At 42.4% G+C, this 576,716-nt stretch overlaps 3 protein-coding genes across 5 annotated transcripts; 1 reads left to right on the top strand and 2 right to left on the bottom strand.

Moving 5' to 3' along the window:
* Positions 1-95,288: 95,288 nt before the first annotated feature.
* Positions 95,289-225,900, top strand: STK32A (serine/threonine kinase 32A). Its single transcript, XM_062189729.1, has 12 exons — positions 95,289-95,365; positions 128,276-128,331; positions 129,407-129,558; positions 161,515-161,688; positions 185,719-185,756; positions 194,669-194,758; positions 202,053-202,150; positions 209,755-209,871; positions 212,343-212,468; positions 213,861-213,989; positions 225,054-225,118; positions 225,807-225,900. Exons 1-12 carry the CDS (start codon positions 95,314-95,316, stop codon positions 225,898-225,900), a joined length of 1,191 nt encoding a protein of 396 aa, XP_062045713.1. The 5' UTR covers positions 95,289-95,313.
* Positions 225,901-234,678: 8,778 nt separating this feature from the next.
* On the bottom strand, positions 234,679-353,466 carry DPYSL3 (dihydropyrimidinase like 3). Of its 2 annotated transcripts, none has more exons than XM_062188885.1 (14): positions 353,002-353,466; positions 263,480-263,568; positions 260,192-260,376; positions 256,506-256,670; positions 254,975-255,036; positions 254,051-254,131; positions 250,035-250,103; positions 246,365-246,485; positions 242,446-242,602; positions 241,668-241,809; positions 240,065-240,235; positions 238,802-238,981; positions 236,771-236,933; positions 234,679-235,208 (listed from the first exon to the last, which is right to left on the bottom strand). In XM_062188885.1, the coding sequence occupies exons 1-14, from the start codon at positions 353,380-353,382 to the stop codon at positions 235,120-235,122; spliced, it is 2,055 nt and encodes a 684-aa protein (XP_062044869.1). In that variant the 5' UTR covers positions 353,383-353,466; the 3' UTR covers positions 234,679-235,119. The 2 variants fall into 2 exon arrangements, with proteins under 2 accessions (XP_062044869.1, XP_062044870.1); XM_062188886.1 differs by lacking the exon at positions 353,002-353,466 and adding an exon at positions 293,669-293,768 and having other exon boundaries at positions 234,681-235,208.
* A 97,233-nt stretch (positions 353,467-450,699) lies between these two features.
* On the bottom strand, positions 450,700-509,722 carry JAKMIP2 (janus kinase and microtubule interacting protein 2). 2 transcript variants are annotated; one of them, XM_062189727.1, is made up of 20 exons: positions 509,594-509,722; positions 497,567-498,064; positions 493,670-493,879; positions 491,929-492,027; positions 489,484-489,630; positions 488,731-488,871; positions 486,510-486,566; positions 485,506-485,625; positions 484,241-484,369; positions 480,441-480,524; positions 479,687-479,749; positions 476,992-477,090; positions 475,729-475,827; positions 473,138-473,191; positions 472,215-472,280; positions 467,933-468,001; positions 463,098-463,175; positions 460,207-460,410; positions 454,684-454,749; positions 450,700-450,750 (listed from the first exon to the last, which is right to left on the bottom strand). In XM_062189727.1, exons 1-20 carry the CDS (start codon positions 509,720-509,722, stop codon positions 450,700-450,702), a joined length of 2,463 nt encoding a protein of 820 aa, XP_062045711.1. The 2 variants fall into 2 exon arrangements, with proteins under 2 accessions (XP_062045711.1, XP_062045712.1); XM_062189728.1 differs by lacking the exon at positions 479,687-479,749.
* Between the last annotated feature and the right edge of the window lie 66,994 nt (positions 509,723-576,716).

Here is a 576,716-nt window from a genome sequence, read left to right as displayed (position 1 = left end):
GACTTATCATTTATATTATATCTTATAACATTATATGTTCATGAGAAAAATGGTGTGATTTTTGCTCTAAGTTGTTAGGTGATCTTTGTTTAATTATGATGAAAAATAGTCATTTATATTTACCCACATATGAACCATTTTGGATGCTCTTCATTCCTTCCTGAAGATTCAGATTCCATCTGATATCGTCTCATCTTGAACTTAAGAACTCCCTTTATGGTTTGTATTTTCCTTGCTTCTGTTCTTGTTTTTATAGTTCAGACACCTTAGTTTTAATTTAACCTTTGAAAGTTCCTTCTTGGATGATATTTTAGCTGGGTAGTTTTATGTATTGACTTCTCCCCCATAATTTTAAAGAGATTGTCCCACTGTCTTCTGGTCTTCATAATTAGTCATAAGAAGTCAGTGGTTTTTGAATCATTGCTCCATTTTATGCAGTGTGTGCACTTGTTATGTAGCTCTTTTCAATATTTTTAACTTTTCTTTTCAAAAGTTTAACTGCGATGAGCTTAAGCATGGTTTCCTTTCTTTGCACTTAATCTTCACAAACTTTGTTGTACATTTATGTCATTGACAAAATTCAGCCATTATTTCTTTAAATATGTTTCTGTTGCATTCTGTCTCTCCTTTCCTCATACTCCATTTTTTGTACATAAAATGTGTGTTTTGATATCTTCCCACTGATTTAGAGGTTCTCTTCAGTTTTTAAAAAGATTTATGTTTGAAAGGCAGAGAAAGGGAGAGAGAGAGAGAGAGAGAGAGAGAGAGAAAGAGAGAAAGAGAGAGAGAGAGGTAACTTCCATCTGCTTGTTCACTCCCCAAATTCCCACAACATTAGGGCGGAGCTAGGTCAAAGTCAGCAAACATGAACTCCATGTGGGTCACATACATGGGTGGCAAGGGCCTAAGTACTTAGAACTTCCCAGGTGCTTTAGTGGGAAGCTAGATTGGAGGCAGGGCAGGTGGGACTTGAACTGGCACTCATATGGGATGCAAGTGATGGGTTAATCTGTTGTGCCAAATGCCAGATTCTCTCTTCAGTCTTTAAAAAACCTTTGTGTTCTACTTTTAAGTTGAATACTTCTTGTTGATCTGGTTTCTCGTTCAGTGGTTCTTCTCTCACTTCCATTCTACTATTAGGCCCTTCCAGTAATCCTTTTGTTTCGGATATTGCATTTTTCAGACTTGGGTTTTACATATTTTGTTTTTAGTTTCTGTTTATCTCCATAAATTTCCTACTTTTAAGTAATTATAACCATACTTTCCCTCACAACCCTGAGCATAGTTACAGTGGTTTCTTCCTAATAATGTCCAAAACTTGGGTCATCTCAATATTGGTCTCTTTTGAATATCTTTTCTCTTGAGAATATGTTACATTTTCCTGATCCATTGTATGCTGAATAATTTGGGGCATATCCTGTACATGTAGAAAACTGCACTTCTGTCTTTTGAGATGCAACTTAAATTTTGGTTCAGTATTTTCAGCAGTAGCTGGGCTGCTTGAGGTCTTCCTTATCCCTACGTGTGCTTCACACATCTGGGAAGAAGTCTCCCTCTCTGGTTCTCTCTTTTCTTGGAAAGTCACCTCACTTCTGTTGGCAAGGGTTGCGTCAAACTCTGTCTTTTTTTCAGGTTAGAAAGACTAAACGTCTTTTGGCAGAGTTTTAGGCTCTCTTTGCAGAACCTCCTGCAGACTACCTTGAAGTCTGGAGTCCTAAGAATATGAAACTCAGACTCATGTCATCTGTAACTTGAAGGTAAGTGTTCTTTGGAATCTGACTGCTTTGGTTCCTTCTTCCAGGGCCTCTCCGTGATTAGCTTTATGTTTTGCTCAATATTTTTAGCTACCTGAGGATCAGAACAGTTGGGGTGTCCTCAGTCAAACTGAAAGTGGAACTCCAGCACCAGGCTGCTGAGAATCAGAAATTGACCATGTTAACAGCAGACGCTGATTTCATAGGAACATGATCATCTTGAAATTTTTATGTGAACTCTGATAGTCATATGCTTTCAACAAAGATCGACCTAATTTTCAAAGGCTTCTTCAAAGTAAAAAATGAATGTAGGGAGGACATTTTCTTTTATTTCACCCCTAATCAGTGTCAAGTGAAAATTCTGAAACATGACCACTCCTAGTTTTACAGATGGGAAAATCAAATTTCAAAGAGTTTGAATGGCTTACCTAAGGTCACATAGCTAGTATCTGTTATCTGTACCTGTGCAACCAGCCACCCCAAAATTTAATAGCTTAACACATTACTCATTTTATTTGCTCACAGTTCTGAATCAGGAACTTGGACAGGGCACAGAATGAACTGCTTTGTCTCCACTTCATGATGCCTGAGCTTGAGCTGAGACGGCTGATAGTGGACTGGTGGCTCAACTAGAGCCAAATATCAAGGGCCTTACATCTTGTAGTTGGCAGTGTCCCTTGCTTCTTCTCTTCAAGAATTATCTGTGGCTAGCTCAAGCTTCCACTGACCTCAGTGGAGTCCTGGCATCTGGCTTCTCCCCCTGCAAACGCACATTACAGGCTCCTTAGAGACTAGCCTAGCTCTGCCAGAGCATCAGTCCCCCACGTTCTGTCAGCCAAGGCAAGTCACAAAGAAGGACAGCTCACATTACGAGAAAGGAAAACAGAGCAACTCTTAAAGAATGGATTAGCATGAATATCCAGAGAAGAGAAGATTGACTCACAGTTAGAACTACATGGGTAGGACCAGTGTCCTAAACTGAAAATGCTAGATTCCTAGGCTGAAAATTTCTAAGAAATACTATTTGGGGAGCCTGGCAACTCTACACAAGAGTTTTCACCATTACTCTCTTTAGCTTCCTGTTTCTAGGAGTCATTGATCTTAGCAATCACCAGAACCAAGCCTTGGCCTTCCCCGAACCACTGTAAGTATCAGAAAACAAGAAAGAATTCTGCAAAAAATGTGGGCTCTTGACTCAATTAATTTGAAATCCATTACCTGGTGTCTTCATTTCAATATTGTCTCCCCTTGAAATACTAAAACTAAAACACAGTGACCCCTTCTACACTACACGCAGCACACCCTTTTCCATAACATTGACTTTATCTTGTGCCCCTCTTCCACTATTAGTTCCTGGAAGTAAAAACTACTATTTATCTCCACCTCCTAGAGACTATCCAGAACTTGTTTAGTATTATAGACACCAGCCACATGTATCAATTTATCACTTGAAATGTGACTAGTCAAAATTGAAGGTACTATAAGATATACAATGGGTTTTGAAGTATTTCAAAGTTATTTGAGAGAGAGAGAGAGGGAGAGACCATAACTATCAGTTGATTCAATCTAAAAATGCCTGCAACAGCTAGATTTGAGTTAAGGCAAAACTGGGAGCCAGTAAGTCAATCTGGGTCCCCATGTGGGTGGCAAAGACTCATCCACTTCCTGCTGCCTCTCAGGCTGCATGTTAGCCGCATGGTGGAATTGAAAGTGGAGCTGACACTTGAGCCTACGCACTCCATAGGTGATGCAGGTGTTCCCAGTGGCATCCTAAACACTACACAAAACCCCTACCCTGAGCTTTGAAATGTTAGTATAAAACAGGGATGTAAAATATTGCAATAGTAATTTTTATAGTGAATCATGTAAAATGATATTTTGGATCTCTTGGTTTAAATAAAATACATTACTAAAATTAATTACTCTTTAAGTGAGACTGCTAGACAATTTTAAATCTTGGATAACATTGCTGGAATGGCCTGTCTCACAGAAGGAGCTAAGTAAGTCTTTGCTAAATAATTAAATTATTGAAGGTTTACTGGAACAATGTCCTTCCTGGTTAGCTTGTTTTGTTTTGTTTTATGTTGGCTATTAATTTTGGATAGGCCTCACGTGAAGAGGGGGAGGTGTCCTGGTTTGGGTTGCTGATTGTGTTTGAACTGTAGCTTGGAATACTGATAGGCACAATGTCGCCCACTGGCAAGGACTAGCTTCTCTGGCCCTCATTCTCTCAAGCACAGAATAGAGATGATCGCCAAGTACTGAAAGGATGACATGAGCTAATTTTATGAGTTCTGTCATAAATCAAATACTTCTTGGCATGAAATAAATGTTCAGTCCACATTCACTCTACTATTTGTGCCATGGCTGTGCGGCTCCCCAGAGGTGAAATGCAGAGAGGAGGCCTCATTCAAGGCCCTGGCATGTGCTGTGGGAGGCCAGAGTGCAGAATCACCTGTGTCTGCCCACTCAGAGGCTCCTCCACAGACAGCTTTAAAGACAGTGGCAAGTTCTTAGAAGGCTCTGCGTCTTGGTGCATACTGCGATGACCCTGCCTGCCACTGCTGGGGCCTTCACACACAGGCAACGTCCCTCCTCAGGGCACTGGAAACTGAGCATCTGGAGACAGACAAACTCAACGGACTTTAAGTGAGGGGAGCACAGCAGAAGACATAATGATCCCAAGCTCCAAAATTGCCAGCTAAGATGAAGGCTGCGTGGGGCACACACATAGCCCTCTCAGGAACCATGCCTTCCAAATGAGCTTCCAGAACATGTGTCTGCACAACTGATCCTCCATGCAAAAAGCAGGATGAAGGGAGTGGAGCTACACTTGGCCCCAGGTGTGTCTAATGCATCTTCCAATTCACCAGGGAGCTTCCTCTTTCTTTCATCTCCTGTAACTTGCCCTGGGCTTGCAAATTAAATGTCTTTCCATTCACATCTGTTCAAAGATCAAATAGGCCTGCATACTTGATTGTTGCAGGGAACTGATGGGGTTGTAGTATTTTCTGGCACTCATTCCTAGCTGGGACTCCTAAAGGCAGTCTTCAAGAAGGCCAAACAGCAGAAAGAGGTGGGTGTTTTTAGTCTTTCTGCATCCCTAGAGATGTTTCAGGTGTGGATACAATGCTGATGCAGGCTAAGTCCACTCAGCACAGGCAGGAGGGTTGTGGTTTTCCTGAAAGGAGCATGGTTTCAAGGTCAACTGGACTTGGTTTAGAATGCCAGATCTAGCACCTGCCAACTGTGTAAGCTCTTTCTTTGTGTCTCAGTTTTCTCACCTGTAAAATGGCTAGAATAGTAACAATTTCATTGAAGGAAGAGATTCAATGAAATAATATATGTACCATTTTGAGCATAACACCTGACATGCAGTAGGGGAACAAATATGATAGCTATTGGCTTTTTTTGTTGTTGTTGTTTGTGGCTTACAAGAATAAGAAGCCAGTATGCTCCTATACTATTCAATCTCTACAAAGAATTGTATTAAGCATTCAGTTCTTTAGTTTTGCCTAACTAGGTACCAAGACATCATTATTGGATGTTAAGGTAAGTTTCTTTATTTCTTTATTTAGTTAACTAAAAAAAAATCTGTGTTTATATACTTACAAAGTCTCTTTCAAATGCAAAAAAAATATTCTAGCCTTTCTAGACAGAGAAGAGAAAGAGTGTGCCAAGCCTTTCCTTATGGAACTTAAAATCCAATTGAGGAGCACATGATATTCTCATAATATTTCTGACATATTGTGAGCTATTAAAGCTTTTACAGTTGAGGCATAAATTCTCATTGTTTATTTAATTTTTGAGATGCACAAAACGGCTGTAAAAATCTCAGCACTCTTTAAAAATGTCACATTATATAACTAATAAGGAAAAATAGAGATGAGAGAATGTTCATATGTCATTTCATCCTATTCACAGTGGAAACAAATTTAGTCTGAGTGAGGCCAAACATGAATACAGAAGCACTTCAGCCAAGAAAGATTTCACTGCTGAAAAGGAGGAGTAACATGATGGATTTGAGGCATTTAAAGCTACTCAAACAATGCCATCTTCCTCATCTCCATGGTGTTCATCTGCCTTCTTCCTTAGGTGATAGCCATAAAGACAAAGAAAGAGTGAGGATATGTATAATGAAATAATTTGACCTGCTGCTTCACAGAAAAATTGTAATTATAGCAATAGCCATGATGATAACAACAGCATTTAAAACACTGTGGTCTCTGGAAGCTTTCATTTTGAATACCCACAACCACCTGAGGGGCTAGATAACTGAAAACCCAATGAGGACGAACTGCTGGAGACAGGACAGGGTGCAGTTTCATCCTGTCGCCTTGAAGGCACATGTTCTGCTTCTTGAATGCACCTATAGGGGTCTCAGCAGAGATAAATCAAAGACAGAAGGCATATTTTTAAAGCTCGTCAAGCATGTAGATGACTTAGACTTGGGGTCTTCAGTGAGCCAGTCGGCTCTGAGCCTGTCAATAGTGCTGTTTCTGTGCCCCTCCGTGTTTCAAGGTTGGGTCACACATTGCTGATGCTCCAGTAGCCCATGGGCTCTTCTCTTCATCTTCAGACATCGTGTGCCTGCTCTTGGGAAAGTGACAGACCTAACACCCACACGCTGAGAACCAGGGCTGGGACGGGTCCTCAAACACCACCTCTGCCCTCAGGTAAGCCTGAGACAAGAAGTAACACTGGGGCACACTTGTCAACATTCCACTGAAGACCAGATATGTGTGATACTTTGGAGATGAGACTAATATTCCATGATTGAGATCTGATTTAAACAGAAATCAAAGCAAAGCTGTACCACAGAATTTCCTTAATCTACCATAGAATAGGGATTAATGGAATGAAACTAGAGATAAATGAGTTGTGTGTACAGGAACAGCCTGAAAATGCTTTTTCTTTTTTCTTAAAAGATCTATTTATTTCTTTGGAAGGCAAAGTTACACAGAGGCAGAGAGAGAGAGAGAGAGAGAGAGAGAGAGAGAGAGAGAGGTCTTCCACTCTCTAGTTCACTCCCCAAACGGCTGCAATAAAAGATTTACTTATTTATTTGAAAGGCAGAATTACAGAGGCAGAGCCAAGTTCACTCCCCCCAAGTGGTGCAATGGCCAGAGCTGCGCCAATCCAAAGTGAAGAGCTTCTTCCTGGTCTCCCATGCAGATGCAGGGAACCACGGACTTGGGTCATCTTCTAGTGCTTTTCCAGGCAAAAGTAGAGAGGTAGATTGGAAGTGGAACAGCTGGGACTCGAACTGGCGCCCATATGGGATGCTGGCCCTGCAGGCAGCAGCTTAACCCACTATGCCACAGCACCGGCCCTTGAAGATGTTTTTCAAAATTAGGAGAGTATCAACAAAATGAAAACAACTGGGAGAATATATCTGATAAAGGATTAATATCCAAAATATATAAAGAACACACAAGAGTCAACAGCAGAAAAGTAAATAACTCAATTAAAAAACACAGGACCTGAGAAGACACTTTTTTCTCAAAGTCAGATAAATGGCCAGCATGTATATGAAAAGGTGCTCAGTATCAGCAGTCACCAGGGAAATGCTGATACCCATTAGGCTGGATACTATAAAAAGAATGGGGTGGGCCGGCGCTGCGGCTCAACAGGCTAATCCTCCACCTGTGGCACCGGCACCCCAGATTCTAGTCCCGGTTGGGGCGCCGGATTCTGTCCCGGTTGCCCCTCTTCCAGGCCAGCTCTCTGCTGTGGCCCGGGAAGGCAGTGGAGGATGGCCCAGGTGCTTGGGCCCTGCACCCGCTGGGAGACCAGGAGAAGCACCTGGCTCCTGGCTTCGGATCAGCGCAGTGCGCTGGCCGTAGCGGCCACTGGGGGGTGAACCAACGGAAAAAAGGAGGACCTTTCTCTCTGTCTGTCTCTCTCACTGTCTACTCTGCCTGTCAAAAAATAAAAAAAGGACGGGGTGGACACTGTGGTGCAACAGATTAAGCTACCACTTGAGGCAACCACATCCCACGTCTGAGTACCTAGGATCGAGCTCCACTTCCATTTCTATCTAGCTTCCTGCCAGGGTGCACCCTGGGAGGCAATAAATGATGGCTCAAAGACATGGGTCCCTGCCACCCACGTGGAAGACCTAGGTGGAGTTCCTGGCTCCTGTCTTTGGCCTGGCCCAAGCTCTCGAATGCATTTGGAGAGTAAAACTGTGGATGGAAGATCTTTGTGCTTCTCTATCCTGCTCTTTCTATTGCTCCACATTTAACATAAACCAAAATTAAAAGATAAGACATACCGTGTATTGTTGAAGATGTGAAGAAAAGTAAACCCTTTCACAGCACTGGTGGGGGTGTAAAGTGGTGCAGTCACCGAGGAAAACAGTATGGAATTTCCTTTAAAAAACTAGAAATGGAACTGCCCTTTGAAGCAGCAATCCTTCTGCTAGGTATATACCCAAAGGAAAAGAGATCAGAACTTCACAGAGCTATGTGACTGCTTTACGATGGCCAAGATCCAGAATCAACCCAAGTGCCCACGGAAAGACATCTGGCTAAAGAAGCTGTGGTATAGACGTGAATGTAATAGACCATTGCTGAGTCTTCAGAAAGGGGAGATTCTACCATTTGCCAAATGTGGATGAACCTGGAGAACATTATGGTACGTGGCACAAACCAGAAACAAGAAGAAAAATACTTGGCGGCTCACTAGGCTAATCCTCTGCCTGTGGTGCCGGTACCCTGGGTTCTAGTCCCGGTTGCAGCACTGGTTCTGTCCTGGTTGCTCCTCTTCCAGTCCAGCTCTGTGCTGTGGCCCGGGAGGGCAGTGGAGGATGGCCCAAGTGCTTGGGCCCTGCACCCGCATGGGAGACCAGGAGGAAGCACCTGGCTCCTGGCTTCGGATCAGCGCAGTGCACCGGCTGTGGCGGCCATTTGGGGGGTGAACCAATGAAAGGAAGACCTTTCTCTCCATCTCTCTCTCTCACTGTCTAACTCTGCCTGTCAAAAAAAAAAAAAAAAGAAAAGAAAAAGAAAAAAAGAAAAATACTGCATAATCTCACTTTTATGTGGAATCTTCAAAAAAAATTTTGAACACATAGAAAAAAAGAATAAAGGATAGTTAGCAGAAGTAGGAAGTGGAGAGTGAAGAAAGGCGTGACCAAAGGACGTGAAGTTACAGATATGCACAATGAACAAGTCTGATCTAGTATGCAACATGAAGACTACTGCTATTCAGAATACTGCATTATACTATATTCAGAATTTTTTCAGAATAGGTTCTGGGTGCTCTTGGTACACACACACACACACATACACACAGAATTAACTATATGAAATGAATATGCTCATTTGCTTAACTATAGTAACCATTCCATTATTATAGCTGTATCAAAACATCATATTGTACACATTAAATATATACCAGAAAATTAAAAATAATATAAACAGGAGAGAAGGTGGTAGTTAGCAATCTTTTTTTTTTTTTAAAGCATCAGCCTATGCTAACTGGTAACTTACATGACTAGACACAATCCACCCCTTCTGTAGCTTAGTGTTTAAGGCCCTCTGCCTTTGGCAATAGAGAATAAAGAAGTGGTTTCTGCCTCCCACCCCTAAGGGATTCCAGAAGCCACGTTAGGGTTACTGGGAGCACAGGAGTTTTGACCTCCAAGGTGTGGTTTTGTTTGGTTGCTTTGGCTGTGCAGCTTTAGACCAGTTCTATAACCTTTCTGAGCCTTCCTTTTCTCACCAGTGGAGAATAATGACTGCATTGTGAGGGCTGATGAGCTATTATGTTTACAACTGCTACCAAAGTGCTTCAACGGAGCAGACGCTCAGCAAGTATTAGTTGTAATGATGATTATTCACAGTACCTTATAATTTGCAGTCTGCAGTTCATCTCCTAAAATTATTCAGAAGTACTTAAATTAGCAATTTCTGAATACATAATCTATTATTGTTATAACTGTTCTTTTAAAATATAAACCTAGTGATTGTATATTAAAATTAGCACACAGGGATATACCAAATATGGGGATTACAGAGAGCCCATAGAATTTGATATTTGGTATTAGTGAACCTCTGGGCACCAAGCCTAGACCTTAGGAAGTACCCAGTGGTGGTAGCTATTCACATGAGCAAAGGTTTGACACAGGAATGGTTTCCATTGAGATATCTAAACACAAACAAGTACCCAATAACACTTACGGGGTACGTATTAAAATTGAAGGGATAAAAAGTCCAATGTGGAATTTTTTTTTCCTGTTCTATGCCTTGATGAAGGCCTTTGAGTCTTATAAGAAGGGGTCCAATGGGGCAGCTGGTATCTGTACTGGGGAATCTCATTTCCTTCAGTGACGGGTACCTGCCCATATTCCTTGCCATGGAAACCAGCACAGGCAGCTCACAACACTTCAGAATGTTTAGTAATTTTCCAACACAGCAGCAAGCCAGAGAAAGGTATGTGGCTGAAAATAGCGAAGGAGAAGACCCAAGGGGCCGTGAGGTCACTCCTGGTGCTGAGCAAGTTTCCAGTAATCTCATCCACTTTGCTCCAGCATCTTTTCTCTTGTTAATAAGCTGCAGGGCAAAAAGCGTGCTATCAGCAAAATGTAGAAGGAAGCAAACCTGGTGCCAACTAACGCTTCCATTCTCCTCCCAAAGGCTCCTGGTTCATTATAGTCACTGTACACACCACATCCTTTTGAGCCTCGATGTTGACAGGTCACTTCAGAGGGATGAAAATGAGAATTAATTTTCTCACTCTGGACTGGGAGTGAGAACCTGGGCTGTGAATCCAACTCGCCTACAACATCAAGTCGTGACGTGTGTGATTCTATTTGCCTTTGAGGCCCTTGGATATTAAAGTGTTCTCAAGAGAAGCTGAGCTTCATGTAGGCAGGGACTGCTGCATCCTTAGTACCCACAGCAGTGCCTGGCACACAGTCAGTGCTGCATAAATTAGATCTGGTTAAATGAGAAGAGTGAAGAAGATCCTGCTCCTTGCTAAAGAGACTCCATTCTATGAGGATGTAAGAAGCCATGACTCTAGGACTGAGGAAGTGACCCTTAAAGAAACGATGCTGCCTCTCTAAAGCCAACCTAACACAGCAGCCAGAAGGGGCCTAAGGCTGATGGCTAAGTGCAGATGCCTGGCTAGGAGCTGAATGAATTCTTCCCAGACTCAGAAGGCTGTGGGGACCCTTGAGGTCATCCTCAGCATTGCCAGCCAGCATCTCCAGTGGAGGGGAGGGCAGGGGGTCTGGAGGAAGCCCAGCTTTCAGGGGATAGCAATAGCACTAGCCCAGCCCCCAGAGTTCTCAAAGCACCTCTTCACTCACTGTCTTATTTGCTGCCCTCAAAATTCCTGTGAGAAGTGGCTTCTCTGATAAATGATGTTGAAACTAAATCTTAGGCAAGGAATCTACTTGAGCCAAGTTAATTCCCGATAGGTAAGACTGCTAGGAATTGAACCTGGAACTTTCAACTCCAAGGTCTAATCATTTAGTATTTGGTAAGGGACTGGAATTCTCATCAGTTCCCAAACTATGTGCAAAGACCCTAGATCCTGAGTAGAACAGGGATTTGCAATGAGTAATCTTCATTGCAACTAGTCTGACAAGCCAACTCTACCTGGGTACTCTCCTGAGCACATCCCACGTGCTAGGACACCGAGTAACCACAACGCCATGACACAAGCACAGTTTCTATTTGCAGTTTAGAGATGAATGAAACACATATATATCAAGACAACCTGCTCAAGTTCACAGTCACCAAGGGAGGCTGTTGGTCATCAGGGCATCATTAAGCCCTTCCCAGTCCCAGGAAATAGAGAACTGTGGAAAGCCCGAGCTTTGGAAAGAGGCCCTGTCTTGAGTCTCCAGAAGATGTCTGGGAGGAAGCCGGCCAGTGTTTGTCATTCCAGGTCCACAGCTGCCAACTCCAGAGGAGTATCTCCCTTTCCCTTCGGGGATCACAAAGCACGCACCCTTTCTCTATTTCCAGCAGCTGTGCCCTTTCATTCTGCCAAAAGTTTTCTCACTGGGTAAAGCACGGCTGGGAGAAGAGCTTCCCCGGTATTTTTAGAAGCCTCTTCTGTCCCTGGTTCCTCCCAGGGAGGATTAGACGCAAAGCATCTGCAAGGAAGAGGCAGGGCTGGTAAAGCCTCCAGCCAATTCTGACCCAGCTAAAGGATTTTAAAGATGCTTTTTATGTATTTCGTTTTTTTATTTATTTGAAAGGAAGACAGATTCACACACACACACACACAGAAAGAGATCTATCCACTGGTTCATACCTCGAATGCACGCAGCCACCAGGGATGGGCCATGTTAAAACCAGGAGCCTGGCACTCCATTTGGGTCCCTCACATGCGTGGCAGGAAGCCAACTAGTTGACCCATCACCTGTTGTTTCCCAGGGTGTACACTACCAGGAAGCTGGAATGTGAAACAGAAGTGAGACTCAAACCCAGGCACTGCAGCTGGGATGAGGGCGACCCAAGCAATGTCTTAAACACTGTGCCAAATGCCTACCTTCCTAAGATTTTCAAAGACCTACTATCTGCCAAACACTGCCTTAGTTCATTCTGTCAATCAAAATGAGTTTACTGAACACACCTATCGTGTGGCAGGTGCCACCTAAATTTTCCAATCCTAATAATTTAAAAGTACAATTGATCATCTATAAACACCAGACCTTATGATAGGTCAAATGCATGAATGATAATGATCACGACAAAAATATTTATTGGAAATTCTAGGCACATCCTTTCTACTAACACATTTAATCTTCACAATCCTAAAAAATTGCCACTGTTAGCTTACTATTTTATAAATCATAAAAGATGACTCCGGGAGTTTAATAAACAAGCTAACATCACACAAATGGTGCCTAGCTGGGCCTGGGTGAAAAGATAACTAAAGCCAGCCTTCGAGTAAGTGCAGTTGTTACAACTTACTCACCTTTTCCAGTAATCCAGTGAGGTCAGTCCTATCATTCCTTGTACATTGGGTCGTGTCTGTTTGATTTCTATGATTTCAATTCTAATTGTTTGTTTAACAAAATCACATACAAAACACATTTTTGAGAGAAAGAGAGATTAATGGTTGTATCTGGGGCCAACAAAGAGACCCAATTCTTCAGAACTTCCTTTACATACTTTATGTTGTCAATATGCAGTCCTTTTAGTGAGAAGAACTGGTCTACCAGGCTCAGCCAGCGTGTAGGATTCCTAACGCAGTAACTTCCAGGAGCACGGTGCTCCTTCTTGCCAATTGACTGTTGCTGGGAGAACATAATTAACTGTTGCCTCCCAACATTCCTGAAACCTTTAATTTTGATTATCAGTATTACAGAAGCAGTTATCTGTTCTTTTGTTTTGTTTTGTTTTGCATTCAGTCAACTAATATTTCTTGAGTAATTACCATATGCAAGTATTTTGGAAATAAAAAGATGAATCACCACGTTTTCTTTAAACATATTAAAAGAGTTATTTTAAAATTTTTCTTACCAATAATTCCAAAATCAGATAGTTCTTTGCACGAATTCTCCCACTGCCTATTGTTTCTTCTGGTGCTTTTCTGTGTGTACTTCATGTATGCTTGTGTGTACACATGTGTGCATTCGTGTGTTGGACTGTGAGTTCATGTTTCTCTAGGAATTCAGGGAAGGCTTGACTGGAGGTTGAATTCCTTCAGAGAGAACCCGCCTTTCTTCCTCTGGGCACACTACGTGCTTGGTGTACTGGGAATACTACCAACTTGGGTTCTGCTGAATGAAATCCTTCTGTGGTGTTTTAGACTCTACAAGCAATGTGAATTTGGCCAGTGTAGAGTTATGACAACTCAGGGAAATGTTTATAATTCTATTTTCCCCTGACATTCAGTGCTATTTCATTGAAAGCAATGGGTTGATCTCTCCCTCCATTTTGGTTTGAAGTTATATCCATTTGTGGGTTCCAGAAGAGAGACCAAACCCTGGGAGGAGAGGGCTTTTAGGTCTTCTTGCCCATCCCTTCCGCAACTTTGAAAATGGCAGCTCATTTTTCCTAGAAAGGCCTCCTGGAAGTATTCCTGCTTGCCGTCATTTTTCCTCTCGGCAGTTCCCTCATGTCCACATGGTCTGTAATTCACTTTCAATTCCTCTAGCACAGAACATGATATATTGCACATTTGTACGTGTGCATCTGTTTTCATCCACACCTCCAGAATGGTTACATTTCATTTTTAAGTTCCTCACCTAAAATCACAACCCAGAATTGACTTCCACCAGCACTGCAACCTTTCTTGCCCTCCTGTGTGCGAGAATAAGACTCACTTTCTGATCTTGGACCTGCAGCACCAGCATCGCCAATGCAAATTCTAGACACACCCTGCACCTACTGAATCAGCACTTCTGGGGTGGGAGCCCAGGAATCTGTGTTTTAATAAGCTCTTCAAGGACAAGGGGGAAGACATGTCTGACACACAGTGGAAAAGTCTGAGCCAACTCCAAGGCTGGAAAGAAGTCACATGAAGAGTAAGTTATAGTTTGACAGGCACTTCTGTTGGACACGCCCAGATCACTGGGTCCACATCACCACTGAGTTTAAAATTCAATTACCTTTTTTTTTTAATCTCTTAATAATCTGTTGGGAAGCAAAGTGATGGAGACAGGATGGTGTGGGGGTGAGCAAGACCCATGGAAACAACAGAGAAGATCACCACTGTGGCCAGAAGAAGCAGTAGAGGCAAAGAGGCTGATGCTACGATTAGCCCAGGGCTTGGAATCCCACGGAGGCATTTTACAGCTCCGTGTTGGCAAGGAGCACATGGGTATGTATTTTCACAACTCAAATCAGAAGGCTCTGGGAGAGGATTGCCAAGTGCACAGATGCAGGGGCTGTTAATTATTCTCATGGACACAGCACCTGAGGACGTCGTGTGAATTATTAAAATGCTGTGCTAACTTATTGCATTTGAATGTCAATTGACTGAATTTCTGTGCTAATAGGTCTTTATTTCTGGACTAAATAATAAAATTTCTAGTTATCCCTCCACAGAGCTGCTATCATTGTTGCCTTTATTGAATTATGTGGTGTGGAGATTGGAATAATAATATGTCTGCACAAACACACTCACTGAGGGTTTTTAGAACTAGGTGAGAGGACAAAGGAGCAATAGAGGCGGTGTTAATGGCTTTATTCCTTCCAGGAAACAACGCTACTAATTTTCCCAAGAAATGCTAGCCTGATGTTCTAATTGTACAACTCCAAAGAGAAGCTCTTAAAAACAGTTAAAAGATGACATTGGAAGGCAGATGGGGACATGGGAAGCAGAAGAGTGTTCAGAACTGCCAATAAATGACTTGTTGATTGATTCCACATAGACATCTGCATGAAAATTAACCTCATAGCTCCTCTGAAAGTGCTGACGGCAAACAATTTTTTCAGACTAAAATAAAGTGGATTTTGTGTATCCCATAAAATGGAGTGACCCAAGAAACAGGAGCTTTTGTTCTTAGCAACGAATGAAACTTGACCGCCCAGAAGCCAGAGGATCACCTAGCCGATCATCAGTTGCTTTCATCCACCCAACTGTGATCCCTTCCCTCCTCCTGCTGCTAATTGAATTTAAGGGGGTGGAGGTGGGGGTAGGGGGGCTTGTGTGTCTTTCAGTCCAGTCCCCTGTCCTTCCCCTCCTGAGTGGCCTCAAAGACAAACGTTGAGTTCAATCTGGTACTTGCTAGACGACAGTCACCAAAGGCCTGGAAACAGACCTGCCCCCAGACCTTGAGAGCATTGTGACTTTTGTCCCTTCCAAGGCCTTGGTCTTTAGCTTCCTCTTCAATTCATTTAACTTTCTACTATTTTCTATTGCCTGAATGTAAAAAAAAAAAAAAAAATCTCAACTGCCACCAAATATAAGTGTTGGAATCATCTTTACTGTAATCTACCCAAACTCCATTATTTTATAGAGGAGGAAATTGGGTCTAGAGAAAAAGACCTTCATGTTGTTTGTTATTTTCAGGTCATAGTGCCAGGACTAGCACGTTCCTGCTTCATCCTGTCCCACTGTTTTTCTCCTTATTTATCATTGTTCCTATCTGGTTAGGGTCCTACCTTTCAGACAAGCTATGGCTATTGAAAGAAATTCTATCACCACAGCCCTCAGCTGAGCAGCAACTGTCAGCAACTTGGTGCTTCCTAGCCCCAGATGTAACTGAGCTGGAGGTGAGATGTGTTGCTCTCTTAATGATGGCTCATGCTAACCTCTGGGCAGAAACAGAGCATGAAGCACAAGGCATATTCCCACCACTCTGTGTAAAGAGGAGAAACTGGAGTTCTTGGCTTGCAAATTAACCTGGACAAGCAGAGATTTTATTCCACTAGAAACTGCCCTTAGGACAGGCCTGCCTGCCTTTCCCGCCCCCTCTCTCTCTTCTCTCCCTCCAGACATGCTTTCTCTCACTACCTACCCACCTCTCTAATTCTCATTATCTTTAAGCTCATTAATCAATGGACAGGAAAAGGAAAAACCCAATCAGCCAATCAGTAAGCAATTGTGTTTCTTAATGATCTACTTTTAAGATGGAAATGACTACACCATCACCTTGTTTTAAGGTTTCATGATTTTTGAAGCTTGAATGGATGGTGATTATGGGTAAAATTATATAACATAGCAAACTGATTAATAGCTCAGACTCCAGAAGCAAAGGCACCCATTTCCAATGCCAGCCTTGCCATCCCTGCCATCCCTGTACTGCGTGAGATGCAGACAAGGAAGGCTTCCTAAGGCCCCCTTTCCTCATAGGCAAAGTAAAGAGTATGAAAATACTATTGGCGATGATGGCTAAACTGGTTTTGCAATATAACATTAATTTCCAATCTCTTTGTCCCTTGTTCATATCTACTTGAGACAGAAAAGTTGAACAGTAACTTAGCCATTTCTAGTTTCTCTGTCATCTAAGGTTAGCCATGGGAAATGAAGTGGTATTTCTGGTTACTGGGGTAAAAGTAGAAATTTGCTGCAGGATTCTGGATAAACTTCTTTCAAAAAACTAAAAACAAAAAAACCTCTGCCGCTTTCCTTTCTCCTCGCTTGTTGAGCATGTGATGTGTTAGGAGCTACAGCTGCCTTACTGTAACCACGAGGAAACAGGCGTGAGAGTAAAACCAGGGTAATCACTGAGGTGCTGGCCTTGACAGTAAACTTTCTAACTAATATTAGTGGTCATTTCTCTCTTGACTTTTTTTGATTAGAGGGAACTATATTTTAAGTGGGTCTTTAAGTGGGATCATATGAAGTTGTCACTATTAAAGTATTTTAACTTGGGAGAGCGGCAAGATGGCAGAATAGGAAGGGAGCACACTGATAGTTCGGGAAGACACAGGTTAATAAAAGTGGAGATACTGCAGGGTCAAGGAAGAGTAGGGGAAGAAACAGCAGAGGAAACTCTTCCGGAACTAGTGATTCACAGTGGACCTGCATGGAGAGCGTGGGAGCCCAAGTTCGGGACACCAGCGGCAGACTCAACATACCAGCGCTGGAACGCGAGGTGAGACGAACCTCAATAGCCCGAGACACCAGCGGGCAAGCGGAAAGAGGAGACTAGAGGGAACGAGGCTTGAAACTCCGTGGGGAAAAGTTCACCAGGCTAACTAGAAGAGAGAGAGGAAAAAAAAAAGTGACCGATACGGACACGAGTTTCTCTCTCTCCGCTCACCCCTCAAAGGCGAGCAAGACAAAGGGCAGGTGCCATTTTGGACATATGTCATAAGCAGGGCGACCTCAGGTCTGCACCAGCCCTGAGCCTAGCAGAAACACCTGACTCTGGGGGGAGGGGTGAAATAACAGGAGATTAGCATCTAACTTGGCAACCCAGTGGGAGACTGCAGGAGAACTGGAGCCCACACTGAGGGCAGCACAGATTCCCTGTGTGGTCCTTGGGAAAGAGCTTCTGATCTCTGGCTCCTGTGGGTATATCATTTGCCTGCTAACTACCTCCAATTACGTTCAGCTGTGCGGAATTCCTTCCCTTTTGAATCAAAAAAAAAAGAGAGAGAGAGAGAGAGAGAAAGAGAGAGAAAGAGAGAAAGAAAGAGAGAGAGAGAGAAAGAAAGAGAGGAAGAAAGAAAGAAAGAAAGAGATTTACCACGCCTAACCTGGGAGTGTCATCTTTGACACACCCTCAACCCTGAGGAACCAAACACAGCTCTCAGGCCACACTCATCTCAAGCCTCTAAGGCTCCACCGAAAGCAGACAGTCCACTTAATATAGAGCCATAGTGTAACAAGAAAACACCACAGTGAAGAAACCAAATATCTCCAACATGCCAAACAACAAATGCAAAAACCAAGCTAACAAGAACAAGGAAGACACTATGATGCCCCCAAATGAAAAAGACACCCCAATTCAAGACTATGAAGATGATGAGATCGAAGAAATGTAAGAAGCAGATCTCAAAAAATTGATAAGAACATTAAGAAGTTCTCAAAAACAAATTCTTTAACTACAGAAATCCTTAATGGACAAGATACAAAATCTCTCTCATGAAAGCATTTTAACTTACAAAAATAGCAGTTTTATATGACTCAAAATAATATTTCCAGCTAAAGCATTCTTGTTTGTCTCATAAAGATATTTATGCACATGAGACATCTTCAAAAAGTTTATGGGAAAAGAGTGTTGTGCAAAAACTATGCATGGATTTCAAAATTGCTTTGTCCCAAAATAAACTGAATCTTAATTATGTTTTTCCACAATCTTTTTTAAAGATGTTTTTTATTTATTTGAAAGGCAGAGTTAGAGAGAGAGAGGAGGAGAGACACAGAGAGACCTTCTATCTGATGGTCCATTTTGCAAATGGCCACAACAGCCTGTGCTGGACCAGGCCAAAGCCAAGAGCCAGGAGCTTCTTCCAGATCTCACACATGGATGGCTGGCCATAAGGATTCAGGCCATCTTCTGTGGCTTTCCCAGGTGCATTAGCAGGAAGATGGGTAGGAAGTGGAACAGCCAGTACTCAAATTGTTGCCCATATGGGATGCCAGCACTGCAAATGGTAGCTTAACCCTCTGAACCACAGTGCCAGCCACTTTCACAATCTTCTTTAAGAACCCTCAAAAACATAGCATATTGCCTGACACCTGTTTAATAAATGTTAACTACCATATTTTCTCTATGAGATACTTTTCATATTTGAATTTCCATGAACACAGAACAGGTTTTAAAAACAAGGCGAACAGTTAAAATAGTGTTAATTTTCCATGAGAGGATGCTACTAATTTTTAATAATAGGGTATTAAGAACAGATTTTATGTGCTATCATGATTTCGTTACGGAATTAACATTTACTCTATATTAGTCATTATACAAATTAAGCTTTTAATGATACAGTTTTTCAAAAGATACCTTCTACCATTATTTTGTAACTAGGATAAAGATATAAAAAGAAATAAATTCATTATGATCCTCCAAAGTTTGTGAATTTAAGTCACTTACACAAAAACCAGACATTGCCAATGTGGGAATTAATAACAGATCCTTAAACACGTCTGATTTTTGATTAGTGGCCTAAGACACTTCTCTAACATATCTGTGGCTCCCCCTAAAAGGGTGGGCATTGTGGTTCAGTGGGTGAATCCACCAGGGAGGCTGCCCCATCCCATTCTAGAACTCCTGGTGCTGGTCCCAGCTTCTCCACTTCCAATCCAGCTTCCAGCTCATGTGCCTGGGAAGGTAGCATGTGATAGTCCAAGTACTTGTGTCCCTGCCACTCATGTCGGAGACCGGGACGGAGTTCCCAGTTCCTGGCATGGGGCTGGCCCAGCCCTATCTGTTCTGAGCATTTAGGGAAACAAGCAGCGGATGGGAGATCTCCTGTCTTTCCCTCTCTCTCAGTCACTCTTCCTTTCAAGTACATTAATTAATATATACATAAGCAAATCTTAAAACTAAAAGACTTCTCAGTGCCTATCACACATGGGGCGCTTGCTATCCCCAAACTTTGCTATACACCAGCCACACCTCTGTTCACAGAAGAACGACTTCCCGGCTTGGCATTAGTAGTGTGTGATCACTTTTGCACAATTGCAGTATCTAATGGTCGAGAGCCTAAAATCTAGGAATTTCTTCTAGGTCTACTGCTTGTAACCCCTTAGTGGGTCATGGCTACCACTTTTTAAAAAGAAATAGAACAAAATAAAATAGGAAATATCCCAAGTAGGAAAAATATTGTTTCGTGCAACTTTTTTCAGTTTTCTATAAAAGTTCAGGACGTTGCTGTAGAAGGTGAGCAAACGTTTACGTGGCACCATCGTGGGAGCTGAGGGCTCAGCAGTAACAAAGGACACCCTCTTCACATAGCAGATTCAGCCTAGGCAGGCAGACAGATCGCAAACAAGCAAAGGAGCAAGCAGGCACATGACATCAAGGAGGCATTTTGACCAAATTATTCTTCTAATCCGTGCACATGGGATGTCTCCATTTTTTCTGTATCTGCTACAGTTTCTTTCTTTTATTTATTTGAAGGGCAGAGTTACAGAGAGGCAGATAGAGGGAGGGAGGGAGGGAGGGAGGGAAGGAGAGAGAGAGAGAGAGAGAAAGTCTTCCATCTGCTGGTTCACTCCCCAGATGGCTGCAACAGCCAGAGCTGTGCCGATCCGAAGCCAGGAGCTGGGAGCTTCTTCCAGGTCTCCCACACAGATACAGGGGCCCAAGCACTTGGGCCATCTTTTACTACTTTTTCAGGCCATACCAGAGAGCTGGATGGGAAATGGAGCAGCCGGGACTAGAACCGGTGCCTATATGGGATGCTGGGCACTGCAGGTGGTGGCTTTACCTGCTACGCCACAGCGCTGGCCCCTACAGTTTATTTAATTAACATTTTATAAATTTTGTTGGAAAGATCACTCACTTTCTTGATGAAATTTATGCCTATTTATTTGTGTATGCATGCATTTTGTGAGTAGGATTACTTTCTTATTTCTTTTTTGGCCAGCTTATTACTGATACATGAAAATGCTACTTTTGGGGCCAGTGCTGTGGTGTGGAATGTTAAGATGCCACCTGCAAAGCTGCCCTTCCACGTAGGCACTGGTTTAAACCCCAGCTGCTCCATTTCTGGTCCAGCTCTCTGCTGGTGGGCCTGGGAAAGCAATGGGGCATGGCCCAAGTGCTTGGGTCCCTGCACCCACAAGGGAGACCCAATAAAGCTCATGGCTCCTAGCTTGGGTCTGACCTAGCCATTGTGGCCTCTTGGAGAATGAACCAGTGTATGGAGGATCTCTCTATATTTATCTGTCTGTCTCAGTCTTCCTCTAACTCTGCTTTTCAATTAAGTAACCAAAAATTAGTCCTTTAAGAAATCTGTGAAGAAAAATTACAGGAGACGATGTGGACTGCTGGGGTCAGGACTGTTGTGTTAGATGGTAGTAAAGACAGGGCTGTATGGCAATGTGGCATTGAGATTTCTGGCAGAAGTGCACGGCGTGCTTGTGTTATACAGGTCTGGAGGGAAAGATGTTCCAGGCACAGGGAGAGCAAGTGCAAAAGCAGAGGTAACATGGAATCACACCTGCTTTGTTCTGGAAACACAACAGGAAGAGGCCAGGGTGTCTGAATTGCAGGGACTCTGGGCCACGGGTAAAACATGAAACCAAGGCCACGTCATGCAGGCATTCGTGTTCCAGGGGCAAGATTTCGGCTTCACTCTCAGACACGAGGAGACTTCGGAAGGCTATGCTACACGGCTGAAGATCGTAGCAGATACGGATTCCTCTTTGAAATACTACAGAGCTCAACACCCCTCATTTGATCCTCTTTGCTGTATGGGTTTCTGCATTCAGGCTTTTGATGCTTGGAAGGCAATTTAGATACATGTGTAGCGGATAGCTACAGAGCAACAGATGAATCAGCAGATGTGGATTTATCTCTACTGTTGTATCTAACACAGGACCAGACAAGGGATGTGCTTGATAAATATTTGATTGATTGTTGTATCAACCATTGCATCAATCTGTTAAAAAGATAACTGCACAATTTCTGTGGTTACTGAATAGTTCTTGGCTCAGGAACATATGTTGATCTTCCTTTTGTGTAGTAACAAGAATTGGAAGGGTCATATGCTAGTAATATTGACTAATGTTTATTGAGTGTTTGCTACTAGAGGACTTCAGAAAGTCAATAGAAAAATGCCAATAAAAGATAAGATGTGGGCCAGCACTGTGCTGTAGTGGGAAAAGCTACCGCCCGTGATGCCAGCATCCCATATGGGCACAAATTCATGTCCTGGCTGCTCCACTCATGATCTGGTTCCCTGCTAATACACTTGAGAAAACAGCACAAGATGCCCCAAGTACCTGGGCCCCTGCACCCACATAGGAGACCCCAGATGAACCTCCTGGCTCCTGGCTTCAGATTGGCCCAGCTCTAGCCATTGCAGCTATTTGGGGAGCAAACCAGTGGATGGAAGATTCTCTCTCTCTCTGTCTCTCCCTCTCAATCTCTTGTAACTTTGCCTTTCAAACAAATAAATCTTTTTAAAAAGGTGAGTTCATTGTGGTACAAATTTGGAAATGCATGCATTTTTTCATAATATGATTTTAAGATGAACTATAATGGAGTGTTTATTGAACGCTTCATCTAGAACAAGGAGGATATGCTACAACCCATTCTGTTCAGCAGAATTGAAACGAAGTCTGCCTTTAGGCATTTCTGTCCTCTCTCGATCTCATCTACGTGGCTGCCCTGTCGCTTGGCTGCCCCTCTAATGAGTTCCTCCTCTAGCCTCCAAAACGTTCATTTTGTTTGCCCAAGCAATCCAGGTCCTCCCCTTAGATCTCATACTCCGTTCGCCAAAGCAAACATCCGTGCATTCCTCTACGTGATTTTGTCAATCACAATTGATCATGGTCCACGTAGAGTGTGCCTGCAAGCTTAGCCTTCCCCATCAGAACTCCAGAGTACGTCAGCAATGGGTCAGGGGCGCTGTTAGGAGGTGGCTCAGCTAGGATCTGAACACACAGCTTTTTCACTCTTACACCTGTGCTCCTCGCCTGGGGCACACCTCTCCAGGAGCATCCCTGTCTCAGAATGGGTGAGGAGTCAGTTGCATTTCCTGGGGTCACGTGTTTACTGTAGCTTCACAGGAAAGGCGGCTCCCCCAGCAGCTTTTACCACTCATTTAGAACTCGTGTGTTATTTCCTCCCTGAAGTTCCCATGTACAAGCAGTGGACTATGCCTAAATACATGAGCTTAATAGTTGCATGGCTTAGGCTGGGCAAACAGCAAATTTACAACATGCGGTTTAAAACTCTCAGAGGGTTGTGATCCAAAACTTGATCCCTGTATCACTAAGCATTTTCCTTCCTCTTCTTCTAACTCCACATCCCTGTTCTCCCGCTCTGCACACTGAGGCTGCTGGGATGTGCGTGCAGTGGCCATCAAGGCGTGTGAAGCATGTGCGCTGTCCCAGGCTGAAGTCAGCCTCATGTAGCATGGCTACCACCACGCAGGAGCGACCTGCCGTAGCGTACCCACACCCAGGCGATGCATGCGCTGGCCCAAACAGAAGCACCAGCGGGGGCTATCTAATTCAGGAGCCTCTGTGCAACTGCAGAGTTTGGAGATAAAAGAGGCCTCTGGAGAAAACAAAATCACACAAAATACATTTCATCTGACTTCAATGGAGCTCTCTGAAACAGACGCAAAAACCAGGGGGCTGGGAACGCGGCTTCAGTGGAGTAGTTACTGCAGCCTGAACCACTCTTTCAAGTACTTCGCTTATCATTAAACATTCATTTCCCTAGAAACTGGAGCTTTCACTTCTCGAAGCTGTAGCAATTAAGGGCAGTGTTGGCTGGGTAGTTCTGCCTTCCCAGCAGGACTCTGAGAGCTCTGTGGCCTTGCCTCAGCCATCTCACAGAGAGCTTGGCTCATTTACAAGCTTTGTTATTTTTCTGGGAAAGGCAAGACAAGTCCCTCTCCAAGGCAGTGACCCAGGTCAAACCTGTGAACGTAATTCTAGTAATAAACAAATTATAATTGTCAAGAGGAAGCTATAGCTATTGATTAAGCCCCACTTTCCCCCCCCTAATCAAAAGATCTTTTTACCTCTGGACATGTGCTCCTGATTTTTTTTCCCCTCATTTCTATTATAATTGAAAGTGTGGAGCATAGCAACGTTTGCCACTCCCATCTCAGTAGTGTTAATTCTCCAAAGAGCCACATAATACCTTAGAAACATGGTTTCATTCACAGTGGCCAACTGTCTTTCAGGAAGGGAGGAGGTGGCCAGCCTGACAGGTGCAGGGACAGAGACATGACTTCACTAAAGTCAGCCTGAGCCGGTGGCCGCACCAAGAATAGAAGTCTAACTATTAAAGGAAAAGCCCTGGCTATCTTCGTTATTCATTTCATACCTGGCAATCTCTCTTATCATCACCAATTCATATTTTACAACAAAAACACGCTAGGATTTCTTTAGTTGTGAGTCACTGGAGGCTCACAAAGTATGAACCTGCCGTCTGAAGCTGGGACAAGCAGAAGCGCTGGTCTTCAGTGAGAGATCATCAAGGCCTCGGTTGAGATTGTTGTGGATTCTCAATTATCCACGCAAATTGAGGGAAACAGAACTAAAAGCACAAGATAATCAGAGTCGTTAATAGTGCACAAAGATTTGTCTCCAAGGAATATTCACTGCAGCATTATCATAGGAAAAGCTTGTCTTCTTTTCTCTCAAGGGATCTCAGAACTAAATAGAATAAAACATTTTTGATGAAAGCCAGCTAGTTTTTTTTTTTTTTTTTAAGTAAAGCTCTCAAATATTCCTTGCTGCTAAAGAACACTAGGGACAGAAGAAGGGTGAAAGCTGACAAAAGATGACACTGCTACACAGGGTGTGTTTGTGCAATGCTGGGTCACTCTGAGCACCACGGCTGCGAGGCAAGGTTGTGCTGAGTTCTGAGCCATCCCCACAGGCCCAGGGGGCAGCAGAAGCCAAGGCCACCCTGGCATATCTGAGAAGTCCTGTCACAAGGACTATGCCTGGACACTCACCCCGAGTGCGTGCAGAACCTATACTGGATTTTGAGAATATAGGAGACCTTTACTTATCAGGTAGAAAACATCAACACCAGATGTGCAGATCACAGCAAAGCATTTAGAACCCTACTTAGGCAAGGCAGGTGGGCAGTCAAAGAGATCCACAGTTACTGACCAAGTGACTCTCAGCCTTACATATTACATACCCTTGGCCTGCAATAAGCCTACAATAATATTAACATATTTTTACTGTTAACACTGATTCCATCTTACTGTAGACATATTTTCCTATCTCGTAAGTATGGGCTACACTTAGCAACTTCTTTCAAAGAGTACAGTGTGGACTGGGGGTGGAAGCAGAAAGAGTAAATTTCCAAAGAAGCAATCTGGGGGCCAGCATCATGGCACAGTGGGTAAAGCTGCCACCTGCGACACCACCATCCCATATGGGTGCCAGTTTGAGTCCCTGCTGCTCCACTTGCAATCCAACCCCCTGATAATGACCTGGGAAAAGCAGCAGAAGATGGCCCAAGTGCCAGCCACCTGGGAGGGCCGGTTCCTGGCTTCAGCCTGGCCCAGATCTGGCCATTACAGCTATTAGGGGAGTGAATCAGTGAATGGAAGGTCTCTCTCTCTCTCTCTGTCTGTCTCCCTATGTCTCTAACTCTGATTTTCAAAATAAATAATCTTTTTTTTTTTTTTAAAAAAAAAAAGCAATCTGCCATACAACACTTGATCCAAGTGATGAAGGTCATGGTAAGTTGTGTTCAAAATGCATACTCTGAGTCACGTGCTGAGAAAGGCACTTCCCCTGCGGTCTTCCTCCTCCCAATCCATAATTCCAGTCTACCCATGAATAAAACACTGGACAAAGCCCAGTAAGAAGGGCTGACCAGTATTCCCCAAACCTGTTAAGGTCACTGAAAATAAGTCAAGTCTGAGCAAACAGTCACAGTGCAGGAGAACCAACTAAGTGTCACGGGTCCTACACCGAATCTGGAAACCAAAAGAGGACACAAATTAATGAAATTCCAAGTGTGACTATTTAATCATAACACCACCAATATCAACTCACTCATTATGATAAGAGAACCAGACTAGTGTAAAACGTTAACAAGAAGTGAACCGAGTGCAGGTATATAGGATTTCTTTTTTATGTAGTGTTATTATAACTTTTCTGTAAATCAAACACTACTGTAAAATAAAACATCTGGGGACAGGCGTTTGTCCTAGCAGTTAGGACACCACTGGGATTTCTGCATCCAGTACTGGTGTACTGGTGTACAGAGTCCTGGCTCCATTTGCGATCCCAGCTTCCAGCTCACGTGGACCCATCCTGGGAGGCAGCACACGGTGGCTCAAGGACTTGAGTCCCTGGCACCCATACAGAAGATCCAGATGGAACTCCTAACCCCTCCCGTTAGTCTGACCCAGCTCCAGCTGTTGAGGGCATTCAGGGAGTGAACCAACGGATGTAGATCTGTCTCCCTCTGTCTGCCTGTGTCTCTTGGCATTTCAAGGAATAAAAATGAAAGAAAATAAAAAGGATTATTTAAACAAGTAAGCAAAAGAGCCTAGAATGTCTCTGGACTGGGATGTTTCAAGTGGCTCCTCCTATAGCGGAAGGGGAAGATGGCAGATTTTGCGCCTCTCAGCACTCCCTCCCCCGTAGCCCGGGTCTGGTTGCCATCCCGTCCCCCGAGCCCCCTGCTGTGGATCTGACCCACCACACACTGCACAGACTCAGCTTCAGCTTCCCCCCCTTCCTTGCCGCCTTATGAACAAGATGCTCCATCACTCACATCTTTCATTTTAACTGTCTGGCAGAGAAGCAAAAAGCAGATTAACAAAAGAATCAACAGGGAATTTTACAAGCTCAATCCTGTCTCTGAGACAATAACTTTTCAATGCGAAGCGCCAGTCTGAGAACCTCACAGAGAAATTTCATTTCATGTTCACAACTGGCTACTGCCACGTGTCTGTCAGCATCGCCATTTCACAGACGAGCAAACTGAGTCACGGATTATTGAAACGATTAGGGCAAGGTCACACGCTCACAATGGCTACCCTGATCCAAGCTGTTCCTTCCCCAGCACACAAAAAGCCTGCAATGTGGCAAATATGTGCCCCCCCACACCCACACACACACACGCGGCAAGTTGTGTAGTAGCCTTCTTTCCTCCAATCTGTGATTCCTCACCGAAATCCTTCTACACTCAGTGGGAGACAGCGGCTTCAAAATGTGAAAATCTGCACAAACTGATAACTGCTTTTTACCAATTAACTGAGGGCAGTTACTTCTGACTTCTGCCCTCCTCCAAGCCTCCGGCATCAGCTGCCCGGTTTCTGGCTCTCATGTCGAACCTGGGCCTCAGTTCTGGACAGAGACAGAAAAGGAGCTGCAAGTCTGTTAGAGAGATTCCCTTCTCACTCACAACAGCTGAAAAGCAGGTGGATTGAACTAGTATCAAACCGGCTTTTGAGGATATTATGAATCCCTCCAGTCGGGTCATGTCCTGAAAACAGTCTTACTTCACAGTTGCAATGTTTACCAAAGGCTTCCTTAAAAAATGAAGCAACTGCAATAACAAACATTAAGCATATTGAGAATTTCCTAAGGAACTAGACTGGGTGGATGCTTTACAAAACATCTATTTTATACTAATATTCATAGTCAAATCAGGTGTTCTTTTTAAATTATTTATTTATTATTTGAAAGGTAGAGTTAGGGACAGAGAGATGAAGAGACCTCCCCCAGGGCTGGTATTGTGGTCCGATGGTTAGATTACTGCCTGCAACATCGGTACCCCATTTGGGATCACCAGTTCAAGTCTCACTGCTCTAATTCTATTCCAGCTCCCTGTTAATGCACCTGGGAAGGCAGCAGAGGATGGCCCAAGTACTCCGACAACCACCACCAATGGAGACCCAGTTGGAATTGTTAGCTCCTGGCTTCAGCCTGGCCCAGTTTTAACTGTCGCCGCCATTTGGGGAGTAAATCAACAGATGGAAGATCTCTTTGTCTCTCTCCTTCTCTCTGTAAATTTGCATTTCAGATAAGTAATTTTTTTAAAAAAGACAGATTTCCCAGCCTCTAGTTGACTCCCTAGATGCCCACAACAACTGGGTATAGACCAGGCTGATGTCAGGAACTCGCCCAGAATCACCAAGGTGGGCAGCAGGGACTCAATCACTTCAGTCATCACCTTCTGCCTCGCAGGGTGCATATTAGCAAGAAGCTGGTACCAGGAGTGGAGCTGGGATTTGGACACACACTTCAGTATGGGATATAGATATCCTAAGTAGTATATTAACTGCTACTCCAAACACCAGCCTCCAAATAAGGCAGTATTATCTTCACTTTAGAGTTCAAGGTATAAGCATACAGAGGTTGGTCAACTTGTACAAAGTGGCACAGGCAGAAGGGAAGCATTGATTTACCTGATCAAAATCTTGAGAATTTTCCACACATGCCCATCCCATTTCTGACCTTTCCCCCAGGAGCCATGGCCTCCTGGTTGGACCCTTCTCTAGCTCTGCTAGGACTTCTTTCTTCCCACTGGCAATGGACTTGCATGGGAGAGCACTTCCTCACATCCAGGGTTTGTGTATGGTGTAGAAGAGCAAGCACCACTACCAGAGCTGGGAAACATCACTGCATCCTACCTGGGCCCTCTGGAGAAAATTCTCCACCTTCCATCCTTCCATAGCTGGGCAACCTGCAGGCCCCTAAGCACCTCAGTCATTTTTTTCTCCAAATAAACATAATGCTGCTTTCCTGTCTAACACCAATTAAACACAAATGGATAAGTCTGGTAGAAGCTTCTCATTTTTTAAACAGAAACTTCCAGAGGAAGAAGGAAAGCTTCACAGTCAAGATGCATCAATGGCAGATTCCTCGTGACAAACACAAGCCAAGGCACATTGGTGTCATTATTCTACTTAACACTAACAACATTTTTAACTACTGCTCTCATTACACAGATGAGGTAATTGTGACTCAAAGACTATAAGATATATATAAGATATAAAATCTATACAGAACAAAGTAGATATTCCTTAACTGTTCATAAAATGTTTCAGAATTTTAGAAATTGTGAAGAATCAAACTCAGAAATTTAAACCAAATGCAGTTTTAAGCATGGAAAGCCAAGGCACCATGGCAAAAAATGTCCTACATGAAGGATCTCTGTGAGTGAGACCCCACTGGAAAGAAGTGGCCATCAAAGAAAGATGTACTTTTCTCTGAAGGGAAGAGAGTACTTCCATTTTGCTTATGGCCTTGTCAAAATACTGATGGAGTTTGTGGTCACAAAAGGCTTCCATAGCCTAGGCAGCTCATGTCAAGAATCTCAGGTGGTCAATGATGTCATACATAGGAGTGTTAATTGTTAAATCAACAACAGGAGTCACTGTGCACTAACTTCCCATGCGTCCTGCGGACCTCTGTTCTCAATGACTTGTATTATGAGAGTTAATTGTAAAACTGGTTCACAAACTGTGTGTGTGTGTGTGGTATGCAAATTGTTGAAATCTTTACTTAGTATAGAGTTGGTCTTCTGTGTACAAAGTTAACTGAAAATGAATCTTAATGGAGACTGGGACTGGCAAGGGGAGAGGGAGGAGGAGACGTGGGAGTGGGAATGGGAGGACGGGTATGGTGGGAAGAATAACTATATTCCTACAGTTGTACTTATTAGATTTGTATTCCTTAAATAAAAGGCTTCTTTGGGAAAATAAATAAATAAACCAAATGCAAGAGAACCTGCATCCACCATCCAGCTTGCTATCTCATTTTCTCTGGTTTGTTTTTGATAAGTTCAAAACCTCTTTGGGGGGGGGGGTTGATCTAGCAATTACAATACCCATATCCCGAATGGGTATACCTGGGTTCAATACCCACCTCCAGCTACCTACTCCAGCTGCTGGCTAACAGGTCTTACTGGAAGACAGCAGTGATGGATCAAATAATCAATTTCCTGCCACCCAGAGACCTGGATTGAATTCCTATCTGCCAGGTTTGGCCCAGGTTCTATTCCAACCACTGTGGGCATCTGAGAAATAAATCAACAAATGGGAGTTTTCTGGACTCCTCTCCCCACCTCTGCTTCTCAAATAACCAAAAATTTTTAAATGTAAAAAAACAAAACCTGACAAAATCTTCCCATAGCTGTTTTTGAATCAAATTCTCCTGTCTACTTTACTAGCTAACAAGGTCTTGATTCCCCGCGCTACTTGCCATTCTCCTTCTACACTGTGCAAAAAGCTCCCCAACCTTGTTTTTCGTATTGAAAAGCTGCCCCCTTTTGATCTTTGGTGCAAATCAATAGCCCATCTTGAGAAAGAGATTTCTTCTCCCTTTAGGCTTCTGTGTCTATACCAGCATCTGAGGCTGGGATGCAGATAGATGGGGGGCAGAGTTATCTGTACCCAATACAAACACTGGTAGGCCAGCCATGAAGCCTCAACACCATCAGCGGCCGGCTGCAGAGAGCTTGTTTGGTAGCCAGACAGACAGTGCAAGGGACTGAAATAAACCTTTATCATTACTGCATTCCTCACCATGTGCTGAAAAACAAGCAGCTCACATGTATTATTGATTTCTAGGGAATGCAAAGCACATGGCATCCTGAACACAGCAAGACACCTGTTAGGATGAACAAAGCAGACGTCTGAGAGCCTACAGATCTGGTTGGCTCTGCTTTTACCAGATGCACACTCTTGCACACATCAGCTAACTTCTCAAAGTCTCAGCATCACCAGACATAAAATGGAGCTTATATTCTTTCTTTAGAGGTCTATAATCCAGCTGGGATATTTAAGCCAGAAATCTGAAAGTCATCCTTGTTTCTTCTCTCTTGCTTACCCCAACACCTACTATCTCTCTGGATTCTGGTGATCTCAAGTCTTCAGGATTTCCCAATTCTCCTTTATATCCATTCCCTCCAGCTGCATTGGAGTTCAGGCACTGCGGTGTCCTCATTGACTCAATGCTACACCCTCTGAGCTCACCTCTCCGGTACTGGCCTAACGCTAAAACCCATCCTTTTCTGTTCTCACTACAGACACTTAGCTTGCTAAGACACACATCCTATTATGCCATTGTGATGAAAAGTATTACAGTACTCTCTACCATTTATAGAATGAAGTGCAAATCTACAAGCCTAGGGTACAAATCTGTCCATGACCTTGGTATTACTTACCTAAAATAGTTCTAGGAATCTTTCAGATGTAAGTGACAGGAACACTTCCCCAATAGGCTTAATCCAAAAGGAATGCATACTGGCTTATGAAGCTAAAGTAACCTGCGGCACACCAGGCACAGTGGGTTCCGAGGTTCCAATGGTCTCAGAAGGAGCCTGCCTCTCCCCGTGCTTTGCTTCCTTTCCGTCCACAGTGGCTTTATGCTTCCTTAGGCTCTTCCTACTCAGTAACAAATTGGCCCCAAGCAGCCGCAGGCTCTGCTAGCACCTAGTTAGCAATGGCCCTGGAGAAGACACCATCTTTTTCTCATCTGTTTCACCAAAAGTCACGAGGCAAAACCTCAGTGATCTTCCCTAGGTCTTTTGTTGAACTCCTTGCCAACACTGTGCACCAGGAGGAACATGGTGCACAGCTAGGGACTTCCTTCAGACAGGGGGCAGGGACTGTCCTACCCACACTATGTGGCTTAAGGATAGGGCCATCTAACCATATACACATAAAACAGTGAGATCAGGATCACCAAGACAAGAGGAGACAAAGACCAGGTGGCAAAAGAACTTCTCTCCTACTCCAGGTTCCAAAAGTTTCGATTGGTTAAAATAAGTTTTGTTTTGTTCAGGATATCTGGGAGGCCAGAAATTCACAAAGTGCTGAGCTGGCCAGTTCCTGGCTGGGGTCTCTCACGTCTCTGCAGGGAGAGAGTCAGCTGGGGCTGTGGACATCTGAAGGTCTCACAGCGCTGGGTGTCTACAGTTAATATGAGAATGATCGTTGGTATGACCTGATAGGAGCTCAGCTGGGCTGTGAACTGGATGCATACATGTGGGCTCACATGTGGCTTTCTAAGCACAAGTATCTGCGAGGAGAGGGACATCTGGCATGGTCGCCCAGGGCTCCATGCACTGGCATTCCAACAAAAGGAGGAAGTGCTACAATGTCTTTTCTCACCTAGCCTCCACTGTCATGCAGTGCTACTTTGGTTTTCTACTGAGAACACATATTCTGCTTATATAACATCCTTGAATACACAAACTCATAGAGACAGAAAATCAGGGAAGTAGTTGCTGTGGTTAAGTACAGGAGTTTAAAAAGGTGCAGGAATGGACACTTTGGGTAATAGAAATACTCTATATGCATATTTTGGTGGTGATGGGTGTACAGTGGTGGTATTCATTTGCCAAACTTTACAGAATGGCATACTGTAAATGATGAGCTTTACTGTATGTACATTGTATGTCAACTTACCCAACTTAAAATAAGTAGTTCAAGCCCCTAAAAAAGACTCTCAAATATACACTTGATCATGAAGCCAAATTTTGCTCTTCAATAATCATGTGGCATTGGAAAATTTATTTTACTCATGCGTACCATTTTTGCTTTTGTTACATACACTATAATGAGAAAGATTTTTTAATAAATAATTAGACAAGTAAACAGAGTTTTTAATACAATGTGCAACAGGTAATACCAACTACTCAGTATTGGGAGTTGTGTTTGCCTAGATCGGTACAATATCATAGCCGTTCCCAAGTTTCTCAGTTATACTTGTGCTGTCACTTTTCTGCACTGTACTGGTTACAAGGACTCAGATTCAAGGGGCGAGGGCCTAGAATGCACTTTAAGACAAGCAGGGTGTAAATCATTAGCAGTTACAGTCATTTTTCCATTGTTCTACGAATGAGTTCCCATCATTTCAACAGCTTTCCCTTTTATGGATGCACTTCTCTGTGTTCAGAACATCCCTTTTCTCTTCTGCCAGGCTCTTCCCCACCACATGACACATTTCCATAGTGAAGTGCGAGCAGCATTTGTCACCTCCTTTGAAACACACTCCAAGTAAGTATCTTTAACAGCACCTGTTGATGGTGCATGGTCAAACGTTCTGCCTCTGTCTCGATCACTAAGTTGTAAGCTCCTTGAAGACAAGGATCAAGTCCTGTTTGCCTCAGTACTCCATATATTAACAGTCTCACATAGGTCCTCCATGCACGTTTGCTGAATGACAGAATTAGATTACATAGCCCAAGAGTTTTGCAAATGCTCAAGTGCTATTCAAGCAAGGGCTGTCATTATTTACAAGATAAGTGAGGCTTTTACTGGAGAAAATGTAATAGCTTCTGGTGATAGCTTTCCGCCTGACAAATTCTAAATGAATAATCCATTTAACTGTTAGTGAAGAAAACATTATTTTTTTTCTTTCTTTTTGCGGCTTAAATACTAGTGACACCTAGTTGTTCGTTTATACTTTGTGTTTCATTTAGATCACTGTTCACCAAACTGTACAACAAATCGCCTCTCCATGAGCCTATTTTATCATGCCAACCTTTCACTGCTCCCTTTGTGTTTTGCACCTAATATTTTGTGTTTTCTTTTTCCTGGATCATTGCTTATTATCTTTCATTAATCTTTTATTTACTCAATATTTACTTGCTGAGGATTTGAGGGGCCACCATGTACTAGGTATTGTTATGAACCCGAGAATTTCATGAACAAATAGATCACATCCCCTTAACAGTAAACTCAGGGTCTGCTGGAGAAAGCAGATGTCAACAGTACGTGATGGATGCCGAGCGAGAGGCCTGAAGAGAGGAGTGGGCCTGACCCTGCCTGGTTCCTCCACTGCAGAGAGCAGCAAACCATTCACCAAGATGAATCATGGTTAGACTGGCAAAGAAGGTGACATTCCAGTGAGAGAGAGCATCCTGGAAAGAACAGGTGTGTAGAATACAACAAGCAATAGTCATGGCCTTGGTGAGTCAAGTGTGAGACAGAAAACAGCATCTGCAGCTGCCAGCTAGCAAATCTGTGGAAACCCCGTTGGTTTTCAAGTATTAGACTCTGGAAATCCGTAATCGGGAAGCCAATTATTCACCAAAGGGAATCTTCATCTCTCAAATAAGAATGCCTATCACAGAAAGTTGCTGAGAGGATCAAAATGATGGTACAGGCAGAATTTCTTCTAATGAGCAGCGGTTAATTTTGTGGAACTAGCTTCACTGTCGCTCCTAATAAGAAAACGCTTGTCATTCCCCTTGTTCTTGGGACCATAGCTCATGAGAATGTGCCCTTGCAGGCGGAGCATTAGTTAGCCCTGTGAACATTCAGCAATGCAGGACTAACCATGTATACGTTTGGCTGATGGATGATCAAGCAGTTCCAGGTAGTCCAATCGAAGCGCAGCCTATGAATCAAGGGAAATTTGGAAAGCGAGAAGACTTCCCTCCCCCACACCCCTCCGTGGAACTAGTAAATCAGTACAGTTCAAACAAAACCACTAGAGGGCTACCATGAGCAAAGAATGCGTCCGAGAAGGATGGCCACAGTGGCAAGCAGAAGTGGGTTAAGCGCTAAGATGTGAAAACCTGAATCACGCCTTTCCTCAAATAAAAACCCTTCCTGCGGCTGTTAACTAATTTCTGTGGTTTTTTTTTTTGTTTGTTTGTGTTTTATTATGGTTTCTGTATCTTGATACTAAAAAGAGCTCTCATATACCAAACCATGCATATAATTTAACGTGAGATACAGCTGCAACTCCTCGTTTTTTTTGGTCTGAATATATCCTTTCCTTTTTATTTTGCCTCCTCAGATTTCCATTTTCACAACATCTTCTGAAAGCCATAAACCAAGACAAGTTTTTAAGAAACAATGTGGAACAACATATCAATTGGACATACGTACATATCTTGGAAATTTGACCTAGAATAATTATCACCAAGACATATTCTTTCTTTTTGTAACAGCTTGAGATATATAATTCATGCATCTTACAATTCACTCATCGAAAATGTGTGACTCAATGTGATTTTGGTAGCCAATAAATCATTGCCAAATCCAATGTCATGGAGATTTTCCCTATATTTTCTTCTAAGAGTTTTATAATTTTAGTGTTTACATTTATTTCTATGATTCATTTAGAGTTACTATTTATGTGCGGTATGTGGTAGAGGTTAAGCTTCACCCTTTTTTTTTTATTATTTGACAGGTAGAGTTATAGACAGTGAGTGAGAGAGACAGAGAGAAAGGTCTTCCTTCTGTTGGTTCACTACCCAAATGGCTGCTATGGCCGGCACTGCGTCGATCCGAAGCCAGGAGCCAGGTGCTTCTTCCTGGTCTCCAATGTGGGTGCAGGTGCACAAGCACTCGGGCCATCCTCCTCTGCCCTCCTGGGCCACAGCAGAGAGCTGGACTGGAAGAGGAGCAACCGGGACTAGAACCTGGCGCCCATATGGGATGCCGGCTCTGCAGGTGGAGGATTAACCACATGAGCTAAGGTGCTGGCCCAAGCTTCACCATTTTGCACATGGGTATCCATTTGTCCCAGCACCATTTGTTGAAAATACTATTATTTTCTCCACTGATTCATCTTGGATGCTATGTTGAAAACTTACTATCATGCAAGGGGTTACTTTTGAACACTCAGTTCAATCACATGGATCTCAATGGATTAAAAGAGAATATAAATTTTCCATGGACTTTCTGAAGACCCTCAAGACTATCCTTAACACAGTATCACATAGCTTTCGTAACTCTAGCTGCATAGCAAGTTTGAAATTGAAAAATATGAGCCCTCCAACTTTGTGCTTGTTTTAGCTATTGTGTCTTCTTTGTATTTCCATATGAACCTTAGAATCAACTTGTCGAATTTTACTTTTAAAAGGCAGCTGAAATTCTGTTAGGAATCTCATTGAGTCTGTTGATCAGTTTTGGTAGTATTAACATCTTAGTAATATCATATATGCAACCATGAACATAGGGTATCATTCAATTTAGACACAATTTCCCTCAACAATATTTTATAGCTTTCCATGAAAACCCTTGCACTTTTGTTAAATTTACACATAGCTATTTTACACTTTCTAGGGCTATTGTAAATGATTTTTAATTTTCGTAATATTCTTTGGTAATAGAAAGACATAGAATTGATTTTTGTAGCTCGCAACCTTGTTGAACTTGTTCATTCTAATAACTTCATAGTAGATATCTTAGAATTTTCTATACACAAGATCATGTTATCCATAATAGAGTTTGTTTTACTTCTTCCTCTAAAATCTGGGGGTGTTTATTTCTTTTTCTTGTCTAATTACTGTGGCTAGGACTTTCAGAACAATGTTGAAAAGAAATTGTGAGATCCGTCATTCTTTCCTTGCTTCTGCTCTTAGGAGGAGAGAATTCAGTTTTTCCACATTAGCTATGATTGTAGCTGTGTTTTAGCAGCTGTCTTTTGCCACAGTGAGAAAGTTCTTTTATGTGTTTTGGTTTTTTGAGCTTTTTTTGTTTTTAAATCCTGAAAGGATGTTTGATTTTCTGGATTTATTAAACATGATACATTTTTGCAAGAATTATTGAAAAACAATTACTTCAGCATCTAGACAAAAAGACAGTCAATACAAATAAAATCAAACCATCAGGGTACCTGACATCAATGCTTTTATGCCAAAAAAAAAAATGGAGTCACATATCTGAAATACCAAAGGAAAAAACTATACTCCCAATGTTCATAGCTAGTCAAGCTTACTTTCAAAATAGAGGCTGAAAACTGTCATCAAACTATAAGAATGCAAAGAAAACTATTCCCAACAGTCCATATGGGCTAAGACTACAATTAAAGCAGGTACTTTAAGGGGCCGGTGTTATGGCATAGCAGGTAAACATGCCACCTATGAAGCCAGCATCACCAGTTCGAGTCCTGGTTGCTCCACTTCTGATGCAGCTCCTTGCTAATGGCCTGGGAAAAGCAGCGGGAGATGGCAGAAGTTCCTGGATCCTGGTTTCAGCCTGGACCAGCCCTGGCAGTTGAGGTCATCTAGCTAGTGAACCAGCAGATGGAAGATCTCTCTCTCTCTCTCTGTGTAAGTCTGCCTTTCAAATAAATAAATAGTTTTTTTGTAAAAAGATATTTTAAAATAATATTTAATTAAAAGCATATGTTTTTAGGCCAAAAATGGTACCAGACAGGGATGCCCACTCTCATCACTGCTATTCAATATAGTTCTGGAAGTTTTAGCCAGAGCTATTAGGCAAGAAAAAGAAATTAAAGGGATACAAATTCGGAAGGAAGAACTCAAACTATCCCACTTTGCAGATGATATGATTCTTTATTTAGGGGACCCAAAGAACTCTACAAAGAGACTACTGGAACTCATCGAAGAGTTTGGCAAAGTAGCAGGATATAAAATCAATGCACAAAAATCAACAGCCTTTGTATACACAGGCAATGCCACGGCTGAGGAAGAACTTCTAAGATCAATCCCATTCACAATAGCTACAAAAACAATCAAATACCTTGGCATAAACTTAACCAAGGACGTTAAAGATCTCTACAATGAGCCGGCACCGCGGCTCACTAGGCTAATCCTCCGCCTTGCGGCGCCGGCACACCGGGTTCTAGTCCCGGTCGGAGCACCAATCCTGTCCCGGTTGCCCCTCTTCCAGGCCAGCTCTCTGCTGTGGCCAGGGAGTGCAGTGGAGGATGGCCCAAGTGCTTGGGCCCTGCACCCCATGGGAGACCAGGAGAAGCACCTGGCTCCTGCCATCGGATCAGCGTGGTGTGCCGGCCGCAGTGCGCCTACCACGGCAGCCATTGGAGGGTGAACCAACGGCAAAGGAAGACCTTTCTCTCTGTCTCTCTCACTGTCCACTCTGCCTGTAAAAAAAAAAAAAAAAAAAAAAAAAAAGATCTCTACGATGAAAACTACAAAACCTTAGAGAAAGAAATAGAAGAGGATACCAAAAAATGGAGAAATCTTCCATGCTCATGGATTGGAAGAATCAATATCATCAAAATGTCTATTCTCCCAAAAGCAATTTATACATTCAATGCAATACCAATCAAGATACCGAAGACATTCTTCTCAGATCTGGAAAAAATGATGCTAAAATTCATATGGAGACACAGAAGACCTCGAATAGCCAAAGCAATCTTGTACAACAAAAACAAAGCCAGAGGCATCACAATACCAGATTTCAGGACATACTACAGGGCAGTTGTTATCAAAACAGCATGGTACTGGTACAGAAACAGATGGATAGACCAATGGAACAGAATAGAAACACCAGAAATCAATCCAAACATCTACAGCCAACTTATATTTGATCAAAGATCCAAAACTAATCTCTGGAATAAGGACAGTCTATTCAATAAATGGTGCTGGGAAAATTGGATTTCCACATGCAGAAGCTTGAAGCAAGACCCATACCTTTTACCTTACACAAAAATTCACTCAACATGGATTAAAGACTTAAATCTACGAACCGAAACCATCAAATTATTAGAAAGCATTGGAGAAACCCTGCAAGATATAGGTACAGGCAAAGACTTCTTGGAAAAGACCCCAGAAGCACAGGCAGTCAAAACCAAAATTAACATTTGGGATTGCATCAAACTGAGAAGTTTCTGTACTTCAAAAGAAACAGTCAGGAAAGTGAAGAGGCAACCGACAGAATGGAAAAAATATTTGCAAACTATACTATAGATAAAGGGTTGATAACCAGAATCTACAAAGAAATCAAGAAACTCCACAACAACAAAACAAACAACCCACTTAAGAGATGGGCCAAGGACCTCAATAGACATTTTTCGAAAGAGGAAATCCAAATGACCAACAGACACATGAAAAAATGTTCAGGATCACTAGCAATCAGAGAAATGCAAATCAAAACCACAATGAGGTTTCACCTCATGAAACTCTTAAACATAACATATGAAAGAACCTTTACACATTGAAAAAACAAAACCAATAGTGAAAATTTTACTCTTCACATACACAAAACATCAGCTTTCTATTGAAAAGAAAAAGAAAAAAGCATTCTTCAACTAATTTTTTGAAACTAGGATAACCTTGAGATGTGGACACTGAGAACAAGGGACATCAACAACTTTGTTAAACTTATGAATATAAGTGTAAATATCCTAAGAAAATATTATCATATGACATAAAAATACTCACATGTCTTATTGTGATCAAGTTAAGTTTTATTTCCAGGAATACCAATATTATTAGAAAATTAATCTTCATGTTTCATAATATAAAGATTAAACTAGAGGGACTGGCATTGTGGCATGGTAGGTAAGCTCACTGTCCATGATGTAAATATTCCTTATGGGCACAGGTTTGAGACCCATTTGCCCAACTTCTGATCTAGTTCCCTGCTAGTGTGTCTGGGAAAGTGGCAGAGGATGGCCCCAGTACTTGGGCCCCTGCACCCATGTGGGAGGCCCTGACTCCTGACTCTTGGCTTCAGCCTGGCCCTGCCTCAGCTGTTGTGGCCATTTGGGGAGTGAATCAGTGGTTTCAGTGGTTGGAAGAACTCTCTTTCTCTGTCTCTTTCTCTGTGTAACTTTGACTTTCAAATAAATAAATAAATCTTAAAAAAAAAAAACATTAAACTAGAACAACATAGTTCATCTCAATGGATGTAGCAAATCCAGGTATTAAAATTTTATTCAATACCCATTCAGGACGCAGTGTTTAGTAAGAAAGAATAGAAAAGAACTTCTTTAATTTGCATAAGGATATTCTTGAAATACACTTTCATATTACTTAATGTTAAAGGAAAGAAACAAAACTCTTGAGATACAATTATCCACACTGAATAACAAAGATGCTATAAACACATGCCTTTTTGGGACCAACACTGTGGCACTGCAGGTTAAAGCCCTGGTCTATAGTGCCAGCATCCCAATATAGGATATATATATAGGCACAGGTTCGAGTTCCAGGTGCTCCACTTCTGATCCCGCTCCCTGCTCATGAGCCTGGGAAAGCAACAGACGATGGCCCAACTGCTTGGGCCCCTGCACCCACACGGAAAACCCAAAAGAAGCTCCTGACTCCTGGCTTCAGACAGACTCATCTCTAGCCACTGCAGCCATTTGGGGAGTGAACCAACAGACGGAAGCTCTCTCTCTCTCTCTGTGTGTGTGTGTGTGTGTATGTGTCTAGCTCTCTCTCTAACTCTGTATTACAAATAAGTAAAATAAATCTTTAAAAATTACCTATTGACTAACAAGACTGTGCCACGATGTTTCAGTATATGTTAAGTAGATGATAATCAATTGCATATTTGTTAATTAGAAATAAAAATTTGCTAAATGTAATTTTTAAAAATATTTATTTTATTTTAAAGGCAGAGTTACAGAGACAGACAGACAGACACACACACACACACACAGAAAGAGAGAGAGAGAGATCTTCCATTGGTTTGTTCACTCCCCAAATGGCCACAACGGCTGGAGCTGGGCCAGACCAAGGCTAGGAGCCAGGAGTTTCTTTCAGGTTTTCCATGTGGAGTCAAGAGGCCAAGTACTTGAGCCATCTTCTGCTGCTTTGCCAGGCACATTAGCAAGGAGCTGGATTGGAAGTGGAGCTGCGAGGAATCGAACCAGCACCTATATGGGGTGCCAACACTGCAGGTGGTGACTAAACCTACTATGCCACAGTGCCAGCCCTGGTAAATGTAATTTTAATAGTAAAACATACAATTTCAAAAATTGGTTTCAGAAGATACGTAGTATCTTTCTTTCTTTTTTTTTTTTTTTTCTTTTTCTTTGACAAGCAGAGTGAGTGAGAGAGAGAGAAACAGAGAGGAAGGTCTTCCTTTTTCTCTTGGTTCACCCTCCAAATGGCCACCACGGCCAGCATGCTGCCCTGATCTGAAGCCAGGAGCCAGGTGCTTCTCCTGGTCTCTCATGGGGGTGCAGGGCCCAAGGACTTGGGCCATCCTCCACTGCATTCCCGGGCCACAGCAGAGAGCTGGCCTGGAAGAGGAGCAACTGGGACAGAATCTGGCGCCCCGACCAGGACTAGAACCCAGGGTGCTGGCGCTGCAGGCGGAGTTGATGGGTATGAATGGATGCAATTTTTTGGGAACAATGAGAAAAAGCTTGGGGAGGGGCTGGCGTTGTGGTGTACTAGGTAAAGCCACTGCCTGCAACACCAGCATCCTATACAGGTGCTGGTTTGAGTCCCAGCTGCTCCACTTCCAAGCCAGCTCCTTGATAACGTGCCTGGGAGAGCAGTGGAAGACGACCCAAGTCCTTGGGCTCCTGCACATCCATGTGGGACACCTGTGACAAACACCTGTGACAAACAAGTAAGCTGCAGCGCTAGCCTGTAGTACCTTTCTTAAAGCTATATTTCTCAAGAAGAATCACAAAATATTACTGAAAGATTAAGTGTCAAATAAAGGAACAGTAATTGAACAGTAATTGAAGACATGATATAGTAAAGATGTTGGTACTTCTAAAATTATTTCATAAATTCAATTCTACTCAAAATACCAATACCTTTTTCATGTAATTTGACAAATCAATTCTAAATTTATTAAGTAGTGAGAAGTCCAAATGTAAGATGAAGAATTATAAGTAAAATCCTGGTTGGAGATTTTTATTGCCAAAGATCAAAATTTTCTTGTACTATAAAGCTATAAAAGTTAAAGATGACACTGGTAGATTCAGATAAATTGAATACATGACAAAAGAGAAAGCCCAGAACAGACTCCTCCATCCAAGTGTGCAGAAACAAGTGGAGGGGGTGTAGATGAGTAGAGCAATGACAAGCTACCTACAGGTAGCACTGAGCCATACATGTGTGAACGAAGACTAGATTCTTGCCACATGATGAACCGGCACTCAATTCCTGGCATGATAAAGATCTGAATGTGAAACACCAAAAACCTCAAAATGCTAAGAATACACACACCTATGTCAAGACTTTGGAATAAGTATTTTAAGTACAATACAAAAAGCATAAATATAAAGAAACATTGATAAAATCAACTCATTAAAATGAAAAGCTTCCATTCATGAAGATATAAAAGATACACCATGCATCAGAGACCAACTATTTTTAATAACAAAACATTAGGCGAGATCAAGTGCATTCAGGGTGGTATGGCCATAGACAATAAAAAAATCAAGGTTAGTTTATATTTATATTTGTATATCCCACATACAAATATATATTTTCTAAATCCCTATAAAATAAGTAATAATCAGTTTGAAACAATGATGAAGTACATAAGGCCAAATGTGCATAGAGGAAACAAACTGGTAAAGAACAAATCCCTTCAATCTCATTAGAAATTAGAAATCATAATACTAATTAGTAAAATCACAATGAAAAACCATTTCACACTTGTATCATAGACAAAACTATTCAGAGAACTAGCGAAGATTTGAAGAAATAGGGTAGTTTACATGTTGATGGGTATGAATGGATGCAATTTTTTGGGAACAATGAGAAGAAGCTTGGGGAGGGGCTGGCATTGTGGTGTAGTAGGTAAAGCCACTGCCTGCAATACCAGCATCCCATACAGGTGCTGGTTTGAGTCCCAGCTGCTCCACTTCCAAGCCAGCTCCTTGATAATGTGCCTAGGAGGGCAGTGGAAGATGACCCAAGTCCTTGGGCTCCTGCACATCCATGTGGGACACCTGTGACAAACTCCTGGTGCCTGGCTTTAGTCTGGACCAGCTCTCACCATTGCCACCATTTGAGGAGTGAATGAATGGGTGGAAGATCTTTCTCTCTATCTCCCTCTTTCTCTGTCTTGTCTAACCTTGCCTTTCATATACATAAAATAAATCTTTAAAAAAAGATTATTCATCAAAAAAAAAAGATTATTCATTTGAGAGGCAGCATTACAGAAAGCCAGAGAGAGAGAGAGAGAGAGAGAGAGGTCTTCCATCCCTAGATGGCTGCAACGGCCACAGCTGTGCTGATCCGAAGCCAGGAGCCAGGAGCCCTGGGTGCAAGGGCCCAAAGACTTGGGCCATCTTCTACTGCTTTCCCAAGCCATGGCAGAGAGCTGGATCAGAAGTGGAGCAGCTGGCACTTGAACCAGCGCCCATATGGGATGCCAGTGCTACACACCATTACTTTAACCCACTGCGCTACAGCGTTGGCCCCAATAAATAAACCTTAAAAAACAAAACAAAAAAAAAAGAAATTCAGAGGATTCAAGATGGTCAAATAGAGGTAACCACCATTTCTCTTCTCACAAAGAACAAGCAAAATAACAAGTGAATAACTGAATTTCACTATGAGTGTCCAGGAGAGAAAACTGGAACTCAGCAGGGAATACACAGGAAGCCCATAGGATGCTGAGATGAAGCACCTAAAGCAGTTGAGAAAAGCATCCCAGCAGTAGAGACAGTAGGCTTACAGCTGGGAGGAGTCTCCACTGCAGGGGAAAAGGTAAGTGGGGACCCCGGCAGACCCTATCTCCAAGGATACTTAAGCAAGCTTAGCTACAAGAGGGATCCACAATCCTGGGATTGTCGGATCCCAGCATGGGGAAAATTCCTAGAGTTTATTTGGTAGCTTTGTGTCACAGAGGGCACTCAGGATGTCTGTCTCTCCCAAAACCCTGGCAGCACTGACTGCGGCAGTTTGATGCCCTGTTGAGAAAGGAGTCTCTGATTGTATCCACATCTCTATCAGAGTCCACATCGCCCTAGGGGACAGAAGCCCCTGCACATCCCCATCCTTGGGACCTCACAGACATTCTATTACAACAGCAGAAAGGATTGCACCCTCACAAACCCAACTAGACCCAGAAGCAGCAGTGGCCCCATGACCACAGTCCAAATGACATTTGGTACTACACAGGACAGGTGCTTTGTTAAAGCAGATCCTGCCCCTAGGATTTTAAAAGCCAAGGCACTTGCTTCTGGAGACTTAAGGCTGTCCCCTACAATACCCACCTCTTCCCAAGGCAGCACATGCTAGCCACTGGGGCCGACCCTGGCAATGCCATAGTTCTCGTCTCCAGCTTGAGCTTGCCCCAGTTCTGGGTATTGTGATCACACACACATATGAGCTATATAGCTCCTTTGCCCAGTGTGCTTCAGCTTTGGTGAGTGCCCTGTATTCTAGTCCTGATACAGCCAGAGCCTACCTTTGATCCAGTAGTACATTCAATTATTCACAACAACATGGGCTGTGCAACTCCATTCTCCAGTGGGCTTACACTTTGGTGAGCACTCCAAGCTCCAGCCCCACTGTGCTCCATGCATGCTATAGCTTTGGCAGATCTGATTGGCCACCCACATGTGTCTGGGCTCTTTACCCCATTTCTCCAGCCTGTGTTGGCTTGGATGAGTGACCTAGATTCTACCATCTGGCATGCCTGCCCTGCAATGCTGGTGGGTGTGGATGGTAGCTCAGGCTGCAAGGGCCCCCTTCTCCAGCTCACCTTGACCTTGGTGAATACCCCACCATGGCACCACACCCATCCCAACTCTGGTAGACACAGGTGGCAGAGCACAACATCCTGGATTTGGGCCTGGTGCTGCATGACTCCAGCTTCCATCACAGATATATTTGCACCTGCTGGGACTGGGATGAGTCCCCCATAGTGCCCCTGCTGCCACTGCTATTTCTGACAGTGCAAGAAGACACAGGGAGAATATACATCCATGGACAGCTGGACCCACAGCCCAAGCAGCCTGCCAAACCAAGACCTGAAGAAAAAAACCTTCAAACCACAAAAGCCACCCTTTAAAAATAAGAGATGATGGATCCACCGGATGCCCAAAAAATCAGTGTAGAGATCCCAGAAATATGATAAAACAAGGCAGTATTATGCCCCCAAATAATTCAAATAATATAATAATACCAGACTCCATAGGAAGGGAGATGGATGGAATGCCCAACAAAGAATTCAAAAGAATGATATAAGGACACTCAAAGAGATACAAAAGAATACAAATACAGGCATTAAATGAAATTAGGAAATCAATGTGTGCTTTCAATGAGAAATTTAGCAATGAAATAGAGATACTGGAAAAGGACCAAATGGAAAACTGAGAGATGAAGAGCTGGGGCAAGAATCTGGCCGAGTGGTTATGATGCTGCTTGGGACAGCAATATCCCACATCAGAATGCCCAGGTTTGAGTCCCAGCTCTACCATCCAGCTCCTGCTAACGTGCTTGGGGAAGCAGCAGAAGACAGCCCGAGTCCTTGGGCCCCTGCACCCATGTGGGAGACCCAGATGAAGCTCCTGGCTCCTGGCTTCAGCCTTGCCCAATCCTAGCTATTGCAGCCATCTGGGTAGTGAACCAATGGATGCAATATTTCTATCTCTCCCTCCCTCTCTCTACAGCTATCTCTCTGTAACCCTGCCTTTCAAATAAATGAAATAAATCTTTAAAAAAAATTAAACCTCAACAGACTAGCTCAGGTGGAACAAAGAAAACTGAAGGGACTCTTAAGAAACTGAGGACAGGTCTTTTGAAATATCTGAGTCAGACAAGAGAAAAGAAAAAAACAATAAAAAGGAACTAAGACATATTATGGGACATTTGGAACACCTTTAAATGAACTATTATTCACACAATCTGAATTCTTGAGATACAGGAGAAGAATAAAAGGCACAGAAAGCCTATTAAATGAAATAAGATGAAAACTTACCTTATCTCAAGAAAGATACATGGATGCCCAAATATAGGAGGTCCAGAGGACCCCAAACAGACATGACTGGAAAAGGTCATCACCGTGACACATGACAGTCAAACTCTCAAAATCATAACACTAGAAGAGGATTCTAAAATTTGCAAAATAAAATGCCAGCTTATTTTAAAGGGAACGCTCTTATATTAGCAGACTTTTTTCATCAGAAACAATATAGGAACGGAGAGATATAGTCCAAGTTCTGTAAGAAAAGAACTGCCAGCCAAGAGTACTCCACCCGCCAAGCTATCTTCCAAATACGAAGGAGAAATAAAGACTTTCCAAGACAAGCAAAAGCTGAAGGAATTCCTCTCTAGCAGATCGGCCTTATGAAAGGTGTTCAGGGATGTCCTAAGTACAGAAATAAGAAAAGATAACTATCATATGTGAGAGCACAAAACCCAATAGAAAAAGAACAAAGGATAATTTTAGAAAGAAAAATATTGGGTGAAAATGACACTACTTATCATTTATAACTCTGAATGTAAACGGACTAAATTCTCCAATTAAGATAGACTGGCTTGCTGAATAAAAACCAGAATCCAACTATAGGCTGTCTACAAGGAAGTCACTTTGTTGGTCAAGATGCAGGCTGACAGTGAAAGGATGGAGAAAGATATTCCATGCAAATAGAAACCAAAAATGATCAGGAACAGTTATACTTTTATCAGACACATAAATTTTAATATAACAGTGGCAATCCAGGATCAACTCAGAAATGTTAGGACAATTCTAAACATACATGTCTCCAATGCTAGAGCGCCCGGTTATGTAAAACAAGCATTATTAAACCTAGAGGGAGGAATAAACTCCTTGACAATAATAGTAAGTCCAGTGCAATAGTAATAGGGGACTTCAACACCCCACTTGCCCCAAGGGACAGATGACCCACACAAGACAATCAACAAAGAAGCATCAGAGTCACGCTACACTATGGGCCACATGGAAGTAACAGACATTTACAGAGCATCCCAGAGCATCCCATCCAGCAGCTGCATTGTAAAAATTCATCTCAGCACACAGAACGCTCTCCAGGATAGGTCACACATTAGGCCAGAAAACAGGTCTCAACTGATGAAAAACACTGAATAATTACATTTGTCATTTCATTTCACAATGGAATTAGAAATCCACAACAAAAAAATAAGAAATGACACAAGTAAATAGAGACAGAACAATATACTCAATGTGGACGGTGGTTATTCAATAAATCAAAAGGGAAAGTTAAAAGTTCCTTAAAATGACGACAACGGAAACACAATCTACCAAACCTTATGGGACAACATAAAAAGCAGTGCTAAGAGGCAACTTCATAGCAATAAGTATACACATCAGAGAAAAAAAGATATCAGCTAATTTAACAATGCATCTCAAAGACCTAGAAAAACAGGGAGAAGCCCACAAAGAAAAAATTATGGCAGAACTAAATAAAACGAAGAAACTAATACCAACATTATTGAAACAAAGGGTTGGCTTTTTGAAAAGGTAAACCAAATTGCAAAACCCTTGGCTAGAATAAAAAAATAGAGAAGATCTGAATCAGTGGACTAGATGAAGAAGGAGATGTCATCCCTGATACTGGAGAAACAGAACGGATCATTAAGGGACAAGCCTGGACAACTATACGCCGGACACATCGGAAAACCTAGAAGAACTGGATATATACAGCTTCCCAAAATTGTACCATGAAGGTCTAGAAAACCTGAAGCTGACTAATTAGCAATGAGACCAGTTCCAGATAAAGAAAAGCCCAGGAACTTGGAGCTTCATGTAGAACATATAGCGAACTATTCATCTACCGAAGGGTTAGCAGGCAGAACATGGATGGAATGAAGAGACTCAACACAAAGTGACAACCACTCCAGTTCAGAAATGGACAACGGAGCTGAGCAGACATTCCTGAGAAACAGAAGTGGCAGCTCACACAGGAAAAAATGCTCACTATCACTAGCCATCAGGGAAATGCAAATCAAAACCATGATGAGGTACTGTCGCACTTTAGTTACAATGGTTATTATCAAAAAGACAAAAATTACAAGGAGCTGGTGTTGTGCAGCACCGAGTTCCGCTGTTCCTTGTAAAGCCAGCACCTGCAGCTGCTGCAGTTTTAATGTAGCGCCCTGCTCATGTGCCTGGGAAAGAAATAGAAGGTAGCCCAAGTTCTTTGGCCCCTGGCCCTCTTGTGGGAGACCTGGAAGGAGTTCTGGGCTCATGGCCAAAATCTATGCTGTTATTATTATTTTTTTTTTTGCCGGGCAGAGTTAGACAGTGAGAGAGACAGACAGAAAGGTCCTCCCTCCGCTGGTTTACCCCCCAAGTGGCCGCTAAGGCCAGTGCATTACGGCCGGCGCACTGTGCAGATCCGAAGCTAGGAGCCAGGTGCTTCCTCCTGGTCTCCCATGCAGGTGCAGGGCCCAAGCACTTGGGCCATCCTCCACTGCCTTCCCGGGCCACAGCAGAGAGCTGGACTGCAAGAGGAGTAACCGGGACAGAACTGGAGCCCCAACCAGGACTAGAACCTGGGGTGCCGGCGCCACAGGCAGAGGATTAGCCTAGTGAGCCACAGCACCGGCCTATTAATACTTTTTAATAACATGGTTGTAAATAAACAGTGATTATCAATCCCCTTGTGCTAACACTAGAGGCAAATATGAGAGGCAAATGTAATCAGAAAAACACATTCAGAGCAGCACTTCTCCAGACAATATTTTATGTGACCTAGTTTACACTATTTCATTATTTTAAAACTCACTATTAGTCCAACTCTCTGTGAGCGCACCAATTAAAAAGAAATGACAAAAAGCTGAAGCAGCTCTATAAACTGAGCATAAAAATCGCTCTTTGACATTTAGACATAAGGCTGGGCTCCACTCTGCCTTTTTGGTTCTGGAGAGGAGTGGGCGCCTTTACCAGCAGTGTGAAATAGCTGTCCAAACATGTCTTTCCCGCCACTGCTTTTTTCACACCAAATGCTCCATTTGTCTTATCAAACAAGGGGAAGACAACGCTGCAGGCTCCCCCCCCTCCCCCACTGTGAGACATGGCTGAACTGAAGCAGGATTAGCGCTGCGCTTGCGCCTCACTCACCTCCTTCGTGAAGATTCCCCCTCGCCTCAGAGCAGCCAGCGTGCAGTGGGTGTGGGACGCTTCCACAACGTGACATCCAGCCAGCTTGTGACAAAACAGAAATAACCAAAATGGTGCGTGCCTGCCTGCCTGCCTGCCTTCAGGACCTTAGTCCCACCAAAAAGCAGGAGGAAGTGAGACAGGGCACAGCCCAAGTTGAGTAAGAGACATCAAAGTCAAAAGGAATCAGCTGGCTGCGCGTACTAAATAGCTTCGGGGAAACTGACCGCTCTATAGCCCACAGCCCCTGTACGCTGGGGCCTTGTTAACACGTTCTCCAAATGCAACGCCTCAGCCTTACCTGCTGCTCACCTGTGCTGTGGATGCGTTGGCCACGCCACACTTCCCCTCCCACCTGTGCTGTAGGTGCACTGGACACCCCCCACTTCCCCTCCCACCTGTGCTGTAGGTGCACTGGACACCCCCCACTTCCCCTCCCACCTGTGCTGTAGGTGCACTGGACACCCCCACTTCCCCTCTCACCTGTGCTGTGGGTGCACTGGACACCCCCCACTTCCCCTCTCACCTGTGCTGTGGGTGCACTGGACACCCCCCACTTCCCCTCTCACCTGTGCTGTGGGTGCACTGGACACCCCCCACTTCCCCTCACCTGTGCTGTAGGTGCACTGGACACCCCCTACCTCCCCTCTCACCTGTGCTGTAGGTGCACTGGACACCCCCCACCTCCCCTCTCACCTGTGCTGTGGATGCACTGCACACCCCCCACTTCCCCTCTCACCTGTGCTGTAGGTGCACTGGACACCCCCCACCTCCCCTCCCACCTGTGCTCTAGGTGCACTGGACACCCCCCACTTCCCCTCTCACCTGTGCTGTAGGTGCACTGGACACCCCCCACTTCCCCTCTCACCTGTGCTGTAGGTGCACTGGACACCCCCCACTTCCCCTCCCACCTGTGCTCTAGGTGCACTGGTCACCCCCCACTTCCCCTCTCACCTGTGCTGTAGGTGCACCGGACACCCCCCACTTCCCCTCTCACCTGTGCTGTAGGTGCACTGGACACCCCCCACTTCCCCTCTCACCTGCGCTCTAGGTGCACTGGACACCCCCCACTTCCCCTCTCACCTGTGCTGTGGGTGCACTGGACACCCCCCACTTCCCCTCCCACCTGTGCTGTAGGTGCACTGGACACCCCCTACCTCCCCTCTCACCTGTGCTGTAGGTGCACTGGACACCCCCACCTCCCCTCTCACCTGTGCTCTAGGTGCACTGGACACCCCCCACTTCCCCTCTCACCTGTGCTGTAGGTGCACTGGACACCCCCCACTTCCCCTCACCTGTGCTGTAAGTGCACTGGACACCCCCACCTCCCCTCTCACCTGTGCTGTAGGTGCACTGGACACCCCCCACTTCCCCTCTCACCTGTGCTGTGGGTGCACTGCACACCCCCCACTTCCCCTCTCACCTGTGCTGTAGGTGCACTGGACACCCCCCACTTCCCCTCTCACCTGTGCTGTAGGTGCACTGGACACCCCCCACTTCCCCTCCCACCTGTGCTCTAGGTGCACTGGACACCCCCCACTTCCCCTCTCACCTGTGCTGTGGGTGCACTGGACACCCCCCACTTCCCCTCTCACCTGTGCTGTAGGTGCACTGGACACCCCCCACTTCCCCTCTCACCTGTGCTGTGGGTGCACTGGACACCCCCCACCTCCCCTCCCACCTGTGCTGTGGGTGCACTGGACACCCCCCACCTCCCCTCTCACCTGTGCTGTAGGTGCACTGGACACCCCCCACTCCCCCTCTCAAAGAATCCTCCTGGCAACTCATCGGTTAGATTCTGCCTTAGCCCCATGTTACAGGTGAAGGGACTATTTCGCAGGCAGCCAGAGACAGGCCTGCTCTTCTAGCCCTTCTGTTCTGTTGGTCGCAGCTGCCCGACCCCGACACACACCTGAGGCCCATCCTAGGCAAGCGGCCGCCACGCCGGAACCCCGACGCAGTGGGTCTCGGAGCAGCAGACAGGCTTGCACAGGGGCGTCTCTGCGGCCACCAGCGTGGACAGAGGCCCCGAGGCCGGGCTCCCCCTTGACCTCTGCGCACCTGCAAGAGCTCTGGGACTGTGAGGTAGCAGAGGGTGGGGAGGGTCGTGCGGCAGACGACAGGTCTCACCGGGCCGCTAGAATGGGGACTCAGGTTATTTGATTTGTGAACCACGACGGTGACATTTCCTGCACAGCCTCGAGTACGCAGTGGTGAGCTCCGTTGCCACTTTTCACATCAGAAAATCACAGACTGTGAGTGTGGGAGCGATCCTTAAAACGGGCCCCGCCTCGGCATCTCTCTCGCAAGGGCAGAGAGCGGAGGGGCTTGGAGGGTCAGTGGCTCCGTCAAGCGGGATCACAATAAGCCCTGCATGAACCCCATCGCTGTTCCCGCAGCGTCGTGCTGAAGGCGAGGAAGAACAGCGTACTGAGAAGCTGCGGCATCGCAAAGCAAACAAAAACACCTCTACCACCACGAGGGGAACCTGAGCCCAGCACCCCAGCTAAGGCCGCCAAGCGCAGACGCCCTGGATTTCAGCAGCAAACCCGAGCCGAGACTGCCCTCTGGTGGCGAGGAATAGCATGTCCCTGCTCACGGCGACAGGCCAGGCTCAAAGCGCCCCGGGTGCTCGAGGGATGGCAAGGCCGAGCCCCTGTTCAGATTCACAGTAGCTTCAAATGGAGCTTCAAGAGTTAAACCCGTTGGTGCTATTATTAGGAAAATCAATGGTACAGTGTAGGGTTACAAAACATGAATTTTGGCCGGCGCCGTGGCTTAACAGGCTAATCCTCCGCCTAGCGGCGCCGGCCCACCGGGTTCTAGTCCCAGTCGGGGCGCTGGATTCTGTCCCGGTTGCCCCTCTTCCAAGCCAGCTCTCTGCTGTGGCCAGGGAGTGCAGTCGAGGATGGCCCAAGTGCTTGGGCCCTGCACCCGCATGGGAGACCAGGAGAAGCACCTGGCTCCTGCCATCGGATCAGCGCGGTGTGCTAGCCGCAGCGGCCATTGGAGGGTGAACCAATGGCAAAGGAAGACCTCTCTCTCTCTCTCTCTCTCTCTCTCTACTCTGCCTGTGAAAAAAAAAAGAAAAAGAAAAAACAAAACAAAACAAAAAAACATGAATTTTAACAAATCCGCAGGTTAGGTCGCAGCTCCGGGACTCTGGAGAAGTTACCCCCTCTGTCTGGGACTCACTTTCCTCATTACACGGCTATTGTGAGGATCACAGAAGGAACTGTAAGAGTCCTTGGAGGATGGTGGGTGTGTCAGGGCCCAAGAGAGGAATTCTTGGTGCTTACTGCCATCCTGATTGCTTTGTACAAGCAAAACCCTCATGCACACACGGGTGAAGTCTCAGTAAGTGAGGAGATGATCAACAAATGACATTAGAATGGTAGGGCTTTGCGTATCGTGCACACGTTCTGTAACTTCTGAATGAAGCTTCCTATTGCCCTGCGTCTTTTCTGCACACCAGCATTTACAGCAAGCGTATCCTTTCTGATTATTTACCTTGGTTTCTGCACTTACCCGTAGTCACTCCTCACTTACAATTTACATCTACTGGACCATCCAATCCTCACCACTCCAGAACAGTGTCCTTTGTATTCCCATATTATAGATAGAGAAACGGTATGCATTTTCATAGTTGGTAAAGTTGTTATTTGAGCTCAGTTTGACTCCCAAATCAGGCCCAGACCTCCAGGTCCTTTGGGTGTCAGGAAGCATACTTTCGAGGTCTGCAAGTTCACTACAATTTTGTTCTTCTCAGTTTTGCACTCATGTGTGTATCCTGAAATATTGCCTCTCAACACTTCCCAAAGACTGGATGGTTGCTTTCTAGGCTAGCGCTGCGGCATGATTTCAGGGCCTGTGTCCACATCTGTACTTGTAACACTGGCACTTGGTGGCATTACTTCGACCATCTCAGGCTACTGAGACAAGAAGAAAAGATAAGAGCCAATATGTCACCATCATGCACAAGCCACATGATGGCCAAACACATCACCACTAACAGAAGCATGTTAGTATTTTTCCTAAGGGGAGTGATGGCAGAATTGCGTCATTGTGGCCCACAGTCCTAGAAGCATGCCGAATGAGAGGCATTTCCACCACACACTTACTGCCATAGGTTTGCTCTGAGCGACAGTTTACCTTCGGGAAAACCAGAATCGCTTCTTTCATTAAATTTTGTTAATTTGAACATGGTTGCTACTGTTCTTTTTTAAACATATATTTTCAAAGATTTATTTTATTTATTTGAAAGTTGAGTTACAGAGGGAGGGAGGGAGAAAGAGAGAGAGAGAGAATCTTTCAACTGCTAATCTACCAAAATGGCCACAATGGCCAGGGCTGGGCCAGGCTGAAGCCAGGAGCCAGGAACCAGGAGCTTCTTCCAGGTCTCTTGGGCCAATCCTCCACTGCTTTCCCAGCTGTACTACCAGGGAGCTGTATCGGAAGGGGAGCAGCTGGAATGTGAAGCAGTGCCCATATAGGACGGTGGCTTTACCATCTATGCCAAAATGCCAGTCCCTTTTGTTTATATTTAACTTAATGAATACATTTTGATGTTATGGCTTCATCTGAGGTGTAGACTTAAAAAACAGTACAGTCCATACATTTATGTTTTTGCTTATAATATGTAACATTATACTAAAAAATAAATCAGCTGATGGTACTATTTTTTTCCACTGAGAGTGAGCACATTCTGCAACAGCGAGGGCATGACCCTGTGCTCCAGTGCATCTTTATTATTATTATTATTATTATTATTATTATTATTATTGACAGGCAGAGTGGACAGCGAGAGAGAGACAGAGAGAAAGGTCTTCCTTTGCCGTTGGTTCACCCTCCAATGGCCGCTGCGGCCGGCGTGCTGCGGCCAGCACACCGCGCTGATCCAAAGCCAGGAGCCAGGTGCTTCTCCTGGTCTCCCATGGGGTGCAGGGCCCAAGCACTTGGGCCATCCTCCACTGCACTTCTGGGCCACAGCAGAGAGCTGGCCTGGAAGAGGGGCAACCGGGACAGAATCTGGCGCCCTGACCGGGACTAGAGCCCGGTGTGCCAGCGCCGCTAGGTGGAGGATTAGCCTGTTGAGCCACGGCGCCGGCCGTCCAGTGCATCTTAAAGACAGGAAGTACAACAGGGCTGTTGACAGCTTGGGTTCCAGTGTTATACCATAAGGGACTGAGTTTGCCCTCCAATGCCTGTTATCTGGATGACCTTGGGCGAGTCACTTCTTTCTTTAAGATTCAGCATTGTGACTGGTTTGTGACATGGAAGAAATAGCGTTTCTGTGAGAACAAATTGAGATAATATCAGAAGTGCTTGGTGATGTTCTTGGCACAATAGAAGCTACCGGAGCTGATACCATGAACAACAGAACACTCGAAGACAATTCTTGTCCACTGAAGAAGTGGATTCTTTTGCAGACTTGCCACAGGGCCTGCCAGGCTGTGATTCTGAATTGAGAACGCACTAGATCTTCTACAACAGTGACCGTCATTCCTGACATGTGAGATGAGATCATTGTGCTTTATGTGTAGCCATTTAATTTCTTAGAACATCTTCCTTTTATTTAATGAGTAACTTTCAGAAATCTGGGATAGCTTCCAGTCACGCAATTAGATTGGTTTCCCAGAATTAGTTTCTGACTTCCAACTAAATGTATTTTTTTTTAAACCCATCTCCTCTTCGCCTGCCTTTGTGGTCCAGAATATGGGAAATTTACTGCTGATATTGCCTCATTGCACTAAGGGAGTAAGCAGCCTACTGACCCCTGGCTGGGCAAATCACTTGCAATAATTTCAGAGGAAGAAGGGTGTAGTATTTATGAGAAAGAATGTAGTTCTCGCACAACATGAATGTGCAATTGAGACTTGATGACATTTTAAACAATTTCAGGATAATACTAGCCACTATGTTATTAGATAATGTTGTAAGTGAAAGAAAACTGCTCACTATGGCCACTGCTATCCAGTAAAAGATTGCGCATTTTAGCGCCGGGAAGTCTCAGATGTGAACCTAACAACTACTAGTGCAGTGAACCTGAACACGTTTCTTTGCTTCTTTGTCTCATGACAGCTTGGCAAAGAGTCATCATTTGATAACATAAATTTTTAGCAACCTATATTCCTTTACTTCCTTTAAAATTATTTATTTTTATCTTATTTCAAAGGCAGAGAGAGAGAAAGATAGCCCATGTGCTGGTTCACTCCTGCAATGCCCACAATGGCCAGGTAGAATCTGGAGCTCAGAACTCAAGAGATTCAAGTCCCTGAGCCCTCATCTGCTGCCTCCTGTGCCCACTCGCAGGAAGCTGGCTCAGAAGTGGAGGAGCTGGACCTCAAACAAGGCACTCTGATACGGGATACAAGCCTCCCAAGCAAGCAGTCTCTTAACTGCTATGCCAAACACCTATCCTTACTCCTTTTCTTTTGATCTTTGCAGCAAGGAAATGTCTGAACCAATCCTGAGCATTTCAGAGTGGCTGGCATTGTATGCTATCCTCATGCATTTATTAGTATTATTCATTTAGTGACTGCTGTTTGCCCCATTTAAAAAGGCAGGGGAGCCCACAGTTCCTGTTCTTGATTTTACAAGGAAATTAATCCCACTCAGGAGGGTGGACTTCTTGTGACCTCACCACCTGTCAAAGGCCCCACCTCGCAACATCACCACAGTGGGATTTAGGTTCAACCTGAATATTGGGAGGGATGCACACATTCAACCATGCAAGAGGGAGAGCAGTGAGGAGACAATTATTGTATGCTGGTTAGCGTGTGAAAAGGGAACGCTTGTGTAGTTATAATGAGAATGTATTGTAGTACACCCATCAGCCAGAACAGGATGGAGTTTGCTCAATAAAAAAATAAAATAAAATCGACAGCTCTACCACATGAGCAAGCTATTCTAAGACATATCTGTATTCCCATATTTATTGCTGCACTACTCACAATATCTAAGGTATCTAACCAACCTAGATCCTCACCAACAGATGAATGAATAAATAAAAAGTGATATATATACACAATGGAATATTACTTCCCCATGAAAAAGAATGTTATAGGGGGTGGCACTGTGGCACAGCGGGTTAAAGCCCCGGCCTGCAGCACTGGTATCTCCTATGGTGCCAGTTTGAGTCTTGGTTGCTCCATTTCCGATCCAGCTCCCTGCTAATGTGCCTGGGAAAGCAGCAGAAGATGGCCCAAGTCCCTGAACCCCTGCATCCATGTGGGAGACCCGGAAGAAGCTCTTGGCTCCTGGCTTCAAATCAGCTCAGCTCTGGCCATTGTGGCCATTTGGGGAGTGAACCAGCAGATGGAAGACCTCTCTCTCTCTCTGTCTCTACCTCTCTCTGTAACTCTGTCTTTCAAATAAATAAAATAAATCTTTATTAAAAGAAAATATTGCTATTGTCAGCAAGCGATCTAGGACTTGCTCCCTCATTTCTCTATTCTAAGCCCAACTTGTTCTTTCATTTCTCTATTCTCTTCAAGGTAGGAAACTAATTCTATTATGAAGGAATCTGTAGGACGCACAATTTAATCTTTAGACCTTATAAAAGAGATGGCTAACATTTTTCTGTAATAGCATAGCCAAAATAAGAACTTAAATAGTAATCTCATAGCTAGATTCACTTCGCCATCAGCGAAGTATACAGTAAGTAGAAAAAACCTCCCTTTCAGACCAAAGGGAAAGAAAGTTTTAAAGTGAGAATATAATTGTCCTCATGGGCATTGTCTACCTTAGAAAAACTACTACAGAACATGCCTGTGACTATAGAATTGTAGTTCAGGCCACCGAAGATTAGAGATGGGACACGGGCACTCCCTTGACTTGCATCCTCTGGTCTGCTTTAACACAAACCAGGAGGAAAAGAAAGCTAGGCATCAGAAGCAATGGGTGGCAGGCCTATTAATGGCTGCTCTGTACAGTGATCTGCCCTCAAGGAGACCCAACAGGCCAGTCCACTGCAGTGGCTTTCAATGTGGTAAGACTGGGCTTCAGCAGAAGTCAGCTTGTGAAGAGCCCTGGCAGCTCTGCCAAGAGTTGGATCACTGGAAATGGACCTGCCCTGGAGTCGAAGGATGCCCAGGTCAGAGCCACAGATCTTATTGGCTCTAAGCTGCAAAGCCCTTCACTCAGCCCAACTTCCAAAGTGACCACTGCAGCTGAGGGGATGGTCAAGTAGGGTCAGCAACATTGCAGGCAGAACTGTAAATTTCTTGTTAGAGATGCCCCCTGCCTTTACCTGGCCAGCTCTCCTCCCAGGCCAGCCAAGTAATGAAAGTCAACAGAGTGCCTTCCCCTAGGAGGTTCACACCTCCCTTAGGATATACCCCATGTGAAGAGATAGATAGGTCTGGGCCTCTTAACTTACAAGGCCTAAAGCCCACCAGATTATTATCAAGCCCCTTCTATCAGGTTCTATTTGCCTCTCAATCAGAAAAATTACTTGTAGCTTAGACAGCACCTTTCTTAGCTCCTCTAATAATGACTCTGTCCTTTGTTCTAGACCCTGTCTAGCTCACTTGGGCCTCATTCCTTTGTAATCATAACCTCTACTCTACCACCAATGGCTCTACTCCCAACCTGTGTGTACTGATGGTCCTCTTCCCCACTTAATGCTGTATAATTGTTCAGACCTGGTTAAGTCCACTCTTGGGATCATTGGTTACTATCCTCAACCTGTCTTTTATGACCTTGTCTAAATATGATCGGAGTCGGGGAACTTGGAGGGCTTCCATGGCCTTGGCAACTCATGACGACAGCCTAGGGTGGTTACTGGCGCCATAAACTAGAGTGTCAATTTGTTGGGTCAACAACAGGAGCCACAGTGCACTTGCTCCTCATGTGGGATCTCTGTCCTTAATGTGCTGTACCTTGTGATTTAATGCTATAACTAGTACTCAAACAGTATGTTTCACTTTGTGTTTCTATGTGGGTGCAAACTGTTGAAATCTTTATACTACATTGATCTTCTGTATATAAAGAGAATTGAAAATGAATCTTGATGCAAATGGAAGGGGAGAGGGAGCGGGAGAGGGGAGGGTTGCGGGTGGGAGGGAAGTTATGGGAGGGGGAAGCCATTGTAATCCATAAGCTGTACACTGGAAATTTATATTCATTAAATAAAAGTTAAAAAAAAATTTAAAAAAAAGAAAAATAAATAAATAAATAAGTATTAAAAAAAAAAGAATGAATGACATGGTGTATTTTGCAGCAAAATGGGTGGGCCTGGAGTACATGATTTTAAGTGAAATAAATTAGACTCAGAAAGACAAATATCACATGTTCTCTCTCTTCTGTGGAAGCTGAAAGACAAAGTATATCTGAATGTAGACAATGATTACTAGAGATAGGGGAGAATGGTGGAGCAGGGGAGAGAGTGCAGCAGCATAGCATGCATCAGAATCCAGAGAGAAGAGTAAGTGCTAGGGTTCTCTAGCGCAGTGGGGGTGACTACAGTTCGCATCAAACTAGAGTACATTTTATTAGCAAATAGAAGACGGGAGCCTGAAACCGCTGGTTATAAAATGAGGACATGTTAATCACCGTGATTGGACCAGTTTAACTATATCCATTTATCATAGCAGCACAATATACCCCATTTATAAATATAATTATTGTGTTAATAAAACTTTTTAAGGAGATGAACATTCAAACTCATCTGAGTCAATCATCTCACACTGAACATGTCTCTCAAATGATCACCCTGTACCCTATGAATATGCACACAAATAATAAGCTTAAAACAACAAAACAACAGCACCAATGAAGATGAGCACACTACAAACTAAAGATGCAGTTGGACTGGCTTAGCCTTTGGTGTGTGGAATTTTGGGGACCAATATTGGTAGATGCTGTTTTCTGTTTACTAACTCTGAAGGGTTCCAACTTCTTGATATTTTAATAAATAAGGATGTGTACCTGTGTGTGTACAAGTGTGTGTGTATTATATCAATAGGACAAAGATTGATGAACTATCTAGATCCTTAACTGGCCCATTGAGAAGAGAAATGACTGGACTGAGGAGAGCTAGTGACAGTTACACACACACACACACACAAATGCTACTTACGTATGACATTTTTAGTAATTTTCTCAAAACTGCCTCAAAAGCACCCTGTAAGGCACTGCTATCTCCTCCCCAAATGAGACATGTAGAAAATCAAGACATTTATAGAGAATGCTAAAATAGACTTGAGAGTATCTATACAAGCTTGGAGAAATTTTATTACATTTGTATTGTTAGAAAAACAGAACACAAAGTATTACAGATGATTCTAAATATTTACCTAGTGCATATTCCAGATAACAACTTGACCCAGCTCTTAATCAAGAATTCTTAACTGTTGATCTCTTTACATCTGGTTAGATGTAATATGCAATATCTATGTATATGAAGGAAAACAGAAAAACAAAATATTCATCATTCAAACATTTGCAAATATTGGTTCAGTATAAAGGCTCTAAAAGGTCTTCTTTTATTGACTAATATGGTGGTGATGAGGACACCCATTTGGTCACAGACACTTGACTACTGGTCATGTCCTCACATAGCAAAGGAAGAGCAGAGAAGGCGGGGTGATGCACTTCTTCTTACATGAGGACGCTAGCCCCATTGTAGAGGCTCCACCCTTACTAGCTAACCACCTTCTCAAAGCCACACCTCCCAACACCACCACGTGGAGGTTAGAACTTCAACATACGAATTTGATGGAAAGAGGTAAATACCCAGTCGCAACATGAATGAAAAGAGGATATTCCTCTTTGGCTGACAACCACACAGTCAGGTCTTCCTGGTGTAAGCTTCATGGCTTCCTCCATTTCTGACTCCTACGAACACACAGGTGTAAGTTCCTGTGTCTGTGGGTGTCCCGTAGGTAACTGAGAAGCAGAACCAGCACGTGAACTTTAGGTGGCTTTCATAATGACATGGAGAGATCCAGGCCCTTGAAACAGCAGAGCACAGCTGCTACCCTGAACTGCAAGTGTTTGAGAGTGGCAGCCAAAGGCTCCTCCTCACCAGAATCAAAACCTTCCTCCCATCTGACAGCACGCTGTCTCCCATCTGAATCTGCCTTCCTGGAGTTGTGCACAATCTTGCAACAACTCAAGATGTTGGAGAGTGGGATTAGGAGGGGATCAGAAGAGTCTGTGCTTTGGGGAAGTTCTAAAAGTGTTACATGCTTACATTCATGCATGTACTACACATATCAGTATGGTGATAATGACTGCTAGTGACCAATGACCACTCTTTGTGGTCAATGCTCAGGCAGACAGTTGTTAAATATTTCCCATGCTGCCTCTCACTATATGTACTTGGGATGAGCTGTGAGACACATACAAGCTTATCTCCTGCCCAAATAGTGCTTTTGCTACTATCAGTAGCATCCCTCATTTTGTGGCCATGTATCTATTTGCCAAGTAGGTTATGTGATTTATCACCCATTATTCACATAAAGGTCCTGTGAGGCAGGTATCAGAACTGTCATCATTTCATAAGTGCTCAGACACAGGAACAGAGAGGTTAAGCAACTTCCCCCAAATCACATATCAATATGGAAAATGCCCACTCCATCAGTACAGCCCTTGCCAAGAGGTAAAGAATACATTGGGAGTGGTGGGCTCCAAGATGGCAGAATAGGGAGGGAGCTCACTGATAGTCCAGGAAAAGATAGTTTAATAAAAGTGGAAATAGTGAAGTCTCAGGGAAGAGTTAGGGAAAAAACTGCAGAGGGAACTCTTCTGGAATTAGAGGGACACGTGGATCTATGATGAGATAGAAGAAATGCTAGATACAGAACTCAAAAAATTTATGATAAGAACGTTTAGAAGTTATTCAAAACAAATGCATGAACTACAGAAATCCATACAGAACAGGACAGAAAATCTCTCTCGTGAAAATGAAATCTTAAGGAGGAATCAAAATGAAATGAGGAATTTAGTAGAACATGAAACTGAGATATTGAAAGGAAATCAAAATGAAATGAAGATGATAGAGGATCTCCAATTAGACTCACAGCAGATTTCTCATCAGAAACCCTACAGGTAGGAGGGAATGGTGAGATATAGCTCAACTACTAAGAGAAAAAAATTTCCATCCCAGAATATTACATCCTGCAAAGCTCTCATTTGTGAATGAAGGTGAAATAAAGACCTTTCATAGCAAACAGAAATTGAAAGAATTTGTCATCACTCATCCAGCCCTGCAAAAGATGCTTAAATATGTATTACACACAGAAACACAGAAACACAACCATCAATACGAAAGAAGGTAAAGGAAGAAAATCTCCCAGTAAAAGATCACAGGAAGCTCAAAGAATATATCAGAAATATCTTTGGAAAAATGGAAGGGCAAAGTCACTGCTTATCAATAGTCAAATTGAATGTAAGTGGCCTCAACTCTCCAGTTAAAAGGCACAGACTGGCTGAATGTATTAAAAAGCAAAACCCATCTATTTGCTGCTTACAAGAAACACATCTTTCCAACAAAGATGCGTGCAGACTGAAAGTGAAAGGCTGGAAAAAAGATATTCCATGCCAACAGAAATGAAAAAAGAGTGGGCATAACCATCTTAATATCAGACAAAATAAACTTTAACAAAAAACTGTTAAGAGAGACAAAGAGGGGCACTATATAATGATTAAGGGATCAATTCAACAGGAAGATGTAACTATTATAAATGTATATGCGCCCAATACAGGGTACCAGTTTATTTAAAATATATGTTAAGGAACTTAAAGGGAGACTTAGACTCCAATACAATAGTATTGGGGGACTTCAATACTCCACTTTCAAATAGACAGATCAACTGGATAGAAGATCAACAAGAAAACAGCAGATTTAATTGACACTATAGCCCAAATGGATCTAAAAGATATCTACAGAACTTTTCATCCTACATTTAAAGAATACAAATTCATCTCAGCAGTACATGGAACCTATTCTAGGATTGACCACATACTAGGCCATAAAGCAAGTCTCAGCAAATTCAAAAAAACTGAAATCATACCATACATCTTCTCAGGTCACAGTGGCATGAAGCTGGAAATTAGCAATTCAGGAATCCCTAGAGAGTATGCAAACACATGGAGACTGAACAACACGCTCCTGAATGAACACTGGGTCATAGAAAAAATCAAAAGAGAAATCAACAACTTTCTGAAAGTAAATGAGGATAACAACACAACATATCAAAACTTATGGGTTACAGCAAAAGCAGTGTTAAGAGGAAAGTTTATAGCAATAGGTGCTTACATCAAGAAATCGGAAAGGCACCAAATAAATGAGCTTTCAATGCATCTCAAGGATCTAGAAAAACGCAGCAAACCAGACCCAAATCTAGTAGGAGAAGAGAAATAACTAAAATCAGAGAAGAAATCAACAGAATTGAATCCAAAAAAACCTCACAAAAGATCAGCAAAGGCTAGCACTGCAGCTCAATAGACTAATCCTCTGCCTACAGTACCGGCACACCGGGTTCTAGTCCCGGTCGGGGCACCCTCTTCCAGTCCAGCTCTCTGCTGTGGCCCGGGAGTGCAGTGGAGGATGGCCCAAGTCCTTGGGCCCTGCACCCACATGAGAGACCAGGAGACACACCTGGCTCCTGGCTTCGGATCAGCGTGATGTGCCGGCCGCAGCGGCCACTTGGGGGGTGAACCAACGGAAAAGGGAGAACTTTCTCTCTGTCTCTCTCTCTCTCTCACTGTCTATTCTGCCTGTCAAAAAAAAAAAAAAAGAAAAGAGAAGAGAAGAGAAGGAAAGATCAGCAAAACGAAGAGCTGGAGAGCTGGGTTTTTGAAAAAATAAACAAAATTGACACACCATTGGCCCAACTAACTAAAAAAAGAAAAAACCCAAATCAATGAAATCAGAGATGAAAAAGGGAATGTAACAACAGACACCACAGAAATAAAAAGAATCATCAGAAATTACTACAAAGAGTTGTATGCCAGCAAACAGGGAAACAGATTCCTGGACACATGCAACCTACCTAAATTGAACCAGGAAGACATACAAAACCTAAAAAGACCCATAACTGACACAGAAATTGAATCAGTAATAAAGGCCCTCTCAACAAAGAAAAGCCCAGGACCAGATGGATTCACTGCTAAATTCTACCAGATATTTAAAGAAGAGCTAACTCCAATTCTTCTCAAACTATTCAGAACAATTGAAAAAGAGGGAATCCTCCCAAACTCTTTCTATGAAGCCAGCATCACCTTAATTCCTAAACCTGAAAAAGATGCAGCATTGAAAGAGAATTACAGATCAATTTCCCTGATGAACATAGACTCAAAAATCCTCAATAAAATTCTGACCAATAGAATGCAACAACACATCAGAAAGATCATCCACCCAGACCAAGTGGGATTTATCCCTGGTATGCAGGGATGGTTCAACGTTCAGAAATCAATCAATGTGAAACACCACATTAACAAACTGCAGAAGAAAAACCATATGATTATCTCAATAGATACAGAGAAAGCATTTGATAAAATACAACACATTTTCATGATGAAAACTAAGCAAATTGGGTATAGGAGGAACATTCCTCAATACAATCAAAGCAATTTATGAAAAACCCACGGCCTGCATCCTATTGAATGGGGAACAGTTGGAAGCATTTCCACTGAGATCTGGTAAAAGACAGAGATGCCCACTCTCACCACTGCTATTCAATATAGTTCTGGAAGTTTTAGCTAGAGCCATTAGGCAAGAAAAAGAAATTAAAGGGATACAAATTCGGAAGGAAAAAGTCAAACTATCCCTCTTTGCAGACAATATGATTTTTTATTCAGGGAATCCAAAGAACTCTACTAAAAGACTATTGGAACTCATTGAAGAGTTTGGCAAAGTAGCAGGATATAAAATCAATGCACAAAAATCAACAGCCTTTGTATACCCAGGCAATGCCATGGCTGAGGAAGAACTTCTAAGATCAATCCCATTCACAATAGCCACAAAAACAATCAAATACCTTGGCATAAACTTAACCAAGGATGTCAAAGATCTCTACGATGAAAATTACAAAACCTTAGAGAAAGAAATAGAAGATGATACCAAAAAATGGAGAAATCTTCCATGCTCATGGATTGGAAGAATCAATATCATCAAAATGTCCATTCTCCCAATAGCAATTTATAGATTCAATGTGATACCAATCAAGATACCAAAGACATTCTTTTCAGATCTGGAAAAAATGATGCTGAAATTCATATGGAGGCACAGGAGACCTCGAATAGCTAAAGCAATCTTGTACAACAAAAACAAAGCCAGAGGCATCACAATACCAGATTTCAGGACATACTACAGGGCAGTTGTAATCAAAACAGCATGGTACTGGTACAGAAACAGATGGATAGACCAATGGAACAGAATAGAAACACCAGAAATCAACCCAAACATCTACAGCCAACTTATATTTGATCAAGGATCCAAAACCAATTCCTGGAGCAAGGACAGTCTATTCAACAAATGGTGCTGGGAAAACTGGATTTCCACATTCAGAAGCATGAAGCAAGACCCCTACCTTACACCTTACACAAAAATCCACTCAACATGGATTAAAGATCTAATTGTACGACCAGACACCATCAAATTATTAGAGAACATTGGAGAAACTCTGCAAGATATAGGCACAGGCAAAGACTTCTTGGAAAAGACCCCAGAAGCACAGGCAGTCAAAGCCAAAATTAACAAATGGGATTGCATCAAATTGATAAGTTTCTGTACTGCAAAAAAAAAAATAGTCAGGAAAGTGAAGAGGCAACCAACAGAATGGGAAAAAATATTTGCAAACTATGCAACTAATAAAGGATTAATAACCAGAATCTACAAAGAGATCAAGAAACTCCACAACAACAAAACAAACAACCCACTCAAGAGATGGGCCAAGGACCTCAATAGACATTTTTCAAAAGAGGAAATCCAAATGGCCAACAGGCACATGAAAAAATGTTCAGGATCACTTTCAATCAGGGAAATGCAAATCAAAACCACAATGAGGTTTCACCTCACCCTGGTTAGAATGGCTCACATACAGAAATCTACCAACAACAGATGCTGGCGAGGATGTGGGGAGAAAGGGACACTAACCCACTGTTGGTGGGAATGCAAACTGGTAAAGCCACTATGGAAGTCAGTTTGGAGATTTCTCAGAAACCTGAATATAACCCTACAACCCAGCCATCCCACTCCTTGGAATTTACCCAAAGGAAATTAAATTGGCAAATCAAGAGTTGTCTGCACCTCAGTGTTTATTGCAGCTCAATTCACAAGAGCTAAGACATGGAATCAACCTAAATGCTCATCAACAGAAGACTGGATAAAAAAGTTATGGATATGTACTCTATAGAATACTATACAGCAGTAAAAAACAATGAAATCCGGTCATTTGAAACAAAATGGAGAAATCTGGAAAACATCACGCTGAGTGAATTAAGCCAGTCCCTAAGGGACAAATATCATATGTTCTCCCTGATTGGTGAAAACTAACTGAGCACCTAAAAGGAAACCTGTTGAAGTGAAATAGACGCTATGAGAATCAATGACTTGATCAGCCCTTGTCCTGACTGTCGAGGAACAACTTACTATTTTATTCCTTTTAGTATTTTTTTGTTCTACTTAATACCATTGGTTGAGCTCTTCAATTAACACACAATTATTCTTAGGTGTTTAAATTTAACTGAAAATAGATCCCTCTTAAATATAAGAGTGGGAATAAGAGAGGGAGGGGATCTACAGTTCGGCACATGCTCAATCGGACTTACCCCTAATGGTAGAGTTAGACACGTGCCAGGGGATTCCAATTCAGTCCCATCAAAGTGGCATGTACTAATGCCACATCACTAGTCAAAGTGATCAGTTTCAGTTCATAATTGATCATAATCATAGGATTAAGTGTCAAAGGGAACACATAAATAAGAGTAGTGTCTGCTAATACTAACTGATAGAATTAAAAAGGAGAGAACAATCCAACATTGGAAGCAGGATACACAGCAGACTCATAGAATGGCAAATATCCTAACCAGCACTCTGGCCTCAGAATCAGCCCTTAAGGCATTCAGATCTGGCTAAAAAGCCCATGAGAGTATTTCAGGCATGGAAAGCCAAGACACTGTGGCAAAAAAAAAAAAAAAAACCTAAATGAAAGATCTCTGTGAGTGAGATCCCTGTGGAAAGAACAGGCCATCAAAGGAGGTACCTTTCTCTGAAGGGAAGAGAGAACTTCCACTTTGACTATGGCCTTGTCTAAATAAGATCAGAGTTGGTGAACTCAAAAGGCTTCCATAGCCTTGGCAACTCATGACAAGAGCCTCAGGTGATTACTGACATCATAAATAAGACTGTCAATTGTTAAATCAACAACAGGAGTCACTGTGCACTTACTCCTCATGTAGGATCTCTGTCCTTAATGTGTTGTACTATGTGAATTAACAGTAAAACTACTACTCAAATAGTACCTTATACTTTGCGTTTCTGTGTGGGTGCAAACTGTTGAAATCTTTGCTTAGCATATACTAAATTGATCTGCTGTATATAAAGAGAATTGAAAATGAATCTTGATGAAGAATGGGATGGGAGAGGGAGTGGGAGATGGGATGGTTGCGGGTGAGAGGGAGGTTATGGGGGAAAAAGCCACTGTAATCCAAAAGCTGTACTTTGGAAATTTATATTTATTAAATAAAAGTTAAAAAATAATACAATGAATATTTTCTAATTAAAAGAGGAAAAGATGTAGTTTTAGATTTACAGATATTTTTGTCTAAGGAAAAAGTTTGCTGCACACTATGGATTTCAGTAACTCCATTCTTTACTTGGAATAACTACAAATAGGACCTATTATTCATTCATTATTCATTCAAAGAGGAGACCTATTATTAAATACCTCTTATCCTCAAAATATTGTTCTAGGCATAGTGCCTAGATATGTATCACATAGTGATAAGATTTTATATCTTAGACATGAGCTCAATGATGCTGTTCTCAAATGGTCTAGAGGCACCATGCTGTGATAAATGTCTTCCTCTTCTATCCTCAGGCAGACCACTCTGGGGAATATTACCCAGCCTCCTCAGCATTTGTGCAAGGTCTCACCTCATTACACAATAGTGACCAGTTCAATAATCCACTCTCCGGCCACCCCTCCCCTGCTTCAGCCTTCTTCGTCTTCCTCTCCACTGTCTCTCCTGGGACCACTTCCCCAAATAAGCTGGCTGCAAGCAAGCCCCTCTGTTTCTGGCTGTCTCATGCTCTACTTTTGCGGGGAATGCAGGTGAGGCAGTTGGTACGAGAAATGACCCTCGTTGAAATCCTAAAACTGGGTCACCTTCCTGTGAGACAGCAATGAGGACCCTTTGTTCATTGAGGGGAGTGTCTGTGTTGGAACCAACCTCAGCAGTCATTGTGTCCCAATCATTAAGACTTTCAGTGGTAGTGGAATGGGATACATGGAGGTAGAAGCTGAAGCCTCAGCCCAAGAGTTAAGAGGGTAGATGACTGTTAGAGGGACAATGGCAGTCACAAGAACTAAGAAGTTAATGATGCTCCACTGGGTCCTTTAGAAGCTTTCAGAGAAAATAAGTTAGCCTTAGACTAACTGACCATCAGCTTCAACAGTACCATGTAAGTCATCTGGGCCCAGTGGTCTGCATCTCCTGCAGTCACACAGGAACCAGTGCTGAAAGCCAGCCCTGAGGTTTGGTAACAAGCAGAGCAGGGCTCCAAAGGAGTCTGCACGACGTTTCCTGGGGCTTTGGGCACAGAGGTCAAATTAAAGGCCATGAATAGCTGCTTTGTCTGCTAGCAGCTAGAATGCGTAGGCAGGCAGAGAACCGAGAATGCAAAGAGGATGAACTGTTGTTAGCAAAACTGCTGGAGATCTACTCCAAGAATCTTGTATTTTCTGTTCCTACAAAGTTTGGGTGTTTGGGGGTTGGGAGTTTAGGTTCCTGTGATGGCGACTCCAGCCACACTATTCAGTAAAGATGACACTGAACTTGCAGTAACGATGACCGTCTGTTTGTTAAGGACATCTCACACCAGTAAACGAGAAAGCAGTGGAGTTTCCGTATTTGCAGGGGTGACTGATCCGATTGCCATGAGGAGCTGTAGCCATGATGCTACCCACTGGGAATATGAAATAGTATTTTGGTAACCCAGGCATCTCTTGGTACTAATGTGCACTAACTGTAAATGAAGAATCCCAGTGAGCACAGACCAACACACTCAGACCCATCTAGTCTGCAGGTGGGGGTAGCCCAGTAACCTGAGCAGGCAAGTAACACTGACTAAGAATGACGGAAATCTAGCATGAGTGTATAGATGATGAATATCAACCACAACCTAAGGATCAAAGGCAGTGTGTTCTCCATGCCAGTTACATGTAGAGTGTATTTACATAAATACACCATGTGTACATATACATGCACCTGTACATGTGCATATCGGCCAAATGTTAATAGTTACTAACACTGACAATTATGATGATTGGTGATTTAAATTTTCTCTTATAGTTTGTTTTTGCTTTTGTTTTGAAATGATTTTGGAGAGAGAGACACACACAGACAGACAGACACGGAGAAGATGGGAGAGAATCAGGCAGAGACCAACACTATCCCATATTAATTGCACAGAGGTATTGGGGCTCACTGAGGAGAAGCATCTTTCCTGGCCTTGGATAAAGAATGGAGCTCAGGAAAAGTTTTCTGGAGGAAGCAATGTCTAAGCCAGATGTGGCCAGATGCTAGGACCCTAACCCTTCAGCAATCCATACCCACATTTCCAGGATTAAACCTGGCATTTTCCATTTGTTAGTTCATTCACTTCTTCATTCAGTCGATTAGTAGCATCTAACATGATCCTAGGTTTCATCCAAACCTTGCAAACATAGCTACAAGTAAACTACATCCCTTCACCACTATCATGGAACCTGCAATTTAGCTCTTTCGTCTTGTGTTGAGCTGTATCTCTTTATACTCTGTCCGTTCTGTTGTGAACATTGCGGTGACTGTTCCTGGCCACCGCCGGAGAATTAGGCAGGCTGCCCGCAGCTTGCCTTGACCAAGGAGGGGAAGTGCGCCATCCACCACTCAGCCTTCCCCAAACCCAGGGGACAATCAGGCGTGGTGTGGAGCCCGGTAGAAGCAGGGTCACACTTTATTGTAAAAGGGAGGTGTATATATAGCTGAGGTACAGAGCGGATGCAGGCAAGGGGTGGGGTGATGTGATGCAAAAGGGTCTTAGCCGCTCCTATTACACCACCTTAATGATCTTTAGGCAAAAGCGCCCTGGGGCTGGGTTGTTTGCCACCAGGGATTTGAAACTTAAAGACAGGTTTTCAAATTTGAGGCAGGCTCAGGAAGTTTCCTCTAGGCCTCTCCAGATTCAGCCTCCCCCACAGAACATAAGTATAGATTTGTCGGTGTTAAAGCAGTGCAGAGAAACGGAATATCTGTGTGGAGCCAATCAGGAAATGCTGAATGCATGAATCAGGCTTGAAAGTCTCCCTCCTCCTCCTCATACCCAAGGCATACCTCATCAATAAGCCCTTGTAGGGAAGGAAGGAGGCAGGGGTGACAATCCTAGGATAAACAGGAAGTTATGAAGAAGGCACAGACTATGAAACAGAAAATGCGAGTTCTAATCCTGGCTCTGATTCTTCCTGGTCACGTGTCAAGTCACATAACTTCTTTTATAGGTAAAGTGGATTTAATATGTGCTCTGCTTATCCTGCAAGACTCCTGTGACAAAAAGATAGATAGATAGATTGGCCGGCGCCGTGGCTTAACAGGCTAATCCTCCACCTTGTGGCGCCGGCACACCGGGTTCTAGTCCCGTTTAGGGCGCCGGATTCTATCCCGGTTGCCCCTCTTCCAGGCCAGCTCTCTGCTATGGCCCGGGAGGGCAGTGGAGGATGACCCAAGTGCTTGGGCCCTGCACCCCATGGGAGACAGGGAGAAGCACCTGGCTCCTGGCTGCGGATCAGCGCGATGAGCTGGCCGCAGCGGCCATTGGAGGGTGAACCAACAGCAAAGGAAGACCTTTCTCTCTGTCTCTCTCTCACTATCCACTCTGCCTGTCCAAAAAAAAAAAAAAAAAAAAGATAAAAAAAAGATAGATAGATAGACAGATAGAGAGATAGCGACATAGATATTTGGTACATGGTAAGAGTTTTTAGTTCCATTATTAGTTAATCTAATTCTAGGCTATATTTGTACTCTTCTCCTGAAGTTCCCAGAGCTTATGAGAACTATTAAGCATTCTATGTGGTGCTAGAAGAATTGATTTCTTAGTTGGAAGCTGAGCAGCAATTCCTCTATCACTTATGACTCAGGACCTCTTCAAGATCAGGCTTATCGGTAATACCATGAACTCCAGCCCTCGACAAGAATTGGGTGGGAGGCATTTACTTGCTGACGGATCACTGCAGTACTGGGAAGCATGTTCCTGCAGATTTAATTTAAGTGGTAATGAGAATTGATGTGAGAGTGACACTTGGGTCAGCCCAAGTTCCTAATATTAAAAGGAGATGATTTCATTTGCCTGAAGGATCTTGAAGGAAACAGATGACTCTCGCTTTAGAGGCTGGCACATTTCCATCATCTAGAAAGAGTAGGTGATTGAGTCATCTTTATTTGTTTCTGGTTTATTCTGTTTTGCCGCTGGAGGACGATGCTTGCAAAACTTTATTTTTCTGTTGTTGTCTTAAGATTCCAGTTTTTACACATGAATAGGACAATCAAATAATTTATTGTCTAAACTGGAATCCTTTTAGAATTGGAGGTGATGCCATTAGTAATTACACTGAGGTAACAGGTGTAAACAGAACTTTTCAAAACAAAGTTTGACATACAGTCATTCATCTATGGTGTTGTTCACAGAGCTCAAGCGAAAGAACTTAGTAAAAGGCATGGTAGGTAAAGTAAGTTGGCTAAGTTATTCCTAAAACATCTTAAAACTGATAATATGATTATTTTTCTGAATCAATTTTCTACTTAGTCATTATGTCTATTTTTCCACACTATATTGGAAATATCTTTCAAAGCTTTCATGAAATATGTGTATTATGAAAAAATCATGTTTTTCATTTCAAAATTTCTTTTGCACCACAGTAAACCTGTACTAGCTTGACGTAACATGTCTGAGCAAGATCCAGCCAGAGGCACGAGAAAGGACAAAACATCGGTTTGAAAAGATCCCCTCCCAGAGCAATATGAATTTTGCTAAAATTGAAACAAAAACAAGTATCAAATTTACATGGTGGTTCTCCGGTGAAAGAATGGTGAGATCATTAACACTTTATGAAAAGTAGTGGGACTGATACCCTAAAGAAATCAGTAGCTTTCAGATGGATAATTTTTCAAGACGGGGAAAGGAAGATACTGAAAATGAAGCTCACAGCAGCAGACCATCCACATCCATTTGCAAGAAAAAATTTAATCTTGCTCTTACCCTAATTGAATAGGACTGATGATTAACAACAAAATCGATAGCCAAACCCATAGCTATCTCAATTGTTCAGCTTAGACAGTTCTGACTGAAAAAAAACTAACATGAAGCAAACGTTCTGCTCAATGGATACCATAGCTATTGCCCTCAGAAGCTGCAGACAAGAGCAAAGTTTTCAGTGGAAAATTTCAATAAGTGAGACTCAGATTCTACATCAATCCTTTAAAGAACTGACCCTGGAGAGCAACAATGGCTTGACCATTATCATCTTGAGGACAAAGCACACTCACAGCCTTGGCTGCCACGAGGCAGAAGTAGCCAGTCAAGAGTAAAAGTCAGGACAACTATTTGAGGGATGCTCGAGACATTTTGCTTGTTGACTTTCTGGAAGACCAAATAGTAATAAAATCTGTTAATCATGAGATATTTTGAGAAAGTTATACAAAATTTTAGCAGAAAAACACCCCGGAAATTTCTACCAGATGGTCTTTCTCCACCAGAACAATCATTACCTCTAAGGAGGGAGGGAATGAGACTGGGGAAAGGCTATCAATTGCATGCATGATGTTTTATGTCTTGAATAGGGTGATGGCTCCATGGATGGGCTTCATACTAACTTTTGTACTTCTCTGGATGCCTGAAATATCTAATAATAACAACAACAACAATAACAATAATCAATGATACACATGTTCTTAAAAGAAATATTGGGATAGCCTGGAGGGATGAAGGCAGCAATGAAGGTGTTCCTAACAAATAGGAATATATTCTATTCTTTTACTTGCACTTTGTAGAAACTGGATAAAATATGAAAATTCTACTGACAGTGATACCAATCCCTATAAGAGAAGCAGAAGAGAATGAGAGAGGGGATATAAGAAATTCCAAACTGTCTAGATCATATGTTAGGCATATATTTAATACTTTATATAACTGCTAAAATGTCTTACAATTTGGTTGCTTCATATTACATTTCCTTCTATAGTGTCTGAGCATTCTAATTGCTCTACACCTTGCCAACACTTGTCATTGCCAATCATTTTAAGGTTAGACATCTCAATGAGTTTGCTGAGATTTTAAGATATTTTTAAATGATATCTAACTTATCTATAGACAAAAACTTCTGCTATCTTCTGAACGTAAATATGTAACTTTCTTTATAGTTGTAGTGGACCATCTTGTTTACTAAATATATTTAGAAACCGCACTGTAGTTTTTGAGAGAAAACTAGTAGGTGCAGAGACTTGCCATGTGTCAGTTACTTCATATCTCTCACTGTGTTTAAATATCCTTTTTTAAAATTCTCCATTTATATAAGAGGGGAGAGAGGGAGGGAGGGAGGGAGAGAGAGAGAGACAGAACTCTCATCTACCTGTTCACCCCCAAAATGCCCACGATAATCAGGGCTTGGACATGGCCAAATCTGGGTGTTGAGAATACAGTCCAGGTCTCCCATGTAGGTGGCAGACATCACTGCTGCTCCCAGAGTCCTCATTAGCAATAAGATGGAGCAAGGAACCGGAGCCAGAAACTGAACCCAGGCACTGTGAAATGGGATGTAGGCATTTTTAACCGACTTAACCACTAGGTTAAATGCTTACCCCTTAATAGTTATTCTTAACCCAACTTTACAGCTCAGAACACTGAGGCCCACACATTAAAGGAATGGACCGGGAAATGACAAAAGTTGAGATTTGTGTTTGATATACCTGCTGGGTTGGATCTGTTGCACATGTGTCTTCCCTCCCTACTGGATTCTATTTTTAGCTGCCCTGAACAGCTGGGGAATCATACAGAGCTTGAAAGAAGCCTGTTACTACAACGTCAGAGATGCCTGTATTGGTCAGCTTTTCATCACTTTAATGAATTACTTGAGATAAGCTACTTATGACGTTTCTTACAGAGTTGGAGGTTCACAGTTCAAACAGCATGGGGAAGGATTTGGCTTGGGCAGATGGTAGATGTTGCATAGTGTAGCATGTACAGAGAAAGAATCACATGGTGAGGCTGGAAAGGGGGATGAGGGGAGAGGGAGAGGGAGAGGGAGAGACTGGGCCACAAATCAGCCTTCTAAACAGCTCTCTTGTTGAACTATTTTTCAAGAACATAATAACAAAGACCTAAGGACTTACTACTAAGCCCCACTTCCTGAAGGTTCTACCACCTCCACTAGCACCACCTTAGGGATTCAGCCTTTAACACACAGGTCTTTGAGGGACATTAAACATCCAAACTATAGCAGTTCCCAAAATATGAAATATTATAGTTGTCATAAACAAGGTGACTTCAGGTTCACAATTTTCAAATATTTAATTAAGGCTCATTTATTTTATTGTGTATCAAAAAAATGCGTAACGGACACATTAGATGGATGCTTCTCTATCCTATTTAGTCTCACACTGCAAGAATATCCATGAAATTGAGAATTCGACATGCCGGTTATGTTACTTCATATTATACATCCAAACTGTTCTATATTTGGGGGAACTAATTTTCAGATCTCACCAGTGAGACAGCAAGTGTTGGAAGATAACATGTAGGCAATTTTGTGTGCTTGAAGTGGTGATGGGCTTTTAAGAAGCAAGGCAAACTTGAAATGGCTAAAACGATAATTCAGCTACATGGTCTTATTTCAGAAGACCCATACAGTCATGAGTAGTTCTTAGATGAGGCTCATCTAAATTGTCACAAATAGAAATTAATTTCTTTAATTCAAAGTATTTCTCCTTTTGTCAAAATGAAGAATTTCCAGGCACTGATGACAGTTGAAAACAGGCTGGGAGTGGTCTACCTAACTTAATGTTGGGGTCAGGATACCTGTGCTGGTACTCCATCCAAACTACGGCCAGAAATTAATATTTTTGTGGTTACAAACACAGCCAATTTTCTCATTTAACTCCTCTTTCATAGAGATGATAATCTAAATTGTAAGTACATGCTTTTCCTCCTACTGAACTCTGTAAACGTGATCATCAAATGGCTTAGCCCACTCTGTGCTGCTGTAACAGTCACTGAGCCGGAGGAATTTAAAGCACAACAGATTTCTCAGCTCTGGAGGCTGGAGGCCTTCTTGCCGCTTCCTCTCATGGGGGAAGTGAACCCACTCGTGCACAGTTTTTTGAAACAGCATCATCCATTCATGAGGGCAGAGCTCTCAGGACCAAACATCTTCCAGTGGGCCCACTTCCCAACACTTGACATTGGGGATTAGGTTTTTAACACATGGGGCCAGTGGAGTGGGGTAGTGGGTTAAATTGCTACTTGTGACGCTGGGATTCCATATAGCAGTGCCCGTTCGAGTCCTGGCTGCTCCACCTCCAATCCAGCCCCCTTCCTACTGCACCTGGGAATGCAGTGGAAGAAGGCCCCAGTACTTGGGACCCTGCCACCCACCTAGAACACTTGGATGAAACTCCTGACTCCTGGCTTTGGGCTGGCCCAGTCCTGACTGTTGCAGCCATTTGGGGAGAGAACCAGAAAAAGGAGGACTCTCTCTCTCTCTCCTTTTCTCTCTGCCTTTCAGATAAATAAATCTTAAAAAAAAAAAAAGAGTGGACTAGCAATATGGTATGAAAGACAATCACAACATTATGGAAAAACACCGCCCCAGTTTGTCCTCATGTAAACTGAGATACTTCTATAAAGCTAAGTCAAATAAAGAATATTCACGTGTTCTGAGACCTGGGTTATGTTCTCAGGAGAACTCAGCTTGATTTAGTAATTATGGAACTATGAAGAGGGAATTTCAACAGGCCAAGAAAAAGTGGTGTGATTTGGAAAAATTCAATTGTACCCAAAGATTAGCACAATCATAATGTGGGGGGGGGGTGTGAAATTCACTAGAATTTTTATTTTCCTTATTATAAAAGTATATATGTTAATTGATGATCGTTTGGAAATAATAGGAAAGTTTTGGTTTTTTTTTTTTTTTTTTTTTTTTTTTACAAAAAACAGAACAGCTTAGTTTCACAAAAAGGTAATGACTATTATAAACATGTTGCCTAAACTCTTGCCAAATGATGTACATATATTTAAAATTAAAATTCAAGGAGTAGACATTTAGCATGTCAGTTAACACACACATAGCCTGTTTAAGCTTCGCGGTTTAACTCCCTTCTGCCCCTCTAGACTCTAGCTTCCTGCTAATGCACACCCTGGATGTTTAGTGATGATGGCTCAAGTACTTGAGTTCCTGCCACCCATATGGAGACTGGGATTGTGTTCCTGGCTCCTGGCTTCAGCCAGGGCCCAGCGCTGGCCATTGTAGGCATTTGGAGAGAAGGCCAGAGAATGTGAGCACTGTCTCACTCTCTTTCTCGCTCTCCCTTCCTCCTCTCTCTCTTTCTGCATCTCAAATAAATAAAATAAATTTCAGGATGTAGTTTTGCTTTTTCACCTTCATTTTCAAGGTGTCAAGTTGCAAAACAAGTTTTAGACATTTTATTTATATATATTCATTTTGTAGAAAAATCAGAAAAGAGTATAACATATTATATGCATGAAAAGATTAAAAAATAAAACTCAATCCCGGTAGACATATGTAAAATTTTGTAAGTATATTCTAATAATATGCTTTTTAAAAAAAAATTACTTATAGAAACAACATCTTAAAAAAACAAATTTAGGGCCGGCGCCGTGGCTCAACAGGCTAATCCTCTGCCTTGTGGTGCCGGCACACCAGGTTCTAGTCCTGGTTGGGGTGCCGGATTCTGTCCCAGTTGCCCCTCTTCCAGGCCAGCTCTCTGCTATGGCCCGGGAGTGCAGTGGAGGATGGCCCAAGTGCTTGGGCCCTGCACCCCATGGGAGACCAGGAGAAGCACCTGGCTCCTGCCTTCGGATCAGCGCGGTGCGCCGGCTGCAGCGTGCCAGCCGTGGCGGCCACTAGAGGGTGAACCAATGGCAAAAGGAAGACCTTTCTCTCTGTCTCTCTCTCTCACTGTCCACTCTGCCTGTCAAAAAAAGAAAGAAAAAAAAAAAACCCAAATTTAAAGCTAAGATTTTTACAAGAACATTTACTTTGCCTTTAATGCCTTATAGCATTAACTTTCCAAAAAACAAAATTAGGATGTATTGAATTTTCACATGTAAAAAACGGTTATTCTTTCTCTTGACCACCAGAAAAACACGATCCCGCCATTGTTGGCCAGGGTCTCATGGGAAATGGTCGGGGCTGCACCATCAGGCAGCGCCAGTGGAAGTCGTGAAAGGGAAATGAGAATGCGGAACACTGGCAGCACTGTGAGCCTGCCAGACTTGGGAAGAAGCCTCCTATTCATCCACAACATTATATTCTTTGGCTTTCTGGCTGCATCTGCGATGAAAGGGAACTGTTTGTAACACAGAGATTGCTTGGGTGTATTATCAAGTTAATATACAGCTAGGGCAAAGGATTTTCACTCTTCCCCAACCAGTAGTTTGCAAGGGCATACTTAGCAGATAGTTGCAAGCTTTAAGGAGAAAAGGGTGTCTGCTGTTAAATTAGAGCTAATTGGGAAAAATAAGCTCATCTGTGGTAAACCACTGATAATAACTATGTTAGAGCCCTAATGTTTACCATCAGAGCATTACAATCAACTAAGGAGTTCGACTGATGCACAGCATATCTTTTGTCCTTGGAGCTTCCTTGTGCCAAAAAAGGCAAATACAATCCTCTCTTTATACATAGATAAAGATGTTGAATACAGCTACACACAAGGCAGAGCCCAAAGTAGAAACTAGGTATCTTTAATCTCTGCTTAATAGTCCAGTTTTTTTTTTTTTTTTACTTCGAATGTGCCACTTCTGTATTTTTCTAAGACTTTGGAGAAATATCTGAAATTGGGAAGAAGGGAATGATGTTTAGTATTCCTATCTGCCTGAGTGTATATCCCCTCTCTGTTTGGTAACATAATCCCCCAAAACAGGCCAGTGCTGAACATGGAAGAATGGTAACTGTAGCCCAGGATCACATGCATTGTGATCAGAGTGGTTAAGGACTGACAAGAAGGCATAATTCGAGGTTAATCCTGGGTAAAGGCCTGGCTGTATATTGCGACAGTTAAGGATCCTTGGTTAAACTCATTTTGATCTGGTGCCATTGCTCTTCTGTAGAGTGGCTAGAATCATGGGTACTTAGTAGAGACACTTGAATGGCTAAGGTACACCAGTGGTTGAATCATCCAATAAAGGTACCAGACAGGTAGACAATACTCTGGGCGTGTTGATTGTTTCTTTACTTCAAATATCAAAGCTCAACAAGAATAAGGAACGAATAAAAGCACTTGTCTAGAAAGTCATTCTGAGGACTCAAAACAGTGGGGTAAATGGATTCAGTTTCTCCCAGACTTGATAATGCAGCATCTTCCTTAAGCCTTCAATGTAACCATTAATCACTTGCACCACTGTGAGTGGGGATAATACTTAAAGTTGACATTGACTTTTTAATTCCCGGTACTGCCCTGAGTTTGTCAGAGATATCAAATGTATGCTGTATAGTAGAGATGGTTTGTAAGTACATAATAAAGAGGCGTGGGTGGTTTGTAAGTGTGTAACATAGGCGAAAAGGAATCAAGTCAAAACAGCTCCTTAGGAAAGCTCCAAATGAGAATCAAGCATAACATGTCGTTTAATACAATCAACATAGCCAAATTTCTCTCCCCTATTCAAACACCCTTCTTAAAAAACAAACAAATGAATGAAAGAAACCTGATTGAAGACTACATGAAGCAGACAAATTGCGTGTGAGACAAACTGCATTTTTCAAAGACTCCTTAAAGTCTAGAATTGTAGACTGCACAGACAAATGCTCCAAACTGAGGAGCACGAAGTTCCATCCAGGTTCTCACACTTGCTAAGGGGCAGGTTGAGCAGATGGCAATCACTCTGTACTCCCTCTCAAGCTGGCCTGTACACAACCTTGTCTATTTGTTTACCCTCCCTTTCCTGAAACCCCTCCTATGGTGATGCTAATATATTAAATGTTCCCTTCACGTGCTTCCACTGTTGTACTCCAGGCAGACATCACCAATCTATCACCACACAAGTTTCTTCCCTTCAGGCTCAGACTGGACTGCACAGTTCTTCCCAACACAGCACTCCAGGTGGCCACTGCCAGCTGAGCAGCACAGACTGTCTGACATGCCATAACTGCTTTGTAGACTTTGAAATTCTGATTTCATGATTCGTCAGCTTATAGCAGAGGTCAGCAAGTTAAGAACTGCTGATCAGATCCACCCTGCTGCCCATTTTTCTGCAGCCAGGAGCTGAGAATGGGTTTTGTGTTTTTAAACCATTGGAAAAATTCAAGGAATATTATTCTGTGACATATAACAATTACATAAAATTAAAGTTTCAGTATTCCTAAATGAAGCTTACTGGAATATACTCCTTTGTGTACTTGTCATACTCCTTTGTTTACTTGGGATCTTCAAAATATTTATGAAAAATGTGTATTATGACAAAACTGCATAGGTTTCAAAATTTCTTTTGCATCAACATAATTGATATTTTCATCCATTTTTAAGAGCTATGTGAAGTAGTCTTGTATGTATTTTTATGGCTACTTTCTGCCTATAATGGCCAAAATGAGTAGCTGTCCACAAAGATGTCCCACAAAGTCTAAAATATTACAAACTGATTTTATCAAAAAAGTCTGGACTAGAGAATGATGAGACAATTGTGGATTGGATACCAGGTCAAATGAACTGGGGTTGAATGCAGAGGTGTAAAGGATTGTGGGGTAAAAGCAAGAGTGATACCATGGATATTTGTCAAAACTCATCCAGTGTTGTTCTGTGAATAGGTGAATTTTATTATTAAAATTAATATTTTTTACTGTTTTTATTAAGAAAGTAGTGAAAAAGTAAAATAAAAAGGAACCAGGCCTTTATGGGTGACTATAAAGAGGAATTTGACATAAATATAGGGGTTCTGTAAAAGAAGCTACTCTGAAAATGGAAGTTCGCTGTGAAATTTGTCAGTATTTCATAATTCAGCTAAGATGCAGGTTAAATGAATATTCTGCTTTGGGAAGATGCCTGATATTCTATTTTTCCAGACTGCTCACAGTTTACGAACTAAAATATTTTACAGTTAGCAAAACCAAGTAACCTAACTTCTAGTCTATTCTATTTTAGAAATTGAAATAAGTCCTTCTTTCCTTCATAGGGATGGTGGAAGGAATCCTTAGGAAAAATGCTCTAAATCAAAGTATTATATTTAATGTTAGCATAATTCTTTTTAAAATTTCCCAATCTTATACTTACACTTGTTTTTATAAGTCTTTGAGTCTGCAACAAATGATGCAAATTTAACTATGATCCTTCTGATTAACTTTTGATATATGTTAAATGAAAATTTTTAGCATTAATATCATTATAAGCCAACACTAGATTAATTTTGCATCTGTATTCCATAATCTTTTCAAACTAATCTTTTCTGGTTTTAATGTATTTTGGTGCTATTAATGACTCCATATATATGGAATGAAATAAAGATCAATAACTGACACATAATTATATTCAGTTCCTATGACTGGAAAAGAACAACTAACAGAGCAGGAAGAAATAATTGGGCATAAGACGAAACAAATTAAGTGTCTAGTGAAAAGTGAATGTTAAAATCACATAGCTTATTAACAGGAACAACATTCTGTACATGTACCTTCATCTAACTTTTCATGGTTGAAACAAAGATGACGTTCAATTAAGGTACAAAGAGTTGGAAATAAACCATATGTATAGTTTGTCTAACTCTTAAACAAAAATAGAAAAATACAGTTAATAATCTAGACATTTTTCAAACTCCTAATTATGCTTTTGAGTAGCCTGGCTGTTTGGAATCACATAGAAACAGACATTATAGAATCTTGATTAACAAGTGATGCATACTAAAAGGTGTTGAATAATTTAAATTAGGCCATAAGTGGCAACCTTGTCTGAGTTTTTAGGTCTACTGTAATATACAATATAGCATCCCAAACAACAATTCAAAAATAAGAAATTTGGGACTGGTGTTGCGGTGTAACAAGCATCCCATATGGGTACCAGTTCACATCCTGGCTGCTCCATTTCCAATCCAGCTCCCTGCTACTGACCTAGGTAAGCAGTGGAAAATGGTCCAAATCCTTGGACCCCTGCCACTCACATGAGAGACCCAGATGAAGTTCCTGGCTCCTGACTTCAGCCTGGCCCAGCACTGGCCATTGTGGCTATCTGGGGAGTGATCTAGCAGATCAAAGAAATATATATATATATATGAAGATACATATATATACATATATGTATATGAAGATATATATGTCTCTTCACTTCCTCCTCTGTCCTTCTAACTCTTTCAAAATAAATAAATCTTCAAAGCAAAAGAAAATTTCTGCAGTTATAAATCTGATGTTGCATATTGAAATTCTATCATGTTAGCCAAGGTTTCAGTGTGGTCTCTAATACCATATGTTTCTTAGTCACACAATTTAATATGGCTGAAAAATAGAACTACCACTTGCTCCAGCAGTCCCATTGCTGGATATATATCCAAAGGAAATGAAATTTATCTGTCGAAGAAACACCTGCACTCTCTTGTTTATTGCAGCACTATTCACAATGGCCAAGATATGGAAACAACCTGAGTTTTTATACACTGAAAAATGGATAAAGAAAATATGGTACACATACACAGTGGAATATTATTCAACCACGAAAGGATAAAATCTTGTCATTTGCCACATGTATGGAACTGGAGGTCATTATTTTAAGTGAAGAAAGCCAAGCACAGAAGACAACTGTCACATGATCTCATTCACATGTGGATTCTAAAAAATAGGTGACCTCACAAAAATTTAAAATATAATGGTGATTCCCAGAGGCTGAGGGAGGGCTGGGGAGAGATTGATTGATCTGTACTAGTTTATAGATAGACAAGACTAAGAAGTTCTGGGGTACTATTGCACAGTAGGATGACTTTAGGGAATGTTAATATATGGTCTAGGATTTTGGATGTTTTTACTATAAAGAAATATTAGATGCTTTAAAGGATAAATATATTTATCCTGACTGGATATTGCACAATACATTTGTATAATGAAACATCACATAGTACCCCATACACATGCACAATTTCTATATACCTGCTAAACTTCTTAAATAAAAAAATGAAAAAAAAATTAAAAACATAGCTTTCTTTAAAAAGAATTGGATATAAAACTGTCTCCTAATAAGTAGGAACTTATAAAGTTGGGGGAAAAGACAGCAGTGTATAACGTACTTGTTTCATATCTCTTGAGGAAATGATTCATTATTCTGCATGGGAAGGAAATCAGGAATTGAAAGCAATAAGCCAGATGTCTAAGCATTTTTTTTTTTACTTGGAATCTTATAAGCAGCACTCACATTCAAATAAACTAGACATTTTTACTGTGTTCAATGACAGAAGTCATTATTTGCATAGAGAAAACAGGGCCTCTGATTTAGGGAGTTCAAACCCCACCTTCAGTTGAATTGTGACATTCAATAAATGACTTCCCTTCTCTGAGACTCCATTCCCTAAAAGAATGGGTGGGAACAGTTATGTGGATTCATTGCTGTTCGGAATCAGTCCGTGAATGGAACATGTCTTTTAACGAGTAGTTGCTCAGTAATGAAGTTATGATTGTCATATAACCGATCCCTTTCATCAGTGCAGATGACTTCAAATGGATTACAACTGCTATGATCTTGTCAACACGCATTCCTAAGTACAATGGCAAACAGAGCAGCCAACTGTTCTCCAGTAAGAGAAGCATGGGGAAGTCATTCCAACAACCGGAGTGTGACCGACATAGGAAGAAAAAGCATGCCCTGGGTCCCTTTTGATAATCTACCAGTTATTCAGAAATTTATCCAAGAAACAAAAAGTTCAAGTCAGAGCAGGTCTAGGAACTCCCCTACAGATGGTTGTGTCTGGAAAAATAAGGTAAATATCTCAGGTATCCTAGTGAGCTGATCCATAGTCTACATTTGTCCAGAGTGAAAGTGCCACGTCTTGGTAATTCTCTCCACACTGGGCAAAGCAGGATGGTTGGTCACCCCATTCATGGGTCATGGGACACGTGCTGTGGACAGAGCATGCAGCACTAGACAGGATCGTGCAAACTACCAAGTACAACTTCTTCATTTCACAGATGCAAAGTCAGATGCTAGGTGTGAGCTAGTGGCTAGCCCATGGGTGCACAGCAAACCTAGAGGAGCAGTCAGGTGACAGGTGAACTCTGCAGTACTAATTCCAGAAATGAAAACATATACAGGCAGAATTCTGCAGTGGCAAAAACCCTGGATCCTGAGGCAAGACTACCTACACTTCTATCCTGTGACTCTATGCAAGCTGTGTCGCTTTTTTTTTTTTTTTTTTTGACAGGCAGAGTTAGACAGTGAGACAGAAAGACAGAGAGATAGCTCTTCCTTTTTCCACTGGTTCACCCCCCAAGTGGCCGATAAGGCCGGCACATTGCGGCTGGCACACTGCGCCTATCCGAAGCCAGGAGCCAGGTGCTTCCTTCTGGTCTCCCATGCAGGTGCAGGGCCCAAGGACCTGGGCCATCCTCCACTGCACTCCCCGGGCTGTGTCGCCTCTTTAAGGCCTACTATTCTTGACTGGCCATTGCTATTGTGAGTATTGAATGAGAAGGTGCAAATAAAGTCCTGAACACAGAGCCTGGCATATGAAAAGTACTACAAAACATTATTATTATGATAACCGGTGCTTAATCTCTTTATCCTCTTTAATCACTCCTTATCAATGTAATTCTGTTCCTTATTATTATTATTATTTGCTAGTTAGATCAAGGAGTCAAAATCTAGGATGTTAAGAATGTTTCTTGAATTTTTCACTAAAATCATGTGGATTGTAAGACCATCAAAGGGAATGTTCTTCAAAGAAGTCAATGTGAACTTGTGTCATGCTGACCTGAACAATTTATAGACCCTTGTTTGAAAAGGTACCTCTCTCAACTATGACAAATTCACACAACACGCTTCACTCACTCAAGTTCAGGATAGTCTATCGGGTTTTCTAAAAGGCTCTTTGTGAATGCCAGATCTCTTCCAGCATCTCCTGGATCCGGAGCCATTTTCTACAGAAGTCAACAAGTAAGACCATTTGCCAAAGGGATGACCCCCTAAAGTACAGATGAAGTAAGTTTGAAAAGATTACATATACTCATAATACAACTACAGGGTTTGAAGAACAAAACTTTGGGAAGCAATGCTTCTTAAATACACCTAGTAGTCAACAGACTAGGTTTCCTTGTGGGACATGAAAAAATAAAACACACCATTTTTTTCTTCCATTTTTCTTTTCACTACTGTGACTTGTCCAAGATTGTGATTTGTTAAAATGCAAGTCACTTCTGTTCCCAGAAATGTGGAAACTGGTAGATTGAACACAATTTTGGGAAGCCAAGAGAGATGCCTCTGGGAACCATAGCACCTCTCCTTGGCTGAGCATTAGGTAGAGACGTATTTGAGAAGCAAAGGATAACATTTTACATTTAATTCTACAGACACTTTAAGATATTTCACAATTTCCTGGTTTGCTATCCTGGACTGCTCCATATTTGCTTTTTCTATGCTACTTAATGAAATAGCCTCCAAAAAAAAAAAATAGAAAACTCACAATAACTCAAGAAGAAAATACATCTAATTACAGCAGAGATGGGCCAGACCAAAAAAGTGATTTGTGTTTAAACAGGATATTTTCTTGTAGGGAAAAAGCACAACCCAGAGAACTCTGTAACTTTAGCAATAAGATTCCAAAACAAAATTCAAACAGTAATCCAATGAAGCTAATTATCCAACCTAAACATAAAATGATATATTTATATATTTAGGCAATTTAAAATATCTCTCTATTTTAAAAAAATATTATGTAGGATCTCTGTCTTTAATGTGCTGTACACTGTTATTTAATGCTATAACTAGTACTCCAACAGTATTTTTTTCACTTTGTGTTGCTATATGGGGGCAAACTGTTGAAATCTTTACCTAATATATACTAAACTTATCTTCTGTATATAAAGAGAATTGAAAATGAATCTTGATGTGAATGGAAGGGGAGAGGGAGCTCGGGAAAGGGGAGGGTTGCGGGTGGGAGGGAAGTTATGGGAGGGGGGAAGCCATTGTAACCCATAAGCTGTACTTTGGAAATTTATATTCATTAAATAAAAGTTTAATAAATAAAAAAAAAGAAAAGGAAAGATAATGTCACGGGATGTATTTTTTTTATTTTCTTCATTTCCATAACATGTGTGAGCTTGGCTCATTGCAAAGAATTTTCTCTTTACAGAAAGGCTAGGGAAGGGGAAAATGGAAGACGGAAAGCTCATCAGTCTGTTAGATTGCCAGGTCAATGTCAAGCCCACTGCCTGTTCCTACAAGATCCTGGGTCTTAGTTTGTACCTATGTCTGTTTGCTGGGATCTGACTATATAGCACACGTGTGTGTGTGTGTTTGTGTGTGTGCAGTGTCTAGTGAAGCTCAGTGCTAGTGAAGGCATAGGGAGGGATTTGTGAGCCAAGAAGTCAAATTAATTTGTTTGTAGGTGAGTGACATCACTTCTCCCTCCACTCTCTAAATCACAATATTATTTGATCTCTCTTAAGAGAGAGGATATACACTAATGGCGCAGAAAACAGAACTGACACGAGAGTGTGTGTTCTATCTTTATAATATAGAATTTGTCTAAGAAATCAAATCATTTGCAGATTTTCAGCCATCATTCATAGAAATATTTGGTGGGGGGATTGTACTTGACACAGTGGTTGGTTAAGATCCCATTTGAGATGACCCCATCTCATATCCAAGTGACAGCTTCTCTGATTCTGATCCAGCTTCCGGCTAATGCAGACTCTGGAAGGCAGCAGGTGCAGGGTCAGGTACCTGGGTTCCTGCCTCCCAGAGGAGACCTGGATTGAGTTCCAGGCTTAGGCCTGTCCCACCTCTGTTTGTGAAGGGCATTTGGGAACTTAATCAGCAGATGGAAGATCTCTCTCCACCTGTCTGCCTTTCAAATAAAGTGAAAATAAATAAAAAGTGTATTAAAAAAAAAAAAGAACATTTTGCGGAGTATTATGAGGTACTGGCGTCAGATAGGCCAGGCTTAAATTTCCAGGCTTTAAAACTGATTCACCAGAATGTTCTTTCTTTAAGGGGGTATTTTTTTACTGCCACATTTATGATACAAAATTCTATCACACACATGTCCACACGTGTGCACACACGCCAGGCAGAGGGAAGCCCAGCATTCAGTGACAGTGGTGTTGGCTTTGCACCAGATGCGGGAGTTGGGGAAACTTAGCTAGCCCACTTGTTTCTATTTTCTGCTATGAAAACAGAAGAGAACAACACATGATTTACAAGCTTTTGTAGAGCAGATAAAGGGACGTGACTGACACTGCCTCTGTCACATCTAGGCTCCTGCCACTTGCTGTTTTCTCCACGTAGAGTGCCCTCCTCCTGCACCAGCTGCACGCACTAAAGCTCCTGGGTTGCATCGAACATACGCGACTGGCTTATGCCTCCACGACTTTGTCCGAGCTGTTCCAAGCCAGCTGGAACACTCCCTTCCCCTCCCTTTGTCGAGCTGTCAGGACCAAGCTCAGGTGCTGTTGCTCTGGGAATGCTTTGCTGACGCCCCTAGGAGAGATTACAAACGTCATTCATTTAATAGATTGCCCTAACTTCTACTGTCATGGCTGCATTGCGCTATAGCAGAATTGTCTGTTTTCTAGTAGACAGGAGCTCCTTAAAATGAAAACCTGCATTGTTTAATGTTGTGGCTATCGCTCCTAGAAATAATCTTTCAAAACAGTGCTGATGAGGGTGCAGTGATAGAAACACTTGTTCACACTTTTGTACAATGGAGGCATGTAGTACAATGCCCAAGAACCCACACTGCACAAGGCATTATGCTAAGTACTTCTATGCATCATCTCATTTAATCATCCCAACAATTCTCAGGATAGGCACTGCTGGTATCCATATTACACAGATCAAGTAACAAGCACTCACAGAATCTAAATGACTTGCATAGCTTTAGTTGGTAGAATCAGGAAACAAACCCAAGTCTATCTCATGTTAACTACACACACACATATTTACACATACACACAATTTTTTTTTTCATTTCATTTGAGAGAAGAGATCTTCCATCTGCTGTTTCACTCACTAACATGCCTGCAACAGCCAGAATTGGGCCAGGCTCAAGCCAGGAATCTAGAGTTCAAGCTTGATCTCCATTCTGGGTGGCAAGAACCAAGTATTTAAGAAGCAAGCACATGAATGTGAAGCTGAACCGGAAGCAGTGGAACCGGGACTTGAACAGGCACCAGTGATAGGGGATGTGGGTGTACTAAGTAGAGACTCAGCCACTACACCAAATGTGGTGCTGCTAACCATGTTTTTGTTCAACAACAATGCTGTCCTGGGCAGGTTTTCTAGAGAGCAATTCAATCATTTATTGCAATGAAACAAAAAAAAAAGTGTGTGTGTGTGTATGTGGAGAGAGAGAGGTAGATAACTAACTTGACACACATATATACATACATGTATATACACATATATGGAAACAAAAATGTCCATTTCTTCAGTGCCTTTTCTCATTTTCCTTTTCTTTCTCTCCTTTTCAGTTAAATATTTTCTAACAAGAATGTGTCAGGGAACATTTTGACACCATTGTATATCATGTATTTTGAGCAACGCCAACTGAGCATCGCTGTTACTTTCTGGGATTATTTCCCTCTCTCTCAATCAGACTTTGCCAAACTCACAGGGTAAGTAGTGGAGGCAGTGTGACGGGTGTTGTGCATTTGCTAGACTGCTTGCTCCCCAAGAGCAGGGACCGGTTTCTCTTTGTTCCTCCATCTGGTGGCATGGCACCATCCCCACTGTAGACAAATGATTGACATTGCAGGAATGGGTTATTAAACAGATAATGAATTTGAGTTATAGAATTTGTAAAGGGCCGGCGCCGTGGCTCAACAGGCTAATCCTCCGCCTTGCGGCGCCGGCACACCGGGTTCTAGTCCCGGTCGGGGCACCGATCCTGTCCCGGTTGCCCCTCTTCCAGGCCAGCTCTCTGCTGTGGCTAGGGAGTGCAGTGGAGGATGGCCCAAGTGTTTGGGTCCTGCACCCCATGGGAGACCAGGAGAAGCACCTGGCTCCTGCCATCGGAACAGCGCGATGAGCTGGCCGCAGCGGCCATTGGAGGGTGAACCAATGGCAAAAGGAAGACCTTTCTCTCTGTCTCTCTCTCTCACTGTCCACTCTGCCTGTCAAAAAAAAAAAAAAAAAAGAATTTGTAAAGGCTGTTTAGAAATTGCAAATTTCCATCATTCAATAGAATTGGAAAACAAGACAGAGGATCTTTTTCAAGAGGATATCTGAAAGAGAGATGTTTTTCAGGAGGTTGTACTTATAGTTTCTCAAAGCAAATATATTTGTAGACTCAACAAATATTACAGAACTTACTAAGCAGGAGGCATTGTGCCAGGACTTGATTTTTTATATCATGTTTTAAACCTCAAGTGGTTTTTCATATGTATTTGGTTCTTCAAGATCATCCCCTCATACTATATTTCATACTACATTTTCTATATGCCAATCACACTAAGCTTTCAAAAATGTTCCTGGGGTTGGCGCTGTGTCATAGCAGGTAAAGCTGGAGCTGGTATCCCAGATGGGTAAATGGGTGTCCATTTGAGCACTGACTGCTCCACTTTCAATCCAGCTTCCTGCTAATGCTCCTGGGAAGGCAGCGGAACATGAACCAAGAACTTGGCCCCTGCACCTACGTGGGAGATCCAGAGGAAGCACCTGGTTCCTGGCTTCTGGCTGGCCCAGCCCCCGTTGGTGTGGCCATTTGCGGGGTGAACTAGCGGGTGGAAGATCTCTCCTTCTCCCTCTCTCTGTAATTCTGTCTTTCAAATAAATAAAACTTTAAAAAAAGAAGAAAAAATGTTCCCCAAACACTGTGCTTCTTTAGGCTGACATTCTCCAGATTCGGAAATTCGTCTCTGTTGAGAGAACCCCTGGTCACCTGTGAAGGCACAGCACCTGTTCCTGAGGTTCTGGCTCCCCCAGGCAGAGCACCTGAGCTGCTCAGTGCCCGGGGCGGGGGACACAGGCTCCCCCCCGCCCCCCCCCCCAGCAGCTCTCAGTCTCAGGCTGCAGTGATGTGTCACGGGTTCTAAATGCAGCCGACCTGCTGCGGGGTTTCAAGCTGAGAATGCTGTGACTGAATTTTTTTTTTTTTTTTTGACAGGCAGAGTGGACAGTGAGAGAGAGAGACAGAGAGAAAGGTCTTCCTTTGCCGTTGGTTCACCCTCCAATGGCCGCCGCGGTAGGCGCGCTGCGGCCGGCACACCACGCTGATCCGAAGCCAGGAGCCAGGTGCCTCTCCTGGTCTCCCATGGGGTGCAGGGCCCAAGCACTTGGGCCATCCTCCACTGCACTCCCTGGCCACAGCAGAGAGCTGGCCTGGAAGAGGGGCAACCGGGACAGAATCGGTGCCCCGACCGGGACTAGAACCCGGTGTGCCGGCGCCACAAGGCGGAGGATTAGCCTAGTGAGCCGCGGTGCCGGCCCTGTGACTGAATTTGTATGGTATTAAAGTTCGTGTTGTAAGCCATGATTTACTTTTTAAATCTTAAAAAATGTCTTGTACTTCTGCCTAGGCCATTTCTTTCCTGGTTGACTCTTTCTTTCATTTTCCTCTCCACTTGGGGGCTCCAGAGATTGCCATAAAGACATAGCCTAGTCTCCCAAACGCCTGCCTTCTACACAGTCTGTGTTATCTCCAAAAGCTCTCTGGGATAGAATATCAACAAGAGAGCATGAGCAACTGAATAAATAAAACTGTCAAACATGATCAGCTCTTTCAAACTGGTCTGCATTTGACAGGTTACATATGATAGAGGAATAAGCTTCATTGTATCAGAGATACACACACACACACACACAGAAAATTGAGGCTCAGGGTCTTAAAGTGACTTGGCCAGCATCTCAGAGCTGTGAATTGGTGGTGCTGGCATCTGAATGAAAGACTGCCAAACTCCAAGGCTCTCTGCACCACCCAGAACTGAAGAGGCTTCTCGAGCTGGAAACGAAAGTTGTAGAAAGAGCAAGGGGAGGGAGACAAGTTTCTGCCAGATGTGCTACTAATTCGCTGTGCAGCTTTGGGCAAATCTCTTCTTCCAGGCCCCAAATACAAAACGAACAAATGACTTAGCTGGAGTTAAAAGTCGCTCCAACTTATACAATGCTGGGGAACAATGGAGCCCATGGCTGAGAGAAAGAAGAGGAAAGGGGGCAGAGGACAACTGAGTTATCCTGAAGTCCTCCTCTAAGGAGTCCGTTACAGAGCTCCTGACTGTAAGGTGACCACCGATACTCTAAGGATTTCACCAGATTTTAGGACACAGCAGTCATCATTGTAGGAACTGGTACTCAAAACAGCACACCAAGATACTGCGGTCCCTGCAGACTGTGTCAACATTCTGGTAGACCACAGCCATTGCTGGAGACAGTTCAGACACATGCCTGTTTGTTTGACCACACAGTTGCTAACATTTTTTTTAAACTTGCCAAGGTTTGAACAGTAATGGGAGATGGAAGACACCCCCCCCCCTTTTGACTTCTCTTTGGGAATAAGAAGATTTGGCGATACAGAGCTGGCATTTCCTCGAGACAGGGACACATGGAGCTGTTCTGAAGCCGCCTGCAGCGCACCCCCAGGGACCCCCATGGCATCCACTTCTGCCTGCCCCAGGGCTGCCTATGTCCCCACCCTCCCCATTTCCTAAGCAACCTGTGTGCCAAGTCTGTTGGCTGAAGTTGGTGACTCTCGGGTTAGAGGCAACACAGGAAGAGCTTATTTCAGTTGTGTTGATTAAAACACGGAGCTGTCACATAGGAACTTCCTAGGGCATCGCCTTCATCCCTGGGCCCCCACCTCCCCATGCAGAATTCGAGCCTAAGGAAGATACATGGAAACCTGGGGGCTAGGAGCCGAGAGACCTGGCTTACAAAAATGTTCTCTCCACCACTAACTGTTAGGCTACACGGCTCAAGTATTTGCTGTCTCTGGGCCTCGCCTCCCCCAGCAATACAAGGAGGAAATAGGACTTTCCCGTGGGGATCCCTGAAATGGCCAGCACAGCCCTCCGGACTTTGCCGCTGGTCCCTGGAGGGAAGTCTTGCAGGGGAGCCGTCTCCAGCCAAGGTCTGCAGATGCGCACCTGCCACCCGCCTCCCCCAAGCAGCCCCTCGGCAAGCGCCATTGCCTGGATTCCTTTCAGGGGTCACTTCAGGGGAATCCCGCCCCGGTCCGGGAAGTTGGGGCGCGCTGTGCACCAGGAGGCTCCAGATCCAGCCAAGGCACCGCGGGATCCCCACCCGGGGCTCGGAACCGCGCCCATAGCCTTCGGCTTCGCCGCCGGCGACATAAGGACCCCAGGCAACTGCCCTGTGCTTTCAGGGGAGGACGCGAACCGTGGCCGCCCCTAGGCAAACTGCACCCCGCCTCCCTCCCCGGGGGAGCCGCGCTCTAAGCAGCGCACCCCCCCCCCCCATCCCTCCCACCCCGGCAGCCGCAGGTGCCCTCCCAGCCCAGCCCAGCCCAGCCCAGCCCGTGCTCCTGCGCAGCGCCGGGGCAGGCAAGTGCCTTTCGTTGCGGCGTTCCTGCTCCGGGAGTTCGGTTAGCTTCTGCTCTCCCGATGGAAGCGCCTTTCTGAGCTTCGCGGGAGGAAGGAAGGAACAACTCGACTAGGTGAGTCGTGTCTAGATATTTTTAAAAAAATCAAACCAGCCTGCGTACCTAGGGCACTGTCGGGAGCCAGAAGACAAAGGCAGCCGGGCAAGAGAACTCACACCAGCGGCTGCGGGCTGGGACCGATCCTAGCTGTCCCGCAGCCCCGCCCTGGCTGGGCAGGACACCGCAGACTTCAGGAAGTATTTACTGGGTGAAGAGAAGTGAGTGCAGCTGTTTCTGTTTGTTTCTCTCAACCGGCTGGGAAACAAGCAAAGACTGCCTTTGGCAGTTAGTTTCATCTGCACAAGGATTTCCCCCCAAGGCAAAGGGTTTGAACATTTTGGCACAGAAAAACAAAAGGTGGGATGGTGTATGCGCCCAATGAACTGCTAGGCAGCACTTAAAAAAGCAGAAATCAGAGCTGTAGGGGTCAAGATGTGCAGCTCTCACAACCAGAAGTGAACGCAGCAAGACGCAAAACAGACCGGCTCTGCGATGCCAATTAGGTGAGTAGTTTCAAAGCGCTTGTCATGCATGTAGAGTGAAAAAGTGGAAACGGATACTGGATTCATGACTGCGACTGTCCTTGGGAAGTGCCCACAGAGGAGTCCATTTGGCATGAGGTTAACAGGGAAATGAAGCGACACTGACAATATATAAAGAATTTTAACTGTTACTAATGTGGTATCTTTTCCGTGTTCTTCTTATCTTTCCCTTGTTCTAAAACATTTTGCAATTTAAGAAGGTCTGTTTCCCAGTGCAAAATAATGTGTTCTGTCTGTGCACCTGCTCTGATAATGAAATCTGCGTAGCTCTATCAGAAGTTGCAACTTCTCCTAGTTGCATTCCTCCCTATGTTCTGCACTTCTAGAAGTTAACATCTCTTCCCTTTGGGAGCCTAAATTTCTCTGAGAAGCCCGCCTGTGGACAACCCCCAAAATACAGGCCAAAGGTGACACGTTGCTATTACGGAACTAGTTCTGTGGCTAGCAATTCAGTACCTGGCCAGGTCGAGATAGAATCGGACAGTCCCTCTGTTCTTGCAGTGCACATTCTCTTCCTTGATATTTCCTGTGCTCAGGCTTTTCATTTCCATTGGTGATTGCTGTCCTCGCAGCATCTCGAAATGACATGCTTATTATGCTACAGACTCCCTACAGGTCAGGTAGAGAGAAGGCTTTGGCACAGGAGAGCCGCCCAGTTCTACTGGGCTCTCTTCAGCAGAATGGAAAGGGTGCATCGTCCGTCTCCCTAGATGATTTCTTTCTGGGTACGAGGAGCGACTTTTTAATTTGGTTGTTCACGTGGAGAGAGGACAAGAGAAAGAATTCTACACTGGGTTGTGTGTTAGGTGCAGTAGAGATGTTAAGCCCCCAGGTAGCAGGTCCCTGTGCCTGCCCCTCCCCCAAACATGCACAATAGAGCTTCCCTGTTGACATATTTTGTTCTAAAAACGACTGGCTCCGTGGTGAACGAAATTGTCTGTGCATCAGGCTGCAACTCTGAAACGTGGGAAATTGTGATATCGTCCTGCTTCTTTGTCTATCTGATATGACAACTTGCAAGGTCATGCTTATTACACTTTATGGTGCAGGAGTATGGACTACTTGAGAAAAACCTGAAGTGTGAAGAAAAATACAAGAATGGCAGGACTCTAGTGCCATGTGAAAGCCACAAGGATTCAGGTTTTAAACGTAAAACAGTGGCATGCAGCCCTGATCTGCCGTCTTAGCAAGTGCAAATCCTGGAAATTAATGCTCCCTTTAGGACCAGTCCTCTCTCCACAGTGCCATCGATGGTTATTTCCTTACACGATTTCCAATTCCCCCCCTTGTTCTCGAGTCTAAATGCAATAATGAAACGCAAAGGACACTCCATTTACTTCCCTCCGACACACAATAAAACACAATGGGCATCCCATTTTCTTCCTATTTCTCTTGTCAACTGGACTTGAAAGTGTTTTGGTTTCTTAGCTTGCAGAGAGCGTGGAGTTCTTTCCGTCTTGGAGTCCTATAATCCCCCTGAGTGACCTTCAGTCACCTGTTACCACCTGCTCCTGTCCCTCCCCTCTCCCATGTAATTGGTCCCTTTCTAATTGCTGACTCCTTCCTCTCCATTTAATGATTTCTGTTTAAAGTTCAAAAGGCACTTTGCCAAGAGTTAGCTTTTAGTATGAAAAGTAGCATTTTCTTAATGAGTTTGCCTTCCAACTGAAGGCTTTACTTTTTCCTAATAGGAAAATAAACTTCTCTTCTACACTTGCTGAGGGGCTTCCCAAGTTGTTTTTCTATAACTCATGCTTCAGTGATGTTAGCTTGGACATTTTGTCCAATTCCACCTCTAATCTGATTTCCTTCATGTGTAAAAAGTCTAAGAGGCAATTAATCAACAGGTGTCAGCTATTAAAAAATACATGCTAAGGAGGTATCACTAGTGTCAAAATTGCAGGTTCTCACATTCATTCTTTGCATATTAGGTGTCAAGGCATGGTGCTAATTGTATTAACATTGACTCATTATATCTAGGGACTCCATTAGTCCCAAGGATGAACTTCCCTCAAGCGGTACAGCTAAGCTGAACTTTAAAATACTGTGTGGTATAAAATCTAGACCTTTACTTTTTTGGGGGGTAGGGAAGGAGGTAGATCTGAAGATCTGATCCCCTGGTTCCCTGTTCCCACTTGGTGCCAATCTCTTGATCTGAGAGCAATTTCCTCTTTGAGCCGGAGCCAGTATCATCATTCTTTTCCCCATGCAATAATATTATGTACCTGATCTGTTGTACCCATGTGAATTACCTGCTTGGTCTTATTAGGACATGTTATTTTCCCTATTCCAAAGGCCAGAGGTTAGGTAACTGGTCTAAGGTCATTATCAGTGTCAGTTTTAGGACGGAGATCCAGAATGCTACTTCTCCTTATCCATTTTAAGGAAAGCCAGATTGTTTACCGCTGTAGTTTAAAAAGAAATAAAGCTGTAAATGTGTCACATTTACTGTTACCTTCAGTCTCAGGGGAAGGGAAAAAAAAAGCAGCACCTTTTGAGAAATTGAGCAACTTGCTGGTGGGGTAAAGCCCAACCTAGAACTTTCTTCATTTGACAGTGGCAGCTAGATAGCACATGCCTCTTTATAACCAAAAAATATTAAAATTCTCCTTAGTCACACAAAAAGGAATTTCTAAATTAGCGTATTTTCTCAAAAATATAGAGATTCAAAATTAAATGTTATTTTTATTTTACAGTTGTTAAACAAAGCAGTGCTGACCTCATTTCAAACTTTTCATTCTTGGAGAAATATTTTGTTTTACTATTACTTTGTAAGTACAGGTTCTAATACTGATGAGTCGTGTAATGTGTTCTGTTCCTCTTTTATAATTTTTATTTATTTTTATGAATTTGAAAGGCAGAGTGATGGGGGAGGGAAGGAAGGAAAGACCGAAAGAGAGATACAAGAGCAATCTTTCATCTGCTGGTTTACTCTCCAAATGCCAACAGCAGCCAGAGCCTGGCCAGGCGGAAACTGGGAGCCTGAAACTCCATCCCGGTCAACCCAGCTGACAGCACTATAAACCCAGCACTCCAGTGTGGCATTTCTTATCTCAAGTGGAAGCTTAATCACTGTGCTACACTGGCCACCCCTCTTGATTTTTTTTAATTAATTTATTGATTTGAGAGGCAGGATTATAGACTGAGAGAGGAAGCTACAGAGAGAGAAGTGTTCCGCTGGTTCACTCCCCAGATGGCCACAACAGCCAGGGCTGGGCCGATCCGAAGCCAGGAGCCAGGAGCTTCTTCCAGGTCTCCCATGTGCGTGCAGGGGCCCAAGGACTTGGGCCATCTTCTACAGCTTTCCCAGGCCATAGCAGAGAGCTGGATTGGAAGTGGAACAGCTGGGACTTGAACTGGCGCCCATATAGGATGCTGGCGCCTCAGGTGGTGGTTTACCCACTACAACACAATGCTGGCCTCTTGATTTTTTTTTTTTTTATAATTTTCTTCTTCTTTTTTTATTTAACAGGTAGAGTTATAGACAGTGAGAGAGAGACAAAGATCTTCCTTCTGTTGGTTCACTCTCTCAATGGCTGCTATGGCCGGCGCACCGCGCTGATCCGAACCCAGGAGCCAGTGCTTCCTCCCGGTCTCCCATGCGGGTGCAGGGCCCAAGCACTTGGGCCATCCTCCACTGCCTTCCTGGGCCACAGCAGAGAGCTGGACTGGAAGAGGAGCGACCGGGACAGAATCCGGTGCCCCAACTGGGACCAGAAGCCAGAGTGCTGGCACGGCAGGCGGAGGATTAGCCTAGTGAGCCGCGGCGCTGGCCTTGATGTTTTATTTTCCCTGAAATCATTCTTTTCAGGATCAAAAATTTCCATTACATCATAAAGATTAGGCTAGTATTGAGATCGCAGTCTGTACACAGGACTCCTGGAATGTACCAGGATATAAGGACACCATTTCTTCTTTCCTAGATATCCAGGCCAAGCTTCAGGACCTGTTCTGAGTGAAGATGAGTTTTGCTGCCAAGATAATGTAACTGGAAGAACCAGGTCCAAACAGACTTGACCATGGGAGCCAACACTTCAAGCAAACCACCAGTGTTTGATGAAAATGAAGACGGTAAGAAGTGTAGGATAGTGGTATGTGGAAAACAGAACGTGGTGAAATTGGAGTATGAAATCCTAGTTCAGAAGGAAGGGAAATGGAAGCGTGGTCCTTAGGGCCTTGAAAGAGAAAGGTAGACGTGCAAGGATAAGCCAGGGGCTTTGTGCACTAACAGTTGGATTTTATCTTCTACTTTCTGTAGGACTTTTGCTTTCTTTTTTTTTTGACAGGCAGAGTTAGACAGTGAGAGAGAGAGACAGAGAGAGAGAAAGGTCTTCCTTTTCCGTTGGTTTACCCCTTAAATGGTGGTTACGAAGCCAGGAGCCAGGTGCTTCCTCCTGGTCTCCCATGAGGGTGCAGGGCCCAAGCACTTGGGCCATTCTCCACTGCCTTCCCGGGCCATAGCAGAGAGCTGGATTGTCAGAGGAGCGACCGGGATAGAATCCGGCGCCCCGACTGGGACTAGAACCTGGGGTGCCGGCGCCGCAGGTGGAGGATTAGCCCAGTGAGCCGGGCCACTGGCCTTTGCTTGCTTTCTTAATCATGACTATGCCAGTGTCCTTCTTTGTCCAAAGGGAGTTGTGCTCGGGAACATGGTGGATGGTTAGGTGATTTGTTATTCCCTGTGGTGTCCCCTTGTCTGCTGAAGTTAGCCCCACTGCTAACTGTTGTATAAAATGCCTTGCAGTAGCGTGTGCATGATCATCGATACTCATAATATTTGAGAATGGAGTTATACAAGATAGCTACATTCTGAACTTCTAGATGCTGTGTCTCAGTAGCCTAGACAAATTCTACAATGATAGGTCATAGGAAAAGGAATCTCTTATTTTAGAAAAAAGAAAGTGTTTCAACGGCAGGTTCAGCAAATCAAGAAGTAAAGATTTGAGTCCTCGTCCTCTAGTGAGCACGCTGGAACCAGGCTGGGCCTCCCAGGTCGTGCTTTCTTCCTTTGGGCAGCCTTGTTGGGGTCTGCGGGAAGGCTGCTTCTTATAGTCGTCTGGGAAAAAGAAGCATTTCAGTCCCAGAGAGTGAGTTGTCCAGGCCTCTGGGAGGGAACGCCTGGAGTAATTTCCAGAGATTTCTGCTAACTGGACCACAAAAGAAAAACATGGACTGAACTACAGGAGATCTAACCCCAGGCCTGCTACCAACCACCTGTGAGACTCGAGAAATTATTTGCTCATTTTATATCCAATTCCAACAATAAGGTGAGAGGATTGGGTGGCTTTTAAGGACCCTTCCTGCTCAAAAATTTTTATGACCTTGAACTCCACAGCCATTTTGAAAAATTATAAGGGAATTTCTAAATCATCAAGGAAAATTTGTTGTTTTAGAATGTGAGTTTTATTGCTGAAGCACAAACTATAAGTAACAGTGGATGGATTTTTCTTTTTCACGGAACAATCCAGATGTAGGTAATCCAGGTGACAGGTGACTATATGGGGTTAGGGATCCTGGCTCTCCCTACCTTGTTTTTCCTAGGGTAGAATCCTTGCTCTCCTTCCTCAGCATGGCTCCCTGGCACATCCAAATACCAGCCAATGAGAAAGGAGCAAAAATAGGGCAGAATGTGCCCATTTCTTTTAAGGATTTGATCTGACTTGTCACTCTGACTCACATGTATTTACCTAGTGACAAGGGAGACTGGGAAGTTCTGTTTGTTGTCTTGGGTGGCAATGAAATGTCTAAACATTGTCTAAGCCGGATAAAATTAGCAATGTGTTGTGGATAACTGTTTTCTGTGGTTGGGGAACACAATCTTAGTTTTGAATCTTTGGAGAGAGACTGTTTTAGGAGCAAACCATGTGATTAATCAGGATGCTTTGCTTCAAGCTGTTCACTCAAGTTTGAGGCCTACCGTTACTACCTACTCAACACAGTACCAAGGAAACTTGAAACTAGACTGCTGGGAAAAGACCTTAAGAAAATTTTCTCTTCTGTTGCTATTTATGTTGGCTTTGTTTTATCGAGCAGTAAAAGCAAGGATCTGGAGATCAGTGGGTGTGACTTGATCTTTCCATCCCTAAAATGGAAAGACATTTAGGCATGATTTTTACTGCTTGGGTTTTATGGGCTGTCTATGGATTCAGAGATAATGTTCACACATCAGGTTGGCCTTCAGAGAGCAGAGTAGAAAGGAGAGGTCAGCTTCATGGATGTAATTTCCTAGGGATGTGTGTCATTTGAAGGTTTTAGGGTGGCCTTTTACCTGCTTAAATCCTTTTTGACTCAGCCAGGCCTTTTTCTCGTGGGTGCCCAAGAAAGCTACACATCCAAGGGACTGTGACAAATGGGAAATCAAGTACCATGTCAAAACTGCCTGTAAGGGAGTCTGTAAAAGCTAGCTTTAAGAGTTAGGCTTCAGTACTAGGCAAGTCTTTCCCAACACCTCTAAGTCACCACCGTTCTGTTGTCCACACCCCAAGCACAGTGAGGCAAGCTTACTGCACCACCCTTAACAGCAATAGCTGAGCACAGCAACCTGTCTGTACTCCCCAGAGGGCCTAGGCTCTCAGTCCATTTACTAACACCATTGCAATGCAGCAAGAAGTAGGAGCGCGAGTCCACCTACTCTAAGGTGATTTTTGGACTGAGGCCTGAAAGATGAGAAGCGAGTGATGCAGAGACGTAAGAATAGTGCAGTAACAGGAAATGCAAGTCTAAATAATGAACAAATGAAGAATAAATATTTCCCTATGTTGTAATGTTCTCCAGTGATGACAGTGTTTCAAATGGACTATTTTCATGGCAATATTACCTTATTTCTTATGAGATCACTGAGATTTTGGGAGGAAAATCATGCCTTTCTGGGGAATCTACTTTTTACAAAATAGTTCCGTTAATCTTGTAGAGTTTATTTGGCTCCTCGCGTAGCTCTGGATCAAGCACAAAGTAAAATTTTATTTAATTGCTGTAAAGCTTCTGGCCAAGAAAAGCACAACAAAAAGTACTGAGTAATCAAAAAATAGTAGGGCCTCTATAATTTCTGATACTCATAATTTTGTATAAATAATCAAACTGGGACAGAATCTAGGGCACAAAAAAATGAGTCAATTTAATTACTTTAAAAATATTGCTGAAAAGAAGTCCAATATGTGATGAAAAAGCAGCTACTATTTCCTTCACATTGTTTAATATTCGCAATATATATCTTTGAGAAGAAAATTGAATCAATTTCACAAGTAATATGTTAAGGTTTTTTTTCCTCCTGAAAGATTTTTTTTTACTTTAATGGTAATTAAGGAATAAGATAAGGTGTTCTTGACTATCCCTAGCGATAAGCTGTTCTTGCTAGAATTCATCCTGACACTTGTATTCCATGGTGTTCCATCTGACAACTGATCTGGAAGGAGTCCTTCTATGAGCTATTAATTTTGATTTAGGCAAATGAAGTATAACCTGAACTGTGCTGATGGCTGAATAAATTACCTAATTTGATCACTACGTCACCTTTTACACACTGGATTTCAAATGATATGACTTTGTTTTGTGGCTTTAGCTTTTTTAGTGCAAATCTAAATTCTAAGTATTTTCTTTATTGTAGTAAAACATAGATAACAAAGTGGACTATTTAACTATTTTTGACTGTACAGGTCTGTGGTGTTAAGTACAATCACACCTTCTGCAGAAGCATTATCACTGATCATCTCCACAACGTTTGTTATCTTCCCAACTGAAACCTCATACTCAATAAATAAACCACACATTTCCCATTCTCTACTGCCCCCATCCCTGGTAATCACGATATGGCCTTATTTCTCTTTGAATTTGCCTATTCTAAGTAATTTATGCAATTGAAATTTGTCCTTTTGTATCTGGCTTCTTTCACTTAGCATAATGTCTTCAAGTTTCACCCATATTGTAGCTAGTGCCAGAATTCCCTTCCTTTTTAAGGTTGAATAAAATTCCATTGTATGTATGGCCCGTATCTTCTTTATCCTTTCATTATCTGATGAACATTTAATTGTTTCTACTTTTTGGCTATGGTGAAAAATGCTGACATAAACATTGGTTTACAAATGTCTTTTCAAGTCCTTTTCAATTCTTTGGGTGTAGAATCACTCAATCATATATTAATTCTTTTTGTCTAATTTTCTGACATTTTATATACTACATTCTATCTAATTATATTATGTGTTTTGGTCATTGGAGAATTATGGGCTAGGAGTATGAACTCTGATATTGAAAAGGCAGTCACAGATTCAAATCTCAATTTTACCACACACTAATGATCTGTGTTTCTATGAGAGTAGAGAAAGGGGACGCAGGCTGGGCAACCATTATCAGACACCAGAGTCAATTCGACCAATTAGGTGATTTCATCACTGGGTGAATATCTTAACGTATACTCACATGAACTTGGACGCACCATCACTAGGCACCGTCATCTTATGGGGCCACCCTCTATGTGCATTCTGTTAGGTGAGCAGTCTGTCGTTGACTGAAACTTCATTACATGATACGCATGTGTACTTCAATTTCTGAAAGAAACAGAGTTGATTGTGTGTGACTCTATAGATGTTATAACCAATATAATCTACTCTTATTTCTATTCATTGAAGTGGATTGAGAGAATGGCTGATATTAGGAATTTTGTGAAACTCTAAATGAAAACCCATGAAAAGAAGCCAAGTTATTTTTAAAGATTTATGTATGTATGTATGTATATATTTGGAAGTCAGAGTGACAGAGTGACAAACAGAGAGATGGGGAAAGGGAGAGAGAGAGAGAGAGAGAAGAGAGAGATTCCCTCATCTGCTGGTTCACTCCCAAGATGGCTGTAACATCCTAGTGTCTCACATGTGTGGCAGGAGTCCAAGCATTTGGGCCGTCTTTCACTGTTTTCCTAGGTACATTAGCAGGGAGCTGGATAGGATGCAGAGCAGGTGGGACTCAAACCAGCATTCTTCCATGGGATGCCAGCTTCGCAGGCAGCAGCCTCACCAGTGTACCACAGTGAGGTTCCAAAGCCAACATACTGATCACACAAAAGCACACTGTCATGTAGTTCCTCCTTTATCTACTCTGAGGTGATTGCAGTTTAATCTGGGGTGAAAAATCAATGAACTTGACTTTTTCTAATTGGAACTCCAAACTATTAAAGTAATACCACTTGATCAACAGACACAGTGAAAATCGCCCTCATTAATAACTATTGTGCATATTCTCAGAGGTAATTAATGATTTAGATGCACACTGGGAGTTTCCTGAAAGAAAAGGAGTGCAAGTGATACTTATTTCTTCAATAAATAGTTTATTTATTTGAAAGGTAGAACGACAAGAGGAGAAGACAGAAAGAGATCTATCCACTGGTTCACTTCCCAAACGTTCACTCCCCCAAATGGCCACGCAGCCTGAGTTGGGCAAGACTGAAGCCTTGAGCCTGGAACTCCATCTGGGTCTGCCACATAGGTGGCATGGAGTTGGCTCATTCAGTGCTGCTTTCCCAGGTGCATTAGCACGGAGTTGGATTAGATGCAGAACACAAGGGACTAAAACTGAAGCTCTAGTGCAGTATGTGGCATCCCAAGCAGTGGCTTAACCTGATGGACCACAACATCTGCCCCAAGACTTGTTTTTAATGTTTGTAACTTTTTTTCTTTATATCTCTTTCCTCTATCTGTAGCCAGTGGTTGGTTTTGTTTTACTTTTTGCTTCTCTGTTTCATTTTTATTTAAAAAAAATCAACATTTTCATATTTTATGTTTTTAATTAATTTCTAACAGATTCAATATGATTTATACACACAAGTCTAAGAACATAATGATATTCCCTTCCTCCCTCCCACCCTCCTTCTTTTTTAGTTTTTGAGATAACATATTTTAAATTTACATTAATGTAAAAAGGTATAATACTTCACCAAATAAAAAGCTTAAGAAGTAAAAAGCAAAAAGACTGCAGTTTTGTGGGAATATACACAATGGCTATCAACAATAATTGAATGGAGAAATGACCATTTCACCCATCAACATTTTAAAAGTACAATCACTGAAATCTTAGGCTTAATGGGGAAAAAAAATCTGTAATAACAAGAGAAACTGGACTTGTTTACAATTCAGGATCCAGGCCATTGGCGAAGGCATTACAGTCATTGTGAGTAAATAGGTGTTTCCAAACAATGTAGAAGTGAGAAATTCGATTTAAGTAAGCCAAGGTACAATATTTTTTAAATATTGCAGCTAAAACAAGTTGGCTTTAGGTTAAAAAGCTGCTCCAAAGAGTTCGTCAATGCCCCGAGTTTGCAGAAAGAGCTCAATTATTGCTTTATTCTTTGAACTTGTTGAAAACTCAGTGTTCTAATTCATTTGGCAACACTGGTCTCCTAGGATATGTGGCAGTTTCCAGTTTTCAACATCTTCAGTGACAGAAGAAATGGGATCTTTCAAAATGTCGAGCCCAGAAAATTGGCCACAGATTTGTAATCCAAAAGAAACGAGAGGGTATTGAATCGAGTCCAGCTATGAATGACTTTGAGAAAATCCTTTATTCTAATGTCCATGCATTGAATATTTGTACCCAATCCATAGGCAAGCGAATCTCAGACTTTTCCCATCAGACTTTTGACTTTTGTGATCTTATATAACATTTATTGTTTTGCATTAAGATGATTGAAAAAGTTGAAGGAGTAATTCTGTAGTGAGAAATGGCTTCTTAAAATTTTAAGTCATCTTGGACAGCCCAGCTTTTAGTTAGAGCATAAATAACGTGAAGTTCAATCACTTTTGGTAATATTTTAAGTTGTAAGGGCTTCATTTCTCTAGGTAAAATAATTGGAAAAGTCAGAGGCAAGCAAACTTAAAGCTAAAATAACAGACCTCAAAGACCCAGCTAGTAGTTTAGGAGAATCTACTCAAACAAATTCAGGAAAGTGACAACTTGCTTTGAGAGACTCACAGTGCTCATGTGCATATCTGAGCTGAAAGGACTTTTAACATGACGATCTCAGTCTTAGATTGTGCGTGCTTATTTAAAAGGAAAGAAATTTTGTGAGCAATATTTTAATACCTCACGGTACGTAATATTTTGTGGATCTCAATTTGGAAAACAAAAGGTTATGATCATATCCACTCTTTTTCTATTGCAAATGTCTTTTCTTACCATTGATGTTCCCTGCTGGTTTGATGGCAACAGATTTTCATATTTGAGATACTTGTAATAGAACTTATGTGATATACAATAATATAATTTCCATATTACATGATAAAGAGTGATTTATGCTCTTCTACAAAGTGTCCTAAAAAGGTATTGATGGAAGACAATACATATTACTCAGATAATTGAGTAAAACACTAGATAGCTCAGCTTAATTTGGGGAGATGGGCTGGATGTTTCTAATTAAGTTGGAGTTAAATTTGGTGAAAACTCACTACATCCTTATTATTTTTAAATCAAGATCATTCTAATTATTATGAATAAACTAGGAACTACTGAACTAGTTGTTAACTATTACGTTAGGTTACAGTAACTTTTTATTTTATCCAAACCTTGGAACTACCAATGTTGAAAAAATAAATCTGTAAGCCAAGCCAATGTCAATATTGACACACTTTGGTTATCACTCCAAGCCTGCTATCGTCAATGAGAATGGATGTGATGGCCTTCCAGGGAGCCAACAATTATGTCTTTGTAGATGTAAACTTATTATAGTAACCAATGTTAGCCCTCAGTTCATGAATTCGGGTCCCATGAATTAAATACGGATTTCAGCTTTTATGATGATCCATGAAAGTTTTATTTGCAAACACAGACATTAAAAGGCCAATGATGGAGTAATATTCTTGCTAAAATAGGACATTATGTTCAGTTTCCATGGCAAAAGGACTGGAAAATTTATGGTTTTACATTTGGAATTCATTAGCCTTGCACAGGGTTTCTTTTTCATTTTTGAATTATTTCTTCTTTCCTTTCTGGAAGTATATTTATGATAAAATTAAAATTTGGGTAGCCCATGTCTTTGGGTATTTGTGAGAATTTTTTTTTTAAAGATTTGTTTATTTGGTAGGTGGGGTACAGAGAAGGAGAGGTAGAGGCAGAGAGAAATCTTCCATCTATTGCTTCACTCCCCAGATGACCATAATGGCCACGGCTGGACTAAGTTGAAATCGGGAACCAGGAGCTTCATCCAGGTCTCCCACAAGGGTGGAGGGACCCAAACACTTGGGTCCTCCTGTGCTTTCCCAGGCACATTAGATCAGAAGTGGAGCAGCCAGGTCTCAAACTGGCACCCATATCGGATGCTGGCACTTCAGCTGGCAGCTTAACCCCGTGCCACAGTGCTGGCCCCAATTTTGTGAAAATTTTTAAAAAAGGAGTTGACAAACTTTTTCTGTGGTGAGCCTGACGATAAATATTTTATACTTTTTGGGCAATATGGACAGTGCGTCTCATGACTTCTCTGCCATTGTAGCATGAAAGCAGACACAGACAATAAAACTTTATGGATATTGAAAATTGAATTTCAAATATTTTTGACTTGTTATCCAATATTAATTCTTTTGATTTTTTGCAATCACTTAAAAATGAAAAAAAAAAAACATTCTTAGTTTGTGAACTATACAAAAATAGATGATGGGTTAGATTTGGTCCACGCTGAATCTTGTGTGAAAGCATCTTGCAGATGCTTGTTTACATGTTCTGGGAGTCTTTCAAATATCCATTCATATCCATTCATAATCCTCTGGCCTTAAACCAAATAGACTGGGCAAGGGGACTGGGATCTGTTCTCTGTAAATGTTTAATATGCTCACCCTTCACTGACATTCTTTTGGTTGATTCATATTAGCTAATGGAATTACTTGGACCAGTAAATCTCGTGTTTTGAAGGTTAAAATATGTCATTTCTGTAACATGTATTACTTGATAGGATGGGACCTGGATTCAGTTAAATGGTTACCATAAGCAATGCATTTGAAATGTGATTAGTCAGAATGCGCTTCCTATCAAAGCGCATTTACTCAACTGAAGGGAGTCCAACAACTGGTGAATGTTTCTGTTGATCCCCTCATCTTGCCTCACTGTTCTACTTTACAGTCTGTTGTAAAGCAATTGTCACTATATTTCTGACTTTCTGAATGGGGGCCCAGGCAGCCGAAAGGAACAGCTGTTGATGTCCACCGCTGAGACTTGGCACCAATGGTGGATGCCAGTCAGTGCTGGGCCTCCTGGGGCCCTGTTTCATGAAAAAGGAAGTGCTAACGGTGCAAATAGCTGCCATCAGTTGGCCTCGGAGGCCACTTCTCTGGGGCAGTTCCAGTTACGCTCTTAAAGAGCTTGCCAAGCTCCCCATCTATCAGCAACCATCTAGCAACCATTTACTGCTAGCCATCTGCTCTGGTGAGCCAGTTCAATACTTCTTCCTCAGTGGATAAGAAGTGATATACCCTGGAACTGACCTTCAGTCTTCACCAGCACCATTGTGTCAGGGAGTTACAAGTTAACGCACAGGTTCCCAGACACTCTGTAGATGAGTGCCAACCTGTAATGTTTTCTTAGTCTCTGGTAGCACAGAAAAATGAGGACAATTAGTAAGTTTTTCACAAACTTCAACCTATTAAAATTTTTCATTCCAAGACAATACTCTTTCTTACTTTGTGTGTGTGTTATGCCTAAGAATTTCAGAAATACATATATATATATATATATATATGTACATTTTAGTGAGAACTTAGGTAAGTGACTGTCCTCTCTAATCCTGTTTTCTCATCTTGAAAGTGAGGCTAGTCACTCTGACCTCAGAATCAGCCCTTAAGGCATTCAGATCTGGCTGAAGAGCCCATGAGAGTATTTTAGGCATGGAAAGCCAAGACACTCTGGAAAAAAAAAAAAAGAAGAAGAACTAAATGAAAGATCTCTGTGAGTGAGATCCCAGTGGAAAGAACGGGGCCATCAAAGAAGGAGAACCTTTCTGTGAAGGGAAGAGAGAACTTCCACTTTGACTATGACCCTGTCGGAATAAGATCAAAGTCGGCGAACCCTAAAGGCTTCCATAGCCTTGGCAACTCATGACTAGAGCCTAGGGAGATTACTGACGCCATAAACAAGAGTGTCAAATTGTTAAGTCAACAACAGGAGTCACTGTGTACTTACTTCTCATGTGGGATCTGTCCTTAATGTGTTGTCCAATGTGAAGTAATGCTATAACTAGTACTGAAACAGTATTTTACACTTTGTGTTTCTGTGTGGGTGCAAACTGATGCAATCTTTACTTAATATATACTAAATCAATCTTCTGTATATAAAGATAATTGAAAATGAATCTTGATGTGAATGAAATGGGAGAGGGAGCGGGAGATGGGGGGGTGTGAGTGGGAGGGAAATTATGGGGTTGGAGCCATTGTAATCCATTAACTGTACTCTGGAAATTTATATTTACTAAATAAAAGTTAAAAGAAAAAAAAGTGAGGCTAGTGATAGTGTCTACCTCATATAGCTGATGTGGGAATGAAGAGAGGTATTATTAGTGTTATTATCTGAATTATCTGTGTGAAGTACTCAGTGGCTGGCACAGAGTAATTGCTCTATAAATATTAGCTGCTATTATTATTATTATTATCAAAATCATCATAGTTTTAAATTCCTTTACTTGGTTAATAAAAATCAAAGCCACCAAATTTAGGTTTCACTTTTTTCTTCCCTCCCTCCCCCCCCCCTTTCTTTTTAGGTGATATGGAGAGAAACAGAATTTTCTGATCTGTGAAATGGCAATATATTATTATAATGTTTAATAAGCACTTTTGTGGAGAACTGATTTATGTAGGTACACTAGAAAAAATCAATCATAACTCATTTTCATTAGAACTCTCATTTTCATGTAACAGAAAGATGATAGTGCCTGGGCTAATAGAGTCACAGTGTAGATGGAAACCTGAGAGTTTATTTAGCATCTACTTTCAGTATAAAATCACTTATTGATGGTTTGAAAATGAGGTAAGAGGGAATGGACAAAAGGAGTGGCTGAATCTCAGCTTTTTGCTTGAGTTTTCTGGTTGATGGTTATGGCATTTTCCTGAGATGGCTAAGTGTGTGTGCCTAGGGGCTGGTGACCTGTTTAGGCATAGTCACTATGTGAGTGCCCTATGACATTCCCCCCGAGAGCTCATCACCTCTGGCTGCCATTTGTCTGGTGGGTGGACAGCTAGAAACGGTCTCTCAGGCTCTTCCCACTCCTACCTCCACACTCAGATACCGGGAACCTCAGGGGGTTCAGTCGGCAAGGAGATGATGGGAAGAATGCATTCAACACCCAATAACATTCTTGTTAGAGGTGGAATAGAAACATTAAATAACCATAATGCATTTTAGTATCAGATTAATGTCAACTTGAACATGAAAGGACTGGGCCTAAGGCATAGAAAGATTAAGCTGCTGACCTGAAATCAGGCAGCCACACGGGTCGATCCTGAATTTTGATATAAAATAATCCCATTTATTTGAGGGATAGGTATCCTCAGAGGGTGGCCAGCTAAAATGGATATACAAAACTAAATAAGTATAGAGAATTGCTCTTCACCAGGAACTTATGTAACACCTGTGATGTACCAAGGTCTGACCCCAGCTGCCAGGCAGTGAGTAATTTCATTTCAAAATGCCGTTCATCTTCACTTCCACGGCAACTCCTATGAGGAGCTCCTAGGCTGCGTTAGTACCAGTTGGCAGTTCTGTAAGAAACGCCTTTTCTTCCCTGGAGTCCATCAACGCATTCTGCACCACTCCTGAACTTTCCTTGTCTCTTTCTACTCATTTTGATTCAAGAACAATTTCAATATCGTCCTTCCAAGTCTTTCACAATAAATTTCAACAACATGGTCATCATCCTCATCCTCATTTTCACCCTCTTCGTCATCGTTCACTCTTCAACTTATGATAGGTCAACTTCATGGGTATTATACGTTTGTGGGATGATTTTTTATTTACTGCTATGAAATATTAAAGGCATTGCCACTTTAACACCTACTTTGTTTTCTGTCCAGGGTATAACCAGAAAAGATGCTCTTCCCTGGGGCTTGACTGAAGTATCAGAGGGTTTCTGCTGGAGTCTTAGTTCCTAATCAGTAAATAGAAATGGCCCAGCTGCCTTCCTCAGCGGGCTCCCACTGAAGACATAGTCCCAACCTTCCCTGTACATAACATCTGTGGGTGTGGCTAATGTACAGGAAACTTCATTACAGCTGTTCTTGGGGAATGTGTATCTAAATGTGTATTGAAAAGCAAGTGTCATAATTGTAAAAGTAATATATGTAGAATAAAGTAAATAAATAAAATATTTCTATATATAGAAAGCTTAAAATATTTAAACCCAGAGCAAAAAAAATGACGTTTAATATGTCAGACCATACATAACTACTGCTGATAATTTGGGTGCCTCCTTTTGCACTCCATCTCCATTGTGGCATCCTTCATCCCTCCTACCCTCTGCATTTTAATCCATGCTTCTTGTTTATATTACTTATCTATTTGTTAATTGTGTATTTCCTCTCAGTAGGAAGTGAACTTTATAAAGACGAGGATTTTTTTGTCTGTTTTGTTTACCTTTGTATCCTAGCACATAGCTTATTGGTTAAGTAAATTGTGTTTTTAATTTTATTGTAAATTATTTATTTGAGATAGATAAATAGATAGAGAGCTCCCATCCACTGGTTCCCTCCCTAAGTGTCTGCAGCTACTGGGACCAGGCCAAGCCGAATCCAAGATCCAGAAATGCAATTTAGGTCTCTCATAGGGGTGGCAGGAGCTCAATTACTGGAGCCATAACCACCGCCTCCTAGGTGCTGCACTAGTAGAAGGAGTCAGGCTTCGGAGCTGGGAATCAAACCCAGGTGCTCTGATGCAGGATACAGCAATCTTAACACTAGGCTACATGCTTGCCCCTAATAGTCTTTAAAATTAGTGTGTGATGGGACCAGCATTGTGGCATGGTGAGTTAAACCAGTGCTTGTGATGAGTCATGGCTGCTGAACTTTGTCATGGGTGACACAGAAGAATTTCCATTCGCCAGGCTTCAGTCTGAACCAGCCCTGGCCATTGGGGCCACTTGTAGAGTCAGTCAGCAGATGGAGGATCTCTTTCCACCCCACCCCCATCTCTGTAGCTCTGCCTTTCATATAAATTTTTCATATAAATTTCATATAAATTTTTCTTTAGAAAAAGTAAAATTTGTATATGTGTATAAAAGGGATTTGATATATTTGGAGTAATACTATACAGACTTGGTATTATGAGTTGTGTATCTCAGTGCCTTACAAATAATGGATTTGCTGGAAGTATAATTTAGTAAAAGAGGCTGGCGCTGTGCACAGCGGGTTAAGCTGTGGCCTGCAATGCCAGCAAACCATATTGGTGACTTGGGCCCCTGCACCCATGTTGGAAACCTGGAGGAAGTTCCTGGCTCCTGGCTTTGGCCTGGCATAGCCCTGGCCATTGTGGCCATTTGGGGAATAAACCAGTTGATGGAAGATATTTCTCTCTCTCTCTCTCTCTCTCTCTGTCTCTGTCTCTCTCTCTGTGTGCATGTCCCTCCTTCTCTATCTTTGAAATAATAAATCATTCTTTAAAAATGGGAAGAATTTAGTAACTTTACAATTTTATAGCATAAACATACAAGTTTACTTATGTATATATTTGTTTTAAAACACATTTGAGTGTTAAAATACAATTGAATTCTGCCATATGATAACTTTGTGACTTTTAATAATCTCTAATCCTGAAAAATATTTTTTTGTGGCAGTAGAAAAAAGATGCATATTCCCTACTTTGGAGAAGGTTAATCATCTCTACAATAAAATAATGTCTAAGCAGGTTGGTTATGGAGTTGGTAGTAGAAACATTTATTTTATTTCGATAGAATTAATTTTAAGTGTGAATACTACATAAAAATGCAGTCACTTGAAAGAGTGGAAGTTTTGTACCATTTACTCATAACTCAGTCTTTCTTGACATTTTTTTACAGTAGAAAAATATGCATAACATAAAATTTACCATTTTAATCATTTTAAGGTCAATGGTATCACGTACATTTATAATGTGCAACCAGCAGTACAGTCCATCTCCAGAACCTTTCCTTCTGCTACAACCTGGAAGAAGCTCATTAAACCCTGTGAATCATTAAGCCACACCCCCTCACTTTCCTCTATCACCTGTCCCCATTAACTCCATTCAACTTTCTGTCCGTCTCTGACTCTGACTGTTGGAGCACATCGGGTAATGGAATCATGCATCAACTGTCTTTTTGCAGCTGGCTCAATTCACTAAGCGTGTCTTCAAGATTCATTTTTGTTGCCACAAGGATCAGAACCACATTCCATTTTATGACTATATAGTATTGAATCATGCATATATATTTTATACCACTCTTTATTTATTATCTGCTGGTGGAGACTTGGGTTGTTTCTACATTTGGATTACAATGAACGTTGTTGTACAGGTAATTGTTTTAGTTGTGTTTTCTGTTCTTTGGGGGTATATATAAAGCTCAAAGAAAATTCTTAAAATTTGATGATTTCAATGATTAAAGGACTTCACTGGGGCAAATTTTGGCACAATTGCTTAGCTGCCTCTTGGGTTGCAGAATGCCTGGATTCAAGTCCCAGTTCCGCTCCCAATTCTAGCTTCTTGCTAACATGGATTCTAAGCAGGTGATGGTTTAAATCGTTTGGTCCATGCCACCCATGTGGGAGAGCAGGCTTGAGTTCCTGGCTCTAAAGCATTTAGGGAATGAACCAGGAAAGAGGAAGTCTGTCTGCATCTGTGTGTGTGTGTGTGTGTCTGTCCGTCTGTCTGTCTGTCTTCCCCTTTCAAATAATAAACAGTTTGTTAACAAATGGCATTTATGGCATATATCACGTGGCGCTGCATTTATTCTTACATAATGGTGACGAATGATGTTTCTATTGCCTTCAGAATATTTTGCAAGAAGGAACCTTGTCGTCAGCTAATGGCCAGCATAAGGACTATCTGAGTCTGTAACTCATACGTCACTGCTGGGCACGCCAGAGCTCCTGCTTATCAATACTGATAGCCTGGGTGCTTAGAAGACCAGGAGGTCTCATTTTATTTTCATTCAAAATGTGCTGAGCACAGGCAGTCTCAGTGGCCAGCAGATTCAGTTAGGACAGAAATAATGCACAGCAGAAATCCTTCCTTCCATTCTCCAAATGCTGAGCTTGGCATCAGAGAGAGGTCATGGAATCCTAGAACCCTCTCTCCCAGGATCTTAAAAGCTATTCCCTTGCCCTACTTGACACTATTTTCAAATCTACTTCTTTTTAAGATTTTTATTTATGTATTTGACAGGTAGAGTTACAGACAGTGAGGGAGAGAGAGAAAGAAAGTTCTTCCTTCCATTGGTTCACTCCCCAAATGGCCGCCAAGGCAGGCGCTGCGCCAATCTGAAGCAAGGAGCCAGGTGCTTCTTCCTGGTCTCCCATGTGGGTGCAGGGGCCCAAGCACTTGGGCCATCCTCCACTGCCTTCCCGGGCCACAGCAGAGAGCTGGACTGGAAGAGGAACAACCGGGACTAGAACCCGGTGCCCATATGGGAAGCCAGCGCTGCAGGCGGAGGATTAACCAAGTGAGGCACGGCGCCGGGCCCCTCAAATCTACTTCTTTAACATCAACTGCGTTTCCCCCTATTCATCAAGTTCTTGGAAAACGTAAATGCAGCTAGCATCAGCTGATATTTCTGTCTTTTAACATTTCATCATACTTCTTTAAAAAATACCACTCACTTCCAGTCATTCTCCCTGTGCTTTGATATTGGTATGGAAAGGATGTGGTACCACCCATTGGCAATGACCTTAGAGTCAGATTTAGGACCTTTTGGAGTCAGAGTCCATATTAATTTCCTAACGATGCCACAGCAAGTTGCTCACATTAAGTGGCTTAAGAGAAATGTATTGAGTCTGAAGTCTCACAATTCGGAATCAAGGTAGCAAGACCACACTCTCTCTAAATCCTATAATGCATAATATTCTTTAGTGTCTTCCAACTTCTCTTGGCCTAAATGTTCCTTGGCTTGTGACAGTATGACTCCATAAACATATCTCTATAGTCACATGGCTATCTTCATCCTGTATCTGTGAGTAGATTTGTTTCTTCCCACAAGGACACCACTCATTGGTCTAAGGGCCCACTCGACTCCAGTGTGATAGCGTTGTAACTGAACTAACTTACATCTGCAACAAAGCCATTCCCAGATAAGGTCACCTGCTGGTAGAGCAGGGGTTACAACTTAAGATATACTTTTGGGGTGCCCTCAATGCATAACAATGATCTGTGGTTTGATTGCTAACCCCAACTCTTACCAGCAGTATGACCTGGAGCTTGTTATTTGTTCTCTTTTAAGTCTCAAATTGTACTTGTCTTTGGGGCTGATAAGGCTTACGTGAACTAATGCAGTAAAATGCCTAGCACGTTGCTTCCTATACTAAGTTCCTACGTCCCAGATCTGGTTATCAATATATTTGTAAAGGGGGCTTACGACGAAGGGTTTAAAGCTGGGATTCTGGTTTACAGCACAGAATCTTTCATTTAGAGGAAATCTAATTCTCAATGTGAGATCCATTAATAGTATTCTGAGGAACACTGCAAATCACATACAAAAATTAAATATTTGCACTGCATTCTGTTTTTCTGTCTAGAAAAAGATTCCAGGTGTTTTCCAAAGGAGCCCATGCTATTCCCCGAAATGTAAAGAATGTGTTTGCACTAAAATTCAGCATTTCATTGTTACGGTAGATGCTTTGTACAGGAACTTCAATCTAGAAACTTACAGTGGTGTCAGAAAGAAAAATTGAGAGTCATCCACTAGGTGGTATAAGAAAGAGCGATGCTTCTAAGAGTGAATGTCAAAATGTGAGACTTTCCTTAGGTTGTCTCATTTTATTCTCAACATGTGTTGTGAGGAAATGATCAACCACATGGATTTACAGAGCCGAGAATTGAGCCTCAGCCAGGTGAGACAACCCGTACAGGTTCACCAGGCTAGAGAGAGGCAGAGCTGGAATCCTTCTCCAGACTTCTGCCTGAATCCCAAAGCGGAGTAGAGTGCTCTATGTTTCATGTTGTTTGCTTATCCTCTTACTAATCCGACTCTTAAAATGATCCTGAGGTATAAGGAAGAACGGTTTAATCACTCCCTCACTTGCATGAGTGTATGCGAATAAATATAGTTTTTTAAAAAATGCCAGTCCTTGGGGCTGGCACTGTGGTGCAGTGGATTAAAGCCCTAGCCTGCAACGCTGGCATCCCATTTGGGCGCCAGTTCAAGTCCCAGCTGCTCCTCTTCTGACCCAGCTCTCTGCTATGGCCTGGGAAAGCAGTAGAAGAAGAAGGCCCAAGTCCTTGGGCCCCTGCACTCATGTAGGAGACCTGGAAGAAGCTTCTGGCTCCTGGTTTCAGATCAACTCAGCTCTGGCCACTGTGGTCATCTGGGGAGTGAACCAGCAGATAGAAGACCTCTCTCTCTTTTTCTACCTCTCTCTGTAACTGTCTTTCAAATAAATAAAATAACTTTAAAAAAATGCCATTCCAAGTTAGAAAACCAGCGAATGGGAAAAATACTGCTACCTCTGACTTCCACTGTTGTTTCTTTCAAAAACAATAATAGCTCTTTTGAATCAAGTGTCTATTTCCTTTATATTTTACATACATTATCTTATGTAATCCCATCACAACCTTGCTAGGTAAGAATTATTATATCTGTTTTACTGATAAGGAAAAAAATGGAAGCAAAATTTCCAGGGAAAATGGTGAACTGAACACATTCTGTTTTCATTCCTCTCTGGAAATATCACTAATATGATAAAAATTACTCTAATAGTTGGGCTCACAGGATGAAGGGAAGGGCAGAGGAGGCTTTACTGCCAATGCCACAGCAATTGGAAAGCAAAAGACAAAAGTGAGAAGGCTTCAGATGTTTGTGGGAAAATGGACTGGGAAGAGGAGCTTGCTGGGTATAAAACATTTTTGGAAAGCCCTGCATAGTTCTTTCATGCCATGCATTTTCCGTGAATTTTTTGAAGACTGCTCACAAAGCTAAGAGAACTGAGAACAAAGCGGCCCCTGGGGAAGGCTGAGAAATGAGCAGACAAGTACTGGAAGAATTGGAGGCATCAAGTGCCTGCAGGTTAGGGGTTAAGGGTGAAATCTAAAATAAGGAGGGTGACTCGGATATGTGCTTAAGAAAATAGTCCAGTCCCTTTTCCCATCTCAGCAAAAGAAAAAGAACCAAAACCAAATCCACCCGATGGTGCAGTTGGAAGGGCTGTTAAGGGGGAGGGCACAGCACAGCTGAGTGCAGGGTAGGCTTCATGGAGAAGCGCGGGGCCAGTAGATGAGCTCAGACTGAACGCTGAGGCCCTGGCCCAGCCCTGCCAATGTGCCCTGGCAACACTGGCAGCCAGGGCCTCCCCCTCAGGAAAATCTTTTGTGGAGATTCTCACAAAGCCAAGAAGGAAGATTTAAAAAAAAAAGTTTATATACTTATTTAAGAGGTAGAGTTACAGAAGCAGAGGGAAAGAAACAGAGGGAAAGGTCTTCCATCTGCTGGTTCACTCCCCAAATGGACACAACAGCCAAAGCTGGGCTGATCCAATGCCAGGAGCCAAGAGTTTCCTCTGGGTCTCCCACGTGGATGCAGGGGCCCAAGCATGTGGGCTATCTCCCACTGCTTTCCCAGGCTATTAGCACAGAGCTGGATCAGAAGAGATGCAGCTGGAACATGAACTGGCTGCCCACATAGTATGCCAGCGCCACAGGTGGAGGCTTAGCCTACTAGCCCACAGCGCCATGCCCATGTCCCCGTCCCCTCTCAAGAAGGAAGATTTAAAGTGAACAGCATTGGAGTTTGCTAACTCAATGTCCTGGCCATGGCCAGAAGCTACACTATCAAAACTTATGTTGGCAAGACCCACATGCTCAGATCATTCAAGGAGTGGTTTAGGACCCCAAACTTAGTTATGAGCTGACAACTGAGGATGTTCAGATATTTGAGAAAGCCCTCTAAATAGGACTGACAGAGACTGAAACAAATGAATGGGGAAAAACTTCAAGGAAACTATCAGAGAGAAACTGTATCAGAGAGATATAATAATCAAACCAAATCAAAAGAGCACCTCCCTCCCCCCCACTAGGAGGAGGAGACCATGACAATAGCTTTTAGAGAGAACAATTTACCGTTGGAGAAAACAAGTATAGCATTGGGGTCTGCGCTGTCATGCAGCGGGTTAAAGCCCCAGCCTGAAGCACCAGCATCCCATATGGGTGACGGTGCTGGGCTGGGCTGCTCCTCTTCCGATCCAGCTCTCTGCTGTGGCCTGGGAAAGCAGTAGAAGAAGGTCCAAGCCCTTGGGCCCTTGCACCCATGTGGGAGACTCAGAAGAAGCTTCTGGATCTTGGCTTCGGATCGGCGCAGCTCCGGCTGTTGCAGCCTTTTGGGGAGTGAACCAGCGGATGGAAGACCTCTCTCTCTCCCTGCCTCTCTCTGTAACTGTCTTTCAAATAAATAAAAGTAAAATCTTTTTAAAAAAAAAAGTGTAGCATGAATGGAAAAATCCAAAAAGGGTTCAGAGAGTAATCACAGAAATGTCCCAGGCTAAGAAGAAAACAGAGACAAGGGGAGGTGCAGGCATTTGGCTCAGCAGTAAGACGCTGCTTGCAGCTCTCACATCCCCTATCAGAAGGCCTTAGTTCAAGCCCCAGTTCCTCCCTCCATTCCAGTGTCCTGCCCCGGGCTTAAGTAGCTGAGTGTCTGTCATCAATATGAGAGACCCAGATGGATTTCCCAGATCTGACTTCAGTCGGGCCCAGGCCTGTCTGTTGTGGGGCATTTGGGAGTGAACCAGCAGCTGGGCAATCTTCCTTTCTCTCTGTCCCTGCATGTCTGTCTCCCTGCTTTTCAAATAAATACAATAAATACACATTTTTTCCAAAGAAAAAAAATGAGCAAATATAAGAACATTTAAGAGCCAGCATAGGAGTTCTAGTTTCTAAATAATGGAAGGTACAAAAAAACAAATCGGGAGAACCATCACTATATAATTTGAGAAAAAAGGAGCCCAAATTGAAAGATACAAGTTTCCATAATGAGCCAATCAAGTGCCCAGCACAATGAATAAATCATGAAGTTCTGAAGCATTTAACACAAATATATAAGATTGCCAGGTTCTGGAAACAAAACTGTCACCTCCAGAGGAGCAGACATCAAAACAGCTCCAGACTTCTCAACACCATGAAAAGCTAGAGAACATGGAGAGAGCAATGCCTTCAGACTCCAAGAGAAAATAATAAACTACCTAGAATTCAACTCTCTGCCAAATCCTCATTGGAGTGTGGGTAGAATAAGAGTATTTTTCGGCCGGCGCCGCGGCTCAATCGGCTAATCCTCCGCCTAGCGGCGCCGGCACACCGGGTTCTAGTCCCGGTCGGGGCACCGATCCTGTCCCGGTTGCCCCTCTTCCAGGCCAGCTCTCTGCTGTGGCCAGGGAGTGCAGTGGAGGATGGCCCAAGCCCTTGGGCCCTGCACCCCATGGGAGACCAGGATAAACACCTGGCTCCTGCCATCGGATCAGCGCGGTGCGCCGGCCGCAGCGCGCTACCGCGGCGGCCATTGGAGGGTGAACCAACGGCAAAAGGAAGACCTTTCTCTCTGTCTCTGTCTCTCACTGTCCACTCTGCCTGTCAAAAATTAAAAAAAAAAAAAAAAAAAGAGTATTTTTCATATATCCATCCTGTATAACAGTATCTCCTCTGCAGACATTCTTAGAAAACTGTTGGAGGGTGTGTTTCATAGAACAAAGGCGTGAGACAAGTAAGAATGAGAGCTTGCCAGGAATCCGTCACCAAACAGGAGTGAGGGACGGTGGCCGAGAAGTTCCAGACATGCAGCTAGGAAGAGCACAGATAAACAGTCCAGACCGGATGAAGTCAGAGGGCTGTGGGACACTTTCAGGAAGATGGCGATGTGACCGATGCGTCTGAACATGACGAGAGGGAACTAGACAACTAGAGGAGAATTTGCAATTGCATTAGGGAAAAGATACAGCAACGAACACACCTGTGTAAGCAAGACCTTCATTAACCGCATAAAAACAAAAAACTGAGTAGTAATGGAAAAGCAATGAGTTTACCATGGGTCTCAGGATGAAACTGCTGACTACTGACCTAATCAAAAATTGCGCCAGATAGGATTATGTTGGAATTGTTGGAGCATGCTGGGCTTAAAACCGAAAGAGCAGGAACGTGAGTCAAATCCTTATGTGCCACGTTGGAAATTCAATAAATAATGCCTAACTGCAAAGAAGGAACAATAAAATTATACTCCTTAGAGACATGGTGGAAACTTCCAAATTCATTGGCCAAAAGAGGTAAACATGCTTGCTTCTTGGCTTGGGGGACAAATGAAGCACAGGACTATAATTTCATCCTTTTAAAATAGCAAAATTTTAAGAAACATTTGCTTCTTTTTATTATATTTATGGAAGCATAATTTGGATAAAATGAAATCATTAAAAAGACTGAAATGGATCAAAATATGAAGCTTTAGGTGGTTTTATTTTTCTTTTTTCTACTTTTCTGCAGTTAAACCAAAAGCATATTAGTTTTATGCAAAAAATTATCTTCATTGTAAAAAAGAAATTGAAATTCAGAGGTAAGAAAAATTTTCCAGTATCATTACGTATTGTAAATGGTAGTACCGGAATTACAATGCTGTTAAGGATTCAATCTTCATTAAATTCTGTGAAGCAAAACTGGCATACCTCACCCGTCTCTCATCCCTGGAGGTTCACAGCGCCGCTTTTTATACCCTATGAGCTAACACTTGATATTTTTCATTTACTTAATTGTCTACTTACTTTATCTATTTATTTACTTATTCTCATCTAATTCCAGGAAGGTGAGAAACTGGGTTCCAAAGACACAAATACTATGACAAACCAGCGATCTGTGTGGAAGGGCACTTGATCCTCGTTTCCGTGTTCTCAGAATGCGGAGTGAGTCGCAGTGTGTCTTGCTTCTGCCTTTGGAGAGCGTGGTTTCCTGGAGGTGTGACCGAGTCCCAGGCCCCTGTGCGTTTCCATCACTGCCTCCCAGAATCCCAAGCACACAGGTGCTCAGTGTAAGCTCTCTGGGTGCACTTGTCAGAAAAGATGTGGCTTCTGGGACTGTGATCCCAGCTTCTTTCCTACCTTGCTGTGACTGGTTCAGAAGAGCTTAAGTGAGTCTTTGTTTTTTAATATTTATTTATGTGTTTATTGAAAGACAGAGTGACAGAGACAGAGGTGGAGACCGAGTTAAGGGGGAAGAGAGAGAGGCCAGGAGCCTGAAACCCCAGCTAAGTCTCCCACATGGGTGATAGGGGCTTAAGTACCTGGGCCTTCTTCCACTGGGTCCCCAGATGCATAAGCAGGGTGCTGGATGGGAAGTAGGGTGGCCAGGACTGGAGCCAGCATTCTGATGTGGGATGCAAGGCAGTGGCAGGCAGTGACTCAACCCGATACACCACAACATTGTCTCCAAGTGAGGCTTTCTTTAGCACTGACTCCATTCGGGAATCCAGCATGGCAGAAGAAACATTCACTTAATGTATGCAAAGCTAGGAAATCCACCTGAAAAACTGTCTTTTTAACCAGTGCTTAGATTTTGCCTGTCCTTTTTCTCTTTCCCTTGGCAAATCATGCCAAGTCAATTCTTTTTTTTTTTTTTCTTTCTTTTTTTTTTTTTTTCTTTTTGACAGGCAGAGTGGACAGTAGAGGGAGACAGAGAGAAAGGTCTTCCTTTTTGCCGTTGGTTCACCCTCCAATGGCCGCCGTGGTAGGCGCACTGCGACCGACGCACTGCGCTGATCCGATGGCAGGAGCCAGGTGCTTCTCCTGGTCTCCCATGGGGTGCAGGGCCCAAGAACTTGGGCCATCCTCCACTGCACTCCCTGGCCACAGCAGAGAGCTGGCCTGGAAGAGGGGCAACCGGAACAGGATCGGTGCCCCGACCGGGACTAGAACCCGGTGTGCTGGCGCCGCAAGGCGGAGGATTAGCCTGTTGAGCCATGGCGCCGGCGATGCCAAGTCAATTCTTAAAAAAGAGTAGGACGTTGAAAAGGGGCCAGTTGTCTTCAGTCTGACAAGGTACATGATAGACCAATGTTGAGTGTTGGGACCTTTCTGTTGCCATAGTGAGATACATTTACGGCTGTTCAAAGATCACACACCTGTGACAAAGCGAATACCCTCTCACTCCCACTGTGACCTGTCCTTCAGTTGCTACAGGGTTTCATCCATGTGTTCACTTACAGTAGTTGGTGATTACGAGACAGATGGGGTGGAGAATAATAGTTCCCTACATGTCTGGACTCAAAGAATGAGTAAGTCAATTCTTTTGAGATATAAATGCAGTGTCTACAGAGGAGCTTCTGAAGTAGTCTTGTGGTCTTTCTTTTATATTGCAATTACCGAATGCTTCTTCTCATTTCCTGGGAGGTTGTCTTTCTGATGCTCCAATCCATGCAGGGATGAAATGAAGAAAAGGTGCAAGGAATAAGGAGGTATCAAATGCCTTGCAATGCTTTTCTTGGGATTTAATAATAATTTCCTCTAGGATGCTTTGCTGGGCCTCCTTGGGCTAGGTCAGCTTTGTCTACTCTACGTTCGCATTACGCTCTGATTAGCTCCTCCCTGCTGGAGACTTAAATCAGGCTTTCTAAAATACAAAGGAAAGTTGGAATTGTTGGAAGGTGATTGAGGATCCTGGTGAAGTAATGAAAATAGGGCAGATACTGTAATGCCATCAGGACTTGCTCTTTACCTTATGATTCTACTTTATTCCAGGTGTTGGCTTTATTCTCTTGACCTGCTGCTTTGCTTTTTCTACATTCAGTCAGTTCAGTTCTCATTTTCTGGAAGCTTTGTGACAGATGGGGAAGCATGCACTGCCATATCAGACAGCCCAGGGTAAAGATGTCGATTGGAATGGCTTGGGCCACAGTCAAGTGCCCAGAATAAGGCTTCAGGCTAGGGATGTGGGGTGCTGTGAGTGACAAATACCAGAGACTGCAAGTTGTTGGTGGGACCTGGATTGGTGAAAGACAAGCCGTAGAAAATGAAAGGCCCTGCCTGAACAGAGGAGAAGCAGAAATATGGGTCTTATCAGAAGCCATTATATTCTGGTGCATGACCGACTATCTTTGTTTAAAGGAACACAGTAGAGAGCAGTGTTTAAGGGTAGCTGTGGCGTCTCCTTGCGCAGGACTCTGCCACTCTGCTGCTCACCTATTCTGTGGCCTCGGGGAGATTACTTAATTTTTCTAGGGCTTCACTTTGTTTACCTATATGGCCACAATAGTAGTAGTATTCATAGAGTTGTTGGAAAATTGGGATAACGTATGCAGCACGTTTAGAGTAATGATGAGTACTGCTTGCGTAACTACTGGATGTTAGCAATGATTAATCATCCTGTTGTTCCACCAGACTGTACATTTCATAATGTCTGGGTGCTACTGAGTGAGCAATCAGTAATTGCATCAGTGAGCGCAGACTGAGTTCACGGAGCAATGTCTGTGACTGCCTTTACTGCACGTGGGGTCTTCCGCTGTGCCAGGGAAAACCATTAAACATTCGCTGGATCGGAGAGTAGAACTGGAAGCTGTGGCCAGCTAAGCAAGCTCTGTTCACATGCTGAGTTGGCTTGGCCTTCAGAGAAGCATAGCCCGAAGCAGTGTCATGTTTAAGAAGTAAAATTGTGCAACAAATTGATGCAAAATGGCAGATGAGACCTTTCTGTTTTTATTTATTTTTTTACTCTATTTGAAAGAGAGAGAGATGGAGATGGAGAGAGATATTCTGTCCATTGGTTCACTACCCAAATGCCTTTTGGGTCAGGCCAAGGCCAACAGACCTCAATCTGGGTCTCCTATGTGGGTGACAGGGACCCAAGAACTTGAGACACTGGTTTCTGCCTTCCAGAAAGCCACATTAGCAAGAAGTTGGATTGGAAATAGAATATCAGGACTCAGACTGGGCGCTCCACTACAGGATATAGGCATCCCAAGCAGAGCTTAACTGCTCTGCCAAGCACCCACTCCCAGGCAAGACTTTCTTTCTTTCTTTTTTTTTTTTATTAAACTTTTATTTAATGAATATAAATTTCCAAAGTACAGCTTATGGGTCACAATGGCTTCCCCCCTCCCGTAACTACCCTCCCGCCCGCAACCCTCCCCTCTCCCGCTCCCTCTCCCCTTCCATTCATGTAAGGATTCATTTTCAAGACTTTCATTTGACTTTTTCCTTCCATCCTTGAGAATGCATCTTATTTTGCTATACTTGAACTTATTTAGACTGTTCTGGTTTGGTTTGCTAACAATTTGGATCATATTACTTTGGAATTTAACATTGTGCCATATAAGCAAACATTTACTAAATAAAATACCAGCATAGGCAAGATGTGGAGGGCCTCATGGAAGAGGATACTCACACAAAGTCGTTCAAAAGCACTCACTCACTAACAATCCTATTGCCATGACTGTAAAGAAAAAAATTGCCAATTGTTTTAGCTTTTAATTTAAGAAATAGCAGAAAGGCTTTTTGGAAACTTTAAAATTTAGAAATATTTTTGTCCTGCGTAATTCAAGTGGATGCAACATAATTTACACTAGAGATGTACTCAACAAAAGGAATTTTAAAAAATAAGCAGCAGCAGTGAAATGTTACAGGGGCACATAATTGGCCTGGCTGTTAACACACTGCCTGGGATGCCCCATCCCACATCAGAGTGCCCGGGTACAAATGCTGCCTCACCTCCAATTCTAGCTTCCTGCTAATGCAGACCCTGGAAGACCCTGGATGGCTCGGATGGTTGGGTCCCTGTCACCCATGTGGGAGACCTGGATTGTCCCCAGCTCCTGCTGCTAGCTTTGACGGTTGTGGGCATCTGGGGAGTGAGCCAGCCAGGAGGATTGTCTCTGCCTCGCAGATAATAAATAATAGGCTAAATTAAGACTAAAGAATCAAATGTGGTATATGTTTTTCACAAACTTGAAATAAAAAATGTCTTTCAAAGAAAGACACAAACCTAGAGAAACAAAAAGGAAATGATTGATATATTTGACTATTTAAAATGTAAAACTTCCACATTAACTGCAAATATTTTTAATGATCAAAAGCCAAATGGACAGCCTAGAAAAATGCTCCAGAAAAATGTTAAGAGAGAGAGTTAATTTGCTCTTTTTTTGAGACGCAGAGATAAAGAGACAGATATCTAGAGAGATCTCCCATCCTGCAGCTCACTCCTCAAGTGTCCACAACAGCCAGGACGGTGCCACACCAAAAACTGGAGTCAGGAACTCAATCCAGGTCTCCCACATGAGTGGCAGGGATCCAACCACCCAAAAAATCACCAAAGCCTCCAAAGGGCGCACACAAGCAGAAAGCTGGAATCAGGAGTAAAGCTGGGACTTGAAGCTCTAATTTGGAATGCAACGTCATAACTGTGAGGCAAAACACCTACTGACATTTTTAAACAGGCTTGTAATTAAGAAGTCTAATAGCAAGATATATGAGTAGTCTATTCGCTGAATAAATAAGTACACAAATATCTGCAGCTTCACTCATTACCAAAGAAATATGAACTAAATCAATAATTTAATACTTTTCACTTGTCAGATCAATGACAGTTGATGTGGTAGTGTTTGCAAGATGATAGACAAAAACATCATTCTTATAGATGATTGATAGGAAGGAGATGTGGTGCAACATTGTTGCAAGGTAGTGGGAAATGTTGATTAAATTAGAAAATTCGCACTTTCTTTGGCCAGCAGTTCTATTTCTATAACCTTAGCCTACAAACATATGCACAAAAGTCTTTCAAGGAAGTTCAAAGTACCATTGCTGGTAATTGTACATGGCTAAATCATCTTTCAAACCCCATCAGTAGGTTAAATATTTTATGGACATTGATGCAAAGAAAGATAAAGGGGCTGTTTAAAATGAGCAGATAGATCTATATGTGATGGTATCAATGAACAGAGACTATACAGTTATGCAGAAAGCACAACAAACCATGCTCCTGCAGGAATGATAGGAAGTTACCATTGCTGTCAAAAAGAATACATGCATGCAGAGAAAAAAATCTCTTAAGGGACACACAAAGATTTATTAACAGTGGTTGACTCATGGGAATGGACAGAAAGTTTGATTTTCATTGCATAATTTAGACATACTTTGTAATTTTGCTTTCTGTGGACACTTCTGGTTCATAGCATCTCGTTTTCAATGCCACCTATGATTTAGGCTTCACTAGCTCCATTTTATAGATGGGGACATTGTGATTTGGAAAGATTTGGAAACATTGCTAAAATCACACAGCCGCTGTCCTTGTCCATCATCAACAGAAAGACTGGCATACAGAGCAAGGTGTACAGTTAGTATACTCACATGTGTTCATGATATGGATCTCAATAAAACTGAAGTCAATTTTGTAGGAAAAAATAATTTTTCCCAAGTATTTTTAATCTTAAAAAATGGAATTTCTGCTTTACCTTCTAGAATACTCTTCTAAATTCCACGTGTCCAAGTGTGATTACAAACCCTAAAAATAGTTTCCTTTTCTCTTCCCTTAGACATTCTTTATTGTGGGGATGTTGAGATTGGGTAGATGGTAAGAAAACTAAAGCAAAGCAAACAAAAAGCATTAGCCCTGGGTCTCAGGATTAATCAATCTATGGTTAGGGAAAGAGTTGGCAAAGACTGACTTACTAATCTGTTCTAACAGGGAAGAGGAAGAAATCTCTCCTTGCATCCCCTGACTCTACTCCTGGGAAAGGTAGATACACAAAAGAGTAATGTCAAGACAACCATGTTAGTTAAGACGCTGGATGTAGAATCAGAAAAGTGTTTATGAATTTACATGAATGCAACTAAGAAGACAGGAGTGAGGTGATACTGCCCACTCCTCCACTCACCTGTGGGATGTGCTTTGCAAAAATAATCAACTGGTTATCCCCGCAATTTTACTTTCCATGTGACTGTAATAAATATGAGCCTCCCAACGAACAAAGTGTGATGTTAATGTTTAATCTATTTTTTCCCATACAGTAGCTCCTACTGTAGTTCATGAGCCCCACAGGGTCCTCACACAAGACAGATACGACTGTGTTGGACTTCTTGAAAGACTCTTGGTTTTCAAAGGGACACTCTCCTGGCAGACTTCTGCATGTAGTTTTCACTTAACAAGGTGTTGTCGTCCTCTGTCTTTGGAAGCTAACTGGAGCATTAATGAGCTCCTACACTACCTACAGCCATGGCAAATTATTTGATCTCTCTGGGCCTAAGCACCCTTACCTAGATACACTATAAGGTTGTTGTGAGGATAAAAAGTAGCATAAAAGTGAAATGTGTTTCAACCTCTACATAAACAGACCCCTGAAATATGGAAAATTTCTATGTCTAGTTGACTACTGAGGAAATGTATACTCATCCCAAAGAAACACTTTAACGACATTTTAAGACATTTATTGTAAAACTATTCCAGGTGAAATCAAAGCATTAGGACCCCTTCAGCCTTGTCTGTTAACCTGATAGCTCTCCAGGCAACCACAGGCTACTGCACTGAGGAGACAGCTAGCTGCTAAGACTGGGGTGAAAAGACACATTGAACACTGGACTCTGAGGCACATAAGAAAGCCATGGAAAGGTGTACTGGCCGCATTTTGTTCTGTAGGCCACATAGCTCGGCAAGCCTGTCAACGTAAGTGAAGACCAGGCTCTGCCTCCACCCACAATCAACCCTATCATCAAGGCCCCCAAAAGACACACAGCCCAACAGTGTCTCCAGAGGGACTGCCCATCTGCCTGGCTCCATAGCTTCTCCATGAAGCAGAAGGAAAGTTTCTCAGAACATGAGACAAGCACAGGACACAGAAGTCAACACAGCGAAGGTTACTGTGTTTCAGAGATTAGAGGGAACACTGGAACAGCACACCAAACACTCTGAAAACCTCAAATGAAATGAAATGACACTAACGTTTGCCATGTATCTCTACAGTGCCTGATAATACCCAGGTGTTCTGATCGCTTGTGGTGGTATTGCTGGGAGCTTTGAACTGTGATGTTCCCTAAGCAAACAAAAGTAGTCAGTTCCACACAGTAGTCTATTTATGCAATACACTTTGTCTTCCTATAAACTCTAATGAGATATAATATCATTTTTATCCATTTTTTTTCTTAAGTTTTATGGCTTTTAAATTAATTAATTTGAAAGGCAGAGAAACAGTGAGGGAGAAGGAAGGAGAAAGATCTTCCATCTGCTGGTTCACTTCCTAAATACCCATAGCAGTTGGAGCTGGGCCATGAGTTCGTAACTCCATCCTAGTGTCCCATGTGGGTGGCAGGAACTCAAGTACTTAAACTATCATCTGCTGCCTCCAAGGGTCTATATTAGGAAAGTGTAATTGGGATCATCAGAGCCTGGGTTCAAACCAAAGCACTCCTCTGGGATGCAGACATCCCAAGCAGTGGCTTTTCCATTGCATCAACACCTGGCCCTTCACCTCCATTTTATAGATGCAGAAACAGAAGCAAGACTTCACAGCCGTTAGGTGTCGGATATGGGATTTGGACTGAGATGACTTCATCCAGCGTCTGTGCTTTTCATCTCAGGGTTAGGAAATGTTTCTTTGAAGGGCCAGCTAGCAAGCACGGTGGGTTTTAATAAATCCTCTGTTGCATATTCATTTGTTAAATGATCATTTAAAAATTTAATAACCAGTCTTCACTGATAGGCTATTCAAAAACAGGCTGCAGGCCCATTCTGGTATTTACTGCACATTTTGCTCAAAGCTTTAAGAGCACAGTGGATATGCTGTTCTGTGTGCCAATCGGATATGCCAAAATACTGGTGACGAATCCATAGTTCGGGGGCACGCATTTGCTGCACACCTGGGACACCTGCATCCAATATCAGAATGCCTGGGTTGTGTCCCAGTTCCTCTGTTTCCTAGCCAGCTTCCCTCTAGCATATATCCTGGGAGGTCGCAGATGATGGCCCAAGGACTTGGGTCCACATGGGAAACCAGGATTGAATTAGCCAGGCTCCTATCTTTTGCCTGGTCCTGATCATTTAGTGCATTTCAGGAGAGAACCAACAAGTGGAAGAAACAAAGATCTCAATTTCTCTTTCTCAAATAATATAAAATGGAATTAAATAAATAAAAAATTCAGAAAACAGTCATCCACAATTCTGACTTCATCTTTCTGTTTCTGTCTCTCCTGTCTCTCCTCTCCTCTCCTCTCCTCTCCTCTCCTCTCCTCTCCTCTCCTCTCCTCTCCTCTCTTCTTCTCTCTCTCTCATGAATTTTTTGATTAGGCTTCCTTGTACCTGGTGATCTGCTGTTGGACATTTGAGAAGGGGCTGTCAGGAATGAATAAGAGCTTCTGTCCTTTAGTCACTTTGAATCTGCCACTGGCTTTATTCCTAGATTGAATTTTCACACCTGGCAGTGACTTTAGGTAGTGTGATATTGGCCTAGAATGTATTCTTTCTTTGACTGACTAGACTTAAACGCATAAAGAAGTTGCATTATGTCTAAGATCGTAGGCCTGACATTTTTCTGCAAACTGACATTTGCAAGGCTATGTTAACTTTAGGCAGTTCTTCTAGTATAAATATACCAAGAATCTGACATATAATTTTTAATCTTTTTCATTAAGGATTAAAATGGTTTATAAAAGGACATGGTTCATGCAGAGGACTCATATCACAATGGAACATTCTGCTTTCCAGGTACCTGCTGTTTGCTTGGAGACTAAGAATGTAATTACAGCACTCTAGGCTAGGCTGCTAGTGAAGAAATCACAGTGCATTGCTGAATATACTCAAGATAAAACCGTGAAAAAAAGGATGAAACCTTGGACTTGCAAATACATGCTGGTTAAATTTTTTTCTTGACATTCCCACTGTACATGATGCATTATCCAAACTCATGTAATGAGTGTAACAGTTCATTGATTTTAATATTTCAATAAGAAACACAAATCAAAACTTATGAAAATGAAACATTTTTCAAATTATTTTGACCACAACCCAGGTTAAAAAGTATACCAGATTTTATATCCTGATACAGTACTTTTCAATAAACATATAAAAATGGAAATAAAAGTTTAGGGACAATGCTTCTCTCAATAGATAAGCAGCATTTCTGGTATTTTTCTCTTCTATCTTATTTCACTTACATTTTAATGCTTCTTCTGAGTGCTGAATTTATTGTATTTTATAATTTGTTAATAGCTCCTGACTCACAGTTTGAAAAACAGTGCCACTGAGGGTCCAAATGCTCACAGCGCTCACATTCACAATTGTTGACCTCCTTGTGTAACCTACCAGCCCAGTTTGATTTATGTACTGAGAACCAGCCCTGCACAGATCACTGTGCGAGACTCTGTGGCAGAGAGTAACACCTCCGGCTACCTTAGTCAGAAGTGTTCTGAGGTGGCCAGGACACCAGTGAGCACCTTGACCTAAAATCTCTACCCTCATCAAGGTTATGCTCCAGTGGATAACAAGTTCAGAGATCCAGGAGCCGGGTCGCTAAGTCCCTCACTTAGGTAACTATGCTAAGCAAGTAAGGAGTGTTATTATTGCTTCCTAGGTAAAGGTGTTTTCTTCTTACCTAGGAAGGTCAGCTCAATTTTTAGAGACAAAAAGGGAGGCTTAAAGGATCAGTATTTTGAGTTCAGCGCCAGGGTTACTAAAAAATGGCTGCACACGATTGAGTGGGGTTTGTGCTAGAACAAAATGGGAATTCAAGAGAGGAAGTGATCATGGAGTCATGCCGTAAAAACGTCTGACCGTCAGGAAACTCGGACAGACTATGTCAGAGGTGCCCTTAACCATCTTTTTCCTTCAGGGTGAGCTAATCTAATTATTGTTGACAAACAAGGCAGAATGGATGGGGTAAAGAGAGGAGTGGTAACTTCTCGTGCTTTGCAATGTTTTCTAATCAAACTCCTAAAATTCCTTATATGGAGTTTTACTCATTGAAACCCCCCCCCCTTTTTTTTTTTTTTTTCAAAAACTAAGAAATAAGGTCAAATAGCAAGGAAGTCATGATTGTCACCTCTCTGGGAGAATCTGCGTTTTGTTCTTCGCATCACCAAGCGTTTCATGTGCGCACGTTTCATGTGCGCACACCCATGAGCCCATGTTACCTGTAACTAAACACCTCCTGCTTCTTACTTCTAGGAGCTGATGCATTAAAGTGACAGACATGGAAGGCGCCCTCCACCTCAGAGCACATTCAGTAGATTCTATACTCATACATGTGCTCATCCATGAGAGATGCGCATCTTGGGGAGCAGCTCATTCTATAAATCCATGGGTGGGGTAGATTTCTGCTTAGAGAAGTTGAAGTCGTGTATATACAAAGAATGGTTACAAGGACAAAACAGGCAAGGAGGAAGAATACTTCTAAAATGCCAGTCCTCAGTACAGCTATATGTGCCCAGGATCAGGGCTTCCCATGATCATTCGTCTTCAGAGATGCCACTCTTGACCTTGCTGCCTGTGTCAAATCTCCTGTTATGCGTCCTTAGAGTCCAACACCTCCCCTTTCTTCACATCAAAAGTATGAATTTTCCATTTGTTTCTGTGGCTATTTAATCCATAAGTCTTTCTCTTTATAGGACACTCACTTAACTATAGGTTTATAAGTTTAGAGTTTGTAATTTTTCACTATTGTTACCATCTCTCCAGCGCTAAACACTATGATTAATTCATAAGTGTTCGATAAATCATGGTTGGATAAGTAAATTAACATTTGAAGATATTTTGGCATGTTGTTTTCCGACAAGGTGCTTCTGTTTAGCCCAATCTTGATTACTTATTAGCTACTAAAGAGCAATTCCTAAGCACTCATGATGTTTTTCTGTTTTTGTTATTTTACAGTCAACTTTGACCACTTTGAAATTTTGCGAGCCATTGGAAAAGGCAGTTTTGGGAAGGTGAGAACCACATGATTAATCACCAGCAGGTTACAGAGCTCAGTAGCTGAGTCTGACAGCACTCAGATTATTGAGTGATCAGGATTACAAGGAAAGATAATTTAGGGAGGTGTTGTATGATGGACTGTTATAGAACTGTCACCATGGTTTGAAGAAAGTGTGACATCCAGCTGCATGATGAACATAGACTGTTCTCAGAATTATCACATTAAAATCAAATCTATCTATTTTCATGAGATTTAAGACTTTTCTCTGTACCTTGGAGGAGATTAAGATTTTAGAGTTAACTTTAAATTGTACTGGCTATGCCTCCAATAATTGTTGCCAATTTAAGAGTTAATTTTTTGCATGTTGGAAATAAGCCACCTAATTTTTTCTGTCCCTTTACCCAGGGGTACCATGTTTTTGGTCTTCAAAAACCTGCCCCAGAAAAGATACATACTTAAGTTTTGAGAAGAATCTTCTAGATTCAAACCCTCATATTAGTTTCTCAACGGAGCCATATTTTAAGGGAAAATGCTGTTTCACATTTCCGTTAAATTTCATTGAAAAATCATCCACTATCTATTTTAACAGATATTATATGGACCCTTAAAGGGCAACACTTTTCAGAACCATGAACTGATGCTATTTAGTTTTTCCCCAGGCCTTGGAGTCCTGTTCAGTTCTCCAACATGTGGTTGTAAGCAGCAATTCTCTGCACAGTGTTGTTTGGCTTGACAGCTTAGTCATATGTGTTCCTGTCACTCAAAGTGGGACTAAAGATCTTGTTTGTTATTGGAAGAATCCTGACAAGGAGACAGCTATTTTCTTCAGAATACTGTCAAAAAAAAAAAAAAAAACAAAGCAAAAAGAGGCAAACTTGTTTGAGACAGCGGAGATTCAAGAATTGATTAGTTGCATAGGGAAGACAATAAGATTTGCACTCTGTAATTGGAGCAGAGGGAAACTTTAACATCAGAGGATCTGTAAGGGCTAAGGCCTCCGAGCCATGCAGAAGAACAGCCGTGCTTTGTCTCACATTGCCATGGGTCCTCATCTCCTTAACCGCTTCTCTCTTGGGTTGCACCGTTAGGTCTGCATCGTACAGAAGAATGACACCAAGAAGATGTATGCAATGAAGTACATGAATAAACAGAAGTGTGTGGAACGCAACGAAGTGAGAAATGTGTTCAAGGAGCTCCAGATCATGCAGGGCCTGGAGCACCCCTTCCTGGTGAACCTGTGGTGAGTGACTGCACCGGGCCTCCAAATGGAGCCATTCCCACCTTCGTCCCCAGCTGCCGGTCGACTCTGCATCTTGATTTCTAGGTGTGCTTCTACAAGGTCCTCGAGAGGACCATGCCCTTTCTTTGATTTTTAATGATGAAATCATTGACTTCTTTGATTTCATGATGAAATAAAATGTTTGTTTTATTGGCACCAGTACTCTATGGTTCAGTCATTACTGTTCTGCTTGTCCTGGAGGCCAATTTATTTTTTTAAAAACATCATAATTAACAAGGAATGAGTTCAGATGTTTATTACTCATTAGATATTTTTGCCCACAAACTGTGGGGTCAGGGACTTTGGGTGCAAAGTATGCCCTCTCTGATTGGCACGAGGTTGATCTTTGGGACTTGTACAGAGTACTTAAGTACCTTCTCAAAATAATTGGCAGTATGTTGTTTTCCTTGTAGCACACTTCTTAAGCAGCCACTAATATACCTGTAAGATGGGAAGGATGGGTGTTGCGTTTTCACCAAATATGTTTTAACAGGGCTGGAGCTAACTTAGGTTAGTGGCTAGACATTAAATGATTGTGATCTGCTCTCAAGGCCATTGCCATAATCCAAGGCTTAGAAATTGGCAAAGAAGATTGCGGTATCTATTACCTCCTGCTTCTCTCTTGTGCTTTACAGTTTTTATGTCTCTTCCTCTACATCTTAATGCATCCATTATGTTAAGAGCCAGTTCTTAGAGCTAACTCACTGTGACTGTTTTTTTAAATATGCATACCGAGCAGTTCCTACTTAGCAGCAAAGACAAGAAAGAACTTTATCTGGAGGATGCTAATGGAAAAGTAATTGAGGTTTCACTGTGTGTCTAGCGACATCCTTCTGGAAGAATCAATGAATAAAACTAGCCTCCACCCATCTTTAATTAATACAATTCACTTAATATATAATTTGCACAAAGCTTCTATGCCACAGTTGAAAGGAAGATGGTTCCCTGTGACTTGGAAATAGGCCTATTGTAGCTTATGCGCTACTCAGACATGGTAATGTGCCTCTGGCTCAGCCTCCGTGGATTTAATCAGTATTTTAGAGTGGCCTGTTCAAAATGCTGCCACGTAAGAAGTTAAAATGGATGCAGCTCTCTGCCTTTGGAATCATCAGATTGCTTTTTTCCCCTCTTTCTGCACCCTAAGGAGGATGACAGGTTACTGTCACGTCAGAGCCTCCCTTTGTTCACAGTCACATTTTTTTTCTTCAAAAGTTCATTCCACGAATTTTCTCTTCTCAGGACCAGGAACCCTTAAGGAGGACACACAGGGCACGTTGCCCTTTCATGTTCAGCTCTTATAGCTGTGGGCAATGTTGATTTCATCTATTCTTACTTTTTTTTTTAAGAGAGTCAGAGAGAGGCAGAGGAGGAAAGAGAGAGAGATTTTCTATCCACTGGTTCACTTCCCAAATGTCACAATGGTCGAAGCTGGGCCGATCTGAAGCCAGGAGCCAGGAACTTCTTCTGTGTCTCCCAGGTGGGTGCAGGGGCCCAAGCACTTGGGCCACCTTTTACTGCTTTCCCAGGTCACAGCAGATAGCTGGGTCAGAAATGGAGCAGCCAGGACTTGAATTGGTGCCCATATGGGATGCCAGCACCGCAGATGGTGGCTTTACCCACTATAACACGGTGTCAGCCCTCCTACAGTTTTTTTTTTAAGATTTTTTTTTGAAATTCAGAGTTACAGACAGAGAGGGAGACACAGAGAGGGAATCTTCCATCCACTGGTTCACTCCCCCAGATGGCCAGTACCCAAGGCTGAGCTAGGCCACATACAGGAGCTCAGAGCTTCATCCTGGTTGCCCACATGGGTAGCAGGGGCTTGAGCACTGTGCCATCATCTCTTGCTGCTTTTTGCAGGCCATTAGCAGGAACTGGATTGGAAGTGGAGCAGCTGGGATAGAAACCTGCACCCTTATGGGATGTTGGCATTGCAGGTGGCAGCTTGACTAGCTATATCACAATTCCAGCCCACTGTTCTTATGTTCTTAAATCATGGATTTAGGAGACTTTAAGCTGGCCAAGACTTGGGAATGTTGCTGTTTGCCAATGTGGTGTCACTATAGACAAAATTCTGATCTCTGTGCCTGCTGACCTGGTGAGAACATGAATACTGCAGTCTTTCCTTCTTCCCACTCATGTTGACATTCACAGAACACTGGACATTATGATTGACAGAAGACAGGGAATAGAAGAGCCCACAGCCCAGTGATTCTACACCACACTCATAACTGGAAACTAGAAGGGGAGCATTCCTTTATGTATAACAGAAAACCTTTTTGTCTTTCAAATCCTAAGATAAACCTTTATAGATCATCATTATTCTTGCTAGTAAATATTTTCTGCCTTAGCAATACAGCATGGTCAAATGAAAAACAATCTTTCTTCAACTATTAAGCGTCTTGCTGTGCTTCTGAAAGTGTGATCATAATTTACTTTATCATTTTAAGTCACAATGTCATAAGATAGTTAATGTATATAACCTGATTTTTTTATTACTTTTTTTTTTGCCAGGCAGAGTGGGCAGTGAGAGAGAGAGAGACAGAGAGAAAGGTCTTCCTTTGCCGTTGGTTCACCCTCCAGTGGCCGCCACAGCAGGCACGCTGCAGCTGGTGTACCACGCTGATCCAAAGGCAGGAGCCAGGAGCTTATCTTGGTCTCCCATGGGGTGCAGGGCCCAAGCACTTGGGCCATCCTCCACCGCACTCCCTGGCCACAGCAGAGAGCTGGCCTGGAAGAGGGGCAACCAGGACAGAATCCGATTTTTTAATGAATGAAATTAAAGTGCTATGCCCAGTGGCCAACACATAGTAATATTTCTTTAATGAACGTTAGTTCTTTCCCTCCTTACTTTTCTATGAAAGTGCAGCATACTTCTTTTTAAATCTTTATTGATTTATTTCCTTTGAAAAGCAGAGAGACACAGAGACTTCCTGTCTACTGGGATCTACCAGATGCTCAAAAGGCAGGAACTCAATCCTGATCTCCCACATGGGTGGCATGGACCCAAGTACTTGCACCTTCACTTGCTGCCTACCTGGGTGCACATTAGCAGGAAGTTAAAATTAGGAGAGGAGCTATGACTTGAACCTACATTCTCTGAGATGGGATGGAAACATCCCTAATGACATCTTTATCTGCTGTGCTTCACGTTTGCCCAAATATGTAGCATTTTGAACTTGCTCATTACTATAGTCCAATATGGACATCCAAAGAATCAAAGAATTGTGTTTTGCCCCAATGCATCATGGGAATTTCTGTGTGCCAGTGAATGAATGTCTACCACTCATTCTTCCTAGGAGCCTGTGTTGCTTTTCTTTGATTTTTCCATCTCATTTTGCAAATCAAAAACCAAAGGTTCTCCAATATATTATGTAAAATTTAATCAAGAGTTTACATCATATGCTTAACTATTAAATTTACCTCCACATCCCAGAATCTTAGAGGCTGGTTTTCATTCTTTTTGTACTTTTTATTTATATCAATGGAACAAATTTCTTGTATTTCATATACACAGATTTAAGGACATAATGATGCTTCCTCTGCACCCTCCATCCCTCACTCACTCATTCCCTCCCTGTCTTCTCTTTTCTTTCTTGTTTTTCTTTCAATTTTTGCAGTGACATGTTTTCAATTTCCTTCATGATCACAAAATTAATCAATAAATAATTCAACAGGTAGAAAGTAGAAAAACTACTGTTCCTCAGGAGTATAGAGCAGGGCTATAAGCAATAATCAAATCTAAAAATGTCAATTTCACTCAAAACGTTACTTTTTTTCTACTCTATATATTATTTAGCACAAATCAGAGAAAACATATTTGTCTTTTTGGGACTGGCTTGTCTCACTAAACATAATGGTCTCCAATTTCATCCATTTTCTTGTGAATACAGGAGTCAATCTTTTTATGGCTGAGTAGTATTTCATCAGATCAACAGCTGGGTCAAATTCATGTCTTAGCTATTGTGAATTGAGCTGCTGTAAACATGAGGGTACAGATAACTTTTCTGTATGCTGATTTCATTAACTTTGGGTAAATTCACGAAGTGGGATGGCTGGGTGATATGGTAGATGGAATTTCAGATTTCTGAGGAACCTCCATAACATCTTCCATAGTGGTTGTACTAGTTTACATTCCCACCAGCAGTGTATTCGGTTACCTTTTCTCCACATCTTCACCAGAATTTGTTATTTGTTGATTTTTGCATGATAGCTATTTTAACTAGAGTGAGCTGAAACCTCATTGTGTTTTTTATTTGCACTTCCCTGATGGTTATTGATTCTGAGCACCTTTTCAGGTGTCTTTTGTTGGCTATTTGTATTTCATTTGAAAAATGCATGTTCATATCCTTAGCCCATTTCTTACCTGGATTGTTTTGTTGTTGTGGAGTTTGAGTTCTTTGTAGATCCTGGATATTTATCCTTTATAAAATGTATAGTTTGCAAATATTTTCTCCCATTGGATACATTGCTTCTTCACATTGTTGAGTGTTTCCTTTAATGTGCAGAAGCTTCTTAGCTTGACGTACTCCTATTTGTCATTGTGCTGTTGCTGTCTGTGTTTCTGGAGTCTTATCCACAAAGTCCTTGTGTATGCCAATATTTTGTAGTGTTTCCATATTAGGGTTATATCCTTGATCCATTGTGAGTTTGTATAGGGTGTAAGATAGGAGCCTTGCTTCATACTTCGGCATGTGGACATCCAATTTTTCAAACACCATTTGTTGTGGGGACTGTCCTTTCTCCAAGGAGTGATTTTAGTGTATTTGCCAAAGATTAGTTGGATGCAGATGTGTGGATTAATTTATGAGGTCTCTAGTCTGTTCCATTGGTAAATGTGTCTATTCTCATGCTAGTACCAACCTATTTCAACTTCTCTGAAATATGTCTTGAAATCAGATGTTACTATATCTCCAGTTTTATTTATATTGTTTAGAATTACTTTAGTGATTCAGGGTCTCTTGTGATTCCATATGAATTTTAGGGTCATTTTTCCCAGATCTGAGAAGGATGTCATGGTATTTTCATTGATATTGCATTGAATCTGTAAATTACTTTGGATAGTATGAACATTTTGGTGATAGTAATTCTTCAAATCCATGAACATGGAAGACTTTTCCATTTGTTTTTGTCTTCTATTTCTTTCCTTAACGTTTTGTAATTTTTTTTTATTTTTTTTTATTTTTTTTTTTATTTTTGACAGGCAGAGTGGACAGTGAGAGACAGAGACAGAGAGAAAGGTCTTCCTTTTGCCGTTGGTTCACCCTCCAATGGCCGCCGCGGTAGCGCGCTGCGGCCGGCGCACCGCGCTGATCCGATGGCAGGAGCCAGGTGTTTATCCTGGTCTCCCATGGGGTGCAGGGCCCAAGAGCTTGGGCCATCCTCCACTGCACTCCCTGGCCACAGCAGAGAGCTGGCCTGGAAGAGGGGCAACCGGGACAGGATCGGTGCCCCGACCGGGACTAGAACCCGGTGTGCCGGCGCCGCTAGGCGGAGGATTAGCCTATTGAGCCGCGGCGCCGGCTCGTTTTGTAATTTTAATTATAGAGAACTTTCACATCATTGGTTAAGCTTATCTGAAGATACTTGAATTTTTTGTAACTGTTGCGAATAGCACTGATCTTACAAGTTCTTTCTCAGCCATGGCATTGTTTGTATATACAAAGGCTACTGATTTTTGTGTGTTGGTTTTGTATCATCCAAGCTTGCCAAACTCTTAGGAGTTTTTTTTTGTTTTTTGTTTTTTTTTTTTTTGACAGGCAGAGTTAGACAGTGAGAGAGAGAGACAGAGAGAAAGCTCTTCCTTGCGTTGGTTCACCCCCCAAATGGCTGCTACAGCTGGCATGCTGCACCAATCCAAAGCCAGGTGCTTCCTCCTGGTCTCCCATGCGGGTGCAGGGCCCAAGCACTTGGGCCATCCTCCACTGCCTTCCTGGGCCACAGCAGGGAGCTGGTCTAGAAGAGGAGCAACCAGGACAGAACTGGCACCCCAACTGGGACTAGAACCCAGAGTACCAGTGCCTCAGGCGGAGGATTAGCCTAGTGAGCCATGGCACAGGCCAGAAGTTTTGATAATCTTTTGTTTTCCTATGTATAGGATCATGTCATTTGCAGACAGGGATAATTTGACCTCCTACTTTTCCATTTATATTCCTTGATATCTTTGTCTTGTCTAATGGCTCTGGGTAAAGCTTCCAGAACTATATTGAATACTAATGGCATCCTTGTCTGGTTCTAGATCTTAGTGGAAATCCTGCCACTTTTCCCCCTTCAATGTGATGCTGGCTGTGGGTTGTCAAATATTACCTTGATTGTGTTGACGTGTTCCTTCTATACCAACTTTTCCTAGGTTTTTTTTTTTTTAATCATGAAAGGATATTATATTTTATCAAATGCTTTCCCTGCATCTATTAGATAACTGTATGGTTTTTATTTTAAATTTGTTAATGTGATGTATCAAATTTATTGATTTATGTTGAGCCAACTCTGCATTCTTGGAGTAAATTCCACTTGGTCCAGATGGATGATCTTTTGATGTGTTGTTGAATTTAATTAGCTAGTATTTTTTGAGGATTTTTGCATGTTCAACAGTGATATTTTTCTATAGCTCTCTTTATCTTTTTCTGGTTTTAGAATTAAGGTGTTACTGGCCGATAAAAGGTGTTTGGGGGATTCCCTCCCTTTCAATTGTTTGAATAGTTCAAAATGATTTGGGATTATTTTTTTCTTAAAATGTTTGGTAGAATTCAGCGGTGAAGTCATCTGGGCCTGGATCTTTGTTTGTAAGGTCTTCATTACTGATTCAGTCTCCATCTTGTTTATTGGTCTATTTAGGTTTCCTATGTGTTCATGTCTTAACTTTGGTAAATTGTGTATGTCCAGAAATCTATCCATTTCTTCTAGATTTTCCAATCTGTTGGCATGTAGGTATTTGTAGTAATTCCTGATGATTCTTTTTATTTGTGTTATCTACTGTAATATCTCTTTTTAATCACTAATTTCATTAATTTGAATATTTCTTCTCATCTTTTTTTTTGGTTACTTGCAGCAGTGGTTTATCAATTGTTTTTACTTTTTCAAAAATCAAGCTCTTCATTTCACTGATCTTTTATGTCATTTTTAAATTTTGTATTTTGTTTATTTTTCTCTAATTTTCATTCTTTGGTCCTACTCGTTTTTTTCCCCCTGTTTCTCTAGATCCTTCAGCTGCATTGTTAGATTATATGTTTAACGCCTTTCCAATCTCTTGTTGTAAGCACTAATGGCTATAAACTTTCCTCTTAACACAGCTTTTGCTGTATCCCATAAGTTTTGATATGCTGTGCTGTCATCTTCATTTGTTTTCAGGAATTTTTTTATTTCCAATTTGATTTCTTCTATGACCCACTGTTCATTCAGGAGTATTATGTTAAGTCTTCATGTGATCACATTTTTTTTAGTTTCTTATGCTGTCAGTTTCCAGCTTCATTCTGTTGTGGTCAGAAAAATATATGGTGTGATTTCAATTTTTTTGAATTGGTGGAGACTTGTTTTCTGGCCTTGCATTTGGTCAGTCATGTAGAAAGTTCCGTTCACTGATGAAAAGACTGTGTATTCTGTAGCTGTGGGATCAAGTATTTTGTAGATATTAATTAGATCTATTTGGTCTAGTGTAGAGTAGCTCTTCTTTGTTGACTTTTTGTCTAGTTAATATGTCCATTGATGAAATTGGGGGTGAAGTCCCCCATTATTATTGTATTGGAGCCTATTTCTCAGCCCTACAAGCCTCCCCACCCAGGGAGAGAGTCACCTCAGCTGCCTGCCCAACAGATGTTGATTGGCACTCCACTTTGGCAGTGTGAGTCCAGCACTTTTGTAGTGGAGAGTGAGCAACGTGTCCTCACTTCATGGACTTAAACGGGCACCCAGCCCCCTGCCGACGGCCAGACGCAATGTCTGTGAGGACTGTGGATTTATCTGTGTGACAAACTCCACCAGTGGTACAGACCGCCACGGCCTCCATCTATATTACAAAGATGATTCTTCCTCTCTGCTGGTTGGTAGACGCCTTGGTGGGAGGAAGCGAGGAAAGCAATGGGCTGTGCTTTCACAGGGTTAGGTGGCTCCCTGGCCCCCACCAGCACTTTAGACCATACTCAAAGTCAGTGGGGTGGGGGGGGGAGGCTGTGAGGCTCTCCCTCAGACAGTATCAAGTGGTGTGCGGGCTGCCGGAAGTTTCTGTAAGCTCACTCTGAGAAGATGGCATCCCTACCAGCCACTGGCTGTGGGAGTCGTGGGCAGTGTCCTGTTAGCATCTGTGTGGCTCTACCATCCTCATTGCTCCCCGGAATCTCTGTTCTCTCTGTAGACTCCACTGCAACCATCTCTCCAACTGTCCCCTGGGAACATGGTTCCTCTCCTGTTCTTCCGGTGCCTTCCTGTGCTAAAAACCAGCATCTCTTTCTTCTATTCAGCCATCTTGCACCTCCCTTTTTTTTAAGCAGGTTTTAAATTAATGTATGTGTGTGTGTATAGGCATAAACATATAAGTAGATATGCCATCAGAAAACTTTTCTGCCCACTGTAGTCAACTTGAAAAACAAAAATCACACAGAGAAGTGGAAATTCTCTGACAATCTCCCCACCTGGAAACCATCACACTTGACATGTGGGTGTGTGCTGTCCAGCAGAATGTCTGTATTTGGTTTTCTGGTTTGGACCCTGAATTAGCCCCATTCGTTCCTTCATCCATTATGTAATAATGAGCAGCAAAGCTAAGTTATAATTAGTTTAACTAGGCTTGCCAGATATAATGCAATGTATACAGTTATACTCAAATTTCACATAAACAACCAATACTTTTTGGCATATCTCATAAGTATTGTAGGAGACATGTTTTTACCAAAAATTATTATTTATCCTAATTTCAAATATAACTGGTTGGGGCAGATATTTAGCACAGGGGTTAAGATGCCACGTGGGACCCCCACATCCCATATCGAAGTCCCAGGCTCTGCTTCTTATTCTAATTTCCCACTGCTGTGTGTCCCAGCAGATGATGGCTCAAGTACTTGGGTCCCTGCCACTCACATGGAAGACCTGGATTGAGATCCAGGTGCCTGGTTTAGACTTGGCTCAGCCTTGGCTGTTGTGAGCATCTGGAACTAGCAGATGAATGATCTTTCTCTAGATAGATAGATAGAGATATATATCTACATATAATATATGTGTAATGTTCTCTTTGTCTACTTTTCAAATAAAATATAAATAAATAAATAACCGTTTAAAATTCCTTGCCCACCTTAAAAAAATTCTCTGCTTATCTCATACTTTGCTGGCTCTGACAAATGTAATGATAACAGAGACCGATACCATGGGAATACAGCAGAGACAGGAGTGGACAGACCTTATCTGCCAGATGTTAGCCACAGCTGGGAGAGACAGACACTCATCACATGGCACAGGGACATGGGAACTGTGAGACACGCACAAAGCACTAAGCATAAGGCGCTGGGTGTGCAGTGTTGCAGGTGTGTATGTTGTGAGTAAAGAAGTTAACCTGTCTGGGACCTGGTGGGTCAAGGGGCAAACACAGTCAGAATATGAGTCAACCCTGGCCGGCGCCGCGGCTCAATAGGCTAATCCTCCACCTGTGGCACTGGCACACCGGGTTCTAGTCCCAGTCAGGGCACCGGATTCTGTCCCGGTAGCCCCTCTTCCAGTCCAGCTCTGCTGTGGCCCGGGAGTGCAGTGGAGGATGGCCCAAGTCCTTGGGCCCTGCACCCACATGGGAGACCAGGGGAAGCACCTGGCTCCTGGCTTCGGATCAGCGCGCTGCGGTGGTAAACCAATGGTAAAGGAAGACCTTTCTCTCTCTGTCTCTCTCTCTCTCTCTCTCACTGTCCACTCTGCCTGTCAAAAAAAAAAAAAAAAAAAAAAAAGAAAAGAAAAGAAAAGAAAAATCAACCCTGCCAGGCTCCCCGGACCTGCCCCACTCCTGATTCAGGGCACCTTAGCAAGTGAAGGCTGCCAGACCGGGCTGGCATCCAGGAAGCGTAAATAAAATCTTCCTGTGAGTCCCTCCTGGAGGGGCTGCTAACAAAGCCCTTGGCAACACAAGGCCTGAAAGTAAACAGGCCCCAGCCGTCCCCAGCGCAGTCAGCTCCCAGGTGGCTTTTGTTAACTGAGATGAGGCCTGCAGCTGCTTGCTCCTCAGCCCCCCCCCCCCCCCCCCCAGCCATGCCCCTGTCCCTGTGTGCAGAGAAGGTCCAGGTGTGGCTTCAAGGCACTGGAAAACAAGATCGCCTGTGTTTTAAATGGAATGGACCACTTGTACGGGGAGTGTGGCAACGGGTCCTCTCAGACAGCTGAGCACAGCCCGGTAAGTGGGTGCCCACATCTGTGCTGGGAGTGCCTGTTTCTTCATGGGCTCCTAGGCTGAGAGCCAGAGGTGCCCGAGAGCCCCAGCGTCAGCCCTAAGAGCTTCCCCAGCAGGGACGCCCCACTGCCCTGGGCTTTACATTCATTACCTCATTCACTCATCCCAGCAGCCTTAGTTGATAGAGATTATTATCCCCATCTACACCCGAAGAAACTGAGGCTCTGAGGCTAAGGATTTTTCCAGATTGCACAGTCAGCAATGGGCAGAGCCAGCACTGCAACCCAGCAATCCTAATGTCAAAACCCCTGCTCTTCCCGGTCCACTGTACCATCTCCTAGAGACATTTGGTGAGGCTCCCTTACAAGATATATAAGGGAGAAAAATGTATTTCCTTATTGTTTTTTCATATCCCACAGGTATACAAACTCCATGAGGCAATCTTGTGTGTAGTTTTTGATCACTGCCTCATTGTTCATCTCTTACAACAGTGCCCAGCACATAGTAAGTGCTGGAGAAACAACTGTCGAATGAATTTAATGAAGTCAGTGGTGAGACCAGGACTCCGGTTCCTGGTTACTCTTTTCTCACCCTACCAAAGCCAACTTTTGTTCACTCACAAAACTCATGGCCACTTGAGTTCCTTTGCAGGTCCAGAGCCCAGGTCCTCAGTTTGACTCCTGCTCCACAACTTGGTCACAGTGGGAATTAGTTACATTAGATATGTTGTGTGGCTTTCTGTTCTATAATTAAGAATAACAACAGTACCCATGCCAGAAGGTACTGCTGCGAAGGATTAGAATACACATATCAAGCACACAGCAGGTGCTTAATCAGTGATGACTAAACAATTGGGTGAGGCCCTTCCCTGAAATGGGATATTCTCCTTACTCCATGGCCAGAGGATTCTTGAGTGAACAAATGTACCCCAGCTTGAGCTAGCCTGGGTATTAGAAAGTCTTTTGTTTCATCTTAAATATTTTAAAACTCGTCTAATTTTTTTGCATATAATAAAGTATGGAAACACAGACAGTGCTAAAGAAAATAATAAAGACTTATATTTTATCATCTAGAAATTTCTGTTCATGTATGCGAGATTTTCAGCTGTAAATGAGTATTATGAAAAAGCTATATCCGGGCATTGTGGCCATTTTGGGATTGAACCAGTGGATGGAAGACCTCTCTGTCTCTACCTCTCTCTCTAACTCTGGCTTTCAAATAAATCAAATAAATCATTAAAAGAAAAGCTATAAATAGATTTGAAAAACTTTTGCACCACAATAAACTCATCTTTTAATTGCACATTTTCCGGAACTTTCTAAAGTACCCTCATGCTTGTTTCCCATGGCTGCTGTAATGAGTTACCAGAATTGTGGTGCCTTAGATGATATAAACTACCTCACCATTCTGGAGGTCAGAAGTCAGCAATCAGATCTCTGCAGAGCTGTGTGAATGCCGGAGGCTCTAGGGGGAGAATCTGTTCCCTGCGGCTCCCAGTTGTGGGAGGCCGCTTGGAATCCTTCAGTGTTGGTCCCTTTCTTTACCTTCGCAGCTGGCAGCACACTTGAAAGCTCTCTGGCTTTCTGTTCACTCTCCCATCATTTTCAGTCCCATTGTGATTTCGCTGGGCTCAGCTGCCTAAGGCAGGACAGCCTACCCACCTGAAGACCCTCCGCTTCATCACATCGGCAGAGTCCTTTTGTCACAAAGAGCAACATAGTCCCTGACTCCGGGAACTCGAGTGTGGACATCTTTGGGGGGATATTATTCTGCCTGACCCAACCACCGTGCATGTTTTAGTATATTTCTTTTCTATTATTTTCTATTTTTCAACATACTTGATGTTTTCCTAGCTATACAATTCACAAGCTTGCTTATACCAGCAACATTTTATTATAGTTGTTTTCTCATCTGTTATAATATTTTACAGCAGCTATAAAGTTCATAAATCTTTTATAAGCAATTTTTGTTTCTTCCTGGTTGAAGTTTATTGTTTGGGTCCTTAGGAGACCTGAGTCTTCTGGGATGGCAATAGAAATGTAATGAAGCCTAAATTCCTTCCAGTTGCAGGGGAAACCACACAAATTAGAAGTGGCAGAGATGTAAAAGATCACTCTGTCAGGTGTGCCTTCTCTCAACACACACATACACACAAACGCAAACAATACAAAATCCTATAAAAAGAAGAAACTTTGGAATCTTCAAGAACTTTCTAGTGTTGCTTATAAGTTGGGAATTAGATATATTGTTATCAAGTTTTGCCATGGGGAAAAAAAAAAAACTGCCCTAAAACTTACTGATGCAAAACATTAGGCATTTATTTCTCAAGATTCTGTAAACTGGCCAGGCAGTTTTCCTGACCTGGACCAACTTAGCTAACACTGAGTAATGTATCACAGTTATCCGACGATTCTTGAGACTAGGTAGGGCTGGTCTAGTCTTTCTCTTCTGCTCTGAAGCTAGCCCTGGCTTCTTCACATGGTGGGGGGAGGGTTCTGGAAGCAGGCAGGCGTTTGCTTCTGGAGTGAGTCCTTTTCCAGCCTCGGGCTAGGTTCTGCTTCCTAATGTCCCATTGGCCAGAGGAAGTGTGAGATTCAAGGGGTGGAGAAATACCGCCCACCTCCATGGAAGGGCATGGTAAAGTCAGTGTCTCGAAAGGCCAGGCAGAGGAATCCCTGTGGCCAGCTTTGCAAACAACCCACCATAGGACATGGAATATTTTTAAACAGTCAACAAAATAATCAAGTAAATGGTAGAAATTGTAACTAAGGAATCAGAGTTATGTGAGGTTATTAGCTTTGCGAAAGTTATGTGAGGCTCTTAGCTTTGCGAAAGGCTTCAAGGAAGAATCTGTCCTTGGATATGACCCTGTTAGCTATGGGAAGGCAGAGCAGAGGGGAAGGTAGTCCCTGAAGAATTAGAACAGGAGGCAGTATTACTGTGTGGCCAGTACGTAGCAGTGGTTCTCTTTAATGTTGTTGACTGGTGGACTACTGCACAGGACACTGTTCAAAATACAGACTTCCACTTACTTATTTACTCATCCATATTAGAAATGTTTCTTTTTTGAAAATAACACTAGGACCCATAAAAAATTTTGAGTTAAAAAGAAATCTACGGCAAGGATGTGGGGTGGCTGACAGACTCAGAGGTAAAGCTAAGAGGCAGGGGTCAGGAAGGTTCAGGACAAAGGCAGTTCTGGGAACCCAGGTGAGCAACTAATCGATGGGCTCTTAAGGCTGTCTGGGCTGCGATGAATCCGCTCCAACCAATTTTCTAACCTTGTCACCTATTCAAGATGCAGAGTTCTGGGAGAGAATCCAACCGGCTTTGTTCAGAAAACATGCCAGCCCCTTGGCCGGAAGAAAGAGAAAAACAAGGAATGACTTCTGGGTTGCCGGCCTGAGCAACTTGGATGACTGTGTTAGTCACGGAGATGGGAGATCCGAGGAGCAGATCCACTGTGAAGGTCAGGAAAGTCTTCAGTTGTGTTAGTCTGGGGCTGCCTCTTAGAGGGGTACCATCAGGGCTTGCAGTGACTGAAGCACTACACCAGAGCTGTTGAACAGGCAGTGAATGTGCAGTTCAGAGGAGTCCAGGATCCAAGGAGAAGCCCTTAAAGGAGACCCATGGGCTTGTGGACACCGTGGACGCCAGCGCTGATGGCGCATCTCTGCAGAGGCAGGAGGAGAACAGAACTGAAGGCTCGCGCTTCAGTCAGTCCTGCAGCTCTGGTAGGGGAGGGCGATTCAGGAAACAGCCAGGGAGCCAACCACCAGGCTAGCGCCACATCGGGAGAGTCTGGCATCCTACCATCTAGAGAGAAAAGAGGTTCAGCCAGGAAGGAAGGCAGAGCATGTAAATGCTGCTGAGAGGTCAAGGAGGAGACAGTAACTGAGCACTGGCTTGAGGAGATAAATCCTGTGACCTTGGTAGCAGTCAGCTCCGAGTCGGAAGACCAGATACAACAAGTGGCATCTGCATGAGAAGATCAGAAGTGAGAGATTTTATTGTGGGGGGCAGGATAGGTACAAAGTGGATTTTGAGATTCATCTGCATCGCCATCTGATACTCCATTGCCTGAGTATCCCCTGACTGATTTATACATTTTACCACGATGGACATGTCAGTTGTTTCTAGTTTGAGGCTTTCACAAGAACTGCTGCTATTACCATTCTTATTTGCATCTTTTGGTAAACAAAAGTGCATATACTTGGGGGTATAAATGTACAAATTAAATCACTGGTTCCTCACGTGTACACAGGGTTAGCTGGTAAAGAGGTTGTTAACAATCTATGTGCACATCAGCAACCAAGGAGAATTTAAACCATCTGAAGCCTCACCAACACTGCAGCTTGTCAGTCTCCTCAAAGATGCTGCAGCAAAGGCGTAATAGCATCTCATCGCGGTTTTCACTTATTCTTTCCCTGGGGACTTGTAAGTTTGGCCTGATTTTTATACATTTCCTAGCCACATAGAAATCTCTTTTGAGAAGTTCTTATTTGAGCCTTCTGCTTATTTTTCCATTGGCTGTCACTGTTTCTCAAGTATCAGTAAATGTTCTTAACATATTCCTTATACAAGTATTTCTTTAATATAAATTGTTTGCCCCACCTGAGACCTACCCTGTCTCTTTTTTCTCTTCTTCTTCCAAGAAAAGAAATTTTGAATTTAATTGTGGTGCAATTTATCAATCATTTCCTTTTGGGATCATGATTTGATTTCTGAGCCCTATTTAAGAATATTTAACTGTCCCAGGTGGAAATAGTCTATGCTGTTTCGCAGAAGCTCTGTTGTTTTAGCTTTTACAATTAGATCTACAATCTAGAGTCATTTTTCCTCATGTTAGTATGTTAATTACTAATTAACTAATTACTAATAACTAATTGCTACAATGTCATTTTTGAAATTTATTATTTCCTTACTACCACACAGTACCATATTTGTATTAATCAAGTCACCAAATATGTGTGATTTTCTTGATTTTGTTCCATTGACTTAATTGTATACTCTTCTGTATTTATTATACTATCTTTATTTATTTAATAGTTTTTTTTTTCTTTGGATTATGTTGGTTGCAGTTGACCCTTTAATTTTCCATATGGATTTTATAGCTAGGTTGTTAATTTGTATTTGAAAGCTGCTAGCCTTTATGGTGGGTTTTCCCTGTGATGTACGAGGTCATCAATTAAGAACAAGGGGTAGGAGGAGGATAGAAAATTGTGAAGAGTCAGTCTGTGAAGCCAGTGAAAGAGAAGCAGTGACTCCTACAGGAATAGGAGTTTTTAAATATCCATTTTGAGATTTAGGGCCATGAATTTAAAGTGAATCCAATTAGTACACTTTCATCTTATTCTCCATAGAATTCACTTAATACATGCTAGTTGACTTTTGTTGCTGTCATAAAGCACTTAGGTGGATTTATCTGGGATTGGAGTTTAACTGGTGAGCTATCTTCACTCTGGTCAAGTTTGATGAATCTGTGAGTATGAGGTACAAGAAGTAGACAAAAGAAGTGGATTCTTGGAGGGAATATAAGAAAACCACATGTACATGAAGTCATTCTTTAACACCACTAACATTTTAGATGCTTTGATAAAATATTACATATATCTTCAAATAGTTGTCCTTATAGGGGACTCAGTATTTTTTCTCTGATAAAAATAAGTGGCAAATGACAGGTTCCATTCTTGTCAAAGCCACAAAGCCAGGACACCATGGCAGCTTTAACTCCCTAAATTTTCTTTCTTTTTTTTTTTTTTTTTTTCTTGACAGACAGAGTGGATAGTGAGAGAGAGAGACAGAGAGAAAGGTCTTCCTTTTGCTGTTGGTTCACCCTCCAATGGCCGCTGCGGCCGGCGCATCTCGCTGATCCGAAGCCAGGAGCCAGGTGCTTCTCCTGGTCTCCCATGCAGGTGCAGGGCCCAAGGACCTGGGCCATCCTCCACTGCCTTCCCGGGCCATAGCAGAGAGCTGGCCTGGAAGAGGGGCAACCGGGATAGAATCCGGCGCCCCAACCGGGACTAGAATCCGGTGTGCCGGCGCCGCAAGGCGGAGGCTTAGCCTGTTAAGCCATGGCGCCGGCCTAACTCCCTAAATTTTCTAAGACTCTCAGTGTTAATTTACATTTTATTTTATATTATCTATGCATCATTACTACTACAACTATAAAACCAAACATTTAAAAATTAAATACCACTGTGAAATTTAATTTAAAATTACAATCAACCATTCATTGTGCTAAGTGATAATGTTTTAGTGAAACACAGTGACTATTCATACTTTAATATCCTCTGGACTGCATTGTTGCTTCCCTGGTAGTTTCAACTGCTGAAAATCAGAAATAGAAATGGCTATTGGAGCCTTGAGAGATAAGAGCAGAAGCAGGAATGATGTAAATGTTTCTGAAGACGCCGCTGGTCTGCTTTGGCTATGAACACTAGTCAGGGGACCGCAAGTCAGGTGCATTAAGCATGGAGTGCCTGGGATGAGGGCAGAAAGGGCCAAATAAGAATCTCTGTATTTGGTAGCAATGCCAGGATGCCTTCCCTCTGCCCCAGAATTCTGAGAGTGGTGTAGCATGGTCAGGAAGAATATAAATTGTCTTTTTGGCTAGAGAGGCTGAGAAGTGGACCATACACCATGCCAGATGAGCTTTCTGTCTCTCCACCCCAGAGCAAGATCAATGGCAACGTGTGACTCAGCAGGTCCTGTACCTCCTTCCCAGCCAGGGCCTGCCCCGGCCACTCTGAATCACTGGTGGTCAGTTCTAATCTCACGAATGACCCAAATTCACCAACTTAGACGGGCCTGTCTGCAGCGGCCTGAGATTGTGATGCAACACAATAACTATTAACCTCCAGCATTTTCTTTTCTTTTCTGGACCTCTGATACACTCTATAGGGAAAAGTCTGATTTAATTCTTCTTCATTATCCTTTGAGCGTGTGTCTTGGCTTTTCCTTATAAACAGCGATCAAGATGTTGCTATTCCCCTTTGCCTGTTTACTAGCTGTATATTCTCCAAGGTAGTTGTCTCAAGAGATTCTGGAGAAAATAATAATGGCCAAATTTTTCCCCAGAGAATCCTCATCAATAACATCTCTGGAGCTGGTACACGAGATAACAGCTCACAAAATAGTATTCAAAACTCCGTCTGGAGAAAGGTCAGAGCTTCAGAAAAATCAACTACTACATTAGAACATCAGGAAAATAATCTAAAATCTCTTATATGATTTTTAAAATATCACCTACAGTATTTTTCATTGGATAACTTGTAGATATTTGAACACCTTATTTGAGGTCATAGTTTACAAGTTGAATCACACAAGTATTTACAATACTTTCTATACGATTTTCATTGACCCTACACTAAATTTATATCCTTCTGCTAGTCTCCATCATAGTACCCTGCCCTGCCACATTTATAATTACCTACTTGATTGTGTAAACACTGATATCTAAAAAAAAATTTACTTATGTTCTATTTATTTTAAAGGCAGAGAGACAGAGAGACAAGCAGAGAAAGATCTTCCAAGTGCTAGTTCACTCCCCTAGATACCTGCAGCAGCCAGGGCTGACCGGGCTGAACCTGGAACTTAATGCTGGTCTCCCACGAGGGTGTCAGGGACTTGGGTGCTCCAGTCAACACCTGCTACCTCCATGACTCACAATGAGCAGGAAGCTGGAGTCACAGCAGAGCCGTGTGTTTCAGTGTGGGGTATGGATATCCACAGCGGCATCCTAACTGCTACACCAAAGGCCCACCCCAACGAGTGACCTTTTATACATGGATGGCTTCAACAAGAGGGAGATTCCACCCTTTATTCCTTTATCCTCAGCACCTTGCAAAAAGATACTGCATAATAATGATGTATAAAATAGTTGCTGAATAAACAAGTGCTCATTTTTACCAAGCTATATACCAGCCATCTAAAGCTGGACTTCTGAATGCTCTATAGTAGAGACACAGAGGGTTAACATCCAGGTTAAATTTGGCGAGGAGAGGCCAAGAATGATTAAAGTAAAAGGAAGATCACTCGTCAAAAATCTTCATGTTTCTTAAGACATACATAAAATTTTCTTCTTGCTAAAAAATAATTTTTAATGAACGTTGTATGGTAAATCCCTCAGATCCATGTTATACACTGCTCAGAAAAGTCCACCTAAACTCCAAGTTATCCGTGATGATGAATTTTTGATATATGAGTGCTTAATATGGATAAATGCACAAGATATCTAAGAGTGGGCCTGGTAATCTTCTTGTGTTTTCAGGAGAGCTTTAAAACATTTTTTCCTAGAACTTTGCAAGGCTACTTATAAGACTGAAAAAAAGTGCTTTGTAAATTTGAAAGTTTTTAGTGTACTGATGAGTTCTTATGAAGTTACAAACCTCTGGAAATTTGACAACATGTTCTAGAAAGAGAATGTAGCACAATAGGCACTGTCAAATATTGCTGGTGGGAATTCAAAATGGTACACACCCTATGGAGATAAACATGATATCATCAGGCAAAAAGTACTTTTGCCATTTGTTTTAAAGAAACTTTATCTTAGCAAACTCACTTTTGGGAATATATAGCAAAATTAAACTGGCCAGAATACAAAAAGACTGACACATTCAAATTTTCACTGTTTTTATGTTTTCAAGCAGAGAGCCTGGAAAGAACCTGACTGTTTACCAATAGGGGACAGATTACATACACATGTGACAGGCATACATTGCAGCACCACACAGCTGAGAAGAGGGATGAGAAATGTCTCCAGAATCTACTGTTAGGTGAACAAAGCAATACAACCTCAAATTTATCTACAGCTTCTACACAATCCCTCTCAAACTACGACCTGTTTTCTTTGCAGAAATTCATAAACTAGTCTTAAAATTCATATGGAAATTCAAGTAATCCAAAATTCAGTACCTTCAAGGAGTAATTAAAATAAACTTGAAAAGAAAGAACAAAGTTGGAAGGCTCACTTCCTGATTTCAAAACTTAACCACAAAGCCACAGTAATCAGGACAGCATGGCAAATGGCACAAAGATGTGGAACAGAATCCAGGTTCTAAAAGTAAACTCTCATGTTTATAGTCAACTAACTTTTAACCAGAGTGCCAAGATAATTCAATGGGGGAAAATATTTCAAACAAAGTTTCTAAGACAACCAACTATGGAAGTGTGAAAGAAGGCAGTTGGACTCCTACCTCACACCATATTAACTCAAAATGGAGAATACATATGAATGCAAGAACTATATATGTAAAACTCTTGAGAAAAAAGTACAGGAATACATCTAAAAACAATTATTTCTAACGTATGATAACAAAAATATAAATACTTGGTGGTTCTTGTTGCAGGGAGAGGACAAATACTAAAAAAAAAAAGACAAATTAGGCAATCATCACAATTAAAAGCTTTTCACTTCAAAACTACTATCAAGAAGTAAAAGAAATAATCCCAGAGAATGAGAGAAAGTATCTGATAAGGGACTTTCATGCAGACTATAAAAAGGATTCCTACAACTCAGTAATAAAAAAGAGCAATTTTAAAATAGAAAAAAGATATGAATAGGTGACTTTCCAAATGAATAAATAAGTGGTCCACAGAACATTAACCTGTGCTCAACATTACTAAACATTAGGGAATGCAAATTAAAAGCTCAGTGAGATGCTATTCTATCAGCTTAGCGTGGTTACTATCTAAAATATGGAAAATAACAAGTGTTAGCAACGAAGCCAAGAAATTAGAACTAGAACTCTCTTCATTTCTGGTCAGAATATAAAATGGTATGGCCATTGCAGAAAAAAAGCCTGGCATTTTCCTCAAAATCCAGCCATTTCACTCCTAGGTGTTTTCTCAAAATAATTGAAAGCAGGAACTAAAAAAAAAAAAAGACACTTGTACATCAGTGTTCATTATTGCCCAGAGGTGGAAACAACCCAAATGTCCATTATGGGTGAATCAATACTATGTAATATGTGCATACAGTGGGAATGAAATTTTGATGTGTGAACCTTGGAAACATTTGCCAACTAAAACAAGGCAGACATACAAGAAAAATATTGTATTATTCTGCTTACATGAGATTCTTGGAATAGACAAATTGATAGAGACAGAAAATAGACTAAACAGTGTCAGGGGTTGGGGAAAGGGAGTACTAGGGAGTAACTATTTAATGGGTACAGAATTTCTGTTAGCAATGATGAAAAAGCCCAGGAAATGGATAGTGATGATGGTTATACAACATTGTGAATACACTGAATACCATTGAATTATACACTTAAAGTGGTTACATGGGAAATTCTATTATATATATTTTACCACAGCAAAAGAAATATAATGAAACCAATGAGGGAAAGGTATGTTAGATCAGACAGAGGGGGATAAAAGCAAGACTTTACTCAACATACCTTGTTTTGAGTGTTGGACTTTGAAAACATACAAATATTTTATATAACTATAAAACAAATTAAATTTTAGAAACAATCCTCCAGATAGAATCAAAGTGAAACGAATGACCTAAATGTACATCCAGTTAGCGACATAACCACACCAAAATGAACTATTTAATTGACTTTCAAACAGAAACTTTACTGGGTATCATTAGTGGAATATATCCTAACAACAACAACAAAAAGCCCGAAAGAAAAAAAAAAAAAACTTTAAAGTGTTTTCAGTATTGCTGTTTTGAGGTAATGTTGCTATTCCCAGAGTGACTGACAGGATAAAGCAAATACATTTATACTGGGTCATCAAGAACAAGAATTTTCACTGAGGGAGAAAGTAGTTACTGGTATAGACTGATTAAGTTAAGAATTTCTGTAATCTGGAATATAAATTGAAAGTATCATTATGAAATGTATGATTTATTTTGGATTATAATTGTGTATGTATATATACATTATGCCTAGGCATATCTATGTATAGCAAGGTATCTGGAACAAAAATAGACAAGATAGCTAGCAATAAACATGTTCACATCCTAAAGCTGTAAAGCCATCAAAACTTGCGAGAATCATGTCAAAATAACACGATACTACTTGATTATGTTCTCACTGGCCAAAGACTAAGAAGGAGGCTAACGTGCAACCCATGAGGTCATTCTGGTATCTGTTGAACATGTACTGATTGCTTTTGAAGGATTCCAGGGAACAAGCAAATCATTTTTAAATAGAGGAGTGACAGCCATTTGTTTCACCTTCGCTATACAAACTCTACCCCAGAATAATTAAGTAATCAGTAAAAGCAATTTTCTCTTTATGAAAGTTTGCCAGCTAAAACATAAAGGAAAAATGATATAATTGAAATATCGTAACCCCTAGGGAATTTTTTGAGCTAGGTCATGATTAATGACTGACAATACCACAAGACAGACTTATTAATTATACATACCCTAATCAAAGTCCACAATACCATCTCTGAAGTAAACTTGCCCATCTAACAAACAACAAAAACCACTTGAAACCTGAACTTGACTCTGAGCAAGCCTCTGGTTCTAGCCAGCAATTTTCACAAAATTTAGAGAGCTGTGGAGCATGGTGAGAGACATGACATGAATGCAATCAGGAAAATTCAGACTGAGAAAATGCTACCAGCAAAAATAATTTGATTTCCTCAACAAAAACTTATCAGCAATCAATGAACAATCGGTCAGGGAAAAGATAATATAAAAGGATTTGTAAAAGGCACACAGACTATTAACAACGTATGGGCCTCCTTTGCCTACATTTATATGACGCAAGCATTCTTTAAAAGTTCTTTTAAAAAATTATAAAATGAGCAGGGAATTGTGAAGACTGAGTGCTTGATGAAAGCTACTCATTTAGATAATTTATGCTGAAAAGATGCTTAATCATCTTTATCTCTTGTCTTGATGAGATAACATAAATTAGATACATCAAAGTAGAAGGAAATATTTTCCATACATTTATTTTGTATTTAAATATAAAATTATTTATCAAAATGAAAAATCACTACAATCCAACCATCTAGATAATTATATTATTTTTCTTCAGAAAAAATGTTCTGCATATGCTGGCATATGTGTCTAATATTTTCCTTTTGTTGTGTGTGCATATTCTTTTTCAATATCTACTTTTGTGTACATTAAGCAATCTGTATAATATTCATATAACACAAATGATAGTAGAAACTTTGTTTTTTCCCCTCCTTTTGTCTTTATAGTATCTTGGAAATATTTTCTTATCAGAATACAGATCTGCCAATTTAAAAAATTCACCATGTGATGTTTAGCATGAATTCACCACTTATTTGCATATTCTCCTGTTAGTGGAATGCAGACTGTTTTTTATTTTATATAATGAATATCTTTTTAAGTATATCCTGGCATACGTTTCAAGTGTATTTTTTTTATTTGACAGGCAGAGTTAGACAGTGAGAGAGAGAGAAAGGTCTTCCTTCCATTGTTTCACCCCCAAAATGGCTGCTACAGCCTGCGCTGCGCCGATCTGAAGCCAGGAGCCAGGTGCCTCCTCCTGGTCTCCCATGTGGGTGCAGGGCCCAAGGACTTGGGCCATCCTCCACTGCACTCCTGGGCCACAGCAGAGAGCTGGACTGGAAGAGGAGCAACTGGGACAGAATCCGGCACCCCGACCAGGACTAGAACCCGGGGTGCCGGTGCCACAGGCGGAAGATTAGCCTAGTGAGCCATGGCTCCGGCCCCTACAAGTGTATTTGTAATGAAGGTTCCTTGCAATGAAATTACATGGTCCAAAGCAATGTCTTTTTAAAGAGATAGCTCCAAATTGTCCTCAAGAGACGTTTCAGCAAATGGCCCTCCATTCAGAACATATGAACAACACCGATTTCCTCACTTCATCACCAACAGTGGCTGTCCTTGAGCCTACATGGAAATGTTCTTAGTTTGATCCATTAATGAGTCAAAGTCATGATATATTTGCTGAGGTCGCAAATTGCTCCCTTCCATACAGAGGGAATTAAATTTTCACCTCAACTTGTTTCCAGGGTTATCTAGACCATTAACTTTTCTTCTACCTCCAATTGTCATATTTCAGTTTCAGTCGAAAAACAAAAACAAAAACCCAACTGGTTATTCTTTCTATAGAATGTTAAAATGTGCTTTTTGTAAATTTTGGACTTTCTGCATTGCTGTGGTGAATCGATTAGGTGAATTAATACTATTTTGCAATGAATTTCACATAAAACACACGTGGGGAAATTATGACAGAGCCACAGAGAAAAATATGATGGACCATTGCCCCAATGGTTTGAAAATTGAAATGTGTACGTTATGAATAGGACAGGGGACTCCAGGAGCTGCCTGCTTGCCCGTTCCTCTGAGATCTCCCCGGAGAACTAATGCTTTCCCTAAGCCAGGAAAAGCCTGCTGTGAGCACTCCCTTTTCGGAGTCTGAGAAACACAGATTAACTGTGCCTTCGTGTTAGTGCCTAGGGCAACACTGGTTCTTAAAAATTCTTCCATGGAGACCACTGGCTAAAGATCAGAAATATCCCACCACTGGAATGAGATCACTCAGGAGGCATACAAATTGAATTTTTGCAAATTAAGTTGGAAGGAATTTAAATAATCACCCTGTTCCCTGACAGAATTTTGTTATAAACTTTGTCTCATAACCGGTAATGGTCATTGTGTGCACAGCAGGTACATTAAGCGCAATGTATGTGAAGCAGTCCTGGCTCTACAGTCTCCTACCATGTCTCTCAAACAAGGATATCATTATCCCTTTTTCTCTGACTCAATGTCTTTCCTTTAAAGCAATTCTGTTGGGGGCATATTTTAGAGATGATAAAATTCTGCAATTTCTAGTGTCCAATGAACTTATTTTTAGTGTTCTACGTGATGCAACAATCATCATAAGTCAATCCTTCCATTGAGATCCCTTGTGCCCATTTATTGTTAATCGTCTTTTCCACCTTCAGCCCCAGGCAACCACTTTCCTATTCTGTCTCTATGAATTTGTTCTTTCTGCCACTTTCATGGGAATGGTATTGCAAAATATAGTCTTATGCCTGGCTTCTTTGACATAGCACAACGTTTGTGGGGTTCGTGCATGCTGTAGTATGTGTTCATTCTTTTTTAGAAAATAGTATTTCATTGTAAGGATAATATTTGGCTTTCCGTGTACCAGTTGATAAAGCTTTTCATTTTTCTCCAGTTTTTGCCTGTTAGGGATAATGCTGTGACAGTCGTTGGTGGACAAGTCTTTTCATAGACGAATGCTTCGTTAAGGGGGGGTGGGGCAGACGCCTAGTAGTGGAGTTGCTAGGAGATGGAATAGGTATATGTTTTAGATTTTGACAGGCAGACAGTCTCTTTTCCAAAGTGACTAAGCCGTTTACACTCCCATTTGTAATACAGGAGGGCTCTTATCTCTGCGTGCTAGCCAACATTTGTTCTTCGCTTTCATATTCCTTAGCTATTCAGAAGGGAATGACAGCTGTGGTTTAAATATGCATTTATCTAATAACTAATGGTGCTCAGCATCTTTCCACACGTGCTCATATCTTTTGCTTATTTTTTGATTGGGTTATTCTTATTACTAAATTTTAAAAGTTCTTTGTAAATTCTGGACATAATCTTTTATCAGTCATATATTTGTAAGTATTTTCTCCCTGTCTATGGCGTATCTTTTCATTTCTTTAATAGTGTCTTTTGAGGAGCCGAAGTTGAATTTTGATAAAGTCTAATTCATTAATGTTTAGTGGACTGTGCTTTTGCTATTGTATTAAAAAAAAACTTTTGCCTATCCCAAGGTCTCAAAGGCTTTATTCTAAAAGTCTTATTGTTTTTGTACTTACATTGGTGCCTATTATTCGTTTGAGTTCATTGTCTCATATGGTATGAAGCTCTAAATTCATCTTTTTACAGGTGGATATCTAATTGTCCAAGGACTATTTGTTAAATGAACCTTTCTTAGCAACTTTGTTAAAAGTCCTTTGACTATAAATATAAGGATTTAATTCTGGATTCTTTTATTTATTTATTTATTTGTCAGTTAGACTTATAGACAGTGAGAGAGAGAGAGACAGAGAGAAAGGTCTTTCTTCCACTGGTTCACTCCCCAAATGGCTGCCAAGGCCAGCGCTGCGCTCATCTGAAGCCAGGAGCCAGGTGCTTCTTTCTGGTCTCCCATGCTGGGGCAGGGCCCAAGCACCTGGGCCATTCTCCACTGCCTTTCTGAGCTACAGCAGAGAGCTGAACCGGAAGAGGAGCAGCCAGGACCAGAACACAGCACCCATATGGGATGCCAGCGCCGCAGGCAGAGGAGTAACCAAGTGAGCCACAGCACCTGGCCCAAAATTCTGGATTCTTAATTATGTTCCATTGACTTATATTTTACTTCCTTTTTTAAAAAGTGCTTTGCATAAACCACCAAGCTCATTTTACAAACCATTAATGGAGTATGATCCATGCTTTGAAAAACACTGCCCTGGAGAATATTTAGGTCTCTTCCAGACTTCAGATTCAGAATGATCCTAATTCCATTTATTAACTTATACAATAAAAGACTATCATATAAAATAAACTGATCTGTTCAATACCACAGCTGTATTATATTTAAAAGTAGAAGGCAAAGGGTCATTATAATAATAACAAATTCACATTACTTCCAGGCACTGTTTTAAGCTTTTTGTGTGTCCTAACTCGTTTAATCTTCCCAACAATTCTACAGAGTATGTACCACTATGCAGGAGGATGCTGAGGGCTGGTGTTGCTTACTGTAGTAGGGAGGCTAAGGGGCAGAGCTGGGATTTGAACACACGTAGTCTTGCTCCAGGGCCAAGCTCTTCACCAGCTTGCTATTTATCATGTTTTATTCTCCCCACTTTGTAAATATTTTATCTCCTCTTTGCCACACAGTAAGTAAAAGGATTCCCAATGTACATATACCCTTCCTGAGTTTGTTTCCATTAAATGAATCACTCCGAATTCACATATGTGATATATGAGTTCTAATTTAAATCCAGGTTTATGACAGTTATGTAACTTCCACTTATATTTTCCTTAAGTGGACTTTTCAATTTGTTTTATATCTTTGATGAATCAAAAATTTTTTCATCATAAAATCTAAGAGTTTTAAAAAGGAATATATAAAATTAATCATTCATTTTCCTTTGCTATACTAAATTGGAATACCAGAACTGACTCTGGTATTTTGATTTTGCAATATGATGTATATTCCCCTAGTGTCATGGCTTTTGGCTTGTTAAAAAATATTTATTTATTCTACATATTTTAAAGGCAGAGAACAGGAGAGAGAGAGAGATACCATCTACTGGTTTAATCCCCCAAATTCCTGCAACAGCTAGGTCTGTGTCAGGCTGAAGCCAGGCTCTCATTCGAGGTCTCCCATGTGGGTTGCAGGGACCCAGCTACTTGAGCTGTTACCGTCTGCCATGCAGGGTGTGCACCAGCAGGCAGTTGGAATTGCAAGTAGAGCCAGGTCTCGAACCCAGGAACTCTGATATGAGAACAGCACACTAAATCCCCACCCCTTTTTAGACAAAAATCCATGGAAGGAAATATATTTTTCTTCACAACCGAGTAGATAGACTCACAGGTACACACTATATTCAACAAAAGTTTCATGTTTTACCTCGTATGTACTAGCACCTATCCTATGTTAGTATCAATCTTTTTTTAAAAACCATTGCTGCCACAACCATCAAACTGGCTTTGTGATGCACAATTTGAAAAACACTGGAGAATATTCTAGATGTCTTCCAATCCTCAGATTCAGATGGATCTCAGCATGCCCTTCATGAAGTTTCAAGTGCATGAATTATTTTCTTACGTATTTGGTAACCATGCTAATTTCTCAAAATAGAACACCTCTGGAGTTCATAAAAGATCCACTCAGAGCTTGCTTTATAGAGAGCAAGAGACAGATCTTCCAGACACTGGTTCACTCCCCAGATGGCCACAATGGCTGGGGCTCTGCTAGCTTGAAACCAGGATCCAAGAGCTTTATCCAGTCTCCCACCTGAGTGTCTGGGGCTCAAGCTTGAGCCATTATCTACTGTTCTTCCAGGTACACTGGCAGAGAGCTGGATTGGTAGTGGAGCATCCAGGACTTGAACACCTGCTCATATAGGATGCTGGTGTTGCAGGCTACAGTTTAGGCTGCTGGACCACAATGCAGGCCCAGAACTTATGTTTTAAACTTGCTTCTCTTTGTCCTCTCTTTAATTCCCTTTTTGGTATATTACTGTTCTCTGTAACTATCTGTAGAATTGAGCTATCAGGCAATGTGAAGGACTGAAGCATCAGTGGTACATAAAAGCAGACATGCATCCTAATGGCATATTGTGAACAAAAGCAGCTAATCCAAAAGCTACAGAAATGTATTTTCAAATTCTGATTTTATGTAATAAGAAGATGACATTGTATAAAAAGGGGACCTGGGGCTGGTGTTGTGGTGTAGCAGGTAAAGTTGCCGCCTGTAGTGCCAGCATCCCACGTGGGTGCAGGTTCGAGTCCTGGCTGCTCTACTTTCGAACTAGCTCTCTGCTATGGCCTGGGAAACCAGTAGCAAGTCCTTGGGTCCCTGCACCCACGTGGGAGACCTGGAAGAAGCACCCGGCTCCCGGCTTTGGATAACCACAGCTCTGGTCATTGCAGCCATCTGGAGAGTGAACCAGCAGATGGAAGACCTGTCTCTGTCTGTCTCTCTTGCCGCTGCCTCTGCCTTTGCCTTTCTAATAAATAAAATATCTTAAAGAAAAAGAGAGGGGGGACCTGATTGAAAATGGAACGTCAGGAGGGTCTTCTGTGAAAAGTGACCATTGAGATGAGACTGGAAAGATGAACAGCATATCACAATGGGCAGGATGAGGAGTACAGACATGGGTTCTATCACTGTACAAGCTTCAAATGCTAGAGGGGGCATGGATTGCTACTTGCATATGGAAGGAAAGATCTTCATGATAATGCTGGAAAAATTAACACAGCCAAGACACAGGTTCCTATAAATCGTGGACAGAGATAGGAGAGCTTTTGAGGCTGGATAACATGATGGGATTTCCCTAACTGGAATATGTGAAAGGGTTGGAGAGGTTCAGCATCATAGAGAGTTATGAATACTCCATTGCAATATTCTGGGGCAGACAGGATGAAATAGACTAGAATAGAGGGTTGTCTTTGTTAGTTACCTCCTTTCTTACTGAGCACACTTAGCAATGAATTTCATTTGCAACCAAGACAAATACAGCATACTAATAAACAGTGACAAAAATACAACGAGTCTATGTAATGACTGGTTACAGTATAAGGAAGCTCTTATTATTTTATTTTTAAAAATTGGATCATAACATGAACTTAAATATTCTACATATCACCAGATTGCATTACGCTCATAGATTTTTTTTTCCCTGGGTACAGTTTTGGAAAATAAAATCTCTTCCCTCAAGAGTTAAGAATCTGAGATGGAGGGTTTAGAGCTCATGTGCTGAAGGAGAAAGGTAATTTTTTACAGCCACTTTTTATTTAAAGATTTTATTTATTTGAAAGGCAGAGTTACAGAGAGAGGTAGAGACAGAGAGAGAGGTCTTCATCCGCTGGTTCACTCCCCAGATGGCCGAAACGGCTAGAGCTGTGCCGATCCCAAGCCAGGAGCCAGGAGCTTCTTCCAGGTCTCCCACATGGGTGCCAGGGCCCAAGGACTTGAGCCATCTTCTGCTTTCCCAGGACACAGCAGAGAGCTGGATTGAAAGGGGAGTAGTCAGGACTAGAACTGGCGCCCTCATAGGATGCCAGTGCTTAAGGCCAGGACCTTAACCTGCTGCGCCCCAGCGCTGGCCCCACAGCCACTTTTGACTCCATGACTACACACATTTATATCTGTACTGACCAAGGGAAGCATACTGCCCCTTGCCTGGGCCTTTCTTTCTTTGGTTAATACTCTCCTGTATGTTCCAACATTGTTGCTAACTTGCCACTACTAGCACCGTTATCAATTTGTTCTTTGAATAAAAGTAGCTTAATCTAAGTACCAGTAAAAATGTTTGTGCATTCAGGCTGAATTTAATGAAACCATTGTTCTTCTTAGAGTTCAATATAGTAATGGGAGAGGACTCTTCTGCTCTGTCTCCAGGTCTGTGACCTATGCTGAGAGCTTAACACAGTCAAGAGCAGGGAGTGGATTGGATCTGCTGTGTGGCCGACTCAGTCTGAGTAGGCTGTTTCCAGCGGTATCTGGCTGCGTTTGTAGTTAGCACTCTCTTTATTGGGTATCCATCCTTCAGGGTCCCTATCCTGTATCTGCCACACATCCCAAAAGTCTCTGCTCATGCTTCATGATCAATCATCTTTTCTATTATGCTCCCGGAGAGAGCCTAAGGTACAGCGGGTCCCAGGCATGACCACTTGCGAACTTGCCACATGCTCCTTACTGAAAGCCCATAGAACACACAGAATATAATTAGTATTTGTGCGGTTGGAAGGATTGTGAAACAAATTGCCTAGATCCAGGGACTTTTTTTTTTCAGTATCCATCAAGTCTGTAGCAGAGATGACTGCATTGAGGTAAAGAATATCACTTGGGGCCAGCGCCGTGGCCCACTTGGTTAATCCTCTGCCTGTGACACCGGCATCCCATATGGGTGCTGGGTTCTAGTCCCAGCTGCTCCTCTTCCAGTCCAGCTTTCTGCTGTGGCTCGGGAGGGCAGTGGAGGATGGCCCAAGTGCTTGGGTCCCTGCATCTGCAAGCGAGACCAGGAAGAAGCTCCTGGCTCCTGGCTTCAGATCGGCGCAGTGCCGGCCTTAGTGGCCATTTGGGAAGTGAACCAATGGAAGGAAGACCTTTCTCTCTGTCTCTCTCTTCTATAACTCTACCTGTCAAAAAAAAAAAAAAAAGTAAAGAAAAAAGAATATCACTTCCTAAAAGACAACACCAAGCATGCATTTCTCAGGCTGTTACAAGGCACTTCCTGCATTTCATGCAAATTTTCCTAAGATCTTGATTTTTGACAGCTTCCCAGTGAAGTGAATCAGCCTTTAGTGGTAAACGGATCCATTTATTTATCGAACAAATAAACAGAGGGACCATTAGTCTTTGAATGTTACCACCTCAGATTATGCTTCATTGAATTGCTCTTTTTTTTCATTTGCGAGTCTCTTCCTTCTCTCTTAGCACAATGATAATTATAAAGTAGAAAATGTACTCAGTTCTCCCACCACTGATACTCTCCATTTGTGTCCTAAGCAAACAATTTGTCACCAGGAATCGCTGTGCATCCTAGGCAGTCCTCCTCGCAGGCACTGAGTTCTTTGAATCAAATGAAACTTCAAAACGTGATCTCAGTGTCAAAACGATGTTGATACGGAGAACTTTATGGTGACTGGAAATCGTGTCTGTGCTTTGAGGCAAACAACAAATCCTAACAGCAGGAGTGTATTTTTACAGGAGGCGCTGCACGTGGCCTAGGTCAATTCTGTCTCGTTTCCTTTTCTAATGCCTCACCCCACGCTCCTCCAAGTGTGAAACCCATGTCTGATTGTACATCCTGATTGAAACCACACCGGTTACTGCTTCAAGAACAAGCTCCTGGCATGGAACACAGCCTCTTCCCTCTACTCCTCACTCAAGCTTCTCCATGCCGTCTCTTTTTCCAGCAAATCCAATCCAGTTTCCATTCATCACTCACACTAGGTTCTGTGTCACAGCTGCGCTGGAATTCCTGTTATTGTTCCAAGTCAAGTTGTACTTTTGCACTTGGAGGATGCTTTGGCTCTATCATGTGTCTGTCAGGTGGTGACCTCGTGCAAGTCACTCAAACTTCTCTGTGCCTTGATTTCCTCATTTCTAAATGGGGGCATGAAAGTGGCTTTGCAGGGTGGACCCAGGAAATGCTGTACACTTCAGAGCCAGCCTTGTTGTAGTCACATAAGACACATCATGAGATGTTAGCGTTATTTCTCAGGCATTACCACCACCACCACCATCATCATCACCATCATCATTGTCGTCGATGTCTGTTCCCTCCCACATTTAGCCCAGAGTCCAGCTTTCTGAGCTTTCACTTACCTTCCCGCCCCAGTGAGTGAATGAATTACTTCTTCAGGTTATACTCTGAGTTCTTCATTGACCTTCCTATGTCTTTTTCTTAATAGTGTGGGACATGATTTTTTATTAGTGTTTCTAGGCAATGAAGTTGTTAGTATAGATAAACAGTCGGGAGAATGGTTCAAGGAGGCCTCCTAACCCATTTTATGAGATTCTTGCAACAGTGTGGTGAGGATGTGATCATTGATGTTAAATTGATAAATGGGAGTCTCTTTATTTCCTGGGCTTTTTAGCTATATAAGTGAATGGTAAATGTGTGCTTAATATATGGTAAGCATGATAATAAATATTATACTCATATTTTTTCTTCACTACGGTCAAATGTGGCATTAGTCCCATTTTACAAATGAGGAAACTGAGAGCTGGAATCATAGACCGTCTACTCCCAAAGCCTGAGCTGTCGGCTCCAGGACACGCTACTCCTATCTGTAAGGTATCCTTAGCCTCCGGGACTGGTTAGCAGGTGAATGTGGTTGGTGAGTCTTCTTTATGCTCTTGCAGGTATTCCTTCCAAGATGAGGAAGACATGTTCATGGTGGTAGACCTCCTGCTGGGCGGGGACCTACGCTATCACCTGCAGCAGAACGTCCGCTTCCAGGAAGACACGGTGAAGCTGTTCATCTGTGAGCTGGCCATGGCTCTGGACTACCTGCAGGGCCAGCGCATCATTCACAGGTCAGTGAAGTCCAAGCAGACTAGACGGGAATGAGCAGGAGAATCCACCGCCTGCCACATTCAACAGGGCCCTGGTGAACTTGTCCCTGAATCCTTTTTTGATGCTTGCAGCAGTCCCTGGGGTAGAGGTCGATTGTTCCTGTTTTGCAGACTGAAAACAGAATTGAGCCCATAGCGCTCCATTTGCCCGAGGTCATAGTAAGTAAACAACAAGACCAGAGTCAATGAATATCGGTGCTATTGCATGATAAAGCCCAGGTAAAGAGGAGAAAAGGTGACATATTGGAATGTAATAAGTACTAAATGAATTAATTGAAATAGGAGTACAAGAAATATATGGGAGGAAAGGAGGAGGAAGGGAAGAAAGAAAATCAGGAAGAAAATTTCAGGTTTTTAAACATCTGCCTGTCGTGCCATTTATGTTAAGCCAATCTGTAATGTGTGTGCTGCAAATAGAAACAGCAAAGGCAATGTGTCTCCTACATTTGGAGCGTTTTTAGTAAATAAGGAACACAGATAATATAAGAAGCTACAAGCCCGTAAATGAGTAGCCGTAATGATGATTTCATATATAGTATCTCATTTGATCTCTGAAATAATCTGATAAGTGATCGAGCACAGGTAGTTAGGTAATCTTTAAATATGAGAGACTATTATTTGGAGACATTTAATTAGAACCAGGTTTATCCATATGAATTTTAAAGCTTACGGCCATCAGAGCAGCCTCTAGTCCCTGATGACTTACGGTGTACCAGACATGCTAGGTATCCTACACCCATGGTCTGATTAAACTCTCCACACCCACTGAGGACTCTGCATTTCATTACACGACCTCCATGGCACAGTTGAAGAGACCATGGCTCAAGGATTTGCCAAGGACAGACAGCTGGCAAATGACAGTGCCAGGATTTAAGCCTATCTCTCTCCGATCCCAAAGTCAGAGCTCTTGCGTTAATCACACATGTGAATTATATGCATTAATTACTTATACATCATTTGATGAGGAACCGGCGCATATAACTCTGCCACTATCATGCCTAATCTTTGAAGTAGTCACTAAGTTTATAGTCAAATTAAATCTTATTCAACAAAGATTTCAAGTTCAACTGTGTCGATAAAATATTTGAGCGGCACCTGTTGCCATTTACATAATTTATCTGGGTTAGGCTACAGCCTGTGGATAGAGAGGGAACATCCCGATTCAGAGACTCTATGCAGGCACCATGCACCAATCCTCTTTTTTAAAGCCTCGGCCCTGTACACTTAAGTAACTGTTTAATTTTCCATCTTTGGAAGAGTCTATTTGTATTGGAAATGCACTGTTCAGGTGGCAGATAATTGAAAAGCAGATCAGTTAATCATGTCCAATCTCAGAAGTAAATTTACACACCTGGTGTTTTGTCAATAACTGGAAATCCTGTTTTCAAGTGTTCTTCCTCCTGGGCTGGTCCCTCAGGGCTCTGAGGAGGAAGTCTTCCTATCTGTAGTCAGACATTCGCACTCATTGGTCCTGCAAACAGTCAGTCAAGAGTATCCTGTCTGGTGGCTGGCAACAGAGACATCAGGAAAGAGAATTACTAGACGCCAGCAAGGCCCATGAGTGCCTGTTAGCCCCTCCTTAGCTCTGATTTCCCAGCTCTGCCTTCTGTCTTTGGGCCTCGTTTTCTCTGTCATCACAAGTCGAGATGCAGTGAGCATGTCTGCCCTGTGCCTAGGACTGCATTCCAAGGGGAAGGCATGGGTGGAGGGAAAAGATTGGTACGATTTTATCTCCAAGGAACTTAATACCAACTTGCTTTTCTGCCTTTCTCACCTTCATTCTTGTCCCCATCACTGTTTTCTTACTTAAATCGTAAATGAAGGATTAACTTTTTGTTCCTTTCCCATTCCATGCCCACAGTTCTTAGTGCCCGTGTTCAGGGGGCACTGAAAAATCTCCTTGCCATGGAAAATACATGGGAGGCAAACAATAATATTTTGATTGCAGTGGTAAATTGGGGTAAAGGTCTAATGGGGTCCAAAAATGATTAAATTGTATTTCCATTGTCTATACGCCCACCCCACCTCCCGTGTAGGCTATCCTAATACCTCACATCCCTCCTGAGAAGTTGTGCCATTTTGGACTGTGTAATTAAATACTTCATTTCTGTCTCCTATAATTGCAAATTCTGTGAGTGAGGGCTGCATGTGTGTGTTTTGCTTTTCATTGTCTAAACAATGTGGGCAGAAGCATGAAGGAATGGACATTGGCTGAGCCAAATGACTGACCAGAAGAAGCCTCTGGTTACAAATGGTAGACAAAATTGAAATATAAGCCAAAGGTCTCAGACTTACCATAGTCTCTACAATTGGGCAATCCTGCAATTTATCATCCAAACCAGGGTATGCCTAAGATCTAAAGAGGATGCTATTGATAATAATGCTAGAAAGACTGTCAAAATCCATCAGTATCTTAGGCAATTCAGGCCAGATGTCATCATCATTAAGGCTTTTCAAGACAGAAGAGACCAGATAAACATTTGAATTCTGACAGAGCTCCCATAACCAAGATTTTCTGCTCTTGGGGTACCAGATGTCAATTTGATGTGTTATCAGTTTGAAAGAGTGTCAAATGACTTAAGAAGAAAACACACCTGGAAAACTTTTTTGTCTAAGAAATTTAAATAATAATGATGGCTTTCTGACACTGGGCTCCCGCAGCAGAGTAGAAAGTGAGAGGAGCAATACAAAAAAAGGAGATGTGGGCTCCTGAGTTCTGTAATTGTCTTCTTAAAACTCCTTTCTTCATGTATTATCGCTAACATTTGTTTATCTGAACTGACTGATCAGGTTATCCCAGGGTGTTTTATTTTATAAAATAAGAACTTTAAGAAAAAATTTTTAAAACTCTTCGAAAAAACAAAAATCATGCTGTATTTGATGCACTCTAACAAAAACATTTTTAGATTACTTAGAAATTTAGGTTTTAAAATACATCCTAAGTTCCAAGATATTAAAATTGTGAATACAAAAAATGATAAACTAGGGTACATTCCCTAAATAAGGAGAGACCATCTGCATGAAACATGCTAAGTACTGGCTAAAACCCACATCTGCCTCTGGATGTGGTAGAACATTAAAATGTGTCCATAAGCAGACAGCAGATATGCGTGGAGCCAGGGCAGCATTGAACTGTTCTTGATGGAGGGCTTCCTGGGGACTAGGCAGCCTACTGAGCTCTTGTTGTGAATTATTCCACTCATCTTCCCTCAGCTGTAGGAGGCTGATGATGTCCTTGGCCCCATTTTACAGTCAATGAAACTCTGGCTCAGAAAAATGAAGTTACTGGGCTCAGGTTGCAAAGCTACAAAGCCGGAGAGGCACCACATTAAGGGAGTGGAGGTCTATAAACCACTCCGCACCCTACTGATGCTCAGTACAGCCGTAGGTCTAAAGAGGGGGTGGAACCAAGTAATGTGGCCACCTGCTTTCAACGCCCACTGCCTGGCTGCACCCGATCACTGAAGGGACAGCCTAGAACGAAAAGCTGGCTTCAGAGAGGAAAAAGGTTTTGGGTAACAAAACAAGTTTCAGGAGAGCTCAGAATGCTTCAGAGGGATTTTATTAGCCAAAGTGGAAAGGAAGGCCCAGCGCCATGCCTCACTTGTCTAATCCTCCGCCTGCAGTACCGGCATCCCATATGGGTGCCAGGTTCTAGTCCCGGTTGCTCCTCTTCCAATCCAGCTCTCTGCTGTGGCCCAGGAAGGCAGTGGAGGATGGCCCAAGTGCTTGGGCCCTGCACCTGCATGGGAGACCAGGAGGAAGCACCTGGCTCCTGGCTTTGGATCAGTGCAGCACCGGCCATGGTGGCCATTGGGGGGATGAACCAACGGAAGGAAGACCTTTCTCTCTGGGTCTCTCTCACTGTCTATAACTCTACCTGTCAAAAAAAAAAAAAAAAAGTGGAAGGGAAAGCATAGGCCACATAAAAGGAGCTGAAGGAATAAAAGAACTCATTTGTCTCTCTGTAGTGACGTGGGAAGGGCTATGTTTTCAGTTTTTTCTCACATTAGTCTTCCTGCCAGCAATGTCTAGCTTATTTTTAAAAAACATCTTAGATCCTATTTCTGCCATACATTTAAAATGAGAAAGAAAATGGGGTTTAGTTTTATTTTATTTGCAGATTTTCTTTAAATTTTTTGTAGTTTCCTAATTACAGTCATAGAGAATACTCAGCTAATTTTCCTCAACTTCAGAATTTTTTTCCTACAGTTTTTAAAGACACAGGGATGTATAATAACCATTAGTTTTAAATTTTACAATGAGAAGATTTTCTTGTGAGTCAAGAAGTCAAACATTTTTCTGTGAATGTAGCTTGAAAATCTGCCTTTGTTTCCTAAATATGGCCAGTTTCTAGCTTAATATCACCCTTTACTTACTTTAAATTAGTGAATGAGGCTTTAAAATATAGACAAAGTGAAGTGATAGTTTGCTTTTATTAAAAATACAAGAGAAGTAAAATTCATTAAAGACTTCCTATGGGGATAGTACTATTTGAATTGCTGATAGCCACAGTCTTTCCAATGAATAATCTGATGGAAGCTAATTATTCCATATGAAGACAATTTGTATTCATTCCCTTGTCAGATGTTAAGCTAATGAGATCAATTATATGGGACAGTTAACTAGTAAGTCATCTTGGATCAGAATACCATTTAAGTGGATGGTTGGTTGGTTTATCTTCTTTGTAGAAACTGCTCCATGCTAATAAAGTTATAGTTGTGTTTTACATTCCTATTGGAAAGGGATAAAATTGAATTGAGCAATTTATGTAAATGATTACAGTACTACAGAGAGCTGCAAAAAATTCATATCCCATTGATCACAGAAATGCTGAAGAGAGAATAAAAGCAAATGTGATTGTCAAGAAAAGCACAGAATAGCATTTTATTTCTCATCTTGTCTTCTTTTCTGTGGTTGTAGGAACAATAGTGACATCCAGCCACATCTTGGAACCTGTGTAAGGCACAGGTAGAAATTAATCCTCACTCAGCACCACTTGGGGCTGAAACAGCCATTTGTGGCCATTGCTATCATTCTCCTAGAATTCAGTACCACAGTAGTGAAAAACCACCTTAGGAACAGTGCTTTTGTCCTAAGTACTCATTCAAAACCCAGTCACTGGCTGTTTTCCAGACGGTACTCTCAGTATTGGACCTCAGTGGAGACAGGACAGACAACCTCTAATACAGAGTTGATAATGTCTTAGTGTGAAGGGTTGCTGAGTAAACACTTCAAACCTGCGTGAGAGAGCTTTTAAAATTCAATGGTGTGTGCCATAAAGAGCACCAGCTGCTGTGTGTCTGACCTGAACAACACATATGTCACTCGTATTCAAATGTCGCATCTTACGGTGGTCATGGTCAACTACTCGTGATAGCCTCTGAACTACAATATTCTTTATAAAAATCCGACGACTCCTCCTAACGCCAGGCCCTTGTGCTGGTGACCACACTTCACCGGCTTCTGAATTCTCTGCATGGAGCTCAGTAGCTAACCCGGGGTGTTTTACTGGATAATTCCATGGCAGAACAAATGAACGAGAGCAGGATGTGCATGGGACCTTTAGGTACGTGCAGAAGGCAGAGTTGCTGTGGACGATGTGTTTGGCAGCCAGTTCTTGGTTCGTGGCACACATTCCCATTGCGTGCCCTCAGAATGTGGGGCTCTGCATTGCCTGTCCTCCACGCTGTATCCTAGTTATACACATTGTGACTCGGATGACCACAAATGCAGTGACTCAAAATAACACATTTCTGGGTTCCCAGATTCTCTGGCTCAGAAGTCCAGGCACAGTTAAGCTGGGTAGAACTGGGTTCTTTTCTGAAGGCTGGACTGAGCGGGGGTCCACTTCCAAGTTAGCATGTTGGCAGAGTTAATTTCCTTGTGGCTATAAAACTCATGGTAGCTTGATTCTTACATTTTAAAAAATTATATTTCATTTTATTTGAAAGGCAGACAGAGAGAGAGAGAAAGAGAGAAGCAGAGAGACAGAGAAAGTGAAAGATCTTCTATCCCCTGGTTCATTCTCCAAATATCCCCATACCCAGGGCTGAGCCGGGTTGAACAGGGAACCCAGAGTTCAATTTGGGTCTCCCACGCGGGTGGCAGGGTCACTAGTACTTGAGCCATCATCTTCTGCCTGTCAGGCTGTACATCAGGAGGAAGCTAGATCAGAAGTGGAGTAGCTAGGATGCAAGCAAGGCACTCCAGTATGGAATAGGGCATCCCAAGTGGCAGCTTATCAACTGTGCCAAGTGCCTGCCTGACGTCTTCCAATTTAACAGGGAGAGCAAGACTCAGAGTTAGCTGGTTTGTGAGTCAGAGTGTATAGCTTTGAATACAAGCAACACCGCTCTAGAATGTAAGTCATAGCAGTGACACACCGTCAAGGAGGTGGATCCAGAGGATCACCATAAAGTCTGTAGAATATAGGTCTTCCAAGAATTTCTACTCTGAGACCCTCCAGCACCAGTTCCCCCTATGACGCTGAACGTCGCCTGAGTGTCTCTGTGAAGGAAGTTGGGAGGTTGGAGCAGGTGACCGGAAATGGTTCTTTCATACCTGAGGCTGGAGGATGGTCACCCTTCAGCTCTGGTAGGATCCCCTTGTTGTGTTTGTGATCTCCACCAACACCCAGTCCCCTCGCGCAGGCTGCGTGCCTGAATGAACTAAGGAGCGTGAGATATTGAGGAGAGATAAACAGCTCCTTGCACATTGACCAACCAAGGTCTTGTCTGCAAATCAGTTGTAAAGCAAAAGTTTGTTTAGTTTGTTTGTTTTAACCAAGGTCTTTTGCTTAGAACAGGCAGAGGTCTACGCTAGAACTTCTCCTTGATGTCGGACTCACACACTGTAGTATCTTAACAGTCAGATTTTATTTTCTCGAGATAATTTATGGTGAAAAAATGAACTTCCTGCAGCTCATCATTGTAACCACTGATCACTGACAGATGAGCCCTTAATAAATGAATTTGTCAACCTATGTGTATCCCAGCTTTGGGAAGCCGGGGGAATGAGCTGTCTGGAGAGGTGTTTTTCTAATTCCTGAAGGTGTTTACTTCTTTTATCTCATCAATATTTTGTAGTCATTTAATTTATAATACAAAGTACATATGAATGGCATCTTTAAAAAGTTCAGGGAAAATGCATATTATGAAAAATTTATGCATGGATTTAAAAAATTGCACCAAAATAAACTTGTCATTTTCCATGAACTTTTTGAAGTATTTTCATGTCATTTTCTTAGTGACTTAACAATGGCTACCATTTATTGTGCATATACCAAGACCTAGGCATTGTGCTAAGAAGCATATCGTATACACTGCCTGGTCTGATGGTCAATAATATTCTGATGAGGTTAAGCCACTTGCGGAACACTGGTAGTTTGTGAGGGCCAGATTCAAATGTAGTGCTGTCTTATTCAGAGGACATGCTCAGACCAGAGGCTGCCTTTGAGAACAGACAAGCTATTCACCCAAAAGCAGCAAACTTTATTTTAGATCCATATTTTCAGGTGTTGTTTTCTGTTACATTACCTGCTACTCATAAGAAAGGATAGGGTGAAGTCTCAACTCCCAGAACCTCAGCATGTGACCCTTTTTTGGAAACAGGGTCTTCAGAGTTAATCCAGTTAAAAGAAGGTCATTAGGGTGAACCCTAACCCAACCTAGCTGGTGTCCTTCTAAAGAGGATCTGTGGACACAGAGATGTGTTCACCCAGAGGGAAGATGGCATGGAGACGCAGGTGAGGAACAATGTGTCTAGAAGCCAGCCAAGCAATGTGTCTAGATGCCACCACGCGTCTTATACCAGCAGAAACTGGAAGAGGCAAGGGACTCCCCCGCTGGCGATTTCAAAGGGCTCCTTGCTGTCACCTTCATTCCAGACTTCTAGCCTCCAGAATCAAGAGACAATGCATTTCTGGGTTTTCCAAGCCACAGAGTTTGTGATGTTTTGTCCCAGCAGCCACAGGAACCTCACTGGATATGTTTTTATAGTTTGCTGCTAAGATTTCAAGCTACACTTCTCTAGTAGGAGCTACGCAGAACTCTCTGCCCTCATTCCTGACATGCTACTTCCAATACGCCACAAGCTGGGGATCAGATAGCAGAACGTGTTCAACTTGTAACCCAAGAGAATGTTCAATAAGTCAAAATCCATTGACATTAGTAGACAGTAATCTATTTTATGTTACCCTGAGGCTCTCTTTACTTACTTTTATATTCAGATTTGGTGAGATATTTAAGATATAAATGACTTTTTAATGTTGTTTCTCTGGTCCAAGCTGTTTTCTTTTGCTTTTATGTTTCAGTAAGGGAAGTATTTTCCAGTTTACCAAAGTAGCATGTTTACTATGAGAGAATGAAAAGCCGAAGGTTAATGATAGTTTACCTGATTACTTACACTGGGTATGTTTCACATGTGGTGAGCTCTTTTTTTTTTCCTTTTAGTGCATTGATAATATTTTCTGTTTATTGGAGTGAAAGAGCAGGTTTTGGTTAACCTCCAGGGAGTGGTTAAGAAAATGCCCTTTCTCTTTGTCTCAGTGAATCTTCTCTTTAGTAGATCCTAAGCCCTTGCAAATGTTCTTTTTCTAATTCCCGAAGCAGAGGGGCCACTTGAGCCCCAGAACAAAACGGCAGTGCAGTAATGAGGGTATTGGGTTGCTACATTCTATTCAGCACCTGCTCCCAAGCTACGGAATAATGAATGAGCATGAATTACGCATTGGGAGAACGGGAGAATCTGCTGTCTTTGTGTTATGCATCAGGCAATTTCAAAAGGGCTTTGAAACTGTGCTTCTCACACAAGGCCACCCATTTGTGGAAACTCATGTGTAAAAAGGTAAAGAAGTGCTTATTTACAGGTTAATATTTAACTACACTGGGCTCAGCTTTTAACAATTTCTACAAGGTTAAGAGCTTCGTTAATATGCAACCTGAGACTTAGCCCAAATTAAAATTTTCTTTCCCCAGCAAACTTTCAATATAAAAGTTCAGCTTCGTTATTTTAAGTTTAGTCATTTAACATATACTGTCGATCACTTAGGTGTGTGCTAGGCTGAGTAGCGCTTTGGAAAATAAAGGCATGGGTTTCATCCTCTTAGATCACACAGTTTGGTTGAAGCGCCAAGACCATGAGCAAGGGACAACATACATAAGTGACAGTGTTCGTAACCGATCCTGTGCTGTGTGCTTTATGGGACATAAACAAAGGTCTAGGAAGAAAGTGCGGATCTGGGGGTGGAGGCTACTTCAGCACCGTGCTCAAAGAAGACCTGGCCACGTGGATGGCACCGGAGCCACGGCTTGAAGGACAGGCAGCTTGAAAGGGGAGCTTCGGTACATCCTCGGGCCGGGCAGAGGACCCACCCTGTGGCTGGAACACGTGAGACAGGGGGAGAGTGGATCAGGAAGCCATGAGAGGGGTGAGCCAAGGCCAGTTAACCCTTGTTTGAGTGAATATTCCAACACAAGCTTCCTTCATATCTGTGATTTAGTGGAAAATATGGAGCCAGCAGAGAAAGGAGTATTTGTATTTATCAGTTTGGGAGGTAACGATACAGCATTCCCAGTGAGTGTTAGAGGATAGAAAGGGTAGAGAATGACAGCCATGGCTGTTCTGGATACTAGGGCAAGAAAGAAGCTGGGAGATGATGAGCGCGCTCTGTCTATAAATGGCTTGAAGGTAATACGTCCTCTGTCAGAACTCACCAACTCTGCCAATGTGAAGCAGTCACAGTATATATACGAATGTGCTCCAATAAAACTTTCTGATGGACACTGAAATTTAAATTACACGTAATTTTCATGTGGCACAAAACAGTCTTTTGATTTATCTTCTAACTGTTTATAAGTAGAAACATCATTCTTAGCCAGTGGGCCATACAAAAACAAGTGATGAACTGAATCTGATTCACAGGCAGTGGTTGGTCAACCCCTGGCACAGGAGGTAAAAACTAAGGCCCAGAGGAATAGGTTGATTTTTTTAAAAAATTGAGTCTTATTTATTGATGATAAAACTAACATGATTGCATTGATGTAATTCTTTGCTACAGTTAAAAATGACACACATTTATTTTAGATAATTTGGGGAAAATACAAAGATGCATTGCATACAATGAAAACCTAGGGGTAATCCATTTTGTTTCATTTACCTCTAGTCTGATTTGGTTGGGCATTATATATATATATATACCGGGTGCCTTAAGAAGTTCATGGATGCCGGCGCTGTGGCTCACTAGGCTAATCCTCTGCTTGCGGTGCCAGTACTCCAGGTTCTAGTCCCAGTTGCTCCTCTTCCAGTCTAGCTCTCTGCTGTGGCCCGGGAAGGCAGTGGAGGATGGCCCAAGTGCTTGGGTCCTGCACCCACATGGGAGACCAGAAGAAGCACCTGGCTCCTGGCTCTGGCCGTAGTGGCCATTTGGGGGTGAACCAACGGAAGGAAGACCTTTCTCTCTCTCTAACTCTGCCTGTCCAAAAAAAAAAAAGTTCATAGAAAGTTGGAAATAAAAATTTAAGTTTATTTTGCTGTAAAATATTTTGAAATCCATGCATCTTTTTTCACATTTTCCATGGCTTTTGAATACTTCCCCTACTTTAATATTTTTAGAATTATCATTGTACAAGTATATACATAAATATATAGCCACATGCATAATATATATGGTTTCATGTCCTTCTCAAACCTACTATAATGTGAAGACGTATATTTTACATGGCTAGTCTTTGTTGTACAGTTGTCTACTGGGATGTTCACATGCCCAGGGGAAGCCAGTTGCTTGATGTTCTTCACTAGCAATGAGTGGTGGCATTAGGGTTGCCTAACAGCTCTGCCGCTTACAGAGAGACGCAATTTTAGGCAATTAACTTGGCATCTCTGAGCTTCATGGATCAGTAAAACGCAGATAACCGTATGCATTCCACAGGACAGTGATAAGTTTTAACCTAAGTACCATGTCTTCCTAGAAAGGCAACAGATCATAGCTGTCATTTATGTCGATCCATTACATCCCTCTGCCTACCGTTGCAACCTACCTACCGTTGCCTACTGTGAACTCTCCCTCTCAGACTCTAGCATACATTATCACCCAAATTATTACATATCTCATAATGCAAACACTAAGAAAAAAAACAATATTGCTGCCCTCATTAGCTTCTTCTTGCCCTAAAAGTGCATGTGATATGTGGCACTGAGGGCATGCTGGGGCTGTTACAGCAGTCCCATCACTCCAGCTGAAGAGGGATGGCACCTACTCTGATGACAACTAGCATGAGCTAGAGTCTGCTTTGGCCTCATACACTCTGTTCCCCTGATGTATCAGTGCACAACAGAGCGGGAGTTGGAGCAACCATTCTGAAATTAGGCAGCAATAAGCCAAACTGCTATGCTGCTGACAGGATGGAAAGACAGCGTGAAGCCAGGTGTTCGATGATAGCGTGAACCCTCATGTGAGCCCCAGGCTGTGTGTTTCTCCCCCAGACTGTTTCTGACGCAGGCACACTGTTTGTGGATGCCCACCGGTCAAAGACCTACAAGAACACATTCGCACTCCAACCAAGTTGGGTTTGTCGGCATTTGTTTCAAAGACTGCAAACACGGACAACCAGGGAGCATCCCAGAAAGAGGGTGTTAGGAAGGGCTTGAATAGGATTTGGGCTATATTATGTGATTTTAGGAAGGCTTGGAGGAACATAGTTTTCCTGGGAATTGAGTGCTATGAGAGAAGTGCAGTTCTATGACTGAGTATCTTAACAGTTTCTGTCTAGGAAGTGGGAGAACAGCGTGGGCCCAAGCTGCCTTTGTTAAGGATATGCAGTCACTCCTGTCACCTTGGTTGTGGGGTCGCAGTCAGGTTTGTAGTTTGCACAGCTTTGTAGGTTTGGTGCTCAGACAAGAACACCTGATCACACGGCTGTTTTTCCTCTTGGGTCGGCGTCACAGAACAGCTTTCCTGTGTGCAACAGGAGATCACAGAGCCTGGGTCTTTGTGTCAGAGCAGCTCCCAGCTGGCAGCTGGCAAGACTGATGTGTGCATCCTCACCCTCTTTGCTTTAGCCAGTGGGAGTCAGCATTTCTGTCAGTTGCCTCAATACCCATTCCCAATCAACACACTAATTAATACACACCCCCAACTAATCATACCCAAGCTGCAATTTTGCTCATTTAAGCAACTGGTCTTGTCACATTCCCTCTCCAGCCTTGTTCTGCACCAGCATCTGCCAAGACAGCTTGTTCGCCAGCCTTAATTTCCTTCCCATATCAAGCTTCTGTTTTTCCCCCTATAGTGGTGTTGTCCCTGACAACAGCTCTTGCCTTTCCCTTCCCTCTGTTGACTTTTAGACTTTCTGGCCACATGCATGATTCGCCTGTAGTCTCATCTCCTGTGTTTCTTTCTCCAGGAAACATTGAGATCTGGATTTTCACAGTCCATGGGTCTACCCAGGATTCACCATAGAGTAACTATGTAACTTAGGAAGTTTCCCAATCTCTCTTGGACTCAACTTCATTATCTGTAAAACCGGGACAATAATAATACTTATCTCCAAGTATTTTCTTTTGAGAGGGGGCCATGGTAAATGAAATAATACATGCAAAATGCTTGGCATGGTTTATGGCATTGATACCTAATCAACATTGGCATTATTTTATAAGCTTATATGCCTCATAAGGTATACAGCAAATCACGTTAGGGGGTACACTAATTGGTTTTATTCTGCCACTGTGTTGATTTTGTGAGCCATGGTGCCTGATACACAAGTCCTCTTATCTCAAGAGCTTCTAGTAGGCTCACAATATGCAATGGAAACCATCAGGTTTTCTTTCATTTTTAAAAATGTTTTGGTGCCAGCAGTGTGAATCTTTCATTTCCAAATGACAAGTTTATTTTCCTTATTGCTAGCGAAAATGCTTTCAGTTCTAGAGCTGTGCTGGAGCTTCTAATTGAATACTTCTCTCCTTTACGGGATAGCTTGCTAAAAAGTCCTCTTACGAAACAGCTTATCTGATCAAAAGATCTCAACTGATCTTGTTCCTTCTTGGTGCCTCCTAATTTGTAGACTGTTTCCCTTCCTTTAATGAGGACCTTTCTTTCAACCCTTCTGGTGTTGAGTGAAGGACTCGGGAGATTTGAGTTCAGCCTGGTCTCTGGGGCTATGGGATTTGGAACAGCTCCCTAATGCTCTGTGTCCCTGCCTCCTAAATTGTAAAATATAACTGTGACCCAGGTTTCCTTCTGTGTGAATCCAAATCAAATGAGATGATGGTTATAAATGAGTATTGATGAATGCTGAACCAATAAGGAGGAAGCCTCGTCAATTAAACATTCTGCCTCCAAAGACTGCGAGATGGTTGAAAAATCTCAAGTTATAGGGTTTGTGGTATATGACATATTTCTCAAACCAGAGTTTATTATGATTAAACAACTGGGGGCCTGTAATAATTCCCCCTGCTAAAAGAATGGATTTATTCTACAGTCTGAAGTCTGGAAGCTTATACTGAAGAAACAGAAGTATGAGTCTATTTTTTGTTACTGTAATTAAATACCTGAGGCTTGGTACTTAGAAAGAAAAGAGATTTAGCTCACAGTTTTGGAAACTGAAAGTCCAAACAGCATCATACTACCGTATCTGAAGAGAGCCCCTTTGAATGTGACACAGCATGGAAGACAGCACCACAGTAGCAGGAATGTGAGCGAGATCCCATGGAGAGATGGGAAAGTAGAGTGAGGTGGAAGGGTCATCTTGTGTACCACTACACTAGGAACCTAGCTCTCAACACATGAACCGCTGTAGCACACATTCAATCCATAGCCACTAATGGCAGTATGTTCTAGAGTATAAAATATCTATGATTTATGACATCAGAAAACCTTGAAAAAAATTAAAGTTGCTGCAGGAAAAATCTGAACCACACCCCAGACTTTTGAGCATGTGAGGACATTCTTCCCTCTCATTAAGGGAAGTAAAATACATGCTAAGATTATACCTTGCAATCTTTGGTCATAATCCAAGCTCTAGCAGGTACTTGTCATATAATCTCAGACAATCTTAGACAATGTGAGCCATCTATTTTCATCTGAAAAAATGGATATAAAACATGTACTGTACAGCCACTGTAAGGAATGAAAGATAATTTTTTCGTATTACATGCCTACCACAATGCAGACAATAAAAGGTGGCTATAACCATTAAAACTCCTGGTCTTTTTTTCCCCTTGAAAATGGAAGCAACACAGGCAGACCCTACTAACTACAGCATTAGCCTTGAGATTGAACCTAGCTACTGTGCCAGTTAAGATAACCAAGTAAGCAATTGCAGACAGAGCACAACATTTAAATCCCACTCTGCCATTTATGGGCTTTGTTACTGTGGGCGAGTCAACATCCCTCCATCTCTATTTCTTCATTGGTAAAATGTAGATGCAGCTGCTTTCCTTTGCCAGTTTATTCAAGTGATAAACCACTGACAAGGATTTGCTTTCAGGGAGGCTCTTGGGAAAAGACTTGGATGAATCAGAGTCAGGGCTGAAAGACTTTTGAAGGTCGGCTGGTTGGACAGCCCTCTGCTGTACTTCTCACTTGCATATATCACTGACAAGTGCTTGTCCAACCTCTGATAATGTTCGCATCACATTGTGAGATAGTTCATACCAACTTCAGAAACCTATGGCTGTTAAGAAGTTCTTTCTCATATCTTGACTTCATGTGTGTTAGAATTCCTCCAACTGGTCTGCAATGAAGAAGTTGCATTTTTACCTGGTGGTCCTCCAACACTGACCCCCTGCTGCCTTGCCTCACGCTATGTTGGGTGACTGTTTTGATGAGATGCTTAGGGGAGGAATGAGATCCTGGGATGGGAGAGTAATAACCTGGCTTTTGTCTTGCTGAGTGGATTCACTGTGGGGGAAAGTTTGGAAGAAATTCAGATACTTGAAGAGAAAAATCCCGAGAGAGGCAAGTAAGTCTTGGCAAGTGTGCTGGTATCTTGAGCGACACTTTGGGGAAGGAAACACAAAAATTCAAAAAGGTATACTAAAAGATACTTTCACAGATAGCAAAACTCCTGCCCTCATTACCTGCTGATATTTTTAGTATCAACATATCAATTAATGTATGATGAAACTGGATCTGCACATTGGGATGGGAACTACAAAACAAGGCTTTTCAAGAAAAGCCGTTTGCACCTGAAACACATGAATATGCAGGTATGTACAACATATTTTTCTGAAGCAGTGCTGATATTCCTTGCAGTACATAAAAGCTAATAGTGTATTTACTTGATCATCCCATCTCATAGCCAGATTCTCTTGAGCAAACTGTGAGATGTGCTAAGGTTAAGCAAAAGCAGCAGCTGGTTGGTAAGAGAGAGATCATGTAGCAGGCACTTGTTGACAAGTCTCATACCCCTTGCACAGCTCTCTGGTGTAGCTATTACACCCTTTTTACAGGTTAAGAAGGGGTAGCTCAGAGGGTTTAAATTAACTTGTCCAAAGGAGCAGGCAGTCAGCCTAGCAGTTAAGACACCTGCATCTCACATGTTAGAATCAGGAGCCAGAGCTGCGGCTCTAACACGTCACTAATGCAGATGTTGGAGGCAACGGTTATGGTTCAAGTGGTCAGGCTTTTGCCACTTACATGGGAGACCTGGATTGTGTTCCAAGCTCTTGGCTTTGGCCTTGCCGAGCCCTGGCCTTTGTTGGCATTTGTAGAGTGAACCAGTGGATGGCAGCTGTTTCTATCTCGGTCCCTGACTCTGTCTCTTTCTGTTTATCTGTCTCTCAAATATAATAGAAATGTAAATAGCTTCGCCAAGATTACATGATGTGTCGCTGACATGGCTGGGATTATAACCAGAGATTGTGAGACACAATTTAGGAATACAATATGCGGTTCATAATAATCTAATCCTGGTGGCTTTTCACTTCTTCCTGCGGCTGCAAACGATGTTTTTGTTCATAATATCCCTTACTCCCTCCTACTCTCAACCTGGTCTCCATAGGTCTGTTTTATGACCAACAACCTTTGTGTGACACTGTAAGTAACCAATACTATTTTACAGAATTATATATAGAAATATATATATATTTCTCTCAGCAACACAAGGATGGCACAGTCTAATACAATCTTGCATGGAAAAGTTGAACCCGAAGTGTGAAAGGCCTGGGGCACTGAAAGGCGTGGTCTGGGTTTGGATTTGGATATGCTCATTGTCTTTCCACACACCCCACACTGGAAAGCAGGGTGAGCAACTTGATCCAGCGTGGATGTAGCAAAGGGATGTAATTAGCTTATTAAGCTCCACTAATGTCTTGTAAAGTCACTCAAGTGAGAAGAGCAGATGTATCAGTTCCACCTTGTACCCTGCCACAGGCAGCTTCAGATCTCTCCCCTGCTATTTATAGTTTTCACAGTTGGAGTCAGCTGGCGCAGCAGGACATGGCTATTGTGTTTTGTCAAATCAAAACACAGTGAAATTCCACAGAAATGTGTGTTCCTAGAATTGCACTTCACTGTATGCAGAAGTTCAAAATCCCTCTCTGAATCCCAGGCACTCCCTGTGGAAGTCGCTTCATTATCGCTTACTCTAATATGCACTCACGTACTTACTAAAGAAGGCCTGCTCCCTCACTGACCAACAAAGACACTGCATCGCAAGGTGAGGGGCTGTTCTGTTCGCTGCTAATTCTTGTTCGCTGGACTTAGTCGTCTGGAAATTTAGAATCCAAGAACCAGGATTCATTAATTTTTATGACAAATATTTACTTAAACACTTTGTTCTGAGTACTCTTATGAGTCCCAGGGGCTACAATACTGAACAATTCAGAGATGTCTTTTCTCACTATCTTTTCTTTATAAGATTTATTTATCTGAAAGGCGGAGAGACAGAGAGAGGCAGAGACAGAGATCTTCCATCCACTGGTTCACCTTCCAAATGGCTGCCATTATTGGGATTGGGCCTGCCAAATCAGGAGCCTGGAACCCCATGCAGTATCCCACATGGGCCATCTCTAACGCTTTCCCAGGTGCATTAGTGGAGAGCTGGATCAGAAGTGGAGCAGCCAGGACTCAAACTGGCATTCCACCATGGAATCCAGTGTCACAGGCAGCAGCTTAACCATCTGTGCCACAGCACTGGCCCAGGATGTCTTGTCTTTAAAAATGAATTCTAATATGGGGAGAAATAAAAGCAAATAAGGAAACCAGAGAGTGGCGCTAAATGCTGAGCTAACAATGGCTGAGAATGAGACGGAGGTGATGTGGTAAAGCTGAAATGGTGATGCTGCTTCAGACTGTGTGTGCAAAAAAGATTCAGGGAGCCAGCACTGTGGTGTAGCAGGTAAAGCCACTGCCTACAGTGCCAGCATCCCACATGGGCACCAGTCTGCATCCCAGCTGCTCCACTTCCAATCCAGCTCTCTGCTATGGCCTGGGAAAGCAGTTGGAGATGGCCCAAGTCCTTGAACCCCTGCACCCATGTGATTGACCCGGAAGAAGATCCTGGCTTTGGATCAGTCCAGCTCCAGTGGTTGCAGCCATCTGGGGAGTGAACCAGTGGATGGAAGATTTCTCTGTGATTCTGCCACTCTGTAACTCTGCCTTTCAAATAAATAAATAAATCTTAAAAAAAAAAAAAAGACTCAGGATAGGTGGCAGAGTATCTGAAGCTAAATGACAGGAAGCAGCAATCCAGGGGAAGAACTGAGGTGGGGGAAAGTGAGATGGCAGGCAGAGGGGCGAACAAGGCCAGTGAGGCTGGAACTTGGTATATGACCAGAGGGTGGTATATGGTGTAGCTCTGGGCTGGGCAAGACCACAGCACAGACAGGGTATAAAAAGCCAGGGGCAAATGCAATCAATTTAGTTCATGTGGGTTAGGAGAGCCCACCCTGGTCACTATGTGGGTAATAGATATCCAGGGGACAAGAAGAGAAGCCCTACACTGAGAGGCGATGATGGTCGCAGTGGTAGACTTTCCAAGAGTTGCAGAGATATTGTGTTATGAACTGAGAGAAAGAAGTTATTAAGAATGATCTCAAGATTTTCATGTTTATAATGGGAGAATTTGGGGCCATGTGCTGGCATGAGGAATTCTGTAATAAGAGTTTTTCTGTTTGTGTGGGGTGAGGGTGTGAATGGATTTCAAAGGTTCTGTTTAGGGTGTATTTGTCACGGCTTTCAGAAATACAGATCGAAGCTCTAGACATGCAGTTTTACATAAGATACTCCTTGACTCGTGATAGGATCGTGTCCCAATATGCCCATCATCAACTGAAAATAGCAGAAGTCAAAAATGCTTTCAATACACCTGACCTGTCAAATGTCAGTGCTTAGCAACAAGGCACAGCGTGGAGTCCCGTGGTTTACCTCCTCCTTGCGTGCCGGGAGCCACCAGGAGCCACCACTCGCTGTCAGTGCTGACGCACAGTGACTCGAAACTGTCCATACTGCCTATTGCACATCACCCCACAACAAGATCAAAATTCAAAGGACAGTTTCTATTGACTGCATATAACTTCTGCACTGTCGCAAAGCTGAAATCAGGAGACACAATGAGCAACTCAGAGTAGAAGGAGAGAGTGTCACATAGGTGAGGAGTGAAGAAAATGCGCAGTGGGCATTATAGAGGGGGCAGGTGCCAAGTGCCACCTGGCACACTGATGCTTATTTGTGACAAGAGGATATGAATGAAAGTGAAAACAGTCAGCGTTATTATGTCTTTTATTCTAGCGACATTCTGGTTCTTGACTATCAGCAAAAAAAAAATTAGGAGAGTTGAATTTAACTAACACAGGGACTTTATTAACTTGTAACTGAAAGGGATGACAGGAAAACTTCTACAGGGAATGATCACAGTAGATTATGAAAGGAAGCTAAGAATATGAGAATTTTGATGTATGAAGAGAAAGTTACAGGCACTAGCATTGTGGTGCAAAAGTTAAGCCACTGTTTGCAATGCTGGCATCCCAGTTCAAATTCTAGCCGCTCCACTTCCAATCCATCTTCTTGCCAATGTGCCTGGGAAGCAGCAAAATATGGCCCAAGTACTTGGGCCCCTACCAGCTATGTGAGAGACCAGGATGGAGTTTCAGGCTCCTGGCTTCAGCCTGGCCTAGCCTGGAATTGGGATAATAAACCAGTGAGATAGAAGATCTCTCTCCCCACCCCCACAGCTGCTTTTCCATCTCTATAACTCTGCCTTTCAAGTAATTAAATAAATAAATCTTTTACAAAAACAAGAAGTTTCAGGGTCAGGACGCGGCAGACTGAGAGAGGTAGATACGCAGATTGGGAAACTGTACCAGACAGAAGGCCGTTCTGATCAGGGGGAGGTCATGGATAGTAGTAACTGCCAGCAGGCAGTTGAGGAGCTGGGAATGAGGCAGCCATCAGGGAGAGAGAAATGAAAAGATTACTGAAGGTAAATCAAGGAAATGGGAGGCCAAGACGTTCGATGGAGCATCCACAGACACTGAATTCACCAACAAAGACAAAAGACAAGCGAGGCCAAAGTCTGCCAATGGCACGGAGGTGTCTGCAGACCACTGGTCACGTACATTTCCGATACCTTTCCGGTCACAGAAAAGCTTTTATGAGATTGCATTTTAAAATGGGACCATTTTTGGACTTGGAAAATGCCTAGATGGTATTCCCAAATATAACAGCAACGCTGCCCTTCACAGTGTCCTACAGGACTCGGGTTTGGGACAGATGCCTGAATGCAGCCCCCAGAGAGCTTTACGCCTTAGGACTGAGATTTTTTTTTTTTTTTTTTTTTTTTTTTTGGACAGGCAGAGTGGATAGTGAGAGAGACAGAGAGAAAGGTCTTCCTTTTGCTGTTGGTTCACCCTCCAATGGCCGCTGCGGCCAGCACATCACGCTGATCTGAAGCCAGGAGCCAGATGCTTCTCCTGGTCTCCCATGCGGGTGCAGGGCCCAAGCACTTGGGCCATCCTCCTCTGCCTTCCCGGGCCACAGCAGAGAGCTGGACTGGAAGAGGGGCAACAGGGACAGAATCCGCCACCCCGACCGGGACTAGAACCCGGTGTGCCAGCGCCGCAAGGTGGAGGATTAGCCTGTTAAGCCATGGCGCCGGCCAGGCCTGAGATTTGAGTAGAGAATACACGTGGTTCAGTGTTCCCGGGTGATTCTGAAGGGAATCCTTGCTTAGCAACTACTAAATTATTAAATCAGTTATTAGAGCGTCCTAAATGAAAGCACCATTCAGAATCAGTCATTTCAAATATTGGTTTGCTTAAGATTTAAATGAGGGGCTGGCGCCATGGTACAGCAGGCTAATCCTCTACCTGCAGTGCCGGCATCCCATATGGGTGCCGGTTCTAGTTCTGGCTGCTCCTCTTCCAGTCCAGCTCTCTGCCATGGCCTGGGAAACAGTAGATCATCGCTCAAATGCTTGGGCCCCGGCACCTGCATGGGAGACTGGGGAGAAACACCTGGCTCCTGGCTTCAGATTGGTGTAGCTCCAGCCACTGTGGCCATTTGAGGAATGATTCAATAGAAGGAAGACCTTTCTTTCTGTCTCTCCCTCTCACTTCCTGTAACTCTACCTCTTACTTAAATAAATGTTTTTTTTAAAATTTAAAAGAAAGCAGTGCTAAAATTCAGAACTAGAAAATCTCAATTAGTTCTAGTAAGAAGTTTAATATAGCATACTATATTTCTTTTCATTTTCTTTCTTTTGCGATAGGAACAATCTTACTATAAAACATTTGCCATGTAGTTACTTAAAAATTACCTTATCATATTTTGGAAAAACTATACAGTTATATGCGAAGTGATTTATTTTTATCCTTAAAAGTCTACTCAATATCTTTTGCATTTTTCTGAGATCTCACGTCCTTTCTCTGAATTTGCAGTGAACCTGACCCTTGACTACTTTGTACCTTTGTGGCATGGTTCCTTATGAGTCTTTCTTGTCCTCTATCCCAAGAGAACTATAGCGGAGTTATTTTTATGTTTCTTACATCCTAGCTCAGTAACTTCACAAAAGTGGAAAAGTATTCAATGTATAAAATGAATATAAGATTGACCAAAGAAACAGCACGTTAACCTAATTGTTGTACCTCTGACCACTGTATTATTTTTAAGCAGCTTCTGAGAAAAAGTACACATAATAATGTGTGGATTCAATAAATAAGAAAAAATAGGGGGGCAGTGCTATGACATAGTAGGCTAAGCCTTGGCCTGTGGTGCCAGCATCCCATATGCGTGCCAGTTTGTATACTGACTGCTCCTCTTCCAATCTGGCTCTCTGCTGTGACCTGGGAAAGCAGCAGAAGATGGCTCAACAGCTTGGGCCCTTGCACCCATGTGGGGGACCTGGAAGAAGCTCTTGGCTCCTGGCTTTGGATCAGCCAGCTCCAGCCATTGCAGCCCTTTGGGGAGTGAACCAGTGGATGGCAGACCTTTCTGTCTCCCACTCTCTCTCTCTGTAACTTTATTTCCAAAATAAATAAATAAATAAGAAAAATGATACTCAGGTACTTAATAGAAAGCTAACAAAATATCAAACCCACAGAAATTCATTCCTCCCATAAAGTCCTCATAAATTTAAGCCAATATATCTTTTTTCAAAAATATTTATTTATTTTAAAGGCAGAGTTACAGAGAGGCAGAGAGGGAGAGAGAAGTCTTCCATCTGCTGGTTCACTCCCCAGATGGCCTCGACAACCAGAGCTGCACTGATCTGAAGCCAGGAGCCAGGAAATTCCTCCTGGTCTCCCACGCGGGTGCAGGGGTGCAAGGACTTGGGCCAGCCATCCTTTACTGCTTTCCCAAGCCGTAGCAGAGAGCTGGATCGGAAGTGGAGCAGCTGGGTCTCAAACTAGCACTCATATGAGATGCCGGCACTGCAGGCGGCGGCTTTACCTGCTATGCCACAGTGCCAACCCGGGCCAATAAACCTTTATACTGATCCTGCCACAACCAAAGTTTCTTCCTTCATAGGCAGGTTCCTCTGAGTGTCTCACATGACAAACAGGCACTGATGGTTATAGGATTCGGATCCGAGAGGTGGAACAAGCCCAACTCCCATTTATGTCTGGCTTCAATCTTGAGGGAGGATTTGATGGTGTGCAATTGCACTCCGCTGTATACTGTTAGGGTCATTTAGGTGTCATTTAGTCCTTCATTCTCCTACTACCACGGGCCGTCATTATGTATGATACAATATGACATTAACCAATAAACCATCCCTGATAGCAAGGAGCTTATGATCTAGTTGAAGAACAAAAAGTATAAATGGGATAAATATGCTGGAAGAAGAAGTATCCCATGAAGTCAGAACACCACAGGCACATTGGGCCCAGAGCTGGAAAACCAGGCATTTGTGGCTTCTGAATTAAGGTCAAGGATGGCTCTGTGTTGCCTGGGTGCAGTGGTGAGAGGGCCCTGGTTCAGACGCATGACCAGTAGGTGCAGAGATGAGCAGATGAGGGGACCCAGGGAGCATTAGGGAGACCCCACGTGCTCCGTGTGCCTGGAGCACAGAGGGCAGACTATGAACTGGCCTTTAGCCATGCGAGTGACTCTGACTTCATAATGCGATCCGCCAGAGGGTCTGGGGTGAGGTCTGCAGCACAGCAGTGTTTAGCCACAGAATCATGCAATTTGGAACCCCGTAGGGTATCTTTAAGCAAATTATACCCTGCACTAGAGAAAAATTTGCCACAGATACTGCTGATTGCTCTGTGAATCCACAATTTTAACAACTTCACATACTAAATGAGAAAATCTGAAATTCCTAAGATAAGCCATGCACCTATCTGTTGGATATAGCATCCACTTAGTTCTGTTTGTAGGTAAGGGACCCGTTTCTCAGTATTTGCAAGAAAACAGGATGCTGACAGTCTTGATTCATCCAAGAGTCAGGTCACTTTATCCTGGCAGCATAAAAGCCACTTGACCAGGATGAAAATTGTATTCACAAAACCTGTTTCAGAACTTCTTCCCTAGTGGCTTCGGTGGAGTTAGTCTGAAGAGCTTTAATGGTACGTTGGGGAGTGGCAGTGATCATCTTAAGAGTCGAGAGCTGGGGGCTGCTACACACTGGACTGCTCTTCTCTGACTGAGGGGTACCACGGACGCTTGCGTTCATTTCATGAGCACATGGAAGACCGCTGGCCACTGCGCATTCCCATCCAGCTAACCCCACAGCTGGGAGAGAACGGATCCGCTTCTCCTCTAGGAAGCTTTTCATTCTTGGTTAATTTTCAAGTATTTTAAAATAAAAATTGTATATATTGAAGGTGTACACTACAATGTTTGGTATACATATACTTAGTGATATCGATGCTGTTAAGCAAATGAGTCTATTCATCTTCTCACACAGTTACCTGCATTTCTTTGTGTTGAGAGCAACTGAAATTTACTATTAGTAAATTTCCAGGGTGCATTAGAGTGTTATTAGCTGTAGTCACCACCCTAAGCATCAGTGCACGAAAGACTGGCCCTTTAAGGAACCCCACAAAAAGAATAATTCAGTAGCTAGAGACAATTATAACATCATGGTCAAACTCTAATCTCTGAAAGTGTAAAATGCAACCGTACTATAGACTGCATTGTCCCCATTTTATAAGTTCACATTACCTATGTCATTCTGCAGTTAGATAGGAAAATGGTGATTAACACCACTAATGCTATTTTATTTTTGATATAAGTACCACAGTTTATCATATGGACCAATGCTTACATGCTTAGAAACAATATGCTTTATAAATTGTGAGTTTGAGGTTTTTTTTTTTTTTTTAATGAGACACCAGGTTCAGAATCCAGTTCTTCCCTTTACTAACTCTGTGGCCTCAAGCCTCAATGTTCTGATCTAAAATTTGGGGATATTCATAGTAAATTTCTCAGACCCACTGATAGAGCTGAAGAAGGCACCAGGACATTATTTCAACTGTTAGCATTCTTGAGCATTTCTGCCTTTACCTATTTGATCAGGAGCAACTTTTCATTTTTTTCCTCCCTAGGGATATGAAGCCTGACAATATTTTACTTGATGAACACGGTAAGTAAATGTTTTGTTTGCAATCAACTAAATGGCATGCATGTACAAGTTGATTATCTCTAGCAAAAGGAGTACTGTGGATGGAAAAGGTGTTTTGCCTGATTTGTTTCGGTTATATGTGGAAACTCTGTTGGATGGGTATGAAGGGCAATACTGGGGGACATTACAGCTGTGGTGTAGTACGTTCCCCCTTCAACACTGAGGTAACCGAATGACAGTCGTTCCGTCTCCATTTTCCTCAAGGAAACCATCAGTTTTCTGGTGCTAGCTTGCCTTAATATGCTAGCCTGCCATAATACCTTATAATGCACAGTCGTGTTCGTTTCCATGAAGTCAAAGCAGGCCCCCACCTCAGAATCTGGTGGTGTAGCCATCGATGTAGTGACATCAATGTGCACTCATTGCATTTGTCTCTATGCTTTCCTTCTTACAAAGGCAAACTGCTTTTATGTTTGTAGGATAACAAAAAATTTTCTATAGGAAATTTGATAATAAAAAATCAGTACATTTAAAGAACAGTATAAGTGAAATGTAGATACATGGCACCTGGATGGGAAAATGATGCCAGCACATAACAGTAACTGTGACGGCCATCAGTGAATTGCTGAAGTTCAAGATTCATAAGAGATGCTCTCTGGAACAAGCCAACAGTACATAGCTGTGGATAACGCCCTCCTCATATTCACTTTCATGTACGTGTGGATTTATTGCTACTGCATCAGGGATGACATGCAGAGTACACAGACTTCATGTTATAAACATTCTGGTTGGGGCCGGCGCTGTGGCGAAGCAGGTTAACACCCTGGCCTGCAGTGCTGGCATTCATATGGGCACCGGTTTGAGTCCCGGCTGCTCCACTTCTGATCCAGCTCTCTGCTATGGCCTGGGAAAGCAGAAGATGGCCCAAGTCCTTGGGCCCCTGCACCTGTGTGGGAGACCCAGAAGAAGCTCCTGGCTCCTGTCTTCGGATGGGTGCAGCTCCAGCCATTGCGGCCAATTGGGGAGTGAACCATCGGATGGAAGACCTCTCTCTCTCTCTCTCTGCCTCTCCTCTCTCTGTGTAACTCTGACTTTCAAATAAATCTTTTAAAAAATGTTCTGGTGGCTACAGGACCCTTGTTATATATTTACAGAGCTGCTAGAGGAGAGGATCCTCAATTTGCCAAGCTCCATACTCACTCCATTTTTGCAAATAGAACTTGCACACGGGATTATGGAACTACAGCTCCAGCACCACCCAGTGCTCATGATTTATTTACCTAGCTGAGTTTTAAACCTGACTTGGCAGACCCCACCTCTGCTTAGAAACACTTTCTTGTATGACCTCTAATCTCAAAGCTCAGGGTCATTATTTATTTATAGACTGTCTGAACAGATTTTTTCCACTTGCTTCCAACGCCTTATTTCTTTCTTACCTTTACTGCTTCTGACATTCAGGAACAGATTCTCTGGGTCTCAGAAACGCGAGCATGGTGACACTAAGCACGAAGGGGGTTTTCATGAAAACGCTCTCCCTGCCTCAAATGGAAGCAAGACCCTCTCTCAGCCTGGCTTAGATAAACTCTGTGCAGCTTCATTGTCACAGAGAGGATCTTTACCCTCCAGGGACCACCTTTCTGCATCACAGAATAAAGCGCTCTTGGGCCAGCCCTGTGGCATAGCGGGTTAAGCCATTGCTTGCAGTGCCAACATCCTATACAGGCTCTGGTTCAAGTCCCAGTTGCTCCACTTCCGATCCATCTCCCTGCTCATGTGCCTGGGAAAGCATCAGAAGATGGCTCCCATGGGAGACCTGGATAAAGCTCCCAGTTCCTGGCTTTTGCCAGGCCCAGCCCTGCCATTGCAGCCAGTTGGGGAACAAATCAGCAGATGGAAGATTGCTCTCTCTGCCTCTCCCCTCTCTCTCTCTGTAACTCTGCCTTTCAAATAAACAAATCTTTTAAAAAAAAAAAGCACACATGGCTGACCAAGCAGACCCAGGTTGGGGTCCAGTACTCACTTGCTCTTCGGCTGGCTGCTGCTGTGTGTACCTGGGGCTCCACCATCGCTGAGGCCATGAATAGAGACACATCCCTAGAAAGCAAAACATTTCCAGGCTTATCTTCATTTAGAAGACAGTGTTTTAATCTGGAGTCTGAGCTGTGGCTTCCTCTCGTTTCTACCATGAGGGTATCTTGTTCTCCTCTGTTCAGCTTCTGCCCCATTGTCACAAGCTTGGCAACTTGGTGAGTATAGATTAGGGAAAAGGGGAAGAAGTCAACTGATCTTCAACCACTCTTAGGGCTTACCCTCGTGAAAGAGTAATTGTGTTATAGGATGGTTAAGGGTGTGCACTCTGAAGTCAGAGTCCTTGAATTCAAAACCCAATTCACTCACTCCTTCGCTGAGAGTTTTGATAAACCACCTGAACTTTCCCTGTGTCTTAGTTTCTTCGGGAACAAAAAAAGTTCTGACTTCCTAGAGCTACTGTGAAGACTGACAGAATACTTAGAAGGTGCTTGATGTGATGTGTGTCACAAAGAAGCACTCAGAAGTCCAATGTGAGTATGATTCCCATGAGATTGTAGTGACCTTTTCCTGTTGGGAAGGAAGCTTGGACAATTTCTTTTTTTAAAAAAGATTTATTTATTTATTTCAAATTTATTTATTACACAGAGAGAGGAGAGGCAGAGAGAGAGAGAGAGAGAGAGGTCTTCCATCCAATGGTTCACTTCCTAATTGGCCGCAACGGCTGGAGCTCACCGATCCAAAGCCAGGAGCCAGGAGATTCCTCCGGGTCTCCCATGCAGGTGCAGGGGCCCAAGGACCTGGGCCATCTTCCACTGCTATTTCAGGCCATAGCAGAGAGCTGGAAGGGAAGTGGAGCAGCCGGGTCTCGAACCAGCTTCCATATGGGTTGCCAGTGCTTCAGGCCAGGGCGTTAACCCGCTGAGCCACAGCCCCGGCCCTGCTTGGACTATTTCATCTTGTTTCATTGGCTTTAATCTAAGCTAGCACATATCCTAGATGTATCAAATCTCTACCATTTAGATGTTTGTAAAAGCTGGGCACCTTCCTGTCTTTCCCAAATAATTATTTTCATTCTAGAAGCAATATTCCAAAAATTCTTTGTGCTTATTGGATCATGTGTTTAAACAATTCCATTTAATCCTTAATCTTCAAGCTACTCTACTTTCAATGGTCCATTCTGCTTTCCTTCATGAAGGCAAGAGGCTACAGTTGATGGCATTTTATTCATGGCTGGAATTCTGCTGCTTAGGGAGTGTGAGACATCATCCTAAGTCACCTTGGGGACAATCCATTCTATACCCAATATCTGGTTTTGTAATTACAATGTGCCTGTGACTGTCAGATTTTTTGGTTTGAACACTGAATTAAAAGGATAATTTTGGGCACTCGTGTGTGGCATAGCAGGTTGAGCCTCTACCAGCAATGCCAGCATCTTATATGAGTGCCTATTCCAGACCCAGCTGCTCTACTTCCGATCTAGCTCCTTAATACACCTGGGAAATCAGCAGAAAATGGCCCAAGTGCTTGAGTCTCTGCCACGCAGGTGAAGGAGCAGAAGAATTCCTGGGCTCCTGGCTTCGGCCTGGCCTAACCCTTGCTGTTGCAGCCATTTGGGGAGTGAACCAGTGGATGCAAGACATCTCTCTCTCTTCTCTGCAGCTCTGCCTTTCAAATAAATAAAAAATAAAAATCATTTTTTTTTTAAAAAAGGATAACTTTCTGTAACTCAACTTGATGATCATTGCTGTTAATAAAAGAAAAAATTGGCCGGCACCGCGGCTCACTAGGCTAATCCTCCGCCTTGTGGCGCTGGCACCCCGGGTTCTAGTCCTGGTCAGGGCGCCGGATTCTGTCCCGGTTGCCCCTCTTCCAGGCCAGCTCTCTGCTGTGGCCAGGGAGTACAGTGGAGGATAGCCCAAGTCCTTGGGCCCTGCACCCCATGGGAGACCAGGAGAAGCACCTGGCTCCTGCCATCGGATCAGCGTGGTGTGCTGGCCAGCGCGGCGGCCATTGGAGGGTGAACCAATGGCAAAGGGAGACCTTTCTCTCTCTCTCTCTCACTGTCCACTCTGCCTGTCAAAAAAAAAAAAGAAAAGAAAAGAAAAAATTCACTGGGAAGTATTATTTATGGGGGTATAAGGAAACAAAAATATAATTCAGAGCCATTCTCTAAACATTGAAGGGATCTTTTTCTTTGTGTAGAAAATATGTTAAATTCTTTATTTTCTGTTTGGTCAGATTCTGAAAAACTAGGACTCTCAGACGTTGCTCAGGACCATAATTAGCCACTGTTAGGTGAATGCATCGCCTTTTTTTTTTTTTTTTTTTTTTTTTTTTTTGACAGGCAGAGTTAGTGAGAGACAGAGAGAAAGGTCTTCCTTCCGTTGGTTCACCCCCCAAATGGCCGCTATGGCCGGCGCGCTGAGCTGATCCGAAGCCAGGAGCTTCCTCCTGGTCTCCCATGCGGGTGCAGGGCCCAAGCACTTGGGCCATCCTCCGCTGCCTTCCCGGGCCATAGCAGAGAGCTGGACTGGAAGAGGAGCGACTAGGACAGAATCTGGCGCCCACATGGGATGCGGGCACTGCAGGTGGAGGATTAGCCAAGTGAGCCAGGGCGCCGGCCTAGGTGAATGCATTTCTGATGCCTGCCTTCCCCAGCTCGTGTGAGACTCAGCTGAGCCACAGACAGTGGCTGCCCTTTGGAGTGGCTGGTGCTGTGCCTTCCCACGTGGAGCACTTACGTGAAGCCCCCACTCGTCTTCTCCACTCATATTTAGGATGTTTCAACTCTGATGGCCCTCTGGTCTGGGCATTTTTGCAGCTGTGCAGAGTAATCACCTATCTCACATGCCTTTCTACTCCTGTTACTCCCAGAGAGCTGTGTGTCACGCCACACATATTTTAATCCAACACTGTTCAGTAAAAGGGCGGAACGTACTCTCATTGATTCATATTGCTCACATTCATCTGAAAAGATTGACGATTAAAGGAATTGATTTTAAAACAGAATCTTGCCATGATGTGAATATTTCTTATATGTAGGAATTTGACATAAAAAATGTTTTTAATTTAGAGCATACCTGTTACAGTTCTCCCCAGATGGCTCATTCTCTAGTTCAGAGTCAACATAGCGCTAGGTCTTGATGGCTCATAACCGACTGTCCTGACAGATGCTTTCATATCCCACCAATTTAAGTGCCCCATCCAATTCTATCAATTCCAGAGTGTCTGACATTCTTGTGTTTTCCTTAAATTATTCAGGAAATACATGCTGCATCCAGAAGAACAATAATGCCTGCGTGGCATATCCGAGGAAATGATAATTGTGGCATTATCATTTAGATTTCTTAATATCGTTCCTAGACACAAGGAGCAGAGGCAGAGCCTCCGTCTGGAAGGGACGGAAGAGTAGAACATGCTACCCTAACAGCTCCCCTTGCAGCGTCCCCAAAGCCAGGCTCACGCCATCTTGTTAATATAACACGTATATACTGGAATCTGTACTGTAGTCCCAGGTAAGGTTTACTCCAACTCGGGCGGTGCCTAGGGACTTGCATTTGTAACAAGCATCCCAAAAAATGTGACGCACATGCTCTGTAAAGACTTGCAGGAAAGGGGCAGTTTATTGGTTGGGGTAGTGCCAACCAACTATGGGGCTCCGGTGGGCAGTGTGGCTGTGCTAGGCTCACACTGAACAGAGGCACAGGCAGAAAGAGTATAAATAATGACAATAAAGACGGCTGAATTCAATGACTTCATGAGACGACTTCTATTGGTAATGTGATCCTGTCTCAGGTGGGAGGGAAACGGAAAGGTGGAAGCCCTCTCCTACTGGGCTCAATCAGAAAGGTCTGAGCCTTCTACCTGTAAAACTTCATCGGAGGCAGTGATGCTCAGCTGGGGATGGTTGTGCTTTATGGCCGGTCTCTGCAAGCGGCATTTGGCAATGTCTGGAGACATTGTCCTCAGGAATCCTGACAGGTCTGGGAGGTGCCGTTGGCGACTAGTGGGAAGAGGGCCCCGGGAGACTGCTCAACATCCTATAACACGCAGGACTGCTCTCTTGGCAAAGAATGCTTAGGTCTTAGTTCCTAACAGTGCTGACATCAGAAAACAGTGCGAAGGCCTACACTCCCAGAAAGTTCTGATTCCCAAGGCTTCCCTGTGGCTTTGTTAACCAGACGCAGAACCGTCTCCAATGCCCCAGCCCTCAGGTTCATTCTCATAGCGCAGAGCGGGGCACAGCAGACAGCTCACCGTAGTGAGCAGAAGAAAATAGGGCAGCGTCTGGGCCCGGATTGAGACTTCATGCCAGTGTCCATGGCTACGCAGGCGACTGAGTTCAGTGTTTAGCTCCAGAACACCAGGATAGGGCTTCTAGGAACCGCACTCCCCACCCCCGCCCCCGGGCCGCCCCCATCTTTTACTGAGTATCCTGGCTGGAGGAAAAGAACTGAAGCAATATGAAAGGAGCTGTGGTTGTTTCAGGTTAGTCAGTTCTTTGGGTTCATGATATTCACACACAACCGCTTTAGGAGCTTCAAAACCTACCGCATTCTAGACCTTCACCCCAACTCTGCTGGTTCTGAGCCGTGATCTTACCAGCAAACCACTCGCCCATAAAATACAGAACTACTTCACTGTGTTAAAGGAAACTTTGTGCACCAATGTTTTTGAAAACCGAATTAAATCACATAAATGTAAATAATATTGAAAAGAAATATTCAAATTCTCTCAACGGAATTCAGCAAACACATCATGAATACTCACTAGCGCAGCGGCCGTCTGTCTGCTAAGCTGGTCTTCCTTCAAACGACTCATCTCCAACTGTTCTCCACTGAGGACCTTTTCAGAATCACCTGGAAGGAGTGTTTAAATGCAAGGAACCCGTGCCCGGAGGGTCTCATTCCAAAAGGTGGGGGCAGGGCCAAGAATTTGCATGTTTAATAAGTTTCCAGGTTAAACTGATGATGCTGGTGTGGACACCACACTTTAGAAACCAAGTGGTTCCATTTTATTTATTTTTTTATTTGTCTATTTGAAAATCAGAGTTATAGAAGGAGAAGGAGGGACAGAGAGAGAGAAATCTTGCATCCTCCGGTTCACTCCCTAAATGGCCACAACAGCCAGGCCAAAGCCAGGAGCCTCCTCCCGGTCTGCCATGTGGATACAGGGGACCAAGCACTTGGGCCATCCTCTGCTACTTTCCCAGGGAGCTGGATTGGAAGCGGAGCAGCTGGGACGTGAACTGGTGCACATACGGGACGCTGGCATCACAGGTGGCAGCTTAACCCACTATGCAACAACCAAGCAGTTGTAAAACATCCTCCACCTTCCACTTGCACTGAGCTAAGGAAACCTATCCAGGTTGGAGAGTCACGTGCCTGGCTGCCCATCTGCAACACGAGTAGAGTTGGCTGTTTTTAATACTGATGCGCGGTTCCCCTACCAGTGCTGCTGAATTGGAGTCCCAGGAGAGCGAAGCCTATGCATGTTTGTGTATATTTTGCAAAAGTACACTGGATTCTGATGATGACAGATATCAACAATTTCCTGCCAGAATCTAAGTCTCCTATAATCATCATTTCATTTAATTTTCCCAGTAACTTTATGGGAAGACTACTGTGATGATTCCAACTGTCCAGAGGAGATAAGTGACTTTATCAAGGTAACAGCACATTAGATTATGCTACAACCTAAACATCTGATTCCCGAGAGCAAGCTGTTAACCACAAGGTCCCCAGGCTCACCTCTCTTGGATCAAACCATGCGTGCCACTGCTCCAATGCTTTGGATAAAATCAAACTGTGGTGGGAAAGGCAGTGCAATGCATCTTTGGCAGTGGACTGGATGCTCACAGGGAGCAGTGACATTTGCTGTGGGGCATGAGGGCTGTGGACCCTGGAAGAATTAGATTACATCGCAATTACAGCCGTCTCTTTCAAAACCACAGACACAGGGCCATGGAGGTGCCAGGACCCTCAGGTCTCCTGAATGTCGATGGCTGTCTTGCCAGGAGCTCACATGGCAGGCTTTGCCAGCTGAGCTGCAGGTCCTGCCCCTTTCTCCCTTCTGGCTGTAAATGAAAGGACCCTTACGGCACTGCGTAGAGAGTGCCAGCACCACGGAGACTGCCATGTCAGAGCCGAGGGAGACGCGGGACATCAGCCAGTCTACCCGTTGCTTTTTTCAGCCTGGGAAAGGGACTTACAGCTACTATGTGCTAGATGTCGAGCTCCAGGAAGAATCCAGGTTTCCTGGCTCTCAGTCTCAAGTGCTCTTCAGATAATCCCTTTCAACAGTTGGCTTTTCCCTCGTCTTTCCCTTGACAGTTATTTTGTTGGGGGTCGTTGGGGACAATCTGAACTAGTAGAGGAAAAATATTAATGATATTTCAGAAAAACAAGGAGAAAAGAAAATCTCTCTTGGAAAAGAAATAAATATATGAGTCCATACTCTTGCCAGATTTGTAGTGATAGTGTTTGCCCCTTCAAAAGAGATCCCCGAGATATGCTTGGAAATTCGATACTTTGTCTAGTTCCTGACCATCTCCTTTATAATCCTTATAGGCTGAACCAACTGAAAATGATGCCAACTGACAAAAACTGCCTAAGTCGAATAACTAGAGCATAAACTCTTAAATTAAAACTTTCTGAGGCTGAACTACAAATTTACAATCAGAGACTAATCATTTCCTATGCGGTGTTTTGGCTGCTGGAGTGTTGCTGGTTTAAGATCGTATTACCCTTGGCGACGTAAAGAATGAAGCGTTTATTGCCTGTGTCGACTGCAGCCAGCACGCAGGAACAGGCCAAGCTTCCAGATGCTTTCAATCAGAAGCAGGGCCGTGCCACTGGGTTGAATGGGACTTCATGTTCTCTGTGTTCCTTCTCTCTCCCCAGGACATGTGCACATCACAGATTTCAACATTGCTGCGATGCTGCCCAAGGAGATGCGGATCACCACCATGGCCGGCACCAAGCCTTACATGGGTATGGGCCTCACAAGTAGCCGTATTTACTAAGAGCAAAAGTTTGGTTTTCATTCCTGGAGACGCCCTTTAGCAAACATCAGATTATCAGTAGGGACTTGCAGCTAGAACTAACAGGTCCCTCCGTGACGTGACCAGGAGAGCTTCTGATTCTGTGCATCTGAGATGAACTGTACGATTCTCTTTTTGCAAGCTCCCATTTGATCTTAAGTTAGGAAGGCTACTAATCACATTTTGAAAACACTATTTCATGAGTGGATTCAGACAGTGTGCACCCACTTCCTGATCAGAAAATATTGCTAAATTCCATAAGTAACTACTGAGTGTCTCTCTGCTGGGCACTGTTTTAGGTGCTAGTGACCAGTAGGGAGCTACCTGGGTCTGCAGCGCATGAATCTTACATGCTGGTGAGAGGAGGCAAAAACAGAATCATATAGAGAGGGAAGAAACAGTAATGAGAACCAAAATATTACTTCACTCATTATTTACATAATACACTATTACATAGGACATAGGGTTTGCCACATACCTTGCTAGTTATAATTTTAGTTTTAGCACCGCAACAATTTTATGGGTTCTTAGTTTTAAAGACACAGAAATCCTGCTTGAGGAAGGGAAAATGACTTTGCTTATAGTGAGATGAGGAACTGGGATCTGCCCTGAAGATTCAGAATTTTACTAAGGGGTAATTAAAATTAAAATGGTAGGCTTAGGTGCAAATTTGCCAGCTAAGTCTTGTGTTTAATTGTGTTGACAATTCAATTACAAATTCTAACTTTAGTTGTTGGAACAATCATTTCTATATAAATTTATTGGAACAGTAAGTTCTGTATAGCTTTATATATGCTACTTATATATACTACTTACATATACAACATACAATTCTTGTATACCATTTAAAACTTTTAAAATTTATTTATTTGAGAGGCAGAGAGAGAAAGAAATCCACTGGTTCACTCCTCAAATGCTGGGGCTGGACCTGCCCAAAACCAGCAGGTAGAGACTCAGTTCAGGTCTCCCATGTAGATGGCAGAGACCCAGTTACCTAAATCATCATCCATTGCCTCCCAGCCTGTGCATTAGCAGGAAACTGGAGTGAGGAACAGAGCCAGGACTTGAACGCAGACACTCTGGTATGGGATGAAGGGGACTTTACCAGTAGGCCAAATGCCTGATGCATTTATATGGACATTTTAACAACACTAGAGGGACCTTCTATCCACTCCTGAAAATACAAAGGGAGATCTGTCACCCTTTATGGAGCTTACCATATTCAGAAAGAGGGACTTCTTCCCTTCTCCCTACTGGTCCTAGGCAGGTGAGGCAGATCTCAAGATAAATATCTCTAAATTGTTGGATGGCTGCAAGAAGAGGTGCCTCGCATCCCATTCTGGGTTAGATGTCTGTCCTGTTAGATGTGTGGTCCTCGAGCCAGCACAGCCTGGTTGGCCATGGCTGGATAAAGAGTCTGAGGATAAGTCTTGTTGGGGGTCATAGCAGGAGACAAGGTGTGCAGTGAGTGCAAGTGTTTGTACGAGAGGTGGACTAAGTAAAGGATGTGGCCTGACTCCCCTAAGCTCCTCCAGTGCCCAGCCTGGAAGGGAAGGGGGCTCCAGATAGCATAGCTAACTGGGTGACACCAGCAGTCTCAATAGAGCCCAACTCTACCGGAATCTGAGGGTAGCGCCTCGGCACTGGTGGGTTCAAAGCTCTTCAGGTAATGCTACTGTGCAGCCAGGATCAACAGCTCTGCCGCAGACTATGGGCGACGTCAGCTATTTGCATCAACTAAAGAGAGACCTCCCTGACTGACACAGGGGCAGTGCATTGGTGTTGGGATTCTTCTGCCTCTGCTTTCTCCCGTCTGTGTCCTAAAACAACCAGTGCTTCAAGGGAAAAGGGAGGAGGAAGTGGCAGAATCCAGCCCTGTGGGATGAGGGGAGCAACGTTGAATCAGAATTTTAAAGTGTGTTTTAACAAGTAATAGGTATTAAAATGTATTGGGCAACAGACAGAGCTATTATTAGGTGAGCCGCCTATCCAGTAGAAAAAAGAGAGGTTAGGCACTGCACAGTTTGCCAGATGATGGAAGTATGAAAATTACTCATGTGTCTACCCCGGTAGGTCAAAAGGCTTAAAGTGGGCGGCACCACTCTTTAAACTGGTGGGATTAAGCCAGGGGGAATGAATTGTAGTGGCTGGATATGATCAGAGAAATTCATAGGCAAAATATTTGAACTCAGAATCAAGGACAAGAGCAATGCCACTTTCTTTTAATATTTCATTCTCTTCTCCCATGCAATAGAGAAGGGGAGAGAGAGAGAGAGAGAGAGAGAGAGTGAGCAAGCGAGAGTGAGCCCCCTCCACGCAGGACCACCTCACTTTCCAGAAGAAAGAAATCTATAGGAAATAAATGAGACTTATTTTATATGATATTTGCACAACTGGCAAATTTCATGATTTCCAATTACCAGTGGGGGGAATAAATCTCTTTTGTCACTTCTGCAATAACAGACACATATAATTCAGCTTATTTTCTTCCTACAACCCATGGTGCTCAAATGATGAAAAGGAGCAGCCCAGCCTGCTGCCCTGATGAGTTTATTCCCCAGGTTTCCTGGGTTTCCATATTAAGGGCTATTTTCTTGGAGCCAAGTCAGAAAATGTGCATCTGGGCTTCCAGGGCTGGTTTCCATGGTGAGAGGAGTGAAGGGAGGCCACCTTTCTTTCCTCTCCCTGGTGATTTTAAGTACAATATCTGTATAATTTAATTTTTTTTCAAAATTGACGTTTCTGGTCTTTTCACAAGATAGAGCTAGGAAATTGGAAACTAGGCAAGATTCTATGCAGCTCCAACTTTCATAATTAACAATTACTACCATGTATTGAAATCTTTTTGTGGAATAGACAATGTGTTAAATGTTTTACATTCGTTTATTTTTCTCAACAGCCCTGTGAAACAGACAATACTTATCACCCTTTTACAATGAGGAAGATTACAATTTGTCCAAGATCACATCGCAAATAACAGAAAAAAAAGCTTAAAGTTAAACCAAATTCTGTTGACTTCATAAATCGAGGTTCAGACAGAGAGATAGAGAATCAAAAAATATATATTTAAACATTTCATTTTAGAGGCTCTTAGATGCCTCTAAGTCAATTCAGTTAAGTCAACATGTTGTTTTATTCTGAAATAAGTGTCTGAATTTCGCTGCTCATCTCTTTATCCAGAAGCTCTCTGTGCCTTTGGTTTCTAGGTAGAAGTTTTTCCAAGAGGAACTGTATGTGGAACTCAGCTTTCTCTTTTAAAGAATTATGTTGCTTAATAATCTGGTAAAACCATTTTATAGTGCTCCTGTAGGATACTCCTTAACAATTAACCATAAAAAACTCTAAAAGGAGAAAACTGAATGAAGATTAGAGGAATATACAACATTCACTAATCTGAGGTACTGAGCTTATTACAAAACTCTTTCCCTACTATTTGAAATGTGTTCATAATAAACCAAATATCTTTACTCACCAACATCTGTATTCTGTGGCTTTTAAGTCTTAATTATTGCAGCTTTATAATGTAGGCCAATACAACACGATGCAAATCTCATTTTTTTAAAAAAATATTATTGGACAAGAATCATTTTTGTCAATTCCCTTGAGTCTCCTTTATTTTTTTATACTTACAATTCGTTTTAGGACACTTTTCTATCTCCTGACCAAAATCCCAAAGTCCAGGATTTTAGAAATCTGAGAACCAGTACCTACTAAAGCTACTAAAATGTGATCAAGGTCACTAGTAATCAAGAGAATGCCAGTTTGAACCACAATGAAGTCCTATTACAGCTTGGCCAGATGAGCAAACATCAAAGGATCAGTTAATAGCAAGTGTGGATAAGGATGTTGGGCCAAAGGAACCCCAGTGCATTGTTGTTCGTGGTGTGACTTGGCACAAACACCTAGGTAAACAGTTGGGCATTCCTTAGTATGTGTGAATATACACTCTCCATGGCCAGTAGTTCATCTGCCCCAACTACACATGTTCTAAACATGTGTCCTAAATATGCAAGTGCTCACGAGAGTCCCCCGTGCTCAGGAATCTGCATGAGCCCACTGTTCATAACCCCTGAGTTGTAAATAACCTCACAGCTGCCCACAGTAAGAGAGGCAGGTGAGCTCCAGGATATCCAAACAGCATTGCAAGTGAACAGACAGAAACTACCTACATCGACTCAGACTAACTCTTGTACGTCTATTGTTGAGTGAGGTAAGACACCAAAGAATCCGGGAACTTGTATTTAATTTAGCCAAATTTAATAGAACATGAAAAACAGCATTCTTCCTGTTTGTGTTTCCTTTATTACAAAGCACTGACAACAGAGAAACAAACAGGTTGGAGGCTGAGTGGTCCCTCAGCCCGTTCATCCCCAGTCCCTGGGAGCTATACCATCTATTAAATAAGCAAAAACAAAGCTACTGCTTATAAATGCATATAGAGAGAGTAAATCTATAGAGAAAACATAAAATTTGAGACAGTAAATTCTGGTGGTGTGAGCAGAACAACATTCAACTTCTTACCCTACTCAATGGTTAGGCAAACGTTTACTTAAAATGAATGGTTCAACTTTCCTTTTAGGCTTTATTTATTTTTCTGGATGTTGATACAGAAATATTTAAAAATATCAAAGTACTAGTCAGTTTTTTTTGGAAGGAAACTTGGTCTCTTTCTACCTCTTTTTGTAACTTCTCAGGAGCCGGTCCTCTTCTAGCCTCTCAGTTTCTTTCTCCTCTAGTTTTTCAGCTATTTAAGGCCTCAAAGAATGACTCACTTTATATTCTTGTGTGTTGTCATGGTGTTTTGTCTTAAGGTTCGACCAATATTTTTCTGTGCATAGCATACTATGAATATTTGTTCAGTGAGTGAATGCACATTGAAATGTCTTTATTCTTAAAAACAGGACAAGAGGAGCAAAAAGAATACTCTAAAGTTGGAGAAAAAACACTCCAACTCCAAAGATGATCCAATATGACAGAATACGTGCAAGTTTCGTTAATGTTTATTTTGTTTGGCAGTTTCTTAGCACCAAGAGTGTGATTATCCTTGCACGTCCTCTGCAGCTTCTCTAAGTGAGATATCTGTCACCTGTCACTTTGGAGACTTCTAGTGAGATGCCGAAAGGGGAAAACAGGGACACAGTCAGCTGGTGGGAGTCCTGGGGAGTCAGAGCCATTACCCCCACATCGCACTGGGAGTTGCTACTTGCAGAAAGAACGCAGTGATGCGGGACAAGTGAATTCACTGGGGCATGAGAGCTACTTGGTGCTGCTACATCAAGCTCTTATAGCAGGGTCAGTCCTGGGTGTTGCGATGCTGGCATTCTACTTGTCTAATTGGTTCTGTTCATGAACTTTTACTTAGAATTTGAGTGCACTTCACATGGCAAGCCTGCGGGTTCAGTGCCACGACACGCTAATTTCCTTTGTCCAGACCCAGCGCCTTACTAGAGGAGGCTTAGTACCCACCATGTGCACCTTTTGACTACTGTGGGTATTTGCCTCTGGAGCAGTACCTGCTGATTTCAAACACTTTGTACGTGCCAGGCTTTGTAAAGTGCTGAGCTTTTTTTTTTTAATTTTTATGTATTTATTTGAATACTTACAGAGAGAGAGGGAGAGACAGAGAAAGCAAGAGACCTTCTATCTGTTGGTTCATTCCCCAAATGGCTGCAATGGCCAGGGCTGGTCCAGGCCGAAGCCAATAGCCAGGAACTTCTCCTGGGTCCCCCACGTGGGTGCAGGGGCCCAAGGACTTAGGCCATCTTCAGCTGCTTTCCCAGGTGTACTAGCAGAGAGCTGGATGGGAAGTAGAACAGCTAGGACTCAAACTGGCACCCATATGGGATGCCTGCACTGCAGATGGTGGCTTTGCCGCACACAATGCCATCCCCAAGAGTTGATATTTTGAAATGTATTAACTCATTTAATTTCTAACTCTATAAAGACTGACTTGGGGCAAGTGTTATGGCACAGTGGGTAAAAGTGCTGTCTGCGATACTGACATTTCATATGGGTGCCAGTTTGTATCCCAGCTGCTTCACTTCTGATCTAACTCCCAGCTGGTGGCCTGGGAAAAGCAGTGGAAGATGGACAAGTGTTTGGGCCCCTGCTACCCAAATGAGAGACACAGCTGAAGCCCCTAGCTCCTTGTTTTGGCCTGGCCCAACACTGACCATTGTGACCATCTCGGGAGTGAACCAGCAGATGGAAGATTGCTCTCTCTCTTTCTTTCTCACTTTCAAAATGAAATAAATCTTTTTTTTAGAAAAAAAAAAACTGCCTTTATAACATTCTAATTTTGCTGAGGATTCGTGAGCCCTGCCAACTAATTAACTCAAGGTCACAGCAAGTGGTGAAGGCAGAATTTGAACCCAGATAGCAGAGTTCTAGAGCTAATAATCATAATTACCGACTGATTGATTTATTCATTAATTCATCAATTTTCTGTCCAGTGATTTGGGCTTCCAAATTCTATATTAGATTCTAGAAGTGTGGTACTGAGCTAGCAAAGAAGATACATGTTCTTCTTCCATACCTCATTCTCCTTCTTCCATCCCTTAAAAGTTAGGTGTATTCTTAGAAGTATCTATAGCAAGTTCATGTGTCAAAGTGCTTAGAGAATATGTTAGTGAGGGGTCATCTCTGGGGTAAAATTGATGATTGCTCTGCCTTCCGTTAGAGTCAGTTCAAAAAATTATGATTGCAAAGATTAACTGACTCACAGTTGTTGTAACAATCATAAGATTTTCCAAAAATGTCCACTCAATCCTCTCCATCTTTGCTCCCTAATCCCAATAGGAAGCTGCAAATGTTTTCCTTCCTGCTGCAACACATCAAATTTTAAGCCTTATTTCCAACTGTATTGCAAATTTAGATCCTTCAGAGCCACCTACCCAAATAAAGATAACAAATAATTCTTCTCAGTACTTTTGATTACAGGGCCAGCTGCATTTGCGAGTCTTGGAAGGACTCAACTTTTAATAGGTGCACGATCTAAGTAAGAAGAGTTTGTCCATTAAGGCCTGTTCACGCCTTGTATACTGGGTAATGAAGGCAGCTACTGAGAGAAATTAGAAAATTATTAATCCTTACTGTGAACCATGTAGCAGTGGATGATAGATAGCAATGCAAGTGTTCATACCTTGCATGCTGGTGACTCTCCTTTGGGGGAAATATGTTGGGAAAATAGATTTGTTATCTCTTGGGGAGTAAAACTAGCCTAACGTTTTCTTTTTATTTTTCAGCACCTGAAATGTTCAACTCCAAAAAAGAAGCAGGTTATTCCTTTGCTGTTGATTGGTGGTCCCTAGGCGTGACAGCATATGAGCTGCTGAGAGGCCGGGTACAGTGGAATTGCACGTTTTCTTTGGTTATTTTTCTAGAAGGTTCTATTTTAGAGTAATAGGGTATGTTCTTTGCTAAGAATCAAGCAGTCTGAGAACTGGAAACGGCTATGTCATGCAATGCTGATTATATCCCTTGAGATTTCTGCACTGATTAATTCTCTTTCCTACATATGGGGCCAACTGTGTCAGAAAACATTAAATCACACACTTAAAAAGTAAGTGAACAATATGGATGTTATAAAATGCCAAATAAGGAAAACCAGTGTCCCTCACTAAATGACTTGTATATGTGTTTAAAGAAAGTCATTTGGCAGTCATAGTATATTTCAGAAACACCTCACCAAGACAAGTGTGAATTATTAATACAACACAATTCATGTCCTGGCTTGTTGAATTCCTAGTTGTCATTTGTCTTGTGGGTTTGGTTTTAGTGGAAAAGTAGACTAGTTTTCTTTGAAACGTAGCATTTCTTAAACTAATAAAAAACTGTTTTCTAGAAAAACTAAGGATGAAAAGCAAACAAATATGAGAAAACACATATTTTATACAATTCTTGCAAACTACTGCATAATGTAAATATCCTAAGGCTGTATCTTAGCTCAGCCTTTCATAACAAGACACTACAGACTGTGTGGCAAACACAATAGACGTCTATTTGCTTACAGGTGTGGAAGCTAGAAGTTGACGTCAGGGTACCAGAATGTCTGGGTTCTGGAGGGGCCTATCTTCTTGACTTGCACACAGGGGTGTTTTGACTGTGTCCTTATGTGGTGGGGGAGGGCAGAGGGGAACAGGGGGGATGGAAAGAGATATTATAGGCCACTAATCTCATTAGCCCTAATCTATCCCTAATTACCTGCCAAACACCCCTCCTACAAATATCATCACGTTGAGAATTAGGTCTTCAAACATAAGACTTTGGATGGGACACAGATATCTAGTCCACAACATTACATTCATAGTTTCCTAAATTCATATGCATGCCAACAGCCAACAAATTCTCAACCTGTTCTAGTATCAACTCTAGAGTCTAAGTCTCAAGTCTCATTAATGCATCTGAATCAAATATGGATGAGATTGCAGGTCTGGTTTTCCTGAGGGAAGAGCCTTTCTTGCTATGAACCTGTAAAGCCAGCCAGTGTAGCAGTGGTGATACATGCATATGGAATAGACAGTCCAATTACAAAAGAAAAACAACAGGAAAGAAGGAAGAGGTACCAGGTCCTAGGCTGTCCAAACCATAGCAAGACAAACTCCACTACAACATAGTAAGGCTTCAGAATAATCCTCTTTGGTTCAATTGCCTGCCTTCCAGTGTACCAGTGTCACTCTCACGGCGGAGAGCAGAGCAGGGGTGACTCAGTGAAGTGGCTCTGTGCAAGAGCCTTGCTCACGTGACTTTCTTTTGAGGGCTCTACCTATACAGCTGCCATTTGAAACTAATTGGAGGCAGCTCTGCTCCCAACCCAATGCACTTAGGACCTGTGGTGGGAATGACAGCTCTGATGATGTCTGAATTTCCCTTGGGATCCTTTCTTCTGTAACTTGAAGGATAGTGCATGCTCTCAGTCCATTGTCATTCTGGTCCTACCCTGTAAAAAAAAAAAAAAAGTTGGACTGCCTTCCATTATTTCATTCTATCTTCTCTAGCTTCTTTAATTCAAACTGGTAGTATCTCCTGGTATGATTCCTTTTTTATTCTGGCTTCTATTGAGATGAGTGATTCAGTCCATGAAGAAATGCATCCTCTTTATCAACTGGTTGTTTAAACACACCTATAGAATTCTTTCAGAACAAGATTTCTTATTTATTGATTCATTTTTGCAATAGGGATAGGCCAATTTTTTTTTCCAATCTTCGATTTCTGGATTCTTTTTGCTTAACAATTTATTTTTCAATTCATCTCTCTCCTTTCACATTTTACTATAAGCTGTCAGGAGGAACAAAACCATATATTCAACATTTTGCTTAGAAATCTCTTAAGTATCCAGTTTCATTATTCAAAAGTTTTACATTCCCCAAAACAGTAGAACACAATTCAAACAAGTTCTTTGCCATTTTAATTCCAAGGATTGCCTTTCTTACACTTTCCAGTAGCATGTTCCATTTCTGTTTTAGACTTGCCCTTAACATCTCTATTTCTAGCATGCTCTCAAGGTCTTGTGATGGACACAATTAGTGATTCTTCTGAGATCAAGGAGTTGAAGATTGTTTTCTCCCGGACTTCACGAGTTTGTTCATCCAATGAAGCTAAGAGAGACTCTCAAGGTCATCATTCCAGATACTTCAGTCAATCTAACATTTTGGAATCATTTTTTTTTTTTTTTTTTGCTTCTGTCGGCAATCTTCTTCGGTCCCATATCATTCCAGCATAATTTCTGTTTTCAAAGTGCTACATCTGGGCAGGGATTACAGCACAGTGAGTTAACCCCATGTTTGGGATGCTTACATCCCATACTGGAGTGCCTGGTTCACGTCCTATTTATTCTGCTTCCAATTGAGCTTCCTGCTGATGCATCCTGGGAAGCAGCAGGTGATGGTTCAGGTACCCAGGTCCCTGAAACCCAAGTGGGAGACCTGTATGCGATTCCTGGCTCCTGGCTTGGCTTAGCCTAGCTCTGGCTATTGTAGACAGTGGAGGAATGAACGAGTGGATGGAAGGTTGATCTCTCTCTCTCCTGTTCTTTCTCTCTGCCTTTGAAGTAGATGAAAATAAATAAACATGAAACGAAGTGTCACCTCACAACTAGTTGGCCTATGCACCTATAAGAACAGCCATAGAAGCTATACTATTTCATCATGATCTAATAACTTCATCCTGCTCAGCAAAGCAAAGATGAGGAATTCTAAAGCAATCACAGGAAGATCTCACTATTGTATCTGTTTCATTACTCTACAGAGTACATGTTGCCCTTAAACATTAATTTGTTCATTATTCTTCCTCTCTGAAGAGATCATCATAACAAGATTCTTCATGCATATTCAAATGTTGATGAGTTATGCAAATTAATAGAAGAGGACTACTTTGGTAAGGCAAACACGAAAGCTGCCCAAGGGCAGCCTCAAATCTTTCCTGTTTCCATCTTCTAATGGACTTTGTCCCATTTTAGAGAGAAATCAAAGGTGTCAATATGATAACTACTTAAAAGTAGCAACATCTCTGTTCTTACTCAGTTCACCCTCGAGTTCCCCCAAGAAGTCTCTTACTGCTCAGTTCTAGCCCCTTCTATTTTTCAAGGCAATTGTGCTCTGCCCTCATCTTTTATTAACACAGTTAGCAAGCAGAAACTGAGTAGTGAGTTGAAAGATAAAAACAAGGGCCTATTATTCTTCAAAATGCCAAATACCACATTTAAGTATCACCTATCTAAGAGACCTTCTTGTGTGCCTAGAAAGAATTTTACTAAGAACGTATTTTTTCTCTTTCCCATATTATTGTACTTCTATAGTTGTTCCTACCCTCTCCCCACCCCTCACACATTAAATGCCTGACCTTGGCATCCTTTGTCCTTTAGAGCTGGGCTAACTTTTCAAATCTTGCTTCCATTTGGATAATCCTGACCCTTCATGAACTCACTTTAGTCTCCTTGGATTCTCATCTTCTTAAACCATCCCTTGGGCCATTTCCTTTCTTGTTTCTTTGCCTATAAAGATATTTTCCAAGGTAAATTCTAGTCTTCTTAAACTTTTAAAAAAAAAAACCTCTGCATGAGCTTGGGAATTGAATTTGAATAAAGAGAAGGATATATCTTGATTGCAAGGCTTTTCAGAATCTGTGCATATAAAATTTTTGGTCACTTTTAAGATAGGGTATTCATACTATTAAATTATGCTTCTTTGTTCACATTCAAATCTTACGCATACATTATGGCTTAGGACGAAACAGCACCTCCTCTAAAGAAATTTCTCTGATCTCTAAGTAATGATCCATATCTCTCCCAAACATTTGTGCAGTTTCTCTCTTATGACCTTTCTGAATTTAAATACATTAGAAAATATAGGAAAACACAACAATGAAGTAAAAATCAACTCTATGGTCCTTAAGGCAAAGAAAACTCCCAATTAAGAGAGCAAACTCTCTTTGACCTTTAAATCCCACCTTCAAGAATGAATAAAGCCCTGGCCTGCAGTGCCAGCATCTCATATGGGCTGCTCCACTTCCGATCCAGCTCTCTGCTGTGGCCTGGGAAATCAGCAGAAGATAGTTCAACAGCTTGGGCCCTTGCACCCACGTGGGAGACCCGGAAGAGGCTCCTGGCTCCTGGCTTCGGATCCTTGCAGTTCAAGCCCTTGTGGCCAGTTGGGGAGTGAACCATCATATGGAAGACCTCTCTCTCTATCTCCCCCCCCCCCTTTCTCTGCCTCTCTGTGTAACTCTGACTTTCACATAAATAAATAAATCTTAAAAAGAAAAAAGAATAAATAGTTTGTGGAATTGACTTCTAAATCTTTTCTGTTCCAATATGGATAATCTATCTTTAGTTATAGGCATAAATTTTTGCTTCTTTTGCAAAAATAGAAGCATGTTTAATATTTCTATTAGACTTATTCTTTTCATTACATAAGAAAATATACAACTTTCTATATCAGAACACCTAAATTTATTTTCTTTTTTAAGGACTAAATCCATTTGTAAATGCATTGCCTCACAAATTTTTGGATTATCAAGTATATCATTTTTAATATTTCTATTTTTTTCTAAATCAATTCCTTAAAGGCAAAGCATTTATCATATATAGTTCAGTGTTATCCACAGTATTGAACTTTCAATGGATACATAATACATGTGCATCAAATGAATGGAGGAACAAATCACTATAAATCAGTTTTGACATAATCAAGAAAGAATCACCAGCTAGGCTCTATGCAGTTACAACTCGAAATACAGCTTATCTGAGGACAGCGGTATATTAACATTTAATTACAAGTTTCAGCAGGAGTGTACCACAGAGGAAGGTGCTAAATTGATTCCCTTCACATTCACAAATTCTTGTTTACAGAAAAACTTAGGTCTCAAAGAGCAAATGTGCTTCCAGACATGCCTGCAGTGCCTCAACTGATCAGTGTTGCTGAGCGTGTCCTAGACTATTAACCTGCATTGTCACCCTTTCGTCCCCCTGTTGTCCCATTGCCACGTAAAGCAGAGGTCCTTGTCTTTCCTAGCTCTGTTCTATCTGTAAGTACTAACTTTCGGTAGAGAATATGTAGTTCTGCACTCATTGTACCCTCAGCGCCAATTCTTTCACCTTTGTACTCCTAAACTGACTAGAGGAACACATCACTTGTTCTCATCTAACATTTTACTATTCTGTCGTGTTCATTTTTTTATTCTTACTCTTAATTTATATGATTCCTAAGGTTTTTCTTCTCAGAATGTTCAGTGTTATCTTGTCGTTCTTTAAGGTTTGTGTTCCATTTACTTAAATGGTTGTGTGTGTTTAAGTGTGAATATGGGGGCATATACAGCCTATATAACTTCTTACAGATTTCCCTAAGGAAACCGTACGCGCCAACAACATAGGAGTCACATCTGATTTGTTCTTCATTCTATTCCTAGTGTCCCGCTGTAGTGCTGTAACACAATAGGCATTCACTAAATATCTGGAAAGGAATAAATGTGTAATTCTGGTAAATAATGAATTTTAACTTTAGAGCTAGAAAAGGTAAAATAATGAATAAGAAACAGGTAATTTGATTATTTTTAATAAATTGATGGGCCGTGCTTTTTTTGGTATTAAATTTAGCCATATGGTCTTGTAAAGGAAGTGAAGAAAACACACACACTTAAACTAGTTATGAGATTCATGGACTGATTCATTCAAGTTTATCAACTCATTTTGGTTTCTAGATGTCCAGGAGACAATAGGTTTAAAAGTAGCAATTAATTGAAATAAAAAAGAAACTTGGGGGGTAGGGAGGAAAATACATGTACATATGCATATAACACTGGAAGCTTGAATATGCTAAGCTCGACCCAAATCTAAATGGTATACCTGGAATGAATTCGAAGATAACTACAGTGCCCTCTGGCCAATAAACATTGGTAATCAGGTGACAGCGCATCTAGCATTCCTTTTCAGATACTGAGTTAAAGGTTATGTCTAATATAGCATTACCAAGGCAACAATTTAGCTGTGGCCCATTATTTAATCTTGAGAGAAGAAAAAAATGTGGTGGTTGTTTTAGATGTTACTTAAAAAGAATAAAATGTTTGACCTAATCTCACTATTAGGTGTTTCCTCCTGGAACTCCGTGGGTCCATGAGTAGCTGACTGTGTGTAGAATTAAGCCTTTCTTCATATCTACTCTACTGAGAATTCATCTTGCTGCTCGCCATTCTCATTTATAGCTACCCTTTTCTAACCTTGTATCAGTAACAATGAAATAGCTCTCCCGGCTGGTGTCTAATATGTATTAGCCTCTCTAATGGAAGCACTACCTGCATTATCTCCTTTACCTTTCCCAACAATCTAATGATTGTGTTCATTCTGCATATGAAGCAGCTTTCCCTTACAGAGGAAGTAGCTGGAGCTCAAAAATTGAGTTGCTAAGTTGCCAGATTCTTTTGCCTTCAGAGCTCAAATACTCCATTATATTCTATTGTCTCATAATACTAATTTTACTGTAAAACTGAAACTTTTATTTCTCAAAATTTATTTTATTAGCCAGTAATCATTCATTAAATATCTGGAAAGGGCCAGGCACAAAATACAAGTACATATCCATATCAACGGTCCAACGTTAATCTGATATGGAAATTTCGTTCCTTTACCAGGCTGCAAACCACATGATGCTAAGGCCTTAGGGGGAAGAGTGTGTATATGGTACAGTCTCTAGCTTTACGTAGTTTACAGTTCACATAAAAAACATAATTCCAGCCTCTAAGGAGTCCATACAAAATAGAAATTAATATCAATAAAGGCTGCCCTCTAGTGGACATCTCTGAAAGCTACAACAAATCCACAGTTTGTTTATCCTCCTCTCCTCTCCCTGCCGAGTGAAAACTAAAGAGCCTGATTCTTCCAGAAACATTTCTTAAAAAATATTTGCCTTATCATAAAATTCTCCACCCCACACTAACTGGAAGCAGAGACTCATGGTAGTTGGGGATGGAGCTGATGACTTCCGAGGATTTTTTTGTCCTGAACTTCTTTGTTCTGCTTCAAAGAGCAAAAAAGCAGGGTACGTTAAAACTCTGGGTCTCCTTATGATCAACCCTCACATAATAATTTTTAAACTTCCATTTACTGGTTACTTGTGCAGTATTTTATGTAAATACTTATGTAAGCTACCTTACAAAATAATTTTAATCAGTCTCTTAGAAGATGACTCAGCTCACTGCAATGTTTTGTTTGGCTCAGTGAAACTACCAACTTTTAAAAACTGTATCCCACAAGAAATTATAGGTTATTTTCATGTCTTTAAAAAAAGGAGGTGATGTGGCAACATGGGACCACGCACACAATCATTGGCTGAAAGCAGTTAGAAATTAATATTGATATTTTATTGGTTATAAGTTTAGCCTGGAAACTTTGTACAATAAAAGTTTATTTTATTTTCCCTATAAATATGAAAATTCTTACTTCTTCTCTCCATTAAGAGACCATATCATATTCGCTCCAGTACTTCTAGCAAGGAAATTGTGAACATGTTTGAGACAGCTATTGTGGCATACCCTTCTGCCTGGTCTCAGGAAATGGTGTCACTTCTTAAAAAGGTAAGAAGAAAGACTGCACATCAAAATACGCTGATAAAATAATGAGTGCTCCCTACCTAAGGTTAGAAGTTAGCATATAATATCGGGCATAATCATATATTACTAGAGTGGTTTTTACTGGCACGTTACTAATGTGCTAACATCCATTACTACAGCTGTTTTTAATAACATACATTACTAACATACTAACATATATTACTAGAGTGGTTCTTACAGAGCTAACAGAAATTCATGACTTCATTCATTCAACTCATAAATCCCCTTGGAATCCCAAAGCCTTTTCAAACTCAGTGCATCTAAAATGGGATTCTTAATCCTTCTGTATTACCTGGACTTTTCTGATATTCTCTCTCTCTCTCAGCTACTGGCCCCTCCACCCATCTGTTTATTCAAGCTATAAACCAAGATTCATTCATAATTTCCATATCCCATTCATCACCAAGTTCTGAAATTTACATTTTAAACATCTGTTGAATTTGACTTCTCTTCATTTCCACTACATCTCCTCAATCCAAAAGCCATTAAGTCTTGCCTCCTAAGTGCTTTTCCCTCTCCATTTTTACCATTCCATTTTTTTTTCCCCACTATGCCCCCATGGTGACCTGCTTAAAAGACAATCAATGTCTTCCCAATGTCCTTGCAACAAAGATCAAAATTATTTATATAGTACAAACATTCTGTATACTACACAAGTCTTATTTTGGGCATTTTCCACCATTTTAATTACACTGAAACATGCCTTGCCTTCTTCTTGTTCTTCTTCTCCTTCTCTCCCCACTAGCACCTCACATACCAGTCCTGCTCTTAGCACAGGGCCTTTGCACACACAAATCCCTCTTCCTGGAATTGTCTCCATCCCTAGCTCCTCCATGCCCTTCTTGAGAGCAGTTCTATTCAGAGTGATTCATTGACTGCTTCTAGTCCATCATTTGCTTCTTATAGGTCCATTTTAAGAGCAGAAATAGAGAGAAGCATTTGGAAACATCGATAGCAATGTGACACTGCTGAGTTATTTAAGTACAGGGTCAGCAGACTTGTCTCATTGAACTGGGTGCAAGCTTGTTTGGGTGAAGTTGCACTCAAGTCAAAAGGAACATGGATGGGGCTGCATAGTAGAAATGCACAGTAAGACCACACAGTGGCTTGAATGGGTTAGAAATTAAAACACAAATAACTGGCCCTTCCACTTGGTGTGAGAAGCACAGCTTTAGATCATAGCTCAAATGTCACTTCCTTGGGGCACCTCCCACTCTCATGAGCTCACGTAACACCATCTTTCCTTCGTAGCACTTCTAACCATTGGAAACTGCACATAGCATTTGTATGATCCTGGAGTTAATGATTATTCTCCTCTAAGGTGCGTGAGGGTAGTGCCCATGTCTGACTTGCATCTCATGCTATTCTCAGTATCTAATGCTGAGCCTGGCAGGTGGTAAAACTCATTAAGTGTTTGAATAAAGTAGGCCCCTACCATTCATCAGCTTTTGAAGGCGCTCGTGTTCACTGTAAGAAGATTTAAAACAACTATAGTAGGAGCTCACTGGTGCCTGTTGAGTGATTCTGCAAAACAAAGACTACTGAGCCTAGAGGATGAGTTTGGATTTTTTTTGTTGCTCAAGTTATGATGGTAAAGGAAAAGAACTTTAGGAGCCAAGGATTCAAAATCTGTGGCTGACCTTCGAGGTCAAGTTCCCTGTTTCGTAGTAGGGACATTGCTAGTGATAGTGTCAAAGATGTAGAATAGGGAGGACATTTCCATAGGAAAAGTGTGCTCTGTTGCAAGACCGCCCTCCTTCACCCCGAGATCACACCCTGATGTCCCACAGTTGTTATTTCCAGGAGCACTCTCAAGTGGGACTCGGACCCACTGTGTCACCCACTGATTTCCTGTTGGCTCTCAAGTGGTTAATGGGCAAATACCCTTTTCATTCCAATTTGCAAAACCCAGACTTAACAGGTACCTTAGTTGCCACCTTCTGTGCCACCTGAAGGGATTTTAACTATTTGTTTAAAAACAGCTGAAATTTTTAGTGAGAAGTGAGTGTCACTCGTGAACTGGTATAACATTCACCATGTAACATGAGCAGATCTTGTTTTAGGCACTTGGCGTACCTAGCCTCATTTAATCTTAATCACACATTGAAGTGAGTTAGCCCTTTCTTTACAGGTGGGTGAACTAGGGTTTAGATAATATACTGGCCCCTAGTTAGTAAGCAACTGAGTCAGGAGTGGAAGATATGTTTGTCTCAGTAGGCCAAGCCATTTTGATGACATTTAAAATCTCTATTTATGGCTCCTTTTAATCATTCCTCATCTACAGTATTTGTCTCTGAGGCTTGCAAAGAGGGAGACTGTCTTGTTCCCTTCAGTGCTGTTCTTGAAAACATGTAGAAGGAATTCGTATGATTTAGATTTTTGGTCCCTAAGCGTTAACCTTCCTTGTGACCTTGCCGTTTGTATTTTGTTGGCAGCTCCTTGAACCCAACCCAGACCAACGATTCTCTCACTTGTCTGATGTTCAGAACTTCCCGTATATGAATGATGTGAACTGGGATGCGGTTCTGCAGAAGAGGCTCATTCCAGGTTTCATCCCTAATGTGAGTCAAGCCTCACACATGCAAAACTGCCGTCATCACACAACCTGGCACATAACTCCATGTGCCAGGTCCATACACCGCCTCACAAGACAACCGCTGCACAAATCTGTGTCTCAGATGAGAAAAACGGAAGCACATACAGGGTCAGTTGTTCATCAAAGGATACACAGCTACTCAGCGGCCAAGCTGGGATTCTCATCCATGTTCATTCGTGTCGGAATTTTAATTTCCAACCACTTTTTGTTGTATGCTTTCATTGGAAAGAAGTCCTAGCCTCCACCCCCCATGTAGTCCTTTCCAATGAGCTCATTGGCTGATTGGGAAAAAAAAAAATGCTTTCTCTTATTACAAAGATGTAGACATTTGTGTCCGTGAGAGTCTGTCAATCAAAAGATTGAAAACTGTTGGGGTGAAACATTTATTCTTACTATTCACCCCTCTTCTTTTGCTATTTTTAATCTCAGAGATCTGTATTTGTAAGAGCCAATGAGAAATAATTCCTACGTGTAAGTATCCAGCCAAGGGCGTCTGTGGCCCACAGGAGACGCTGATTCTTAAAACCAGGACTGCTCTGAGGCTTAAGCGCCTTCCTGTAGCCACGACCTGGACTGCACATTCAGTTGTGGGTGGGCTGGGCAGAATGATGTGCTCTTTAAGGGCCTTTTAGAAGCCATTGAGAGTTTTCTGTTCTAAGGCCAAGTGAGGTGCTTGCCTGGCCCTACGGCAGTGTGATCCTTCCTGTGCAATAGTGGGGGTAGGGGAAGGGAGGCGCTTGAATGAGTGTGATGGGTGGAAGTGCAAGGTGAGAGAAAACAGTGAGGTGGAATTCCAGGGGGACAAATCTCTTACTTGGAAAGCAATAGCAGGGTGCAGCCCAGCCGTTTCCCGCCCACTTTTCAGGGTCCAGGAGGGTAACTTGTAGCATGGTCACACATGACACTATGGGACTCAGGGCATCCCCTACTGTCATTTCATCCCTCCTTGTTAGCTATCAGTGTTGCCCTAGGACGAGTTCTGCCTTATGGTTCCCCGACTTCCTTGTGAATCTGAGGACTCTGGGAAGCTGACTAACAAACGGGCAGGTTCTTGTGTTCAGAAATCCTGGCTGGGGAGGTCTGGAGACATGGGAAGCTCTGGTGATTCTGGTCCACGTGCTCATGGGAACATACTTTGTGAAACAGCCCCTCAGAGAAGTAATTCTCACTTGGGCTAACTGGAAGTTCAGAAAAACAACATACAAAGTCAAGGATTATGAAAATCAGTGCTGGTAATCAGTGATACAAAAATAAACCCAGTGTAGGAGTCCTAGTGTGTCATTATCGGACTGCTCTGTTGGGCCCGAGTCTCTGTGTTTTTAGGACACCGGAATCCAGCCCAGGTGTCTTCTTACAGAAAGGCCGACTCAACTGCGACCCTACCTTTGAACTCGAAGAGATGATTCTAGAGTCCAAACCTCTTCACAAGAAAAAGAAGCGTCTGGCAAAGAAGGAGAAGGAGATGAGGAAGTGTGATTCCTCTCAGGTAAGCCGGTCCCCGCCCAGGAGAGGGGCATGGGCAGTCCCCGCATGGCTGTACTTCATTTGAGAGCTTCCTTTGGAAGGTCAGCTCGCTCAGCACCCTGCTTCTGCAGCCCTGTGGAGTGAGGGGTTGACCGTGCACCCAAGCTGCTGATAGGGCAATGCTAGGGGTCCCAGCAGCAGCCCTGCCCTTGGGAGCTTTTCCTCTGGAGTTCTGCTGCCAACTCGACCTATTTATTGCCCTCTCCTCATTCACAATGCAAACTTTATAACTTTCCCAAGAGATTACATCCAACTGGCTGAGCCTAACTCAGGTGACTACACTGGAAATGGTGATCGGGGGGCAGGTCAGAAAGTGCACGTCCCTGTTTGTGGCCCCACTTTTGCTCTGAGGAGTTCCTGGGAGCAGCCAGCCCCGGAGCTTGTGTCGGCTCTTTGCCATCAGCAGAGTTTTCTGGTGTCAAGGCTCTCAGAAGTAGAGAGTATCTATTAATAGGAACAATGGAATTCCCGTAGAGCTGAAAACCGTAGCTGTATTTGAGGTTGAGTTATATTAACTTTGTGAGTCAGTGTATTCTTCTGTCTAAACTCAGATTTCAGGACAGTAGCTTGTAGGGACCCATAGGGCTTCTGTACTCACATGTAGATCTCTGCCTTATGATGACAGTGGAGTAATAAACAGCCACTTTGCCCCTAATTGTCATCCATCCATCCAACCAACCGTCCACCCACTCAGCCATCTACCCATCCATCCATCTGGGCCACTTTCCTTGAGTACCTATTATCTACACAGCTCCTGCACTAATTCCTGAGTAAGAAATGAATGAGACATAATTCCTGTACTCAGTGACAAAGACTGCATAGTCTTATGGTGCAAATAGCTCTGCAAACAAATAAATATCTGCCATGTCTTTTAATTTCTTTAGTCCTTTAGGGCCATTAGTCCCTTTAATGCTCAATTAAGCAAAGCTCACATCTCTGTCTGGTTTGCTAAAAGCACTGGTCTCTTGACCAAGGATAGATTCCCATCCTTGAGTGTTTCCTGGTACCTTCCATGGAATGCTTAGTTGTGCTACAAATACATTTTGATTGTCACTTCCTCACAACGATTCATTCTTCATTCTATCATGACCAACTCACTTCTCTAGACTTGCTCCTTTCTGTGACCCTGCAGAGCTTGGCTCAATCTGGATACTGGCCGATCTGTTACTAGGCCCCCCAAAATAGTGAAGGTCATGCATTCATCTTTGTTGTAAGTCTTCCAAAGTTTCAGACATAACTGTGTAATTTGTGATCATATGACCATGGTCAACATGATCTGCTGATTGTTCCCACCGTATCCTCTCACTATAGCATTTGCACTGACTCAAACCCCTCCACCAACACAGGCCCTCTGGTTAGCAGACCCCTAATGCAAGGTTTGTTCTTCAGGGCCTTTGACCATGCTCTTAACCTTCCCTGGAATGTTCTTCCTTTAGATCGTCACATGCAGGGTTTTTTCTCATCCTCCACACCCTCAACATCACCTTGTTAAAGCTGAAGTCTCCTCGCTATCTCTTTCTTGGCTTCTATTTTTGTCTCCCTCATCATATTAATAGCTAATAATCATTAATTTATAAGTGTCTTATGTATTAGTTTATCTGTCTTTCTTTTTCCTACCTCACTATAATGAAAGGTTCTGTGGGTGAAGACCAGGTCAATCTTATCTACCACTGTGTTCAAGTTACTCCAACAGTGCCTGTAGCATAGTAGAGGCACAATCAGTATTTGTTCAACATATTAAAGCAATAAAGGAAAACCTTTAACTGGATAGTGGAGACTGGATATTCTTCTCTCACAGTTAAAGGGTCAAACTCCACCCACAGGGCATCTTCCTGGCGTCCTCCACTGTCCTAGTGTTTTTGTCCTAGGTACAAGGTTGTAGGGACAAGCCTCCCTCCCCTATAGGAAAGGCTAAGAGTCATGGTACAGACCCCCTTATGTTTTCTAAGATCAAGTAAAACAAAAAGAGGCAGTTTATTGGGGCCAGAATCATGGTGTAGCAGGTAAAGCCACCATCTGCAATGCCAGCACCCATCTGTGTGATTGTCATGTTCCAGCTGCTCCACTTCCTATCCAGCTCCCTGCTAATGTCCTGGGAAAAGCAGTGGAAGATGGCCCAAGTCTTTGGGCCCCTGCCACTCTGTGGGAGACCAGGATGAAGCTCCTGGCTCCTGTCTTTGGCCTGACCCAGTGCTGGCCTTTGTGGCCATCTGGGGAGTGAACCAAATGAACCAATAGATCTCTCTCTCTCTCTCTCTCTCTCTCTCTCTCTCTCTCTCTTTCTCTCTCTCTCTCTCCCCTCCTTCCCTCCCTCTGTGTGTCTCCTTCTCTTTCTGTAACTTTTTCAAATAAATAAATAAATCTTTAAAAAACAAGAGATACTTTCCCAGGTCTCACATTAGCTTCAGAATCATTTGCCAAGAAGTGGCTTTGCCCATAATGAAATAAACTTTTACATCTTTAATCATAGAGGGTGAGATCTATTAGCTTTCAAATTTTTTTTGTTTTTGTTTTAAAGATTAATTAATTTGAAAGGCAGAGTTATAGAGGCAGAGAGAGAAGTTGTCTTCCATCCACTGATTCACTCCCCAAATGGCTACAATGGCTGGACATGGGTAGATGTGAAGCCAGGAGCATGGAGCTTCTTCCAGGTCTCCCCCATGGGTGCAGGGGTCCAAAGACTTGGACCATGTTCTGCTGCTTTCCCAGGCCATAGCAGAGAGCTGGATCAGAAGTGGAGCAGCTGGGACTTGAACCGGTGCCTGTATGGGATGCTGGCACTCCAGGTGGCAGCTTTACCCACTACACCACAGTGCCAGCCCCAAATTTATTTTGTTTTTAGTTTGTTTTTATTGGTGTGAAACATGTAGAAGATAAAATCTGGGCCATTTGGACCATTTTTACGCATACAATTCAGAAGCATTAAATGCATTAACAATACTGTGCAGCCACCATCACTATTTCCAATCATTTTTCCTCACACCGTACAGAAATTCTATACCCATTAAGCAATAAGTTCCCTTTCCTCTCCCTCATCATCCCTCCATTACCACTAATGTACTTCTTTCTCCATGAATTTGCCTTTATAGAGAATTTACCTTCATATCGTGGAATCTGACACTGACATTGTCCTGTTGTATCTGGATTATTTCATTTGGTACAATGTTTTCAAGGTTCAGTTATCTTGCAGCACATATTAGAACTTCATTCCTTTTTTGGATGAATTATATTCTAATATATGAAAATAGCACATTTTGTCTATCCTTTCATTTATGGATGGCTACTTGGCATTGTTTTGGCTTTTGTGAATAATGCCACAGGGAACATTCATGCACAAAATTCTGTTTTCACTTATTTGAGGTCTGGAATTGCTGGATTAAATGGTAATTCTGTATTCTACTTTTTGAAGAACTACCAAAATATTTTCCATCGCTTTGGAACCATTTTACATTCCCATCAGCAATTTACGAAGATTCTGATTTATCCACATCCTCACCAACATTTGTTGTTTTGTTTTTGTTTTAATGATAGCCATCTGAGTTGGTATGATATTGCCATCTTATGGTATTAAGGTTGGCAGGATATTTAATAGACATCATTGAATGGAAATGATGATGTCATTGTTGCAGTTACTTGAAATGTGAACATCATGTTGAAAGTGTCCATGTTTATAACACAGGGAGCGCAGGTAGAGAACATGGGTCATTGTAACTTGATATGCTCATTGAGAACGCTTTCTCTCAGCCAGGACACATGGAGACAGTGTAATGCCAGCAACTTGTCCACCACTAGAGACCTGGCCCCCTTTCTAACCTTGCGGCTTGATTGGAATTCCTTTCAGTAACAGCTGCCTTTTTTTGTCAATGTGGTGCCTAAGCAGTGATCAGTTTGACTCCAGAGTAGCAAGATGACTTGTAGCTCCAAGCAGTGGGGCAGGGACAGAGGCCAGGTCAAGCGAGCATGCTGTAGCTCTGGAGAACGCTCTTGCTGCATTAGAAGCAAGGCCACATCTGATGAGATGCAAGGCTGGAGGATGAGCAATATCACAGTCCGTCTGAACACACCAGGGGTATTTCCTACCATCAGCAACACCTGTCATTTCTTTCCTCTGGAACACTACAGACCTATACTCAGGATCTGCCAGCTTTGAAATTCCCTTCTTTCTCATTTTCTCAGCTGCCTTTAGGAACCAGATCCTATGTTGGCTCTTCTGGGAAGTCTATCTGAACCCCTCACTCAGGCCCCATGGGCAACTCCCCTAACTCTTTGTGTATCTAAGCATTGACACCTATTCTGAGACGTCATAGCCACTTGATAATCACTTACAGAATAAGTGAGTAATCATACATAATAATAATAATGCCATAAACTGCTAAGACTGACCCCCACATTATGAAAACCTCGGTGAAAAGAGTGGAGAGAGAGTGCTATTTCAAGTTCAACACCTTTCTGATTCTTCCTTAGGGGAAGGCTACTCTTTGTTTTGAAGCAAAATACTTTTTATTTTTAAACCTGGGGGATAAAATTAGCAGCAAAATTGTGGAGTAAGCAGCCATCAGCAGAAACTGTCAGAACCAGCTTTGTCACAGTTCTGGAAAGCAGTGAAGGGTTTATAGCAACCAAAGAACAGTGAGTCAAGGAAAATAGGACTTAAAGTGCTGCATGGTATTGAAGGAAATCTCTGTCTAAACAGTATCTGAACACAAGCTAGAGGAACCGACATTTCAGTACTAACACACAACAAAAAATAAAGCATTTTCAAAAACAGTTTTAAAAAGTCAGTGAAGGGGCTGGCACCATGGTGCACTAGGGTAATCCTCCACCTGCAGCACCAGCATCCCATATGGGCACCGGTTCTAGTCCCGGTTGCTCCTCTTCCAGTCCAGCTCTCTGCTGTGGCCCGGGAGGGCAGTGGAGGATGGCCCAGGTGCTTGGGCCCCTGCACCTGTATGGGAGACCAGGAGGAGGCACCTGGCTCCTGGCTTCAGATCGGCACAGCACCGGCCGTAGCAGCCATTTGGGGAGTGAACCAACAGAAGGAAGACCTTTCTCTCTGTCTCTACCTCTCACTGTCTGTACCTCTACCTGTCAAATAAATAAATAAATGAAAAATAAAAAGCCAGTGAAAATTGGACAATGACAGCCTTCAACAATCAAAAAATAAATAAATAAATAAACCATAGAGAGGGAAGAATCTGATTCCCAGAGTTAGCACATTATAATGTACAGATGTCAAGTTTTCAAGGCATACAAAGAAATTGGATGATGATAGCTAATAAACAGTAGCATATTGTTTCTTGTTTAACTCTTGCATGTGAGGAACTTAGAATCATACATTTTTAGAGACATTTTATATGACTGCATAGGGCCAAACAGACAGGAGGTGCTCATCAATACTAACTTAAATGAGACTGGGCTCTCAAATTCTTTGTTTAATAATAAAGCCTAACTAAGCCTAGTTCAGTTGGGTTTTTTTGTTTGTTTATTTTTTAAATGTTCCATATAGGAAAGGAGGTAAAGGAAATAGTGCTTCATATACCTTTATGAACTAATGATAATTTATAGATATTTATAACTTTAGGAAAAGAGATATAAATATGATTACCAGGTGGACATATTTTTAATAAGAGATCTATTCAGCGTCCTGGACTTGCTAGAGAGCAGAGTATGTTTTCACAGGGCTTAGCACCAATCCCTGAAAGTCGGGAATCTCACAAGAGCCCTTATTAGGAATATTTGCAGGAAGCTGGTTTTTTAAAATTATACAGACCACTATATGCTTTTATCTGTGGGAATAAGGAAAATAGAATATATTTCCTTGTCTTATGATCTTATAGAGTTCTTTCACCCCAATGCAGTTAGAAAGGTCTATAGTGTTTCAAAGAGCTAGAATTTTATTAGCGAGTACCGAGAAAAAAGAGGCAAGCTTAAAAAAAATTTATGTTAGGGATGAGCAAAGGGTAGGGTAGCATTATCTTATCAACTGTGGAGTCTGAGGGCACACAACGATCTTCAGTGATTTCTGTTATGTGTCCAGCAAATAGTGAACGTTAACACAGCTAGCCAGTGCCAAAGGTATAGTCCATCACCAGCAGATTTCTAAAATATCTGTTGGAGAGTACACTTCCCTTTTCTCCATTTAGAGTTGCCATCACATGTGAATTCTGTCTGCCATTAAAAGGTAAACACAGCATAGTCCAGTGGTGACTTACTAAATAGCCATGTCATTGATTAAAATGCAATGATTTAAATGTCAAACAACATGCATACTCCTTCCAGGCATTGGTTCCTTTATATATAAAATAGGAAGAGTATTAGGACCCTGAGGACAAAATAAGATAATATAAGTAAGACATTTAAAGCAGCACCTGGTACATAGTAACTGCTAGCTGTGTCTTTCTTTTCTTTTCTTTTCTTTTCTTTTCTTCTTTTCTTTTCTTTTCTTTTCTTTTCTTTTCTTTTCTTTTCTTTTCTTTCTTTTCTTTTCTTTTCTTTTCTTTCGCTAGTTAGTTAGTTGAGAGGCAAAGAACCAGAAAGCTCCCATCCACTGGTTCACTCTCCAGAAGTCCACAACAGCTGGGATTGGGCCAGGGCTGGATCCGGGCTGGTAATATAATCCAGGTTTCCCATGTCTATAGCGAGAACATCATTTTATGAGCTCTCACCACTTCCTCCTGCAGTCTGCATGAGTGGGCAGATGGAGTCAGAAGCCAGAGCTGGGAATTGAACCCAATCACTCCAGTGTGGGACATGGGTGTCTTACCTTATCTTTAAGTTAATCTCGACTTAATGGCTTGCTGCCATGTGGCAAGTTTTGGTTTATGTGATGCTGAAAACCATTATAGGACACTTTGGACTTCTCTCTGCTACAGCAGCATATTTCTCTGTGTCAGCATCACATCTGAACCTTTTGTACAGCTTTGGAAAAATACTGGTGCCTGGATCCCACCCTAGACCAGTTACTTCTGAACCTGGGGGGTTGGCCTGTGCATTGGTGTTTTTAAAAAAATGTCTTCAGATGATTCTACACGTGTACCTACGGTTGAATTTCACCGCTACAGATTCCAGATCAATACTGAAGCTTCGTCTTTTTTCCCATGTCTCAATCTCTGCCATTTGTAAAGGGGAATTCATGTTTGTACTGCTTCCTAGACCCATTCTCAGTAAGTTATTACAAACCAAATGCTTGGAAAAATGCTAGCTGTTGGTTGTGCTTCGCATTGCTACTTCTCGGCCCCTAACGTCTTTCTTCCCCATGATTCTTTTCATGCTCATATGATATGGCTGTTTTATTTGCTTGTTTCTGGAATATTCTCCACCTTATCCCTTTATGCCCAATGTCTTCTAAGTATAGATTAAAAAAGACTAATGTGCCACTCTGTTTCCCTTGTGAGGCAAACCACCTAGGTCCTCTTCTTCTGACTGCTGAGACTGCACTGGTGGTCAACCCTTCGGCTATTTCTGATGACGTCTCCACCTCTGAGCACTGTGCACTCTGCTTATCTTTGAAGAGTCTTAGGATTATCAGCCAGAATCCCCCTCTAGCCATACGCAACCCATTGTGCCTCCATTGTTTCTGCCTCCCTCCTCCCTTCATATTTTCCATTTGGCTATTCCTGTCGGCTTCCCCATTTAGCTGCATTTCTCGAAGTTTCCCATCTAAAGCAGGGGAAGGCGAACATGCTGAATAGGAACTCTGTAAGGGTCCAGGGTGGGGCTCATGGGATGTCACACCACAGACTCATCTCCAAGTGTGCATTTCATATCTTTGTTTAAACAAAGTAGTTACAGGATAGGGAAAAAATCCATGTGGATTTTTGCACCTTACTTGATTATGACTTTGATTTTTAATGTTAAAAATACATACTTTCATGCCGGCACCCCAGGTTCTAGTCCCGGTTGGGGCGCCGGATTCGGTCCTCGTTGCTCCTCTTCCAGTCCAGCTCTCTGCTGTGGCCCGGGATGGCAGTGGAGGATGGCCCAAGAGCTTGGGCCCTGCACCCGCATGGGAGACCAGGAGGAAGCACCTGGCTCCTGGCTTTGGATCGGTGCAGTGCACCGGCCATAGTGGCCATTTGGGGGGTGAACCAACAGAAGGAAGACCTTTCTCTCTGTCTCTCTAACTCTGCCTGTCAAAACAAACAAACAAAATATATACTTTCTGAAATCATAAGGTAAAGCTGCTGCTCCAAGGAACTTCAGCAGCTTACGGTGATCGTGTCCTTTATGCCCTATGGCTGACACCGGGAAGTGTCAGGACACAAAGACCTCACTTTGAGAGTCAGACACAATGGAGTCTTTTGTTTTTTTCTCTGTCATTCCCTACATTCCCCAGCTTGTCTGCTTTTTTACAATTTCCTCTCCTGTCCCCTAAACAATCATCCAGGAAAGAAAATTCTCTAGTACTTAGGACTCAATGTATTCTAATTCCTAGATATGAATTAGGTAAAGGGAGTTAATGTGGTTTGTTTTTCTTAAGAAGCAATATTTTTCATCGGAAATAATTTTAAGTGCAATTGTTGCAGATTTTAAAACATTTTTTATATGGATCTGACACTATCCTGGGACTGACAATTATCCTTTTTTATGATTAAATTTTCTCATTAGGATGCAACAAATTTTCTAAGTGGGGCAGTGCTGTATTAAAGCAAAGGCTTTGTATGCTCATGAGAAAGTCACAAATTACCAAAGCTCCATCAACTGGCACTAAGGTATATTTAATGAACTCCAGGATAGTTGTTTAGAGGAACATGTTATTCAGAATTCAGTGTGATGAGAGATTATTTAAGGTTATTCATACATAAAGTCCTGGTGGAATATCCAAAGTTCCAATCATAGTAGCTTTTGGACTAATACTTATTTTTAATGCATTAGTGTCTGACATCACATAAGAAGAAAAACAAGCCACAGACTGTTGTTGCGGAAATTCCGCCTTTTACACGTGCCCAAAGTGCTTGTCTCCCCTGAGAGCCTTATTTCTTCCTGTGGTTTTGAGTTACTATCTAATGCGCTTTGATTTCACCTTGCAAGACTCCTTCGAAGATTTCTCGCAGGGCAGGTCTAATGAGCTCCTTCAACCTTCGTGTCTTATTTTTGAAGGACAGATCTGCCAAATATAGGATTCTGTGCTAATAGTTTTTTATTTTTTCTTTAGCAGTTAGGATATACCCACCCCCTTCTAGGCACCAAAGTTTCTGATGAGAAATCTGCTCAACATCTTATTCAGGATCCCTTGTATGTGACAAGTGGCTTCTCTCCTGCCGCTTTCTCGATACCCTCTTAGCCTATATGGTTATAATGTGTCTCAACAAGGGCTTCTCCGATTCACCTCGCTTGGAATCTGTTGGCCTTCCTGGATCCTTTTCTTCATGTCTGTCATCAAATTTGAGATATTTTCAACCATTATTTCTTCTTTTCCTCTCTCTCTTCTCCTTCCGAGATTTCCACATGGCGTATGTTGGTCTACATGATGGTGTCCCACATGATCCTGGGATTCTGCTTACTTCCCATTCTCTCCCTGTTCTGAAGACTTGATAGTTTCCATTCTAATTTTTCTTTTGCGTGCTTAAATCTGCTTTGGATTTCCACCAGTGAATTTATTTCAATTATACTTTTTTTAAAAAGGATGTTTATTTAAAAGTGTTATGAGGGGTTGGGAGAGAGAAAGATCTTCCATCCACTGGTTCAATCTCCAGATGGCCAAAATGACCAGGGCTGAGCCAGGCCAAAGCTAAGAGCTTCATCTGGGTCTCGCATGTGAGTGCAGGGGCCCAAGCACTTGGACCATCTTCCAGTTTTGCCAGGTGCATTAGCAGGGAGCTGGATCAGAAGTGGAGCCGTTGGGACATGATTCGGTGCCCATATGGAGCTGACATTGTAGGTGGCAGCTTTACCCATGGTACCACAACGTTGGCCCCTCAAATATACTTTTCAACTCCAGAATGCCTTTTTGTTTTCTCATTAGGCTTTTATCTTTTTATTAACCTTTCCATTTTGGTTCTTTTTTTAAACCTTTTCCATTTTTATTTCTTTTATTTAACAAGTTGCTTGAAAATCTTTGTCTAGTAGATCTGCTATTAGGTCTTATGAAAGGATGGTTTCTGGGAAAATACCAGTTTTTGTGAATTTTTTATTTATTTATTTTTGTTACACCTTAATTGTTTTGTTGTTGATGACTACATTTGAATCTGATAAAGTGATAGCTCTGGAAATCAGGTTCTCCCTCTTCCTCAGAGTTTTCTGGTTTTCTTGTTGTTTATTATAGTAGGTTGTCTCTGTACTGGGACTAGCCTTAGGCATAAGCTTGAGATCTTCTTAGGTTCTTTTTTGAGCTTGTACCTTTCCCTGGGCATAGATGGCCATTTATAGTTTTTCCCATATACACAGTTGTTTTTGAATGGACTAGTCCTTAATGTATGACTCCCAACAGAGGGGGGAAAAAAAAATGATAGGAGAAAGCAAAGGGTGATGGCCCTTTAGGTCTCTTGGAAGTCCCTTCAGCCTAAGCAGAGAGGGGCTGGTAGTAATGGGCAGGTGCAACAAGAATGGCCTTTGGTCTCTTTTCACCTCTATGAGCAGAAGCAGCCATCAGCGATCAGAACAGAGATCCCTAGTATTGGGGGGACATGGTCCATATTTCCCATGCAAGCTGCTGCAGGAAAAGAAGCATAGCTTTCTAACCAGGGGTGAGTGGCCGCTACTATGCCACGAGCTGAAATGGATCATTAATTGCCCTTTGCTGCTCACAGCTTCTCTTGGAAGTTGCAAGCCTTCAATAGGCTCCAGGCTCTTCCAAAAAATAGTTCCAGCAGCACATTCTGCCAGTGCAGTTGTTGACAGGTTTTTGGTGCTTCCTACTCCAGCCTCTTCCCAGAACCTTCTTCACAGAGCATCCCTTTTGAATATACTTTGGTGCTTCTTAGACTTGGCCTAGTCATTAAATAGACACTCAATAAGCTATCAACTGTTTGAGGACCCTGATGTGTCTGCTAACCACACTTTGTTTTTTTCAATGTTCACCTGGAAGACATGTCTTCTTCAAGAGCATCTTGAATCTGTCCAGAAGGAGTTCATTATTTTCAACAGAGAAAAGTAAGTAGCTACTGCGAGGACAGCAGAAAATAAGGGAGTGTTTCATTTTCTGCAGAGATTTAATATATTTTTAACACTAAATTGAATTTTTTTCTAATGACAAAAGTAATATAAATATGTTATTGAAGATTTGGAAAATTTCAGGAACCTTTTTTCTTCTAAAAATTAAAATATTTTGATAGGTAAATCAGCCTAGCATTCAGATTTCACTTATGAAGAAAATAGGGATTTAAATATGTGAATTCAATGCTATTTTGCGTTTCCTTGCATCAAACCTCTACCTCTTTATCAAGTTTTTAATGCTACCATGTTGAGGTGGCTGTGTGGGGCACCAGTTAAGATGCTGCTTAGGATGGCCACATCCCATATTGGAGTGCCTGGGTTCAAGTCCCAGCTCCACTTTTAATTCCAGCCTCCTGCTAATGTGCACCCTTGGAGGTAGCAGGTGATGGCCCAAGAACTTTGGTCCCAGCCATGTGTGTGGGAGACCTGGATTGAGCTGCAGGGTCGAGGGCTCAGCTTGGCACACCAGCTCCAGCTGTTCCAAGCATCTGGGGAGTGAACCAGCAGATGGAAGAGCTCTCTCCTTCTGCCTTTCAAATACAATAAGAAATGATGCCACCCTTTCAAAAGCTAAAATAGATTTCTTTTCAGAGAATAAAGCCCTCTTTTTCCTTTTTCTTTTAAGGGTAAAAAGGGACTTTAATAAAAAGCAAGCAAATCTGGCCTTGGAACAAACCAAACACCCTCAAGAAGAAGATGGCCAGAACAACCGCCTGTAGAGATCTCAGCATCTTCTTCTTGGGACGTTTCTTGGCACGTGCGCCAGGAACTTCTGATTTTACACATCAAGAAAACTGACAGTAGTTCTTGCCACTGCACACCTCTGACTTAGAAAATATGAATGCCTATTTTTTGGAGGAGGAAGCATGATAAAGTGAAAATATCCTGGGCCTAACTCTCGGGATCTAATTTTACCACTAATTGTGTGACCTCAAGCAAATACTTAACCACTGTCTCTGTTCTGGTTCATTCATCTACAGTGAGAGAGTTACATTAGATGATCTGTATCCTTCCTGTCTAGCGCTACAACTGACATTCTAAACAACCTTGATTTTTGTCTTAAAAGGAATGTTTGGATGTAGACTTACTTTCCTTCCAACTACACTGTGACAAATGGACACTGGACTCCGTGAGGCTCTTCAGGGCTACAACACTGCATAAAGGGGTCAGAATCCCCAAGCCCGATTGGCTAGGGACACAGAATTCCAAGAGGAGGAAGTGGATGCGATCAGACTCCAAGTAGCAGAGGTTCACAGCACCACGTCAGCTTTCTTACCAGCAGGAGCCAGCTGTGCACATTGCTTTCCAACCGGCTCTCCAGTGAAGTGAATTTGATGACTTGAAATTAGTGATAAGAGGATTTGCACCACAGAAATGAGCAGATACTACCTGTCAGGGCATTCTCCCCACCACCACCAAGCCTGCCTGTTGCCTTGTCACATTAAGCAGGCTCCTTGGGGGCTAATTGTCCTCTCAGGATTAGCAGAGACCTGCCCCTGGGGAGCATCAGAAGACACTATGTTGCATCATTGGGTGTGTGTGCGGGGGTATATTCTAAATTAGATGTTAATTGGGAAGACAGTAAAACTTATCCCTTTAAACATCCCTAATGACCTTAACATAAGGGAATTATCTTTCTCAATGAAGCCCAGGACAGTGAGTCACCCCTTGAAAATGAAACAAGTCATTTTTGTTTCCATTTTTTATTTTTAGCATCTTTTTGGCTAATACTAGATGCATTAAGATATTGAACGGATTAGCCTCGTCCTCATAGACTAGAATAACAGCAGCATCGTTCTCGCACTCCAGAGGTCTAAGTTCTTGTCGAGTATGGGCACAGTGGTATCATGCCTCCCCCGCCCCCTGGCGCTTACTGCAGGAATGGCAAGCAGAATTCCCAATTATGTAAAACACCACTGACGTCTCACTGCTTCTTTTTCTCTAGACCTTATTTATTTGTTAAGCACAAAGCCTAATTCACCTAAGAAAGAGGTCCACGGGTGACTCCATGGTTCTGACCCAGTGGATCTTTGCAGAAGAATGATTTTTCTGGCACCCCACCGATTCCACTGGGTAGAGGGAGAAGACAGACTTTGCAGGAGGTTGTTCTAAGCTGTTGGCCACTCAGACCACTGCAGCCCATTCTTGACTATGGAAAAGATGGGGCTTACTAAGATGGCAGTGAACTGGCAACACAGGAGACTAGACAGACACTCTCCCCTGGGCAGACACGTGGGTGGAAACACAAGCCCTAGGAGTGGCTGCTGCTACAGCAGACTTCTAGGAGGGAAGTCACTCTGGGCCAAGTTAGCCATGGGTAGAAAGTCAGAGCTGAACCTCAGCCAAGCCTGACCGTTCTCGGCTCACTGAGTAAGTGCAGAGTTCCTGGCTCCATTGTGGAACAGTGCCTCTCTACGTGCAGCCATATCTTTGTTGAACTGTTAAAAGCCAGCTCTTGTTCTGTTGGGTTCCTCTTAAAAAAAAAAAAAAAAAGTTCCCACACACTATTTGTCCTCTGTGCTATTTTGTTTTTCTCCCAACACTGTAAACTGTCAGCACTTGCCCTGAGGGCGAGTTGAAGAGGTGACCCTATTCTGTTCTGGGCTGGAAACCCCAGGAATGATGGGGGCACTTGCATGTTCCATGTCTGTCATTGACTGGTTTTGCCTCAAGTCCTGATGTGCTGTGGACTTACCCTTCCAGCCCTGGCTCTGCCTTTTTGTCTCACCTCAATTGCATCCTCCTGAGGGTAGGCTTTGAGCAATGCTTCCCACAGGGCACTGGGATGATTCATTTCTCCATCATAAGAGTTTCACATCTATGCAATTTAAAATGGGATAGGAACAACATACATTCTGTCACTCGGATCCCAGTGAGCTGCTTGGCCTTCAGGAACCACGGCCACCGTGGTCAGAAAGCCCAGTGTCAGAGCGTAGGATGGACTCCAGTCAGAGCCCGAAAACAAACACCAAGCATCCAAACTGGTTCTCAGCACCTCCCACCACTCGTCTAAACCTGAGGACAAAACACCCTTACCAAAGCAAAAAAAAAAAAAAAAAAAAAAAAAAATCCTAAACCCTTCTGGTAACCGTTAGTTACTGAAATATGATGCTTCGGTTTTAGGCAATGAGTTGGGCTAAAAGTTCACATCCCACTGGGTGGAACATGTCTCCTCTAAATTCATGACAGTCGAGGCTCAGGGATGAGATTTTAGAAAACAGGGTGCTACTGCACTCTTCGGTCTTGTGTGCCTGGCACCTTCTTCTCCTAACAGCTTTTTCCTCCCTCACCTGTACAGACACCTAACCTGTCAGCAGGTCTGGAAGACCAGAAGCATGCTGGTTATCCCCCCAACCCCAACACTGCAGCAGGGCTGCCCTCCTCCTGGCATTCCCTATGTCCTCCAGGGAGGGGGAGAGACATCTGAGCCCCACGGTTTTGTCCACGATTCCCATCTCCTGGCATGGAGGGTAGGGGGCAGATGCTCTGCTGGCAGCCAACATACCTCTTCGGCAGCACTGAATTTGGTTAAGGTCATTGCTAGGGCAGCAAAGAACTTCAGGCACCTCAGAGCATCGCTAAACTAATTATAGTAATTTAATTAATTAGTGGTTAGCTTTCATCTGATAGGAAAAATGGTAACCAGAAATGACTATCCGTTCTATCATCACAGCTTTTCTGAGGATGTTGGATGGAGGAATAACTAGGAAGAAGGTGCATCACATAGCAGGGGCTGATGCTGCCGCAGTAATGCTAAGGCTTACACACTTCAAAAGCCAGGTGCAAAGGCGTGAAAAGCATTGTGTTTGTTTAGTACCCGGTTGTTCCTCTTTGCTGTCCACCCAGAATCCCGTCTCGTACTTCTGTTTGCCTGTGCCCATTGTATTACAAGCTCGGTGTGTCTGATATTAAACAGATATTAAAAATCCCAACCGCAGTTATCTGTGCTGATCTGGCAGCCCGTGAACAACACAGGGCTTGCTGAGCTGTAGCACATGTCATGTACATGTGCCTGTGTGTCTTCTGGGAATGGAAGCCCCTGAACTACCTTGTCATGCATGTGTGTGTGTATGTGTGTGTAACTGTTTTCCCAAGCAGTAGTACTGGGTTGCTTAGGTAACTGTTCTTACTCCCATGTCCTGTTGTAAGGACTGTCCCTTGTCAGAGTTCAACTACATTAGAGATGGTGATCTGGAACCAAGGATACAGGACCACTCAGCTAGTCCACATGCATACAAACTAGAAAAGCTGACCCTATAGCAGTCACACCTCGGGGACACAGCCCAGAATTTGCTTTAACCATGACCTCAAGTCCAAGGACAGCCCATGCACCTCTTTTCTCCAGTCCCCTACCTCTCAAGGTCTTGTCCCATCCCATGATCAGGGAGATGTTCCAAGGCCCATGTTCAGAGAGAAGATACCAGGCAGCTCCAGACTCTAGCAGCTTAAAGCACCCTCTACCTTAGGAGAAGAAAGGACCCTTTTCAGATACCTCCCTGATCCACAATAGGTCAGCAGCCAGCAAGCCACAGGCTTTCCAGCTGGTACTGAAATGAGCAGACTCCTGGAAGTCTTCAAGTCCTAGTCAGTGTTTCATTGTCTTCTCGGCAGCCAACCAAGCAAGGGTGGGATGGACAACTCCAGACCCTGAGAGTCCTGGCTGCCTTACCTGTACCCTGGTCATCTTCACAGGCTGGGTTTTTTAAGTCCCCATCTCCATGGTTGGTGAAAGGAGAAGTGTTTCCAGAATGTTCTTTGGAACCAGAGGACCCTTGTACTATGCAAACTTCTGATCCCCTGCCCAGTTGGTTGCGACTCAGTCATTGCATACCTCATCTGCAAGGTGTGAAATTCAACGTGCGGTTTTCAACAACACGTCTCCACTTTTAATAATTTTCAATTTACTTATTTTCATTCTATTTGAAATGCACAGAGGCAGGGAGTGAGTAGAGAGATCTCCCACCTATGGACTCATTACCAAAATGATACCAACAGCTGGGACTAGGCCAGGCTGAAGCCAAGAGACAATAACCTATTTCCCAATTTAGGTCTCCCAGAAGGGTGGCAGGAACCCAAGTACTTGAGCCCTCACCTACTGCCTCCCAAGCTGCATTTTATGAAGGAAGCTGGATAGAAAGTAGGTCCAGGCCTCGAATCAGGCCCCTATATGGGCTGCAGGCTTCCCAAGTGGCATCTCAGCCAATGCACCAAATGCCTGCCCCCACCAACTTTTTTAAAAGTCCTGCATGCTGGGCTCACTTTGAGTGCCAACTCTACCCTTTTCACCATTAAGTCCCAGCCCTGAGGATGAGCAGGGAGACGTGTTCACCCAAGCCCAAGTTTGAGTCATAAAATGGGACAACAGATCCTAGCTCATCAAACATAAAACCTTGAGCCCAAAACTGTAAAATAATTCTTCTTGTGCTCAGAGCAGCTTCTGTTCTGGTTTCTGAGCTGTGTTAAAAGGTATCAGAACTCCACGCCCCTGTATCAAAGGCATTGTTCCAGCAAACCAAGAGGGGGCTCATCACACAGAAGCAATTCATCAGAACCGCAATCCTCAGGCTCCTCCATTACTTTGCCCACCTGCACACACACACTCACACACACACATCACTGAACAAAATCTACATGCCCTGCCCTGCAGGCCTGGGTAGGGCATGCAGCCTGTCGTTTCTGTCCGCCCAGCATGCATCCCCGTTCTGGTGTCGCACAAGTGGAGCTGTTGAGATCCACGTGGCTCAGGTGGCTCACAGTGGGTGGGTGTGTGAGCAGGTATAGACACTCAGTCCCGTGCTCTCCTTGGGCTGCAGAAACTAGTTCAGTGGTGTGCACGTGACCCAACCAGACCATGCAGAATCCATCTTTTGGCTGACCCATGGAGGGAATCTCTCAGTCTGCTGAGAAAGGAAAGCCTGTAACCGCAGGTGATCAGGACTGATTCCACGTACAAAGGACGTTCCTGAGAAGGAAGCACCTGCTAAAGGCAGGCGAGGCTGGGAGAGAGGAAGCGCCATTCTGGTGTCGGGTTTAGCACTCAGATCCGGCTATGTTTAAGTCTGTCCAAATTTATCCCTAAACTTTTCAGTCGCACCAGACTTTAAAATTCCCTTCTCCACTTCCCACCCTCATAAACTAGTTTAACCTTTGCAATAAAAAATGACCTCCCAAATTGGAACTGGATTCAGCAGTGTTTCCTCAAAAGGGTTTAGCGTAACAAGCGTGGTGGGCTGTTACAAGATAATACAGGATAGGAGGGTACAATATGCAAAGTCTGGGAACCCTGATTTGGAAAAAGCCTTAAAGACTTCTTGATTATAGGATTTCTCAGAGTCATCAAGGTGTTAGGTAAACATCTAACAGCTCTCAGAAGAGTAAACATAGCAAATAATCACTTTAAATACTCATTGTATACCTTGGGATCAGTTTGCTACAGAATACACTTAGGCACATGGTTCGGTTGAATTATTTCCAAGTCCAGACTTTTAGGAAAAGGCAGAAAATGCTTATAAAGCAACCTGACACTAAGACTTAAGGCGATGACTGTAAAAAAGAAACACAGGCTGTGTCCTGGACTCAGCAAGATTTATCCAAAACGGTAATGCCTTCAGCCTGAAGACTCAATTTAGTGAACCCTGCACAACCTTATTCATTCTTCAATGTTTCATTAACTTTGGTCACCACACTCCCAACTCTGTGGCAAAATGAACTCAACCGCAGGGAAAAGCCATAACACTCCCCCAACAAGTTCTCCCCAGATAACTGTCAATATCAGACCATCCCTCTTACGAACCCTTTTGGTTTTATTACACAATCTTGTTACGGTAAGTGAAAAGGCACACCACACAGAGTAGACCGAAGCATTGTGTTTGTGATTTTAGTTATTTTAATAACCATGTTTACAGTAACAGTCACTGGATGAATGTTTCCTTTAATCTTAGCTAAACTCAAAACACAGTTTTCTTCACGGTTCAAACCAAACAGCTCTGGGGATCGCAGAACTGCCTCACAGCTAGCACAGATCACAGGGAGGTTTACTGTCTGTCCATATTCACCAGACACAGAACTGAACACCCACACACCAGTTTTCAAGGAGGGAACTTAACAATGAACGCTGGGCTGCCCAGGGCAGCCCTGCAGTGCATCAGGGACTCAAGCTGGAGCTGCCCAGAGGAGAAGGTCTTGGAAGCTGTGGCAAGATCCAAAGTTGGGAACGGGCTGCCCTGTTGGAAAGGTATTTCAGGGGGAGCCCAAGTGCAGGCTTGGCATGCAGGCCTTTGCAGAAGAGAAGAGGGCTAGTCAGGAATTCAAGGGCCAAAGGAGCACTGGACTTTGGAAGAAACCCCTTTAGGGAAGCTTATGATGCTGTTGGTGTTAGAAGCTCAGAAGTCAAAGAACTCTCTCGGCCTGCGTGGCCAACTTAAATACCTACTCAACCACCGCACCTGTGCCCTCTGAGAATGAACTCCAACTGATCGCACCTGGCTTTAGAGACAGCATGAGAAGGTGGAGGCTGGGCAGGGCCATGCTCAGAGCAGGGCCGGGCAGAGAGACGAGATGGCCTGTGCACCTTCCCACTCTGGGACGCAGTGTGTGCGAGTTGGTGGGGTGGGGTGGGGGGCTGGGGTCACGGCTCATTGTCCATTCCTTTTCCTAACTTCACCTGTGTAGGGCTGTTTGTTTGATGTGTCTTACAGAACAGAATGAATCTGAGTATGAACTAACATATTCCTAAGTCCTCGTGGTAAGAAGTCGGTGGGAGTTTTCTAGGGGTTCTCAGGAATTTCATACTTGGAAAGTTACTGGTGGTACATGAAGAAAGTTGGGCTTCTTTAGATGTTTTCACTCATCCTAAGGGCATTAAGGTATTGTTAGTACAGCAGGGAACCCTGGGGTAGAATATACAGTTCTGGTTGAATGCTTCAGTTGGGAAGACCCAAGTGTTAATGCTGAGGACCAATTTGGCTACAGATTTATTTTCATGGCACAGAGAGGCCATGGAGGGATGAGTGGCCCCAGAGGCGGGGGAACCCCAGAGCAGATAGTGTAGAAGTGGATGCTCAGATTAGTCTATGTGTCTTGTCCTCCACCTGGTGGCTGTGGCCGGGAATGCAGCGAACCCAAAGCCCAGCCCAGCCAATGAGGTATATGTTTCCAATCTGGCCAACTCCCTCTGCCTATGAAACTGTCATTCTGAGTTCTAAGAGAGGCCCCCGAAACTTTGCATTAGGAGCTACATTTTCCCTTTTGCTTAAGTTTCCCTAAAAAAAAAGCACCATGAAAGCTTTAAAATAGCAAGAGTCCTTGTGAAGAGGGGAAAGTTTTTCATGATTAAAGCAGAAAGTAGCTAATAACCTACAGCCAGAGATAATGGTTTCTCCTAAGCACTTAAAAGCTGTTTGAGACCTGCTCTTCTCTTCAAAGTACTTAGTCCACGGGGCTACAGGTTCTACCAGCTGGGTCCCACAGAGCATGGAAGCCCAATCCCAGGAGAATGTGTTCCTGAACATGAGCTTACTAAGAACTTGCTCAGAAGTGGCCCGATGGGCAGATGGACACTCATCTGGGACTGACGGAGGGGGTGCAAACGCCCCGCGCTACTTTCCTCTCTGCGTTCCCACAGGAGGGCTGCACCACATCACTTTTCCACCCTCTGTGGGAGATCTCAGGACTAAAAGAGTTCCTCGCAAGGGTCTGATAACAGAACCGGCAACAGATGGGTTGACACTGAAAAACACAACCAGGCAGGGCCACACAATCTGCTACCTCTGCCTCACCCACTTTCCCCCAGTCCTTGCTTGACGCCCATGTAAGCCAAGATCACCTACAGGTCGCAGAAGTTAGGGAACACCTAACACAGTCAACTTGCAAAACAAGAGAGACCCATTCCATCCTGCCTGTGCCCAGCTCACAGGAGACCAAGAGGAGCAAACACTCACCTCCGGCAAGAGGCCCTTCTTTCTGCTCTACCACAGCTACAGTCCCAACGCGGGCCGCCAGACACGCCTGCTCGCCTCCGTTTGCAAAGACAGGAAGGTGCAGGTGAGGCCCTGCTCCCAGGAAGGTGTAGTTAAGCTGAGGCTGCCCTCACCCAAGGCCCTGGGCTGTGTTCTCAGCTGTTACCTTTTAAGAGCACCGAAGAGGCAGGCAGGCCAAGAGGAGAGAAGTGTGTCTCCCACCTCCGTGTCTTCCCAGCCCAGGAAAGAGGAAGATGTGAAAGCAACACTCAGTAAGAGGCCAAGCAAACAAGATAAAATCAAGAAGGTAGAAACTAAAAATCAACTGGGTTTGGCATTTTAATAAGTGTTCCAAGAAACAAAACCTATTAGGAGGGGACATGACAAAGTCCAAGGCCCAGAGACTGCCTGCTTTCTCTGCAGATAAGGGGACCATGATGAAGAGACAGTGACCACCAGTGGCTGTCCTCCATGGACATCAATGTATGTCATCAACACAAGACATAACACCCCTACCGCTCACCCCGCCCACCCGCCTCCCTCCGGCACACCCTACCCTAGCCCCTCTGTGCCCTCCACCTCGCTCTGGGCGCCCACCACCCCACTCACCGCGAGTAACCTGGGTCCCTTTTGTTCATTTCCCTGCCATGCCAGCTTGTCAGTCCCCTTGTCGGAAGATGCGGCACTACACACGCTCTCAACACTATAATATAGCAGACGCCGTTACCTTACTGGCCTGTCTGACTGCATGCATGTAAATGGGGAGAGGGGATCAAAGAAATCAAGGTTATGCATAAACAGAAAACAAAGCAATATTCGTAAAGCTAGGCAAGCGAGCGTAACATTGGAGAAACATAAGGCTTGAGGCTTATTGATTCTTTAGATCGCAATCGTTTGGATTCGCTTTCCTTCTTAAATATCGATGTACCATTTTGGCTTCAGAAAAAAATCTCTTCTGCCCCTTCTTCGGCGAGGGGTGGCTTAACTCAGGGATGTGATATTAGAACGGCCTCCGGGGGGCGCCACGATGCGCTTGCTGGCTGAGCGGACCCCCTCATCCACTTGAGTGCCTGTGGTTGGAGACAAAGTCCCAGAGAGAGAAGAGAGAAGGAGAAGGGTGTGGACAGAAGAGAAAATGGATTAATTTTAAGACTGCAAAATGCCTTCCTGGCCTCCTCTCCCACGAACCTTCCACCCGAGTCGGGTCTTCTAGACATGTCATACCCCCCAATCTCCAAAACTACCCTCTGATAAGAAAAGCCAATCAACAATTTCACCTGACCCTTGGCACAATAATAGTAGCAGCAAGAGGAACAATGACTGTGCTATGAAAGGGAGCAGCCTGCGTTCCCTGGGGCCGGCCGGGCAGGGGTGGGGGCCTTGCTTCTGCCAGGGCTGCTTGGGTATTTCTAACATCATTCCCAGGCCATACACAATTATCAACTGAAAATGAGCCCACTAGAGATTTACGGGATGTCCAGTCCTGCCTGTGTTTGCCTTGGCAGGGCCAGACCACACGATTTCGTGGGCCTTCCATGGCCCGCCGATCGCAGGATCCCCACCCCTGGGAACCACACAGATGGTCCCACTGAGTCCCCGCCACTCCTTTTGGGGCAGGGACAACTGTTCCTGCTCTACAGAGGAGATGCCTGGGCACAGCCCTGAGTTTCAGGGAGGAAACCGGCCCAAGGCCTCCCAGTTCCCCGCGGTGACGGTCAGATCCCGTGGCTATGGCAATGTCACTCCGAAAGGAAGTTGTCGAAGTGTAATGATTATGGTAGCCAGGGAACAACAGAAACAGAAACACCAACACCACTCACTGCTGCTAGCGCAGTGCAACCGCTGGCCCAGGCACCTCAAACCCTCCAGGTCTTTTCCTTGGTCTTCCCTTCTTCCTGTTTTCCAGTTTCCCCTACTCCTTACTGCTCTTGCTATCCCCAGATACAGCAATTTCCCCCTCTAAATAAATACATCTTTCCTTCCTTTTTATCTTGGTCCCCTCCCATTTAAATCATTCATCATCAAAACAAAATTCTCTATTTTTCACCATTTTAAGACTACTGGCTATGGGGCAACTAGATACTTATTTTCTTTTTATTTCCGAGTTCTTAAAGAATAGGTAAGGTTGATGAGACAGCAAACACATGGCAGAAGTTCAATCAGCAAGTGATATGGTTAACCTTACTGTCAACACCCAGGAGGGGAGAATGTAATAAAAATCCAAGGTTTGAAGAAGAGATTGCAATTTGATTATTTAAATCATCGGAGCCTTCTTTTCACCTGGGGAAACTGAGAACGCACAATACATCGTACAGTTCTCATAGGCGGATGCAGAAGACTGTGATGAATGGTATTGGAAGGCAGTGCCCCGGCCCCGCTTGCCATGCAAGCAGCTGTGATCTCTAGGTGGAATCTCTCATCACTTCAGCCTGATCGTTAACCCTGACCGCCCCGGCTCACTTTCTCACCAGGACCCCTAGCTGACTCAGCAGATCTGCCTGCTGGCCCAAGACAATGCCACCGTGGGCTGCAAAACGCATGACGGGCAGCCGCTGGCGTCGCCCTCCAGGTACAGAGCACCGATCTCGTCTTTCCCCTTGCTCCCGCCCTTCCAGAGCTGGCCCCGACTCACCTGACAGGCTAAATCCCGACTGATGGAGATTCCTCACGGGTGGGGTGGGCCGCGTGGGAGAGCCGCGGGTAGAGCCCGCAGGGGTGCCCCCTTTGGGGGTGGTGGTCAGGTCAAACACGGGCCCGTCGTACATGCCCCTGGGGACTGCGTGCAGGTCTCCCATCTGTAGCCAGAGAAACACACGTTACCGCTCACTCATGCACAACGCAGCCTCTGTTCTAGGTAGCCTAAGTCTAAGAGTAGACAGCATTCACAGGGGGAGTCATGGAATAATACTGGGCTTGCACTGTGGTGCAGTGGGCCAAGCCTCTGCCTCTGGTGCTGGCATCCCACATGGATGCCGGTTCGAGTCCCAGCTGCTCCACTTCCAATCCAGCTCCCTGCTGATGGCCTGGGAAAGCAGCAGAAGATGGCCCAAATGCTTGGGTTCCTGCCACCCACATGGGAGACCTGGAAGCAGTTCCTGGATTTGGATCAGCCCAGCTCCAGCTGTTGTGGCCATTTGGGGAGTGAATCAGCGATGGAAGACCGACCTCGCTGTCTGTCACATAAATTAATAAATAATAATGAAGATTCTTAAAGGAAAGGAGAAGCAGAGTAAAGAAAAGAGGATGTCATGGCAGAGTAAGGAGGTGGCCCGTGAAGGCCCTTCAAAATCTGAGCCTGCTTTGCAAGAATCAAAGAACCCTCTTACGGGCTAGGGTTGGGGGAGAAGGAGGCTGGGAAAAGCAGAGGAGCGGAACGCAGGGCAGCAGAGCCAGCGCGGAACTGCAAGTGCAGAGAGCCGAGATGCTACGGAACGGAAGGGGAAGGGCCATCAGTGCATGGGGAGCACGGGCCCGGAGGGTGGCGTCTGAGAGGCGTTCATGCGTGCAGGCTGGGGTGAGATCTCCAGGAGCCCCGCCCTCTGGGTCTGTGTCTGAAAGGAGCGTCTGTGGTCTGCCCCTCTGACCTCTGCCTGTGAACTTGGCCAGGATTGTAGAGCCAGCCAGCATCATCAGACAAGTGTGTGCCCCGTGCTAGGCCTCCTGTCAGGGGCTGGGGTTTACAATATGGGAAACATGGTGCTTCCCCCAAAGGGGCTTACAGTCTATTAGACAAACCCTTCAAGACCACCGAGGCAATGGCACACAATCCCCACCCATTTCTCAGGACCGCCCAAAGGCAAGGCCAGGAGGAGAGGCTGTGGGAGGCGCCGGGCAGGGCAGAATGCAGCACCAGGAGGCTCCGGGGCCGTCCCGCCACAGAGCCCGCCTTCGCAGTTAGCGGCTTGGCTGCAGGTACAGAAGCAAAGCTACCAAACTGGCAGATGCTTAACATTCACGGAGCGATGCTCTGATCTGTGTTCCCTCAAACCCAAAACTCCAGATCATCAATTCTTCCGGAGTCCGAATCCAAGTACAGTAACAGGAGTAAAGAAGTGGCCGGGGAAGTTTCATTGTCTTCTCTGTGGGGTCAGAACTGCTGAGTGGAACTGAAATCCCACCCTCCCAAGTCTGGTCTAATTTTGCTTTGAAGAGATTCAAGGTTATGCAAAGGTGACCCAGAGGTTAGTCAAGGGAAGGGGAGGAAGCTGGAAGAAAGTTCTGGAGCTTATCCCTAAGCCAACTGCAGCTGATGTGTTACGGGTGTGTGTGTGAGTGTGAGTGTGTGTGTGTCTATGTGTGTGTACAGATAATCAGGGACAGAAATAAGATCTTATTTGAAACTTAGGGGTTAAAAGTTGTGTTTCCTCCTGGAGCAACACCAGGCATGCTGGGACAGGGATTCATAGATGTGTACTGTTCTTATTTTAAGCCTTTAAGAGTAATTTATTTTTATAAAAACCTACTGGTATTGCACTATAAAAAGGTCAGAAATCACTTGAAAGGAGCTTGCTGTGGCCACAGACATTTTTTTCAGAACGCCCTTGTGTAGCACAAGAAGCGTGCACAGCTGTTGTCGTGGACTCCTCTGCGAGGGTCTAGAGCACCCAGCCCCTTCCTGGGCCCGAATGCACCGCGTAGCCCCTCTCCCGCCTCTGGCGCTCACCTTCCTCCTGGCTTTGATGCGCTTGTAGACGTGGTCGGAGAACGGGCCGCAGGGGATGAAGCGGCCGGCCCCCTGGGTCACGTGCAGGTTGCCGTCCTCCAGCATGATCTTGCCCTGGCAGATGACGACCAGAGGAGCCCCACGCAGCTCCATCCCCTCGAAGATGTTATACTCCGCTGCCTAGAGACAGGAGGCAAAGCTGTGGATGGGGGAGGGAGGGCGGAGGGAGGGCCCCCTGCCTTCAGTGTGGCCGGGAAAGGCTTGCGATTTCTATCTGCAAGATTGCAGAGGGGAGGAGGCCCCAGGAGACACGGGCTGGGTAGGCAGAGCCTGGACTTCCTAGCAAACAGCCGTGTCCAGTCTCTGTTGAGGTCTGCAAGTGAGAGGCTCTCTCGCGGCTGTCAGTGTCCAAGGAGAAGCTGCCAGCCATTAGGGTGCTATACTTGGCAGGCTTGTACCGAGTGCATGGGAAGACCCTAAGGTCTCCCCTAGGGCAAAATTAAATAATGTGAGATAACACAATGCATAAGCAAAGGCCATCACCCGGAAATGGGATTCCGCCCCACCTCTTGACTCCTTCAGCAAGCAAAGGGCGTCAATGCAAAGTGCTTACGGGGGACACCGGGTCAGGATGCCCAGGCTTCAGTGCTGGCATCCACCTCCTTCTCTACAAAACGGCAATAATATGAGCAGCTACGCAAGGCACAGTGCCCGAAATACCAATGCTGAAAACGGATTCGCGATTCTCACTGCCAAGGACGCAGCCCTCCTTCTGTAGGTCCTGTGCTCTGATGATGATTCTCCACATGAAACTCCTCACGAGGAAGTGGGCAGAGGTGCTCCCCAGCTAGTTCCTGTTCTGGTTTCTAAGCATGAGGTTACCACCGTGCCTCCTGGCCCTCAACGTCAGGTGCGGCAGCAGGACTGGCCGGAAGTGGCAGGGAAGCTTCCAGAGGCGGGACAATATTTGCGATGTCCTGTTCCCCAAACGCAGCAGTCCGAGAGATCACGGGCTAAGGTGAGGTCACCTCCAGCCTCACTCCCCAGGTGACCAGGGTGGGCAGAGCCTCACTACTGACCCACCCACTCAGGAAAGCAGGAGTGGTTTTAAGCCACCAGCAGTTGGGGCCGGATGGTTACTGCAACCGTCCTAGCCTAACTCCCCTGGTTCGCCATATAAACCCGTTTCTCCTGACCCAGCGCCTTGGCTGCACTCTCCAGCTGGGCCCAGTACTCCACTCCTCCAGCCCAGCACAGCCTTACCGACTGGTGGTTCTTGGCAGAGACGATCTTCACAGCATCCGGGTCCCAGATGACCAGGTCGCTGTCAGAACCCACAGATATTCTTCCTTTGCGGGGGTACAGATTGAAGATCTTGGCAGCATTTGTGCTCGTTACGGCCACAAACTGGTTTTCATCCATTTTCCCAGTGGCCTATTGAAATATATAAACCAAAACAAAAACCACAACTATACCCATATCTATAACTTCATCTGTAGCAATACTGATCACAATAGGACTTCTGAGCTCAGAAGGATCCTAAGTACAGGGAAGGACCCAAACCGGAGGCGGTGAGCACAGATTCGCAACGTGCTGGGTAAAGAAAGCAATCAGCTGAGCTATTCTGGCCACCCAGGCACATGGCTAAAGGCATGGTTTTTAAACAGAAGTTATTGCTAGGAGGTAAGGCCTTTCTCCCTGGATATACACAGAGTTACATATCTACCTCTTCTAAATCCAAAAAGGATTACACAAAGTTCATAATAAACATGGATGCGATCATGATTCCATTCTGTAGATAGGTGTCTGTATTTGCATAGATACAGGGAAATATGTAAAAATGTAAAAACCTCACTCAAAATCGACAGTGGTTATCCCTGGATTGTGGAATTATAAGATATTTTTATTTTCTTTCATGCATGTGTTTGTATTTGGTTTCTAAGTCTTCTTTATGGAGCCTGTATCATATTGATAATTTAAAAAAAATATTTCTAACAATTCCAGATAGTCCCAGAATATATACACTAAATCATTTATAAATATAGAATAGAATTTAAAAAGACAAGTGCTAACTATGTGAGCGAAGAGACCAAAACATACTTTTATACTTTCCCTCCTCTCAAAACAAAGCCTAAGTAAGGAAAGAACTGAGTTTAAAACCTAGCTTGAGTTCCCTGGGAGGCAAGAAAAAAAGGAAACAGAAAATCACACTGTATATATGAATAAAGCAGTATTCACATGCATGCTGTTTGGCTCTAATATGAACGTCTGTAGAGTTTTTACAATAAAACTTAAGAGAGCAATCCACTTAATAATGAGTTTGTTATGAATGTCACTAAAATCTTTGGGAGAGTGTCTGCATGGCTATTTTGTTTTTTTTGTTTTTTTTTTTTTTTCACTTGTGATAACGAAGCAGGAAAACAAGACCAGGTCACTCGCCAGGAGACAGAGATAGACAAGCCCTGCTCAGATGACCACACTCCCTCTGTGCAGGGTATCCTTGATGGGGAAGAAGACTTTAGGGTGTTTCCATTTCCCAGGGTGCTATCTGGCCCTTTAAAAGAAGTCATGAAACTCTGCAAACAAGAAGGAATTCGGCTGTTTTCAGCACAGCCATTCCCACAGCCAGATGCAGGAGCTCTGTCTGTCTCATCCTAGCCCTGTGCAGTCCACATAAAGTGGCCTCCTCAGAATCCCAGACCCAAGATTCCTGAAGCACCTGGGCCACCTCCGCAGGTAGCAGAGCTCACGTGTACCCAGAACACCTAGCGGGAGCATAGCTCTGGCGCAGTGAGGGGCAGCAGGCTCTGATCTGGCCCACAGGCATTCTGGCCCTGGCCACCCTCCCCGAACCACGGTGCCTTACCACGGCCTTGTCCCAGATGACTGACATCCGCTCCTCCACACCATTGGTGCCCTCGGGGATGGCTGTGAAGTTGTCTTTCCCGATCGCCTTCTGGGCAGTGCTGAAGGTGCAGTGGGCACTGCCAGAGAGCTGCAGATCCCCACTGGCAAAGGAGAAAAGCTCCACGTGAACAGGGCGGCTGGCTGCAGGCAGGAGGGGGCCTGAGGCCTAGGTCCTGAGTGAGGGTCTGGGGTCTGACTCCTTAGTGTGAATCCCCCCTCCGTCTTACTAGCAGTCTGAGCTTGGGTGAGTTTCTTCCCCTCTGGGCTTGGTTACTCCGCTTGGAGAGTGCAGGGCTGGGATCAGATCACACCGTTTATAGCAAAATCAAAGGGATCTGAGTGAGTGAGGACATGACCCTACAGGCTGCAGAGAGCAGTGACAGTGAGTTTCCCTATAATTTGGGTTGTGTCATCATGAGCAGCTATTGGAACGCAGGCAAATGATCTGGCCTCTCTGACGCTCCATTGCCTAATCTGTCAAATGTCGACAGCAGTGCCTCACTTGTAAAGTCAAGATCAGGCACGTATTCTCGCCATAGGGTTTGGCACATAACAGGTATTAACTGCTATTACTGTCATTAATAGTCCTAGTGTATTATCACTTAAAAGTCGATGGAGAAGCACCCATGTTCTGTGCACTCCACTCCAGCTGGTGGCTAGGACTGCCCCTGCCCTCCAGGAAGCTCACTCCAGGGTGTTTCCACAGAACACCTGCCAATTGGCATTCCTGCACCAACCTGGCCAGCAAGGAGTTGATGTAGTCCGGGGTGGTCGGGTCAGGGCTCAGAGGCGGGGACATCACGAACGCAGCTGCCTTGGCCCAGTTCTTGCTCCAGTAATGGGTTCCATCTATGCCAAGGCTGGCAGTGATGGGCTCACCAAAGACCACATTTCCTGGAAAGGGCAGGAAATTGGGCAATGAGTCTGCATCTATATGTGCTGCACTGGGCCTAGAATATTTAATCACAGTTCCCAAGCAGACCAAGGCAGACCTGGGTTCAAGTCCATGTTTGTATCTTTTCTAAGACTGCTTTTCTATATGCTAACTGTAGCCCTTACAGTAGAAGTAGTCATCAGTTGGAAGATGTGGTGTTAATTCTCAAACTTTGAGGCAGGTTAAAATTTGAAGCAAATGAAAATAAAGGAAAAGTACACGTTTATTACAAGATGCACCCTCATTGCAGAAAGACTAAAATGTGAAACAGCTACACCCCAGAATTGATGCAATGAGATGATGCTACTTCTCGGGCTTGTGAGGAGTGAAGGATCTGGCACTTAGCACGTGCTCAGTAAATGCTGAGTTCTTTATGTCCTACTCTTTTCCAGGACAGGAATGAGATGTGTCCACAACACTGGGAATGGCTAGGACCGCCCCTTACAGGACATGCTTTGGTTCCGTAAAGTAGAATGTATTCCTGTGGATCAGAGGCACTCAGGAGATTTGCCCTTTTTAAAAGTTTATTTATTTATTTGAAAGGCAGAGCAACAGAGGCAGGAGAAACAGAAAGAGAGATTTTCCATCTGCTGGTTTACTCCCCAAAGGGTTCCAGCAGCCAGGTTTCAGCAAGGCAGGAACTCCATCCTGGTTTCCCACATGGCCATCTTCCACTGCTTTCCCAGGCGCATAAGGAGGAAGCTGGATGAGAAGCAGAGCAGCTGGGACTCCAATCTGCACTCTGATCTGAGATGCTGAGGTTGCAGGCCACTGGTTAAACAACTGTGACACAATGTTGGCCTCTCTCATGAGTTTTCATTATGTTTGTTACTCCTTAGTCCAAGGCAAGGAGAGACTTACCCAAAGCAACCCAATAATCCAGGACATATCTGGACTGTGTCAGGAGTTAGTAGCTTAAGAGTCCAAAACACAGGGAAGGGAGAAGGATATTGGAAAATACAAGAGGTTTTGTTGAGCTAACTGAAGACAAAGGGAGAGTGATACAGAAGGCGAATGCTGCCCCATAGACGGTTGGTACCAAGTTTCTGTAGGCCAGCATCTTGGGCCAAAGGTGCACTGTTCAGCCCTGGGATTCTCTACCTTCTGACCTGTATCTTTCACAGCCAGGATAATTAAGTAGGTTTTGTCTTGTTTCAACTACAATTCACCACTGATGGTTACCTGGAATTCCATGTAGGAAAGAACTGTAATAATGCTCTCATCTCACTAGAAAAGATTCATGATTGATTAGCAATGTCTGCCCTGGATGAAAGAAGGAAGCAGTAGCAATGATTCTTACAGGACAGCCTTGATGTTTGGGGTGGCAATATAAAGGATCCACATGTAACTGATGAGAATTTCAAGAGCTCTTCAGTATTTAGTTAAAAAAAAAAAAAAGCATACATGACTAGAAAGACATGATGAAACAGGACTCAAGGCAAGAACTCAACTACTGTGGACAGACACAGCTTAAGTCAAAGAACTCTTCTTCTGTACTACCTTTGCGTGGAAGTGGAGATTAAGCAAGGATAATTGTTCTCTATGGGTTTGAAGCAGCTCTCCCAGCTAGGTGTGCTTCAATTTCTTTATCTCCAGAAGGCTGATAATAATACCTATCTCTTAGAGTTCTTTGAGATTTACACACAATAATAAATTAATCTTTCTCAATGTTGGGTATACAATGATACTTCACAAAGTTCTGAAAGGAAGCAAGTAAAAGCTAAGTTTACTATGATGAAAACATTTTGAAATCCATGCATAGTGTTTTTTCATAATAGGCATTTCTCCGAGCTTCTGCAGACTCCTCACAGAGTTGGCCCTCATTACACTGCGGTTTCCTAACATGAGCCTGAATAGCCATGCAGTGTTGGTAGAGAGCATGGGTGGCTGGAGATCAGACACACGGGGACGGCGACAGTCACCTGCCGCCTACTGTGGCCCTGCTCAGAATGCTCTGCACTCTTGGCCTGAGGAGAGCAGCTCAGGAGATGCTGACCGGCCTCATTCTCAGCAGCGAGGTTTTCATCACTGAAATAACACCTCCCTTCCAACTTGAAGACACAGTGGACCTCACTCTCCTTGCCAGAGAATCGTGAGGCGGGGACAAAGAAGAGGAATTTTTCTCCATGAAGCCTGAACGAAGACGAGCATGCAACTGAAGCACCTGGTCCACAGGGCCCTTGGGTCATCCTGAGGTTGGGTGCCAGGCAGAAGGGGCCATCAGCAGGAGGAATGAGAGGGTGAGCATGGCGAGGGACATGGAGAGAGATGTGTGGCAGGGGCAGTGCAGCCCTCATGTACTCAAGCTTCTTTTTTTTTTTTTTTTCTTTTTTGTCTTTCTCCCAGAATGTGTAAAACAACTGGTGAGCTGCCTCCCTGGTTCTTATCCTATAACTCCCACTCAGAGGAGCAGCCACACACGTCAGCTGAGAGATGTAGAAGGTGAGAGAGAGAGCACAGGACAGCAGGCTCGCTTGAACAGGTGCGGAAGGAGATACTCCAGAGCCCTGCCCCCCAGCTAGGACGGCTGTTTAGACAACTAGGAAAATCCTTCTAGAAGAAGAGGGTCACCCCTGGTCCGCAGGCCAGGCAGCCGTACACTCAGGTCAGCAGACACGGCTGGGACTATTCTTAGCTGCCCCAGTCACTCACACGGAATCTTACAGACCAGATGAGGGGATGAATCACCCACCGTGGGTCTCCCCCGCAGCGGAAGGCCGCTGGCAGCACTGGTACAGCCAAGCCTTGTAAATCCTCTTTCATGACCACATCCAGAGCCCAGTTTCTCAGGAACACTCTGCCCTTCATCCCGACCTCTCAGCTGAGCCCACTGCTCTGCCTGTGAGCACAGGGACCGAGAGGGAAAAGAAAGCTCCGACCCAGGAGGAAACAGCAGCGAAGCTCAAGACGGGCAAATGGAGCCCAGCAGCGGGGAGGAGCAGCAAACGCAAGAAGGTGGCAGGGAGGTGGCCCTGGGGTGTGAAGGCAGACCCGCTCTGCAGACCTGCTCAACTCTTTCTAAAACCACCTGTGCCTGCCTCTGTGGTTCTGATGCTGTCATCCGACGCCTGCCTTCTGCCCTCCAACCCGGCCAGGTGACACCATCCCAGGGCAGGTTCAGGGATGAGCACCTGACCCACACCACGAGCATGACGGTGCCCCTGGGACATCTGCTGCAGCTCTACAACCCCACTGTGCCCCTAAGGACTGGGGACAACAGGTACCCCCTGGTATTTATTACTGTCAACGTCATAATGAGAGTTAAGCCATCAGAAAGGAGAGGAGTCAAGGAAGGAATAAGAGGGACACAGCCCTAATAACATTGTTGAAACTCCTTGATCCAACCGTACCCACAACCCATCATTTGCCTTGGCTTGCTTGAGTCAGTGTGAGTTGGAACTTTGGCTTTTTCGCCCAAGATAACCTGGACTAATGTGTCCATTCATAAAGCTCAGACGATGTGAACTGAGAACGAAAGGTCACAGGGAAGAAAGAAGATGCGCCGAGACTCAGAAGAATGGTTCAAGCTGGGTCAGCCCGGGCAAACCACTCATGCTTCGTAAGCCCCACCTACACAATGAGTGGGAGAAATCCCAGGATCCTGGGTGCGGAAAGGGGCTTCCTGGACAGCAAGGCAACAAGCAAAACAGACACCATCCATGCTTCCCAGGGTGGCCAGGGAGGGAAGGGCCACACAGCGAGGGCTAGGGAGCACAAATCACCTTTTTTCCTGGCTTGTGAGATGAGGTCAGCCGCACTCTTGCTCATGACCTTTGTGACGTAGAGCGGGCAGTTGGTCTGACTGGCAATGGTGATGGCACGGAACACAGCCTCGGCTTCCAGCTGCAAGACAGAGCGCCCAGGAATCGTTAGGAGCACGCACCTCTCACACTCGTCATTCCCTCCCCTCCACAAATTGGTTACAAGCCTACAGCAGGGGTGGGGGACCTTTTTTTCTTTTTCTGCCAAGGGCCATTTGGATATTTATTACATTTGCAGGCCACACCAGATTATCCACTAAAACATTAGCCTGCTATAGATGTATTGAATTTCAAGCCCTCCCTGCATTTGCCTTGGCATGGTCAGGCCAGATGGCCAAGAGGATGTGAGATTAGACAGCCTGGGTCCCCAGCAGAGACCCTCTGGTTCCTAGCTGCACCTCCAGCTAGCTTCTCCGTCCGCTATGCCTAGCCTATGAAACGGACATCAGAAGAGAGCCGCTTCTCAGAGCAACGGCTGGTACCAGTCCCTAATCACTGCGGCTGGCGCTTCCCCCAGCCTCTCCCCTCTCCCTGTGGGTACCGTGAGTGGAGGACACTGCTCCCCAAACCCCTCAGGAAGCACAATCACACCACCACACTGTAAGGGAGCTAAGACAACGTGGCGCCATGGGCCCTCAAATGCTTTCCTGTAGCAACAGGTGGTCAGCAAAGGGTTAATTCCAGAAGGCATTCCTTTTTTTTTTAAGATGTTATTTATTTATTTGAGAGGTAGAATTACAGAGAGATAGAGAGAGAAAGAGAGAGAGAGAAAGGTCTTCTAACTGCTGGTTCACTCTCCAAATGGCAGCAATGGCTGGAGCTGGTCTGATCTAAAACCAGGAGCCAGGAGCTTGATCCAGGTCTCCCACGAGGGTGCAGGGGCCCAAGCACTTAGACCACCTTCCACAGCTTTCCCAGGCCATAAGCAGAGAGCTGGATCATAAGAGAAGTGGCCAGGACACGAACCAGCGCCCATATGGGATGCCAGCACCACAGGCAGAGGCTTAGCCCACTATGCCACAGCACCACCCCACCCCCCCAGGAGGCATTCTTACAGAAATCATGCCCAGGCTTCTCACCGCAAAGACTTTGATTATTACTGATCCCTTCCATCCCACCATTACATAGAATTCATGTTTTCAAATATGCTAACCAAGCCCACTGTCTTTATCAAGCAAAGAGGATTGAGTTTTCCCTTATTTTATTAGCAAAGCATAGGGTGAGGAAGCTCAGGCTCTCTCAGATGGGCTGGATCAGACTCCTGGTTCTGCCCTTAGAAGGTCCATGGGCTCGGGCACACTGCACAAGTTCCCCAAGGCTCAGCAGCCTTGACTGTACGGGGGGGATGACAGTAAGAGGATCTGACACCTCGGGCCGTCGGGAGGCTGGAGTGAGTTAATCCTTGCAAAGCCACCAGCTCACTCCTGTAAAGGCAAGTGCTGCCTGAGGGGTGGCCACTGCTCTGACAGACCTTGAGCGCCTGAGTTCCTAACCCGAGGCAGAGCCACTCCAATCTGGCTCACAGCAGAGACACTGGCATGTTTCCATTCCTTCAGCAACAGTTCCATTTTGTACGGATATGACTTTCTGGTTAGCCTGTGCAGCCCAACACTTTAAAAAAAAATACTAAAAATAGCTTGCAGATGCCCAAGGGTTGTCTAATGCAAAGCAGCCAGTGCCCGTGGCAGCTGTGGCTCAGCAGACAAACCCCAAGATCTTGGCTGGCCAAGCAGGAGACCCCCAAGCAGCCCTCTGTTCCTTGAAGAGGTGGCGCTGGAGGCCCCGCCCACTGGTGAAGGCAGCCGTGTCCCCCAAGCCCTCAGACTCCTGCGCTCTGCAGAGGCTGTCCTGAGCCTCGGGTCCCAGCTCTCTAAACAGTGCACCGTGTGGTATCTCGGTGTGCTTTGAACTGAAGAGGGCTGGCTGCTCCTCCACGCGTTCCTCCCCCTTCACACCTATGCTCACCACTTCAGCTCCCCCATGACCCCGTGACCCCGGCACTGGCCCTTTGGCTCTGCCTGCCTCCCTCCCTGCACTGCAGGTTTTCGGCACTCGGACAACATGACTATCTATGGACGGTTACATCAGCCTCCAGCTTCACCCAGAAGGGCTTCTAGGGTTGTGGTGATCTGCAGTCTGGAGGCTTTTTTTTTTTTTTTACTAAAAAGGAGACGGGAACAGGGAGTAGATGCTGGGGTGGCGGAGGTGGGGGAGGTTGAGAAAACAAACCAAGGAACAAAAATAGACTTTGCTCTGAAATCCCCTGGCTTCTGCTGAAGACATCCATGGTGCCAGCACATCTTTCCAGCGACCAGCATTTAGGACATTTCGCAAACAGTGCTGTGCTGATCACCCTGGGCTGCTCACACCATGAACATGGTTTTCCCATCATGCACACACAATTGGCAGCGGCTTCACCTGCGCAGTAAAGGCCGCCCAGCCCAAGCAGCGGCAGGGACAGCTGAGCTAAGGCAGTGGGCGCATAACCAGGCAAAAGCCTTCCACAGAAAAGCGCCTGATGCTATTCAAGAGATACACGTTTCCCGGGAATGTTGTGTGTGACCGGAAGCCCACTATCAAAATGATCAGTTATTGCAGATGGTAACCAAATATCACTGGACACAAAGTGGGGTGCTGAGCATCCCGTTTCTCCAGGTGGGTGCTGAGTTTGTAGGAGCGCACTCAGCTGTGAAAACTCCCGCAGCCTTAGGATAGGAGCGCTTTTTTCTTTGTGTGTTACCTTTGAATTGTTGACCTGGCTCTAAAAGACCCCGGCAACAGGAATGCAGCATTTTTGGTTCTGATGCTTTCTAGCACCTGTTGCAGAGTCTGGAATGACAGCACAGGCACGGGCTGTACTTTACTGGGGCCTTGAATCTGCTCCAGGGGCCAGACCCACGCTGCTCTCCCCAGGCCAGCCTGTTCTCAGCCACCTGGGCAGGCAACGCCGAGCCCTACGCCCTGGGTGAAGTTGCTGACACCCCAGAGACCTGGGATCAGCCACCTGCTACTTTTTATCCACTGTTTTTCTGCTAAGCACAGCTGCAAATCATGCTTCATTTTATACGTGGGAAGCTTCCACATCTGGATATTCCATACATCGAGTGTCATTACACCTATAAAAAACACATTCAACCTCCCATCAAAACATTGTTTGCAGGACTCAAAACCTGTTATGGAATGAGGGAGTGAGCGGAAATGTCTCCGGGATTCACAGTGATTCACAAAGGCAGGAGAGACGTGACCCTCCTACGGAATGGCCACGAAGTGCACTCCAACCTGTGTTATCTTCAGACAGATGAGAGGCCAGAAGCAGGTAGCCACCTTACATTCCTTTTAGATTTTCTCATGGGCCCTTGAGCTAGGGTCAGTCAGAAGTGGTCCTTGAAAGAAATGTTCCACTACTGCTATCTGGTATCCATGGATTCTCACCACCTTTCAGCACTGCTTCTTTGTGCACTGTGTATGCATGAGGCTTGGGAACGCAGGCCAAACACGAGCATCCTAAGGGCAAATGAGCAGCAGACCACAGCCGGACTGCTGAGCCTGTAATCACAGGAGTGTTCTGGAAAGCTCACTGCTACTGCCTGCCTCCCCCTAGCCCACCCCCACACCCACCCCTTCAACTCACCTCCTCTGGTCTGCTCAGCACATGGCCTTCTGGGCCAGTTATTCCCATTTCCAACATCCGGGCTTGTTCCTAGAGTGAGGAGAGAACAGGAAACAGTCCTCAGGTGAGCTCAGCTGAGATTTGGGAAAATGGCCCTGGTCTGTATATTGGGGCAGGGGCTTGGCCTGGTGGTTAAGAAGCTGGGTGGAACACCTGCATCTCAGACAGGATGACTGGGTTCCAATCCCCACTCATCTCCTGATTCCAGCATCCTGCTGATATGCACCCTGGGAGGCAGCAGGCGATAGCCCAAGTAGTTGGGTCCCTGCCACTCACATGGGAAACCCAGATTGAGTTTTTGGTTAGGCCTCACCCTGGCCATTGCAGGCACAGGGGAGTGAACCAGGAGATAGGAATTCTGTCTCTCAAATGAAATCAAATTAAAATTTATTCAACATGTATGTTGAACACATATGTTAATTTTGTATTTGCAGTTGCAGTGTCGGGTGGGATCTGAACTAAAAGGAGAAAATAAAAGCATGTAAGGGCGGCTCGCTCTGATTAAAAGGAGGACAGTCTGTCAGTCTATCCATTTTTGGGTCCACATCATCCATGAAAAATCAGGCCAGGCCTCTTTCAGAATTAACTGCCTCTGAAAGTAGAGTAGCTTAATTCATCTGCTCATTCATTCTTGCATTTTTAACCTACTCATTGAATTCAGAATATATTGAATATCTGCTTCCTACAAGCCTCTGGGTTAAGTACTTGATTTAAAGCAATGTGGCCCCTGACCTGACGGTTTAGGCACCGTATTCCCCAAAGTGTGGTCCATCCACTGCCTACACCCAAAGCACCTGAGCTACTTTTATAGAAATGCAGACTTGGGGCTCTTCCTAGGCTATCAAATGAGGAGGTATGAGGTTAAATCCTAGCACTGTGCATTTTAATAAACCCCTCCAGGGTTTTGTGCTTTAAATCTCTGACTTAAATGAAGAGATTCAGAACTCATCTGGACAAAACAATGTCTCTAAACAGCATCACCTGAGTTTGTGTTCAGTCAAATTCTATTTAACCACTGTGGGTATGGCAGAAGTACTGTCCATCCCTCATGCATGGTGTCTCAATTCCTCAGACTTCTGGCCAGTTTTCTGGAAGAAGCAGGTGGCTGGACAGTGAACACACATGGACCACTTGGGACTGGCGGAAATCCTAAACCACTGTATTTACAGTTTTGCTGGCATGCTCACATTACTAAGATGAATTCCTATGAAACTGCACCAAGTCCAGCCTAGTGGCCTGTTTGGATTCTGGTGATAACATGAGATGGCAAGTTTCCAGTCTAAAATTATAAAAAAAAATTCAAAATTTCGTATTTATTTATTTTCATTTTATTTGGGAATCAGAGAAATCTTTCATCGACTGGTTTACTCTCCAAATACTCCCAACCACCAGGGCTGGAGCAGGCCAAAGCGGAGAGCTCAGAACTCTATCTGGGTCTTCTACTCAAGAAGCCAACTACTTGAGCCATCACTTGCTGCTTCCCGGGGTGTGCATTAGCAGGAAACTGGATCAAAAGGGGGAGGAGCCAGGACTCAAACCAGATACTCAGATATGGGATGCAGGCATCCCAAGTGGCAACATAACCGCAGACCCAAATGTTCCCCGCCAACTCTGAAACTATGAAATGTCTAGGAAGGAGTCTCACCACCTGTACTCTTTCTAATAATGCAATTAGAAAAAAAGAAGAAAAGTGCGCATACTGTCAGTAACTATGAGAAGTAAATGGTCAACATCTCCAACTCTACAGGGTTCAGGAAGTGGTCAGACTGATTTTTCCAGCAAAGTGCCTCCCCGTTTCATCTACTCTTCTCAGTTTGATTGAATAAAATTCCTTCGCAACTGCAGGGAGTATCCATTCTCAGTTGCCTGAAGTCACCCAAGGGCTAAGGTCTCTAGTGTCTTACATGACACTCTCATGTCTACCTTGTTCACATGTGCTGGGACGAGGCTGGCTCCATCCATGGCTTCCAAAATCACACTCAAGTCACCAGGGCAACATGTTCCAAACACACTTGCCCAAACTGACCTACTGACCTATGCATCAGAACCTCTGGATGGAGGAAAATCCCGTTACGCTGATGCGCTGCCCATGTTGGCAGGCCCTCACCTAAGAGCCACAGAGTCCCTACAGCTGAAGACTAAGAACGGCTTATAAGGCTCCATGGTGCTCCCTGCCAGAGTGGGCCGTGTGCACTTGGGGGGACTCACCACTGCAACACCAACCTCACAGTTTGGGTCACAGCACACTTACGCTTGGCTCCATGAGGAAAGGAACCTTATCTTTTTTCATCTTCCCTCTCCAAGGCCTGGCACAGGTGCTCAGAAAATCTCTGTTAAATGAATGGCTAACGATGCTCTTCTCTTAGACTGTCTTTGCCAACTTGAAATTTTTGAAGACTGACCTTGTTTGTACCCAGAGGAAAAGATTCCTTCTTCTGGCTCTTTAGTCACTTTTGTAATAAGTCTAGCAAGAAACTCAAGACAGCACTTGCCTTCACTTAGACAATGTGATAAAAATCTTTCAGCTCGAGCTGAACTTAATAAACAGACATAAGAAACTCATCCAGAAGGAAAAATGCCCTTATCCTTGTCCTGATTGAGAACAGATCTTCCCAAAGTGGGGAAAGGGTGCAGGGTAACCAGAGAAACTTCTATACTAAGAAGCCACAGGGGAAAGGAGCTGAGAACAGTGGTTGTGAAATTGGAGCTCATTTGCCTCCCCAGAGCCTGGAGCAGAGAATCGGAGAGTCTGACTTCCAGGCAGCTGAAGGGAGGGCTGGGATCTCAGGCTGCTGCACTGAGAACCCAGGGAAGGGGTAGGAGTGGCAGTTCAACACCCCTGAGGCGGCCCCATCAAAGCAAGGCATGGGGGCCCTCCTTGGCGAATGACGCCATGACCCCTGGGTGTATGGGCGACAAGAGAGAAGGCAATGTCAGGGGCCTAATTAGCTTCCGTGGTCTTACAAGAGTCCTGCATATGTCCCTCACCTCTTCCATCGGTGAAGTGACAGAGCCTGAAATCACAACAGCTGGGGCCCAGAACCACTGGGCCACTGCCACCCCTGGGTGCTGTGGCTGGGTTCAGAGAGCCAAGGATATCAGATCCACCAACCCTGGGTAAAGATGACCACTGGCACACAACCTCTGAGGGGCCAAGGTTTGGCTTCTCATGGCCAGTGTGACCTGATCCTTCAGAGCCTTGATGTTCTTGCCTATAAAATGGGCACAATGGTAGCATCTTCAAAACGCTGGGAGAGGGTTATGTGAGAACATGTCGGCACACAGGTCTCGCTGTTAGTGTTATCAAATGGACGAAGCAAGCCTCCTCTTTTTCTCTGGCTGTCTCTTCCAAGCAGAGGCCAACCCTGAAAAGTTTCTGAGATAACCACAACCTTCCTAAGACACAGCTGCGCATCTCTTCCATTAAGGAGCCCAGGAGACACAGAGAACTGCTTTCTGCTTCCCTGCAAATGATCCGTGTGGGCCTTGGGGCCCTTGCTTTCATCACTCCGCAGCAGTTTCTCCTATGATTTCTAGGAAACCAGTAAGACGTCGGATCCCCTCAAGACCTACGTTTTTATGATCTAAAGCCGGGAGTTCTGCAGACTTGCTTCTGATGTCTGGCTTCTGAGGAAGGCTGCCTTAGGGCTTTTCTCCATGACAGTGGCTGTCACATGGCTTGGATTAATTTTCAGAAGAGAACCAGCACTGCTGTCCCACCAAATGGTCCAAACTGTGAACCTCTTCTTCCAAGATGCCTTGTCTGAGTCCCCGGAATGTCAGGCCTGTTGCCCATTTTACAGCACCTTTTCATTGCTCCTTGCTTGTCTGTTTTCCCCCCTAGTTTTCCCACAAACTACACTGTGAGGCTCTGTCATTAGCAGAGTACTTACGACAGAGCCTTGCACATACAGAGAGCCCGAGCCACACACACATGGGATGCAGACCCAAACCCCCGCAGAAAGCCCTGTCACTACCTGCGCAATGATATCTCCGTTCTCAGCGTGGACTTGAGCAATGGCCCCCAGCTCTCCCAGGCAGGTGAAGATCTCATAGAGCTGAAAGAGAAGTGAGTCTCTGTCATGTGAGCACACCACTGGGAGCAGCCCCATGTATAGGCCCATTCTAGAGCCAGAGTGGAAACTACGGGATCAACCAGGAAACAAAGTGACCAGGGCAGCTACGAAGACCAAAATATGCACAGTCAGAGAGGAGGGTGAGCCCAGAGGAACTCTGTCTCCAGGAAGACCCCACCTAGACTGCCAGGCAGACAGGGTGAAAACCTAATCAAGTACCACCAACTCCTCCCCGCTGGCTCTAGCACACATTTCAATGGAAGGATTTCCCTCCAAGCTGAGAGACACAGCTTGGGAATCCTTCTCGATGAGTGTCCCAGAAAGCTGGGAATGCCCAGCCAGAAGCTACACAAAAGGTGAGACCCTCATCTCGTCATCAGGAGGCACGGAAAAGTTTCTTCTGTTTCCTCTGAAAACTCGCGATTTCTCTACAACAGACACCTGTGTGGGTCTCGCAGGGCCTCAGAGGCACACACTGCTCCAAAAGGCAGAGGCACTCCTGCTCCTGTAAGGCAGAGAACCTCACCCTTTCAGTGAGCTCCCAGAGCTCTGCGTTGTTCAGCAGGCGGAGATGCAGCCCTGCCCTTCCTCTTACCCATCTGAGAAAGCTGCTGCCGGTGGCGATTCCAGCTCCATGCCTGCCCTGCTAACAGCATGCTGCCCATTACCTTATTTAAAAGCTAGCACGGACAGCAGGGCTTCAAGAAGAACTCTGGCCCAGTGGTCTCCCGCAGTGACCACAGGGACTCATGTGACAACGGCCAAGGTCTTCAACAATAGGAAACCCATCCAGGACCCCAAACCACACAACAAGCGGGTCGTTACCTCTGTGTTGGACACTTGATACAAATCCTTATAGGCCATGTAAACCATGAAGGAGTTAACCCCTGCAAAAGAGGCACGAGAGAGACAGCATTATTCTGACCACCCTCCATCATTTGTCCGACTCTCATGCCCGACGTATCACCACGGCTCCTGTTCAACACAAAAGCGGTACTTCACATTTTCCAAGGTCATTTTCCTATTCCCCACTCCACCCTGTAAAATCAACAATTCCTAAGTGATGTCACAGTAGAATGGTCTCTCCATACGCACCTCTTTCTCACACCCCTCTGCACCATCTCCTAGCAGTAAGTGCAAGGGTTATAAGGAAAGATATTTAATTTTCATCCAAAATAAACTACTAATATACTGACTTACAGAAATACAAGCAGGACTGGGGAACAGAAAATCATTTTGGGGAAAGGATAATTTTGGTCTGCAACCATTGGGGCCATCTCAGCCCTTTCGGCTCCAGGCCAAAAGTGGGTTATAATTTGAGAACTTCCTTGCCCAGAGTGGTTCAACTCGGGACAGTTCTTTCCAACGCTACCATCCCCAAAGGTCTCTGCTTCATCCCTGGAAGGACCAAGGCCCTTTGGTGCAGTGGGCATGAAGGCCATTCAGTCTCCTATTCCGGTGACAAGCCCAGAGTAAAAGGAAGTAGCAACAAGGGAGGAGCTCATGTCACATTCTGTGTAGGCAGGGCCTGTGGGCTAAGGACAGGCATAGAAACAAAAACTCACGCTCTTAGGGGTCATCCTTCTGTCCCCAATCCAGGGCACACACTCCCGGGGAGCTCCTGGCATCTGTGTCTAGACACAACTGATAATGCTTCCATTACTTAACGCTTCTGTAGTCCCCTGGCTGCCCTTCTGTGCTAAGCACATTCCAGGCGTGCGTGCGTGCGTGCGTGCATGGGAGTGGGGGTCAAAACACAGAAGGAAGCAGAGAACAGAGAATCTAAGACAACAATGGGAACCTAAATCACGCACTCACTGAAAGTACACACACATGGACAGACACAAGAGGAGTGGTATTCTCTCACTCCAAACTCCTATCCTGAGTGCCGACACATCCTTGCTCCCAGAAATGTTGTCTTAGCCTTTTCTAAGAATGCCATGGTTATACAGTGGCAATGGTTTAATCCCTGGAGTAAAATGTTAGGTATATATATATATATATATATATATATATATATATAGTACCTAATCACATATATAATAGCCCCGTGACCTTACATAAGATAATCTCTCTTGACCTTAGTTTCTTTCTCTGTAAAATGGGCATTACTGCATAGAGGTAAAGAAGATAGACTACAGACAGCTGTAACATGATGATCCTGCACTACTTGTTCTGAGACTCAGTTTCTCCATCTGCAAAGTGGAAAGAACAATTCTCTTCTCGTAGGACCCTGTAAGGAGTACGTAAGATTGCCTACTGGAGCGCAGCAGTACACGTGCATCTAGCACTTGTGCTCAAGGGGCCGGGCTCCAAGCAGAGCCTGAGGGGGTGGGCGGTGGGAGGGGGGGCTCACCTTTGTCCTTGATGAGGCTCTGCACTTCCTGCTTGACACTGTCGTTCCAGTGGGTGATGTCCACGTGCAAGGCATAGTCGCAGCAGCTCTTCGCGTCAGCCCACTCACGCCACTTGTCATAGGCCTCGGTCAGGCTGGACTCAGGCTCAGGCACCACGTGGTCAACTGAACAAGAGAAGCCCCAGACGGGTGGCTCACTGGACAGGTCTGCTCCTGTCTGCCCAGCCCGTCTCTACTTGCTTAGCTACAACTGCACACGGCTACTTCCTGAGCATGGAGTTAACCTTAGAATATGTTCCATGGTAGTTTCTGGCTACGGAGGATTTAAATTTCACTGAGTTACGGGATTTGGGGCAAATAATTTGCATGTCTAAACATCCGTTTTCTCTCCTTAAAATGAGTGCCAAGCTAGGTTGCAGACAATGTGTCCAACGGGTGCCTTCCTTCTGAATTTGTTAGAAGATTAATTGGCAAAATGTATATGAAGTGTTCTTCAACTAGTGCCTGACACATAGTAAATGTTAGCCATCAACAAATGTCTACTACACACCATTATGACTAGTGCTATGGGGAGTCCCAGCGGGTACCAGTCAGACTGCCATCGAGGGTGGAAGGAGCAGTTTTACAATGAAGTCAGGTACAAGACACTGAAGCCCTCCTGATGACTGCTTTGGGAAACAGTTGCCACCGACATTAACGGACGTAACACTAGGCCTGTAGTTCGTATTTCCACATAAACTCTGTTAAGAATCTGGTTTCTTTGAGGCCCAAACCTACCTACTCTGTCATGTGCAATCACGGGATTGTAAGTATTTTTTAAAACAATGACATCAACATTTGGTGAAAATAAGGCACAAGTTATACTCTCGAAGAGGATCAAAGACAAAGTAAGCAGCTAAGGCAAAAGTGAATTGAACTTTGCTGAGAACAATTTCAAAATATGAGGGTATTTCAAAAAGCCTGTGGAAAATGTAATCACAGTATGTATATTTGGGTACAAAAACTTTTTGAAATCTTCAAGAAGTTCATGCAAGAGTGCCCTTCTCAGGGCTAAATTACTTGTGTGACCACCCTCACAAGAAGGCCAAGAGTAACCTTGGTTTCCTTTGTCCTGTTGTTCACTGGCACACTGTAGGGTCTCAGTATTTGTTAAACAAATGGGTGGTGGAAAAGACAGACCCGAGAAGCCTTAGCATGGCCTATTCTTTACTTCCTGTAGAAATCTCAGAGAAACATTCAGATAATGAGATGATAATTACTTTCAATGGTTTGCAGAAATTACATAACTAAGCAGATGGCCGATCTGCTTCATTTTTACAGATCTATGGCTGCTTAAATATAAATTAAAATCAGATGAAAAAAATCATGAAAAATGTGTATTATGAAGAAAGTAGCCATAGATTTAAAAAATGTCTGCACCAACATAAGCATATCTTTTAATTCCATTGTGCTATGAACATTTACACATATGAAACACTGGGCATTTTCCATACCTTAACTCAATAATTATTCTCAGACTTAAGAATTCTTCCTAGGGAAATAAGCATGGTTGCATGCAAAATTTTGGTCCTAATGTATACCAGTGAACGACCTGAAACAATTGGAGTCTTCAACAACAGGGAAGCTTGCCTGAATACATAAATCCTGACGCCCTCATAAAACAGATGACTGGGCAGCCATTTTAAATGTGGTGGCAAAATAAAAATATGTGAATGGAAAGATATGCATGACATATTACTTACAGACAATGGAAGGTGAAGACACAGTACATATGTTATGACACTACTTTTGTTCAATAGGAAAAAAAACACATCTAGATTACAGGAGGGCACTTCAAAAAGTTCATGGAAATGCAATTCAAAGACCAGTTTCTCTTGGTACAAAAAAAATAATTTGAGATCCTTGGATAGTTTTTTCATAGTTCACACTTCTCATAAACTTTTTGAAGATGCCTCCTTATGTATAAATTTCAAATGTTTTCTTGCATCAAAATTTTTCTTTTAATTCTATTTTCCATGGGTTTTGAAGTAACTTGGTACAGCTACATTTTTTAAAAAGCCTTATTTATTTATTTATTTATTTGAGAGGTAAGGTTACAGAGAGGCAGAGAGAGAGAGAGATACTCCATCAGCTGGTTCACTTCCCAAATGGCTGCAATGGCTGGAGCTGTATTGATTCTAAGCCAGGACCCAGGAGCCTCCTTTGGGTCTCCCATGTGGGTGCAAGGGCTCAAGCACTTGGGCCATCCTCCACTGCTTTCCCAAGCACATTAGCAAGGATCTGCATCGGAAGTGGAGCAGCTGGTACAGGAACCAGCGCCCATATGGGTGGCGGCTTTATCCATTATGCCACAATGCTGGCCCCAGTAGAGCTAAATTTTAACAGTAATGTGGGAGTATGATTGCTTTTTTGCTTGCATACCTAGGGTTTCCAAATGACCCACAAAGGACACAAAATGCTTTTGTGGTACCCTGTATGCTTTTCTCTTCCATCACATGGAACTCTGACTTTCCTGGATCTTACTGCAGATCAAGCACAATGTGAATCTCCAGGATGCTACACAGTTCCAGCTTCTTGCCCAGATGGCACAAAGCCAAGGCAAGATCATCCATTTCCTTAGGCTCCTATCAAACAGGGCCCAAGTGCACTTATCGGAAATTAAACACATAGAGTTACATCACTAATGTCTGGAATGGCACCAGGGCTTTCGTGGGCAGATGGTGCTGAGAAGTCAGCTGGCTTCCCCTCTTCACCCAGAGAAAAGCTCTGGTCTCCCTGTATTGCACCTTTGATGGCCTCGATGAGACATTCCTGGGCTTTCACACCCGGCTACATAAAGCTGAATCCAGCTAGTGCTCCCATCCAAAGAAGCAAAGAGCAGTGGATAACTATCGGGTTCTGGCTGCTCCGTACTCTCCAGTGTATGTATAGGGCATTCAAATAAACAGTGCACTGGCTGACCAAGTTTGGGGCCAGGACTGGGATGGAAACCAATCCATGGAGATTCCTTTGGGACAGGAAGGACTTCCCTAATGCTATCTGTTTAGAAATCCAATGGCAGGCGACTTCCTAGGTTTCTTTAGAATGGCAATAGTTACCAGAAACAAAACAATAAATAAAGAACAATGGAAACCACTCCCACAGTTCACCTAATCTTAAAGATATGAATTGGTTAGAACCCAGCAGAGGCCCGAGAGCACTACAGGCCATGCAGGCCTGCTAATCCCCAGAGTACTGTACATCTGCAGGGTCCTTCTCCCAGGACACTCCTCAGCCCCACTCTCACTGCTCTGCTTCCACTCCCTCTTCCCTCACACTCAAGTCACAGTCCTGCAATCATTTTTTGCCCCCCAGCCACAGTTTTTAAGTTCACTTTCCCCAGTGACTACTGCAGAGAGGGTTCTTTCCAAATTCTCCACCCATCGCAGGAGCCAGCCCTGGCTGCTGGACAGGTGTGAGAGAATGGCTCCCTGGTGGCCCAGACCCCACGACTCTCCTCCATACGATCATGGTGAGTTGCCCACCTCCTTGGGCCAACTTTTTTTTTTTTTCTCAGTTCCCACCAGGCACAAAGTTTACAGACTGAAGAGAGGACAGTGTACAGGTTAGGCAGATGGTGCGGTGGTCACCACGTGCATTAGATGTGTGCCTCTGGGGAAGAGGAATGTAGAAAAGCCAGGACTCACTGATCATGGTGGTGCCACCGGCCAGGGCAGCCTTCGTGCCCTGGAAGAAGTCATCCACAGTGGTCATTCCCTTGTACGGCATCTGGAAGTGGGTGTGAACGTCAATGCCTCCCGGAATCACCATCTTCCCATTGGCTTCGATGGTCTTTACTCCTCCAGGGACAATCAGATTGTCTCCAATTTGTCTGGGGAGACAGTGGAACGACTGGTAATTCAAAAGGGAAATTCCTCCAAGACAAACACAGTAGTATAAGGATTTTAAACACTGTGACACACTGGCCAAGATAGTCTGTGTAAGGGACCCACAAACTTATCCATCTTTAAACAAAGATCCAGGTGGTACCTCAAAAAGTTCCTAGAAAATGAAATTAAAAGGCGAGTTTATTTTGGGGCAAAAACATTTGAAACCCATGCATAGTTTCTTCATAATATGTATTTTCTAAGAATTTCTTGAACGACTCTCATATTCACAGTCATCTGGTATACCATGTGGTGGGCCCATGCTTCCTTGGCTTTGTACTAAAACCCCAGTGGCTCAATGTGTAGAATATAATGTGTGTAATAAATATTTCTGAAAGAATAAATGTTCTCATTACTCTTTGACAGTGAGTTCTAACAGTGAAGAAGGCTCTAAAGAGTGTAAAATAACGAACCACTAGAGATGACTGCAAGAACAGGTGTGAGAACTGTCATCTACACAGCTTCTTCTGTGCTCCCACAAACAGACTTTGGGTCATTTCCCACCTCAGTCTTCACTGCTCTGATAATGTATCGGTCAAGTGTGATTTGCAAGGAGGAAGTCAAAGATGCAGATGCCCCGACACCAGCTACTTTTGTGTGATCCCAATCCACTCCTCCTCAGTAACAGATTCAAGCCAAGGGAGGTGCTTAGGACAACCGCCCCCAGACACACTCTGGCCAAGGAATGGACGGGGGCAGTCTCAGCCGAGGAATAAGCTCAGGAGACCCTCAAAGGCACAGCTACCAAGGACAGCATTTAGGTACCCCACTGCCTGTGCACATGTAGCTCCTTCCCCTTTGGTTCCCACCCAGCCCAGTTAACCTCAGTATCCGGGCAGTAAGAAGTCTACCACTGGCCTAAGTTCTGTAACTAAAACAAAGTATTGCTGACAACTGTATGAGGCCAACTTCACCACACCAGCACCGGGTCGTTACAGCACCACCATTCAAAACACGCTATGGAAAAACGCACCCTCCAATCCTAACTCCACTGTGGTGCAGACAACAGCCAGCTCTGTTCTTTCACTGCTCTTCCTACATGAAAAACAGAGAACAAAGGGCAGGAAGAACGGTTTGGTCTCTGTGCATTTGTGTATGTGCGTTTTCTCCCATTTTGACATCTGGCACAATACCAACCCTCAAAAAGAAATGCCTTCCCCCTTTCGTCCACTGTATGATCAAGATGACATTAATTCCTGAAGGTTCAGTTTCCAGCTCTCTGCCTTCGCAAGTTTCGATGAACAGGCAAGTGTAAGAATTCAGACTGTGCCCCTGCTCTGGATGGAGGCTATCTGGACTCACAATCTTGGCTCTGCCAGTTACAAGCTTAGGGCCAAGTTACTTAAACTCACCCTATGTCGACTCTTTTTCATCTGTACAATGTAATAAATATGCCTTCTCCATAAGGTTGTTGAGATTAAATGTTAATATGTCTTAAACCCAGGGAACAGTGTTAGTTAGGGACATTAGAAGTCAATCAGAAAGATTAGCTATTGTAATTAATAAGCAGCTCTCACTCTTCGGAATCATCCATTCTACTAATTGAATACTTGATACTGCTGTCACCTTGTAACGGTAGGTACCTGGCATACACACAGATATCTCCATTTCCCTAAACGCTTGTATGGTCACCAGAGGAACAGGGTGTGATGATGGGGCCTGAGTGACATCGACTGTAGCATCTGACCCAGCATCATCCAGTGCCTTAGACAATAGGCTTATACAGCAAACACGCCGTAAATTTTCAGACAGGCAAATGACTACGTAACAAAACTCTTATGTGCTAAGTACCGGATGAGCAAGATATGGTCCTTGCTCTCAAGTGGCTCCCAACAAGGTCAGAAGAATGTTTTCAGAACACACATGGGGGAAGCTGGATTAGACTTAGGGTCTGATACAGAAAATCCATCTACAGAAAACTGTATTTGAGCAAAGTTTTCCAAGATAAGTTAGAGCTCTCCTATAACCAGAATGTTAAACTAGCTAATGTAGTTGAACAATACAGAAATGAAACTGAATGAGGCCAGTTGTGGCTAATAGTATATGTGAGACAGAGTTGTCTTATGTAGTATCTTATCACTGTGCTGGTGTACCTTGCTTTACACGATAAACAATGGTGTGTAAGTCAAATCCTCTTTTCAAATTCACGGTGCAAGGAATCCACACACAAAATTACCTGGCTGTGCTGCTTACAGGCATCATCCACTAGCAAACCATTTTATAATGTAATTATAAATTCTACAGCCTGAATGAACCTATTTGGAAATCTTGCTAGAAATGCATGTCCTATCTCTGCATTGACCATAGAAATCCTATCCTTTTGTCAAGAACTGGTTTAAACACCCTCTCCACCCCCAGACCTCATCTCTAAATGTATTTCTTTTGTGTATACTTCTAAATCACTTTTCTCGATTTCAAGTCCCTTGCTTTGTGTTATACAAAGCTGTACATTTTTACAACGCTGTAAATTGTACCCATTGTTCAGTACCCTTAAAGATGGTGGTCACCTATGTTTCCAAAAAAATTATTTATTTGTCTCCTTGTTTGAAAGGCAGAACAACAGAAAGAGAGGGTGGGGAGAGATAGAGAGAGAATCTTCCAATTGCTGGTTCACTCCTTAAATGGCTGCAATGGCTAGGACTGGGCCAGGCTGAAGCCAGGAGCCTAGAACTCCATTCTGGTCTCCCACATGAAGGCAGAGGTCCAAGTACTTGGGCCATCTTCCCCTGCCTTTCCAGGTGCATTAGCAGAAATGCTGGGTCAGAAGCTGAGTAGCAGTCACATGTGATACCAGTGCCACAGTGGTAGCTTAACCCATGCACCACAAAGCCAGCCCTAGTGGGCACATCTTCTCCTTCTACCATAATCCATAGAAACCCCATCAGTGTAGCTCACCCAATAAGGCCTTAGGCACAATTCTGTTGAATGAAACAATCAACTGATTTAATTCAGATTTTTCACTTCACCCATGTAATTCAAGCTTCTTTTGAAGTCTCTAATGAAAATTGGAAGTATAAAAAGACAAAAAGAAGGAATCTGCATACGTACTTTATCAAGCCATCTTCCATGTAGATATCAGCATAAAAGGACTGATCATCGTTGACGATCCTGCCTCCCTTGATAAGGAGACGATCACTCTGGAAAACAAGGAAGACACCAGTCGTTCTCACAGTTACAGTTTCAGAGAAGGGCGGTCTGTTGAGGTTTGCCCAAGCCACAATTTTAGTGAGCTAACAGGAACACATTTGCAAATGACATCTCTGTGCCCAGCGCACTCTCTAGCTAAACTGGGTACATCTGTTGGAGATCCAGTTTTCTTGTTTCCCCCTAATTCAAATGATTCCAGGGTTTCACCTCTTGTTTCTGCAACTTATCCACAGCCACTCAGAAACAAAGCTGCTTGAGTAAGCAAGATATTCTTTATAATGATCGTTTCCGGTCAGTAAGCACTAGACATCTAAAGTGAGATAACGTCTACTTCAGTGCCTGGTACACTGTCTGATTTTCTGCTGACACCCAGTGATGATTCTTGAAAGTAGAACTTAGGATGAGGCATACAGTAAGACAGGCTTTTAAAAGGCCATGAAGACATAGCCATGTTACGTTTAAAATTCAGGATACTTACAGACGTATGCAGACCTGCACATACACTTGTGAAATTTATGCAGGTAAAGGCAAAAGGTTTGTGGAAAATGGAATGAAGAGATGCTTCTTTGAGTACAAAAATTTAAAAATCCATGTAGTTGCTCCAAAATCCACAATTCTATGAATTTCTCGAATACCTCTCATATGCATCAATTTCAAACTACTTTACACCAAAATAAATTTATTATTTCATTTCATTTTCCCTGATCTTTAAAGAAATACCATTGTATAGGAAAAACACTAGATGGGGAAAAAAAAGGTAAAATATATTCAGTATTTACTCAGGGTGAAGAAATGTAGGATTTATATGTGCCTCATTATACTCAGTGCTTCTTACATTTTCCAAGTGTATTTCTTTTCTGCTTTAATTATGAGAGAGATAAAGCCTTTTTAAAAATTATAACTTAGGTAAAATTTGAAAGTGATTCAACTACAACGAATGCAAACATACTCCAAGGCAAATAACAAAATAAATGCATAATTTATATGTAAGTCAGTGTAACAAATCAGTGTCCGCGCTAGAGACCACAGAGTTCATTAAATCAATGGGGCTCAGGTTGGAGCTTTATTGGATTCATGGGAGAGAAAATGATTTACAGGAGCCTGTGACTCCCAGGAGCCTGACACCATAGACCTACAGCATGAATAGCAAGTGGTAGGCTGGCTTTTGGGAAGAACTGAGACTACAGAATCCACTCTGTCCATCCATCCATCTGTCCGTCCATCCATCCTCCATCCATCCATCCTCCATCCATCCATCCTCCATCCATCTATCCACTCCCTGAGCAAATAAGTAGGGTAACAAGTGTGAGTGAGGCACGCCAGGTCATTCCTTTTATGGAATTTAAAGGGAAGTCTGGCAATAAAGAAATAAAGAAAATCAACAAAACAAATAAAGCAATGTAAAAGTGTTCAAGATATAGAGGAGTTGGGCTCTTTAAAACGGGACGGGAAAGGGTCTTCTCAGGGAAAGTATTTTAAACTGTAGAGGCCAGTGGAGGTAGAAACTCCTGCAGGCAGGAACAACTGCGGGCACAGAAGGCCTGGGGCGGGGCTCAGTTTTGCTTCTGAAGTAGTGTGAGATGTGGAGTCGGAGTGGAGTTGGTAGGCGTTCAGGTTTGCATGACAGTACACTGACACACAGGGGAGGATGCAACACAGGAGTGAAGGCAGTTCCGGATCGTGCTGCTCAGGGCATGTTCCGCAGGGTCACCTGACCTTGGAGATCAGGGTCATGTATCAAGGAGTCAAGGGCAGAAAGCGCCCATGGGGGCTAACACGACCATCATTCCCTTGACGCTGCGTCTCTGGACCCTGTCTGCGAACATTGGCTTTCCTAGAGGTTACAGGTTTCACAGAGAAGGAAGGCCCACAGACAAGCCACTGTCTGTCTTCAGAAATGAAATGTGGGAATAGGGCTAGAAAACCAGAGACGAAGGTGGGGTCTCCAGTGGGATGTAGACAATTGCCACTTAGCTTCTCTTGCTTCCAAGATATTGCGTGAGAATAGGAAATTTCATCATGCCATATTATCAGGGGAGAGGATTTTGAAAAGATACAGATCTAAGAGGTGTTTACAAAACACCTATGTATGTGGCAATGAGGATTTGCTATTGAGGTCAAATATAAACTCCTGCCACGCCTGATCCACAAGCCCTAGATAGCTGGTGTGGGTCAGTCAGTCTGCCCTTGACTCTATCACGTATCACCTGTATTTTATACAGTGGGGACACTAAGAAACATGTAGTTCTCGACACCTGTCAGGTTCTCTGGCCACCAAGCCTTTGCAACAATGTTCTCTCAGTCTTATGTGCTGGTCTGGCATGTAGCAACATCTTCTCCTTTGCCAAGTGAACAATTAAAGGGCTTCTCCCTCAGGATGCATCCCTAGACTGTCCAGCCAATCTCACCTGCTCCCACCACGGCATAACATTCTACAATAGCTGACTTATTCAGTCCTCCCCTGACTACACCAGACTCCCTTAGTCTTGGAACGGCTGTCTTTTCCTCCTTGCGTCTTAGCTCTCAAAGCCCATCCTGGACAGCCACTGTACACTGGTCCAGTGAATCGGTAAAGGGCGTGACATGGAAGCTGTGACCGCAAGGCATCTGAGTCAGAAAATTACATCGAGTGGCCATAAAATTGGACTTCTGGGACGGGTTACACACAGTGGCTGGAGCAGGTGCTTGGGATGCCTGCATTCTACATAGGAGTGTTGGTCTGAGTCCTGGCTCCTCTACTTCTTTTTTTTCAATATTTATTTATTTATTTGAAAAGGCAGAGTTACTGAGAGAAAGGGAGAAAGATTTTCCATTCCCCAAACAGCCAAAACGGGTGGGGGCTAGCCCTGGTATAAGCCAGGTCCCTGGAACCATGTGGATCACTCATATGGGTGGCAGGGATCCAAGCACTTGGACCATCTTTTGCTGCTTTCCCAGGCACATTAGCAGGGAGCTGGATGGCAAGTGGAGCAGCTGGGACTTGAACCATCAGTCAGTCTGATACAGAATTTGGCATTGTAGCCAATGGCTTTACCCTCTGTGCCACAGGGTGGCCCTGGCTCCTCTACTTCTGATCCAGCTTCCTACTAACATATACGGGGAGCAGATCATGGCCCAAGTACTTGGTTCCTGCTACTTATATGGGAGACCTGGATGGGGTTCCTGACTCCTAGTTTCAGCTTGGCCCAGCCCTGCCTATTGTGAGCATTTGGGAAATGGACCAGTGAAAGGAAGTGTGCTCTCTCACTTGATTTCTCTCTCTGTCTCTGTCTCTCTCTATCTCTCTCTCTCTCTCCCCTCTTCTCCCTCCCTCCCTCTGTGTGTGTGTGTCCTCCTATCACTCTACCTTTCAAAGAAACAAATACATAAATAAAACTTAAAAAATAAAAAAAAATTGGCTTTTCAGGGGGAAAAAAGAAACACTGTTGTACAGTTCTAACAGGACAGTGAAGTTATCTAAGGCAGTCCTCAGGGGGTGCTTCTCAACTAGTGTGCATGTTAGGAAAATACAGTCCCAATCCCTGCTTTAGGCCACCAAATCTGCATGACTAGGTTCTCTGGAGGACGAATGCAGCCATCAGCCAGCCCAACAACCGGTCACAGAACCGGCACAGGAAACGACTGCTCTATGCAAAGTTCTGGGTATCTAGGAAGACAACAGCACATCTCAGACAGGAGCTTCATAATTTTATAATCTTGGTAAGTGCAAGAATTCCCTCTCATAGCTCCGAGTTTCTCTGATGTTCTTTATACTTCCAGCAAAGAGATTAACTACCCTGGGGTTTGGAAGGGGACCCGTTTCTGTCTGAACTGAAACCAGTTATGAAACATGATCAGCCTAAGAACATTCAAGCCTCAAACAGGGTGTGATCATCACTTCCTTCAACAAGCTACCAAATGTTGGCAAAGAGGCAAACGCTATCCCTGGCCCCACGTCCTTCAGGGAGACAGTAAGAGCTAGTCCAAGTGGGATTAACACTATGGAGATGGTGTCATTGGAAACTCTTCAAGTGGTAATTAAATAAACCTTCTGACTCTATGATCAGGAACCTAAGCAGAGTCCGAAGGCAAGTGATAGGCCTGATGTATGCTTCAGAGTGGCAGTAACAAGGCCTCTGTTCCATGGACTGGAAGCATTAATATTATTATTATTTCTTTCCATCATCAGAAATATAAAAAATCTGAATTCTCAGAGCTCAAACAAATATTTCCTCTGGATTCCTCAGCTTGCTACCCACCCCCACCAAAGCTACTTATCAACTCTTTCCATGAGTGCCGGATCGACTTCAAAGGGCAAGTATGCAGACCAGTCAGGAGACAAGGAGAGCAGGAAAGGCAATTCCTGAGCCTAGCTCCGAGGAATGAGCGTTGGGTAGGACACAGCGACTGACCGGTCCCAGGCTACACAAAGCCTAACTGTGCTGGACATAGAAAAGGCTTGCCTACAAACACATGGGCCAGCCTCATAGATGAACACCTGCTAGAGTCACAAAACAGCAAGATGAAGAAACCCCACTCCTGTGACTACACTGTCACCCTCAATGATGGGGGGAAGTCATTATGCTCCTGGCAGTTGACGCTGCTAAGCATCCATGAGCTGATACTCAAGAAGATAAAACTGGTCAGCTTTGAGCTAACCAGTCTTTCTCATTTAACCATATACCTATATACCATATGCCAGGGTGTGTGAGGGTAATCTAGAGGGTTCTGAAATGCAGAATGAGGCAAGCAGCCAGGGACCCTGCCTTAGGCCTCGCCGAGCTACCATGGGCTATGTCTGTCACCGTATTATAGCTGAGCAGGTGCCAAGCTCATCAGCTGGCAAGCCTGGATCCACGTAGGTTCTCCCATGACTGAGAGAATAAGATGGACCACATCCCTAGGTGTGAGACCTTGAGTTAAGACTTAACCCCTCAGAACCTCAGTTTTTTTCATTAGCCCAAAGTAGATATTATCACCTAACTTACCTCACACAGGGTGGCTGCCAGGAATGAGGGTGTGTGTGTGTGTGTGTGTACAGATATGTAATACTTAACCCCTAATAAACACTCCATTAGTAATGTTTCTAACACTTTGAATTTTTTAATAAAGCCTTAAAAAGCATGTTGCAGACAGACTATTGACTGCTTTTCGCAAGGGAAGATATATACGGGGCGATGAGTGGCTACTCCAAGTAGAGATGACTGGTTCCATGCAGAAGTAAACCCAGGTCTCCCACCTGCTGGTGCCACACTGAGCTCCTCTTGGTGACTGTACAAGTATACAGAAACCCTGTGAAATGTGGCTCTCTGTTGTGTACTGAATGTGGCTGTTTCATGCTGAAACTTTAGGAAACCAATAACTTTTAAAATCAGTGCATTACATCTGCCCCTTATGGCCTGGTCCTAATTCACAACACAGCGTAGTACAGGCCTATAAGTGTGACAAATGTCTAATCCTTTTTACCTTCTGTTGATGTGATCATGATAAGGAAAATCAACTATACAAAATTCAGAGTTTGTGAGAGAGGAGGAGAGAAAGAAAGGGACAAAGAACAGAATAAAGGAAGGGAGAGAAGAGGGAGAGCTGTGGGGAAGGGAAGACGCAGTAAATCATGTGACAAGGATGTTGCTAAAAATGACCGACTCAAACTAGAACGGGGATGGAAAGACAGAATCTTGAACGCAAGCCTGTGGGAGAGGTTGGTTCCATTTTAGGTTTCCCTCCCTAGGCTTCCACTTCAAGAGTGTAAATTACCACCTGCCAGTCTCCTGCGGGAACGAGAAGATGCCCACAGGAGAAACCTGAGTCCTTCATGGACCTCTTGCCAGCCAAGAAGATTGGCCTGAGCACAGGACGTGAGGCACATCTGTTCCATACTCTGCCGACCCTCCCGCTCTCAGAATCAAAGGTATAATCCCAGGAAGAGAAAAGAGGACACAAAATGGAGAGCGAGTTCCAGAATCAAACGCCTTGTTGCCTGCACTCCAACCACGGAGCACAGACTCTGACCCTCAGTGAGGAGTCAGCAGCCCTTTCAAATCCAGATGAAGACGCAGGTGGTTATTTCAAATCAACTCCCACTTGGGTAATTATTTCCGACTTTCCAAAAACACTCTCACTCTTAAAAATATTCCGGGAAGAACGGACTACACAGGTGAAATCTTGTTTTTCTTTCCAAAGCAGCATCATTTAGAGAGAGAAAACCAGGCTAGGGTAGTCCAGCTGCTTCAAGGTAAAATACAGGAAAAGATACAGGATAAGCTCTGAGTAGACCAGAGTTCTCCTTCTGGCTTTGCTGTTTGATATGCCTCCTTGGGTGGAAGACAAAGAGTGAATTCCAGTGTGGATGCTACCTGTGTTCAGACAAGGAGGTCCCCTCATCTGTGACAATGATAAAGGGGACAATGATAAGGATCACCAGGAGCACCATACGTAAAGAGCTGAACTCTGGTTGACCTGCTGTGTGCGCTCAGCACATATGAACCACCCTCATTTATTTTTTATTTCTCACCATTATAACCCGCCGCTGTAAAACTCCTCTCACAAGTAAGAAGAACTGAACTAACACTTTGTTCATCAAAACATAACAGGCCTTGCCATAAAGGGAGCCCTCAGCAACTGCTCAGCTGCTGCCACCAGCAGCCGGGCCCAGCCAAGGCCTCCCCTTTAAATCCACCCCCTCAGGTCACATTCCCACGGCCCCTCAGGTCACTCCTCCTCGGGATGTAAGGCCGCTAGAGGAGACAGCAATCTGTTCGCCTCCAGCAGGCATGGGGAGTGGGTGGTGAGGTCCTGAAACCCCCTACACCCTGCTCCCCACCCAGCCGGGGAAAGTGAAAGGTTCCAGGGAAGACGTCTGTCTCAAGGAACAACACAGTTTCTCAGCCTGGAGTCTTTAATAATAATAATAATAATAATAATAATGTAAGAGTTCTTTACTGATACACTAACCATCTTTTTCTTTTATTATTATTATTTTATTTATTTGAAAGACAGCGTTACAGAAAGATGCAGAGACAGAGAGAAAGGTCTTCAATCTGCTGGTTCACTCCCAAAATGGCCACAATGGCCAGAGCTAGAGCTGTGCTGATCTGAAGCCAGGAGCCAGGTGCTTCCTCCGGGTCTCCCACACGGGAGCAGGGGCCCAAGCACGTGGGCCATCTTCTACTGCTTTCCCAGGCCACAGCAGAGAGCTGGATCGGAAGTGGAACAGCCAGGACTACAACCAGCGCCCATATGGGATGCTGGCCCTGCAGGCCAGGGCTTTAACCCAATGTGCCACAGCACCGGCCCCTTGGCCTGGAGTCTTTGTGGACATAGGGCAAGGTTTGAATGGCCAAGGATGGCTACTGCAAACTTTTAACTGCTACAGATGAGAATCTCAGAAATACTTCTTGTATTTCTCATCATACAAACCATATTTATGAGTACCAAGAGGTGCTGGATGGAGATGAGTTAGTGGCACTCCCTTTGAAACACAACCCGCAAAGAAGACTGTTTGCACTTTGTTCTGTCCAGTTTGGTCCTAGAGGGGCAAGAGGACACAGTGGCCAAGGGCGGAAAGGACCAGGGCAGAGCGACTGCTCAGTCTTCTCAATTGGAACATCAAAGCCAGCTGTACGCATTCCCCGCCCCAGAAGCTCATGTGAAGTGCTTAAGGCTGTAATTATCACCGGGCCTGACAAGTGAGAGGCCTGCCATGGGTCAGAGCAGACAGGAATGAACTGTGGATGGCACCTTAATCCCAGCCCCTGATAACCGTCTCGCAATTGTTGACAGGGTCCCAGACACGGATAAGCCCAAGTGGACAGCCGAGCCAGAAGCATGATGATGGGCGTCAGGGGGAACAGCCCAGCACTGGACAAGAAAAACCACAGAGCCACTCCCTTCTTGAGCAGGGAGGTCAGCTAGATCAGTGCAGCCCAAAACTCCATCACTTGCACCCTATTTTCCTGGTATCAGACAAATCCCGGTTATTCTTAAATAAATGCAACTAGAAACCAAGCAATATTTTATGCCTATAAATTCCAAGCCAGTTAGCACTTGCCAAAAAGACAGTAAAGCTCAGAACGAATACAATAAAAATACCATGAATTTTTGACTCTCTTCTGTTGCCTTCAAAAGGGTTCTAAGGGATGAGCTCCAATCTACTATGTTTTTTAGAGGAAGAGCACCAAGCATCAAGGGAAGTACTAGTGAGGTCTGGCAACACCCGAGACTTCTTCCTTGATCTACTCAAAATATTTGAAAAAGAATTAGGCAATAAAAATTCTCATTATATGACTCAACATTATTCAATGCCGTCTTCTAGGATCAGCTAAAATGATCTAACGAAGCTGCAGCTGTTGAAGCATGGGCCAGCATGGGACTGCCTGAAGCAAGAGTAAGGCCCTATGTAGAGGGGCAGGGACCTCCCAGATAAGGGGCAGCACAGCAGAGGGGGAAGCCTAGGGCCAGAAGGCAGGGTGGGGAGGCGGCAGGTGTGGGAACAAATTCGCTGTATCAGAAAATACTGTATGAGGATAACACAGATGTGGCACGTCTTTAGTTGAGTTTTTCGTTGGAAGAAATGGAAAAGTTGCTGCTTAGGTCGGAAACCACCACTAACAGCAGTTTGCAGAGCTACCCAGAACTTGCAGGGAGCAGTCGACGAAGTGGGAAACCAGGGCTGCATTAGCACGTCTGCCACTAGATCCATGTCTGGGCCCAGCTTCCTCGGATGAGTGGAACTGCATCTCCCTAAAAAGGACATTGGTGGGACAGGCATGGTGGTGCAGGAAGTCAAGCTGCTGCTCCGCATGCCTGCTTCACAGATGAGAGTGCCGGCTCAAGTCCCAGCTACTCTGCTTCCCACCCAGCTCCCTGCTCATACACCTGCGGGGCTCCTGCCACCCATGTGGGAGCTCTCAGGGGGAGTTCTCAGCTCCTGGGTTCAGCCTGGCTCAGCCCCAGGCTATTCCAGGCATCCGGGGAGTCAACCAGTGGACAGAATCAACCTCCCAATCTCTCTGTCTCCCTTTCAAGTACACGAAAATAAACAAAAAATGCTAAAAGGCCCATTTATATCTCTATTCAGAGATTCATACTTTATCGGGCTACTACTGTGAGAATTAATGTCATGACACAGAGTTAGAAACTTTCAAAAGACCCCTAAGTAGCACACATTACAAATCTGATGACACTGCTGGGCTACAACTCCTATTTCACTGCTCCTAATTAGACAGATGGACAACAAAAGTCAAATCCCAGTGTGGCACAAACGTGAGGTGGCTGTGATTATTCCACATAAGCTGCCTGAGGAGTACGGTGCTTAGGACCAGAATAGAAAGTTGAGTGTGGGGTACAGGAAAGGCAATGCTGTAGAGAGCTAATTCATGTCCAGCTTTGGTCTGGATTTCTAAGATAGTTTTGTGCTTCACTGCTGTTTTGCTTTGTTTCACACTGTTTCCTTTCAGACTTCAACTGCATGTGCAATGGGTGACAGCTCCCTGTATACAAGCAGACTAGAGAACGGGGGTCCAGCGTTCATCAGATAGGATCAAATGGGATCTTCTGCCCCATTAGCAACTGAGGCTTCTGCAAAAGTCAATGCCTATTCTAGCAGAACAGAATGCCTGAAATTTCAACCCAGGCCTTAATGCTAAGGATAAACAAGTTGAATAATTCATTCCTGAAACACATACTTGTGTAGCTACTGGCTATGGAGTTTTAGGTTAGGTGTATGGAGAAGCAAAGATGAAACATTAGGAAAAGGAAGCAGAGAATGCAAATAAGAATGTGAAGTAAAAAGACAAAGGGGGAAAACATTAGAAAAACAATCAGGGAGTGGGGGACAGGGAAGAGTGAGGAGGACAGGGACGAGCACTGAGGACTCTCAGGGCACTGAAACTACACAAAGAACACCGTAATGACAGATACATGACACTGTATGGCTGTGAGAACCACAGAACAGGGTGGCCTTGTCGTGTAGCGGGTTTAGTCACTGCCTGCATCTACAGCAATCCATATGGACACCAGTCCAAGTCTCGGCTGCTCCTCTTCCAATCTGGCTCCCTGCAAATGGCCTGGGAAAGGCAGCAGAGGATGGCACAAGTACCTGGGCCCCCAGCACCCATGTGGGAGACCTGGAAGAAGCTCCTGGCTTTGGCCCGGCACAGCCTTGGCTGTTGCGGCCATCTGGGGTACAAACCAATGGATGGAAGATTTCTCCCTCCCTCTCCCTCTCTTTGTAACTCTAATTTTCAAAATAAATAAATAAATAATAAAAGAAAAGAAAACTACAGAACAGTACAGCAAAAAGAGTGAGGTCTAATGTAACCTACAGGCTTTGATTAATAATGTATAAATATTGACTCATCAGTCGTAGTAAGTATATCAAACTATTACAAGGTATAAGTAACAGGGGTGGAGAGGCAGTGCAAAGGAGTATACTGGAGCTCTCTGTACAAGTTTTCTGCACATTTAAAACTTTTCTACAAATCAAAGCCATTAATGGGCAGAGAGAGAGAATGGGAAGAGGGAGTGGAGGAGAAGGAAAGGGAGAGAGAGATGAGGAGCAGAGGAGAAGAAGACATTTTCACCCCTTGGTTCATTCCCCAAGTGATTTCTGGGTTCACAGAGGCCTTGTCTGATGTGGGTATGGAGAAAAAGACTGATTTAGCCATACATGTATAGCCAAATGTAATTGCGATCACAGTAAGAGAAAATAATTCATAACTAACATTTACTAAAACTTAAGTGCCAAAACTGTTAGAAATCCAGTTAATCCTCAGTGCAATGCTAAGAATTAGCTGTTGTGATCATCCTTGTTGAGTTGATGAAAACACAGATGCTTACGGAGGGTGGCTCATGGTCCAACATCACACACACAGTCACTGGGAGAGCCCACGGTACCAACACAAGAAATGCATTTCAGTGGGAAATCATGGAGCCAGGGAAGCCCTGATGCTTGGAATACAGGAATGAGGAATGTGAGAAGCAGAGGTCAGGGGGGTTAACCCTTGTTCTTTGGGGGGCCGTGGAGCTTTAGAGGATTTTGAGATAATAAGTGAAATACAATGTCAGAGTCAAAAATAAAATTAAGCTGCCTGAATGGCCATGCTGGTGATAAAGGAAGGAAGAACAGCATTGGGAAGTAACAGCAGGTGCCAGGAGACAGACACACACATATACACATACACACACACACACCACAGCAAAACCTACAGTACTTAGGGTGCCAGCAGGAGACAGATGGAACACTCAAACTGAATTATTAAAGAGGGATTATTTGGCTAAGAGTGGTCAGAGTTTATGGAAATTAAATGGAAAAACAGCCTGCAGGGCCTCCCAACAGTAGGGAGCGCTTGCCACTGGCGCCTGCAGAGGACAAGGTCCTGGAATTGGAGGGGCAGTTGTCCGGAGGGCTGCAGTGGGCTGCCGGTGGGCAGACAAGCTCCAGCAGTAGCAGGCAGCCACCCCTCAGCAACCCAGCAGGAATCAGGAGGAAAACACTCTGACTTCATTGTTCACCCTGGGCTCAGCCTCTTACTTGGACCACCTGAACCAAAAGCAAGCGGAGGTCCAGAGTCAAAGGAGTCTAGAAACGCAGAGCACAGAGGTTCAGCACAGAGCAGGGACAGGTTATCAGGGAAGGCTAGCAGGAAACACCCAGCCCAGTCCCTAAACATCCAAGACAGGACATGATTGAATTAATGGGATGCAGCCACGCTCCCTGGATTACTATGATGGCTACTGTTTAGATGCGTTAGATCAGTCTCCTGAACTGAAGAAGTACCTAACTTTAAGAAAGTTAAAAAACAATATGTAAAACGTGATCCATTTTTTGCAAAAAAAAAAAAAACCAACAAAAACCCAGAAATATTGTAGGTAAACATGTTTATTATACATTTTTTTGTGAGCAGAAGGGTCTGGAAGGATATGCATCAAATTATTAACATCAGGTGTGGGAGGAAGAAGGGATGCAGAAGGAGGAGGAGCTTTGGGACTATTTTTTAAAGATGATTGTGTGTGTGTGTGTGTGTGTGTTAGATTTTATTTGAGAAGGAAAGAAGGGGAGGGAGAGAGGGAGAGGAAAAGAGAGAGAGGGAGAAGGAGAGGGGAGAAAGGAGAGGGGAGGGAGGGAGAGGGAGGAAGAGAGGGAGATGGAGAGGGAGGGAGAGAGAGAGAGAAAGGCAGGCCATCATCTGCTGGCTTATTCCCCAGACACATACATGGAAGTAAATCCAGGTCTCCCATGTGGGTGCGACCTAACTGCTTCAGGGTCCTAACTGCTTGAGGGATCTAACTGTTCGAGGGTCCTAACTGCTTGAGCCAATACCTGCTACCTCACAGGGTATGCACCAGCGGGAAGCTGGAATTGGGAGAGAAGATGGACTTAAACCCAGGCACTTGATACAGGATCTGAGTATCTCGACCAGGGTTTTAACCGCTGGAGAAAATGCCCACCCTGGGGAGTTGTTTTAACTTTATTCTTCCCTTTCCTCTCTTGGCTGATTTACATTGTCTCTAGCTGCCAGATGCATATGGCATTCTGTAAGTTTTCTAAGGCACTGAGTAAAGAAAATTATAAAGCGGAAAAAGTAGATTGCTATGGTGTAGTGTGGCAACAATAACGTGGATTAGAAAATGCATGGCAAGTAGTAGAGGAAAGCTTGAATTAACCAAGAACTGAAGACGTGGCAGGCAAAGTCTGCTAGTTTCAAAGCAAGGATGTGTGGGAAGCAGCCATTAACAGAAAAGGAGAACAGAAAGAGTAAAAAACCGGGGTACATCTGGAGGTCCTGGTTAATGCTATGGCCATGCTGTGGCTAGCCAGCCTGGAACTTGGGAGAAGGGTTTAATGTTAATGGTTGGATTTGATTGATGCCACCCTGAAAATGGTGATGCCAACTGAAAGGCAGCACAGGAAGCTAGAAACATCCCTGCCATGGAAGCTAGGAGTCGTGGATTCTACTCACAGCTCTGGGCCTCTCTTGGCTGCTCTGTGCTTAAAAGGGAACACCTCCCTGCTAAGGGGCAGTTCTCTTTGATCCCTTCTGAGTGACAGCTGGCTTTGACTAGGCCTGAACAATGACAGGGAAGCCTAGTGAATTTCCAGCCTATTGCTTCTCAGAAACAAGAAACCTTTTCACTAAATCTGAAAGCCAGCCAAAATGCAATTCCCAGAAGAATGTGGGCTCGGGTCTTGGAATGTGTGAGCGGCACCTTCAAATGACAGGCAATCACTCCCATCTATTTGTGGAGGCCACAGGGACTTTGCCCCAGGCCTGACAATGTACTTTTCAAACTGGCAGAGCTGCTTGGGGATTGTGGGTATAAGCACACAACCACTGACTTATGCAACTTCCTAAAACTGTCCCGTGGTGGACACACGTCAAAGAACACCCAGCTGCGGTCCCGCAGCTCCAACCACACTGCCACAGAAGGGGCCCGTGGAGAGGGAGAGTGGGAGGAAGTGACAATTTCCAAGACCAGCAGTGTCCCTCAGTTTGCTTGTCTTGGAGTCCAGACATCAGGGATTGGGTCTGGTATACAGACAAGCGAAGACGAGGTTTCATCAGTCACTTTGCAGCCCAAGAATCCAAGTGCTGCATTGAAATCAAAGCGGATAAAGAAATGGTGAACAAGAGAAGGGACCTGTGATCCTAACTGTAAAGTGAGGAAAATGCTCTCGCCCCCAGAGAACTGTGAGGATCAAGTTCAGATTCTACTGCACGGCAGGTGCTCATTAGGTGCAGCTTCCTTAAAAGGTAGGGTCCAAATCTTCTCAGGTCAAAGCCTGGCACCTGAGATACCTCCACCCTCTTCCTCTATCCCTGAAAAGCAGTTTGACTTTGCATTACCTTTTAGTTCAGTTTAGTTCATTTACACATAACTTAACCACCTGTCTACCAGGACGCAAACATACTTCCTAAAAGGAAATTTGGGGAGAAGAGAGAATGGAAGAGTTCACTTTATTTTTTCTGGTTCCTTCTTTATACAAAGTTTCAGAAGATGGTGATGAGATTCCCTTGTTCATCGTCTTTCATCTGCCTGAAAAGTTCTATACCCACAGCTCTGCCTGCATTTGAGAGATCAGTGGTTATTAAAGCAGCAGCTGTTTTTGTCTCTTAAGCTCCAACACTCCCCAAGTTATACGGACAGAGAAAACTGGAGATGCTGTGAGATCATTGACTTCAATTCAAGGCAGACCTTGCATGGAGCGAATGCCTGAACTAAATACAAAGCATCACTTAAAAATTAGCACACCTCAAACAGAAAGAGTCTAATGGGAAGTTAATCCTATAACAAAAGGTTGCTTCACCTTCAACAAAGATCTAAAACTACACATAACAGGCACCTCCTGGAACCTATTCAAGACTGCTTGCAATTTGCAAGGACCATGCTAACATCACAGGCACGTTTCCTGTGCTTCAAAGCCTGCAGATCGCATTCCTACCTGCGAAGCCATGAGGCTGTGGTCTTACCCACGACCACAAATCAACATTCTATGGTTTTAACACTTAGGAGAATCACCTACTTTTGGACAAGCTTTAAAACAGACTGCTTTTTCGTGACATGGCTCTGCTCAGAAATGTTTCAAACTGAAGAATACAGCTGCAGAGGCTGCCTACCAGAGTAAGATGTGGGTTATGATGCATATAAAACTGTGTTTGAAAAATAGCAAACAAGTTAGGAGCTCTGCAAGTCCTCCCCGGGGCCGCACACACACCCCCCACCCCCGTGTATCGTCACTCTCTTCTTTATCCTGTGTCTTCCTCTTCCTTTCACCACTCCACTCAGTCACAAGCAGACTGAGCCAGGCCTTGGAGACACGGTGGAGAAGGACACACACAAGGTCGCTAGCACTGTGGAGCAGACAGCCTGGTAGCCTTGTGATAACCTTGTTTCCTCGACACCCATTGTCCCAAACCACATAACCTAGGAAAAGCACATTTAAAGTGAAGGAGCAACGTAACTTTCCATTGAGTCATTTATCTACCCATTCCTTCACTTAATGTTTGCACATGTCTGTTGTTGACCACCCAGTGACTTACTAGTGATCAAAATGCATTTCCTGCCACTACAGCTGATTGAAAAGCAAGGACAAACAAGCTACTAACTGAGCATGATTTCCATAGTTGACAAGTGAACTTTAGAAAGAGGAAAAGGAATGGTGGAGACTGGGGAGAGAGACTATGTCTGCTTTTAAGTGTTCAGGGGACTGGAGACCAGGGAGGTGGTCAAGGCCAGGCCACCAGGGGATCTGGAGAGCCAGGGTTAAAGAGCAGTAGATGTAGTAACCTGATCTGATTTACATTTTTAGAGGTGCATTTCTTTATTTGAAAGCCAGGGAGAGACAGACAGAGAGAAGTGATTTCCATCCACCAGTTCACTCCCCAAATGGCTGCAATAGCCAGGGCTGGGCCAGACTGAAGCCAAGAGCCAGGAACAGGAACTCTCTACAGGTCTCCCACATGGGTAGCAGGCATCCAAGCACTTGGGTCATCTTCTTCTGCCTTTCCAGGTGCATTAGCAGGGAACTGGATTGGAAGCAGAGCAGCTGGGACTTGAACTGGAGTTCCATTAGGGATGCTGGTGTCAAAGGAGGTTTTGCCTGGAGAATGAATTTAGGAGTAGGCAAGGTGGGAGCACAGAGGGAATTCATGCAGTAAGATGACAGAGACTTCAACTAGGGGTGGCAGCTGGGATTAAAAAAAAAAGCCAGTAGTGACTGGATTAAGCTTCTGTTTTGAAGGGAGAGCCGAGCAAAGTTTCACAACCATTTGTGATTAAGCAGGCTCAATTCACTAATAAAGTCCAAGTAAACTTAACCCCATACAGCTATGCACAGACAGACTACACAACCTTAAGACAGGAAAGAAGCAGACGCAATGGAGCCATCTACAGTCAATATTTACAGCACCTCCTACCTCCCACAGCAGAACATCTGGGCTTACCAGCAGCTCAGGGTAATCTGATCTTTTTGGTTGAATGCATAGGTATCGTATCTTATTGTATAAAATACTTCTAAACTACATCACTTCAAGGCTCTGGCACAGACAGATTCCAGTTCTGCTCATGTCAGAGCTGATGGGGACCTGATTCTCCCCTAACAGGTCAGACTTCTCTAGGGCCTGGCGTCCATCAAAGTGAATGTTATTCTTCATGACGTGTATCTGCTGATGGTGACGTGGGAAAGTGGAAGCCACCAGGAAGACCGTATAGTGAAATCCAAATACCTTGATTCTCTGCTTAATTTTCCCTGATTCTGTTTTTAATCATAAGATTAGGAGCCAAATATTTCCTGTCTCATTAATTAAGGGGATTCAGGTCACAAAGACTTTTGAGGACATTTTTTTTTCTCCCTCATAGCTTCAAACAACATAATTAGCAATGGTTTCTAAACCGCTTGGATTAACTTCCTTATTGGGAAGTAGCGCTGTGCAACAAGTAAGGATTTTAAAGTCAGACAAGAGGTGAACGTGGACCTTGCGCTGCCGGTGAGTTAACTGCTATGGAACTTTACGTAAGATCATTTTCTGAGCCTCAGTTTCCGCACCTGCACAGTGGGCTTCCGAGGAAGTACAACCTGGTCATGATCTGGAGCTAAGTGAGAGGTCATACATAAAACTGATTGAAAATCAGTGAGCACAGGCTCTGGCATGGCATGATTATTTATACATGCTAATTATCTGGGTTTTCCTCTTGTGTTTGTCAACACTTCCCAAGCTGGAAGTGTTGACTTTTTAGATCCTTTGTTCTTAGCTTTCCTCCCTGTGATTTTTGCTAACTAAGGGCCAGAATGGGTGGGGAAAACAACAAAGTTCTCTTCCGAGATCAGGATGTCTGCAGGGTTGGTTTCTTCCGAGGCCTCTCTCCTCCGGGTCAGTCGACGGCTCTCCCCGGGGCTTGTGTCTTCCCTCTGCCAGTCATCCTGGACGAGGATCCGCCACGATGACCTCAGTTACCCCAGTCCCTCTACCAACCTCGTCTCTGAGCATACCTACATTCCCAGGAGTTAAGAGGTCAGAACTGCAGTAGGAGAACTCCGAGGGGTGGTACTCTACCCATAACGCCCCCTTCACCTGCTACCCAAAAAGTGTGATAAACACACAAAACGAGAGCAAACAGAAATGAGTCCTATGCCTCACTGTTTTGTTTTTGTTTTTGTTTTACTTTATTCATCTGCAAGGCAGAGTGAGAGGAAGGGAGAGGGAGAGAAAGAGATCTTCCATCTGCTGGTTCACGCTGAGACACCTGCAGCAGCCAAGGCTGAACCAGGAGGATGCCAGGAGCTGGGGACTCAACGCGGGAGGCAGGGACTCCAGTACTCGAGCCATCACCCGCTGTCTCCCAAGCTGGGCGTTAGCAGGAAGCTGGGTAGGAAGTGGAGCAGGGACGCCAACCCAGGTACCCCAATATGCGACACGGGTTCCCCAAACAGCTTCTCAACTGTTGCACCATATGCTTGTTCCCCGTGCTGCATTTTTTAAATAAACATTATGCTTTCTTGTATGGGTCAAACACATTATTTTTCTCTTTAACTGATATTGTCTAAATGAGGGGATTGGAATAACAGATACTTCATTTCTCTTCCTGTCCTTAACCAAGCAAAGCTAAGTTTTTCCCATGATTTCTCATAGCAAAGGGGGTCTGGATAGAGCATGCAAGGAAGAGACAGCAATAAAAACAAGACAAAACATATCTTCTTTGTGGAATAAACCAGGATGAAGCCTCTGGAAGCAGAGGATTATACTCAATTGCCTTAAAACCTTCTAAGTTCCTAAAGAGCCCTTTCTCTCTGTAAGGCCATAATTTAAACCAATTTAGTTGGATAAATTAGAGACCCCACTTTGAATTTATCAATATCCCCAAACAAAGTAATCTCATCAAGATCTGGGCACAGATTGGCTTTGAGGGGAACGAGTGCATGATTTCAAATAAAGGTCTCCTTGAAAGAATTAAGGGGGGAAACGTTTTAAAAACAAACAGAGATACACACAGAAAATGTAAAATTAAAACCAGCTTCTGCGCTTATAGGTTAAGCCATTAAGGAGAGAGGGAAAAAAGAACTGGCCACGTTTCCTCTCCAGCTGCGTAGCTTCAGGTCCTAAGACACTGTGTACCTCTACAAATGTCAGCAGCCTGCACAAAGCAGCAAGGCAACGAAGCGGTGGAGAGAAAGCAAATGCGCTCATTTGAGAGATGAAGAGAACAAAGAGAAAAAGCAGGGTGCCATGGAAAGTGGCCTGGCTGGTAAGGTAGTTGGGGTGAAACAAGACGTAAAGACATAGGGATGGCAATCTTTAGTTTGGGGCAGACATTTGGCACGGCGGTTACGATGCCTCTTGGGACGCCCTCATCTCTTATCAGAGTCCCTTGGTTTAAGCACAGTTCTGCTCTGGGTTCTGTTTCCTGTTAATGTACCTCCTGGGAGGCAGCAGGTAATGGCCCAAGTACTTGGCTCCCTGCCACCCAAATGGGAGACCAGGACTGAGATCTGGGCTCCTGGTTTTGGCTTGATCCAACCACAGCTGTTGTGAGCCTTTGAGGAATGAATCAACGGATGCAAGGTCTTTCTCTGTTTCTCCTCATCTCCGACTTTCAAGTTCAATGAAAACAAACAAATCAATCAATCAATCAATCTTCAGTCCAACACTTGGGAGTGAGTCAACCTGGGCAAGATACTGAGCATCTCGCCTCAGGAAAGCTTTCAACGGGACTTCCACTGAAAAACTGCAACTGGAAAGGAATCCATCACTTTATTTTTGTTACTACAAAGATCTTGGAAACAAGCAAAAATATTCCAACAAAATGTGATCAATTTAACTAGAGTCCTTAAGCCATGGAATAATATGTGCTTCGTTAAAATTATGTTATGGAAGAATATTTAAAATATGAAAAGATTTTATAATACATTGTGGCATGAGAGCCAGGACACAGAACAGCAAAAACAATATGTGGTACCATTTTGATAAATGGCTATGCAGGCTTTAAAAAACAAAAAACACCTGGATGGGCACACTCATGAAGTCTAGTACAGCCATCCCTGAGTAATCTGACTGCTGTTAATGGTTTATTTTTATTGTCATTATTCTGTTTATGTTTGGAGTACATTTTCCCACAGTTGTTTCATTTTCTTTTTGTAATAGGAAAAAAATGTTTTGCTTATCTTTAAAATCTCAGTGCCTTACAGTAAAATACACGGAAGAAGCCAAATCCAAAAAGGTGTGTCTCCGTTTTCTCATCTGTAAGTGAGGTGAGCCTTAAAAACAAGTCTCTCTGGATACTCTGCTTAAATTTTTTTAAGTCCATGTAGGACCTTTGTCAATGAGTTGTACTGAGAATTAACAGTAAAACTTGTCTTCAAATAATACTTTATACTTGTGTGTCTCTCTGGGTGCAAACTGTTGAAATCTTTACTTAGTATAGAGTTGATCTTATGTGTATAAAGATAACTAAAAATGAATCTTAATGAAGAATGAGATAGGAGAGGGAGTAGGAGGTGGGACGGGAGTGGGAGTGGGAGTGGGAGGGTGGGTATTGGGGGAAAGAACTGCTATATTCCAGAAGCTGTACTTATGAAATCCATAAATCCATATTTATTAAATAAAAGATTTCTAAAAAAAAGATTTATTTATTTTATTTGAATGGCAGAGTTAGAGAGAGAGAATGAGAGAGAGGAATCCTCTATCAGATGATTCCCTCCCCAAATGGCTGCAGTGGCAAGAGCTGGGCAGATCTGAAGCCAGGAGCCAGGAGCTTCTTCTGGGTTTCTCACATGGCTGCAGGGGCCACCCTCTGCTACTCTCCCAGGCACACTAGCAGGGAGCTGGATTGGAAGTGAAACAGCCAGGACTTGAAAGAGTGCCCATATAGCATGCCGGCACCGGAGGCAGCAGCTTTACCAGCTACAACACAGCATGGCCCCGACTGCTTGAACTTTATAGAGCCACACTAAGTCAAACCTTGTAGAATCTTGCTTAAGATTTATTTCAGAATATGGATGAGCACTGTTGGGAATGGAAGGAGAAGGTGATGTTCAAATCTATATAAAAAAATCACGCATTGGCATTTTTCCTAATTTAATACAAAGTGGGTTTGGTGCTAAACAGGGTGGGCATCTCCCTGGCAAGCTGTTCGTGTCAATGTGAAGCAACTCTGGACGTGCCAGGAGACAGAGCCACTCCTCATGGGCCAAAGAGCTTCTAGATGCCAAACAGAGTTTACATACTCAACCTCTGTGCAAAAAGTACCAATTGGTTGTTTGTCACATGTCCTATAACCTATACTACTCATGCCTCATAGAAGCAGTTCCAGAGGAATTAACCCTGAACTTGAAGTAAATGAACTCCCATTGGAATGACTGTCCTGTGATTCCAGAAGTGGTAGAATTTAAGGTAATCCTGGATACTGGGGTTAAGAAAGTAGACTCTAAGATAAATTTCAGTTTGAATTTTAATTCCACCATTTAAGACGTGTGTGAGGGGGGCTGGCTTTTTGGCAGAGTAGGTTAAGCCTCTGTCTGCGATGCCAGCATCCCTTATGGGTGCAGGTTCAAGTCGTAGCTGCTCTACATTTTGATCTAGCTCCCTGTTAATGCTCCTGGGAAAGCAGTGGAAGAAGTCCAGGTGCTCTGGCTCCTGTCCCCATGTGGGAGACCCAGAAAAAGCTCCTGATTCCTGGCTTTGGTCCATCGTGGCCCTGGTCGTAGCAGCCACTTGAGGAGTGAACCAGCAGATGAAAGACACCTCTCTGCCCCTCTGCCTTTCAACTGAATAAAAAAAAAATCTTAAAAAATACTTGTGTGAGGTCAGGCAAATGACCTAATCTCTCTAAATTTCCTCATTAATAAAATTGCATTGGAAATCCATCTAATTGATTGAATTATTTTAAAGCCTGAGATAATGAAGTGCAGGATTTAATACAGGTTACAATAAACACTAATTCTTCTTATTGGTAAATTAATTTCTGCTACACATTAGCTAGATTAGATGCTCCTGGGTCAATGTTCACATTGTCAAGCCCCTAGCTGATGGCAAATGGATCCTTTTAATTCACTGAAGAACTAATAAGATGCTTCCATTAAGCACAATTATATGTGTGTGTGTGTGTGTGTCTATTTGTGAAACATAAATATACATATAGTAATTCACATGCTTCTAAACAAAGACTTTAGTTAGGTTCCAGGAATAGACTTGGATTCTCCCATTTTGCTTTCCCTTATAGTTGCTCCCTTTAAAAGGATCTAAAGATTACTGTTGCATATAGGCTCACTAAGACCATAATCTGTATGGTTCATACCCAGAAAAGACTTGATAAAATCCGCTGTAACTGACCCCACCATACAAGCCAAAGAATGATTTTTAGAATAAGAGTCAACAAAAAGAATAGTTCCAAGAGTCGGCATTCAGCCTAATGGTTTAAGACACTCACATATTATATTAGAGTACCTGGGTTCAATTCCCAGCTCTGGCTTTTGACTCCAGCTTCCAACCAATGCAGATCATAGGGGCAGCAGCAATGGCTCATAGAACTGTGTCCCTGCCACTCGCCACCCATGTGGGAGACCTGAATTGAGTTCCTGTCTCCCAGTTTGGGCCCTAGCCCTATTTAAGCCATTGCAGGCATTTGGAGCATGAACTGGTGGGCAGGAATTTTCTCTACCTCTATCCCTCCCTCCCTCCCTCCCTCTCTCTCTCTCTCTCTCTTTCTCTATCCCTGCCTCTCAACTAAATAAATAAATATTTTTTTAAGAAAAAGAATATCTCAAAACATAAGCCCTGAGAAAGCTGACAGGTGCACTAGGGTGACAGACTGAACATCTCTGAGAGAATACACACACTAATATAAAAACATTCCATCTAAATGGCCAACCATAATAGGGAAACAAAGAGAGTTATGAGCTACTCCTTAACCAACATTCCTAAAAGGCTGAGCTTGCTGTACAAATGAACACTGTTCTATCTAATTGCTTCTAATAACTCTCATGACTGCGATTTATGTGCAAAGGCAAAAAGTGGGTTCAATAAAATCTATGTTGTATCCTGCTTCCAACAGAAATAGTGACAATTGCCTCTGTTTGGAAGAAGACATAATTCTGTATTCAGTTAAAAAAAAATGATGTGTCTATTCACAAGCAGATACGCAGGCCCCTGAAACAAGCTCAGAATGAGCCCAGATGAAGAACTGGGAAGAGGGAAAAGGGAGGCCAGAGAAGAAAGAAATAGAAATGATAGATGGGCATCCTGGCACGCTTGCTAGGTCAGGGCCCAGATGACAATAAGTTGCTTGTTCTGCTAACATGTTCATGCTTCTCTTGGCCTAGTGATCCTTTGCCAGTGTCTTGGAGTCAGGCTTTTACCTTTAAGTCTTAAAAATTAATATTCTAGAAAGTTGTCAAAGAAAGGGAGGAAGATATACAAGCACAAGTTTGCACACTTTCAGATCATCTCTCTCGAAAAAATTCCTACAACTAAGTGGCAAATATGCCCATTCATTCAACAAACATTTACAGAGGGCCTAATATGTGCTAGCCAAGGACTTGGTACTAGAGATTCAGTGGTAACAAAACAAAGACCATCTTTATCCTCCTGACATATCCATGGCATTATTGGGCCTTCAGGGCTAAGTTATTTCCGCTGGACACCAGCCATTATATTTAACATATTGGCAAGAGTAGTTGACAAAAGCTTGATGAGCCTACACAGATGCGAAGTTGTTTTCTGTGTTTCTGCTTGTTTGTTTGAACAGTCTAGATTTGAGGCAATTGTTGCTTTTGTGCCCTTATCAATGGTAGCCTTATGCAAGATAGAGACTGTGACAGCAACTGAATCATGGTGTCACTTCAATAATACTCATTGTAATGAGCACTAAAGCTGTGCTAAGGAAAGGACCTATCTACCATCATTATCCCATTTCTCTCCTGCACAAAGTCTATGAACTGTACCCACTCTGTGAATGAGAAAAAGGCTGGAGTTTTAAGGGCACAAAGCAACCAAAGCCCCTTCTATCCAACACAGATGTTGGCTGGTCCTGCTGAGCTGCAGCCAAGGATTGCTGCCCTCATTGCCTTTCTCCCTGCTCTCTCCTCCTTGCCGGAAGGGTTTACAGGAGCCACGGGCTCTACAGGGTCACTGGCACTGGCAGGGACCTCAGGGATCATCTAGTTCAATGGCTTCCTTTTATTGATGCAGAATCTGAAAGGGATAATAAGGGTTTGCCCAGAGTCACGAGTAAATTAGAGGCAAGGACAGGCCTGAACCACAACGTGCTGGTCCTCCCTCCAGGGCTCTCTTTCTCACTGCATCATAAAACAAGCGAGGGCTCCTTCATCTCCTGATCAGAGGAGCCTCTCCCCTAAAGAACAGATCTCAATTCATCCTTCAGATCTCCGTGTCCAACACTTCCCCAGGAAAGGGAGAAATGTGTCCTTGAATCCCAGATGTGTCAAACAAGTTCCGAGTCCATGTATGCACTTCCCCCGTCTGGCTTAGGGTACTGGGTGTGTCCTGCCAACACTTCTCTGCTTGGCTGAACTACCGTCCAGAGGGCCTGGCACCTTCTTTCTGGGAAAAGGACATGCATGCAGTGAGAAGGGGCCATAGGCCTAGATCTGCACTTAAGGCAGAAAAACAGCTTCTGCTTTTCCACCCTGCTTTCATACATTCTGGCCAAAAGCCAGAAGCCGACTCAGACAGCTGGCAGGAGCAATGCCTGAGCCACTGCTAGGAGGACGTGCACTTAGTTGCTGTTCCAGCAGTGATGTGGGAGATTTGGCCAGACCACCCCCACTGCTTGTGAGCACAGACCCATATGTGTGAATTAACAGGTGTGCACAGCTGGAGGTGACAACATGGGGGCAAGTCACCTGTGCAAACGAAAGTTCTGTTCTCAACCCCAGGATCCAAGCACTTGGGTTTCTGCTACTCATGTGGGAGACCCAGATTGAGACCTGGGTTCCTGATTTCATTCTGGCTCAGCCCTGAGTGTTGCAGGTACTTAGGAAGTGAACCAGTAGATAGAAGGTCTCTCTCGCTCTCTCTCTCTCTCTCTCTTTCTCCCTCCCTCCCTCCCTCTCTCCCTTCCTACCTCCCTGTTTCCTTCTCTCCCCTTTCAAATAAAATGACATTAAATAAAAGTTTTAAAAATAATAAATTAAATAACTATAACATCAAGAATTGTTGTGAGTTAAGTCAGATAATCCGTGTAGCTCTGCCAAAGTGCTCACAACATGGAGCTATTTATAACAGGTCCACTCTGCTTGGTCCCGTCTTCCTAACCTCCGAGCTCCCTATAGCCTAATTAACGGAAGAAATATTTCTCAAGAGAAAGAGGCTTCATATTCACCCAGGGATTGGGACTTCACGAAGAGGCCCTGTTGAGGGACTCGCCCTACTCCTACTAAGCTGTCTTCTGGAGGAGGAGCCTGTTTGCATACGGGAAATCAAACTGAGTTCCATGGAGAGAGAGACAGCAGAACAGTCAGAAACCGGGGGCTCCTGCTTCTCTTCTTCACTTGTTCCCCGCTGACTTCCGGACAGTGGGAGAAAGGGCGAGATGGGACAGTGACTTAGGGGAAGGAACTGGCGAGCAGTTCAGCTCTGCGGTTAACATCCAGGAGGTGAAGACGTGGCCAAATCTCCAGTCCTGCTAAGGAGAAGCACTGATTCAATCAAACACACATATTCCTAACATTCTGCTATTTTTCAAATGTAGTAAGCAAACAAAAATGTTTCTATAAAATACTCCAATAGGTAAAGCTCTGTATGATAGAGGTTTTTGTTCTTTTTCACATTCAAGTTTATGTCTTTCCAAGGAGTGGGGGAAGGGCAAAGAACACCCCTCCCCCCCCCCACAAAAAAAGCAAATTGTAAATAACCTGCTAGAAACGGTGTTCATAGCCTGGGGCCCTGCAGGCTAGAAACTGACAGTGACTGAAAAACAACATACTTCAGCTAAATTAGCAAAATGTCCTGTGTTAAGGGAAGATCTTTGTAGCCGTTCTAAGGGCTTCCGCTGGAGTGTTGAAGTGAATGACAAGCATAATTTTGATGAAAATTGTAACACAACTAAAGTAACAAAAATGAGTTTATATATATATATATATATATATATATATATAACGTGAAACTCACGTTTTATATATATATATATAAACTCATTTTTGTTTGGAAAACTTGTTTAAAAAAGCAGTTTCCTACACAGTCTCTTTTCCTAAATCAGAATTTTGTGGTCTTCCCTTATTCATTTCCCCACCCCAGAGTAACTGGGATTTTATAAATAAATCAGTGTTGATTATCTTGAAGACATCCAGGGTTCATGGGCCTCCCTACAGCCCAGTGAGACAAGCAGGGGTGTTTTTATCTATGCACGCATAATTCTGCCACATAGAGCTAAATTTTCTCAGGAAACCCATTTCTCCAGAAATCTCCCAGGTGCCCAGCTGGCTCTGTCATGGCCAATATTCAGAGCTCTCTAGGCACCTGAGGCATTTTGCTAGTATTTAAGAAAGAGGAATTACTTGGCTGAGAATCATCACACACCTGCTCAAAATATAAAGTAACAAATGGACGCCTCGGCCAAGATTTCCGTAATCAGATAGATACCTAAGATGCTTCCCATTCCCAAGGGTTTGATATTTTTTCCTTGTGTCTTTGACTCGGGATTTTCCCTTCCAAGATGCCTTACATGGAGAGAGCTGGCCGGGGGTGACTCCTTTTCTTTTGGTCTCCCAAAGTCCAGCGCTCCCTCTCCTAATATGTTCCTCCCATTCTGCAGTGACTCCCGTTGAAAATATGCACAGCCCCGAGATGGGGCTGCGTCGGTCTCTTCCCTGGATTGCAGTCTACTTCTGCACATCCATTGTACCCTCCATGCATAAAGCCCCTTCACTTCCCAAACAACAATGGCAACGAATTCTCATGACCCCACAATGTTCTCATCAGACCCTTTCAAGTGAGATCCCAGAGCTCGAAGGTGTGCTGGATTGAACTTTCCAAGCCATATTCCTGAGGACACAGCTTCAGCAGCTCCTAGACATCACAGACAACCCAACCTCCAAAGCAGCAGAAATGCATCCTCTGCAATGGTTGTTGCTTAAAGCTGGTTCTCTGTAATGTGTCTCCTACTAAAGAGGATTCTGGAACTTTTTTTTTTTTTTTTTTTTTTTTGACAGGCAGAGTGGATAGTGAGAGAGAGAGACAGAGAGAAAGGTCTTCCTTTTTGCCGTTGGTTCACCCTCCAATGGCCGCTGCGGCCAGCGCATCTCGCTGATCCGAAGCCAGGAGCCAGGTGCTTCTCCTGGTCTCCCATGTGGGTGCAGGGCTCAAGCACTTGGGCCATCCTCCACTGACCTCCTGGGCCACAGCAGAGAGCTGGCCTGGAAGAGGGGCAACCGGGATAGAATCCGGCACCCCAACCGGGACTAGAACCAGGTGTTCCAGCGCCTCAAGGCGGAGGATTAGCCTGTTAAGCCACAGCGCCGGCATGACTCTGGAACTCTAACCACACCTTTTGAAATCTCAGTTCCATGTGCCTCTGGGAGGCAGCAGCAGTACCAGGGCAGCTTTGGCTGGAAACTGGACAGGACCTCGATTTATTTTCCAGCTTTGCTCCAAAACTCTCGCTCTCAGTCTGACTTTGCTTACCAATGATTGAATTCAACTATGAAATTTTGTGTGTGATGACTACAATAAGAAAAGACAGATAGAGCACCAGAATCTGACTGACAGGGCCCTGCCCACTCCTGTGGTCACCTTCAAGTTGTTGCTGATATCAAAAGAAGAAAATAGTGACCGTAACCATCAAAACTTTCCATACGACCGCATCCATTCCAAAAATCATTCCTTATAAGTATTTAATAGAAAAGGTAAGAGAGACCATCCCATGGAACTTGTCGACAGGGGCAGGGAAAGCATTCTTTACAGGTTCCAGCAGGAGTACAGACTATCTCTAAAGCCCTGGCCTGCCAATGTCAACAGTGATAGCAAAGGCAGAGGCAGCAAAAGGAATATGGGGTGAGGGGCAGCCTCCGATCTCACTCAGCGGTGTAGTTGTGAGTTCTGTCTCTCTGATCTCAGGCACGAAGCATGGCTGTCTGGTTTTTTTTTTTTTTTTCTATAATCTATAAAATAGGGATCATTATTATATCTCTCTGATGGTGTGGATTCATGACACAAAATAAATATGCAATAGCTATGAGCTAAAGACTGGGAATGACTTTTCATTCATTCATTGATTTAGCTGATATCACTAGGTATCTATGTGCCAGGAGCCATGCTGGACAGAGGAGAAACCAGTCTTTGCCTCATTTGCTGACCCACTCAGAACAGCCAGTATCTCTCTGATATTTGGAAGCAAGGGCTGGTGTCGGAGGAACATAGATGATATCCACAAGATGACTGAGAAGAAACAATGATGATCAGAGGAATCAGCCACTCCCAGGAACATTCCACCAGCCACCGAGCAATCCCCCCAGGAAATCAATAGGCTCAGAATCTTACAATTCTAACACTTGGAGGGCAACAAAAATAGGTGGGAGGGAGAGAAAAAGTCAAAACCCTACCATGGCCCATAAACAGTGGGGGAGGGTGGTGCCTAGGGAGGGAAGGGATACAGGGTCAGGAAGGACTGCCTCCATCAGTCACCAGGTTACAGAGGCGCTTCAGCTACTGGGTGGGGCAGCTTTCACAGAAAGGGGCAGAGAAGGCATTGGGATTTTAATTCAAATTCCCTAATGATGCCATATAAAACTGTGCCAGAATTTTGACAGGAGGGGCTACATGTCCTATTTACATTATTTATAATGTTTTCTGCATATGTCTACCTGTGTCCTTTAATGTTTTCAACTCTAAATTTAGGAACAGCCATTCAACACTAAGGATGCGGACCACCATCATGTTAGACAGACATGCAGACATGCAAAAGTACTCTATTCAAGAATAGAATCTTTGTTCATAGCAATTCACACACAAAGCATGAGAAAAATCTGCACATGCATTTCTTATCTCCTCCTGCCATGCCCCTGGTTTTAACAATGAATAGGAGACAGCCTGGCTGGAAGAAATTCACAAGCACTGTCCACTCCTGTTCCATCTGCTGGAAACCCAGCCCCAGCTGGGAGGCAGAGGCTGCTCTGCAGCACCACGCCCCACGCACAGAGAGAAAGGATGGAAGCCACACTGAAAATGAAGGTCGTAGCCCAGGGATGATCAGCCCAACGGAAACAAAAGGGAACCCCCTTGTGAACCTGGAACTGAGATCAGGGCACAGCACATGAACTGGGGCTCCTACAGCACGTTCCCAAGGCGGAATTTCTGTCCGCTTCCTCCACGCTGGTTTAAAGGATACCTAGCTGAATGGGTGTGGCTCTCAATGCCTGTCACAGGCTGAGTCCCCCAGACGCACCACTGCAGTCTTCAGAGGAGAAGGGGGAAACATCGGCTCTCTGCCCATCCCAAACGGGAGCATTTGGCAAAGGCACAGTGGAGGTAGGAGCCAGTGGCTATACAGGCAGCACACCTGCAGCATGCAGGAGCCCCGGAGCTGTGCTTCCCTCTCCTGAGTCAGGGGAACAAGTGCAAAACTGAGCTGTTGTCCCACTTGCCTTTTGTTCTTTTCTTTTTATGATTACCTTCCACAGCTTTCTGCAAAGAAATCTGGCACTGGAAAAATGCTATGCAGCATCGCTGCTTTGATAATATTAAGTGCATGGTATCGGCTAGTGATAGGAAAGGACCAGTTGAAACTCTCAAAGCCTCTACCTGGCCAAAAAAAAAAAAAAAAAAAAAATCCCTAGCAATCTCATCTCTTCCCCTTAGGGCGTGTTTCTCCCAGGGACAGCCGGAGGGTAGGGGTGCGGTGCATTTGTGTGCAATGCTCAGGTGCATGAGAAAGGTGTGATGCTGCCACAGCAGACACTTGACAATAAAGTGCACGAGCAACAAGACAAGGCTTTTTCTGGCACGGGGAGGAAGATCATGATAGCAAGTGCATAGGGTGTGCCCAGCATGAGGAGCGAGCGCACACAGAAGGAGGGCCACGGGAAAACCTGGCGCCAGGCGGGTCCCGGTAAGGGGGCAGGTAAGGCTCAGCCCTGGGGCAGCTGCAGAGCCTCCCAGGGGGGCCAGCTGATCACTTCCTTTGTTCGCCTTGCAAAGATGGAGTAGCCACCCATTCCTACACTACACTACAAACACACACACACACCCATTCTCCATAGACAAAGCGCAACTGCATTGCTCCACGCTAACAAATGTCAGTTTGGGCTCTTTTTTAAAATGCCCCTTCCAGCCTGGACCGAGTCGCTTCCGCACAGGAGCGAGGAACGCCAGGCCGGGGCGGGATATTTTGCCTGGGCGGGCACCGGGCTGGCCGCGGCGCAGAGGCGGTTTCTGGAGCTGATAAAGGCATGGCCCCTCTGCGCCCTGCGCCTCGGACACGGCCGGCCGCGGGGGACTCGGCCTTGCACACAATGGCAGTCGAACGCAGCGTGTACACACAGCGTGCGCAAACGACATTCTGCACTAAAAACAGCCTTGACTTGGAATGGGAGGGAGAAATGATAGGGAAAAGGTAAAAACCTCGAGGGCAAAAAATAAAAATAAGTTGGTCAGTTCTATTCCCGCCACAGCACGCTAGGTGTCCAGTGCAGGCAAGGCGGGCGCACGGCGAGGACGGGTGCCCCGGGCACTCCGCCACCGGCGCGGTGCGTGGGGCAGAGCCACGGTGCCCGGGCGAGCAGAGGGGCGCGGTCGGGCTGCCAAGCAGCCCTGGAGAAAGGTGTCACCTCGCCACCTCGCACCGGCCGGTAGGGTCCTTGGACAGAAAGCACACCTCCGCCCGGGGCAGCGGGGAGGGGGTCCCAGCAGGGCGCGCTACGGGGGGCTGCCGGGTGGCGGTGGTGGCCAAGGAGGACAAACACGCCCAAGTTCTCTGCGCCACGGTCTGGGTTTCTTCTTTGTTTTCTTTTGCCCGAGCCCCAGGGTCGCTCAGTCCGGGTGGCGCCCGCCACGCCGGCCAGCCTGACCACCACCGCTCTCCACTGCCCGGACAGCGTGTCCCCAACCCTCCCCGGGGGACGCAGCCAGGGACGCCGCGGCGGGGGGCGGCGGCGGGACTCACCGTGATCCGCGGGATGTTCTTCTTGCCCTGGTAGGACATGGTGGCGGCGGCGGCAGTCGCAGCGGCGGCCTCCCTGCCTGCTCTCGTGCGCCCGCTCGTGCGCGCCGGAGATCAGGTGGAGTGAGTGGTGCGCTGGCCGCGGCCGCCGCCTCCGCGCGCCTCCGCCCCCCTGGCGGCCTGCGCGGCGGCTGCCAGAGACAATAGTCAATCCCCGCTGTGCCCTCGCCCCCGCCCGCCGCCGCCAGCCCGCACGCCCCGCTCCGGGGCTCGGCGCGCGGAATTGCTCCTGGTGTGCCAGCTGGGACCCCGTGAGACAAGAATGGCTGATCGGCGGCTCCTCCCTCCTCTTCTCGCTTATCCCTATTGATCTCCCTCTTTGCGTCTGCCTCACCCACTTTTCTTTTTTTCTTCCTTTTTTTTTTTTTAAATTCTGAATGGCGAGCGAGGCGCGGCCAAGCCTGCTCCGGAGCCACCAGGGGGCGCGAGGGGCTTCCCGGGGCGGGGATGCTGCTTCGGGCCCCCGGTGCCGGGAGAGGACCCGCCTTGCGCTCCGGGTCTCCAGGACCCAGGCCCCGCGGGCGCCGTCATCTCCTGCCACCTCCCAGCCCGCGGTCGGTCCCACCCGCACCGCCCGTGGTTTCAGAAGAGAGGACTGGGGTCCTCCCTCCCGGGGCTCCTTGTCCTCTGCCATCGCGCGCGCGGGCTGAGGGCGGCGGCCTCCGCCTTTGTTAGGGCAGAAGGTGGGCTGCGCACCCGGCGCTGGACCCTGGGCACCCTGGCCAGCCTCCTTGGCATTCCCCAGCGCCGTGAAAACGCATAATAGAAACTGGAAAGCCGCGATTCACATTCAAAGGGCTGCGAGGGGCGTGGTAGCAGCGGACATCATTGTATTTTTTAAATAGTCTCCAAGCAATATTTTGTAAAGAAACTCCACCACCTTCCTCTCTCAGAATCAAAGACTGCACATTTACACTGCGCTATGAGTAGCACAGAGAAAGCACCTGTAGTGGGAGAGCAAGAGCCCTGGCTCCTTGCTGCTGTGCAGCCATAGCTTTTGTGGGTGGTGTTGCAGGTGCTGCGTGTCTGCAAGCCACCGCGTGCACTGCTTAAAACCCTGGGTTCAGCTTAGGCAGGGCTGACACACAAAGATTCATACGTTGGCAAGAGCCCTGGAATAGACGGTCCCTTAGCTACCCGCTCAAAGCAAACAGCCAAGGGAGACCTATCTAGAGAGGCCACTGTGGGTGGGGTCTGGGCCTTAGTGGTGGTGGTGGGACTTCCGCTGAAAAACTGTCCCAAATGCACCATTTAAATAACAAAGAAATGGCCTGCTGTGCGAAATTCAGAAAGCCCTCTCAAGTTCCCTGCCATGCACTCCCCAGCTGTCAATCCTAATTCCCCAGGAGCTAGGATTCCGTAGATGTCACTGCGCATGTCTTAAGTCTGTTAGCGTTCTTGAATTCGCCTTTCTATAAGGCAGGCCTATGACCAACCACACTTGTGGACATCTTGTCATTAAGTTGAAGGCTCACTTGCAGTAGTGAAGCTATATAAAGCATCCACAGAAGGAGGGGACCGTGGCTTCCAGCCTGGCCTTGCCAGAAACTTGAACCAGCCCGGTCACAAAATCAAAGGACGCACTGACCCCCTGCCCCCAACACTGCACCTTTCGGGGATTCACGGATGACGGGACTGAATGCCGCCTTCTCTGGAAAAGTCCATGGCGGTCTCCATCTCTGTAATGCTATAGCAAGGTGGAGGAACCCACGCAAAGGTCACCTCCCTGTTCTCCTTTGCAAAGCAGGGGGAAAAGAGAGACAGAGCCAAGGACACGCCCTGAGCATTGTGCTTTCTTCCCAAAACACAGAGGCTGAGACCACTAGCCAGGAGTTGTGAAATTACAAAGCATTGTGGGGATTGGCATGCAAATGAGCAGGATTATATTTAGAAGAGTAAAAAGAGAATTAACTACACACTATGAAACCCTACAAAACTGTATGTTTTCCATAGATAGTTCTGTTCCAAATAGGCTGGGAAGGATCTTAAAGCTTTTTCCTTAAAAAGCAAAAAGGGACATTTACAATCCTAAAGAAACACCATGCTCATATTTTTAAAAATGTCATGGATTTCTTTGCCTTTCTTGCCTCAAGTTATCTCCTCTCTTTCTTTTGCTATAATCCACAGTGCTCGTTTCTCAACAGACTTATGCCATCTTTTGGATTACTTGATGACTATGTGTGTGTGTGCGCATGTGTGTGTGTTGTTTCAAATTATAAGACTTGGTTAAAGTTTTTGTGGTCAAGTTTGCATGCAGGAGATCATGCTGAATAGGAATTGTGATGTGTTCCTCCGGGTCAGACTGCTGTGACAAGCCATGCACAGGAATGCATAATAGCCAGCTAATCGGTTCAAGCTGTTGCCGTCATCAGAAATGTACAACAAACACTATTATTTTCCTGCTTTGCCCCCTTCAATCATCTTTCACTTTCATAAATCAAAATAAAGCCTCTTAGATGAATTTGGAGGAAAAAGCCTTCCTCGGTCATGTCATTCTTCTTATTCCAGGAATAAGAAAGGCAACTCTCAACACTGGCTGCCTCTGTGTCTGGCCAAGAAAGACGGGAGTGGAACCAGTAGGGTTGTTTGCTACAGTACAGTGACTCTGAATGGTTTTCCTTGGAAACAGCAGTGCTGAGACAGGGAGTGAGAGACGTGGAAAAGCAGAGACTTGATTTTGGTCCCAAAGAAACTTGATTTTGGCCACCAAATCTGCCGCACCCAGGCTTCCACACTCAGTAAGTGGCTACTGGATTGCGGTGCTCAGGCCAAAGCTTTGGCCCCATCCTGACTTCTGCCTTTCAATCCCACGCCCACACAGCATATCCAGTCTCTCTGTCTGAGCCTCGGATCTCTGCTCTCCATCTGCCAAGCCTCTTCTCTCTGTGTCAAGCGCCTTCAGCAGTCACCTGACGATGGCAGTCACCTCCTAACTGGGCTCTCTTCTTCGCCATCACTCATTCATTTATTATCACAATAGTCACACATTTTTCTACCTTGTGCTCACTACATGCCATTATTCCTCTAAGTGCCAGTATCACAGAGGTGAATAAGAACAAAGTCCCAGCTCTCAAGAGTTTACTTTATACCCTTAATTAAGAGTCCTACCTGTCACTTGCTAGCCACTTTCAGAGCTTTCTCGATTTTCATAGTGCTTTTTTATCATACGACATATTCATTTATTATTGGGTGCTATTCTTTTCTAACTGGGCAAGGAGTATGCCTTGTTGAATAATTATTAGGTCAGTGAATGTAAGAATTTAAAAATTAGATCTAAAGAAATAGCAAATAGGTGAAGCGGGCGCTTTCTCATAACCCAAAGGGCATGCATTGGAGTCCAGATCTTAAAGAAGCTGTTTTCGCTTTCTCTATGGCTTCTTAGAGTTTCTGGAGTCGAGACTTCAGAGCAGGTAAATTTCAGGTGATGAAGAAACACTTTGCTCACATAACACAGTCTAAAAGTTCCAGGGCAGAATGTGGGCCCAAGAGTGGCGTGGTAGAAGAGACGTGGTACCCGACCAGTGATGAGACAGGGCTTGGCTTGGAAAGGAGCTCCCCTCAAAGCACATGGAGAAGACCAAAGGCTGTGTGTTGAAGAATTTCCTTAAAAATAATCATTCATAGTGACTTTCAAAGGAGAAGTATGGGCTAGAATCCAAATCCAAATGGTAGACTAAGGAACTGAACTCAGGAATGAAAGGAACCTTGTCCACAGTCCAGGTCACTCATTTTCTGTGATCTGCAACAGATCACTTCAACCGTCTGAGCTCTGGTTTCTTCATCTTGAAAACGAGGGTCCTGTTACCTACCTCACAGTGTTTTGTGAATTATTAATTCACCCAACTAATATTTGTTAAGTACCTATTATGAGTACCTAGGCAATAGGGATACAAATATCTGGACAAAGCAGAGAAAATTCCCGACACGTGAGACTTGAATTCTAGGGAAAAGGAAGTCAGGAATAAAAAAAAAAAAAAAGTAAAAATCTGTAGTGCCTAAAATACTTAGATTTACCCAGGACAGAAGAATCAAGGACACATTACATTTTTTTCACTTCAGCAACTCAGTGAAAGAGAATGTGTTGTAGGGACCAGAAAATGACATTCCAAAAACCGGTGCTTTGACATGCTGAGAGACCTTGGTACCTGTCTCAGAATCAAGATCCCTCTGACCTTCCCATGCTTCTAGCTCTCCTGGCGCACATGGAGAGGCTTTCTGTAAGGTTCTTTTATCTAAGGGAGGAGCTGAGCCAAATTGGGGATTTGTCCACCATGACGTGCAATTGAAAGTAACAGCCCTATATTTAAGATGACCACGGAGTGAGTGCACTGCAGCTTCCTGGAGGAGATGTGCAATCAAGAAAAGCAGCAGGGAGATGGGCCAGTGGGATAAAGAGTGTGCCATGAGAGTACCGGTTCTGAAAGTCAAGAAGCAAATGGATGTTGAGGAGCAGAATGTGTTCACTTTGCAAAGAAAAGTCAGGAAGACAAGAACTGAGAATCCACCAATGGGTGAGAGCACTGTCACATCATGAGGATCTTGACCCAAGCACCTACAACATGTACTTCTAATACCCACCTCACGGTGTTTTGTGAGGTTTTGTGCATGTGTGTGGGGGGGTTAACATTTATTTATGTATTTATTTGAGAGGCAGAGTTACAGAGAGAGAGAGGGAGAGACAGAGAGAAGGACTTCCATCTGCTGATTCATTCCTCAAATGGCTGCAACAGCTGGAGCTGAGCTGATCCCAAGCCAGGAGTCAGGAGTTTCTTCTGGGTCTCCCATGTTGGTGCAGGGGCCCAAGCACTTGGGCCATCCTCCACTGCTTTCCCAGGTGTATTAGCAAGGAGCTGGATCAGAAGTGGAGCAGCAGGGACTCAAACCAGTGCCGATATGGGCTGCCAGTGCTACAGGCAGAGGCTTAACCTACTACGCTACGGCACTGTCCCCATATGTTATTATTCCAGCAATGATTTTTAAGTACCTACTATGTGTGTTGTTCCTCTTCCAATCCAGGTTCCTGCAAATGCACCTGGGGAGGCAGTGGAAGACAGCCCAAGTACATGGGCTCCTGCCATCCACGGTGGGAGACCAAGACTGAGTTCCTGGCTCCTGCCTTTGGCCTGCCCCAGACCTGGCTCTTGTGACCATTTGGGGGTGTGAACCAACAAATGGACGATTCCTTCTCTTGTCTGTCTCTGTCTCTCTCTTTCTGCCTTTCAAACAAATAAATGAATCCTTTTTAAAAAAATAAAACAAAATGTACAACCCTTTCACACTTTCTTTTATTGTAAATAGGAAAGAGAGATGAATCAGTAGCTAGCAGATAAAGTAGAATCTAAGTCAAGAGAAATAAAAGCATGGTTAGATGCCAATAGTGCTGATTCAACAGAAAAAAACTTAATGAGCAGGAGAAAATGAGACAGTTGCTACATGGAAGTCCTTGGACAGAGAACACAAGGGACATCTGGTATCCCAGTAGGGCTTGCTCTTAGCTAGGATAAAGAAGAGGGTAGGTTAGTGGCACAGAGAGGGAACCGGGTTAATTCCATGGAGAGAGTTGTCTCCCAATGGCATCTGTTTTCTCTGCCATCTGCTAAAGTACTGGAAGTTAAAGGGGAGAGGAGTTGCTATGAAGTCATTTTCCAGGAGATTAAAGGGACTAAGGAAACATGGCATGACTGTCTGGCAGCACCAAGGACTCCCCTTGGAGTGCCCATGAATTGAAACAGACGCAAGTAAGCACACTGTGGACTACCTTCTGGCCACTTACTGCTATGCTGCACAGGCATGTAGTAGTGAGGCTGTGAATTTAACAAAGGTTTTCTGGATGAGTGCAGAGAAGAGAGAGAAAACCCCAGGGAACTGGAGATGAAGCAGGAATCTAAATGGATTAAGAGAGAAGGGAAGGCACAAATGTGTAGAGGTGTAACAGAGTGAACATGGTGAAGAATAAATGAGACTATTCATGTAAAGCTCTTAGTACAAAGTTAACTAGATGGCAAAATTCATACCTTTTTTTTTTTTTTTTTTTTTTTGACAGGCAGAGTGGACAGTGAGAGAGAGAGACAGAGAGAAAGGCCTTCCTTTTTGCCGTTGGTTCACCCTCCAATGGCTGCCGTGGCCGGCGCATCACGCTGATCCAAAACCAGGAGCCAGGTGCTTATCCTGATCTCCCATGGGGTGCAGGGCCCAAGGACTTGGGCCATCCTCCACTGCACTCCAGGGCCATAGCAGAGAGCTGGCCTGGAAGAGGGGCAACCGGGATAGAATCTGGCGACCCGACCGGGACTACAACCCGGTGTGCCGGCGCCACAAGGCGGAGGATTAGCCTGTTGAACCACGGCGCCGGCCTCATACCATTATTTTTAATGCCATGGTTATTATTTGCTAAACTTGTTTATGTCAAGAACTCGGTCTTATTTATCTTTGTATTCCCCAACTATTTTCTAGTGCTTAGAATCAAGTAGAATCAATGGGGAAGGGGTGATTAACTGAACAATCAATGGGAAAGTCCAGAATATTCCCTGTCTTCCTTTCAATTTCCAAAATATCTAAAATAAGTGCTTCCCCATTTATACAGTTTTAACCGTTATTTTCTGCTTTTTAAAATCACATTTCTCTTTTGCTGTGTTGATGCGGCGAAACAGTTTCCCTTGGCCTGGATTTGAAAACTGGGGGGAAGGGGAGTTCTAAACTAAATATAGGAGAGTTCTTTTTTTTTTTTTTTTGTAAACACCTCTATTTTTTATTGCAAGGAGCTCATGGGTCAAGGCTCTCAAGCCTATTTGTCCTGAAGGGGCACAATTGATATACCAGGACTGTGTGAAATAAGCAAGATATTCTAATGTTAAATAAACAAACATTTGATCTTAGAATTGCCCATTACGTCATTTGGGTTCATTAATTTTACCTACAATTTAAACAAAGGAACCCTTAGTCATGTAATCCCAGTGTTACAGAATGAAAATCAAAGTGGTGATTCACTTGCTATTATTAGATGTTTACATATTAAAAGCAGAAATAAACTGACAAACAAGCTTACATTTGATATACATGAGCCAAGGAAAAAAAATATAGACACAGGAAAGTATTCTCATGGGCTGATTCCAAAATCAAATTCATACCAGCTTGAGTAAAAGTGTGCAAGCCTTTTACACCTCCCCAGATGGACGCTCTCTCTCCTTTATTCAGTAGGTGACATTTGTTAAGACTTCTGGCTGGCTCCATAAGCTTTGATGGCAGCTCACTTCAAAGATACAAGCTAGGGTTATGGGGTGAGTTGGGAAGGGAGGGATGAACTGTCCTAGGCTGAGGCAGGTGTTTGACCTGGTGGTTAAGATGCTTGTGTCCCTGCTGCAGTACCTGGGTGCAACTCCCAGCTCCAGCCCCTCATTCTGGAGGCCTGCCAATGCTCAGAAGCAGCAGTGATGCTCAAGTGGTTGGGTTCCTACCACTCACATCGGAGACCTGGAATGAGGTCCTTGCTCCTGGCTTCAGCCCTGGCCCAGCCCCCTCTGTTGTGGGCAGCTGGGGAGTGAACTAATGCATTGGCGCTTGCTCTCTCTGCCTCTCTATCTCTCAATATTTGTCTCTCAGATGAAATATAAAAAATTGCATGTTGATCCCTATCTCTGGCCCAGCAAAGTTAGACTTTTGAGGTGAGGTTATAGTCACACTAATGGAGAAAGGCCTAGCAGATGTCCCTTGCAGTAGCAAGAGATACTATGATGTGAGTGATTTCTTTAAACTTGAGAAATTTGTTTTAAAGACTCTGTTTTCCCACAGGTTCTGCTGTGAGTCATGTTTTATCAACAGACCCGAGATTTTGCAGTTATGGGTGTGCATGGGACTGAGGAAGAAGGCAGCTCAGTGCATATCATTTTGATTTTTAATATCTAGGCGCAGCTGCGGGTACAGGCTTATCTATATCCAGTGCCCTATAAAAGTAGTTTCCTTTCCCGCTGAAACCACTTTTTTACCATGCCATTCAGCTGAAACCTCTACCTAAGAAAACCAATGGGAGTAGAAGTGGATATTTTGTGAGGAGTGAAGGGGCTTGAATTTGGGACTCAACTGAAATTCACACTTGTACTTCACTTATTTACTCATTCACATATGCAAAAATTTAGGGAATATTATTTAATCTCTTTTTAGGGCAGGAATGGCAGTGGGAAATGAGTCACAAAACTAGCCCCCGAACAGAGGCAGGTGGCAGCACTTACTGTCAGGAGCCAGGTGCATGCAAATATCATGGTAAATGCCATTCTCATGGTGGTAGCCAGGAAGACCTGACCTCAGTTTCTGAGATGCTCAATAGCTGTTTAATGTCCCCAGGAAAAAAAAAAGATGGAAGTCACCGAAAAATGTGTCGTAGTAGACAGAATAACGCCCCCTCCCCGAAGAAGTCCATGTCCGAATCCTCAGAACCCACAAAGTCCAATGTAATCACAAGATTCCTTATAAGGGGGAAGTAGGAGAGAGAGAGAGAGAGAGAGAGAGAGAGAGAATATGGAAGGGAAAGTTGTGACAAAGGAAGTCAGGGTCAGAGTCCAGGAAGTCAAGATGCAGTCATTAGCCAAGGACTGTGGGCAGCTTCTGGAAGCTGGAAAAGGCAGGGACCAGGTTTTCTGATAGAGTTTCCAAAAGGACTGAAGGACACTCGGGGACACCTTGATTTTACTCCCATGGACTCATTTTAGACTTCTGGCCTCCAGAACTGTAAGATAACAACTCTATAAGGTTTAAGCCTCTAAGAATGTGGTAATTTGTTACAACAGGAATAAGAAACTGACATGCACATTGATCAAAATAAAGACTGATGATCAGGAGGCTACATGTAGTCTCTCCACTAAAAAAGTCATGAGCTGGTTTTTAGGCTTCTAAAGGGAAGCTGTGTCATCAGGGGGAAGAAGCCTGCAGCAGCATGCTCAGTGCACATGGTCACCACTCCCTTAGTGTCTCCATGGCCGTATACCTAAGCCACTGCAGGCTGGGGAAGGTGACTAAACACCCGGAGGTCTTGTGGACACAGGTTCCCACTGCCAGGCAGACTGGAAGCATCAGCATAGCTGTTCTTCTACAGTGCAGACATGCAGAGACCAGGCAAGAAATCCAGGCTGCTGGTCTAGACTTGGCTTCCATTTGGCCTCTTGGGCTCACAGATCCATGCAGTGGCCATTTTCACAAATGCTTGCTGATTCATTGAAATAGAAAAATATGGCAATTAGCAAATCTCCAATGTAGTTCCTTAGCTTGCAGAATAAATGTGACCAAGTAGGGAAGACCATGCAGAAGCCTCTAAAACTGACCCCAACCCTCCCTTTAGGCTAAAAGGTGTGATCCTAAGAGATTAGCAGAGGTAAGTGGCAACTGAAGGGTACAGGGCTGGCAGTACTCCTCCTATCACCATTTAATTCACTGTTTTGGATATTGCAAGAGCCAACAAATCCCAGAGCAGCGCTGGAGTCTACAGCTGAAACCTCAGTCTCTAAGAATTTTCTCAACCAGTCTGGCATGGCCTCAAGAACACTGTACGTAGTTATTGAACTAGCCAACAAGTGCTTCACATCAAAAGAGGACAAGAAAAGCAATGTGCACACTCCTGGAATAAACAATAGTACACATGAACATTCTTCGTCACAGGCTATGCTAATCATCCTGCCCTGGATCATAACGTAATCTGAAAAACCCAGAGTTTCTGAATATCTTGCATAGTTTCCCAGAGGTATATTCTATTGATGGCATCAAATTGAACCAGATGCACAGAGACTGACAAGTACATTTGCTGAGGTTTCAACAGGATTTGGATCCCCAAATCCACATACATGGTTAACCTCAAAGTCTTATGTTAACAGTTAATGGAGTAATGGTTCATGCATTAAGGATGGAACTTAATCCAATTATGGTATCCAAAGACAGAGTATTACAAAGTGACTGTATTGGATTAGGTTGCTGGGGTGGAGCCCATGATTGAAACGTGATGACATTATAAGGAGAGACTACATGGAAGGCAGATGACAGTGTGCTCACTGTGTCTCTGCTTCTTGGATCACTGTGTGATTCTTCCTCTGCTGTAGTCCAGCCTCACCAGACATCTGAATCACCCAGTCTTAGACTATGAACCTCCAAGCTCTAAACTGAAATAAACATTCTTCTTAACGAAGTAACTTCTCTCTGGTATTTTAATGAAAGTAGCGAAAGCTGATTAACACTGAAGACTTTGGTAAGACCCATGACTTCTAAAGAGGTAGTCTGCAAATATTCAGGGCCTTGGTAATCTTACCTTGGTAAAATTTTAGGAGTCCAATGCATGAGGGCCTGCCATGAGACTTTCATCAGATTAATTATGAACTAATCATTTTGATAATTAATTATTCAATGATTATTAATTATCAAAATATTGCATTGGGCAACTCTTCCTGCAGAAAAGGAAGCAGAAAGCTTGGTAGGCTTCTTCAGGTTGTAGAGATAACACATTTCACATCTGAAAATGTATTACACCAAAAGCTGTCAGCTTTGAGTGGTGCCTGGAATAAGAAAAGTGCTCTATAGCAGATCTGGCTGCAGTACAGACAGACCTGCCACTTTGGTCACATAACTCAATAACTGCTATGGTGCTGGAGGTATCTGTGGTGGGAAAAGTTGCCACTGAGTTCTAGTTACAGAATCGTGATTTAGATTCCCAGGACTAGAAAGAACTATTTGAAAAATAGGTTACTGTAGTGTTACTGGATCTCAGTAGAGACAGAAGGTAACCAGAAATGTCAATCCCTTAAGTCCTACCAGACTTCACACATCAAAATATCTGGTGGCCCCAGTAGTAATGGATTGTAAATAGGAGTGATACATCCAGAATTGGCCATGAAAAGGATAGAAGTGTCTGTGTGAGTTATGTGAGCAGGCAGGCCCATCTCCCATGTCATTTACAACATTTCTGTTAGCACACACCTGTGGCTCTCGCGATCAGATTTTGGAGAAAGGAAAATTCCCGAGACTGGCTTACAGGTGGTCAGCATGGTATGCACAGCAAGTTGAAAAGAGACAATGGCCACATGACATCACTATGCAAAGGTGCTGCTGAAAGACAACAAGAATGAGACATCTTCTATGGCTTCAGAGAGGGAACCAAGTCATCTACTTTGTATGGAACGAAAAGTGGCTCAGGATTACATACAAACTGCTGAGAGAATTGATTGTGGCCTAGAGAAAGAAAGATTAAAAGATCAAGGAAAAAGAGACCTTGGATAGAAGCCCATGGGTGGATGTATTTGGGAATGGACATGAAGAGTGAAGATATATGTGTTACATGTTCTGCACCTTCTCTCTAGAGAGCATCCCTTATAGAAGAGGCACTAAACGAGGTAAATAAAATCATTGTGTCAGTTGACATCAGCCAGACTCTGATATGGGTTATGCTAATGTTGTCACAATGGGTACATGAATGGAATAGAAAGAGTGATAGGCTACAGACTATGCAGGGAAAAATTTCACTCACCAATGACAGCCCAGCTACTGGTGCCAACAAATATCCATCCTGCCAGAAACAGCCACTGCCTCCCCAACATGACACACCCAACAAAGGTACAGCCATTCACTTGGTAACCAGTTCAATACCCTGGAACCCTTTTATACTGCAAAGTTTGTTGATTCATTTTTCAGAAGTGAATATATTCTAGGCATGCACTTTTCCTTTCCTACTGCTAGTTACCTCTGTCAACACCAATGCTTGAGGGTTTGAAGAGTGTTCATAGAACTGGTGTGGGATCTCACATAACATCACATCTGACCAAGAGGCCTATTTAATAGCAAACAAGATGCAAGGAAGGCTACACGGTCATGGGATCCACACGTTACATCAAAAGTCACACTGCCCAGAGGTTCATATTCTGAGCATGGAAGAATGGTCCAATGGAGGCAAAATCGAATCTATAATTCAGAGAAGATTCTCTGTTATGATAGGGCACCATCTTCTAGAATGTCCTATACATTCTAACTCAACACCTTTTATATGGTTCTGGATCCCAAAAGGAAGAATACGGGGAAACAAGAACAAAAGGGAAGAAACAGGAGTAAGTGGTCCCTTTCATCTTCACTGCCAGGGTCTCCAGTGGTAAATATATGCTTCCTAGACCTGAAATCCTAGGTTATTTAGTGCCTTTTTCCCCAAAGAAGAAATGCTTCCACCAGGGGGCACAGTAGGAGTCTGATCAAACTGTAAGTCATGGCCGCTACCTGGGTACTGTTGGTAATTAGTGTCCATGAACTAAATAGGCAAGGAGAGCCAGCATCCATGCAGGATGCTCATTATAAGGAGGCGGCAGGGTTGCTGTCACACAGTGAGGGCAAGGAGGAGTACATATGGCACCTCGGTGGTCTATGTGGGATCTTGTAGGTACCAACTTGCTCAACTTTGACAAACGGACAAGCACATTAGCCATAACGTACCTGAGGCTGAGAGGAGCATGTTGTCCAGGGCCTGCCACTCCTTAGAGGTAAAGGGGGTAATGCCAAGTAAATCACTCAGACTACCAGAAGTTCTGAAGGTAGCATGGCTAGAGAGGTCAGTAATGGGTACTATCAGTCTTAAGACCAGGAAAAGCAGCTCTGAGACTCGCAAGAGAAGAGACACTCCACATGTGGAGCTGTTGCTCCCAGCCTTTACCCAAATAAGTGAATCTGAGAAGTATGAGGAATGGTCTGTAGCAAACACCATGGTGCTCCATCCCGGACCCTTTCCAGGACTAAGGACTTATTTCCCCAGGGGTTCTCAACTGTCAATCATCAACCCTTTCTGGAAATGTCCCTTGTCTCGGGTATCCCCAGCACCACCACCTGGGGAAGCCTGATCCAAGAGCTGGTTAATGTGAGCAGATAAAATCCACTGCAGGCTAACAACTCTAAAGGGCTGTCCTAGTTTGTGAAGACCACATCACAGCGAAACTCGTCCCAGCACCAATGCTTTCCTGTCTCTTCCCTTCAGCAGAAGCTGAGCACAGACACACTCCCTAATAAACTTCCTACACCCGGTTCTTCTCAGAATCTGCTTCCCATGAAGTCCAAGCAGCAACAGGAAGACGGGTGTTAAATATTTACAGGGAGAGGTATTTTATTTAGCTCATATTTTATGATTTATAGATTCACTTTCAAATTTAGATTTTTTTAAAAGTTAGAAACCCTGGATATTCTGAGCTCACAGACACATGCTCATACTCGACTAGACTCAGATACTGGCTCCCTTCTGACTCAACACTTACCCTCCAGTTAGCCATCAACTGGGCCATGTCCTCTTCCTTTATATAGGAATTGCTTCCATTTATTTATTCCACCCGTCTGGTTTACGGTCATTTGAATTTCTGATGTCTGTTTGAAGACTGAGTTATTCAGGAATTTGAGAATAGGGACTCTGTATCTCAACCATGAGGGTTGTATTCCCAGAGCAGTTGTTGGTGCCCGCTCAGAATTGAGAGAGCAGTGAGTTATTTCCAGGGCACTTACCCTTCCGAAGTCCACTCTGCACTCCACACCCACTGAGCCCTGAACCACAAGAGAGAATCTGAACTACCATAAAGCCTGTTTGAGAACATGTCGTAGAGCCCCCGAATCTTCCTTTAGCTAAGTGCAATCGATTTCACTCTTGCAGGAATGGAAACACATGTGATTTGGATTCATCTCTGCCTGTATAGGACAACAGCTCACGCCCAGATGAAGGATGTGAGATTCACTCCTGTTGGAGGCCAGACTAGCAAGCCAAGCCCCAAGCACAAGGCCGTAACATGAGTTTATATTTTCCAGCTTTCCCATCCGTCTCCAGGAAGTAACTTTGGCTGCATGGTTGTGTGAGTGTGTGTTTTCTCTCTCATTTCCTGTACTCAGCTAGAGCAAATGCTCCAAGGCCATCAGGCCTCGTCAACCTCTGGTTCCCTAACTTTTCGGAGAAGTAGGAATGGCAGAGACATACGCCTGAGGTTCTAGACGCAGGCTTTGCAGAACAAATTCCCAAAGGAGCTATGAAATGAGAAACAGGTGCCTCTTGTTCACAACTGATGTGTCAACAAAGGAGTACTTCTTTGTTGGACTGGTCACCTTTGCACACTCACCCTAGATGAGACCATGGATTTCTGACCTCTGGAGGTGCAATATCAAATGGCTGTCTACCTGGCTCCAAGCAGAGTTCTTAGACAGTTTTAAAGGTTCAGGCACTGATTTTCATTGGCGACATGAATATAAAAGGCAAAACAACAGAGACTGAAATAGTGAAACACTGTTAGCTTTTCCTGATTCATTTCTAATTTTTTGACTTTGGAATTAAAAATGTGAAAAATCTTCTAAGACTTATGGCCTTTATCTATAAAATGCATCAAAACTATCTGAGTGGGTATACTGACACAAACATGGGAACAAGTTTTAGGAAGTAGAAAGAGTAGTTGATACATTTAAAAGGAGTCAGCACTGAGGGTATTTCAAAATGTTTGTTGAAAAAGTAGAATAAGGATTGCATTAAGATGGCCCAGTAGGGAGGGAGCTTACCGCTCCAATCTAGAAAATGATAGTTTTAAAAAAGTGGAGTCAGCCTCAGGGCAGAGTTAGGAAGAAAACAGCAGAGGAAACTCCAGTTAAATTAGAGGGACACAGTGGACCTACATGGAGGGTGTGGACACACACAAATCAGGACCCCAGCAGCCAAGAGCCTCTACACCAGCTTTGGAGAGAGGTGAAACCAGACTGCAGCACCCCAGGCCACTGGCGATAAAGCTACAGGAAAAGCCTGGAGGGAATCTGGCTTGGGGCCCCGTGGGGGATAGTGTACCTGCCAAACTAGAGGAGAAATAAAAAGTAGGGGGGCATGTTTCTCTCTCCCAACCACCCTGCAACAGCATCCTGTAACAAGCCGATAAAGAGCAGGCACCATTTTGGACACACATAACAGTGGCACCAGCTCATGTCCACACCCAGCAACCAGGCATGTGGGGACTCCTAAGTCTCGCAGGGAAAACTGATGGGGTGTGGGGGCTGGGTGCTCAGGAATGTGGGAGGCTTGTGTGCCAGGACTGTGGAAGCACTGAGACTGCGGGGCTTTGAAAACACTGAGCCTGCGTGGGAAGGCTCAGGGAGCAGCTGGGACTTTGGGCAGTCACTGTGGGAGAATCCACATGCACAAGGCTCCCTGGTTCCGTGGTGAGGGACAGTGTTGGGGAATCTATTTACACCAAGGACTGCACAGATCCTTTGTGTGGTCCTTGTGGAAGTGTGGATGAGTATATACCCACTGGGGTTAGTGCCTGGGCACTGGTCTCCTTTGAGGAGAGGAAATAAGCTGCTTCCTTCTATTTAAAAAAGAGAGAGAGAGAGATTTACCACAGGTGTCACCTTAATACTGCTTTCACACTGCAGCACTGAACAGAGCTCCCTGGCCACACTCACCACATACCTCTAGGTATTCTGTAAAAACAGACACTGCACTAATCTACACACAGTCCAAAGATAAAAGCTACCACCACAACAACAAAGAAGAAACCAATGAGTATCTCCACAAATACCAAAAATTAAATGCACCAATTCAAGAAACATGAATAAGGAACACCCCCCAAAAGAATACAACACTTCAATACTAGATTGTGAAGATGAAGAGTTTGAAGAAATGCCAGAAATTGAATTAAAAAAATTAATCATAGGAATACTTAGAAGTAATCAGAAGAAAATGCACAAACTAATGAAATCTGTAAATGACATGAAAGAAAATTTCCCCCACGAAATTGAGATCTTAAAGAGAAAGAAAAATGAAATCTTGAAAATGAAGAATTCAATAGAACAAATAAAAACTGCAGTGGAAAGACTTATCAACAGAATCGGTGAAGCAGAAGAAAGACTATCTGACTTGGAAGACAAATCACAGGAAAATATACAGTCAGACAAAAACCAGAGGAAACTAGAAAACTAAAAAATCTACAGGATACTATCATATGGGTTCTAGGAGTTCCTGAAGGTGTGGAAAGAGAGAAAGGATAAGAAGATCTTTTTAGTGAAATAATAACAAAAAACTTCCCTAATTTGTAGAAAGAAAGGTATACCCAACTACAGGAAGCATATAGAACTCCTAGTAGACATGACTAGAAAAGATCTTCACCACTACATGCTGAAATCAAATTCTCCACAGTAAAACATAAAGAAACGATTCTAAAATGTGCATGAGAGAAATGCCAGACTACTCTCAGAGGATCTCCAATTAGACTCACAGCAGACTTCTCAGCAGAAGGCCCACAGGCTACCAGAGAATGAGGAGATATATTCCAAGTCTTAAGGGAAAAAAAACCTATCAACCCAGAATACTGTATCCTGCAAAGCTATCATTTATGAATGAAGGGTGAAAAAAAGACTTTCCATAAGACACAGAAATTCAAAGAATTTGTCACCACCCATCCAGCCTTGTAAATGATGCTTAAAGATGTGCTGCACACAGAATCACAGAAACATGGTCATCACTATGAAAGAAGATAGAGAAAGAAAATCTCCCAGTAAAAATACAAAGGAAATCCAAAGTAAAGTAGGAATATTTATGGAGAAATGGCAGGGCAAAAATGTTACTTATCAATAGTCACTCTGAATGTATATAGCCTCAACTCTTCAGTTAAAAGACAAACTGGATGAACAGATTAAAAAACAAAACCCATCTATTTGCTGCCTACAACAAACATATCTCACCAACAAAGATAAACACAGACTGAAACTGAAAGGATGGAAAATGATATACCAGGATAAAAGAAACCAAAAAAGAGCTGGTATAGCCATCCTAAATTCAGACAAAAAAAGACTTTAACACACTGTTAAAAGAGACAAAGAAGGGCACTATGTAATTATTAAGAGATCAATTCAATAGGAAGATATAACTATCATAAACGTATGTGCACCTAATTACAGGGCACCTGGCTATTTAAAAGAAATGTTAAGGGCCGGTGCCATGGCTCAACAGGCTAATCCTCCGCCTTGCGGCGCTGGCACACCAGGTTCTAGTCCCGGTCGGGGTGCCGGATTCTGTCCCGGTTGCCCCTCTTCCAGGCCAGCTCTCTGCTGTGGCCAGGGAGTGCAGTGGAGGATGGTCCAAGTGCTTGGGCCCTGCACCTCATGGGAGACCAGGAGAAGAACCTGGCTCCTGCCATCAGGTCAGCATGGTGCGCTGGCCGCAGCACGCCAGCCACGGGCCATTGGAGGGTGAACCAACAGCAAAGAAGGACCTTTCTCTCTGTCTCTCTCTCACTGTCCACTCTGCCTGTCAAAAAAAAAAAAAAAAAAAAAAAGAAATGTTAAGGCATCCAAAGGAAGACATAGACTAAAATATAGTAGTAATGGGGGACTTTAATACCCCACTATCAGCAATGGACAGATCAACCAGAAAGAAAATCAACAAGAAAACAACAGAATTGGCACTATAGACCAAATGGACATAAAAGATATCTACAAAACATTCCATCCTACAGTTGCAGAATACACATTCTTCTCAACAGTGCGTGGAACTTTCCCTAGGATTGACCACATACTAGGCCATAAAGCAAGTCTCAGCAAATTCAAAAAAATCAAAATCATACCCAGTAAATTCTCAGACCACAATGGAATGAAGCTGGAAATCAACAACTCAGGAATCTCTAGAGCATATGCAAACACAAGGAAACTGAACAACATGCTCCTGAATGAGCAGTGGGTCATAGAAGAAACCAAAAGAGAAATCAAAAACTTTCTAGAAGCAAATGAAGATAATAACACAACATATCAAAACTTACGGGATACAGCAAAAGCAATGTTAAGAGGAAAGTTTATAGCAATTGGTGCCTACATCAAGAAATTGGAAAGGCACCAAATAAATGAGCTATCAATGCATCTCAAGGATCTAGAAAAATAACAGCAAACCAAACACAAAACTAGTAGGAGAAAAGAAATAATTAAAATTAGAGAATAAAATTTAAAACAAAAAAATACAAAAGATTCAGCAAAATGAAGAGCTTGCTTTTTGAAAAAATAAACAAAATGGACACACCATTGGCCCAACTAAGCAAAAAAAAGGAGAAAGAAAACCCAAATTAATAAAATTAGAGCTGGGGGCTGGCTCTGTGGTGCAGAGGGTTAATCTTCCACCTGCAGCACTGGCATCCCATATGGGCGCCAGTTCTATTCCTGGCTGCTCTTCTTCAATCCTGCTCTCTGCTGTGGCCTGGGAAAGCAGTAGAAGATGGCCCAAGTCCCTTGGGCCCCTGCACCTGCATGGGAGACCAGGAAGAAGCACCTGGTTCCTGGCTTCGGATCAGCGCAGCTCCAGCTGTTGTGGCAATCTAGTGAGTGAACCAACGGAAGGAAGACCTTTCTCTCTGTCTCTCCCTCTCACTGTCTGTGACTCTACCTCTCAAATAAATAAATAAAATCTTTAAAAAATCATTTTAATTAATAAAATTAGAGCTGAAAAAGGAAATATAAAAACAGACCCCACAAAAATAAAAAGAATCATCAGAAATTACTACAGAGAGTTGTATGCCAACAAACTGGGAAACCTAGAAGAAATGGGTAGATCACTGGACACAGACAATCCACCTAAATTGAGCCATGAAGACCTAGAAAACCTAAGCAGACCCATAACCAAGACAGAATCTCTATTTTGTTCTCAAGTTAATAGAGAACACAGTTGGAAAATAGCTATTTTCTATGTTACTTAAAGAACATGTAAAGGCCAGCTCTGTGTTGCAGTGGGTTAACGCCCTGGCCTGAAGCACTGGCATCCCATATGGGTACCGGTTCCAGACCTGGCTGCTCCTCTTATGATCTATCTCTCTGCTGTGGCCTGGGAAAGCAGCAGAAGATGGCCCAAGTCCTTGGGCCCCTGTACCCATGTGGGAGTCCTAGAAGAAGCTCCTGGCTCCTGGCTTCAGATCGGCGCAGTTCCGGCCATTTCAGCCAATTGGGGAGTGAGTCATCAGATGGAAGACCTCTCTCTCTTTCTCTGCCTCTCCTTCTATGTAACTCTTTCAAATAAATAAAAATAAATTTAAAAAAGAGGGACCGGCACTATGGCACAGTAGGTTAATCCTCCGCCTACAGCACTGGAATCCCATATGGGTGCCGGTTCTAGTCCCAGCTGCCCTCTTCCAGTCCAGCTCTCTGCTATGGCCTGGGAAAGCAGTGAAGGATGGCCCAAGTCTCTGGGCCCCTGCACCCACATGGAAGATGGAAGACCAGGAAGAAGCACCTGGCTCCGGCTGTTGCGGCCATTTGGGGAGACCTCTCTCTTTCTCTGCCTCTCCCTCTCACTGTCTGTAACTCTTAACTCTCAAAGAAAATAAATAAACTCTTTTTTAAAAAAAAAGAACATGTAATATAAATATCATTAATTCTACCCACCAACTCTTACCAGCTTTATGGAATGAAGAGAACTGGAATAAAGGATTTATGAAGCCAGCTCTTAAAAGCGCCACTGGCAGAAGGGTCAAAGTTGTCAGCCACCTTCAGACTCTGCTACAGCTAAAGCCACCTGCCTTGCGCAAGATGACATCACCGTGTCGGGGGAAGTTAACCCACATTCACTGACACCAGTGACAAGTTGTAAAGACCTGGCCCTCTTATTCCAAGTGGAGACACAGCTAAAGGTTCAGCCTCTGTTCTGAACTCTGCAGGGCCAGCTAAGGTGTCTCTTGAGGCTGTGTTCTCCTTCTGCACAATTCTACCTCTTCTTGCCTTTCCTTCCACCATGCTAGCATTGATCCCAAGGGCCCTCCGTAGTAAACTTTCCGCGTGTTAATCTTTGCCCTATAATTTGCTTCCTGGGGAACCTGAAACACCCAGCAAGTCTATGATAGATTCCAGAACCTTCTCCTGCACCTTCTCCGGTGCTCTGTAGCTAAGCTGGTGCTATCTTCTCTCACCCAGTTATCCTGGTGCTTTTCCACTGTCTGGATCAACCTCAACCAGAGTTTGGTTTCTTCCTGTCATTCGGGACTCATCTGTATGTGGATCTCCAATCATTCCCCAGTACTCTCAGGTTAAAATCAGGATTCTTAACATGATATATGAGACTCTACATACTTGGCCTTTGATTTCCTCCATGGCTTCATCTCTCCCCACTCTTGCATTTTATGTTCCAGTCACCCTCGGAACTAGGAGATCCTTTTTCACATCACACTCTTGCCTCCGAGTGCTTGCTCACTTCATACCCTCTGTCTGAAATGACTGTCACTCTCCCTGACTTGGGTAACACCAAACAATCCCTTAGGACTCAGGCCAGACATTATCTCTTCCTGAAAGCTTACCCTCACACTTATGCAGTGTCCCCTGGAGATCCCCAGAGCCACTGCTGACCTTCAGCACTGCCCTTAGAAAGTACAGCTACCTATTTTGTTAACCATTCCCCCAGACTCCTTGAGAACAGGGCTCTGATGATACACCATTGTATTCCCAGTGCCCAGCATAGTGCCTGCAATGTAGACAAAGGCACAGATGAGATAGGTTGAGCAACTGCCTTGGTTGAATACATATAAAAAAAACTAAATACTACAAGCATGCATAAACAAACTCAAACCACATGTAAGCCACACGAGGAGGGCACAATCCTGAAGTAGGAATGGGTTGTGGTTGGGGAAAAGTTCGGATGGACGCACCTGCATATTAACAGTATTTCACTTAGGTTTCCTTGTCTTAATGGAAACACCTTGCTAAAAAGTTAACAGTAACAGTCTCAATAAAACAATAGGAAAATAAAAAGATGGACTCTGTTAATAAGATTCAAGTGTAAGTATCGGTCAGCCACAGTCTGTCTTTAACCCTCTGAGGCTATCCAGCATTCTCTCTGCTTCTCTGTTTACATTAGTGATGCACTTTTTCTCTACACATTTGGCCACTCCACATGTCGGTATTCTAATCAGAGAGGGAAAGACTGCAATGTGTATCTCTTGGTTCTAACTCCCAAATGGAAAGAATCTAATTGGTTCTGCTTGGGTCAGTTATCATCCCACAATCTAATCTCCTGTGGAGAAGTGTTGGAGAAATCACATGACACAGCTCGGCTGTGAGGTACACACCCATCTGGACACAGACACATTTCTCAGAGAAAACTGACTTGAAAACAACTCTCATTGTCAGAATCCCAAAAGACGTCTAGCACCCTGGTTCTGATGTGCTATCCACACAAAAGGACCAGAAAAAGGTACACAGAAACTCACATATTACGACCAATGAAAGGAAAACATTGATAGAGTAACATTAAGATTGGAACTCTGTAACAAGAGCATGAGAAAACATTGAAATAAATTTAACAAAGGTTATCCTTAAAAGCTTAAAACTTAACATATTCTAAGACATGCTTTCAACCCACGTATCTCTCTCTCTCTCTCTTCCTCTTCCCTCACATCTCTCAGACTTCATGATCTCTAATTGTGTTTACACACCAGCTCCATTGTTCTTTCATATCTTCAAAGACATCAGTTGTATGCGAATACAGTGATCAAGCCCCTCAGTCCTATGGCTGAAGTGCAGGAGACTAGAGAAAGCACGTGATTTGCCCACTCCAAACCTCACAGTTAATGACAACATCAGCATGGGATTCTGACCTGTAATCCAGAGATCCATCATCCACAAACACTGCCTCATTCATCCTTCAAAGTTGGGGGTGTGGGTAGGGGGAAAGCATATATACTCTTGTCCAAAGGTGCAATAATAGTAAGCTTGGTTTCAAATGAAATACAGTTGTACACAGTATCAGAGATGGCCAAATGCTTAGCCTGAAACAATTAGTATCCTAAGGTCTGAGTTAATGACAATGTGCTGTGGTGAAAAGAGAAAAGAATGAGTTAGGAGACCAAAGTTTTAGCCATATTTATTTTATTAAGAAACTGTTCAACCTTAAGCAATTCATTTAACATCTCCTCATTTCTTCAATGAGGAATAAATTCTTTGCTTCTATCTCTTTGGGCTGATGAGATGGTAATGCCTCTGTTTGAATAAAAGGATTCTCAAAGGCAATATGAACACCGGACCTTAGTATTATTTTTCCATCATGTTACAAGCGTATCCAGGACTGAGACCCACTCAAAGGCCTATGCGCCACTGTTGCTTTCCAAGTATGATCCTGCCTTTAAGTACCTCTCTGTTTTTTCAATTATGTATGTCTCCAGATGCGTGTTTCCACTTTTGCAGGCTGATCTCATTTGTTCATTTCCTGCCCATCTTTCTAATCTCTATGTTGTCCTGTACTATGTCTCTTCCTTACTGGTGTCTAGAACACCATCCTATTTACCCTCATCTGCAGACATAATTACCATAATAGCTTTATGGCTTCCTTCCAAGCCATGAATAACAATACAGAATGAAACGCATCTGACGCTGCTCTCTGCAGCATCCTCAAGGAAGCTGCAGCCTCTTTGCAGCCAATTTTGAGGTCATTTCTCATGGTTCAGAGAATCTCCGAACACAACCCAAGACTTTGTCTTTTTTATTTTACTTTTTTATTATTTATTTTGGACAGGCAGAGTGGACAGTGAGAGAGAGAGACAGAGAGAAAGGTCTTCCTTTTCCACTGGTTCTCCTGGTCTCCCATGCGGGTGCAGGGCCCAAGCACTTGGGCCATCCTCCACTGCACTCCCGGGCCATAGCAGAGAGCTGGCCTGGAAGAGGGGCAACCGGGATAGAATCCGGCACCCCGACCGGGACTAGAACCCGGGGAGCCGGCGCTGCAGGCAGAGGATTAGCCTAGTGAGCTGAGGTGCCGGCTTTACTTTTTTTTTTTTTTTTAATTATATTGGAGCCAGAACTTGTTTGTCCTGCTCATAATAAAGTAAATAAAATAAAGTAGAATAAGTTATAACAGGCCAACACATGAAGCAGGGTGCTGAAAGCTCTGAGAATGAATTAGCGGGATGCTATCCAAAGATGTCCTCTCCCATCAGTGTGAGACTACTTATGATGCCGCCTCTTATGTTGAACCAGAAATCAAGAAGACCTAAGTTTTCCAAGTCGAATTCCAAATCCTTGTGTTTCTTTCCAGTGGAGACCTGCAGCCAAGCTTCTCCATAAACCTGGGGAATGGGATGCATAATCTTTGAGGCTCACTACAAAGGAAACAACTTTTCTTTGTTGTTTCTCTTAATAAATTGGCTGACTTTAGAGTCCCTTCTTTGCGTCCATTACAACATTTGGCAGGTCCTAAAGAGAAAGGAGTTTGAAGAAGAAAGAGAAAGAACACAAAAGCTAGGCCATGGGTGAATAAACTTGAGAAATGGTTTGGATGACTTATTATTGCAAACAATTGTCCTTTCTTCTGAGTCTGGAATTTAGTTTTGCTTTTTTGTTTTGTTTGTATTTTTAAATTGAGCTTAATATGGGTACTTTGTCTTCTTCTAATATCTAGAATATATTTTTTCACATTTTTCTGAGCACCTCTAGCAATGGATTTTCCTACCAGAAGATTTACTTTTTGTAGTTAAATTGTGATTCAACTTCTAAGCAGCTGAAACTTCAGGTTGAAAAAGACATGGGTGCCCTTTCTGGATTATTATGTAGATCTCCACATTGTTTTGGAAAATATATTTTAAATACAACAACCTTAGAAATGCTCATTTTACTTCCTCAATAAAGAAGAAAGAAAAACTTGCAAGTATCTTAATACCCTAAATGAATTATGGTGTTGAAAGGAAAGTCTCCCTTATATCAACTCCTTTCAATTCCTGTGACAGAGGAATAATCTTAATATGAATACAGAAAGACCTGATTGTCTACCCTGACTACATCCACATCCTGTACTGGCTTTGTGAACCTGGAAAACTTTCTGGGCCTTGCAGAGTTTGCTTCCTCCTCTATATAATGAGCATAAATCACACTCTCAGTATGCAGCACTGTTTGAATGAAATAGGCAAAGTGATGGCCAGGTAGTTTCTGGGGCATGGTCAGAGATCAGTAACTGTCAGCAATTCCCTTGCCCTCCCAGGTACACAATGACAAAATCCGTCATCTTTTATTAATACACATGGCTCGTTTTATGATAAACTATTACCATGCAATTATGACTTGCAAAAAGGAAAATGTCTTTCCATGAATTCAATAATGATGCTGATGATACTATGCAGGGTACATTCTAAGTGCTTTTAAATGCATTAGTTCATGTAATCCTCACCAAGGGAGGTATCTTGACTATCCCTATTTACAGAAAAGGATTTGGAAGCCGACCATAGTGAAATAACAAGCTATTTAGTGGATGGGTCAGGACTTGAACTCTAGGCAGGCTGGTGCCAGAACCTCACCCTCATTAGCTTCTCCGTACTACTTTCTACTACAACAATGTTTATTATGAATTGGAGGTAATGATTACATGAGGATTACATACAGTAATGATAAAAACACCGCAGAAAACGCCTGCCACATGGTGAATTATTGATGAATTAAAAATTGGTAAAGGAATAAGATTTTTTGCAATATCATTAGATCCTATTTTGTAATGTCCTTTCAAAGACATCTTTATTAAACTATATCACAGACCATACAATTCGTCCATTTAAAGTGTCTAGTTTACTGTATTCTTTACATATTTAAATTTATTAATAAAAATAGAACAGATTTCATGTATTTAGCAGATACGATTAAAAGAATATAACAATCCATTGTATAGCCCTCACCACAATATAAATGTAGAACATTTTCATTACCTGAAATATCCTTTATTTATAAAAATCTGTTAAAAAATCTGATAAAAATATCATAGATCAGTTTTTAAAGAAGAGAATATGTATGAAAAATGACATTTCTTTCATACATTTCTAGTGGGAATTGAAAATGGTAAAGCCACTCCAGAGAATAATTTGACAATTTCCCATAGACTAAACATGGGCAAACATTTATTCCAGAGAAATGAAAGTTTAGCTTCCTACAAAAACCTGTATACAGGTCAATTCATAATAGCTAAAAACTGGAAACAATGCAAGTGTTCTTCAATATGTGAAAATATAAATAAAGTCTGATATGTCTGCATAATACAAAACTACTTAGCAGTAAAATGAAACCCACTATTGCTATATGAACCACTTAATTTAACAGCATTTTCCTTAATGAACAAAAGCAATTTCAAAAAGTTGCATATAATGGTACTTCATGAAGTTACAAAAAACTAAGTTAAAAGATAAGTCTATTTTGGTGCAAAAATTTTGGAAATCCATATACAATTTTCTCAGAATATACATTGTCTATAAACTTTTTGAAGACCCTTTGTACTGTGTGATCCCATTTATGTCACATCTTCAAACTGATAAAACTAGAGCCACAGAAAATAGACTGTGGTGGCCGGGGAACTGAGACAGAATAGTTGTGACAACAAAGACAGCATGAGGAATTTCCTTCGATGTAATGGACCACTTCTGTATGTTCACTGTAATTATGGTGAGAAACTTACAGATGAGATAATATTGCATAGAACTATACACACAAACTCACACTCACATACACAGACTTATGCAAAAATTGCTGAAATGGAGTAAGGTCCTGCCACATAGTTAATAGTATTGTACCAATGTTAGTGTCCTGGTGGTGATATTGTATTGCTATTAATTAAGATGGAACCATTGGCAAAAGCTGAGTGAAGTGCTCAAGGGACTGTATTATTTTTGCAACTCCTCGTGAGATTACAACCTTTTAAAAATACAAAGTTCGGGGGGAGGCATTTGGAACAGTGGGCACTATTTAGGATGCCTGATATGCTGCTTCCAATGCAGCTTCCTGCTAATGTACATCGTGGGAAGCGTTAGATGATGGCTCAAGTACATACTCCTCACTACCCACCGGGGAGACCAGATGCAGCTCCAGGTTCCTGGGTTTGTCCTGGTACATCCTTGGCTGTTGTGGGGCATTTGGGTAGTGAACCAATGGATGAGACATTCTGTGTGTGTGCGTGTGTGTGTGTGTTTCTCTCTGCCTTTCAAAAATATGAAAATTTAAAAAACAATAAAATTAAAAACTAGAAAGTTGAGGCTAGCATTGTGCAAAGCAGGTAAAGTCATCATCTGTGATGCAGCATCCATATGGGTGCTGGTTCCTGTCCTGGCAGCTCCACATCCAATCCAGCTCCCTGCTAATGGCCTAGGGAAAGCAGCAAAAGATGGCTCAAGTGTTTGGGGCCCCATTACCCACAAGGGAGACCTGGAAGAAACTTCTGCCTTCAAACTGGCCCTGTGCAATCTTTTGTGGCCATCTAGGGAGTGAAGGAGCAGATGGAAGTTCTCTGTCTCTCCCCTCCATAACACTTTAAAGTAAATAAATCTGAAAACAAAGTTAAAATAACTGTACTTCAAAAGCAAAATTAAGGTAAGCTTTGAAGAAGATGCACAGATGTGAAAGCTGGAATGTTTATACTATTTTTAGATTGTTCTTAGGACTGAAAGAACAGATGGATAAAGCAGATCCTTTCATGGTTTGGAAGAATCAATATCATGAAAATGGCCATATTACTAAAAGCAATTTACAGATTCAATGCAACACCAATCAAAATACCAAGGACATTCTTCTCAGATATAGAATAAACAATGCTGAAATTCATATGGAAATATAGGAGATCTCAAATAGTTAAAGCAATCTTATACAACGAAAACAAAGCCAGAGGCATCACAATACCAGATTTCAAGACTTATTACAGGGCTGTTATAATCAAAACAGCCTGCTATTGGTACAAAAACAGATGGACAGACCAATGGAACAGAACAGAAATGTCAAAAATCAACCCACACAACTACAACCAATTTATCTTTGAACAAGGAGCTAAAATCAACCCCTGAAGCAAGGATAGTTTCTTCAACAAATGCTGCTGGGAAAATTGTATCTCCACATACAGAAGTATGACTCAAGAGCCTTATCTTACACCTTACACAAAAAGCCACTCAAAATGGATTAAAGACCTAAATCTATGACCTGACACCATGAAATTATTAGAGAACATTAGGGAAACCCTGCAAGTCATTGATACAGGCAAAGAATTCTCAGAAAAGACCCCAGAGGCACAGGCAATCAAAGCCAAAATTGACAAATGCAATTACATCAACTTGAGAAGTTTCTGTATTGCAAAAGAAACACTCAGCAAAGTGAAGAGACAACTGACAGAATGGGAGAAATTATTTGCAAACTATGCACCTGATATTTTATTATTAGTAACAAGAATATATAGAGATCAAGAAACTCCACAAAAACAAAACAAACAACCCAGTTAAGAGATGGGCCAAGGACTTAAACAGAGATTTTTCAAAAGAGGAAATTGAAATGCCCAACAGACACATGAAAAAATGCTCAGGATCACTATCCATCAAGGAAATGCAAATTAAAACCACAATGAGGTTTCACCTCACCCCAGCTAGAATGACTTTCATACAACAAATGCTGTTGAGGATGTGAGGAAAAAGGTACCCTAATCCACTGTTTGTGGGAAGGTAAAGTGTTTCAGCCACTGTGGAACACAGTATGGAGATACCTCAATAATCTGAATATAGACCTACCATATGACCCAGTCATGACACTCTTGGGAATGTACACAAGGGAAATGAAATCAGCATATGAAAGAGTTATCCATATCCCCATGTTTACTGCAGCACAATTCACAACAGCTAAAAAATGGAATCAACCCAAATACCCATCAACTGAAGACTTGATAAAGAAATCATGGTAGATATGCACCATGAAGTACTATATAGCAGTAAGAAAAAAAGGAAATCACGTCATTTGCAACAAAATGGATGAGACTGGAAAACATCATACTTAGTGAAATAAGCCAGTCCCTAAAGGACAAATACAATATGTTCTCCCTGATCTGTGATAACTAATAAAGCACCTAAAAGTTGACTATAGAAGTGCTATTAACACTTCAAGATGCAATGACTTTGAACAGCCCTGGTCTCCACTGTTGAGGAACAGGTGGTTTGTTTTTTTTTTCCATGCGATTTGTTGAATTATTTACTTAGTATATAGTTAATTGTATGTGTATAAAGTTAATTGGAAATAGATCTTAGTAAAAAATAAGAATGGGAATAGGAAACGGAGCAGGAACAGGGATGGGAGTGTGGGTGAGAGGGTAGGTACAGTGGGAAGGATCACTATATTCCTAAAGTATTTATGAAAACCATGAAGTGTGTATTCCTTAAATAAAAGGTTTCTGGGGGGAAAAACAGATCCTAATAGCTAGTGTGTAACTACAAACTAAATAATAAAGAATAGATATCCTAGGTGCAAATATAAAATAAATGAGAAACTATGTAAATAATCTCATGTAAAAGATTATCTTATTGGGGCCAGCGCTGTGGTGCAGTAGGTTAATACTCTGCCTGTGGTGGCAGCATCCCATATGGGCGCCAGTTCTAGTCCCAGCTGCTCCTCTTCTAATCCAGCTCTCTGCTATGGCCTGGAAAAGCAGAAGATGATGGACCAAGTCCTTGGGCCCCTGCACCCATGTGGGAGACCCAGAAGAAGCTCCTGGCTCCTGGCTTTGGATTGGCACAGCTCCGGCCATTGTGGCCATCTGGGGAGTGAATCAACGGAAGGAAGACCTTTCTCTCTCTCTCTCCCTCTCACTGTCTGTTACTCTACCTCTCAAATAAATAAATAAAATCTTTAAAAAAAAGATTATCTTATCATGTTACCACAATGAGGAAGATGACTCAAATTGTTGAAAACATTCTTAAAGGTTTCAGATGGGGCAAATGTAGTAAAAAACTAATTGACTTGATTTAAGAGTATAATCATAAAATAAAACCAATGAATATATCTTCAATAATGAATGTTGATTATTATGCTGCTTCGACAGATAGCAATCAGCAGCAACAATTATAGCTAAAGCAATCTTAAGCAACAAAAACAAAGCCAGAGGCACCATAATACTAGATTTTAATACATACTACAGGGCAGTTATAATCAAAACACCTGGTACTGGCACAAAAATAGATATATAGACCAACAAAACAAAACAGAAATGCCAAAAATCAATCCACACACCTACAACCAAGTTACCTTTGACAAAGGAACTACAATCAGTCCCTGGAGAAAGGACAGTCTCTTCAACAAATGGTGTTGGGAAAGTTAGATGTCTATATACAGAAATATGAAACAAGACCCCCGTCTTACAGCTTATACAAAAATAAACTCAAAATTGATCAAAGATCTAAATCTATGATCTGATACCATCTAATTATTATAAGAGAACATTGAGGAAATTCTTCAAGACATTGCATAGGCAAAGACTTCTTGGAAAAGACCCCAGAAGCACAGAAAACAAAAGAAAAAAAGGATAAATGGGATTACATCAAGCTAAGAAGGTTCTGTACTGCAAAGGAAACACTCAACAAAGTCAACAGGCAACCAATAGAATGGGAGAAAATATTTGCAAACTATGCAACTGATAAAGGACTAATATCCAGAATCTATAAAGAGCTTAAGAAACACAACAGCAGCAAAACAAACAATCCAGAAAAGAAATGGGCAGAGGACTTGAACAGCTATTTTTCAAAAGATTAAATCCAAATGACCAACAGACACATGAAAAAAATGCTCAGCATCATAAGCCATCAGGAAAATACAAATAAAAACCACAAGGAGGTTTCACCCTACCCCAGTTAGAATGGTTGTCATACAGAAATCAAAAAACAATAAATGTTAGCAAAGGATGTGGGGAAAAAGGTACCCTACTATACTGCTGGAAGGAATGCAATCTAGTACAGCTATTGTGGAAGACAGTACGGAGATTCCTCAGAAATCTGAAAATAGATCTACCACATTACCCAGCCATTTCATGTCTGGGAATCTAACCAAATAACATGAACTTGGTATATGAGATTAATCTGTATCCCCCATGTTTATTGCAGCTCAACTCACAATAGCCAAGATATGGGAATCAAGCCAGATGTCCATCGATTGATGACTGGATAAAGAAAACATAGGATATATACACTACAGAATACTACTCAGCCATAAAAGGAATGAAATCCTGTCTTTTGCAACAAAATGGATGCAACTGGAAACCATTACACTTAGTGAAGTAAGCCATTTCCCAAAAGACAAATACCATATTTTCCCTGATCTCTGGTAACTAATATGGTACAAAAAATGTAATGTATATGAGTGAAATTGACATTCTGAGAATTGATCAGTCTCTACTGTTGAAAAACAGTGTTTTTTATTCTTACTATTTGAATTCTTTATGTAGTGGAGGGTTAATCCTATGATTATAAAATAAACTGAGTATGTCATTGTAAACATTAAGATAAAAGAATATGGAAGGAAGAGGGAGGGTGGGAGTGCAGGCAGGAGGGAGGGTAGAGTGAGAAGTATCACTATGCTTCTAAATCTGTAGGTATAAACTATGTCACCTAATATAAATATAAAGTTGTATAAAAAAAGATCAAGCATGCAAACATAAAAAGAAGTAAAATATGGTGATATATGTCCAGGAACTTTTCCAAATGCTTTACATGTATTAAGTTATTTAATTCTCATAACAATACACTGAGGTTAACACTATCTTTATGGCCATTTCTACAAATGAGGAAGCGGAGGCACAATAATGTTACATGATCTGTCCAAGTTCATTTAGGAAGCCAATGGAGGAGCTGGAGCTGATACTGATACAGGAACAAATGGTAATAAGCCATGTTTTAAAATCCAAAGTTAAATAAAGGATGTGAATTAATCTATATTTTTAGACTGAAAACTTTTGATTGCATACAAATTATTTCCTCAACCACCTAGGTAAAAGAAGCAACGAATTGATTTCATTTGAATTAACAGAAAATTTCAGTTACATAGGGACAAAAGGACAATTTTTGTGACTATAAAATAATTGATGTTCATACTGATGTGCAGAACCAAAATATGTCAATGTATAGTTAAGAGAAAAAACAAGGGAACAGAAAATAAAAGTCAACACAAGAGCTGACAGTTTGGCTGCTTGAAGACTTTCCCACCTTGGCAACCAAGGGCTTGGTATCAAATATTCCAGAAAGGATACAAGATGAAGCTTTTTGGTCCAAATTAAAGGGCAGGGAATTGGAACAAAGACTTCCATAAAAATTCTGGTCTCTCACTGAAATAAGTAAACTAGGAAAGTCATGAATATGAGCTGATGACTTCTAGTGTATTTGCCTTGGCATATGTTCGTTTTTTTGTTTTTGTTTTTTTTTTTTTAGCTTTATTTTACAAGGGAAGGGAATTTGGTAATAGAGTTGAGAGTCAAGTCAAGGTAATTTGTTAACATTTCTGGGCAGACAGAATAAGAGGCTGAATTGAGAATTTCTTTCAGCGGATATCCAAAATGACTCTGGATTCAAGGTTGTGTTAAGCTTTTGTGCTGGGTGCCTAGCAGGCTAGTTATAACTCTTAGTTGTTTAGAACTCAGGATAAGGTGTGCTGGACTCTCTAGTTATTCCAAGGTGGTCTTAAAAGAACTATTAACCCAGGAAAATCTTGAAAATCCAGTCTCCAACAAAGATGCGTGAAATGAGCCAAGCAGAAGACCCATCTCAACGGTTTGACAGAAGCAAGATCATGTTCCAGATGCCCAATAGGAGGAGAGGCATAAGGGCATTGTTATCTGAGCAGAGAGAAAGTCTGGCAAAACTGACATATCTTAATGAATAGATATTCTCAGCTTAAAAAAGAACAAGAGACAGTGGTCTTAAGAGAGTACAGAGTGAATCAAGAAGTGAGCCACTCAATTGTAGCTGTAGTTACTGTCTGTATCATGGATGGAACCCTTCTGAGAATGTTAGCGTATGAACTGATTGCGACAGTCAGTGGAGGCATAAGCCTTATTCTTACACTATTTTGGTGGTAATTTAAGTAGTAGATAGAGAAAGCTATTTTGTGCTAATATAGAAACGTATACTAATCATTTTGATGCCCTATGACATGAGTTCCATCATGTCTTTCTTTTCCTATCTTGATATCAGTAATTTATTTTTTTAAGATTTATTTATTTATTTGAAAGTCAGAGTCACACAGAGAGGAGAGAAGCGAGAGAGAGGTCCTCTATCTGATGGTTCACTCCCCAATAGGCTGCAACAGCCAGAGCTGCACTGATCTGAAGTCAGGAGCTAGGAGCTTCCTCCGTGTCTCCCATGCAAGGGCAGAGGTACAAGGACTTGGGCCATCTTCTACTGCTTTCTGACGCCATAGCAGAGAGCTGGATGGGAAGTGGAGCAGCCAGGTCTTGAACCAGCATCACATGGGATGCTGGCACTTCAGGCTAGGGCGTTAACCCGCTGTGCCACAGCACCAGCCCTGATACCAGTAATTTATATGGACTTTATAGTTTCAATATGTTTGAATGACTTCCAGTATAGTTTAGTTTTTTTAAAATTTGACCCAAAGAATAAGCACCAATAAATTTTAACTATTCCTGTGTGTTTTAGAAGCCTGAAGTCAACGAGATGAAACCCAGAACCAAGGACTTATGTGCAAAGTAACTTGTGAGAAAAATGTAAAGAAAACAGGATGTTTTGTTACAGCATATTAATTAGGGCAGATAATTAGATTTTTTGGTTTTCAAATGTTTGAGTTGAACTGAAACAAATTTTGATGTGCTATTTCAATTTTCAGTAGCAAATAACTATATATTGATGAGCTTATTAAAATCAACTTCTCCAAGTTTTTTTTTTTTTAATTTATTTCATTTATTTTAAAGACATAATGACAGAAAGAAGGGGAAGGACAGGGAGAGAGAGAGAACTTTCATCTGCTGGTTCACTACCCAAATGGTTGCAATGGCCTGGGTTGGCCAGTTCTAAGCCATGAGCCTGGAACTCCATCTGGGTCTCCCACATAGGTGGCAAGAGGTTCAGTACTTGGGCCATCTTCTGCTACCTCCCGTCACATTAGCAGGGAGCTGGATTGGAAGCTGAGCACTCAGAACTTGAACTGATACTCTGATATGGGATGCTAGTGTCTCAAGCAAAGACTTAACCTGTGAGCCACAATGCCAGGCTTATGGCCCATGTCTTTGATGGGATGTTTTTGGAGGCAATCTCCTTACAATTTGTAACAATATGAAGATCTTCACACAGGTCTGGATGTTATTTAAACCTAAAGTGAAATATTAACTTTACTAATGGAAGTGGCAAGGATACCATAAGGATATCTGGTAAAAAGCATAACCACCAAAAACAGACACCATGGATCCAGGTTCATTAGATTCTTTCAGAAAAAATACCCCTTAAGATAAGCTCACAACTAAAAATTGTAAAGCGGGGGTAGACATTGTCATGAGGCAGGTTAAGCCACAGTTTGCAATGCCTGCATCCCATAAAGGAGGACCTGGGATCCAGTCTTGCCTCTGCTCCCAAACCAGCTTTCTGCTGACGCCCTTGGGAAGCGGCAGAGGATGGCTCAGATACTTGAGTTCCTGACACCCATGTGGCAGACAAGGTGTGGTTCTTGGCTCCTGGCTTCAGCCTGGCCCAGCCCAGACTGTTGCAGCCATTTGGGGAGTGAACCAGTAGATAAAGGATGTCATTCTCTTTCTCCCTCTCTCTGCCTTTCAAATAAATATTTTTAAAAGAAATAAAAATTACAAAGCACATAAGAAAAATCTACCTTGAGCAAGATTTAGTAGACACAGTAAGTGCATAAAATTCCTACAAAACTTCATAAAACAATCCAGTACATAAAATCAGTATATTTAAACCGATGAGACCCCAGTATAAATAATCCTTAAGTACACTAATAAAACAAGATGCTATCTAAAAAGAAAATGCAGATTTAAATGAGGGAGGGCAATATATTGTCTGCAAATGAAAAAAAAAATAGTAGTCTAATGAAACTGCTCAATCCACAGTTCCACCACAGATTACATGCATCTGAAGAGCTAACTGGTGTGCTGGAATGTAAATATGGCCCAATAACCATGACAGTGGAAAAGAACGAATGAAAGGAAATGAAAAAAACAACAGAAAAGTCACAACACCTGGACGTTAGAGGCCTGTCCACTAACTGCAGATGGGAAAGAGAAGGAACAAACAGACGCAACAAATCCTAAGATTCAGAAAGTATGCTGAGTTCAGAGAAGGAAAAATTTCAAAATTTATATATTTACTAAGGGACAGGTGCTGCGGTGTAACTGGTAAAGCCCTAGCCTGCAGTGCTGGCATCCCATATGGGCCCCGGTTCGAGATCCAGTTGCTCCTCTTCTGATCCAGCTCTCTGCGATGGTCTAGAAGAGGAGTGGAAGATGGCCCAAGTGCTGGGGCCCCTGCACCCACATAGGAGACCCAGAAGAAGCTCCTGGCTCCTGGCTACGGATTGATGCAGCTCCAGCCATTGTGACCATCTGGGGAGTGAACCAGTGGATGAAAAACTTTCTCTCTCTTACTCTCTGCCTCTGCCTCTCTGTAATTCTGCCTTTCAGATAAATAAATAAATCTTTAAAAAACTGTAAAGACAAAGAGAAAATATTAAAGTGAGCAGAGAAAAGAAAGATTACCTGCAAAAGAACAACTCTGAAACTGTATCAGATTTTGAAAAAAAAAATCTCTGGCATCTTTAAAGAATCTCAAACAACATCCAAAACAAGGCTAAAAAACTATTTTTTTACAAATTTTAAGTCAAGGTAATCCATGCAAGCCATACATGGAGTTCATAATAATCTTCCCTTTGTATGCCATTAACAGTTTTTCAAAATTCCTTCCATAGCCGGCGCCGCGGCTCACTAGGCTAATCCTCCGCCTTGCGGCGCCGGCACACCGGGTTCTAGTCCCGGTCGGGGCGCTGGTTCTGTCCCGGCTGCCCCTCTTCCAGGCCAGCTCTCTGCTGTGGCCCGGGAGTGCAGTGGAGGATGGCCCAAGTGCTTGGGCCCTGCACCCCATGGAAGACCGGGAGAAACACCTGGCTCCTGCCATCGGATCAGCGCGGTGTGCCGGCCGCAGCGCGCCTACCGCGGCGGCCATTGGAGGGTGAACCAATGGCAAAGGAAGACCTTTCTCTCTGTCTCTCTCTATCTCACTATCCACTCTGCCTGTCAAAAAAAAAAAAAAAAAAGAACAAAATTCCTTCCCTGTAATGAGTTTAGTCAAGAATTCAATCTTTGGTTCTGGAGTCAGATGGCAGGAATTCTAACTCTGCTAGAAGCTTCATGACCTTGGGCAAGTTACTCAATCTCTCTATCTTGGTTCTTTTATCTATAAATAGTAGCACTAACACATTACTTTAATGTTTTGTTTTATGTAAAATATGTAGAATGCTTAAAACAGTGTCTGAAAAAGAGGAAACACTAAACCTCAGGTTTGCATTTTGCAAGTTCTTCTTCACCAAATATTGCACAATATCTAACATCTATAGGTAAGAAAAAACATCTGTGGAATGTGTGTTAACAAATTCGACTCTGAGTGTATCAGGAGCTTGTGAAAGGAAAACAATAGTCTAGACAGGCAGAAATGATACTTTCCATTTTCTGGGGCTTTACCAAATGTGAGGCATGCTGGGTGGACGAGGTTACAGGAAATCTTTTTATAAGATTCTGACACCTACAATATACATACAATTACCATGGTCATTCTATAGATGAAGAAAGTGCGGGTCAGAGAGGTTATTTGCCCAGGGTCAAAGAGCTAGTAAGAATGGGCAGGGATCTGAACCCTGGTTGTGGTTGTGTCTATTCCACAGTTTAAACCCCAATGCCCAGACGATGCCACTGAAACCGCAGGCTCAGCCTCTCTGGCTGTAGATTTTGCGAAGTGCTGCAGCTCCAAACTCCAGCGCCCGGAACAGCTGTGAGGTCGTGTGAATCTTGCTAACACAGGCCATGCACTTTACCTTGTCTGCAAAGGGCGAAGTGAAAGGCGAGGGGGGCTTTATTTTGAGCAAGAGAGGAAGCAGGATGACAAATGAAATAAACCGAGAATCCCACATGAGAGCAACCACAGAGCTCATCTAAGACAGGCGTTTCATCTATCAACACCATTCTGACAACCGGCTCATTAAATATCTCTGGGGACCAGGTTCCCATCTTGCTCCCAAGAACAGTGCTGAGTCCTGGAGCCTGTTCTCCACATGGGGCTTAGCAGGGCCAGCTTCCCAGCCGGCCTGATAATCCCTGAAGCCAGCATAACACCCAGGCCCCAGCGGAAAACAAAGGCGGCCGCTTACACAGAAAGCAAGCTTGTGCTTACAGGGCACGCACAATCAGTCTCCAGCAACTGAGCGATAATTTCCTTTAATTCGCCAAAAGAAATGTCATAAATTAGATCCCCGTTTCACACACATGGGACAAAGGGACAGTGATTGTGCCTGCTAGTTATCTCCTTAACTTCTGCAAACTCCATGATCCAGGATCCTTAGGTTCTGCAAACAGAAAGCAGAAAACAGAGCACAGGAAGCCAAAGAAAGAGAAACAGAACCTCCTTCTTGTCCGCCTGCTCCACCATCAGCACTCCTGCCACTTCAGTTTTCTCTACCCACAGCTTGTACGGACACGTTCACTCCTGGTTTGCCACGCCCTCCTAGGAGTATCACAGGCAAACAGGTGGCGATCCTGCCTCATGAAGTTCCTGTAATTATCTAAGATAATGTAAATAATACATTAAGATGTGTGCAAGGCCGCAGGTGTTGAGACTCTACAGGTTATGCCGCTGCCTGCGATGCCACTATCCCATATCAGAGAGCCAGTTTGAACCCCCACTGTTCTCCTTCTGATCTATCTCCCTGCTAATAAACCTGGAAAGGTAGTAGAAGATGGTCCAAGTACTTGCGCCCCTGCCACCCACTGGGGAGACCCAGATGGGGTTCCAGGCTCGTGGCTTTGGCCTGGCCACTGCAGCCATTTGAGGACTGAACAAGTGAATAGAAGATTGATTCTTCTCTCTCTCTCTCTCTCTCTCTCAAAAATCTATTTATTTATTTGCAAGGCCGAATTACACAGACAGAGGGACAGACAGACATACACAGATTGATCTATCCATTGGTTTACTCGCCAAATAGCCATAACAGCCAGGGAGGGCCAGACCAAAGCCAGGAGCTTGGAACTCCATCTGGATCTCCTATGTAGGTGGCAGGGGCCCAAGTAATTGGGTCATCTTCCACTGCTTTCTCTTCCCAGACACATTAGAAGGGAGCTAGATCCAAAGTATAACAGCCAGCAGTGGAACAGGCAGGACTTGAACTGGTGCCCACATGAGCTGCTGTTGTCACAGGCAGCAGCTTAACCCCCCACACTACAACACCTGCCCCTTCACTCTCTGTCTTTCCTTCTCTTTCTATCACTCCACTTTTCAAATACATAAAAGTAACCTTTAAAAAAAAGTATGAAGACTTCAGGTTTGTTTTTTTTTTTTTAACTCCTTGCAATCTAACAAGTTACCCGTTATATTTTTTTGTGGATGCTGGCAGAAGACTGGAGACTCCTGGGTCAGAGACAAATCACTTTATTGCCAGAGATCCCTGCTGGTTTTAATTGGTACCTCCCAAGTTTCACAAGGATGGTGCAAAGGGCCCATCATGGATGCCTGCACACCCATCCCGGACGTGAGCTGTGGCACTGGAGAAGAACACTGAGGTTGGGAGGTTCCCCACTTCCATGGAAAGCTGAAGTAAGACTACTCTTTGGGGAAACATTACCTCATCTCTCAAGACTGCTCACTGGAAACACAAGTTGAGAAATGATGTAGATAAAGAGCCGTCAGGGCCTCACATTTCTGATATAACAGCAGCGACCAGCGAGGATACTCAAATCCCATGGTGGAGTGCCTCGCCCAACACAACTTACCATGACCTCAGCCCTTAGACAGTAAATCGTGGCCGACACTGTGAATCTCATAAAACTCAATCCTCAAAGAATATTTTCCCCAACTGAATAGATGTGGAAACTGGCTCAGAGAAGTGAACTGACTTTCCCCATCGTGGTTCTGGGTTCAAAATCAGCCCTCTGAGTCCCGCATGTGTCCAGGATGCTTGCTGGCAAGGATGAGTCTGGAATTGGCTACAGGAGGCGTGGGCTGAGAGCCCATATTTGCACAACTCTTGAACTTGACGGCCAGAGGGATCCAAGCATAATCGATTCAAATGGGTCCCAAACTACGTTCATCAGGAACTTCATTTTCCACTGAGCTTCCCGGAGGCTACCAGGGGAGGGTTGGAAGGGAGAGTCGGGAAGACCTATTCAAGTAGTTCCTCTATTTACTGGTTCCATGCGTAAGACTGTTTCTGATGGTTTTTAAAACTGGAAGTGCTCCTTGAAAATCTCATATTTAACTCAACTAAATTTTGTTTTAAAAATTGAGAAATCTAAGATCCAGAAAGGTGAAGGCATCCGGCCACAGCTATACAGTAACGGGACCCTGTCTCCCCTTGCCCTCCTGACTTTCAGACCACAGTTCTTTCCTCCAAGATGGGGAGGCCTCAGTCAAGTCTCAGAGCTGTTTTATAGAGATGTACTTCTAAGAGCAAACAGTACCAAGCCACTAAGAGGAAGACATGCGCTTGGTACGGCCAGGCTAGACAGGACAATGACCTCCTCGAAGCTAAAGGGACACAGTGCCTCGAGTCGGAAAAGCTTTGTAAAATGGGAATAACCTTGCCCTCAGGATACTGGGAAGATCAAGCGAGTGATGGGTCTAGCCTGGCACCCCAGGGGGGCTCTCATACCCAACCTTCTGACCCATCTTCACACACACACAGGAGCTGATCGGGACCTCGGATCAGTCTGTCTGCAGCTGACGATCTGTGAAATCAGCAGCCTGCCCAGGAAGAAGTCTTCGACTCCATCTTGCTGGGATCAGGGTCCCAGAAAGCAATCTGGGCCAGACCCCGGCTTTGGAAAGGAGCCTGCACTGCTGGCCACGGCATTCGGGAATTTCACCCTGCAGCAAAGACGGCATCCAACACAATTTTTCTCCTCAAGTGGTTTCTTCCCCCATCATCTCCCCCTTCGCCAAGTGATTTATGTCTCATCGAGGGCCTTTTCCCCTTCACAACCCATCTGGCCTTCCTGCCTCAGCCTGCAGGGAGGGTGTAATCCTGTGTCTGCGGCTTTCCAGATGGTTCCTATGGAAATACAACAATATTGCAGCGATTGTGGAGCTACATCGGGCCTGACTGAATGAGCAGACAGGACTTGAAAGGGGAAATTGGGAATCAAAGATCGACAACCTAAGACCTCAGAGACAATGACTAATTGTCATGGAGTCGCTCCTCTATCAACAGATCACAAACAATAACCAAACAATATTGTTTTGTATTAACAATACAGAGAAGGATTATTTCTCAAATCCTTTGTGGAGGTTACACGCTGCAGACAGAATCGAGGCCAAAGCAACTGTTCACTGGCAATCTTCAGAAATGAAAGCAAAGTAAAAGTTTGGGTGGGGATTATTACATACCTGAATGTTTCAAATTTCCACTGTGTCACAGGAGATCAGGCTACCACTGCATATGGTCTGGAGTGGTTTGTTAACTGGTTTCTCAAATTGTCAGAAGGATTTTGCAAGGAATTGGGAAACAATTATTTAGGGAAAAGAAGTGGTCACTATCCATTAATAGTTCCCAAATGTTGAGATGGCAAAGAAAGTAACACACAACTGATCTCTATGGAGAGTTGCTCGCTAGCAATGGTCCTTTTTTTTTTTTTTGACAGGCAGAGTTAGACAGTGAGAGAGAGAGACAGAGAGAAAGGTCTTCCTTCTGTTGGTTCACTCCCCAAGTGGCCGCTACGGCCGGCACATTGTGCTGATCCCAAGCCAGGAGCCAGGTGCTTCCTCCTGGACTCCCATGCAGATGCAGGGCCCAAGGACCTGGGCCATCCTCCACTGCACTCCCGGCCACAGCAGAGAGCTAGCCTGGAGGAGGAGCAACCGGGATAGAATCCAGCGCCCCAACCGGGACTAGAACCCGGGGTGCCGGCGCCACAGGCAGAGGATTAGCCTAGTGAGCCGCAGTGCCAGCCGGTCCTTACTTTTGCTGTGGCCCACGCTCGTTATATATATATTTCGTTGTGCTTCCTGAAAGATTTCATCACTTTTTTTGGTCAAGTATGTTTTGATGTTAATTTGAGCAGAAATCTTGTTTGTGAGAGAAAATGTACTGTTTGTATTCAATTACAAAAGCAATGCAGAGGCACTGGAGGCAATGTGGGGAATGCAGCCGAAGGAATAGAAGAAAACATGTCAGCCATTATCCCTTTGCTCGGAAAAATGCCACTGGCTACTACGGGTTTATTAAATTTCTACTTAATTTTTATTGTGGCTGAGAGCATGGGTTTGGGGACCTAGACAGAACTCTGGCTAGGGGAGCCGGTTCAGCTCAGGCAGGTTCTATCACCACGTGACATGTCTCACTGCCACTCAGAGGGAGCTGCCCGTGCCTCCCTGCAGAGGGCTGAGGGGCTAAATCAGCCAGCCGCACTTTGTTAAGCGCTGCTTACCAGCCTCACCCTTCATGGCTCTGTGGTCTCCCTTCCTCCCTTCAGATGAGGGTGCCATAATTTATTTACAGTGTTCTGATTCTGAATGTGCCAGTTGTTTTATAGAGCAGGGCACTTCTAGAACTTCATAGAAAAAGGAAAGTCCAAGGTAAGTTTCTTGGGGTGCAAACATGTTTGAAATCCATGTAGCTTCCTCATCACTTCTCTGGGCTTCTTTGCAGACCTCTTATATTTACTATTCAAATAGGGGGGCGACTTCTTACAGATAATGCTCACTCCCTCGCGTTCGGTCGGATGTGTTACTAGCAGAGGCGCTTACATGGCAGTGTAGAGCAGACAGGAGTGAGCGGTGGGCCCTTCCCTTGCACAGCAGGACTCCTAGGACAGAGTGCAGACACAGGAAGTTTGGGTCTAGGTCCCACCCCCTACTTACGCAAGTGTAACCTACACAAGCCACCTAACTCAACTCTACCATCTGTAGAAAGGATAAAATCACAGTTCCTCCAGCCACGAATTTTTGTGAATAGAATCAAATTAATAAAGACCTTTCATAAATACCTGGTACCACACTATTGAAAAACGCCAAAGACTGAGAACAATCCAGTGCTCATAAACATACGGAACATCCATACACTGGAACTTTAGTGAGGAACGAAAAGGAGTAACATACTGATACACGCCACAGTATGAAAGAGCCTTGAAAACATGACGCCAAGTGAGAGAAGCCAACACAAAGGCCACATATTATATGATTACGTTTACATGGAATATTCAGACTAGGGAAATCCAGAGACAGAAAGCAGATTAGTGGCTGCCAGAGGCTGGTGGGAGGAGAAGAATGGACAGTGACTGATGAATGCATACAGGACTTTCTTCTGGAATGAAGGGAACGCTCTGGAACTCAGCGGTTGTGATGAGTGAACACTGGACTTCGTACCAATGAATTATACTGTAAAGTGATTTAAAAGGTAAACTTTATGAGCTATATATCTATCACCGCAATTAAAAAGAACAGTGCTGGGCTGGTGCTGTGGTGTAAAGGTTAAGCCTCTGGCTGCAGAGCCACCATCCCATATGGGCAGTGGTTCGAGTCCCAGGTGTTCCACTTTCAATCCAGTTCTCTGCTAATGTGCCTGGGAAAGCAGCAGAAGATGGCCCAAGTCCTTGGGCCCCTGCACCCATGTGGGAGACCCAGATGAAGCTACTGGCTCCTGGCTTCAGCTTGGCTTAGCCTCAGCCGCTGCAGCCATTTGGGGAATGAACCAGCAGATGGAAGATCTCCAACCTCTTCTCTCCCCTCACCTCCCCTCTTCTCTTCTCTCCTCTCTCTCTCTCTCTCTCTGCCTCTGCCTCTGCCTCTTCTTCTCTGTAACTCTGACTTTCAAATAAATAAATAGACCTTTAAAAGACACAGTGCCTAGCCCAGAAGCACCCAATAATTTTTATTTTTCTTCCTTATTCCCCTTCATGGCCTCAGCTTTCTTATTTGTTGAGTGAAGCTGCTTCTTGCTCCCAGTCTACAGTCTAGTTGAATGAATGTGCCCTGTGGTGGAGAAATCTTTTATGAATACCCATTTTCTGCCTTCTCCCTCCTTGGCCTCATGGAGACCAGTGTCATCTGGGTGCTCAATTCTAAATCTGCCATCCCTTTTTCAACACGGTGCCCAGTCCCTGGTAGATCTCTGACTTCTGTTGACCCTGAAGTGGCCCAGGGTGGGCACTCAGTACACCTCTCTTGGGCCCATGGACAGGGGAAAGAAGAAATGATTCAAAGAGTGAATGGAAAGCTACTGGCCCTCACTGAATGCCTTATGTGGATCTGGCCCTGGCTGATTCCTGCCCTCTAGACCAGCCTTCATGAAGGTGGACACATGTCCTCCCAAAGGTCATGAGCTCACCCTCCCAAGTACACCCCTGCCCTAAAAGTTCTTAACCACATTCTCTGATTGAATGAGCCATTATTATTTCAGCCCCACAAACTCCACATAATTGATTTGTTGACATGTCTTAAGAGTGATTTCACTTAGGCCACATCCTGCGCAATTCTTTTTTCTTTTAAAGATTTTTTTTTTTTTTTATTTGAAAGACAAGGTTACAGAGAGAGAGAAACAGGGAGAAACAGAGAGATCTTCCATCTGCTGGTTCACTCCCCAAATGGCCTCAACAGCTGAAGCTGGGTCAGGCCGCCAGGAACTTCATCCACATCACCCATGTGGGTCCAAGGGCCATCTGCTGCTGCTTTCCCAGGCGCATTAGCGGGGAGCTCAACGGCAAGTGGAGCAGCGGGTGTCGAAACAGCGCCCCTCTGTGGCATCGCAGGTGACAACTTAACCTGCTTGGCCAGGCAGCTGGCGCCCAGCAGGATTCCTCTCCAAGGCCAGGCTCCTCTTTGCACCTCCTGCTGTTTACAACCTTCCTGCCTCCCCTTTGGCTAGCAGGCCAGCAAAGTGCTATTTCCAGCTTGAGCTCCTCCCCAACTGGACTTCCTTTATTTGTTTCTTTCCCACTGTCATTTCCAGGTTAGCCTCTTCAACCTCCCCCTTTCTCCCATCTTTGTTCCTCAACAAGCCTTGCTTCCACTTCATAAATTTGCATTCTCTAAATATCTTGCATTGTTCTCCTTTTCAATATCAGCAATGTGTTTATTTTTAATTTCCTCCTCCAACCTCAGGCATCCCAAAAGGGGAAAAAGTGTATCTCTGCTTTTCAGATTACCTATCACAAATTTCTGAAGTGTACACACACTAACTTCTGAAGCACATACAAACCTATGACTCTTCTCTTTTTTCTAAGTATTTAATTTTTTTTTTGAAAGGCAGAGAAATTAAGAGAGATCTTTCACCAGCTGACTGACTCCACCAAATGCCTGGAACGGCCAGCACCTGGGCAGGCCAAAGCCAGGTGCCTGAAACTCAACTCAGGTCTCCCACAGAGGTGGCAGGGACCCAGGCAGCAGGCTTGCATCTGCTGTCTCCCAGAGCACATTAGCAGGAAGCCAGCCAGAGGCACAGCTGGGACTCGAACCCAGGTCCTCTGATATAGGATAGGGGCATCCCAACGGCATCTCAACTACTGCACCAAACACCTGCCCCTGTGCCCCATTTCTCATTTTCAAGGCCAGGGATTGACAAACAACCCCACAGACCAAATCCAGCACTCTGCCCATTTTTGTAAATTAAGTTTCATTGACACATAGCAGCATCCATCCATTTATTTACTGTCTGTGGCTGCTTTTGCTTTAGAGTTGAGTCATCAGAACAGATATCATTAAGCTATAAAGCCTAAAATACTATGTGGCTCTTTATAGAAAATTTAGACCTTTATTCTAGATCACTGAGACACATCTATTCTTTACTTGCAAACCCTAAGCTGGCATCATGCACTGCCAGATAAATTGCCTTCATTTCAAACGCCTCATACTTATGTTGAATTTCCCATGCCAGACCCTATCATCTCACAAAAAGACTAAAAGGTTCCCCAAGTGCACACCAGCCTGGCTTTCTGACTCCCTGGGTGATATGTAGGAGAAAACTGTATCTCTGGATGGTCTTCCTCTCTACCAATTTTGTGGACTATTATCATTCATCAGCAGCATATTTTTCCTTCTCACTCAATATCCATTTATCACACAGCTTTCCATTTCACTGTCTCATTTATTTCTAGCTAAGTGGCAGGATGTGGAAATAATAGAGCAATAAAGCCCCTCCCTAAACCCACTTCCAACTCATTGTAAGTATTATATCTTTTTAGATACCATTTAGTTACTTGGAAATAAAATAAATGCTTCTGCCCCCAGAGGAGATCAAGTAGAATAGTGGTGGGTGGACTCCAATGTCACACGAAGTTGGATTTTAGCCCTATTCTACCACCATCCTTGGAATACTATCAGCACTTAGCAAATGCCTTTAACTCAGCCTGCCCCCGCCCAAGACATAAGAGTTAATAAAAATAATCTTAAAGCATGCAGGGCACATCCCACAACTATCTGACTCCCTTTCTACTTCTTCCTCTCCCTGTTAGGTTGCTAGCCTCTATCTAGGGCCACATAGCTTTTGATGTTTTCTACTTTAGCTACGGGGTTCACCTGTTGGACTTGACCAAATTCTTGTTTCTATTTTGCTTCTGTGAGTCTCATGCTCACACTTATCAGAAATTTCCACTATTAGAAAATTTATTTTGTATAATTTTCTTAGTCAAGTCTGTTCTAGGTGCTGAACTCCCATTCAGTAACCATGCTGAGCTGTCACTCCACCAGAAAACAGTATGGGGGCAGGAAGAAAGCAATAGACAGTCTCTCAGCTTAAATTCTAACTTTGGGGGCCAGCATTGTGGTGTAGTGGGTTAAGCTGCAGCCTGCGATGCCAGCATCCCATATGGGTGTTGGTTCATGTCTGGGCTGCTCCACTTCTGATCCAGCTCCCTGCTAATGTGCCTGAGAAAGCAGCAGATGATGGCCCAAGTGACTGGGCCCCTGCACCCATGTGGGAGACCTGGATGAAGCTTCTGCCTTCAACCTAGCCCAGCCTTGGCTGTTGTGGCCATTTGGAGCGTGAACCAGTGGATGGAAGATCTTTCTCTCTCTCTGTCTCTCCTCTCTTTGTAACTCTGTCTTTCAAATAAATAAATAAATCTTTTAAAAAAATGCTAACTTTGTTCATATCTAGTTGTATCACTATAGGAACTTGAATCACGTATCCAAGACAGTTATTCTTCTAGGTTTTGTCAACGTAAGCAGACAGAAATTCTAAGGATCAAAAAGAAATGCTAGAGATCAAAAGCCCTGCACAAAAACTGAAGAATACTTTTGATGGGCTTATCATTAGTGGAGACATGGTGCAGAAAGAAAGTCTGAGCTTCAGAACATAACAATAAAAAGCAAAAAATTCCAAAACTGAAGAGCAATGAGGAAACAAAAAATGCAGAAGGGGTAGGCATTTGACAGCAACTATGACACCACTTGGGATGGCCACGTCCCATTTCAGAGCACCTGGTTCATGTCCCATCTCTGCTTCCAAATCCAGCTTCCTCCAAATGTACACCCTGGGAGGAGGCAGGGAATGGCTAAAGCACTTGGGTCCCCACCTCCCACAAGGGAGACCAAGTTCCGGCCCCAAGCTTCAGCCTGCCCAGCCCCAGCTGTTCTGGGTGCTTGAGGAATGTATCAGAAGATGGAAGATGTCTTGCTGCTCACTGTCTTTAAAAGAAACACATTTAAAATTTTTTAAGAGTTAAAAAAAATGAAAAAAAAAAAACCATCCAGAATGTTCAGGAATGGTGTGACAACTACCAAAGGTGTAATATGTCCACAAGGGAACACCAGGAGGAGGGGATGGAAAGGAACAGAAGTGCCATTTGAAGAGATCATGACTGAGAATTTCCTCATATTAATGTCAGACACCAAGCTCAGATCTGGAAGGACAGCTGCTCTGAGCACTGCAAGCAGGCCACAGGCCAAAAAGCCACACACCACATCACAGCAAACTCCCAAAAGTCAAAAATGAGAAAAACAGGGCTGGTGCAAGCTAGAGCAAAGACACACCAGTCCACAGAAGAACAACATGAGAGTCACTCAGACCTCCGCTCAGAAACCAGCGGAGAGGAGGAAATAGCCCTAAACATCCTCCTTCAAAAGTGAAGGGGAGGCACAGACCTGCTCAGATGGATAAAAATTGAGGGAACTGATTTCCAGTAGACCAGCCTTGCAAGAAAACAATTCTTCAAAGAGAAGGAAAATTATACAGGTCAGACACTCAGATCTAAATGAAGAAAGGAGGGACCCCAGAGAATGAGCAAGCAAGGAAAAAATTTAAAAATTATTTTTCTTCTTAGTAGAGCTAAGAGATAATAGCTTATTCAAATTATAATGGTAACCATGCACTTGGTTATGTATGCTTATGTACATATAAATATTCATATATGTAACTGAAATGAAAACAATAATATAAGGAAAAGGAGGGAATAATCAATAATATTATGTTGTGGATATAGTATTGCACCACTCATGAAGTGGTGAACTGTTCTTTGAAAGTGAGCTTTAATTGGTTTTAAATATACATTGCAAATTTTATGGAAACCACTGAAAAAGTAAAAACAGAAGTGAAATTGATATACCAACAAAGCAGAAAAGCTGAACTCATACAAAATGTTAAATTCAAAAACAACAGAAAACAAAAAAAAATGTATAGAAAGCAAAAATAAGAACAAAGACAAGGACAACAAATAAAGTAAGCAAGTAAATATGGTAGGTATTAATCCGATTATAATAACTTCAAATGCCAATGCCCTAAAGATACCATTTAAGTTACAATGTTTTAGAGTAGATCAAAAAAGCAAGCTCCAACCATATGTTGACAACAGAAACCCACCTTAAATACAAAGATACAAATAGATAAAAAGGAAAGGAAAGGAGAAAGATATACCCTGCTAATATCAACCAAAAAAGTACAAGTGGCTATATGAATTTCATATAGAGCAGATTTCAGAGCTAGGAAAGTTCCTGAGGATAAAAAAGGGTATAGCATAATGACAACGGGATCGCTACTCTAAGCAAATGTACCGATCCTCAGTGTGGATGTGCCTAACATGAGCATCAAAAAACGAGGCAAAAACTGATGGAACTCAAACTGAGAGATAGGTTAACCCTCTATTCTAGTTGGAGACTTGAAGATTTCTGTATTAGAAATGGACAGATTTCAGATAGAAAATCATTAAGGACATCATTGAACTGAACAGCACTCTAAATCAAAGGGATATAATGAGCATTTATATCAACACTATCAGCAACATCCAGGATATTACATATCCTCTGAGACTCCTAAGGAGGACTCACCAAGATAGGCCACATTCTGGGCCATAAAACACATCCTAACACATTTAAAGGAATAGAAATCATACAATGCCTACTGTCAGAAGAATGAAATCATACTGGAAATCGATAATAGAATGACATCTAAGAAACCCCAAAATACTTTGGAGATTAAACAATACAATTTGTTTTTTAATTTGAGAGACAGAGATCCTATGCATGGCCATTCTCAGAATGCCTGCGACAGCTGTGGCTGGGCCAAATTAAAGTGAGGAGGCAGGAACCCAAGCCAGATCTCCCACTGAGTGGCAGGGCTGCAGTGTCCTGAGCCGTCACCTACTGCTTCCAAGGGTGTGCACTGGCAGGAAGCTGGGCTCTAGAATGGAGCCAGAACCCAAACCCAGGCACTCCATTACAGGATTCAGGCTTCCTGACCGGCATTTTAATCTGTAGGCCAAATACCTACCCCAACACAATTTTAGAGAGCACATGGATCAAGGGATAAATCTCAAAAATCTTAAGAAATATTTTTAACTAAATGAAAATGGAAATAAAACCTATCAAAATTTGTGTGATACAACTAAAGCAGGGTTTAGAGAGGATTCTAGGGCACTTAATGCACAAATTAGAAAAAAAAGAAAGATTAAAAATCAGTTATCTAAACTTCTACTTTAGACAACTTAGAATGAAAAGAGCAAATCCAAACTGAACAGAAGAAACAATTCCTTGTTTTAATAATAAATAAATGTATTTTAATAATAAAAATTAGAATAGAAATCAGTGAAATTGAAAACAGGAAATAAAGAAAATCAACAAAAGTTGGTTCTTTGAAAAGATCGATACAATTAACAAGGATCTAGCCAGTCTAACAAAGAAAAAAGGAGAAAAATGCAGATTACTAGTAACAGAAATAAAAGAGAAACATAATTACAGACTTCTTGGATACTAAAAGAATAATAAACAAATATTATGAATAACTCTATACCCACAAATTTGATATCACACAAGAAATGGAACAATTCCTGGAAAGACAAACATTGCCAAAACTCACACTAGAAGAAATCAAAAATAAAAATAGGTAGGTCTACATTTATTAAGGAAACTGAATGGGTAAGTCATAATCCAAAACAGAAAGCACCAGGCCCAAATGAGTTCACTGTGAATTCTACCAAACACTTAACAAAGAAATTATACCAATTCTTAACAATCTCTTCCAGAAACAGAAGCAGTGGAAATGCTTCTTAACTATGCTATGAGGTCAGCATTACCATAATACCAAAAGCAGACACAGATATTACAAAAAAAAAAGCAAATTACACAGCAATATTTCTTATAAACATAAATGCAGAAGTGCTCAACAACTCAAAGCCAACAATGTATAAAAAGTAGTATTACTACAAGTGAGTGGGATTAAGTCCAAATATGCAAGACTAGTTCAACATCCAAAAGAAAATTAATCTACTCCATCACATCTATAGGCTAAAAAAGAAAAGTCACACAATCACATGAACAATAATGAAATGTAGGAAAATCCAACACGCATTCATAATAAAAGCTCACCAAATCAGGAATAGAGGGAAACATCCTCACCCCGATAAACAGCAAGTACAATACACTTACAGCTAACATCCGTCATGCTTAAAGATGAGAAATTGAAGATTTTCCTGCTAAAATCAGGAATGAGGCAAGGAAATACCTTTTTAACATGCTTTTAAACATCATACTAAAGTCCTAACTAATGCAATTGCACAAGGAAAGGAAATAAAAGAAATACAGATTGGGAAGGAAGAAGGAAACCTTCTCTTTTAGCAAATGACATGATCATCTTTGTAGAAAATCTGAAGGGGAAAAATAAACTTCTTGGAACTAGTTAGTGATTATAGCCAGGAACTTATTAGTGATTATAGCCAAGTTGCAGAATGCATGATTAACATTAAAAAGTTTATTATTTTCTTACTTATCAGCACTGAACAAGTTGAATTTGAAATTAAAGAACATTACCATTTTCACTGGCACTCCAAAAATGAAATACTTAGGTAGAAACCTAACAAAATATGTACAAAATCTATGTGAAGAAAGTAGAAAACCCCTATGAAAGATAGCACAGAAGAACCACATCTATTAAGGCATATTCTGTGCTTACAAACAGGAAAATTCAATATTGTATTTCTTCCCAACTTGATATACAGATTCAAAGGAAGATCTAAAATCAGTAATCTGGGGCTGGCTTTGTGGCGTAGGAGGTAAAGCCTCCCCCTGCAGTGCTGGCATCCCACGTGGGCACTGGTTCAAATCCCGGCTGCTCAACTTCTGACTCAGCTCTCTGCTATGACCTGGGAAAACAGTGGAAGATGGCCCAAGTCCGTGGGCCCCTGCACTCACGGGAGAGACCCAGAAGAAGCTCCAGGCTCCTGGCTTCAGACTGCCATAGTTCCCTGGCCATTGCAGCCATTTGAAGAGTGAACCAGTGGATGGAAGACCTCTCTCTCTCTCTGCCTCCGCCTCTGCCTCTCTTTAACTCTGCCCTTCAAATAAATAAATAAATCTTTAAAAAAAAAATCAGTAATCTAAACTTTTACTTTAGGTCACAGAATAAAAAGAGCAAATCAAATTCAAAGTGAGAAGAAGAAAAGATTTCTTATCCTGATAATAAATACATTTATTTTAACAATAAAAATTAGAGTATAAATCAATGAAATTGAAAACAGGGAATAAACAGAGAAAATTAACGAAATTCCAATCAAAACTCTACTAAGTTATTTTGTGGATATCAATAAACAGATCCTAAGTTTATATGGAAAGGCAAAAGACCTAGAAGAGTTAACTCAACATTGAAGGGAAATAACTAAGTCAAAGACCTGACACTACCCAACTTCAGGACTTAGTACAAAGCTATAGGAATCAAGAAGTGTGGTACTGGCAAAAGAAGAGGCAAACAGATAAATGGACAGAAGAGTGAGCCCAGAGATAGACAACATACACTCATTTGATTTTTGCAATGCAATACAATGGAGTAAAGATGGTCTTTCCAAGGCATTGTGCATGCTAAATATTTCCATGCAAAAATTAAATCTAAATACAGAAAATATACCCTTCACAAAAATTATCTTCAAATAGATGATAGACAAAAATATGAAATGTGAAATTATAAAACTCCTAGGAGATCACATGGACGATAATGTTGGTATCATGGTATGATGATCTTTTTTTATCTTTTTTATTATTTACATAAGGTAAACAAATTTCATGTATTTCATATATACAGATTGAGTATAATGATACTTCTCACGCACCCTCCCTCTCGCCCACTCTCTTACCCTCCCTCCTCTTCCCTTTCTTATCCTTTCTTTTAATTTTTAAAATAACATACTTTCAGTCTATTTAATAATCATAAAATTAATCTTCCACTAAGTATTTAACATAGTTAAATTCCTGTTCCTCAAGAGTAGAGACAATAATCAATTCTCAAAATGATGATTTTTAAAATACAACATCAAAGGCACAATCCACAAAAGAAATAAATGATAAATTAGATTACTAAAATTAAAAACTTATGCTCTGTGAAGGCAATGTCAAGAAAATGATAAACACCATAGTGAAAGAAAAAAATGTAAAATACACAAATGTGATGACGGACTGTTGTCCAAAATGTGCAAAGAATTCTTAAAGCTCAGCAATTTAAAAAAACACAAATAAATGGGCCACTTTACCAAAGATGACATTCAGTAAGCATATAAAATATAATATAAAATATAATATAATAAAAAATATAATATAAAATATAAACAATTTTTAATTTCCTATGTCCCTAGGGAATTGCAAATAACAATGACAGTGAGATATCACTATATACCCATTAGAATGCTTAAAATGCAGAACACTGACAACATCCAATGGGGGTAAGAATGTGGAGCAATAGGACTGTCATTTGTTGCTGCTGGGAATACAAATTGGTACACCACGTTGGAAGACAACTTAGTCCTTACAAAACTAAACATACTCTTATTATGATCCAGCAATTGTGCTCCTTGATAGTTAACCAAATGGCCTGAAAACTTATGTTCACACAGAACCTGCATATAGAGATTCATAGCAGCTTTATTTGTAATTGCCCAAACTTAGATGTGCTTCAGTAGGTCATAAATAAATAACTGCAGTGCAACCAATGAAATATTATTCAGCACTAGAAAGGAAATATGCTCTCAAGCCATGAAGACGTGGAGGAATCTATATGAAAAAGCTAAATACTGCATGGTTCCAACATTAGGACAACCTGGAGAAGACAAAACTATGGACACAACAAGGACAGTGGTTGACAGCACATGGGTGGGGATGGAGGGATGAACAGGAGCAGCACAGATCGGTCTTAGGGCAGTGAGTCTTCTGCAAGAAACTACAATGGCAGACCCATGTCATCACTACTTGTCTGAACCCACAGAAGGCACAACACCGAGAGTGAACCCTAACACAAGCTGATGCTGCTGGGTTACCATGGTGTGTCCGTGTAGCCCCATGGACTTACCAAATGTCCCCTGCTGAGGTGAGACGCTGGGGGTGAGGGAAGTTGTGCCCACACGGAGGCACAGGATGTGTGAGAACTCTGCACTTCCCATTTAACTTTGCTGTGAACCTAACACCGCTCTCCACATCAAAGCTTAGTAGCCTCTTTTCCAAGAGCTGTCCTACTACTTTCGGGATGCTAAACACCACACACTAAGGGGCTTAGAAACAACAGAGATCTGTGTCTTGGAGTTCCGGAGGCTGAGAAGTCCGGTGCTGGTGGAGGTCCTGGCTGACAGCTCCTGGCTGTATTCTCCTGTGGAGGAAGAGGCAATGCAGCTTTCTAGAATCTCCTCTGGGAAGCATCAGTCCCACTCCTGAGGCCTCCACCTCGAAGACTACTCCCCGCCTAAACAGCCCACCTCCTAATACTGTCACCTTGGGAGCCAGGCTTTCAATATACAAATTAGGGGAGCCACGAACATTCAGACCATTGCAAGTGGTAAAAATGGTTGGAAGACAGAAATACTCTATTTTCTCAATTATTTTGAAAAACATTACACCTGTTTCACACAGACATACACACATACACACAAAGATAAGAAGCAAATACATTATCTGGTTAGTGGAAATTTTCTCTCAAAGATTATGAGGAAAGATAGTTTATGCTTTCCTGTTGTTTATCTGTATGCCTTGTCTTTATACTTCCAACACTTGTTTCTGATTATACATCAACATACCTGGGGTTTAATAAAATTTTTCTAATAAAAAACTACAGGTGAAGGGAGATATAGACTAATTATCATGTTTATGGTGTTCTTTTAGCCACACCCAGTGACACCCCCCATATTTATTTATTAAGTGAGGGCTTGGGGCACCACCCGTTACCTACTCTAAAGATTCATCAAGAGCCTTCGGCCGGCGCTGTGGCTCAGTAGGCTAGTCCTCCGCCTTGCGGCGCCGGCACACGGGGTTCTAGTCTCGGTCCTGTCCCGGTTGCCCCTCTTTCAGGCCAGCTCTCTGCTGTGGCCAGGGAGTGCAGTGGAGGATGGCCCAAGTTCTTGGACCCTGCACCCCATGGGAGACCAGGATAAGCACCTGGCTCCTGCCATCGGAACAGCGCGGTGCACCGGCCTCAGCACGCCTACCGCGGCGGCCATTGGAGGGTGAACCAACGGCAAAAAGGAAGACCTTTCTCTCTGTCTCCCTCTACTGTCCACTCTGCCTGTCCAAAAAAAAAAAAAGATTCATCAAGAGCCTTCAACAATTTTGAACCTTTCTCCTAGAAAGTGTTCAATAAAAGGGCATATATCCCTGAAGAACTCAGACTGACAACAAACCTATTAATGAATTATTAACAAACTATATTAATAAAAATACAATTATTTTTATAGTATTTTTACAATTATTTTTATATTAACAAACTATATTAATGAATATAATATGGGACTGACCGTTATATCTTTGGTTTACATAGAGATAATAAGTTTCCAAGCATTCATCCAACTGGTTAGCCAAGACAGGCCACTGGTATTAAGGGGGAAAAAAGATCAAGATTTATATTTGAATTTTTATGACATATCTTTTTATAGTTTATGCTTTTTTGCTTACATTTTATAAGGCCAGATTAAGAAAATATTTGAATATGCAATGTATATATATGTACATATATATATAATCTATAGGCACAGACACACACATATGGAATGTGATATATATTCAAAACAGTTTTGGATAGAGATGCCCAATCAAAAAAGTTTGTAGGCCATTAGCATACTGACCGGAAAGGAGGAAACCATAGCTCAGAGAGAGGGGAGGTAATTTGTCCAAGTTGCACAGCAGGTGAAAGGCTTAGGTCAGGTAGCTGAAACTGCGAATACTTTATCCAGGTTTTTTTTTAGTTTTTTCGGACTCATCTTATTGTACTTCAATGGAGTAGACTTTTTTTTTTAATGTCATGTGATTCCATGGTAAGAGTTCCGATATGTTTAAACATTACGTTTTCCTAGAATCTTAATTTAAAAAGTGCTTATCCACCTAAATGGACCTTCTGCCTCCTCCAGAAAACAAAAGGCTGAGTTTGCAGTCAGAGAGAGCAATTTCCAATTCCTAGTCATCTTCATCCTCAGCCTCACCGGAACACTGCTGGTAGGAATACTGCCCAGCAGAGATTAATCACAACGAGAACCAGCCCGAGGAGTCCAGGAGAGCTCTGGCTGTCTCCAACATTACTTACAAAAGCTGTCAGCAAACCCCTGTCTCTGGGGACCATTACTTTGCGGGAACTCTGCCAAGCCCAGCATTACTTACAGGGCACATTTTTATGTTCCTCACATGCTGACTGTCAAGTTAAAGCAAAGCTCAAAGATTTCAAACACTTCCAAGTTTGGGTAAGAAAACACACTCCCAGATTCAAGTGTGGTCTGCAAGCCAGGTAAGCAGGAGCCTTTTCTCCTAGCCTACAAACGTTTGTCAGCGAGGTCTTATAAAACGTATTTACACAGCAGGCTCTGGATTTTCATGACTGGAGGGGCTTTTGTAAACCTAGAATTCTATTGCCAGCTGTGTTCCATTTTGTAGAGTAAGAAGGAGCGAGCTGACTTCTCTGAGTCACTTAATAAAATTTAGCCCAAGACAAAAAAAAAAAAAAAAAAAGACAAATGAAAAATGATAAGGAAGTAAAAGCTACATCTCATTGCTTTCAAATTCTCTTCCTCTACACACAGATCCCCTGTCAACCTTACAAAGATAACATCTTGCACAAAAAAGTGACCCACATGGGAAGCCAGAAACTAGAAAAGCTCCTGGCAGGGGGACATCAATAAACCCAAGTCATCCTCGTGTCAGTTCTCGGTTTTCTTAGGTTGATGAAGTCCTTGCAGTGTTTTTGCTCCTGGCCAACCAAATGTCATAAATATCCTCCTCCTAGGGATCTTTTCACTGCTAGCAAAAGTTGGTGTGCAGGAAAAGCATCTTGGGAAATGGTAAAAAATATTTACTTTTCTGTTAGCCTGGCTTTTCTATGCATTTAAGGTCTAAAATTATAAACAAAAAGTTGTGTGAGTTCACCATGGAAAGTTCTGGCAATATGAAAGCCTATCATGAGGAAAATCTAAACACATTATTTAACAATTTTGGAACCACAATATTAGCATCCAGTGTTACCTCAAACCTGAACTTGGCATTCGGAGTGCAACCCAGAGACATTTTTACACATTTATTCTTAATAAGTTATTAAATAAACTCATTTCTTTAAGATGAGTTAACAATCATGTATGCTAGAGACAAACCATATTTTGATCTTTTCAAGACTTTTCTTTTTTAAAAAAGAAAATGTCTTTTGATAGCTTTACAATCAACTTGGAAGAAAAAAGATTGGGTAGAAAAAGTTTCCCTAAATCATAGGCTTGTGGCAAGACAAAGGAAGGTTTCTGAAGGTGTGGTGGGAAGCTCTACCCTCCCTCACATTCTATTAATAAATCTGCAGGTGACACAGTGGTCAGGCTGGTTGAATTAACATAATGAAGCAACCCCACTGCCCACCCCAGTCTGGAGAGAACAAGGATACTGGATCAGAAAAATCACAGCCTGTGTTTTGGCTTCCCTTACTTATTATCCACCTGACTCATGGCTAAGCATTGTCTCTGAGTTTCAATTTCCTTATCTGTAGAATCCTTGTCAGTAAAGGAAAAAACAAAGATATGTTTTTCATAGGCATAGAGAAAAAAAGTGGTATTTACAATCAACTCTGAAGATGTGGATGGTCTAAAACTAGAGGTAGGAGTGCTGTGTCACAGAACTAAGCTCTAAAAGTATTATGATATAATAGAAAGATGAGCTAAGAGAGAGGTGAATATTATAAAGTGAAGAAAAATAAAATTTTACAGTTAAGATTTATTTTCTTGACATTTTATTTTACATTCAACACTGTACCAGCGTAGAATGAGGACATCCTAGCTGAACAGCAGCTTAGGTGCAAAAGTTTTGGAAAGCTTGAGTGACAGGGAATTTACTGTGGGGATAACAGTAGGCCACAGATTCTTAATTACTAGATATAATCTTGTACTACAGAAGCATATGTTGTGCACAAATCCAGAAAATTAAGTAGCCTAATGCACTTTGCCACAGCCCATCCCATCTGGAGCACTATTTTCAGAAAAATATTTACAAGATACAGTATAAGCTGAAAAGCAAATCAGAATGGCGAGGCTACAAGACATTTAGAGAAAATGTGATCATTGCGCTCACACAAAGGGTAGCAGAAGTTCAAGAGTAGCAGTAATAATTTCTATGTTCTGAGTATTTATTATGTATAAAATAGTCATTATTACCCTCACTTTGGAGAAAAGGAGATCAAGGCACAAAGAGGCTGAGTTACATGCTAACAGTAATATAAAGAGCAAGCTTTCTCCCCAGTAGCCCATCCCACGCTCTGAAAGAGACACTAGAGACACTGGCCAAATATTTCTAGTCCTACAGGATCATGGCAAGACTTCCCCAGTAAAAATCGGTATGGAGCCGGCGCCGTGGCTCAGTAGGCTAATCCTCCGCCTTGCGGCACCGGCACAACGGGTTCTAGCCCTGGTCGGGGCACCGGATTCTGTCCCAGTTGCCCCTCTTCCAGGCCAGCTCTCTGCTGTGGCCAGGGAGTGCAGTGGAGGATGGCCCAAGTTCTTGGGCCCTGCACCCGCATGGGAGACCAGGAGAAGCACCTGGCTCCTGCCATCGGAACAGCGTGGTGCGCCGGCCTCAGTGCGCCTACTGCGGCGACCATTGGAGGGTGAACCAACGGCAAAGGAAGACTTTTCTCTCTGTCTCCCTCTACTGTCCACTCTGCCTGTCCAAAAAAAAAAAAAAAAATGGGTATGGACACATGATTTGCTTTGGCCAGTGAAACATGAGCATCTACCACGTTCATCACTTTAGTAAGGGAGTTTAAGAGTGAATCCTTGGAGCCAGCACTGTGGCATAGCGAGTTAAGCCACCGCCTGCAATGCTGGCATCCCAGATGGGTGCCAGTTCGAGTTCTGGCTGCTCCATTTCCAATCCAGCCTCTCTGCTGTGGCCTGGGAAAGCAGTAGAAAATGGCCCAAGTCCTTGGGCCCCTGCACCTGCATGGGAGACCCGTTAGAGGCGTCTGGCTCCTGGCTTTAGATTTGCACAGCTCCAGCCATTGAGGCCAATTGGGGAGTGAACCAGTGGATGGAAGACCTCTTTATCTCTCTGCCTCTCCTTCTCTCTTTGTGTAACTCCTTCAAATAAATAAATAAATCTTTTAAAAACAAAAAAAGAGTCTGAATCCTGGAGCCTCCATCAGGTTAGGTCTCTGAGGTACAATGATAACCAGAGCATCCTTGCTGGTTCACATTGGAGCAAGAAATAAGCTGTTATTGTTTGATCAAGCCACTGAGATCTGGGGCTGTTTGTTACTATGGCATAATGCAGCCTTTTCTGACAAATACAAGAGCCCATATACTTAAAATTATTAAAATACCTCAAAATAAATAATGTATTTATCCTTATCTCACTAGAGGTCAGAACGAAGAATAATTTGAGGAAACTACAAGTCCACAGATTTGGGTTGAATTTGTTTCAAGTTATTCAAAATTTGTTTCAGGAGGTGGTGAGTTCCCTGACAATGGCAGCATTTAAGTAGACGTCAGATGATCATGTTACATCTGTGTGGCAAAATAGATGGCTTAGTTAAGGAAGTTTAACGCCTCAGACATTTACTGAGCACCTCCAATGTGCTGGTCATTCCAGCCACAAAGATAAATCCACACAATCCAAGTAAACAGCCATCAGCTACAGCTGGGAGATAACCTCTGTGGTCTCTTTAGCACTGTGATTCCACCAAACTAGAGATAATAACATGGCAGGGATGAAGCTGACAGCAAGCCAGAGCTTACAAACAACCATGCAGCCCTAGAAATCTTGCTGATGCTTAGGTTGTATCATTATTTTTCAATTAGGAGCCAAAAGTATAGGGTTTTCAAAAGGGAGGAAAATGGGCGAATTGCTGGGTTTTAAAGAGGAACATTTTCCCTTTCTTTAGTTACCATCCTTTTATTTTGCAAACCAGGCATTTTATCTGGGGCGGTTCAGCACAGGGAGTAGCACTGACTCAGAGCAATCGTTACTGACCTTTTCCATCACTTCTCTCACCCCTCGGAGCCAGGAAGCGAACATTTCCATATGGACCGAGTCAGATCCCAAGAGGGGCAGGGTCCTTTATAGGAGACCATTCTTCAGTTCAAAGTATCAGAAGTTTCCCCTAAAAGGGCGCCTTAGCAGGGCCTAAAGGAATCCCACATTCAAAGGATGGTGTGAAAATCTCAAACCAAATGAATGATTCCAGGGTCACTGACATTGTTTTGTGAATGGCACTTTTAAACAGTGCTAAATCAGTACTCGCTCTCCCTGGTGGTATTGGTGGTTTACTGAAAGTTTACTTCAAATTTCCAAACATCAAAGAAAAGTAGAGAGATAGGCGGGCCTTTCAGTGGCTCCCTGCATTTTAATGGAAAAACAACTAAACCCTGGATAAGCATCCATTGTAATCGCTCTGAAGCAGACATTTCCATTTCGGGTGTTATTCATGATGGTATTAGGACAAAATAATGTATGCGGATGGATTCTGCAGCCATGCCCTAAGCAAGGGTGAGGACGCCTAATTACTATTGTTCCCCAACTCAGGAGGCCAGTGGGAACTTTGAATCCTCCAGCCCTGCCCTGGCCTTAACTCTTCTGAAACCTGGCTCTGATTTTCTACAAAACACACAAATTAGGGCAAGCTGGATTTCCATGCCATCCCTGCTCTAAGTGCAGGGTGACACGAATGTCTTAAAAATACACATACAGAAGACACTGGCTTTGGCACGTGTGAGAACAGCGAGGGAACTGGCAGCTCCAGCTAGCTTAATGTGCACCCTTAATACCCTCATCTATTTTCAAAAATATAACAAAATTCTCGTGGAGACAGCTGGATCCCTCCGATACCCGCTCTTGTGCCAAGCTATATACACAAATACATTCTTTGCAAACACAGATGTGAAACGCAGAGCTAGGACAGGGGCTCCACACCCAGAAGTTTCAGGGACAGCGCCCTATGTTTGAAGAGTGAGGGGGGACCGCCCATCCTGTTCCTTCATCCGGGCTCTATCCAGATGGCCCCATTTTCCGAGCATCAGTTTGCCCTCTGCCCTGGTGACAGGGTTGAGATTTAATCCAGGACCAGATGAGGGCCAAGACAATTGTGCCGTTGGTTACTTAGTGAGTGAGGCTGACCCAGCTGACACACCCACCAGGAACGGATGGCCCAGGGGTGCGGCAGAGAGCAGGGGTATGGACCAGGGCCCCAGGCTGGGGGCCCCATGCTGTCTTGAGGAGATGCTGCAACTGGGCACACGTGGGAATCCAGGGTCCGGGCTAGGAGGTCATGCTGCCCTCAGCCGAGGAAACCCTTTTCCTCCTCCTCGTCCCCCAGCTCGGTGCAAAGTGAGCAGGAGAAAGTTGCGCCCGGCATGGCGGTCAGGGCTGGGGGAGGAACCAGGGCAGGCAGGGACGCGACCCAGGCCCCCTTACCTTGTCCTTGGGGCCGAGGTTCTGCAACACTTCCTTGCCGGTCGCGCTCCGGATCTCCACCCCAGCGGGCGCGGGCGACGCGGGCGCGGGCTCCAGGCTCTCCTCCCGGCCTTGGCCCCTGCGCGGGGTGTCCACCTCCACCGCGGGCCGGTTCCCCGAGCCGCGGCCGCTGCCCTGGCCGCTCCGGGGCGTCTTGGCGCCCCGCTGCCCCACGCTCAGGGCATCGAAATCCAGCGTCTTGCTCTCGAAGGCGCCCTCCACGTTACAGAACATGCCGCCGTACTTCTGCCGCGGGACCTGGTCGGTGGTGCCCGGCCGGGCCAGGTACACGGGCAGATCATCCTCGTGGGAGCTGTCCCAGCCCCTTCGGCCCGAGGCCATGGTTGCAGCGCGACGGCAGCCGGCAGGTTTTCTCCCCCGGAGGCGGAAAGGGCAGCCGCCGGCAGCGTGCGCCGAGCTACAGTGACTGGGGCGGGAGGAGGCGCCTGAGCCTTCGCGCCAGAGGCGGCAGTGCTGCTCCGATTGCTGCCTGTCCGCAGCCAGCCAGCCAGCGAGCGTGGCGCACGGGCCCGGGGAGCAGCGGCGCGCTCGGTTCGCCCGCGGGACCTCACACCCGCCCGCCCGCCCGCCCGCAGGCAGCCGCCGGCCGCACCTCCTCACGCACCCACAGCCCCAGGCGGACGCGGAGGTGGTGACCAAATCTAAACTTGGCGCGCGCGCACACACGCACGCACACTTCCCTCCGCGCGCCACAGCTCTGACTTGTTTCGCACACTTAGATGCGATTCACGTGTCGTAGAAACCGTCACACTGGAGGACTTGACCCCCGCACGCCCATGAACTCTGTGCTACCCACACTAGCTCCCAAGTTGGCCTCACAAACACCAGTCTCTGACCCCACTCGTGCACATGCGCGCACACACACACACACACTGACCCACGGGTGTTCATCTCAAAACCAAGTCCTGGTTTACAACTCACATACAAACTCAACTTACCTCAGGCTCAAGGCTCGCCATAGCCCCCAGACAGCCTCATCTCGCTCTTTGGATTGTGGGCTCACAATTAATACCCTGCACTACCATCTGCATCATAATCCTGCACCCTCACATAACAGACTCTTGAACTGGCGCGCGCGCACACGCACACACACACACACGGAAAACGTCATTAACAAGCACAAGAGCTTTTCACCGAAGCCTTCAGCTGAATCAGATAAACTCACTCTGACTTCATGCCCTAGATGTTGCTTTGGACCCACCATTAATTCGCTCATACACAATCACACGGCAGATGACAGAGCTGTGCACATCTCTAGATTTTGCCTTGCAAATTACACCCTGTCCTTTATCCAGCAGTCCTCACACCCCGGTTGGGGCGCCGGATTCTGTCCCGGTTGCCCCTCTTCCAGGCCAGCTCTCTGCTATGGCCCGGGAAGGCAGTGGAGGATGGCCCAAGTGCTTGGGCCCTGCACCCCATGGGAGACCAGGAGAAGCACCTGGCTCCTGGCTTCGGATCAGCGTGGTGTGCCGGCCGCGGCGGCAATTGGAGGGTGAACCAACGGCAAAGGAAGACCTTTCTCTCTGTCTCTCTCTCTCACTATCCACTCTGCCTGTCAAAAAAAAAAAAAAAACACAAAGACACACACTTTTCTTGTGTATACACCTGCATTCGTACCTGCATCCTCTCCCTCCCATCCACCCACACGTGCCCTGACTCACACTTTGCCTTATAAACAGAGTCCACACTCTACTACAGGGTTTGCACCCTTTCTTAACACGGAGCCTAAACCCCGAACCTGTGGCCCCCAAATTGAACTGGGTTTCCTCTTGCCAATTCACCCATTGATTTATTTATTCAACCAACACAAACGAAATGCCTGCCCCGCTCTTCACAAGACACTGGAGCAGCAGTGTGAAACAAGGCACAGGGCCCGGTCCTCCCCTAGAGTGGCTTTTATCGCCACCCATCCAGGCGGCATAGCCATTCACCACTGTCCTTTACAACTTGAATCTGCTCTGCTTGCTGCGTCTCCTGCTCCTCCTAGGCTCCACGGAGACAGTGATGTGGCCTCTTTAGGTCATCTTTTACGTCTTGTGCATGGAACATCTCCAGGCACATGGTAGGTACTCAGGAAATGCGTTTTGAGTAAATGGATGACAAGAATAACACACCAGAGAGTATCTATGGAGCTTTTGCTCCATGCCAGTCACTTGTGGAATTATCTGTGTCTATTGATTTCTTTAATGTGCATAAGCGTGTGGAAGCTTCTTTGTGCACACAAACACAATGTTTGAAGGCATCTGCACAGAATTTGACAAACGGAAACTCTGAACCCCAATTTTGGCGTGCAACGAAAGCACTGGCTACTGAAATCTCAGAGGCTGGCTTGTGACAGCCACCAAGGTCAAGGGGTAGAAGTTGGCCTGAACAACTCACGTGAAAGACACAGGTGTTGGTTGACACAAGTCATCCCTGATCCTGGTGAGGAGAAACGTACATGCTAAATTGCCTGTGCTCCATCCCAGCTAGTTATGATGTCTCGAACTGACTCTCTCTGAGCAGCTGCTCCCTAGTAACATATGCTGCGTGGTACGGAGCCCAGAATTCCACGCAAGAAATCAGGACTCCATCCCATCCCCTCTATCCTTGCTCATTTGGGTGGTTTCCTTTGTCTTTCCCATTGCTCTTCAGCTCTTCTCCACTCTTTCTTTCATTCACATATAATCTGTTTTGTAGCCAGCACCTACCCAGGTCCCCTCCTCAGTAGAACGTATTTCTACTAGAGGGAAACTAACAATAAATAAGAAAGATCAGGGTAGAGAACCATAGAGGTATGAAGAGTTATGAATAAAATAATTAGCTAATATTTAACATAGATTTATTAAGGTACCTCATGTGGTATCTTAATTTATCTTAATAAATCTGCAAACCAGGTACTGCTATCATTTTTATTTGATTTTATTTTTTGCTAATGGAGTCACTGAGTCTCTGAGTAAATGCCTAACTTCGGACAGAGCCAGAACTTGAAGCAAGATATTTGCAAAGAATCTAATGTTTTCTTTGAGGAAGGCACAATGTGAGTACAGATGCATGCTTGTATAAGCTCATGTGTGTGGGCACATGGGTGTGTACACAAGATTTTTTGTAGTCACAGGTAGGTCCCATTGTCACAGCTGTGTTGTCTCACCACTGTGTCTGATGCAATGGATCAGTGCCCAATAATTATATTTGTTGACAAAACATCACATTTAATAGTTGACAGCTGCATATACACATATGTGTTTAATTAAGAAAGCAAAGCAACCCATTTAAGAAAAAAAAAAAGACTAAAATGGGAATGGCTAGTCTAACTCCGGTTCTACAACCATGTGGCCTGAGGCAAGTGTCATTCTTTATGTTTCCCTGACTCATCTAACAGGGTTTTTAAGGACTCCATTCCTGAGCAAGGCATTGTGCTAAGAATTTCATATGCACAGACTTAAACTTATAACCCCACAGATCTTGTATGATTATTGTTCTCATTTTTTCCAGTGGAGAAAATGAGACCTAGAGAAGTTACACTCCTCACCTAAAGTATCCCAGCTAGGACCAAGTGCTTAGACCATTATCAGCTGCCCCCCAGGCACATTAGCAGTGAGCTGGATCAGAAGTGGAATAACTGGGACTGAAACGAACACTCCAACGTGATGCTGGCATCACGAGCAGGAGGCTTAGGATTCAAGCTGGAAGTCAAGGCTTCCATTCTCTGATTCAGATCCCCTGCTCTTTAAAAACACCTGCATGACAGAGCTCTGTCAGGAGAATCCACAGAGATTATAAATGGGAAGACAAAAAGTAAGGTGTGAGTGAAAGAAATGATTCAAAGTGCTAAGCTACTTTGGAGCAAGAGTTAACTTTAGTTAAGAAAAATATAGAGGCCCCACCACTCTTCTCCTAGCAAAGGCATTAACTCTAAGAACACATGGTGATTTTGTCCTCTCTCTAGTAAGGTAGAGAATATACTACTTGTGCCAACCACAATTCAGAACAACAAATTCTAAAACAAGAACAATGAAATAAAACTTGCAATTTACTTGTCACTTGCTAGATCAAATTTGCTTTTCATGTAACTCTGCAGTAAAGCACATGCCACTTTGCATTGACTTGTGATTCTATCCCAGAGCATATCTGATTATGACTTTAGGAAAATGGAGTCCGGAAGCATCTTGTATTACCTATAGATTAGTGGAAGGTAATTGACAGCAGACAGTGGCATGTGCTGAGTCATCCCAATACAGCAACACATAGTCTGTATTTTATGAAAAATAAATATGACTGCATTCTCAAAAGTCAAAAAATTTCTCAACAAGTCAACTTCTAATACTAAGGATTTATTTATAAGCAATTATATAGTTTATCTTGACTCAAAGTAAGCATTTAAATATCTAATCCAAACATATCCTCTGTCTTTTCTCTCCTTGAGCTGCAGGTATTTGAAACTGCATCATCTTTATTTTTCCCATGTTACTGGTACAGAAGTTAAAAACATCATTTTTCACCCACAAGTGCCATACAAGAATGAGGCGATGTTTGTAAAAAGTTCGCCACTCTGCCTAACACACAGTAGGGACTCAATAAATATTGCTCTTGCCTTTCCTCAGAGTACTGATACATTATTGATATCATTTGGGAGTTTGCAATGAACTTGACTATGTCCTGTGACCAACTTTGTGGGATTTTATGGAGCACAATGATACTGTAATACTGCTTGCTATAGATGTTAATAAGTTTTCCTTAGACCCCGGGAATTTTCCTGACAAGCCACTTTAAGTTTCAGCTCAATATTTGGTGACCAAAGTGTTAATTAGAAATCTAAAAACAGGTAGGTTTTTCAAATATATGTTGCAATCAGATTATAAAGTATTTTCAATAATCCTAATTGTAAATGCAAGGGAACAAAATCCCTAGGGGTTAATATGCCAGTTGGAACAGCAGAGTCCCAAGTCAGAGTGCCAACATTTGCTTTTCAGCCCCGACTCCTGGCTCCAACTTCCTGCCAGTGCAGACCTGAGGGATGCAGGAATGATTCAAGTAGCTGGGTCCTGGCCTCTCAGGGTGGGAGACCTGAATTGAGTTCTCTGCTTCTGCCTTCAGCCCTGTCCCAGCACCATCTAATACACCATTTTTATCTATTAGAGAGCGAATCGGCACTAGTGAGCTTTTTTTGTTTCTCTGTCTCTCTGCCTCTTAAGTAAGTAAATTTAAAAAATAAAAACTTCTTACTCCTATATAACTATGCATATGTAAGGGGAAAGGTCTATATGAATATTTGTCAAATACTGTATTAGTGCATGTTGAATCTTAGGGTCATGGGTAACTTTTAATTTCTTCCTTCATGCATTTCTCTATTTTTCAAAATTGTTATAAGTGTGAATCACTTTTACCATTGTAAAGAATGCTATTGTCAAACGTGTGTCCAGGATGTTATTTATTTATTTGTTTATTTTAAAGGTTTTATGTATGTATTTGAAAGGCAGCATTACAGAGAGACGGAGAGGAAGCAGAGATGTTCCATCTGCTGGTTCACTCCTCAAATGGCCACAACTCCACGACTGGGCCAGGCTGAAGCCAGGAACCATGAGCTTCTTCCAGGTCTCCCAGGTGGGTGGCAGGGGCCCAAGCACTTGGGCCATCTTCTGCTGCTTTCCCAGGTTCATTAGCAGGGAGCTGGATTGGAAGTGGAAGAGCCCGGACTCCAGCACTCATTTGGGATGCCAGCATTGCGGGCTGTGGCCTTATCTGATATACCACAAGGCCAGGATGTTATTTTAGATGAAAATATAGGTATTGAACATGTTAAAAATTGCTGATGGAGAATTACTGAACCAAACTGTTGTCTCCCTATTCTATTAGAATGATCTAAAGTGGAAAATGAAAATAAAATAAAATTAGACTTTCATCAAATTGCCACCTCACACAAAGCAACTCAGCCTTTGGATAACTGAGTAGGAAAATGATCATTATGATGAGGTTGTGAAATGAGGGCTTACAAATGTCCTCCAAGTAAATCCTTTCCACCGTGGCATTAGTTAATAGGACATGACATAATCACCTTCCTGATGGGGAGTTGTTGGTTTTCCTTCTGAATTTTACACTCTGAGCCTCTCTCCTTAATTTTATCATGCTCAAACATTCAAACCTGATTCCAAACACAGAATTTCCTTTTCCCTTAAATGGGAAGGAGAAAAATTTTAAAGCAGTTGCTGACCAACATGATCAAATACTCACTTCCCATGCTCTGATGCTCTTGTTTCCTGGCTGTAGGTTCACAGGTGCAATTTAATCTCCTAAATGAAAATCTCTAAGTAAAGGCCAGACAATAAGTCAAGTCATAGGATTAAATCAGGAGGAAAAAAACAGCAACAGGCCTCTAACCTGTCCAAAGTCTTTGCCAGACACAATGGCTCACAAGGTTTTAAAACATGTACTTCGTTATTTTTCCAGTTACTCCTCATGTTTATGAGTTTTGTCCATTTAAGAAAGATTCTCCTTGGGTTTATATTACTGCTGTAACAACCTCATACTGATTATATAAAACAAAATGATTCTCACTAGCGTTTACTATTCAGAGATAAAAATAGCAATGATGGTTCCCTTGTTTATCTCTCTCTTCTATCCCCTCTCCCTCCCTCCCTTCCTTCCTTGTAAATGAAAATCTGAAAGTACAGAAAAGCAGAAGGTAATTTAGCAAGCAGCCATATACTCACAGTTTGAAATGTATAAATTTTAACCTTCCACCATATTTTTTCATATGTTCTAAGTAACAAAACAAATAGAGTTCAAGTCCCTGTGTAGCCTTTACCTGTTTTCTCTCTCTCTCACTGAAAAAGAATCACTATCCTTTATTAATCACCTACATTCTTCTGGAGTCTGCCATATGTTGGAAGCTGGCCCTTTAATTTGAATTAAAACTGTTTTCTTTATCAAATAAATTACTCTTACTGTCTAATTATGTGCTTTTAAGAATTACCCTCGGTCAGGGATGATTTACAGAAGTCTCTCACTCCAGGAAATATTCACATTAGATTTTCTCCCCTTAAAATAAAGAGAATCGTAATTCATGAAACGGGGCAGAAAATTTTCAACTCAAACTTTAAGGGAAAGCTGTATATATTCAGAATCAACCAATATTGACTGTATTAGATTTGAAAACTATCTATTTTCCTCTTAATGGGAATATTTTTGGTTTTATGACAGCTTGAGTGGTTCAAGGAACCCAACACGAAAATTATGCTTAACATTTCACAAGATAACTTTAATTTTAGTATTGCCTTAAGTCTGAACTACGTAATGCACAAAGAAAGGTAGAAGATGACAGTTTGAAAAGAGAGGTTTATTTCATTCCAGAAAGGATCTTACTGGCTCTGTAAGACTAGAGCCTGGGGCCAGTGTTGTGGCCACAAAGGTGTGACAGAGCACTAGTTCAGATCTGGGAGCTCTGCTTCCCATCAGCCTCCCTGCTAATGTGCCTGGGAGACAGCATATGATTGCCCAAGTAATTGGACCCCAGCCAACCACGTGGGAAATGGGTTGGCTTTGGCTTTGTCCAGCCCCAGCTGTTGCAGCCATTGAGGGAATGAACCAGCAGATGGAAGATCTCTCTCTCTCTCTCTCTCTCTTTATCCTTTCTCTCTCTCCGCGTTCTCTCTGTCACGCTGCCTTTCAAATAAATAAACAAAAAACAAATAACAACAAAAAAGTCTTCAGGACATCCTTGCCTCAACAGAAGCAGTCAGTAGGGAAGGGTATGAATGACAGATAATAAAATATATGGGAGAAAAATAGGAAACATGGTGAATAATTTTTTCACTGAGAATGTTCCAGTTGTGTATAGATTCAGAATACATAAATGCTTGGGTAATGCCTTCTCACCCAGTGCTTTTGTCTGAGTTATTTTCTATGTTAGTGAGTAAATTCTTGTCTCAGCAGCTCCCTGGAATGACTTATTCCTCCAGATCTTTCATAATTAAGATGAATGGATAGGAAACAGGATCCCATAAATGTTCCAAGCTTTCAGAATAATTTATATTGGAAACATGAAGAAAAGTATCTGCAGACAATTAGTCCAATCACAGTGCCCCAACTTCCATGTCTTCTTAAGAAATAGCAGAGTATTTAGGTAGAATTTGATATGACTGAAAGAACTGTACGGTTTGAAGTTAGAAAATCTGGACCACAATTCTGGGTTCTTCACCGGCTGAGTGAAATGGGGAATTAAAAAAGTGATGTCTGTTTGCTCATCCATAAGCTGGAGATAAAAAACTGTGTGGCTGAAAAATAAATCAGAGGATTCATGCAAAGATATAATTGTTCTCTACAAATGTTATTGTCTTATTTTCTTCAGCTACTGGCCTCAACTTCTTTTGTTGTGCAACAGGGAAATGAAAACCCTCATTAAATAATGCTATCTGGAATTTTTGTTCTTTAGCACTGGAACTGCATGTGGTATTCAGCTAAAGATTACCAGTTAATCTTAGGCATGACCAAAACGAAAACTAAATCTTGGGAAATCAAAATCAGATTACTTTCTATTCCTACTCTAAAGCCTTTCTCTATTAAAGATATTCTAGACCAAAAATATAGCATATATGAAATGTACTATATAAAAATACACTGAGGGGCCAACACTGTGGTGTAGTGGGTGGAGTCACCACATGCAGTGCTAGCACTCCTTATGGTCACTGGTTCAAGACCCGGCCATTCCACTTCTGACCCAGCTCTCTGCTACAACCTGGGGAAGCAGTGGAAGATGGCCCAAGTCCTTGGGCCCCTGCCCACCTGGGAGATCTGGAAGAAGCTCCTGGCTCCTGGCTTCGGATTGGCACAGCTCTGGCCGTTGTGGCCATCTGCCTCTGCCTCTCTGTAACTCTGCCTTTCGAGTAAATAAATAAATCTTTAAAAAGATTTTAACAATACACTGAAATGAGAACATATAGACAAATATTTACAAACATTAATATTTTAGCAGAGCTCATGTTAAATTTACTCAGTTTTGACTGTTTTATCTCCCAATTTATTTAATAATTCTTAACATTGTCTTGGAACTAGGCTGTTTTAACATTTAAAGTACAACAGACACTTGCCACACTGTGTATTACTTATCAAAAATATTCAATGTTACCATATACTCCAAATATAAAGTACAAAATTATTAGTTATATCAGAAAGGAATTTGGGAATACAAAAGTTACATCTGGGGTGGGCTTTTGGTATGGTGGTTAAGACGCTGCTTAGCTGTCTTCTTCCCATATCAGAGTGTCTGGTTTAGAGTCCCAGCGCCATACCTGATTTCAACTTCCTGCTAGTGTATACCCTAGAAGGTCGACGGTGATGGCTCGAGTGACTTAGCCCCTGACACCCATGTGCTGTACCTGGGTTGTGTTTCCCACTCCTGGCTTCAGCCCTGTCCTAGCAACATCATTGCAGATACCTGGGGAGTGAATCAACTCTCTCTTTATCTGTATCTTTCTGTCTCTCAAATAAATAAATAACTTTTTAAAAAGAAGTTTCATCTATAAAAATGTATAGTGGAGTCTTTTTCAGTAAGACTTGTTTCCAGGACTTAATAGAGCTTGTTAAGTTGGACTGACTAATCAAAAATTCTTAATACCACACATTTACTGAATATATGTTAGGAGAATTGAAATTGAAATTGCACTGAAGTGCAAAATCTGAGGTCAAATGCCACGCAAAAATTGTTATAGTTTAGCTGGTGAAGTCTTTTATTTTAAATAAGATCATCTCTTCATTTTAATTTTAACTGAAAATTAATTCTCAAACAAAAAAAAAAGAGGGATGTAGGAGATGGAGAGGCTTTATAAAATGTGAATAATATTGTGGTAAGTCTAGTGAATGTAGATGTTGGCATTGCCTTTGTACAAATGAAATAAGAATATAATATTGTTATCTGGGTTATTCATTGTTATGAATATAATTTTTGACATTGCTTGGCAAGTTCATTTTTACTTATTTAGAAATTCAATTATCAGTCCTTAAAATGTAATCATAAATCATATAATGATGATTAATTTCACCATTTGGCTTCTTACAAACAGTAATTTTTACATCTGGATCCTGAGAAGGAAAAGACTTAAATGCAAATTCCCCATGGAGAGGGCAGACCTCATTTGATTAGAAATATGAGGGGGCTTCAACAAGTTCATGGAAAATGTAATTAAAATATGTTTAGTTTGGTGCAAACATATCTTGAAGTCTATGCATTATTTTTTCATAATATGAATTTTCCATGAACTTTTTGAATCCCTCACAAATACTTTCCAAAATTCTAGTATGCCTGATAATACAGAAATCAAGTTTGTGGGTTTCTTTTACCTTTGAAGACATTGAAGAATGTCCAAGAACCCTGTGGGAAATTTGTTCTTATACTGAATTGTGAACATTTGAATTAACTTAATCTATGTTTGTACTGAGAGATCAGTTCTGGGTTTTGTCCTTAAATAATCCAAATGCTGAAGAGACCATATCTGAGCCATGTCAAATCTCCCTCAACTAAGAGAGGATGAAGGGAACTGTCTGTTTAATCAATTTAATTCATCGCGTATTAAGCCAGCATGTATTTTTGTGCAAGTATTATTCAAGATGTGTGGGAGTTTATAGATGCAATAGACAAGACAAATATTCAAATGTAAGGCTGATCAGACTACAGAAAGTATGATTACAAGGGGAAAAGAGAGCTACAGATCAGGAAACTCTGACAGCAAGCAGCATGTGGGACTAGATGAGACCCACTTTGACAGAGGAAGATGGGTAACGTCATCCCCGGTTGAGTACGCAGTGCTAGAACATGGAGCAATCCTGGCTGGTTGCAGAGCACCACACTTGTAGTAGTAACGAATGAGGCCAGGAAAATTGGCCAGGGCTCAAATGTGATGATGGGGGATCACAAGTAAAAGGTGAGACATTTTCCTCTTTTGAGTAGGAAATTATATACTGGATCTTACCTATTTGGCAATGCTAACTTCAAACATATACCATGAGTTACTGTAACAACCAGTTGCACCCCTGCTCGCTTCACATTGCTGTCTGAAATCATTTTTAGGACCTGTGTGCTGTAACTGGAGATTCATCGCTTTTGTAGATACAAATCCCTCTGGCAGTAACGACACCTCTAACTATCACCATGTATATGTTCTGTGCCTTGCTGAGTGCATCTGGCAGGTTAAGAGAATGTAGGAACGCCAGATTTCAAAGTGCAGTGCAAGGAGTATTTGCAAAGAGGTTTAGCAGTAGGAGGCGGACATTCCCCAGGCAGTGGAAGAGTTCCCAGAGGAAGCTGTGTCTAAGATGAGAGTGGATCCCTTCTTATTCAGTTACAGATGGAGAGCAGTGGTTGGAAAGCCATGATTCAATAATAGAACAGAAAGCTTGGAGCCAGGACTCATGAAAAATGAGCACATTTCTGTGTTCCTGGGGTGCGCAGTGAAGGGTATGAAGTATATAATTAATTTATTTGTACAGACACGTGAAGAAAAGCTTTAATATTCCCTGATGAGCATGCATTCATTGTCCATTGTGGTGTATCAAATATAGTAGCCTGAATGAATGAAAATTTATGATCTCACATTTTCCATGGACCAGAAACTTTGGTACAGGTTAGGTGAGTCCTCTACTCATGGCATCACCAAACTTTATCACCATGTCAGACAGGACTGGGATCGCTTCTCACCCTTTGGGTCTTCTCCCGGGCTCAATGGTTGGTGACAGAATTCAGTTCCTTGCAGGTGCAAGCCTATTGGCAACCCTCTTGTTGGCTGTCAGCCAAGGACCACTCCAGTGCTAGACCCACCAGCATCTTCATGCCAGAGTGAGCCCCATCCCAGGCACCTCACAATGTGGCTGCTTCCTGCTAGAAGAGAAATCTGCTGCTTCGAATCTCACTTCTTTTCAGGACTCATCTGATTAGGTCAGGCCCACAGAGGATAATCTCACAAACTGAAAATCAGTTGATTAAGGACCTTAATGATATTCATAAAATCCTTTCAGAACAGCACCTAAATTAATGTTGAAGTTAATAATAAGGATAAGTCCCTGGGACTTTTGGAATCCATCTTAGAATTCTGTTTGCCACAAAGAAACATGCCAGGACCTTTAATATGTAAAGATTCCCTATTGATACTGTGGGGCAGGGGAGAGACAGAGAGGGGGAGAGAGGGAGAGAGGCAGAGAGGCAGAGAGGGAGAGAGAGAATCTTCCATCTGCGTGTTCATTCCTCCAATGGCCACAACAGCCAGGTCAAAGCCATGAGCCAGAAACTCCATCCTGGTCTCCCACATGGGTGACAGCAATCTGAGTACCTGGGCCATCTTCTGGGGCCTTTCTAGGTACATTAGCAGGAAGCTTGATCAGAAGTAGAGCAGTTGGGACTTGAACCAGCATTCTGAGATGCTAATGTCACAAATGCCAGTTTAAATGGCTTTACCACAATGCCAGCCCCTGGCTGATTTCTTATATGGCTACATAGTCCACTTCACAGCTTAGCACTTTCTACTCAAGAAGTTAGTATCAAAATATCTACTGTTTATGCTACTTGACAAAACTACATGGTTATGATGCTGACCATATGATTCAAACATACATTTTGATAAAAAGTATTCTACTGTACAATATTCAGAGATAGCACAAATGCCAAGATAATGTGATGGTGCTTGATGATATGCAGCAAAATATAGATTGAATTAAAGAAAATTCTATAGTTTCGGTTGAGTTGAATTCCTTGGAAGTCTTTGTGAAAAAGAAGCATTAAGAGATCAGATTTTAGTTCATGCACTATCAATTACTACTAGAGAGTCCTCAAGCAAGCCACTTCAATCCTCTGGACACTTTGCGCAGTGCAATAGTAAACCTAATAGACTTACCTACTTTGTGAAGTTAAAGGATTAAAGTTGTGGGACTGTATGTAATGTAGAAATTTATATGTAAATATATAGAGAAATTCTTGGGCAAAGTCTTGATGTTTTATCAATCAGTGCTGTCTAAATATTTAAGCCAGATAAACCAAGTATTCTTTTTTTTTTTTTTTTTTTTTTTTTTTGACAGGCAGAATTAGACCGAGAGAAAGGTCTTCCTTTTTCCGTTGGTTCACCCCCCAAGTGGCCGCTACAGCTGGCGTGGTATGGCCGGCGCACTGCACCAATCCGAAGCCAGGAGCCAGGTGCTTCTCCTGGTCTCCCATGGGGTGCAGGGCCCAAGCACTTGGGCCATCCTTCACTGCACTCCCAGGCCACAGCAGAGAGCTGGACTGGAAGAGGAGTAACTGGGACAGAATCTGGCACCCCAACTGGGACTAGAACCCGGGGTGCCAGTGCTGCAGGCTGAGGATTAGCCTATTGAGCCGTGGCGCCGGCCACCAAGTATTCTACAGTGGAAAATTCTTGGTTTTAATAAGATGATTACCTCAGCTGGACGACTTTGATCAACGGCCCATATTGAAGCTCTTTCAACTCTATGCAGCCTAAGAAGTTCATGGAAAGAGGTTCGGGAGTGGGCTAAAATTGAAGCCTGGAGAACTTAAGTGTACATTGCTAAGTCTCTAGCTCTGTCTTTGTAAAAAGATATTCTTGCAAGGTAAGTAGAAAATGAAGTTTCTTCTCCTATGTCTTTTTAAAGAGAGAATAATGAAAGAGCAAAGTGGGTAGATTCAGGCGTTACATCTTTTTTATATGTTGTGAAAGTTAACCTATAGTCAAAAAAACAATATGATTGTTACCGCAGCTGACTAGGCATCTATTATAACAGAAAACTCTAGCCCATCAGCCAAGTCCAACCCGATGTCTGTTTCTCTCTGGCACAAAAGCTAAGATTGCTCTTAACATTTGTAAAGTGTTGAAAAACATTTTTAGAATATTTTATGACTTGGAAATTATACCATTGAAATTTCAATGTCCACAAACAAAGTTTTACTGGAATACAATCATAGCCATTTATTTATGTGTTATCTCCAACTGCTTTCACATTACAAGAGCAGAGGTGAACAACCGCAACAGAGGCTAAACAGTGCATGACCTTGAAAACGGAAAATATTTGCCATCTGACCTTTTACAGCAAAAACATTTGCTGATCTTTTGTCTACAGTGTGTATAGTTTGGTAGACAGTGTGTATAGTTTGGAGTAAAATAGATTATTGCATCCATGACTTCTGAGAGTGTTTAGGGGGCAGCACCTTTAGAGAGCAGTTTGACATATGATGGTGTTTCAAAAAGTTCATGGAAATGGAATTAAAAAGTAATCTTATTTTGGTGCAAAAAAATGAAAATCCATGTATACAAGTATTCTTCAGAAAGTTTGTGGAAAATCTGTATATTTTTAAAATGATTTATTTTATTTGAAAGTCAGAGTTTCACAGAGAGGAGAGACAGAGACAGAGAGAGAGAGAGAGACAGAGAGAGGTCTTCCACCCGCTGGTTTACTCCCCAAGTGACCACAACGGCCAGAGCTGTGCTGATCCAAAGCTAGAAGCCAGGAGCCAGGAGCTTCTTCTGGATCTCCCATGTTGGTAGCAGGGGCCCAAGGACTTAGGCCATCTTCCACTGCTTTCCCAGGCCATAGCAGAGAGCTGGATCGAAAGTGGAGCAGCCGGGACTTGAACCAGTGACCATATGGGATGCCGGCACTTCAGGCCAGGAAGTTAACCCACTGTGCCACAGCGCCAGCCCAGAAAATCTATATTATGAAAAAACTATTCATGGACTTTGAAACTCTTTTTGTGGACCATAATAAACTTATCTTTTAATTCCATTTTTCCAGAAACTTCTTGGAATACCTTCATAGATATCAAGAGACTTAACACATCCAAGAAATCTGGAGGTTGAGAAGCATCCCCCCAGGTGATCTGCTGCAGGCGGTTCTCTGTTGACTCTGAAAAACACCCCCTGGTGTCTCTAATCTATGACTGCCTCTATGTGTTGCATTGGTGCTGAGACTTTTCAACTGGAAGATGACTCCCAGCTCTCACATTCCTGTCTGTGCTGGTGTAGGTGAAAACCTTCAGTAAGAACTGTTATTCCAGCACCACACCCAACAGGTCCTTTTAAATGCGGTTCTCACACCTGAGTGCAGTCTGGAACTTGTGAGTCTCCTTCAAAGAGCAAATCCTTAGAAGGTTCACAGCTTTTTACTGTGGATGGTGATACTCTCATGCTGATTACAAATCATAGGATTCTGGATTCTTCTAATTCATTAGAATACACTGACTAGCTTTAGATTTTAAGGTTTTTAGCCTCTTCTGGGAGCCAAAGACTTATAGTCTAACAGTTAGGAAAAATATTCTTCATATAGTTGTCGTGGTATAGTATTATGTCTTGGCTTTATGGTTCGTAAGCCAAAAACTTTGCTTTAAATTTAAATAATTCCAAAGTGTTGAAATGTGTTCCATGTGTTTAGAAGGAGATCAAATCCAGACTAAGGTTAGCAATTTAGTTATTCCAAACGATTACTATTCCTGTTTCTAAATCTGAAGCAAACTGCTAATTAGTTCATGTTTCTATGTTTGTCAAAAATCAAAGTTTGAGAATAGCTCAATGAAAAAGAAAAAAATTATTAATTTAATAAAAACAGTTATATATGTTCCTGCCTTTTTGTACCAAGTAGATTTGCTTCTACTTCCTGAATGTTAAAAATGTAGAGATTTTAACTTATTTAAGGTTCAGCCTAGGTGACTCAATGTGGCTTACAGAAATTAGAATTCATTACTTTTTTTAAAAGATTTATTTTATTTATTTGAAAGAGTTACAGAGAGAGGTAGAGAGAGGTCTTCCATCTGCTGGTTCACTCCCCAGATGGCCACAACAGCCGGAGCTGGGCTAACTGGAAGCCAGGAGTCAGGAGATTCTTCCAGGTCTCCCACGTGGGTGCAGGGGTCCAAGCACGTGGGCCATCTTCTACTGCTATCCCAGGCCACAGCAGAGAGCTGGATCAGAAGTGGAGCAACCGGGACTAGTACCAGCACCCATATGGGATGCTGGCGCCTCAGGCCACGGCTTTAACCCGCTGCGCCACAGCACCGGTCGGAATTCATTACATTTTAAAAGTTATTTCCCCTGGACCTGCCCTCTGTTATATACATCTGCCCTCTGATATACATCATTATATCCTATGAGCTCCTGACGTGGAGAGATGGGAGAATAAACTGTAAATGAAATACAGCCTGTTAGAGGAGAGGCTACCATAGTGGAGCCTGACATGGGATAGAGAAAGCTATCTTTGGATGGTGAGGGGAACTGAGTTCTGAAGAATGAGTAAGTAGAAGGAAAATGGTTTTGGAGAAAAGGAGATTATATGCAAATATCCAATCAAGAGGCAGCTTGGCTGGGTCTTAAAACTGCAACTGGTTTCCTCTGAGCAAAGTGGGAGAGGCAAATAGTGCGAGGAATCCAGTGAGTAGATATTATATATGTAAATACAAATATATAACTTTGAATATGAAAATATTTCATTAGTTTAAGAATAAAATTATATATGTGGGAAGTCTAGATAAAGTGATTCAAATAAAAAGTGAGGCATATAAAGTACTTAGTACCTGGTATTTCCTTAATAAAATTCCAGCTGTTAGAGTAATGCAAATACTATGTTTAGATTTCCTGATACAGAATACCTTGTATCCTTTCTGATTTGAGCTAGAACAAAGGGCAGAATCTGGGTAGGACTTAATTTGTTCTGTCTATCAAGAAAAAATTTGGTGTAATGGTTGTGAGCCACACAGACTTGGATCCAGATTCAGGTGTTAATATTAGCTCTGTGCCCAGAGACAGATTTTTTAATCTCTCTAAGCCTGTTTCCTCATCTGTGAAATGGAGATAATATCTCACTCCCAGAGCTGTTGTGGGAGCTAAATGCAGCAATATATGTGGAATAATTAGCACAAATTGACTGGCACAGAGAAAGCACATAAAAAAGGTTGCTTACTTCATTTTAAAAGGAGACATGGGACATGTGGTGGAGATTGAGGGGCATCCCCAGGAGACGCATGGTGATAAGAACAGTTGTCCCACTTGGATGTGAATTGGTTCTGCTGTGGGTCTGTTTGTGAAGAATAATCCCACGGATGAATAAGCAGCCAGCCAAGATGGCCGATCCTCTGCCTTGGTCTAGCCAGGAAATCAGAGTGTGAGTAGAATGTGAATCACCTGCTTACAGTAAATTAATTATTATTATTATTCAGTCAGCAAAGTGGAGAAGATGCTTTGTCAGAATTAATCATCTAAAAAACCTCAACTGCTTTAAATTCATTACATATGAATATGGTAATGAGACATTTGTCACTTTTATAACTTTTTATAGGGAGAGCATCTATTGTAGGATGGAAAAGGATTAGCATAATTTTTAGAGCATGCCCTTTTTTTCTTTTTCCATATTTATTGAAACCTAATAGGTTTGTTGCACATCCTTACTTTAAGTAAAAAATGGACCTTGAGTTTAAAATAATTAATCATAAATGGACCACATCATTTTTGTGAAAGTAAAATGCTGTTAAAAATCAAGAGTTAAGACTATTTTCATGAATCTCTCATTCTGGTATTAATTAATATGTTTTCAAAGAAAAATATACATATGTATGTATATAATGTCTACCTTTGAAGTGAATGTGGCAAAATGTTCAAAAATTAAAAAATAATAAAAAGAACCTGAAAAAATCAAGATCTTTCTGACTCAAACAATGGTTCTCATATTATAATTACTTGAATATTTTAAACAAATGAAGTGCAGGCAATACCCCTAAGTGTTCTGACTGAGATGTTCAGAGGCAAGTAATTCCTAAATACAAAATACCTTGATCAAACACAGCCTCCTTCTTTTCCTTTTCCACTTTGATTTTTATTTTAAAATATTTCAAGCAGTGGCTGGCACTGTGGTGTAGTAGGTTAAGCCTCCATCTGTAGTGTCAGCATCCCATCTGGGTGCCTGTTCATGTTCTGGCTGCTCCTCTTCTGATCCAGCTCTCTGCTATGGCCTGGGAAAGCACTAGAAGATGGCTCAAGTGCTTGGGCCTCTGCACCAGCCTGGGAGACTCAGAGGAAGCTCCTGGCTCTTGGCTTCAGGTTGGCTCAGCTCCGGCCGTTTGCAGTCTTTTGGGGGGTGAACCAGCGGACGGAAGACCTTTCTCTCTGTCTCTCCCTCTCTCTGTCTGTAACTCTACCTCTCAAATAAATAAATAAAATCTTTTAAAAATTCAAGTTCTAGTCCCGGTCGGGGCACCGATCCTGTCCCGGTTGCCCCTCTTCCAGGCCAGCTCTCTGCTGTGGCCAGGGAGTGCAGTGGAGGATGGCCCAAGTCCTTGGATCCTGCACCCCATGGGAGACCAGGAGAAGCACCTGGCTCCTGCCATCGGATCGGCGCGGTGCACCAGCCGCAGCGCGCCTACCGTGGCGGCCATTGGAGGGTGAACCAACGGCAAAAAGGAAGACCTTTCTCTCTGTCTCTCTCTCACTGTCCACTCTGCCTGTCAAAAAATAAAAAAAATAATAATAATAAAAAAAAGAAGAAAAAAAATTTAACTAATACAGAAAAGTATAAGAAGAGTTTAATGAGCACATATATAGATTTTTAACATTTTGCCTACATACTCCATATATACAAACAACATTTTCTTAAAACCAGGAATGTATTTATAAATATCATATACAGCATGGATTCATGACAAAAGTCATAAAATGAGGAAAGAAGGGTATAATTCAATGAATGTAACATTTATAAACATGCTTATGCAAATAATATGTTATCCTCATGGTATATATACTTCCATGTATATATTATATTGGGTGTGTGTGTCTGACTTATTTCACTTAGTATAGTGATATTTGGTTCTACCCACTTTGTTGCAAATATCAGGATTTCATTTTTTATGGCCAAGTAATATTCACATTTACCTTATCTAGTCATCCATTAATGGACATCGAGGAAAAAAGAACCTTTTTTTGACAGGCTTAAAAAAATATATGAGTTTTAGGTTTAAAATATGGATGTGCTGACCAGCGCCGTGGCTCACTAGGCTAATCCTCCGCCTGTGGCACCCCGGGTTCTAATCCCAGTTAGAGCGCCGGGTTCTGTTCCAGTTGCTCCTCTTCCAGTCCAGCTCTCTGCTGTGGCCCAGGGGTGCAGTGGAGGATGGCCCAGGTCCTTGGGCCCTGCACCTGCATGGGAGACCAGGAGGAAGTGCCTGGCTCCTGGCTTCGGATCGGCACAGTGCGCCGGCCATAGTGGCCATTAGGAAGTGAACCAAAGGAAGGAAGACCTTTCTCTCTCTCTCTCTCAATAACTCTCCTGTAAAAAAAAAAAAAAAAAAAAAAAAAAAAAAAAAAAAAAAAAAGCATGTGCTGTCTTCCAAGGAATCAAACTGGATGATTAATGGATCTTTCCGCCCATCTGCTTTCTGCAGTTCAGGACATTTCAGAAAGAGGTTTCAGGCAGGAAAAATGAATCCAACCATTGATGCCCTCATGGGGGAGGGAGAGTAGTTTTCTGCCCCCTGACCTTTGTGCTGAGTCACTGATAATCTCACTGTGATGACTTTTCAGGCCACATCAAAGAACAAATCCCCTCAAACATTCTAAACAATAAGAACATTATCCAACACTTGAATGAACTGGGTTCACACCACTTAACCAATTGACCTCGGGGGCTTCCCCAAATCAAAGATGAACCGGTTTCTCCATATTTTTTATGTCACTGAACAGATAAGAATTTTGAGAAATGGACTTTTTGTTGTCCTGGGAGATTGTAATGATCACATACTCATGTGGCCCCCTGAAATCATTCTCTCTCCCTGGATTGCACTTGCTCACGTCAAGGGCTAGCCTCAGAGGGTACATGGAACAAAGGATGAGTCAAACTTGGTTCTTCACTCTCATTGTCCTGATTGCCCATTGACCAGAAGAGATGATAAGATCATTCAGTTTTTAAAAAAATCCTCTAAAGCAGAGAGTCTCAATTTTGGGGTAATTCTAAATCCTTTTTTTAAGGTAAGTAACAAAATCAAGGCTCCCAGAAGAACTTATTAAGACATATACACTTCAAAAAAGAAACAAATTAAAAAGATATATATGCTTAAAATGTTTAGGTACCTTGACTTCTAAAGGTTTTCATGTTCATAATTAAGAAACTAGACAGTATGTGAAAAAAAAGATTTTCATATTTTACTTGTGGATATAGGCACATGGGAAAAAAACAGGCAATTCAAAAGTGAAATTACACATCAAAATATTTTTTATTTGTTCTGATATAGACAAAACAAAAGTAGCCAAAGAAAACCATACAAATTTAAAAAACTCTCCAAATCAAAACAACAACAAAAAAACCCCAACTCCAGCACTGGGATTATTTCCCTGAGATATAAATTCTTCCCACGGGGTGTAGTTCACAAGCAGAAGTGAGTATGTAGATCAGTGACACTCACTGAACCCAGCTTCTCGGGTCAGCCTCTACCCAGTGTCCTACTTCCTTCTTGCCTTATTACTTAGACCCCTTTTCTTTTTACCTTCCAGACATCCAAGCAGAGATATCCATGAAGATTTACTATCACTGTGCCAAAAACATCTACGGCAAAATGTAGGACCCCATCATGTCTCGGAAAAAACTTTAGCAGGCTACAAAGAGATTCTAAACTGGTACCTTGAAAATGGGTCTCATGGGGCTGGCATTGTGGCAGCCCGCATTACGCTGTCTTCTGCATCACCAGCACCCCATATGAGCACAGGTTACAGTCCCGGCTGCTCCACTTCTGATCCAGCTCCCTGTTGATGCCCCTGGGAAAGCTTGCCACCCACATGGGAGACCCGCTGGAGTTCCTGGCTCTGGGCTCACCCTGCCCAGCTCCAGCTTTTGCAGCCATTTGGAGAGTGAACCAACAGACACAAGATCTTTCTCTCTCTCTCTTTCTTGCTCTCCCTCCCTCTCTCTCTGTCACTCTGTATTTCAAATAAAATAAATAAGTCTTAAAAAAAGGAAAATGGATCGTATGAAACAAAAACATCTGGATAAGGGTGTCTGAGCTCCATTTCCTGTTTCACAGGAGAGTTGTGAGAAATATTGCGAGAATGGAGGTGTGGTAAGTATCAGGGAAATGTTGAAAAATGAGAAACAGGAAGGCCTCATTGTCTATCAATTAAGAGACTTTGGTTTGAAAATCCCAAGGCTGATGTCTTCAAGCTTTATTTTCCAAGTGCATTAAGACTGAAAAGTAGATCTCAAATGACCTTGATTCAAAGTCCCAGCATAAAAATTACTTCACATATATTCCATGAATGAGCACAGAAGGGAAAGAAGGAAGAAGAAGGGAGGGAGGGCAGAAAGAAACCTCACTTCCTCTAAACCTCTCCTCCTAAAAAGAAAATTCCAGAGAGTTACTGCTTCAGCAAAGAGCTAAGCATAAAGGACCACCCTGCACATACAGTCCCCCCGAAGGCTCGCCTCCTCTCTGCCACGAGCCCCTCGTCTACTTTCCTCCGTCAAATCATGGCACGTCTCCTCTGTTTTGAGGTGCTCCGCACGAATGATCCCTTTTCCTTCTTGCAGCAGCCTGAGTAAGATCATCATCTTAACTATCCTGCCCATTTCGTCTTTCACAGTTGAAAAGAAGGGAGCCCAGGACCCAATCCTTGGGCTTGAAGAACTCTTCTGTGTTAAAGTAACAGCGTGCAAGTCCTTAATTTGTTTTATCTGCGTCCTGATTATACACACGAGAGAGCGAGGACCCTACTGCGAAGCAAAAGCCTCTGATTATAACTTCACCAAGAAAGCAGCAACCCTGCCATGGGTGCTGGTGTGTGTGCAGCTTTGTCTTTAAGACAAAGGGAAATTTCGGGGACTTGTTTGAAGCTTCCCTTTCTGGGGCTGGCGAGGGAAGATGTGAATTAACTAAATTATAGCATCTGGGGCCAGCGTTTTTGTGCAACAAGATAGGCCTTCACCTGAAACACTGACATTGCATATCAGAGTCCTTGTTGGAGTCCTGGCTGCTCTGCTTCCAGATCAGCTCCCTGCTAACATGACTGAGAAGTCATCAAAGGATGGACCAAATGGTTGGGCCCCTGCCACCCAGCTGGGAGACTCACATGGAGTTTGTGGCTCCTGGCTTCAGCCTGGCCCAGCCTCTGCTTGGGCCTTCCTTCTTACCTTCCTTCCTTCCTTCCTTCCTTCTTACCTTCCTTCCTTCCTCCCTTCCTCCCTTCCTCCCTTCCTCCCTTCCTTCCTTCCTTCCTTTCTCTCTCTCTTTCTTTTCTCTCTCTTTCTCTCTCTCTCTCTCCTGCCTTAAAAATAAACACACATTTAACAAAACAAACTAAAGCATCAATATAAAGGTGGGTTTGGGGTAATAGATAGGTCATGTTTTTATTTTATTTATGCAAAGAAATCTTCAAGATGTGGCTAAGGTGCTTGTAAGCAGCAAAGATACTTGTGAACTGCTTAAGGGAAAAGCAAACTCAGAGAACTTACTGGAAAGATTTTGTAAAATATATGTGCCACTCTGGGATGTAGATGGTAAAAAATGAATGCACAGGGATGGATGAATTCTGACACTTTTCAACATAAATGTCCTTTTACCAAAGACAGTACACCGACAGGCGAGACTTGGGTCACATGCTCACTCTGGCCAAGTGAGGTCCTGATGCGTTGAGTGACAGTTCTACCAAGACAAACCAGAGGGGGAGAAATTGTGCAGCAAAATGGAGTGAGACAGGGATGGCTGTCATTAGGAGTCAAGGGTTTGGGATTCCACTCCCAGACAAGTATATACCCAAGAGAAATGAAAACGAACATCTGTCTAAAAATTTGTACATGAATATTCAGAGCAACATTATCCATAATAGCCATAAAATAGGAACAATTAAAATGCCACGAACTCATGAATGGGTAAACAAAATGTGGTCTATTCATACAATGGAATATTATTCAGCCATTAAAAAAGGGATGCGCTGATACATGCTACGACATGACGAACCTGGAAAATAGTATGCTAAGTGAAGGAAGTCAACACAAAGAACTACACATTCTGTGATTTGATCTCTATGGAATGTCCAGGATATGCAAATCTGTAGTGACAGAGGTAGATCAGAGATTGTTCAGTACTGAGGGAGGCGAGAGTGGAAGAATGAGTGGTGGAGTAGAGATTGGCTGGTGATGAATTCAGGTATCCATTTGGGGTATTTGTGGTGATTTATGTAGAGCCTTGTGAATTACACTAAAAGTATTAAGTTGTTCATTTTATTGTATCGTATATGAATGACTTTCAATAGAGCTACTTAGAAAGAAGATGTGTTATGATTTTAAGACTGCAATTGCAGTAAGAAAATTTGGTTCTGATTAACCTCATTGGTTTTATTTGTTGGTAAAGTAGGTAGAAGCTACTTAGAGATAGGAAAGAAGGTCACAAGTCTGTCAGAAGCATCTGAAAAATAAATGATTCTTTTATATTAGGGCATTTTTCTGCCAGAAACACTACCCCCAGGACAGTTCCTTAAGTAGCTTTATTAAGTCATCAGAGTAAGTGTGAATTATTTGGTAAAGCCTTCCAACTATGCCAACCTAACTAAAACAGGCCATTCCTGGAATGCAACTTACTTGAGGCAGTATGGAATATTGGAAAAAATAAAATAAAATAAAATAAAATAAAATAAAATAAACGCACCCTACTAAGAAGCAGATCTGAACTGTTAACACTGACACACCATTTTGAAATATTTTTAGTTTAAGACTGTGGGCAAGTTTCTCTCCTTCAATGGTCCTAAATTCCCTTACCTGGAAAAGGCCAAACTAGATCAGTGATGCCCAAAGACTGGTTTCACATTAGTGGCTGAGATTTACTATTTCCTGAAAATAAAAAAGTGAAACAATCTAAAGAAAATTCTGGAACATCAGCAGTACTGGAATTATGAAGATATGGCAAAAATTATGAAGTTAATATAATTACTGAGACTTGGAAAATGCCACATGATACATCCAGAATTCATCGGCTACAAACACCGCTATTTTCTAAAGCTATCTCCCTAACTCCCAATTATTTGATTTATGACATTAAGTTTTTAAACAGTAATGATGTTAGTGATAAAAACAATTATCCTACTATATACAAGCTCCTAGAAATAAAGGAACAATTCAGGTAGAGGTGATAAGCTGCCATGGCTTAGGTGACCAAGGAAGACATTTCTGAAGAGCAGATTAGAAGGATGAGGGATTTAGTAAGGTCGATGGGCTTGGGGCTGATGCTGTGGTGCAGTAGGTTAACACCTTGGCCTAAAGTGCCGGCACCCCATATGGGCGCCAGTTCGAGTCTCAACTGCTCCACTTCCGATCCAGTTCTCTGCTATGGCCTGGGAAAGCAGTAGAAGATGGCCCAAGTGCTTAGGCCCCTGCACCCACGTGGGAGACCCAGAAGAAGCTCCTGGCTCCTGGCATTGGATGGGCGCAGCTCCAGCCGTTGCAGCCAATTGGGGAGTGAACCATTGGAGGAAGACCTCCCCCCCTCTTTCTGCTTCTCCTCTCTCTGTGTAACTCTGACTTTGAAATAAATAAATAAATATTAAAAAAAAAAAAAAGGGTCGATGGGCTAGAGAGCATTTCCTATAAGTAAAATGGCATCCGTGAAGACCCAAGGTTGACATTAAACATGTGACCCCTTCTAGGAGCCAATAGGACTGACGTGGCTGGAGCACAGGGAAGGAAGCCGAGCACTGCATGAACGCTCAGGGCTCACTGAGCATGTACAGCATTTCTCACACTGTGCTATTTAACTGAGTCCACAGGAAGCCTCCACAGGGTCGGTGTCATTACTCCACGGCAGAGACTGGGGCTGCAAGTTAACATATTTTCCCTGTGGTTAGAGCTGGTAAGAAGGGAAGTCTGGATTTGAATACCATCGTTTGTCTCCAGGGCCGGGACACAAGCCACACACAACCCTGCCAGCTCAGTACATGCTTCTCCAAAGCATTGCGGTGCCTTGATTTCTCCTTTCCTTGGCTGGCATAAGACTGATTTAGCAATTGATTACTTGCTCTCTTCCTGGTGAAGAAGCCCAACAGTTAAAGGACATAAGGCACTTGAAAGTCTAGCCAACACTACAAAAATTTTATAAGCCAACTTACCCATGATTCTGTACTGAGGATGACAGTCAAAAGACCTCTTGATGAAATCCTATCTTTTAAAACTTCCATATAATTTCTCTCTCCTTAACACAGAGTTGAGAAAGGTAAAAATAACATTGTTTTGTTTTTACTGGGAAAATAGTATAGTTATTTGGGACAAGGATTGAAAAAACAACTATGTGGTCAGTTTTTGCCCCCTACACGATGATTTCATTAAAAAAAAAAAAAACCAGCAAAGAGTTGTTTCCCACTTCATTTATAAGAGGTTTGCTTGAAGTTGTATAACTTCTCACAATTTAGTGTGTGCTCACTAAATATCCAATGACAACAAACATTCCTATCCCATTGTTAATGTTCAAGCATTCCTTAATACATTGTTCCAATGATGCCTTGTTATTGAACAAAGGATGATAAAGGTAATGCAGTCCAAGAATTAAATTCCTCATAGTTCCAACACCCACAGATGAAAACAAGTGACCCCAACACTAATTTTAGTCCAAACTTTGAAAGAAAGCTCTGTTGTTAATGTTTGGGTTTACCACCTTGGAAAGTTGAAATAAAGAAGCAAAAAAAAAGTAATGTTTACCCATAGTGGGTGAGGATTGGACTTACAGTTTGGATATAATTGTTACTGTTTTGCACGTTTCCTAAGAAGCATTTTAGAACTGAGTCATAGTAACTAAAAAATGCTCATAAATAAAATGTTTGTTGGGGAATAAACATACAGGAAGTTAGAAGATTGAAAATTTAAGTTGTTTCTCCTTTTTCAAATGTGGCCATTTTAATGTTTCAGTGCCCTGCAAAGAAAGGACTTGGGCCAGTAGACGTCGTCACTCATTCTTCTCGGTTTTCATTTCTCTGTGTTTGTGCCCTGACAAAAGGTAATTCAGGTGTATGCTCTGATTGTGGCTTAGGTGGCCAGTTGCCCAGACCAGGAGATTTCCTGTGAGCTCAGACTTTAAGGACTAAGATCAGAACATATCTAGAAAAAACTTCTCAGGTTGTTCTGCTGATCAGTCAGGTCTGGGATCTTCTGAGGTGGTGCAAGTAGGTCCTAAATAGAACTGTTGCTATTGGTCTCTAATGGAAAATGAAAGGGATCTAACGCTTTTCCTTTTTCGATTCCTGTAAGATTTCTGAAGTTGAATGGTGTTTAAAACAAAAGTCTTCTTTCAGAAGAGCGCTTGCCAGTGGAAGATGGCCCAAGCGTTTGGGCCCCTGCAACCATGTGGGAGACCCAGAAGAAGCACCAGGCTTCGGAATGGCTCAGCCCCGGCCATTGAAGTCATTTGGGGATTGAACCAATGGATAGAAGACCTCTCCTCTGTCTCTCTCTGCCTCTGCATCTCTGTATCTCTGCCTTTCAAATAAATAGATAAATCTAAAAAAAAAAGAGAAGAATAAGAAGAGTGCTTGCTATTGTCTGAAATCTTCATAAGGTGAATACTCTTTTGAAACTAGAATTTTGTCCATCAGCTACCTATGTAGCCTTGGACGATGCAGGACTACATGTAAACTGGATGGTCTTTCTCTTATTCTCTCCCATATTTCATCTACTATGGAGGCAGAATTGAAAACAGAACTCAGGGCCGGTGTTGTGGTGCAGCGGGTTAATGCCCTGGCCTAAAGCACCAGCATCCCACATGGGCGCCAGTTCTAGTCCCGGTTGCTTCTCTTCTGATCCAGCTCTCTGCTACGGCCTGGGAAAGCAGTAGAAGATGGCCCAAGTCCTTGGGCCCCTGCACACACATGGGAGACCCAGAAGAAGCACCTGGCTCCTGGCTTTGGATCGGCACAGCTCTGGCCATTGTGGCCATCTGGGGAGTGAACCAGAGGATGAAAGACCTCTCTGTCTCTACCTTTCTCTGAAACTCTGTCTTTCAAATAAATAAAATAAATCTTAAAAAAGAAAATAGAATTCAACAAATTTATTTGCTCATGGAATTTCTTTGCTCAAATAAAAACCTACCTTCTCTTGTTTTTACTTTATATCCCTAATATTTTGAAAAACTCCACTTTATACTTTTCCATTATAATTTATTCTTATTGTGAAACATTTGAAAAATATAGATAAAAGGAAGAAAAAATTTACTTAACTGCCTTTCCCTTGACACAGTCTTAACATTTTCTGCATTAACCATATAATCACTTTTAAAAAATAAAAAAATTGTAATTATACTGTTTAAGCAGCATCATATTAACTTTGAAACTCATCTTTCTAATGTAAATATATTCCAATATCATGACAAATTCACCAAAAAATGTTATTTCATGGCTAAATGATATTTAAAGGTGGTGAGCATAATGCACTTAATTAGACTCTTGATTAGCTTTCAAAACCAATGCCCTAAAATCAATTTACTAATTGCTAGATGATTATGAAATAGATACTCAAAACCATAATCTAAAGAATAATCATTGTCTTGGTAATTCACTTGCAATTAAAATCTTTCTTTTAGTTTAAGGAATTAGTCCTAGCTCAGAATTATTTATCTAATTTGGTATTTGGTTGACATTGCTTTTAATGTAGATGAAAGGACTACCTCAGGTAGAATCATAAAAATAATTTTGAAACTATACACAAGTCCACTGCTCTACCACAGCCACTCCAAGATACAGATACATATAGGTTTTTTCATAGATGTAATCATATAATGCATGCAATTTTGTGTATTTTTCACTTAATATACTGTTATTTTTTTAAAGATTTATTTATTTATTTGAAAATAGAGTCAGAGAGAGAGAGAGGTCTTCCATCTGCTGGTTCACTCCCCAACTGGCTGCAACGGCCAGAGCTGTGCCAATCCAAAGCCAGGAGCCAGGAGCTTCTTCTGGGTCTCCCACGCATGTGCAGGGGCCCAAGGACTTGGGCCATCTTCTACTGCTTTCCCAGGCCAAAGCAGAGAGCTGGATCAGAAGTGGAGCAGCCAGGTCTTGAACCGGCACCTATAGGGGATGCTGGTGCTTCAGGCCAGGGCGTTAACCCACTGTGCCACAGTGCCGGCCCCTTAATATACTATTATTAGTGGTTGAGATGGTAGTTTCAAAGAGTGTACTATATCGAAGTACCTGAGTTCAATGCTTGGCTTTGGTTCTTAACTCTATCTCTCTTGGAGGAAGTTTTGATAATTAAAGTGTTTTGGTTCCTGCGACCCATAAGGGAGACCTGGATGGTGTTTTTAGCTCCTGTGTTTGGCCCTTCATAGCCCTAGTCATTGTGGGCAATTGGGGAGTGAACCAATGGATAGATTTCTGTCTGGGTCTTTCTGCATCTCAAAATAATATATATGTATGCAGGTACAAATATATTCTATGTTTGTTATATCATAGCCACTTTCCTAAGTTATTAAATAGTCCTTTAAATCATCACTTTAAATGGTTGCATAATCATCTCCAAGTTATTATTGATGGAAACATTATTCTTTTGGATTATTTTGAATAACTGGGGAAGAAAAAAATTATTTAATCATATTCTAAAGTAGTGACCTTCAAAATGTGATCCATGTGATATTCCAAAGATTACAAAGAAAGAGTGATGAGGAAAATAATGAGGTACCACACAACATTCCTTTAACCTAAACACTTCTTAAGCTTTCTTTTGAAAATACAACTCTCTGGTCTTAATAAAAAAAAAAGTAGGGAAAAAAAAAAGAAAACCATCACAATATAACATTGAATGACGCAACTTTTGTGGTAGAGTATGTCATTTACCCATTATGTGAGGTTGGGCAAATGTCTTAGTGTCCTTAGCAGTAACAAGGTGATATTAATTTTACCTTACTCATTGCATTACAGTAAAGAGTAAGTAGTATATCTGTAACCTACATGTTTCTAGAACAATGCCTGACATTATATGCTGTATGAGTGTTTGTTAAGTAAATAAAGTGAAATTCTGCAAAAAAACAACAAACAGCATATGGCAAACAAACTTTAAAGCAAGAAGCAAAACAATTAGAGACATTGCTATAGATCTGCAATGGCAATGACAGGGCTGAATCAGAAACAGGCTTGGCCGGCGCCGCAGATCACTAGGCTAATCCTCCGCCTGCGGCGCCAGCACACCGGGTTCTAGTCCTGGTCGGGGCGCCGGATTCTGTCCCAGTTGCCCCTCTTCCAGGCCAGCTCTCTGCTGTGGGCTGGGAGTACAGTGGAGGATGGCCCAAGTGCTTGGGCCCTGCACCTGCATGAGAGACCAGGAAAAGCACCTGGCTCCTGGCTTCGGATAAGCGCGGTGCGCCAGCCGCGGCGGCCATTGAAGGGTAAACCAACGGCAATGGAAGATCTTTCTCTCTCTCTCTCTCTCACTGTCCACTCTGCCTGTGGAAGAGAGAGAGAGAGAGAGAGAGAGAGAGAGAGAGAGAGAAAGAAAGAGAGAAAGAAACAGGCTTACGCATAGGCTTAGGGGTCAGATTGCCAAAGCTTAGGAACAGACTAATACTTCAAACCTGTGTGACTTGAGGCAACCGGCCTCACTTCTCTGTTTTCTCATCTGTCAAAGAATGGTAATAATACTGTTGACATCACAGGGTTTTATGAGCAGTCAGTGAAGAAATCCCTATAGAGAATTTCGCACAAGACCTGGCCCTCCCTAAATTTCTTAACACACAGTTAAAATCAATTCCAGTACAATGAATTGTCGATTGCTTACTGCTTTCTTCTCTTCTATTTTGCCATGCCCACAACTTCTTTTATTTTTTTCAATTGCCAGATATGCTACATATGGCACCCAGATATCCAAAATGGAAAAGAAATGGTTTCACTTTTCATTTGTAAATGGACAATAGAAGAAATTCCGGCTGAAATGGCGCTGGAAGTCCAAGTTTTCTGCAACTGCAGGCAGTGGTGTTTGGGGAAGCCTGGGGATCCTGTGACACGCCGTGCCTGAAGAGTGAGGTGATCCCATTCTGGTCCTGTTTTCTCCTAAACTTGCCTTACGACCTTCAGTCAGTTTTCTGCTCCTTTAACTTATCTCCTCTTAAAATATGGCAGTCACACAACAGACAACCTGAGCAGTCTCCTTATCACTATGATTTTTATGGAGCAAGAGTCCTTCCATATTAAGAATCCATGGGCCGTCAAGGTTTTGTGGACAAGACTGTGTTACATGATACAGAGCAGTATGAAACCAGTGAAGACTGTTACTCGTAGGTCAGTCATTTTGGCCCTTTCTTCTCTGTAGGAGATAAATTATCTCACAAAATAACTAGGATTTGGTGGATAAATTCCTGGAGTATATAAAAGGTATTATAAGCTTCTGCTCTTAAAAAAATAAGTTTTATCTAGATATCTGTAGTTGGAATTCATAAATTTACTTTAATCACTCCTTGTCTGCGAGACAAAATGAATTACCACCCTCCCTTAACGTTGTCTCTGGCCCTAAGCAGAGGGGAAAAACGTTTTGGTCAGCAATACAGCAGAATTAGAGAATGTTTGCCTTATTTAGTCATAGTTTGGCTGAGTCATCCCGACTGATATTGTTTGGAATGAAAGCTTGACCAGATGTTCGCCCAAATGAACTAGAGAGATTAACTATCAATCCTACCACATTATCTTAAAGGGTGGGTATAGTCATCTCCAAAGAATTTCCTGATTCTGCACACAAGGTTACTGATTGTATTTTCAGTTAACATTTTATTAAATACACACAATGACGTACCAAGAGCCATTCTAAGCTCTTTGCATAGATCAATTCCTGTGGACACACATATTCATTCCAGGATGGTACTATTGTTGCACTTATTTTGTGAATGAAGTCCCCAAATCTCAGAGAGGTCAAGGAGGTGACCTAAAATAATCCAGCTAGTAAATTGTAAAGGCAGGGTTTGAATTTAGGGACCTTGACCCCTTAGTTCATTCTGTTAAAACCACACTGCTTCTAGTGCCCTATACAATTTCCTGCTTTCCACTCATGGTGCCATTAAAATATCACATATTAGGCCCATCATTTTAAGTGGGAAAATAAGAGAACACTTATGAGAAGGAAAAAAATATATAGTACCTGACATGAAGGGAAGAAAGAATGTTAACATTTGGAGAAAATATTTATATACCTGATTAGAAATCTCTTGAGTTACCAAAACAGCACATCTACTGTTTATTCATCTTTTTAAATAATTTGAGGAATGTGAGAAGAACTGAAATTTAGAACTCTGCTCCCTGTCTGCATAAGGTATCTGGAATTTTTTTGTTATAATAAAAGCTGAGTGGATAATATTGGCTGATGCTTCTTTGTTAACTTTAAAAAGAAGAAAAAGAAACTTGGATTCTCCGCATTTACAATGGAATTTTAGATGTTTATTTGTTGTTAGGTTTTTTTGGAATTGTTTTACCAGTTCATACTGACTGTCTTCTGTGCTTAACTTAATGTCTGAGAACTCTTCCAGTTTTTGTTCGCACACACTCTCCAACTATGTAAAGAAAGCACAACCTTCTATCCATTTAGGTTTCACAATAATGGAGCACATAGCTTGAGAAGGGTGTTGATTCTGGATGGGGAGATTTGTGAATAGATCCTCTCATACCTGAGACTGAGGATTCATACTTGGAAGGCATAATTCCACCTCAGACTCAATCCCTGAGCTTTTTTGGTTTCTACTAAGATACCCAAGGATTGTGTTATAGACATTTTTAATACAGCATACTTTTCTCTTACTTCTCTCTCAGTGAAGGCTTTCAGTCCACTTGAATGCAGTGACAGCTTTTGTTTATAATTAGGATCCCAGAAACTTACACCAGGAGGCTATAACCTCGCATGAACATAATGATGTTGTTTAAGCTATGTGATATGACGTGGGAATTAACAGCTTCAGGACTGGGCCAGGAAGGATCACAAGGGAGGCAATGCTGACGCAAGGATAAATAGTGTGCTAATCACAGGAATCAAAGGAATTGGATCTCAGATTAAGACTTTGATTAGCTAGGATATAGTCTGTCCTGAAAGTAAAAGAAACCATCTGTATGGTGCCTCTTACTGAATAAAGAATTTCTCCAATAGGGGATAATTTGTCTCCTATCACCTGAAATTTATTTTTAAATAGTTTGTTTCTTCTATTAAAAGTTAGATGTGATTAATGAGTAAAGCATAGCCAGGTAGATAGATTACTGAGGCTTCACTACCTTCACACTTCCTAAATTTTGAAACACCTCCACTTAATTATAATTATGTTCTGCATAAAATGCTGCATCCTGTATCTAAAAAGCTAAAATTATATTGCCGACATTCCCTTTGTGTATAACACATAACTTTTCATGATTTTATAATAGCCCTATAAGAGGATGCTTTATATTTTACCTACATAGTTCCGTATTTTTAAATAACTGTTCCAACATTCCTATGTTAATAAATAATTGTACAATGTTCCTCTTTCTGCCTAAACATTTCCCTTTTCAGAATTATTTCTTTGGGTTAGCTTCCCTCAAGTGCAATCACTGCTCAAAAATATTGCATTCTGAAGTTTATTGCAAATAAACATATTTTATCAGCTGTGCTAACTTGCTGCAATAAATCTGCCCACATGCACTGTTAGCTGGTTTGTGTGATTCCAAAAATGAAGTTTGGAAAGCAGAAAGTTTCTGTTCCTGAGTTTTCTGGTGCTGTAACCAGGGTTTCTGACTTTCTCTTATGTGGCTTTAACACCTGGTTTTTTCGCGTGCGTTTCTGTACCCACATTACTTTCTTTCAGAGTCTACTCCTAGAATGCTTTGGCTTTGATCCTTGCCTCTTTCCACCTCCATTGGTTCCTTCTTGCAACCCTGTCTTCTGCCTCTCTCCTGGGGTGCCTGGATACTGTGATCTTTCCCCCCACATGGATTCTGTCCTCCTTATACTCTCCTGTGGGGAATTGGCCATAAGAGCATCAAAGGTGGTCCCGAATTAACCTCATCAGTTTTCCTCTTGCTCACCCACCAGTTGAAACTCCTCTGATGGTGCTCCAGTGAGCTCCATTTGGTTATGTCCAGTAATCAATTCTCAGGCTTCACCTTGCTGGACCTTTCAGTTGCACTCAGTAGTTAATTACTCCTTCCTTGATACGTTTTCATCTCTGGCCTTCTAGGACCTAATCAAGTGGGGGACGTCACCAAGGAAAAACAAATTCATAGTATTTGTCCAGGGGGAATTCAGCACAGGGGTTTCATTAAAGAGATGACAGCTGAAAAGAAACAAGGGGCCAGCTCCGTGGCACAGTAGGTTAATCCTTTGCCTGTGGCGCTGGCATCCCATGTGGGTGCTGGTTCTAATCCTGGCTGCTCCTCTTCCAATCCAGCTCTCTGCTGTGGCCTGGGAAAACAGTGGAAGATTGCCCAGGTCCTTGGGCCCCTGCACCCACATAGGAGACAGGGAAGAAGTTCCTGGCTCCTCGCTTTGGATCAGCGTACCTCTGGCCATTGTGGTCATTGGGGAGTGAACCAGTGGAAGGAAGACCTTTCTTTCTCTCTCACTGTCTAACTCTGCCTTTCAAAACAAACAAACAAACAAACAAAATAACGATAGGCTCCTAAAAAATTCTGTGTGTGTGACCCAGTTTAGAGCCATGAGACAGAGGAAAATCTTTGCTAAGGAATTTCAGAAGTTCCTCACTGTTCCAAGAAAGCTTCTAAAAAACAACTTCGCACACCTTCTAGATGAAAATATCATGAAATACTGAAATTTGGACCTATGGTAGCTGTTTTGCCATGAGGGTAGCCTACTCTGAGAAAAAGTCCTTAGCATGGAAAACAAAGTAGAGCAATGGGAAGACGGGTCCTCGAGAACATTATGGAACTGGTGAATCAACCAAACCCTGAAAGCCTTCACTATGAATCTTTTAGTCGTGCAAGGCAATATATCTCCTTTGCTAGTTAAGCCAAATTGAATTTTACATTTGAAGACCTACAATATATAATCTTCTCTGAATGCCTTTTCAACCGGATTTTGGTTCTATAATTTATAGATGCCTTTAGGGCTACCCAGAGGTAGATTTCATCAAAAGGCTTACATTTAATTTATGACTTGAGTTGTCGACTAACTCAAACATAGTCCCTCTATCAAGGTCTCTTTGTTTATGAGTGATTTTTTAAAAGATTTTTTTATTCATTTGAAGGGCAGAGTTACAGAGAGGCAAAGAGGCAAAGAGGCAGAGAGGCAGAGAGAGAGAGAGAGAGAGAGAGGTCTTCCATCTGCTGGTTTACTCCCAAGATGGCCACAAAGGCCATAGCCAGAGCTGTGCTGATACAAAGCTAAGAGCCAGGAGCTTCTTCTTCCGGGTCTCCCATGTGGGTATAGGGGCCCAAGGACTTGGGCCATCTTCTACTGCTTTCCCAGGCCATAACAGGGAGCTGGATCACAAGTGGAGCAGCCAAGTCCTGAACCAGCACCCACATGGGATGCCAGCACTGCAGGTGGAGGCTTAACCCTCTATGCCACAGTGCTGGCCCCTCATGAATGATTTTTACAAAGAGTGGGTGTTCGTTTTTAAGAACTATTTTTTTTTACTTATTAATATCTACTGGTATGTTTTGATAACCAATTCAAGTAAATAGACTTGGATATGGACACTTTTGAGTTTTCATGATTTGAATTCATTTACACTCCAAGTGGTCCAACATCAGTAAAAGTTATGTTTTCTCATCCCTTTTCTGGCCATTTCCTACCATTCTCCCCTTTTCTGGTTCTGTTCTAGCCAATGTGGCCATCTTTCTGTTTGCTCTAACACGTTAAGAACTTTTCTATCTGAGGGCCTTTGAACTTAGCATTCCCTCAGCTGCAGCACTCCTTTTCTGGTTGAATGCACATTTCCCCACTCAACTTCTTTACACTTTTTCATATGTCATCTTCTTAACAGGACATTTTCAGATTTTGCTATTTAAAATTATGTGATCCCTACTTAATGTCCTCTCCTTATCCTGTCTTTGTTTTGTTCCATAGTACTTAGCAACTTCTTTCATGAAGTTTAGTATACTTATTTATTTATGTCTATTTTTTTATAGAAAGAGATTTCCTCCATTTTTAGTGACTGTAGTTCCAGTGCTTGAAAGAATACCAGAAACATGAATAGGGACTTACTAAATATTATTGAATTTATTAAGTGAATGAATTCACCAGAATATAGTTAGCAATAATCATTTTTTGCAGTGAAGTCACCATGCATATGTTTTAGATTGATGTTCTACACAGTGCATTATGACTTTTGTGGATTCTGAGCAAATATCTCACAAATGTTCCATTTAATAGCTCCTGGAAGATGAAATATTACACCCAAACAGGGAGAAAACACATGCGCGACACACAGCATACTTGATATCAATTCCAGGAGGCAAAGAGCCCCACACAATCACTGGTGTTCTTACGTGGACTCAGCAGTTAGTTGAGGGCTAGTATGAGTTTTCTGCATGCTCTCTGTTCTTTCAGCCATCTAGTTCCCTTAGAATTCGGGCTGCATTTCCTGGCGAAGCCAGCTTCTCTGACCACGTCATTATTCTGACCTACTCTTCAGCTGCCATGCAAATCTCTCTCCAGAGTAATGTTGCTCTGCAACACAGCAGGTCTCTTAGACTCAAACTCAAGTGAACTCTGAATGTCTCTTAGTTCTCTGAATAAAAGAACAAACCAACAGAAACACTGTGCTTCCTGATGAACTTACCATATGGCCCAACAGGGACAAACTGTGGTTTGAAGGAGGGGTTCTGAACAGTTTTTTGGAAATTCTGATCGTCTAACCCCTTCATTTAACATTTCTTGTTGATGTTGTTTCCATCTGAAAAACTTGACTCCGCAGAAGAGGCCTTGGAGATTTTCAGATAAAAATGATGTCATGGGTAGGAGTGTAGGTACAATCTAAGATCAACAAAGAAACAACCTGACTACAGCTGATCACAATCTCACATGGAATACAGAGAATTAGATGAAAAACATTCTTTACTTTCCTCCCTGAATGACCGTTTTGTTCCCATTGAGTTAACCACACAGGGATGTCTGCAAGTTCACCATGTTCACTTTCTCTCACAAGATTTATTCCTTTGTCCAGTCACTGGACTATCAAGGACCAAGGCAAAAGCCATGGGAAAGGTGACATCACTCCTGTCTCTCTTGGGAGAATGGTGCCAGCTCCTTTATAGACTTCCACTATAGTAGAAATTAGGGTACGCAGAAGACAAGAGTAGCTTTCTATGACGAATAATAGGTGTTTCTCAGAGAGTGACATTAATACTGTTAAAACAGGCCGGCGCCGCGGCTCAATAGGCTAATCCTCCGCCTTGCAGCGCTGGCACACAGGGTTCTAGTCCCAGTCGGGGTGCCGGATTCTGTCCGGGTTGCCTCTCTTCCAGGCCAGCTCTCTGCTGTGGCCAGGGAGTGCAGTGGAGGATGGCCCAAGTGCTTGGGCCCTGCACCCCATGGGAGACCAGGAGAAGCACCTGGCTCCTGGCTTCGGATCAGCACGGTGCGCCGGCCACGCTGGCCGCGGCAGCCATTGGAGGGTAAACCAACGGCAAAGGAAGACCTTTCTCTCTGTCTCTCTCTCTCACTGTCCACTCTGCCTGTCAAAAAAAAAAAAAATACTGTTAAAACAGTAAGCTCAAAGACTTATACCTCACTAATGAAAAAGAATAAATGGAATTATAGGAGATGTAGGTGTGTATGGGATATCTTGTTGGTGAAATAGTAGCATTGTTAAACATAGACTTAAGTTAGATCTAACAGGGAGGCACTCAAAAACATTTGTTGAATCAATAGCAAATCAATGATTTTTACTCAGATCCCAATTTAGTAGATGTTTGATTTGTATCGAGTACTTTTTAATTTAAAATTTTCTCTATTCAGGGGCTGGCGCTGTGGCATAGAGGGTAAAGCTGCTGCCTTCAGTTCTGGTATCCCATGTGGATACCAGTTCGAGTCCTGCCTGCTCCACTTCTGATCCAGCTCTGTGCTAATGGCCCGGGAAAGCAGTAGAGGATGGTCCAAGTGCTTGGACCCCTGAACCCAAATGGAAGACATGGAAGAAGCTCCTGGCTCCTAGCTTTGGATCAGCCCAGCTCCGGCCGTTGTGGCCATTTGGGGAGTGAAGCCCAACTCTCTCTCTCTCTCTCTCTCTCTCTCTCTCTGGCTCTCTGCCTTTCAAATAAATAAGTAAGTCTTAAAAAATAAAGATTAGTCTATTCAAAAGGCAGAGGGAGGAAAGAAGGAAGAGAGAGAATGAGAGGGAGAGCAAAAGAGCGTAAGCCATTGAGAGAGATCACTCACCTGCTGGTTCACTCCCCATGCCCATGATAGCCAGCCCTGGGCCAGACACAAGGAACTCTAACTGGGTTTCCCATATGACTGGGAGGGACACAAGGGCTTGGGCCATCATCCACTGCTTTTCCAGGCACATTAGCAAGAAGTTGGATGGGAAGTGGAGCAGCTGGGACTTGATTACCAGCAGTGCAAGTGGTGGCTTAACCCACTGTACAACAGCACTGATCCCATGTGTCTACTTTCAATACCTCATTTGAAAAGTCTCAATTTCATTTACTTGTAAAGTGGTAACAAGAACAATTACATATGACAATGTATATAAAATGTTTAGCATAGCATAAGCATAGATAAATTCTCAATTAATAGTCTTATTTTAATTTTCCTACTTGACAGCATCAGAGGTTTGGACAAATTGCTGAAATAAGTGAAGGAAGAATGCACACAAAACCTGAGAGTTGAGTGGACTATGATGCTGAGGATGGCTGTGTGATGCTCCAGTTTCTGTTTCCCCTTGCTCTTGTTTATTTGTAGGTCTGCTAGAAGCATATCGAAACTTACCTGCTGGTTAAATAGCTGAATAGTTTTATACAATAGAGACGACTATATAATTACCTTTATGGACAGTCAGATTGCTTTCAAGTTCTGCTCTAAGGACACTTTGAATTACATGGTGGTCCCTGAAGACAATCTGGACCACAGCTCGGTCCATCAGAGATCTGCATAAGGTTGTATTAGTGAGTCATTGAGTATTTGGTCACTTATTTATTCATTTATCTTAAAAGTACTGAATGTATAACTAACACATCAACAAATATTTCATCTATGGTTTAATGAAGTTTATAGTCTCACGGACGAGATGAAGATTAAAGAACAAAGTGTTTATGATTTGCAAGCAGTAATGAAGATGAGGTGTTTTGCTGGTTATTAAATTGCTGATCAAATACTTGAGGGGGAAATGGCATCACCAAATGTAAAAATTACAGGGTGAGTAAACTTAAAGACTCACACACTGCTTACTCTTTTTTTTTCAAGGATCTTATTTAAATGCATTCCAACACTGGATCTAAAACAACTAATTTAAAAAAAAAAAAAAAAGAAGAGATGAAGATTCCTGCTGTGAGAGCAATGGAAATGGTAGCACACATAGCCTGTGGAGATGGAAGGCCTCTTTCAGTTTTTTAAGCCTAGTAGCAACTTTGAATGTAATTATTGGCTTGTGGAGAACCAACTGTAATGTGTGGTTGAGTGGATAATTGCTTTAAGAAATGTCATTGTTTTTAGGTCATTTTGTGGTAAGACCAGAGTCTTTGCTATGGTTTCATCTCTGAACAATGAATGAGGCTTTAAGGTTTATCATCTTGGGAGTAAAGAGCAAGTGCTACCTTGGATCTCGTGGGGAGCAACATTGAACCCAAACTTAGCAAGTCTTCTGCAAAGCAAACAGTGTATGTATAGCTAACTGGGGGAAGTGGGGTTTAATTTTTATTCCAGGTCCTTGCCATGCATAAAAGGAGGAATTCTTAATGCTGGCATAGATAAAGTAACTGGTATTCAGAAGGTGAGAAAGTGAACACACATACAGGTGAGCATGGTGTGGGAGTAGGCCAGAGGAGTAAGGGGTTCAGGAAGCGGGAAACAGAGAGCGTGGTCCCTCCAGCACCTCCTCTCGTCTGGTCTGAAGGAAAAGAAGCAGAGAAGGGCCATCCTCTCAGCTGTCCGACTGTTTTTTTTTTTTAAAAGAGTTATTTTTTATTTATCTGAAAGACAAAGTTACAGAGAGAGGTAGAGACATAGAGAGAGAACTTCCATCTATTGGTTCACTCCCTAAATGGCCACAATGGCCGGAGTCAGAGGTGAGCTTATCAGAAGCCAGGACCTTCTTCCAGGTCTCTCAGGTATGTTCAGGGGGCCCAAACACTTGGAACAACCTCTCCTGCCTTTCCAGGCACATTAACAGGGAGCTAGATCAGGAAGTGAGCAGCGGGGACTCAAACTGGCGCCCATATGGGATGCTGGCACTGCAGGCCAGGGCTTTAACCCACTTTGCCACAGCGCTGGCACCCCTCCCCCCCAATTAGTTTGGGGCTGGTGTTGTGGAGTAGCAGGTTAAGCCGCTGTTTGTGACACCAGCATCCCACAGCGCAGGGGATATTAGAGTCTCACATGCTCTTCTTGGGATCTGGCTTCCTGCCAAGTCTCCTGGGACAGCAGTGGAAGATGGCCCAAGAGCTTGAGCCTACGGAACCCATGTGGGAGATCTTAACAGAGCTCCTGGATGCTGCCTCTGGCCTGGCCTCACCTGTATGTTGCAGCCATTTGGTAAATGACTCAGAGGACGGAGGATCTCTTTCTCTGTCTCTCTTTATCTCAAACAGATGAAGTAAATAAATAATTTTTAAAGTATACGGTTCACAGTTATGACAAAGTAAACGCACCTGTACTGCCATTTTCCAAGGAAAAGAAGGTGGTGGCATTCAGTCTAATGGTTAAGACATCCGTGTCTCACAGCAGAGTGCCTGGGCGTAATACCCAGGCACAGCTCCTGGCTCCAGTTTCCTGCCTGTGCACACCCTGGGAAGCAGCAGGGATGGCCCAGTCTGTTGGTTCCTGCCACTCATGTGGGAGAACTGGATTATGTTCTGGGCTGCTGTCTTTGGCCCAAGCCCAGCCCAGGCTGTTGTGGGCATTTGACAAGTGAACCTATGGCTGCGAGCTCTCTATGACTGTCTCCGTCTTTCTTTGGGACTCTCAGAAAATAATAAAGTGAAACTAAAAATCATTGCCATGTTCCCTCCGCATCGCTATGCATTCTTTGGAAGGTCACTACTGCCCAGAAAGGTAACACTACATATTCATTTCACTATGTAACATCCAGCACCATACACTTATAGCACTCTGTATTTATTGTATACAGATGGACTAAATAGTGTCGAACAATTCATATCTGGCTTCTTTCTCTCAGCTTTAGTTTTGTGAGTTTTGTGCATGTTGTTTGTAGCAGGAGCTCATTTTTCACTATTATTTCTGTGTAGTTGTCAAATTCTGTTTTATGAATACTCCACAATACTCCATTCTACTCTTGATGTGCACAGAAGTTGCTGAATATATTAATATTAATGCTATGATAAAACATCATTGTAAAGAGTTTGTAATAATCAGATACATATATTTCTATTGAGCACACATCTTTTCATCTAGGAATAAAATTTCTTGGCCATCTGTTCATTTAAGGTTCTGTATGAATAGATAAAGCTAAGCAGTTTTCTAAAAAGTCTGTATCAATTTTTATTCCTTCTGCCAACATACAAAAATTCCAGTTTGAATTTGAGAATGGTCAAGTTTTTTTAACTTTAGCCATTTTGGGTAGGAAAAACCTCATTTTAATATGTCTTTAGGAAATTGGTTATGAACTGTCAATAAATTTTATGTTCACTTAAAATTGTATACAAATATCACTTTCTCATGAATTACTTCACACAATCACATACTCTAAAAGCTTTCATCATCAACAGTTCCTGATTTTGTTATATTATATTCCACATAGAACAGTAACTAATGATATTAATGATTTAGACAAAAAATGTGGAGAGTTTACTATACGCCATACACTATTCATTGTGCTCAACATTGTTTAAATAATTTATTCCTCAAAAACTCTCAATAGAGATGTCAAATAAGTTGTTCAAAGTCATAGTAACTGGCGATGCCTGAGTTGCGCCCACGTCCACAGTCAGTGTTATAAGAATTTTTGCACCACGACACGTCCCCATGTGGTAGAAATTCAGTCTCCTCCTGTCATTTCCAAAGATTCTTACTGACTCACATTTTCTCCTGTTCATTCCTTCCTAGTTTTGTTGACTTCTGGTGATTTTTTTTTTTTTGTCACTTTCATCTTCCTGTCTATTTTTCTCCTGTAGGCGTGGTATAACCCAGATGTATCCACAGCGTATTTTCCTTAAGCTATCCAAATAAAGGAAGAGAGGTACCACAATAATTGAGGGTAAATATTCCACATCATAACAAAATCAATGACAAAAATGAAGGCAAGGTGCTCTGTTCATAAAACGGCATTGCCTGCCGGCCCCTGCACAATTGCCTCTGGCGGATTTCTCTGCAAGTGGTCCCTGGCTGCTATTTTCTTCCATCTCATCCTCTCTTCGGTATTCTCCTATCTCGAATCTATATATTCAACCTCAACACGTGCCATTAAGAGCCTTCTCACCATGCTTGGAGAGCTCCAGAAAGCTCTTAAATTCTTCTTGCGTTATTATAAAGAACCATTTAGCTCTTTGATTTGAGTTTTAATTTCTTGGCTTTTCAGCTTATCTCCTAGACTCTAGTTCTCTACCAGTCAGGCTACTCATGGTGTTTTGCTGACACCACCATCTGCTGACCTAACTGAATTCTTAGTCCTGGCCTCCTTCATACCACTCCCTATGCAAGAATAGGAAAAGGTGTACAGATTGAGAGAACATAGACGCTGTAACAAATCATAAAGAATGAATATGGCTCAAATACAAAGTAAGTTTATTTCCTGCCCATCTAAAACCCCAAATGGCTCTGATGGGCGGGTACTCTGTTCCGCTGGGTGGCAGAGGCACCCGGGTTCCCTTCGTGCTGTGGCTCTGCTGCGTTCAGCACACAGCCTCAGAGGGTGCTGTCTTCCCTCAGCATCAAGTCAGGCAGAGAGAAAGAGCATGGAGGGTGACAGCTGGGAGACTGCGATGAACTAGCTACACCCAACCACGAGGCAGACTGGAAATGTCTTCTGGCTGCGAGCCCAGGAAGAAGAGGAGATGCGTGTCAGAGGTGTCAGTCTCCCTCCTGCACTACGTGGGACCCTCTTTTCTCCTGCTAGAGCTACACCAACTCTCCTATGTCCAAACAACTGAAATGAAAGTCATTTCCATTATTTTGACATTTTAATACACATATCTGCTTAAACACAGATCAGGGACTGTGCCTATGACATGGTTTGGGTGGCTTCAGTGCCAAAGGGACCAGAAGGGGAAGACCAGCAAGAAGCCAAAGTTCACACGGCCAAGAAAGAGGAAAATGGTAAAAAGAACTAGATCAGAGCATTGTCTTTTCGGAATGACTTCTATGTAGAATTCCTTCATGTTCCAAGCACTCAATAAAAGTTGATACTTTGCAACTGTTTCATGTAAAAGATGAGGTAGGAAAGATATGATTTTACATGTGAGGGAAATGAGGACTTCAAATAGGTTGCAGTCATGTTACTAAGGAATTTTGTGCAAGATTCTGGATTTCTGTGGTCACCTCCTGTAATCACTATAATCACTGAACACCATGCATCTGTGTGCATGTGGGTGTGTGTACATATGTGCGTGTGTGTGTGTGTGTGTGCCTGCTGGGTGAGTGTTCTGTTTGATCCTACCTCTCTGTTTCCTATATTGCTTAGTTTTCTGTAACATTCCCACCCCACCCCCCGCCATGTTGTACTGAGAAAGCTGGCTGGACAAGAAAACAAGAGGTTTGTGAGACAGAATTGACATTTTCCCATAGTGCACTATCTCTACTGGGAGCCCATCATATAACTGGCAAGTAACGTTCCAATTAACTACTCTTTCATCCTGAAGCAGTTGAAGTTTGTCAGCCAGTCCTTCTCATTCCCATTTTTAGGCTCAGGCAGGGAATTTCCAGATGATGCATACGCTAGGATTTAGCTAGAGATTCACGCTCTTCTTCAGATTGCTAGAGGCATGGGTAGTGATAAGCAGAAAAGGGGGAGTGAAATGTTCTTGACTTTCAGAGGAGAAGATTTCCCCCTCATTTGATTTATTGAGTGTTCATCAAGAAAGGGAAAGCAAAGGCATAATTTGAGAATTTTAAACTACACGCTAATAAGAATAAATACACTGCCTGGCATGTATTTAATATAGAGAGCTATTCCTTCATCTATACACATGCCTATATGAGAAGTGTTCCCTCATAGTAAGTGGAAAATTGAGAAATCTGCGAGTGACATTTTTATAACAAAGAGGGAGGGGCTGGCACTGTGGCTCACTTGGTTAATCCTCCTGCTGAGGCGCCGGCATCCCATATGGGCACCGGGTTCTGGTCCCGGTTGCTCCTCTTCGAGTCCAGCTCTCTGCTGTGGCCTGGGAAGGCAGTGGAGGATGGCCCAAGTGCTTGCACACACATGGGAGACCAGGAGGAAGCACCTGGCTCCTGGCTTCAGATTGTTGCAGCTCAGGCCATAGCGGCCATTCGGGGAGTGAACCAACGGAAGGGAGACCTTTCTCTCTGTCTCTCTCTCTCACTGTCCATAATTCTACCCGTCAGATAAATACAAATTAAAAAAAAAAAACTTGAAAAAAATAACAAAGAGGGAAAATAATCTTGAAGTTACAGATTATTAATAAACATTCATTTTGATTTCAAAGGCAATTAAGTGGATGAACTAAATACTGGTTAAAGAGGAACTCTTTTGAAATCATTGTCACACAGAGAACCTTGATTCTGGCACTTCACAGTGCTGTGATACTGCATAAGCTGTTTAACCTGTCTGTGCCTCACTTTTCTTATCTGTCAAATGGGAACAACAATGGTATTAATATCCTCTCAGGTTGTCCAGATGACTAAATGAATCACTGAATGTGAAATGTTTAGCGCACTTTGGCACAGTCACTGTTCTCTAAAAGGAAAGTCACGTACTGACTGATAGATTCTACTCCTAAATTTAACTCATCCCTCACTCCCCCAGACCCCTATATACACATGTAATATCTACCAAGCTGACATGCCAGGCCTGCTAGCTGCGGTTTGGTGTGGATTCCACTAAGCTTTTAGCTCATATACATAAAAACGTACACATTCATATACTATCTATTTCATATAGTGAACATTAAAATGAGTTTTCATTAGCAACCTGTTCTATACATTGTTTTTTCTACTTGGTGTTTCTTGCCTTTTATTCTAAGTTTATTTAAAGATCTATTTTTAATTTTTACCTAGGATTCCACTATATGAAGCTGCTATTTACCTAACCAACCCTTTACTGAAGGATATTTGAGTTCTTCACAATTTTCCACTTCATCAAATACAGTAATAAAAGGACCTAATTAGGACTTTATATACTTTTGAGATATTCAAGACAATATAATGAAGCGAGAGCCACAGATTCCAGTCTTGGAAAAGGTCATTTGTTATCCTTTTAAGGGGGCAAAAGCTGAGATCCAGAGACTGCATAATTTCTCCAAATATTTCTTCAGTAAGTACTGGAACAGGACGCAAACCAGTCCTCCGGCTTTCAGTAAAATCGATGCGGATGGTAGGGGTAGGCTATCTGTAAAGGTGCTGGATTTTGAACAATTCGATCTATTCTTAGAGTCCCAGGGATCAGTGATGCGTGTGACTCAGCCAGGACAGTTGCTCTGTGATGAACAGGTTGCTCTTTCTGATCTTGAGCTTTTCCCATCCGTCCTGATATCTCATCTGCTGGGGAACCGAGCCCAGTGTGGAACTCCACTGTAGTGCTGACCAGGCCTGGCAACTCAGGCTGCTGGAAACTCTTCCATCTTCCGCATTTTCCTTTCTGGAAAGTCAAACAGCCCTGACTCATGGTTTCTTTCCTCTTCTTCTCCTTCTTCTTTTTTTTCAAAGATTTATTTATTTATTTGAGAATAAGAGATAGAGAGAATGAATCTTCCCCAGATGGCCACAAGGCCAGGGCTGGACCAGGCCGAAGCAAGGAGCCAGGAGTTTCTTCCAGGTCTCCCACCTGGGTACCAGGGGCCCAAGCACTTGGACCATCTTCTGCTGCTTTTCCCAGGACATTAGCAGGAAGTTGGATGGGAAGTGGAGCAGCCAGGACACTAACTGGCACCCAAGTGGGATGCTGACATTGTAGGTGGTAGCTTTATCCACTACGCCACAACACTGGCTCCGAAACTGATCGTTTCTATCTATGTTGGCAGAGAATACAGAACTCACAGTCACTGTTTAATACATTTCTTACGACAGTCACCTAAATCTTTCTGTATTGTTGGTCTTCCAGCTTTCCTGGACTTTTTATGTTAGTTCAATCTTAAAAGTATTAGATATTTTATCAAGTGTTTATTCACAGTGGTGCTCACTAAGCCTTTAAAAAACATAGATGTAGGGGCCGGCACTGTGGCTCAGTAGGTTAATCTTCCGCCTGCGGCCCGCCGTGGCATCCCACGTGGGCACCGGTTCTAGTCCTGGCTGCTCCTCTTCCAATCCTGCTCTCTGCTGTGTTCTGGGAAAGCAGTAGAAGATGGCCCAAGTCTTTGGGCCCCTGCACCCATGTAGGAGAACTGGAAGAAGCACCTGGCTCCGGATCAGCGCAGCTCCAGCCATTGTGGCCATTTAGGGGGTGAACCAATGGAAGGAAGACCTTTCTCTCTGTCTCTCCCTCTCACTGTCTGTAACTCTACCTCTCAAATAAACAAAATCTTAAAAAAAATAGATGTATATATTAGATTTTAGATGGTAGAATGAAAAGGAAATGGGACAGAGGATAGTTAATCTTGAAAGGAATTTGAAGGAGGAGTATCATGGATTGCCAGGGTAATTGATTACTTGCCTAAAGGACTGTCAAATGTAAAGAAAAAGAATCTTCTTTTCATTTTAATACAATAGCTTCACTGAGATAATTCAAATACCACACAATTTATCTAATTCTACTATATAATTCAATCATTACTATAAAGGAGGAAACATTTATTTTTCTCACCCTTTCTTAGGTTCAGGACAGAGGCATCTATAATTAAAGGCAAATTAACAAGGAAAAGTAGACAAATTTATTTAGTATTATGTGGCACAGGAAATTCCATAAAGCCCCCAAAACAGGCAGAGCTGTGTAATGTTGATGCTTTGGTGTGATGCAGGTGGACAGTCATAGAGAAATACCGTTGGTTGGAGGAAGGCTGTGTCTTCAGAAGTAAGAATATTCCTTCTTCGAGGTATGGGCAGGGCTCCCACGAGGCCAGGACCTCATAACTTCCTTCAGAACGGGAGAAAGGAGGGGAGAGTGACCATCCTTCTACTATTTTCTCAGATACCAAGGTATCATATTTTGGAGCAGTAGTAGTAGGTTCTGAGCCCATCACCACCATCAATTTTAGAATAACTTTGTCACTTCCAAATAAACCTCATACCAGATAACAATCACTTCCCATTTCCCTCCAACCCCTCCATACTCAGCCACCCACTAACCTACTTTTGTCTGTAGATTTGCAATAAAGGTTTTTCCCTGCCTCCCTCCCTCCCTTCCTCCCTCCCTGCCTCCTTCCTTAAAAACTCTTTAGTCATTTTATTTTAATTTTTTAAAGATTTATTTATATTTTACTTGAGAGTCAGAGTTATACAAAGAGAGGAGAGGCAGAGAGAGAGAGAGAGAGAGAGAGAGAGAGAGAGAGAGAGGAGAGAGAGAGAGAGGTCTTCTATCCGTTGGTTCACTCCACAGTTGGCTGCAAGAGCTGGAACTGCGTCGATCCGAAGCCAGGAGCCAGGAGCTTCTTCCGGGTCTCCAATGTGGGTGCAGGGGCCCAAGGACTTGAGCCATCTTCCACTGCTATCCCAGGCCATAGCAGAGAGCTGGATCAGAAGTGGAGCAGCTGGGACTCGAACCAGTGCCCATATGGGATGCCGGTGCTTCAGGCCAGGGCATTAACCCACTGCGCCACAGTGCCGGCCCCTCTTTAGTCATTTTAACTGTAAGTTCTATGGCATTAAATTCACATTGTTGTGTAACTATCATGTCCAGAACTTTATGAAATTTATATGAAGACAACAGACTTCATATATATCATATATACTATTTTAAGCACATAATGATATTTTCCATCCTCACTCCTTCCTTTTTTTTCCCCTTTAAATTTTTGCAGTAACATACCTTCTACTACTTTATAATCACAGACTTATTCCTCCACTAAATAAAGAATTCAACAAGTGGAAAATAGAGCACTGTTCCACAGAAGTATACACAAGGGCTATAAAAAGTCAAATCTCAAGATGTCAATTTCACTCATATGTATTCCATTTTTTTGTACTCCGTATATTAGCTATCACAAATCAGAGAAAACATATTTGTCTTCTTAGGGTCTGGCTTATTTCACTAAGCATAATGGTCTTCAGTTGCATCCATTTTGTTGCAAAAGACAGGATTTCATTCTTCTATATGGCTTTGTAGTGTTCCTTCTGGTTCTAAAACTGAATAGTATTGTCCCTCCCTCTTAACTCCTGGCAACCACCATTCTGCTTGCTGTCTCTATAAACTTGTCTACTCTACATATTTCATGTGGTGGAGTCATACACTATCCTTCCCTTTGTGAACTTTTTATTGCTCTTAACATAATGTTTTCAAGGTTCATCCATGCAGCATCTATTAGAATTTTCTTCATTGTTAAGGCTTGATAATACTCCACTGGATGTTTATACCATTGTTTACTATCCACTCATCTGTCAACAGACACTTGTGCTTTTTTGTTATTTGAATTAAGATGCTATGAACATGGGGACACAAATATCTGGTTGAAACCCTGCTTTCGGTTATTAGGGGTCTATAACCAGAAGTAGAGTTTCTGGCTTACATGATTCAGTGTTTTTTTTTTTTTTTTTTTTGACAGGCAGAGTGGACAGTGAGAGAGAGACAGAGAGAAAGGTCTTCCTTTTGCCGTTGGTTCACCCTCCAATGGCCGCCGTGGTAGGCGCGCTGCGGCCGGCGCACCACGCTGAGCAGATGGCAGAAGCCAGGTGCTTCTCCTGGTCTCCCATGGGGTGAAGGGCCCAAGGACTTGGGCCATCCTCCACTGTACTCCCTGGCCACAGCAGAGAGCTGGCCTGGAAGAGGGGCAACCAGGACAGGATCGGTGCCCCAACCGGGACTAGAACCCGGTGTGCTGGCACCGCAAGGCGGAGGATTAGCCTAGTGAGCCGCGGCGCCGGCCATGATTCAGTGTTTAAATTTGTGAAGAATTGCCATATTATTTTTTCATAGAGCTTGCAAGTGTTAACATTCTTATAAACATTATACAAGCATTCCAATGTCTCCATATCCTCACTGAAACTTGTTATTTTCTATTTTATTTCACTTTGTAATAGCTGTTCTAATAGTATTTAATAGTGTCTCTTTGTCACTTCATTTTTCTTTCTTTCTTTCTTCTTTTTTTTTTTTTTTTGACAGGCAGAGTTAGACAGTGAGAGAGAGAGAGAGAGAGAGAGAGAGAGAGAGAAAGGTCTTCCTTTTTCCATTGGTTCACCCCTCAAGTGGCTGCTATGGCCAGCATGCTGCACCGATCTGAAGCCAGGAGTCAGGTGCTTCCTCCTGGTCTCCCATGCGGGTGCAGGGCCCAAGCACCTGGGCCATCCTCCACTGCACTCCCGGGCCACAGCAGAGAGCTGGACTGGAGGAGGAGCAACCGGAACCAGAACCCGGCGCCCCAACCAGGACTAGAACCCTGGAGTGCCGGCGCTGCAGGCAGAGGATTAGCCTAGAGAGCCACAGCGCTGGCCATGTCACTTCATTTTCATGATTAGTTGCGTTTAGTATCTTCTCTTGTAGTACTTACTGTTCATTTCCATATTTTTTTTTGGAGAACTGTCTTCCTTTACTCATTTTTTAATTGAGTGATTTTGTTTTTGTTATTGCTGAGTTGTAGGAGTTCTCTATATATTCGGAATGGTAATTTCTTATCAGATGTGTGATTGGCAAATATTTTCTTTCATTTCATGGTTGCCTTTTTACTCATTGATACAGTCCTTAGGTTTTTCTTTTTTTTTTTAATGTAGTCTGGTTTCTAATTTTTTTTCTGCCTGTGCTTTTAGTGTCATATGTAAGAAATCTTTGTGAAATCCAAGGTTTAAAGTGTTGTTGTTTTTTTTTTTTCTACAGGCAGAGTGGACAGTGAGAGAGAGAGAGAGACAGAGAGAAAGGTCTTCCTTTGCCATTGGTTCACCCTCCAATGGCTGCCGCGGCTGGCGCGCTGCGGCTGGCGCACTGCGCTGATCCAAAGGCAGGAGCCAGGTGCTTCTCCTGGTCTCCCATGGGGTGCAGGGCCCAAGCACTTGGGCCATCCTCCACTGCACTCCTAGGCCACAGCAGAGAGCTGGCCTGGAAGAGGGGCAACCGGGACAGAATCTGGTGCCCCGACCGGGACTAGAACCCGGTGTGCCAGCACCGCAAGGTGGAGGATTAGCCTATTGAGCTGCAGCGCCGGCCTGAAGTTTTTAACTTTGTGGTTTCTTCCAATAGTTTTGTAGTTTGATCTCTTACATTTAGGTCTTCGATCAAATTTGAGTTAGTTTTTGTGTATGGCATAGGGTTAAGGTGCGATTTCACTGTTCATTTGCAGATACTTAGTTTTCCCAACAGTATGTGTTGAAAGCAAACCTTTGATACAGGTCCTTTGATTAGAATTTATTTTATTTTATTTATTATTTTTTTTTATTTTTGACAGGCAGAGTGGACAGTAGAGGGAGACAGAGAGAAAGGTCTTCCTTTGCCGTTGGTTCACCCTCCAATGGCCGCCGCGGTAGGCGTGCTGAGGCCGGCGCACCACGCTGTTCCGATGGCAGTAGCCAGGTGCTTCTCCTGGTCTCCCATGGGGTGCAGGGCCCAAGCACTTGGGCCATCCTCCACTGCACTCCCGAGCCACAGCAGAGAGCTGGCCTGGAAGAGGGGCAACCGGGACAGGATCGGTGCCCCGACCGGGACTAGAACCCGGTGTGCCGGCGCCGCAAGGCGGAGGATTAGCCTACTGAGCCGCAGCGCCGGCCTGATTAGAATTTATTTACAGATACAATCATGTTGGGGCTACATTTTGAGGATGCGCTCTTGTGTGAATATAATAGCATGTGCCACAGAACCTAATACTATAGTGTACTTAACACTAGGCTATATGGTATATATTGTAATCTAGCGATCCAACATTGTCAGAAGCACTGTTGCATGCTTCATGACTACAGTTTATTTGGGAGGTGATCTCAGGAAGCCTAAGTGAGAAAAGAGGAGAATGACAGGGAAGAATAAAAAATCCAGTATAAAGGCCTATTGCAGAGGATGCTGCCACAGGCTAAAGGGACACAGTTCTGCCAGGACATCTGAGAACTGTCCACAATGTCTCCACAAACGACCCAGGGGAATGAGCTTCTGTTCCCCCTGCTTGAGGATGACCCCTGGGGTTGTTGGTGTTTAGGTGTGTCGGTGTGGGGTAGTGACCTGCTATGACTCCAAAGCACACTCTTACTTAGGATACCACCTAGAGCCCCTGCTTCCCCGAGAACTCATACATGATATATGGGTGCCCCCCAAACTGGCTACTAGAGTTAGTGACTGAGAAATTAACTTCATCTGCTTTAGCACTTAGCAAAGGGCCAGCCATCAGACCAGGCCTGCCCTTGTGGGTGACTATAGGAATAAGAAGTGAAACACTGACATTTTTAAACTGAACACCTTCTGATACATGAGAATACGTGTGGCGGTTGTAAAAATGACTCAGATATTCCTTAAGAAGCTCCATTCAATACAGAAGGTAGGGCAGCTGGGCACATCACTCCTTTAAGAGGAAGCGGGGTACACACTGGAGAGGAGCTTCTTACCAATGGGTGGTAAAGGCATGTCTAGATAGGCCACATGGGTCCTAAAAAGTAGGGCTTACTCATATATAAATATTTCCACCAATTGCATTTGTGTGCCAGGCCTTTCTCTAGGTGCTAAGGATCCAGAAATGCTCACTGACTTCCTTATACTCTAATGGAGAGACCCATAAAATAAGAAAAATAATGTTAAACAGTGGTAAGTGATATCAAGGAAGTAAAATTAGACCACTTGGTCATGTGCACAAGTGGCCCAGTGGTAGCTATAGAGACAGTGGTCAAGAAATTCTCTAAACCAACATGGTACAGCAGGTTAAGCTGCTGCCTGTGATTCCAGTATCATCCCATAGGAGCACTGGTTCCAATCCTGGCTGCTCCACCTTCCATCCAGTTCCCTGCTAATGAGACTGGGAAGGCAAAGAAAATGGCACAAATGCTTGGGCTCCTGCTTCCACATGGGAGACCCAGGTGGAGTTCAAGGATCCTGGCTTCAGGTTTGCCCCAGCCCTGGCCACAGTAGCTATTTCGTGAGTGAACCAATGAAAGAATGGAAATCTCTCTGTCTCCATCTCTGTGCTTTTGCCTTTCACATGATTAAATCTTCAGAAGAAATTCTCTGCACAGAAAACATTTGAGACCCAAATGAGGAGGCATCCATCCCGCTAAATGAGAGGAAACTGTTATTGGAAAGAAAATTTGAAAATACAAGACCAGAAGCAGGGAAGGGCTGCACAGGAGAAGGGATGGGCTTAAGGCCAGGGACCGGGAGAGTAATGGCCAGGGTGGGAGAAGGGATATGTCATGAGGTCAGATGGATGGACATGGGCCACGGCACTCAGAGCCCAGCAGGCGTTGTGAGGAAGGAAGTGAACTAATACAATTTATGTTTTAAAAGATCACTCTTGTTGCTATGTGGAAAACAGAGCAGTCAGGGCAGGGACAGAGCACCAGCCCAGTTCCAGGGCTCTCACAAGTGCCAGGCAGGTTGGCCCTGGGGCTGGCTCGGTCTGGGGGCGGCGGAAGATAGAGTAGAGGGGAAGCCTGGGATTCCACGTTGGGGTGGACGTGGTGTTTTTTGGTTAGACTGAATTGATAGTTGGAGGCACGGACAGAAGAACCAAGCTCAGACACGGAAGAGTCTTCTAAGGAAATTATCCCTTTCCTTGAATTAAGCTTGCCACTGACAAATAACGGTGAGGAATGGTTTTGAAAGAGATCAAGAAAACTTTGAACCCACACAAAGGAATCAGATTGAATTCTGTAGGTGATGGTAATTGAAGTCTTTTTTAAACAGAGAGGTGACAGAAACCAAGTTGTGTCCTTAGATGTTGTCACCACTGGGCCAAACAGCTCATAGATTTAACAAGAGGGAAACCAGCAGCAGCAACAACCACCACCTGTGTGTGTGTGTGTGTGTGTGTAAGCAGGGAGAGTGAGAATAATTTGGACAGCAAGACTATCCAGCAGACTCCTTCTTCAGAGGTTAATTTACGTCTCTGTTTACTGATGTTGCCATGGTGATGCTAAACCACTAGCCAGAGGACAGAGAACAGTCGACTGTCTCTGCGCTTAATAATCTGACTTTATGTAAGACATTGGGAAAGAATGCAATAACTCAGGCTCTTTGCTGGAAGCATTAAAAGAAACCAGATGAGGCTGAGCTCACATTCTTCCCAGTCATACCAGTCCCCTCCCTGGGTACATTCAGGCTTTCAGTCCCAGCTGTCCTGGCACCACCCTGCCTGACATTTGGAGGAACTCACCCTCCATGTGGCCTCCCCTCACCCTCTTGCTCCCTTGAACCAGAGTACTGCCAAGAGCCCACAGAGCAAAATAAAAGCCAGGGAAATGGGAAAGGAATTCTGCCTATAAAAGGGGGTTTGCAAAGGGAAGCTAGTCTCACTGGTGGTAGGAACTACTCCCTCCTGGAGCACCAGTTGACACGACCCTGACCATGGGTCATGGAGAAGCTGCAGATTTCTATTGAGATTTGGAACTTTCCAGTGTCTCTCAAGAAGTCAGTGTTTGGAAGCTGGGGATCAAGGTATTTTCCCTAATTAGAAGCACATTCCCTCTGTTGTTGTTTAGGATGAAGCCAGTAATTTTTCACTTTTCTAAGCATCATAGTAATGTTCTTTATAGTCTCTTAAGTGCATTTTTTTTTGTGGGGCCAGAAAAAAATAAAAAAGAAATCTTCCAGCATTCTGAATTCTAAAGCTTGGGCAGCCTAGATTTTTAGTAACATCTATATTCCTTCTTGCCATAAATTTTGAACTTCTTCAATGTGACAAACATTGTAATGGGTGCTAGAAATACAATACATGGCCCCTTCCCTAACTACCATAATAACAGAACTAATGATGATGACCGGTCGTTTTTAATCTCTGCCATGTACAAGCTGTTGTGCTTGAATCTGTTCCAGGTACTTCCCTTCTTAAGCATCTCAGCTATCAAGGAAAAATTAGTATTATCCTAATTTCACAGTGAGGAAGCTGAGGCTTCCGCCTGGCATGGAGGTTGGCTGGTTGCTAGGGTGCGGCAGGAGGAGCCACAAGCAAGGCAATGGGCGTTGTGAAATAACAGAGTGGGCAGTGAATGATTCCTCTGGGTTAGCAGGGAGGAGAGAATTAAGCTACCATTAGTCCTTAAGGCCTTCAACCAAATATCTCCCTGAAATTATTCCCAGTGTGCCAGGTAGCTGAAAACAAACTCCCTTGTGGGCAAACAGCTGCCCCCGCCAAGCTCCTCACATGCACACTCTGTCCTCACTCGCCGATTTGTCTACAGACCTGTCTCAACAACTGCCAGGAGATTTTGCTCTGGCTAGATCTTCTTTCATCAGCGCTCTGTTTCTGTGATTGTAGTTCCTTAAGACTCAACAGGGCAGTGCTGAGGTCTTTGTCGATACTGATTTACTCTATTCATTTCCTCCAACACTGGAGGACTTCAAGTAAGATAAATCCCATTGCCTCTCAATCAGAAAACTTCATTGTAGCTTAGACAGCACCTTTCTTAGCTCCTCTAATAATGACTCTGTCCTTTGTTCTAGGCCCTGTCTAGTGCACTTGGGCCTCATTCCTTTGTAATCATAACCTCTACTCTACCACCAATGGCTCTACTCCCAACATGTGTGTACTGATTGTCCTCTTCCCCACTTAATGCTGTATAATTGTTCAAACCTGGTAAATGCCACTCTTAGGATCATTGGTTACTATCCTCACTCTGTCTTTTATGACCTTGTCTAAATATGATCAGAGTCGGTGAACTTGGAAGGCTTCCATAGCCTTGGCAACTCATGACGAGAGTCTAGGATGGTTACTGGCGCCATAAACTAGAGTGTCAATTTGTTGGGTCAACAACAGGAGCCACTGTGCACTTGCTCCTCATGTGGGATCTCTGTCCTTAATGTGCTGTGCATTGTGATTTAATGCTATAACTAGTACTCAAACAGTATGTTTCACTTTGTGTTTCTATGTGGGTGCAAACTGTTGAAATCTTTATACTAAATTGATCTTCTGTATATAAAGAGAATTGAAAATGAATCTTGATGCAAATGGAAGGGGAGAGGGAGCGGGAGGGGGGAGGGTTGCGGGTGGGAGGGAAGTTATTGGGGGGGGAAGCCATTGTAATCCATAAGCTGTACACTGGAAATTTATATTCATTAAATAAAAGTTAAAAAAAAAAGTAAAAAAAAAAAAAAAAAAAGAAGTAAATCTAAAAAAAAAAAAAAAAAATCCCATTGCACAGCCTTGACTACTCTGTATCCACAGTAAAAGCTCCCTTCCCCCATCCGTGATGACCCCCTAACCCCAATTATCTACAGCACACGCTAAACCGAGATTCTGAGTCTACATGATATTAAACATTTAAGATTTGAAGAAACTATCCTTTGAATCAAAGGTTAGTAAATCTATTCAAAGGGACTGGCGTCACAGCTTAGCAAGTTAAGCCACCACCTGTGACGCTGGCATCTCTTATGGGCACCACTTTGAGTCCTGGCAGCTTGGGGGGAATCCACAGGAGTCCCAAAGGCAAGTCAGATCACCGCTTTCCCAACAACTAATAGGAGGTGTACCATGGAGAAATTCATGGTAGTCCCAAATGAGTTACAGAGCACTGCTAACCATAAATAAATTAAAATAAGAATGGAGTCACTTATGCTAATCTAGGAGCTGATGACACGACTTATGCTAAGTTTAGTGTCTACCAGGAAAAGCGTGTCCTCATCAGACTGAACAGACACCTCTGGACAGTCTGACAATGTGTGTACCAAGGACGACAACCTCAAGTCCCCCAAGTAATAACATGGCAATTGACAACACTGGACACAGCTGATACACCTTGTCCTAAACAACAGATTGGTGAGGCCCCAGGAACTTCCAAAACACAACTAGTTAACACCGGACCCCCACCAGGGTCCCTTTTTCCCTGGCATGACAAGGATAAAAGGAGAGCTCTTTTCACCACTCCCCAACCCCTCGGGGATCATGGCCCAGTACATAAACCTGTGCACCTCCACAAACTTTAGAGCTAAAAAGCCAACCTGTTATTCTGTAGTGGCACAAGACAACTAACCAAACTCAGTCAGAGACGACGCCTCGACACTTTAACTTTTCGTAACCGTGATACAAAGCTTGAGAATGCAGCATTTATAGTAATATTAGCCATGTGGAACATGAAGGAATGTGCCTTGACCTTATGATTAAGAATAATGCCATATACTTTGCTGTACTTATATAAATATAGTTAAATTGCCTTTAAGATTGCTTTAATGCTAGGTATGTGTTAAGATCTGTTGATTAAAAAATCTAACTATATAGATTAGTATACAAGAGTAGTGAAACCCTAGTGTAAATTGATGTGAACAATAAAAACCTTTCATTAAAAAGACAGCCTTGTGTCCGTGTTCCTTCTTCCCCGTACTCCAACACATTGTCCCCTTAAGCCCTGTTGAGCTGCGAGACAGTAGACACTCACGACACAGCTCCACTTCACATCCAGCTCCCTGCTAATGCACTTGGAAAAGCAGCAGGAGATGGCTTAAGTGCTTAGGTCCTTGCACCCACATGGGAGACCCAGAAGAAGCTCCACACTCCTGGCTTTGGCCCAACACGGCTCCAGCCATTGTGGCCATTGGGGGAGTGAACCAGCAGATGGAAGAACTTGTTTGCTCGCTGTCTCTCCCTCTCTCTTTCTGTAACTCTGCCTTTCAAATAAATTTAAAAAACCTAAAAAGTAAATTTATTCTAATGTAAACTTGAATATTTTATAAAGATTTTACTTATTTATTTGCAAGGTAGAGTTACAGAGAGAGGGAGAGACAGAAAGGTCTTCCATCTGCTTATTCATTTCCCAAACGGCTGCAACAGCTGGAGCCGGTCTGTCTGGAGGCCAGGAGCCAGGAGCTTCCTCCAGGTCTCCCACATGGGTGCAGGGCCCCAAGCACTTGGGCCATCTTCTACCCAGGCCATAGCAGACAGCTGAATCAGAAGAAGACTAGCTGGGACACAAGGTGGTGCCCATGTGGGATGACAGTGCCACAGGCATAGGTGTTAGCCTACTACGCCATAGCGCCAGCCCCGAACCTTGAATATTTTTGAAGATAAACAAATATATTCAAAATTACTATCTGCACCAATAGTAAGGAAAAACACTCCTACTCACAATAATAAGACTTTTGCTTGACTGGTCTTGGTTACAATCTAACATGAAAGATCTCGAGATTAGCATGTTTGGAAATACATGCAAGGCAAGAAGTGGAGTGTCTGTTTATAATTAGAGGAAAAAACAATCAATTGATAGTATTGCAGTGTTCACTGGAATGTTCTTTCCTAAGCCCGAGAGCAAGACTGAGGGAATTACTGAGCAGTTTGCATAACAGGTGTTAAGATGCACTTGTTGGAGAAGTCCTGGTCACACTAGAGGCCTACTGAAGAACAGATTGTGGCAAAGTGTCCTCTTTCAGGGCTATTAATAAGTCTCAAATTATCATCTGTTTCTTAGAGAGAAGTCCTAGGACACTATAGGTTATGCCCCCTGGTATATCTCTATCTTTGTCCTGTAACTTTCATTCATAGCGTTTATCACAAATGTAATTTAAATAACTATTTGCATTCTAATTTGTTTAATGAGTGCTTTCATCCTGAGAACATAAGAAGTCCATGAGATGGTGTCTGCTGCTTTCAATTTGTGAGGGATGTATAAACGTTTAGCTCAACACTCAACACACAGGAGGGCTTCAGTTTTTGTTGAATGACTGAAAGGCAAGGAAAAGTATTTACCCAGAATGAGAAACCGAAATGACAAAAAGAGTGAACTCATTGGAAGTGAGCCTAGGTGAGTGAAATCCAAAATTTTGTTATTAAAAACTGGCCCCTCATGATATTGGCTGTATTTTTAATGACTGCTCATTGAGAAAATATGTGATGCGTTAGAAGCCCCTGTGAATTCACTGGAGCCTTTACAAAATTTCATATTTTGTCATATTAAGTAAACTTGGAAAACAGAGAGCTTTTGTATGTGACACACGATTATTCCATCCGCAGACAATGCTGCACACAACACACACACTTGGTACTCCTCCCGCCCCGCCCCCACTCCTTAGATACCGTGTAACTTTTCCATAGTCTGGGAACTATTACGCTAAGCAGTACTACAAAACTGCCCCCTCTTCTACATCTCTGATGTTTACACATTAAATGCTTGACAACACAGTGAACACAGAGACTTAATACTTAGCAATTAACACAAAATATCTCTAAAACCCCAAGAATGCCTTTTTGTCTTCAGCATTATATAATAAAGAGGTGGCACCATGCTCCTGGAACTTCTTTAAGGTCAGGTTGTATCTGACAAGAGTGGGAGTCACGGAGAAACAACCTGCTGTTGTTTCCCATTGGCCAAACTCTACAGACAGTGAGGGAGCCTGGAGGACCTAGGGGCTTCAGTCTCAGGGTTCAGATTAGGTAAGAAAAGGGCTTAGAGCAGATCTTAAGAGGCAGATCTTGGATGACCAGCACACCTAGGACTATTCTTACATTCATACACTTGACAGCTTTTCAAAGCACTCATTAAATCCTTCAGGCTGAAGCTTGGGGTAGCTGGCAATGGATGAAACGGAGGACCAGAGCAGTTAGGTGAATTGGTCATGGTTAGTAAGGCGCAAAACCAGACCTTCCCTTGCTTAACCAATCTGATCCTTGTCTAGAGTCTTGTCTCTAAGTATGTTGCTTCCAAACATAAAATATTGTAGCTGGAGATGCTACGGCGCAGCAATGTGGGTGGCTTGAGTTCTGCTGCCTTGCTGTTTTATTTGGGGGATTTTGCCTGTTCATAAAACAACATCTCCCAGTGTTTATCATCTTTTGTTGTTGTTGTTGAAGTGCCCAGAATCTTTCAAACCCTCCATGTGGATGAGTTGTAGCCAACAGCTGTAGCCACACTCTGGAGGAGAGAAGCAGGCTCTCATAAACCTGCAGATTGCTGCCCCCTTGGGAGCCTGGGAGCAGAGTGGCTGCAGGAGGCTGACACATTAGAAGGCTTGGGAGCCCAGCGCAGCCCTGGGTCCCCACAAACCTCAGTGACACTCCACTGAGATCTCATTTCCAGTTCCCAACTTTCCTATGCATTACTTTTCTCTCCCATTACAGGTCATATCCACCAAAGATCACTTTTTTAAAAAAATACTACCTTTTAAAAAAATAAAGATTTATCACTTGGACTAGTGAGATGGCATTGGTACATGCTACCTTGATGGGATTGCATTGAAATCCCCTGGCACGTTTCTAACTCCACCATTTGGGGCAAGTCCTACTGAGCATGTCCCAAATTGTACATCTCCTCCCTCTTATTCCCACTCTTATATTTAACAGGGATCACTTTTCAGTTAAAATTTAAACACCTAAGAATAATTGTGTGTTAATTACAGAGTTCAACCAATAGTACTAGAACAAGAGTCAAAGGGATCACACAAACAAGACTGGTGTCTGCTAATACTAACTGATAGAATCAAAAAGGGAGAGAACGATCCAACATGGGAAGCGGGATACACAGCAGACTCATAGAATGGCAGATGTCCTAAACAGCACTCTGGCCTCAGAATCAGCCCTTAAGGCATTCGGATATGGCTGAAGAACCCAGAGAGTATTTTAGGCATGGAAAGCCAAGGCACTCTGAAAAAAAAAAAAAAAAAAGAAGAAGAAGAAGAAGAAGACCTAAGTGAAAGATCTCTGCAAGTGAGACCCCAGTGGAAAGAACAGGGCCAACAAAAAAGGAGGTACCTTTCTCTGAAGGGAGGAGAGAACTTCCACTTTGACTATGACCCTATCTGAATAAGATCAAAGTTGGTGAACCCAAAAGGCTTCCATAGCCTTTGCAACTCATGACTAGAGCCTAGGGAGATTGCTGACGCCATAAACAAGAGTGTCAAATTGTTAAGTCAACAACAGGAGTCACTGTGTACTTACGTCTCATGTGGGATCTGTCCTTAATGTGTTGTCCAATGTGAAGTAATGCTATAACTAGTACTGAAACAGTATTTTTACACTTTGTGTTTCTGTGTGGGTACAAACTGATGAAATCTTTACTTAATATATACTGAATCGATCTTCTGTATATAAAGATAATTGAAAATGAATCTTGATGTGAATGGAATGGGAGAGGGAGTGGGAGATAGGAGGGGCGCAGGTGGGAGGGAAGTTATGGTGGGGGGGAAGCCATTGTAATCCATAAACTGTACTTTGGAAATTATATTTACTAAATAAAAAAAATAAAATAAATTAAGATTTAAAAAAAGAGGAGGGAGAAACAGACAAAATTGCCATCATCTCATCACCATAGAGAACATTTTCATCTAAATCCTCCCAGTCTTTACTTTCTGAGTGAATACACATGCCTATTATATAGAGAGTGTATTTTTAAGTGGAATTTTCCTAGACACACAGCTTTCTGGTTTGCTTTTTGAGCCCCTGTGGTGCCCCAGTGGCACAGCTGATTCCAATTTCACACAGAACTCTCAGCTATTTTACAGCAAGAGGGGCGTGTCTGAAGCCGGAGAGGCAGGGTGGTGGAGGCCAAGTTCACAAACTGAAAGGTACACAGGACTCACCTGAGCAGCCTGTTCAAGCGCAGGTTCTGATCCTGGAGCTCTGGGGGTCTGAGCATCAGCCCTCCCACACCCCCCTCCCCTCCTCGTGGCCTCAGGTGCCGCTGATCTGTTGCCCACCCTTTCAGACACTCAGGCCTCAGGGTGGTAGAGAGAACTCCAACCCAGGAATCAAAAGGTTTCACATTTTTGGCCTTGAGATTTGGGGTACGATTCTAAACCTTTTAGTCTTAGCTCTCAGATACAAAGAAGGGATCACAGAACTCTGAAAGTGCTCAGCACTAAATATGGGTTTATTAAAGCCGAGCTGAACTGAAACCCAGTCACAAGGGAAAAGAGAAGCATTCTCCGAGATGCTCTATCCTCTCCCCTCTCCACCTAAACAATGCTTACTAAATGGTTTCTGGTGCTTAAAGCAGTCCAAGGCTTAACTTACAGAAATGGATCCATTTTTCCTTTCAATGCATTCAGTAACAAAGCAAACCGTAACCACATCGATGAGCTTTCGTGGAAGTCTGCAGCGATTTAGAGGCGGCATCATTTCTTATACCAATATAAAAATAGCACAAACGTATGCTCGAACTTCAGGAAATGCACTTTTCCTAATTATGTGGTTTTTTCCTACCTTGGTGCCAGACGCATTCTCCCCCTGCGTTCCACCGTCTCCCCGTCCTGCTGATCCAACTTCTTTTCTGTCCTAGATACGCTCCACCTGATCTCTCCGCGACCTTTTCCTTCCTAAATGCTTGGCCTCTCTAGGTTGTATCTTCATAGGCAATTCCCTGCTCAAAACAAGGATTCCTTTCCAGGAGTCTGGTGGACCTTGTGTGTTTCTTGACATAATCATTATGATTTCATTTTTTTAACTGGGTTGAGAAGCAGAACAGCATAGACTTAGATGTGCCTATTTCACTTTTCAGCTAGAAAGCTTGACAGTGACATCATCTTGTAATCCCTGCAAAAATAACCTGGGTAGCTAGCTGGCTACCAACAAACTCCTAATCACTGGCTTACAAAAAGAGGAGCAGAGGAAATTATGGAAGTCCTGGGAGAAATGACCAGCTCTGGCCCTCCCCGCCCAGTGCCAGACAAGGCTGGTTGGTCTAGCCCTGTGAGTGGGGAAGAAGTTGCTAGGTTGTTTGTCTGGTGCCTGCCGGTATCCCAGAAAGTTCTTTGTGTGGAAACTGAAAGAACTGACTTTAAGGGCTGTTTGATTCTGGTTAAGTTCTGAAGGACTCATGCTGAGATCCAAATCCCTCAATTAAGTTCTTTTGAAGAACCGCCCAGGGTGGGCTCAGGTTGCAGATAGTTCTAGCTGGACAAAGAAAAAGGATGAGCTAAAATAGTTCAATTAATTGGCAAACCCAAGCCACGATAACATTCCTGAAGCTTACATGTTCAGAAAGTTAAGGAGTAAACGCTGTCCTTTACTGTTCTTGACTATTTTAGGTGGTTTATCTAATTCACTCTGTAGCAATTTTCTTGTTTATTCCCATGGAAACTAACATTGGCTCCAGCTTCTTACCATGAGGGTAGCAAATCCTTCTTGGTAAATGCATGGCAGTGGGGGCGGGGAAAGGATGGTGGGGTCTTTGTTGTAACCTGGTCACTTCCCTTTCAGATTCCAGATTTTCCATAGTTATTGTATGTACCTGTGTGTATGGGGGGATGGGGAGTGTTAAATTAACTTAATGAGAGATTACCCAAATTATTTTTAGAATAATGTGGGTGTAATTTTGATAGGAATTATCAATAGACTACCCTTAAACAGAAGGGAGGTAATCTAAAAGTGAAATGAGAGTAGAGTAATGGAGAAAGCTGGCCAAGAAGATGCTTTGATGTTATTTTGAAAAACAACAAGCTAATTAGGAACCAGATTGAGGAATTGGACTTCAAAGAAAAGTCTGGCAAAACTGATGGAGATCACAAGACATTTCCTGGATTGTAAGAATAATATTCTGAAGTCAATTTGGTGACTATGCATACATGGTCGTAAATACTTCCCATTTTAGACAAATGTTCTCACCCCAGAACTCATGCCTTAAATTTATAAAGTAGCTTCCATTTATGACTGTTTTTTTCTTTTTTATTAAACATTTACTGTATAGGAAGTACTCTTCACAGGTATGCAGGTTCCAGTCCAATAAGCAGCAAGTTTATGATCATCATCTGGATCTCCCCTTGGTTACACAGAGATCTGATGTAGGGAATGCAATTGACAACAGTATGAGACACAGGCTTTGCTGGGTGGGCCACAGCACTCCTGCCGGGCAAGTGCAGACCAGAAAGGGGGCACCTCAACAAGGGGTCTCCATCTGCAGGAGCATAACTCAGTGACCATTCCTCTGTGGTCTGTGCTGAGTTCCCTCTGCTGGAGGCCAGGGAAGCACATGCCTTCTTATGCCAGTTAGGATGGCAGGCTTCACGGTCCCTCAGGAATAGTTGTGAATTTTTATACATGATGACTAGCAACTACTATCCTAGATTTTAGGCATAATGTGCTTCTTGCTTATTACTTATTTTTATGCCATCTGGTTTAAGCAGAGAGGAGTTGAATTTAGGATCTTTTTTTAAAAAGATTTTTAAATTTTACTTGAAAGGCAGTTAGAGAGAGAGAGATCGAGATCGAGAGAGAGAGAGATCTTACATGGGTTAGTTCACTCTCCAAATGGCCATAACAGCTGTGACTAGTCTCCCACATGGGTGCAAGGGGCCAGAGACTTGGGCGATTTTCCACTGCTTTCCGAAGTGCATTAGCAAGGAGTTGGATCAGAAGTGGAGCAGACCCTGCTTTCTTGGCCTCTCTTGGCTCCTCTCCTCCTCTTGTCTCTCTTCTCCCTCCTCTCTGTCTCTGTCTCTTACAGTCTCCTTCTCTTTTTCCTTCGCCGCCCCTTCACTCCGGTCTCTAGGGTGTTCCCCAATAAACCCTTTCCCTTAAAAAAAAAAAAAAAAAGAAGTGGAGCAGATGGGACTCAAATTAGCAACCATATGGGATGCCCGCATCTCTGGTAGTGGCTTAACGCATTACTTCACAATGCCAGCCCAAGTTTGGGAATCTTGGGTAAGAGTAGAGCTGGAAATAATAGTAATCCATCTTCCATGGTTTTGATGGTGCGGATTCTGACTTCCAGGAATCAGCAAACTTTGTCCATTTCTACAGTCCTTAGGTATAGTAAATCATTTAATCTTTGCAAAACTCATGCTGTATTATCTACATGTTTACAGCTAATAGAACCAAGCTGCTGTAATCTGATACAGGAAGACCTAGGTCTAAACCTCAAGTGAATGATGCCAAAGGTCCTATCCCTTACTTATGTATGCTTCTGCTGTTCCAAAATACATTACCCACCCTCCCAGCCAGGGGAGTCACAGATCTGCTGCCCTGATAATTACTCCTAAGGCGGTACCAGTCCTCTCCATCTCATTTATTTGTCAGTTTGATCAATTCACTTATTTATTTATGTGAGGAGAGTCGTCAGCCAACTTCTTTATTCCCTAGAACGAAGAGATCTTGGGATTCCAGTTCACGTTTCTGCGTGGTGAAGTTTAAGCCCAATGAGTCTTGTCATGGCCACATCAGAGTGAGGGTTTTTTCTTTCCTTCTTTCTCTCGCTTCCCCTTAGCTAAGCTGAAGCTGAATGGCTGGGCTCTTGGCACCTTCATTGTATCTATTATGTCCTGATCATTACTTAAACAAATGGTATTCACTGGGGTCCAAGCCAGAGGGGCAGGGCACAGAGAAGTCTTTCTGTCAGTCAGCTGGACTGCTCTTCCCTTGTCACAAGTCTTTTGTCTTCCCTGAGGTTCCCTCAAGTGCTGAGCAGCTCACAAAGGAAGGAGAGGGACCCAGCCTTTGTCTGGGAAGGGACATTCAGTCAGCGCCCTTCGCCTCTCTGCACATGTCTTGATCCTTTCGGCTGTTTTTCTTCTTTGGTCTCTGTTCAAATCAAAGGGTGCTGATGAAATACCCACAGCACTGTTAAGGCACTGTGGCAGGAGAAGTGGAAAGTGTCACTGGCAGGATTTTTCCAAGGCCAAGTTTCATAAAGTAGTGAGGAGGGACAAACAGCCAATGGGCTGTAGTACTGACAGCTGAGAAGAAACAGGCATTGAAAGAGGCTGGCTCTGCAGGGAGAGTGCCTGGGTTCCAAACATTATCCCAAGTTGTCTTGAAAAATACCTTCAGCTAGGAAGACTTGGATCCCTTATCTGTAAATGGGGATAATAATTATAATTATTCACTGCATTGACTTGATGATTAATTGGAAGATTGCATGCACTGTGCTTATTGGCACATTTGGAGGTTCCATTAACTTTTCACATTTATAATTATAGCTGAGGATGGATTTGTAGAAGGAGGTGGCCTTGGGTCCCGGCAAGGAGAAAAATGATAGAATGTTTCAGGCCTAAATCCAAGGAGTCATGGATTTGGGGGAATTAAGGAAATCAACAATTTATCTTTTCACTTTAGGGTACAAAGTTAATAACAACATTTTACAAATTTGAAAGGTCTAGAGTAAGCTATCTTGGTTAGCATGTTAGTGCTTGAACATAATTTCCCAAACCACAGTTCCACAGACTAACAGTCTAGGAATTTTTTAACATGTGATCAAAAAGTTAGCTTATTCAGACATTCATAATGATTTTTAGGACAAAGATTCTGAGCAATACTATATGAAAATACTATCATCCAATGTTAATTCAATTAATCTGGGGGTGAAGTATGTTTCTGTTGTTTCTCCTGCTGCTGCTGTTTTGTGGAGTGTGGTTTGGAGCTGCAGCACTGTGTTTGCAATGGAGTGCTGTTTTCTTTCGTGTAGAAGAGTGTACACGTTGAAACGCTGAAGCACAGAGGTCCATGAGACTCCTTTGGGAACTCTGCTCTCTATTCATTCCCAAGAATGGACTTGGCTATAAACGCACTCACCCAGCTGTCTGCTGTCATCTCTACTGTTTGCATGCATGGTATCCACTGCTTCAAAGAATGTTCTTGGCAATAGCAACAATGAGACCACACATTTCTCTTAGGTACTGGCCTGAACAGCAATAGTTCTGAAAACTCAAAAGTAAGAAGTCTTAGCTGGTAGGACTAGGCGGAATGATCTCAGGGGAAACTACTTTATAGTGACATTGGGATCTTGCAGCAAACATTGACTTTCAATCAGCTGAGTCTCCAGATATTTTCTGTGTCAACTTTTTCCTGAAAACTTAGTTAAAGCCTTTACTCTCTCTTTCCTACTAAAGCATACTGAGTGAGCCTGCGAATGGATGTGGTAGAACACGTGCTAGACATTGAGAGTGAAGGAGGAGGAACAGAGAAAGAGAGAATGGTCATGTTGTGATCTCTCAACTTGATTCTACAGAATAGGTAACATATAGATGAAAGCATTCTTGTTAGTCAGTAGCCATATTTTAGATATATCTACATAGGTGTTTTTTTTTTTTTTTTTTGAGGAATAGGTGGAGAAACCCTAAAGGTAATTGACAAGATTTTCTTTTATGTGTTTGTATCTCCATAACTACAGCCTAACATTTGCTAAGACCAAGAGTTTTTGAAAGGCTTAGCAAATTATAGGTTGCTGGCACTGTGTCATGAGAACTTCCTAATAGTGAACCATTCATGTCTGAGCTTAGCTAGTCTGTCCAATGCACTGTCTTTGGAAAATCTCTTTACATTATATATTCATTAATTTCTTCCTTCTCTAAACTCAGAATGTTATCTCTGTTCCTGGGGCTTTATGAAACAGTGTAACGCAGTCATTCTTGAGTATTTATCCATGTACTAGGCGAGACCATACGAAAGTTCCCATGTGTCTCTAGTAAAATCAGAAAATTAAGATCAGTGTGATGAGTGTCACACCAAATTTCATACTGTTAAAAGTATTCTATTTTTATAGTATAAAATGTTTGTATTTTATAAAATATTTTTTAGGTTTATTCCTATTTTCCCCCCCCACTATTTTACCAATAAGTGAAATTTCAAAGTCCCAGAGGCAGTGAGCTGATGACACAGAAATACTGGACTAGACACATACATGAGTCCATGCTCCTGTGAATTTTGCTTTCTGGATGAAGCTATCCCTCCCTTGGTAGTGGTGGCACCTTGATTAGCAATCATTTGCCTGGCAGTAGAGAAAGGAGCTCTTCAAAGGGAACTATTTGAGGGGTAAGTCTCTCTTCAAAATACTGATCCATAATGGCTGCCTTACAGCTGCCACTGGAGGCTGTGGAACCATCGAAGTGAACTGTCACAAGGGCTGTGGCCTTATCAGTGCTGAACTCCCCTCAAGGGCAGCGGCCAATAGAACTGGGAGAGAGCCAGGGGACTTTCTTACCAGATGTCTCTGGCCACATCACAAAGCCAATAGTACTGCTCTCCTGTTAGTCACTGTTTGACATTTTCTGTGTCTCTTCTCTTCCTATTCAAGCTAATTTTTCAGGTCTATTCCTTAATTCATTTGACAGACATCCACTGGCATTCATTGTCAGCTATTGTGTTGAGTACCTTAAATGCTATTTTATGCTGAGTATTTTAAATATTTTATCCCCTCATTTAATTCACACAGGAGGTTAGTGAGGTTGGACTTATTTTCATCCCCAACTTTCACAAATGAGAAAATGAGACTTAGACAGCTGTGTGCCACACAAGTATTATCTATAAAGCAAACCATCTACCTTGGTTCAAGCTTAGCTGTCTCATATTCTATAGCACTGACCACAGAAATAGCAGGGAGACCCTGTGGTGGCAATATAAAAGCAGAGACTTTGGAAATACATGCATCTCAGTGGTTGCTAACCTTCTTTTTTATTAGTTTGTTTCAAAATTTGGGATAATAACTGAACCTAACATTTATGGCAGCTGTTATAACTGGATTAAATAATTTTTACAAAGTCCTGGAACATAGTAAATTCTTGTGTAATGGTGGCCATAAGTAAACATGTTAATAACAGGGATTGGACTGGGATGTGGGTTGTATGAGACGGTATAGAAGATGAGAAAATAAATGTACAATGGGAGGTACAGTGGGGCCATTTTGGAAGCTAATCCAGAGTTGAGTGGAGAGATGTATGGATTGTGCTGAGAGCTGGGAAGGCATCTGTGTTCCCATGTGGGGAGGGCGTCCTTGTTCAATCCATTATGGACTGGGCAGCCTTGGACGTAGGGGGATGTAGTTTGTGTCTGGCTACCGAGTCTGTAGAGCTATGCTCTGCTCCTGCAAGGGAGAGACATGATCAAGGGAGGAATGTAGTTCATGCAGCTGAGGCTTTGTGCAGCAAGTCTGTATGGCTGAGAAGCTAAGTGCAGTTCCCAAAGGAAAGCCCTCCACCCTGCTGTCTGGCTCATGTTGAGAATGGAGTCAGTCTTTGATTACCTTGGCCAAAAACTCTTTCTCACAATGGTCAAGGAACTAAAAGATTAGGATCCTTCTGGCAGCTGCTGGCATGTTCTGGACTATAATGCCTGAATTTACTCCAAGGCTAGGAACCAGCTGCCCCATGGAATGAAAGGGGAGGGGATTTCACATGCATAAGAACCTGAAAGTAGAAAGTTGATATGGAAGGAAATGAAGTCCTGGCTCTCATAGCGTAGTGTTTTCTCCAGATTGGGGGAAACTTAGCCATGATTTAGATAACTCCAGAGACTAAAATATGATGATGAATATTTAGAAGGTGGAAAAATTTAAGGAGTTTGTCATGTTTATTTATCACTTATTTGCATACATTTTCAATGTAGACAGGCATCTAAGGAATTGTAACTTCTTCCAAAGATGACTCATTTCTCTTGGTTTTCATCTGGAGTGTGTTATTTGAGAGGTATGAGGAGCAATTGATTTAACTTAGTGACTTTTCTTATGCTTCTTGTACTATACGTATTCCATATATAAATAGCTTGGTAGTAGTTACTGAGTGCAAAGATGTTCCTGTATACTTCACTAAATTTTCCTCATTAATTGTTTCTTAACTATAGTACACTATTAAAACCAGAAAGTTAATATTTGTACAAACTGTGTATAGATATATGTCACTTATTACATGTGTTGATTGTAACCATTCCAAACTCAAGCAAAGTACAGAATTGTTCCATTACCATGAAGATTTCCCTCTTGCTACCCCGTTAGGATTAACACCTATTCCTTCTCTCTGCTAACCATAACCCCTGGCAACAACTAGTTTATGATTTTATCTCCAAAGTTTTCACATTTAATGGGACTGTATAGTAGGTGATCTTCTGAGGCTGGTTCTTCTACTCAGCATAATTTCCTTGAACTCCAACCAAGTTGCATGTATGAATAGTCCATTGCTTTTTATTTCTGAATGGTGTTCAGAAATTCAGCTTAAGCATTGACTTCTTGAATAGATATTTTGATTGTTTCAGTCTTGGAAGTTACAAATAAACTTGCTATGAACAATCATGTATAAAATTTGCTTGAATATAAGTTTCTATTTCTCTGGGATAAATGCCCAGAAGTGTGGTTGCTTGGTTGTTAGGTAAGTATATTTTCTTTTGAGAAAGTAGGACCACAAATCATGACTCTATTATATACAAAATATTCTTTTAAGATGTGCCAAGCTGTTTTCAAAGGAATGCACCACTTCCCATTGCCGATGTATGAGAGATCTAGTTTCCCTACAACTTCACTAGAATTTGGTATTGTCACCAATTTGTATTGTAACTTTTCTAGAAAGTTTTCAAACATGTCTTATAGTCTTCATTTGTATTCCCCTCAGATGCATTGCCATATTTAAACAGCTTTCTTGAGATGTAATTCACATACCATACCATTCACACTTAGAAAGTATATGATTCAGTCTCAATCTATTTCCCACAGAAAATTAGAACATATTCATTACCTCAGAAATGAAACTTCTTACCCTTTAGCCATTACTCTCCAAATTCTCCACCCCACCTCTGACCTAGTCTAATCAGACATCTGCTTTCTGTTTTTATATATTTGCCTATTCTGGATCTTATGTAAGTAGATTCATTAGTTATGTGGTCCTTTGTGATTGGCTTCTTTCACTCAGTATAAGGTTCTCAAGGTATGTCTATGCTGTAGCATATACCAATACTTCATTTCATTTTAATGCCAACTAATATTTCAAAGTATGGATAAACACTTAATTTGAGCATTTGTCAGTTGATGGATATTTGTAACTCTTCCTGCTGTTTGTTACTAATAATGCTGTTATAAACATATATATGGATGCAATTGTAGACCCGAGCCGTCCCCTCCCCCTGCCAGCAAACCCCACCACCCTAAGAGAAATGGGAGCTTCTATACGATGTGATATTGACAGAGAAAGAGAAAATCTGGTATTTGCAATGATCTGTGCCTTCTTTCTACCACCCTCTTGATTGGAGCTTTTGTGATGCAGCTACCATGATTTAAAAAGAAAAAAAAAAAAGAAAAAAGAAAAAAAGAAATAAGTAAATAAAAATGGCCACTCACCCAAGTCCACTAGAGGCCACTGTCTTCAGAGCTTCTCTCGCCCTGGCCAAAGGTGTGAAGAGACAGCTGTGAGGCTGGGAATGCTCTGTGGAGCCGGCCGTGACTTTGCAGTTGCTCCTAGTTTTAGGTTGCTCATGAAACTAGAAATGTCCTCTCTGCTTGATTTTTTTTTTCATCAGCCAAGTTCGACCCTTGCTTCCTGTCCTTTGCACCTTTTGTGTGAACAGAATATGCATTATTAAAGCAAAAATAAATAAAAGCAAAATGCAAATGAAAACAAAACAAAACAAAAATAAACATATATATGGAACTTGCTGTGGAGACATGTTTCCAGTTTGCCAGATATATACCTAGGAGAGGAATTGTAAAGTTTTGGGTGGCTTTATATGTTTATCAATTTAAAAAACTACCACCTAAATGCACTATTTTCTATTTTCTCTAAAATGCACCATTTTCTATTGCCAGTAGCATTGTATAAGAGTTTAAATTCTCTACATTCTTGCAAACAAACAATTTTTATTATCTTTCTTTTTGATTAGAGCCATCTTGGTAGTTATGAAGTATATCTCATTGTGATTTTGATTTCCATTTCCTCATGTCTAATGATGTTGAGCATCTTTTCTTGTCCTTATTGGTCCTTTGTATATTTTTCTTGGTGAGCTATTTAGAACCTTTGCCAGTTTCACTCTTTTAAGCCTATTTTAACAGGGAGAAGGAGAGGGAGAGGGAGTGGGAGTGGGAGAGGGAGAGGGAGAGGGATAGGGAGAGAAATGAGAGAGAGCATCTCCCACCTGCTGGTCCGCTCCCCAAATCTCCACAACAGCTGGAGCTGGATCAGGCTGCTGGGAACTCAATCCAAGTCCCCTATGCGAGTGGCAGGGACCAATTATTGCATCCTTTGCTGAAGCCTTAGTGAACTGGTTCTCTCAGAGCTTACTTTTCTAGTGGTGTGATCTCTGAGAAGAGGATATATATGAACTCAACTTATAATTTTAAAATCCTTAATTTTATTGTCAAAGAAATTGTGTCACAGGCTCTGATCTGGTCATCAAAAAACTCTGTATGTGTGTGGTGAGGTAGGTTTTAGTGGTAACAAACTTATTTGAAGTTTAGTGATTCTCACAGTCTAACACTAGGTCCTTCTGTCAGATTCAAGTACAATTAAATTATTTACATGTACTTTAAAATGGGGCCTATAATGAAGCTCCATTTCTCTAAAAACTCCAACTCTGCCTCCTTTCTAGCTCTATATTTACACCAAAATGTGTCTAGAATGATGTCTGTCTAATGATAGTCATGATTCTATGTGGTGTGACTTGGATCTTTTATTTTCCTATATTGTTTGAAGTATTTTTGTTTTTACAAAATTTTTCTTTTAAAATGATTATAAACTTTACAGTAGATGGAAAAACAGGACTAGTGTCCCATGTCTCTTTCTTAGCTTTTCCCAGTGGTTATATAGCTATCATATAATAGCAAAACCAGGAAATTGACATTGTTACAATGCAAACTACAGGCTTTATTCAGATTTCACCAGTTTTTGCATGCAGTCATTTGTGGTAATACTCCTTTTTAACTCTCCTTATTCCTCAGTGAGCACTGCTATTAGGGGTGAGATTGGACAGGGACCATGTTGAAATTTGTAGGGATAAACACATATCTACTTTGAAAAGTCACAATATCTGTCACCCATATGGTAACAAACTGGCAGGAAGTAACCTCGTTCTTCCCCAATTACTGGTAATGATGTGCTTGAGCTAGCTTCTACCAATCCTAAAAGCCAACTGTTAAATGTTCAGGAATTTTGTCATTGGTAGTTTGAAACCAGCCATGGTGGAGTAATTAGCTCCAAGAAATCTGCCAAGAATATAAATCAAGCCCCTTTTTCCCTGTCTAGAGTCTACTTGCCAGCTCTCCACCCTGCACGACATTTGGCATTTATGGTTTGTCTTGATTAATCCCATTTCCCCAGATACCTCTCTCATCTGGGCTGCTCAGCAAAAGCTTATTCCCTGGGAGGACATTCTGTTATCAGTCATGATGCTTCTTTTCCTCGGGGTTGTAAAATAAAACAGCTAAGTAATCCAATAAAAAAGGAAAGTTTTCTGTTAATGGATTCTAATACCTTATTATATGACTTCTCTGAGTAATTCACTTCCTCTTTGCCCAGGGACTTTGTAGAATATATATATAAAGCTCCTAGAGGACACTTGTGCTGTGTGTGTCTGGTTGTGCAGAAGTTCAGCACTTCCCAGTTCCTATCAAGCAGGAAGTGATCTAACTCATACTCAGCTGCCTTCCTTGTTTCTTTTTAAATTTGAAGGCAGAGAGATAGAAATAGAGAGAGACCGAGACAGAGAACTCCCATATGCTGCTTTGCTCCTGAAACAGAAACTCAATCCAGGTCTCCCACATGGGTGGCAGAAACCAACCACTTGGGCTATCACCACTGCCTCCCAAGATCCACATTAGCAGGTATTCTCTGCAGATAACAGGATCAATTCATAAGCTTATAGATGGTGAAAGACTGTATCCTATATGTTAGTGGGAAACCTAGCCATGTTCTCTAAACCACTTAGAAAGAGAAAACAAGTAAAACAAAATCTATCCTTACCTATGCTTTCCTCTTCCTTTGTCCAAATGTGGTGCTCAGGTAACAGACGTATGTGGATTACCTTTTATATGTATGGTCTATTCCAGGGACTCTAGGGGAAGATTAAATGGTCTCCTACCTTAAAGGCCTAATAACTGGAGATAAATCACATGGGCAGTGTAATAGTGGAATGAATGCAAGTACGCTATGCAGTAGATTTGGATTCCAATTCTGACTTGGCCACTTAACATCTGAATAAATTCTGCAAGTCCCTAACTTCTATGTGCTGCCTTCTTCCTTAATAAATGAAAGTTGGTAAGAGCATGAATGATAATGATCCAGTCTTTGCCCACTAGGAGGCGTTTTAGGCACACTGTTATAATGTTTTGTTTGACTTCATTTAGTTTGCTCTTAGTCATATTTCCATTTCATGGATAAGAAAATTGAGCCTTAGAGACATTCATTAAGTTGATCAAGGTCATTAGAACTAACAGGGAACTAACTGGGATTCAAACATAGGATTCGAAAACCTAGAATCTCAGACTATTCAGAGCCATATCACATAAGAAAAGCATACACATAAATTTTCTGAAATATGATAGTTCAGTTATTGTATTATTATTATTATGTGATGAGTTATATGTGTTATTTATGTTGATAACTATATTTAACTTTTATACAGGATTATATAATGTTTAACACATGTATTAAATAAATTGATAGATTCTTTTAGAGGAAAGTTCGCTGCCTTTAGATTCAGATCATCTATCCCAGATCTTGGTCCTGATGTTTACTAGCTGTGCCAGTATTCAGGTAAATCACTGACACATGTATTTTCAACCATACACAGGCACACTGGTCACATTCCTAAGTATTCAATAAATATTTGTTAAAACGTGAAGAAATAAACAAATGTTAAATTCTTTTCCAGGCTCAAGTATAAAAAATCAGTAATATCTGAGTCAGAGGTAACCCAACCACAGGTGTCTCCTCTAGCAACCCCTTAGGATGCCAATGGCTACTAGAAGGGCTATTTTTTGCAACCATGCCCAGTTCCAGGCATTTTGCTTAGGATTTTCCCTACCACTTGTTTGTTGCTCTTCCTCAGCTTGTAAATCCTAGCCAGAACAGTATTACTGACTATTTAAGTAACACTGCAATGCTCTTGCTAAAGATATTTTGCTTGGTTTTGTCAAAGAGTATCAGGAAGTAAGTGAAGAATCTTCAAGGCAGGAATATTTGAGATAAGAAGCATCCCTTTGTCTGTTCGTGATTTATGCTCTTATTTATCCTTTTGTATTACATTTATACTAACAAGTGGACTGAAAATGTAATTATTAAATTATGATTTACTAAGCCCTCACTGTATGCCAGTCACATTTTAAAACTTTTTATACCTATACTGTTATATATCTTATTTAATTCTTATAACTTCCCAACAAAGTAAATTATATCATCATCCCATTTAGGAAAAGGAGGTTTAGGATGGCTAAGTTATTCACTCAATGACTAATACCATGTGGCAGAGATAAGACTGACATTCAGTCTGTCTGTCTCCTGTGTGTGTGTGTGTGTATTGCCTCTTGTAATAGACTAAAAAGAAAAGGAAGTCAGAAAGAGAAAAGGACATCATCATTGTGTCTCTATTTTACTTCCATGGGTAATTAAAATAAAATTGAAGGGGCCGGCGCTGTGGCGCAGTGGGTTAACGTCTGGTCTGAAGCGCCAACATCCCATATGGGCGCCCGTTCGAGATCCCACTGCTCCACTTCTGATCCAGCTCTCTGCTATGACCTGGGAAAGCAGTAGAAGATAGCCCAAGTCCTTGGGCCTCTGCACCTGCATGGGAAACCCGGAAGAAGTTCCTGGCTCCTGGCTTCGGATAGGCACAGCTCCGGCCATTGTGAACCAGCAGATGGAAGACTTCTCTCTCTGTCTGTCTCTCCTCTCTCTGTGTAACTCTGACTTTCAAATAAATAAATCTTTATAAAAATTTAAAAATAAAAATAAATAAAATTGACTGTTTTGACCTGTACTTGCCTACTGCGGCTCCTATGTGGCTGGGGAGATGCCTGCACTAAGAAGCAGGAATTCATTGTCAACATCAGAGTGACTAATTAAACGCTGTTTATGGTCAGCAATGGCAGACTAATGGGGTACAGGCTTATCAAGCCCATGTTTTATAAGAACAAAAAAATCATTGCTGCTTTTCATTCTTGTGCTTTTTGGGAGGTAAATATTTTTAAAGAACAAAACACTGTTTTTCCCTTTAAAAGTCTCTTCAAGAAAAATAATATGTTCTGGTGACGTTTTTTAAAACATAACCCTGTTTTCTTCACAATGAAGGGCATCCATCTAGTATGTGGCGCTTTAGACACAGAACAACTTCCCCTCTTCTATTCTCTCCAGGGAACCTGCTGCAGAGGTGGGAGTAGGGGAGTGAATCTCATGAGCTGCCTGGATTCCTCTGGCCGAGCGTCTGAGCGAGTTTGGAATACTTAGACTGTGCAATTGGTCTCTCAGTTTCCCAGGGCCTTTGTGTTTGCAATGAATTTGCTGACTGGTGGAACACAACAGCACAGTCTCCCTGAAATGACAGGCTGCAGAGCTGGAAATGGTGAAGCCCACAGCGGAGGAGCGAACACGGAAACACTTACACGCATGTACTGCTTTCAGATGGATGCGGGAAAGAGAAACACGAAGCCAAGTGAGCTAAAACATCACATACAATCCGTTTCAGATTTTCCTTTAGCTTACACTTTTCCCTGGACTTTTGTGCAAATGCTCCCCTCCTGTGGCCAGAGAGTAGAATACAGAGGAAATGAGAACCTGACCCAGGAGGCTAAGAACAGGGCATCGTTAACTATGTTGCCTGAAGAGCATTTGGGTTACATGGGGTAGGGCCGAGGGGAAGGAGGATGGGGGGAACTTCCCTTCACATACAAAAAAGAACAAAAGGAAAAAAAAAGATGTAACAACAGAAACAAAGAACAAAGCCGAAATAAGTGTTCAACAAAATAGCCCGCCTTACTCATTTCCACCTTCATGGAGTCTTTTTTTTTTTCTTTTTAAGATTTATTTATTTATTTGAAAGTCAGAGTTCACAGAGAGAGGACAGGGAGAGGAAGAGGGAGAGGGAGAGAGAGAGAGAGAGAGAGAGAGAGAGAGAGAGAGAGAGGTCTTCCATCTGATGGTTCATTCCCCAATTGGCTGCAATGGCTGAAGCTACACTGATCCGAAGCCAGGAGCCAGGAGCTTCCTCTGGGTCTCCCACGTGGGTGTAGGAGCCCAAGGTCTTGGGCCATCTTCTGCTATCCCAGGCCATAGCAGAGAGCTGTATCGGAAGTGGAGCAGCCGGGTCCCGAACTGGCGCCCATATGGGATGCCAGCGCTTCAGGCCAGGGCGTTAACCCACTGCGCCACAGCACTGGCCCCCATAGAGCCTTCTTTGATCTCCCAAACAGACATGCTTCCTTCCTCCACAGGCTGACCCATAAGCAACAGAATTAGAAGAATTTACCAAGACTCTACTGGATAACAAGACCTGTGCTAGGTGCTGGGGGTTGAAAGATGAGAAAGGTATTTTATGTCCCTCACTCAGATTGTATTGGGGGAGAGGGAGAGAGAAAACATCTTTATTCTACCCTGTAAATAGCAAGGTAGGTACACAAAGAATGCTTTGGGGGAACAAAGATATTTTGTCTGATGCTTGTGACAGATAACAGCTATGTTGAAGCTTGATGTACAAGTGGCATTTAACCAGGTAATGAACATGAAGATGAGCATTCCCAGCCATAGGGTATACAGCAGAAGCTAGAGCATGACTTTGACCTGTGTCTACAACAACCGGCTCTTCAGACCTGCCAAGGTTTAGTGTGTGTGCAGGTGAACATGTATGTGTTGGAACAGATGGGGGACAAGCAGCGTAGGGCTCTAGGAGGGAGGTGCCCCAGGACATACGTGACCATGAGATGAGAGTTGGACCTCATAAAAGTGACAGTCTTGGGGGTGAGCATTTGGTGCAGCAGTTAAGCTGCTGCTTAGGATGCTTGCATCACACGTGGACTGCCAGGCCCCACGCTCCATCCCAGCTTTTTGCCAATGCACAACCCAGGAGGTAGCAGGTGATGACACAAGTACTTGGGCCCCTGCCCCCCACATGGGATACCCAGACTGAGTTCCTGGCCCCTTGTTTCAAACTAGCCCGGGCCTGGCTGGTGCAGGTATTTGAGGGAGTGAACCAGTGGGTAGAAGATCTCTCTGTCTCAGTTTCTCCATATTTAAAATAAATTAAGTAGGGGTCGGCATTGTGATGCAGTAGTTTAATCCCTTGCCTGCGGGCGTCAGAATCCCATATGCGTGTCATTTTGATTCCTGGCTGCTCCTCTTCCAAACCAGTTCTCTCCTATGGCCTGGGAAAGCAGTGGAAGATGGCTCAAGAATAAGAGATGAAGGAGGTAGTCTATAACTGTAAAGCAGTATAGTTCTGCATACAGTCCTACAGACTTACTTCTAAGGGTACAGCCTAAAAACCTGTCACAGGACTCCAAACCCATAAAAATCGGTGGTTTAAATTCCATCTTAACTGTCAAAACGATCATATTAAGTGTTAATGTCAACATATAGATGGGTTTAAGTATAAAAGTGATCATATAAATAACAACAAATGCCTGATAATAATAATAGAATTAGCCGGCGCCGCGGCTCACTAGGCTAATCCTCCGCCTTGCGGCGCCGGCACACCGGGTTCTAGTCCTGGTCGGGGCACCGGATTCTGTCCCGGTTGCCCCTCTTCCAGGCCAGCTCTCTGCTGTGACCAGGGAGTGCAGTGGAGGATGGCCCAAGTGCTTGGGCCCTGCACCCCATGGGAGACCAGGAGAAGCAGCTGGCTCCTGCCTTCGGATCAGTGCGGTGCGCTGGCCGCAGCGCGCCAGCCGCGGCGGCCATTGGAGGGTGAACCAACGGCAAAAAGGAAGACCTTTCTCTCTGTCTCTCTCACTGTCCACTCTGCCTGTCAAAAATTTTAAATAATAATAATAATAATAATAGAATTGAAAAGGAAGGGAAGTCCAATATGGGAAGCAGTCCATGCCGCAGACTCCTAGAATGACATTCGTTGTCAATAACACTCTGACCTCAGAATCAGCCCTTGAGGCTTCCTGGTCTGGCTGAAAGGCCTGTGAGAGCATTTTAGGTATGAAAAGCCAGGACTCTGTGGCAAAAAATATCCTACATGGAGGATCCCTGTAAGACCTCAGTGGAAAGAAAGAGTCAGCAAAGAAGGATGTACTATTCTCTGAAAGGAGGAGAGAACATCTCCTTTGCTTATGGCTGTGTCCAAATACTGATGGAGTCTATGGTCACAGAAGGCTTCCACAGCCTTGGCAGCCCATGGCAAGAGCCTCGAGTGATCACTGACATCACAAATAATAGTGTCAATTGTTAAAGGAACAACAGAAGTCACTGGTCACTGTGCAGTTATTCCCCATATAGACCTCTGTCCATAATGTGTTGTATTGTGAGAATTGACTGCAAGTTTTGTCCCAAACTGTACTCTATATGTTATGTGTGTGTGCATGGGTGCACATTGTTGAAGTTTATGCTTAGCATGGAGTTGGTCCTCTATATATAGAGTCAAACTAAAAATGAACAATAATATAGAAGGAGAGGAGAGAGGGAGAGAGGGGAGAGGGAGAGGGAGGTGGGATAGAAGTTGGGGAGGGGAGGGTAGGTATGGGGGAAAGAACCAGTGTACCCCTAAAGCTGTATCTATGAAAAAATACATTCATTATAAACAAACCAACAAACTGGTTAAGGGCAAAAAAAAAAAAAAAAAGAAGAAGAAGAAGAAGAAGAAGAAGAAGAAGATGGCCCAAGTGCTTGGGCCCCTGAGCTTGCATGGGAGACCTGGAAGAAGTTCCTGGCTCCTGGCTTCAGATCAGCACAGCACCAGCTATTTTGTCCATTTGGAGAGTGAACCAGCAGATGGAAGACCTTTCTCTCCTAATATCCCTCTCACTATCTGTAACTCTACCTCTCAAATAAATAAATAAAAATCTTAAAAAAATAAAGTAAATAAATAAAATGGTAGTCTTGTTTTTAATTTGGTTGTAGTGTTTTACTCCATTTCCAAATCCAAATCTAAATGCTTAGTTCCCATAAACATTTGAGGGTTAACAGTAGGTAAGCACTGGAAAGCTGAGGAGGCATGTTGAGAAAGAGCATGTCCTAGCGTGATTTGCACAGAAAATCAAGCTGTAAACAATGGGTACATTTAAAGGGGGCAAAACTGAAATTGCTTACTTTAACTGGGAATCTGCTTAGGTGTTCAGGTGAGAAACTTACCAGAAATGATGGCGTGCAGAAGGTAGACTGGAGAACTAAAGTTAACAGAACCTGTGAAAGATAGATACAGAGGGCGAGGGAGAAGAGAGAATCAAGTCTCTGCGTTGTTCCATTCCATCGTCATTCCATCTAGCATCTCTCACTGAGTGTAGGAGAGGGAGCATGTCTGCAAGGAAACAGTAATTCAGAATACTTAGCAGCTCCTGGTGCCTTTGAGCCTTGTATTCATCCGCATTGTCTCTATTTCATTGTATAGGCCTTATCTGTCTTATTTTACTATAAATTCACTCAGGGCAAGGACCAAGTGTTTCTCTCATTGTCCGTTCAAATACCTTTTGGAAAAGCACTCTTATCCAGCTTTGCTAAAAAATATAATTCACATAAAAATAGACAAACATATATCCGACTTTTGTGTACCTCATTAATTAAAGGATCCAGTAGAATGAGCTGCTTCAGGAAAGGTTTGAAGAATGAAGTAAAGTCTGTGGAAGTGAAAGCAAGTACGTCAGAAACCAAAGTGGTAATACCTTCATAGGACAAAAATTTAATCTTTTTGTCTGCACAGAACGCATCACATCTTATCAAGTTTCTGCTATGTAGCCACTTACTTTAGAGCATCTTAAGACATCTGAGTTCTACTCAATTGTTTCATTTCCCATTTGGCAAATTAGGAAACACCCTGAAGAGAAATGAGAGACACTGTTCATTTTGCCTTATTTCCTGACATGATACTGATAACCCTGATTTGCCTCACCTGCTTTTCTAAAATACACAATAATTGATATTAAAACAAAAAGCCAAAGCTGGCATAAAGCAGATATGCTTATAAACCACTGCTTGGCACCTGCATCTCCTATCAAAGTGTCTAGTGAAAGTCAGAGCTCCTCCTCTTCCAATCCAAGTTCCTGCTAATGGGCATTCTGGGAGCCAGCAGACATGGCTCAAGTACTTGAGTCCCTCCCACTAGATGGAGTTCTGGGTGATTGGCTTTTATGTGGCCGAGCCCTGGCTGTTGTATTTGGGAGAGTGAACTAGCACATGGAAGAGCGCTCTCTTCCTCTTTGTTTCTCAAATAAAAAAGAAAACAATAAAAAACTGCAACAATTATGAAGAGCACAAGATAAACTTTTAAAAAAATGCAGCTTGTTTTATTTCCATATAAACTAAAACACTGGAGTTCATTGATTCCTATATTAAATACATAAATTATAAAATAACCATTCATAAAACTTTACATAAATTGATTCCAATATCTACGGTAATACATACAGTACATGTACATGTTCAGTGTACTTTATAGGACCATTCTGGCAAAACTCAATTTATATTTTTCTTCCATTAATGACCAAGCACTGAAGCAATATACGGCATCATACTAATGAGATGGAGAGAAAGAACCACAATGCAGGCAGCTGATTGGATGAAATCTTGGAGAAACCGGCCCCTGGACTATATCTACACAACAGGTATTTAAGGAGTTATGTATTCAACTATCTTAGCTCTATACTCGAGTCCCCACACAACTGAGCCTTGAAAGTTAAAACATGCATGAACTCTCCTTGGAATGGAAACTTTAAGTTGATAAAGATATGGGACTTTTTGGCTAATGTTAATACTATAATTTGTTCTGGACTTTATGTTGCTCTTCCAAAAATATTACTTGTTTATGAGGCTGGATAATTGAAAAGCCAATAGTCTCTGCCTCAGTCAACAACAGGAGATAGTAGTAATGAACAGAAGGTGAGGGAGGAGAGAGAGGAGGCACAGGTAGGACTGAGCATAGACATCAGATGCTAAACAAAAGCGCGAGTTACCCAGTAGCACCAGGAAACCCTTCTTCATGTCCTCCACCTTAGGACAGAGGCACTCACTCAGTAACAGCTCACCCTACTATGCTATATTCAGAATATATACGTGTATATATGTACATCACCTATTTATGAACATGTTTAGATTTCTATCCCCCTCATTGTGTTATGCTAAATGGGAGGAAATAGGCACATTTTGTGAGCTGTCAAAATATAAGTGGTTGCCATTATTGGTGGCTGCTGGGGATCTGGTTTTGGTCAGGTAATTGCATTATGTACTCTTTAGCAAGTTTGTGGGGTCTCAATTGTTGACAAAATTGACCCAACATTGTTTATGAATACTACTCCCAATCCTACTGAACTTTCTAACAAGAGTGGAAATAGCAGTATGGGTGCAGAGGTCTCTATGCAAAAAACAAACAAAAAGAAGAAACCTCACCAAGTCAACCACCTGTACAACCAAGTTTGATACAGTAGATTGAGAAGAAAAATTATAGTCCTGTTTTTGTGACATTGCCTCCATACATTTTCTATCTTCAGTAATTTTGATTAAACATTGGACTTAGATTCTCAACAACAGAAGACTTATTTAGGAAGAACTAAACTACCAAGCTAAAGACAGCAAGGAATGTGAATCTGCCCTGCCCAGTTTGAAATGGAATCAGAGAATTTGGCACTTAAAGAAGCTTTATGAGGATCAACTCCAACCTTCCATTATGTCTGAATCCTCTTGCAACACATCTGAAAGCCTCAAGGCATTGTATTATCTAGAAATGACAGGTAGTTGAACAGAATGTAAACGTTCCTCCCTTAAGAGCTCCAGTCTCTTTGGAAGGTACATGTTCACTTAAAGAGGGGGTGGAGCCCTTCCTGGAAACATTAACTCAGGACATGAACAATCATCTCTATGATTTGATTACTGATCTTTCAAAAGTTATCTCAACAATTTTCATTCCTAAATTACTAAGGTGATAGATTTAAACAACTAACAGCTATCCTTAAATTGCCAGATTTTAATTATGAAACTTCACAAAGAGCAATATGTAACCCCCAAAGAAGAATTATTCTGGGGTTTGTGTGTGTCTCTGTGTGTGTGTATTCTGTGCCACTCTTCAATATCAAAAGAATGCAATATTTTAAAAAAATGTTGTCTATCTGTATTGATATAATGTAACACAGATGATGCAATGATTTACACATCAACACAAAATGCCAATGAATATTCTTTTTACAGTTTTCATGAAAACTCAGGCAGTTTAAAAAGACAGGCTTCATTTAAAAACAGTCAACTTATGAATTACATTGAAGACAGTGAACATAGGAATTACACAATGGGTTTGCAGAAACAGTCAAAAATAAATAAGCAAAAAGGAATGTTTGCCAGAGATTTATTTAAAACTGAAAACAATCAACGTTCAGTTGAAATAAATACTGTAGTACAAGTTATTTGGCAAACCTTATTTCTTCCATTACTAGCAGAGTACCCATGTTCTCTTTCTATTCCAATGATGACCCTTGCTCTATATATCATCTCTGAGTTGAAGAGAACTATTTTACCATCATGAGCATTTATTGTGAACTGAAGGAAAATCAGGGCAAAATTTATTCTTCCATTTCTAAATCCTTACTGTTGGCAATGAATTTATTTAAATTAAAAGGGACATCATTTTTTCTCCAGCAAGTTCTATTGTTTTCAAAAATTGGTTGGGTGGCATTAAGAACTGTTAGAGATAAATGCTTTCTAATATGATAGTCAAATCCAGTCTGTCCTTTTCCCCCTTTCTCACAAAAATATTTCTTTCCTGAATAACTGTGCTAAATTGGGATTCTAGATCATTATGTTTATTTGAGGAATAAATGTTTTAAGAAGCAGTAAGTAAACTAACCCTAAGGAGGCTGTTCTGATTGCTACTAACTCATTGGCCAGATGTGTCAGGATAGCACAGATGTAGAAATTAAAGATCAGAGTGGGGATTATCTGCTCTTCTTAAAAAGTGAGGTCACAGTGGCCCTCTGCACTATTGAGAAGACATTCTATTTACTGCTCCTGAACAGGACATGCAAGGGAAGCATTCACTTAGATATGGTCCGTTTCCAAGGATCCGTGAGTGACTGGAACGCACATTTATATTTTCGCTGATACTTTTGTGGAAATGGGTAACAGAGAGGCGTAGCTATCAGATGTATTAATTTAGAAGATCATGAGCAAGAACAAGTAAAAACATCACCCTGTTGCCTACAATCTAGAGAAATGTGTTAACGCTAATTTCCTGGATCTTAAGCAAAAGCAAAGAATCTCTCCTCTTGTATTTTGCCCTAAACTCATCTAAAGATGTAAAGATGATCACTCTTGGTGTTGTTGCTCTTGTATGATTTTGTGTATGACAGAATCCAATTTATAGCAGATATAATAGTAAACCACATCATTTTTGCAAATATTTCTAAATGATTCATTTCTGGTTATTAATTTTAAGCTACAAGTTTCTTGGTGGCAGAATCAAAAAGAAGAGAAGGAAGGTATGCTTGGTGGAGCAGTGGAAGTATGGATTTGCCCAGATGTGCCCTGGAACGTTATGCAAGGTGCAACGGAAGAGTAAGGTCCGAGTTCTGGGCACGTCACTTATCCTCTTCCATATTTTCTGACTGAATTTGGTGGTGTTGGGTCACAGACACTGGAGAGGCACTCCCGTTTACGTTGCCTGCACAATGAAACTATCGGTAATATTTAATCTGCAACCTAACTAATGGTACAGAATCCAACAGGATAGGTCTGCTTTGTATTTTTCTTGAAGGAAATATCGCCTGACCTTTCCCCTAAACGAAAGAGATAATCAAGCTAATAATGTGTCAGTTTACTCCCAGTCTTCAGGTCACGGGGACTTTGCTGGATAAGGGTGGAGTTTGGTATGATGGCATGCATACGCAACCAGCAGAGCTAGCTCTTCTCTCTTGTTCCATAGCATGAGATGACCTGTTTGCTATAGATTATTATTATTATTATTGCTAATAATGTCCCAGGTAGTTTGATGGGATAGCTTCAGTGCTTAGATTTAACCAAACTGAAACACTATTTGATTACACAGGGGAATCTTTTATCTCAACAACACAAGAAAGTCAAATAATACAGCAGTTGTAATAATTACAAAGCACTTTGTGCTACTTTAAGCACCTCTTGTTCCAGAATTGCAAAGGAAACTGTATGAAAAAGCACTGAACCCCATTTTGCAAATGAGGAAACTGAGGCACAGAGAGGTTTAGTGACTGGGCCAAAGACACCTGGGTCAGCAGTCAGTAACAGAACAAAGCATGGGACTCCAGCATTTCAGTTTTCTTGTTCCTCCTTCAGTCACTGTTCTGGCTCTGAAAAGGCCAGCATTAAGACTGAAGGCTCGGCTATGGAACTCACGAATGGAAAGGTTTGTGTAGCATTTCATACAAAGTTTCTGGCTCCCTACACGCACTCTCTATGCTTGTGAGTAGCCCCATAAATAAAACCTTGAAAATTTGAAAAATTGAGGTTGTTTTGTTATCTACAGTAAATGAGGCGTAAAATTAGCTTTTCAGGAACATATATTTGCTCTCAGAATTGAATCCAAGACTCAGTAATACATAACTTAGGAAAAGTACCAGTCTTCTAATCGTCTCTGGTAGAAAAGGACCTTATCAGTTACATAGTGTTATTTTATATAAAAAAAAGTAGAGCTATCTTGTTGCTGTCAGCTGTCTGGGAAAAAATGTTATCACTCTAAATAACAAGAGGTCAGAATGCCATGGGCATATCAGGATACTTCAAAAAATAATTATAATTTTGCTTAATATTCACATCTCTGTGCAAACCCACCTGTTGGTACACACTTACTTAACACCTCTATTGTGTTTCTACCCAAATCATGTAGCATGTTCATTTGCAGGCAAGTTTAAGCAGCCATGTGAAAACCAGCATTTTGGAAACTGAAAGATTCAGAGATGCTCTCTGGCCCTTGTTCCCTATAGATGTAGGCTTCCTACACAGAACTGAGTCGGGAGCTTGTGACTTAGAGTGTCGTCGTCATTTTCAATACGAATGAGATCAGTCTGCTGTTGGCAGAGGAATGCCGAAGCCAAAGAACAAGGAAGCATCAAATCTGCCTTCATTTTGCAGGTTCCATTCGCAGGGTCCATTGACTTGGCCGCCATTTGAGTTAGGGTCCCTGTGGTCCATCTCATGTGTCATCTGAGGGATGCATTGCACAAGCTCCACCTTTTACAGAAAAACAACATGGAGAGGGCTTTTCTTCCCATTCATATTGCAGATGTCTCTGTTCCTGAGTTTAAAGCAATTGTAAAGACAGGAAAGCAAATCCCTGTAGTAAGAAACCAGACTTTTCAAATCAAACATTTTATTGTAAATAGCTCCTCATAGGTATTCCTCGTGCTTTATTCCCCACCCACCCTTGGTTTATTTTTGTTGTTATTTTGATTTTTTTAAAATGATGTTTATTGTCAGACTAGTGCTTCCGTGGGGTTTGGTGTTACATTAAAAGACCCCCCTGCACAGCAGGGGTTGAATGTTTCGTTGTAACTTTGGTTCCATGCCCAAGACACATCTTTGCTTGATCTGTTGAAACTGGTTTCATTGCTGAAATTTTTCTTTACACAATATATGTTTATAGGTCTTTTCTTCTGGTTTGACATATACATGTTTCATTAAATGCAGCATATATTGTAGATTTTCAACAGGGTCATGTAGGAACTGTCAAGTAAGAAACCTTGAATAATGGCTTTAAAATATACATTTGTAGTCCTGGCTACAGGATAGTTCTTAGCTTTGATGTCCCTCTTGTTGGTGTAAACAATTATGCCATCGTTGAAGGTTTAAAAGCATTTGTCTTTCTGGGGTTTTATCCATGATTTCGGTTACTCTGTAAAATAGAGGAGAATTTCTTTAATCATCACTTCGGTTAATAGCGGAATCAGAAAAAAATCTGTTATTTATTAAAGAAAAATATTTTTAGCCTTTACCGTCTCTTTGAGCTGTATGAATTTGTGCAAGTTTCATAACATTGTTAAGTTTAGTTATGTTAATTTTACACGAGAAAATAGAGGTGTCTATTTCAAGGATTCTTGTGACATAATACATAGACATTACCTCAAAAAGTTTATGGAAAATAGAATAAGAAGTTTATTTTTGTGCAGAAAAGTGTTGAAATCCAAGCATTTCTTCATAATATGCATTCTCATGAGCTTTTTGAAGATTCCTAATATGCAAGGAGTTTAATTTTTTTGCATCAAAATAAATTTATCTTTTAGTTCCACTTCTACAAATGCTTTTGAAGTATCCATGTATAAAGCAACTAATTCTTGTCCTATAATAAGTGGCCTGCATTATTAGATACTGTCATTGTTGCCTCTTCATCTGAGCCTTCTCAGATAATTCCTTAAGAAGCTCAACTGAGGTGCCTGTGTTGTGGCACAGCAGGTTAAGCCACCACCCATGACATACGCCCATGACATCCCATACGGAGGCCAGTTCAAGTCCTGGATGCTTTGCTTCTGATCCAATTCCCTGCTAAATGCATCTGAGAAAGCAGCAGCAGATTGCTCAAGTCTTTGGGCTCTTGCCACCCATGTCAGAGACTGGGATGGAGTTCCTGGCTCCGGGCTTCAGCCTGTCCCAGCCCTAGCCATTGTAGGTAGCCATTTGGGGAGTGATTCAGCAGATGGAAGATTCTCTCTCTCTCTCTCTCTCTCTCTCTCTCTCTCTATCTCTCTGTGTGTGTGTGTGTGTCTTTCCCCTCTCTGTCATTTTGCCTTTCAAATGAATAAATGAATTTTTTTAAAAAGCTCAATTGAATCATCATGCCCCCAAATATGAACTAAGATGTTATTGTAAAAGTGGTCCTGTCTATGCTCTTCAATGACTTTTATGTCACATTTCCTCCCCCAAAACTTAACCACTAGCAGACTGTGTCTACTCTAAAGTCTGGATTGCAGACTCCCTGGAAATCTTGTCACATGGGCTTCGTGGTTGGCCTAGGTTTGTGCTTGGAAAGGTGTTATCCTGGGGTGTTGCCAGTTGGGTCTCTGTGTTCCTTTTCAAATCGATGTGTCTGGATTTCCCCCTGATTAGAAGTCTGGATCATCACGCATCCTCCCCTGCTTCCCCCCACAAAAAGCCACACAAGGCACAGAGGATGTGCTGTCATGCATTGCTTAAGGATATATGAGCTTTAGAGCCTGAGCAACACGAAGAGAGAAAATGAAATTTCATTTTCCCAAGTTATTTCACTTCTTTCAGCCTCAAAATAAGAAAGAAAGAAAGAAGAGAGAGAGAGAGAGAGAGAGAGAGAGAGAGAGAGAGAGAGAGAGAGAAAGAAAGAAAGAAAGAAAGAAAGAAAGAAAGAAAGAAAGAAAGAAAGAAAGAAAGAAAGAGAGAGAGAGAAAGTTAGCTAATTTTTTCAGGAGGACTTTACTACTGAAATGGTGATCAAGGTCCACACTGGAAAGAAAAGGAGACACTTCGTACTGCAAGAACACTTTCAGTCCCCTCTAGAGAGAGAGATTTAAGGAAATGCACGCTGTACATGTAAGTCAGAGATATTTGGGATGCATCTTTGTGGAGCCTTTTTCTGTGAAGACTTGGTGAGACTGGAAGGAAAGAGTACTGGTGAGAAGGAGGTGAGATCACCCTGAGGGAGTGAGGGAAAGGCTCTGAGGCATGAAGAGATGAGCAGTATACATGCACAGTGAGACTTGCTTTTCTGCTTCCCAACTACAACCTTCACCATCTCAGCTCATCCACCTGAACAGAGAACTGGAGAGGGATGTCAGGGCAGAGACAGGGACCGTAGACCAGTTGTCTACTTGCTCATCCTTCATCAAAAGGTGTCTGCCTATAAAGAAGGTGCAGGTTGCACTACCAATGGCAGGAGCCGGAATGTGGTGGAGTAAGTCAGACCTTGTCCAGGCTAGGAACAGTACAGTGGGCAAGCTCTGCCCAGTCTCCTGAAGAACTCACGTGTTTGTCTCCCCGTGTGGTGTCTTTGGTCACTGCTCCCAGCAAAGGCATCAAGGTCTGGTCAGTCATGGCCAGAGAAATAGCCACCCCCATGTCTAATGGAGTTGGGAGGTAAGATCAACATCCCTTTCTACTTCTCTGTTCTCCAGAAAGATTGAGTGTTGAAGAGGGAGAGAAAGGCAAGAGTTCTCTTGGAGCTGACCATGAAATAACCCCTCCCCAGGGGTACTGGGCATGTACTTAGGGGATGATAGGGGAAGAAATGAGATTAAACACAGTCTGAGATCACACTTCTAACCTAGGCAAGACTCCTGAGAACTTACAGTGACTGAAAATTTAGGAGCCTAGTTAAGATGTAGTTACAGAATCTGAGTGAAAGCCATGCTTTGAGAAATCAGATCAAATTCATATTTATAGTCTACTGGGGTGAGAACTGCAAATAAACATCTAGTTAATATAATATTCTCCTATTCCCTAGTGGAATGAGAATAGATCTGAATGTATATAAAATAGTCTTCAAGGGATACAGATTTGTTTTCCTGTTTGTTATACATATAATAAAACACATGGGAACTTCAAAATTTTCATGGAAGATGGAATTAAAAGGTTTATATGAGTGCAAAAAATTTTAAAATCTATACATAATTCTTCCAAAATACATGTTTCCATGAACTTTTTGAAGATCTCTCTTATAAATACAAAAAGTCTTTTACTTGCAAATTCTCCATGCATATACCATCAGAGATTAAATCCTGAATTCTGTACCAAAGCATACATCATTTCTGACTATCACAACTGAGGTAAAATCCATCATTTGAGTAAACATGTGTGCTTTTAAAGACCAAAAGAGTGTGGTGTGAGTTTAGCCTAGCAGTTTACATGTCTGCATTCTAGATGGAAGTACCGGGTTCAATTCTTGGCTCTGGCTCTGGCTCCTGATTCCAGTTGCCTGTCAATAATGCAGACCCTGGGAGGCAGTAGTGATGGCTCAAATAGTTCTTGCCACCCATTTGGGAGACCTGGATTTCATCCTAACCCTTGGCTTGGCCTTCTGAATAACTCAGTTATATAAGAGGTCACAGGAATTCTTTTATTTTTTAATTTTTATTTACTTACTAAAATTATATTTTAATGGAAGAGAGAGACACACAGACACATATGTACACACACAGACAGACAAGTAGGGAGAGGTTTTCCATCTGCTGATTAATTCTCCAAGTACCAGCAACATCCTGGGCTTCACCAGGCTGAAGCCTGGACATGGAACTCAATTGACCTTTTCCACGTGGGTGACAGAGCCATCATCTGCTGCCTATCAGAAGGTGCATTGGTAGGAAGCTGAATCAGCAGAAGTGGAACAGCCAGGACTCAAACCAGGCACTCCAATATGGAATATGGGCATGTCAACCAACAACTTAACCACTAAGTTAAGCCAACCACCAGCCCTAGGGATTATTTTTTTTTCTATTTATTTATTTGACAGGTAGAGTTATAGACAGTGAGAGAGTGAGAGACACAGAGAGAAAGGTCTTCCTTCTGTTGGTTCACCACCCAAATGGCCACTACGGCCAGCGCTGTGCCAATCTAAAGCCAGGAACCAGGTGCTTCTTCCTGGTCTCCCATGCGAGTGCAGGGGCCTAAGGACTTAGGCCATCCTCCACTGCCTCCCTGGGCCACAGCAGAGAGCTGGACTGGAAGAGGGGCAGCTGGGACTAGAACCCGGTGCCCATATGGGATGCTGGCACCACAGGCAGAGGATTAACCTAGTGAGCCACGGCACTGGCCCCCAACCCTAGGAATTATTTTAAATGGGTTTCTAACAGTGTTGAGCTTAAATTTCCTCCTCTGTAAAACAGATATTACAATTGTCATTTCTGAGGCTTGACCATATGCCATTAGATTTTTGTCATAGTGTGTTGTTGGTACATTTGACTTTTTTTTAAAGATATTTATTTATCTGAGAGGTATAGTTACAGACAGTGAGAAAGAGATACAGAGAGGTCTTCCATCCATTGGTTCACTCCTCAAATGGCCATAACGGCCGGAGCTGGGCTTATCTGAAGCCAGAAGCTTCTTCTGGGTCTCCCATGTGAGTTCAAGGGCCCAAGCACTTGGGCCGTCTTCTACTGATTCCCAGGTCATAGCAGAGAGCTGGATTAGAAGAGGAACAGCCAGGACTAGAACTGGCACCCATATGGATGCCAGCATCACAGGCAGAGAATTAACCCACTGCACCACAGTGCCGGCCCCACATTTGACTTCTGTAAGGGTCCCACCATCCAACTAGCTATACCATTTGGACATCTAAAGACCATCTGTGGCACCTGTCATTTCCCCAACCTTCATATACAATCTATCATATAGTATCCAATAAACGGTGGCTATTGCTATGACTTCCATTGAACAGATGAGGTTACATTGAGGATTGTTAAGTTATTGGCCTGTATGAGCCTAATGGGAAAGACATTTGAAGTCAGAGGATCAGGAGTAGTTTCCTGATTTCCACTGGGGTGGGAAAAATGAATGGATACTCACATTAATCAGTTGACAGTGGTGTGGGAAATGCTGTCTGACATACTTCTTGAAGACAAGACTCACTATGCACTAGGAACTTGACTTTTAATGAGCCTTTCTATGTGTCAGCTACTATACCAGTTGCCTTGCCTATATGTCACTCAACCCTCAGAAAAACAGTAGCTACTATTACTTGCTAAGTTTGATATTAGGAAATCAATTTCTGGAGAATATAATGGTTGGAATGTTTATACCCCCTCCAAATTTGATGAAATTTAATCCCTAGTGTAGTCGTGTGAACAGGTAGGGTTTTTAGGAGGTGATTAGGCCATGAGGGGTCTGCCCTCATGGATGGGATAAGTTCCTTGCAAAAGGACAAGAGGGCACTAGCAAGGCTCATTTTTGCCCTTTCATCCCTTCCACCAGGTAAGGACATGGTGCTCATCCCCTCCAGAGGATGAAGCAACAAGGTGCCAAGTTGGAGGCAGACACCTGGCGCTCACTAGATATGCAACCTGTCAGCACCTTGATCATGGACTTCCCAGTGTCCAGTACTATGAGAAACACATGCTCGTTACTTATAAATTAGTCAGCCTCAGGTATTTTGCTATAGCTGCATGAACAGACTAAGACATAGAAGTTTGATAGTATCCATATGCATATGAAATGCACTTTTAAAACAAGATATTCTTTCCCTCTTCCTTTTCATAATATCAGTATTATTTTTAGAAGTGTTCACTGAGGAGCCCTCGCTGTGGTACAGTGGGTTAAAGCCCAGGCCTGCATTGCCGGCATCCCTTACGGGCACCGGTTCAAGTCCCCGCTGCTCCACTTCTGATCCAGCTCCCTGCTAATACACCTGGGAAAGAAGTGGAGGATGGCCAAATGCTTGGGCCCCTGCACCCATGTGGGAGACCCAGAAGAAACTCCTGGCTTGGCCCAACCCCGGTCGTTGCAGCTATTGGGGGAGTGAACCAGCAGATGGGAGACCTCTCAGTCTTTATCTCTACTTGTCTCTATAATTCTACCTTTCAAATACATAAAATAAATCTTTAAAAACAAATAAAAAAAGTGTTCCTTGATTGTTGACTATGTGCTTGGCACTGCCTCAGAATTTAGGATATAAGGGTCAGTACAGTAAAACATATATTGTAGCTGATCTCACTAAGCTTAGTTTGAAAGAGGAGGGGGATGGATGAGAATGAATTGTAAAAATATCCAAAGGTTTGCCTCTCAATCAGAAAACTTAATTGTAGCTTAGACAGCACCTTTCTTAGCACATCTAATAATGACTCTGTCCTTTGTTCTAGGCCCTGTCTAGTGCACTTGGGCCTCATTCCTTTGTAATCATAACCTCTACTCTACCACCAATGGCTCTACTCCCAACATGTGTGTACTGATGGTCCTCTTCCCCACTTAATGCTGTATAATTGTTCAAACCTGGTAAATGCCACTCTTAGGATCATTGGTTACTATCCTCACTCTGTCTTTTATGACCTTGTCTAAATATGATCAGAGTCGGCAAACTTGGAAGGCTTCCATAGCCTTGGCAACTCATGACGACAGCCTAGGATGGTTACTGGCGCCATAAACTAGAGTGTCAATTTGTTGGGTCAACAACAGGAGCCACTGTGCACTTGCTCCTCATGTGGGATCTCTGTCCTTAATGTGCTGTACATTGTGATTTAATGCTATAACTAGTACTCAAACAGTATGTTTCACTTTGTGTTTCTATGTGGGTGCAAACTGTTGAAATCTTTATACTAAATTGATCTTCTGTATATAAAGAGAATTGAAAATGAATCTTGATGCAAATGGAAGGGGAGAGGGAGCGGGAGGGGGGAGGGTTGCGGGTGGGAGGGAAGTTATGGGGGGGGGGAGCCATTGTAATCCATAAGCTGTACACTGGAAATTTATATTCATTAAATAAAAGTTAAAAAAAAAATATCCAAAGGTGTGAAAAATTCAGCCAGGAGGAAAATGGAAGATGACTTCCCCCAAGGGAATCACAAGTGAGCTGAGATCTGAAAGCTGAGTGTGGAGATGTTCGGTAGGTAAATAGGAGGGAACGTTTTCTGTGCTCTAAGATGGCAGGAAAACCTTTACGGTGGGCAGGAGGCAGTGTGGTCATCAAGGGAAACTGGAGCAACACTGCGCCTGAGATTGTGGTTAGGCCATCCTGGGCTTGCGGGCCATGTTAAGGAACAGGGATTTGATTCTGATGGTGATGTTTTCCTAGGAAAGTAGCAAAAATTATATTTGTGTTTTGAAAAAACTCACTCTAACCTCTTTGTAGAGAAAGGGTTAAAATAGTATCTATAAGGAAAGTTGTGAGTCCAGCTGCTAGGCTGTTCTAGCTAAGGAGGAGTGGGAGAATATGTGTGTTTAGGTACTCTGTCTATTGTTAATGGATTCTTTAAGATAGTCTCCAAGTGATATATACATATATATACACATATATACACATATATATGTTACATGTATATGATAATCTCCAAGTGATATATACATATATATACATATATACACATATATATGTTACATGTATATGATAATCTCCAAGTGATATATACATATATATACATATATACACATATATATGTTACATGTATATGATAATCTCCAAGTGATATATATATTTATATATATTACATTACTATGCCACCTACATATCTGATTTAACATTTAAAAAACCTGATTTCATTTTCATCTACCCAGAAATTATTCATTCACCTGTCACTCACTCCATCTACCAATTTAACTTATTTAACACCTAGTATATATTGTCATATATATATAAATATATATATTTAACACCTAATGTATATTGTTATAGACACTGAAAACACAAAGACATATAAAGCATAAACACTACTTGTGATATATTAATGTCCAATTTGTGAGATAGGAAATAATTTTAATGTGACCGAATAAAGGCTACTAGATACATTGACATAAAGAACAGAATGATTTAGTGGCATATAATCATTCATCTTATAGACTTTCTTTAATAATATAAAATAACAGAGCAAAATTCTATTTTAGATGCATCAAAATTGCAATATGGTATTATGTGCTTCAAGATACTGGACAGGGAGTAAAAATATGGAGCTTTCTAGTATCCTGGTTGATACTAGAGCAATGTCATTTAAACTGAACTAACACCAGTATCATTTGATCCCAGTCATGTGAAATCTTAAAAAAAAAAAAAAAACTCATAGAAAGTGAAAGTAAAGTGGTGTTTATCAGAGGCTGAGAATGGCAGGGGAGGGGAGGAGAGGGAACTGTTGGTAAAGAGGTGCTATCCTACAGTTATACAAAGAAAAGGAGTTCCGGTATTCTGTTCTATAGATGACAATGTTTTCATGTACATACATATGTATATGTGTGTATTTGTATGTATATTTATCTAAAGCTAGAAGAGAGGATTTTGAATATTTTCACCAAAATGAGATGATAAATTTGAGAAGGTAGCTATGTTTATCCTGAATTAAACTGTATAATGTGTTCATGTATTGAATCATATTGTACCCCATAAATATGTATAATTTTTATGTATGTTAAATTTTTTTTTCAAAATAAAAAAATGAACCAGTTCAAAGTATGCATGTAATCATGATCAACAGTTTTTTGGTCCTCACAAAGTCACAGTGATTAAATGTGATGCTACCATGTTCTTTTTTTATTTATTTTTGGACAGGCAGAGTTAGACAGTGAGAGAGAGACAGAGGGAAAGGTCTTCCTTCCTTTGGTTCACCCCCAAATGGCTGCTATGGCCGGCGCGCTGTGCAGATCCAAAGCCAGGAGCCAGGTGCTTCTCCTGCTCTCCCATGCAGGTGCAGGGCCCAAGCACTTGGGCCATCCTCCACTGCCTTCCCGGGCCCAGCAGAGAGCTGGACTGGAAGAGGAGCAACAGGGACAGAATTTGGTGCCCCGATTGGGACTAGAACCTTGGGTACTGGTGCCACAGGTGGAGCATTAGCCTAGTGAGCCACGGCGCCAGCCATTACCATGTTCTTGATTAACCCTTTTATGCTTGGAACAGGAGCTTTTTTCAATGGGTCATTATAAATTGTATAAAAGAACTAATCTAGTGATGACTATTTTCTGCTCCAATTTTTTTGTCTCATTAAGTAACTGTGTAAAGTGGAATGATTGGAATTTTCTCTGGCTCTTGTGTGTCCTCCAAAAGCAAGTGTTAAACATTGAACCTTAGGCCTGGGGTTGTGATATACTGGATTAAGTCTCTGTCTGCAACACCAGTATCCTACATGAGCCTGGTTCTAGTCCTTACTGTTTTTTTCTTTTAATATTTATTTATTTATTTGAAAGGCAGAGTTAGAGAGCCAGAGCGAGAGAGAAAGAGGTCTTCCATCTGCTGGCTCATTCCCCAAATGGCTGCAATGGCTGGAGCTAGGGCAGGCTGAAGCCAGGAACCAGGAGCTTCATCTGTGTCTCTTATGTGGGTGCAGGAGACAAAGAACTTTGGCCATCTTTCACTGCTTTTCCAGGCCATCAGCAGGGGGCAGAATCAGAAGTGGAGCAACTGGGACTCAAACTGGCACCACATGCAGCAGCTTGTATCTGCCATGCCATTGACCCCTGCTTCACTTCTGACCCAGCTCCCTACAAATGACATGGGAAAGCGTAGGTAGATGGCCCAACTACTTGAGTTCCTAACACCCATGTGGGAGACCCAGATGGAGCTTCAGGCTCCTGGCTTCAGCCTGGAGCAGCAATGGCCATTGCAGCAATCTGGGGAGTGAACCAGTAAATGGAAGATCTGTGTGTGTGTGTGTCTCCCTCCGTAGCTGTAACTCTGCCTTTCAAATTAATTAATTAAAAAATTTAATCTTCAGTACAACAGTGTTAGGACACAGGGTCTACTGAGAGATGATTAATCCAGGAGGAGCAGAGGATGAATTAGGTATCAGAATCCCAGTTTCTGTAGTCTCTGGACTCGAGGCTTGCACCACTGGCATGCTGGGGCTCTGAGGTCTTTGGCTTTGGACTGAGAGTTCCACCACTGGTTTCCTTTGTTTGTAGGCCTTCTGACTTGTACTGAGCCACTCAATGGCTTCTCTGGTTCTCTGACTTGCAAATAGTCCACAGGACACTTCCAGCCTTCACAATCATCTGAGCCATTTCCTTTAATAAATCCCCTGTCATATATGAGTATATGTCTACCTGTCTGTCTATCCAACCATCTATTGACCCATCCATCCATCTACCTCTTATTGGTTCTACCTCTTTGGAGAAGCCAGACTGACATAGTAGTACACTACTCATTTGGAATAAAGAGAATGCATGGTCAGATGATATTTCCTGGAATTACTTGAATCCCCCAGTCTAAGGTAAAGTCCCAATATAACGCAACTCAGTTATTTAATCAGCAAGCACTGAGTGCAGTAAGGGTGCCTTCTGGGAAGCTTTTTGGTAGCTTCTATATCACCACTGACAATGATGATTCAGGTAACTGCTAAAAGAAAATGAGTCATTCCATTTTAATAAGGGTATCTTTACATATTATTCAAGTAATAATATCTTGGGTTTATTAGAAGAACATAAATCATTAATTTAGTACAGAAAAGATTTTCATGGTTGTTTGCAGAATGCTTTTACTACTTGACAAAAAACCAAGGCCTTCCTTCCTTGTTCCTATCACTCTCCTGCCAACTTTGGAGACATAAGTACCATGAATCAGTTTTCAGTAATGTTTTATTCCTTATATTATTTAAATACAGATTATTACCTAAAAAGTGGAGATGAAGAGCAACTACCCTTTGAATTTAGGAAATTATAACAACTTGGAAATACTATAGGCTAGAATTTTGAACTTAAGTATTTGCAAACTTAGTAAATGTGATAGATAACATTTTAATAAAAATATCTAATAGTTGCTGATTATTTAACTATTCCAGGTAATGATAAGTCTTTTAAATGTATAGCCTCGTTTAATTCTCAGCACAACATTCAATACAATACCATGATTATAATAATTTTTATGGAATAGGAAACCTAATTTCAGATACATTAAATGAACTGCTTACCAACTAGTAATAAATGTCAAGATTTCAACTCAAAAGTGTATTTGACTTCAAGTCCGTACAGTCTAAACTACTCATTTTTCCTCTGTATATGTTATACTGCCCAGACCCATTGTAATGCTAATTTACTATGCTATTATTTATTGTCTTTATAGTATTTCATGTAACATAATTACTAAGTGTTCCCTATATGCTATTTTAGAGAAAAAACAAATCAAATCTTATTCATCATTCAAGGAGTAGCATAAAATGGGAAAAATATAGAGCTGAGCATCCTGTAATTTAAAAGCTAACAGCTAAAGAGAGCTACACAAATGGAAGATGGCCCTGATTTCTTATACATAATGCTGCTTATGTCATTGGTGAGCCAGGATGGTAGTTCAAAAAGGACTCTGGAGTGAGGCTGCCTGGGAAGAAACCCCAGTCCTGCCAGGTATAGTTGTATGGGCTTGGTAAAGTCACGTGCTGCAGTTTCTACAATTGTAAAATAGGAATAAAATACCTACCTACCTCACAGGTGGTTTTGTGAAAGTTACGGTTCTATTGTTTAGAATGGCTCTTAGTACACAATAGCTATTTATCTATCACTGATGATATTGCCGAAACCTAGTCATTTCATAACTAGTTTTCATAAGGTTTGAGTTCTCCTTCTCTAAGCTCACCATGTACCACCTCTTACCAAACTTTATTTATTCGGTTTCTTTGTTGTGTTTTGGGGGCGATGCTCTGGCTATTCTGATCCCTTCCTAGAGACTCTCCTGCCTTCTAACTCAGATCCTCTCCTTCAGCTTTAGAGACCTGGTGTGCTTTTTTATGTGCTGCAGGCTATCACCCTGGTCACAGACAAAAGTCAAGAAGAAGGCACAAAGCCAGAGAGTTGGTAATAGAGACCATAATTTTCCCAGGGATATCTGCTGCACTCTATCAGGTCACGCTAAAGCATTTCTACTAGTCTGTAACACATCCAGGCACCAGAGTTGATATCCATGGAGAGAGACAGAGAATTTCTCTTTTTCATCCTGCTAAAGAAAATGGTTAAAAAAAAAAAAAAGGCACAGGAAAGATCTCTGCCTGATATAACTTAATAGACTAAAATTGACATGAGCCATGATAAATGGATTTAGAATAGGAGCTAGGCCTCTCTGGTTTTTCACAATGGTATTGAGATTTGGGGTTTCCATACCTGGCTGTACATGAAAATCACCTGGCATGCTTGTTCAATAGAGACCAATCCCTGCTTTCCACCTCTCCCACCGTGTCTTTCCTCCATCCCCAGTGATGTGATTCATTAAGTCTGAGGTGAGCACAGGGATCACTGGATAGGATTACATATGCATGTATTCATGAGACATGGGCTTGGTAATAAAAAGACATTTTTTTTTTTTTTTGCCAAATTGACATTGAAAAGTGACTTATTTGAAAATACGATCCAATTTCAGTTAAGTAACCTGCTTTCCTGAATTCTGATGAAGAGAGATTGGGAAAAAAGGGTTGAACAAACAGCAGTCATTATTGGCTTTTTACATTCACAGAATCAGAATCTTCAAGCTGGAAGCTTGAAGACACAGTCATGCTTCTTCACTTTGCATATACAGAAACAACTCTTTCTGCGTTATAAGAGATTATAATGAGAATACCAAGATCCACAGGCATAGTGACTTCTCAAAGTGAAACAGTGAGTGGAAAAAAAATTCTACATTCTCAACATAATTCATAATTTTTATTTCTTTAATAATCACCCAAACGGATTGGTATGTTTGTCCATTCACGACATTGAAGCTAAACAAACCAAAGGTGCTCATTTTTTTAGTCAAACATGACATAATAACTGTATGCACTATCCTTATCAAACACCTCCTAAAATCACATTTTGGAAAATTAAATGGAATCTTACCTTTAAGAGGCACCTTGACATCAAGGCCATAGAATAAAGGCAAGAGAGAAGAACAAGAATAGAAACAGAAACTGCAGAAGAAAAAGAAGAAGATTATGAAAATCTGAATTTCTGTAGCGCCATTCAGGTAGTACAAAACCTTATTTATAAATACCTTATTTTTCAAGTCTGACAACTTTTTATCTACATATTAACCGCCCTTTTTGTTCCAACATTTCATACCTTCCATTTATCTATTTACTTGCAGAGCTATGCTGTGTGCAACTAACATTAATTCATATATTTTAGAACTATGAAGGGGTCTTATAGATAATTGGTCTAAGCTCCTAATCTTATAGATGAGAAAAGCAGGCACACAAGTGCAAAACCAATAGTTTTCACATCAGTTCATGACACAGTAAGGACTAGAGCTTAGATAACTTGAGTCCTGCTTTGTTATATTCTCTCTATGTTTCAGGTATGATATGGTATTCCAATACAAACAGCATCACCAGAACACACGTGTAATCATGTGATGCTATCACTGTTGGTTAATGTCATAGGTTTTAGGACTAAAGCATAAAGGAGTATTAATATATGTGGTAAACATGATTACTTATCCATAGTAGAGCACTTCTGAGAGGGAAATGAGGTGCTATTAGTAATTAATAAAAATCAATTATACCAAGGCATAAACTGGGTCTACCCCATGCAAATGAGGACATGTGATAATCCTATTGGTATGAAATTTGCGTCTAATTCAGTGGGCGCTTCAGACAATGAATGTTTTATCTTCAACTGCATGCCTCTGAGATAGTAGTCTCCTTATTTCACTCATAGAGTTAAATGGGGTTTGATTTGTTCCTTTTTTTACCAGAAGAAATCACTTTAGAAGCAGGTAACTGGACAGACAAGCACAGGCCACATCACTTTAAAAAAAATATTGATTTTTCAGCCAGCGCCGCGGCTCACTAGGCTAATCCTCTGCCTTGTGGCGCTGGCACACCGGGTTCTAGTCCCGGTCGGGGCACCGATCCTGTCCCGGTTGCCCCTCTTCCAGGCCAGCTCTCTGCTGTGGCCAGGGAGTATAGTGGAGGATGGCCCAAGTGCTTGGGCCCTGCACCCCATGGGAGACCAGGAGAAGCACCTGGCTCCTGCCATCGGATCAGCGTGGTGCGCCGGCCGCAGTGCGCCTACCGCGGTGGCCATTGGAGGGTGAACCAACGGCAAAAAGGAAGACCTTTCTCTCTGTCTCTCTCTCACTGTCCACTCTGCCTGTCAAAAAAAAAAAATATTGATTTTCTTGATGGTTTACTTTCACAGAGTCAGTGAGTCTCTGGCTTGATTATGACGCTCCAGGAACATCTGTTGGACACAACATCTTTTAACAGGGGTCATGTATGACATTCTCATATTGTGCATATTTTTGCATAGTTCCTTTACTGCCACTGCTTATGTTTCTTGCTTCATGATGGCTGAATTCTATAAACAAGTTATAAATATGGTGCCAAGAGCTATGTATCGATGACTAACCCAATATCCTGAAAAACGGACACTCTGTTTTTCTTTTTCTTTCTTTCATTCCCTGGAGCTACATCTGTAAGTAGGAGAAGCTAAAAAAGAAGAGGAATGGAAGGCTTCCTACTATTCCCATGAGAAGATCAGACCTCAGAGCTACCTCTGTGGGCATGAGGTGGTGACCGTCTCGTAGACTGTAATGAGATTCTTGGTCCCTGCAGGGTGGTGAGCAGATTAAAGGCCAGACACCCTAATCTCTGGGCTTGATTTACTTTAGATTGGATGGATAGCCGTGGGCAAACTGTCTAACCTCTTTGACTCACTGTTTTATTATCTATATAAAAAAGGATAATAACATCTGCTGTGTCAGTCTTGTGGGATAATTATGAGAATCAAATGAGATGGTTTGGATGTGGTAAAGTGCTGCATACTCCTGAAACAATTTTATTTTTTGTTTCAACACATTTGTTGTCATCAACTGATGCATACTAACTGTGTGCATGGAAATGAGCAAGAAAGAATGACTATCATATATCCTCAAGGGAAAGAATGAAGAACTATCTCTGACATAAGTGATCTTTAGCATTCTTATTTTATTTTATTCTTTTTAGACTTTAATTCATATTAATTGAAATTCATTTAGAAGGGACAGTTGGTGATAAGTCGAATACCTACACAATTACTGATTTCAGGGTCTATAATTAAAACAAACATAATCAAAAGCAGACAACTCTGCATTCTTTAGTCTGGAGGACAAGCAGAACTGAGTCAAGGAAAGAGAAGGTGTATTAAAATCTCATAGTCCATGCAGATCTGAAGTCAGAAATCAAATGGATTGTTTGTGGTGTGGTTTACTTTACTGTCATATGTAGAATATGCAGCTTTTATAACTAAAGATCATGATTTTCTATTAAGTACATTACCCCATTATCATAAATGCTTAGGAAGTTCAAATATACAAAATATATTGAGCAAAAGAATTGTGAGAAAGTTCACATTGATGTTGACAGTGGACATAATCATTTCTCTCAAATTTCCCATGGGATTTATTTAGAGAATAACTAGAGTGGTAATATTTACGATATATTTTAAAATCCCTCTCTATCTCACTCTCTCTAACTTCAGTTGAATGGGGAATGAGTGGCATGATAATGTTTTATAGCCAGACTGCCTTAACTGTGACTTCCTCCTTGAGCTGGTCCAGGACAGTTTACAAATTAGCAGAAAGAATGTCTGAGAGTGGGGCATTCAAAAACACAGAAGATGAAAGACAGGAGGCGCATTCGTCCTTCAGCAACCAGGGAAGTTGCCATCTGTGGGTCTGCCTGCCAGTCGCTAAGAAACTAGACTCCATCCTCAGTTTATTGTCGTTTACCTTGGCTTCATTCAATCCTGAAGAACTAAATAGCCCACTTCTGAAATGAGGGAAATTCACATTTAAAATTTTGTAGACGATGTCTATTTTAGGATTGGAAATTTTAAAATCATACTGGTTCGACTTACCCTTTCTTAGTGTTTCCTGTCACTCACCCAAGGTCAAATGAGTGTGTGAAAGACCCAACCTGCATAAGAATCTGGGGGCGTGGTGATCTCAGTACTAGACCCCACCAACTTCCTCTGACCTCCCATATATGAAAAACTGGAGAAGCGATTTGGGATGAACCAATTCTAACTGCTTATCAGGAGTGCTAGGTGGTTTGCTATCTTCTTCCCTTTTCAGTGCATGGATTCAGGTAACTGCCAGGAGTCAACCAGGCTGGGATGCCAGAGAAGACCTCTTTGCCATCCTTGCTGTGTTCCTCAGCAGGACACCCACTGGTGTCTTGGGCAGCACAGAGTTTTGCTGGGCCAGACCGTTCAGTTCACTAAAGCCTGCTCAGCACCCCTTCCTGAGTCCACCCCTTCTCCCACCACCCCTACATCTCTAATTATTCTCCTGAAGAACCACTGTTTTATACCTCCCCCACATCCTCACTCCCCAAAAAAGACAACTGGTTGACTTGGGAGACCCAATTACACTTCCAGATCACAGAGGAAGTGACAGAGGACGGAGTCACCGTGTGTCAACCTAAGAGGCTGAACTTCCTGTTGAGGTGAGACTGTAGCACAAGGATCAGAGGGCATTTAATGCACAATCATGGGGAAAGTGACACATTGAAGGCACTAAAAGGATTTTTAAACCAAAAAACAAAGTAGTAATGTATTAAAACTCAGAAGGAACTTTGGAAAGGAAATTAAGATGAGGAAGGGGGAACTTGAAGAAAGAAAATACAGAAAAAGATATGAGTCAACACAAAATACAAACATGTCAAGGTTATGATACTGATGGCAGAACCTTTGCTAGAATCCTGGTGCCTGATTGAGGGTGATGACTTTGTTGACTGTAACTTACACCTGCTTATATGACATGCATGACTGAGAAGAAATAATAGAAGCACAGCAAGCAAAATCAGAATTACTTCTGATTAAACAAACAAAACAAAATAGATATTAAACTCAACACATACCTTTTCTTCTAAGTCCTTTATTTGTCTTTTCTGGATATCTGTTTTATCTTCTAAGTCTCGGATTCTCTGAAGACAGAATGTGAAAGAAAAATTAGTAGGTGTTAAGCAGTACAGAAAAATTGTTCACCAAACTAAAAAAAATCTGTAAAAACATTAACTTTAGTACAAGAAGCTACAAAGATTCCATGTTCATTTTTCCATACTCAAAAGCCTTTTATCATTCAAAAATTACCCCTGCTTGTTGTGGAAAGCCAATGGCATTGCCTGTATTGTCCACATTAGTTGCCTCCCCACTCCACTGGCCTTACCTAGGCAGACCCATTCTTTATAAGAGTTACAACACATCCCTCCACAGTGACGTCAGGCTTAGCCAGAGCACTTGTCTGTGGCCAGTGGAACGTGTTGGAGTGAGATGTGGGAAAGCCACATTGTTGTAGAGAAAGCAGCATGTATTGACCCAGTGAGTAAGAAACATGGCTTTGTGGTAAATCACTTGGATTGACATTATGGTTATTTATTACCAAATTAAAAGTGGCTAAAGCTGACTAACGAAAATGTAAATGAGCCTACTGCCTTTTGCTAACTTTTCTTTTCAACCTTCTTTCAACCGTGTTTCAGGATAGAATTTCCTCACAAAACGGTATTGACCAATTCTCATAAAACAAAATAGTGATTATACTTCAACAAAAATTCCCAGGAGGGAACTGATAAACTACGGGGGAACAAACTCCAACTATAACAGAGGAGTAGCAACCCTAAGGAGAGAAAAGCCTCTGGAGCTGTTTTTTGACTTACCTGTCAACTGTGCAATGAAATCCCACTCATTTAAATAGTGCAAATTTGAAGTCAGCATCACATAGCCCATTATTTACGAGTAAGAAAAAATTATTTTTACATTTCTTTGGACAATCTAAAGACTCTTTATGTTCACGCATGGGATTATGCCATGCGGGCTTATTATGTGATGCCTGTGTTGGAAATAGTTAGAACTGTAGTCTGAGAAGAAAATCTGGGAAGTCAAATGGGCTGATAACATAGAAAGAGAGGTTTTTATAATGCAATGTGCAGAGCAAAATGAGAAAGGAGGACAAATGATACTTGAATTTGAGAATCATAACTCCTTTGCCCTACAATAATGGTTCTCAAGTGGAAGATGATTTTGACTTCCTCCCACCCAGGAGACATTTGGCTCTATCTGAACATTTCTTTTTAAAAGTTAGTGTATTTTTTTATGTTCAAGTGTATGATTCAATGATGTATAGCACAGTCACAAAGTTGTATAACCATCATCACTATCTAAGTAGACTTTTTTATTGTTACAACAGGAGGTGTGTTCAACAAGCATCTAATGGGAAGACAGCAGGGATGCTACTAAACATTCTACAATGCACAGGACTGCTCTCCCTCATCCTAATAAGAAATAAGGAATTGTCTGGCCCTAAAGGTCAATAGTGCTAAAATTGAGAAACTCTGCTATAAAGGAAAGGGGCCGAGGTTTGTATGAGAGGGGATGGCATCGTGTTTGGTAAAAGCAAGACCATCAAAGCTGAGCTTAAAATGAATGCTGGAGAATGCTTAAAATGATTGCTGGGTGTCGTGTGTGCTGGTGGATATATCCACCTGGTTGCCTATGCTTGAAAGCGGCAGAGCAAAATAATACACTGTGAATGTTTTCACCTTGAGTTGCTCTTAGCATGTTTACTGGGTGTGGAGGCAAGTGTTAAATTGAGAAAGCTGTGGGACCTGTGAGATTATCGCGATATCCGTTCAGCCATCAAGTCTGTGCTTGTTGGTCTCTGTCTCACTTTTTTAAGAACATGCTGGATGTAACAGAGAACATATAGAAAGCTTCAGTTGGCTGCTGATCTCAAAGAACTGTCAGATCCAGATGGGGAGGGAAAAATGTAAAATAGAAGGAGTAAGAAAATTAAGTAGAAAGGTAAATACCCTATACATCACTTCATCACCAATCTCTAATTCCTACTACAGTGGTTACCTTAGAGAAGCTGCCCACACCTATTTGTTAAATAGATTCATGATATATGCTTGGTTCCTTTATCCTTCCCAATCCTTTGCCATCTGATCCAACAGGTAACCTCATCAGGTCCAAAATAAATCTCCCTTTCTACTACTGCTTTCTATCTCTAGTGCTACCAAGTACACCTAGTAACTGTCATCCCTCGTCAGAACTGTTATTTGATAGCACCGGCTCATTCTGCCTCTTAGCTTGTCCACCCTAGAGCCATCTGCAGTACCCACTGTGAAGTCTTAGAATATGAAAATGACCATAGAAGTTTCTAAGGCTTAAAGGGGTATGTAGGGGAGGAGGGGTAGGAAGGGTTAGCTGAATTGTACTCAGAGCAAAATCTAAACTCTTGCAGGACCTTCATGAGCTGGTCCTTTCTTAACCTGTCCAACTTAACCTCCTACTCCTGGCTCTGTGTGCCACCGCCATGCTGGCCCTCTCTCTGTTCCTCAAATATCCCAAACTTATTTCCATATAACATTCTAAGAACATGCTCTTGCTATCCCTACTTCAATGATATACTTTGCCAAGGCACTTATGTGGTTGCTTCCTTGTATTTTATACATCTTCAGAGAGTTCTTATCTGGCCAAAGTAGCCAGTCCTACTCCCAAATTCACACACACACACAGTCACATACATTGTATGATTTCCTCATAGCACTTATTGTTATTCTAATTGTCTCAGTTATTATTCATTTATGTTGGAGCTTTTTTCCTTTCCACCTATAAGACAGATGAGAGCAGTGGCTTTATCTCTTTTTTCACTATCCAGTTCCCTGCATCTGGTACACAGCAGGCCCTCATTAATGGTTCTAGCGTACAATGTGGTATGAAATGTACAATTTTCATCAGTGTGTATTCCATTTTGTTCATCAGGGTGAGGATCCTCAAGGAAGTGGATCCTAAGCTATGGCTGGAGAAAGGAGAATATTTGAACCAGTGCATTGGAGATTGAAGATCATTATAAGGCGAGTTTATGGAGAGCTTGGGGGTGGGAAATCATGGTACAAGGATACAAGGAATGTCCGCATGAGTGCAGAGGACAGCACGTTATGGAGATTGTCTCAACTCAGGTTGTGGGGAGAGGGGAAGCCAGCCAATGAAAAGCCTAATGAGAACTCACAGAAGTGGACTCAGCTGGAAACTGAGGTTATTGAGATGTTGAGTAAGATGTGTCATGAGGGAAAGAGGGAAAGAGGGAAGAATCTGTGTGAGATGCTCGCTGGACTGAACGGAAGAAAGTGAGAAGTCTTTCCCAAAATGAGGTCATGGCATCTGCATGTGTTTTTCTGCCCTTTACCAAGACACATAATAATTATCTTCCTTTGGGTTATTTTCCTTTGTCTCCATCTATAGATCCTAGGTTTTGTGAAGACAGGGTCCATGGTGAAATTGTTACGTGGAGCCTGGTATCCAGCCCCTGAGAAATGGATTTAAAAGTTCAACGGGATAGATGACAGCATAATGGAGTCAGATTATCCCAGAGGACACTTGGCGGCACCTGAAAGCTGCTACAATGATGACAGGCCTTGCCCATGCCTGGGTTACAGGTGGGAACAGAACGGATCAGTTTCAGAATTGGTTCAGGGGAAACGTCAACTGGAGGTGGTGCTATATGAAAATTCTCAGAGGTAAAGGGCAGAGAAGGCGTCAGCTTTTCCAGCCCGAGAGATTTGGGATGTGGTGAGTCCTCTGGCCCAGATGGGTAAATGGGAAAGGAGAGAAGGACAAGAATGCATATTTAAGTTCACTATAAAACACTCAACCAAAAATGTTTAATAAATGTTTGATGATAAGCTTATACGTTAGACCATATTATGTAATTATAAATATCAAACACTGGCCAATGCCTTCTGGAATAATTCTCCTAAACAAAACTGTGAATAAAAAAGGAAAAGGAAGAAATAACTAGCAAAGGCATATTCTAATGAACTTTTGTTTTGCAGATGGAAAACATCAAGGGAAGTCTCTGAGGCTCAGGAGTGTAATGAGCCTATCAGCTCAGACTGGGTAATTAAACAAACAATACCAACTATTTCAGGAATGAAGTAACTTAGCAACAGTTTAAAGAGAGACTCAAATAGGATGACAAAGTCTTGATTATAAATAAATTTAGGTAGCTATTAATTCATTTTAAAAATAAGCACTTCTGTGGTTTAATTTGTTGAAGTTAATTAAGTACTCTTGCAGTATAAGAAAGTTGTGCAGAGGACACTCTTATCCCCTGATAAAAAAAATATGAAGGAATGCAATACTTCCAGAGTTTATTATTCAAGGATTTAAAATTCTTTCCCCTGGTCAAAACTCACGCTTTTGTGAAGAACTCTGAAGGAACATTGATAGAAATGTGCACGTATTTATCATCTCAGGGACAAATGATGCCAGGATTCTCTGCTATTTGAATAATTTGCTAATTCAGAAAGATCCATAAAGCTCCTGGCTATAGGTGAAGCTTGAAAGTATCATGTTCCCATAAACTGTTCTTATTGGTGTCATAAAATACCCCAGTTCCTTTCTACTCACCTTGATCTCTCATGAGCACGTGATTCTTATCTGCTACATATCCCATCTGGATTTTGTACCAGTTGCTTGTTACAGCTTCTGAATACTATAGCCTGGCATTTGCAATTCTATAATTGCTATCAAATTTGTTTCTTGACCATGGCCCCAGCCCTCACCTGTCAAACTCTGACAGGAAAGAAGAATTGGAGTGAAGAATTTTGGTTGGAATGAGTACAGGGTGCCTGTTTTGAACTTTGCTGGTCTAGATGAATATTCTAATTCATGGATAACTCAGGTTACACATGACAGTACAGTGCAATGGTTACACACACAAGTCTTCAGGTGTTGTATGCAGCTTACTTGTGTCATCCTGGACAAATCACTTTGCCATTTTTGTCTTCAGTTTTGTTATCTCCAAATCAGGATGATAAGACTACTTAGCTCATGAGCTACTTTGGAGAGTAAAGGAAGAGACATAAGCAGAGCCCTTGGCTTAGTTCCTGACACACAGCAAATGCCAGTAAATAAACAGCAGCTTCTAGGTCTGGCTTTTGCTACTGTTCATTCTGGGAATAAAGAGAAAGGCCTTTGTTCTCTTCTCCCCGTTCAGATGATGGGATGAGGCTAGCTTGTGGACTGGAATGAGTATAGGAGGTGACCACTACTTCTGCCATGGAGGATGTCCTGTTTCCCTGCATAGGGCAAACAATTGGGACCCATGAGATTCAAGCAGTATTTCCTGACAAAGTCGTTCCGTAAATAGCAGCAGTATGCAGTGCTTCTGAAATGCTAATTTTCTCAAGGTTGAATCATTACCAAGCTGTCATTCTGGGTCTGAGTGAAGGTGAAAGCCAACAGTTATTTAGGTTAGTCTCTGACAGTAACTTCCATCTCCTGAGCTCGTCCACTTACACTCACTACGGTGTGGTTAGGACTCTGGTCAGAGGCCCCTCTGCGTAGGAGCAGCTCTGCACAGTCTGGCTGGGCATCCTCACCTGATGGGCTTGCTGTAAGAGCTCCATCCTCTCCTGGAGAATCTGACAGTCGTACTCTCTGCTCTTCCTCAGCATTTGCCGCCGTAACTTCTCCACTGCCGTCCTCAGCTCCTCCTGCTGTTTCTCACTTAATAATTCACCAAACTTGATAACAGTCTCCTGCTGCAGAGCATTGTACAAAGTAGCTTCTAGTTCCTGGATTCTCTGGCAAACAGAATTAGAAAAGTCTAACTTTGTAATTTAGCATTTATGTGTCATGTGGAAATGTACACGGATGCATGTGGGTGCACAGACGTGGTACTTCCGTCTTACAGGATCTTACAAGAAAAGAAATTTCAAAGCTTCTCGGGCCAGACTACCCTTCCGAAAATTTCCCCTTATGAGATTCCATAAAGGTCGTTCAGCCAATAGGTTAACTTCCTTAGTGGAGGGAAATTCAAACTTTTAAATTTTTTTTAATTTTAAGATTTAATAATTTTTAACATGTTGCCACATTCACTTCATATGTAGATATTAATACATATACATATAGACTTTCCTTGAAAGCAGCGATATTCATATCACAAAATGTGGGACTCATGACAATGAACATAAAGTGAGCAAAGGAGGGTATATTGTTGTGTACATGGTAGAGTGCAATGAGATATCTATAATTAAATACCAAATATGACAGTCACATAGGTTCTTACTCCCTCTATAGTAACTTTTACATATAAGAGAAAACATGTGATATTTGTCTTTCTGTGTCAGGCTTATTTCATTTTTCCTTGGGAATTTGTCCATCTCAAACACTTCATTTTCAGAAAGCCTTCACTTTGTTATAATAACTTTACTCCCCCCATCTCATATGTTACTAAGTTTCTTCTTTCTTCCACTTGCAGCCCTTCAGATTTGAGACTTCCTTCATGATTAACATCCTTTAGAAATAAGTATTCTAGCCCTTTTCTAGATGAAGGGTCTACTGTCTTTCACATGAATTTTTTAAAAAAATATGCTTCGGATCCAGTGGCCAAAATCTGCAAACTTATTCCCTGTCACTTTGAATGAAGTGATAAGACATTTCCTGGTTTAGGGTATTTGCCTAGTTCTTGTCTCAGACCAAGCACATACTTTCTTTAAAAAGTTAAATATAGGGGCTGGCATTGTGGCGCAGTGAGTAAAGCTGCCTGTGATGCTGGCATCCCATGTGGGCACTGGTTTGTGTCTTGGCTGCTCCACTTCTGATCCAGCTCCCTGGTAATATGCCTGGGTAAAGCAGCAGAGGATGCCCCAAGTGCTTGGGCCCCTGCACCCATGTGGGAGACCCAGATGAAGTTCCTGGCTCGTTGCTTTGGCCTGGTCCAGTCCTGACCATTCAGGCAATTTGAGGGGTGAACCAGAGGATGGAAGATCTCTTATTACCTCTCTCTGTCACTCTTTCAAATAAATAAATCTTTAAAACAGTAAATATGGAGGGGGGGGCGCTTTGGCACAGTGGGTTAAAGCCCCAGTCTGCAGTGCCAGCATCCCATATGGGCACCGGTTCAAGTCCCAGCTGCTCCACTTCCAATCCAGCTCTTTGGTATGGCCTGGGAAAGCGGTAGAAGATGGCCCAAGTCCCTGGGCCCCTGCACCCACGTGGGAGACCCAGAGGAATCTCCTGGCTCCTAGCTTCAGATTGGCGCAGCTCTGACCATTGCAGCCATCTGGGGAGTGAACCAGCAGATGGAAGACATTTTTCTCTGTCTCTTCCTCTGCCTCTCTGTAACTCTGCCTTTCAAATAAATATAATAAATCTTAAAAAAAAAGTAAATATGATTTTCTGAAGGGGCTCTCACTAGACTTGGGACCCTTATTAACATATTGCTGAATTTTATTATGCACAAGTATAAGAGGTAATGGAGAAAGAGTAGGAAGGGAAGGGGAAACTCACTTCCTTCTTTGTTCTCTGATTAGTGACCAAGTCTCAGTCTCTTTTTTTCCACATCAATGTTCAGAATCTCTTACTCATTTTGGATGGGGAAGATTAATTCATCTTTGTTAAAGCTTCAGCCTTTTCCCAAAAGTGACTCAAGCTGATTCCAGGAAAGCATTATAAAAACCTCTTCTATACTCCTTGAAATATCTCTCTAGGTTCTTTTTTTTTTTTTCTCTTTGATTCATCACTGTGAATTAATGGGGCAGGGCATAAAGAGAGAAGCAACATGAGCTGTAGTCCAGAATCGAGAATCGTGCAGCATGAACTGGGAGGAGGGGACTGGGTCAGGTGTGCTCCTCCAGCTGCAGAATCTACCCCAGGAATGAAAGGCACACTCCCTTGAGCAGCACAGCCTCGCTGCTGGGGCTGGAGTGCGGGAGTCAGCCCAGCTGCTACCTGAAGTTACCTGAAGTTAGAGACACACATGACTCTTCAAACATCTTTGGCAAAATTCTTATACTCTCTGAGCCTTACTTTCTTCAAATGCATGAAAAGAATAGTATCATTACACATAGCTCACAGGATTGTTGTGAGAAACAGATAAATTAAAATATGCATAACAAGCAGTAGATGCATTATTATTCAGCCACCAGATTAAATTCCCAAATGACTGGATTTGATTTCATAAAATTTCTCATCCATCCATACTGCCAACCGATCTGTCCTTCATATTTGTAATGTTTTTTAACATACATTTAATATTTTAAGAAAATAAAGTATGTTAAATATAAGAATATTGTCATTGATAATGAATATTTCCATGAAACTTCTGAAGACTACTCATATTTGTTCTGAAATTAGAACTAGAAACCAATGAATCAATGCTTTTATGTTGTGGCCTAATCATGCACATGGCATGATACATAACTGGCATGCTTTATTCCATAATATGTAATTGTAAACATGTTGGGGGTCTGCTGCCTATTGTACCTACCATATATGCTTGGTCGAGAGCTTGTTTTCTGTAGTCCAGTTCTTCTTCTAGATAGCCCTTTATTTTGCAGAATTGTTCCTATAACAGAGTAGCACAATGATTAATAGAAAAAGCCAGTTTAGTTAATTGAATTGACATATGAGTTGAACCGATTAATGCTTTCTCTAAGCTGACCATAGGACAAATCACTAGTATTTGCAGAGTCATAAATTTTTGTCTGCTAGAGGAATAGTTCAACTTTCATGGTCTCACACAGGGAATGCCCAAATCAATAGAAAGCAGCATAAAAGATATAATGAAAATCCATGTGGATTTCTCTAATAGATTTTTACACTAATTTGAGAGTATGTGACTAACTATAGACTTTTGACAAAATAAGTGTTAAGTAAGAATCTTGTCTGTGTGCAAACAGCCAGTCCTCCACATCACTGAGTTCTGTACCCACCGGTTCAACCTACCATGAACTGAGAAAATTTGTGGAAAAAACTGCATTTGTACTAAACACGTATAGATTTTTTTCTTGTCATTATCCTCTAAAAACAGGATAACAACAGGATATATAGCATTTTTACTGCATTAAGAATTGGAAGTCCTCTAGAGATGATTTAAAGTATACAGGAGGATCTGCATAAGTTAATGCAAATATTATAACATCTTATCTAACGGGCTTTAACATCTTCAAATTTTGGTATCTTTGGGGGAGGGTACTGGAATATATACGCTTCTGTGATGGTATATTTTCTAAGAGTGTCATGTTACATAATATCAAAGGATTGCATAATAAACAAATTTAACTTATTCCATTTCATCTGTTTGCAACTAGAAAACACAAAAATAAAAATAAAAAACCACAAAGATAAATAACTGTTCTAATGTGTGTTTATTTTATTTACTTGAAAGGCAGAGAGAGTGAGACAGAGAAAGACAGAGAGAGATCCCATCCACCAGTTTATTTCGTAAATGCTCATAAGACCCAGGGCTGGGATAGGCCAAGGTCAGGAGCTGGGAACTCAATCTGAGTTATTCACATGGGTGGCAGTGACCCAGCTACTTGAGCCATCACCTGTTATCTCCCCGGGTACAACTAGCAGGAAGGTGGAATTGGGAACAGAGCTGGAATGCTAATCCAGTCACCCTGACAAAGTATGAGTATATCCAAGTGGCATCTTAATCTTTCTGTCAAATGTCCACCCTGATAATTAACAATTTAAAGAGTAGAGATGATTCCACTCATACTGCAACTTAGTGAATGGGTGTCTACTCTTGTCCCAAAGACAGTGTGAACTAGGAGGCATATATCCAATGTTCCCTCATATATTTCAGATCCTCATATCATAGTGTCTTGCCATGAGCATTTAACACTATATCTTTACATACCACACAGACCTGAGTTTAAGTTAATGATTTCTTTGGCATTTAACTGGAAGAATGTGGGTCTCTTCCAACCCTGGAGGAAAATCCAATTGTGTTGGCTTTTGAGAAAATAGACGAATGCAATGATTTTGTTGATGACTTTTCTGATCATCCCTGGGTGCCAGTGCTTAGAACACTGCCTGGAACAGCCTGACTGCTTGATTAGGGCTTTTACACTTGATCTTAGCCAAAAGGTCGAGAAGCGATACTATTAGGGCTTTTGAGAGTAATTTTTAATATAAGCAATTTTTTTGTTCTAGGTTTTAGTTTTAGCATCCAACCTCTTGGTAAATATGAACCCTGCATAAAATATAAGCAAATGATTTACAGTATGCTATACAAATGCAAATTGATGTTCTTATTACAGGATATCTACAGGATATCTTAACCTAACAGGAAGCCACTACGTGCTTTTTTTTTTTTTTTTTTTGACAGACAGAGTGGACAGTGAGAGAGAGAGACAGAGAGGAAGGTCTTCCTTTACCGTTGGTTCACCCTCCAATGGCCACTGCGGCCGGCGCACTGCGGCTGGTGCACCGTGCTGATCCGAAGGCAGGAGCCAGGTGCTTCTCCTGGTCTCCCATGTGGGTGCAGTGCCCAAGGACTTGAGCCATCCTCCACTGCACTCCTGGGCCACAGCAGAGAGCTGGCCAGGAAGAGGAGCAACCAGGACTAAATCCGGCGCCCCGATAGGGACTGGAACCTGGTGTGCCGGCGCCGCAGGTGGAGGATTAGCCTTTTGAGTTGCGGCGCTGGCCACCACTACATGCTTTTGTAGTAATTCACATCAGTGGTTGTCTTGTTGTAAAGTTACATGCATTGCTTTTAATTAATGGTAACCAATTGCTAGATTTGGGAACTTAAAAAATTAAATTGTGTAGCTAGATTCACTTCGCCATCAGCGACGTATACAGTAAGTAGAAAAAACCTCCCTTTCAGACAAAAGGGAAAGAAAGTTTTAAAGTGAGAATATAATTTTCCTCATGGGCATTGTCTACCTTAGACAAACTACTACAGAACATGCTTGTGACTATAGACTTGTAGTTCAGGCCACCGAAGATTAGAGATGGGACACGGGCACTCCCTTGACTTGCATCCTCTGGTCTGCTTTAACACAAACCAGGAGGAAAAGAAAGGTAGGCATCAGAAGCAATGGGTGGCAGGCCTATTAATGGCTGATCTGTACAGTGGTCTGCCCTCAAGGAGACCCAACAGGCCAGTCCACTGCAGTGGCTTTCAATGTGGTAAGCCTGGGCTTCAGCAGAAGTCAGCTTGTGAAGAGCCCTGGCAGCTCTGCCAAGAGTTGGATCACTGGAAATGGACCTGCCCTGGAGTCGAAGGATGCCCAGGTCAGAGCCACAGATCTTATTGGCTCTAAGCTGAAAAGCCCTTCACTCAGCCCAACTTCCAAAGTGACCACTGCAGCTGAGGGGATGGTCAAGTAGGGTCAGCAACATTGCAGGCAGAACTGTAAATTTCTTGTTAGAGATGCCACCTGCCTTTACCTAGCCAGCTCTCCTCCCAGGCCAGCCAAGTAATGAAAGTCAACAGAGTGCCTTCCCCTAGGAGGTTCACACCTCCCTTAGGATGTACCCCATGTGAAGAGATAGATAGGTCTGGGCCTCTTAACTTACAAGGCCTAAAGCCCACCAGATTATTATCAAGCCCCTTCTATCAGGTTCTATTTGCCTCTAAATCAGAAAACTTAATTGTAGCTTAGACAGCACCTTTCTTAGCTCCTCTAATAATGACTCTGTCCTTTGTTCTAGACCCTGACTAGCGTACTTGGGCCTCATTCCTTTGTAATCATAACCTCTACTCTACCACCAATGGCTCTACTCCCAACCTGTGTGTACTGATGGTCCTCTTCCCCACTTAATGCTGTATAATTGTTCAAACCTGGTAAATGCCACTCTTAGGATCATTGGTTACTATCCTCACCCTGTCTTTTATGACCTTGTCTAAATATGATCAGAGTCGGGGAACTTGGAAGGCTTCCATAGCCTTGGCAACTCATGACGGCAGCCTAGGGTGGTTACTGGCGCCATAAACTAGAGTGTCAATTTGTTGGGTCAACAACAGGATCCACTGTGCACTTGCTCCTCATGTGGGATCTCTGTCCTTAATGTGCTGTACATTTTGATTTAATGCTATAACTAGTACTCAAACAGTATGTTTCACTTTGTGTTTCTGTTTCTACGTGGGTGCAAACTGTTGAAATCTTTATACTAAATTGATCTTCTGTATATAAAGAGAATTGAAAATGAATCTTGATGCAAATGGAAGGGGAGAGGGAGCGGGAGAGGGGAGGGTTGCGGGTGGGAGGGAAGTTATGGGAGGGGGAAGCCATTGTGATCCATAAGCTGTACACTGGAAATTTGTATTCATTAAATACAAGTTAAAAAAAAATAAATTGTGATAAAAATACATACAGCATAGAGTTCACCACCTTAACTATTTTTTTTTTTTTAAGACAGGCAGAGTGGACAGTGAGAGAGAGAGAGAGAAAGGTCTTCCTTTTGCCATTGGTTCACCCCCCAATGGCCGCCGCGGCTGGCGCACTGTGGCCAGCACACCGCACTGATCCGATGGCAGGAGCCAGGCACTTATCGTGATCTCCCATGGGGTGCAGGGCCCAAGTACTTGGGCCATCCTCCTCTGCACTCCCTGGCCACAGCAGAGAGCTGGCCTGGAAGAGGGGCAACCGGGACAGAATCCGGAGCCCCGACCGGGACTAGAACCCGGTGTGCCAGCGCCGCTAGGCGGAGGATTAGCCTGTTGAGCCACGGCGCTGGCCACACCTTAACTATTTTTAAGTGTAGAGTTTGATAGTATGAGATACATTCATACTGTTATGAAACTGAGTCAAGAACTTATGTTGCAAAATTGAGACTATACTCATCAACGACCAACTCTCATTTCTCCCTCCTCTCAACCCCTAGCAATCACACTCTACTTTCTGTTACATGAATTTGATGACTTAAATACCTCATGGGAGTGGAATCATACAGCGTTTGACTTTCCATGACTAGTTGATTTCGCTTAACACAATGATCTCAAATTTCATCCATATTGTAGCTTGTGTCAAAATGTCCTTACTTTTTAAGCATTAATAAATATTCTATTGTATGCATATACCACATTTTGTTTACTCATTCACCCATCAGTGGACTTTTGGGTTACTTCCCATCTTTTGGCTATAGCAAATAATGCTGCTATGAATACAGTGTAAGACTCTCCTCTATTTATAAGTTGAAATGACTGGATACTGCTGAGTATTTTGCTCCACTGTCATCACAGAAAATAATGGGAAGAATATTATCTTTCATCAATGCTAGTTAAAATTGGTAAAAGTGCTTTTCATTTTCCATTTGCCTTGTATATTTGTCTTAACTTTTTTGATATTTCATCTCTGCACTCACCATGTCACTTTCCAGTTCCATCATTTTCTGGTGCAGGGCAGCCTCTGCTCCTTCAATCTGCTGGATCCACTAAGGGGTTAACAAAACAATAATTTTGACATTATGCTTGATATTGTGTGGGCCTGTGCATTGTACACAGATGTACCTGTCTCCTCTCCCTACATCTCAGGAAGCAGATCGAGAGATGAAGGGAAAACTTCATGCAGCTTTATCCCTCAGTTTAGAAACTAGACTATAAACCTCCTTTCGTTCATTCATTCATTCATGCAATAAATACATTCATTGATGTCTACTTTGCTAGGCACTACAGCTGTGATGGTGAGCAGGATGAGTTAGATTTTTGCTGTCATTGGAAGGCATCATGAAAGATTTTCTTGGAAGTGAGATTTGCACTGGAATCTTAAGGATGAGAGAGAAATGACTGGGAAAAACTAGGAGGAAGTTCCAGGCAGAAGGAACACTGTATCTGATAGCACTACAGTTACAAGGTACACGAGGAAGGCCAGATGATAATAACAAAATGATAACTTTCCAGCATATAAAACTGATTATAACAAAGTACTGAATATTATTTTTGTTAGGTGGAGAAATTTTAAATTTCACAAAAGACTAATCTTTCCTAAAACTCAGAATACATCAGTTTTATTACATGGCATTGATGTTAGCATTAGGAAACACCAGGAGTGAATTCAGAGTTGGAATAATCTATGAGCTGACCAATTATATGGTTTAGCAGAACAAATTATTGTAATAGTCCCCTCTCAAGTTAAATGTCAGCTTATACCTTAGGGAGGCAACTGGGCATAATAGTTGAGTGTGTAGGTACTGGAGGCTGATGACTTTGTTTCAAGTATCAATTCTAGTTTTTCATGGCTGAGTGGCCTTGAAAAATTACCTGGTTTCTTTAAGTCAAGTTTCTTATCTGTAAATGGGGTTAATACTAATGTGATGATTAAAAGAAATAATTCACGTGAGGTACTATTCATTATGCACTGAGTGTACCAACGGCACTCTTCTACCTCATAGTTACTTGAAGTTCACCTGTGATAAATTATGTGGTGCACTGAGCATTTCTACACACTGGAGGCTTGATATTTATGAGGGGAAACTAGGTCCAACCATGCCTGTCTGCAGTGAACAAAGAAGAAAGGCACATTGAGATTTTTTGGTGTTAATCTCTCAAGTCTCTGTACATATACATGGCTTCCCCTTGAAAGAAATTTCAGAGCCATGAGCTTCTGCTAACTTGACTCAATGCAATTGTATTCTCACACTTTACTAACCTCCTTTCTGCTGCCCACGGCCATTTTCCATTGAGAAATACATTTTTACAAAATCGTGTTTGTAACAGAACTGTGAATCAAAACAGCCACATCATGAGCTTTAGACACAGAGTTGTATGCTGGATACTGCTCCTCCTGTTACTGACTATTTCAGGTCTTGGCTTCCTCATATGTGAAGTGAAAATGCAAGGACCTACAGAATGATTTTAAGAACTAATGAGATATTTTTTGTACAGTATTTAGCACAGCTGTTGGCTCATAATATGTTTCCACACAAGGTGATTGCTTTTAATACCAAGCCACAATAGAATTTGCTCATTGGAATTTTCTGTAGACTCAGACTCTGGCTAAAGATCATGATCATATATGGCAAATGTTATTCAAATCTGTAGTCTGAAAATTCAGGGTTGGCTTTTGGAATTTCTTGGAGGTAGAAAGTTTCCTCTGTGAATCCCCAGATAGGAGGTGAGTTTACTCAGTGAATTACAAACATCTGTACAAACGGCATTCACACAAGACTATGGACGACACCTCATGGAAGTCCTGTTCCTTGCTTTCTATCACGGTGTTAACCAGGTAATCATCACTCTGTGTTTGTTCAGTTGAATCTGACATCTGTCTCGCAAAGGAAGTGAGCAGAGGCAATGGCTGACTAGACACAGCTCTACCAGCCCAGACCCTGTGAGCTGGGCATGCCTACCTCTGCTTTTAACACAACGCTTGAGGGGAAGTCTGGTTCAATAGTTGAGATCACCGGCCCTAGAACAAGACTACTTGAATACGAATCCTGAGTCCATCCACTTCCAGCTGTGTGACCCTGGGCAGTTACCACCTTTCTCTTTCCTTTAGGTTCATCTTGGGTAATAATACAACATAGATAGCAGTTGAAACAATGGCCAGCTCAGAAGAATCATCATGCAAGTAGGCATTATGATTAAGGGCACACTGCACCACACCCTCACAGAGAGGGGAGGAATTTCTCCCATAAGTCTAAATACACTTGAGGTTCCCAAGGTTGTCTTCCCTTTCTTTCACTCTCCAGACCCTACCTTTCACAGAATCAGCCAAAGTTTTCTGTGCAGCCCTAAACAAAGGCAATTTTGCTTGCAACAAAGAATTGCAACCATTCCTGCTTCCAGCTGAATGAGATTCATTGCTGAATAAAAGGAAGAGAACTAGTCTCACAGATAGTGCTTTCTTTACTCTTGTGTCTCCCTTTGTGTTGCTGGAAGTGTCTTGTGGACAAATTCGTTCATTTACTCCATCAGCAAGTACATATTGATTATCTATTAATCTATTAGTTAACTGTTCTGGTGTGAAGATAGGATCAAAGTGGGGAACAGGTAACACGTTTGTCCTCAGGGGGCTTAGAGTTTAGTGGTAGGTGGAGGGGGGTGATAAAAGTAAACGGGCAGTTATAATGCAACTGTTAAAAACTATGGGAGCAGAAGCACAAGTTGCTGAGGGAGCACAGAGAAAGGGTGCCTAACTGGGCCCAGGTGAACACAAGGCCTCTTCATGTATGAAGCAGTCTACAGAGGGAGACTGAGTCAGGAAGGTGAGTGGGAAGATGGGAGTATCTTCCAGGTAAACAGGAGTGTAAAGGACTAGAGGTAGAAGGAGAGCTAGAGACGGATAGAAACAGAAACAGATGTCTAGATATAGCTAGGCAAATATGTAGATCAACAGATAATGAGAGAGAGAGAGACAGAGAGAGGATACTAGATAAATAAGTAGGTAAGGACTTAAGGGCAAAATCCCGGGGGGCCTTCTTGCTAAATATTGAATTCTGGACCTTCTGTTAAGGACAATGTGCCATAATAAATTTGCTGTGGACAGGAATGGTAAAGTGATTGGATATGCAAACCCATTTTAAAGGAAATAATTTTTTAATGAGTAATTTCCAAAGTTTCTGTCATTTCATATGTAACTACAGGTACTTTAATATGTATCTCTAACATACAAGGCCTTTCTTTTCTAAAAAACAATCACAAAGCCATTTTCAAATTTTGCAAAGTTAATTTCCTTTGTCATCTGATAATCAGTCCATAGTAAAAATTTTCCCAGTTATCAGTAAAATGTCTTTTTAGAAAAAACAATAAAACACATGGTTTGCTTAAATTCTTACCCCCCAAAAATCATTTGAATATTTATTTAGTATCTTTCTACATTATAGCAACACTTTCCTCTGAGTCCCATAGTTTTCTGTTTAAACAATTATTTAAGTCAGTTAACTGTGTTATTTGATCTGCAGAATTTCTTCATTTTTAGATAGGAGAGAGCTGATTGCTTGCTCCTGCTTTCATGGAATTTCCAACGACCTTTCAACAGGTTGAATGGTGAGGAAAGTAACTTAGAGAATATGTGAAACTCTCATTTTAGGCAACCATATACATGTGACTTAACTGTCAATTTCTGAGGCACCCCGAATACAACCAGTTATCTGGCTTCTCCACTTGGCTCTTTCCTACTCTTTCTGTCTATTTACCACGTTGAGACACAAGGGGGCAAGAGCACACCGAGTGATGCTTTTCTGCTGATGGTGCCTACACTGGGCTTTGGGAGTCAGACTGCAGTGAGTCACCACCAAGTGATAGAATGAGATGGAAATGATTGGTTTGTATACGTCCAGGGAAACAACCAGCATGAAAACACTCTTGTCTGCGGCAAGAACACTGCTCCAGGTGACCACTTCTCCACAAACTTCTCTCCATTGTTTCCCGGCTTGGGAGCTTCAATGTGGATAATGCAAACCAGGTTGTTCATGATATATGTTTTAAGGGACTTTAAATAAAAATTATCCAACCCCCCAAATCAGTATGTAGATTTTCTTTTGCGTGTTCTCATTCTGTTTGTAGCACCCTCAAAAATAGGCCATTTATGACATATTCAATGATGCAAAGTCATGTGCAGATGGAATGTCACCCACCCCCGTACCCTCGTCATTAGTTGTCAAGCTAGACACAGAAATGACTTGAAATGTCAGTGTGTCTCATTACCTTCTCTGCCAGGGACAGCACAGTGCTGGCCTGAATTATGGCCACTTGTTCTTCATTCCTTAAATTCTGCAGAAATAAAAAAGAAAGGAAATAAGCTGAAGAGACTAATGATATTTACAATATAGAAAATACTTCCTGACTGCCTGCTACAGACACCTCTATTGCATGGAACTTTAAGAAATTCCTATTGTGTTTAATAAAAATTCTTAGGAAAGAGTTCACTCAAAACTCGAAAGAAGTTTATTTATTTAATGTGATTTTTTTTGGTGCCTCTCTACTACTGACTTAATTTTGTATCATTGTAATCCTATTTCATTAATGCTCATGTTAAGATAAAAACAGAAACTAAATGAAACAAATAGAAGTCTCTTTATAGTAATTTTGATGTGACTTCCTTGCTCTTGTTCTCTCCCTTGATAATTTTTCAAGGTTAAAAATGGTGACTCCTTCAACCTACAAGTATCATTCATCTAGAATCACAATGAGTGTTCCTCCCACTGAATTAATATGCCTTGACCCTGTCTGGATGGTGTATTTAGAAAGCAAATCTTCCTGGTTCAGTTCTATAGGACTGCCAACAGCTCCCGCCTTTACCAGCATTTGCAATAGCATGACTGATTAGTTTCATACTGGATGCCTCCGAGCAACAGTCAGATCTTAATTAGATTTAATCACTGCAGATGTGGTGGCATTCAAACCTGAAACCTGCTCAAGAAAAGCTCTTTATTAGGTTCCATTTGCACCACTACCCTGCAGAGATCCTACATTCCCTAGACAAGATAAATTTTAGCATTTCTCCAAGAATTATATCCCTAAGCGAACACGATATTTCACGTGCTGTTATTTTATACATGATGCACTGGCAAGTGTTTCTTGCCTCTGCTTAGGCAAATTCATATTTATACAATCAATTCATTACTTACCCCATTATCACCCAAGATATCAAGCTGCTTTATGAGATCAGGAATGTTCACATCCTGTAAAATTAAGGACATGCATTCAAGTCAAAGACACAAATATAGGCTGCTGATTATTGCCACATTCACACAAACCCACAGAAGACATGCTAGGACCTGTACTTCTATCGGTTGTTTTCAATCTGGCATATGTGATTTTAAGCCTCTGCTCTGCTCTTTACAAGCTGAGTGAACTTGGGTAAACTACTTAATAGCTCATTCTCAATTTTGCTAGTGGCAAAATAGTGATAAATATTTCATAGGCTGACATTAAAAATGAAAGACTATATGAAAGAGTTGAGCATAAGAACTAAGAATAGATTCATTAACTTTTTTTAAAATTGACAATCTTCAAAAAAAATCAAGATTTCAAAATAAAGAAAAGTAATAGGTAATGACTATAAAGAATCAAGCAATTTCATTCCTATGAGTGCTATTCTGACCTGGTTGAATTTTGGCTGCCACATAGAAAAATACAGTGCAGCTCAATTTTTAGGTGTTCAGCATTAATCTAATCCTGTGGGAAATAGCTAATTTTTATTCTATTCCTTGAGTCAGTTTGAAGCAGCCAAACTCCACCAACAAGGTTTTTCTTGGATATAGTTTACAACACACATTGGATTAGGTTATTTGTGATTTATCTAAGCAAAAAATATCTAAGGAAAAGATAAAGTACACTGCTTTTTCATTGAATTAAATTGAGTTGAAAAATTGTCTTGGTTTATAAATTTTCACTTGGCCCAGGAAGGCAGAGGTATAAAAGCTTTGAACATGGTTTAGGATAAAAGACAAGGAAGCACTTGCTTCCTATTCCCCTCCACACACATCCCCACCCCACTTTTTATCTTGTCAGCACTACTGTGTCCTCTTACTAATGCTCTAACAGCAGTGTAGCAAAGCCTTGCCACCAGGAAAAGGAAGATCTAGCTCTGTCTACCACCCAGGTTGAGTGGAGGCAACTGAAGCAAGGACACTTGGCAGCTCAGAGAGGGAGCAGGAGGGGCCGTGCAGAAGGTCAAGGAGAGACCAGGACGAGCAGGAGGCACCCTAGCTTAATCTTGGGAATAGATGGTCACAGTGTTTCTTCATCACACTGAAGGGCAATCCATTTTATGGGAGACAGAGTCACCTTGATTCAACCTTAATATATGAAATCTATTCCAATGGCACTAAAGATAGAATTATTTTTTAGCTAACAAACAACATGTTATAAACCTTTAGCCATCCCCAAAGAGAAATCATACCTAAATAAACACATCAAAAGAGACAGTAGATTAGATGGTGTTGCAGTCTCTCCTAAGTCTGAAGTTCGATGATGATGACTTCCACAGCTCCAGTTACAGACCAACACAACATATGAAACGCAATAGACAGGTTTTTAAAAGCTGGCAGGCCTGAAATGCCTTTCTTGAAGCCATGAATTTATTTCCTATTTCCCCTAGGTAATCAAGGCTACTTATCTCTTTTTTTTTTTAAAAAAAAGATTCATTTATTTACTTGAAAGTCAGAGTTACACAGAGAAGGAGAAGCAGAGAGAGAGAGAGAGAGAGAGACAGACAGACAGACAGATAGATTTTCCATCTGCTGGTTCACTCCCCAAGTGGTCACAACGGCCAGAGCTGCACCGGTCCAAAGCCAGGAGCCAGGAGCTTCTTCCATGTCTCCCATGCATGTGCAGGGGCGCAAGGACTTGAGCCATCTTCTACTGCTTTCCCAGTCCATAGCAGAGAACTGGACTGAAAGTGGAGCAGCCAGGACTTGAACCAGCGTCCAAATGGGATGCTGGCACTGCTTTACTCATTACGCCACAGCACAGGCCCTAAGGCTACTTATCTTTTTTTTTTTTTTTTAAAGAAAGATTTGCCTTTTCTTTTTGCAAATCCTGTGACCAAGATGCTCAGAGCCTCTGCCCCTCGCCACAGACACAGTATGGTTTTTCAATGACAGGCATAAGTTAGGTTTTCTTTTTGTTTCTTTTTTTTTTCTGTTTTTTTTTTTTTTTTGGACAGAGTTAGACAATGGGAGAGAGACAGAGAGAAAGGTCTTCCTTTTTGCCGTTGGTTCACGCCCAAATGGCTGCTACGGCCGGCATGCTACACTGATCCGAAGCCAGGAGCCCGGCGCCTCCTCCCCGGTCTCCCTTGCAGGTGCAGGGCCCAAGCACTTGGGCCATCCTCCACTTTCTGGGCCACAGTAGAGAGCCGGACTGGACGAGGAGCAACCGGGACAGAATTTGGTGCCCCAACCGTGACTAGAACCTGGGGTGCCGACGCCGTAGGCGGAAGATTAGCCTAGTGAGCCATGATGCTGGCCAAGGCTACTTATCTTAATAAGTATTTTCATTCTGCTTGTTTCTTTATGTTACTTTGTTCTAAATAACCATGGATGTCTGTGCTCTTTGCTGTCACCATTTATACATGTCACACCTTTGTTTTGTTTCTGTTGTGTGGATTTTCTAATAGATGTGACTATTCTCAATTCCTACGTCCAGGCACTGAAAGACAACAATCAGACACAACTTCTAATTTCTGCAAACAAACAATTACATGTCTGCCTACCTTGACACCTTCTTTCATACAGTAGATCTGTAGAGCACTCACACCATCTGAGAATGGGTGGATTTGCAGATTAAATGGAGGGGATCGTCTCTCTCTCTCCTTGAAATACAGTGAAGAATATATGGGAGTTAAAAAAAAAAGCAACTGATTAAACACTAAAGCAGTTGTCTCTTTATGCTGTTTCAGCAGTTTATTAATATGCCATTTGGCAGAAAAATATAGCTCAAGATGCTCATGTTTAAATTTAATGGAAAAGGGCTGACTAGTCGACCAAAGGCAGAGGAGAATTTAGACGGTGTCATTCATCCTCACAAATATTCTGATCGGAGTAATACAGGGCAGTGGGATTCCAGTTTAAATGATATTCACATGCAGAGCTTACAGACATCACAAAGAGTGGTTTCGCCATTAATTTTTATGGTAGCTAACAGTCTTTTGCATATTCAATACACTCAAATTTTATGAGTAGGATATGTGGGCCATGAAAGATGATTTACTAAAGCTACCTCTTCCTCACTAAAGCTACCAACTGCTAACTCTTTATCCTCATCTAATTTGAAGTAGCTCTATGAGGAAACCGCCAGCAAAATAACAGAGGAATCAAATAGGAATTCTTTCTTCTAGTTTTATATATTAATATTCTGCCATATTCTGCAAGATACAATACAAATCCAATTTGCTCTGTTTTGCACGCTAAACAAAATAAAACGGAAGCTAACACGTGAAATTTAGTACTATTGAACAAAATATTCCCTCTAATGTTAACTTGGTTCTTAGCCTTCTTCTGCATAAATGCATCATGGACTAAGAAGCTGACTTATAAATTCAAATTTAACTGTAAATTAGTTTGCTATTATATAGCACATTTTGATATCTAGTTCTTAAAGGAACAGATAATAAGTGAGGTTCCAGTGAATGACAGAATTGTAATTTAAAAGCAATGAAATATTAAGGAGCTTTGAAACCTATTGAAATCATTTAAAAGTTACGTGTTAGTCTTTTCTACGAAGGCAGCAGTGTTGAAAAGGACAATCTCTGACCCAGCAGTCCAGAGCTGCACGAAGCCTCTACCACTTCCTTGTCACAGGACACGGGCACGATGCTTGTTCTCAGCTGCCTCAGCTATAAAATCTTGAGGGTGATGGTGAGGTCCAAATGAAAGTATGAATCCAAAATGCTTAATTGAACTCCTGCCCCCAATGTGCCTCAGTGTATATGAAATCATTAGGATTATAATTGTGATGATTATCAGCATTTTCTTACTTCTAGCTCTAGGTTTCGAAATTCCAGCAGCTCATTCTGGTCTCTGGCATCCTGTAGTTCCTGTTGTAACCGGTGATTTTCTGCCTCTTGCTTTTCTATCTAATAAAGTAAATCCTAAAGTTAGATGAGCATTGTTAAAAGCAACTACAGTTTAGCAAAGCAAGCATGGACAGCATTCATTTACTCAGTGAGTAATCATCTAGACCATGAAAAGTATTCCTAAGGACATGTATACAAAATCAGTCTTCGGCTTTCTTTCTAGCTATTCTTGGACTGGCTTTTTTTGAGCCACAGAGAAAAAAAAATGCTAGAAATCTGTGTTCCCGGGCATGAAGTCCAGGGCTTCTGTGAATACTGATCTGAGCATACTCACTGTGCCCTTAGAGAGGGCAGAACAGGGCATTAGAACCAGAGGAAGGGTGAAAATAAGGAGCATTGACACTTCTCATTTCTGGAGATGGCAAAGAAATACTTTCTTAAAAACAGCTTGCAATCTATAGAAAAATTTGCTGAATTTGATTACCTAGGATAAAGTCGAACTCCCTCATCTGAAATTCAGGACCCTGATAATGTGGTCACCACCTAGCTTTACAGCTTGAAGTGTCACTGTCATCCCTATACACTCTCACGCACATCCATGTGTGATCATGCATACACGGAAATCTAGAAATTCTGATCTACTCTGTGGACAGACTATTCAGGAACTTTCTATGTACTCATCCCTCTGCCGAAAAAGGACTCCCTACTTTATTTTCTATCTGCGGAAGTGTTCCATCTCCTTCCCAAGTCTACCCATCCGGAAGCAATATCTCCTCCTTTGGTTTTCCTCTAGGACTTCCTTAGAAGACCTCCAATGTAACCTGATGCAGCATGGAATTAAGTTGGTTGCATACAAATGTGTTTTCCCTGTAGGTAAGTCTTTTTCTGAATCATCTTTAGATTTTAGGAGACCAGAAAATTTGTATGAACTGCAGTTAGTTTTGGATTTCCTTTGACATTAGTTGTGTGTGCTGGTGCTATGTTCAGTGACAAAGTCTTGAATTTAGAAATATAAATGATATAAACCCTTGAATTTAGAAATATGTTGTTTTGAGAGGCAGGATGAATGGATGGATGGATGGATAGATAGATAGAAAGAAAGAATGTTCCCAATATGCTGGTTCATTCCCCAGTTTTGCACAATGGCTAGGACTGGGCTAGGCCGAAGTATGGAGCTGGGAACCCAATCCAGGTCTGCCATACGGGTGTTGGAAACAGCTCAAGCCATCACTGCTGCTCTCCAGGGTATGCATTAGCAGGAAGTTAGAATCAGGAGCCAGAGCGATTTACTCAACCCAGGAATTTGTATATGACATGTGAGAGTCTGAACCACCAGGCAAAATGCCTGCCCCAAGGTGTGTGTGTGTGTGTGTGTGTGTGTTAATAATAGAATGATCTTGTGTGTGTGTGTTAATAATAGAATGATCTTACTTTGTCAAATGTATATGTTTGAAATATAATGTTCAGCTTGATTATTCTTTCTGTTCTCCATTTATTCTTAGAAGCCAAAAGTACTTCCTCTCTTGGCCTCCCAAAAATAAAGAGTAAAGGAAATCAGAAGCTATAGAAGGGGGTCTATTTTTTATTATAAAGAGATGAAATAAAACTGATTACTGGATGTCTCTGAGACTAATAGGAAAATAAAGGTGGGAAAATAGAAATTGTGACAACAGTGTGGTCAACTCAAGGGTTTTTTTCTTTTTAATTTATTTTAACTAGGTAATTTTGGTCTAATGAACTTTCATATGTTTTTTAAAAGTTACTTGGATTGTAAAGGAGAGTCTACTCCCTAGAATGGGTCAGTGATGCAATAATTGGGGATACTGCTGGTTTTGGTGATTAGTGAAGCTCTTGGATCAGTGATTCTCAGATTACAATTCATAGAACAGGACCAATGTCAAAGAAGTTTCTTTATATCTGTTGTGTCAAGGAAAATATAAGATTATTTTACAATCTTTTACTAAGTTTGTGAAAAGTGAATTCCAAAGGAGAAGCCACCTTTGAAATTAAAATGTTCTCTGCTATATTTACTCATTCCAAATCAAAAGTCTGTGTTCAGCTAACCAAAACTAATTATGTCTACTGGGCCTACACCACACTTTTGCACGTGGGTTTGTTGACTGATTTCCTGGATGCACTATTTTGTGCCTCAGATGCATTTCAAAAACATCCCAAGATTAGCAAAAGATCAAAAGTGGGAATACAGTGAGAAGGTATAACGGCTTGCGGCATGGTTTCGTAGTCATATTCTCTCACTTCTTCGAACAAAGTAACAAGTGCGACCTATTCATAGTGTTTTTTGGAGCATGGACAACCATGTAGGATGTGCACATATGTGTACATATATGGACCTTATCTCTACCGTATATATAGATAGATAGATAGACATAGATAGATTTGGAAAGCAGATGGGCTTGTCTCAGGGATCGCATCGTTCGGGTCTGCACGACGCCCAGCACGGAGCCATGCACACACGTGCCATTGACGTGACGGTGATGGCGGTGGCAGGGATACAGCGGAGCACACAGCAGAGGACAGAGCAGCGCCACAGAAGCCTCCCCTTGCCCTGGCCCCTGTGCCACTCCTGAGAACACCCCCTGCTGCTCCTGGATCTCATTTTCTCCTCTGCCCCACTAGGGTGTTGCGCCCAACATACCTTTTCTAAAAGCTCCTGGTTTCTCTTAATGAAAAGTTGTTTATCTTCTACCCAGTGTGAATCCTGTTTGACAAAGAATATCGCGCAGTCAGCATTTCAGAGTGGCGGGAAAGAGCATGTGTCGTCAAACCACCTTGCCAGAGCTGTCCTCTTTCCACCCCGTTTGTTTGCCTGCCACCGACTGGTAAGTGACGCCCACCCCTGCCAGCTCCTTCTCCAAAGACACTGGGGCCAAAGGTGCCAGGAAAACCTCAGCTCCTTTATCATCACCACTCGCTACCTCTACCCTTTTCCGTATGAATAATCCAGGACCAGCCTTCTGGGGGCTCAGAAGTGACCACACAGGCAAGAAGTGACAAGGGTCAGAATGCACAGAGGCTAGGGACATATGGATGGAGAACATCAAAACGCAGAGCCGTAAATGTAGCGGAGAGGCAGAGAATGCAGCTGCAGGGGTGGGCCTTGGTCTCAGCACTTTGGTGACAATCCTGGGCTATTTGGACAGAGTTTTCTTCCTCTGTCATTCTCTCTCCTGCCCAGCCTCGTTCATTGTTGTGACGGGGTTCACGCTCTGGCCAGAAAAACACCAGGGATAGAAATAGAGGGTGGAAGCCCCTGACACAGTTGGGGGAAGGTCACTGTGGAGAGCCAAGCCATGTCCTGGATGCAGCCCATGCACGGGGGGAGCTAGAACAAAGTCCACTGAATTATCTCCAACTGCTTTTTGCAGAAAAGCCAGCAACCAGATGCCTACCTGCCCTTTCTGGGCCAGAGTCGCTTCCAGATCTTCAATTTTGGCTTTGTACCTCTGCACCTCTGCTTGGAGCTGTTCCTGAGCCTGGTGAAATAAAATTCCAGAACAACAATGGTCAGTCAACATTTTTTTCTTCCTCTCATGTTCCTCGACTAGAAATCGATAAGTGAGAGGAAGAAAAAAGAATTTTCTATGGCATAATAATCTTTCTAAACCATCTTCATGATTTAAATTTTTGCTTAAAATTCCCCATGGCTCCCTTTATGGCCAGGTTAATGTTAAAACTCCTTAGCCTGGCATCCAAGAACTCCCATTTGCTATCTAGTCCTTTCCTACTACTCAACACAGATTCCACCCCTTATCTGCCGATGAAATCCTTGTTTCCAAAATATGCCTTGTACCTCTCCACATCTCTACCTGAATGGAAAGCCTTGTACCATCTGGTCTTTTCATTATATCACTGCCAATTTTGTGCTCTACATCTAAATCTTAATCAATCTTTATCTCAATCTACCACCCATCTGTCTACCTATCATGGGGAATGTGTGTTGTGAGCACACATATGTGCTTCTCAATAACTATGGACACGGATCCTGAAAAGAATCACCTTGCTATATTACACTGTTTAGTCTACTTTTTTGTTTTTAGATTATCTTATCTTCCATGTACCATCAAATTTTCAGTGAAAAATTAGGCTTTTTTTGTTTGTTGTCTTCTCGTACACATATATTTTTCATTATTGTCTCATGATAAGGGTAGGCTCATTTTGTATAAAGTTAAACACATAAGCAATAATAAATATCTTCTAATTTTTCATTATGAGGAATATTTCTTTGGACTATTAAATATTATATTTACCTTTATCAAGTAAAAAGTCTATGTTAAATTTTGCTAGTATATTTTAACCTTAAATTGGCACTGATTAGGGGCCAGCTCTGTGGCATAGAGGGTTAAACCTCCGCCTGCAGTACTGGCATCCCATGTGAGTGCCTGTTCAAGTCCTGGCTGTTCCACTTCTGATCCAGTTCCCTGCTAATGCTCCTAGGACAGCAGCAGAAGATGGCCCAAGTGCTTGGGCTTCTGCACCACATGGGAGACCCGGAAGAAGCTCTTGGCTCTGGGCTTCGGTTTAGCCCAGCTCCAGCCATTGCAGCCATTTCAGGGAGTAAACCAGTGGATGGAAGATATTTCTCTCTTTCTCCCTCTCTTTCCTTTTTTCTCTGTATCTCTGCCACTCAATTTCAAAAAAATAAATAAATCTTTAAAAAGGCACTGATTATAACTGATTTTGCCTTATAGCAAAGTGAGATTGTTTTCATTGGTTCTCTTTTATCTATATTATCTATTTTTGCACTTCTACATTCTTTGAGTTTACCCTGTTGTTCTTTTTCCAACATCTCCATTTCTTTTAGAGTATTTTGTTCAGAAAGGTAAGCTTTTGGCTTTAATGGTAAGAGATAATCAAAAGAAAACCTTTTATCAGATGGGAGAATCAGATGAGAAAGGGAGGACTGGTTTCTGCAATACTGCCTCTCAAAAGCCAAACAAGGTATATGCTATTATCAGGACTGCCTACCAGGGGCAGGGCACATGCAGCCCTTGGGCCACATAAGATGTGTGAAATCATTTGGTCTGGCCCTGCAAAGGCCATGCCAGGCAAGACTCAAAATTCAATTAATCTACAGCAGGCTAATTTTTTTAAAAAAAGATTTATTTATTTATCTGAAAGTCAGAGTTACACCGAGAGAGAGAGAGGAGAGGCAGAGAGAGAGAGGTCTTCTATCTGCTGGTTAACTCCCCAATTGGCTGCAATGGCTGCAGCTGTGCTGATTCAAAGCCAGGAGCCAGGAGCTTCCTCCGGGTCTCCCACACAGGTGCAGGGGCCCAGGGACTTGGGCCATCTTCTACTGCTTTCCAAGGCCATGGCAGAGAGCTGGATTGGAAGTGGAGCATCCGGGACTCGAACCGGCACCCATTATGGGATGCCAGCACTGCAGGTGTCGACTTTACCTGCTACGCCGCAGCACCGGCCCCAAGGCTGATTTTTAAGTTGATAATTTTGTATGGCCCATGAATGATGTTATAATCATCCAGACGGCCCTTGACAGAACAAATGTTTCCTACCTCTGGAATGTTGGTAAAATATTTAATGAACATGGGTGTGAAGAATCACAAATACTGCAGTATTGGCATCCACATGAATACACACAGGTACATCCATTTCTGTGTTGGTTTGCCTCTCTATTCCAAATTACAGAGATTTTGTGAATCCTTTATTTTTATTTATTTGAAAAGGAGGGAGAGAGAGAGAAAGGGGGAGAGAGAGGTTTCATCTGCTGGTTCACTCCCTAAATGCCCAAAAAAGCTAGGGCTGGACCAGGCTGAAGATTGAGTTTGGAACGCAGTCCAGGCCTCCCACATGGATGACGGGGACCCAGGTACTTAAGTCAACATCTGCTGCCTCCCAGAGGGTGCATTAGTATGAAGCTGGATTGTAAGTGGAGGTGGGGCTTGAACTCAGACTTCCAATATGGGATGTGGGTACCCCAAGTGGTGATTTATCCCACTGCACCGCAATGACCACCCCCACAGTGTTTTCTAAGACATGTTTACTATGTTTGTGTGTGTGCATGTGTATACTTTCATGATACCACTTAAACACATGGAGTTGTAACATCTATCCTTGCCCAGTAAACAACTTACAGTACTTCCTTCAACACACACCCGTGTATTATAGACACTCCAGAAAAAAGGTGGGAGAATATTACTGGATGGTCATGCTCCCTCTTGTCTCATGTAAACTAAGCCATGAGGCACTTATAGCATACTGGGAATGGCTTTAAAGCCTAGGTTCATATTCTAGCTTTGTGATGTTTGGTTTAATCTACGTAAGCCAAATTTAACTTCTACTTAGCTATGATCTGTTTTGCAAAATGGAGATAATTATAGTACATAACTCATAGAATTGCTTTAGGATTACACAGGTAATATGAGGAGTCTTCAAAAAGTTCATGGAAGATGCATGTTATGAAAAAATGATGCACAGATTTCATTTTTTCTTTGCATCAGAATAACTTATTTTTAGTTCCACTTTTTCTTGAACTTTCTGAAGTATCCGAGTACATGTAAATCGCTCAGTACAATTCATGGAACACGGCAAGCACTTAATGAATGTTAAGTATTAGTAGCATATGTGCTTCCTTTTCTTTTCATTCATTTTTCTTGATTTTTTAATAGATTTTCAAGAGGCCTTTAATAATGGAAAGAATATCTGACCCAGTATGAATTGAGTTGGAATCCCAGCTTACTAGTTGTATGATCTTGGGTAATTCAATTAACCTGAGTCTCAAATTCTTCTTCTATAAAATATGTTTCTCACAGAGGATACACAGGGTTAATAGCTATTGGTTATATGGTATTGTCTGAGAGAACTCTTGGTAAGCTCGCAAATACAGTACTTTGCACAGAAACTGGTAACCATTACTTTTGAAAGATAAAAGTTCTTTTTCCGAGTAAGAAATTTTAAAACTGGATTATCAAAATCCATTATTGTCTAGCTTTGAAAATGTAAGTTTTCAAAAAGCAGAAACTATACACTCAACACCTTTAAAGGAACAAAAGCATCGATCTAAGCTGGTTCAAATGTCTCCAGATCCAAGGTTTACTGACATGAAAGGGCTAACAGCTCAAAAGCTGCAGAGCAGGGAGGGCTGCCTCCTGATAGTTTTTGTGTTGATGGCCCTTTTATTGTGCCGCTGCTGCAAGCTAGTTCCGAGCACTCGCCAGAGATGTGCACTAACCTTCGCTTCTCGTTCAGCATCAATGATACCTCCCGTCTGCTCCTGCAGGAGGGCATATGCTCTCTGGAGGGCCTGGTATTCTTTTGTCAGTTGTCGAAATCGTAGCTCAGATTCTTCAGCTGCTAAGCCCTTGAGGTTAAAAACACAGCCAAAAAAAAAAAAAAAAAAACAGTGTTGTATTCAAGACCAGTGTTCACTATGAAACACTAACATGTGTCCACTTCTAAAAGAGAAGTCTTATTTCTATTCAATTTTTTAATTGGAGCAAGAGAGTGGGTGTGCTGGGGCTAGGCTCGGGCTGAGGCTGGGAGCTGGAAACACAAGCCAGGTCTCCCACGTGGGTGACAGGTACTTAGTTACTTGAGCCATCACTGCTATCTCCTAGGGTCTGCATTGACAGATCGCTGGAGCCAGGAGCTAGAATCAGGAATTCTGGGCACTCTGATACAAGACATGGGTATTTTAAGTGCTAGAGTAAACTCCTGTTCCTTAATATTTAATTTTAAAGTGTACCTATAGACATATGCACTATAATAATATAAAGATGGACCTTGCAAAATATGAAAGTATTTAATGAAAGAAGTGTTTACTTATTTATACAGTTCTGACTATTACCCATTTTGGCCTGGGATGTCAACCTATTTTGGACTCAAATGAGTTTTTCCCAGATTTTGGATCTAAATTTGAGGAAATTGTTACACAGAGCTTTGCTCTCTTTTCAGTACATTGATATTCAACAACTTGTTTCCCAGATGAATTACAAAAAACTGGTTTGCAGTTTTAGGTTTGAAATTTCAGGGCATAACACAGTCACCAGGGAATTTTATGAAAATGCAAGAACTTGAATCAGGAGTTGTGCGGGAGAGTCAGGAATTCTCACTGCAGTTGAGCCCCTGGATCATTCTATTGATGGTGATGCACAGATTACACTTTTCTAAGCACTGCCTTAGACTTATCCAAGAGTCTTGTGAACATATTCTTTGACTCTCACCTTCCGTAAATGAAGAATTTCAGAAATTAACTTTCATTTTGAAAGAAATCTTCAAGTTAAGAACTGAACAGTAAAGAAGTTTCTAAGAGGGTTACACAACATAGGAGAAATTATTTTTCAAGACAAAACAAAACCAAGAGTGGTATCAAAATTGGTCACTATTATGCGATTACTTTGTATTGTTCATAATGAAATGGAAAGTGACATGTTCTTTCTTTTAAAGGAAAGAGTCGGTGACAATAACATCCAGTTCTAGAGATGTGGACAAGCTTACTTCATCCAAGTCATCATCAGGAGTAGCTGGTGTGCGGTCTGTTCTAAATGAGGCCATGGATGATGTCTCTGAGTCCATGGAGTCCTCATCATAGCCAATGAATGGGTCCAGAACGGGTCTCTAGATAGAGGAAATATACATATTTACTGATACAACTGAAAGTGGAGAAAGTTGACAATTTAAAACAGTGCCAACTGGCATACATGTAAATGAATATAGAAGGCAAGGATCCTTCGGTGTTTCTTTGATGAAATAAAAATATAGGACCTATATAATTTCAATATAGGTTTAGACCATATTATTTCACTTTTGAAATATTCAACAGAGATTCATTAATATCTGGCTCTATTCACAGAAACATTACAGCCTCCTTTATACTTCATTTTAAAGCAAGAGGAGTTAATGTGATTTACTCTTCTTTGTATTTAAAATATAATCAAGGTACTTTGAAAATCCAGGTATAATGGGATGGTCATATCCTAAGTATTATCATTTCATTCTATATCCAAATCAAATGATGTACCTAGTAAGAACAAAAACAAAAATCAAATAAGTAGACAAATTAAATAACAAGACTTTGTGAATTACAAAATGCTGTCCAGATATTGGTGGATTAGCAGTGTCATTATCAATAATATTGTGCAAGTGAATAATGAAAACACATTGATGAGTTATAGGATGTGCATCAGCCTGCAGTATTATTCAGTAGGAGACATCAACTAACATTTATTGCTTGCTTATTTTTGGAGTATAACTCTCCAACTTGTCAGATGACCCTTTCCACATAAGACCTACTGCCTTCTCTATTCAGAGAAACTAAAACTCTTTTAGGTCAAAATCCACAACACAATCATTCTTTGACTTCTGAGAAATCTCAGAAGAGATTTATTTTCTTCAGCAAATAAAGCCGGTGATGGACCACAGGTTTGCAGGAAGATTCCCTGACAAGCCTCAGCTCTCTGGCTGGCTGTGGCAAATGCCTGCTAACCCACTTTTCTCATTACCTTAATTGGCTTGGAACTTCTTCTATGTTTTCTCCTACGGATGAGCTTTTCTCGGTCCTGCAAAACAGATGGAGCTTTCAAATCTAGAGTTGGTACATATTTCTTTAAAGCTTATTTATTTTTTTTGTAAAGACAGAATTGTTTCCCCTTAAGGCATTATATTTAAAATAAGACTGGGAGGTGGAGGGGGGGTTAAATTTTGGCAACTTTTGGATATGTATTTTCAAAGTAAGAACATTTTATTTTTCTTGACAATGATGTGGAGTCTCGCAAGTGCACCATTCCCCTCATCTGACTCCTCTGTTTTCCGCTTGAAAATCAACTAGCTTTTAAATAGCTATTTTCCTGAAAGCACTGTTCTTCCATTTTCCCAATCCCAAAGTTAATTTAAATTTGTGTTAGAAAATATATTGCTTCAAAATACCATAAAACCTCATTCTTTTGAGTAATTTGAAAGCATAGACAGCTGTCTTTTGACAGTTTTTGAATCCTTGCATGGACTTGCAGCCCCTGACAATAGACAGAGAACAAAGAATTGGTAGGTTGGAATGCACTGTTTCATTTGTTGCTATTGTTTTCAATTCTTTGGAAAACTCAATACCTAGAAATAATAATAAATTTCTTGGTTCAATCCTGTTGTGAATGGAGATGTCTTGGGCATTTGGCATTTACCCACTAAAGTGCTCTATGTATTTACTGCACAAAATTAAACTGGCTGGAATAAGGAATAAGTGTTCTCTAAATAACATGCCTAGCTGGCGCTGCGGCTCAGTAGGCTAATCCTCCACCTTGTGGCGCCGGCACACCGGGTTCTAGTCCCAGTCGGGGCGCCGGATTCTGTCCCGGTTGCCCCTCTTCCAGGCCAGCTCTCTGCTGTGGCCTGGGAGTGCAGTGGAGGATGGCCCAAGTCCTTGGGCCCTGCACCCCATGGGAGACCAGGAGAAGCACCTGGCTCCTGGCTTCGGATCAGCATGGTGCGCTGGCCGCAGCGCGCCGGCTGTGGCGGCCATTGTAGGGTGAACCAACAGTAAAAGGAAAACCTTTCTCTCTATGTCTCTCTCTCACTGTCCACTCTGCCTGTCAAATAAATAAATAAATAAATAACATGCCTAAAGAGCCCCAAATTCTGTAAGAAATTCACAGCTTTAACTCAGAATGTACAAAGGCAGGAAAGTTCCTGAGCTAAAGAATCTTAGAGATTTATGGGTTATTATGATGTAGTATTGAAGTGAAAGATATGGCTCCAGACTACATTTGAAAAATAGTCTTGATTAAGCCAGTGATATTTAGGCTTTTTGATTTCTCACCCTTATAAGTAAACATATTTTGATCATGCAACTTCAATATGTCTCTTTTAGAATATATTAATTATGTATTTAATTAATCCTTCTAATCTTATATACACATTACAACACACACTCAACAAAGAACTTTTTAAAAGGACAGACTTCAAAAAATTATACACAGAAGCTATACTTTTTCCATCTCTTGACAACAGTGAACCATCCCGCTCGCCCTACTCTGGAGACTTCTGACAGAAAACCCCATTGCTCGTTCCTTCTGCTGCTAGGCCTTCGCTTGGTCTTGAAGTGAGAGTGACAAAAGATGTCATTCACAGAATAAAGACAAAGAGGTAAAGAAGAAAACCCCAAGACAGCCGGAGTTTACAAATGGGAGTGATAACTGCTCTGTCTATTCAGTAGGTACTGAAGTAATCATCAGAGAAATCTGGCCTGGAATTTCCCTCCCATAAGGTAATTACGGTATTGCTGCCTATTCAACAAATGTTAATTAGATGGCATTAGTGTGCTAGATACTACATTAAGTGCTGGAAAATATTGGAATGTGATCCTGTTATTCTAGGCAAAATATTTAATCTCTAAGTATCAGGATCCTGGTATACTGGAAGGCAGTTCAAACACATAGTCACTCTACCTACTCACTTATGTAGTAGTGCACTTGAAAGTACTCTTAATGTGCTTTGCAGTTATTATTTGCAACTAGATTAAATAACAAAGGATTATATTTGAAAAGGTATAAAGCAATTTAATAATATAAAGTATCTTTGGAATATAGTCTCTTGAACATAATTACATATTGAACATTTGAACTTGGGCCTCTAGGAGAAATCCAAAACTATTAAAAACTTCCAGTGTGTGTTGATTTGCTGGCTTCTTGTCTTTGGGAACAGCTTAAAGTTTACAGATTGATCCAGACCTACCCTTGTGAGCTCATCAATAATGTTCTGTTGCTCAATGACCTGCAGTTTAAGAAACTCTGTCTCTTGTTCTTCATTCGCTTGGTCAAGGTCATTCAGAGATTTTAATTTCTTCAAGGGTGGATGGGAAGTTATTTTTTCTTTCTGGATTGGAAAAGAAGAAAATACAGGTAGAGTTTTTAAAAATCCCAAACCTTCACTGTTGGCATAAAATATTGGTATAATATCTGTGAGATTCCATGTAAAAATGAGTGCTGTGCAGAATACAGACACACCGACTAAAACCCTTGAGTATATTTGATCTGTTATAATGCATTGAAATTGTTGGGGATTATCTGAAGATCTCTCTAACTGTATTAGAAGTCAGTTAAAGAGTACATTAGCATATCACTTGTTCATACATAATACAAGTGATGGTATCTGCCTCGCAACTACTACTAGATCCTTGCAGTTGAGGTGTTCCTGCTGTCAAGGTGTGTAAAGAGCATGCTAATGACATCTTTGAAGGAGGTTTCTGGGGCTGAGGAGTTTCTGAGCTTCTGGAGGGCATGTAGATTCCTGGAAACACTCCTATGGTTCTGCAAATTTAGAAACCCCATAAACTTCAGAGCCAGCAGACTTCTCTTGCCTTCTTCCTTGCTTACATAAGGGGAAATCCAAATAGCATTGTATTTAGAAAATAAGCAGAGAAAACAGTCGGGTGACTGGAGTAACCTAAGGAAGGGCGCTCCAGTTTTGCAGAGTCACAATACAAACCATTTCTAAATTTTCCTTGGTAACGGCTTTCAGTTTTTCTTCCATGCGCTGCAAAGACACCATCAGTTCATCATTTCTCTTGGCGAGGCACTTGTTCCTTTCCAGGAGAGGTTTACATTGCTTTTCCGTTTCCCGCACGCGTTTTAACTGGGAAGAAATAAATGAAAATTTGTCTCCTGTGGTTGGGGGGTGGGATTTGGCACAGGGAGAATCAACTGGTGAGAATGACCACCCCTCCATCACCACCTTTGCCTTCTGCACTGTGTCTCAGGGCTGAACACCGACATCGCAGTCCCTCATGGAACGGATCACTTGCTTTGTTTCCTATTCCCTCTGATGGTTTTTCATCAGTCTTCAAACCCGCTATCAATCTGTAACGTTAACAGGTGCTGCGGAGATACTGCTTATGGAAATGCTGAGGATAAAAGTCCTCCCTGTTGGATTGGCTTTCTCTCTAGCAGTTACTCCACTATGCTCAACTCTGAGCACTGGACTTGGAATGACCTCTCATTGGCTGAGAGAGACAAAGTAGCTCATCCATTTCACAGTCACTAAGCAATGCAACCAGGACCTGAATCCCATCCTGATGTCTCCAAAGCCTGCTCTGTCCCAGAGATGTTGCTAGCATCCCCTGACTCACAATACGCTTTATTTTGGGCAAAAATCCCATGAAATTTTTGAATCACATTGATGTTTATCTTTAAGAATATCCAATCCTCACCAAGCCTAAGTAAAGTATGATTGTATTACGACCACTCACAATCAAGAGGGACAATACGTACATTCTCATTTGCCTGGTCATTCTAAGGTAGACTGTTTCAACCTCTGTACCCTTGACATTTGGGCCCAGATATTTTTTGTTGTTAGGGGCATTCCTGTATGCTGTAGGATGTTTTCCAATATCCCTGGCCCCTACCTACTAGATGCCAGTAACACCCTGCCAGTTGTGACAACCAGAGATGTCACCAGATTTTACCCAGATCACCTCTTGTTTAGAACCACTGATCTAAATTTATATTTGCTGTCTTGGAAGTAATTGTTAATAGTTCTACCTTTTACTCTCCAAAGCCTCTTGGTTAGATAATATATTTTATGATCATCCTATACATAACAGGCTTCCAATAATTCATCATTTTCATATGAATGATTCTGAATGTGGGTATGCCTGGGTGGTAGAGCTACCAAAGCAAGGAAAGAAAAGGTGTAAATCAGAAATATCTGGACAGAGTTTTAAAAACACTCCCTCTTGTTCTTGAGAATCTGACATTTTAGGAGGTTGTGACAGGGGAAACATAACTATCTATGAATGTTTGAAAGAGCTCTCATTGTGATTCATGAATAGCATTGCAACAATTCTATCTTCAGTCTCAATTTGAAATTCTCATTTGACATTAATGACCAAAATTGGGATTATTTTTCATAAATAATTTGACTTAATCTGCAATTCCTGAACTTTCATCTCTGAATCATTAATATTAATTACTGAGTGCATAAAAGGATAAATAAACTACTTCATTAGGTTCATTATATTAATCTGTGCCTCTTTGGGAGGCCAATGACATGTGCTTTAAAAAATTACATTTGCTTAATACATACAATTCATATGAAATGTATATAAACACAAAGAAAATAACTAATTCTTTCATATATCAGAGTCCTCTAGTACCCAATAAAATGGTTCTTTAAAAGACATACCCAATATATAGCAAAGGAAAGTAGAAAGCAATATATATGTATATATATATATGTATATATGTATACACAGATTTATGCAAACACAAGAAAACCTGATATAATTCAATTAATAATAAAGGCTTTAAATCAAGAACTATAACCAGAGAAAAATTTCATAGTGGTAAAAGGCTCAGTACACTAAAACATGTAACAAATATTAATTTATATGCATATAGTAAAACAATTTCAAATATATATGGGCAAACTGAAAGAAATAAGAGATATAGACAAATATGTTAGGAGAATAAGCAGACACAAATATGAGTAAAGATATAGAAAATTTTAAATAGGACAAATGCCAATTTGAATAATATATTATTCATTGAATAATAAAATATGAATGAATCTTACATGCTATACAATCACAAATATCATGCTAAAGAAAAGAAGCCAGACACAAAAGAAAAAATATTGCATGATTCCCCTGACAAAAATGTTTACCAATGGCAAGAACCATCTATGGCTAGAGAAGTTTGAGTAGTTGTTAACTTTAGAAGGATGGTGAGGAGGGGTCACACAAAAGGGAGGTCCTGAGATTCTGGTAACTTTCCACTTATTCATCTATTTGAGGGTTATAAGGATGTACCATGTTGTGAATATTTATTAATGTGTACTTTTTTCTGTTATGTTTTACTTCTAAAGCTTCATATATACTTCTCTAACACAATGCCTAACAGGAAAATAAAGTAGAAACATTCTGATGTAACTCACCAATTCATTTCGTTCATCTCCAAGCAAAGTATTCCTGTCTTCTAATTTTCTTATAGTGGCATTCAATTCAGCTATTCTCTTCTGATTTCTTCTCAAATCCTACCAACGAAAATTAAAATGGTTATTTCCTTGATAACACTTTTCACTTTTGAAATACTGCTCATAAAATTAATTGGCACAGTTCTCTTTACTGAGAGTAAAATATTCTCTTATTCAGAGAAGAATAATTATCTACTTTCCCCCCTAATATTCATGGTTTGGATTTAGGAGAAATCCTGGTTGAAATTACAGATGAATTCCCTTGTAGCAGTTAGACCCCAAAGGCTGGGCTCATGGGCAGGGGAGCAGCAGAAGGCTGAATCAGCTTTTCAGAGCTGTGTCCTCTGAGACCAGGGTTCTGTTGTAATTACATGAGATCAAGGAGCAACTCTTGTGTCATGGATGCATCTTGCTCCCCACTGCTTACACAGATCTACTGCTATCCACGTAGCCAAAGAGGGGACTGGGTAGGAGCTGGGAATGGGCTTGTAAAGTCCTGCATCTCCCTAGAGAAAAGGTCAGAGTGAGAAAAGGTCAGTGTGTGACCTTCATGTATAAAAAGCAGCAGTTGGTAGGAGAGGCTCTGCTGGTATATTTTTACCTAGTGCAACTGGCTTTCCTACTGACAAAATTGCCACAAATCACTTTGCACACAGCAATCATGGCTTGCCTCTCGGCTAGTCCATAGGATTATTATCATATGCTTGCAATTTTATTATCATCTTACATTTTGTTAGTGCAGTATTGTTGACACAGCAGTTTCACACGTATTATATCCCTAGAGTCACAATACTCTACAAGAGTCAGCAGAATGGGTAAAAATCAGGGAGATTGTTACCTGTTTGAGCTTTCATGTTTAGAATCAATAAATCAAATATATTACAGATATATGCTATTTTCTCCACAAGTATGACACGTTGCAGGTGTCAGTGATAGAACCAAAGCATACATCTGCTAAACCCTAGATCAGTACTGTCTCTACCTCCCACAAGGATATATATATATCTTGACTATAAATATTCTTGAATACCAATTCTTGAATTATTCATCACTTGGTACTAAGTAGTACTTTAGTAGAACTCATCTCTATTCTTAAATAACACATTTTCATCTTTTTAGCAGCTAATAACTTGAAAGGTATAGATGTGCTAGCAAACTACAGACAAGCCCTATTCCATCATTGCACTTTTGAAAATAATTTCTTATATAAAGTGTTGAACATCAAGGGAAATAAGTGGCAAGTTCAATAAGGCTAGAAGCTTTCACAGGATGAGCATAACCGGTTTAGTTTCTCATACAGTTATACATTTTGATCCCTTTAAATGATAACCTTCTTTATCAATTTCTAACCCAATTGTTCGCATAAGAGAAAATGATTATTCTTGGCAAGAGGTAAAATATTTCCATCCAATTTATGATTCTTATAATAGACTTAAACTGGAAAGGTATTGCTTGCCTAGAAAATTCTATGAGGGATTTAAAGAGAGCCATATTTTTCACGTGATCTACTAATGCAGCACAGACCACTTTTGCTGTCTATCAGTTTAGAAAACCCTCTTCCCAAGATACTAGCTGGTGGTATAATGGGAGGTAAAATTGATTTCTTTGTAGTAAAAGGAAAAGTGCTTAAGTGAAAAGAAAAATTTGGAAGCTAAATAAAAGATGACTCCTGAGTTCTGAACTTCAACTTGGACAGACTTACAGGACTGCCGCAATGTTCAGAGCCGTCTCCTGCCCTTCCTGGGATTTCCCGTTTCGGACTGCTCATGTTACACTCAGCCTCCTTGACTAGAAAGAGTTGCTCATCCAAAGCCTCCTTCTGCAGCTGGAGTTTCTGTACATAGCCTGTCTGGGTCTCCAGTTCCTTTTCCAGCGAAAAGATGATCCTGTCCTTGGCTTTGATTTCATCCATCTGAATTAAACAAGACCCAGAATATTCTTATTTAACAATGCTGTGAAGAAATGCATTTTCATAACGGTATGAGTTTAACTTCTTTCTTCTAAATGAAATCAGGAAAAAGTGGACATAACAAGTGTACTCAATTCATGAATACATTGAGCAACATTGTGAAATGAACGGCTGTTGAGGTTAATTAGATGTCAAGGAGAGTCATTTTTCTCTCTAGCATATCCTGTGTAGATGTTTTCATTCAATAGATTGCTTGAAATGGTCTACACTGGTTAAATACGGAAAGCAAAGGCAAACTTTAAAATAGGTTATTAGTGTAGATAAAGACAGACACTAAATACACCACTACAATGTTTCCTAGCACATTTGTGTTGCTTTCTCTTCAAGGAGAATGGACATTTGAGTTCAATTCAAATAACAACTGTCACAGTTAGGCCACTTACAACTGAAGAAACTGCAGAGTTCCCAGTGACTGAGTCATCTGCTAAGACTAACATGTTTGTGTTCAAGTAGTGAATTTGGAGAGGAGTCCGTGCACAGTTCATGTCATGTGGCTCTTTCCACTCCCATTCATATTGTACAGCAGCCAGCTTTTAGCAAACTTTCTGCCCTTACGCTCAGAAAATGCTGGTTGGGACTTGAACAGGGATGGAAACACGTGGCTATATTAGACACTATCTCCCCTCCTTCATCTGTGGGATATATATGGTGATTTCAACACTCACTTCTGCTAAGCCTGATCATGTCCTCAAAAATATTTCTCAAAGCAGAGCCAAAGGCATTGGATACCAACTGATCAGCGTTCCACTGGCATGGAACCTTTCTGCCATTCCTGGATGAGGGATAACAAAGTGACTGTAAAATAGACAGCCCGGTCATTGACAGTAACATTTCTTCTCATTTTACTGTATTCTATGCAAATAGTCAATATGCAAATAGGGAGAAGATATCCAATACAGACAAAATTTTACCATTTTCCTATTTCTCAAAATAATTCTTTACAAACAACAATTCACTTTCTATAAATCTTTGTTGTGCTGTTTAGGCAAGAAAAAAATATTTGAGGCAGAAATTACATTACATAGTTTCATATTTTCCAAATATCTGTGAGCTTTTGCCACCAAGTCACAAGATTAAACTTTAGGTCAAATTTGGGAGGGCATTAAATTCTACATGAGCCTATGGTGTCATCTGATAATTTGTAAGTAATCATTACTGTCCTGTTAATTCTGGAATACGAATATCACTTCTAGTTTCTATCTCTTTGCAGTGAGTCCACTCCTATTCTTAACTGGGTAGTGCACTTATCTGTCAAACCTGTCATCTATAGTGTTATATACATTTTAATTTAGCACCCAATCTGCCTGTTCCTAATTGATTCTGATGTATCCTCTCCCTGACTGAGCTCGATTCCATTACTTCCCACATACACTCCGATCATCACCATCATCATAACTGAAATATATCCATCTTTTAGTATATCTAAAGCACTAAAGTGAGAAATTTACATACTTCATCTCATTTCAGAGCAGTCTTATTCAGTAGATTGTTATCACTGTGTTATAGATGACGACAGGTGACCTGAAAGGTTTAAAAGCTGGCTCCAGGGAGCAGGTGCTTAGCCTAGCATGTAAGATGCCTATAAAGCACACTGAAGTGCCTAAGTTGGATTCTTGGCTCCAGCTGCTGTTTGGAGCTTCCCACCTGAGAGTTAGTTGATGATGACTCAAGTAGTTGAGTCCTCTCTGCCTCTCAAATTTAAAAAAAAATTAAAAACACTCACAAAAAATTTTGGTGGTAGTCATCTGCTAGTCAGTATTGAAGCCTGATTTTTTAATTCACTCTTGTGATACTAGAGGCCCTTCTCAGGCATTATGCTCCTCTTGCTTCAAGATTACCCATCTTCCAGCATTTTCCATGCTGGTTTTCAGTGGAGTATCTTAGTAATTATTATTGTGGTAATTCTATTGCGTGGTGGTTATAAGCACGCTCTCTCATCTCAGAATAGTGAATACTGACCAAAGTTATATTTCCTAGATGGAAAGGGATGCATAGCAGAATTCTCTGAGGGAACTTCCTAAACAGAACAGCTCCCATTTCCCTCCCTTCCAGTTACAAAAATGGAATTGGGGCATGGGGTAGGGACAGGATAAGGAAGAATGAATAAATGAAGACGAGTACATCTGTTTTATTGAAACAGTTGTCTATGTTATTCTGTTTTTACCCAATTTTCAAACCACTTTTCAAGTGGCATAACTTCTAAATTGTCACTAAGAGGGATTTTCTGGCTACTTAATGTATGCGTTGATGAAATGATGTCACGGAAACAATTTACAAATCAACAAGGGAACATATTTGCAAATTTTACATTGAAAGCCCTTAAGAATCAAAAATACTTAATGCAAAACTTCCTTTTTCATTACTTACCTGCTGGCTTCAGAGTTCACAGTCTTGATTCTTTCTTCATCAGTCATTATTGTTTCAGAAACCAAAGGCAGGGCAGAACCAATATGTCTGCACTGTGTTTGGTCTTTATTATCAAAAAAAATACAACAGAATGAGCTGCAGATAAAGCATGCAAAGTGTAGCAAAGGCAACATTTCACAGTCACATTTTACTGCAGTGCAAAGAACAATATACATCCTTAGTTTTTGAAAGTGTTCCATGATACCTACTTTTAACTTAAAATTGAAATCCTAGAGATATCATCCAAGGGACATAATGGAAATTCTTCAAAAACAATTACTTAGCATTGCTTGACACATGAGGGAAAGTATAGTTTCTCTTAAGAAGATACATTTTCTAGTGAAGTAGAAAGTACATTCTAACAGGTGATGGCTTATTTGATAAGTTAAAACTAAACTTTAATGCTGAATATCTGAGTATAGTAAATGTAAAGGTTTCTTTTAAAATAGCTGGGCAATTTCAAGTTAGGGCATTACAGCTTTCAGACAATTGTTCCATTTGTTTTGTTTTTAAGCATGGTAAAAAAATTCATGTGACTTTTGGTTATTTGTTAAAAGGAAGGCAACTTCAGGGGTTGAAGTAAGTCTTGGAAATTGTGAAAAGCAAACAAGTTACTTAGGAAGGACACACAACTTAAAATTTATAACGGTTCCTGTTGTAAGTGGCCCATGTTTATTTTGGGGAAAAGACCAGTTTTTAAAATGACTAGGGATTTTGTGTCTCTGTGTCCTGTTTCCAGACAGTATTCTTAGAAAATCGAATGGCAAATCACTTGAGATATTCACAGTGGCTGCCATTTTCACACACAGGGAAAGCTGTAGCTACTTTGCTATCCCCTGTAAAACATCCAGTAACACTTTACAAATGGAAACCCCACAAAACAAGCTGACTTCTGAAGAGCACATAATTTAGAATATTTTTGCAGATATCCAGGAATGTAGGTGTTTTCTCCACACATGTGGTCTGGGAGAACCTCAAGTTCATTTGAGAAAGGTGATTCCAAAATTGCTTACATTTGCAATCCATTTTTGGCCTGCCCTTAGCTTTCCTTAGATCTCCCTCCCTCCCTAGTGATCTAGTTTGTATTTTAAATACAGCACTAGACAAAAAGTGTGCACTGTTTATTAGCACCCACTAACAAGGAAACACCGGAAAAATAAACCCCACAGCAATCTGAAACCTGGAAAGAAGGTGGTTCTGCCTGGGGCCACCAGGATTACTAACCAGCCTCCGAATATCCCGCTCGGACTCCCACTTGATCTTCGAGATGGCTTCTTGGTGGGACTGATGCTCACTCCTAAGGTCCCCAGCCTTGATCTTATCCGCTTGAATCATATTGCTCAGAGCCTCGTCCACCTGCTTCTTGGCTGTTTTCAGGTCCGCAATTTCCTGTAAGAGCTTAAGGCGCTCTGCATCAAACAGTTTCCGGGCCTCCTCCCGGGCCTCAATGGTGAGCGCTGTCCTTACTTTGTCGCTGCTGCCGTCCCGTAGAGCACACAGGGCCGACTTGAGCCTCTGGATCTCTCCGTCCCGCACCTTCACTGTCCTCGACATCTCCTGCTCGTGCTGCTTGATGAGATTCTCCCGCACGGCTTGCAGCTCCTTCATCTTCTCCTCATGGAGCTTGGTTTTGAGTTCTGTCACCAGGACCGTGTGCTTGCGCTGCTCCAGCTCACGGATCCTCTTGGCTTCTTGTGTCTTCTCTCTTTCAAGCTTGGATACCTGAAAGTACAGAGGCAAAAGGATGAAAAAAAAATAAATGACCCTCAAACGCAAGGTGTGTTCCTAGGCAGGATTGGCAGCTCAGGCTGCTGTAATGGCTTAATTCTCCTCTGTTTTCAAATCTCAGGTCCCTGTGCGTTCCCAGGCAAGGGTACCACGGGGCATGCAGTTTGTGGAAAGATGAAATGCCTAGATTGTTTATTTGACTTTGTTCACACAAATATTTGATGTTCTCAGGATTTCCTAGTCCATGTGTAGTCAGCACACATGCAGCACAGGCAGTGTTCAGAAGCTTACTAAATACAGCTCTAGACAAAAGTGCATTGCTTATTATCATCCATTAACAAGGAAAGAATCCTGGGCCCCAGCCTAGACCTGTGAATGAGAGGGGCATTTTCACCAATCCCCAGGCAACTGGTATGCACATTAATGTCAGGAAGTATTGCTAACGGTTTTCTGTCTGGTGGGGAGGAGTTCAATATAGATCATCTAGAGGGCCCATTAGACTACACAGCCTTAGCTAGGTCCCAACTGATACACGTGAGCATCTCAGAATAGCTCAGGGTTTGATATTGTGATCAGGCTCATAAATCAGTGCCTGGGGTGATGTTATAAATGATTCCCCTCCTTTTCTGGTGGGGAGGGGGAAGGGAAAGTGCTGCAGCTAAGCAGGAAGGTGGAAAATGAAGGCAATGGGGATAGCCTCACTTGTCCTTTTCCTGGTATGGCAACTCAGTTTCAACACACACACACACACACACAGCAAAAAACCCAATAAGTAAAAAAGGGGGAAAACATCCCTGCTGCTCCTTGGGGTCCTCTGTCTGATAAAGGACTTGGGTGGCTGTAGTTCCTTTCAAGGTGGTGGTTTTTTGTGCATGCTCCCAGCTCAATGCTAATGCTCCTGGGAAAGCAGCAGATGGGTCAAGTGCTTGGACCCTTGCACCCATGTGGGAGACCTAGAAGAAGTTCCTTGCTCCTGGCTTCAGTCTGGCCCAGCCCTTGCCTTTGAGCCATTTGGGGAGTGAACCAGCATATGGAAGATCAATCCATCTATCTCTGCCTCTCTCTCTTTCAAATTTGTCTTTTATGACCTTGTCTAAATATGATCAGAGTCGGCAAACTTGGAAGGCTTCCATAGCCTTGGCAACTCATGACGACAGCCTAGGATGGTTACTGGCGCCATAAACTAGAGTGTCAATTTGTTGGGTCAACAACAGGAGCCACTGTGCACTTGCTCCTCATGTGGGATCTCTGTCCTTAATGTGCTGTACATTGTGATTTAATGCTATAACTAGTACTCAAACAGTATGTTTCACTTTGTGTTTCTATGTGGGTGCAAACTGTTGAAATCTTTATACTAAATTGATCTTCTGTATATAAAGAGAATTGAAAATGAATCTTGATGCAAATGGAAGGGGAGAGGGAGCGGGAGAGGGGAGGGTTGCGGGTGGGAGGGAAGTTATGGGAGGGGGAAGCCATTGTAATCCATAAGCTGTACACTGGAAATTTATATTCATTAAATAAAAGCTAAAAAAAAAGAAGATAATTATATTTAAAAAATTAATAAAAATAGATCTATTTTAAAAATGTTCTTCTGTGTTTTCTTACATTTTTAGTGATAATACAGACCTGCTGATGGATTACTAATGATGCTACCTGTATCTGGCTGACTCAGTCTCTGATTTGGTAGATAAGGACAGGTCCCTAGTACTAACAGCTTAAAAACACTCCCGGTTATCCTGTTGTCTCCCTCCCTCATCTCTGCTGTCTGTCTCTATGTGTGTTTTCTCTCTGTGTCCCTCTGTTTGTTCTCTCCCCTGCACACATACATACAGCAAGTAGAAAAAGAGAAAAGTAGTTAAGAGACTTTTTAGCTTAAAAAAATTAAGATTAAAACTCCCTCTTGAAATCTTGTAATTATCATGTAAAGTGTCCACTATTTTACTTACCTTAGTGGTTCACCTACCTTTAGGCAGAACATTATTTTCCAAGTACTCACAGCATCCTGCAAATATTTCATTTTGAAAGCACAGAGATTATCCCTATGAAGGTTGTTCTAAAAGAGCTCAGAGCACAAGGGAGCTCGATGTGGTATGCAGCCAGGCACCCTCACAAGGCTGTCCTCTGGTCTCCTGGATGCCTATTCTGTGGCATGTGATAGAGCTGTGCTGTCCACCAGCAGGTAGCCACTACCACACTGCACACTTGGAATATCAAAAGTTTGAGTGGAGATTTGTTCTAAGGGTAAAACACATTACAGATTTTTAAGACTTAGTGTGAGCTAAGGAATGTAAAATATGGGAAGGGTATTTGGTGTGGCAGTTGGGATGCCCTCATCTCTTATCAGAGTGCCTGATTCAAGTTCGCGCTCCTCTGCTTGCGATCGGCTTCCTGGAAGGCTACAGGTGATGGTTCAAGTATGTCAGGCCCTGCCACCCATGTGGGAGAACTGGATGGAGTTTCTGATCCTAAGTTCAGTCTGGTCCAGGCCTGGCTGCTGCAAGCATTTGGGTAGTGAGCCAGTGAACATAAGATTTGTCTACCGTTCAAATAAAATGAAAATATATAAAAATTTCAAAATGAATGTGAAAGATCTGATTAGTCATAGTTATATTGATTAAAGAAACTGTTATTAAAACTAATTATGTTTCTACTTTTAAATATCATAACTATATGAAATCTAGAACTCACATATATGGCTCGCATTTATGGCTCACATCATAGTTCTCTTGGACAGCGCTGTTCTTGAGTTCGGAGGGGCTCATTTGGTGACCCTAACTTGCCCCCACACTGCTGGTAACAATTCTCTCAGGAAAGCCCAGTTCTGGTTTTATTTACATGCCTGCTCAAAAGCCTCCCAGGGCCCCTTTTTCCTGTGGAATAAAATCCCAGCATCTCAGCTTCATCTTTCAGCCTCTCACAGAGGTGTTGCTGGACTTTCAACTCTCCTTTGCCCTTCCCTCACCTGTCCTCTATCAGAGATAGGGGATTCAGCTATTCTCTGCTGTACAATTTGCACTTCCATACCTGGAGTTTCCTCTTCTGAACTGCCCCTTCCAGCTCGCCCTGACAAGCTGGGACATCCTTTCCTGCTTTGTCACCCCACCTGCACTGAACAAATCCCACTTTTCTTGCCTTTGTTTTCCCAGTGCACTTTGGGAGCAGCTCTTCGCTGATTCTTCCCCTGTTTTTATTTATACTATTTTTTTACACATGTCTGTTCTCATTAACACCCCTTCTAACTCTAGCCCAGATTGGAAACTCCTAAAAAACCACCAAAGAGCCCTGCTCATCAATAGGGACCCAGGGGCTGCCAGCACAGCACACAATAAGGAGCAGAAGGCATCACAGGGCGTGAGTCAGTGTGTTTTCCAGGCTAACCCATAACCAGAGGAAAGAATCATATATCCTATCTCGTGGCCAAGAGAACACAGTCTTCCAGAGTTACCAGAGCGGCCTCTCATCTATCCCTTCCCTGTATACAGCAAACCAAGCATCTCCTAACATCAGGACCTCCAGTTCTCTTCTTGATGTTTCCTTTGGTGCATTAGTGGGCACAACTTTGAGCTTTCCATTCTTTCAGAGTAAATGGAAGTGGGTATCTTTTGGGCCAGAGGTGAGAAAACTATAATCCATGGACCAAATCTATCCCGTCCTCTATTTTTATGAATAGTTTCATTGGAACATAGCCTTGCACATAACTTACAGGTTGCTTACGGCTGCTTTTGTGCTATAATGGAGTTGAGTAAGTTCGCAGAAACTTTCTGGCCCACAAAGCTTAAAATATTTACTATCTCACTCTTTACAGAAAACATTTACTTATTCCTTTCGTAGAGAGTACATTTTTGAGGGAAGGGACCTTATTATTTCCTATTTAGAAACTCTTTAAATTTACTTTTCACATAAGACAATGCGGAAGTTACTTTAGTTCAAATGATAGGAACTTATCCACCTACAACTTCAGCAGGAGGTATTCACATCAGGCATTTGGAACAGTATTATGACTACAAAGACTACTGTTAACAAGTTGCTAAGGGAAATGCTAGCAATGCTTCCTTGAACAATGAAAAACTATTGTAAAAATGAACAGAGTGAGAAATTTTGGGTTTGCATTTCTATGTCACTATTTGCCATTTCTACGAAAGTTGTTTAAAAAATGCCTGTACCAGGGTTTCCTTAAGGGTTAACTTACATAATGCCTGTGAAAGCACCGGTGACCTGTACAGGACTCTGAAAGGGGAGGTAGTCCTATCTCTGGAAATGGTTAAAGACACCTGATCTAAAATTATTTGTCAAATTTTCTGCAGGTGCATTAGGTTGTATCTCTCTGTCACTCTGTCATTTCTCTCAAATTATAGACACTAACCTTTTCTGTGTACACTGGAGGGGATATTAACAACAAGAAAAACAGTGAAAATGCATCAGCACAGAAAATAGAGTCTAGCCTGAAGACAAAAACAAATACAAACACTGGCCTTCTTGGCTATCCTTAAAAGAATCCATAGAAACCAAAGAAAATAAAAAGGACTTGAGTAAAATCCAACATTTCTTATGTCCACTTATTTGGGCTGCCATGGAGACTGGCGTTTTTTGCAGGATTTCTAGGCATGACTTGTTTTTAATCCTCAGGAAAAGTGCTTCACTGTGAAGGAGAGCCAAAGGGTGTGAGCTAATTTTGGGTGGGTAAAGTATGAATAATTTTCTTTTTTTTACTAAAATCATCTTCTTAAAATTATTTTCAGTGAAGATTGCACCACTGCAGAAATAAACTTAAGCATCTTAAAATACTTCTTGAGATGAATATACAAAAAGATAAAGAGCTGTTGCTGAGTAACAATGAAAATACGAAGATGATCATATTCAGAAATGGAGAAAATTAGAAGAAATCAATTTTGAATACTGGAGATGTTTCAAGGCAAAAAATTTGAGCTTCATCATAGAATATCTAGCACTAGATATGTGGAGGGCTACTATGAGTTAGGCACCTATCTAAATAGGCTCTATTGTCTATCAGTACATTGAATATGCTAGGTACCTCTATGATGTGGGTAGATTTATTTAATCAAATTTCAGGTGAGAAAAAAATAGTCTATACATAATATGCACACTGTCAATCAGTCTGACTGAATTCCAGTATGGGCCAGGGGTCAGATCTAGGTCAGTCCCTAACCTCCTTGTTTGCTCTGAAAATTTGGGCAAGCTACTTCACCTTTGACAGCCTGAATTTTCTCCTGTGCAAACTAGGGATGGTGAGACTATTCATATATGGGTGTTGTAAGGATTCATTTAGACAATGGATCAAATGCCCTTTGGAAAAGCTAGAATGCATGGCAGATTAATAACTTAACACTCAGTAGAAATACTATTAATTTTGACAAATATTTACTGTATTAATATATCGAGCAATTTTAATATAATGTTATATTAACATCACCAACAACATAAGTACAGTATGCGCCCTTAACCATGGTTTCAGTTGCCCAGTCAACTGTGGTCCAAGATTATTACATGGAAAATTCCAGAAACAATCCATATGTTTAAATTGCATACTGGTTTGAATAACACGATGAAATCTCATGCCATCCAGCAGCATTCTGCCCAGGATAGCAATCACTCCTTCTTGATTATCAAAACGACTGCCAGGGTGTTACAGAGCTTGTGCTCAAGGAACTCTTAATTTACCCAACAATGGTTCCAAAGCCCAAGAGAAGAGATGCTGGCAATTTGGATATGCCAAAGAGAAGCCACAAAGTACTTCCTTTAAGTAAAAACGTAAAAGGTCTTCCCCAAAAGACAAGTAGCATAAGTTTTCACTAATCTATGGTAACTAGAGCACAAAAATAAAACGTAATGCATTTGAGCAAGATTGACATTTTGAGATTTGATTATTGTTTACAGCTCTTGTCTCTACTGTAGAGTAATGGTGTTTTTTTCTTCTTGCTGTTTGTTGACTTCTTTACTTAGTGGAGGGTTAAGCTTATGATTATAAAGTAAAGTGAAATTATGTTATTGTAAAAACTAAAAGAGAAAATAAGAAAGGAAAAAAGAGTGAGGGTGGGAATGTGGGCAGGATGGAAGGTGGGGTGGGAGGTATCACTATGTTCCTAAATCTGTATTTATGAAATATAAGAAATCTGTTTACCTTATATAAACAAAATATTTTTAAAAATAAATCAAGTTTAAAAAATAATGAAGAAACAAAACTGTAAGCTGAGGTTGCTAAAAACCTGCAGTACAATAAGATATTTTGAGAGAGAGAATTCCCATCATTTTTATTATATTTTTCATATATTGTTATATTTTGTTAGTTACTGTTACTTTCTTATTTAGGTATTTATAAGAAAAAGCTCATAGTATATATAGTGGTTGGTCTCATCTGTGATTTCAGGAATACATGGAGGTCTTGGGACATAGCCCTCTTAGATAAGAGGTGACTAGTGAATCCTATTGTCATTATAACACTTAAATTAGTATCACTTTTTTCAAGATTTTATTTATTTATTTGAGAGACAGAGTAGCAGAAAGAGAGAAGGAGAGAGATAGAGAAAGCCTTCCATCTGCTGGTTTGCTCGCCAAATGGCCACAGCGTCTGGAGCTGCGCCTATCCAAAGCCAGGAGCCAGGAGCTTTTTCCGGGTTCCTCTTGTGGCTGCAGGGGCCCGAGGACTTGGGCCATCTTCCACTGCCTTCCCAGGCCATAGCAGAGAGCTGGATCAGAAGAGGAGCAGCTGGGACATGAACCAGCACCCATATGGGACACCGGCACTGCAGGCAGGTTAGCCTACTACACCACAGTGAAGGCCCCTTATATCACATTATTAAGACTGTAACAATTCTTTTCCTCATAGAAAGACATGTTCAAAGATAAAACTGGGTTTCAGGGGCCAGCACTGTAACTACCTACAAGGCCAGCATCCCATATGGGTGCCAGTTTGAGTCCTGGCTGATCCACTTTTTTTTTTTTTTTTTTTTTTGTGACAGGCAAAGTGGACAGTGAGAGAGAGAGAAAGGTCTTCCTTTGCCGTTGGTTCACCCTCCAATGGCCGGCGTGGCCGGCGCGGCCGGCGCATGGCGCTGATCTGAAGGCAGGAGCCAGGTGCTTCCCCTGGTCTCCCATGGGGTGCAGGGCCCAAGCATTTGGGCCATCCTCCACTGCCTTCCCGGGCCATAGCAGAGAGCTGGCCTGGAAGATGGGCAACTGGGACAGAATCCGGTGCCCCGACCGCGCCCCAGCTGGGACTAGAACCTGGTGTGCCAGCGTCGCAAGGCGGAAGATTAGCCTATTGTGCCGTGGCACCGGCCTGGCTGATCCACTTCTGATCCAGCTCAATGCTGTTGGCCTGGGAAAGCAGCGGAAAATGGCCCAAGTCCTTGGGCCCCTGCTACCAACATAGGAGACCTGGAAGAAGCTCCTGGCTCCTGTCTTCAGCCTGGCTCAGTTCTGGCCATTGTAGCCATATAGGGAGTGAACAAGCAGATGAGAGATCTTTCCAACTCTGACTTTCAAACAAATAAATAAATCTTTAAACAACAATTTGGTTTTTATAGTATGTACCGAGTCTCCTAGCATTAGTGGCATCTGATTTTGGAAATATGTGCAGTCTGAGTAGCCTAACAAGTAGGGTGTGGAGCAAGGTAGGGGAGGACTGTACTGAATGGGATTTTGAAAGATGAGCTTCCAGACCCAGGGAGGTCTCATACTCAGGAGGTTGTATGAAAACTTAATCCTACTGAAAAAAGGTTACAAGATGACAGAAGAAAGAATTCACAACTACCTTACACAGACCTCTTTCTCTTCTATCCAAAATCGAGTGTGGCCTTTGGAAAGTGCCTTTGTAATGCTGCCGAGATTAAAGATGGTGAAGATTTGAGCTTCAACATGATCTTAGAAGTCTTGGGTTAAAAATTGGACAGCCCAGGTGAAGGGTAGGCAGGGACTGAGGGGTTATCAAGGCCAGACGAGCTAACGTGAGCTTTTGCTTGGATTATCTGCTTTAGAAGTTTCTGGAGATCTAATCTCACAGTCAGCTGGGAGGATTCTTCACGGGGACAAAGTAACTCTGACCCAGGAGATGTGAAGGAGGGAAGAGCTGCCGCTTTAGGCAGGTTGCTCCTACTGAAAGGCTTACACAGCCTGGGGAAGTACAAAGAATTCTGGTTTTCGAATTTCTTGCTTTCGCCCACTTATGCTTCCCCAGACTGAACTAACAGTGCAGATAGCAAGAAATACCAACCTCAAATTTGGAATCTGAACCTGGAGGCTCTGGAAAGAGTCATTCAAGGATAGAGAAGACTGGCTGGGTGCCTGAAAGTACCACACAGGCAACAGCGTGCAGTGGAATAAGACACTCAATATTACCTTGAAACGGCTATCTTACAGAAAACAATTACCAGTTTGATTCACCCACTTGTGTCACTGGGAGCAAATGTGTTAAACAGGTTGAGCTTCCTTTTCTTCCCCAGTGAAGTCAGAATAGTAATCCCAACTGCCTTTGTCCCAGGCCTGCAGTGCTGAGTGTTGGGCTCTGTAAGGAAGTGCTTTATAGTCTAGTGGGCTATTCCCAGGGTAGCAGCCCTGATTCCTCCCAGACACTGCGACCTAGGTGTGCTGCTCTGATGCCTCAAAATCCTGTTCTCAGCTCCTGTCCTTTTACCCCCTCTGTCACTGTGTCCTTACTACGTGTTGTAACTGTGGCCTATCTCTGGGGAATCCAGTGGGATGATTTCTCACCCCACAGCAGTCGCTGGTGTGTTCACAAAGAGTCCACAAAAGAGAGAGACAGAGGACAATATCAGTTTGACAGTTCAGGGTGCTGATCCAAGACAGAGCAACTGTGGGTAGAAATCTTTTCTCCACCCAAGCCTGACATCTCCTACTCAGTAAGTGGCTGCAACAGTATTTATGCTACAGAGATGATGGGAAAATTTAAAAGGGTGTCAGGTAAGCTTATTCAGCTCATAAACTTGCTCAGGACCACTCGTGCTAAAGGAAAGAGCTGAGACTGTGGCAGGATGAAGTGACCTCAACACAGTGTGTGACCGACGGCCAACATCCAGTAAGCTGCAGCTGTTTATATGACCAACCCAAAGCACTCATGGCCCTGCCCTACACACACTGGATGTTCTGTAAACGCCAACAGGATTATTTATCCTGCTGGAAAACTGAGTGATGCCTCATTGCCCCAAAGGTTTCCAGTCTTTGAGTAGCCCACTCCCCAATAGCTAAACCGTCATTTTTATCATTAGAGCCTCGGAGGCACGCCAAGAGTGTAAAATCATATCTCGGTGTGGTTCACACACTCTAAAACCTGGCCCTTGGAAAGCACACTCATATTTATTCATAATAAAACTGCTTTATGTCTTGTTTGCCTTTGCTCTTTGGGGAAGACAACTGACAGGTGGTGAGGCTTTGCTTTAGCTCCGAGGCTGGGATTGTAATGACTGTCAAAAAGAGGGAGGCAGGTAGGGGCAGTGGCAGAGGGTGGACAAGGCTGTGCTCTTCTTCAAGATGTAGGCTGCCAGTCTCTTGTCCAGGGAGGGGGCAATTATGCTTGACTGGCCTGCCGAGGCCCTGGATTGACAGGAAGCTTGTTGAAGATTGAGAGTTTCCTATTTAAAAAGGCTCGACTGTATGGAAAATTGGCAGTGGTGGGATCCTTGGGGACCTCTGCTTCTTTGCTATCCCATGAATTTGTTCTCTGCAAAGCAGCAGCTGCTTATGGCTACCAGCTTCTGGACTGATAAGCTTCGTCCTTTGAATGCAGTTTGTCAACCTCTCCTTGCTGCAATTAAGGGAGTCTGCCCCTCCTAGAAATATTACATTGCCCCAGGGGAAGTAGAACCAATGCAGTGTTCATTCCTTGATTGTCAGACCTGGAAGGAATCATACAACAGAGCATCTGTCAACAGAAAGGCAGAGATGCCTGGGCTGCTTGCTACAAATGTGAGTCTTGGTCCCCACCCCACCTTCTTTATCTGAAGCTAGATTTTTAATAAATTCCTCCAGGTTATTCTATTGCCTTGTGATGCTTGAGAGACACTTAAATGAAAAAACAGACTCATTCATCTGAATTACACATAGAGACATTGAGGCATGTAAATTTCATCCCCAAGGACAGATGACGGCAAATAACTCCCAGGTCTTCTGACTCTCAATCGAATGATTTCTTGATCATCACGTTACCTTTGGCTTCCTAGAAACAAAAGTGTTTCCTCCATATACTTTATTTACACTGGATCTGTTTATCCAGCATTAAGGTTTAGCTGAGACAGGAGACAATGAGATTTGACAAATCCAAAGTCTATTTATTATTATTGTTGAAAATGGGGAAAAACAGATTTTGGAAGAAATAAGGTATTGAAATTTAATAGTGATGTCAAGGAAAGAGGGGTAGATAAAATAGAATAAGGGTAATTGTTGGTTTGTGACCAATTGCTCATTGATCAAGAATGTTTTCTTCCCACACAAAGAATTATCTGAATAAGGCAACTTTATGTTGGTACAATTGTCCCAGTTTGCAGAGAGCAAAAATGTCTTTTGTGTGTTGGATATTTCAAAATATTGGATATTGGATATTTCCTGGCCATGATATTATTTGATATTCACAGTGCCCTAATGAGATATGTGCTAATGTATCCACCTAAGCAATGAGATTGAGACACAAAGAAACTTTTCTGCAACTAGTTAGAAACTAACTCCAGTCCAGATACAATCAGAACACTAATAAGCTTTAGAGAGTTTCCTATATGCCAACCAGCACTTTGAGCACTTGACAAATATGTCCTTATTTAACTGTTATAAATACTACACATATTTGTCTAATTTATACCTCATCTCAACCCTATAAAATAGTGGTAGTATTTTTTAATGAAGAAACTCAGAGATAAGGAATAAATCACCTTTCATTCACTCCTCTACTTCTTCAAGAATATTTGTTGAATTCAAGAAGTTTTGGAGATTACTTAGGCTCTAGAGATATTAAGTAAGCTAAGTGCCTGTTTTCATAATGATTACACTTGAATGGGGAAAGATCAGCACAAAACAAGCGAATAAATCAATATATAAACTGCTAAAAGTGACCGAGAGAAGGAGTGAGCACAGAGGTATCTGCAGGGAAGGGCTGGAGGTAACACTGTGATGTGGTGTCAGGAAACGCCTTTGACTCTGAGAGACAGGAAATCACTGAGGGTGTGGAGCAGCAGAGTGACAGGACCTGACGTGCTTTGGAAGTTTCTCAGAATTGTGTAGGAGGAATAACGTATAGAGGGCGAGGCTGGAACTTCCCAAGGTTATACAATTAAGTGTTGGGAGGTAATGGGTGTGGGTGTCATTGTATCCACTTTAATACCTGACCTCCTAAACCAACTTTCTGAGAAGGGACAGGCCCACCTGGTAAGTTACTCTCTGTAGCACGTGTTTGGTTCCCTCCTGCCACACACAGGAGCATCTCCATGTCTACCAAGGTTGTTGCCCTCTCTGACAACTGGCAGGAGTCCACTGCCACAGCCTCAGGTGGCCCGCACTCACCTTGGACTTCTCTTGGTGCAGCTCTATCTGAATGTCTGTGAGCTTGGTCCTGAGGTCTTCATTGGCAGCTTGAAGGGCGACAATGAGTGCCTCGGGCTTCTCGCCCTTATTTCGCCCTTTCTTAGACATTGTTCCTTTCGAAATGGAGTCTGTTGGTTTCTAATTCCTTTCAAACAGGTGCTGCCATGGTACTGATTCTTATCCTGGGGTATAATGTTTCAGCATCTATTGCAGGGTGCTCCTTGGTAAGGTTTTCTCAACCGTTGCCCTGAAAGTCCTGAGAAGAAATAAAGATAACAGTTACAGTTCTGCAAAGACAGGCAGTTAGAATGAGCTAAGTGCCAGTCAGTCCACTGTCAGCCTGAGTTGCTGTAGGAGCCTCCTTCCGAGGTTCTCCTGTCTGCAGGCTCTCCTCCTGTCAACTCTGCACATAAATCTAGAGTGATTTTCTAGAAGGCTAAGCTGCTCATGTCAATGTCCTTCATCTACAAGCATATGTCTTTCATAGTGTGGACTGCTCTTTCTGCCTCAACCTCCCACACTGTTGTCCTCATCTTCTCCACAGCATTCACTGACACACTGCCCACAGACGGCAGAGTTCTCAAGGAAATCACCTGTTTGTTGACCTCAGAGTGCAGAGAGCCTCAATTTTATGAAAACCCAACATACGAAGGCGGATGATTATACAATGGCTAAACCCGGAGGAGGAGGGAATTATTGGAATGAATTATTGCAATAAGTGAGTCACTCACATGTTCATTCATTTAGTTGATATTACTAGAGTTTCTTCCATATGATGTGTAGGTACAGTAAGCTGAAAGTAAAAAAAAAAAAAAAAAGGACTTCAAAGGCAAAAAAAATATATAATCTGTTGTCTACCATCACCTTCAGCTACTTGATAAGTATTTTAAAAGATCAGGTCAGTGCTGTGTCTCTTTCTTTCTCTCTCTCTCTTTGTCCCTCCCTCCCTCCCTCTTTCCTTCCCTCTCTCTATCTCTGCCTTTCAAATAAATAAGTAAACATTTTTTCATAAAAAAGAAACACACACTAATGATTTCTGAAAAAAGGACACCTTTCTCCCTGGCTGAATAAGGAAGACCCCTTGGCAAGGGGCTAATGCCCTGGTACTTGAGGAGTAGGTGGGATATTATAGATAGAGAAAAAGGAGAAGTGTCCTGGGCTAAGGAAATTGCTAGTGCTGACACAGAGAGGAATCAGTGACTGTTTCAAGGTGGGGGGGGGGGGGCGGATGGAGCATGATTAATCACATCCCAGAAATGCTGATGGGCATCAATACTAGAAGAATTTCATGGAAATTATAGATGGTGGGAGGTAGAGAATTCCAAGCTTAGAAGTTTGGAATCTTTGCAGTGAGCAAAGGGGAAGATGTTGACGTTTTGGAAGGTGTGAGTCCTGGCCATCACAGAATAATGGGGTGGTGCGATTGTTCTGGTGGTAGACTGGGAAGAGAACAGAGGCAGACAGGAGACAGGAGACTCTTGATTCTGCCCAGGTGAAGGGTGATGAAGACATAATCAGAACCACGGCAACAGCAAAGGGAAAGGGGGGCAAACATGTGTCTGGACTTACAAACCTTTAAATCCTTCCTAAGAACAAGAGGGGGAAAGAGCCATTGGAAAAATAATGACAACATGACAAGACTCTACAGCAAGGTGCTTATGCAACTTGTCAGGAAAATGGCTGTCATGTCCATTGAAGTATTTTAGAACAAAACTAAGGGGAACTCCTGCTGGTCACCCATGTGGTCCAGCACCTGGTACTCCCCTAAGACCATGGTAGTTGTCTTTGAGGACCAACACTGGGATCCTGGGCTTCGTGCCATCCTCTCATGAGTTGTGGCTGTGCCCTTTTGTGTGAGTCTCTGGGGAGATGAGGACAGAAAACATTTAGGGGAGACGGAGTGTGAGCTTGTCTACAGCACTCAGGGAACTGCTCACTACATTCCATCCTGTGCTAGGATGCTGGATTACCCTTCATGCTTCTTTTGCAAGTCTTGCCGAGTCATGAAAATGCAGAGTGTGGAGACCTCTGCGAGGCTACCTTTCCTTTTCTAGCATTGAAATGAACTCAGTAAGCATCTAAACATTTGTAAGACACAATCAGAATTGACAATAAATAAGAGAGTTCTCAAGTAGATCCTGGGTAAGTATATTCACATAGAGGAGATTTCTCTTCCTATAGTTGATCTCTACATGGTGCCATTCCCTGTGCTTCTCCAGCTGATCTCCATGGGCATCATCTACATAACTACAAGTCCTAGTTTTATATTCACAGCTTTGACCATTTCCAAACCCAAGATTTGTAAACAATTTCCACTGCTTACTTTTACCAAATCCACTTGAATTCATGATTGGTATTTCAAATCTAACATGAGTATGTCTTTATTGTTAGTTTCATAGAACCTTATTTTCCCCTGTTCATCAGCACATGCCCATCTGTTCCAAATACAAGCTTAAAAGTCAACCTGTCTTCTATTTTATTCCTTGTTTTCTCCTATCCAGTTCACCACAAAGTCTTGTCTGCTTTACCTATAAAATATGACTCTCTCTGACTAATTTCTCTAAAACCCCTAAAATGCTATTGGAACACAGAGGAGAGAGGATATTGGAAAAAACTTCATAGTCACTTCATACCTGTAATGTTTCCCTGAGTGAAAAATAGGCTTTTCTAAATGGAGTCACACGATGGTACAGGAAAGAGGAGAAGCAAAAGTCAGCAGAAATTTGCCTGATGTATTTAGCAAGGGCTGAGAATTGGGAGCAAACAGACTGGGGTCAGAATTCAAAGATTCTTGCACAAAGAGCTAAAGAGTTTGGACTTGATTATGTAGAAATGAGCAAATATGGCAGCATTTGGATATAAACATAATAATAATGAGTAGACAGTGACAGACTGCTTACTATGTGCCCATCAATGGAGTAAGCATTTAATATTGATTTAATTTTTTAAAAATATTTTATTTATTTATTTGAGAGGTAGAATTACAGAGAAAGGGAGAGAGAGAGAAAGGTTTTCTATCTGTTGGTTCACTCCCCAGATGGCCACAACAACCAGAGCTGAGTCAACCTGAAACCTGGAGCCAGGAGCTTATTCTGGGTCTCCTGCATGGGTGCAGGGATGCTAGAACTTGCACTATTTTACACTGCTTTCCCAGGCCACTAGCAGAGAGCTGGATTGGAAGTGGAGTCGCTGGGACATGAACTGGTGCACATATGGCATGCCGGCCACTCAGGCAGAGGCTTAGCCTACTATGCCACAGCATGTAAATCATTTAATTTGCATAAAAATTCAGGGGAAATGATTCACAGAAAGGTTAAGTAAGTTGCTTAAGTTCATGAGTCGATAGGTAGTGTGGCTTGGACTTTGAAACTGGGACCCAAATTCTCTAAGCTGCGTTGCCTTCTCCTTGTATTTTAGAAAGGTAATGGTCAGTGTTAATGGAGGTAAGTTTCTAAGGGAGGCGGGAACTGGTGGCAGGAGATCAATTAGACTGCTCTAATGGTCTAGACCAGGGGTAATAATGTCCTGAACATGACCATGACTATGGGAATAAAAAAGTATGTGGCAAATTTTGATGCGTGAAGACACTAACAGAATCATGTACTACTTTTAAGCATTTTTACTGGTTTGGAAACTCTTCTCTTCCATTATGGAATAATGAAAGTTTTCTGAAATTGCTTAGAGCAAAAATGTGCAAAACAAAAGGCATTTTTTACATCTTGCTTTATAATCCTTCCCAAGTAAAATAACACAAATAGGGTGTGCCTTCCAAATCTGTGGAATGCACATTTTCAGTATTAACCAACTGTAGATAGAAAATAATAAGATATTACATCTCAATATGGAAATGCTTTCCTCATCATTATTCCCTAAACAATACAGTATTATAACTATTTACATAACATCTACATTGCATTAGCAATTATAAATAATGTAGATATGATTGAAAGTGTATGGGAGGAAGTGTGCAGGTTATATACAAATATCAAAGCATTTTCTATAAGGGACTTGAACATCCATGGTTTTTGGTATCTGCAGGGGGCCTTGAAGGGCTGTACTGTGTGCTGGATTGCCTGTACTTTTAATCTGGGAAATACTGTGACCGAGTCCTGAAATGACTGATGAGTAAAACGATGGAGTAAAAATCAGATACTCATATGTGTTCAGGTAAGGCAAAAAGTATTTGGAAATTCCTGATGAAATAAGCTGTTGGATTCATTAAGGTGAACAACTTCATTACTGGGGTTCTCTTACACCACTCTGGTGGAGGAGAACTGTCCAAAGTCATCTCCACTTCTGATGGGGGCCTGGCAAGCTCTTGATTTTAATTCTCTGGTATCACTACAACACTTCTGTCTCCTTATGCTACCCTTTTTTCCAGAGGTGAGATTTAATTCACATACCCTGGAATTCATACTTTTATAGTGTAAAATTTAGTTTTTTAAAGCACATTCACAGGGTTATACAATAATCACCACAATGTGCAGAACATTTCTGCCAAACCAAAAGGAATTCCTTTACCTAATGGCAGTCATTCACTATTGGCCACCAAACTCTTCTAGGCCTAGATGACTGGCAGTCTACTTTTGTTATCTATGAATTTGCGTGTTCTGGTCATTTTTCTATAGAGGGAATCATACAACACGTTTTTGGGCATTTTTGTGTGACCAGCTTCTTCTTCTTTAGCATAATGCTTTTATAGTTTATCCATGTTGGAACATGCATTGATATTTCATTTTTTGTTGCTAAATAATATCCTGTTGTATGGATAAATTGCGTTTTATGGATCTGTCTATCATTTAATGAACACTTGTGCTTGCCTCTGCATAAGAGGCTTAAAAGATCAACATGAGAAGGGATACCACCCCTTCAGTGATGTAATGCCGGTGCCTGGAGGGCTCACTGCATGCAGACTGGCTGTTTCTAGACCATCTGGAGAGTCCTTGTCACTGATGATGTCTTATTTTTGGCAGATTATCTGGGGAAGGGATAAAAGCCCTGTTCAATCGAGGGCAAATCCCTGTGGGAACTTCACAACATAAAAATACCTGAAGGAACTGTTTAAGTGAACCCTAGGTTTTCAGCACTTAGCTGCATGGACAGGCAGCAGCAGAGCCAGGCAACACTGACTTTCAAAGATGTGAATTTCAGCCCTCCTTTCAGGTCTGACCCCATCCCTGATCAGGTACCTCTTACAGCCACGAAGACTGAGTTTCTCTGTATAGCAACATCTCTGTACAGATATTAGAGATCTTAGAGAGAGCCTCTCAGGATACTTGAATTTTAAAATGAAAACCATTGCTTGAAAGCGAGCCTGAAGGTAGAAACTTAATATTAGGAGCAAAACCACAGCATCGTTCATTCACTTAGCAGGGGTTCACTGAGGTGGAAATGTACTCGTACTAAAGTGTTTTAGAGCAGGGCTTCCTACATCTTTGGTCTGGTGGCTCCAGAATCCACTAGAGCGCTTCAGTGATTCAGAGCTATACCTCTGGAAATCTGATGTGGTTGTTCTCACTGACTCTGATACACAAGCATTCTGAGAACTTCAGGTTAGGAGTATGGGCTATGGAACCAGAATCCAGTTTAAATCCCACCTCTGCATTTAGTAGCCACATGACAAGTGGCCTAAATATCTAAATACCTTTTGTCTTTAGAATAGTGGTGAGAAGGATCAGTGTATTTAGTAGCATGGCTTTGGACTGTTTGACAATTACCTGACAGAACATGCCTGATGTTCTCACATAGTTCCTGATATACGAGTTTTAGCATTGTGCTGTTTTACATTTCTACAATTGGCCAAGTGGAGGAAATGAAATAGCCTATGGGTATTGTCCTCAAGATGGTTACACTGAGTAAGTAAGAGATAATGGTATGTATACACTGTGGAATACTACACAGTGGTAAAAAAAGAATGAAACCTATTGTTTGCAACAAAATGGATGCAACTGGAAACCATTATATTTAGTGAAATAAGCCAGACCCAAAAACACAAATACCATATGTTCTCCCTGATCTGTGGTAAGTAATAGAGTATCTAAAAGGTAACCTACAGGAGTGAAATTGACACTTTGAGATTTGATGCTTTTTAACAGCCCTTGTCTGGACTGTTGAGAAACAGTGTTTTTGTTTTTCATACTATTTGTCAAACAGTTGACTTAGTGTGGGGTTAATCTTCTGAATATAAAGTTAATTGAAAATAGATCTTTGTAAAAAATAAGAATGGGAATATGAGAGGGAAGAGGAAGAAGGGTGGGAGTGTGGGCAGGAGGGAGGGTAGGGTGGAAGGAATCACTGTGTTCCTAAATTTTGTATGTATTAAATGCATGAAGTTTGTATTCTTTAAATAAAATTTTAAAAAAGATAAAACAGAAATTAAATAATACTCAAAAAATGAAAAATGGAGTTTATAAATTTTTCTAAATAGAGATCTGTGATTACTGTAAAATTCATTGTACATGGTGAAATTGTCATTTTTCCATTTAATTACTGCTTATAGCCATAGCCATTGCCTATATTCCCACTAAACTAGGGTTTTTTTTTTTCTTTTTAGTTATGCATTATAATCATTACCTCATGTACTTGGATCTTGTGGTGGGAGCACTTAAAGTCCACTCTCTGCAATTTTCAAGCACATGGTGCTTTGCTGTTAATTATATTCACCATGCTGTACAATAGATTTTCAGAACTTATTCCTTGTAGCTAACTAAAGTTTTGGATCCTCTGACCAACAGCTTTCCATATCCCACCCTACCTTATGAATTTGCCTCTTTTACATTCCTCCATGTAAGTAAGATCATGTGGTATTCATTTCTATGTGTCTCACTTTTTTACTTAACATACTATCTTCCAGGTTCATCCATATGTGACAAATGACAGAATTTCCTCTGTTTTTAAAGGTGAAAAATATTCCACTGTGTATTCATACCACACTTTCTTTATTCATCTGTCCATGGATAAATACTTAGTTTGCTGCTTTATATTATCTATTGTGAATAACGGCATTATTGTTATTTTAATGACACATTTCAAGATTGAAAATCAAGAAATCAGAGTCATATTAAAACAATTTATCAGTATTCAAATATGATGACTCTGTACCATCATCCTTGATTACAATTCTAGTTGTATAGTCTGTCCAGGGAAGTAAAAAATATCCTAGAAATCCTAATATTTTGCTGTCCAATTACCTTCCCACTGGCTCTCATATCCTAAAATACTCAAAATTCCTTGTCAGAAATGTGGTCACGAGTTTGGTCCAGAAAATAATGGCCACCATTAAGGAGAACTCTTCTGGGGATTTTGTAGATGTTAAAACATTTATTATTCCTACCCTATAGTGGTACCTAGCCTGAAAGAGACAAACATTTGCAAAGAAAACAAATATCCAGAGAGTTGTGGAGAGTAACTGCTGTGGGGTAGTCAGAGTGGCTTGAGGGAGCTTAAAGACCTCACAAAAAGTCCGTCATATGAGCTAGGCCTGGATGATACTGTCTACTACTTAATGAGCTCTGCCTGACTCTATGCTGTATACTAACTCATTGAAATATCCTGATTAATTCTTTCCAGTATTCACTCTTATTGCTGTTTTAGATAGGGAAATCGAGGATAAAAGAGGTCAAAAAAGTTGGAAAAATTATATTATGAAAAGGCAGAGCTACAACTCAAACACACATCTGTGGTTAGTAACTATAGCAACTCTTAAAGAATAACAGGATTCAGTACTGGTTGCTGGTAGGCTACAGAGGTGACAAAGGAAGTATTAACTGGGGGCCCAGAAAACAGAATAGTGGAAGGTAGTGAATAAGAAATCAGAAAACTGTATGTGATCCAAGGTGGCTAAATAGAAAAAGGATGTGCTGATTTTGACCATGGGATGATACAGAAGAAAAGGGGGAGAACCACACTCCCAGGGGAGAGTTGGAGAAACATTTGCTGTGTAAAATCTACAGAAAGAAGGGAAACACTTTGGAGCAGCAGGGCCAGTACAGTCATGCAGCAGTGAGCAGTACACCACTGGCAAGTCTGGTAGCGGGTGGCTGGAGGGGACATCACCTTCTTGGAGTGAGGTGAGAGGAATCGTGCCACTGGTGATACTGCCAGAGGGAGAACCTCGCAGTCCCCACTGAATTTGAGTCTGGCCTAAAGGCAATCAAATTATCCCTGTTCACAGATGATATAATGCTATACAAAGGGGAAGCAAAAGATTCCACTAAGAGATTATTGGAACTCAGAGTTTGGAAAAATTGCATGATATAAAATCAACACACAGAGGCTGGCGCCGCAGCTCACTAGGCTAATCCTCCGCCTTGCGGCGCCGGCACACCAGGTTCTAATCCCGGTCGGGGCACTGATCCTCTCCCGGTTGCCCCTCTTCCAGGCCAGCTCTCTGCTGTGGCCAGGGAGTGCAGTGGAGGATGGCCCAAGTCCTTAGGCCCTGCACCCCATGGGAGACCAGGAGAAGCAGCTGGCTCCTGCCTTTGGATCAGCGCGGTGCGCCAGCCGCAGCGCGCCTACCACAGCGGCCATTGGAGGGTGAACCAACGGCAAAAGGAAGACCTTTCTCTCTGTCTCTCTCTCACTGTCCAATCTGCCTATCAAAAAAAAAAAAAAAATCAACACACAGAAATCAATAACATTTGTGTATACAACCAATGTAATGACTGAGAAAGAACTTGTAAGATCAGTCCCATTCACAATAGCTACAAAAAATTTAAATACCTTGGAATAAAGTTAACCAAGGATGTCAAAGGTCTGTAGAATGAAAATTACAAAAGATTAAGGAAATACGGGAAAATATATAAATTTTGCAAAAATATGGAAAAAAAACTTTCATGTTTGCGGATCAGAAGAAATAACATCATCAAAATATCCGTTCAAGACAAAGCAATTTATAGATCCAATACAACCCTAATCAAAATACCAAAGAAATTCTTCTCACATCATAAGAGACTTCAAATAGTTAAAACAATTTCAAACAATAAAAATATAGCTTGAGACATCACAATCCCAGATTTCAAAACATATTAGGGGCTGACACTGTGGCATAGCAGGTATTAGCCATCGCCTGTAATACCAGGGTCTCATATGGGCACCAGTTCAACACCTGGATGCTCCACTTCTGATCCAGCACTCTGCTCTGGCCTGGAAAAGCAGTAGAAGATGGCCCAAGTCCTTGGATCCGTGCACCCATGTGGGAGGCCCAGAAGAAGCTCCTGGCTCCTGGCTTCGGATTGGTATAGCTCCAGCCATTGCGGCCAATGGGGGAGTGAACCAGTGGATAGAAGAACTCTCTCTCCATCTCTCTCTGCCTCTCCTTCTCTCTGTATAACTCTGACTTTCAAATAAATAAATAAGAAAAAGACATATTATAGGAAAGTTATATTCAAAACAGCCTGATATTGGCACAAAGATAGACATGTGGACCAATGGAATGGACTAGAAACCCAGAAACCAATCCATGCATTTACAACCAACTACCTTGACAAATGAGCTAAAATCACTCCCTGAAGAAAGGACAGTGTCTTTTAAAACTGTGTTGACCTAAATAGCACTCTGGCCTCAGAATAAACCCTTAAGGCATTCAGATCTGGCTAAAAAGCCCATGAGAGCTTTCAGGCATGGAAAGCCAAGACATTGTGGCAAAAAAAAAAAAAAAAAGGACCTAAATGAAAGATCTCTGTGAGTGAGATCCCTGTTGAAAGAAGGGGCCATCAATGAAAGAGGCACCTTGATCCACTGAGAGTTGATTTTTCTATAGGGTGTTCCTGGCCACAGTGCGCTCAGGAGCGGGCGGGCGCCCCTCGGCTTCCGTATGCTATTCACACTTGGAGAAAGAAAAAAAAAAGAAAAAGAAAATAAAAGAAAAATAAGAAAGGAAAGAGAAAGGAAGGTAGGAGTGGGAGAGGGAGGGGGGGGATTGGGTGGGAAGTATCATTGTGCTCTTAAAATAGTATATATGAAATCAATGAGATGTATTCCCTTTATATAGATGAGGAAATTTAAAAAGAAATCAGAAACTAACTTTGAAACAAATTTTTGAGCTGTATCTTTTTGAGAAGCTACTTAACTTATTTGAGATTTTGCTCCCTTACTATAAAACGGGGATAGGGATGCCCTTATTTAACTGAGCTCTTTCAAGAAATAAATGAATTAAGATGTACAAAATGATTGACAAGTTATCATTGTCATACTTCCTGCTTTTCCAGGACCTAACTATCCACTAAGTATAAGTTTAAATTAAGAGGAAGAAAAACAGACTTATCATCTTTGTGTTACAAAGATGAAACCCAGAACGCACAGAGATCCCTGCAAAAACTAAAGCAGCCCATGCTTATGCTTCTGGGGAAATGGCACTTGCATTGGCTGGATCAGCATTCCCAAGAGTCTTGGCTGTGTAGCTAGTTCTGCCCCAAGCTATATGCTGAATAAAACAGTTTCTAGTCTCAGGGTTTCCAGTAAATCTCTTGTCACTGAATTGTGATTTGAAAGCAGCTGTTACAGAAAATAGCTGGTGTTCACACGTATGATACTAAATGCTTCCATACTTTTCCATGATCAGTACTTGAATATGTCCACTCTAACAAAACCTTCTTAATTTGTCTTAACCGCCCTTCTTTGCCAAAGATGTTTCTTTTGAGTGAGATGTTGTTAGTGTTTAAAGTGAATGAATGAAACATGCATACTTTATTCATAGTAACTTTTAGGGACATCACTTCTTAAACCCTGCTATTTGCAGGAAAAATATCTTACTGTGATTTCATGAATTTGACACAGAAATCTAACATAAAGGCTACTTTATAAGCCAATCCAGTCCTTGAGTTCTAGTTTTCCTGTTGAAAGGGAGGAAAAGTTACAATTTCATGCAAATGTTAAATAAATGGTAAAATTCAGTGGATTATTATTGAAGTCACTTGTTGAGGTTACTTAATCCTGGCTGCTATCCATCGAAGTCCCACATTTAATTTCACTCCCCACAACTGGGAAAGCCCCCTTGCATTGTACCATTTTGTGTGGATGCAGAAGGCTTTTGCAAAGATTCGCATAGAGAAGTAAGTCTCTCTAAGTGCCATACATTCTTATTTTACTGCCTTTTCTCTCTGGAATCAAAGTTATTTTAGAGCTGTTGTAGAGTGAGAAGTCTCACCCTCATTGGACACAGGGGAGAAATCTCAAACACGGCAGAAAATAATTTTATATTCAAGGTCACACAGAGCAAGAAACATGCATCAAGGCGCCTGTTTAAAGCAGGCATTTGATGCATACGTTCATTGTTATTAAAAACACACTGAATATAAAATTAAAAACACCCAAAGTAGGGGAGGAAGAGATCCTAATGGAATTATATTTATAGCTGATAACAAGTCTTTCTATTTTAGGTATAAATGAAACATATAGTCTATCCTGTTGTTTCCTTGGTGACTATGTTCAAAGACTTTGAGTTTTAACAAAAGCCATCACAAAGGCACCTTTGCTAAATGTCAGATACATCTAGAAATTTCCATATATAGGAGGTGAATAATGTGTATTTTTTAAACTACAGAAAAATTTTAATATATTTATATCAATATTACTAAAGTAAATAAACATAACATTTGAGTGGATAGCTTTTAGATGCACTCTATATTTCTATTATACAGAGCTGCATTTAATTTTTCACAAGAGAAATTGACTGTCAAGATTTTTTATGTTACGATATGAGCCAAACTTCCATATTCGAAGTGCCAAAGGAAAGGGACAAACATGAACACACACACACACACACACAGAACAAAAGGAACTGTATCATGAAGACAAGACTATGTCCATCTGACTCCTTATGGACTCTTGGTGCATAGTACAGTGCTGGGCACAAAGTAGATTCTGAGCAAATGGATGACTTCACCAAACAGTGGATCTGAGGGTTAAGGCTGAAACATGAAGAATGAACAGGAAGGACTAAGGAAAATCAGGAAGACAGGACAGTAGAAGATAAAAGTGAAGAATATGTAATAGATCACTATGCTTCATGGGAAAGGTTTATTTTAAGGACGCAACAGATAAAAAGTTAGAAAAATAAAATGAAGGTAGGTATTCGGTTCAGCAGGTAAGATGTCACTTGTGACACTGTCATCCCATATCTGAGTAGCATTTAGAGTCCCAGCTGCTCTGTTTTCAGTCTGGTTTCCTGTTAACGCACCTGGGAAGGCAGCAATTGGTGGCTCAAGTGCTCTGCTCCCTGACATCCACGTGTGAACCCTGACTTGAGTTCTGGGCTCCTGCCTCCTTCTTGGCTTTGCCCCAGTCATTTGTAGGCATTTGGGAAATAAACCAGCAAATGAAATATCTTTCTCTCCCTCTCTTTCTGCCTTTCAAATAAAATAAAAAACAAATTTTAAAAAGAAAATGAGTGCAAATTATGCAATATTTGACTGCCTAGGCATCAGATTTGCATTCTGTTCAATAATTATTGGAGATAGTTGTTTACTGCAGCACTTATGATGTTGCTTGGGATGCCACATATACTATTGGAATGCCTGATTCAAGTCCTGCTCTGCTTCTGATCCATCTTCCTCCTCATCTGCACCCTAGGAATCAGCAGATGGTGGCTCAAATACTTGAGTCCCTGCCACCCACATGGGAGATGCAGATTGAGTTCCTGGTTCCTGGCTTCACAATGGCTAGTGCAGGAATTTGAGGAGTGAACGAGTAAATGCAAGGCCAATATCTCTTTCTCTCTCTCTCTTTCTCCCTCCCCCCCCCCCACTGCCTTTCAAGTAAAAGGAAAAAAAAGTTAAACAAAAGATAAACAATTTTTAGAAATCTATCAAAAACAATTGCTTTCAATCCAATTAACAGTTTTAAAGATTTATCTATTTATTTCAAAGGCAGAGTTAGAAAGCGAGAGAGAGAGAGAGGCAGAGAGAGGAATCTTCTATCTGCTAGTTCACTCCCCAAATGACCTCAACAGCCAGAGCTGGGCCAGTCCAAAGTCAGGAGCTAGGAGCTTCTTCTAGGTCTCTCACATACATGCAGGGACCCAAGAACTTGGGCTATCCTCTGTTGCTTTCCCAGGCATATTAACAGAGAGCTGGATCGGAAGTGGAGCAGCAGAGACTCAAACTGATGCTCTTTTGGGATGTTGGCACTTCAGGCATTGGTTTACCTGCTATACCACAACACTAGTCTCCTAATAAACATTTTAAAAATATTTGAGACAGAGAGAGAGAGAGAGAGAGAGAGAGAGAGAGAGTCAGACAAATGAGAGTAGAAGATTCCATTCACTGGTTCACTCCCCCAAATACCTGCAATGGCAGGAACTAGGCCTGGCTGAAGCTGGAAAACAAGAACTTAACCCTAGTCTTCTGTGTGAGACCTTCCAATGACTTGGGCCATAGCTTCTATCTCCCAGGTTCTGCATTAGCAGGAAGCGAGAGTCAGGAGCTAGAGTCTCTACACCCAGAGCGGGGTATTGAACCAAGGTACTCTGATATAGAATGTGGGCATCTTAACAGCCAGGCTAGAAGTATGTTCCCCGATAAACATTTTCATAACAAAGAGACATGTTCCAATTTGTTTTTAAGGCAAGCTAACTCTAGAATTATACACTGGAAAAATGGAAGAGAAAGTAAATAGAAATAAAGGATCCTATAGGAAATCATTGCCAGTGTTCAGACATGGAAAGTGAAGTTTGTCCTGGGGTGGAGGGGTGCCAGGACACTTCTGTTTCCAAACTAACACATCTCACCATCCTCATCCTCATCATCATTCAACATCTTCTATTTATGGAGTGCATAAAATGCACTGAGCATTTTACAGTAGAGCAACTCATGGGAATCCTCCCATTTCAGATTTTAAACAAGACTATGAAATATATCTCATTATTATTCTCCATTTATAGATGGGAGAAATGAATTGACACGAGGCCAATTTCCTTACTCAAGCCTGCAGGGGATAATTGCATAATCAAGATGCGTTTGGGCCTGAAGCTTCTTTTTTTCTCTCCAGCTTGACTGTGACGTGAGAACAGTATATAGAATGTGCTTATTGGGAAGTAGTGAGAGACCTGCAAAGGGTGAATTTGACACCCAAGCCTGGTGCATGGACATTGGAAGAATGTGGGTAGCACTGATAAACTCAGTAAGATGGAAGGTATCACCCATGTCTTAGCAATATGTGAGTTAATATTACCAGGATGTTTAATGTAAACCAGGCACTACACTAAATGGTTTATATTTTCTTTCTCATTTTATCCACATCTTAAATGTTAGTTACGGAAAAAGAAACTCAAAAAAGAAACACAGGTTATAAAAAAATGTGTGGGTGGTAAATAGCAAAGATAATAAATAACATAAACAACTTCAATCTGCAACTGTAACCCAACTGTATCAGCAATATTCCAGCTCATTTTTAAGTAAATTACACTTGAGGACAGCATTCTACTTTTTATTATTTATTGACTTAGAGGAATTACCAGTGCCATCTTTTTATTACTTATTGATTTACCTATTTAAAAAATTTTATTCCACATCTTTTTTTTTTGACAGGCAGAGTTAGACAGTGAGAGAGAGAGAGAGAGAGAGAGACAGAGGGAAAAGTCTTCCTTGTTCATTGGTTCACCCCCCAAGTGGCTGTTACTGCTGGCGCGCTGCGCCGACCTGAAGCCAGGAGCCAGGTGCTCCTCCTGGTCTCCCATGTGGGTACAGGGCCCAAGCACTTGGGCCATCCTCCACTGCCTTCCTGGGGCCACAGCAGAGAGCTGGACTGGAAGAGGAGCAACCGGGACAGCATCCGGCACCCCAACCGGGACTAGAACCCGGGGTGCCGGTGCCGCATGCAGAGAATTAGCCTAGTGAGCTGCGGTGCTGGCCTCCACATCTTATTTTAAAACAATTTCCAAGTACTTAATAGAAATAAAATTTAATATTATATAGGACTTTTTGATATTTTGTTTACTTATTTATTTGAAAGGGCAAGAGAGAGAGAGAGAGAGAGAGAGAGAATGATCTTCTATGCACAGGTTCACTCATCAAATGCCCACAACAGTCCAAGATTGTTTGGGTCAGGTCCAAAGCCAGGAGCCAAGAACTCAATCCAAGCATCCCATGTGGGTGCCAGAGACCCAAGTATTTGAGTCATCTGCTGCTGTCTCCCAGCATACATAATAACAGGGAGCTGGAATCAGAGATAGAACTGGGACTTGAACACAGGCAATCTGGTACTGGATGTGGTATCCCAAGTGGCATCATACATACTCACAGTAACAAATATCCCCCCCCAATTTAAACTTTTTTTTTTAGTATTTATTTGAAAGGTAGAATTACAGGGAGAGAGAGAAGAGACAGAGAATTCTTCCATACACTGGCTGACTCCTCAAATGGCCACAATGATTGGGGCTGACCCAGGCTGAAGTCAGGAGCCTGGAACTCCATCTGGAACTCCCACATAGGTAGGAGTTGCAAATGGTGGCTAAACCCACCATACCGTGACACAGGTTCCTGATTTAAGACATTTGAGATGGCGTAGATAGCACGTGTGTACACGTGCCAAGAAAAGTGTTCAAATAGCAATCATCTTCTTCAAGTGGCAGACAAGAGATTTTAATTTAGTCAAATTGAGGCTTTTTTTCCCCTTCCCTGAATTACTGTAGAGTTCCTATAATCCAAACACAATAATATGTCTGGGGAACAAAAGTTAAGCAGAGAAGTGTTCAGTGAGGAAAACGAAGCAAAGACAGGAAGAGTAGATGAACAGGAACAAGGAACAAGGCTGGAACACACAGCCATGCTTTGCACATCACATCACAAAAAGCAAGAGTAACTACAGCCAGAGAGACCTTGTTCTTGAACGTGAAATGCTTTGGACGCTGAAGTGCTTCTCCCCTCCACTGAAGAGAGAATGGCCATTAGCCACAGCAAGTCACAGCACAATTGTCTACTCTGTGAAACCTGACTTAATTGGAATCAACAGGGCCAGGAAGCACTTTACAATGCACACCAGTGCCTTTCTAAGAAGGGGCTATGTGGTCAATCAGAGTGGAGCTTGAATACGCCAATTTTTGGAAATCACTGGGGCACTGTTTTCTATCAAACCGCCTATCCTCAGGGAAGTGCGCCCTGCCTGACAGGCTCTGTGTACATCTTCCAGAGCTCAGGGGGACAGGTAACTCAGGGGGAATGAATGGCATTCCCTATGCTATGCACTGTCACTCTTCAACATCTCCATCCTGTTTTGCCCTGTAGAGGCAGGGATTTTCCTTGTGCCTGTTCATTGCTTATCCCCACTGCTTACTGTAATGCCTCACAGCAGGTAATCAAAATAAAATGTACCTTGAAAGAGTACAGGAATGGAGCCCACGTGCTACAGCCATGCTCAGAGTAAAGAAATCTTTAAACCTAGAAATTCTCAATTTTTTCCTTCTCCAAATATGATTACTAATCACTGAGTGAATCGCAGTATTATTATACTCCAGATTCAACCCTGTGGTATACTAGTAATATATAAGTACTTAGAATCTTAAGCAACACAGTTTCAAATGTAAGCAGTTTACATCTGTGAAGCTCATTGCCCCCTCAATGTTGTCTTTGATTTAATCTCCTGTCACTGAAAGGGAATCACAAATTCTCATTTTGAGTGTCCAGTTGTTTCTATAGATGGCTTTGTTAGGAAAGAACAAAGCCACAAAGGCTCAAAATTATTGCCTCTGCATCTCAGAATCTCAGAAGAGTGGGAGAGCCAGAATTTCTTTGTATACTTAGTAATCTTTGATATTCCAGAGTTCTGAAATCGAGGCCTGTAATATTGTAGATCCAAGTAGCATTTGTAAAGATAATGAATGTGCTTCATCTGCTGCTCACTGCGGACTATGACAGATGAATACCACTGCTGCCAATCAGCAGCAGCAGCAGCATCATCAGTAGTATTAGCGACCATTTACCACTGCGGGCCACTGTGCTAAGCACTATCCTTTTAACACTCTGAGTGGGTGCTGAAAGTCATCTAGTCCAGCTCTGAGTGTATGATTTATGAATCCTCTCTATAACTCTTCCCCGCTGGGAGAGACCAACATGTAAATAATGAACTGCAGACCTGTAAATATAGAGTGCTGTTCCCGAGAAGCAAACCTGGCAGCACCATTGCTCTGAGGAGAAGAGCCAGCTCCCCTGGAGTGGGGGCAGGGAGGATGTGAAGAGAGCGCTTCCAGAAGAAGAGGCTGCTAAACCAAGCCTTATTACCCGAGAGGGCCGCTGCTGCAGCCCACTAGGCTAATCCTCCACCTGCGGTGCCAGCAGCCCGGGTTCTAGTCCCGGTCGGGGCGTCGGATTCTGTCCCGGTTGCTCCTCTTCCAGTCCTTCTCTCTGCTGTGGCCCAGGAAAGCAGTGGAGGATGGCCCAAGTGCTTGGGCACTGCACCTGCATGGGAGACCAGGAGGAAGTGCCTGGCTCCTGGCTTCGGCTTGGCGCAGCACACTGGCCGTGGCAGCCATTTGGGGGGTGAACCAATGGAAAATGAAGACCTTTCTCTCTGTCTCTCTCTCTGACTGTCTAACTCTGCCTGTCCAAAAAAAAAAAAAAAAAAAAAAAAATACCTGAGAGGAAATGGTCCATGTGGTCCATGAAATGAGGAAGGCTTGACTATATGTTATGTAAGATTTGGTAGGATGCATCAAAACTCTTGATTAACTTGAATTTGGAGCGAGGGAGGAGATGGAGCAGGAGAGAATTTGGAAAGGGCTCATGTTTATGGATGGTACTAAACTCATGTGTATTCTTAACACTGCAAGTCAAATATTTCATTTTCAGTTTCTGTGGCAGGAGGCTGAAGCAAAGATAATATTGAGGGGAAATATATTTCACAGATATAAGCTGCTTACATTAAAAATTACATTGCTTAAGTTTTCGGGGGGTTCCATTTTCCACACTAGAGTATAATTTTTTTTTTCTTTTTTTTTTTTTTTTTTGACAGGCAGAGTGGATAGTGAGAGAGAGAGACAGAGAGAAAGGTCTTCCTTTTGCCGTTGGTTCACCCTCCAATGGCCGCCGCGGTAGCGCGCTGCGGCCGGCGCACCGCGCTGTTCCGATGGCAGGAGCCAGGTGCTTCTCCTGGTCTCCCATGGGGTGCAGGACCCAAGCACTTGGACCATCCTCCACTGCACTCCCTAGCCACAGCAGAGAGCTGGCCTGGAAGAGGGGCAACCGGGACAGGATCGGTGCCCTGACCGGGACTAGAACCCGGTGTGCCGGCGCCGCAAGGCGGAGGATTAGCCTAGTGAGCCGCGGCGCCGGCCTAGAGTATAATTTTTTTAATAATAACTATTGAACTCTTTCTGTGTGTCATGCACCGTCTTTGTCACTGCACATACATTATTACCTCATCAAAACAAACTGATGAGGTAGATATTATTTTCCTGTTATACAAAAAAAGACGTAAAACTTGTAAATCTGCCCAGCATCACACAGCTTGTGTGCTTCCAGGCCATTCAATATTGAGACCTTATGATGCTTCTGTGAAACTTTAAGATCAGACTCGCATGATTCAAAACATTTTTTAAATTAATACCCAGCATTTTCATCTCAATTAGGACCAGAAAGAAATTATCTTTCTTTCTTTTTTGAGACCTTTTATTGTGTTTAAAACTATTAAATGACTTAAAAACAAGCAGTGTTGTACAGAAATCAAGGTATAAGGCCACTACACACATTTCTTGCCCAGAGTCTTATAAAGGTTTAACACAAGGCTGTGAATCATTCATTGCAGTAATGCTCTGGGCACTGATTGACTTAAACACTTAGGGCATTTCACTTATAAATCCCATTTTTCTGGGCACATATAACCTTGAGTTAATATTTTTCCTACGTGCAACAAAGCATAAACAAGGGAGTACCTTACTTTGCAAAATAGTATGCACAAAATTACTGTTACATCTCAAATGATCACATGAGAAAGATAATAAATATAATGGGATTTGATTCCTATATCTAGGGCCATGGTTGAAAACCTCCTTAAGGTGTTGAATTGGCTGCTTCATACAGAGTCGGATAAAATACAACACATAGTAATAGTGATCATGACTATTTCTCTTTAATATATCACATGGGGTAAGAAATTTTGCGAAGATAAACATGGCTGACCTTTTGCTGAGAGACAGTAGGCAATGGTCTGAGGATTTCATTCATGCTGTGAGACTGGAGCCCACTCTCTTTGTCACTATCACACTGCCATCATCAGATGGTGGTGAAAATACATGGCATAATAGAAGCAAAGGGCATGTGTCAAATAAGTGCTGTTTCACAGGTATTCAACATTTCACAGTTGCCGGGACTGTTCTTGGCAAACAAGGTGCAACAGTGAATAAATAAAAGGAAATAGATACACATTACTGATTCATGTTCATTGGGGCACAAAGTAGACATGATCCGTACATACAGAATACACACACACTAGGAGAGATTATGATAAAGTGCTACAGGAACAATTATACAGGATGAAGAGTGATAGGATGCATCCAGGTGGGACCATGATTTAAATATGGGAAGATAGAAGAATAAAGGCTGGGAGTCAGCCAGACAGATGCCTCTGGGGCAAGCATCCAGAAGAGTGAAGAGAGGCGTCCAAGTTCCAGGAACTGCAGGGAGCCAGGGAGGCTGGAGAGCATGAGCGAGCCAGGACAGCAGCCAAGTAGAGGGCACAGATTAATGGGAGGGTGGTACATGCAGACCCTGCAGTGCTTTTTAGGCCATTTTCTAACAGCTTGGGCTTTTATCCAGTGTGGGTGTGGAAGTTGCTGGAGGGTTTGAGTGGAGCAACGCCCTGATTAGACTTAGGTTTGAACATTTTACCCTGACTACTCTTGTAACAGTAGAACAATTACCATAAGGGTGCAATGAAGAGACTGGCTCAGGGGTCCCTGCAAAAATCCAACCCTGTGATGGGAGTGGCTGAGGGGAGAGTGGGCACAGCAGAAGTGCTGAGAGGGAGCAGATGGGAGCTGCTGGGAATCCTTGGAATGCTGTGTCACCAGAATCGCAGGACGTTAGCTGCTGAGCTGTGATGCTGGGCCGCATCTGTCTCACTGAAATGTATTGAGTCCCCACTCCAAGCATTGCACTAAGTTGCACTTTGTGGGTAGAGAGACATAGATAACTGTCCCTGGCCTCAGAGAGCTGCCCTCCTATTAAGAGGATGGAGGGGCATACCACAACTTCACGTGGAGGCAGAAAATGGCCATCACACATCTGTTCAGTGAGTATGTACGGATAGAGAAGGCAAAATTACCTGCTCTCATGGAGTCTATATTCTAGTAGCATGAAACAAAAAAAATTTCAAAATAAATATGTAAATCACATAGGATAAATTTAATGACGGACTCGGGGCCAGTGTAGTGGCCTAATGGGTAAGGCTGCTGTCTGCAGTGCCAGCATCCCATGTGGGTGCCAGTTTGAGTCCCGGCTGCTCCACTTCCAATCCAGCTCTCTGCTACAACCAGGGAGGTCAGAAGAAGATGGCCTAACTGCTTGGGCCCCTGCACCTGTGTGGGAGACCCAGAAGAAACTCCTGGTTCCTGGCTTCCGATTGGCCCAGCTCTAGCTTTTGTGGCCATTTGGGGAGTGAACCAGTAGAAGGAAGACCATTCTGTCTCTCCATCTCTATCTGTAACTCTACCTCTCAAAAAAAAATAAATCTTAAAAATAAATTTAATGAGGGACTTATGAACATCAAGCCCACACTTGTTCAACCCTGTAATAGTGAAAAACTAGAAGCAATGCAACAGCCATGGAAAAGCTCCCAGCTTAAGAAAGTGGTATGTGCAATTTACACATTAGTATGTAATAGTTTAAAAATATACAGGAAGATCTACAGGAATAAATAGGGTTGGTTGTACTTCAAAACATTATTCAGTCAAAAGACAAGATGCTAAATGAAACACAACTAATAATGACATTCATATGTACACATGAGGGTCTTCAAAAAGTTACTAGAAGATTGAATTTAAATATAAACTTATTTTGGTGCAAAGCTATTTTGTAATCCATGCATAATTTTATCATTAAACACATTTCCATGAACTTTTGAAAAGCTCAATACACATGGATTTCAAAACATTTTTCTTTTTACCAAAATAAAGGCTTTGGCTTTTTAAAAGATTTATTTATTTATTTGAAAGGCAGAGTTACAGAGAGGCAGAGGCAGAGAGAGAGAGAAGTCACTGGTTCACTTCCCAGATGGCAGCAATGGCCAGAGCTGCACTGATCAAAAGCCAGCCAGGAGCTTCTTCCGGGTTTCCCATGTAGGTGTAGGGGCCCAAGGATTTGGGCTACATTCTACTGCTTTCCCAGGCCATATCAGAGAGTTGGATCAGAAGTGGAAAAGCCAGGACTCAAACCAGCGCCCATTTGAGATGCTGGCACTTCATACGGCGGCTCTATCCACTAAGCCACAGTGCCAGCCCCAAGTTATCTTTTAATTCCATACTTCCAGTGACTTTCTGAAGCACTCTCATATATGTATGTAAGGGTACAAAAATATTTTGGAAAGATATGTGGGTTAAAGTGTTCCACCTCATTCAGGAATCCAAAAGTCTTACAAAAGTGCTGCACATAGCTCACTTTCAATCTCTGGGGAACATGGCTCTGACCCCTTCCTACTCCTCATGGCGTGAGTCGGCTCAAAATTCTGTACAGCTTTGTAGCCACTGTATCATGCACACCATGTCAGCTGTGCAATTCAGGCCCATTTGGACTACGGCTATGATAACTGCACACTGTCCCGATTATGGAAGAACAGAGAAACTTAGAGTGGACAGGCTTGGTCCTGGGTGAAAGCAAAGTTCTAGTTTCTCTCCTGTCTCCTGGGCCTCGCTGGAGCGGGGGCACTGCGGCTCTATTCTGGACTCTTTCTCTTTTGCCTCATTTGTCATCATCTTCTGTCCACTCCATTCAGCCTTCCCAAGATCAGCTAATCTGCCTATGAGTTAGCAGACAAGCTTTGTGTTTAAGAACCCTCTCATCCACTAGGTACTAGGTGGGCATTTTATTTTAAAGAGGGCTTTAGAAGACACAGCTTTGTACTGGATAGTATAGGAGAAAAATTTACCCATAAACCATGTACCTACATTCAGTTATTACAATGACTACTATTAACACTCCCACATTCTTCACTGTGTGCAGATTAAATGTTATTGTTATTATTAACCTTCCTACCTCCCCCACAGTGGACAGATTGGGAAATGCTATTAATTCCCGCCCCCCCACTCCAGCTCCTGCTGTCACTATGTAGACATTTGGATGAACCACACAAGGCTTAAAAGGCCAAGAATTTTTAATCTTCCCTATTCCAAGTAGCATTCTTTGTCCTTATTTTTTAAGTTTACAAACTCCTGGAAGATGCTTCATCTCATTTCATCTTCACAGTGATACCCTGAGGCAGATACTACTGTCCTCACCTTTCAGATGAGATACCTGGGGCTCAGAATGGGGCAAGTTGTCTCAAAGCCGCAATTCACCCCAAGCCTTCTTCCCAATTCTGTGCTCACGTTCCTAGCTTTGACTCCAAAGGAGGCTTTACCACTTAAAATTTCTCTCCTTTTCTCTAGCACAGAACAAAGGAGCATTTCCCTCTCTTCCTACTCATGGGCATGTACTACTCATGAAGGTGCTAGTTCATCAGTGGAAAGTAGCCTTGGAGTAGCCTGGTTGGGGGGGGACTGTGCGCAGCAGCTATGTGCAGCACCTGCAGGTACACATCCTCGAGTCTCTTGGCTCCTGGGTACCCCAGGCTTGCATTTGTCTCAGTGTTGTTATTTCAAGCCTTCAAAAGGATTCTTCTTCTGGCCCCAGGGCCTTTATACATCCCATTCTTTATGTAGAGATCTTTCTTTCTTAGATCTTAATGATTTCAGCTCAAATTCAATTGGTTCAAGCAAACTGTTATAGGTTAAGTTGTGCCCCTCAAAAATATATGTTCAAATCCTAATTCCCAGTACCTGGAAATGTCATCTCACTTGAAATTATGGTTTTTACGTCTGTAAACAAATGAAGATGAGGTCATACTATGTTACAGTAGGCCCTAATCCAATGACTGGTGTCCTTTTAAGCAGAGATTCAAACACACAACACACACAAGAGAGAAGTACAAAGATGAAGCCAGAGATTGGAATGACTTGTCTACACTTGCAGAGACCCCAAGGATTGCCAGCAACTGCCAGAAGCTAGGAGAGACACATGGAACAGTTCTTGTCAGAGCACCCAGAAAGAGCCACCTTGATGAAACCTGATTTCAGTTTTCTGGCTTCCAGAACCACAAGCGAGTAGGTTTCTGTTGTTTCAAGCAACCCAGTTTGAGGTGACTGGTTATGGAGCCACCAGGAAGCTAACACAGTTTCAGATCAGGCAAAGTTCTGGTGCCTGCTTCTATAGCATCAGCTATGTTTTTCTAATAACCTGCATCACAGTTTATCGTTATGCTTAATATTTTTTTTTTGACAGGCAGAGTGGACAGTGAGAGAGAGAGACAGAGAGAAAGGTCTTCCTTTTGCCGTTGGTTTACCCTCCAACGGCCGCCATGGCCAGCGCACTGCGGCCGGCACATCACACTGATCCGAAGGCAGGAGCCAGGTGCTTCTCCTGGTCTCCCATGCGGGTGCAGGGCCCAAGGACTTGGGCCATCTTCCACTGCACTCCCGGGCCACAGCAGAGAGCTGGCCTGGAAGAGGGGCAACCGGGACAGAATCCGGCGCCCCGACTGGGACTAGAACCTGGTGTGCCGGCGCTGCAGGTGGAGGATTAGCCTATTGAGCTGCGGCACCGGCTGTTATACTTAATATTTTGATTGACATTTATCTTTCCCACTAAAATAGCATGTATCATAGCTTGTGATCATGTTTAATTTTTTTTTTTGCCCTATTTCTCTTACATGTAAAATAGAAACCCTGTGAAAACAGGGATAGTGGTGCGGCAGTGACCGGCAGAAAAACAATACAGTACTCAATGAATATATTTTGAATGAAACAAAGAATGAAAGCCTGAATGGATCGGTGAATGACAAGAGAGTACAGCAGTCGTAATTTTGTCTTGAGGACATGGGAAAAGGCTTCATGTGAACACCACTTCCTGCCCCTCCAGCCCCATCTCTGTGGAGTGAGACAACATTTGTCTTTTTCAAAATCTCTGGGTAATGACAACATAGACAAAACGGTTCACAATACCAGGGAAAACTGTCAACACTGATGCAGATGGTAAGCAGCATAAAGCTATGAAATATGAAGACAAATAATTTTTTTCTGTCTGCCACAGAAACCGAATGTTCCTTATCACTTTATCTTATCAAATAGCACAATAATTATTTGTGATATGGATTTAATATTCAACCTGAAATCATAATTTCATGAGATGGAAGCAGCGACAGTTGTACATATTTTCTATCTTTAGAGTTAGGTGTTAATAAACATAACCACATACGCATTTGTCTTAATAATTACTGAAAAAGTTGCATCATGCTTATGGATAAGAGCTCTACAGTCAGAGCCCAGATTTAAAGACTGCCTTTACTGACTTACTAATAACTGGACATGTTACTTTATTCATATCTGTCCAGTTTTTCAATTTCTACTTCTCACGGTAGTTGTTTAGACATAACAGGATAATATAGCCAAAGACACGTAAAAGTAGCTGGCGCATAGGAAAAGTCAATACATTTTAGCCATTCTTATTACCACTAGATATTTGATAACTGATGAAATTATGGCAAATACTTACTGCATAATGCCATCTATCTAGGTCATAACTACACATTACTAATCATTTTCCTTTTTCATCTTCAAAAATTAGAAAGTGATGAGTGAAATATGCGTGTGAGTGATGTGTGGGATTGGGAATGAGGAAAAGATTTGCAAACACATTTCTTTGCAATGGAAGTGGTAACAGCTAAATTCATCTTTTTATTTTTGGCACTGGAGTAAAGAACATAAAATGTCAAGAAAAAAATATTCTGGAGTTAAAATTCCCCGCTTTTATTCGTTTAAAAGCATTAATTCATTTCATAGTAATTTTGAAGTTCAACATGTTTCATTACAGTTACAACACTGTCAAGTCAGAACTATGAATAATTTTTAAAATTTCAAATTAACTGAATGATATAAATATAACTGCAATCAATTTTGGAAGTTGAACTTCTGATCACACAAATCATATTTTGAAAAATCAATTTCATTAACCATATCTATGGTGCTTGCCATTCTCAATTTTTTTTTGAAAGTCAGTTATAGACAGAGAGAGAGAGACAGAGAGACAGACAGATTTTCTATCTGCTGGTTCATTCCCCAGATGGCCAATGTTTTGTTCTTAATTTGAGTGCTAGCTATAAGTATGCTCAGAGGACAAAGAACTCATTTATCCATACACTTATGTGCATTACTTGGTGTGTGCATACGCTGTATCTCAACAAAATGTTTAAGTGAGTAAGTAAGAAAAGAATCCATTTTTCAAGCAGCAACACTTTCAATGACTTCTTTACTAAAGAATTTCATGGCCAATTACTATATTTCAATTAATGATCAGAAAAGCCAGGCTAGACCTTAGCCTCCTTTTGGTGTCAAATATGATTACTCTTGTTCAATCTTGGGTTTTCATGTTGAGGTGGATGCTAGAGATCACTGCACTGTATTACAAATCCCTTTAAAGTTCAGTTTTGGCTAGAAAGGATAGAATTCAGTTTCCAGGGAGATGCCAGAAGCTTTTTCCCTTTTTGGGTGTCTTGCATCCTGACTTTGGGTCTAATTGTAGAGTCACAACTATGCTGTGGGCAACTGAAATACCAACCGGAGTCCTCAATGGGCTGTCTACACCACAAGCAGTCATTACACAGGGTCAGAACTTCCTGAGACAGAAGCTATACAGAAAAATGGACAGTGCAAGTAAGATTCTTACAGATCCTGTAATTGTTTAGCACAATTGATAGTCTATGCTTGTCAAAGCCACTGTTTGGCATTCTCTCTTCCTGCCTGCCTTTCCCACCTCCATCCTGCCTGTGGCTGGCAATTTCCATTTGCAGTTTTACAGCTGGATATGTGATTTGATCTCTGAGTTCTCCCTGAATGTAACTTTAACCATCTCTTTATCAAACTTCTTTTAACTCTTATTATTGTTTAGGTTCACTCTTAATAGATAGCACACAGAGTTCATCTTTGCAAGATATACAGTAAAAACAAAAATAATTGTTAAATGAAGAAAATAAAATACAAAGGACAAAACTGTTTTTCAGGCATAGAAATTAAATTTTCTATCTTGATCTTTTGACCCAATATGCACATATTGACCCAGCTCTGATCAAATTATGACCATTTTTGTGTTTAAGATGCCATATTGGAAGGTAACTTGAAGGCAGTGAATAATAAAAGCACCTGTAAGGAAAGCTAATTGGTTTTATTTGTGACCATTTTCAGACACAGGACCAAAAGGATTTTCTCCTCTAATTTTCAAATTCTCCTAGGGATAAGTATTCATGATAAAACTAATCAAAAAAGCTACAGACATAATAACTATTAACACCCAGTACTGTTCCAGAATGGTTTCTGTACTAAATCTGGCAGTTACAGATAGCTGTCAAACAAAACTAACTGTTCTTTAGCAGAAGCTGAAACAAAGAAGAGCCTAGTTAGCAGTTGAGAGACTGCAAAAGAAATGCAAAATGGCACCTCCCACACCCATCCCACAAAGAAAAGTCTCTCAGAGATTCAGGCTTTCTCCTCTTTGACTCAAAACAGCTAACGTTTATGATGGACCCTGGATTGACAGCTTCTTTCAGCCTGCAGCTTGGCTACACCACTTCTCGTATTTCCTGCCTAGAAAGAGCCAAAGGAATATGATTCCTTCTTAGGGCATTGTCTAATGGAGATGGCACTGCTCCAACTGCAGAATCCCTGGCCTCTGTCCCAGGCCCAGATATTTATGTTCCTCCCAAAACTGATAGGCAAAGCAAGACTTGCTTTTCTCTTTGCTTCTCCTATTGTTATAGAAGTAGAATGAGGGAGGGAAGGAAGGAGGGAGGGAGTGCTGGGTGGGGGAGTGTAAGATAGGGGAGCATGGGACTTTGCCGCCTCATTTATACTCATTTATTGTATACTGATTTATAGAAGTTTGGGTTTAACTGTTGGCACATCTGCTTAAGACTGACAAGTAAGTTCTATATGATTCATTTTTTTCTGGTAAGGTTATGCAAACTAATACATAGTTCAATTGCATTACACATTCTGAAGCCCAAATAGATTGTGTCTAAAATCTGAATATAATATTTGCTTCCATTTTAAAAGATAGCCAACAGTACAACAATATCACAAGGAGATATTCCTAATGTTCAAGCTGTTACCAGTCTTAACTTTCCTATCTCAACAATAATTAGGAAATTACAAGCAAAATACTGAGATTCCTTCCTTATGGAAGATGGCCAAAATTTATTAAGCCTATACTGAGTCTCAACAATATTTAAAATGTTGTTCTAGATGATTAGCAATTCGCCTAATGGTTGAGATGCCTCTAAAGAAGCACATGCACTGTAGCAGAGGACCTGGGCTCAATTTCTGACTCCAGATCCTGACTTCAACTCCTGCTAAAGCAGATCATGGGAGGCAACAATGATAGCCCAAGTATTGGATTCTTGCCCCAATATGGGAGACCTGAATTGAGGTCCTGGTTCCTGGCTGCAGCCCAGCCCAGCCCAGCCCTGGCTGTAGCAGGTGTTTGGGGAGTGAAATAGCAGATGGGAGCTTTCTTTCTCTCGTTTTCTAAATTTTTTAATTACATGTTTTCTATAATACATGAGCTTACCGACACTAACATGTTACATGACTTCATTATGTTTTTCAGGTGTGTTCCCAAGAGTTGCACAAAGTGGTGCATGGCCTGCAGAGATGAAGACTGTTCATTGTTTGCAGCAACACTGAACACTGTTGGTCTCCTCAACAACGGACACTTCACAATATGGCTTCTCGCATATTTATCACAATCTATGTTATAGAAAGATTTGACTATATATAGGATCTATTCACTACCTACCTTTTCCTAACTCCTATCTTTGCCTTCACAATTAGTGCAAGTAAGATAGAAATAGGCCTCTACTTGAAAAAGAAGGCAGGGATCGTCTTGTTAGCAAAAGCTGTATTTCAATGGTGTTGAAAATGATATCAGTATTGTCTGAATGCTCCCATCCTCCCCAGATTCATATTTTGAAGTCTTATCTTTACAGTGATGGTATTAAGCAGTGGCGATTTCGGGAGAGCTCCACTTTCATAAGTGAAATTAGTGATTTTCCTTATGAGAGAGGCCCAAGGAGCTTGTTCACAACTTGTACTACAATGAAGATACAACAAACAGTAACCAATGAAGGGAAATGAGCCTTCACAATGCCAGAACCTGATGGTGCCTTGATTTAGGACTTTGTCGCCTCTCGAGCTGAGAGCAATAAATCTGTTGTCTATAAACTATGCAGTGTAAGATCCAATTGTCCCACCGTATCTGGAGAGTAGGAATTTGTTCCAGGACCCAACCGCTGCACATACCAAAATCCACAATGCTCAAGTTCCTTATGTAAAATGGCCAAATATCTACATATAACCAAGGCACATTCTTCCATATACTTTAAATCACCTCTAAATTATTTGCATTTCCTAATACATGTAGATGTTACCTAAACAATAAGGAATAATGACAAGAAAAAAAGCTCATAATGTCCAGTATGGATACAATCTTTTAAAAGATATTTTTAATTCATAGGAGGTTGGCTCCATGGATGTGGAATCCATAGATATAGAGAGCCAACTATATTTTGTTATAGAAGCCTGAATGGACTAAGACACAATGACCACTCATTTTGCTTTCTCATAATCCCTCTTTTCTTCTGATAAAATAAGCTTCTTGGAGGAACCAACCCTCACGTATTCTCAGTCCATGTGACTATGGAAGAGTCAACTACCTTTCTGTTCCACCTCTCTCCTTTTTGTTTGGTATGTGATCCAGAATAACTGGCTTTATGGTGGGCATAATCTGCGTTAGTGAATTAAACTCTAGGTCTTTTCCTGGAACTATTTTTCTAGTGTTGATGAAATGTTAGTCCAGATCTGCTGGTAGCTATCTAATCAACACAGGAAGACAATCACACGGAGTAGATAGAATAAGCCAAGAAGGAGGATTGATTGAGAGGCAACAGGGCTGAAACTTTCTTGAGATGAAAAAAATATACTTGAGTACAGCTCTATCTCTGTACTCAAGATTTTAAAATTACATACCTGACTCCTATGTCAGTCTGAGCTGTATTTCTGTAGCTTGCAAAAGACCTTTGACAAATAAACTTCAGAAAACCTAAAGTGGACAGAATTTGTTTGCAATGGGTGTTTCAGAATGTAAAAAAACATCTTTATATTTGAAAGCATTAAAGAACCACAGAAATAAAGAGATACACAAGGAAACACCTTGGCTTCCTTTAAATTCTATACAGTGAACTAACAGGGGATCTAGTGCTAGAATTCCCAGGTTTCCAATACTTACCTTCTCTCAAGAAGAAATGATGTACCTCTCCTTACTCTCCTGGCCTGTTCTGACTGGGGACTTGGGTATTGAGGAAGACGAGAGAATGAGCCTCCAACATCAAGATAAAGTAAGGCAAGAGACAGATAGCCAAGAGAGAAATGATTCACTGTTCCAGAGAACTAGCTTATCAATCAGCTTCTTCATGGAAAACCTACTGCATTCCCTTTGGTAATCAGTGGGCACAGTCATTACTCAGTAGGGAAGTTGGCAGATGTTCCACTGCCTTCCCTCCTGAATATCTTGGGTTGTCAGGAAACGCTTGTTCTTGATACTACTGATTACTCTAGATTTGCAAAAGGCTCTGTGGGTAGAGCTAGGACGCCTCTCCAAAGAAGCAGCATTTCATGTGACTGTGTGAAGGCATCAGAGCCCTGCTGGAGCTGTGTTTGTTCACTTTTCCGAAAGACACAGCATTTATTTGATGAAGCTGGAGAGAGAAAATAGCACTAGCAGCATAGCAGAGCAGGAATCACAAGGTGCAGGCAAACATCTGCACAACAAGCCGACAGGATAAATTTATCTTGTCATCTGCTGTATCCAAGACATGTGTGTGAAATCTCATTGGAATATGTGCACTGGTGCTGCAAGAGACACTACTCTTTGTTTTTAAGGATAATTGTTCTGTGATTGCTTGGCTTCTTGGAATGTCTTTTGCATCGGATAACCCTGTTGTGAATGTCTAAAAAAATCTTTACTGAGGGGCCATCGCTGTGGGTGAAACCACCTTCTGCAGGGCTGAAATTCTACATGGACAACAGTTTAACTCCTGGCTGCTCTGCCTCTGATCCAACTCCCTGCTAATGCACCTTGAAAAGCAGTCGAGGATGGCCCAAGTGCTTGGACCCCTGCACCCACATGGGAAACCTGGATGAAGCTCTTGCTTCGGGTTGGTCCATCTCTAGCCATTGTAGCCATTTGGGGAGTGAGGCAGTGGATGGAAGATATCTCCCTGTGTCTCTCCTAACTCTTCCAAATAAATATATCTTTGAGAAAAAAAAATAAAAACCTGTACTAATCAAGCTGAGTTTGACATCCTAAATTTTAAAAAAGCCATTTATCCTCTTTTACCTAAAGCAATAAACTACTGGAGTCATGAAGGCAATTCAGGGAACACATCTCATGATGGATCATTTGTTATGGAAAGAATGCTTGAGGTCCAGTGTTATCCTTGACCATAAGCCTCTGCACTTTGAGTTTTGTATTTCAGATCTGCAAACTGAAGGAGTAGGACTAGAGAAGTCTAAGACCCATTGCCTAGTGGAAGTGCTCTGACCTTCTACTTTAGGACTAATATGTGTTTCTGGGAGGTTGGTCATTCAGCTTGTCATTAAAAATTTGACATTGAAATTCAGAGCAGAAGCTCAACCTCATGCATAATGAAAGACTTGTAATTTAAAGCTACAATTTGATTTTTTAACAGATCAGAAAAAATTTTCCTTAAATGCACTGTTTGGGTACAGAAATGGGGAAACATTTTCACATTGCAGTAGGGGTATAAATGAGCACACCCTTCCTGGGAACCAATCTGACAATATATTTAACAATTGCCAAGTATATATACCTTTGCTTTAGACATTTTCTTCCTAGGAATTTATGACCTCAAACTTGCTGGCACTCAGGTGAAATTATTATTATTTAAGGCTCACCATTATAGTATTGTCCCTAGGAGCAAAGCACTGGAAACTATCTAGATATGAGTATTTATAATGGAATCTCTATAATTGGTCATCAGGCAGTTGTTAAACAACAGAATTCAGATTTAATGGAAAATCTTAAAATACATTAACAAGGAGACTTCCAGAATTGCATTACCTTACCTAACTGATTGGGGACAGGCTCCAAAGGGATGCTGGCTTATTTTTCCATCTTCCTTAATACCTGAGTATCAGGAATTGGTGTGAGGTCATTAACTGTGTTCTAAAAAAGGGCTGACCAGCAACTCTTTTTTATCAACATTGACAAGGAAGGAGCATTGGAACTCCGGCTCGGATATTCCATTAAAGGTTTCTTTGCCTTCGTTATTCCTCTCCCTCCAATTGTTTCCTCCCATGATACCTGTGTGTTAACATTTTCTGTCACAAATGCCCATAATTTCCTTAGACACTTTTTCTTAACACTTTTTATGCATACCTAGTGTAACCCATATCTCTCTTCTAAAAAAGCAAACAGCAATGACACTACATTGAGCACCCATCTTGTGCCATATAGCATACTTGGACATTTATGTGGATTCTGCCATTTACTAACAACTATGATCAACCCAAATATTATCTCTACTTTTCAGATGATAAAACTCAGACTCAGAAAAGTTTAATGATGTATCAAGAGAATAAGATAAGGCGCTTAAAGGAAGGGATAGACAGTAGTACTTAGTTCTTTCTGCTGTCAAAGCCAAGTGTTACCTGCTGTTTATTCCTAGGACTTCTTTGAGGTGTGTGAACCACATTTTTATTCAGGCAGTTAATAGGCACTGTGATTTAAAATAAATTAATAATTAATCCTACATGCTAGGTACTCTGTTAAGCCTTCAGCAACCATGGACAAGCTGTCCAGTCTCAGAGAGGAACAGAAATGAGCATGTGCTATTGATGATGCCAGGGGCCCATGTCAGTTGTGTAACCAGTATTAATACATGTAGTGGTTCTGAAACTTGAGGCATTTTTTGTCACCCTTACAATTTTCACTATGCCCACATGTCACCTTAATATTACTCAATTTTTCTTTAAATCAGTTCATATTTTCTCTTTAAATTCCATCTGTTTTACCTTTGACTTAAGTAGGCATATCTAGAAAACCAAAGTTGTGACATGTTAGTAATCTTTTTCTAGTACGTGCTACAATCAATATATTACTATGGGAAAATTCATTCATATCCCATTTAACATCATCCTTTGGGAAATATTGCATTAATGCCCAACAGTCTGAGTGACAGGGCCCCACTGAAGGCCCCATGAGATTCTCATACTCAACTTGTATGATGATCTTACTCACAGATATGCAAGGTGTAACTACCAGAGTTTCCTTAGCATTGGTGTATCCTCCCTGGTGACAAATTCAGCTCCAAAACTGACAGATATATCCATTTCCCATCATTCACCACTCTCCCAAAATGTTTGGCTGACTGTAGGTGTGATGCGTAGCAGTGGGTTTTGACACTATATGTGTGATGAATCAATGGCTGCTATGTAAGATCAGGAAAAATGAAGCATCTTCCTAGCTAACAGGAGTTGAATTAAGATGTAGGAGGGAGCCACGATTGGAACCAAAGGCTTCTATGGGGAAGAATTCTGGCTGTTTTGATGTGAGCTACATCAGTTGGTCAGATGAAAGTCAGCGAGAAAGAAGCCTAAACTACGGATGATTCTTCACCACTTCTTCCTACAATTTTAAGTCAGAGAGGAGAGTGATTTAAATTTGTATTTCATACTTATCATTAAATTTTCTAAAACATTTCCTTGGGAGACATGCTTAGACGTGTGCAATTACTGAGTGATATGGAAATGCTTTGTAGCCGGCGCCGTGGCTCACTAGGCTAATCCTCTGCCTGAGGCGCCGGCACACCGGGTTCTTAGTCCCGGTTGGGGTGTCAGATTCTGTCCTGGTTGCTCCTCTTCTAGTCCAGCTCTCTGCTGTGGCCTGGGAAGGCAGTGAAGGATGGCCCAAGTGCTTGGGCCCTGTACCCACATGGGAGACCAGGAGGAAGCACCTGGCTCCTGGCTTCGGATTGGTGCAGCGCACTGGCCGTGGCGGCCATTTGCGGGTGAACCAACAGAAGGAAGACCTTTCTCTCTGTCTCTCTCTCTCATTGTCTAACTCTGTCTGTCCAAAAAGAAAAAAAAAAGAAAAGGAAATACAATGAATTATGTCTTAAAGAAACACAACATTTGTGAATGACCTCAAAGGTCTGCAACATGCAGCCATGTGTGATATTATGGGCTATTGGATTCAAGCTGTATGTACTCTTAACCCAGTGTGTATCTGAGGTTACTTCTGGGGTGAGTGTAGGCAGCCACCCAGCATGGCCAGGTGGCTTCCCTCTTGAGAAAGGCAGTGACTCCGTGAAGTACAGAAACAATTTTCACCACCTCTGTAGAGAATTTTGATTCTTTTTGAAAATAATTCTTCAAATATAGCCAGTAGTTGGAGGTAATGAGGGAAGCAGAGCCATCTAAGAGTCCCCTTTTTGCCTAAAAGAAGCCTTGTAGTTAGGATGTCTGTGTCCTCTATCAGAGTACAGGGTTCAGTTCCCAGCTATGGATCCTGACTTCAGCTTACTGCTAACACAGACACTAGCTCAAGTAATTTTGTTCCTGCAGTTCACATGGGAGACATGGATTAAGTTCCTTACTCCTGCCATTATGGGCATTTGGGGAGAAAAGCAGTGGATAGGAGTGCTTACACATGTGCACTCTCTCTGTCTCCCTCTCTCCTCAATTTTTAATAAAATGTTTAGAAAAGAGATTAAAGGAGACATTTTGAATGAATCAAGGAGCTGAACTCTGACAACAAGTAAGAGATATTAATGAGTGACATAATACTTCAGATTTATGGAGCTGTCCAAGGTTTTAGTGATAATTTATAATTGTAATCATATTGTGTGAACTTATATTAGTGGAGCTGAGACAATCTCAGTATCTTCTGAGAATATTACAGGCCTATATGTACTTATGTATGAAAATATATACACACATCTTTAGAAATATTTATGTACATGTCTTCACTTATGTATATACATAATTATAATTACACATATATATTTAAACAGAACCACACAGATCTATAAAAGCATCTTCATGTAAAAATATCTATATACTAAAAAAATCTATATATTGACATATAAAATTTCAGGATAATTTAAAAATGTAAATATTTCATGTCTGAATGACAGTGAAGTCATCACAAAGAAAATAGGAAGTAAAAACATTTTAGTCCACATTTCTTCCTTTATTCTCATTTATTCTTTTTAAAAGATCCTGTTATCGGCCGGCGCCGTGGCTCAACAGGCTAATCCTCCGCCTTGCGGCGCCGGCACACCGGGTTCTAGTCCCGGTTGGGGCTCCGGATTCTGTCCTGCTTGCCCCTCTTCCAGGCCAGCTCTCTGCTATGGCCCGGGAAGGCAGTGGAGGATGGCCCAAGTACTTGGGCCCTGCACCCCATGGGAGACCAGGATAAGCACCTGGCTCCTGCCATCGGAACAGCGCGGTGCGCTGGCTGTAGCGCGCCAGCCGCGGCGGCCATTGGAGGGTGAACCAACGGCAAAAGGAAGACCCTTCTCTCTGTCTCTCTCTCTCACTGTCCACTCTGCCTGTCTAAAAAAACAAACAAACAAACAAACAAAAGATCCTGTTATCATCTACATCACACTTTATTTTTTAAGATTTTTATTTTTATTTTTATTTGAAAAGCAGAGTTACAGAGAGGCTGAGGCAAGCAGAGAGAGAGACAGAGAGAGAGAGAGAGAGAGAGAGAGAGAGAGAGGTCTTCCATCTGCTGGTTCACTCCCCAGATGGCCACAATGGCCAGAGCTGGGCCGTTCAGAAGCCAGGATCCAGGAGCTTCTTCTGGGTCTCCCATGTGGGAGCAGGGGCCCAAGGTCTTGGGCCATCTTTCACTGCTTTTCCAGGCCATAGCAGAGAGCTGGATCAGAAGTGGAGCAGCCAGGACTCGAACCAGCACCCATATGGAATGCTGGCACTGAAGGCCGTGGCTTTATCCGCTATACCACATTCCCGGCCCCTACTTCACACTTTAGTTGCCAATATGCCAGCCTCACCTCCCTATTAGGGAGTAAGTTATTTAAAGGTAATGATACTCTATCTTTTCATCCTTCAATGCCCAGTGAAGCTATCTGCCTACAACAGAAGCTGAATAAAATCGGAAGGGGTGTTGAGTGAATGAATGAGTCAGGAATTGTAAGCTCCCTAATGAGGTCTTTCACTATTTACCTTCCTGAAGTTAGATAAATCAGTTCTTTTCATTGGAACCTTGTACACCCATTCTTATGATCACAGGGAAGGTTTAGATATGGTAAAAAAATATCTTGGAGTTTTGGTTTTTACATATGTAAAATATTCTAAAAATATTATGAGTGCTCTGTATATGAAGATATATAGATTCTGCTGCAAGACACAGTTTTATCACTTCAATCAAATATATTACAGAGCAAAAAAGTAAAACAAACTAAAAAAGTATGAATTTTCTATTCAGCTAAGTGTCAGGGAAAATAAGAAATTAAAAAGCACAAGCTTACAAATCAGAAGACAGAATCTAGTACGTGTCTAGTATGTGTCTCAGAATCTAGTATGAATCTGGTATGTGTCTTGTCACTTCCTACCGAGTAACCTTCAGGACAAGCCAGCTAACTTTTGAGGTTCCATTTCCTAATTGTGAAATAAATATTTTAATATCGGCTTTATTTCCTCCGCAGGGTTGCTATGAGGTCCACAAAGATAATATATGTGAAAGCAGTTTATATAGGGCTATACAAATGAAGTTTGTGGATTTATCCCTCAGTACCAACAATTTAATGATATTCAACTGTATATTTTATGGCACAATAAATTCAAAATTCACCAAAGTTCTGCTAAAAACAAACATAAAAAGACAGATGTAATGGGAAATGGCTCTGAAAACTTAATCACATTATGCAAATGTATGCTAACATCATTATTTTATATATAGTTATATGGATGTTCCAAGTGGCAAAGTGTCTAGATAATAAATGAATGTTTCAGGGCTCAGCGGGTTAATACCCTGACCTGAAGCACTGGCATCCCACATGGGCGCCAGTTTGAGACACGGCTGCTCCACTTCCAATCCAGCTCTCTGCTATGGCCTGGGAAAGCAGTAGAAGATGGCCCAAGTCCTTGGGCCTCTGCACCCATGTGGGAGACCCAGAAGAAGCTTCTTGCTCCTCGCTTTGGATCGGTGCAGCTCCGGCCGTTGAGGCCAGTTGGGGAGTGAACCAGCGGATGGAAGACCTCGTTCTCTCTCTCTCTCTCTGCCTCTCCTCTCTCTGTTGACTCTGACTTTCAAATAAATAAATAAAATAAATCTTTAAAAAAATACATAAATGAATGTTTCTGAATGAGGAGAAGAAGGAACTGTACACTATTTCTTATGTAAGTCAAAAATCTTCACCTCTTAAATCTCTCACAAGATTATTTTCTAATGTGTACAAAATAACACATCACATGTTATAACAATAGAGACATGACAGATCTACCTTAAAAATAGCTTTCCTGATCTTTTTGTGTCATGGAAACTTTGAGAACATGGCCTGAAGGGCAAAAGCAAGCATGACCACGACTGCTAAGAAGTGGATGCGTGTGCCTGGTACAGGAGGGAACATTTGTCACATCAGCATCTGTGCTTTCCTAGCACTGTAAAGAACTATTTTCCTGTCCATGGGAGGGATAATAAAATGGTAGACTTTACTCATTAGTTCATTCAACAACTAGTATTGTTCATCGGGTACTTTGATTAAAAGCGAGTGTTCTACAGTTTAGTGCAGTGTTGTGTGTCTTTCCTTCCCAGATGTTTTAAACTAGGCAGAGAAAACAAAGGTTAAAGACACAGGGGCAGGAGGCCACGTCAGGAAGAGTGCAGACTGTGTAAAGAGACAAATACTTATGGGATTTGGGGGCAAATGAATTTTATTAACCCTTAGCTTCCGCGTGGATAAAAATAGGATAGTGTTATCACTGATCTCATGAGTCTTTGAAAAGATTCAGTGAAGCAGTTGGTGTAAACCATAGTGCTTGATCCATAGTAAGTTCTTATTAAATGGTAGACTTTGTATGTTAATGAAGATATTTTAGGGGCCAGCATTGTAGCGTAGTAGGTTAAGCCTCTGCCTGCGGTGCCAGCATTCCATATGGTCACTGGTTCGTGTCTCAGCTGCTCCTCTTCTTAGCCAGCTCTGTTCTTTCGCCCTGTGAAAGCAGTGGAAGATGGCCCAAGTGCTTGGGCCACTTGTGTGGGAGATACGGAGGAGGGTTGCAACCATTTTAGAATATTCTACAGAGAATGCTTTATTCAGAATTTAGAATCTAAAAATTTATGCCATGTTGCACTTTGAACTCATTTTTTTCTGACCCACAGCTCTTAGGTCCTGACCTCTAGCCTTGTCTCCTATTTTCTACTTCACACCTATCATGAGACCCATGTCTCAAACAGCCTCTCCTGGCCTGGCCTACCTGCCTTGCCTATAATTCATATCCACTTGGAGATGTCATGTTTACTTGTTACTCCAGGAAATAATTGCATAGGCCCATCAGATCAAGGTTCCCCTGGGTTCTCCACAGCCAGGGAAGGATTTCAGCCAAGTTATTTGTGGAAGCAATTTATGCTCTCTAGGTTCAGTTTCTGCATCTATTAAATGAGAATATTTGACTACATAGTATCTTTTAAAAAATGGTTTATTTATTTATGTGATAGATATACACATACATGAGAATGAGAGCAAGAGAGAGAAAGAGAAAGAGAAAGAGAAAAACATAAGGGAAAGTGCCCATCTGTGGGTTTACATCCCAAATGCTTAAAACATCCAGGGCTAGATCAAGTCCCCAAAGCTGGGAACCTGGAAATCGATCTAAGCGTGTGACAGGGACCCAACCATTTGAGCTATTCTCTGTTGCCTTCCAGGGTGCACCTTTACAGGAAACTGGAATCCGAAGTGGAGCTGGGGGAGAGCCAAGATAGCTGAATAGGGTATAGCCACACTACCTGAAGCTGCTCTGGGATACAAAAGGAACAAAGAAAGGATTACGTTACCAGCAGTATGACTGATGGAAATTTTCAGTGAAAGAAGTGAAAAAAAAAAAAAATGAAGATCCCATGGGACAAGAAGAGAGATGACAGCCACGAGGTACAGCCAACTGCCAGCTGTGAGCGACCATCTTAACGCACCAAGGTATGAAGAAATCACTGATGCCCCACTGCTCTCAGTTTTAGCCGAGAGGGAATTTCACAGGCACCCAGTGACTTTTACTTCAGCCTGGAGAGCTGACTGGAGTGCAAGCAACCACAGGGCTTGGAGCAGGAAAGCTGCCTTTCTCCTTTCCCTTCCCTCAAACCCACAAATCACCATACCCAGCATTTCTTAAATATCAATACTAACCTTGAATGCAAATAGGTTAAATTCACCAATCAAAAGACTTAGGTCAGTTGAATGGATAAAAAGTACAACTGTGGAGGTGGGACTCTGGTGTAGCAGGTAAAGCCACTGCCTACAGTGCCAGAATCCCATATGGGTATGTGTCGAGTCCTGGCTGTTCCACTTCTGATCTATCTCCCTGCTAAAGTGCCTGGGAAAGCAGCAGAGGATGGTCCAAGTCCTTGGGCTCCTGCATCCATGTGGAAGACCCAGAAGAAGCTCCTGGTTCCTGACTTCCTCAGCTCCAGTCGCTGTGGCTACTTGGGGGGGAGATGAACCAGCAGATGGAAGACGTGTTTCTCTGTCCCTCTCTACTTCTCTCTGTAACTCTTCCAAATAAATAAAAAAAACCTTTAAAACAAACAAACAAAAAACATGACCCCAGTATATGATGCCTACAAGAAACTCACTTCATATAGACACAGATTGAAAGTGAAGGATTGGGGAAAGATACACCAGGCAAATATAAACCAAAAGCCAGCAGGCATAGCTATCCTGATATCAGATAAAACAAACTTTAAATCAAAAACTGTAACAAGAGATACATAGGATATTATATTTTGATAAAAGATTCAATTCAGCCAGATGTAACAATCATAAATATATATGTTCCCAATACATGACAATCCAGATATACACAGCAAATGCTACTAGACATAAAGGGAAACATAAACTCTGAGACAATTTTAGTGGGTGACTTCAACACCCCAATCTCATTAAAGGACAGATCATCAAGACAAAACAAATCAATAAAGATATACCAGAGTTGAAACACACTATCAAGCAAATGAACCCAACAGATATTTACAGGATATTTACCCAATAGCTACAGGACATATATTCTTCTCAACAGTGCATGGAACGTTTTCTAGGATAGACCACGTATTAGGCCACAAATGAAGTCTTAGGAAATTTAAAAAGACTGAAATCATAATGTGTATCTTCTCAGATCATGAAGAAATAAAACTAGAAATTAACAAGAACAACAGAACACTCATAAATACTTGGATATGAAACAACATGCTACTGAATGATAAGTGGGTCACTGAAGAAATTAAAAAGGGGACAGCACTGAGGCTCAATAGGCTAATCCTCCACCTGCGGCGCCAGCACACCGGGTTCTAGTCCTGGTTGGGGCACTGGATTCTGTCCTGGTTGGCCCTCTTCCAGGCCAGCTCTCTGCTGTGGCCCGAGAGTACAGTGGAGGATGGCCCAAGTCCTTGGGCCCTGCACATGCATGGGAGACCAGGAGAAGCACCTGGCTCCTGCCTTGGGATCAGCGCGGTATGCCGGCTGCGGCGGCCATTGGGGGTGAACCAAAGGCAAAAAGGAAGACCTTTCTCTCTGTCTCTCTCTCTCACTGTCCACTCTGCCTGTCCAAAAATAAATAAATAAATAAATAAATAAAAAAGGAAATCCACAATTTTCTTGAAATAAATGAAAATGAAATGACAACATCTCAATATCCACGGGATACAGGAAAAGCAGTATTAAGAGGGAAGTTTATAGCATTAAGTCCTTACATTAAAAAAAATCTCTGGCCGGCGCTGCGGCTCAATAGGCTAATCCTCTACCTTGCGGCGCCGGCACACTGGGTTCTAGTCCCAGTCAGGGTGCCGGATTCTGTCCCAGTTGCCCCTCTTCCTGTCCAGCTCTCTGCTGTGGCCAGGGAGTGCAGTGGAGGATGGCCCAAGTGCTTGGGCCCTGCACCCCATGGGAGACCAGGATGAGCACCTGGCTCCTGCCTTCAGATCAGCATAGTGTGCTGGCCACAGCATGCTGGCCAGAGCGGCCATTGGAGAGTGAACCAATGGCAAGGGAAGACCTTTCTCTTTGTTTCTCTCTCTCACTGTTCATTCTGCCTGTCAAAAAAAAAAAAAAAGTCTCAAAGATCTCAAATATCTCACAATGTATCTTGAAGACTAAGGAAAACAAGAACAAACTGAATCCCAAATCAGCAGGAGGTGAGAAATAATAAAGATCAGAGCAGAAACAAATGAAATTGAAACTAAAAAAATACAAATGGTCAACAAAACAAAGACTTGGATTTTTGAGAAGATAAACAAAATAATAAACCTCAAGCCAGACTAACAAACAAAGAAGAAAAAAATGCAAATAAATTAAATTAGAGATGAAAGAGGAAACATTACAATCAATACCACCGATATACAAAGGATCCTAAAAAACTTTTATGAAGAACTATATGCAAATAAACTGGAATACCACATAGAAATGGACTCATATAACTTACCAGGATTAAATCACTAAGATACTAAGTTCAAACAGACCTTTAACAAGCAATGAGATTGAAGCAGTAAGCCAAAGTCTTCCACCAAGGAAAAGTCTGGAACCTGATGGCTTTGTTACTGAATTCAAAGAAGAAGTAACTCCAATACTCTTCAAACTATCCCAAAATGTTGAACCGGATGGAATTCTGCCAAACTCTTTTTATGAGGCCAGCATTACTTTGATATCAAAACCAAACAAAGACACAATATGAAAAGAAAACTATAGACATAAATCCTTAGTGAACAAAGATGCAAATATTCTCAACAAAATACTAGCAAATCAAATCCAAAACCATATCAAAAAGATCATGCATCATAATCAAGCCAGATTATCCCAGAAATGCAAGGGCCATAAATCAATTCACAAATGAATAAATGTCATAAATCACATACATAGAATGAAGAACACAAAAACTGTAAGATCATCTCAATAGATGCAGAGAAAGCATTTGATAAAATTCAACACCCCTTCATGATAAAAAAAAAAGCTACAAATTAGATATAGAAAGAATATTCCTCAAAATTATAAAGGCCATATATTACAAAGCAACAACCAATAACATACTCAATGGGGAAAAACTGAAACTATTTCCCCACAGATCTGGAACAAGATGAGGATATCCATTTTAAATACTCTTACTCAATACAGTACTGGAAGTTTTAGCAAAAGAAAAGCAATTAGGAAGCCGAAAGAAATTAAGCGCATTGAAATTGGAAAAGAGGCAGTCAAATTATCTATGTTTGCATATGACATAATGTTATACATGAAAAAACCTAAACACTTCTCCGAAAAGCTGTTAGAATTGAGAAATGAATTCAGTAAAGTTACAGATGACAAAATAAACATACAAAAAAGCAGCTTTTCTAAATATGCTAATGATGAACTCACAGAGAGAGAAATCAAGAAACAAAACCCATTTATAACAGCTACAAAAAATCAAATATTTAGGAATAAATTTAACCAAATAAATGAAAGATCTCTACCACGAAAAGTATCAAACAATGATAAAAGAAATCATCAAGGACACAAAAAACATGGAAAGATATTCCTTGCTCATGGATTGTAAAAATCAATACCATCAAAATGTCAATACTACCTAAAGCAATTTACAGAATCAATGCAATCCCTAACAAAATACCAATGGTACTCTTTGCAGTTAGAAAAATCAATCCTAAAATTCAGATGGAACAAAAAAAGACCCTGAATGGTTAAAGTGATCCTGAGCAAGAAAAAAACAAGCTGCAGGCAACATGGTATATGATTTCAAAGCATACTACAAAGCTATAGTAATTAAAACAGTTTGTTACCAGCATAAACTGATACATGTATCAACAGAACAGAATAGAGAGCAAATAAATTAATCCACGTACATACAGTCAACTGAGTTTTGATAAAAGTGCTCAGAACATACAGTAAAGATAAGCTCTTCAACAAATGGTGCAGGTGAAACTGGATGTATATGTAGAAAAATGAAATTAGATTCATACCTCCCACCATATACAAAAATCAACTCAAGATGGATCAAAGACCTAAATTTAAGACCTGAGACTATGAAGTTGCTGCAAGAAAGTGTAGGGGAAACACTCCAAGACATTGGTTTAGTGCACAACTTCTTGGACAAGACCTCCAAAGCATAGGCAACAAAAGCAAAACTAAACAAATGGGATTATCTCAGACTCAGAAGTGTTTGCACAGCAAAGGAAATGATCAACAGAGTGAAGGGATATGAAACAGAATGGAAAACCCACCTATCTGACAAAAGAATAATATTCCAAATATATCCACAACTTACACTCAACAACAAAAAAATTACCAATTCAGTTGAGAAATGGGCAAAAAACATCAATAAACAGTTCTTAAAAGAAATACAAAAGGCCAACAAATATAGAAACAAATGCTCAACATTACTAGCCACAAGGGAAATGCAAATCAAAACCACAGCGAGTTATCACCTCACCCTGTCAGAATGGCTAAAATCCAAAACAGAGTAACAAATACTGGCAAGGATATAGATAAAGAGGAACACCTGGGGCTGGCACTGTGGCGCAGCGGGTAAAGCTGCCACCTGCAGTGCTGGCATCCCATATGAGCACCAGTTTGAGTCCTGGCTGCTCTACTTCCAATCCAGCTCTCTGTTATGGCCTGGCAAAGCAGTGGAATATGGCCCAAGTCATTGGACCCCTGGACCCATGTGGGAGATCTGTGAGAAGCTCCAACCTCCTGGCCTCAGATCAGCCCAGCTCTGGCTGTTGTGGCCATTTGGGGAGTGAACCTCTGCATCTCTGTAACTTTGCCTTTGAAATACAAAAGTAAATCTTAAAAAAAAAGATGAACATTTACACACTGCAGGTGGGAATGTAAATTAATGAAGCTACTGTGGCAAACAGTGAGGAGATTTCTTAAATACTAGAAATAGACTAGCCATATTATCTAGCAATCCCCCTACTGGGTATATACTCAAAAGACTTGAACACAATGTATCACCATGTTTATAGCAGCACTGTTCCCAACAGCCAAAATCTGGAACCAATCAAGGTGTCCATTAGCAGATGAATGGATAAAGAAAATGTGGAATATATACACAATGGAATATTATTTGGCTATAAAAAAAGAATGAAATTCGACCATTTGCAGCAAATTGGATACAATTTGCAGACATCATGTTGAGAAAACTATGCCACACCCAGAAAGACAAATACCAGTTTTCCCTTATATGTGGGAGCTACAATTTAAAAAACAAACAAAAGAAAAAATAGAGCAGTGCATATTAACAGTATTGCTACACATATAGTTTTTTTTTTTTTTTTAATTTATTTGACAGAGTTAGACAGTGAGAGAGAGAGATGAGAGAAAGGTCTTCCTTCCGTTGGTTCACTCCCCAAATGGCCGCTATGGCTGGAGCTATGCCGATCCAAAGCCAGGAGCCAGGTGCTTCCTCCTCGTCTCCCATGTGGGTGCAGGACCCAAGCACTTGGGCCATCCTCCACTACCTTCCTGGGGCCACAGCAGAGAGCTGGACTGGAAGAGGAGCAACTGGGACTAGAACCCAGCACCCATATGGGATGCCAGAGATGCAGGCGGAGGATTAACCAAGTGAGCCACAACGATGGCCCCTATACATACAGTTTTTTAAAACTTTGTTTTATGCCTTTGTGAAACCAATGGTTGAGGAAGTTACTCTACCATAGTTTTATTAATCTGTACATGAGTGGAACAGTCATTATTCCATTCAAATACTGCTTATAGCCATTGTCTATATTCCCACTAAACTAAGGTCTCTTTGCTTTTTACTTGTTAAACTTCTTAGCTGGTGAAGCATTAAGCCTTTTTTTTATAATTTAATTTTAAAATATGTTATCTCAAAAACTAAAAAAAGAAAGGGAGAAAGAAAAAGGGTGGGAAGGGGAGGGGGGAGGAAGCCAAGGAAGAAGGTAATATCATTTTGTTCTTCGAATTATATCTGCAAATCACATTGAATCTGCTAAAAACAAATTAAAATTAGAATTAAAAAATCAAAAAATCAAAACAGTTAAGCTGGGACTCACACCCAGGCACTTTGACATGGGATGCCAGCATCCCCAGTGGTATGTGAACAAGAAGCCTAAACACCTAATCATCGATAGTGCCTTTTTATCCATAATTTTATAAATTCTAATTTCTCCTTGTGTTTTAAAAAATTATTTTTGTGTGAAAACAATCTCATTTTGCTTACCAACTAATTTAATATAATATGCAATCTGTTGGAAAGGTGAGAACAAAGGCCAGGGAAGAAATTTTGAATCTCCTCACTGGTAACAAATAGGGCTGCATTCTCATCTCTTTGTGTAGCTTTCTCACATTATAAAATTGCTTTGCCAATGCCAGTTAGTGGAGAAAGGGGGAGGGGATATTTTGAAACCAGGAATTGGCTGTTTCACTCCATTGCTCCCTCATTCATCTTAATTTAGACACCATAAGCAGCAGCACTGGGTACCCACCCCTTCCACTCTGATGGAAATAATGCCAGTTGTCTGTAAACGCTTAAAAGCAAAAGGGAAGGGCACATGTTTCACTTCAAACACATACTCCTTCCATTCTCCTTCTCAAGTAAAAGCCTGAGCCATAACCATTTCAAACATGCCATGGATTGGAATAAATTCTTTTTGTAATGCTGACTTCATAAATCCAAGTAATTCTAGTTAGGCAGCATTCTTTAAAGAATATGGCTGGCAATTAAGAAATAATTATATGGGAAGAAAAGAAAAATTGAGAGTCAAAGGAACCCAACCACATCCTGAATATCAAATAAAACACTGTATAGAGTTGACTTGCCTCATTTAAAATATTTCTAGCCAGGAGTGATATGCACCTGGCTCAGATTTTTCTTCCAACTCAGGGATTACAGACTTAGTATATTTTTATTATACTAATATAAAAGTGTCTAATTTGGTTAATTTTTTGATGGTTTACAAACTAGGAAGCCTTTTTCAGGTGTGATTTCATTCATACTGCGGTTCCACTTTTACATAACACATTCTTGATAAACAGCAACAATATTGGGGAAAACAATAGAAGCTAAACTAGATAAACATTCATTGTTTGCTATGTACAATTCTTGAGGCTTTTCATATAGCCACTTATTTAAAATAGCCCAAAGAATACTTAATTGTGATTAGGAAATGCATAGTAGGAAAAATGGTCTGATTTATAAGTACTTTGGGATTCTACTTAATTAATGGCAGGTTGAGATTGAGTAATTACGGTCAATCCCCAACCAACAAAGATAACTTAAGGTGCTGGGGAAAAACCTGCAATTTTTTAAAAGTACTAAAGAACAAATATGTTATAGAGAATCGCCACACTAAGATCTGGAAGGAATGGGAGAGCACAGCCGAGAACACAGACCACTGGGAGGCTTGTGCTCCAGCAGCATCTGTTGTTCCAGGAGAGATGGCTAAGGGGTTGCTCTGGGTTTTTCATAGACTGCTGTGGGCTAGAGAGAGAAAATTGGCATTCAAGTAAACTCTCCCTGCCTTGATCTGGAGCTTCAGAGTGCCATAATCCTAAAGACAAAGGTAAACTAAAAGCAAATGAGGAATCATGATTGCAACCTGTAAGTGGCCAAGGTAGCCCAGAAAATCTCGGACTCTGGATTTAGATGCAGGCAGTCATAGGTTATTGACACCCACAGGCCTGGCAAATGCAAACAGAAATCAAATGGTGGTGGATGGGGGAACTGAAATTATTTCTACAGTCATCAACATGCCACGCACAGCACACAAAGGTAACAGAATACGAGATAAGACTGCAGAGTAGAACCACTGGACCCAAGAGACAACAGAAACACACACACTCCATATATCATAATAGTTGCAAAGGTCCTATACAGCAATTGCAGTGAATTAACTGGGGCAAAAGTCAAGAACATTTTGTAAGGAAATCTGAAAATATAAAAAACTGATGAAGAAAAAGGAGATAAATTATCAAATTGAAAAACATAGCAACAAAAAATTAATAAAGTAATAGATAAATTAATTGGCATTTTAGGAGCAACAGAAGAAAGAACCAAGGAATGTCAAACAAATAAAAAAAAGTGTACAGGCATTACTTAATTGGAAAGTAGGCAAGAAACACAAGAAGCTAAAAACTGTAGAGGACATAGAGTGAAAGTCAATCACCCACTCAATAGAGTCAGAGAAGGAACCAAGAGACAGAATTGGGCAAAGACAATGTCTGAAGAGATTGCAGTCAATGTTTTCAAGAACTGATGAAACACAGCCTCCACAGGGACAAGAAGTCCAGTGAATGCCAGCCAGAGTCAAAGACAAAGGGAACATCTTAAATGCTGTCAGAGAAAAATAGATGGCTGGCTTAAAAAGCTTAACAGCTACACTGACAGCTGACTTCATGGAAATGTGAGGAGCATAACACACTGGATTTATGTTTTCGGTTTGTTGATAGAAAGTAATAGCCAGATTACAACCCTTTACCCACTGAAAATATCCTTCAAGAAAAAAGGTAAAACAAAGGCACTTTACAGATGCATGCTAAATAAAAGTGTAGAGGATGGTATTTAAGCAAAAGGAAGATTATACAGAAAAGAATAAGGAACAGAAAAAAGAGATCAATGTATAAATAAATGTAAATGAACACTGATGGTTTTAAAAATGAATATTTCATGGTATATAAAACTCATAAAATTAGTAGCTTCTAATTCTGTAGTTCAAGAAAAGTAATTGTGGTTCAACAGAGGAAGATAAATATATGTATTAAACATAGCCTTTGATAAAACTGTGTTAATATTACTAGGATTAACACTAAAAGAATAAAGACTAATGTGTAAATTTACTAAGAATTGTTGGAGCAGGGATTGGCACTGTGGTGTAGTGGGCTAAGCCTCCATCTGCAGCGCTGGCATCCCATATGGGTACCAGTTCAAGTCCCAGCTGCTCCACTTCGCATCCAGCTCTCTGCTATGGCCTAGGAAAGCAGTAGAAGGTGGCCCAAGTCCTTGCTGGTTCACTCCCCAACTGGCTGCAATGGCCGGAGCTGTGCTGATCTGAAGCCAGGAACTTCTTCTGGGTCTCCCATGTAGGTGCAGGGACCCAAGAACTTGGGCCATGCTCCATTGCTTTCCCAGGCCATAACAGAGAGCTGGATTGGAAGTGGAGCAACCAGGTCTTGAACTGGCGCCCATATGGATGCTGGCACTGCAGGCAGCGGCTTTACCCACTATGCTACAGCACCAGCCCCTGTGATGTTATTTTTAAACCACATTTCTTCCATTCCACACTGTGGAAGGAAATAAATACTACCTTCCTATATTTTTCTTAGGACTTGGAACTCTTTGGAAGCAGCCATCCTGGAGATGACAAATATTTCAAAATAATTATGGAACGTTATTACTTCCAACAGGCATCACTACTACTAATCCTGAGTATTCATAAATCATTATAATAGAAAAGCATTTAGTGGTGTACTATCTGAAAGCCAGTGAACAGAATCATTTCTAAAAGGACTTCCATATCAATGAAATGTTTAAATTTGTGTTGTAAAAATCAACTATCTGCTGTTTTTACTATCTGCCTAACTTTGCTGCAAATGGGTAATCCTAGTGCTTGCTTCTGGTTGCAAGTCTCACCTCTAGAGGGTTTTACAAACACTTGTACAATCTTTTAAGGATGGTGTTATAAATTTCTATCACAGGTTCAGGTTTGTCTCCTTGCTCTTTTTATCTGTCCTTTTCTCTTTCTCTTCCTCCCTTTCTTCTTCTTCCTCTCTCTTTGTTTTAGATTACGTGTTATGTACCTGGAGAATTCCTTAGGTAAGCAGAATTTTCCTGAAAATTTGCCACAAAATGGATGCAACTGGAGACCATAATGCTTAGTAAAATAAGAGAGATAGGGGTCGGCGCTGTGCTCACTTGGTTAATCCTCTGCCTGCGGCACCGGCATCCCAGATGGGAACCAGGTTCTAGTCCCAGTTGCTCCTCTTCCAGTCCAGCTCTCTGCTGTGGCCCGGGAAGGAAGTGGAGGATGGCCCAAGTGCTTGGGCCCTGCACCTGCATGGGAGACCAGGAGGCAGCACCTGGCTCCTGGCTTCAGATCAGCATAGCTTCGGCCGTAGTGGCCATTTGGGGGGTGAACCAACGGAAGGAAGACCTTACTGTCTGTCTCTCACATTGTCTAACTCTAGCTGTCAAATTTAAAAAAAAGAACCAAAAAGACAAATATCATATCTTTGTAGCTAATATATAGAGAACTATAAACAACAACAACAAAAAATCACTAAGTGAAATTGACGTCTCATGATTTGATAACCGTTCAGAACCCTGGTGTGCATTCCTGCAGAACAGTGATCTTTCTCCTTTTCAGTTGCAAAAGTTTAAAGGAGCATTGAGCCTGTGATTTTAAAGTACACTCAAAGCTATGAAATACATGAAATCCATTCTCTTAATATTAATAGATTTAAAAAATACAAAATGAATTCCTCTCCATGATTTTTCAAGTGCTTAAAGTCTTGATAATTTTCACCAATAAGCTCTATACTACTATGGGCTGAAATTTCTTATTTCTTACTCATGAAGGTCAATTGACCTGAAGTTTTTACATATGTGAGCAGCTCCAGCAAAATATAGCCAATGAAAGGAGAACATGAGATAACTTCAATCACAGGAGGAAAGCGTCTGTCTCATTATATGTAACAGGAAGAAATCAAATCATCTGATAACTGAAGATGCCAATATTAGTGTTTTGTCTGATGAAACATGACTACGATAATTCACTGTTCTATTGATGCCATCCTAATATTGTTAAAGAATTATTTACTTAAAACTAAGCTAGAAATATAGCTCATTTCTATTACTATTTGAATTCTGTTTTGTACATTTTGCAAGCTCATTTGGTGAGGTGGCACTACTTTTACAAAACTAGTATAATTACACAGCATTAACAAAGACAGTACTTGGGGGAACAAACAAGAATGTTATCTAATTGATTACATTCTGTATTTTGAAAAATTTTATCAAGCATTGCAAGTAAAGAAAATAGTTGGAATTTTAGAATACAATTCATAAATCTTGTGTTTCACTAGGGTTTGTCTTTCTAAGCTATTTGGGCTTCATATCTTGCTCATCTCATTTTAATATCAGTCTATAGAAAATAATATCACACATTCTACATAATCAGTTACACAAAATCCGGATTATTGTTCCTTTTTATAAATATGTTGATTTGCATGTCATTTAGTATCCTAGCATTTTATAAACAGTTTACATACTGCTCTATACTACAGAGATTTTAACCTCCACTTTTTGGCTTCCATAAATCATTAATAAACACAATACTGGTTCTATTTTCACTTAGTCTGTGAAAAAAAATATTTCATCTTTAGGGAATAACATGCATTTCCACTCAACAAATTAGCAGCCTCCGCTATATATTAACTTGAAGACTTTTCAAACTAACCAAGATCATGAAAAATAATTCTTCCAAAAGTAGAAAACATTTGTGTGGTTTAAAAATATTTAAACACAACAGGGGAAGACTTAACACAAATACTTTATATATTGTAGGTGGTAGGCCCTATTACAATCTTCAATTTTGGGCAATATCATGAGATGAAAGCTGGTCAATATTTTCAAGGGAAGAACTTCTCATTGCTGGATGTCTAGTCATAGGTGTTTTTGTAAAGCAGCTAATCATTAGTCAAATACAGAACACTTAAGTTCCACCTTAATAGTCACAAGATAATCACTACACTTCTAAGCCTTTTACATAGTTATTTTTAGCAACTACAGCTCTGCTTTGTGTCTCATTCATTATACAGTCTGTAAAAATCATCATTAGACATTACAGGAAAGAATGCCACATGGCGTACTCATTCTGTCTTATCCACCAGCCATCACAAGGGAATTTTTCTCTGTATAGCAACCTAGAGGGAGTAACCCCAAACATATTACATCTTTAAAATATGTAACACATGGTCTAAAAACCAAAAAGAGAGATGCATAACGTATCTGGAAAATATCATGGTAAAATGAGCTAGTAATTTCCCACTGCCTATTTGAAAGCATTTTCATACTCCCCCCCAAAGGGACTTCAATAAATTCAGTTAAATATCCAGAAGATGCTATTCATTATAAAGAACAATCCACTTAAGCAGACACTTAATTGAGGACTTACTTTGGACCAGAAACCCTACAAGTAGTTAGGGCCACAGTGATACATAAGATACTGATTGGAAAAACTACTTTTGTTCATAAATTTACATATTTTTGAATACTTAACTATTTGTCAAACACTGAGCTATGTCTGGAGGTAACAGGCACCATATCCTCAAGCTCTGCTCTTTATTCTAGAATACTTACAATGCACTCAGTCTTTTTTCACCATCTCATATGCCATATGTTCACGTATGTTGGCCCATGTAAACATGCCAGGCACATTTTTTCTAGAGCCATTATTTTTTGTCATCTTCCTTTTACTGTTTATCACACCTGCAGCTTGATATAATGAGGCAATGTGTATCTTTTTATGTCTTCCCCCTCTCATTTTCAATAACAACAACAAGAAAACATCTGATGTGCTTTACACTTACTACTCCTGTCACTGGGCTCAGTGCCTGATAGACGTTTTCCCTTAAAACTCCATCTAACAACTCCATCAAGAACGATCACCAATTTAACGAGAACAGACTCAGGTGCAGAGTTATTTATTAAATACCTTGAGTTAACCAAGCTGGTAGGATGTACAGCTCAAACTCAAACAGAGAATGGTGACATATGTTCATTCAAGTAGCCTTGCCTATTTGAGAAAGTCTGAACTGATTTTTGATAGCCATTAACTGATGACTGGCTAAAGAAAATATGATATATAAATTACACACACACAAATATTACTCAGCCATAAAAAACAATGAAATCCTGTCTTTTGCAACAAAATGGATGCAACTGGAGACCATTATGCTAGCAAAATAAGCCAGTCTCAAAAAACAAATACCATGTTTTCTCTGATATTTGGCAATTAGTATAGACTACAAAATAAAAGTATAGTAATGAAATGGACATTTTGGGATATGATTTTTTTTTAGTCTTTGTTTATACTCCTGCTGAACTGTGCTCTCCTACATTTTACTTATTGAATATTATTAGTGATGAATTAAGCCTATGAATATAGAGTGGATTAAAATTATGCCTTTGCAAAACTTAGGAAGAGAGGGGGAGGAGGTAGGAGGACTGTGGGTAGGGATGGGGAGTGAGGGGAATGAGGGAAGTGTGGTTGTCTTCTTGGAACTGTACCTATGGAATGCAAGAAATCAGTTCCCTTTGTATTAGCAAACATTTCTAAAAAGAGTTGTCTCAGCAGATTATTCAGTCTTCTTTTCCTTTTTTATCACTATCCTGCTATACAGATAAAAAGAAAAAGAAAGAAAGAAAGAGGATGGAGGGGAGAAGGGAGAATGGAAGGAATTTTTCTCTCACAAAGTAAGTCTTGATGCCCCTGAATTAAGAGCTGGCCTATAACACCAGCACTGGTTCATGTGCCAGCTGTTCAACTTCTGATCAAGCTTCCTGCTAAGGTCTTGGGAAAGGCAGGGTAAGATGGCCAAAGGGCGTGGGCACCTGCTACCCACACGGGAGACCAAGAACCTCCTGGCTTCAGCCTGGCCTAGCTCCAGGAGTTGCAGCCATCTGGAGAGTGAACCAGTGGATAAAAGATCTCCCTTTCTGTTTCTCCTTCTCTCTGATTTTTCAAATAAATAAATACATCTTAAAAAAAAAAAGAGTTGGTCAACACCGGTTTTTGTCACAGTTTATGATCTTGGGCAAGACATTTAACCCTTGAATGCTTGTTTCCTCACTTATAAAATATAAGTCAGCCTTGCCTAGCTTGTCTCCTAACTTCTGGATGATACAAAGGGAGGATACTTGAGTTAAAACTTTGGAAACCAAAGGAAGAGGCTCAGGTGCCAACAATGAAAACTCGTTGGGAAGCTGAAGTTGCTAAGACAGAAAAGTCACTGAGTTTTTTTTACAACACTCTAAAGTGTTATAATTTTTTTAATGATTTATTTAATTATTTATGTGAGAGGTAAAATTACAGAGAGAGGGAACAAGAGAGAGGTCTTCCATCCACTGGTTCACTCCCCAAATGGTCTCTACAGCCAGAGCTGGGCCAGGCCAAAGCCAGGAGCCAGGAGCTTCATCCGGGTCCCCAATGTGGGTGCAGGGGCACAAACATGTGGGCCATCTTCCACTGCTTTCCCAGGCCATAGCAGAGAGCTGGATCAGAAGCGGAGCACCGGGATATGAACTGGCGCTCATACAGCTTTGCCTGTGCCACAGGCAAAAGCTAAACCGTAGTGCCGGCCCTGTGTTATAATTTCAAAGAGTTAATCCATGGTTATATGTTATCAAATAAAAAGCTTTGTTCTAGGAAATATTTATGCCCTGAAAAACTTTCTGGTCAAGGCAGAGGGGATATAAGAGTTCAAGAGGAAGCAACAGAGTATGGTGGTTAAAGAAGCAACTCCGAGGTCAGCTAGACCCGACTTAAAAGGAGCTTGACCATTTCATTACCTCCAAGACCACAGCAGTTTAACTTCTCTAAGTCTCACTTTCCTATCTGCAAAATAGGAACAATAGCTTTCTGACAACATGGTTACAAAAATTAAATAAAAATAATGTAGACAAAACTCTTGGCACTCTGCCTGGCACATAGAAAATGCTCAATAAACGGTCTCTGCAGAGTTTGACACAAAAGATCAAATTTCCAACTACCTGTACTTTGTTTTTATTTTTAACGGTAGGTGAAGCCTAAGTGATTGCAGGCAGTTTTAAGGTTGATACAGAATGCAGGTATAGGTGGGAGTTTAGTACTTCAGATGCCAGTTAAGACACCTGCATTCTGTATCAGAGTACCAGGGTTTAATTCCCAGCGCCAGCTCCTGACACCAGCTTAATGCCAATAAGCCAATAGGCAGCTGTGATGGCTCCAACAGTTGGATCCCTGACACATAGGTGGGAAAGGAGAAGTAAATTCCTGACTCCTGCCTTTTGCCCAGCCCAACTTCAGCTGTTGTGGGCATTTGAGGAGTGAACCAGCAAAAAGGAGCTCACTTGCTCACTTACTCCCTAGCTCTAGCTCCTGGTTATCCTGCCTCTAAAATATATTTCAAAAAAGGAAAGCAAGTAGATTAGAAGTGTTCAGAAGTGACAAAGATTCTTTGCTTGGCCAAATCTATTCAGAGTTCTGAACTGTCTTCTAGGCTCATCTGGGTACCTCCTTGTAGGATTCAGTTTAACAAGGAAGACTACCAAGTCAGGCTGGCAACAACTCCTCAACGTTTTCATCATCTGACTCTGTTCTGTGATGATCATCAGCATAGGATCCAATTCCTCATCCTCTCTCATCGTCTCTCATCCTCCCTCATCCCCTAGGTGATGTCTGCTCACCCTGGCCTGTCTTCATTTAGAATTATGGTAGGTCATTTCAGCCAGAATCTCCCTCTGCTTACCCCTAATTCCCCTCTTTCCTCCCACTGACCCCAACCATCCACCCTCCCAACATGTTCCTTGGCTGTAAATTCTCACTTGACCATGCTGTATTTGGAGTTAAAGCCCATCTCTACCCTGTCCCCTGCAAGTGGTCGCTATATCTATCATGATGGCATGAATAAAGCCTTCCTTGTACTTTAACAAATGGCATTCAATATTTTTTTGCTTAACACAAAAACCGAGACAAGGTTGTTAGGCTGGTGCAAAATGAAAGGGTTGGAGACGAGGATGCATATCTCAGGCCAGATGTGCAATGCTGATGTGATAAAGAAACAAGAATCATGTTGATTCCATTTAGAAGGGACTAGGGTAGAAAGGTAAACAAGGCTATGGAAATCTAATCAGTCATAAAAGGATCTGCTTGGAATTTTTAAGAAAAAATCTTCAGAGATGGAAGAAATCCTCTGGAGGATGTTAAATAATTCAGACTTCTCAGCAAAGCAATGGTAATATTTCAGTTTGCTCAAAGCAGACAAAATTCACACCTGTTGTCCTGACGTCACTATTGGCCATGTTCTAAAAGTGTTCAGGTTTGGACAACAAAGTCTGCATAGCCCTCCCTATATTGGAACTAAAGGGGGACAATTTGGAGTTCAAGTAACAGGCACTAAAATTCATGGTTGCGTTTATCTATGTAAAGCTCTTCCAAATGAGTGCCAGTGAACATAGAAATGCCTTCTTTTTATCTAGATTATTTCCTCCCAAGAAGATCACAATAGTTTTGAAAAATAGGTCACCCAGATTTCAAAATTGTTTTGTTTCAAGCCATCTGGGGCTGAGAATGATTTTCAAAGTAGTTGTTCTGGGTGTCATGGCAGAAATCTGACATCACACATTGATTTGCACATCTCCCAGTGTTGCAGCATTGTTTCAGGTATTTGATATTCAGAAGATGTATCAAGAATTTGAGTCTGGGAGAAACAAACTACTCAGCATTTCAATTAGGATCCCTGTGTTGTGCATACAAAACAACAGTACAGAAAATCTTGGCACATGTTGGACTATGTGGGTTTAAAAATCTAAATGTTGCCAAGTAGTCGCTAAATTCTATTCTGCATGGGTGCTATCTTCTCTATGAGAGGCGGTTAATACAGACTCCTGATTTGCACCTCCAAATTCCTACCACCTAGGGTTTCCAGTCCATGCATATTGAATTATTCCCCACACATTTAATTGAATCTGTTTAAAACTGAATAAATGGCTTCTAAGGAATGAGGTCATGTGACTCAATGTATTTCCCATAATGTCCAAAATAACTATAAAAAAGATAAACAGCTTCATTTGCAATTATTGCCAGGTCTGTGCCCTCCCCCCATCCTGCTGGAGTAAATCTTAATGCTTTTCTTTCACCATGCATATGTGGGGCTTCTGGGTCTTGGCCTTCTATTCACAGCTGCTAATTATCAACACAGTAACCCAAGATGCCTCTACCTCTTGTCAAAAGTTGAGTGTGTTAGCATTTAAACTTGGCTGTTTCTCCCTATCTGCCTCAGTGGTGGACACAGTGCAAAAGACAGAATTGACTGTATTTTCCAGATAATAGTGAGGGATAATAGTAATTCTTTCAGTAATACTGACAATTGTATTTTGAGCATTTCCTAGGTGCTAGGAGCCTTGCCTACACCATACTGTTTACTCTTCACAAGAAACAAATAAGGTAAGTAGTGTTACTCTTACTCTTTGAGTAATGAAGACTCACAGAAGTAGTTCGCCTAATGTCACACAGCTGGTGCTTTATCACGAGCTCAGGTTTTAAACACAGGTGTCTGACATTTGACTTTGCTCATGCTAGGATGTTTTTTTCAAAGGACGAAGTTCTGACATATCTTATACCCGCCTGCCATTTGATCTTATAACACTACATTAACATTCTTCTGTTTTCCAGGCACTTTCAAAGCAGTAACCTAAGATTGAGATCTTTACAACACATTATTTTAAATTGATAATTGGCTATGCAAAACTAATTGTAATTAAATTATGGTGTAAAGTTGAAGATTTAAAATTTTTTTGTTAAATGTATTTGAGAGTGGGCGGCACTGTGGGCAGCAGGTTAAAGCTGCTGCCTGCGGTGCTGGCATCCCATATTGGTGCCAGTCCATGTCTAGGCTGCTCAATTTTTTTTTTTTTTTTTTGGCTAGGCAGAGTTAGACAGTGAGAGAGAGACTGAAAGGTCTTCCTTTTTCCATTGGTTCACCCCCCAAAGTGGCCGCTACGGCTGGTGTGTTGTGGCCGGCGCACTGCGCCAATCCAAAGCCAGGAGCCAGGTGCTTAAAGTGCTGAAGATATAAAAATCACTGATAGTACTTGAGTGGGTGTATATATGGAGGAGAAATCTTATTTTAGTCAGTATCTATGTATCCCTCGCAGTAAAATACAGACATTATTATTATTTTTTTTTTGACAGGCAGAGTTAGACAGTGAGAGAGAAAGAGAAAGATCTCCCTTTTCCAGTGGTTCACCCCTCAAATGGCGGCCACGCCCGGAGCTATGCCGATCTGAAGCCAGGAGCCAGGTGCTTCCTCCTGGTCTCCCATGCGGGTGCAGGGCCCAAGGACTTGGGCCATCTTCCACTGCCTTCCCGGGCCACAGCAGAGAGCTGGCCTGGAAGAGGAGCAACCAGGACAGAATCCAGTGCCCCAACCAGGACTAGAACCCAAGGTGCCGGCGCCACAGGCAGAGGATTAGCCAAGTGAGCCACAGAGCAGGCCTAGGCTGCTCCACTTCTGATCCAGTTCCCAGGTAGTGCAGCTGAGAAAACAACAGAGGATGGCCCATGCGTTTGTACGCACGTGGGGGACCTGGAGGAAGCTCCTGGCTCCTGGCTTTGGATAGGCTCAGCTCCGGCCATTGCAGACATTTGGGGAGTGAACCAGAGGATGGAAGACCTCTCTCTCTGTGTCTCTTTCTTTTTCTGTCTCTACCTCTCTTTGTAACTCAGTCTTTCAAATACATAATTTTTTTAAATGTATTTGAGAGAGGCAGAGAGAGATCTCCTTCAGTGGTTCATTCTTCAAGTGCCGTCCTCAGCCAGAGCTGGGCTGCAGTCGGTAAGGAGCCAGGAATGCAGGTCCAGCTCTAGATGAGGTTTTTTGTTGTTTTTGTTCATTTGGTTTTTAATTCATTAAACTTTCAGGCTCTTAAGAAGAGAGACAGAGAGACATCACTTCATCCCTGTTGATGAACAAAATAACTAAAAGTAGTTGTTGAAAGTAACACGTGTTAAACAAATTCGGATAAAGTGAAAACATAAGAATATTACTCACCTGAGACATGAGTAGCTCTCACAAATGTTGAAGCAGGCAACTTCAGTCCATGCTGGGTTGTATACACCAGGGAAGGAATGAACAAGAAGAATGTCCTCACAGTGTTCATGCTTCTACTGCACTACCTTGCTCTTTCCTTTCCTGGTTATTATTCTTTCATGCTGGTAATTTCCATTTTGTTCCCTATGCTCTTTTACCTTCCTGGTTATTATTTTTAAGCTTTATTTATTTGAAAGGCAGAGTAACGGAGAGGGGAGAAACAGAGAGAGATCTTTCATCCTCTAGTTCCCTCCCCAAATGGCGGTAAAGGCTACGGCCGAGCCAGGTGGAACCTGGGAGCTTCTTCCTGGAATTCCAAGTGGGTGGCAGGGCAGCATTGCAGGTGGAGGCTTAACCAGCTATGCCGCAGTCCCAAGCCCCTCCTTGTTATTCCAGATAAACTTTTTATCCTTCCATTTAGCCCTGCAGTTTTAGCATCTTTCTATGTAAGCTTATTGGGAAAAGCGATTGCTTTCTAAGAAAAACAATGATTGTGGGGTAAGATTTCCAAACTACATGCAGATCACAGCAAATGGCCAATAAACTGCTTCTGTTTCTAACAATTGTGAATACAGAGGCTGATATATCCTCTGTGTAAAGGGAAGAAACTGGGGACCCTATGGGCCCTTGCCTATGTGTATACAAGGAGCTTTCTACTACAAGAAGCACAGCAAACACCTCCAGGGAGTTTTTCATGATTACACACAAAGAAGCAGAGTAGCAATGCCCTGAAACTAGTATTTCTTGAGGACCTGCCTGTGCTGGGTCAGCACCCAGAAGACGGCTTCCTCTAAGAGCCTTGCTTCTCAGCTGCATCCATTTCAGTGTTCTCTCCTGGCTTTGTCAACAATGTGACCTTGGCCAAATTGTTGAAACTGCTTTAGTTCCCTTATTTGAAAACAGTGGTGTGAAAATCAAATCAGACAACTTACAGAATATTAAAGTGATTTCAAATGGTAACATACTCTGAAATCTTGCTTACGATGACAGGTATCATCTTTCAAAAGTTTCCCCTAATGGAATGAGTAGTTTCCTGGTGACTAGTCTTAGTTACTAGCTGGGCATCCTGAAAGTCTGTTACATAGTTCATAATGATTTTTAGCTGTTGCACTTTCTAGTCAGCATGGCTGTTGGTAACTCAGCGCTAAGTTCCATTTCTAGGAAATAATAAAACAGCACAGTGACCTAGAATGAATACTAGGTTGGAGGACGACAGTTTGTTAATTCTGTTTCCAGTTTGGAGTCCAAATTGTTCTGGGAAAATCTCTCTGAGCTTCAGGGCAGAAAAAAAATGAGGCAATGTCTGTTAACTCATGCTCCTTCCCACCCTCACTCTTCAACCTTTCTTTAAAAAAAAACAGTGAAGTGTTTCTTAACTATAATTATCAAGAGATGGGGTTTTCTACTTCATTTGATTTCCCAATTAGTTAAAATCAAAATTTGTAGCAATCATTGCCAAAAACACTCTGGGAAGAATAATCTGATTTTTTTAAAGAACATTTGCTATTAAGGGAGTATCAAAGGGTTCATTTGATAAGAACCATGGGTTTTAAAACATTCTGGTGTTATCTGTATGCATCTTTTACACAAATTTTATGTGAGCTCTGTGTTGTTTCAATACTGGAGATATCCAGGTATCTGCTAGCAATTTAGGGTGAATCTTCATCCATATCAGCGGATCCTGATTTCCCACCTGAGTTCCCAAATTGGGGAGGTTTGCCAGAAAAGATATGGCACCACAGGCTGAGATCTGAGGTGTCCATAGTTACTACTCATACATGGATATCTGATTTATGAGATCATGTAAGTGGTCATTTGCCTCTCTTACCACAGATATGAGTATTCATTCTTTTAGGTAAGTGATTTACTGACTATCTGATGTCAGCCTAGCCCTCTCTATGAAGTATAAGTTTACAGGAAAAAGCCAGAATGTTTTCAGAAATGTTTACTGCAATTGTGAAAATTCTGACTGCTGTATATAATTTTAATTTTTGAGATTTAAGTATCAGCTGAGCTGACAGAATGAAAATACTTCCCACTTTAATGTCAAAACATCTCCTAATAAAAGGAGGTAGACAGTGGAAGAATATGGTTATCATAGGAGTTTTTCTTTGTGCCCTTTTCCAGCCCTGCAGTAACTCTATTCCTATAGTGTTCTAAATCAGGACTACAAATAAAGAAGGATGCACCTTGTTAATTTTTTCATTGTTACACCAAGTAATTTTTTCTGCAGACAAGGAGGAATGAAAAAAAAGCACTCACAAATAGCACTAAAGATTTTAACTTGCCTCAACTAAGATAGTAATGTTAAACTCAGAATCGAGGTCCTCAGAGAAAGATCTTTTCATAATCCTGCCACCCTTGTAACATTTAAAGTTTATATTCTAATCCAGATTGCAATTAAACTGTGGGTTTAACTTATTTGAAATACTAAAAAATATTTATAATATAGAAGGAGTTCTCCAGCAACTGTGGATTTAAAGTTATGCTTATGAAACATGGTCTTTCTTCTACTGGAAAATATTATTCTCATGAGTAAGAGGGTGTTAAATATTAAAGTTTTAAACAAAGGTAGTCAGAATTTTTCTTGAAGGAATTAAGTTGGGTAAATGAATTAAATGAATTAATACAAGTGTCTTATTTAGTGCATATAAATAGAAAACTTCTTTTTGCAAACTGTGATAATGGAATTAAGTAGCAATGCCTTTCAGACAAGATAAATTTTAGAAGGGAACTTAGCAATGAATACTACTTTAGAATTTCCTTTATAAAACATTGCATTTGTGAAGATAAATGTTTTAGTGAATATGGAGTTGATGATAAAGAACTTGGGCTTTGGGCCGAGATAAGTTTAGACTCAAACAGTGGCTTTGCCACTCAGATGTGTGACTTTGGACCAGTTTCTTTTCTCAGTTTTAATCTTCCCATCACAAAAAGTGATAGCCATAGCAGTGACTTCACATGCCGGTAGGATTTCGGGAGATCATGGAATGATCATGAATTAGAGAGTGCTAAAGTTTTAAATAAGGCGCAAGAAAATAGAAGAGGTGCTGTAAATCAAAGAAAGAGACCAGATCAAAATTTAAGTTTTGAGAACCTGCCGGCACCGGGGCTCATTAGGCTAATCCTCCGCCTGCGGCACCGGCACACCGAGTTCTAGTCCCTGTCGGGGAGCCGGATTCTGTCCTGGTTGCCCCTCTTCCAGGCCAGCTCTTTACTGTGGCCCAGGAGTGCAGTGGAGGATGGCCCAAGTGCTTGGGCCCTGCACCTGCTTGGGAGACCAGGAGAAGCACCTGGCTCCTGGCTTCGGATCAGCGCGATGCGCCGGCCACAGTGGCCATTGGAGGGTGAACCAACGGCAAAGGAAGACCTTTCTCTCTGTCTCTCTCTCTCACTGTCCACTCTGCCTGTCAAAAACAAACAAAATCAAACAAACAAACAAAAAAAATAGAGAACCAATTTTATGACCCTTGAGCACTTCCTCCAAGGATCTTCAAACAAGATACAGGATAGGAAATGTTTGGAGGTGAAAAGGAGGGGTTTGTTTGGATGATTTATTAAGGAGTCTTTGGAGATGGTATGTCACATCTGCTCTGTAACCCGCACCAAGAGGAAGACAATCCTCCCAAGGAAACGTAGGGAGGGGGAGAGCTTAATGTGAGTCTCCCAGAATCTTAGAGGCAATGGCCTTGAGTCAAACTCTGCAGCAGAGTAGCTGTGCAGCATCTGCAGGGGTGGCTGTGTCCTCTCTCTCTAGCAGGTCAAAGATACATGAGTTTCCAAATTGGCCTAGGGGCTCTGTCACTTATGCCCGAGAGTACACGTGGAAGGGCAGTGGGATTCTGTCCATGAGGGTCTGTGTGGAGTGGACTCCCAGGCAGCCAGCACGCTGTAGAGGGAGGTGTGGATAATCAGAGTGACTGCCTGATTCAAGAGAGTAAGAGCCCGTAACAGTCTCTGAAGAACCCCCAAAATGTTTACAGCACCTGTCGACACTCCTGCAGAACAGTGGTCTTTCTACTTTTTTAAAGATTTATTTATATATTTGAAAGAGCTACAGAGAAAGAGAAAGAGGCAGAGACATAGAGAGAAATCTTTCATCTGCTAGTCTACTCCCCCAAATGGCCACAATGGTGGGCGCTGTCCCCATCCAAAGCCAGGAGCCAGGAGCTTCTTTCAAGTCTCCCACATCTCAGCCAGGTCCCAAGCAATTGGCCATTCTCCACTGCCCTTGCAGGCGCAGAGATATGGATCAAAGTGCAGCCACTGGGACTCAAACTGGCACCAATAAGGGATGCCAGTGTCACAAGCACTGGCTTTTACCCATTATGCCACAGCACCAGTCCCTCTAATTTCTATTTGTTGAAGTCTTTATTTAGTGGAGGACTAAGCCTGTGACTATGAAGTAAATTGAAAGCATATTATCACAAAAATTAGAAGAGGGAAAAAGACAAAAGAAAGGAGGAGGGAAGGAGAGTAGGAAGCGTCATTACAGACTTAAAATTGTATATATGAGGGGCCAGCACTGTGGCATAGTAGGCTAAGCCTCCACCTGCAGCGCTGGCATCCCATATGGGATTGTGCTCATGTCCGTGATCAATTCCCAGAATATTAAGAACTCGTTGCTGCACTCTGTATTGTCTCTAGAGTTTCATAGCCTATGTTCTACTTCATGGAAGGGAGTAATTACACAGAAAACCAGCTGAGATTGGCAACATTCATTCCAGATTTTAACTAAAGGAAAATAGTTTTTTTTTTTTTAATAGAAATGCACAAGAGTTTTCTTTCTAGCTCCAGGGAAAACCTATGAGCTGTAATTAAATATTGAGTTACTAGTTACTAGTTTAGAATCAATGTCAGGAAAATCAACAACACACGAGTGTGAATAAAGTGGGGTAGACACCAGCAAAAGTGCTGAAAAGAAACAGCACTTGAGGTGGATCCCATTTGCTGCTCCATGTCACCAGGCCTTAACAATTTAGGTGACAATAGTATCTGTGTTGGACAAATTATAAAAGGTATAGATCAAGAAATCATTCACACACACACAGAGTTTTTAAAACAACAGCTTTAAGGGCCAGCACTGTGGCATAATGGGTTAAGCTGCTTCCTGTAATGCCAGCATCCCATTTGGGCGCAAGTTTTCAGTCCCGGCTGCTCCTCTTCTGATCCAGCTCTCTGCTAATGGCCTGGGAAGGCATTGAACAATGGCACTCAGGACCCTGCACCCATGTAAGGGACCCAAAAGAAGCTGCTGGCTTTGGATTGGCCCGGCTCTGGCCGTTGCAGCCATTTGGGGAGTGAATCGGTGCACGGAAGACTTTTCTCTCCATCTCTCACTCTGTAGTTCTACCTCTTAAATAAATAAATATTTTTTTAAAAATGTATATATGAAATACACGAGATATGTTCTCTTTGTATAAATAATAATAAAAAAGAAGCAGGGAAAAAATGCCCACAAGGAAAAAGTCCGCTTTGATTTTTTTTTTTTAATCCTGTGGACCGAAAAAGATCCACAGGGACGCCCTCTGGAAGCAGCGCCAATTCAAGCAGTACCTTCTCTGCCCTGCATTGCCTGTCCCCTTCAGTGCTCCAGCTTCAGAGGGGGCTGGAGGGTGAGAGTATAGACAAGAAGACCCCTTCAGCATTAGCTGTGATCATCCTCTGAGACACGACAGTCTCGCTTCTGAAATGAGATTACAGCAGTGATTTAACAAGATCACAGGATTTTCTAGACCAACCAGAAAAGTACTGGCCCCTGTGCATTTTCCATTCACAGCCATAAAGTCCATGTCTAGTACTCACATTTTAAAGAGAGCAAAGGAAAGTTAAAAATGTTTTGATTCTTGTTCCATGAGATGTACTTGTTCTACATACAGCAAATTATGGGCATAAGCAGTGTTTCTCTCTCTCTCTCTCTCTCTCTCTCTCTCTCTCTCTCTCTCTCCCTTTTCCTCTCTCTCCCTTTGTCAAAAGAGTGATCTTATTTGCTGGACACCATATCATTAACCATACAATTGTATGGTGCCTTTTCTTGAGTCTCATTTCTAGTCTGCCATCCAAGCTTTCACCAGATACCATCATAGATTACATACATTCCAGTACATTGTTAACTATATAAGGGCAAATCATATGTAAAGTGAAGATGGGGGTGGCATTAAGATCTAATGATTTATTATAGAATCAGAATGCAAGACACACAGTGATCACAGTTACAAAGAAGGAACTGAGCACTAACATTATCCACATAACAAAAATGTATTTATTTATGATCAGCACAAATAAAGCCAATATGTACATTAATGGATGTTAGGGAGCTGTGACAAATAAGTCTTAATAATTTTGTTCCAAAAGCAAAGCTGCCTGCAATGCCAACATCCCATATGGCACTAGTTTTGAGTCTTGGCAACTCTACTTCTGATCTAGCTCCCTGCTAATGCACCTGGGAAAGCAGTGGAAGATGGCTCAAGTACTTAGGCCCCTGCACCCACATGGGAGACCCAGAAAAAGCTCCTGGCTCCTGGCTTCAGCTTGATCCCATTGCAACTATTTGAGGAGTTAACCGGCACATGGAAGACTCTCTCTTTCTCTCTCTCTCTTAAAAAAAAAAAAAAAAAAGTGCCTAGCCCATAAGCACCCAATAATTTTTATTTTTCTTCCTTATTCGCTCTTCATGGCCTCAGATTTTTATTTGTTGAGTGAAGTTGCTTCTTGCTTCAAGTCTACAGTCTAGTTGGATGAATGTGCCCTGTGGTGGAGAAATCTTTCACGAATATCCATTTTCTGCCTTCTCCCTCCTTGGCCTCATGGAGGCCAGTGTCATTTGGGTGCTCAATTCTAAATCTGCCATCCCTTTTTCAACACGGTGCCAAGTCCCTGGTAGATCTCTGACTTCTGTTGACCCTGAAGTGGCCCAGGGTGTGCACTCAGTACACCTCTCTTGGGCCCATGGACAGGGGAAAGAAGAAATTATTCAAAGAGTGAATGGAAAGCTACTGGCCCTCACTGAATGCCTTATGTGGATCTGGCCCTGGCTGATTCCTGCCCTCTAGACTGGCCTTCCTCAAGGTGGACACATGTCCTCCCAAAGGTCATGAACTCACCCTCCCAAATATACCCCTGCCCTGAAAATTCTTAACCACATTCTCTGATTGAATGAGCCATTATTATTTCAGCCCCACAAACTCCACATAATTGATTTGTTGACATGTATTAAGGGTGATTTCACTTAGTCAGGCCACATCCTGTGCAATTTTTTTTTCTTTTAGAGATTTTTTTTTTAATTTATTTGAAAGACAAGGTTACAGAAAGAAGAGAGAAACAGGGAGAAACAGAGAGATCTTCCATCTGCTGGTTCACTCCCCAGATGGCCTCAAAAGCTGGAGCTGGGCCAGACCGCCAGGAGCTTCATCCACATCACCCATGTGGGCCCAAGGGCCATCTGCTGCTGCTTTCCCAGGCACATTAGCAGGGAGCTCAATGGCAAGTGGAGCAGGGGGTGTTGAAACAGCGCCCCTCTGTGGCATCGCAGGTGACAACTTAACCTGCTAGGCCAGGCAGCTGGCGCCCAGCAGGATTCCTCTCCAAGGCCAGGCTCCTCTTTGCACCTCCTGCTGTTTACAACCTTCCTGCCTCCCCTTTGGCCAGCAGGCCAGCAAAGTGCTATTTCCAGCTTGAGCTCCTCCCCAACTGGACTTCCTTTATTTGTTTCTTTCCCACTGTCATTTCCAGGTTAGCCTCTTCAACCTCCCCCTTTCTCCCATCTTTGTTCCTCAACAAGCCTTGCTTCCACTTCATAAATTTGCATTCTCTATATCTTGCATTGTTCTCCTTTTCAATATCATCTATGCGTTTATTTTTAATTTCCTCAAGGCAACTAAGATGTGGGGCAGCTCTCTCTCAACCTTGGCCTCTCAAGATGATGATAATATTTTTCTCTTCACAAGTCAGCTTATTCTTGAGCTTTCTTTGGCAAGGAAAGAGTGTGTTTTTCCTTTCTTTCTTCCATAGTAAATAATCAAGAAATATCTAATGAACACTTACTATTTGCAAGGTCTAGAGGAAAAAACTGATGAAGTATGGCTCTGATAGAGTCTGCAATCATATGAGAGAAAACAAACTACAGAAAACAGATATGCACTGTGATAAGTGCTAAGAAGAAAAGCACAGTGGGGGTAAGGAAAGAGAGATGGGAGTTAATTTATGCAGCATGGTCAAGAAAGCAGATTGTTGGTGCTCACTGAATACTTGCTGTGGACATAAATAAGAGCAGCTGTACATAATGATACATTTATTAAATTAGTTGAAGTAGTTGGTCCCTTAAGAAATGATGACCTGTACTTAGCTCTGTTCCTCCTTCCCCAACGTGTTTCCTGTTTAATTGCTGACTTGTTACTGATCCTCACACTATTTTGGTGCTGGAAGACAACTAACTATTGGAATGTAAGTATGGATGGCTTAGAAAATTATCTAACACAATGCGTGGCACATAGTAGGTATTTCACAAGGCTTATTGACTTATAACAGCGAAAACCTGAAATAGGTCTGAATTTTGTTTCACTCTCTAGAACTTCATACACTGTTTCCTAATCTGCAATATTTGGTTTTTCCTTTGTGGGAAAACTTTCAAATAATAATTGTTATCATAATGAACTTTAACAAGGTCTTGCAGTAACAAATAAATGAGCCATGTTAGTTCTTTAGATTATCACTTCATAAGTCAAACCAATTGTTCATCCTGTTTTTGGTTGGTTATTTTTTGTTCTGTTTTTAGATAAGAAAACAGAGTTTACATAAACTTCTCTGCATCACACAGTTTGCAGAAGATGCTACAGCATCAGGCCAAGACTACTTGGCCTGAGACAATGCTGTTTCTTCAACACATTCAAATATATTGCCTAAATAAATCCTATATTGGGGCCGGCACTGTGGCATAGCAGGTAAAGCTGCTGCCTGCAGTGCTGGCATCCCATATGGACACCAGTTCGAGTCCCAGCTGCTCCACTTCCAATCCAGCTCTCTGCTATGGCCTAGGAAAGTAGTGGAAGATGGCCTGGGTCCTTGGGCCCCTGCATCTGTGTGGGAGACCTGGAGGCAGCTCCTGGCTCTTGACTTTGCATAGGCCAGCTCCAGCCATCTGGGGAGTGAACTAGCAAATGGAAGACTCCTCTCTCTCTCTCTCTCTCTCTCTGCCTCTGCATCTCTGTAACTCTGCCTTTCAAATAAATAATAAATAAATCTTTTTTAAAATCCTATATTGTTCATTTACTTTGAAATAACTTTTATACATAAGGCTGCTTAAAATGCTGAAGATATAAAAATCACTGATAGTACTTGAGTGGGTGTATATATGGAAGAGAAATCTTATTTTAGTCTGTATCTGTGTATCCCTCGCAGTAAAATACAGACATTAGACTGATCTCAAAGGAGAGTTATAGCCTTGATATTTTTAAAATCTCTTTTGTGCATTAATGGGATGAGGTTGAGGCAGGGCAAGACAGAAACCGGGATGAGTAATTTATCCTTATTGTCTCTCTGTTATCTGGAAAATAGTTCATAGAAAGGCTAGTGATTGGACGGTCCAATTCTGCTCTGAGTTTTGATTTGAAAATGTAATCCAATACCCCTTGCTGCAGCACTTAGCTCTTTCTTTACGACCCCCTGTCTTTCCTTATAAAGCAAAGAGCTGCTTTTGTTTCTTAAAGAGAAAAAGATAAATACATGAACCACTGCAACAAAATGGCCTCTTTCCAAAGGGTAGCTG

This window comes from Lepus europaeus, chromosome 4 (genome assembly GCF_033115175.1).
Source record: "Lepus europaeus isolate LE1 chromosome 4, mLepTim1.pri, whole genome shotgun sequence".
NCBI classification, from domain to species: Eukaryota; Metazoa; Chordata; class Mammalia; order Lagomorpha; family Leporidae; genus Lepus; species Lepus europaeus.
Note: the sequence above shows the minus strand (reverse complement) of the source record. Positions and strands in the feature narration are given on the sequence as shown.

Coding starts and splice junctions, on each gene's coding strand:
- STK32A (XM_062189729.1), top strand. CDS start 95,314: ATGGGAGCCAACACTTCAAGCAAACCACCAGTGTTTGATGAAAATGAA. Junction 128,332..129,406: donor GAAAAGGCAGTTTTGGGAAG/GTGAGAACCACA, acceptor TTGCACCGTTAG/GTCTGCATCGTACAGAAGAA. Junction 129,559..161,514: donor CCCTTCCTGGTGAACCTGTG/GTGAGTGACTGC, acceptor ATGCTCTTGCAG/GTATTCCTTCCAAGATGAGG.
- DPYSL3 (XM_062188885.1), bottom strand. CDS start 353,382: ATGGCCTCGGGCCGAAGGGGCTGGGACAGCTCCCACGAGGATGATCTG. Junction 240,236..241,667: donor TCATCTGGGACAAGGCCGTG/GTAAGGCACCGT, acceptor ATATTTCAATAG/GCCACTGGGAAAATGGATGA. Junction 238,982..240,064: donor CTGCCAAGAACCACCAGTCG/GTAAGGCTGTGC, acceptor TCCTGTCTCTAG/GCAGCGGAGTATAACATCTT.
- JAKMIP2 (XM_062189727.1), bottom strand. CDS start 509,722: ATGTCTAAGAAAGGGCGAAATAAGGGCGAGAAGCCCGAGGCACTCATT. Junction 475,828..476,991: donor TTCGAAACCTAGAGCTAGAA/GTAAGAAAATGC, acceptor CTGTATTTCAAG/GAGAGAGAGAGACGATCCCC. Junction 473,192..475,728: donor GTATGAAAGAAGGTGTCAAG/GTAGGCAGACAT, acceptor TTAATTTTACAG/GATGTGAACATTCCTGATCT.